The 576,716-nt window shown below is 36.6% G+C and overlaps 4 protein-coding genes and 3 pseudogenes across 13 annotated transcripts; 4 read left to right on the forward strand and 3 right to left on the reverse strand.

Annotated features, from left to right (window-relative positions):
• Window positions 1-2,230: 2,230 nt before the first annotated feature.
• On the reverse strand, window positions 2,231-24,451 carry GNA14 (G protein subunit alpha 14; the record flags this gene model as incomplete). The annotated part of the gene is made up of 7 exons (XM_081280211.1): window positions 2,231-3,171; window positions 4,840-4,993; window positions 8,005-8,134; window positions 10,233-10,361; window positions 13,432-13,586; window positions 22,751-22,909; window positions 24,374-24,451. The coding sequence occupies 7 exons, from the start codon at window positions 24,449-24,451 to the stop codon at window positions 2,981-2,983; spliced, it is 996 nt and encodes a 331-aa protein (XP_081136337.1). The 3' UTR covers window positions 2,231-2,980.
• Window positions 24,452-70,679: 46,228 nt separating this feature from the next.
• Window positions 70,680-77,862, forward strand: LOC308634274 (spermatogenesis-associated protein 31D1-like; annotated as a pseudogene). The gene is made up of 4 exons: window positions 70,680-71,469; window positions 72,203-72,242; window positions 73,347-73,404; window positions 73,673-77,862. The product of its transcript is annotated as a spermatogenesis-associated protein 31D1-like (transcript).
• On the reverse strand, window positions 74,302-363,727 carry LOC308634290 (centrosomal protein of 78 kDa-like). Of its 7 annotated transcripts, none has more exons than XM_081268098.1 (5): window positions 363,643-363,727; window positions 107,948-108,120; window positions 107,780-107,852; window positions 79,438-79,532; window positions 74,302-74,423 (listed from the first exon to the last, which is right to left on the reverse strand). In XM_081268098.1, the coding sequence occupies exons 1-4, from the start codon at window positions 363,686-363,688 to the stop codon at window positions 79,480-79,482; spliced, it is 345 nt and encodes a 114-aa protein (XP_081124224.1). In that variant the 5' UTR covers window positions 363,689-363,727; the 3' UTR covers window positions 74,302-74,423; window positions 79,438-79,479. The 7 variants fall into 7 exon arrangements, 5 of the variants coding, with proteins under 5 accessions (XP_081124224.1, XP_081124227.1, XP_081124225.1 ...); XM_081268101.1 differs by lacking the exon at window positions 74,302-74,423 and adding an exon at window positions 77,733-77,796 and having other exon boundaries at window positions 79,458-79,529; XM_081268099.1 differs by lacking the exon at window positions 74,302-74,423 and adding an exon at window positions 77,733-77,796 and having other exon boundaries at window positions 79,458-79,532.
• Window positions 155,081-156,201, reverse strand: LOC308642403 (rab GTPase-binding effector protein 1-like; annotated as a pseudogene). Its single transcript has one exon. The product of its transcript is annotated as a rab GTPase-binding effector protein 1-like (transcript).
• Window positions 355,537-362,062, forward strand: LOC308634283 (spermatogenesis-associated protein 31D1-like; annotated as a pseudogene). The gene is made up of 4 exons: window positions 355,537-355,680; window positions 356,403-356,442; window positions 357,547-357,604; window positions 357,873-362,062. The product of its transcript is annotated as a spermatogenesis-associated protein 31D1-like (transcript).
• A 59,953-nt stretch (window positions 363,728-423,680) lies between the features above and the next one.
• LOC308641537 (uncharacterized protein) lies at window positions 423,681-427,089 on the forward strand (the record flags this gene model as incomplete). The annotated part of the gene is made up of 4 exons (XM_081280212.1): window positions 423,681-423,694; window positions 423,773-424,696; window positions 425,488-425,588; window positions 427,026-427,089. 2 exons carry the CDS (start codon window positions 423,681-423,683, stop codon window positions 424,485-424,487), a joined length of 729 nt encoding a protein of 242 aa, XP_081136338.1. The 3' UTR covers window positions 424,488-424,696; window positions 425,488-425,588; window positions 427,026-427,089.
• Window positions 427,090-430,587: 3,498 nt separating this feature from the next.
• On the forward strand, window positions 430,588-503,123 carry LOC308642277 (ras and EF-hand domain-containing protein-like). The gene is made up of 17 exons (XM_081281125.1): window positions 430,588-431,129; window positions 464,342-464,488; window positions 467,674-467,764; window positions 471,143-471,238; window positions 472,508-472,585; window positions 475,080-475,195; window positions 477,101-477,169; window positions 478,724-478,808; window positions 479,675-479,763; window positions 483,157-483,391; window positions 483,684-483,821; window positions 483,940-484,087; window positions 485,550-485,631; window positions 486,668-486,782; window positions 490,499-490,618; window positions 493,451-493,527; window positions 502,504-503,123. Exons 1-17 carry the CDS (start codon window positions 430,699-430,701, stop codon window positions 502,601-502,603), a joined length of 2,217 nt encoding a protein of 738 aa, XP_081137251.1. The 5' UTR covers window positions 430,588-430,698; the 3' UTR covers window positions 502,604-503,123.
• Window positions 503,124-576,716: the final 73,593 nt, after the last annotated feature.

Genomic DNA, 576,716 nt, shown 5'->3' on the forward strand with positions numbered 1-576,716 from the left:
AACCGACCTTAATCTTTTTGTTTTTGCTCCCCTAATTGGGTTGGCCATCCTCACTAATGACTTCTCTCTGAACAGTATTTCTTGGTACTGGTAGATTTGGATTGCATGATAAAGATGAGTGCCCAGTTTAACCATGTGTATCTTTTTCAAATAAACTGAGTACAATAACACCTTCTAATTCTTTAGTGTACTTTGGTTTTTAATTATTGACTAGAACTAGAAACTCTATCAGTAGCCTTTCCTTGCCTATCTGAATTCTACCTTCTGTGAGTCCTAAATAAAGGTCCCCCAAGAGAACAAGCATGATTTTTCAGTAAAAACAGAAAGCATTCCAGCCCAGCATGATCACTGTTCACCAAAAAGGCTTGAATAGTTGTACCTGGTGAACTCTCAGCCACCAGCACTGTGCCTCTCAACCTTTAGAAAACTTCAGATGGATAATTTTCTCAGTAAGTGATTAATGTTTTGAAAGAAGGGCTAAGGGAGAATTTTCTATGAGTAGAATCAATATTGGCAGAGGTGAGTAATTCACCTTACCATCAGTGAGAGTTCAGCCTTTCCATGACTTAAGAAAATATTTTGTTACCATCCTTTGATTTATTCCACAGCCCTACTGTACTAGTAATTGAAAGCCATTGTTTTCTTATATGTTTTTAAGTGTCAGCCGGAGATTAATTAACAATAACTTGAACTAAATACTAGAAAATACTTGAAGTAAAAAACAAAATTCCACATTGTTTAATTTCCTTAATTACTGAGTCTTTTGAGCCCTTTTCATGTTAATTGTCCAATTGTACCCAGTTCATAACCTTTAGCCCACTGCTTGTTGCAGGGAATAAAGACATTGTCTTTTTATTTATGTTTCTAAATATTTTGAAATATTCCACATCTCATTGTTCTCTTGTGCAAAATTGTCTTGACTGTTCCTGGACCTTTATTATTTCAGATAAATTTTAATATGTGTATCAAGTTCTTTATCTCTTAAGGATTAGTTTTGAAGGCTTAATGTTGCTATGGTAGAAAAATATCAGTCTTTTCCAGCATGGATGTCCTAATAGCTTCACACTTAGAATTGTTCCAACAGAAATGAGAACTTCACAGTCCAATAAGTGGCTAAAAGGAAGGTTTAGGACAGCTGTGGGAATACTGACACATAGTTTTATAACATATGTAACCAATCTGGGTTTACCTTGTATGTTCAACTTCTGTAAACTATGCTAAGTTGAAAATATTAGATCTGGCCCAGGGCAAGGGACTTGGCCCTTCCAGTACTAATAATAATGTCCCACCTCCTTAGCTGTTTAATTAATAAGATCATAGTCTATGCAGGTCGCCTCTAGTACACTGAACCTATGTTTCATCATAGCCTAGCAACACAATGCACTATGGGATAAAATTGCTGTTGTCCTCCTCTCTCCCTATCTTGTGGCTGAGTGGGAGTTGCCTGTCATTGCATCTTCCATGCATTGTTGGCCTAAGATCAGATCAAAATCAAAGATTTCCACTGAATGTACAGCTTTCACATCATCATCATCAAGTCAAGTCATCCTAAGTTGGAGACCGTCTGTACATTAATTTGCAATAGACATATCACACCTTAAATCCCAAAGTGTTGAGCTTATGTGAACACCTTCAGATGAAAAATTCAAATAAAACCATTGTGAGCCTTTAGTTTGATGCACTCTGTACTTATAGAGAATTCTGCATCTACTTTACTAAGCTAGCTACTAAGGGAACTCCAGCATAACATGATGAATGCAGATTTTTGAATTTCAAAAGGAAGAAACTTAGTAGTTTCTGAATTACTATTAAATCTACATCATTTTTCTCTTTAGGAGAACCATCAACCAACTGTGTGCTCTTAATAAACACAAGGTAATCAGTACTAGCGGTAGAATATTATATTCTCAGCCTCCTCACAAAGGCACAGCATACATAGTTCAAGCAGCAAATCTGTAATGACCATCAGAACTTTGGCAGAGGTTACATAACATTTGTTAAACAATTGCACTTTTAGCCATTTCATAAGTTTATAAGACCTGGCCATATGCATTAATGCAATATATATATATATATATATATATATATATATATATATATATATATATATAATCTCAATCTTATATATATACATACATATGTATATACACATTTTTCACCAATACAGCATATATACTGTCTGGAATCCATTTTTCAAATGTCAACTTTAGTGTCATGGTGACCAAGTTATGACTAAACTAAATTAGATGTACTGATATATTCATTAATCTGACTTAGAAAGTTGACACAAAAAGAATCATCTTTTTTAAAAAGAGAAAATCTTTGGTGACATGTTGTTAAAGGAGTCATAATTCCAGCATAAGGAGAGAAAAACACTCAAAATTAGAAATTTCTCTAAATTACAAGATTTAATAAAAAGCATCAAACCCATTAACACTTGTTTTTTTAAAAGGTCACCCAAATTAATCCTAGAGGTCTGAAGACATAATCTATTAACAGGCCCCTCTGTATGTAATATTTTTTAATACCTTTATTTTATTTATTTATATGTGGTGCTGAGGATCAAACCCAGGGCCTCTCATTCATTAGGCGAGCACTCTACCACTGAGCCACTACCCCAGCCCTTGTGATTTTTAATGTCTATCATTAAACATCTTGAAACTTAATTTTTGAAAGAAAACAGTACATCACAGTGGCCATTTAAAATTCTTTAAAATACCAAATTCAAAAATTACACAAAATGTAAGAGGCAAGAAAAGAACTACAAAAACAATCTGGGAATAAAGACTCTTTTGAGAGGTTTGATAAACTCAAACACCTTCCAAATTCTATTACCCATCTCTGTCCCTGTTGTCTACAGAATGTTCTTGGTGCCTGGCACAGGGTCTTGGTCCAGGGGATGTCAGAAGCATTTGCAAATTAAACAGAAGGAGCCTGCAAATCCTGTCTTTTGTTGTGAGGAAGAAATGGGCAGTAGCTTTTAAACTAAGTTGAATTCCCTTAGATTTAGTTGCAGAATTGTGTCTTTGACAGCAGCAAACACAAAACGGATATTCTCTGTATCTGTAGCACATGTGAAGTGGGAATAGATGACTTTTTCTTTGTCCAGATTCTGGTCTTGATAAAGCTTCAGAATAAAGTCTCTGGCAGCTTTGACATCCTGCTTTGGTCCTATTCACGAGTGCAATTAGGAGAAGAAAAATATATAGACTTACTACCACATCCTCCCAAGAACCAAGAACTTTTAAAAAAAAAAATTGGTTCTTTTTAGTTATATATAACATTAGGATTCATTTTGACATAATTATAAAGCATGGAATATAATTTGTTCTAATTCATAATTTAGTCCTCAGTACTTCCCCTTTTCCTTTCCCTCTGCCCACCCACTCCCCACCTCACCCCCCCTACCCCATTCCCTTCCCTCTACTCTACTGATCTTTCTGCTATTTACTTACAGTTTTATGGGCATTTTTTGTTGCTGTTTTTTGGGATTGTTTTTGGTTTTGTTTTGTATTAGAGGATTGAACCCAGCGGTGCTTAACCACTGAGCCATATCCCCAGCCCTTTTTATTTTGAGACAGGGTCTCATTAAGTTTCTTAGGTCCTCACTAAATTGCTGAGGCTGTCTTTGAACTTGCAATTCTCCTGCCTCAGGCTCCTGAGCCACTGAGATTACAGGTGTGCACCACTGTGCTGAGCTTTTTTGTTTGTTTCTGTGGATGTATATGATGGTGAGATTCACTGTAGTACATTCATATATGTATATAGGAAAGTTAGGTCAGATTCATTCTATTGTCTTTCCCTATCCCATGTCTCCCTTCATTCCCCTTTCTACTCCATTAATCTTCCAAGAACCACTTTGAATATACTCTTGTTCTTATTTGGGGTCCTTCTTTGGTCTACCTTACTTTATTCCTAGGGAACAGTTTACCTGGAGCATTATTTTTATTATGTCACTATGGGTGCATATAATAGCATTGCACAGTGTGTTCACTGTTATCTAAAAATCGTACTTTAAGATCATTTGTTTAAAATAGTGGCCCAATTTAGTTTTTTGATTTGGACCACTTTTGAACAAAGATAATTCTTATTATCTTTCACAGATGTAGACTAGAGGAAAGAGCAAAGGAATTCAAAATTAGAGGCTAGAAAGCTTAAGGGCTCTATATTTAACAACCAGTGTGGGTAATAAAAGGAAAAAAAAGAGTGACGAGACACCAACCCTCAGTGTCAAACAGTAATATCTGAGAATTATAGGAATAATTCACAACAGGGCAAAAAACTCTCCTGCTTTGAATAGGTGTATACATAAAGGACTGATCGCCTGTGTCTGGGAAAGGGGATGCCACCCCCTAACCTATGAAGCACCAGCTGCTCTGACTGATTCTGACTGGGCAAAGATAAATTAAGTAGCTGAGTAGGGAGAGAGCTGAGCAAGTGAGGGGACAATGCTACACAACCAAATGACAGCCAAAGGAGCAAGAGGAGCCAGTGCAACACCAAGGAGGTGGCAAACTTATGCAAGCCCTTGCTTGTTCAAGGAAAGGTCAGAAAGGCTTCCCAGTAGAGAAGCATGAACTGGGTCCTGGAGAGCCAACAGGAGCCAGCAAAAGGCGTTGTCAAAAGTGTATTCCAGGCGCTAGGAGTGGCCTGTGTGGAGGTGCTAAAGGGGAAACACACAAGAGTCCAATGAGAGCTTCCTTCCAAAGGTGAGGAGGCAGAGAGGCTGTTTTGGGCAGATCAGGGTAACCCCTGTAAGCTATGCTGAGAATTCAGAATTGATGCCTGGGAGGCTGACAAGATCAACACAGAAGCATTATCCCCAAGATGAACACTTACCTGTGTATTCTGGGAAATAGCTAATTAGATGAGAGTACATGATTTTCTCTTCCAAAAGATCCTTCTTGTTTAAAAACAAAATCACAGATGAATTCAAAAACCAGGGGTAGGTGATGATGGTTTTAAACAAGGCTTTGCTCTCTTCCATGCGATTCTAAGTGAGAAAGAAGTGACTTAGGATAAACTGGGGGGGAAAAAAGGCAATATTTTGGAAACAACATGCCAAGTGGCTAAGGCATCCATCAGTCCTCTTTACCCTGCTGCAGGCTCTGGGTTCCTGCTCTTATTGAAGTTGGTGAGCACATGGGCCCACAAGATACTATATCCTGTGCTTCTATTTATCCCTTCTCTCTGGAGCACCCCAGATCTTCTCTAGACCAAAACTAACATATAAGGAAATAAAAACTTTTGTGCAACTTAGAACAGGAAGGTTTATGTCTATATTTGGCAAAAATTTTCCATGTTGTATAATTGTTGGGATTAACAAGTGGAGAAGTACCAGCTTTTATACCTGAGACAGCCACTCAGCTGGATATGGGCTTCCAGATTGTTCCTCAAGAGTCACATGACATAGGAGGAAGGAAGGTTTTCCAGCAAGATCATGCCCCTAGGAATGCTAGATGCTGGCCAAGAAGGGAACCAGTGCTGCTTAGCACCTGTCCTCTGCCATGCTCTACAAGCAGAACAGTGCCCCCATTTAAAAGATGAGGGGCTGGGGATGTGGCTCAAGCGGCAGCATGCTTGCCTGGCATGCGTGGGGCGCTGGGTTCGATCCTCAGTACCACATAAAAATAAAAAAATAAAGATGTTGTGTCCACCGAAAACTAAAAAATAAATATTAAAAAAGTCTCTCTCTCTCCCTCCCTCCCTCCCTCCCTCCCTCTCTCTCTAAAAAAATAATAATAATAATGAGAATATTGTTCAGAAAATTTAAGTCCCTTTACCAAGCCCATGTAATAGTGGGATCTGGTGAAGACTATATACAAAAAAACAGTAATAATTTCTATACATGGCAAGAGTATGTTAAATGCTCTAAATTTGCAGAGAGCAGACAGTGCACATACAAATATATCTGATGACAATAATTGTTTTAGATAGCATTCTTAGAAGTATTTCTAAGATGAAAGAAACAAGAACCTCTGTTTAACGAGAGAGAGGTGGCCCGAAGGAAAAACATCCAAGCTCCACGCATGACCTCCAGAGGGACATGCTTTAACTCTTACTTCCCTACAACTCCCAGACACCAGGGCTCCTTCTCCCATTCAGTGCATTTGGAGGCATTAAGATCTGGAACATATTAATAGACCCCTCACCTGTTTCTAAAGCTTCTTTAAAATTTCTTATGATTTTATTAATAATAACATCCAAGGAAATAATATATTCAAAAAAAATTCTTTCAGCATAGTAAGTGGATATCTACAACCAGGCAGGAAAGGTCTGGCATAGCAACCACTTAAGTTTTTTCTCCAAATACCTTGTGATTCTTAGGGGAAAATGTTTAGTTTCTAAGCACATCAGGCTGAGTTACTAGCCCCTTGTGCCCCTGTCTAATCTTTGTTTTACTGGGAAATATCACAAATTATTCCCAAGACAAATATGGAGATAATTTTTTTATATATTGCTAAGTGGATGCCTGCTTTAAAAAGGAGGAAAAAAAGTGGAGCTGGGCTGCAGCCAGTATTACTATTTGCACAATGACACAAGTAAATGGATTAAGCCCTCCACTAATTAGCTAATGTAGTAGTGCTCCTCAGAGAGTCTGCTCTCAAGAAATATAAGATATGATTTGTTCATAGTCATTACCTAATCCTGGACACAGTTCTTTATTGATTTACTTTCATGTCCTGGAAACAGAGACATTTTTTTCTAAGAGGTTAAGAAGGCTTGCACAAGTTCAGGAGAAAAGAAAATGAGGAGGACATTAGCATCCCACAGAAAATACCCATCACCTCACAAAGAAATGACTGGAAATGTTATCACTTGGGCAGATCTAGCTAATGGAACTGGAACCAACCAGCAGGGGACAGAGTGCCTGACTTGGCTGAGTCAGCTATAGCTGCCTTGAACAAGTGCCTCCTGGGGGAAGTGAAGGGCAGACATAATCCCAGGCAACCCCAGAACAACTCCAAGCATCTGGTACTGCTGTCCATGCCAGTTAAGATAGGGACCTAATTTGGGAGTGCCATGGCCTGTGGAGGTTGGGAATTTTGTGCTCAGATAAATTTTATTACAAAGAGTATTGCTCAAATTTGGCTGTGCTTTAGGATCCCTGGGGAACTTGAAAAAGAAAGCCCCACCTGAACCCAGTAAAGCAACTCTCTAGTGTGGGGCCCAAGACCATGGTTTTAAAAGCTCCCCCGGGGATTCCAATATGTTGTCAAAGATGCGAAACTTTGATTCTGAGTGACTTCCACCCTTCACAGCACATAGATTCACCTAGGGAACTTGAGGGGGAAAAAAAAATCCCATGTTCAAGCCACATTTATCACCCATTAAGTTAGACTCAGGCACCAAATTTTTCTTTGAAGTTCCTCAGGAAACTCTATAGTGTGCTGGCAAATTTGAGAACCAGGTCATGGCCAGTAATTCTCAACCTTTCATATGTACAGTCTTGTGTTGCAAAATAACCATTTGGCTAACAACCACCATAAATGATGATGGTCCCCAGTGCCTGGTATTTTTACTGTTACTTCTATGTATTTAATATGTTTAGATACATAAGTAATTGATGTTGTATTGCAGTTGCCTTTAGTATTAAATATAGCAACATGCTGTACAGGTGTGTAGCCTAGGAGCAGGTGTGTAACCTGGGTATGTCACAAGCTGCATACAGTCTAGGTTTATGTACATACATTTTCTGATGTTCACATGAGGATGAAACTACATAACAACCGATTTCTCAGAATTCATCCTTGTTACTAAGTGACACATGACTGTTAAAATTACCTAGGACCTTGTTTAAAAAAATGCAGACTCTGACTTAGTCACCCTGGAATAATTTAATAGTTTGCGTTTCTAACAAGCATCTCAGTATTGCCTGAGCTGTTAGTGCATCGATTGTACTTTGAGTGGCAAGACTGTGTAGCCCAAGGAAGAATCTATTACTTGACCTACTTGGAAAAAACAGAAAAGTTCTCTGCTACCTAACCTCCCCTTGCAAAATACCTCATTGTCACACTCAGCCAGGACCTGGTCATATTCACTCAGAGCAACCAAGAAAATGATGGAGGTGACACTCTCGAAGCAATGAATCCATTTCCGTCGTTCAGATCGCTGACCACCAACATCCACCATCCTGCTCAATACAGACAGAAAACACGAAGGTTGGAATACATCACTTTGGAGGAAAGGATACAAGTCGCTATACCATGGAATCAGTGATCTCTATAGAGTCCTCAAATTTTCAGAGTGCAGAGGAATCCTAAGTTTAACACATTTGAGCACCACTGTTTTAGGCAATGAGGGACCACTGAATGTTTCCAAGCTCAGGAAGCCAAAAATGTAAATGAAGTTTCTGAAGACAGAGGTGAATCAGATGGCATACAGAGGAAACTTCCTGAGGACACTGGTTAGGATCCTGCTGCAGTAGTTCAGGAAGAAAACACAAATTTCACTTGGGTTTGAATCCAACCACCCACTGTAGAGTCAAAGGATAGCAGACACAAAAGGAACAGAGTCAAACAATCTTCCAGGTCCTTTCAGCCTTCTTTGGGCCCAATCTTGATTTCAGAGTTTCTCTAATTTATCCACAAATCCTTGCATTAACTCTATGCCACCCCTTCTTCCCTACAAATACCTGCAAGTGCTCTCTGCCTGGTATGGAAATCCAAAGCCTTTACCTGTGTCTTTGGGTGAGATTTCAGGGACTAATAGCCCAAAGATCACAGATTTGAAAGGCCCAGGGGTCAGGCAGTTCGTGAGTCAAATGGAAAAGCTGCAGAGTGGAAAAGCTTATATGCTTGAGAGGTAGGGGCTCTGTCCAAAGGGATGGTTGCTATATCAGGAGTTAAGCGCTGCTGGACAGAGCGCAAGCTCACCATTACCAGGTCCTTGGATGTTTAAAGAGAACTTTGACATCAACTGTTTTAGGTGAAACATCCCAATTTTTAAATGTTAGCTCAGATTTGTTTTTATACTACTGAACAGCAAAGAGAATACATCTGTGGGTCAGATACAGCCCACATATTCTGTTCCATAACTATTGTCTAGAAAGGTGCTTGAGAAGGCCAGAAATCTAACCCTGCAGGTGCAGACACTTTACAATGCTGTGCTCACGGCTGGCTGTCCCACCTCGTCCCACCACACAGCAAGGAATGGAGCTGGGAAGGAACACTACAGTTGTCAAAAGCTTGGGTTCCATAAGGTCATTCTCTAAAGACTTTAATCTCAATGATCAGAATTCTTCAGCCAGAGGGTGAGCAGGAGGAGGTATAGAGCTATAAAATAATAGATGTCACTGGTGGATGATGTTAAACCTACTTATCAGTCTCTAGGAAACAAGGCAAACCTATTTATCAAAGCATGAAGCAGATACTTAGAATAAATTTCTTAAAAAAAAAAAAAAAAACAAATGCAAGCCTTGGGAGGCCCTCACTCTGAGAAGGTTTGGGAGTTGCAAGCAACCCTTGGTTCTCAAAAGGTTTAAATATGGACACACAGGGACGGCCATTAAAATCAGGGATCTGCTAACAAATACACAGGATCTCTTCTGAGTGCCTCCCCAGCACTACAGTTCAGAAGAAACACTGAGATATAACTGTAGATAATATAGGACCTGGATATGGGAGAACTGGGCCTGAAGAAGTATGTGTAATAATAATTCTTGGGAGGAACAAGGGAAATAAATGCAAAAGTGCTTTGAAATTTGCAGTGCTGTGTATATGCCCCCACATTATTATTCATTTTCCCATAATTAAATCAGTGAAGACCTACCCAATTTGTCATAAAAGTACATCCTACATTTGTAGTGGAAATTCATACATTTACACAGCTGTAAGCAGTTTATCCATATCTGAGGTAATTTTACTATAAATTTTTGTATTCTTATTTTTCTCTTTTTTTAAGGATAAAACATAAAGAAATAGAAAGAGAACTATTATCCAACATTAGGGAAAAGACATCAATAGTCAGTATATTCAGTATGTAGGTGACATATATATATATCTGTATGCATGTTACACATAAGATGATTCCAGTTCCCAGAAAGAAATTTCTTTCCTAAGGGCAAAATAGAGTCCCTCTCAATTCTAGAACTTGAAACCTACCACAATCATACATGCCTTGGGACCAAGAGGGTCATTCTGCCTATCACAAGTAACCCCTACTTAGGGATAACACATTTAGGCCTTGGGCAGACAGATTCTTAAATGAGCATGCCCAGAAGACAAACTTACCGAAAAATGATGTTTTCCAAGTCGAATGGATACTCAATGATGCCTGTGGTGGGCACTCGGACACGAAGCACATCTTGCTGTGTTGGCACAAACGATGGCATGGCGATTCGGTCAATGTCAGTCAGGTAACTGTGATGTGAACAAATGAGAAGCCAAGACTCCTTTTAGAGAAGGGAGAGAAATGCCCATCCTACTCAAGGGAAGTCACCCCCAGCTCACAGTGCTACCTACTGAATTCTATCGCTGACTTTCTTGAGAGTCAACTGAGGGTCAGGCCCCAAGCTCTATCACACAGCTGTGGCTGTGAGGGAGACAGCAGGTCTGGAGGACTAGGATGTGGGAAACAGCTCCACCTAGGGACTCTGACCTGCCACCCAAAGGGCCCTCCCACCTGCCCTTAAGGAAGAGCATTAGGTAATGTAGATGCTGCTCTTCAAAGCTTCTGCTCAACAAATTAGATGGAATTTATAAAAAAACACGGATGTAAAGCAGGCCAACAGGAAATTCTTTCAAAGAAACAAGAAGAAAAAGTTTTCCTGTTAAAAACACTAGGAAATGAAACATCTCAAAATAATCCAAAATTTGTCTTAGATTATTAAAGACTTGAACTTAAAATAGATCATTTTTTCTAAGGTGAAATTAGAGGAAACTCTTCAAAAAATGATAAGGCTCTTATAAAAGTCATTTTTAGAAAAATGACTAAATTTTTTAAGGCCCTGGCCAATAATGGAGTTGGTGATTCTGAGCTCCTTCCAAGCCAAGGGCGGCCCTGCCTTCTCCCAGCACAGCATGGATGCCAGAGACTGAGCAGGTCAGCATGAAAGTAAACCAACAGGAACAAGGCCAACCTGGCTCACTGGACAGCCTGAAATTCAGTTTAAGAAGCCAGGCAGTAGGCAGTCTTCTGTGGCCCACCCCATGCCCAGATACAAGCCCAAGGTTTATGACTGTCTTTGCTGAGCAGTACAGTGGTCTCCCCTTACTAAAGGTTTCACTGTCCACGGTTTCAGTTATCCATGGTCATTCGTGATCCAAATGGGAAATTCCAGAAATAAACACCTCATGAGGATCTTTTGGTTTGTTTGGGACAAGGTCTCACTATGTGGCCCAATCTGGCTTCAAGTAATCCTCCTGCCTCAGCTTCCTGAGTAGCTGTGACTGCAGGTGCCACCATACCCAGCAACAATTCATAAACTAAGTCATAATCTGTTCTGAGCAGCATAAAATCTGGTGTCGTCCTACTCTATCCTGCTGTGGACATGAATCATCCATCCCCTTTTCTGGTTTGGGGCATAGTACATACCTATTAGACACTTAGTAGCTGTCTATTACTAGATCAACTGTCACAGTATCACTGCGATGTCCAGGTAACTGATTTAACTAATGTTCCCAATAATTGTTCTATTTTATTGTTGTTAATTTCTCACCTGCCTAGTTTATAAATGAAACTTTTTCTTAGTTAGGTACATATAGGAAAAAATAGCGTCTACACAGGGTTCAATATAATCTGCAATTTCAGGCATCCACAGGGGGGTTCTTAGAATGTACTCCCCATGATAAGGGGGAATCCTGTACGTTGCTGTGTGATTATTTTATTTATATCTCATTCCACCAGGCAGTACCTTTCCTGAGAGTAGAAGGCATTGATTGCCCTATAACCCTTACCACTGTGCCAGGCACATTACAAGCATTCATCAAATAGTAAACACATGTCCATTTGAGTAGACAAAACTAGCAGATGGTTGTGAGATGCTGATGTAGACCAAAGAAGTGCACAGGTGCCTGCATCCTGCAGATTCTCAAGATCAGGCAACCATCATGTTTATGAGTACCATTTTTAATCTATGGCATCTCTGTCCATCCCTCTCAATGAACTTGCCTCGGTTTTCTGGGTTACACTGAATTCCCCAGCAGTTCTATTGGGTCTTCTCCAAATGGATCAAGAGCCATTGCCAATTCCCAGGTCCTTCACAGAGTAAATAACACCAGGCAGTCTCAGGTAGGATCAGGAAGGCCATGGATACCTGGCCTTGAGCTGTCCCTGGCTCACCAGGCTGTCCAGGACCTGGGCAGCCCATACCTCCTTCTTGGAACAATTTCTTCCTCCATCTCTTTTCTTTGCTGATCTAACACCTATTGGAGTTCCTTTTATTTTCCTTCCTTGATGGTATTTTGTTCCTGTACTTAGATTAGTTGTGCCCATCTGGATTAAGGACATTGAACACTCAGCCTAGGACAGACTCCAAAGGGAAGCTGTTGACCACAGAGATAACATTTCCTTTCCTGTACACTGCTTCGTTCAGCCCTTTGGGCAAACTCCCACCCAAACCAGCTTAGAGGGCAATGGTACCTGAAGGGAAAGGGATGGGAATAGGAAGTAAAAGGGATGGATCTTGGGAAATATCTCAAGGCCACCATGATGATGATGTGGGACAGGCAGAAAGCTGAGCTGTAAAAGCAAGGATCACCACCTATTCAAGTAAGACCAAACCATTTGCCCAGTGACCTGGCTGAAGGATGCATTTCCTTGGGAAATTGTTAGATTCCGCGATCTCTATGAGATGGTTTGCATGAAGGACTGTCTAAACAGAAATTTTTCCACCTTTGGGAGTTAGCTATTTAAAACTACAGCTTTAACTATCCAAAATGTGGTATGTAGGTCGTTGGAGTCAGCTGAGATTTCTGGATGCCGGGCCCAGCAGTACTTGGCTCTGCCACGAGAGGGCAGCACCAGATCAGCAGCGACTACCACCGGTGGACCCTGATTTTAGGTTTTCGTGCAGTTGGACCTGCTGTCTTCTGATCAGGCAACCAGAAAGACAGAGATATGGAAAGGAAGAAAGTGAAAAACCAGAAACAAGTATATTCCTTGCTTAAATCATTTCAACACCCCAAATCAGATCCACCCACTAACAGAACCTCAAATTTGAGCATTTTATTGAAAATTAAACACATAACAGTGAGGAAAAATTGGGTCTCTGCCAAGAAGGAAATTTGGGGATCCTCAAAGATGGAAGGTTTTCAGGGGATGGTAAGAACACCAAGAAGGGAGTGATAACAAAAACAGAGGGAGGTGGTGTTGCCACTGAGCCCTTCCACTTACGCAAGCAGCAAGAAGCTCCCCTGAAGCATGACTGTGTTTGCCTAAAAGCCCGCCTCCCCCCCCCCAAGGCAGCTGTGGCCGGAGCTCTGTACTCACTATTTGGCAGAGTCTGACAGCTGGTACTCCCGCCTCCTGTCATAACACTCCTGGATTCCTGGATCCTGCCAGAGCTGCTTGATGGCTTCCACCTGGTCCCTGCAGAGCACTGAGACCTTGTCAACTTCCACTTCTTTGATTATCTGGGCATTTTCCTACTCAAAGAAAAGAATTTTTCATTAGACAAAAAAAAGTCAGCTGCTAGGTGATTTAAGAATAAGGACTTGCCCTGACCCATGGATCTCACTAGGTGTGGAGGTGGAGAGGCTCATGGCTGGGGCTGTTGACAGCCTTGCCACTCAGCTGCAGCCACAGTAAGTGGAGGTGATGCAGCTGTTCATCTCAGCAGAAAGCAACAGAGTCCACGACCTTCAGGTCTAGCAGTGCTTGGGGATGGTTCCATCGGCATTAAATTCCACGTGATGACACACAGGACTATCATCCAACTAGCAAACATGCTGCTCATTCGAGTACCTACAAAACCAGCAATTTAAAAATAACATCATAACAAGGGTTGGTTAGTGGAAGCGGGTCCTTGCTGGGTGCAAGCAATAAGGGGGTGCACTGTCTTGGAGAATCCAAAACAATACCATCATTTGCTTTTTCTTCTCTGTCCTTTATTTTAAAAAAAAATTATAATAGACGACTTTCTAGAGTAGTTTAAAGGTCATAGCAAAAATGAGGGGAAAGTACAGAAAGTTCCCACACAGCCTGCTTTTTATTATCATGAGTCAGTGATTAAATTCTTTCCCACTGTGTGAACCACCCCCATTGTACCCCCTCTGCACACCACTGAATTAGCTATATTTATTATTGTCATGATTATTAAATAATAATTACTCTAATACTGTTGTTTGATTATTGCAGTAATTGTTATGGTCATTTTTCCTAGAATTATTACTACTAGAGCAGTTACCATTTATTAGCTACTTACCATGTGCCAAAGACACTATAGAACATTATCTCACTTAATCAGTGGAAGGCCCACACAAGGCCAGAGATCCTTCCAAACCTTAGAAAATGAAAATGATCCCATTGGCCTGCATCCACAACATTTCCCAGAGACTCAACATCCCTTCCTTGGCTGCAAGTTGCAGCAGACAAGCAAAGCCTGCTGAGGGAGACAAGACCCTGGTCCCTTCTCCCCGCCCCCCTCATCTTCCTGCATCTCACACCTATTACATCATGGAGATCTGGCCATTCAACGGCAGATGTGGGTTGGCAAAGTGTCCATTTGGGGCTGTGAGCTCAAATACATATGGCACCCTGTGAACGTCGCTTTCAGCTTGCATTGTTCATCCAACAGGAAGCTGGAGCAGGGAGTCTCATAGACTCACTTGGCTCAGAGTGAACCTCTACGGGCTGTATTTATAGAAACGTGCCTTTGCCCCACATCCATTGTAAAACTGAATGAACTCTCCTCCCAGGCTGTGGGATCCTCAGCCAGGCAGGATCTCAAGCTAGAAAGAGGCAGGGTGGATTGGCAGAAAGTGCCCTGGACCAGGAGTCAGGACCATCAGTTCCAAGCCATGCAGTTGGGAGTTAAAAAATTCCCTGTCTTGGTGTCCTTGTTTGTTTAAAAAGAAATACTTAGTGATTTTCAGGGGAACCTGAATTATAAAGTACCAAATCTTACATTTTTTTAGCATTAGCCTTATTACTGTAGCAGTTGTCTTGTAAACAACAACAAATATATATATATATGAAATGTATTAATAGTCCTTAAACCTCAACATCTCATGCCTCCTGCTGGCACACTGTGTCGTCTGCACATTCCTGGTTAGAGAGATGAGGAAGACATGTCCCTGACAGAGTAAGCCACAAGCAGATGCCTCCCACTTCCTCCCTTTCTCTAGCCACCCACTCTCCCCACGAACAGGATTCAGATGGTCTCACCACTCTGTGAAAGTTCTACTCTAAATTTAAAATCTGTTTTCTTCTTGGTCTTCAAGACAACTCAGGAAGTGCCCCAAGAACACAGCCAATGTCTTGCTTGTTCTTATAGCCCAGAGCCTAGTGCAGTGCCTGGCAAATAATAGGTATCTCTGCTGATGTGTGCATTCAATAAACATTTGTGATACATATAAAATTTATCTAACAGAAAAATCCTAAGTAACCAACAGCCAAAGAATGCAAGGACAGGGTGCCAGGAGCCTGTGCAGGTGGCCATGGGAGCACAAAGAAGCTTGGGGATGTCTCCGAGGGGGACACGCCCTGGTGGGTCTTGGCTATTTGTCTTCCTGATTCTGCCCCTGGTTGAAGGTGGCATTCTGGTGGCAGTTGGCATCCTTGTTTCTTGTGCCCTATGTCTCTTAGGCTGCACTCCTAAATGTACCTGTTAAATGCAACTTAGCCACCAAGAATCAGTGCTGTGACAGTTAGGGATGTTACAGATATATTTCTCTCTCCCTTATGACCCAAGGATTTTACCTTCTGCTTTATGAAATGAGGGGAAATAACTTTCATTTTTTTTGGAGAAGAAATTTTAAAAACCCAGTAATTCACCACCTTCCCTTTTTACCCTCCTGTGGTGATGGTAGAAGAGTCAAGATGGACCCTCTATCAACCAGGGTTCCCAAGAGATTTCAATGAGCAGAGATACCCTAACACACCACAGCAGACATGTTGCATGAGTGAGAACTTGACTTTTAAGTTGTAATCAACAGTGAGTTGAGTCAGCTGAACTTTAGGGACAGTTTTCTACTACAGTATAACCTGCTGTGTGCATCCTGACTAACACATGCTGCAGCGGAGAAGCCCAGCCCTGGGCTCTCCCAGTGGAGAGAGAGCAGATGTTAGAGAGGTACCAGAGAGGAATGCGGGTTTCCACAGAGGCTACCCAGGGAAGGAGTGGATCTGAGCTCTCTTTGAAGGCCCAGCCAGGAGAGAGATTGTTCAGCTAAGTGAGGGGATTTGGGGGGACTCTGGCTTGAAAGAGGAGGAGAGCTCAGGCTCTTGAGAAGCTCAGTAGGAGAGGGGTTTGGAACAGACTGCACTCACAAGGCCCCGAAGCAGTTCAAGTTCAGAGAACTCTTTTCTGTCATCAGCTCCTTCTGGTTGGTTTTCCTACCTCCTACCAATGAAAATCCTTTTCTTTTTTTCTTTTCTTTTTTTAATTTCTCATTTTGAAATAATTGAAGACTTAACAAAATGCGGAGCAAATGGTTCAAAGACTTCCTCTATGCCTTTCTTCCAAGAGTGGTCTAATGTTAATAGCTTGCTACCTTCCTTATCATGCATTCCCTCTCCAACATGTCCGTGCACCTAGACACGCATTCGCCCATGCCTGTCAACACACACGTATATCTTTTTCCTGATTATTTGAGCGTAAGTTGCAGATACCTTGCCTCTATTTGTAAACACTTTAGTGTGGTTTTCTCCTGCGTAACTACAGTACAACAATCAGAATCATGATATCAGCCTTGACACAACATTATTATCTAACTTTCAGACCTTGCTCAAGGTTTGCCATTTGTTCCATTACTCATCTCAAGGCTATCACTCCCTCCTCTAGGATCTGACCTGTTGAAGGAGGACGTAGTGTTCTTCGTGGGATCACTAGTTCATGCAAGCTGTTAGAACAAAGAAAGCTTTATTCTAACTTGTATTGATTCAGCCCCATTTTAAATACAAGTTAGAACAAGAATTCAGACTCTCACCTGTGGAGAGGATGCTCTGCCCCCCCCCCCAAAAAAAAAAAAAAAACATCCCTTATCTTGTCTGGAACCCAATCTAGGGTCACATGTGTCACATCTCTTTAGTTTCCATCTGGAAATTGTTTTTCCAGATGAAAAATTGTTTTTGTCACTCTGGGCAAGAAGAGCCAAACAAGTGTCTATGTTTTAATTGCAAGTCATTATGAGGATGGCTGGTAGACAGTTGAGGCCCCGGAGAATGTTCCATCAGCAAGTATTAGGGAGGCTGGCAGAAGGAGAGTGATCTGCCGTGGAGCACACCTGTGATTCCAGCTACTCAGGAGCCTGAGGGAGGAGTATCACAAGTTCTCTAAGTTACCTTAGCAACTTACACCCCATCTCAAAATAAAATTTAGAAAGAAAAAAGGCCTGGGGTGTAACTCAGCGGTAGACTGCTTGCCTAGCATGCTCAAGATCTTGGGTTCAATCCCCAGCACTACAAAAAAATAAATTACCTTTTTTTAAACAAAAATGTTTATTGAAATATGAGATAAATGACTTTTGTACATGATCAACAATGACTGAACATTATAAGAGTGTGATATTGTGCATATTTCTCTCTGATGTGTCTCAAATGCAGGAGTTTGGGCATTTCCAAGTGCGTTGTCTCGACAACGCACAGACAGAGCAAGGGGCCCCCATGCAATAGGAGAAAGCTTTGTAACATTTTAAGTCTGGCTTCTTCATCTCATAGAAAGAGGGGACAAATGTGAGAAGACGATCAAGGTTGGGAGAATGTTAGCCTTGTTGTGCTGAGTTGGAGATGACCAGCATCTATAAGTGATGTTCAGGAAGCAGATGAGTTAAGTGTCTGTAGCTTATGGTAAATAGAGCCCCAAGCCAAAGTAGCACACTGAGCTGAAATTGCCTGGAACACTTTTTTAACCAAAAAGGGGGAAAAAAATCAACCTCGAAGAGTATTACAGGAGCAAATCCAGGGTGTTCAGAAATGTAACCAGGCTCTTGAAGCACAGAGCTCAATGCTGACTTTTCCTCCTTTTTTTTTTTCTTCATTCTCAAATCATTAGTTTCACTGCTTTGAAGGGGGAACACAGAAAACAGATGTCCTCCACGTGTGTTCTGCTCAGAAATTCCCAGGCCTGTAGTAAAAGGAGATGCTGATGGAGTAGCGCCTTGCTGGCTTCATGCAGGGACCCACGGCTGCTGGTGACAGTCCCTGTCAGGCACAGTGAGCCCTTCTGGCTGGGACCCAGAGCCCAGCAGGCTGCCTAACCTCCACCAGGCCCCCTCCATGCAGTTCCCACATCATTAACATGCCCAGACAGTGGGGCCTGTGCCTTCCCTGCAGGGCTGACTTTCTCACTCACTAGAGGCAATGTCACCTCCCCAAATCAGAGGGCTAGAGCTCTTGATTCTTTGGAGAGACAATTATACATTTTCATAATTTTTGTTGATGTATTTTAACTGACAAACCAAAAATTGCACTTATGGCATATAACATAATTTTTAGTATGCCTGTACATTATAGAATGGCTAAATCAAGTTAGTTAACATAATATTACCTCACACACTTTTTTGTAGTGAAAACCCTTAAAATATATTCTAGCAATGTTCAAGTGCATAATACATTGTTATCCACTTAGCACCAGGAGGTACAGTACATCTTGAACACCTTCCTTTTGTCTAGCTGTGACATTTTCATTGAAATTAATATTCATTAAATATATTATAGATGATAAAAACCTAACAGTATTTTGGTTTACCCATAAACTTAACATGCTTTGTAAAAACAAGTGAGATTAAAGCATGATTAAGAATGAAAGTTCACTGCAGCATCATATTTCCAATTTTTATGCAATCACCCCTACTCCTTTCAATAATGACATCAAGGTTCAGAATGACACTACATATTGTATTAAACAAAAGTTATGAAGTAAAATTTCAGTACTTATAACCAACAGCTATTAAGGCCTCTCCAGCTGGGCTTGGTGGCATATGCCTGTAATCCTAGCACCTTGGGAGGCTGAGGCAAGAGGATTGTGAGTTCAAAGCCACCCTCGGCAATGTAGCATGGCCCTAAGCAACTCAGTGAGACCCTGTCTCCAAATAATATTTATTTATATATTTTTAAAAGGTGCTGGGGATGTGGCACGATGGTTGAGTGCCCCTGAGTTCAACCCCCAGTACCAACAACAACAACAACAACAAAGCCTCTTGACCATTGTATTATAAAGAAAATGCAAGCTGGGTGTGGTGGTACCTGCCTGTAGTTTAATCTACTCAGGAGGCAAATGTAGCAGGATCACTTGAGCCCAGGAGTTTGGGGCCAGCCTGAGCAACACTGTGAGACCCTGACTCTTCAGAAAATGCCAGTTAATGATGCCTCCAAATGTTTTCCCCACAGAAAATAACAAAGGATGACTTTTGCCAGTAAATGGATGGATCTAAAGATTATCATGTTAAGTGAAATAAGCCAAAAACAAAAGAAAACCCCAAAGGCCTAATGTTCTCTTGGATATGTGGATGCTAAAACACAATAAGAGGGGTGAAATTAGGGAAGAACAGAAGTACTTTGGATAAGACAAAGGAGAATGAAAGGAAGGGAGGGGGTTTGGGAACAAGAAAAACAATAGAATAAATCAGACATCACTTTCCTATGTTCACATATGAACACACAACCAGTGTAATTCTACATCATGTACAACCACAAGAATGGGAATTTCTACTCCATGTATGTGTAATATGTCAAAACACATTCTACTGTCATGTATAAAAAGAGCAAATAAAAAAATTTAAAAATCAAAAAAAAAAAAAAAAAAGAAAAAGAAAATAACAGAGGAACTCTGCTTCTGATGAAGGACAACTAGAGAATTTGGACTGATTATCCTACCAAGAGCAGCTACAAGTGGTCCACGTAATATTTCTTTAAATATGCTCGAATGTATTAGATAGCTAAGAAATAGTAAATAATTGCTGATGCATAACTCAGGGGTGGATGAGAGGCTGAGCCCAGCACGTGGGAGGCCTTTCCTGGGGTTTCTGCTCATTCTGGAAGGGCAGAGACAGGTCAGCAGCTCCTGTTTCAGTATCACAGGGCCGGCACAACAGGGGCTGAAGGTGAAGGGCTAGCAGAGCACAAGGCCCTCACAAGTCCTCGGGCCCTGGGTCAAGGCTACAGGGCAGCCCTCAGGAGGCTGCTGCTCAGCCTGGAATCGTCAGTCTCAGAAATCAACCATCCCCAGACACCTGGCAGAAGAAAAGGAAGCACCCTTTTGGAGTATGGAAGATAACATTTCCACATCCTCTAATTACTTCTTCAAATAAGTGTTCAGAACACACCAAAAATAATGAAGCCTAAGAGAACTCCAGAGAAAGAGCTAGTGAAAGATGGCAAAGGCAATATGTAAAGCAGTATGGAGATTCCTGGGAAAGCTGGGAATGGAACCACCATTTGACCCAGCTATTGCCCTTCTCGGACTATTCCCTGAAGACCTTAAAAGAGCATGCTACACGGATACTGCCACATCGATGTTCATAGCAGCACAATTCACAATAGCTAGACTGTGGAACCAACCCTGATGCCCCTCAATAGATGAATGGATAAAAAAAAATGTGGCATTTATACACAATGGAGTACTATGCAGCACTAAAAAATGACAAAATCATGGAATTTGCAGGGAAATGGATGGCATTAGAGCAGATTATGCTAAGTGAAGCTAGCCAATCCCTAAAAAACAAATGCCAAATGTCTTCTTTGATATAATGAGAGCAACCAAGAACAGAGCAGGGAGGAAGAGCAGGAGGAAAAGATTAACATTAAATAGAGTCATGAGGTGGAACGGAAAGGGAGAGAAAAGGGAAATTGCATGGAACTGGAAGGAGACCCTCATTGTTATACAAAATTACATATAAGAGGTTGTGAGGGGAATGGGAAAAAATAAGAAGAGAAATGAATTACAGTAGATGGGGTAGAGAGAGAAGATGGGAGGGGAGTGGAGGGGGGATAGTAGAGGATAGGAAAGGTAGCAGAATACAACAGTTACTATTATGACATTATGTAAAAATGTGGATGTGTAACCAATGTGATTCTGCAATCTTTGTAATGTTTTGAATAACCAATAAAAAAATTAAATTAAATTAAAAAAAAAGATGGCAAAGGGTGTGCCTGCCAACCTACCATTCACCTAGTCAGGAGGCACCTGGCTGCAGCCACCATCCATCCTCATGGAGATACTCTTGCATTAACTCTCACATGAGCTTTTGGGGGATGCCACTAATCTAAACCATAAGAGATGGATTAACATTGCCCTGGTGGGAGGAGAAGAGAGCTGTCTCCCCTTTTTGCTAGTATAGATATGGATCCCTGACTGTGCTGGCCACTCCTGACAGCACTTCCTAAGGGAGGAAACTGGGTCTGCTCTCGGCAACATCACATTCACATAACGTTCCTTCTCCTAAGATGTGTTGGAAAGAACTTGAATCCCTCAACCTCCAAGGGAGCAGAACATATTTGAAGTATAATTTATCAAAAAGCATCTGGTAGCCCCTGCCCCTATCCTCAAAAAGGCAACATCCTTCTATAATAGTCCCTTTGTATCTCAGGGGATTGTTTCCAGGACCCCTTGTGGGTAACCAAATCCAAGTCCCTTACATAAAATGGCACCGCATTAGCATCGAATCTATGCACATCCTGCTACATAGTTTAAATCATCTCTAGATTGCTTCCAATATCCAATACAATGTAAGTGCTATAAGAATAGTTGTCACTATTCCCTAAACAATACAAGAAAAATAAAAGCTTGTGCATGTTCAGTAGAGGTATAGTCTCAATATATGTATGGTTTTTTCGTGTTTCTGTTTTCCCCAAATATTTTTGATCTGCAATTGGTTGAATCTGTGAATGGAACCCACAGATTGGGGGGGGGGGGACTCTATTTGACCAATGGAAGCCACCTCTTAGAAAACCATTTGTTTGGGCCAGTAAAATTGCATGTACACAGAGGCGATATGATACAGTTCTATTACATACCAAGACAGGGTTTTCTGTCCCTGTCACCGTTTTGGTCCTCCTCCCTTAGCTTTTGAAGAGTTTTTAGTTTTTTAGCACATGGAATTTGTGTTATAAGTTTGATTTTTGTTACAGTTTGATTTTGCCAGAGAAGGTCTGTCCTTCATAATTACTTCTCAGTTTCTTTTCTTTATCCTGACTGAATCCAAACACGTCATTATTAGTAAGGAATGACCAAAGACCCTCTAAGTCAGTGTGTTAGAAAAACAGGTTTATTTTGTACTCCTTCACAGTCCAGCCTGAGTCCAGGGTGGGTGTGGGGAGGACTCTGTTCCACACAGTGACCCAGGAACCCAGGTTCACTACAGCAAATGGCTCACCAACTCCCAGGGCCCTAGGGTCTCTCACTAGATATTTGCACCTGGTCTTCAAGGGAGAAGAAATAGTGTAGAGCAGTAAGTTCTATGGGCGGGTGCTGGGCAGGGTGGACTTCACTTCTGAATACAGTTCATTGGACGGAACTAATTGAAAGCTTCCACCTGAGTGCAAGGGAAGCTGGGAAATGTCTTCCTGTGTGCTCGGGTGAAGAGGAAGACAGAATCTGATGAATGGAGAGCATTGTCTCTGACACAGATTCTTGAAATTTCTCTCTTACCACAGTGACTTCTGACATTTGGAATGATGCCGGCAGGTACTTTTGTATAGACTGGTTAATTTGCAGCCAGTGGGCCAAATCCAGCTCACTGCCCGTTTTTGTAAATAAAGTTCTCCTGGAGTGCAGCCATGCCCTGTCATCCTCTGCCTGCTTTCCCATCTGAAATAGCAGTATCAGGCGGTTGTGATGGAGCCTGTATGGTCTCACAAGGCCTCACAGGCTATCTGGCCCTGTAGGGAAAATGTTCACCAACCCCTGGAAGAGACGGGTAATGTATGATTAAGTGTGCTCAAGTAGTACACTACTATAACCTTAATTCTCTCATTTCATTCAACAAGCATGTATTTATGAAGCACCAACTCTCCTAGGAATTACACAGGTACAAGTATGTGACTATGGTAAAATATTGCCCAACATGTTTACGCTGGAGCTTATGGTCTTGCTAGAGATGATGGTAACCTGTGCAGGGTGTGAGAAAGGAGCCATTTAAAATTAGCCATTTAAAATATATATATATCACCCAGTGGAACAAGCTGGAATTGTCTTGATTCAGAAAATTTAGAAAATTTCCCCAGTTCTTTTTCCCTTACTTACTTTCCTAAGCAAGTTACTTTGTCATATACTAGTTTCCTGGAGGTTTCATGTTGCAATTGCTTGTTCTTATAAAGTCTATATTGTGATAACCAGCCCAGGGCCAGTAACCAGATATTTCCAAAGAACTTGAAATCCAAGACAACAGGCTGGTCTCACAGAGGTAGATGGCACCATAATTCTCCATGGGTCACAGCTGATTCTCAGGAGAAGCTAGTGGTTTCTTCCCTGCGACCCCCCAGACTGCTTTAAAACAACTCCAAAATCTTCTCCCAACTCCCTATTAACAAACTTTACACTCAAATGAAAAGGGAAGGAAATGTCATTCAGTCACCAGCTAGACAGGTACGCCCAAGGCTGAGCAGAAGAACAAACAGTAAGAAATGAAGTTCTTTGATTTCACTAAACTGGAGTCCTAACTGGACATCTCTCTCCCATAAGCTCATCTTAGGCCCAGATATACTTCTAGAAATTTCCCTGTGTGTGCCTCATAGTGATTTAGAACCTTCCCTCCTCCCTGCCTAGACATGAACATTAGCAACCACAAGAGCACACACAGGGGTTGCAGGCAGACTGGATGGAAGGACATTTGCAGAAAGTATGACATTTGGAGAAAATGTTTGTAGAACTTTAAGATGCTTGAGGAGAGAAATACTCAGCACTGAGGCCAGTAGGTTTCCTCAGTTACCTGATGACAGGGCTGAAGGACATTTGGTACAAGGGCAAATGTCCTCACGTCCTCAGGACTTTGTCCCAGAGACTGCAGGATTCTGGGGCTTTAGAATTCTGGTTTCAGCTGTTCAGAACTACCCTTTTCTATCTTCATCCTGGGTTATTTATCCCACTGGTCTTGAGTCTTAATTTACAAAATGGGATACAGGAAGGCAAGATGAGGAGGTTCTTCTATGTCTAAACATTTCTTCTCCCTGGGATGCATGTTCAGTCCCAGCAAAATACAGAGTGCTCAGCTCTTTATAGGCTTTTAGTAGAGGACAATGATTGTAACCCCACCTCCAGGCTTTTCCCTCCTACCTTCCCAAACACGCTCCTCATGTGCTGCCTGGAAGTAACCAAGAAGTCCATGCAATCTTCATTATTCACAGATTCCATGTTTGTGAACTCATCTATTCACTAAACTGTATTCGTAACCCCCAAATCAAACAGATGGCACTTCCACAGTCATTCTCTGAGTATAGAATAGCAAAATATCCTAGTTGCCTGATAAGTATGTTCTCAACAAAGGTGGGATGTGGCCAGGCTCTGCCTCCTTATCTTGAACTGTTAACTAGTATTCTTTGCATGGTCCACCCAGCCTTATGTTTTTCGCACTTTCATAGAAATTTTACTGACTAAAATGATCCCTGAGGAGAGTGCTAAAGAGGTGTCTGGTATTCCTAAGCACAAGAAGGCTGAGCTGTGTCTTTAGAGAAAAAGTAAATGTGTCACGTTAGCTTCCTTCAGGCCTGGAGGCACTCAGGATGTAAGCTCAGTAAGGGGTAAAATTCACCCAGGTTCTAAGACCTCATTGGTAAAGTAAGATGGGAAGGTGGAGGGAAAGTGATCATTTCAATACTAACATTCTATAACCCAGGAATGAACCCTTTAGTTATAAAGTTTCATAAATATTTAGTGTTATAGACACCCTTTCTTTCAAATTATAGGGGAAAACAAACCCTCTCCCGAAAGTCCACTCTGTACAGAAAGCCCAAAACCAATCATCACAGTTCAGGGAAGGATGAGTGAGCCAGACCTCATTGAGGATGCAAGAAATTACCACCAAGAGCAAGGACCAGCCACAGCCCATAGCCACCAAGGATGAGATGCAGGGTGAAGGCTGCTCTGGGTTGGCCCTTGAAATCATCAAACTGACCAATATTTTGGCTCTTCTCTCAATTCTGTTTCACATGTCTTCAAAACAACTGGGGAGACAGCCACAGTTACACCCAAATGATAAAATCAGTCCAACTGTTTTCTCTTTTATCTCACACAAACTTTCATCAGTGACCCCCGAGGGCTCTGGACCAAGACAGTTCCAGATGGAATGTGCCAACATGCCACAAAGCTACTCAGCCACTCTTCCCTATGGGAATGAAGATCTCTGCTGTCATCAGGTAACCGAGGAAACCTACTGGCCTCAGTGCTGAGTATTTCTCTCCTCGAGCATCTTAAAGTTCTACAAACATTCTCTCCAAATTTCATACTTTCTGCAAAAATAAAATCCCTACCAAGCAACCAGCCCAGCACATCTAGGTGGGTAGCAGATTATTCGTGTAAAAACATAGACACAGGCAGTCTCTTAAAATCCCCCAGTCCAACAGCATTCCATTCAATAGAGTGAACAGCATGCTTACTACGAGCTAGGTTTCTCGCTAGGCTCCAGGGGAAACAGACATTAATTTGCAGAGCTGACTAAACAGGGACACCATCCAGCAGGAGACTGGACTGTTGGATCCAGATTCTCCTAGAAATGTCCTTGTCCTGCCATGGGTATGGGATAGGCATCTACTAAAACCACAGTCCCAGAGGGACATCAAGATTCACCGAAGTCACCCACTCATGTGATACATGAAGCATGTAGATTTGCTGCTAAGTAGAAGCAAAGAATATCTGCACTGGAGACACGGTGGAGAGTTTAGTCTCTGCTGTCTAACTCTTATCAGTGTTGAAACTAATGATATTTATGAATGGCTTTTCTAAAGCACACACAGTCCAGCTCGGCCTTTATTAGCATTTCCCAGAGTGGCATATTATTGTGTAAAACACTATAAAATGTTGCAAGCATCCTTAAAAAAAAATTCTATGTCCAAATAAGTTTAGGACCAGGCCTGAAACAACATTACCCACTGCCTTTTTTTTTTTTTTTTTAACTGTGGAGCTTCTCAAGAGTGTGTGCAAGTTCACGTACTCTTCGGGGTCAGGGATCTGCTGTGGTCTCAATGTTTGTGTCCCTCTAAAATCCCTATCCTTAAATCTAACCCCTAACGTGTTGGTATTGAAAGATAAGGTCTCTGGGAGGTGGCAAGTCCATGAGAACAGAGCCCTCATGAGTAGGATGAGTGTTCTTATAAAAGAGGGCCTCGGGGAGGTTGCCACTCTGTCCACCAAGTGAGGACACAGCAGTAAGGTGCCATCTGGGAGAAGTGGTCCTCACCAGCCACCAAACCTTCTGGCTCCTTCATCTTGGACTCCCCAGCCTCCAGAACCGTAAGCAATCAATTCTGTTATTTATAAATTTCCCAGTTCAAGGTATTTTGTTATAATAGCCTACACCAAGTTAAGAGCTTGATCTCATTTCTTCACTGCTGTACCCTCAAGTGCCTAGATTCATGGCAGGCACATCAGTATTCTTTGAAAAGAGAAAGTGATATAAAAGATCTTTACATTGAGTCAATATTGATGAAATATATTAAAGTCAAGGAGAAATGTGCACTAACAGTCTATAACAGTTCATGAAAATATGTGACTATGCATGCCAAGTTCTAAAACTTCGAGTTTTATTTCCACATATTTTATGGCACATATTTATAATAGAAAAAAACACCACCATGAAACTACAATAGGATGCCATTAACAAAGGGACTGAACTGAGAGAACATGAGCTGTCATGAGCCTGTGCATCCGCGACAAACAGAAGGTTGCTGAGCAGGGAGGACCAAATACCACATAGAACTTTAATACAGAGCACTTCTGGGATATGCTACTTGCTGAACCAATGCATCAGTGAGCATCTGAAGCCCCACTTTGTCATGGGGTACAACTGGCCCAGACCTCAGACAATTCCATGGTTTAGAAAGTTGGCTCCCTACATTTTTTGTTAATTTCGGGGAGGGGGGTTGTTAAATCTTCACATAGTTCAGTGTCTATTCTCAATTACCCAGGCACAAAGCTCTGCCCCTTTATTCAGAGCAACCAGTCTGCTCAGTCTTGAGTTCCACAAGAGAAGGTCGCATGGCACAGCCCCCTACTGTCTCAGGTTAGTTCTAATCTCCCACCTTCTAGCTCCACTACCCACTGCAGCTTGGGATTCAGAGATCCCAAATTCTTTACCTTTTCTTATAAGAGTGACTTCCCCTTTCCTCTGCCATTCAGATACAAGACAGAAGGGCTCAGATCATAACCTCCATCGCTTCAAGCCCAGACCTATTTTTTGAAACTCCTTTCCTTTTGGGTGGTCCACGGTCCATTCTCCCAACTTCTGTTTACAGCTGCCCCTAGGGGAAGGACCTTTCTCCCAACGTGTGCATCTTGGCAGGTCTGTTTATTCAGGTGTCCTGCTCTCCCATGGCTAAGTGCCAGGTTGCTCACACTTTGGCAAGACCATACTTCAAGCAGAGTTATGTGATAATCTTGAGAGAAAGAGTAGATTGGATTCTTTAGTTTGGGTGGCAATGGGGCCATCAAGGTTTTTCTAGGTAGTGAGACCTGAGGAATTTCCAGGTTCCTCCCCACCCGGAGGCTGTATCTTCAGCCTGCTTCTTGCTACAGCCATCCCATAAACTGTCTTCTGCATGTAATTGCCAATTCATTTCTGTTACTACAACCAAAAAAAAAAAAACTGGCTCTTGGCTCTTTCTGCCTCTCTAATGTGAACAGACAGGGTTTGAGAAAAAGAAAACTTTCCTTTTTTTTTATTAACATCTCCCTTTATTAATGTTATATTAACTCTAGTTTGGGAAATGCCCTTAGATAATTGGGTTTTATTTCCAAATCAATCCAGCAACCATTGACTTTAAAATTATGGTCTGTATTGGCTTTCTATATGTAAAAAATATCACACATTTATGATCCTGTTTCCTGCAGGTCAGAAGTCCAGGCACAGCATGAGTGGATTAGGCTCAGGGTCTCCCAAAACTGAAATCAGGATGTTTGCTGGGCTGTTCTGTTTCTGGAGCTCAGGGTCCTCTCTTTCAAGCTCATTTGGTTTATTGGTAGAATTCAATTCCTCATCAATATAGGACTGAGATTTCTATTCTCTGGCTGTCACCCAAAGGTCTGGTTCAGCTCCTAGAGGCCACTCTCAGTTCCAAGCCAAGAAGCCCTCTCACAGTATCCCAGCTCCCTTCTTCAAGGTTGGCAAGAGATTCTTCCCAAACTCTAGATCTTCTTCCATGGAAAATTAGGTCAGCCACCCAGGGTAATTTCTGTTTTCATTAACTTGAAGTCAGCTGATTAGGAATTAACACCTTGAAAGCCCTTTCACCTTGGTTCCATCATATAATCCAGTCATGGGAGACACAGCCATCGTAGCCCTGCACACACTCACAGGATGTATCATGAATGACGTGTCTGCCGGGGTTGTGAGTCTTGGGGGCTATCTCAGAATTCTGCCCAGCACATGTTCTCAGTCGCAGTTCTGGGAGCATAACTGCATTTTACTTTTCCCTTGGCTTATCTTAGAGGAGTGCCCACATGATCCACATGGGGCTGTTGGGGTTACAGTTTCCTACAGCAGTTCACATTTGCTGGATGATGCCCTCCCATAAAAAGATACGTTTTTGGAATTAAGACTCAAGAACATTATGGCTTGCTGAGGGAGTAGTAGGTTTTACTTTGTTGTACAGAGGAATCAGCGGCTATGGATGTTAGCATTATGGTCTATATTATGGACTTAGTCATGGCTCTCTTTTCCCATTAACTACGGGGAAGCTTGGAAATGAATATGTGTTAAGTCTAAGTAACTCATTAGAAGTTTAGGGGTTCTCGTGTCCTATACTGCCTGTGTTTTTATTTCACCCAGCCTCACCCTTTAAACTTAATTCAAACATTAATTTTGTCAATGGGTGTTTTTGTTCAGTAGATATTCTTGTAAGCAACCTCCAGTGTATCATAAGGAGAGAGGGTATAAATATAATCGAATAAAAAAATAGCTAATATAAAATGAGTCACTATGTGATATCATATGACCTAATGTAAGCATTGTCTCATTTAATCCTCACAACCCTATGAAATTTAATACTTTACTATCCCTGTTTAATAGATGAGGCTTCAGAGAGTAGTGGTAAATGATCATGCCAGTCCAGGTGTGACTGACCACACAGCCTGGACTATTAGGAGACCACACCCAACTTATTTAAATACATTTGAAAGGGAAGAAGGAGCAGGGACAATGACTACCTATGAAACCCTCCAGACTAGAAAGAGACTGTCATATGTATTGTAACAACCAGAGGAATTGTTTCCTGCACACCTTGCCAAGCCACTGTTTTTATGCAACCTAAAACAATGTTCTCTAGGCTACAGAATTCAACAGGGGCTTTCAGAGATTTAAAAAGTGGGGAGGGTTTTGGAGATAAATTTTTCCAAACAAGTGTAAGAGAGCATCTGACACCAACCGTTTCCATGTAGAAGACTCCCAAGTACACACCTTACAACTAAGGAGTAACATTCTTCTTAAAACAGAATATGGAAAACAATTAGTAATACATGGTAAGAAGCCATACCATTGTTTCCAGTTCACAATTTTTTTTAACTTTTAAAGGATATTATTTATACAATAATCAGTTCTTAAAACCAATGTTTGTTTCTAATAGTTTATATAAATGTCAATTTCAATGTGATGATTACAGAAAAATAAGCACTGCTGGTTAGTTTGTATACTTTGTGTGACCAAATGACAGGAAAGTGCTGGACCATGTATTTCATGCCCCTATGGCTCATGGTGCCATCTAGTGGCAGATTTCCTAACTGCATGTCCATTGAAAGGCAAGACTCCATGGGGCTGACTGCAGACCCAATCTGTAAAATAATAGCCAGAATGATGTGGGTTTTACCTTGAATTTTATCTCAGAGTTCATTTGAAGGTAAGAACCCAGAAATTCTCATTCTTTGAGAGCTATAGAATAAAAGAGAGACTGAGAGTTTAGCAGAAGGCATATATCTTTGCTACTTTGTTTGATTGGGGGGGAGGGTACCAAGGATTGAACCCAGGGGTGTTTAACCACTGAGCAACATCCCCAGCCCTTTTTATTTTTATCTTGAGACAGAGTCTTGCTAAAGTGCTCAGGGCCTTGCTAAGTTCCCGAGGCTGGCTTTGAACTTGAGATCCTCCTGCCTTAGTCTCCCAAGTTGCTGGGATTGCAGGTATGCAACATTGCACTCAGCTTTTACTACTACATTTAAAAAGCTAGTAGAATATTAATCAACAGCACAGATTCACTTGTTCTATAAGTTCTAAAAAGAGGACAACCGCATTCTATAAATTCAAATTTTATCTGTAGCCCTCTGAAGTATATAAAAATTGGCAAAAAAAAAAGTTGTTTTCACTAGTCTTTTTTTTATCATTTATTTATTTTTATTTTTTTATTGGTTGTTCACAACATTACAAAGCTCTTGACATATCATATTTCATACATTAGATTGAAGTGGGTTATGAACCCCCAATTTTACCCCAAACGCAGATTGTAAAATCACGTCAGTTACACATCCACAATTTTACATAATGCCCTATTAGTAACTGTTGTATTCTGCTACCTTTCCTATCCTCTACTATCCCCCCTTCCACTAGTCTTAAAGTAAGCAAATGGTAAGGAACTGAATCCAATTGTCCCTGCCCCTAAATGTTCCATATGTTACTTCCTTAGTGATCTGATGGCCAGGTCATGAGGCTGACAGGCAATGCCCAGCCAGAGGGTGAAGGCCCCCACCTTCAGAAGGTAGCCAGTTACTTTTGCCTTCCAAAACCTCAATGAAGCTGTTTCCTTCAATTGTGTTTCCCTTTGGCTCATCTTTCACTCCCAAATGAAGTAGATTCATTTGGGCTGTAAATACCCCTGACCATGCTTAAAACTTTCAAAATCCTATTCCATTAATGATTCTAGTCTAGTTCTGCAGTTCTCTCCACATAAGAACTTATATTTTTGAAAATAAAGAATTGCCACACAGTTCCCAAAGAACAGTACAAAACATTCTTTGCTTTTTTCTTTTCTCTCTCTCTCTTTCTCTCTCCCTCCCCCCCCCCCCCCCCCCCGGTGTTTCACTTTTTCCATTCTTTTTCAATAGCTTGAAAAACTCAAACACACAACAAATATTTGGGTCACAGCTTGCTTTAATGATGTGCTTTTGAAATGGTGGTTTTAATCCTGATGCATTTGGGGTTGTTGTTTTCCTTTTGCAGTGAGAACCCACAGGCATTTCTGCCTGGGAGTGGCGGCAGGAGGGCAGGGCACCCCAGAATTCCCAAGGGCCTCCTTACTCTTGGCTCTGCAGGAGGCTGCCCTAGTGCCCCAGCACTGCAATCTTCAGAGCGGAAGTCCTGACCATCATCTATTTGGGACATGGAAAGAGGCAGGGATTTCTAGGGGGCACCAGAACAGTCCTGATCTTCCTCTGCCAGCCATTATTCACTACTTTACTGTAAGCAAAACCAGATCCAAGTGCACAGCTTTAAGGGGGAAAAGAGGCCTCCTGGGAATTCCATGTGGCTGGAGGCGAATGTGGGAGCAGTGGGTGCTCTGCCTTGGTAGGGTTGTGGTAGAGCAGAGTAAGGGAGCAGGGATGGGCTGACCACATGTACGCAGGGCCTGCAGTGTTTCTGACCGGTTACCAGCTGGTGGAAAGAGACCCCGCTACAATTGGGCAAAGTTAGCTTAGGCTCTGGATTTAATTACTCAAATAGCAAAGACTCATCTGAATATAATGCCAAATACAAATACATGACACCCTGTTGAATTTGAATTTCAAATACACAACAGATACATTTTTAGAATAAGTATGTCACATGCATTTGAGAAAAACATGTACTAAAGTATGATTTCAATTTACTATAGTATTTCCTCATAGTGCAAAATTTAGGAATATAATTAATGTAATAATTTAGGAAAAAAAGGGAACCAGGATACTTTTGTATCAGGGATTATTGATCAACAACAGTGCATTTTTCCCTGGCTTTCAAAACAAATTTGGCATTAATAAGGCTACACCCCAAGGGGAAGCAGCAGAAATTGGTGCCTGTTTGTCCCTGAGTATCTCCGTCTTGCTTTCCAATGTTTTAGAAAGCCCATTTCTACACAAAACTTAAGCTTATTTAATCACAAGATGGAAAGGAGTCAATTTTTCCTCCTTCTCACCTAAGGCCCCAGGCCAACCTCCTCCTAGGACTATGTCACCAGCACCAAGTGTAACTGGCCCTCAGATTCAACCAACCATGGATTCAAAACATTTGAAAAACATTGTCTGTATGAAACATGTACTATTTCCATAGCATTTACATTGTGTTGGTTGGGTGTCATTAGTACCCAGTGTTAATTTAAAGTACACGGGAAGATGTGCGTAGGTTATATACACATATTATACCATTTTAAAGAAGGGATTTGAGCATCCATAGGAATAATTAAACTCCATCCCAGACATGATAAAAACCAAGAGGGTGGGTAAGAAACACACAAAAATGTGAAAGAACTTAAAGCCATTGAACTGTTCACTTAAAAATGGCTAAAATGGTAAATTTATGCTTTGCATATTTTATCACATTTTTTTAAAGGTAAGAAGTAGAGGAATTATCTCACTATTAGATGACTGACAGCTCAGTGCAAAGCCTGTCATGCTCTTGTTTCAGAATCTTCTCCAGGCTTCCTCCTGCCTGCAGTCAAAATGACATCTGATCTCTCCTCTTTCTATTTGTCTCCATGTGCTCTTTACTTCAGCTGTGTACAGACCCATGGCCTTTCCTGCTTCTGGATGTCTCTGCACATACAATCTCCCACCTCTGGGGACCCCTCACTCTCAGCTTTTCACCTCCAAGGTCCAACCTGCAAACCCTTTCCCCAGCTCTCCCTGACCATCCAACTTGAAGGGCAGGCTGGGCCCATGGTTTCTCCTACTTAAGAAATATTAACAATACCTGATCCCTCAACATTTTCAATTTTTATTTTCCAAATGTCAAATCAGCTTCTTGGTTGGCAAGTATAAGGTGTGTCCTTGTCCAACCCTAGAGTCCCCTGACTTATAGGTACAAAGCTTTCTCATAGCCCATGGGGCCTACAAAGTACCTTTTTATAACCACTCTGCACTCTGCTAGGTGTCTCTGTGCTCCTGTCCATCCCCCTGCCTCACAGTGGCAGGGATCATGCAATGTTTATGGTCTGGTCCTGGTGAGGCCGTTAAGGTAGCAGGGGAACTGCCTGTAGCTTCCACGTCTCTGTGTCTGGAGCACCCGCTGTATCCTATCTGGACAAGGTCATTTCCTTCTCTACTTTGGGTTCCTTGCTATTGTTTCCCTACCCTACTAACCCCTGTCAGAAAGCTCTTCTAAACTTTGGTAAACTGAACAGTGTCCCCATCAAATTTACATTCAAGAAAGAACCTCAGAGTGTGACCTTTATTTGCAATTGAGGCCTTTGTAGATTTAGTCAAGACAAGGAGTCAGATGAAATCTTAAATTGGATTAGGATGGGCCCTAAATCCAATGAGAACATCTTAAAAAGAGACAGAAGAGGACACAGAGAAACATGGGGAACAAGGTGACGTGAAGATAGAGGTGCAGACGGAGGTGAGGTGTTCACAAGACAAGGAATGCCAAGAATTGTTGGTGACCACTGGAAGCTAGGAGAGGGGCCTGGAACAGGTTCTCCCTGGATCCTCCAGAGGGAGCCACCTGCCAGCACCCTGATTTCTAACTGTTGGCTTCCTGAACCATGAAAGATTAAATTTCTGATGTTCTAAGTCACCCAATTTGTGGTAATTTGTTATGACAGTCTAGGACACTAATTCACAAACCCACAGGGAAAACTGGGTCTCAATATACTAGGACAGAGGAGTGAGCCGTGGCCAGGAGGATGTCTGTAAGCAACTGTGACCAGAGTCTCGACAGATTCTCATGGGAGCTCCTGGAGGAAGTCAGGGACCTCAGGGATGAAGACAGCCAGAAAAATGGGAAAGAAATAAAGGTGCCAAAGAGCATCTCCAGCCAAGTGACCCTGGCCAGCTACGGGGAACAAAGCAGGAGCATGCCCAGGACAGGAAGAAAGGAGTGGTGATCATCATCAGAGGTTGTGGAGCATGGACAGAACTGGGGCCAGATCCAGGGCTGCTGCCTTTGGTTTTTCATAAATAGGATTAATAGTGTCTCTCATATGAGTCTCACAGAAAAGCCACACCAAACCCAACCAGAGGGATCAAAAGTGCTCAGAAAATAACCTGTAAAATTAGATCATTCGTTTAACTCAGTTTACCTAACAGACACAGTTCCATTAACCGTGATTAAGTGGCAAATATTCAGCCTTCACTAGTGTCAATCCATCAGTGAATAACAGTTCCTTCAGGAGTCTTAAATGAATATTCATCCACGTTTTCTCTAGGTCCCGGTGAGGGGGTGACATAAACCCTGTTGAGAGTAGTATGAACTTTGCTGTCCAACGTGAGACCCTCCGACCAGCACCAGTAAAGTTTGGGAGCTCTTTGAAAATGCAAAACCTCAGGTCCCACCCCAGACCTCCTGACTCAGAATCTGAAACTTAGCAAGATTTTCAGGTGGTTCAGGTTCATATTAAATTTTGAGAAGCTGTGGGATAAAACATGACCTTGCTCTAAAGGTTGATTCTTATGATATCCTTCTGGAGCAAAATCATCATATTATAAAAGGAAAAACCCAACTTGGGGAACTTGCCCAATGTTCCACAACTCATAGACAATTTGGTAGGTTTCAAACCTAATCCAAACGCATCTTGTGAGCCACTCTACTTTACCAAAAGGAGAACAAGTCAGCAAAGGGACTGCTTATCATCATTAGAATCAGCTAGGAAGCAAACAATGTCTGTTTTATACAGTCCTTGTAGTTTTATAGTCACTGTTATTTCTGGATGTTTACAAAATATACCCCCTAAAAGTGCTTCTCTTAAATAAGTATGCCTTTATATTTAAAATTTATTGAAAAATAACATTACAGCAAACCATCTTTCCTTAAAAAAATCCAGGAGTATTTCTAATAATTTTCTAAGCAAGCATAGAAAACAAAGAAATTATATATTACTTTTAGTCTCTACAGTTCCAATATGGTTGGCATGCATCCCCCAAGAGGACCTGCCTTGAAATCTTGGTCCCTAGTTGAGAGGTGGAAGTCTACTGGGAGGTTCTTGGGTCGTTGGGGGCCCTATCCTTAGAAGGGATTAGATATTTCTCTTGAGATCCTGGTTATTTCTTATATGAGGTTTGTTTTAAGGAGAGTGAGCCTAATTTCTCCCCTTTCTCTGGCTTCCTGTTTGGTGACATGATCTCCTTTTCTCACGTACGCTACTGCCACCATGTAATGGGAACAACAGAGTCCTCACTAGAGCTGAGCCAATGCCCGCATCGTACTTGAACTACTAGAAATAAATAAATAAATAAATAAACCTCTTTTAAAAAATAAGGTTAGCCTACTTTAGGTATTTTACAGTAATGCAAAACAAACAAATAATATTATTTTTTAATTTTATAATTTTTTTTAAAGTTGCTATTGGGGTGTCAAGGAAGGAGGTGGGGAATATTAAATCATGTGACTGCTGCTGCAGGGATTTCAGGCTGAGACCACTTGCCCAGCTTGCAAAGTTAAGATTGGAGTGTGAATATGTACTTAGCCACATAGTTTAAGGCTCCTCTTCAATAACTACCAGAAATATGAGATGTTAATCTAGTGCTTACTGATCTCCCCCTGCAGCTCTCTCTCCCTGGGGTTTGTTCAGTCAGGCTAGCTCTTCTTCCCTATGAGCTCACCTGGGCTTGAGGCTGGCTGCTGCTATGTGGGTAATGGAGGAATCCTAGTGCAATGGCAGGAACTGTGGCTCTTGCCTGAGATGCCAACTGTCAGCTCCCTCTTAAAACAGCTGCATGAAATCCAGTGGCTCCCTGGTCTTCCCTCCATTATCCTGACTGTGATTAGAAAACATCAGCTTACCCTTTCCACAGACTTCTCCCACTGTCCTCAGGGTTACAGAAGAACTGGTAGCTTTAGACCTACCCTAGACTCCCCAGATCCCCAAATGCCAAGTTTCTTTATCTTGAAAGGGCTCCCTGGCCTATGCAGTAGATGGCCCCCTCATGTGGAGGAACCCACCTTAAAGTGCCTCAATTATTATTTCAGCCTTATCCATATCCATGGTCCTCTGGTGAAAACCACTGAAGGGCATTAAACAACATAGGGTGGAAGAACAGGGTAAGAGAAAGGATTTTGGACACCAAAAACCAATCTTGATTCTCTACCACTGATATGAAGTGCACCATTTTAGAACATGCAATTTTACTAGATCCCCACTAGATTCTATAGCATAAATGACGGTAGAATTTGGGAATCTTAAAACTCTCCCAACAGTCTCTCTGTGTAAGAGAAAAGATACCATAAATCCCCACCCTAATCAGATACAGCAACACTGCATCTCAAAACAGCTACCCAATTTAGGCAAAGCCAAGAATAATTTCCTACTCAGGACACCAGAGACCCAGGACTGCTAATAAAAACAGTTTGGAATTAGTTGATGTCATTTTTTTTTAAAAAAAAGGTTGCATTATATGTGGACTGGTCAGTTCTAGACAGATGCTGACCTTTGCTTTTAAAAATCTCTCTGCGGTACAGGGGAGGACCATGGCCAAAGGGATTAAATCTAAGAAAATGGACCTTTATCCTAACCTTTAGTTTTAACTTCAGCCAAACATTTCTGTCATTTAGAAAGTGTGATTTGCTTTTAGATAAAGTTTTTTTTTTCCCCTTCAGCAGAGAACATATGTAGTTTCTCAACCAATATCAAAAGCAATTAGAAATGCCTCAAAAAAGATCATTTGGTTTCTGTTGCAGGGGTGGGCAGTGGGATAATCTGGATAATGCCAGATTCAGTAAGTCAGCCCCATGAGCCTGGAGATCACAGGATCAGGGAGCAGCTTAGAATCTGGACAGGTTAAATGAAAGGTTAAAAGTCAGGAGGAACTCTGGGGCCATTCTAGCTTCATGTGGGTGAAAGTGCATGGACAGAGTCCTCTCTTTTATATAATTTATTTTTACATCACTAAAGAAACAAAAGGAAATACATAATTAGATGTCCTTTATCATTTCCTACATAATTACCTTTACCGGAACTCTTTGTTTTTTTTTTCTTGTGAACTCAAATTACTCTTTGGTGTTACTACTTTTCAGCCTAGAGAACTTTCTTTAGTATCTTTCTTTCTTTCATTTATTCATTTTTAGTACATGTTAGGCAATTGTTCCACCACTGAGTTACATCCCTAGCCCATAGTATTTCTTTTAATGAAGGTCTGCTACCTACAAATTCTCTGGGGTTCCCACTCTATATTTTATCCCTCATTTTAAAATATTTCTCTTTTGTATTTTAAAATAACTTCATTGCTATATAATTAATAACACCATGGACTTCATTTATTTGAAATGTACCAGCCAGTGGTTTTTAGAATATTTAAGGAGTTGTACATCTAACATATCTAATTTTAGAACATTTTTATCACCCCTAGAAGACTCCATACCCATTTGTAGTCTGAGTTACACCCTGTCCCCCAAAAAAGATGTGTTGAAGTTTTAATCCCCAGTACCTTGAATGTGACCTTATTTGGAAACAGTCTTTTCAGATGTAATCCAGTTAAGATGAGGTCAGTAGGGTGGGCTGTATTCCAATATGACTGGTATCCTTACAAGAGCAGGGGAACTTGGACACAGACACCAAGCCGAGGAGAATGCTGGATGAGCCAGACACAGACACAGAGGAAGATGGCAGCAGAGACTGGCTTTATGCTGCCACAAGCCGAGGAAATCCTGGAGCTACCAGAAGCTAAGCGAGGCAAGCAAGTGTTCTCTCCTACAGGCATTGGAGAGGGCACGGCCTTTGATTTTGGACTTCTAGCTTCTAGAACTATAAGATAATAAACTTCTGTTTTTCCAAACCATCCAGTTTGTGGTAATTGGTTACAGCAGCCCTGGAAGCTAATGCACAATCACTTCCCATTCCCTCCACTCTCTCCAGCCCTAAGCAACCAACAAGGTACATACTGTCTGCAGAGAGTTTTGCCTCTTCTGGATATCTTACACAAATGGAGCCATACAATATGTGATCCTTTGTGACTGGTCTTACACTTAGCATGTTTTCTAGATTTACTTGTATGGTAGCATATATTAATATTTCAATTATTTTTATTGCTGAATGATATTCCATTGGATCATAATAATTTATCCACTTTATATTTGATGGTCATTTAGATTTTTAAAAATATTTTTCTACTATGAATATTTGACTTAGTCCATTTTTTATTGCTCATCAACACAATGTCACAGGGTAAATGATAAAGAGAAAAAGCTTATATGGGTTCCCAGTTCTCTCTCCAGGTGAAAGGGCTACAACTAGTGGTGGCTGTCCTACTGGCAGAGTCCTGAAGTGGTGCACAGTATCACATGGTGAGAAGGTGAGAAACCCAGCCAAACTGGCCTTTACATCAGACTAACTCTTGAGATAACTCATTAACCCATTAATCCATTAACCGCATGAATGGATTAATCCATTCATGAGGGCAGAGCTCCAAAGTCCCTGTTGGTCTCATGTCTTAATATTTAATAACAGAGATTAAATTTCAACACAAGTTTTGAAGGGGACAAATTGCAGTCAACCCACAGCAGCATTCACATACAAATTTTTGTGCAGACAGGTTTTTTTCATTTCTCTTGGGTATATACATAGGTAATTAGGCTTCCAAAGCAGGTGTTCTGTTTTTTTTTTTATTCCTACCAGCAATGTAGGATGATTGCTTTAATTTTTTTAAAGATAGCTTTGCTGGATATCTGGTTTGGGGTTGACTCCCTTTTCTCTTTCACTATTTTGAATATGTTGTCCTGTTGCCTCTGCCTTCCAGTGTCTCTGATGCAAAGTTGGCATATCATTAAGGATCCATGTGTGTTTATTGGGGTTCCTTGGTATGATGAGTTTCTTGTTTCTTTCAAGAGTTTGCTTTCTCTTTTATTTGTAACCTTTTAACAACATCACATCCAGGTGCAATGTATTTGGAGTTCTCTAGATGCATAGATTGGCATTTTACATCAAACTTGAGAGGTTTTCAGACATTATAACTTTCAATATTTTTTTCTATTCCTTTCTCTCATCCTGGTATGCCCTTTATGCATATACTGGCATGCTTAATGGTACCCCACATTCCTCTGAGGCTCTGTTTGATTTCATTATTTTTTCTTCCTGTTCTTCAGATTGCATAATCTTTAATAGTCTATCTTTTGGTTTACATTGATTCTTTCTTCTGTTGTCTCAATCTATTGGGCCTCACTAGTGAACTTTTAATTTCAGTGATTGTACTTTCAATTTCAGAATTTCCACTGGGTTCATTTTTATAATTACTATGTGTTAAGTTAGATCTTCATTTAATTCTTTAAACATGGTTCTCTTTAGTTCTTTAAACATATTTATAATAGCTTCTTTGAGCTCCTCAAAGCCTGTTTTGTTTCTCCCCATGTGTGAGTCAGACTTTATCATGGATTCCCTTGTCAAAAGCTGGACACTTAGATTATATGTTACAGAAACTCTGGGTAGTGCTCTTGTCCTCACCTGATCCTCTTCTAGGTTTGGCATTGGTGTTTGCTTGGTTATTTGCTTTTTTTTTTTTTTTTTTTTTTTTTTTTTTTTTTTTTTTTTTTTTAGGAACTTGACTTGCTCAAACCCATTAAGTCTATTTTCCCTAGAGTATGCAGTCCCTGAAGTCTCTGCTCAGATTTTGCCCCCTTATTTTTATCCTTTACTCTGGCTTCCTAGAGGTTGTCTCTGAGTCAGTATAAACTACTCACTGGTCAAATGTTGTAGTTCAGCCCTTTTATAACCAGTTAGCGTTTTGCCCTTTACCAGTGGATTATATGTGTATGTGCCTTGGAGGCTATTTTCACATTTCAGAGAGGTTATAGTTTTGCTCCATATTCAGCCAGGGACTAGATGCCACATCTGGTCTTTCTGCCCCCTGATCCCCAGGACAACTGTTCAGATCACCAGGGATAGAGGGACTTTATGTTGAACCTGGGAGTTACCTCTGGGTCAGAGCAGCTTGTTTTTGAGCCAGTATTTGGTCAGAGGTTTTGCTTAAGTACCTTGTGTCTTCCAGTAAATCTCTAAAGAAATGTGTATTTTACTAATAGATCTGTGTAGCTTGGAGAATGTTGTCAAGTCTGACCTACAACTCTGTTAGAGCTTTATGCATGCCCACAGTCTTCTGGGTCCCTTGGGTGAATCTGAACACAGAAAGTTTATTGTTAGTTGTCTTTTCCAATCTGCCATTTTTCTTGTTGCTACTACTGTCCTGGAGCTACTAGTTTACTGTCCTGGAGCTACTAGTTCCCTGCCCCTTAATTTCTCACCACTAAGATGTCCAGTGTTTTTGATAATGACTTTAGGTGTTGTTATTCCAAACAAAACAATTCCCTCTGGCAGGACTGTGGAGCTCTGCAGTCTTAGGACTGCATCTCCCTTTAGATGCAATCTCAGAGCCACTGTACTGGAGCTGTGGTGGGGATCATGATCTGCTTCTCTAGGTGTCGCTGCGCACTGCAGAGGGAGAGAGTTGGTAGTCCTTGGTCATCTTGGCCTTACTCCTCCTGGCATGAAAACTTCATGTTAGAAGCATACTTCTTGGAGGCAATTGGAGCTCCACTATTTTCAACCCATCATGCCTAGGGAAGAGCCTTTGACCCACAAGCTAGAACTGAGAGAATAAGAGGAACCCAGTCTTCTCAGACATGCTGATCTGAACTAGCACTTCTATTCCTGGAGCTAACGCCGTCGAGATACATTGGCAGGCTTCCCCTCTCAGAGTGAAACCACAGTCCTAGAGCAGGAGCTGGTGGGAGGTCAGGGGAGAAGCCCCTCTCTTCTGGGTCATGTCCTTCTGGGTGGACAAGTGCAGCTATGGGGAGGACATGAGAACAATTTATGGCTCAAAAACTATCACCTCTTGATGCTCCTACTGAGATAATAGTGGATTTTCTTGGATAAAAGTTTCTGCACTTGCTATCTGCTCCTAGGACAATTTTCAGAGACTTTAAATAGTTGTTTGTCTATAATTTTCACCAGCTAAATGGCTGCTTGAATGGTAAGATGGTCTTCTAGGCTCCTTACACCATCATTCTGAAGGTCTGAAATTCTCTCTCATTGGACATCAGAGGTCAATCTGCTTTTCCTTCTCACCATAATCTGAAGCTCCCTCTAACATCTGAAATGGCTATCCTGCCCCTGTACTGTGTTGGCTATGGTAGGTGAATGTTCTAGCATTTTTCAATATTTCAAGGGTTTGTTTCTCCAGGATTATGGAAGATTACCTGTCCATCCCCTTCTTGAAATTGAATTAGTTCAGTGATTTGCTTGAAATGTGAGAAGTCTGTCACTGCCAAGCAGAGCCATTTAATTGCTTCCCCATGCCTCTCTATCTTCTCTCTGTCACAACAAACCCCAGAGCCCTGTTGATGATCATAAAATGCAGATGTCTCTGTTATCTGGGATCCCAGTCCTTAACTAGCCCAACCAGAGCCCTCCTCCTTCTGATTGGGCACACAGTGTGAGCCAGAAATAAATGGTGGTTGTTTCAAGCCACCAAGACCTGGTGCTCTGCTTCCATAGCTTATCCTAACCTATCCTAAATGAATGCTAGTTATTATATAATTCTTAACACATGCAGTGCATTTTTGTGATTTTCAGAGAATCCTGGTCAAGTCCATGTCATCTTATTGAGGTATAAACCCCATGCTCCATCGTGAGCCCATAAAGCATGGACTGTCCCTGACAGGCTGTCCGTCTCCCAGGGTGCTTAGCCTCATGATTCCTCTCGTTATGGGGCATTGCATGTGGCTCCTACCCCTTATACGTGCTGTCCGTTCCCTCCCTCCCTTCATGTGAGAACCATTCATCCTTCCAGAATCACCAAATGTCTGCTCTTAGGGACAGAGAGGACTGGATGGCAAGGTAGAGAAAATAAATGAACTTACATTTAAATAGTCTTGGATGAACTGTGTTTAAAAGCAAAACAAACAATATGTTTAAAGATAATTAGGCCAGTCAGTCCACGGGGGTTAAACCCTAACTTCCCAGAGGTTCTCAATCATTTAGGAATATCAGAAACAAGCATTTAATCAGGAATGTGAAATACTTCCCAGAAGGAGAGCATGCATTACATCATGCAGAAAGCTCTGCTGTGGACCAGGTTTGGGCGATTTGCCTTTCTCAGGCGGCTCTCAAGAGCCAGTGTTGGCCTGATTGATTGTGGTTCAGTCATCATTTGATTTCTGTTCATTCAAACATTTATTGAATATCTATCAGATGACTCAATGCAGATGCTGTGAAGATAAAAAAAAAGCCTCTGTTCTCCATGGAGCTCACAGGCTTTGGGAGAGACAACAACATGGACACATCATTTTGAAAACAAGCAGAACTGTGCCTTAGCAACCAAGTTCAGGAGCTCTGAGGGTGATACAGAGGGAGTAGCTTTCTTGGACTCATAGGGACTTCAGTGGCAAGAGAGAGTGCAGAATAAGCTGACAGAAGAAATATTTCTATTTTGGAGGGCCACAAAATGCTACCAGGGCATTCAGTCTCTCTGGGAGATGGAAGATGCTCAGGGGTACAGAATGTACATGGCCTGGATGTGGAAAGAGACGACAGAGGCTAGTGAGGCTAAAAAACATAGATTTGATCCTGAGGATGTGGCTGACATCAACCCATACTAGGAAGGGGAGCAGCTGATCAGGTGATTGTATGTAGTATTTTTGATTAGAAAAATCTGGTAAGAAAAGAACAGGAGGTTGAGAGATAAATAAAAGTGACTCTGATTATAGGGAAGAAATGATCAGGGTCTGATAAATCCAGTAGCAATGTGAACCATCCTCTGCCATGGATTTAGTCAATGCCTTGCAATGCCTTGCACAGAGCTTGTAGGAGTCAGGGTACTCACACATTTACAAGTATAAGTAATTTATTCACTAGAATGTGAGAAATACCCAAGAAAGCTTTAGCTAACATGCTGCAGGGCTTCAGAAAGTATAATGGAGAGATGATATAATTTGGAGAGTATAATTTGGAGAGATCAGGAAAGGTATCAAGGAGAAGGTCGCCTTCGAGATGAGTTCTAAGAAAGCAATGGGATAAATGCTAAGACCAGAAAGGCATTGAGGAGACAGGTAAGCAAAGTGCTGGGAGTAAGACAGTAAAGGGACAATAATAAAAAAGTATTGAAGTCTCGTTCCAGCAAGAGATTAGATTGAAAAGAAACACTGGGGCCAATTGATAGAAAATGTATGCCATGGAATTTGGGCTGAATTTAACAACTAACTTGGAGTAACATTGATGTTACTATGTTATTATGTAGGGCAGTGATGGGATCAGAACAATTTTTAAAGACTGGTCTTACAACAAATTAACATTGAAGAAACAGATTAATAGCAGCTGCTTTAATTGCTAGGCTACTACTCTACCTGGGTGGAGCCTTAAGCATGCAGGGGCTGGGATATGAGAACACATTTCATGGAAACAAAAGAGATTAATTCAACAGCACTCATTAAAGATTAGATAAAAGGGAAAGGAAGAAAGTGTTAATAGTGGCTAAAGTTGAGAGATTGAGAAAAAGGATAATGACATCATTATGCAACATCAGAAATTGTAAAGGAAGAGCAATCTAAGCAGAAACAGGCAGGGGGTTGGGAGAAGGGTTAGTTTTCTCTACAGGTAGGATAGGGTCCAAGAGTGGCAAAGCAATCACCAAAGTCATTTGCTATAATCATGCTTGAGTGAGGATGAATTATCAGAATGCAGTCTATGCACAGCATTCGAGGTATTTAAAGTGTTTATGGACTTGTACAGGCAGTAAAAAGCTCTTGGTCCTCAAGTGTAATGGGAGTAGAGAGTATATACCCAGAAATTATTATGACTAAATACAAACAGATAAGAAAGTTAAAGCATATGTCAACTGTATCATATGCTGCATGGTAGAGTTGTTTGGAGGACTGCTTCCCTATGGATCACCCACTAATATTATTATTACTGGCTGATGCTCTTGGAGTTGGTCTTATTCTCTTCAGGAATGTAAAACTCCTGAATCTGGCCGTGGTTGTCTAAGTGAATGGAACTCCACGTGCCTTTACATCAGCACGATTGCCCAGCATCCCAAATTATTTACTGATAAAATGCTCTTAGAAATCTTAGTAGTAGGACTTCCTACTAAAGTGGAAAATGGATTTCCACTTTAGAAAATGGATGACAACATATCAGTACTTTCTTTTCTAAAATGTTTTAAAATGTCATCAAGGGAAAGTGTGTTAAGTGGAACCATGATGCTATCAGCTTCACCAAGCGCCTCTCTGTTTACTTTAATCTTCATGGCATGGACTCAGCAACAGTGATAGAGGATTGCATTGCTGAGCCCTTGTCTCCCACCAAGAAATATTGTACTAGAGGTTCAACCAGAATAGTTAGGCAATAAAATAGAATCAAAAGGCATACATATTAACAGGGAAGAAATTAAACTATCTTTACTCGCAGAATGTATGATCTTGCATGTAGAAAATCCTAAGAAATGTAGCATTAAAATATTAAATAAGTTCAGCAAGGATGTAGGATACAAGCTCAATTAAAATGTCAATTATATTTTATACACTATTTTTTATAGACTAAATATTTGGGTATCCCAAAAATTGATATGTAGAACTTCCAACCCCTGATCTGATGCTTTTAGAGGTGAGCCTTTGAAAAGTAACCAGATTTACATGAGGTCATGAGGACATCAATTCCTTAAGAGACATAGATATCTCTCATCCTCCTCTCCCTCCTTACACACAAAGAAGAGTTCATATAGGTATACATGGTGATGGCAGCCATCTGTTAGGATCAGAATCAACTGGCACACCTAGGTCTTAAGACTTTCCAGCCTCTAGAACTGTGAGAAATAAAAATCCATTGTTCAAACCACCTAGTAAATGGTATTTTGTTATCATAGCCTGAGCTGAGACAACTAGTAACCAACATTCCAAAAGTGAAATTAAGAAAATTCCATTTAGAATAACTTCAAAAAAAGAACTGAATACTTAGAAATAAATGTAACAATAGAAGTGCAGGACTTAACATCCTGAAAACTACAAAAGATTATTGGAAGAACTTAAAAGATCTAAAAGAATGGAAAAGCATTCTATTTCTATGAATCTGAAGATTTAATATTGACAAGTTGACAATGCTCCCCACGCTTATTTGCATAACCAATGTAATTTCTATCAAAATTCCAACTGGATTTTTTGTTTTGTTTTATTTTCTTTTTGCATAAATTGACAAACTACTCTTTTTTTTTTTTTTTTTTGGTACCAGGGATTGAACTCAGGGGCATTTGACCACTGAGCCACATCCCCAGTCCTATTTTGTATTTATTTAGAGACAGGGTCTCACTGAGTTGCTTAGCATCTTCCCATTGCTGAGGCTGGCTTTGAACTTCTTTTCTCCTGCCTCAGCCTCCCGATCAGCTGGGATTACAGGCATGCACCACTGGATAACAAGCTATTCTTAAAAGTCATATGGAAATACAAGAAACCTGGAATAACCCAAATAGTGTTGGGAAAGAAAGACAACTTTTGGGGATACACACATCCTATTTCTAAACTTGCCATAAGCTGTAGTAATAAAGACAATGTGGTACTGCATAAGGGTAGACATGCAGGTTAATGAAATAGAATAGTCTATAACAACAGTGTGTAAAATATAATTGATACTTTAATTGTGCTTGTATCATACATTCTTGCTGAACTTATGTATTTTAATATTTTAAGATACATTCCTTAGGGTTTTCTACATGCAAGATCATACATTCTGCAAGATCATACAGGCTAAATCATGGATAAACCTTAAAATAATGCTAAGCACCCATCACGAATGGCCACATATTGTAAGACTCCATTGATATGAGGCCTCCAGAACAGGCATGCCCACAGAGACAAAGTGGATTAGCAATTGCTGAAGACTGGGAGGTCATAGACAGAAACAGGGAGCTGCTGCTTAACAGGTACAAGATTAATTTTATGGAGTACAAAGAATGACGTGGTGCACATCCAAGTTTGAGAACCACAACTCTAGTCTGAAAAGGTAGGAGGGATCTTTATCCAGCAGCTGTTAGTGGTGAAGCCAGCCCAGGTTTCAGGGAAAGACAAGTTACCTGCATGGCTTCCAGCCCTTGGTAATAGAATTTCACATTATAATAATGGAAAAATACATGAGAACAGGGTCTTCCCTGGAAGACCCAGTTCTGACATAAACCTTCTTCTCCAGGGTGGCTAAGCAAAGGGATTTTTCTCAACTGATAATCAATCACCCATACCCAAAGTCAGGCTTGGTTCTTCTAGAGATAAGCAGAAACATGTCACTCTCATTAAGAATATGTGATCACTAGGACCAGAATTTGAAAAATCTTAAATGGATACTAGTGCTTGCTATATAGAAGTAAAATGAAAATACTTGTACTTGAGTATTTACTTTGCGTTCCCTAAAATATTCTGTAGATGTGAGGCTCAGGCTCTGGCCCTGCAATAAAATAGGGAGTGGAGAGAATGGCAACAAGTGGTCTGCCTCTAGAGTAAGGGCTAAGAATTGTGCATGGTCCCTTCTCCTCCTCTAGCTCTTTTGCATTCTTTCCAGAGCTTCCTCCCAGAACCAGAATGAGGCTGACAGGAACTTATTGAGAGCACAAAATTTAAGAGGACATGCACTCTCAGGTCCCTGCAAGCCTCAGAGGACCACATGCTGCTATTGTTTACTTGCTGCATCTAAATAGGAGAACCAAAGGGACCCCTGAAGTGGCTTGGTACTGTTTATAATGGAATTTGGAGACCCTAGATCCCCAGAGATAAAACAGTACAGGCTCCAGGTGGGCATGTCCTCTCAGTTCCTTCAAATTCTCATCTCAGGGTGGATAATGGCAGGAGCAGGCCTAATTGGGCCATCTTGAGCCTTTCAGAACCAAATTTCCCTGTCAGAGGTACACGTGATTAGGACATGTTCCACCTTACAATTAATGCATTTGGTAAATGGGAATTCAAAAAACAAAAACAGCTTAGAAGGTTTAAACAGGTGGGGATGCTTTAGAAATGAGAGAACGTATTCCTTAATGTAGCATCTAACTTCCTAGGGAAATGACTCAAGCTGTAGTAATAAAGTACTACTAGGGTAATGATGTCTTAGATTTTCTGCAATACTGAAATGACAAAGTTACATCAACATAATTGCCTGTTTGGATACTTTAAAATAGAACTGAATATCAGAACACCGTAAACTTGCATTGCCATCTCTACTCAGTGAGGAGGAGGAGGAAGAGGAGGAGCCCTGAGCAGGAATTGATGTCTTATTCATCTCTGGGTAATCTACAGGACACAGTGGAGCAGCTGCCTCTGTGCTGTCTTTTGAATGAACAAAACCAGAACACAGTCATCTCTCAGTATGTGGCACCCACAAGAATCAGTTCCAGGAGCTCTTTCAGGTACCAGAATCTGTGGGTGCTTAAGTCCCTTATACAAAACAGTATTTTCTTTGCACATAACCTATGCACACCCTCCCTAAACTTTAAATCATTTCTAGATTACTAATTATACCTGATACAATGCAAACACTATGCAAATTGTTATTATCCTGTATTTTTAGGGAATGATAAGAAGAAAAGTCTGTACGTGAAATATTTTTTGTTTGGTTGGTTGAATCTGTGATGCAGAATGTGTGGATAGGGAGAACCAACTATATTAATTTACACTCAGAATCATAAAGTTCACACTCACATGTGCAGAAGGGGTCCACATCTGGAGGAGAAACATTTGGTGCATAAATGAACAGCATTTGCATCAGGGAGGTAGTATGGAAAGAATGTGGGCTACACTTCCAGTTAAACCTGGTGGTCTCAACATATATACCTTCTCCCAAAATCTTACAAAAATGAGAATCATTAAAGAAAAAAAAGCAAATCCTGTACACCCCAGAGAAATAAATGCATTGAAGATGTTGCATAGAGGCAATAGGAAAATTTGAAGAAATGGCAAGAGATGCCTCAATGCTTAGCAAGCACTAAGCACTTAGTGGAGAAAGTGGAAACTTCCTATCTACTGAGGGAGAAGTGAGTGGAGTCAGATCTCAGATCTCAGAGCATGCAGAGGCTCTTGCTGGGTTGAGATGCCCTACACTGAAAAATAGGGTGTCCCAGAAGGCAGCAGGTTGGCCAACAGAAAGTCTGTAGGAGTCACACCATTTGTGTCTTCATACATGTACTTAGGGTAATGATGTCTATCTCATCCCATCGTCTTTCCTTTGTGTACAACCAGAGATATAAAAAAAAAAAAAACATGCTCTATATGTATAATGTGAATTGTAATGCATTCTGCTGTCACATATAACAAATTAAAATTTTAAAAAAAGAAAGTCTGTAGGAATTATGCCTGGGCCCCATCTCCTGCCCAGTCATCTTACCTTGTTAGAATTTTACAATTTGCTCCCCCAACCAGGGCACCAAGTATGGTTTGAGAAGAAAGATATGTTTTTGAAACAGGTGTGTTAGGTAAAAGTCTATATACTGAGCAGTGAACCCTCTAACTTCATTCTCCCACTGAATATATAGCAGCCAGACTTGAGATCAGACCTGCCCTGGGGTGAAACACCAGTAATGACAGGCCTCTGAAGTCCCATAACCAATCAGGCCAACATCTAACCACCCACCCAGAGCACAGAACTTCCTGTCATCTTTTGTAGTGCCTGGCTCTTTAAGGAAAAAGGGAAAGTGTAGATTAAAAAGCAGTTAAAGATGACCTCCAACATAAAGCAAAGACACAAACAAAATGAAGCCGCTTGGGGGACAGAGAGATAATGCACAGAACAGAAGAATAATTTTATGAAATCTTATAAAAGTATCTTCAGGAATCAGAGAAAAAAATTGGAATAAGAACAAGCCACTATAAAAGAGCACATTTGGAGAACAAACAGAATGTTAAAAAATCTAAATGGACAGGTGGGAAAAATTGAAAAAATTTCCCTGGATATAGGGGGAAAAAAGAAGAAGAAAGATGTAGAAATTATGAATAAAAAGAAAATTAGAGAATTGTCCAGGCAGTCTAATATCTGGCTACTGGGAGTTTATAAAACAAGAACAAATAAAATGGAAAGAGACTTTTTCAAAAGAGTCTAATATGAAAATTTCAAGAGCTAAAGAACACAAAGGAAATAACGAAATGAAAGGATTTGACTTTAAAGATGAAAACTGAAGAAAGAAAGAGCCTTCAAACATGTAAAGAATTTCTAAGTATTGGAAATTTTTATATTATTTGTTGAGAGAACATAAGGAAATATAGTTAAAATTTGAATTGAGCATATATTGAAAGCTGGATAGAGCAAAAGAAGAACTATATAAGATTCCAAGTTGCTACACAGGGAATGGGCGGCCTTAGAGTGGGGAAACAAACAAACCAACCAAGAAACCCTGGAAATATGGCAGTAGTACCTAAGTAGCCAACAATGAACTCTTTCCACCCACCATTATATAAAGTTGTTGCTGGGAAATTTCTTGTTGGCTAATTTACCTTCTCTGCCACAGTCACTTGGAGATAACATGCTGAAGATGGACAAAAGCACAAATGAATATACCTTGGATTCCCAAGTCACTGGCAGAAAACTATCTGACCTGGCATATATCCTTTAAATGAATAAGAAATAAACTTCTCTTGTCTTAAGGCACTGAGATTTGGGGGTTGTTACAGCAGCTCGTATTATGGATAATTGGTTTTGACATAACTAAGGGTGAGTATGAAGGTATTTATTATATTCTCTATAGTTTGCTATATATGTAAAATACTTTATAATAAGTAAGAAACCAGGATGTCCCATGCCTTTAGGCACTCTAAGAAACCTACTACAAAGAAGGAAGGAAATGGGAAGAAGAAAGTAATAAGAGGGACTTCTACTGTGTTTTATTGCTCTATTCTTTAAAAAGAAGTAGTCCTGAGATAACTTAGACAAACACAAAAGAAAGGCTACTTGCTCTATTAAACAAGTACAGATTGCATTCCTTAATTAATCGGCTTTCTTCCCAGAGAAGCTGTTTCATGAAGCCATGGGGGAAGGCCCAGGACTTGCTCGTGAGGAACAGAGCCCAAGACAAGCAGGAGCGGTGTTGTCCTCGATGCATTCCACATTGGGAAATGCTCTGGGGGCAGTCGCCTGTCTACATCGTCCTTGGAATCTTTTACTGTATCCTTTGACGATGAGTAAATAGGGAAGGAATTTACTGTTTTTCCTTCCTTTGGCAAAAAAATGACATTTCAGATTATGACAGTGGAAATGTACTGTTTTTGAAACTGCTGTCTTTTAGGAAAGTTGCATGTAATCTGTCCACATGGGGAAAGCATGAACAGTGTCGGGGTTAATTCACCCTGACTGATCTAACCAAGCTGTAGGTACACACACGGAGTCTTTGCAGGACATAAAATACAGATTCTTTAACTCCTTGTTACTAAGTTCCTTCCAGGAGAGCTTTGCCCTACAATGCCGTGTTTATTCAGAGTCATGACCCACAAAATTTTAAGGACAGTGCAAATTTCTGGCGTGTTCCCTAAGTGCCTCCCAAGGCACTTTGAGGTCACTACTGGTTCTGGGATGGGGTTCTTAGTACATTTGCCTTTTGTGACTTCATGTTTTATACTGATACAACATTCAGCCATGGTGATCCAGCCTAGGAAATATACTGTGAAACTCTTAGAGTTTAAAGTGTCGACCAACTGACTCCCACCTCTGGCACCAGAGGCGTGGTCTTCCAGTCCACAGACACTGACAGAGCACCTGCCACAGCAAGGCCCAGGGCTGTGGGTTGCTAGAACACAGAGGTACAAAGGACAGAGAATTAGGAGAGCTGTGACCTGGATCTGCCTTCCTGAGCACAATTCTTTCAGCCAGGAGAGGGAATCAGTGATGTTTTCAGGGAGGAAGTGACATTTGAACTAGACCTCAGAGTAACAATGTACCTTTTCAGGAAAGGTCAAGGTTATTAAAAATCAGTGAAGTGCTTACAGTAGGTTGTGATTAATCGGATTTTATGCCCCACTCACGATATGCTTTGTGTTTTCAAAGAAATATTTCAAGCAAACATAAATGTATACAGAACAACAAATGTTTTTGTATTCACCGTGCTGCTTTGTCACATCGTAACATTATATGGTATTTGCTTTTGGTCTTAACATCACATAGAAGCTTCCCACATGGCCCTTCATTTCATATTCCCTCTTTCTCTCCAGAGGTAATGACTCTCCTGAAAGTCCACTTGTGCTTCTGATTTGGAATCTGTATCTCCTGTTTCCTTTTTCCCCTCCAGGGCAGATGCTGCTCACTGACCTTTCTCCTTCTCCTATGGACCTTAGAAGAGCTCTCCACCTGGATGGAAATGAAGGTGGCAGGAATAACAAAGCTTCCTGGCCTAGTCTCTAAGTTTCCAGACAGTGTACAACCTGTGAGGTGGAGAGAGGGGAAAAGTGGGAGCAACCCACACCCTGGCTTCACATTTATATAGAAACCAATCAGGATCTGAAGTGGACACTCCAAAAATCGCACCTCTGGGGGAGACAAATACCACATTAGACCAATAGTGAAACCCTGGTTTCAAACATCCAGCTCCTAGAAATGTGATCAGGCAGAATGCTGAGCCTCACACAGCCTCTCTCTTTCCTGTGAGATGAAGACCCAGCCTCCTGAGCTTCAGGCTGCAGGACAGAGGCTATGCCCACTGTATGGCTGGCTTGGCCCCTTGAACTTACCTCTATTAGAGTATTTCACAGCTGGGTAATAATTTATGACTTACTTGCCTTCTGTACTGAACTGAGAACTTTTTAAAAAATAAATGTACATATTTGTAGAGTACAGCATAATTCCAGGTATATTATATATAATGACCAAATCAGGATAATTAGAATTTTCTTCTCCTTCAACATTTATCATTCCTTTGTAGTGGGAATCTTTGAATTCCTCTTCTAGTTCTTTATAAAATATATACTAACTTATAAATAACATTCACCCTACTGTGCTATAGAACACTAGGACTAATCCATCCTGTAAAACTGTATTTTGGTATCTTTCCTTCGACCTCCCTCTATCCTTTCTCTCTCCTTACCCCCTTCAGAGCTTCTAGTGGCCACTACTCAATTCCTATGAGATCACCTTTTTAACTTCCACATATGAATGAGAACATCTAGTGTTTTCTTTCCATAGCTGGCTTATTTCACTTAGGGTAATGCCTTTCATGAATTGTGAATTTTATAGAGTTGGGGACAGCTACCTGTTACATAACAGGTGTTCTATAAATACTGGAATTAAAACAAGCAAATGTAAATATATTTACAATCTAAATATGCATACACATACATTTTATGATATATAACACATAAACAACTATCAGGTGTGATTCTCATAGGCAACACAAATTAGCATCAACAGCATGGGTAGCCAGTATCATTTCATTTTAATAGTACGCTTTTATTGCTGCCCCTGGAAATGTTCCTATGATGGCAACAGAGTCCTCGGCCTCTGAAATTGAGCTCTCTGGGGTCAAATCCCTGCACTGTCATTTGTCATGGCAAATTATTTAATTGCTCTTTATCCCCTAATTTCTCATCTGTAAATTAATATGATGAAAACAAGCTGCACCAGGGCAACATTTGAGGCTGTCTTATTCACCAGTCTAGCAACATCCCTGTGGTTACCAAGGAAAGGATGGATCCTAGAAACCTCCCCCTGGAGTTATGGGAGGGACTGTGTGATTTAACATTCACGCAAGTGTGGTGTTTGGCATCTTTAATGGTTTTGATTTCTATTTCATGGCTGGAGGAACACCATTATATTAATTAGTCTTGATTTTGTTCTGAGTTCCCAGATTTCACCCTGCTGAGAGGTACCACGAGCTTGGCTTTCCCACAGCATAATGACCAATCACAGGACCACTGATGGGCTTCTCTGGCCCTCAGGCTTTGTAGGTACAGATCCTTGGGTAACATGAGGCAAAGCTTGGACCCCAGGTAGTGGGTGCTCGCCTCACAATTCTTTTTCTCCTCCTTCTATAAAGTTTCCTGGGTGTATATGTACAGAATCCACAAACTGGTTGAGAAATGCTGCAAGGATTTACATGGGTGGAATTTTTGATACATTGGCACAATATGGGGGGAGCAAATGCCAAGCATGTTTCAGATCAGGGAGAATAACAGGCAAAATGATTCTATGTGGAGAATTCCACAAACACCTTGGAAACAAAAGGTGATATTAAGGAAAGGGTAAGTAATTTGGCCATGTGGTTTACGAAAGGCTTTAAGCCTTGACACCTTAAGAAGCCCTTTCAAACCACTGCTCTTTTAAATAACATTTGTGATTTTTCCCAACTTCATTTCTTTTTTCATGGTTGTATGAGTATATTATAAAACTGGAAAATACAGAGGAGTGATTAAGGTATGTGAAAACTTCACCCCCACCAGAGAGGAACACTATTCACATTTTGATAATTCCCCTTCAGTACTCTGTAATTTAGGTATAATTTAAAAAGAATGTGATCATATTGCAATGAATTGATTATCGTGTCATTTCCACATGTGTTGTAGACTAAATAGATGTCAAATGTTTAAATTTGTTGTTAAGGATGGCATGAAAACAAGAAGGATGAAGTAACCCATGTGCCATTAAAATAAGAAGAAGGAAAATAAAATGAACAGCTGAGAATGATTTTGACTGACCACGTAGTATTTAAACACATGGGCATGCCACCATCTAACTTTTCTCCTGTTAAATACTGGGGATTTAGGATCTTTGTGTTCATCTCTGATTATTTATTTCTTTAAAACTTATTTATTTATACTTTATGTGGTGCTGAAGATGGAACCTAGTGCCTCACACACACTAGGCAAACACTGACTCACAATCCCAGCCCTCTGGTTATTTATTTAACATGAAATTTGGAGAATAAGTCTACTGAGGCAAATGATATAACCATTTTAAACTTCAACTTTTTGTTTTGATATAATTGCAGATTCACATATAGTTGTAAAAAAATAATACAGAGATCCTGAATTCCCTTTACCTATCTTCCTCCAATGGTGACACATTAGAATACTATATTGTGATATCACAACCAGGATATTGACACTAACACAGTTAAGATACAGGGCCATTTCTGTCATCAGAGGGATCCCTGTTGCTGTTGCCCTTCTACAGCCACAACCACTTCTTTCCCACCCCATCCCCATCTTATCCTCAACTCCTGGCCATTAATCTGTTCTCTGTTTCTATGCTTTTGTCATTTCAAGAATGTTATACAAATGGAATCATGTAGTCTTTAACTTTTAAGATTGGTATTGTTCACTCAGCATGATTCTGAAGACTTATTCAGGCTGTCGCATGTAACAACAGTTCATTCCTCTTCATTCCTGTATACAATGGCAGGTATACATTTACAATCTGCCTATGAGAACGACATTTAGGTTGACTCTGGATTTGGGCTACTCTAAGTCAACAGGCTATAAATTGGTGTAGAGGGTTGATGTGAATCTAGTTTCTATTTCTCTGGAATAGATGTCTAGGAGTGCAAGGGCTGGGTGGTACAGTAGTTGCACACTTAATTTCAGAAAGTGACAAACTGTCACTTTCTGTACCATTTTTCTTTCCCACTTCCAACATATGAGTGAGCCAGTTCTTCCACATTTTCCCCAGCATTTGGTATTGTCACTGTGTTTTATTTGAACAGTTCTGATAGTGTTATTTCATTGTGGTTTAAATTTGCATTTTCCTAACAGGCAATGATGCCGACCCTCTTTTCATGGACTTACTTTTATTTGTGTATATTTTCCACTAAACCATCTCCATGCCTTTTGCCTATTCTCTATTTGAACCATCTTGGTTCTTTTAGTGGTTGAGTTTCAGAAGTTTTTAAAAAGTACATTCTGGGTCTAGTTCTTTTTGCCCCTAGTTTGTAGCTTGCTTTTGCATTCTTTTAATATGACATTAGAGTCTATTTTCTTCTTCACTGCTCATATTGTTTGTTGCTTTTTTTTTAATCCCGGCTGCTTTTCTTATCCTGTCAGATAACACTAACATTTCTGTCAGATTGGGGTTTGCATATCTTCTCCTTTTCATTCAGTTTGAGATTTTCCTGATTCTTGGCATACAGTCATCTTCGATTAACTTGGACACTTGGGATTCTGTGTCATGACACAACCTTACTCTGCTCTTGCAGGCTGAGTGGGATGCTGCTCTGGCAGGGGAAGTGGTGGGGAGCTGCCTTGCCACTGCCAGGCAGGAGCTCCTTAATCCTGCTGGATTTCCAATTTTGGCATCTTCAGCCACAAGTCTGGAACGGGTGAGGCAATAAGGATATCCAGGGGCTTCTTCATAGTGTTCTTGAATCCCGAGGTCCCTGCTGGTCTTTCTTACCCTTTTCACCTTTCAGAGTTTTAAGGCTGTATTGTATATAATGTTTAAAATTGTACTTAGCTGAAGGAATAGAAAAAGTACGTCTACTCTTTCTGGAAGGATCCCCTTTCTCTTTGTTTGCTTTTGCAGTACTGGGGACTGAACACAGGGGTTCACACAAGCCAGACAAGTGCTCAACACTGAGCTATGCCCCACATCATCTCCCATTTCTTTTTCTTCTTAAGCAAGAAGCATGTTGTATTTATTTATTTATTTATTTGTGGCGCTAAGGATCAAATCCAGGACCAGGACTTCATGCATGCCAGGAAAACAAGCTACCACTGAGCCATATCTCCAGCTCCCCATTTCTTTTCTTTTTGGGGGTTACCTGAGATTGAACTCAGGGGCACTTGATCACCAAGCCACATCCCCAACCCTATTTTGTATTTTAGAGACAGGGTTCACTGAGTTGCTTAGCACCTTGCTTTTGCTGAGGCTGGCTTTGAACTCGTAATCCTCCTGCCTCACCCTCCCGAGCCTCTGCGATAACAGGCATATACCACCATGCCTGGCTTCTCATTTCTTTTCTTTTTCTAAATTTTTTTGTACTTGGACACAATACCTTTATTTTATTTTTATGTGGTGCTAATGATCGAACACAGTGCCCTGCGCATGCTAGGCGAACCATAACCCCAACCCCCCATTTTTTTTAACTATGGGTATAACATTACCTGCTCTGAATGCCAGTGCTTCGGGGTTAACCAAATGTGCCTATTGGGTTGCGATGAAGGCCAGCTAGCACCAGTTGGTCCTTAAGGCATTTTAGGGAGAAATAAAAATATAAAAGGAAAGGAGACTAGATGGGAGACACCCAGTAAAACGCTTTCACACTGAATGAACCAGGGATATACAGATGTCAATTACATCAAAACCTCAACAGCTTCCCATAGAAATTAAGAGGAAACTGCTAAATAAAAGATGACTTTAGAAAATAGCTTACATCCACCTCCCCATTCCTCTGGATGTAAGCTATTTGCATTGATTTCTAAAAATGCCTGACAGAAATGCAACCAATAACCCAGCTTGACTGAGTAAGTACACAAAGACGTCTGCATCCCGCACAGACCAAAGTGCCAGGGTTCCAATGCACAAGGAAGCAGATGGGCTGTGCACACAAAAAGCACGCAGTGCAACTTCCAGGGAGATCCTATCATCGTTCTACTTATTCTGGCCCAAATTGCCTGTTGCAAGAGGCTTTATCACCCACTTTTGTTAAGTTTCCATCTGAGACACAAGAGTTTATATGATTCCCATCCTAGACAACGTAAGCCATGAGTAATGGAAACAGATCTTTTTCACCTTCCATCAGAGATTCTTTTCAAAGGCCCTTATAAACATTGTCATTTTTTTTAGCCTTAAACATTTGATCGCTTGTTTGAGACTATACAAACCAGATTTTCATTTCAGGAGACTCACTCCCAAAAGGAACCTGTTTTCTGTAGGGTTTCAGCCTGCAGGGCAACCTCCTAAGACCACACAGAGCTCTCCTCCAAAGGCCAAAAGCCAGCAATGTTTTAAGAGGAAAACAATCCTCAGAAGCCTCATTAGCATAACCAAATTTTCAGCCTGTTCCTCCTAACTAAAAGAAACAGCCTGCAAAAATATGATCTGACAAACAAGCCCCATTGACCCTACCCGCATCCTCATTTGGGGGAGGCCATGTGCACTGTTGAGCTACGAAGTTCTGCAAGTCTATCCAATGTAAAGTTCAAATTCACCAGGTCTTCTAGAGCTCTCCCCCACCCCCATCACTGTATTCCTCCTTGCCTGAAGGGACAGAGAATTAGAGATACAGGTTCAAAGTGGAGAGTTTCAAAGGAGGAGCTCTCTTCCTGATGAGGCAGACTTCTGATACAACCCGCACTTGGCTTTACAGAAAGTAAGTCAGGCCCAGGAACAGACTAGGGTAATGAACACACAAAATGTGAGAGCAAAAGTAGAGAGAGCCCGATAAAGAAAGAATATGTAATTATAATAATGCACATTGAAAGCCTAGGCTGAAGAAGAAACTATTCCAGTATTTGAATTCGCTATCTCCCAATCTCTTTAAAGAAACTTAGCAAAGTCTCTTTGAATAACAGTATGAATAATCAAATTGTGAATTACCCCAAAGCCAAGCCAACTATTAGTTGCCTTTCTTTCTTCCCAAGTACATTTTGCACAACAATCCAGACTTGTGCTCATGCTGCTGTATAATAAATCACTGATCTATGCGGCCAGCTCTCCTCCCCAGTCCCCACAGATCAGAGATCTAAAAAGCAGGATGAGTCATGACTCATCTCTGAGGATGCAGCAGTGTCTGAACAAAACTCATAAAATGAGTAAATGGATGGGTGAATGAAGGAACCAACAAGGAATAAATTAGGTTTTTAATCACATGCTGTTTGCTAGTCAGAGATTTTCAGATAAAACAAAGAGATACATAAACCAACATGTGGTTTCCCAAAGGAGAGGAAGAACGGCAGCTGTAGCAAGGGGGCCACCATCCCACCATATTTTTATGTACAGTTTTGATACACACCACTCTATATCAGTGTATGACATGCTAACAGAGTAACGCCCTTCCCTTAATCAGGTAAAAAAATCCATAGTTTGTTACTCTCTCCCCTCAGGTGAGAACAGGGTGGTCCAACACTACCCAACAGAAGTATAATGAGAGTCATTTATGAGATTTAAGATTTATATCATTAAAAATGTAAAAAGAAGCACAAGAAATTGTTTTAATGAAATATTTTAATGGAATATATCCAAAACATCATTTCCAAAGGTAATCAATGTAAAAAATTGTGATATTTTAACTGCTTTTATTTATACAACTATATTTTTATATTCACAGCAAGTTTTGATTCAAACTAGTACATTTCAAGGATTTGACAGCCACCTGGGGCTAGTGGCTACTATATTGGATAGCAAAGGATTAGGAAATGAATTTAAGGCTCATCTATAGCCACTATGTTTAGTTCTAGTTTCTGGTATCTTCCACCCATCCCACGACTCTGAATCATTTATCCTGACATTATCAGAGTGCTTAGAATGTGTAATTTCTTCTAAGTCAAATTAAACCTTGTTTTGAAGCATATAGGGAACACATTCTAAAGGAACAGACACGAAACGGGTTTCATCCTCGACTCTCAGGTGAAGAAGTTGAAGATGGTCACATGGCTAGTAAGTCTTCAGGCCACAGATACAACCTAGGTCTGTAGGACACCTGCTCCTGTGTAATGCCATGGCTGCCCTCTCTTAGAAATCAGAACACACACAGTGCTTCAGTGCAGGGAGAAGCAGCTTGATTAAGTAGTGAAGAGAAAGACTCTCTGGTTTTAATACACTTACCCGATTCCTACACGAAAGTCCAGTTGGCTCATTGGGGGTGAGAGAGAGGTTAAGTCTCAAGGGAAGTTATTTCCCTAACTTGAAAGAGATGCTTGGTTCTCTTCCAAAGGCAGAAGGACCTTTTACAAACAAATCAATTCCTCATTTTAAAAGAACAATCATTCACAGCATGTACTCTGGCTCAAACGCCACCTCTGAGAAAATGTCACCATCAAAGCCAAGTACAGCCACTGAGCCCCCAAACAAGATAGGATCTTATCGGAATTCATACAAGACAGCTGTCTTTCCCTCTATTTTCTATGGAGTCCAGCCTTATGTGCTATTTCTTGTTTAAGTAAACATACAAAACATTACTCTAATAATCAGAAAACCACATTTTTTCCCCTAATGGCTCCTCTCTTCCTGATTCTTTGCTCATAACCTTCAGACTTAGTGGGTTTAGTCGTGTGAAAGTTTCAATTGTTGAAAAGCCTCTTCAATTCTACCAACTTCTCCCGTGTATGAGCTCACAGCCCTCTCCACTTTGTCCCCTTGCCCCCTAAGGAAAAGACATCCGGAAAACAGTTAGCACTGCTAAGTGTCACAAGATGTGAATTTTATTTTCTCCATTTTAAAATGACTTTAAAATTTATCACTTAAAGTGATAAATCTGAAATTATTCTGTTTCCTGAAGGACAGAGCAAATGAGTGGATATGCTGATGTTCTTGTGAACCAGGTTTCACTACAGGAAAAGAGAGAAATACAGACTGAGGCAGAATGAGGTGAGGAAAACAGCTGCGCTGGATTTAAACCAGAGACTCATGGTTCAAATGTCTGCATGTGTTGGAGTGTGAGCGAGTGTGTGTGTGGGTACATGTGTGTGTGGGGGGGTGCATGTGTGTGGGAGGGTGCATGTGGTGTATGGGAGCATGTTTGTGTTTCCTTGGCTCTGTCCAAAATAAGGGCAGCCAGTAGCAGCAAGCTCACCTGGCACACAAGTCCCCTGAGGAGGGAGCCACGTCTTCTTAGAGGAATGGCCATGTCCAAGACCGGGACAGGGGATATAAAAGTTGGCCTGAAACCTCATGTGCCGGAAAGCACAAAAGAATAAAAAGGAACAAAGAAATAGCTGGATGGGCTTCCACTGGTCAGTTTCCATTGTCAAAGAGTAATTATAATGATATATTGAGGGGAAAAAAGGAATCAACAGGAATCTAGTGAGGTTTTTGTTCTGAAATAAAATGTAGCTAACATAAAACTCACTATTTTAACCATTTTCACGAAGGGCACTGTTCAGTGACATTAAGTGCATTCACACTGCTATGCGGCCATCACCACCATCTGTCTCTGGAACTTTCTCATCTTTACAAACTGAAATTCTGTGCCCTTAATAAATAACAGCTACCCATCCCACCATCTCACACCTAGGCAATCACCTGGGTGCCTCTTGAAGTTTGTTACTCTAGGTACCTCACATAAGGAGAATTAATAACACTTGTCCTTTTGTCTCTGGCTTAAGTCACTGAGCATAATATTTTCAAAGTTCATTTTTGCTGTATCATGTGTTAGGATTTCATTTCTTTTTAAGGTACAATAATATTCCGTGGTATGTGTACACATTTTTTTTGTTTTTAATATACATAACAGTGGGAGTATAACCCATTACAATTTTGATCCCATTCTTGTGGTTGAACATGATGTAGGTTATATTGGTCACATATTCATATATGAGCATAGGAAAGTTATATCCGCTTCATTATACTGTCTGGCCTATTCCCATCTGCCCTCCCTTCCCTTCATTCCCCTTTGTCTAATCCAATGAACGTCTATAATTCCCCTCCCTACCCTCCTTTGTTATGGGTTAGCATCTATGTATCAGAGAAAAATAGGCATTTGTTTTTTTGGGATTGGCTTATTTCACTTAGCATGATATTCTCCAGTTCCATCCACTTGTCAGCAAATGACATAATTTCATTCTTCTTTAAGGCTGAGTAATATTGCATTGTGTATATATACCACATTTTCTTTATCCCATTCATCTATTGAAGGTTGGTTTTCCATAACTTGGCTATTGTGAATGAGCTGCTGTAAAACACTGATGTGACTACGTCACTGTAGCATGCTGATGTTAAATCCTTTGGGAATAGGCCAAGGAGTGAGATAACTAGGTTAAATGGTGGTTCCATTCCAAGATTTCTAAAGAATCTCCATACTGCTTTCCAGAGTGGTTGCACCAATTTGCAGTCCTACCAGCAATATATGAGTGAACCGTTTTCACCACATCCTCACCGACTTACTGTTACTTGTATTCTTGATCATTGCCATTCTGACTGGAGTGAGAAGGAATTTCAGTATAGTTTTAATTCACATTTCTCTAATTGCTAGTGATGTTAAACATTTTTTCATATATTTTTTGATCATTCATATTTCTTCTTTTGTGAAGTGCCTGTTTAATTCCTCTGCCCAATTATTGATTGGGTTATTTGTTTTTGTTTTTGTTTTTGTGTAAAGTTTTTGGGTTCTTTGTGTATCCTGGAGATTAATGCTCTGAGATGCAAGTGGTAAAGATTTTCTCCCATTCTGTAGGCTCTCTGTTCATGTTCTTGATTGTTTACTTTGCTGTGAAGAAGCTTTTTAGTTTGATTCCATCCCACTTATTGATTCTTGTTTTTACTTCTTGTGCTTTAGGAGTCTTGTTGAGGAAGTTGGCTCTTAAGTTAACATGATGGAGAGTTGGGCCTACATTTTCTTCTAGCAGGTGCAGGGTCTCTGGTCTAATGCCTGGGTCCTTGATCCACTTTGAGTTGAGTTTTGGCTTGGTGGTGAAATATAAGGGCTCAATTTCAATCTACTACATATGGATTCCAGTTTTCCCAGCACCATTTGTTGAAAGGTCTATCTTCTCTCCAACGAATGTTTATGGCACCTTTGTCTAGAATGAGATAACTCTATCTATGTGTACACCATATTTTGTGGACCCCATTCACCATCCATCATCAATGGACACGTGGGCTGCTCCCACCATTTGGTTATTGTGAATAATGCTATGTTTATAGGTATTAAAGTATTTTTTTGGTATACATCTAGAAGAAATAGTTCTATGTTTAATTTTTTTGAGACCTATTGAATTTCTAAAGAGAGAGAAGGAATATGTACTGTACAAAAATTGCCAGCTAATAAATATAAGATATCTGACCATTGAAAGAAATCTCCATTTGTACCCATCTACACAATGCATCTTCCTGACATTAGTGGCTAAGCATTAGTGGGAAGAGAACAAGATAATTGCACAATGGCACAAGCCACCCTAAATAATACAATTGGAAATCCAATTGATCAACACTTTTCATCTGCAATAGTGAGACAAACTGGAATTAGGTGCCTTTTAAATTTTTTTAAAAAATTTTTTGCAGTGCTGGAGATTGATCCCAGGATCACACCCATGATAGAAAAGTGCTGTAACACTGAGCTATATCCCCATTTCTTTTTAATTTTATTTTGAGTTGTTGATTCTGGCCTCAAAATTGTAATCCTCTTGTCTCAGCCTCCAAAGTAGCTGGGATTACAGGTGTGCACCACCAAGCCAGGCTATTAAGTGCTTCTTAAAGCACCTGGTGGGAAGGACACATCACTATATAGTATTCTTTATTTTATAATAGCAGTTTTATTGAGATATAATTCACTTTCCATACATACAATACTTAAAATGAATAGAGCACAATACACTAATCTTTTTGTGTATTCTCAGTACTGCAATTGCCAAAATAATTTTTAGAATGTTTTCATCATCCCCAAAAGAAACTGTACACCCATTGGCAGTCATTCCCCCTGTTCCCCAATGTCTCCAGTCCTGGACCAATTTCTTTTAGGTCTCTCTGGATTTGCTTATTCTGGAAATTTCCATACAAGTAAAAGAATGCATTTGGCCTTCTGTGATGGATTTCTTCCATTTCACATAATGCATTCAAAATTCATGCATGTTGTAGCTTGTGTCAGCCCTTCTTGTTACCAAATAATGTTCCAGTATATGGTCATATCACACTTCATCTCATAACTACAAAGCAAATTTCCTCACATGTGAAAATGGTACTGTGAAGATTGAGGAGAATACCCTAGGCCTGAAGAGGTACATAGTGAAATAGTTAAGGTAATAAAAGATCTTCAGGTTATTTTTACTCAGGTAAAGAAAAAGTATGTGTGTTGTGTACATGTACAGAAAAGAATATTGGAAAATGTTAATAATTGGCTTGAAGATATATGAGTATTCATTGTGTTATTTTTTCAAAATTTTTTCTCATTTTTACATTTTTCCTTTAAAAAGTTAAGGAGACAAAAGACTACCAACCAAGAAAAGCCCAGGACCGGATGGGTATAGAGCGGAGTTTTACAAAACCTTTAAAGAAGAATTAATACCAATTCTTTTCAAGTTATTTCAGGAAATAGAAAAAAGAGGGAGCTCTTCCAAATTCATTCTATGAGGCCAACATCACCCTAATTCCGAAAACAGACAAAGACACCTCAAAGAAAGAAAACTACAGACCAATATCTCTAATGAACCTAGATGCAAAAATCCTCAATAAAATTCTGGCGAATCGAATACAAAAACACATCAAAAAAATTGTGCACCATGATCAAGTAGGATTCATCCCTGGGATGCAAGGATAGTTCAATATACGGAAATCAATAAATGTTATTCACCACATCAATAGACTTAAAGATAAGAACCATATGATCATCTCGATAGATGCAGAGAAAGCATTCGATAAAGTACAGCATCCCTTTATGTTCAAAACATTAGAAAAACTAGGGATAACAGGAACCTACCTTGACATTGTAAAAGCTATCTATGCTAAGTCTCAGGCTAGCATCATTCTGAATGGAGAAAAGTTGAAGGCATTCCCTCTAAAATCTGGAACAAGACAGGGATGCCCTCTATCACCACTTCTATTCAATATAGTTCTCGAAACACTGGCCAGAGCAATTAGACAGACGAAAGAAATTAAAGGCATAAAAATAGGAAAAGAAGAACTTAAATTATCACTATTTGCAGATGACATGATTCTTTATCTAGAAGACCCAAAAGGGTCTACAAAGAAACTACTAGAACTAATAAATGAATTCAGCAAAGTGGCAGGATATAAAATCAACACGCATAAATCAAAGGCATTTCTGTATATCAGCGACAAAACTTCTGAAACGGAAATGAGGAAAAACACTCCATTCACAATATCCTCAAAAAAAAAAATACTTGGGAATCAACCTAACAAAAGAGGTGAAAGACCTATACAATGAAAACTACAGAACCCTAAAGAGAGAAGTAGAAGAAGATCTTAGAAGATGGAAAAATATACCCTGTTCATGGATAGGCAGAACTAACATTATCAAAATGGCGATATTACCAAAAGTTCTCTATAGGTTTAATGCAATGCCAATCAAAATACCAACGGCATTTCTTGTAGAAATAGATAAAGCAATCATGAAATTCATATGTAAAAATAAAAGACCCAGAATAGCAAAAGCAATTCTAAGCAGGAAGTGTGAATCAGGCGGTATAGCGATGCCAGATTTCAAACTATATTACAGAGCAATAGTGACAAAAACAGCATGGTACTGGTACCAAAACAGGTGGGTGGACCAATGGTATAGAATAGAGGACACAGAGACTAATCCACAAAGTTACAACTATCTTATATTTGATAAAGGGGCTAAAAGCATGCAATGGAGGAAGGATAGCATCTTCAACAAATGGTGTTGGGAAAACTGGAAATCCATATGCAACAAAATGAAACTGAATCCCTTTCTCTCGCCATGCACAAAAGTTAACTCAAAATGGATCAAGGAGCTTGATATCAAATCAGAGACTCTGCGTCTGATAGAAGAAAAAGTTGGCCCAGATCTACATATTGTGGGGTCAGGCTACAAATTCCTTAATAGGACACCCATAGCACAAGAGTTAATAACAAGAATCAACAAATGGGACTTACTTAAACTAAAACGTTTTTTCTCAGCAAGAGAAACAATAAGAGAGGTAAATAGGGAGCCTACATCATGGGAACAAATTTTTACTCCTCACACTTCAGATAGAGCCCTAATATCCAGAGTATACAAAGAACTCAAAAAATTAGACAATAAGATAACAAATAACCCAATCAACAAATGGGCCAAGGACCTGAACAGACACTTCACAGAGGAGGACATACAATCAATCAACAAGTACATGAAAAAATGCTCACCATCTCTAGCAGTCAGAGAAATGCAAATCAAAACCACCCTAAGATACCATCTCACTCCAGTAAGATTGGCAGCCACTATGAAGTCAAACAACAACAAGTGCTGGCGAGGATGTGGAGAAAAGGGTACACTTGTACATTGCTGGTGGGACTGCAAATTGGTGCGGCCAATTTGGAAAGCAGTTTGGAGATTCCTGGGAAAGCTGGGAATGGAACCACCATTTGACCCTGCTATTGCCATTCTCGGACTATTCCCTGAAGACCTTAAAAGAGCATGCTACAGGGATACTGCCACATCGATGTTCATAGCAGCACAATTCACAATAGCTAGACTGTGGAACCAACCCAGATGCCCTTCAATAGATGAATGGATTAAAAAAATGTGGCATTTATACACCATGGAATTTTACGCAGCACTAAAAAATGCAAAATCATGGAATTTGCAGGGAAATGGATGGCACTAGAGCAGATTATGCTTAGTGAAGCTATCCAATCCCTAAAAAACAAATACCAAATGTCTTCTTTGATATAATGAGAGCAACTATGAACAGAGTAGGGAGGAAGAGCAGGAAGAAAAGATTAACTTTAAACAGAGACATGAGATGGGAGGAAAAGGGAGAGAAAAGGGAAATTGCATGGAAATGAAGGGAGACTCTCGTTGCTATACAAAATTACATATAAGAGGTTGTGAGGGGAAAAGTTATGTCTGATTCATTCTATGGTCTTTCCTATTCCCATTCCCCCTCCCTTCCCTTCATTCCTCTTTGTTTAATCCAATGAACTTCTATTCTTCCTACCAACCCCGCACCCCTTATTGTGTGCTGGCATCCACATATCAGAGAGAACATTCAGCTTTTGTATTTTGGGAATTGACTTATTTCACTTAGCATGATAGTTTCCAGTTCCATCCATTTGCTGGAAAATGCCATTAGTTTTCTTCATGACTGAGTAATATTCCATTGTGTATATATACCACATTTTTCTTTTCTTTTTTATAGTTGTACATGGACAGCATTCCTTCATTTATTTATTTAGTTTTTATGTGGTGCTAAGGATCAAACCCAGTGCTTCACACATGCAAGGCAAGTGCTCTGCCACTCAGCCACATCCTCACCCTTACCACATTTTCTTTATTCTTTCATTTGTTGAAGGGTACCTAGGTTGGTTCCATAGCTTAGCTATTGTGAAATAAGCTTATATAAACATTGGTGTGGCTGTGTCACTGTAGCATTCTGATTTTAAGTCCTTTTGGTGGGATGAGTGGGTCAAATGGTGGTTCCATTCCAAGTTTTCTGAGGAATCTCCATACTGCTTTCCAGAGTGGTTGCAACAATTTGCAGTACCTTTCCCCCCACATCCTCCCCAACATTTGTTACTTGATTGTTGATAATTGCATCTGACTGGAGTGAGATGAAAATCTTAATGTAGTCTTAATTTGCATTTCTTTAAATGCTAGAGATGTTGGAAAATTTTTTTGCCCATTTATTGATGGGTTATTTGTGGTTTTGGTGTTAAGTTTTTGAGTTCTTCATATATCCTGGAGATGTGTGTGTGTGTGTGTGTGTGTGTGTGTGTGTGTGTGTGTGTGTGTTGCAGGTGGCAAAGATTTTTCTCTCATTCCATAGGCTCTCTCTTCACATTCTTATTTCCTTTGCTGTGAAAAAGTTTTTAGTTTGATACCATCCTATTTATTGATTCTTAATTTTACTTCTTGTGTTTTAGGAGTCTTATTGAGGAAGTTGGTTCCTAAGCTGAATGATGGAGATTTGGACCTGCTTTTTCTTCTAGTAGGTTCAGGGTCTCAGGTCTAATGCCTAGGTCCTTGATCCACTTCAGGTTAAGTTTTGTGCAGGGTGAGAGATAGGGGTTTAATTTCATTTTGATATGCACGGACTTTCAGTTTTCCCAGCACCATTTGTTGGAGAGGCTATCTTTTCTCCAATGTATGCTTATAGTGCCTTTGTCTAGTGTGAGGAGACTGTTTTTATGTGGGTTTGTCTGTGTCTTCTATTCTGCACCATTGGTCTTCATGTCTGTTTTGGTGCCAGTACCATGCCATTTTTGTTACTATGGCTCTGCAGTATAATGTAAAATCTGGTGTTGTGATGCCTCCTGCATCACTTTTCTCACTAAGGATTGCTTTGGCTATTCTGGGCTTCTTGTTTGTCCAAGTAAATTTCATAACTGCTTTTTCCATTTCTATGAAGAACATCATTGGAATTATATTAAATCTGTATAGTGCTTTTGGGAGCATGACCATTTTGATAATATTAATTTTGCTTATCCATGAACATGGGGGATAAGCAAAATTAATTAACACCTCTATTGTTAGATTGATTTCCAAGTACTTCTTTTTTTTTTGAGGCTATTATGAATGGGATAGCTTTCCTAATTATTTTTTTTAACTAATTTATCATTGGTGTATAGGAACACAATTTATTTATGGGTGTTAATTTTATATCCTCCTATTTTGTTGAATTTGTTTATGAGTTCTAAAAGTTTTTGGTAGAGTTTTTTTTCCTAAATAGAGAATCATGAGTCATGTCATTGGCAAATAGGGATAGTTTGAACTCTTCTTTTCCTATTCATGTCCCTTTAATTTTTCTTTAGCCTAGGATAGAATGATCTTATGTTGACATCATAAAGGCTATGCATGACAAATCTAAAACCAACATCTTTGTGAATAGAGGAAAGTTGAAAGTATTTCCTTTAAGATTTGGGACAAGGGTGACTGCTCTTACCACTTTAATCCAATGTAGTGCTAGGAATTATAGTCAGCAATTAGGCAAGAGAAGGAAAAAAAAGGATAAAAATAAGAGAGGAAGAAGTCAAATTATCAGATATTTTATATGTTTGCAGATATGAACCTATACTTACAAGATCCACAAATATTTACCAGAAGACTGCTAGAATTAATAAATTCAACTAAGTAACAGGTTAAAAAAATCAACATACAAAAGTCAATAATTTTCTTCTATATCAATAATGAATCTGAGAAATCTTATCCAATATAGCTAAAAAAAACCCCAAACAAAAAATAAACCAAAAAATCTCAAAACCCAATGACCTTAGGAATAAATCTAACCAAGGAGGTGAAAGACCTCTACAATGCCATAATTCTTCTTTATGGCTGAGTAAAATTACATTGTGAATGTATACCACATTTTCTTTATCCATTCATTTGTTGAAGTACACCTAGGTTGGTTCCGCCAACAATGGATGATTATATATTTTTCCCTCACATCCTTGCCAACATTTATTTTTTAAAAGAAATACTTTTATCCTGCTTGTAGGCTTGTAAATTAGTACAACCTTTATGAAAATCAGTATGGAGGTTCCTCTAAAGACTAGGCATGGGAACACCTTATGATCCAGCTATACTACTCCTTGGCATTTATCCTAAGAAATATACTATAGCAGCACAATTCACAATAGTCAAACTATTGACCCAGCCTAGGTGTCCAACACGGATGAATGGATCTGTGAATCTGTGAAAGGAATCTGTGGCATACATACACAGAGGAGTTTTAAATTATGTCATTTTCAGGAAAATGGATGGAACTTGAGAATATTATGTTAACTAAAATAAGCCAAACTCAGAAAGTCAAGGGTTGTGTGCTTTTTTCTCTCATGTAGAAACTATACAGGAAAGAGGAAAAGAATGATTGAGGAGAACCTCATGAAAATCGAAGGAAGATCAGAAGAGTAGAGGAAAGGGACCAGTGGAAGAGAGAAAGTGAGGAAAGGGGGAAATCTTGGGGAATGATATTGACCAAGTTATATTGTTATATTGTGTGCATGTATGAATATGTAACAATGAATCCTACCATTATGTATAACTATAATGTAACAATAAAATATGGAAAAATAAAATTAAATATATCTTCTTCTGAAAAAAAAAAAGAAGAATACATAGCCAACAATGCCATTTTAAAGAGAACAGGTGCTGGGCACTATGGCACATGCTTGTGATCCCCAGCAGCTTGGGAGGCTGAGACAGGAGGATCATGAGTTCTAAGTCAGCCTCAGCAATGGGGAGGTGCTAAGAAACTCAATGAGATCCTATCTCAAATACAAAATAAGTCTGGGGATGGGGCTTAGTGGTCGAGTGCCCCTGAGTTCAATCCCCAGTACCCACCCCCTGCCGAGAGAGAGAGAGAGAGAGAGAGAGAGAGAGAGAGAGAGAGAGAGGAAAGATTTTCTTTATCTTGCCAAAGGATTGTGATTTTGTTTCAGAAAACTGGGGAGACAGGCAGGGAAGCCTTGGTACAGAGCATGATGTGTTCTAGCTGTTAACACCCACAGTCTCTGATCTACTCCACAAATCTCTTGGGAATTAACAAATGCTAAGGAGTTCTGGACCTTTCCTCTGCCTTTGTACAGCTTTTCAACTGTGTAGGACTTATCTCTACAGTCTCAACATGAGCTCCTTAAGGATAAGGGCAGAGCCTGTGACTTACAGCTGTCCATGTCTCCTAGTCTTCACTAGTAAATATTTGTTAAATGGAAACCTGACTGAGGCTGCATATCAAAAGGATGGGGGATCTTCAAGGCAGGGTACCGGCTCCTGCCTAACTGAATAGAGACTGGTTGGCTTGGAGGCTGCCTTATCCTGTCAAAGAGATCAATAATGCTGCTGGGTTATGGGCATCAGAGAAGAGGTTTCAGGGTTTAAAAAAGTCATGACAAGTTAGGGGACAGTTAGGAGGATAGCTGACATGATGATAAAGGGTTTTAAAAAGCAGGTGTAAGAAGAAGGCTGGGGCAATATTGGGGCTATTTAAATATCAAAAGTTTTGCTTGAATCGTGTATGATAGGCAGTTGATTTTCCATTAGTAGTAGGGTGCTTATATAGCCCAGATCTTAATAGCTTTTTTCATGGCAAGACACTCGTATTTTCTTAGGAAAATATCAAAATTATGTGTTCCACAAGGGTAATGCTCTTCAAGACTAGAATCTGCCCTAAGGTTCTGACATTTTAGGTGGCTTCCTGCCACCAAGGACTGAGGGTTCAATTCCTTAGCACACCATAACCTCTTCCTGGTTTGAGAAAGTCATATAAGCATTATGAAATTGATGTGGAGGCAGGGACCATTTGAATTTCAGGTAGCTAGAAGCAAGTTAGATCAAAATAATGAATGAAGAATTGAAAAAAAATGAGATGGTTGATTATCAGATTTGAAAACACTGGATCAATTTGTCAGGGGGCGGGAAATAGAGCACATCCAATAGTCTTTGTTATGTTTAATCTTCACTACTTCAGAAAAAAAAACAAACGTTATAAACTTATCTCCAAGATCACTTGAAGTTTCAATTTTCTTTAGATTCTTTTTATGTTTATTTTTGTTTCAAGAGTGTTGACTAACAAATTATTAGTTTTAATGAGAGTCAGCCACTGTGATCGAAGATACTACAGGCTGATTGAAACAAAAATCTGCTATTGAAACTTATAAAACTACCTAAGTATGAAAGAACGTTAAGTTTTACATGTGAGTTAGAGTAAAGCAAAAGCTTTCTGTAGATAAGATAGATTTAAGGATGTAGGTGACCCAAGAGTGTAAATGTCTTGGTACAAGCAAAAATTCCAGGCAGTGTATGTCAGATTTTCAAGGCAGTGGAATTGGTGGGGTGTAAGTCAAGGGATCCAAACAGTAAAAAGGGGACTCATGTAAAACATCTTGGTTACACATGAAACAAACAGGAATGCTCCCTGAGGTAATGAAGGCATGACATGAGGAAAGAGTGGACTGGGAAATGGAGCAACAGACCTGAGCAAAGGGATCTGCTGGCTGGTGGGCAGGTGGAGGAGGGGAACAACCTCCTCGAGTCTTCTCTCCCCGCCCTCAGAACCCTTTCCCTTTGTGACTCCTCAATGGTGTGTGATGCAAGCCCGGAGATATAGAGAAGCCCGGGCACCCTCAGAACTCATTTGCCTTAGGCAACCGAGCGATTCAGACAATGAAGAATGTTCTCTCTTTGCTGAATAGCCACACCGAACCATGGTTGATCTTGGTTCAATTCTTTGGGCTATTGATCCCCAAAGTACCATTTTGAGTGGGTTGGTATTGCTTTTTCTATACCTGTCCTTTCAGGTATTGAAACGATTTTCACCAACACTCAAGAAAAATGAAGCCACCCAGAAGGTAAGGACGCAGAGAGAACTCCCTTGGGAGTTTCTTGATTTTTGTCAAATGTGAAATGTTTGGGAAATGTCAGGTGGGATTTGTTATTTCCATGCTCACGTTACTAAATGTTTGGTTGGCTCAAAAAAGATGTGACTTGGGAAGTCTGAGGACAAGATAGAACTTCACTCTTTAGGGAAAGAAGTCAGAGGTTCAGGAAGGACTAAGGTTTCCATCTGAAGCTCACAGACTATCTTTTGGGGTGTGGTGGAGGGTTCCAGATTGGTCTGGATAGAGAGTGAAGGAGACGGGTCTCTTCTGACTAGATTCTGAGTCTCATTCCCATGTCAGATGCTCTTCACCCAGCCTTCATATTGGGCTGGTCAGGACAGCAGTGCTGACCTCTGAGTAGAGCCTGTAGCCTGAGCCTGAGCTCTGCCCCAGGACGCAGGGTTCCCTGGGGGAGCACAGATGAGACGGTTGGCCTCAGATTCTATGCCCTCCTTCAGCAGAGGGTTTAAGACCATCAAATGTGGAATCTCACAGACAAAAATGTCCTTTGAAATTATCAAAGAAGTAAAAAATTGAAAATATTTCATTGCCCTTCAAGATTAATAAAAGGAAGGAATACAATTTCTACTAATTAAAAATGAAGAGTTGTCCGATTCTTGCCTAATGAATGTCTAAGCTTGTTAACGAAAGGAGTAAAAGAAATGGGCCCCAGCCCCTCATTCTTTTCTTTTTTTGTTTTCAGCGTCAGGGAACAAAGAGAAGGAAAAATGGAGCATTTAAAGGTAAGGTTCTGCCTGTTCAACCTGAGCTCTATAAGGGTGAACTTTCCTATCTCTCTACAGCTCCATGATCTTGGAGGATGTCAGTTTCTAGGTGCAGTCTCTCTCAGGAAACAGGGTCTCAGAGGAGAGGCTCAGGAGAAGGCAGTGAGACCTGAGAGATTCCTCAGAGTCCCTGCCCTGCCCACCCTTCCTTGGGTGTGAATCAAGTAGTGATGGACCTGGGCCTTGGACATTTACTGCCAAGTAGGTGGCCCTGTGAGAGGTCCAAAGACCCCTGATTGCCTTGGAGTCAGAATTTCTGTCTGGTGACGTGGTGTAAACTACTTTAATTCTTGGCTGATTAGATTCATCTCTGAGTCAGCTACTGACTCTTGTGCTTCAGGTGGTGGTTTTGAGCAGCATGTAGGGTGGTACAGGTGAAAGTACTTTCTAAATGGAACCACATACACCTGTGAACCTTCTTACTATTATCCCTGACACTTATGACCTTATCTGCAGGTTTTTAGGGCTTTCTGACTTTAATATCCTGTTTCCTGTAAAAACTCCTGAATGATAACCTGCCACAGTCTTGGCTGGGCACAAGATCACGAGCCACCACACAGCTTTGTAGATTCAAACAGCAATTCTTTATTCCCGAACTCACACCGGCCTCCACACACGCTCTGGGGCAATCCCCGTTCTCGTGCCGCCCAATTCACCTACTCCACGAGGCTTTTTTCCAATCTCCTTTGAATCTCACGAGAACTCAACACTCAACGGGAACAAGCAGCAGGAACACCCTAATCCCGGCAGCAATAATCTTCAACCTCCAACTCCCCTAAAACCCATATAGTCTTAAACTGGGAACGCCCTAAACCCAAGGAGCGGGATACTTCCTCAAACTGCAGGATACACCCTAATCCTGGATCCACCCTCGTCCTTGGGCAGGGTCACCTTTCTCAAACACACATGCAATGTCAACAGCGAAATTCCAAGGCAAGTCCATTTAACATGGGGTACGCTGGCAAGGAAACTGTGATGCGTCATTCCTACTTGGTAATGGCCCTCAGCAATAACCTGTGTTTTTACCTTTACTATATATAACCAACTGTCCTGGTTTTCCAGGTTGGAGAACTTGCCGGAGAGCAGAGGAGAGGAGGAAGCTGCTTTCTATTCTGAGAAGGTGATTAGTCATTTCCCTTCTTTACTGATTCCTTTCCTGGCATGTCTTACTCAGTCCCCCAGGAATTCTTTGCAATATGCCCTAATCACAGGAGGGGTAGCCATAGCCATGGGTACGTGAATAAAGAACTTGGGAGGGGAGGGTATTGTGAGGTCATAGATGTGTGGAATGTGGAGCAGGTAGCGGGCTCCCCACCACCCATAGAACTGCAGATCTTGCTTCCCTTGTAGTGGTTCTGGTTACAGCTTTGGCTTTCTGTCTCTTGCAGTTCCATGAGCCAGAATAATGATTCCCTCCACTTTCGGCAACTGTTATGTCCAGACCCGCTCTGTCGGGTGTGTAATAGAAAAACAGCTAAGGTCAGTCAACTGATCTATAAGGCGTCCTTGGAAGATGCTGTTAATTCTGTGTCCCGTGTGTCTTCCGTGACGTCCTTGAGAGAGTCATCAGTTTTTCTGTCCGCTGTTGTTTCTGCAATCCCTCTGGGAGCTTCAGTTTCAACTCCTTTAACTGAGCCAACTCTATTTCCTTCCTCTATTGGTTCACCTGACCAAATTAACCCTTTAATTGACCTACCTGGACCCTCATTACGGGGTGACTCTCTGCCACCAGAGTCTTCTCCCTTGAGTTCAAAATTGCCAGTGGATCATATCCCACCTCAACCATCTGTTCCAACCCCTCCCCCACCTGTTCCAACCCTTCCCCCACCAACTGACAGTCAAGAAGCAAAACCTGTTGCCCAACCTGAAGCTACTTTGTCTCTGGTGGATAGCCCTGATGGGTTGTCTACTAATGTCCCAACAACCTCATGCACTGACAGTGCAAGCCTTCCAGTGGCAGAGTTCTCTGGAAACCAGTCTCATGCCGAACACTTGTCTCCATCTCAATTGGAGCCCTCTGATGATGACAAAAACCTCCTCGACCTCCATCCTCCTGAGGCCTCTTCTGAGAGGGATACTGCAGCCATCCTTGTAGAGCCCAGAAACCTCTCATTTCTATGCCCTGATGTCTTGGCCCTTCTGGAGAGACATATAAAAAAGAAGGGTGATTTCCTGATGCAGAACAAAAAGGAAAAGGAAACAAAATCCTTTCCAAAAGAACTTAAGCCAGACGGCCAATTGAATTCTTCAGGGAAAAGGTTAGAGTCAGTTGCTGAGCAACAGGACTCACCTGTCTCCCTTCCTTCACAGAGCAGTAAAGGCAAATCAGAGGAATTGCAGGTAGACCACCAGTCCTCAGACCCTAAGACCTTTGAGGATAACTTACCTAAAAAATGTACCCAATTCTTCTGGGGTCTCCCATCTTTGCACAGTGAGTCCTTGAAATCTATAGTACCTGTCTCAGGTGACTGTTCAACCTATGTCTGCTTCAATTCAATGCCCACTTCCATTGAAGCCCCTGAATCTCTAGTTCTAACCCCTCCCCCAACTCTGTCCTTGGCTGAGATCCAATCTCAACCCTTGACCCAAGCACTGGGCCAATCTCCTGTCCCACCCCAGGACCAGCTTCAGTGCCAATCTCCTGTTCCACCCCAAGACCAGCTTCAATTCTCGGTCCCTACCTTGTCACCACCTATTTCATCTCAGGTTAGTGATGGTGGAGTGAGGATTCATAGATTCCAGGATGAGGTACAATCTCTCATGCCATCCCAAATTCATGACTTGGAATATAACGTATTACAGAAAGGACAGGAAAGTTTGTGGGGTTTACCCTTTGTGGTTCAAAAATCCAAGGAAGAGTTTTGTCCTCCAGCTCCCAGTGTTTTATCTGATGGACGGTCCTCCAAGGCTTATGCTCCAACAACCATCATTCCGGGAGATTTTCCCCTCAAAAAAGAGCTTCGGAAGAAGCTAGAGCACCACCTTCGGAAAAGGCTTATTCAACACCGGTGGGGTCTGCCCCGCAGAGTCCGTGAGTGTCTGTCAAGGATGAGTCCTGAAACAGAAATTTCCGAGATATCTGAGTCAAAGTCCACTTATGGACTTTCATGGATCTCTTTGTTTAAGGGTCAAAGTAGCAAAGATTTACAATTGAGCCATCCCAGAAGTTTCCATGAGAAGAGCTCAGAATTACTTCCACTAGGGGAGAGAGTGAAGAAAGTAAATAGTCCAGAGATTGGCACAAAAGATGATCCATTGAGTGACTCAGGGGGGGCTCCAGATAATGATCTGGACTCTGACTTTAAGACAAACCTAAAAAACAAATTGAATAGTCTTTTTGGAAAAAAATCAAAGATCTCAGAGGAGAGCTCAGTTCAGAAACAACTGACAGAAGCCCTGGAAGCACACTTGAGCAAGAAATTTGAGGAAATCCATGTGTGTCAGATGCCTGGCACTGTGAATAGATCATTGCATTCTATGGAGCCGGTATTGACTAGTCCTGAGAAATCCCCTAGCCAAACAAAACACAGTGATTTGGCACCACTGGTGTATGAGGACACGAAGGGCCTCAATACCGCCCAGGATATTTCCTTCCTTGGTTCCAACAAACAAAAGATGTTGGAAGACCATATTAAACTCTTTCATAAGAGGATGATGTGTGGGCTTCTCCAAAAGGTTCAGGAATCCATAGACATCTTCAAAATGAAAGGAACCCCATCCTGGCCCTCAGTTCGCTCCAACATTTCCTCCTCATCCAGTCTGACTTCTGGCAAGGATTCTAAAATTGGGGTCTCCAAGCCCCTTAAAGAAAGCATTAGTACTTTTCATGTAGGCAAGGTGGGAACAATAATCTCAGGCCCTACTCTAGATCATCCTCTTTCTGCCCCTTCGCCTGTGAGCAAGGAAAATAAGAGGGCCCTAACACATTCACCCTCTCACACCAACCCTGAGCTTACAGAGAATGTCAAGGCAATTGAGGGTGACAGACGGGCTTCGTTGCCCTTCCCACGCAGTGACAAAGATAAAGACAGTCAGAAACAGACTGTAATAGCCAATAAATGCAGCCCAAAGTTGCCCACAAAGCAGGCTGGGGCCAGACCCAAATCATGGAATAAGGGAGTGAGTCCCAGCAATTTTATAGAAAAGATTCAGAGAAAAATGATTAAGAATTTAGAATATTTTCCCATGTCTAACAAATCAAGGGAGATATTCAAGGCAAAGGAGCTCTGTGCTATTCGATCACAGTCTACGAACAGCCTGACGACCACAGAGTCAGAAAGCTCCTCCGGGACAGATATGAATATGAGTAAGGTTGAATCAACCCTGACCGTTGAAAGGCCCCCAGAAGGAATATCAGTTCTCAAAGATTCCAAATCATTAGATCTTAAAAATCGGTTGCTTAATGAGTTGAAGATGAAAATGGAGAGCAGGGAGCAGGGCCTGGTTCCAGCCTTTTCTACTTTGTTGACACTGGCCTTAGATAAGTTGACTTCCAAGACCTTGGCATCTAAGACCTTAGCTTCACAGACCTTGACGTGCAAGACCTTGACTTCTAAGACTTTCACTCATTTTCATAGTGCTTCTAGTGGGGACATGGCAGCTCCTCAGGTGCTACAAGCCCACTGTGACAACAGAGGGATCAACATAGAGCAGGGGCAAGAGCCCTGGATGCCGACACATGTCTTATGTAAGTGTCAGGACAAGAAGGTACCATTAGCATCAAAAAGGGTGTGCCCTCTGGTACCCAAAACAGGCAAGTTTGGTGGAGGGGATGCAGGGTTGGTGACACGCCAACCTAGAGGGAAGCTCCCCCATCCTCAAGACAGAACATTAAAGGAGGCACTTGGGAGCAAGTCCTCCTCAGCCCCGTCACTGAAGGGACAGCCTTCTCCTGAAAACAATTTTAAAAGCCAGTTCAAGCACTTTTTTCAAAGGCTTTATTTTGGTATAAAAAGCAAAGGGCAAGAAGTTTCTCTGAAAAAGGGCAGCTCTTCATCATCTGTGCAAGGCAGAAACCCAGCTAAGAGAGCTGCCTTTACTGGGAATACTGAAGCTCAGAAAATCATGACAGACATTGGGAAGATCCTAGAGGAGAAACTAGCAGGTCGGCATGGAGTAGAGGCCACCGCCCCGCAAAAGCCTCTTTCCACCCCCATGAGGCCTGGGAAAATTGAGCACAAGACTGGACTGCCGGTTCAGGCAGAACCCGTCCAGAAACATGCCTTCAATGTCAAGACTCCCTGTGCTACGGTGCCAAGTGCCAAATCTTGCAGCCAAGAAGTTGGCTTTGCTGGTCAGAGGTATCCTACAGGGAATAATAGATGGGTCATGGACAGGGGCAGACAGCCCCAGAAAAGTGTGACAGTACAGGAAAGGATGTCAGAAGCATCACCCATCCATGCCGCACAAGGAACCCTTGCTCCATCTGAATACTACATGCAAACATAGAGTTGGTCAGGTGGCTCCAGCTGATGCTCCTTTTGTTAAAGGCACTGTGTTGGGAGAGTTGTCCCTGTTGTTCAAACAGAAAATGCTTCTCCAGGATTTTCAGAAAGAAAATTTTCTTCCCCCAAAATAATTTATCCCTTTTTGAGAATACGGATTTTCCCCAATAAATTTTCTAACAATATGGTGTCTTTTCTTGTGTTGCGGGTTTGGGTTTTGGGCAACCTGTCCTTGTGTTTGGGGAAGGGGAGAAAGTAGTTCAGCTTTTATTGATTGCCTCTCTGGACTCCTAAAAAGGTGACCAAATCTCCTGGACCTCTCCTTAAGGAAAAGAGATCATGTTTTCAAAAAACACCTTTCGTCTTCCTGCTGAAACCTGAGGAGGTGGCACTGCTTCCTACCCCTTAGCTTAACCTCAGTGGCATTATATATGGCATCCCACACCTTCCCCCTGCAGTGAGGAAGATAGGTCTTCTATACCTAAAGAGAGTCAAGGGCCTAGGTTTTGGCTCAGAGGTAAAGCGCTCGCCTCTAGGCGCTGGGTTTGCTCCTCAGCACCACATAAAAGTAAAGGTATTGTGTCCAATTACAATGAGAGGGAGGGGCGGGGGGAGAGAGTCAAGGACAGGAACCATTTTGAGAATGGTTAATAGAGTGGCTTAGTCATTTTTTACAAACATGTCAGTTATCAGAAGTTCATACAGAAGGGTGAAACTTGCTTGACAATGTTTGGGGGGTACTGCTGCAGTGGATTCTGGGTGATTAGGGTAGGTTTTAGGAGCAGGGTAGGTGCTGCTTAAGAAGTTTTTAATAAGGCATATTGCCGCAACCCAGCTGGGCACAGAATCATGAGCCACTCAAGCAGGAACAAAACTTTATTTTTGAAAATGCCGCCAATACCTGGGACATGTCCGGCCAGCAAACCGGTCCACTCACGTGGTCATGTCTCCCTGAACCAGGTGCCCAGGACCTCCCCGGAAAACCCTACTACTATCCTTCCCCAACCAATGGGAACTCTCCAGGAGTCCCATTCCATAGCAGGCCAAGGTGAACAGGAGTCCAATTTCCATATGAATGTAAATCTTAACATAATCATATCATCTCAATGGCTAGCTGGCAGTCAAGTTAACCAAAGGTGCCATGCATCATAATACTTTGCTGTGGCTCCTAGCACAAAGAACCAAAGGCCAAATGTTTTTTCTGATATGTAGATGCTAATTCACAATAAGGTGGGGGGGAGGGAAAAATAAAGGTATTTTGAATTAGACAGAGTAGAGTGAAGGAAGGAAAGAGGACATAGAGGAAGATAGGACAGTACAATGAATCAGACATTATCCTATGTGCATATATATTTACACAACTGTTGTAATTTTATATCCTGTACAACTAGAAGAATGAGAAGTTATACTCCATTTATGTATGATGTGTTAAAATTCATTCTGCTATCATGTATAACTAATTATTAGAACAAAACATTGATCTGATAATGTGGCAATAGTAATTTTCCATTTATTTAAAGTCCCTCTCCTGGAGATATTTGCATCAATTCTTATAATACCTCCTTCAAAGGACCATAAAATCAAAGTCTTTACAAGAGTAAACTGTTTGGTCAGGTCTCATCATGTATAACTGCCAGAATGAAACAAATAACTCCTATTGAAGTGACTATTGGCTTACATTGTCCACACAAGATCCCCCCAGGTCTTACTTGGTAATTCCCAGGAATACCTGAAGTGTGTCTTGTGAGAGTTCATGAACACTCCTCCTCTTGGTAATGTTCTCCCCTTCCACTGCTGTCTGCTGCTGGAAAAATAACACAAAGTTATTTGATGGAATTCAGTGCAGCAGAAGCTCACCATGAAGATGTCCATGTCTTTGAAAATATGAGGCCTCCTGTTGATGGCAAAACTCCTAGCAAAACCCTGAAAACAAAATGATGCTAGTTTCCTCAGAAGCTTCTATGCCCTAAAACAGTCATAAGTGTTATGTAGAATTGGAGAGGCTATGCTGCTTCTCCACTTTCTGACACCCTTTATCAGAAAATGGTGTACCCATGTCTGACAGAGTGGCTTACCTAGATTCCCTCCCTCTCTTTCTGAAATGCTCAGATAACCATGGGGCCAGTCCAGAGGCTCATCCAAAAAACAGACCTGTAATCCTTATCCTATCATTCCTTGGATTCTCATATCAAGTACACACTTCCTTAGTCACTTCCAGCCAAAATTAAAAGAAAAACATGGAGGGGGTTGGGGGTAATGCAAACTGACCCATCCAAAGAGTCTCCTGGCAGTCATCCCACCAGTTCATTACACATCTCTTGGATATTTCTGAATTCCCACTAAGATTAATATGAAGACCTCAGCAATACAAGGAAACTTAAAAGCAAGCCAAACCCTCCTGAAACCATCTGATCACAAAAGTCCAAACCTAATCAAGCTGTGGTTTGAAATGTGGATATGAATTTGTCTGTGAAGCATATAAGTCACCATGATGGTGACTCCTAACCAAAATGTAATGGTAGAGCAGTTTTAAGGATGTCTTAACACCAGTAGCTGTAGGAAGAAGGTAAAGGTCTTTTCTTTGTGAATAAAGAATGTGAGCTCAAGGAATAAGAACACATGGTGTGTTTTCTATCTATCTGTAATCAGAAACTGGATGACATCATGACAGAATCTGAAAATGGTATTGAGAGGAAAAGAGGGTTATAGGAGTATAAACAAGAATAAGAGAAGTATAAAAGATTATAACTGTGAAACACAGTTGTGAAAGGTACAAAATCAAGCATAGTAATAAAGTTTTTACAAAAGGGGAAGGAGTAGTACCACATTTTAACCTTTACAGACCATATCAAATATATTTAACTGATTTGAGCCCAACAAGTCCTTTGATACAACAAAAAATGATGATTTGTTTCCTCCCACAGATGTTTCTCCCACTAGCATATGTTTCTCTGTCTCAAAGTTCTCATAGGAAGGGCTCAGCTGCCCTGATTATTCTGACATAAAAGCTGAATTCACCAGAAGACCTGGCAAAGTCTAGAAAGGGGAAATCCCAATAAGAATAAGATTCTCCTTTGTAAGAAAGGGAAGTTGTGTGTCTGCTCTCCAAACCCTGTTCTTGGTGGGAGCATATGAGTCAATCAGTTCCTCCTTTTGCTTAAGCCAATTCCACTTGTGTTTCTTCCACTTGCAACCCAAAGAGTTCTGACAAATATACTGCACAAGAAATGAGAAGTTAAGAATCATGAAAAATGGAATGGATGCCCAGAAAGCAAACCAATCAGCTAACCAGCTGAGATTAATTTTCTGACATGATTGCAAATTCATTTCAGAAAATTGGTAAACAAGAACCCAGGGATAGAAAATCATTCATGCAAGGTCACACAAGATTTTGTGTTCTGGCATCTGAGGTAAAATTACAACCTAGAAATCCCGTAGCCAATCATTTTTCCTACCCATTATGCATTAATAATATGTCTTGATTCAAGAAGGAAAAACAAGGGGGGCAGCTGATTATGGATATTTACTCCCTTGACATGAAATATTTTAAACAGCCCACTGGTCCCTATTTTTAGATTAAAAAGCAATCACTGGAAAAGGCCCATAACTGGCACAGTAATGAGCCCATGGTCATTTATTTATAGTTTGCTATAGCTGATTCATGAGCTGCAACTCAGTGTCTGGTAAGTGCTATGTGACTCCTGGACTTTATCAACTTATTTATGTGTGGCCAAGACTTCTCCTATATAGTGTGTATATATGCAAACACAGCCTTGTGTGTGGGTATAGAGGAAGGAGAAAGAAATATATATTCAGCAGTGTACAATCTGACTGCATTTTATGAATCTGTCCAATCACATTTGGCTTTTCCATAACTTACTTAGACCATCCACACTGAATTTACTGCAGGCTGCATGCAAAACTAGCAGTGCAGGCAAGATGGTAATGAGAGTCTAAGAGAGACACATGCATTTTCATATATATTAATAGTTTATACAGAGAAAAAACCTGAAGGATAAAAGAGGCATAAAATATTGCCAGAACGACAGATGAAATGCTAACGTGATGAAACAGTGAAATTATAGTCCTTTGAAGTAGGCTCTGAGTAAACTAACTACACAGCACATGGCAAGAAATGTTTGGCAACAGTTGTGATGGAATTTATCTTGATTAATGCTCCCATGTGAAAAGATAAATCTAACTAAGAAGGTTCTGGAATTTCAATGAATGGAAGCCAAATAATCACATGACCCTTCATGTTCAAAAAGACAGCTAAGCCTAATACCAACCTTACATCTGAATCCTGGACAAACCTTCCCATAACACCTTAAGAAAATGTGTATGGGGTATTCATACTCTTTCATGTTTTCTATGAATGACAGTTTGAGTATTGCTCATTCCATTCTTAAAGATTATGATTATGTGTTACATGACATATTTGATGTTTATTCACTGTTATAATGTGTTTATTTCTATGATCAGCTATGAAGTCATTTTTCAAAGATATGGTGAGTGGGAGAGAAAAAGTGGATATGAAATAATGTGAATAGATTGACAGTATGTCTAGCATCAGAAAAGGCCAGTATTTACCACAAACAATGGAATAATACTCTAAATATAATAAAGTATATATGATAATAATTAAGGCTCCATTTAATTAGACTATTATGTACAAGATAGAAAGGATAATACTTTGAGGCCAGATCTCCAAATATTAGGTTAGGTTGGAAAACCTTGAAGTCATTAAACAAGTTTCTTCTACTAAAAGAAGATTAGAACACAATCTTCTATCTTAGTGCCTTATCAATAAAATATGGATAGCAGAAATAGCTTTCATTTTTTCATTTATAGTCTACAAAAATCCATTCTCATTGTCTATTATGTTTGATCATCTCACTTGATCTCATTGTGCTGAAAACTGAATTTGGAGAGATTGAGTCACTTGTCCAGTATTATGCACCTTATAAATCAGGATCTAAGATTAAAACTAGTCTTTCCTCTAGAATATTGTTTCAAAATACAGCAGAAAGTAGGTGAAATGCTAAGTGTTATACAGCATTCTAGTGTTTTCTCATCTTTCAGCACATGTAATTATCATGATAACACTAGGAGATAAAAATTATTTATTTGCATCTAGAAATGATAAAACAGATTCTGAATATTACAAAATTTACCCAAAGTCCTATTTAAGTGCTAGGCAGGAATAAAAACCTAGCTATTTATGATGCTAAAACCAAGGTCTTTCTATGACAAGCAAATTCAAACTTCTATGACATATATAAATTTTATTTTACCATGAAAGACACAAACAAAGTTAAACAAAATAATTCACTGTATTTACAGAAGATTACCCCATCAACACATATTTATAAATAGTCAATTAAGTACTTAATATTATACTTAAAATTGTGGGAGACAAGGAAGAAGTAGAAAACAAACTACTTTTTCCAAAGGAGATAAAAATATATGATTTATTACACAATAATATTAAGGAGTACAAAATACAAACTAACTAGAGAAAAGGTATTAATAAAAATAAAGCTATCATTCCATTCCTTATGCATTCCCTATTTTTCTTAGGGTAAAACTTATGAATAGATATTATTTTATCCTGATTTCATACATGAGGAGGTTGAGCCTCAGAGTCACATATAGTCATGCCAACAGTGAATCAGGGACTAATCACAGGTCCTCTGATTTTAAATCAAAGAGGAAAGGAGAAAGTATAGGGGAAGAGAGAAAAACAAAAATATTGTGGGCTAGTAGGTGTTTTATACTAAAGAGCAGTGTTTAATATAAAACAGGTAATATTTATTCATGGTGTAGTTTAATATCATATAATGTTTAATCCAAATTTTGATGCAATACCAGCTGAACTCTGAATTAGGAAAGGACCAGGTAGCCAACACTGGTGGTAAATGAAAATGCACTATATCTAGGAGCAAAGTTCACTGGAACAAATGTCTAACTCACATCATTATAAAATCTACTTCATCATTAAAGATCACCTATATTTCTTAATCTGTTTAGCCATCCTATAAACACAATTCTTGAGTGCCCACCATATGCCACGCATCAGACAATACACTATTAAGATAGGGTGATCAAGAGAGCCATGATGCCAGGCAAGATCAGCCAGGGCAATGCACAGATTTCACTAGAATAAAGCTGTATAACCCAGGAAGTAAAACTCAGGATTCAGAATATAACACCTAAAATTAGTCCCTGATTCTCTACCTGTGTGACCTTGGGCAATTATATCTGACTCTGAAGTTCAGTGTCCTCATATGAAATAGTAATAAAATAATAGCTGTTCACATGTTTTGTCCTAGGAAAAATACAGAATACATATGAAATCAATTGTAAACAATAAAAGTCTACACAAAATGTTGAATTATACTTTTATCTATCCCATTTCATTATTCTGATTCCTTCACCACATATTATATACTACTACTCATATTCAGAAATCCATGCCCTTGCCTGAGTCAGAAGTCAACCTACTCTACATGTGAATAATAGCTGCCTTTTTTGTTGTTCACTCCATAACCCTCATTCACTCCACTGAACAGCAATTAAACTGACACTGCTACTTGCTTTTGTACATACTATAAAAACTCTTTGGTTGTGCACAGCTCTCTTTTACTTTTCTTTTTTCTTGTATATTTTCAAAACTTTCTACCTTCTCCCAAGATCCAAATCTAGGTGTCCTCATATATCACTCATCAATGAAGCCTCACTCCAAAATGTTTCACAATTCTTATTTGAGATAGTCTGTTCCCATAATTTTTTAGGCCTATCTCAGCTAAATTGGCATGAATCCCCCTGCAACAATCCTAACCTAGAACTAGTAAGAAATCTGTTGGCCATAGCCCAACAGTATGTGCCACAAGCAGCACAAGTAAATTGAGCTCAAAGCCTCTAGCTGGCAGAGGGATCATGAGTCACCCAAGATTATCAGCTGTCAAACTGTTTCCTAAGAAAGATTCTACCTTGTTTCCCATTTTCCCATCTAGAACCAATTTGCCTGCCCCATTCCTGCTCTACCTTAGTTGCCTCATTTATTAATCCTTATAATACAACCCACTCAGGATCTTCAAAACTAAATGTATTTCCTCTTTGTAGGAATTAAAGATCACCTATATTTCTTAATCTGTTTGTTTAGCCATCCTATAAACACAATTCTTGGGTGGTGAATCTTAGAAAATACTTTGAATTAGCCTCATTCCTACTTAGAATCTATGTCCAATGATCTGGTCCATTATGTGGGGCTACATTTTCACCCTCATTTTGTCCCATATTCTTCCTGACTTCCCTCAGGAAGTCTTTCTTCCCTGCTTTCTCCTGGCTCATGGCCTCTTTTCTCCCAGCAAGCCAAGCCACATGACTGCAATGTTTCCAACCTTTTGCCAGAAGCCAGCACTAACAGTTGCAGAGTAGGAGGAGGTGTGAATCACTCTTTTGAAGACTGGTTGCCACACATGTCAAAGTCCCAACACATTTTCATGCAACAATTTCATGCAAGAGACAAGTGTAAGCTCTAGGATTCAGCCAACTCAAGTTATTTTTTTTCCCTAAAATCTGATGCCAAATAACATCTGCCTTATTTGATTATCCTGGTTTGCTTACAGAACTTTCTAAGGGGTTAAGATCTTTATCTAGGTGATACAATCTCACCTTACTATCTAAAGCCTTGAGTATAATATAGGATCACTGTGTGAGGAAACCCTCACACAGTGTCACAGTGTACTCAAAATGATCAAGATGTGGCATATTTAAAACCCAGACAATAGCCCCAAATCTGTGGTCTGACAACTGTGGAACCTTGGGTGATCTCCTTAATTTTTTTGCCTCACCAGAAAGAGAGAGAGGGAGTATTACTAAGACTCTCCCTGATCTAATATTCTAAGCTTTTGCTGAAGATAGCTGTGGAGTTTAACAAATGAGTAGGGATAAAATTATTTTCATTTCAGAATCATATTGCCCTTCTTCCTAATAAATAACAGAATATTGTTTTCCTTTTGTAGTCTTACTCCCCACAAGACTTGGAGTCATTCAATCAACAAATCACTTCATAAGTGACCATATCAGAGGAGGACATATGAGGGGGTACAAAAAATATGGTTTCTGACTTCATAATATTTATAGCTTAGTGGGGAGACATGACCTAAAAATAAACAACTGAGCAAACCAAAGTGAGTTTCTCACTTACCAACAGATTGTATGAGCCCTGCAGAATGCCTAGCACAGAGTATGTAACAATAACTATTTCTGATAGGAGAATGATTGAATGGAATATTCAAGATGGCAGATTAGAGGAAGGCTGCATTTCCAGTTGCTCTGAGGCTCAAGATATAAGCAGTGGGGAGAAATGCTTCTCAGCAAGGTGCTTGAAAGAGGGAGTTCACTGAAATTAAATATAAAACAGACTCTCTTAGAGACCCAGAAACACGGGTGCATTGAACAAAGAATAAGAAAGAATATATTGGAACAAAGCCAGATGTGGTAGCAGCAGCAACAGCAACAGCACTGGTTTACCACAGAGGTAAAAATAATACAGAGAGAGAAACACAGTGGACAAATTTGGCATAGAAAAGCTTGTAGATCAGAGAAGCAGGCTGACTTTACCTGATCCAAAAACTGCATAGACAACCTGTATCTGAAAATCAATATATGACTCTCAACGAGCTAGCAGAGTGAGAAGGCCACACCTCAGCTTGCTGTGTGGGAGCCCAAGAGATCATTGCCATACTGTCCTGACAAGTACCTACCAAGTGACCTGGCAGCAATTAGGAATACTAAGAGGGGTCCTCAAATCCCACTCATGAGCATCCACTCCTACAGCAAAAACAGAATTAATACAAAGGCTGTAGATACCACACCTACAAAGTGTGTCAATCTAGATCACTAGAACACTTTGAAAAAATAAGGCTGTGCCCTAAAAAGCCCACACATAAGAGCAGAAGAAAAATGCATCCCAATATATACATAAAACCCAACACAGGAATACACAAAATACAAAAAAACAAAGTAACAAGAGAATCACTGAATGAATGAATGAATTAATGAACTCTATCACAAACTCCAGAGCTGTTCAAGGGTGTAGGAATAACTACAGAAAAGTGAACAACCCAGTTCTCACTATTAAATGTCATTAGATCCATGAATACTTATGTTATGTTGAAAAGTGATCTAACCTCATCATTACAAAATGAGTTTTGGACAAGAAACGAATGAGAGAAAATGTTGCAGGAAATGATGTCCAGATGATTCAGAATATCTTGAAAGGAAAAAGAGTAAGGAACCTAAATTGGAGGATACGTGCCTAAGTGGGAGTCAGTTCCAGCGGAGGAAGTGAATGTACCCCAGAGGTGTAAAAGCCACTGACATTAGCTATATCAACCACAAGATTCAAGTTTCCAGGGATGTGATACTCTAGGAAAGTTTAGTCTCAATTCTTTTGCATAAATATAATCCATCATCTACAGCCCATAGGACTCTAGCCAACCATGAAAGTATAAGACTTGTGCCCTACATAAGAAACAGAAGAGAAAGAAAAAAGAAAGGTAGACAAATGTTGATCTAAACTTATTTACTGAATTCATGAATACATTAGAGAAGATATTTTGAAGTTTGATCCAAAGTTGTTTTAGGTAATTTCTATACTACATTTTAAATAGCATTTGTAGCATGTAATGATAGGACCCATCTTGGCACATTTTTGTAATTTGCTGTCCAAAAAAGAGGCAAAGTCATTTTTGATACATCTTGGTATAAATCATGCATGGTCAGTATAAATCAAATACATTTTATAAATGAGCATAATAAGTTACAATTTTTTCAGCAACTTGCTCATTTGATCAGGGATATAGAACATATTCTGAAATCTTGGGTTTATCACAAAATGGGATGTTTATTAAAACTAATAAAGAAAATTGATGTCCTTTATTAAAAGGTATATTTTCCAGTACCCTATGCACTCTCTAATTACATGCTCTTGAGAATTTTTAAGAATTTTATATCTAGGGTTCTTTACTTTATATAATTATCCCACATTTTAATCTTATTATGTCCATTGTACTATTAGGTGCTAAGGTATTCATGAAAAGTGAGTAATACTCAGAATTAGATCTCAAAGTATTTATGATCTGCAGATTTTAAAGACTTCTAATAGCTATCTGAATTCTCAGTACAGATGGCCATGAAAAAATAAGAAATTGTAGCATAAAAGTGTATTTAATGAAAGGGCAGTCATTTCCAATAGTGGTGCTCTCAGAGGATGGATAGAAAAGCTTGACATTTGGCTTAGATCAAGTAACTGAATCTTACCCTGACACTTTCATTAGAAAATAAAAGCATTTGATGTTTTCCTTGAGACTCAGTTCCAGCTGAAATAGCTTCCACAACAACTACCACTACCACCATCACCACAGCTTTTCTAGTAACAGATATGTATCAAGCACAGTCTGTGTAAGTACTATGTTTCCATGTTGGTATAAACAGCATGGATTTTAAAACTGGGTAGATAAAAATAATAAAGAATTATGATGGGCTAGGAACTATACCCATATTAATATATACAGACTTCTCACCAAACCTATGAAATAAAGAAATTAATGCAAATAGTTATACACCTTGTTCTTATTGTATGATAGAAAAATAGAGAAGTTTAATAACATTCCCTAAATCATAGGTGATGTCAAGGTAATGGTAGAATTGTGATTTGGACCCAAAGATTCCATTTTAAAAATCCAGGCACCTAGCAATTGAATTAGGTTCCCCTAAGGTATCTGTATATTCGAGTGTAATAAAGAAAACTGTGAACTATTAACTTTCCCTTTCCTCTCCTCTCCTCACCTCTCCACTGCTCTCTACCTTTCCTTTTAGGAAATATGGTGAGTCTTTTCCACCCATCTTTACTGAGTATAATTGACAAATTTAAAATTATATGTATATATATAGGGTCTACAATGCAATTTTTATATTCGTATGCATTATGAAATGATTACCACAATGAGCTAACTAACAAATGCATAACTGTTCACCATGCTGTACATTAGCTCTCCTGAGTGTACTCATCCTGAATAAATGAAACTTTTCATCATGTAACCAACATCTCCCCGTTTCCCACATATTCCAGCAAACTGGCAGCCACCATTCTACTCCCTATTTCTTTAAGATCAACTTTTTAAAATTCCGGATATAAGTGAGATTATGCAGTATTTGTCTTTTCATGCCTGGCTTATTTCACTTAGCTTTGTATCCTCCAATTTCATCCATGTCATCATAATTGACAGGATTTCCTTTTCTAAAAAAATATGAAATAATATTTTGTAGTGTGAGTATATGTACCACATTTTTGTTATTCATTCATTCAAATGTCACTTAGATTATTTCCATATCTTAACTATTGTAAATAATGTTACAATGAATATGGAAGTGTAGATACCTCCTGAACATAGTAATTTCTGTTCTTTTGCATATATACCCAGAAGTGGGATTGTTAGATCATATGGTGGTTTATTTTTAATTTTTTGAAGAACATCCATACTATTTTCCATAGTGGCTACATCAATTTCCTTTACCAACCACACTGTGTAAGAATTAAACAATGAGACTTGGAGAGGGAAGACATTCTAGAGAGAGGAAGCAGTATTAATTAGGGTCCAGAAGTATGCAATACAAAAACATGTTAAGAGACTATACACAATTAAGATTGGACAGGGGGCAATAAACAATCAAGAAATACTTTACAAATTCCATTTATAACAGCATCCAAAAGAATAAAATAGTCATAAATACATTTAGGAAAATAATTACAAAACTTTTATACTCTGAAATTTATACAGCATTGATTAAAGAAAATCAATAAGATCTAAATAATTGGAGGAAACATACCATGTTCATGGATTGAAAGACTTCACATTGTTAAGATGGCAATATTTACCAACCTGATACATAGATCCAATGCAATTCCCATCAGAATCCCACTAAATTTCTTTATAGAAATTGACAAGTTGATTCTAAATTTCACCTGAAATTGCAAGAGGTTTGGAAGAGCCAACATAATCTTTTAAAAGAACAAAACAGAACTCTCACTTCTCAAGTTTCAAACTTTACTACAAAGTAACAGTAAACATGACAGTCTGGTCCTGGCTTAAGAACAGACATATAGAGAATTGAGCACAAAAAAAAAAAAAAAATCCTTACGTTTATGGCCAACTGATTTTCAAAAATAGTGCCAGGATTTTTGGCAATGATTCAATGAAGAACGAATATTTTTTCCATCAAGTAGTATAAGCAGTGTTAAGACTACTAGCTAGCCACTTGTGAAAATTTAAAATTAAAGAAAGTAAAGTTGCTTTACACCATATAAATTAACTCAAAATGTTTCAAAGAACTAAATGTAAGAGCTAAAGCTGCCTATATGTGTAATAAGAATTGTAATGCATCCCACTGTCATAAATAAATAAATAGAGCTAAAACTGAAACTTTAAGACAGGGCTAGAAGTATAGCTTAGTGGTAGTGTACTTTCTAGCATGTGTAAGGTCCTGGGTTCAACCCACAGGATGATAAAGAATAAATAAACAAATAAAAATTTTAGACAGAAACATAAAGGTGAATCTTCATGACCTTGGCTCCCTAGATATTATACCAAAATCAAAAGCAAAAAAAAAAAAAATGCAAATTGAATGTCATCAAAATTTTAAACTTTTGTGTTTTAAATTGCATTATCAAGAAAGTAAAAAGCTAACACAGACAATGGGAGAAAATACAGGGAGTTAAAAATACATTTAGTTCACAGGCAAATTTGCAAATATGGAATTCACAAATAATGAGAATTAATTATATTTGAAAATCATATGTCTGATGTATGCAAAGAATACTTAGAACTCAACAATACAAAGATAAATAATTTAATTTAAAAATAAGCAAAGGATTTTAAAGAACATTTCTCCAAAGAAGATATTCGAATGGCCAATAAGCAAATGAAAATATGCTCAACATCATTAGCCATCATGGAAATGAAAACCACAATGAGATACCACTTCACTCTTCTAGAAAGCTAGAATCAAAAATTCAGATAATAAGTATTGTCAAGAATGTGGCAAATTAGCAGCCTCATACAGTGTTGGGAACATAAAATAGTATGGCCACTTTGGAAAAAAGTATTTCATATACTCAAACAGTTACACAGAGTTAAAATATTACCCAACAATTCTACTCCTATGTATATGGCCAAGATAACTAAACCCATATGTTCACATAGAAAGTTGAACGTGAATTTTTATAGCAACATTATTCAGAATAGTGAAAGTGTAAAAACAACCAAATGTCCATCAAATGATAAATGGATTCACAAAATTCAGCTGTCCTTACAATGGAATATTATTTGGCCATATAAAACACTGATACATGCTACAACATGGATAAACTTTGAAAACATTGAGATGATTCAAAGAAACCAGTCATAAAATACCAAATATTATGGGATTTTACTTATATGAAATTCCAGAACAGAAAGATCTATAGAGATAGAAAGTAGACTAGTGGTTGCTTAGGCCTAGGGAAGAAAAAAGAGAATGATAGCTAAAGAAAACAGGATTTTGAGATGATGAAAATATTCTCAAACTGGTAACTAAAAACCACTGTATTGTATACTATAAATGAATTACATAGTATGGAGTTATATTTCAATAAAACTAATTTTTAAAAACTTTAATGAATGGAGCATTAAATTTAGTAGTGGTCACTCAAGAAAATGTCTTCAAATCAAAAACAGACTTATTATGAGACAAGAAAAAGCAAAAGACAAGCAAAAATCATATTACTAACCAAATCAAGTAGCTTCATTCATCTTTTCTCTTGCTAACTCATATAAATAGAAATTTTCTGTGTATAGTAACACTTGCATAAGAGATATCAAAATCTACTGCCCTATTTCATCACAACTGTTCCTAAAGAATTGAAGCTGATATATAACCATAAACTCTGAATGACCCTGGGATGCCAAAACCTTCTAGACTAATTAAAGACCATTTTCTAACCAATGAATAATGGAAATTTTTTAATCAAACACATACAGACCAAAAAAGTGATTCTATCCTATCCAAAATGCTAGTTTAATTATCACAACCATCATTATACCCCTTTAATAACACATTCCCCTCTGTGTCCCCTCGATGAATTTCTTCACTGGTGCATGTTCCCTGCCTGACAATCAGACAAAGAATCAGCTTTGTTTCTTTAAGTTTGTTTGGTCTTTGTTGTATTCCTTGATACCCCTTAACCATGGTATTGGTTCCCCACTTCTCTCACTTCTTATCACAGTTTGCCTCTCTTTTTACAACTTCATTATTTCCTGCTCTCCTACCTAAACCCCAATCCTGCATTTCCCAGGAAGACGGGATTTCCAGATGGCTACCAATATAAACCATAGTTCTCTTTCTTCCAACTTTTAGGAGTCTGCTTTCACCACCTTCACCTATATAACGATATTCACTTCCATCCCCATGTCTAGAATATCCTCCTACCTCTTTTCTCTATCTTTACCTGTTGAAATCCACTATGTCCCTTGAGGCCCACTTCAAACTGCCTGACAAATCTTGCCTCACAAAGAAGCCTTTCCAGATGGCCTCCAAAGAAAGTGATCCATTGATTATCTGAATCATTGTTAATAATTTCCTCACGTTGTTTGTCACTTTTCATCTGAGGTTTTAGATACTAAATTATTCTATTAATTTTTCTATAAGACAAAAAGCTCTTTGATAGTCAGTGCATTTACTCTCAAAGTGCACTGTATGTAGTTATTCCAGAGGAAATATGAGTTAAGTATGGTTTTGGGGTGCTTCTACTTTTTGCAAGTTTATTAGCTATTTCTTGCACTATAAAAAAAAAAAAAACAAAAAAAGTTTACCTATATATTACTGCAATAAAGGCATATTTCAATTCTGAAAGGTATTTTTATTAGCTCTATTTTATATTTAAAAGTTAGGGGCCTGATGATGTCAACAGTGGTAACTACCTGATCCAATTTGCAAATGCCACTCACTGCTTTGGTATCATCAAGGAAAAAAAAAATTAAATGCTCTACTGGATTCCTTGCTAAAGTAGTAGGGAAAGGATCATGTTTAGTAGTTCTTCACTATGCTACAACTAGATCATCTTATAGTTTTTAGAATCTTAAAATTCCATATCTATAAACAAGCTACCTAGTAATATCCTGCACTTGGTTGAGACAAGCTCACTTTTCCTCAAGTGAACTGTTAGAGTTTCATAATTCTGGTAGCTTTTCTGATCACAAGATACCAGACTCCATCTCAATGAAACACGAGGCTAAGAACATACGCAGAGGAAATGAGAGGCAACCTCCCAAAACAAATACCTCTATTTCAGTGGCAGAAATCATTGTGTCAGGCTAATATCCTCTTGAGAATACCCCATCTCATAATTATGCAAAGAAACAAACAAGGAAGACATTGCAATACAAAATAAAAGAGCAGGTTTTCCACTAATTTATAAAATCCTCTTCAAAATGTGAAATTTTCAGCAGAGAACATACACTGTCTCATTTCCATGAATCCAGCTGCAACTCACGAAATCAACAAACTCAAAGGTTCTTAACCCAGATAGGCCTTTACCTTCTTATATATTATTCAACAACTCTTAAGGAAGGCATGTCCTATACATGGGGTCCTGGCAAGAAAAAAACCCTTCCTATTTAAGAACCCTGTTCTCCTCAGTTAGATTTTAAATCTCTTGTGGTCAGAGGACACAGTTAGCAAATCTCCTATATCCTTCTTTAACACCTCACTGACTTGTTATATACACATTGCTTAGTCAATGTTCCCTGCCTTGAATTAAGTTAATCCAAAGAGGTAAGTTGCTACAGAAGATAATTCCATACTTAGTATAGAAATAATAATGTGTTTACCATGAAGTCAGGTCCAAATAGTGCTCTGTATTAGAAAGGGAAGATTTGATTTTTGTCCTGGGTCCCTTCAATAATTCCTATATTACAGGTAGCAAATCAGTGGTAAATCCTTTCTTGCATATGGAAAACAGAAATACATGACTTCAAAAAAGTCATAGAGAGTAAGATTTATCAGATCATTAGGAGATTAGTATATTTGACTACTCATTTAATTTTGTGTGTGTGTGACAAAAGGATTCTAAATAAAAAATATTTATATATATTAAAAGAAAGAAATTTTTAACTATTCCTTCTTATATTATTATTATTATTATTATTATTATTTACTTTACTAAACGATAAAAGCCCTAATGTTTTAAGCCAAACACTTCTTTGGCTCTCAAATATTTTCAGAAATAACTTTTCCTTGTTAATTTCCAAATCTTGGCTGCATTTCCTGTTAATTTCAAGCATATGTCAAATATGAAATACGTTATTTTTCCAAATCTAATTTTGGCAAGAGGAGATTTTGGAGTTGGCACAGGGGGACTTGGGGACAAACAAACAGGACAGCTTGAAGCTGCCACAACTCAATGACAATTTTATCTTTTTCATCTATCTCCAGGTCCATAAAGGCAAGGGCAACAACAAAGGATGAGCAGGCTCTTACAAAAATTTCCATGTCAGGAAGAACGCACCCTGTTTTAAATCTTATCCTGAAACTTTATTTCCAAAAAGAATCTCTAACAACGCTAATAATTTTTGTAGGATACAGGATATGAAGTAAAGTTAAGACCCTGATAACTAGAGTTAATATAACGCTATAATATTATCACCCCAGTTCTCTGAGACTAACAGTCAAAACAAATGAACTGATAAAGCAATGTAAAATGTCTTTCTTCACCTTCATAAGATATTCTATAATGACAGCACTTGAAAAATACCAGAAATTTCCAATTGTATAAAATCTGCTTTTTTCAATTCTGTTTCTCTAAAGCTGATTTTGTGAAAAACTAGTAAGTACTCATTATATAAAAAGAATATGATTTCATGACAGCTACCTGGATCAGCAATTGAGGACCATGACACACCCTGAGGCACAAATGTTTTTCCCACTTAATAAAAACATTCAAACTCATACACTGTGTGGGTAAGTAGAAAAAAACAACTAGTGCAATAAAAAGAAGCCTGGTATAATAAATGCCCCTTCCTAAGAATGGACTGACTGGGAAAATGAAGGTAAGTATTCACCCCTCCCTATATATTCAACCTTTGAAGGTTACTTTGTAGACCTTCTATCAAGGTATGGAGCCTATTTCATCAACCCTATGACTTGCTTGGCCAACAAAATAAATGTAAAGGAAGTAACATTTTACCAGTTCCAAGTTTAGGCCTCAAGAGTTGTGATACATTTTCTGTGTTCATTGGCTCACTCTCCCATGCTTTCACCCTGCCTTCACCACAAGAACATGCCTGGGCTGGGTTGCTGGAGGATGAGACACATGGATACAGGAAAGTCCATACAGTGTCCCAGGCAAGGCCCCAGACATAAGAAAAAGCACAGCCAAGATGGGCACAGCCAAGATGGGCATTCACGTAGCCAATTCACAGCTGACCATGAGCACATGAGCCTCATTGAGATCAATTCAGTCAGAAGAAACCACTCATTGAGTTTTAGATTCAATTGCTTTAAGCTTCTGATTACTGTTAAGATTTTAAGTTGTTGTTTGTTTTAATATAGCAATAGTTAACTGATACCTCTAGGATAGGTTTTATATAAAACAATACTTTGAAGAACTCTATGTAAGTTACTACTAATAAATATACGCAATTTTTTAAAAGTATTAAAATAAAAATCTACAAATGTTTCATTGCTGTATAAAGATATGCACATTTAATCTATCTGAATTAAATATTAAATTTAGGCCCAAATGTAAAAACTGGCTCAGTTACAGATCAGCAGATGGCATCTACTCAAGCACCAAGAGAAACTTGATTCACAGATTTGAAAATGCTTAAAAACTCAAACAATAAAATCATTTTTGTATGTCACTGATTTTTAAATGAAGACATTATTTTAGCAATTTAATTGTTCAATTGGATTTTTAAAAATTTGCCTTCATTTAGACTTAGTTTTAAATTTTCCTTAAGATTAGCTTAGTCTGGGAGATTCTAGTTTTAAATGACATCTGGCTGGCTGATGCTCCCTTCTCTTAAAATACCTTTAAGAACCCAGAAACAGAGATTAGAAACAGCAATGCTAAAAGCTGATTGTTGTCTAAATCTAAAAGGAATTTCCTTAAACTATTAAAAAAAATGAAGATGAATAGAGCAAATAGTCAATAATTGATCAATGCATCACTCTGAAAATGAGGACACCCTTCCTGAAGGTTAGAGTTTTCTTTCTCACCCACTCTCTGTCCCTTTGGCTTAGAGAAATATGCTTACATCCAATCCAAAAAATAACAAGTAATAATAATAAAGGATGATTAGTTATTCTTCAACCACATGGAAAGTGATGTGAGACAACCATAATATTTCATAATTCTCTTCCTCTGACTCCACACTCTTTTTATTCTCATCAATTCCCAAAAGAGGATTGAGGAGGCAAAATGTAGGTAATGATTAGAAGTCATATATTACATCCTGCCTGAGTGGTATGATTCCATAATTTTATAGTGTATGGAGAAGAGACTAAAGATTCCTTTAAGAGTTTATCTTAGAAGATTAAAGTATAACTCCATTAACACTGACAAAGAATCAGACTTGAAGCTAAGAGATAATAACATTGTGCATTCACTAGAAGAACCAACTTATTTAATGCCTACTATTGGCACAGAATCGCAGGATATAGATGTTAGATACTAGAATTTATGCTGGGAACCAAATACATCTACCCACATTTCAGCAAGAAATGGGTTCAATCATTGCCCAGATAGAAAATAAAAGAGTTTATCTTCACATATACCATGTTAGCAAAATACTAGGTGAAGGACGGCTATTATTTTTCAACAGGGCACACACAAAATATTATGAAGCCAGTCAAGTTCCACTTCTGAGAACAGAAAAAAACAGTAAATATATGTACTTTTCTTATTCTTTCTGCTAAGAACTATTTTAAAACCTTGGATGTTTTTCATTAAGCAAATATAAGAAAACTCTGAAAGAGAAAAGCAAGCAAGCAAATGACCTCAGGACCCAATGGGGGTGGTGAGTTCTCTTAGTTTTCTTATTACCTGATATATCCCAAATTTGAAGCTAAAAACAAGTAAATGATGAAGGATACCAACACTTTAAAAAGAAATGGCATAAACCTATTCTCTATAGCTAGAGGACTAGTAAAGGGTAACCTTGCCAGACAGAAAACTTTTAGACAGTAATAGCTTTCCTGAAGTCACAATATGTAAAGATGTAGAAATAACTCATTATTTCTTGAAAAAAAAAAAAAAGAAAGAAAAAGGAAACTCAGTACATGCCAACATCAAGATGAAAAACAGGTCAGAGGATTATTTAACAACAACAACAAAAAGTTTAACTCCAACAATGTAAAATGCTCCAACAAGTAATTACAAATGCACTTAAATGAAAAAAACTGAGTATTCAGCAAAGAAGTAGAAAAACAGAGAAATGACACTTTTAGTGAAAAAAGCAATTCCAAGGCAGTTAATTCCTCATTAGAAACCACGAGGACCAGAAGGAAGCAGCACAATATTTTTTAGATGTTGAAATAAAATAGTTCTGAAACAAGAATCCTATATTCACTGAAAATATCCTTTAGGAATGAAGCAAAAATCAATACATTATCAGATGAAAGAAAGCCAAGAGAATTTGTTACCAGAAGACCCATCCTTTTTTAAATGGCTAAAGGAACATCTCAGAATGATATCAAAAAATATACATAAGAATCATGTTAACATCAGGAGAGAAGACAGAAGACAGTAAGCAAATATATAAAGACAACTGACTTTCATCCTCCTCTCGAGTCTTCTAAACTATAATACCTGAAATGAAATTTGTAACATTCTCTGATGCAGCAAGAATATAAAATAGTATCTAATACAGTTGTCAGGTGCCAGAAATTAATTGCTCTTCATATATTAACTCATTTACTACATAAAACAACTCAATGAGACTCTTGAAATGGCTTATCCCCCAGCTCCATTTCTCATCACTGGGAATATATTAAGTAGGAAATTATAATCTGTGCCTGAACATCACAAAATCTTTTTTATGATGTTGCTTTCTTCTCCACCTGTATTTTTCCTTTTGCGAAACTTACTTAAAAAGCTGGATGAAACTCATTGTGTCTTTTGAGTTTGACATTGCTCTAAACCCAAGGCTATGACTATAGAACAGACAACTGGAAGGTAACAAAAACGAAGATCAGAAAAAAAAATATCCTAGCAAAAAACAAAAATGTGCATCAATATTTAGTGATGCCAAAGGTGAAGTGAGATAAACATTTTCTAAGTTTTCTTTTGCAGAAATCTAATATAATTCACTCCTTATGGAAAAAAAACTCTTAGTTATTTAAAAGTACCTTTAATATGCTCCTATCTTCTTAGCCATTCATTTCTTTCCTAAGAATGCATCTTATGAAATAATTAAGGTGTAGACAAGTGTTTACAGACAAACTACTCACTGCTGTAATAACATTTCAAAAGTAAATATATATGACTTACTATGGCCATTAAAAACAACAATGCTTCTAAAGAATGTTAACTGCTTAAGATTCAAGATTTAAAAAAAAAAAAAAAACTAAAGGAAAAAAATAAAACCCAAAATCTATATGCAGAGTGAGATATCTGTGTTGCATCTACACATACCATACTCAAACATAAGCTGGAGAGAAATGCACAGAAATATTAAATGCATTTTTTTCAGAGGGGCAGGATTATGGCTACTTTTGTTTTCTTTTTATGCTGCTAAAACTTAATCTCCTCAAGAACACACAATACATCTGTGTTATTCATTGCTATATTTTGAGTATGTCTCCAATATAATGGATGCTAAATAAATAAGTGAAAGAACATTTTTCTCTATTTCCTAAAATGAATATCTATTTCTTTCTAATAGGACAACTTCAATCATTACTAAAAAGTATGTGTTGTGTGTATGTGCGCGCGTGTGCATGTATTTAATTTAAGAAAATTATATTCATGGGGTTTTAAAATATTTAAATTCATATATATATGGGAATTTATATATCATATAGTTCTAAAAAAAGATTTTTCTCCAAAACCCAAGCTTCAGCACCCAGAACATCAAATCTTTTTGGTTGTTTCCTTTAATCAACATAAAATACTTTGGAACTATGTCTATTTCCAAAATCTTTCTGACTTTATGTTTTCCCCATTACTCTCAATTTGCACACCAAAAAGTAAAGTTAGATTAATGGGTAGACAGATAATGTAACTAAGGGGAATAACTTCAACACTCATTAATGAAATACTTTGATAGAGCTCATGGGGCTTTTTGTTTTATAAATAAACATTAAACCATATTTGAAATGAAATTCTATAAAAGTGATTATCAGAATTACATGAAAAGTATGAAATTCTCAATCAAAATTTCATTCAGTCATACAGACAGAAGAAACCTGGGACCTAAAGAATAATTGATGACAAAAACTCTTTGATTGCAATTTGTGGAGGTTGGACTAGTTTAAGCAAAAAGAAAATTTAATGATTCCTGCATTAGGAAACCATGGATACCCACAGCTTCTACCACAATGAGAACAAGGCTCAAACATTATTATCTGAAACAGTTAAAAGTGATATCAGCAAGATGTCTGACTAGCAATGTCTGACACAGCTGTCAATACACATGCAGAGAGAGAGAGAAGGAAAGGAAAAGAAAGGATGAAAGGAGGGAAAGGAAGGGAAGGGAGGGGAAGGGAAAGGAAGAGGAGCGGGAAGGAAAGAAACAGCTGCTCCACTAGAGTGTTTGAGGAAGAGCACCACAGTGCAGTAAGGATGCAGCAGGGATATCCCAAAGCATAGAAACAAATGATGGCCTTATGAAGAATGGAATTAAGCACACAACATCCAACATCCCATCTCTTTAGAGATCAGCCTGAAACACTGAAGAGGGACTCTGCTTGTTAGGGAAATGGTAAGCAGGAGGCCCCCAGAAGTTGACATTAATCCCACAGAAATCTTAAGTGTTTTCTGCTAGAGAATTCTGCAGTCCTCAGGCCCTAAGCCTCGTTTGGTGTGCTGATAGGAAATCTATAATACTGTTTTACCCCAGAGAAAGAGCTTAGCCCATGTTATGCCCTCTCCCATTCAAGCACCATATTGAGATCTACCTACAGTAGCAGATGTAGCTGCCCTCAGCAACTTGGTCAACGTAGCCCTATGAACTAGCCAGGTGGCCCTACCTGCCTTCCCACAGTCCCAAGAATCACCTGGGAAACCACCCTGAGAAGCTTGGCCTGCTGTGGCTCCTGGGAAACAGGTAGTCCCCTCTACCCACCCTTGGCTTGGTAAAACAAACAACCCACCCTGAAACACTGGGTCCATCAAGGACCCAGAGAAACAGAAAAGTAGCCCTATTCACCCATGCTACATCCTGAAAAGTAACCAGTAGCCCTGCCCACCAACCCCAAACCCTACCCATCCATCTTTGGTTGCTAGAAAGCAGCCAGGCAGCCTGTTCTGAGTGAATCAGCCCACCAAGGCCCCTGGGATGCGACAGACAGCCCTATTCACATATACCTGGCCCTGGGAAGAAGCTGAGAAACTCACCTTGAGCAGTTGAGGCCTCTAAGATTTCTAGGAAGCAGTTGGGAACCCTGGCCCACTCTCCTGTGGCCCTGAGAAGCAAGCAGACAACCTGTCCTAAGGTCTGCCAGCCAAGACCCAAGAAAACAGGTTGCCCTGCCCAATCCCTCTTGTAACCTTAGGAAGCAACTGAGCAGCCCAGCCTGTGTAGTTTGGACCACAGAGGCACCTAAGCAGCCCTCAAACAGTAATAGGCATATAATCCTTACTACCAGGCACAATATATCAAGCCTACCTGGGTACATTAGAGTGGTCTCACCCACAGACAACCCTCAGAAATTTGACAGTTTCCCCACATCTACTACTGTGCCAGCAGCATCTCATCTGCATGGGTTCTTCCCCACATGAACTATGGAAGCAGACAGGTGCCCCACACCTGCAGCCATACACATCATATCAAAAGACACCAGCAAACCCATCCCAGCAGCTGGAGCAATCTCACAAATCCATGCAGCCTAGGCCATTGAGACACCTGCAGAAATTGCCAACAGTGATTATAGCAGAAACAGCTACACAGACATATAACTACTGTACCCAAATGGAACCAAAGCCAATGTACCTATCCAATCAATATCCTTGCACAGATCTCCAGGGCAAGTCTTTTACTTGTGTGTAGATAGGGCTGTCTGTCTGCATCCCAGGGGCCTTGGTGGGCTGATTCACTGAGAAAAGGCTGCCTGGCTACTTTCCAGCAACCAAAGATGGATGGGTAGGGTTTAGGGTTGGTGGGCAGGGCTATTGATTACTTTTCAGGACCTAGCATGGGTGAATAGAAACCACCCTTTAAAATTGGTTTAGGCAACTCATCTACCATATCAGTTATTACAAATATCAACATAGGGACACAAGAAACATGAAAAACAAGGTAACATGCCACATTCAAAAGAGCATAGTCTAGCAACAGACCCAAAAGAAAAGAAAAATGACAAATTTCCTGGAAGATAATTCAAAATAATGATTTTAAGGAAACTCAAAAAGGTGGAAGAGAATACAAATACACAATTCAATGAAATTAAGAAAACAATCCTGCTACCTTTCCTAATACAACAGTCACTAATATGGCATTATGTAAAAATGTGAATATGTAACAGATGTGATTCTGCAATCTGTATTTGGGGTGAAAATGGGAGTTCAAAACACAATTTGAGTCAAATGTATGAAAGATGATATATCATGAGCTATGTAATGCTTTAAATAATCAATTAAAAAAAATCCATAATCTGCATGAAAAATTCAGCAGAGATAAAGATTATAAATAAACAAGAACTAAAGAGAAATCCTAAAATAAAAGAATTCAATAAATGAAATAGAAGTGGATGACCTATTATAAGGTAGCCAGACAGAAGTGCTCAACACTCACCTTCTTTACAAATAACAACAAATGAATAGCCGAATTTCAAGGTGAGCTGTTTAGGGAGAGCACCAGAATAGCAGGTGAAACCCTAATAGGATATAGATACTTGGAATGTCAGCATGGAGAAAGAAACAAAGCACAGGGCAGCTGCAACCCCAGCTCCCTGGTCAAGGAAATTACCAGTTGTGAGGGAAAGGGTAAACAGGAGAGTCCCAGCAGAACTCATCACCTTGAATGCTGACAATCCAAGCTCCAGGAGAGTTCCACAGTCATTATAAGAGCCCATAGGATCCCCTAGAGCCCAATGAGGGAAGGAGTTGAGTCTTCACAGAAGTTTTGCTTCAGAGAAGGAACTCACATTGTCTCCTTAAAAACTGTCAGAAATGTGAATTTGGTGTCAACATACCTTATATACAAACAGAGATATGATAAATTGTGGTATAAAGGTGTATTAAGAATTGTAATACAAAAAAAAAAAAAAAGAGAGCTCATGTATAATGGCATAATTTGGTGTGAACATACTTTATATACAGAGTTACGAAAAATTGTGCTGTGAATGGATAATTATGAATATAATGCACTCCACTATTGTAATATATGTAAGAAATTTTTAAAAAAGAAAATAAACTGCTATAGGACAGTGCAATCTTAAGAACAGAGCTACTATTAAGAGTCCACAATGCCCTAAGAAACAGACAACAGACAACTCTACATATCTCCATCACTGGGGCTCCACAAATATTCTCCCACACTCAAACAAAAGTTTGTAACTTTGTGAACCTAACTATAGCTGGCTGTGCAAATGTGACCCCATCCATGCAGTGCCCTGAACTATAGGGGTCTGGTGGTCCAGCACAGAAATAGGTGCCTCTTTCAAGACCTGAGCAACCAAGGCCCACTGCCCCCCACCTGCAAGTGCATACTCTACTGTCTGCTGCTGCTCACCACTACAGGGCCTGAAGATACAAACTCTTGAGATCACTCCCCTTCCCCTACCCCAGCCATCTCCATCACTACCACTGCCACCACTATCAGCACACATTGCTCCAGGACCTGAGGACTTTCATCAGGCCTCCAAACAGAAATGACCTCTATTGTCTATTAAGTCAGAAATGACCAATCCAATTTTTGTTCTTTGCTTCTGCTTTGTTTCAGCCATTCTATAAATTCAACCTCTTCTGCTCAGCTTGTTAGAACACTTACTCTACTTAATGCAATAAAGTGTTGCCAATTCTAGAATAAAAAAAAAAAAAGTTAAAATCTTCAAACTAAATTGTTATAATTTTGTCCTTTGACACTAACATACCAGATTATTCCTGTGATTTGCTGAGAAACTATTATATTAAATGAGGGACATTAGTAGTTATATGACAATTTTTTTGCTTTTCCCCTACAAAGAAATATTACACAATGAAGTAAAATATATAAACTTCCATTACTTGCATGACTATTGTGTCAAAATAAAAGTTATTGTCTTTATTACCCCATGAACATTAGAAGCACTTTACCACATTAAAAAAGCATAAAATGCTAAATATATATCTAGGAATATATCTTATGTCAAGGGTTATAATTTATGACTAAGAGAAAAAGATATATGGCTATAAATTTGTATATTTAGCAATATTAATAGTAGAAATAAGCAATGAAACCCTTCCAACTAGAATATTGAAACCAACACAGTATGACAGAATTATGAAAACCATTTTCTGAATACACAAACTCAAAGTTACTTGGGAATAAATTTCTTAGGCCATATAAAATAAATTTTATTCTGTTACATTAAGAAGCATATGATGTAAACAGTCACTTTTAGCCTGAAAGTGTTCATAGAATTTCTAATTTCTGACAAAAGAATAGTCTAGGCCCTGAGAGAAGCTTCCTCATTAAAAATAAGCATCCTCCTTTTTCCCACTGAAAATGTCAAAGGGCTATGCTGATATAATTTTCCACCTAGTCTGAGCATCGTAGTACTTCAAAGGACATGCTTCAAAGCCAGACTTTCAGCCTGGACATCTTCAAGCCATCTTTGACTCCTCCACCCCCTCAAGCTCTCACATTCAATCAGTTATTAAGTCTCCTGGATGTTTCCATAATCTCTCTCACACATTTGTTTTTTTTATTTCCATTTGCTTTGCCACCAGCACAGTCCAAGTCATCACCTCTGGCTAAAATTCCATTTTCTCCACCAGTTTTTTTCTTCTTCAAACTAGCCATAAATCCTTATGCATTTATCTCCCTAAAATGCCACTCACATCCTAACACACCCTCACCTCGGAATCCATAATCCATAATCAATCCTTTGTTGATGTCCAGTCTTTACATAAAGAAATTCTGAATTAATTCATCTGGGATGGAGCCCAATCATTATTTTTTCTTTCAAAACTTCTCAAATGCTTCTAACATACAACCAGTTTTGGTAACACTGTTATAAAGCTCTATCTCATTGTCAGGCTATAACTCCTATAGCATACCCTTCCGAGTGTTCTGCCCATCCCTCTGACTTTTCTGTGTGCCTAACTTTGGTATGATTTGTGTCTAATGGACAGAAACAACTGCTACTCTCTTCTAATGATAGTACTTGAGCTACTAGAACTACTTTGTCACTGCCCCTTCAGAGAAAACAGGAAAGGTCTGGAAGTTTACATTCCCTAGGAGCGCACTTAGTTAATGCCTGTCTTGAACACAGGAGCATGATCATCTGGCTCCCTTACCTTGGTCTGGACATACTCAGGTGTATTACACTTGAGTTCCTGGCAGGATCAGTCTGACACTGAGACTTCACCTATGCTTTGTTTCTTCCCCTTCTCTTTACTCTCTCACTCATTTCATCTGAGAACTCTTCCTTCAGAATTCATTTGCTTACAAATCCTCAGCACAAGATCTGCTTATGAAAAAAAAAAAAAACCAAACAACAATACCCATATCAAAATGGTTCAAAAAATAGCTACATCATGTTTTCTGCAATTATTCATCACCCGCCAGGGGAACTAGTTTTTTCATCCACTTATTAATCCACACCACTATTCTTGCTCTTTGCCCCCACCTAAGATGCCTCTTCTCTACCACTGTGACTACCAATACTTTCTACCTTTCAAAAACAAATTCTACATATCCCACCCATGCCCAGCCCAAGGCCTTACCTACAATAGGTACTCAATATGACTTGGGCTAGTGACTCATTTTCCATGAAACTTGCCCTGACAACTCTAGCACACATAATGTTACCCTCTCTAACTTCTATGTCCAATGTTGAATCCATGCTTATGCATTGATTCCTTCAACCAATATTTGTGTGATGTACCAGGAACTCATGTGTTTATCATGAGGAATAAGGACATTTCTGTTCCCACAGAGCTTACAGTCAAGGCATAAAATAATCATACAAATAAATGTTGATTTTTAACAAAGAAAACTTAATAAGGAAAGTCATATAGCATTGCAAAAGAACATAATTGTAATAAATGTCCTTAACTAAGACTTCTCTAATAAATAAAAAAGAAATGATAACCTACAAATTAGAATTTTTAATTTAAAGTTTCTTCTTCACCCTCACCCCCTAAGAATTGCAAACAAATTTTGTGTAACTGGGTATTATTTTTTAATAGATTTTCTAAGTACCCATGACCTGAGTTTTACACAATATGAAGCCTATGCATAACTTGATTTATTAATTGCCTCCTACATGTGCCATGTTAATAGATTTATGTTAAAGAAATGTTAACATTTTTCTTTTGCATATGACAAAATTTAGCATTAAGTTAGACCTACACTCATCACTTTAAAGACATTTGTTTTCTTCCCTTTTTTCAGACTATTTCCACAGAACTCAGATTCTCAAAATCAAATAAGAAAAGTTCTTTAATTTCTGTATGGTGTAAGAGCACATTTTGAGTGGTTATGAGTGAAGTAAAAAAATATTATCTTGGTTTTGTGTGGATACCAAGAAAACAAGAGCAGATTAGAATTTATATATTAAAACCTGTTTTCTTTGGGCTAGAGCCAGATAATTGTCACTACATTGCTTCTGAGTTCTGGTGTTTTCAGGGAGTTAAGATTTTCATTCTAGGCACTTCCTGCAACTTCTCCATTTTCTAAATCCTAAATACGCTAATAGACCCTATCAGGTAAAAGCAGAAAATATTCATTTCCTTCAGAATAAGATGAATACTGATTATTTAATCAATTACACTGATCATTTTAGAAGAAAAACAGAATGAAACACTAAAATTTCATTTCAAATGCCAATAGAAAATATTTGACTATACACATACTGAAAATGAATGTTTTATGTATATACATATAGACTAAAAATACATAACTTTTATATGTACTAGAAATAAATATGCTTTCAATATATGAATATTTATAAATGCATTTTATATTATATATAGATATATAGGTTGTTTATATTAATTGTATATATAAACTACAAATTCTAATTTATATCAATAAATATGTGAACATAAATTAATAAAATAAACAATATTATGCCAGATTCCAATATATTACTAAAGCATTGTTTAAAATGTAATAATTTCAATAACTTGTACCTGAATCTCAGGTCTTGAAATACACTGATGTGAAATAATGGTGAAAAATGTGCAAAACAAGGAAACCACAGGAAAATATTAAAACAATAAAATATAGTAATTAATTGGATCATTAAAGGACTAAAAAGCCTTAAAGTTTATTGTATGCACTTATCAAAGATCTAAAGAGAGAAAAAAACTTGTATAATTCCATATTCTTATTTTATGCCTTTCCCTAAACTTCAAGACACCTGAGTTTCAAAAACAGGTTGTTACTGAAATCTCCTGAACAAATGATACCATGTGCAATACCAATGTTTTAATAAATTGCCACTCTTGAGTAGCTCAGGGACCAAACACAGAATTTTTAAAATTTGTTTCTTTTTCCATAGGCTGCCAGTCTTGTATCCCTGCTTAGAACTTCTATCATGGATATGCAGATAAAGAGAAGGAAGTTGGATGCAAATAATATCATCACTAATAAGTCATGTATAAAGTTTAAATAGACTAGGTTGAAATCCAAAGTTCATTCTCAAAGAAAGATTTGATTTATGCCGCAGTCTGGCTGGGCACAGAATCACGAGCCACTCAAGCAGGAACAAAACTTTATTTTGAAAATGCCGCCAATCCCCGTAGGCGCCCGACAAGCCAGCTGGTCCACCAACGGGGTCGCGTCTACCAGAACCCGGGGCCGGACCTCCCCCCGAATTCCCTCCTACTATCCTTCCCCAACCAATGGGAACTCTCCAGGAGTCCCGTAACATGAGTCCCTTAGCAGGCCAAGGTGAACAGCAGCAGTCCAATTTCCATATGAATGTAAATCTTAACATAATCATATCATCTCAATGGCTAGCTGGGGTCACCTTATGACCAAAAGTGCCATGCATCATATTATTTGCTTGTGGCTCCTAGCAGATTTATAGTTTCTTAGTGATGGTTTTCTTTTCTTGTTAGCATATGTAATTCTTGTAATTATCTCCATGACCAGCCCTCTCCTGGCCAAAGAGTTCACTGACCTTTTATATGCTCCCACAGCACTTAGCATATATTTTCTATTTTAGCACACACCACACAGTGCATTAAGACTGCATTATAGATGCCATTTAAAAATAATGATTTTTTTCCTCTTTACATTTTGCTATTGCCATTCCCATAAATATTTCTTAAAAGGAAAAACCCTAAAAGATGAATAAACACAAAAAACAGAATACCAGACAGAAGAGGTTTGTGTGGTTTGTGGCTTAACACATCCTTTAGTAAAGTTACTTCAGAAAGTAATCAACATGATAAGCTTTAAGGGTAGAAGTGATAATGGATCAAGATATAAAGAGGCACAGGAGGTAGCTCAGACAGAGGCAGCAGCCAGAAAAGGGTATTAATATAAAACCAGACAGGGATTAATATGGCATATAGGCAAACATGAGACCAGTCTGATGGATCAAAAGTTAAACAAGATTTAAACTCACTTTCTAAACCTCCATCTCCAATTGGACAGTTTGCAAGAGACAGGTGCACCAAAGAAGTCGATTTATTCAATCCCTTTATTAGAGGAAAAGAGTTAAAAAAATTTATTGAGTATTTCCCCCTACAAAACAACTATGAAACATTTGCAGGCCACACTGAAGAAGGCTTACCTTTGTTAAAATAATTAAATCCCTCTCTCTCAGAACTAGTCCATTTAACTCCAGGTTCCTCAGCACACTTGATACACTTAGACAGCCTTTAAGAGCTTTACACAACTGGAAGGTCACATCTTTGGATCTTATAGCAGGAACGCGACTTCTGCAAACTTTGTTTATGTCAGAACCTAAAGCAAAGTTATTGTAAAATTAGCAATATCAATGATACAGTTCATCATTTAAAAACATTCGTTCACTATTAAGGAGCAGACATGAACCATATCCTTAAAAAATCCTTGTAAGGAAAAACACAAGAACTCAAAGTCACCTGAGGTACAGAAACACAAACCTTATACATAGAGGTTTTTAAGATGGCAAAGAAATTGCACCTAAGGGATAGCTTCAAGAAAATACTGATACTGAACCCAGAAAGATGAAAGTAAGTTAGAGTGGATAATGTATTCTTCTAAGAGGAAGTGGAATGTGCAAAGGCAACCATGCCTGACCCCTGAAAAGCACTGTAAATGCTGCAGGTGGAATGACTACACTCTGCAGGGGATGAGGAGAAGAGCTGCAAATTTTAAGAGGCAGAAACAAGCCTGGAAAAAAGTTGTCTTTTATCTCACAAGTGATGAGAACTAGGGCTACCACACATTAGGTGAGTTCCTGGCATGTCAGAAAATATGTGTATCACTGTGAGAGGACCAATTAGATAAAGAAAAGGATTAGAAAAAGGCACCTGCTTTCAATTAAAAAAAAATACCCCTTCCTCATGCATAACTAGCCCCATGAAGCTTGGCAGAACACAGCTCAGATTTCAGTACCTTTGACAAAATACAAGTTGTGCCACCAATTTGCAGCGGTCCTGTGAGTCACTTTAAACATTTTTTTAAGCATATGGTTTCATCTTAGAAAGATCACTTGAACTGAAGTAGGCAGAAGAATTAAGGGAAACCGAGTTCAGGGGCAGCAAAACTAGCTAGGAGCTTCTGCAATAGTACAGGCAAAATGTAATTAAGGTTGAGTAAGTGACATATAAGAGGTTAAAACCTAGACCCACTGGATTTGAGAGAGGAATAAGATTCAGCAAAGGATATCTGAAAAGAAATTGGTCCACAATACGTTTTTTCTTACACTGAGAATAAAGCATTTGGCAAAATCAAGTATACTAGTTTTGACTCTTAAGATCCCTCTCATTTTTCATTTATTTTGATTTCTGCTATTACTGTGGTTAAGTCCCTTCAGAGGTGCAGGATCATTCAACATCTGAATGAGATGCAGAGAATAAGGTGACTTCAGTCAGGGGTGTGATGAATGGTCCTTGCAGAGCAGACCATGGATGGTGCTAACCTCAGACCTTAGAAAAAGACTAGGCATATGACTAATAGTCAGGTTTGAAATAAATCCATAATCACTTCCTCTCCAAGATCTCCACACTCTCCTTCTCAGCTGGTTACTTTCTCTCAGCTTATAAACATAACTCAAGTCCATCCATTTAGAAAATGTTGAAAGCCTTTCAAATATTTTCTCCATCTTCTTTGTGGGTAACTTAGATCCTCTCCTATCTTCACATGCCTGTCTTTCCACAAGGCCCAAATCTGTATCTAGGGTTTAGATCTACCTAACAGAGACAAATCTGGAAGCTGTCTTAAAACATTAAAGATGAACTAAGATTCTCTTCCCAACCTAATCTAGTTGTCCTGTGTCTTAGGGAAAGATGCTATTCTAAATTCTAACTAGTCACCAGGCCCCATCCATTCTCATCATTCAAAATCCAGCCCTTCTCCCTATCTTAATTTGGGCTGTTAGATTACAATTCTTTCCCAACTTTAATTTGTCTTCCATATAGAGGACATAGTAGAGCCCTAAATCAAAAGTCCATTTCAACATCCTTCATTGGTTCCCCACAACCTTCAGGATAAACACTGAACATCTGATCTATTTGGCCTTCATCAGTCTCAACTCTCAGATCTTTCTCAAACGCTAAATTTCAGTTCTGTACCCCAGTTTGCCATATTCTCTATTTCCAACTCTGCACAAACTGTTTCCTTCTGTCATATGGCTGGGTTCTACACATCCTTCAAAAGGATGGCACCTCCTCTAAGAAGTCTTCCTTGAACCTCCCTCTTCAATCTTCTGTGCTCTGCAGCACCTGGGCTCACTTCTTCCACAGTACTGACCCAGATGCTTGTGCTTACTTGCTGTCTCCCCCAGTAGAAGGGGAGAACCTTTGGGGCAGAGGCACACTAAGCTCATTGTAGTGCCAGCAGGACACTTTACACATGACCTGCTTTAATACTAAGAACTCACTTAGAGTTGTTTTAATACTTTTTATAATTGTAAGAATTGTAGTTCAAAAAGTAATTTGCCTCAGATCACATAGAATGTAAGCTCCAGAATTCAAACCCTAGGCCACCTCTAATATCTGTACACTTTTGTTATATGATACTACTTTAAAAAAAATTTTTTTAACAAGATCTGTCTTTATTAAAAAGGTATTAAGAGTGAGATATAACATATATGTTGGGTGACAATTTTTTTTTTTTTTTTTTGCTGCTTTGCATATGTCCATAATGAACATGAAAGCACCACAAATACTGATAGGGGAGTTAAACATGGTGAATTTACAAATACAAAACCTGCAAAAATTAAAAATAAAGAGAAACAAAGAACAGAAGCATTAAGAGCAATCACTTTGCCTAACAGATCATCCTAAATATATCCTGCAGGGAGCCAAGTTTATCATTCTCAAGTGTCCCTACTCCAAAACTTTACCACTCCCACTCCCCCAGTCAGCTGCCTGAAGGGGGCAAAACTACAAGGGCATCCCAGCTAGCTACAAACATCCCACGAAGCAGATTAGGCTGGATTCATAAATTTACACTTTACTTTCCCCATCCATCTTTAACAAAATCTCTTTTATACTCATTTGATGGTTACTAATGGAAAGATGTGAGCCTCTTTCAGGTCAATTTAGAAAATATGACTTGAGCCCCTATAATGTGAAAAGTACTAGAAGGAATAACATTTTGTCACATGTAGTCATTCACCTGTTTTCTGAATAATCGGAGGGTCTGGATTCTAATTACCCTATATCTCTAAGTGGCTAATAGTTGAAAAGGGCTTTACAGAATTCTTACACACACACTTTTTTAATGAAGAAAAGGGTTGGAATATATTAATTTCCTAATCGCTTACTTTTTTTGTATCAGGCAAAAAAAAAAAAAAAAAAAAGACATTGAATGAAAGAGGAAACAACTGTCCAAGATTTAATGACGTCCCAAACTGTGCTAAGCATTCTACAAACATCATTAACTCAGGGAATCCTTGCAACCACTTATCCTCGGTCTTCTTATTAAGCCCAAGTTACGGATGAGAACTCGGTACCTTAAGACCTTCAATAACTTGCCAGGTTCGCCTCGCTGGTACTGCACACATCCTCCAGCACAAAGCGCCTCTTCTAGGGCCCAGGCTCCACCTTGGACCTATCTGAAAACCCATTTCGAGGCACCCACCGAGGAGCACAAACCTGTTTCACCAAGCCACGGCTGGAAGAAGCTCTTGATGGAGATCACGGGCAGATCTTCATTAATCTTGAGGGTGCTCAGGAGGTGTGCCCAGTCCACCACCCGCAGGCGGTCGGCATTGAAGTCCAAAACGCCCTCGCGGAGGCAGGTGCATGGCGGGCAAAGGTACCGAGTCCTGCAGCGCGCACAGGTACTCATAGTGCGAGAAGAAGTCCGCTGCGCTGTCCCGGCGCAGTTTCACGGAATCGATCATGGCCAGAGGCTATCCCGGCCACAGAGACCACTCCCGCACCCACCAGGGGCCCCAGATCTCGCCCAGCCTCTCCAGCTCCCACCGCCGGGCGGCTGCGGCCCCGCACTGTGCGCAGCAGCAGCGGCTCAGCCCCGAAGAGCACGGCCAGGGCCCCCAGGCTAGGCCAGCTCCTCGACGCTGCCTTCCCGCGCTGCCTCCCGCTCTGCGGCCGTAGCCGTTAGCGCCGTTGGCGTCAGCCTCATCAACGTCTGCAGCGCGGGACCGCGGTTCAAGCCTGAGGGCGGGTTCTGGCGCGGGTGGTGCGCGTAGACGTCAGCGCGCTTGCTGCGTCCACACGCAGACTGCGCCTTCCAAAGGGGCGGGGCCTTAAGCCCGGGAGGCTGGCCAAGCCCAGAAATAGTAGATGGGTATAATGTGGAGTTTGCATAAAAAGTTTACTGATTGATCTGAATAAATATATGAAATGGATGTAGCAACGCATTTTTAAAACGTGATCTAGTCCTGCCGGGCGCAGTGACACAGGCCTGTAATCCCAGCGGCTCTGGAGGCTGAGGCAGGAGGATCCAAAGTTTAAAGCCAGCTTCTCAGAAGGGAGGTGGTAAGCAAGAAAGTGAGACCCTGTTCTAAATAAAATCCAAAATAGGGCTGGGGATGTGGCTCAGTGGTCCAGTGCCCCTGAGTTCAATCCTGGGTACCCCTCCCCCCCAAAAAAAGAATAAACCAGGGTCTAGTCCTTGGGTAAATTATTAAAAAGTTTTCAATTCCTGGAAGTCAACCATACTCTGTCAGTAGAAAAAATTGAGAAGCTGCTCAAATCCACATGTAAATCAAATGGCTTCAGTTTTGTTTTCTGTCTTCTCTTTGGAGCAGATAAAGCTAGTATTTAACTTAGTTATCATTTTCAACTAATATTAGTTTTTAATGTTAGTTATGTTAAAATGCAAATGTGTACTTGTGGGTGACTTCTGTGTCACAGAAAGCAGATAATTTATTTTCAATAGTCCTTTTTAAAAGTTACAATTATGTTCAGTGTAATAGTTATTGAAAATAAACCGTTCACTATCAGTAGGAAAATTCAGAATCATATGCTCATTTATTTTTTTATTGGAACATTTAATTGTATATAAAATGCATTACTTTTGACAGAAACAAAATGAACTCTGGGAAAATAAACATACAGTCTGTCAGTTTTTTAAAACAAACAAAAAGCCTGAACTCCTGAGGAAAGTGTCTGTACTTGGAGTAGTCAGGACAGAGACTCACTCAATAAGGAATATATGAATAGTGGATTGTCATCCATTAAATCTTTTATGCTTCTATCAATTTCTACAAATAACCCTTAATTTCTGTAGTTTCTATTTGGCCCACATAATTGTTGGCAAATTGTAAACTGTTACATAAACTCAGTATTTCATTGTATTTACATTGAATCACTACATTTGTATTGATGATGATGATGATGGCTAACTCTGATAATTAGTACTATGTCCTAGGCATTATTTTTAGGCAATAAGTATGAAATTATTTATTTTTCCTATCATCTCCTCAAGGAATATGCTTTGTAGTTTGTAAATACAGTTTACAAATGAGGACACTGGGGAACAGAGATGTTAAGTGGTATACAGCTCAGTCAGTACAAGAACCCTGATAATTGTCTTCAAAACCTGTATTTTTATCCCTTCTCTAGACCAATGATAGTCTTCCTGTCAAGCCTTAGACATTATAGTGTTCCTCTTCTATCTGTTGCTTTCTGAATATTACAACCCACTACCAACACACACACACACACACACACACACACACACATACACACATATGTGCATGCATGCACACACATTCCTCTAAAATTCCTCAGATATGGCCACAGTGATGACTTTGTCATGCAACATGCTCAAATTAAAATAAACATTCATATATCCAACAACCAGCTTGAACTAAAACATTACCACTTTAATTGAAGAGCCCTGTATAACTGCCTTCCAGATCACAACTGCAGTGCCCTCAGACCCTGAGATAATTGCTTTTGTGAACTTGCTATTCATCCTTGCAAGTTTTACATTTCTGCTACATTTGTAAATAAATAGCATGTAACATTCTGCTATGTTTTTGCCTGCTTCATTGTTCCCATTGCTAGGTTCTTCCATGTCCATACATAGAACTTGAATTCATTCATTTTCCCTGCTATGGAGGATTCCCATAGAAGAACATAAATAATTCACTTGTCTGTTTTCCTGTCAGTAAAAAATTTAAATCATTTCCAATTTTCATTTCTCTTGCTTACTTATTCTACATGTTGGTTTTCTTTTGGTTTCCATCCTCAGCCTCTACCTTTTCTGACATTTTGCAGTTTCTTTTGCTGATTTTATCTCTGGCTCAATTTGAACTTCCCCCTTAATATTAATGGCTTCTGACAAAGATATCTTTCTCCACACATCAAATCTTGGGAATGCCAAAGATTTCTCATTACATTCAGAATCAGATCTGTATTCCTTAGCTTGGCATTTAGGCACCTTCGTAACTGGAGTACCTCCAATGATTTATTTCTTACTACATTCCTTCCTATGTGTCTTCTTTAGACACATGGAACTTCGTGAAGTTTCTGATACTGTCATTCCTACCCAGCCCTTTAATCATGCTACTCCTGAGTGGTCTAACTTCAATTTTTTCCCCAAGCCTTGGCTTGTGGGCACCATCCCAGGGAGGCCTTTTTCTCCTAACACTCATCTCTCCTATTTCTTTAGTGCCCTGCTTCTCTGCTCCCTGACGTTCCTGAAACACACACTTAGTACAAAACACTGGCATCTTTTTTACATGATTTTCCTTCCATAGTCAAGGAGCATGTCTCATTCATGCTTGTATTCCCTAAGCCAATCTTGCACAGTGTTGATACAGAAGAGGTACTGAATGATGACTAATTATTGGAACAATCTCCTCATCATCACAAGTCATCAGCATTTTGTGGCTGGTGCCTATTGACACAGCTCAGGGAAGCCTCCATCATATTAATTAATCATTTAACATTTGAATTTAAAATTTATTTTTCCTCAGCTTACTCATTTTCACTGTGGCAAGATCTCTGTCAAGCCTTGCCTAACAATCTCTTCTCTGCTTCAGTTAAATTATGGTTTTATTTCTTCTTTGGATGTCTGGTGAGTTTGTTCACCCACATGTTGCCCTGAACACTGTGAATGAAAGGTGCCTGTGCACAGCATCTCTGGGATCCTCTGAGAAAATGGGCTCAAACCTGGCCCAAGACAAAATGCTTTGGCCTCCCTGCAGGTGATGACGTGGGAGTGATATGCTACTGGGCAATATGAGAGATATACTCTCCTCTTCTAAGGGGTCTGGTGAGTGAATGTTGACCACAATACAGCTGAAGGCATCCTGTTACCTCTTATTCACCATACTCTACTCAGAGTTGATCTTGACTATATTTTACTTGACTTCCTAGCTACTTTTCTTTCCATTGAACCACAATGCTTGTGCCCTCTACTTATCTTTGAAATTGACCCTCTTTACCTACTCCAGAGAAACAAGTTTTGTTGGATCCAGTCTCATAACGTCAACCTGCCGACAGCATAGGCTCTCTTATTTTAACTGACATGTGGTCACTTTTCATTTTTCTTCTCCCTTCCTTATGGGATATTCACATGTTTATCCCAAATCCCCTCCCTCTTTTCAGATTGCCACTGGACTTCACTCTAAATTCCTGCTCTCTCACCTGAAAAGGACATCTCCTATTTTAACAAGACACAAACTTCCTTGTCGTCTTTCCTCTCACTCTGGCTACCTTCCAAACTGTGCTCTGTAATGTAGCCACTACCACTTCCCCTTCAGATCCTTCTGAGATTTCCTATTGCTCTTAGGATAAAGACAAAACTCACAACCATCTCCACTCAGCATGGAGCCACACACTGGCTGCTGGTTGGGAATTATTACTGTTCTCCTAATATAAAGAGCTCACTTCAGAGTGTAAGTCACTTTTGCATTAAGGCAGTTCAGCAGGCTTTTTTAGAACAAGATTTTCTTTCTTTTTTTTTATTGAATGTTCACAACATTACAAAGCTCATGACAAATCATATTTCATAGATTAGAATCAATTGGGTTATGAACTCCCATTTTTACCCCAAATACAGATTGCAGAATCACATCGGTTACACATCACATTTTTACATACTGCCATATTAGTGACTGTTGTATTCTGCTACCTTTCCTATCCTCTACTATCCCCCCTCCCCTCCCCTCCCATCTTCTCTCTGTACCCCATCTACTGTAATTCATTTACCTCCATGTTTGTTATCCCATTCCACTCATAAACTCTTATATGTAATTTTGTATAACAATGAGGGTCTCGCTCCATTTCCATGTGATTTCCCTTTTTTTCTCCCTTTCCCTCCCACCTCATGTCTCTGTTTAATGCTAATCTTTTCTTCCTGCTCATCCTCCCTGTTCTGTTCTTAGTTGCTCTCATTATATCAAAGAAGACATTTGGTATTTGTTTTTTAGGGATTGGCTAGCTTCACTAAGCATAATCTGCTCTAGTGCCATCCATTTCCCTGCAAATTCCGTGATTTTGTCATTTTTTAGTGCTGCGTAATACTCCATGGTGTATAAATGCCACATTTTTTTTTATCCATTCATCTATTGAAGGGCATCTGGGTTGATTCCACAGTCTAGCAATTGTGAATTGTGCTGCTATGAACATCGATGTGGCAGTATCCCTGTAGTGTGCTCTTTTAAGGTCTTCAGGAAATAGTCCGAGAAGGGCAATAGCTGGGTCAAATGGTGGTTCCATTCCCAGCTTTCCCGGGAATCTCCATACTGCTTTCCAAATTGGCCGCACCCGTTTGCAGTCCCACCAGCAGTGTACCAGAGTACCCTATTCCCCACATCCTCGCCAGCACTCATTGTTGTTTGACTTCATCATGGCTGCCAATCTTACTGGGGTGAGGTGGTATCTTAGGGTGGTTTTGATTTGCATTTCCTTGACTGCTAGAGATGGTGAGCATTTTTTCATGTACTTGTTGATTGATTGTATGTCCTTCTCTGTGAAGTGTTTGTTCATGTCCTTGGCCCATTTGTTGATTGGGTTGTTTGTTTTCTTATTGTCTAATTTTTTGAGTTCTTTGTATACTCTGGATATTAGGGCTCTATCTGATGTGTGAGGAGTAAAAATTTGTTCCCAGGATGTAGGCTCCCTATTTACCTCTCTTATTGTTTCTCTTGCTGAGAAAAAACGTTTCAGTTTGTCCCATTTGTTGATTCTTGTTATTAACTCTTGTGCTATGGGTGTCCTATTAAGGAATTTTGAGCCCGTCCCCACAATCTGTAGATCGGAGCCAACTTTTTCTTCTATCAAACTCAGAGTCTCTGATTTGATATCAAGCTCCTTTATCCACTTTGAGTTGACTTTTGTGCATGGCGAGAGGGGATTCAGTTTCATTTTGTTGCATATGGATTTCCAGTTTTTCCAACACCATTTGTTGAAGATGCTATCCTTTCTCCATTGCATGTTTTTAGCTCCTTTATCAAATATAAGATGGTTGTAGCTTTGTGGTTTAGTCTCTGTGTCCTCTATTCTGTACCATTGGTCCACCCGCCTGTTCTGGTACCAGTACCATGCTGTTTTTATTACTATTGCTCTGTAATATAGTTTGAAATCTGGTATCGCTATACCACCTGATTCACACTTCCTGCTTAGAATTGTTTTTGCTATTCTGGGTCTTTTATTTTTCCATATGAATTTCATGATTGCTTTATCTATTTCTACAAGAAATGCCATTGGGATTTTGATTGGCATTGCATTGAACCTATAGAGAACTTTTGGTAATATCGCCATTTTGATGATGTTAGTTCTGCCTATCCATGAACAGGGTATATTTTTCCATCTTCTAAGATCCTCTTCTATTTCTTTCTTTAGGGTTCTGTAGTTTTCATTATATAGGTCTTTCACCTCTTTTGTTAGGTTGATTCCCAAGTATTTTATTTTTTTTGAGGATATTGTGAATGGAGTGTTTTTCCTCATTTCCGTTTCAGAAGTTTTGTCGCTGATATACAGAAATGCCTTTGATTTATGTGTGTTGATTTTATATCCTGCCACTTTGCTGAATTCATTTATTAGTTCTAGTAGTTTTTTTGTAGACGCTTTTGGGTCTTCTAGGTATAGAATCATGTCATCCACAAATAGTGATAATTTAAGTTCTTCTTTTCCTATTTATATGCCTTTAATTTCTTTCATCTGTCTAATTGCTCTGGCCAGTGTTTCGAGAACTATATTGAATAGAAGTGGTGATAGGGGGCATCCGTGTCTTGTTCCAGATTTTAGAGGGAATGCCTTCAATTTTTCTTCATTCAGAATGATGCTAGCCTGAGGCTTGGCATAGATAGCTTTTACAATGTCGAGGTAAGTTCCTGTTATCCCTATTTTTTCTAACGTTTTGAACATAAAGGGATGGTGTACTTTGTCAAATGCTTTTTCTGCGTCTATTGAGATGATCATATGGTTCTTATCTTTAAGCCTATTGATGTGGTGAATAACATTTATTGATTTCCGTATATTGAACCATCCTTGCATCCCAGGGATGAATCCTACTTGATCATGGTGCACAATTTTTTTGATATGCCTTTGTATCCGATTCGCCAGAATTTTATTGAGGATTTTTGCATCTAGGTTCATTAGAGATATTGGTCTGTAATTTTCTTTCTTTGAGGTGTCTTTGTCTGGTTTCGGAATCAGGGTGATGTTGGCCTCATAGAATGAATTTGGAAGAGCTCCCTCTTTTTCTATTTCCTGAAATAACTTGAAAAGTATTGGTATTAATTCTTCTTTAAAGGTTTTGTAGAACTTTACTGTATACCCATCCGGTCCTGGGCTTTTCTTGGTTGGAAGTTTTTTAATTGCTTCTTCTATTTCATCTATTGATATTGGTCTGTTTAAGTTGTGAGTTTCCTCCTGACTCAGTCTGGGCAAATCATATGACTTAAGGAATTTATCGATGTCTTTACTTTCTTCTATTTTATTGGAATATAGGTTTTCAAAATAATTTCTAATTGTTTTCTGTATTTCTGAAGCGTCTGTTGTAATATTGCCTTTTTCATCCCGTATGTTAGTGATTTGAGTTCTCTCTCTTCTTCTCTTCATTAGTATGGCTAGGGGTCTGTCGATCTTATTTATTTTTTCAAAGAACCAACTTTTTGTTTTGTTAATTTTTTCAATAGTTTCTTTTGTTTCAATTTCTTTGATTTCTGCTCTGATTTTAATTAGTTCTTGCCTTCTGCTAGATTTGCTATTGTTTTGCTCTTCCTTTTCTAGGGCTTTGAGATGAAGTGTGAGCTCATTTATTTGTTGGTTTTTCCTTTTTTTGAGGAATGACCTCCAGGCGATGAATTTCCCTCTTAAAACTGCTTTCATTGTGTCCCATAGATTCCGATATGTTGTGTCTGTATTTTCATTTATCTCTAAGAATTTTTTGATTTCCTCCTTTATGTCTTATGTAACCCATTGATCATTCAGTAACGTATTGTTCATTGTCCATGTGATGTAGGATTTTTCCTTCATTCTTTTATCATTGATTTCCAGTTTCATTCCATTATGATCTGATAAAGTGCATGGTATTATCTCAACCCCTTTATATTTACTGAGGGTTGCCCTATGGCATAATATATGATCTACTTTGAGAAGGTTCCATGTGCTGCTGAGAAAAAAGTATATCCACTTGATGATGGTTGATATATTCTATATATGTCAGTGAAGTCTAGGTTATTGATTGTGATATTGAGGTCAATAGTTTCTTTATTCAACTTTTGTTTGGAGGATCTGTCCAATGGTGAGAGAGGTGTGTTGAAGTCACCCATGATTATTGTGTTGTGGTCTATTTGATTCTTGAACTTGAGGAGAGTTTGTTTTATGAACGTCGCAGCACCGTTATTTGGTGCATAAATATTGATAATTGTTATGTCTTGTTGGTGAATGGTTCCTTTTAACAGTATATAATGTCCTTCCTTATCCCTTTTGATTAACTTAGTCTTGAAGTCGATTTTATTCGATATGAGAATGGCCACGCCTGCTTGCTTACGAGGACCGTGTGCTTGGTATATTTTTTCCCAACCTTTTACCTTGAGCCTGTGTATGTCTTTTCCAATCAGATGTGTCTCCTGGAGGCAGCATATTGTTGGATTTGTTTTTTTAATCCATGTTACCAGCCTATGTCGCTTTATTGGAGAGTTTAAGCCATTAAGGTTTAGAGTTACTATTGATATATGGTTTGTACTTCCTGCCATGTTTGATTATTTATCTCTTTTTTTTTTCCTAATTTAGTTTGTTTCTCCATGATTAGCTTTCCCCCCATCCTCTGTCTTTACCGAGGCACTTCCCGCTGATGGTTTTGGTTATTGTTTTCCATTTCTTCCTCGTGTAGTGTTTTGCTCAAGACGCTTTGCAATGCTGGTTTTCTGGCTACAAATTCTTTTAGATTTTGTTTATCATGAAAGATTTTTATTTCGTTGTCGTATCTGAAGCTTAATTTTGCTGGATACAGAATTCTTGGTTGGCATCCATTGTCTTTCAGTGTTTGAAATACGTTGTTCCAGGATCTTCTCGCTTTCAGCGTCTGTGATGAAAAATCCGTTGTCAACCTTATTGGTTTACCCCTAAATGTAATCTGCCTCTTTGCTTTTGTAGCTTTTAATATTTTCTCTTTGTTCTGTATATTGGATAGCTTCATAACAATGTGTCTTGGCGTTGGTCTACTGTGATTTTGTGTGCTCGGTGTCCTGTATGCATCTACAATTTGTATATCTGTTTCCTTTTTTATTTCTGGAAAGTTTTCTGTAATTATTTCCTTCAGCAAGTTACTCATTTCCTTGGCATGAATCTCTGTGCCTTCCTCTATCCCGATGACTCGTAAGTTTGGTTTTTTTAAGTTATCCCAAATCTCTTGGATGTTTTTCTCGTGATTTTTTACCAGCCTATCTGAGTTGGCTAGACTCTTTTCAAGATGATATATTTTGTCTTCATTATCTGACGTTCTGGCTTCTACTTGCTCCACTCTGTTAGTGATACTCTCGATTGAGTTTTTAATTTGGTTTATCGTTTCCTCCGTTTCTAGAATTATTGTTTGATTTTTTTTATAATCTCTATCTCCTGATAAAGATGCTTAACTTCTTCTTTTATCTGTTTTTGTAATTCATTTTCAATGTGATCTTTAAGGTTCCTTTCCATCTGTCTAAGGTGTTCCTTGAGTTCTTTATATGGCCATTTTTCTGATGACTCCAGGTCCTCCTGAATATTTAGGCTGTCTTTCATTGTTTGTACTCCTTTTCTTCCTTGCTTTTTTATGCTCATGATACTTCTTGTTCTGTTTGACTGCTGAGTTACTGTTTACTCTTATAAATTTATTTGATGCTTGGGAGGAGAGGTATTAGATGGAATGGAAGAAGTCCCTAAAGAGAGTGAGTGTAGGCAGGTGGAGTTCAAGAGAGGGGGAATAAGAAAGTTGAAAAGAAATGAAAAGACAAAAGAAAAAAAGTGAGAAGAAAGAGAGAAAAAACGAAAAAATAAAAATTTAAAACAAACGAAAAAAATTATAATGGTAATAAAAAATGGAAATTGAAGTTTAAAAAATAATAGTAATAATAATAGAATAAAATAATTTAAAAAAATTGAAACCATTAATAAGAAAGTTAAAGAACAACAACAACGTCAACTACAAAAAGTGAGAATAAAAAAATACTAATAATAATCATTAAAAAAAATAATAATAATAAATGCAGTCATAGAGCTCGATTAACTTCTCTTCCAGTAGGTGGAGCTATGCCCACTGAGCCAGGCTTCTCCTCTTGATAGGTGGGAACCAATCACTGTGCCTCAGCTCTTCTTCCCAGACTGTGCGGGTCTCCAGTCCTGAATGCCTAGGTCCTTCTCTTGTGGTTCCTCAATCCAGGCCCCAATCGCATGTGACGCTTACCACATTACTGGCTACACGCCAGGTCTGCTGCTCCTGGGAGCCCTGTTTTCATGAATGCCTGGGCACACCCTTTCTGTTTGCCTCCCTCGGACCCTAAGTTTGTAGGGCTTGGGGCTGAGGACCCCCAGTGAATTTGTTTGCCCTCAGGTAGCAACTCCCCTGGTAGCTGGTGCAAGGGACCTCTCTTGTCAGCCTTGGTGGGAGCGATAGCCGGGAGTTCTGCACCGCTAGTCCCACATCACTCCTGATTCCCTGGGTCTGGCTATGGTGCTCTGTTTTTTTTTTTTTTTTTTTTTTTTTTTTTTTACCTCTGTGAGATCAGGTGGGCCGACTAGTTATTTCAGCGGGGTCGTTAGTGCCGAGTCACGAGAAGCACATGATCCGGGGCTTAAACGCAGCAGATATGTGCTCAGTGTGTGTTTTCTGAGGGGCCCAAAGTGTACGCCTTAGCTCCACGTCAGCTCAGCATTGCCTAGTGATCCTGAGCAAATAGGCTTTAGATAATTTACAGCTCCCTATGCCCACGCAGTTGAAGAGGTCAGAGACTTGATCTCTCCACGCCTGCTGCCGTATTAGACCTCCTCAATGATATTCATGTTACCCTTACAGTTTCCTGGCATAAGCAAGATCTTGGGGTTATACAAACTGCTGCTTCTGTTTCCAGTCCAGTTTTCTAGAACTGAAACCCTGCTGCCATCGCCTCCACCTCTGGCCTGCGCTCTTGGGCGCCGCGCTTGTCCGCGACCTTAGCAGCGCCGCCGCGGCCTCCGCTGCTCCTCGGCCCGGTGCCTAGCTCCCGGGGCCCAAGCGGCTGCCGCCGCGGCTCTCCAACCCCCTCCTCCGGAGCACGGGTCCCCTCGCAGGGGGATGCCGAACGACCCCAGAGCAGGCTCTGCCCCAAGGTGCAGCAGGGAACAGGCGACCGAGGCGCTTGAGGCCGTGGTCCAGCCTTCGGAGGACAGGGCTCGGCACGCAGCCCAGTTCCAGTCTCTAGATGCGGCTGCTGGACCGTGTAGACAGGGCCATTAAGACAGCATGCTGAAAGCAAATGGCGGCTCCCGCAGAGTGGATTTTCAGCCCCGAAACCCTAGCCCAGCCAACAATTTCAGTCCACTAACTCTCCCTGTATAGACAATATTCAAAAAAAAAAAAAAAAGGGCGGGGAGTACTGAGCTTTCTTTGCCTCAGGTACTTACGATCCACTGCTGATTACCCATTTAGCTTCTCTGCCGGGAGCGGAGTGAAAGAGGAAGCAGATGGGCGCAAAGCGCCCGCGGCTCTGAGCAGGAAAGCGTCCGGGAGCCAAGCGTCTCTTTTTCAATCTCTTTGTTTTTTCTGCTGTTTGGCCGGGTGGTCCACTACAGACTAATGGTGAAAGGAGCTCTAACAAGCTGCGCAAAGTCTCGATTAAAGCCTCTGCTCTGAGCACCAGGCTCAGCACTTCAGCAACCCCCGTACGCAGCCCAGTTCGCTATTTCATAAAGGCTTGGTTAGATTCCCTTCACGTCGCCTCCTGAGCTGGGCGGGCGGGGGGGGGGGCTGTTTGACGTGCGGGCGGGGACCCTTCTCGCCGCGCCGGGTCCGGCCGCCGGGGGCCGTTTGCAGAACCGGGCAGGCGGCGCCGGCGGCCGTTTGGCGGCGGCTGGCAGCGGGACTGGACCTCTGCACCGCGTGGCCAAGATTCACTCGTCTGGGACAAACTGTCACCTCTAATAAACTTACTAATTCCCGGCAGGTCTCCTTTCAGCAGAATTTTGCTGGAAGTTCCTCAGTCGGTAGAATCTGGGTGTATTAATGGGTCTTTCTGATCCCGTTAATGTGGAGATACTGAAAGTGCTGCTTCCTCGCCGGCCGCCATGTTGGGTCCCCTCAGATTTTCTTGATAAAAGAAGCAGTGTGCTGACTTACACATTCTAGAACAAGCTCCTTACCACATTTGGCACTGACGCTTGAACTAGCACTAGTCGACAGGGTGCTGCATCCTCCAGACATGATGTGGTATGGTCTCTGCAGCCTCATCTTATACCCGAGTCCCTTCCACAGTGACCTCATTTGAGGCCTGTTTGCTTACAACGGGCCACTGATCATGCTGTACCCTCTGCCGACAGTGTACTTCCTTTCAATCTGCACCTAATTCACACCCTATATTCTGTTCAGTTCACAAGTCGCCTTGTCAAGGTAGCATTTTTTCCTTTCCTCCCTGACTCATCAAATCTCCCACCACAAGCTCTTATAACATGTAATTCTCATTCATAATCTGCATCCTATTTCACATTCATTTTAAGGTAAATATTTACTATACCATACAAGAGGGAGGAATTATGCATGTTTTGCCCATTCTTGTGCCCCAGCAACTAGCTGCAATATCTTACTGACATTCTCTGTCAAGCGAATAAATGAACTCTCCAATTAATGACCAGGACCCTTTTAAGCATCTTTCATGCTTCTCCCTTACCTCTATATGCATTGCTATTACCTGAGTTCCACACCATTTACTATTTTCCACCTAGAGTACGAGTATTGCTTCAGAGAATAGAGTGTCCTCTACATTCAAGCTCTTCTTTCATCTCTTACCATACCTCCACAGGTTCCTTGATCATGCCAGAGCCTTTCATGACTCTCATTGCAAACAGAATGTAACCCAAACTCTCAATATTGACAAACAAGACCCTCCACAATCTGACTTTCCTGTCTCTTTTGTGTTATGGGTTTAATTATCTTTTCTCCCTTCCATCTCTGTCTATTAAAATACACATTTTTTTTCCAATATCTTTATTTTATTTTTATGTGGTGCTGAGAATCGAACCTAGTGCCTCATGCATGCTAGGCAAGTGTGCTACCACTTGAGCCACATCCCCAGCCCCTAAAATACACATTCTTCCAGCCACTATCCTTAATCCTCCCTCCCTGGGAAAATTTTACTGAGAATCCAAGAAAAATATGGTTCCCATCTCTCCTTTGAACTTGCAGAAAGTTTAACAGGGCATATCTGAAACATATCTTATCTCTTCCTCTGGAATCTAAATATCCATAAGCTGGGATCTCTGTGTCTGTATTATGCACATAGTCAACCTGATCAGTAATTATTGAGTGAATGAATAACTGAATGAATGAGTCTCCATTAGAATGTGTTCATTGGCTCTTTCTTTTTCCTCTTCAAAGATCCTATAAGAGAGGGTTAGGTTTGGACAATATGTTGCTTCATAGCAACACAATACCCAAGTTCACAGCATTGCAAATAGCTGCTAAGAGCATCCCTGCAACTCTTTAGAACAGTGTGTTCTCTCTCAAGTGGAGAGAGAGAGATCCAATATTTATTAAGTGGCTTTGTTCCTTTGGTATTTAGAGGCACTGAGTTGCACCAGGGCTATATACTGGGTGAAATGCCCATATTGATTGTAATTTTCCCCTGGGAATAACTGCTATCTCCAGAGATGTTCCATTATATTTTTTCTTTCTTTTAGACACACACACACACACACACACACACACACACACACAATTTTTGTTACATACAAGGAGAAACAGAATAGAAATTATTTTGCTTTATATTTAATAAAGGTTTAGGGAGACATTTTATGGCACATTACCAATTTTACTTGAGGAACTTTAACCATATAAAATGTGTTAAAGAGGTAACAGAAGTTCAAGAATTCTCAAAACTTCTAACTACAAGGTAGCTTCACATGTAGGCATGGTAGCAGCCACACATTAGTCAGTTTTTTGTCACCGAGACCAAAAGACTTGACCAGGACAACTTAAAAGGAGGGAAAGTTTACTTTGGCTTACAGTTTCAGGGGTTCAATCCATGGTGGGTCAACTCCATTCCTCTGGGCCTGAGGTGAAAGAGAATATCATGGCAGAAGGTCATGGTGGAAGAGTGCTGCTCAGTTCATGACAGCCAGAAGCAAAGAGAAAGCAAGGTGGCAGGGACAAAACATAAACCTCAAAATCAGGCCTCCAGTGCCTTCTTCCTCTAGTCACACCCTAGCTGTCTATAGTTATCACCCAGTTAATCCATTCAAGTGGATTAATCCACTGATTAGGTTACATCCCTCATGATATAACCATTTTACCTCTGAGCATTCTTACATTGTCTCACCATGACCTTTTGGAGGACACCTCATATCCATACCATAACAAGGCATCTATGTAACATTGATTTTGAGGATTTCATATTAGTCAGCTGTTGCTGCCATAATGCTGTAAATCAAAGCATAAGACTCAGTGATACGAACAAAAATAATTTATTTTTTTAAATCTATGGGTTAGTTGTAATGACTATTTTAGACCTTCAGATGGCTGGGTATTGCTCCATGCTTTGGTTCAGTTTGAGGTCTGTTCCATAGATCTTACCCTGGGGCCCAACTCTGGGCATCAGCTTCCAGCGTACATGATAGCTGAATCACGTTCATGAAGTACAAGAAGTGAGCCCTGTGTTGATGGTTGGTAAAGCACAAGAGGTAAGTCCAATAGGGCAAGCTCATATAAAACATTCACCACCTATGTCTGCCATATTCCAAGAGCCAAAACATGTCACAAGTTCACAAAAACAAAACAAAACAAAACAAGAACACTAATTAAATTAATTGTGTAGCTAATTATAGAAGAGTATATTTCAAATTTCTTCTTCTGTTTTTCTCAACTGGTTTTAAAAGTATTTGCACAAATAATATGTTTATGTTTAGATTTTTATCCACACAACATATAGAAATATAGTGTATTTGACAATAGCAGCACAAAGGAGACAGAACAAATTTGGATCCAGGCTTTTATTGACATCAGATTGTAACTGGAATTCAGAGGGAGAAATGAAGAGAATCAGAAATGATAAATAAATAGATAGACCTAACAAACTCTATAAATGTTTTTCTCCATTATCCTCACAGCTTCTTTAAAAGACTTGATTATATAAAGAAATAATAATAAAAATGTACTGTGGGATGTGTAATATGTATAAATGCAATAAAACCAAAAAGGAGTAAGGCATGGAACTATATAAGAATACAGCTTTTATATTTCACTGTAATGAAGTTATTATAAATATGAATTAGATTATGATAAGATATATTTTATAAGCCTTATAGACACTAATAATTCCAAAAATACAGTTAGAGATCATTAAAATACTATTATACTAGAAAATATCTGCTCAATATAAAAATAAATAATAAAGGAGAAATAGAGCAGCAATAAGAAAGCAACACATAGGAAACAAACGACAAAATGACACATACAATACTACCATATCAATAATAAAACTAAATGTGAATGCATTAAACAACCCCAATGCAAAGACTATCAAGCTAGATTTTAAGAAGATCAAAGTGTCTATAGAAGACACACACCTTAGATTCAAAGATACAAATATGTTCAAAGAAAAAGTGTGAAAAAACATATTTCCTGAAAACAGCAACTATTAGAATGCTGAACTGCCTATACTAATACCAAAAACCAAAAAGACTTTAAAGTATAAAATGTTATTAGATACAAAAGGGGACATTTTAAAATGAAAAGAGGGTAAATCCATCAGCAAGACACAAAAATTATAATCATGTTTCCCCCCCCCAAAAAAAGAAAAGTCATGAAGAAAAGACTAACAATTGAAGGGAAAATAGATAATGTGATATTATTGGAGATTTCAATATCCCACTGTCAACAATGGGAAAACAACTAGTCAGAAGACTGGCAAGAATATTAAAGACTCGAATAATATTCTAAATTAATTAGACCTAACAAACATCAATTAAACACTCAACTCATCAATAGCAAACAAGCATTATTCTCAAGTGTATATTAAACTTTCTCCAGGACAGAACATAGACTATTGCATTAGGCAAGACATTGAAACCCTTATATATTGCTGGGGGCAATGCAAAATGGCATAATCATTTTGCAAAACTTTGACAATTCCTCAAAATATTAGACATAGTGTTGCCCTATGACTCAGCAATTCCACTATTAGATATATACTCAAGAGAAATAAAACCATGTTAATACAAAAATCGGTACATAAATGTTCAAAGAAGTGTATTTACAATAATAACCCAAATTGAAAATAAATATCAATTTACTGATAAATCATAACAAAATGTGTCAATGGAATATTATTCAGCCATTAAAAGAAAAATGTTGATGCATGTTACAACACAAATGAGCCGTGAAAGCACTATGCAAGGTGAAAGAAGCCATTCACAAATGATTGCATTTTATATGATTTCATATATGAAATGCTCAGAATAGGCAAATCTGCAGAGACAGAAAGTAGAGTAGCAGTTGCCTAGGGCTGAGAGTTGGGGAGAACAGTGAATAACTGTTAGTGTATGAGTTTCTTTGGGCAAGATAAAAATCTTCTAAAATTGGATGATGGTAACTCATAAGAACCAATAGCATATATATGTAGATATATAGATATAGATATAAAACTATGGTTTGTGAATACGGTATGTGAATTATAATTCTATAAACCTGTTAAAACTATCACAAAAGTTATACATTTGAAAATGCATTCAAAATTACAATTGCAGTTTATGTCAAACTATATCATTGAACTTCATTCAAAGCTTTCTTTGACACAGGAAATAAATATGAAAAGTGCTTTCAGTTTTTGCTGGCTTTGAACATATGTATTCCAAAGATAAATCACCATCTATGAGACTAATCTCAGAATTAATTGGTAAGAAGGGGATTCTAACCCCAGTATTTGTACTGAAACTTGGGACTGGGGTATAGCTTAGTGATACAGTGCTTGCCTAGCATATGTGTGGTCTTATGTTCAATCCTCACTACCACCACCAAAAAAAAAAAAAGTATATACACATATATATGTGTGTGGGTGTGTGTGTGTATTTATAAACTACATATAAAATGTATATATATATATATATATATATATATATATATATATATATACACACACACACACACACACACACACATATATATATATATATATAAACACATATGTGTGTGTGTGTGTGTGTGTGTGTGTGTGTATATATATATATATATATATATATATATATATATATATATCAAACTTTTATATATCCCAGGATATAGGATGCAGCAAAAGAGCTGCCAGAAAGTATTCAAATTTTCAGGACTGCTATTTTCTACTTGTGGAAGATTATATTTTCCACAAAGGACCATGGCAGTATTTTCAGTCCCTTTCTGAACTTTTCTACTCTCCTAGAAGTTGTATCTATTTACTTTCCCTTAAAGCGATGCAGGACTTCATTGCTGTCTCATTGAATGAAATACAGCAGACATGAGTGTATTGGCTTCCTAGGGCTCTGTAGCAAACAGCCACAAACTGGATGGCTTAAAAAACCAGAAATCTAATTTCTTATGGTTCTTGATGCTGGATATAAAAAACCCAGGGTGTCAGCAAGTCTTGTTCCTTCTGGAGGCTCCGAGGAAAACTTTCCCATGCCTCTTTCCTAGTGCTGGTGGTTGCTGGCAATCCTTGACATTCCTTGGCCTGTAGATCATCATTCCACTCTCTTGCCCACTGAAAGAGAAATTAGAAAAACTACTCCATCCACAATACCTTCAACAAAATACCTGGGAATCAATCTAACAAAAGAGGTGAAAGACCTCTACAATGAAAACTACAGAACACTGAAGAAAGAAATTTTAAAAAACCTCAGAAGATGGAAAGATCTCTCATGTTGCTGGATAGGCAGAATTAATATTGTCAAAGTGGCCATACTACCAAAATTGTATTACAGATTAATGCAATTCCTATTTAAATCGCAATGAAATTATTCATAGAAATAGAAAAAGTAATCATGAAATTTATTTGGAAAAATAAGAGACCTAGAATAGCTAAAGCAATCCTTAGCAAGAAAAATGAAGCAGGAGGCATCACAATACCAGACTTTAAATTATACTACAGAGCTATAGTAATAAAAATGGCATAGTATTGGCACCAAAATAGACTTGTAGACCAATGGTACAGAATAGAGGACACAGAGACAAATCTCCATAAATATGGTTATGTCATACTAGACAAAGGTGCCAAAAACATTCACTGGAGTAAAGGTAGCCTACTAAACAAATGGTGCTGGCAACAATGGAAATCCATATGCAGCAAAATGAAATTAAACCACTATCTCTCACTCTGCAAAAAAAATCAACTCAAAGTGGATCAAAGACATGCAATAGAATGAAAACCCTGCACCTAATAGAAGAAAAAGTAGGCCCAAATCTTCACCATGTTGGTCTAGGATCTGACTTCCTTAACAAGACTCCTAAAACAGAAGAAATAAAATAAAAAATTAATAAATGGGATGGATTCAAATTAAAAACCTCCTTCTCAGCAAAGGAAACAATTAATAAAGTGAGCAGAGAGCTTACAGAATGGGAGAAAATCTTTATCACATGAACCTCTGATAAAGTATTAATCTCCAGGATATATAAAAAACTTATCACCAATAAAACATATAATCCAGTCAATAAATGGGCTAAGGAACTGAACAGACACTTCACAGAAGAAGAAACACATCAACAAATATATGAAAAAGTGTCCAACATCTCTAGCAATTAGAGAAATGAAAATCAAGACTACTCTGAGATTTCATCTCACTCCTGTCAAAATGGCAATCATCAAGAAGACAGGCAATAATAAATGTTGGCAGGAATGTGGTGAAAAAAGATCCACTCATACATTGCTAGTGGGACTTCAAATTGGTGCAACCACTATGGAAACCATTCTGAAGAGTAAAATTATGCTATTAAAAAATTCTCTCTCTCTCTCTCTCTCTCTCTCTCTCTAAAAAAAAAAATAAAAAAAGAGGATCATAAGAAATGTTGTGAAGGCTACATGATATAATACAATAAAGTACATAGCAACAAGTAGAACTTGGCACATAATTATTATTTAATTAATAATTATCACAACTAAACATGTGATGAGTGTATAGAATGAGGCAGGAACTGTATCAGTCTATTTTTGTTCTAAGTGCAGACAATCTTCAAAGTAAAATTATGAATTAAATACTGGTTATATCCCGACTTATAGATAAGTCATAAGTACAGTGAATTGCAGAAAGATTACAAAACATCTTCAAAGTCATACAACAATTTTATCCTTACAAATTCCAGGAAATGAGAACTCCTAAATGTCCAAAAAATGAATAAACAAAGGAAATATGATATGCAAATACAATGGAATACTATTTAGCCATAAAGAGAATGAAATCTTGTTATTTTTCAACACAGATGGAACTGGACATCATTATGTTAAGTGAATTACATCAGGGACAGAAAAAGTAATATTAGATGACCTTCTTCATATGTGGAATTTATAAAAGGTGATGTCATAGAAGTTGAGAGTAGAGTAGTGGTTACTAGAGGTTATGGGAAAAAGTTGATCAATAAATACTAAATTATGGGAGAAAGAAATTCTGGTGTGCTATTTTGCAGTAGGGTTACCATGGATAAAAATAATGTCTAGTACATTTCAAAAAGCTAAAATAAAGGATTTTTGAAAGTTTCACTACAAATAAATGATAAATTTTTGGTGAAATAGATTTGTTTAAATTGATTTGAAGATTACAGAATTTATGTGTGTATTGAAACATCACATGGTATCTAATTAATACATATAATTTATGTTTTTATGTACTAGTTACAAAATATATTTAATTATTTTTTAAATATCAATTTTAAAAAGATCTTCAGCTGATCAGTAAGCACATTAAAGCTTGAGAAGCACTATCTAAAACACGACGGTGAGGTTTCAGCATCTACTGTCACTATAATATTGTCAGAGAATATTTAAAATATCTCATGCCTAGGTACTGACTCATTGCCATCAATGCCCTATATGTGTATTTGTCTTGTTTTTGAGTAATGAAATAAATTAATGGTAAATGATTCTATGAAGGACAGCTTAGGGTTAGCAGAACAATCATTAAGCTTACAGTTATTCTTAATCCTGAACTCACCACCAGGTATATGAATTTGAACAAATTGCCTTATCTCTCTTTTTGTCATTTCTTTTACTTTTGAAACTGTATTACTACTACCTGTGTCATAGTTGGTTAAGAAATTGGACTTAGATGATTATACCAGAATGCTTAAGTAAATCTAAGTTTGATCAAAAATAGTTGCATCCTTCCTATTTTTCTGCTTAAATTTGTGTCTCTGTTTTTTCATCCCTTTATATTTGGTACCTCTAGTTGCAATTCTTTCATTTTTTATCCTTTGTGAATTACATAGTCATTGTCCAAAAACTTACAAATAATTCCAAGGTAATTTGTGAATAGAACCATAAATATATTATCTTGCTCTCAGTGTCTTTTTCAAGGACTTAAACAGAAACCTCCATGTGCATCCCTTCATTGTGGAAATTACCCTATGGATCTGAGACATTTTGAGACCACTCAAATTATCTTTTCATAAATCATATATATGCTATTTGGAAAACGCATTACCCTCAGGTTAGGAGAAAATAGAAAAGGACTCCTTTGGAAAAGGTATATGATGATGATGTTAATGAAACCAAGATGATGTGTTCCACTACTGTTTGTAAGTGAGCTGGAAATACATATCATCTCTGGTGTCATGTAGACCTAGGCAGAATGAAGAATTGCAAAGATTATTTATCCTCATTAGATTTTAAGTATGTGGCCATGGGCACTGCTGACACACCTGGATAAATATCCCTGTGGCAAAGGCAGACAGGCAAGTCATCAGTACTGCCATTCATCAGCATCTAATTCACTACCATTTCATAAAATGATAAAAAATTAAAAGCTTTTCTAAAATCAGAGGGATTTGAAGTTGGCTTTGTACCAGGCCCTGTAGCTATGCTCATGAATCAGTGTTGCTTCTTCTCTTGGGTGCTAGCCCATTCCAGAATCCATGCCACATATTGTTGCTTCTGTTTTCTATTAAAGCTTCTCTTTTTGTAAAGGGTGTGAGTAGTTGTGATTGACAAGCTATTTTTTAAAGTTGTTTAGAGTGATTTCAGATGAGGAACAAATACAGCTCTTTATTTTCAGTGTTGTAGACATGTCATCAGGCCACACAGCCTGATAGGTGGCTGATTATAACTCTAAACCTAAGTGCGGGCTGGAACTTGGGTTAGGCAAGAATGACCTGTAAGAGATGACTATCCTAAACCCTTTAGTCATTTTTTCAGACCTCTTTAGGAAATGCCTTCAAATGTGTTTGAAAAAATGCACAAAACTTGAGAAACAAAATTGACTATTTCTCGATTATATTGTTTATTTTTTTTTTAAATTTACTGACTAATTCATGTTTCCAACACATTGTATGAGTTGTATTTGGTAGATGGGGATTCTGTTCAACATTTAGTTCTAAATAAAAAGTCTTGTGATAAGAAAAAAATTATCTGGGACATATATCTCATCTGCACAAATCAGATCCTCCAGTTTCAAATTTATTGGTCATCTTATGAAAATATGCAATTAAAAAGCAGCTATTGATAAGACATGAAAGTTTGTAGGAGCAATGTATGTAGCTGAAATATCTAACTCTATAGAGGATCACAGAATAAATTTCACTGTAAGCCAAAAAAAATACATGTTAAATTCAGTGGATTTCTTGAAATACATTCTATAGTTTCCTTTTTTATCATTATTAGTTGTTCAAAACATTACAGAGCTCTTGACATACCATATTTCATACATTTGATTCAAGCAGATTATGAACTCCCATTTTTACCCTGTATACATATTGCAGATTCACATCGGTTACACATCCACTTTTTTACATACTGCCATACTAGTGTCTGTTGTATTCTGCTGCCCTTCCTATCCTCTACTATTCCCCCTTCCCTCCCCTCCCCTCTCCTCCCATCTTCTCTCTCTACCCCATCTACTGTAATTCAATTCTCTCTCTTTTTTCCCCTTTCCACTCACTTCCTCTTATATGTAATTTTGTATAACAATGAGGGTCTCCTTCCTTTGCCATGCATTTTCCCTTTTCTTTCTCTTTCCCTCCCGGCTCTCTACCCTGTTTAATGGTGATCTTCTTCTCATGCTCCTCCTCCCTATTCTGTTCTTAGTTGCTCTCCTTATATCAAAGATGACATTTGGCATTTGTTTTTTAGGGATTGGCTAGGTTCCCTTAGCATAATCTGCTCTAGTGCCATCCATTTCCCTGCAAATTCCATGATTTTGTCATTTTTTAGTGCTGCGTAATACTTCATTGTGTATAAATGCCACATTTTTTTTATCCATTCATCTATTGAAGGGCATCTATGTTGGTTCCACAGTCTAGCTATTGTGAATTGTGCTGCTATGATCATTGATGTGGCAGAATCCCTATAGTACGCTCTTTTAAGGTATTCAGGGAATAGTCCGAGAAGGGCAATAGCTGAGTCAAATGGTGGTTCCATTCCCAGGTTTCCCAGGAATCTCCATACTGCTTTCCAAATTGGCCTTACCAATTTGCAGTCCCACCAGCAATGTACAAGTGTACCCTTTTCCCCACATCCTCACCAGCACTTGTTGTTGTTTGACTTCATAATGGCTGCCAATCTTACTGGAGTGGGATGGTATCTTAGGGTGGTTTTGATTTGCATTTCTCTGACTGTTAGAGATATTGAGCATTTTTTCATGTACTTGTTGATTGATTGTATATCCTCCTCTGAGAAGTGTCTGTTCAGGTCCTTGGCCCATTTGTTGATTGGGTTATTTGTTTTCTTATTGTTTAATTTTTGGAGTTCTTTGTATACTCTGGATATTAGGGCTCTATCTGAAGTGTGAGGAGTAAAAATTTGTTCCCAGGATGTAGGCTCCCTATTTACCTCTCTTATTGTTTCTCTTGCTGAGAAAAAACTTTTCAGTTTAAGTAAGTCCCATTTGTTGATTCTTGTTATTAACTCTTGTGCTATGGGTGTCCTATTAAGGAATTTTGAGCCCGTCCCCACAATCTGTAGATCGGAGCCAACTTTTTCTTCTATCAGACGCAGAGTCTCTGATTTGATATCAAGCTCCTTGATCCATTTTGAGTTAACTTTTGTGCATGGTGAGATATGGGGATTCAGTTTCATTTTGTTGCATATGGATTTCCAGTTTTCCCAGCACCATTTGTTGAAGATGCTATCCTTCCTCCATTGCATGCTTTTAGCCCCTTTATCAAATATAAGAAAGTTGTAGTTTTGTGGGTTGGTTTATGTGTCCTCTATTCTGTACCATTGGTCCACCTGCCTGTTTTGGTACCAGTACCATGCTGTTTTTGTTACTATTGCTCTGTAGTATAGTTTGAAATCTGGTATCGCTATGCCGCCTGAGTCACACTTCCTGCTTATAGTTGCTTTTGCTATTCTGGGACTTTTATTTTTCCATATGAATTTCATGATTGCTTTATCTATTTATACAAGAAATGCCATTGGGATTTTGATTGGCATTGCATTAAACCTATAGAGAACTTTTGGTAATATCGCCATTTTGATGATGTTAGTTCTTAGTTTCATTTTTACCAGAGGGAACCTTTAGGATGAGCACATGATGGCTATAAATTACTGTTAATATGTTTCTGACTCTGCTATCCATTTCATATCCATGCATCATTTTATTGAGCTCTTTCTCCATGTACAAATATGAAATATTATTCCCTACTATAATTAACAATGGTATGCTTTCAAGACAAATGTACACTTTTTCATATCCATATGATTTTTATGCAATAATAATATGTATGTAAGATCAAAGATAGAAACTACTGTTATTTTCTTCTCTAATACTTTTATATAGGAAACAAAGAGACTATTAATCTTGAAATATTACTATGTCTAATTATCATAAATTATTACTGTTCATCATCATTCATTTCCCTTTACAGATAAAATACCTCTTGTATAGATATTCTAATATTTCCTGATCTAGACACATCTCCAGTCTTTGTAGCTGGATTCTACCAAATTTGTGAAGCTCTTAACTAAAATTGAATCTTTTCAAACATTTATGGAGATGAGAAAGAAAAAGCAAATAATTATATAGAACTCTTTAGTCTTATATATCACTCACCTATAAATAGTACTGTTTTTCTTCAAATACAATATATGATGAACAGTTATGCATGCACAAGTGTTTCTTTCTCTCTTCTCTTCTCTCTCTCTCTCTCTCTCTCTCTCTCTCTCTCTCTCTCTCTCTCCCCATATATGTATGGAGAACATTAGTCATTGAATACTTGCATTGAGTGGCTTCAGTGCTAAAACAATATTTCTTCTAAAAACCTCTGAGTCTATTCTTCCATTCCTCACCAGTAGTTAGTACTGGAAGTTTTTCAGGGTCTCCTCTGTTTTAAACTCCCTTGTTCTTTTCACCTATATGTCAGAAAAAGGAGAGAGAGAATACTGAGCTACTGGCATAGTATAACTTGTTACCAGGACCAACTAGTGTTACTTCGTAAATTCAAAATCATTGTGCATGGGACACTAAAACTTAATAATGAGAACTTACATTATTAAAGATAATGCATTGCACCCCAGGAGCTTTTTTGTGACTTGTTGTGAGGAAGGAGGTAATGTATCAGCAATAGTTCTAAGGTCTACTACCAACACACCCAAAATGAAGACATAACAAGAGCAGAACAGAGACAATACAACAGTGAAACCTCAAACCACTGAACATATTTTCCTTAAATTGCAATGGGGCTGTCTAAAAACCCACATAAAGGAGTTCTTTCTGACTTTCTCTTTTTATTGTAATCAGTTAACATCTTAGCCATTGTATTTAATACAGATTCAAAATAATTTATTGTCATTCAAGTTCCACTGGGAACATTTGGACTTTTGTTTCCTGTCTCCTCAAAAACAGTCCTAAAAGTGTAAAACAATTAACAATAAAAGAGCTCATTCTATGAAGATCTTTCACTAGATTTTACGAGGCAATATTTCTGGGTCTCAGCTTGTTCATCTGGGAAATGAAGAGATGAAAATATTGAATGACATTATTTCTTTATTCTATTTCTAATATTCTGTGAGAGTCACAATTCAACTTTCAAGTTTTGTATCCTTTTATTGTAATAATAAATATGGGTAATAAATAAGTATGTGTATCATTGTGTTTTTCTGTCCTTAATAACATTTCTTGGCAATCCCAGCAGGGCATAGCTTTAAGTGTAATCTGACTTTTGTAAAATTTCACTTATTTTGCAGTGATGTTAAAATCTCTTCCCAACTTAAATATCAGTTTCCTGGTGCTTCATGCTGAAAAACCACTCTCTATTACCCTTATGTTACCAAGGTGCCCAACTAGTGGTAGATCTCATCATGTTGGCGATGAAGTTTGTAAACATAAGGGAATGTGAGAAAAATGGTCACAGTCGCTCTTTTCCCACTTCATATAACTTGGGTTAGAGTTCAAGAAGGAAGGAATCTTTTAAGCATCAGGAATAGAAATGAAAAAAATAAGAAATTTTATTCTTTGAGATTGATAGAAATGAAGGTGAGAACAAGCTCATTCCTAGAATCTGAGAAATCTATGTGTGTGTATAAAGTTGCATTTTGGGGAAAGGGGTTCATTTCACATCATTGATAGGAGATTGTAGCCTACATATGGTCTCTCTAAACTTTTAATCCTGTTCTAAAGTTGAATGTCCTTAATATGGCTTATAAGCTGTTACAGATCTATCCTCTGTCTTTATCTCCAGCTTTGTTCTCAACCATTATTCTTTCCTTGTTCCTAAGAGCCCCACTTCTTGCAGTGTATGATGTTGCCAGTATCAACTTCTTTTTCACTTTCTCCCACTGCATGATAATATGCATTTTCTCTAGGCTTGGACATTCCTGTAGAACTCTTTTCACAATCTTTTCATCTAGTTGAATATATTTGTTCTCAGCAGTGAGGTCAACATTTCCTCCAAAGTTTTACCCAACTTTTCTCTAAAACTGGGTACCATTCTGAAGGGGATACTGTTTGTTTGCATTTTCATGTTTCTCATTCTTTTTCTATAGCAATTATACTCCTGTCTATTAGTTTAATCCATATGAACATCCAATATTATGGTTTTAAATGCTCTCTACGTAACAATGGATCTCAATTCACACTCCTATCCTGACTTCTACCTTAAATCCTAGTCTCATATTATCTAATTGCTTATTCAACATCTCTTTTGGGGGGATATTAAAAGATGGCTCAATAGTAAGTAGCATGTCCAAATAAAAATTAGAATTTTTTATTTACTTTGAATCTGTTTTATTCTTCCCAATGCTAATTAATAACAAATCAATTTCTTTCAGTTTTTCCAGGATAGAAACCTTGGAATCATCCTTGGCTTCTCTCTTTCCCTTAGACTGACAATCAATTCACCTGCAAAACCTCTTGGCTCTATCTTCAAATATGTACAAACACTAATAACTTCTTGTATCTATTACTAATTGTTAGATTTTTATTTTTAAATATTATTGATTCATATTAATTATACATAGTAGTGGTATTCATTATGATATGTTTATATATGCACTAACATAATTTGATCACTTTCATTCCCCAATAGCTTCCCTTTCCCTTCTCTCCTCCCTCTCATCCCCTCCTCTATTCTACTAGTCTCCCTACTCTCTTTACAAGATCCCCTTTTCCCCTTTTTTCTCTGTATCTTCCACATATGGAGGAAAACATTTGACCTCTGAGTCTAGTTTATTTCATTCAACATGATGCTCTTCAGTTCCATCCATTTTCTCACAAATGACTTTATTTGGTTTTTCTTTATGGATGAATAATGAATAACTCCATTGTGTATGTATACCACAGTTTCAGTAATCATCTATTGATGGACACCTAGTTTAGTTCCATAACTTGGCTCTTGTGAGTTGCACTGCTATAAAACTTGGTATGCATGTATTTCTAAAGTAAGTTGACTTTAATTTTTTAAAATACTTTAACTCAGTATTTACTACTGTGTGGTGGTATATATGGGTCATATAATAGTTCCATTCCTAGACTTTTGAAGAAAACAATACCCGGATTTTCATAGTGGTTGTACTACTTTGTATCCCTACCAACATCAAACACTTATTATTTCTTACTGCCTCCATTGTTACTACATGACTTACACCATCACCTTTTCTCATGGGGGTTATTGTAACAACATTTTAACTCACCTCCCTGCTTCTACTCATTGACCACTTCAAAAAATCCTCAATGCAGAAACCTGAGTAATAAGTTAAAATCCAGTACCAATTAGACCAATGCTCCTTTTTTCTAAACAGTAATTAGAATAAAACATGATGCCCTAAAAATGGTCCATAAAACCCTGTTATCTTCTCCTCTGATTTAACATTTTACTAATTGACACTTTTTCATTGCTATTCTAGAACTACTAACTTAAAGGTTGACTTGTTCTTTAGGTATGGCAGACACTTTTTTTTCCTTCAGGGTTTTGCCCTTCCTGTTTCATCTGACTCAAGGTAGTCTTCATTCAATAGTTGCGTGGCTCACATATTAACTTACTTTAAGTCTCTGGACTAGTGATCCCTTATAAGATAAGGAATCGTGTCTTTTTATTACTGTTATATTCTTGTGTCTGAGGATATAGTAGCTGTCATGGCAGCTGAATGAATAAACAAACAACTTTAATGCTTTCTGGGGTCAATTTCAGAATGCTATGGCTGGTTTTGGTGGCATGAAGTTACATGAATATCTTTATTCCATGCAGTGGAAGTAGATGAGTTCCTAAAAAACTAAGTTACTTTTAAAAATAATTTCTGCAGAAACATTAACATATGTGATGGTTAGATTGGAAAGAAAAATTTGTATTTAACTTTATGTATGAAAGAAAATAAGTGATTTTTTTAACTTGAAGCTCATCCGGGAATTTCATGTTTACCATGGATAACACTGTAAGTAGTATAAATTAATTCCTGATACTCAACAAGCAACATTTTGAAATACAATCCATTCGTAAAGTGGGGATTGATACTTTCTGAAGGATAAAATTTGGAATTTCAGGTATTAGTCTTACCCAACTTAATCTTTTAGGGAATTTGGATTTTCATTTACTAGAAAATATAGCATATAAATTTTGAACAGTGCCCATATTTTCTTCTAGCTATCCTTCCTTCCGTATATCTTTTATTTCTAAAATAATATATGTAAAGCAAAAGATCTCTAAAAAAAATTGCTCTTTTCATTAACAATGATACAACCCATAGGAATAGGGAAGTGAAACTAAGAGAACAGATTTTGGCTTCAAGATGAAAAACTAGGAAAAAAATATTTGAAAAATCATACAATTAATGGAAAGTCAATGGTTCTAATATGATATTCAAAAACAAAAATGCAACTGTGAAGGCAGAATAGGCAATATTTCTAATACTTTTAAGTTTGTCAGTAAGGTCAGGTTTAATGGGAGACTTACTTGTTATGAAAACCCAAAGGATAGAAAAATCACCTAACTTTTATCAAATTTCCGCTTGAGTTTTCTACAGCAATAATAATAATAATAATAATAATAATAATGAAGCCTTTTTACATGTTTAAACTATGTTTCCAAGGACTTTGTGGGTTTACTGACTTTGAGTAGTGAACGAGCTTATAGGGTCTGAAGGGAAGTTAAATACAAACCCAGCAAAAGCAGAAAACTATTTCAAGATCTCTCAATATGTAGTAGGCATTGAATAAAAGGAGAATGCATCCATATATGTATAGAGAAGAAGAAGAATGATGTAGTATATTTCCTGAGGCCTTAGAATGACCGGTATTATAAATTTTTTTCCCTTTCTTTTTTTTTTAAATCAAAGAAGTAAAACCTGAATATATGTCTTGGAAAAGTTTTTAAAGTATAGGTATATTTAGAATGAAACTTAAAAGAAATTCAATAGAAATTGATTCTATTGTCAGTCTCACTCCCTTCTCTGGAGGTGATTACTTTTATTTTATACATAATACCTTTATTTTACTTATTTAAGTGGTATTGAGGATAGAACCCAGTGCCCCACACATGTGAGGCAAACTCTCTACCACTGAGCCACAACCCAAGCCTGAGGTGATGACTTTTTATGATTTTAAGTGAGTATCCTTCATATCTATTTCCTATGTATTTATATAAAGATACATTTTTCTGTTTCTGGGTATATTAGGCAATCCATCCTGATAGCACAATAATTTCTGTGCCTTTCTTCTCTTTTGAAAAATATGACTAAAATATTATAATTATGAATATTATTAACATAAGAAGGATGTTCATATATAATAAATAGTATTGTAGAAAATTTCAAGACATTAAAATCATATATTGGAGTCTTTCAAGAAGCATTAGTTACCCATCATGCCAGGTTTATGTGGGAGAAGATTTATGAGAATTGAAATCTAGGGTTTTTTTTTTTTTTTGATAACAGGGATTGAACTCAGGGGCACTCAGCCACTAAGCCACATCCTCAGCTCTATTTTGTATTTCTTTTAGAGATAGGGTCTCACTGAGTTGCTTAGCACCTTGTCTTTGCTGAGACTGGTTTTGAACTTGTGGATCCTCCTGTCTCAGCCTCCCCAGAAAATGGGATTACAGGCATGCACTATGCACCACTGTGCCAGCCCCAGCCACTTTTATTTTAATAGCTTTTAAAAAAATATGTAGTTGTAGATGGAAAGAATGCCTTTATTTTATTTGTTTATTTTTATGTGGTGCTGAGGATCAAACCCAGTGCCTCATGCATGCTAGGCAAATGCTCTACCACTGAGCTACAACTCCAGCACCCCTAGCCACTTTTTGATAGTGAGAATTCATTAACCCTAAGAAGGTGGAGGGTGAGACACATAATATTTCAGTTGAGGATAGCAGAATGAAAAAAAAAAGAGGAATAAGGTTGATGAGTATAAAGGAAAGATAAAGCTCAGAAAAATGGAAAGCAATAAGTTTGGACAGATAAGTAGGAGTGAGATTTTAGAGGATATTCATAATCAGGTAAATCCATTTTGTCTTCATGTAGATGTCAATGTGGAGCATATTCATGCTTGTAGGTATATCAGGGAATTAATCCTGATAGCACTAAATATAGTGGATTGAAGGTTTCAGGTGAGAGAGCCTTGATTCTAGAAAAATAGTGACGTGGCAGTGGCAATCATTCAGATATGGGTTGTGTGACATTTTGGACTAATATGGTGGGAATGGAGAAGAAAAATTGAAAGGATTTAGTGACAAGTTTGAGAGTGAGATGAAGGAAAAGAACAACTCAAAGATGACACCAGAGTTTTACATTTCAAAGTTGTGGTCATCTTAGAAGTAGAAAATCTGGAAGGAAAATTGGCAATGGGCAAGGACAGAAAGGGAGGAAAGTTTGATCTACTTATAGATAAGCATGACTGAAGTACTCAGCTTAAAAAAACATATAGTTTACTTTGCTAAATTATAAAAAAATCCCTTTGTCTTTATTATCTTCCTTACTGTTCTCTAGACACTCAAATAGCAAAAAATCCATATTTAATGACAAGACAATGATTGGGGAGTTTTAAAAAAGTGCTGGGTCATGTGGGGTTTTTGAAGCTCCACAATGGTAACTATGCCTTACTAGACCAGATTCAGCATTAAATATCATAGAGGCCTCTAAAGAGTATCTTATGCCATTGTATCTCAAGTCTTTTCTAGGCCTGGAGACATTTCTTCTTTCTAGCATATTAAAGAACACTAGAGAAGATAGGTAGCCAGAAGGAATAATACCTAGCTGAAGAGAGACAAGAGCTCCATAGAGGAGTCTTCATTATGTTGTGAAATTTGAAAAGAGCCCTTCAGACCCAGGCCTCTGGGGATATTACATCCCGGAATGTATCAAATGAAAAAAGATGAAAAAATTGTTGTTTATATCCCTTTCACACACACACACACACACACACACACACACACACACGTGCACATACACACAGATTTCTATCAGCCAAGAGACATACATATTGGATGAAGATCTTTAGTTAAAATCCAGAAGTACATAAGACATGGCTATTTTTAAATTCCAGTGTTGCTTCTGTGGTACAATAAAGCAATTTGTCATTGAATTGAGGTGAAGTGCTTCTGACCTTTGAGCAGACAAGACACACAAGAAAAATCTCTCCCAACCCCCAACACACAGTTTCATTTCCAAAATACTGGAAACTATGTCCAGAATATTGTTTTGGAAAATAACATTCAGCTTTTTAAGCAAAGAACATCTCAATGGTAACAAAATAATCTAACCAAAATACATAACCAAACCATTACATTGTTCTAATTTTAGTGATGTTAAAAACATGTGAACTCTGAACTGCAGGTGGCTGAGTGATGTTGCTAGGCAACTTTTATTTGTATATATGAGACTGGTTCATTTGGGTCAATTCTGCATTTTGCTTAAATCTGTCATTTAAAGCAAATAGAAGGTTGGACGTACTGAATCCAATCCAATATTGATAGGTGGGTGAGACATTTACAGGTGTACATATTGTTTGGTATTCTTTTTTAAGAATCCACATAGGTATAAAACTACATTGTTACAGATAAAAAATGACAACATGAAATATAGAAGCCATTTTTCTCTCAAGAAGAGGAGTTTATAAATTTACTTGGTCCAAAGTATCTCCTACTTCAGCAATACATCAAACTGTGCAGTCCCATCAGTCTGAATCAATTAGAAATTACTCACAAAGTAAATTACATTGAAAAGCTTTGATTTGTTACCAGAGTTTGTTACCATTCTCTTCAATCTTAAGAGACTAAAAGCAAAAAAATGTAATAATGTGACAGTTATAGTGAAATGTAACTTTTATTGAGATTGATTATAACCTATTTGCTATAATATTTGCTTTTAATAATTTAATTTTTCAAATACTGTAGAGAGAGCCATAAATATTTGATTATGAAGCTTCTACAATTTATATAACTTTGGTTTGCACAGGTTCTTGATGTATTGAATATACCTATATCACTTTTAAAATAATCTCATTGACAATATGGCTTTAGTTTTAAATTAGTTCCTTAATTGCTTCCTTCCATTGGAGCGGCTCATGCCTTATGCACTACATGCACCAAGTAGTGCTGAATTAAATTGCAGAATAACAGATTTTGCAAAATTTAATGGAATGACTTGAGGGGATAGATATTAGCTTTCCTTTTCACAAAAAGATTTTAGAGTTTCCTTTTACTAGCAGCATTCAACAATATTTCAAGGTATCTGTAAGAAAAGAGTACTGAAAATATATATTTAGTGAATTGCATCATAAATATGCTTAAATTTATGTTTAACTACATCATTTAAACATCAAAATGTACAAGAATAACACAATGTCATCTAAATATGAATAGGATTTTTGTACTTAGATAACACAATTTTGAGGTTTTAAAAAATAACCAAATGAAGGCTGGGGTTGTGCCTCAGTGGTAGACTGCTTGCCTAGCATGTCTGAGGCAATAGATTCAATTCTCAGCACCACATATAAGTAAATAAAATTAAGGTCCATTGACAACTAAAAACAATTATAAAAAATTACCAAATGATGACTCTACATTTTAAATCATATACCTATTACACCTGTAAAAGATACTGGTTGCATTTGTAATTGATTCTGAAAATATTAATGTCAATATCTCATGCATTTATAAAATCTGCCATACAAACAAGGGAAATAAATAAATAAGAAAGTTTATTGGTAATTTGGTAATTTTTGCCTCATTAGGGTCCTTTAGGAATCCTTCTGGAGTCAGAAAGCTTTGCTTGCTTGAGTGAGAAAGTCTGAAGAATGGAAACCTTCACAAGATATCTTGCAGGACTTAGATTAATTTGCATAGCTACTGTAGATGGTTCTTGTTGCCAATTGGTAAGTTTCTGAGCACAAAAGTGGACAATCCTAAAGGAAGTCAACTTAATAATTGGATATAATTATTTTTGCTGATTCTCACTTCTATCTATAGATTGATAGACTACTATTTTCACTATGCTTCTTTTTATTATGATTTTTATTTCTTGCTTTTTAGCATCTGAGTGCCCTTTTGTAAGAAAGTCTTGCGCTTAGAGGAAGATTAGCAATCTACTACTAAAAATGAAATGTTGTCTGAAGAACATAAAGGAATGAAGTTTTGAGTTGAGAAGAGAAATTTTGAGAAGAGAGTATAGCTGGTTCCCAGAATTCAAATCACTACCATTTAGACTTATTCCACATGGAAAAAAAAAAGAGAGGAACTTAAACAGATAGAAAGTTGGAAATTACAGGGAAGCATATTTCAGTTGAGCAAGAGAAGAACTTTCTAAAACTTAGCATTGAAATATTCTGCTTTTCATAGAATGTGACCTTCCTCATCCTGGTAAATGATTTAACTAAGGTTCAATAATTTTCTGACTGGAATGTTATATATAGGATTTTGATGCTGGGTTGGTAGGTATTTAGTTTGGATCAAATCTGAGTTCACTTTTGTCTCTCAGATTCAACTAAATTAGACCCCATTTATTTCAAAATGTGCCCTGACATTCTTGACTCATAATTTCATATTAATTGTTGAAAAATAACAAGTATTGTAGTAGGATGAAATATCAATATAAGAGACTGCTCATGTGCAGAGTGCTTTTGTTTTGTTTTGAGCAAGGCATGTATCCTGGACAAATGTTGAATTTCTGTCTTTCATAAAGAGAAAATAATAGGAAATGAAAGACAACAAACAAGGGAAATTAATAAGGTTAAGGTCCTAAAGGTATGTTAAGTATCAAATACATTTCCAAAACAGCACATGAATAATAAGTCATGAGTGACTTAAGGGCATTAAATTGGTACAGTTTGATAGAAAATGTGTCAGAATTCATTTGAATTCCCTTGCTCATTTATAGAAAACTAAAGGATTTCATTTTGCTTTAAAGGACATTCTTGTCACTAAAATCCACTGTAGAGTGCAGCACACACATTAGAAGTCATGCTGCTATCTGTGCTTTTCTAATTAGCACAACATTTCAATTGAAGTTTTACTTGTTTGCCAATTTGAGTCCGTAAAGGGGACAGGGGTCTGAAATTCCAATTGGAGAATCAGCCAAAGGCTTAAATAAAGGTCACAACTGGATCATATCTTATTTAATATAAGAAGGTTCATCACCACAACTCATGAATTTAACTATATGTTTCAAACAACTATATTTTTTCTCTCTTTATTATTCCTGTACTTCTTAAATTTTAGTACATCTCCAGGTGAAGTCCCTGGTCAAAAACTTAGTAAGGTTTTAGTGTGGGACAGTTACCCAATGATATTATTTACTATAACTGTTGAAAAGAATATATTAAAGTTATAAAATGTGAGAATGAAAACAATGCATTTGCTGAAATCTCAGGGAAATTATGAGTTAAAATAAACTAAGTAAAACAAAAAACAAACAAAAAAGAATGGCCCGTGTACTTTAATACTGCTATTTCCATTAAATCATTTTTACATTTCCTCTGAATCATCTTCAAGGATTATAAATTATTGTACAAAGAATATTAAGTATGCATTTACTTTATTGCAATGTAGAATCACCTCATGAATATACAATATTCAAGTGGAACTTTAGAAAGGGCACTATATAAATAATTGAGGAATTGCCTAAATTACTAAATGATTTTAATGTTACAATTTCATTGCTTGTAAATATTATATGGAAAATGAATCAGAACTACTTTCTGACAGAAAATTCTTGGGATTGTACTACTTTAGTTACTTCCATTATAATGTTTAAAAGCTGAGATTTTTATTCTGACTGTCATGGCTTGAATCTGCAATCAAATAAGGAATTAAAACTTTGTATGCCTCAATTTCTTTATCTTTAAAATGGATATAATAATACTAATTAACTCAAAGACTTTAATCAAAGTCAAATGAGTTAATCTATGAAGAGCATTTATTAGTGTCTGAAGCAAAGTAAAAACTCAATAAATGCTCATTGTTTTCATTCATGAACATATCTTTCTACCTTTGCCTTTGTGGGGCAATTCTGCCTCCCTGACTTTCCAGCTACCCTGTGTCTACATGCAAAACAAATAAAATTCATGTTCTAGAAGGCAAAATTTAAAGTTTTCCATATCTGGGCTCTCTTGAGCACTTTAGATTTATCTAAAAAATAGTATACAACTCAGAGATTGCAAAGACTTTCTTAATTAAATGGAAAGTTATCCACACTAAAGATTTTTCAATTATCATTATGAAAGGTAAAATTTTGCAAGCATATAAAAGAACACCTCCATACACATATATTTACCATACTTTTTAAAGAAGAACAAAAATTACCCTAGATTTAAATAGTCCTGGACTCCATTACCTACATATAAAATTCAGTATAAAATGTACACAAAGGTCTCATATCACATAAATTTTATTTCTAGATATGTGAGATATTTGTATTCTACTTCTACACTCTCAATTTTCTCCAATTGATCAAGGGATTTTCTATAGAAATATACTCTGTAATTGGTTCCGTCAAAATTGACTTGGATTCATTCACTCAGAACCTTGATTATTACTGATAAATTAAGTTCTGCTAATTGGTTAATGGCTGCCAAGTTGTTAATTTGTTATATTTTCCTGGCAACACCCCTCATTGTACTCAAGGCCTTTAGGACACAATCAGAAACATTATCTCTGAACCACAATTTTGATATCTACAAAAGTTTAGAACTAAATTCTGTCTTCTTATATCACAGGATTGCTAAAGATTCAGTGAAATATTTATAAAAATTTGATAGCTATAAATTTCTATGTGAGTACAAGGATCACTCCCTCCCTTACTCATTCAGTCTCCTAGTATTTATTGTATGTTCATAAAATATGCTAGGTACTATTCTGTGGCCTTCGGTTATTTCAGTGAACAAAGGCACCTACCCTTACGGAGTTTCTGTGGAGTACAACTCTCAAACAACACACAGAATTAAATCATCTTGTCCTTTAGAAAGAGATAGCTGCTATAGAAAAGAAAGTAGAACATTGTTAAAGGGATTGGGACTTTGAAGTATAGAGCAAATACCAGCACCATATCAAAGAAGTGATCTGATCTGACTATGTCAAAAGTACATTATGAGGGACTGGGGTTGTGGCTCAGTATTAGAGTGCTCACCTTGCATGTGTGAGGCACAAGTTTCCATTCTCAGCACCACATAAAAATGATTAAGTAAAATAAAGGTATTGTGCCCATCTACAAATAAAAGTATTTTTTAAAAGTATATTATAGAGGGCTGGGGATGTGGCTCAAGTGGTAGCGCGCTCGCCTGGCATGCGTGCGGCCCGGGTTCGATCCTCAGCACCACATACCAACAAAGATGTTGTGTCCGCCGAGAACTAAAAAAAAATAAATATTAAAAATTCTCTCACTCTCTCTCCTCTCTCACTCTCTCTCCTCTCTCACTTTCTCTTTAAAAAAAAAGTATATTATAGAAGGCAACAAAGGGAAGTAGCAGAAAAGTCAGTTCAGAGGTTGCACACTAATCTAGATGAGTGATAATAGTGGTATTAGTGAAAATAGTGTAAGTGGTCAGGTTCTGGATATAATTTTAAAGATTTTGCTAAATGACCATTGTGGCTAATTACGCAATGAGGTATGAGAAAACCACAGGATTAAAAACTCCTTTAAAAGTTTTGACCTAACAATAGGAAGTTGTCATTACTGAATGGTGGAAGGTTGACAATGGAGAACATCAAAGGGAGAATCAAATCAAAAGTTTAGTTTTGAAGGTGAATTGCCTACTAGACAATGAAGTGAAGATGTGATATTGTCAGTTGAATATATGAGTATTGACTTTGGGAGAGATATCAGGACTGAAGATATAAATGTAGGTATTTTTGGTATACAGATGTTATTTAAAACTTTAAGAGTAGATGACATCACCAAATCAAACCAATCCCTGAGCAATTCCAACAGTAAGTAGTTGAGAAAGAGGAAAAACTAGCAAAGGACACCAGGAGGCAATAAATGAGCAGCTAAGAGGTAAGTCATGAGACTGAAGATCCTTGGAAGCTAGGTGAAGAAAATATCAAGAAGGGTATGATCAACTGTCAAATACTGCTGATAAGTGAAGTTACATAAGAACGGAGAACTGAATAGATAAATTGTAGATAGGGAAGAGGGGTGGGAGGAAAAGGGAGGGGGCAGGGGTTTAGCAAGGGTGGTGGAATGTGATGGTCATCATTATACAAAGTACATGTACAAAGAATTGAATTGGGTGTCAACATACTTCATATATATAAACAGAGATATGAAAATTTGTGGTATATTTGTGTAATAAGAAGTGTAATGCAAAAAAACAAAGTACATTTATAAAGGCATGAATTGGTGTGAACATACTCTATATACAAAGATATGAAAAATTGTACTCTATATGTGTAATAAGAATTGTAATGCATTCTGCTGTTGTGTATTTTAAAAAAATAAAATCAATAAAACTAAAAAAAAGAACTGAGAACTGAAGATTTCAACTAAAGCACTTTGGCACAATAGTTGAAAAGTGTGATCTTATCTGAGGGAATGCAAAGAGAGGAATTAAAGAACAACATTTTCAGGGAATCTTGCTATTAAATGGAACATAGAATTGGGACTGCTACTAGCAATGAATATGATGTCACAAGAGAATTTTACAATATACTTTTAGGAAGAGCAAAATAAGGAAATAGTGAAAACATGTTGATGGTAATTATTTATAAGAAAAATAAAATTTTATTACATAGAAAAGTGGTGAATAATTGCTGGAGCAAAGTTCCTTAGTACATGAAAGGGAAGAGATCTAGTGCACAAGTGGAGGGATTGACCTTCAATAAAAGTGTGGATAGTTCATCCATGATAACATTTGGGACAGGAGAATATTAATAATTCTGATGAAAGATTCTGACCTTTGGAATTTCTAATCCTGTGGAAGTCTGTGCAGGAAATATTTCACAACACAGAGTCTTGAAACAGTAAGCCAGTTCTTCCACTAAGTAGTTGAGTAATTTTAGATTTTTGTACTTAATATGTTTTAGTATCATCCAGAAATTAAGGAATGGATCTCTAAGGTACTTTTCATCTATAATAGCTTGTGATGTTATGATGTGTACTACTCTAGATGTAATTGGTGGAAAGTTTTCTCTCTGGAAACTTTATATTAATATTAATTTGCTACATGGCTTTGGGTATGGCACGGAAAAACTAACCTCAGTTACTTGTTGAAAGGAGACCTACATTTTAGAAAGAGATGGAGATAGAGATAGATTATAGAGGAAAGGTGGATGGGGAGATAGATGGATAAATAGATGGCAGATAGATTAATGGAGACAGAGAGAAAATTTCCTTCAGTTCTCCATGTGTTAAAAAGACACAGTACCAATAATATTCCTCTTTTTCTCATAGCAATATTGTTGGGTAGATCAGAGAGAATTTTAAGAGATGGATGATATATATTCAGAGATATTTAATAGAACTTCCAAACACTGGAAATAGTTAATTATATGGAATATTTCCAGGTTATCTGCTCTTTTATCCCTCCAAACAGATTTTAATCTTACTTCAGAATTTCTTCTTTTTTACGTATTTCGGGACACTAAATTTTCCTCATGAAATTGACCTACTTATATTCATGCTTAATTGCTGTCTTAAGGAATTAATTCCAAACTTGATTAAGCTTTTCATGAAATAGTTCAGATTTTGTTTGTTTATTCCAAGATTTCTAATTTTAGATGTAGTCCTGGGAGACCGTGAATACCCTCAATTCAGCACAGTGTAGCTCCAAGCTACTTTTATAATTCTTTCCATAATTTCAGACTCCTACTAAAGGTTATTGAGGCATGCTTCCTTCTGTTGAAAACAAATTTATTGGTTCAAGTTCTCATCCTAAATATATGGGAAAATTGTTAGGATGTGATCTTGTCTGTTTTATTTTAACCTTTACTTTGAACCCAAGCTTGATATGTTAACATCAAGAGCTATCACTTTTCTGGGACTGGAATTGTTTCGCTTCACATATAATACTGAAAAGGAGGGGAAAGGAGAGAAAATCTTGGTTAACTGCAGGCAGAGTGGAGACAGATGCTGCATGCACTTGAAGGGTTTCTCAGATCTATTGCTGGGTCCCTCTCAAAGTAAACACTGCTGACCTTGAGATTCCTCACCATTACTCTTCTTTCAGAGAATTCATTAAATAGTACCATTGAAACCTGACCACTGTGCTTCTTGCCCTCCTTGTTTTTTGTGATGGTAGTGGGATTTAGTGTATTTCTGTCTGAAACAAAGGGCAAGTAGCAGACTCCCTGAAGTTTCAGAAAAATTTGAGTTAGTCTGGTGTTCTGACAAAACGAAGTGGGAGAATTGATGCTGGTTGAAAGAAATAACTGGTTAAAGAGAGACATAAAGTCACATTTATTCCCTGATCTTTGGAAACCAGTACTGGTATAGCTAGTTTCTAAAGGAGAAAGTTTATATCCCAAACCAAAATGAAAAATTTGTAGATCATTCCAATTCTAAATTTCTATTATTTTATTTTACAAGAAATATAGTCACATCCACTTAATAGTCTTATAATATATAAAACAATAAGATGCTAGCCAAAAGTCATTTTTTTATTTTTAAATAACATTACTTATTTATTTTTATGTGGTGCTGAGGATGGAAAACAGTGCCTCACATGTGTTAAGCAAACACTACACTAAATCACAACCCCAGTCCTCATTTGTTTATTAATCATATAATTAATTCATATGTTCAAAATTGCTTATTGAATACTATGCAACTGTTAAATTGATATGGTTTAAGAATATCTGCATACATTAACTTAAAATATTAATGTATTTAAGCTAGTGAAAAAGGTTCTGTGCAACACAAAAATAGTACAATATTACTTAACAAAAGCTGATATAGATATGTGTGTGTATATGTATACATTTAAATGTAGATAAAAATAGAAACAAAAAGATACTCTATTGTTAACAATGGCCATCTATTGAGAACCGGATAGGAGTTAAAGTAAGGAAGAATTAATTTTTAGTTTATATATTTTAGCCAGGCACAGTGTCACATGCCTGCAATCACAAGGACTGGGAAGGCTGAGGATCATATGTTCAAGATTAGTCTCAGCAACATTAGCACCAAGATTAAAAGAACTTTAGCAACAAGATTAAAAGAACAAGGTGTGGGATATAAAAATGAATAGGTGTACCATTGCTATGTAGAAATTTACTATAGAGAAACCTTAGTGGCATGGGGGAAGTGTGAATTCAGCCAACAACAACAAAAAAAAAGATTGGAAATTTGAAGCCTCAGTATATTGATAGATTAAAGGAAAATTCAGAGATAATGGCATCTTTCTGTGGGAAAATAGCACAATCTTCTTGTACATCAGTTCTTACATCAATAAGATGTAAAAGCTAAAGAAAATTAAATTATAACTCTGTGAAAGTGTCATGAAGAAGATTATAATACATAAAATTATTATTTCTAAAGTTCTACTCTGGCATAGATTTATATCTTAAACTGGTATCCTTGGATAAATATTAGTTTTCCAGAAAACTGAAATTGTATACAAAATATTGTTTTAAATGATGAAAAGTTACCCAGCTTTGATCATGTTCTCAAAGATCCCTGAAACAGTGCTTGTCATCATGTGGACTACTGACCACCTGCAATTGAATCTGTTGCAAACACAGCTTTTCTACAAATGAATTAAAATCTCTAGAGATGGAAATTGGAACTATCTATGTATTGGCAGTGAGCTGAAAAATCACTGATCCAGAGGCATTGAGGGCTACACTTTCTTTACGACCCCCTTTGAATGTTAAGGGGTTTTTTTGTCAGACTTTTAATGAGAGGTGGGAAAGAAAAATTTAAAATATTAGATTCCTGGCAAACACTATATGAACATGGGTCAAATGTTTATTTTGGCACAGGATGTAACCCTATGTTACAATTGACCACAACTGATTGGTAAAATGAGTGGAAAACTGTCTCCTTTTGGGAATGAATCTCTAAATACAACCATGAGAAATGAATTTAGTAGTCACAGAGTCTGAATAGCGTAGAGATTCTACATGATGTAAACTGAGAAATTATGATATATGGCTAATCTTAATTTTCAATTAGTTTAAGAACCATTACCTCAAAATTGTCTTCTAATATTCTACCTTTCTATGATGTTAATTTAACCTACAATTTTAAAGAATTCCTAGAACCCTGCACTAAGTACTAGATTGTCAGGGCATTTCCTCCTTTCATCTTCCTTTTTCAATGAGGGGCATGCCTGATACTTTGCACATGAAACAAGATTATACTGAGAACATGTATACATTGCACTAATGACTCTTATTAAGGATTACTGTTCTTAATGTTATTTAATTTTACCACTAGAATGGGGATGTTTTAAAAAGAAAACATCATCCTCATGTATCAAGGAAATGTTTATATTTTACAGTGACTTTATAGCAGTGGGGTATATAATTTTGAATTATATATTTTATATATTATAAGGATAACAGGGTATGATTCAAATGAATGAGGGCGTTTGAGTTGTTAACGTCTAACCCCTTGCCTCAAGCAAGAATTACTTTTTGAATGGATGACATATCTAACCTTGTTTTCAATCCTGTATCAAATATCTGAGTGGTTTGAGTCTTAACAATGACCAAGTTATAATATCAATATACTTAACTCATGGTAATATTGAAGCTTCTTTGTGTTGTTGTCATTGTTAGTAGCAGTAGTAGTATTAATATTAGGAAGCCTAAGTGTTTAGCATGGTATTATAGTACTGGAGTGAGAAAAAGTTATACATAGTCATACCAGCATCATTAGTATTTCAGATGAATATATTGTGTCTTCAGTGTCCTATGGTTGGCTAAGATATGAGTATACAATTCCCCAACTTATAAAACAGTTGATAATATATTGAAAGATATGTCAAGTCTTTTTGCCTTTTTAGTGAACAGAATCTTCTTTACTTCATTACTGATTCACTTAGAATTGTAACTATTTGGATCAAACTATTTCTATCTATCCTTCCTTCATCTAAGATCAACATATTCACTTTCCAAAATCATGTTGGTGCTGGGAGATGGGAGATAAATATACTTTTTTTGGTGATTATGGGTAAGGAGGTGATTCTAATAGATATTAAATTACTTTTCAGTTGAATCATATGACTCCATTTCATTTAAAGTTTTCTGCCTTTTGGAGTTTTTAAAATAATGTGTTAAACATAAAAACAACACTTTCTCATTTGAATTTTGTATGTGAATTTGAATATTAGCATAGATTATTTTTCTAAATTTGCTCCAGCTTTCGTTAACTGATAGTTTAAGACATTTTAAAGTCAAGCAACAATAAGTGCTGGCAAGGATGTGGGGAAAAGGGTACACTTGTACATTGCTGGTGGGACTGCAAATTGGTGCGGCCAATATGGAAAGCAGTATGGAGATTCCTAGGAAAGCTGGGAATGGAACCACCATTTGACCCAGCTATCGCCCTTCTCGGTCTATTCCCTGAGGACCTTAAAAGAGCATACTATAGGGATACTGCCACATCAATGATCATAGCAGCACAATTCACAATAGCTAAACTGTGGAATCAACCTAGATGCCCTTCAATAGAGGAATGGATTAAAAAACTGTGGCATTTATACACAATGGAGTATTACCCAGCACTAAGAAACGACAAAATCATGGAATTTGCAGGGAAATGGATGGCATTAGAGCAGATAATGCTAAGTGAAGCTAGCCAATCCTTAAAAAACAAATGCCAAATGTCTTCTTTGATATAAAGAGAGCAACTAAGATCAGAACAGGGAAGAAGAGCATGAGGAAAAGATTAACATTAAACAGAGACGAGTGAGGTGGGAGAAAGGGAGAGAGAAGGGAAAATGTATGGAAATGGAAGGAGACCCTCATTGTTTGTTTTTTTTTTTTATTTTCCAAGATAAAAAAAATTAATGAGATTTAATCATTTTGATAAGAAAATAAACATTAAATTTGAAACAAGGTAGCAATTTATGATAGGACATCATTATTATAATTATTTAAAATATCCATAAGAGAGAAATCATCTCAATGCTTTTATTTGTTTGTTTGCTTTAGTGGTGATGGTGGTGGGACTAGGGATTCAACCAAGGACTTCACATGTGCAAGGCAGATACTCAACTACTGAGTTACATCACCAGCTCCCCCACCCCACCCTCACTCTATTTTATTTACTTACTTATTTATTAGTACCAGGGATTGAACCCAGGGACCACATCCCCACCCCTTTTTATTTTTTATTTTGAGACAGGGTCTTACTATGTTGCTGAGGCTGGCTTTGAGTTTGCAATCCCTCTTGCCTCAGACTCCCAAGCCGCTGGGGTTACAGGTGTGCGCCACCATGCCCGGCTCCTTTTATTTTGTGACAGGGTCTCCCTGAATTGCCCACACTGGCCTCAACTTGCAATCCTTCCTCAGTCTCCTGAGTAGCTGGAATTACAGGTGTTCACAACCAGGCAGTTTTTTTGTATTATAAACAAAAGCAAGATTCTTTTTTTTTGGTACCGGGGATTGAAGCCAGTGGTGCTTAACTACTGGGCCACATCCTCAGCCCCTTTTTGGTATTTTATTTAGAGCCAGGGTCTCACTGAGTTGCTAAATGCCTCACCAAGTTGCTTGAGGCTGGCTTTGAACTCCTCCTGCCTCAGCCTCCTGAGTGGCGAGGATTACAGGTGTGTTCCACCGTGCCTGCCAAAAGCAAGATTTTTAAGACTCATAGTCTAAATTAGTTTTACCCCCTTAATGATTCTAATTTTGCTCATGGCATTAGGGCAGATGGATTTCAATGTTTCACAACCTTTGAGGCCTCCAGCTCTTTAATCTTGTCTTCAGCCTCTGTCAGTTTATCTTTCAAAGCTGCAATTTCCTTCTCCATTGGCATCACAACAGACCGAAGTTTTTCAGCATCTTCTTGGGCCTTTTTCATTTCGTTTTCTAAATTTTCCTCCTCTTGACCTTCAGACAGTCTTCTTCTTAAATCAGCTATTTCCCTTTCTGCAGATTCTCGATATTGTGACCATTGTGCTCGCTCCTGTTCCAGCCTAAGGTGAAACTGGTGCTCATAGTCTCGAACTGTTTCTTTCATAACTGCCTGAAGGGAAGCAACTTCTTCCCTCCACTGCCTTTTCACTTCATCTATAGCTTCTTGCTTGGTATTCTCAGAGACTGTCGCAATTGCCTTAATATTCTCCATCTCTGCTTGAGCTTCCCACAGCTGTGTCCGAAGGTGTCCCAAATCATCCTGCGCAGCTTGTAATACTGCATTTTGCCTCTTCAGATCCTCCTCTTTAGCCAAATATAGCTCCTTAAATTTTGCTCTCTTTTGATTAAATTCTTGCTCAAGCTGCTGCTGTGCACGTAAAAATTCTGCATTAATTTTTTCCAATTCTGCTACCCGTTGCTGAAGAGAAACGTCAGGCTGGGAGCCGGCCCGGCTGCGCCATGGCCAGGGACCGGCCTCGGGGAGCGGGGATGGGCGGGGAAGCGGCGTCCCGGGATGCCGCGGGCTCAGCTGGCGGAGGAGGCCTGGACCGAGCCGCCGCCGCCGCTGCCCAGGGAGGAACCGCTAAGGCTGGAGCCGCGGGCACCGCCACAGCCGCGGGCAGAGACGGACCCCGAGACCCTCATTGTTACACAAAATTATATATAAGAGTTTGTGAGGCGAAAGGGGAAAAAAAAAGGGAGAGAATTAAACAACAGCAGATGGGGTAGAGAGGGAAAATGAGAGGGAAGGGGAGGGGGGATAGTAGGGGATAGGAAAGGTAGCAGAATACAACAGTCACTTAATATGGCATTTTGTGGATGTGTAACAGATGTGATTCTGCAACTTGTATTTGGGGTAAAAAATGGGAGTTCATAACCCACTTGAATCAAATGTATGGAAGATGATATGTCATGAGCTAAAAAAAAATTAAAATTAAAAAAAAAATTCTAAAGTTGAAAGAAATACAGCTAAAAATCACCCAAGGTGAAAAAAAATGCCAAGATTTAAGGAGATATATTTACAGAAGTCATGTACAAGAGATGAGGAAATCAAATTTTTCTCTCTACCAACTTCTTATTTATAATATTAATATTATAACCTCAAACTTGATAAAGTTTCAGTCAACTGTGTAACCAACTGTGTTTAATATGTGTTAAATATAATAACAAAAACTTATTACCATTCATAAAAATTAAATATTTTCTATGAATATATTTTCTTAATGTAGTCCTACATCTTCAAATATTACTATTGTGTGTTGGGACACTTTGGGGAGCAGAGAAAGAAATCTGTAAGTTTACAATTAAAGTCAATATAAAATATTATTTAATATATATGAATTCACTTTACAGGAAAATGTTAAATATTGCCTTGTTTTAAGGAAAATACTAATCCAATATGTTAACCATGGAATCTGAATACCCAATAACTTTAAATTTCTATTTGGAATTTTATCAATATTTTGTTTATATATTTCAGATGGGGTGTCAGAACGTGAATAACACTGTTTTACAATACTTGTAATTTACTAATTCAATTTTACTATATATAGGGCTAGGAAAAAAAATTGTAAGAACATATAAACACAAGTAAAAATTACTTTCTGACTGGAAAGAAAATGGACAATAGAGCTCTCACATTCAGTGGACTTAAAATTAGCTGATTGGGATCCAAAATGTAATCTCAGTTGAGTCATTACTTCATAAGCTGCAATGTTATTCTCTAATAATGCTCATTAATGTTGGAATGAACCTTTTAAACTCCAAAGTGTTTTGTCAATATTAACCCATCTTCCTACTACCATGAAAACATAATTGAGTTGGTGCTTGTATTCACACTTTACAGAGAACGGGAGGGAGCCCAAATGTACGTGGCCATACAGAGCTGGTAAATAACTTGAATGAAAAAGTTTACTAATAGCATGAAAAGACTAATGAACAAGGTTAAAATATCTCCATTTAGTAGTACATTCAAACCCCCACGATATTAGGGCACTGAGGAAGCTTTGTGAGTCAGGTTTCTGTGGATGTTTATCCTTCCTAAACATATCTTAGGGAACAGGGATTTCGGAACAGAGCCTAAATCAAGGCAGAGGTAGGCTCATTTGTATGCCCCTGCACCCTCCTGGAAGAATTCCACATGGTAATAATGCTATCTCACACTTGCATAGTATGGAGTGTGTGTGTGTGTGTGAGTGTGTGTGTGTGTGTGTGTGTGTGTGTGTGTGTGTTTGTTATGCTATAATCTGGGTCTGAAATGTTCCTATGTTAAAGGATTGATCCTCAGCTTGGCATTCTTAAGAGGTAGTGGAATTTTTAAGAGCTGAGGCCTATTAGGAGGAAGTTAGGTCAATAGGGACATGCCCTTGGAGGGAATATTGGGACCCTAGTCACTTTCTGTTTCTCCTTTTGCTTCCTATATGCATAAGGTGAACAGCTCATCTACCATATGCTCTCACAGTAATGTACTTTCTTCCATCTCAGACCCAAAGGAACAAGGACAACCAAACATGGACTAAAGGCTTTGAAACCTTGAGCCAAAATAAACCTTTCCTCCTTTAAGTATATTTATCTCAGGTATTTTGTTATAGTAATGGAAATCTAGCTAACCCATTATATTTATTATATTATTACATTGTGTTTTTCTACATGTCATATTATTTCCTTCCCACAATGAATAAGTACTGGAATACTTCCTAAATATAGTCAGAAAGTTCCGTTAGGAAGTACTACTTATATACTCAAAATACTTTAGAGAGAAGTAAAATTTTTTTCAACTCAGTGGTTGAAAACAATCTATCAATTACTGGCTTCTAATAAGTTTCTTATGTAATGTAACCAAATAAAATTAATTTATGAGTGTATATATCACTTGAGAAATATTTTTCTGCACATAGGTGGTAACTCTCCTCCTACAGACCAGCTCAAAGAGACAAAATCTACAGTGTACCTGGTAATACTCAATACTGATATTTTCTTGTATAGGTTTAATTTTCAGGTGTGTGAATTTAGTTCATTATGCTAAATATTCCATACTTCTTGCTTGATAGCAAATCTATACATTAACTTAGCCAAATTAACCATAACTAGGTTTGCATGTTGAAACAGGTGATTTTTAAAGCCAATCCTTTCTAAAAGAAATTCAGGATGTAATAAGGTGTAGCAAATGTATGACACACTCAGAAGGGACAACAGGTGTAAAAGGGAGACCTGGAGGCCTTGATAGATAGTTGGAAAAGAAAATAAACTGTTAATTTTTATTGTTATTACAATGGAAGTAAAAAATTTAACAACTCCTTTATTTTGTCATTTTTTTTGTACAGAGTATCAAGTGTGGACCCTTTTAAAGTTTGACTAAAGCAAGAGTCTATACTTCTGTAAAGAAAGGAAATTCTTGTTTTAAAGTGTAGAATTTTTATTTTTAAACAATAAAAAATTATTAATTTTTTAAATATGCAAACTGCTGGTTCCTCTGAATGGGTAAGTTAGTGTAAGTGTTCAGTCATGTCTGACCATCTGAGTTCTTTTGGTTTGAAAAACTGAATTGAAATACAAATAAAGAAGATTTCTCAGCATTTATTTTTAGAGTAGAAAATAAATTCTCTCTCTTGATTTCTTTCCCACTTTCCACATGTATGCACATGTATATCCCTATGTTCCTATGTAAATCCCTTTGTTTGAATCAGATATTCTTTATCTTTATCATAGTAATCAACACATGCCAGCCCAACACATTACAGAATTTCCTTTTAGACAAGGCTATAACCATAGGTCAAAATGAGTAAAGTCACTCACATTTGACTCTCTTCAAAAATCATCTCTGCATCACTATAGTCATACCCAGATATAAGAAGAGTTCTATGGAGCAAGATACATCATCTAGAGTTGAACTAACTGGTTGGAAGAAATGAAGATCTTTTTTTTATATAAGATTAGTTGAAGCCTGGTTATACCTTCATTGCCCAGGACAAGGTTTGGGGGTACTTCTGTTAGTGAGAAAGTCATTATGATGTCCCTGATTATTCCCATTATCTAGCAACCTGGCCCCAGATTCTTTTTGGTAGGAAATAATAGAAATAATAGCAAATACTTATAAGGATTTTACTAAAGACCAGATGGTATTAAAAGCATATACTATACACTTACTTATTGAATGTTTACAAGTCTTGAGATGGGGTGCTGTATGCATTCACATTTTCATGATAAGGAAACTATGGCATAAGGGTAATTGTGTTATCACTAAGATTGCCCTCATACCATGTGGCTCTTTAATGATGTATGCTTTTTAAACCTGTGCATTTACACCATTTTTAGCCATCTCAATAAGTCAGCTAAGCAAAAGAAAGAAAGTGAGGGAGAGAGAAAGTGGTGTGGCCTGAGGTTTTAGCACACTGTCTGCTTACATTTAGACTAGGCTTATCAGAGCAGCTTCCATGAATGATCATAGCTTAGATGCTTGTGGTTCAAACAATTGATTAGGGAAAAGAATTAAAGTAGGTAGCAAAAGAAGGGACTAAAAGGAAAAAAGAAATGAACCCTCCAGCCTAGTAGACTCAAAGACATTATAAAAGAATAAAATAAAGGTATGGGTAGTCATAGATTTTTTTATGTGTGAACCCATAATCATGCCTTTTGGCATACCTTCATGATACTGTTCCTTAAACCAGTTAAAATTTTAAAACCTAGTGTACCTCAGGTAGAGCTCTCCACAATGATAGATAGACAGGAATTTAAGTTAGCATCTTCTTGACATGGACAATTCAATATCACAGCAACTCCATGATTTCCCTTAGGTAATCTCAGTATGTCTGGCAATGCAGTACTCCCAAGAGCAGCATTATAGTCTATAACTGTCTGGCATTGCTGTTAGCATCACATGCAATTAATCTCTTTTCTGCCCACCTACTCCAACTCATATTTTAGATACAAAATACTTCATTAAATTCCCAAGTCAGTTATTGTGCTACTACTATTGCATGTCTAGTGCTCTGGTAAGCATAGAGATATCACTAAGTAGCATAGGCTTGTTGGAATTTCAACTGTGATACCTTTTAGTCCATGGCAGCAAATAATCAGAAAAGATTGTATACATTGAAAAAATCTCTATTCAAGTTCAAATGTATATTGGTACACTTCCAAGATCTCTGACTTCAAGATTTTTTTTTTTTTATTCATTTTTCTCAAGTTGATTGTGATTGCTGGAGACAAGTTGTTTCAGTCCAAGTACAGTGTTTTAGGATGTTAAAGTGGTATTTTCACTGTGAATTATCAACCACCAAATGTGTCCTGCAGCCAAATGCGACAGTGATCCCATTAGTTGTTTCCTTCTTTGGTCCAGCCCCAGAGTCTTGTGTACTTTGATTATAAGATGTTCACTTGGAGAGTTACACAACATAACATATTCCATGGCTTGGTGTATAGAAATGTTTTAAAGTACTTTTTTTAAAGCCTTTATCCAGTGACCTAAAAATACTGGTTTGTTAACATTTGGATTTTGGTATGAAGAATACAGATCTGGTTTGTTCTATGGATTTGTGACTTTGATTTCTCCCAAGATTAGGAATGAGTCTAGATTGTGATTAAACAACAACAACTAAACTAAAACAAAATTTTAAAAGTTAATTTAAATTTTGTATTAATCATTCAAACATAAAGACTTATTGGGTTTTCAAAGGTATACTTTCATAATTATAAGTACAGTTTATCTAATAAATTTTCTTCAACAATACCATGAAAAATAAATAAGCACATACATTCACATACACTCACAAAGTGTGTTTCAAAAGTGACAAACATACATTCAATACTTATTTTCAGTCTGTTGAGAAATGATTTAGTGATTGTAATGAAAATTGTCAATGTATTGCTTTTCTGCATTATTCAAGGTGAAACTATCAGTTCACTGTCAAGAAAATGTGATCTTTTCTGTACTTGCCCTCATTTAGTGTGACTGAGAAATATAGTTTGCACTACATTTTGCATAATGAACATGGCAACTTTATAGAAAACTAAGTGTTTTGATCAAGTCTCTCCTGTTGAATAATTCTTTCGGAACTACATATTATATCAATATGAATTCAGAAATTTTTGGGTTTATTGTTTTAATGAAAGAATATTTATTTATCACTTTTGTAATGAGGATTTTCTGATTAGGACTAACCAAGAAGAGGCAAGGGTATCTCATAAAGATGACAATTCTAACAAATATATTTGCAAATATAATGTTAGCTATCAGAAGATATCTATTAATTGCTGAGTCAAGAGCAGTCAGTCAAGGTTCATGGGCAATCATATATTCTACTCTAACTAAATAGTTAAAAGTTTATTGCCATGTAAGATATTCTTTGATTTCTCATTCTACAAATGCAGCCCAAGAGGACTAGTTTCATGGCAAATATTCAAGATTCAGATATAATAATTTTAGTGGTCATTATTTAATAACAGTTATTAAAGACAATTATGTCCATTGATAATGAAGCAATAATTAGTTTGGGATTGTTCAGTTTCTCAATGACATTTCACACCACAAACAAATAATGATAATAAAAAAAGAAAATTGACATCAGGATTGCAAGTTAGAAATGAATGGGAGTAGAGCAAGTGCAAAAAGTTGAAATATCCCAACATCTCTCTCTCTCTCTCTCTCTCTCTCTCTCTCTCTCACACACACACACACACACACACACACACACTTTAATATCTATGTCTGTCTGTCTATCTATCTATCTATCTACCTACCTATCTTCTATCTATATCCTGCACTGCACAATAGAATTGCCAGACAGGCCTATACTGAGCTTTTTAAATGGGGAATGTTGGTAGAGGTGGTTCGGAGGGAAGAAAAAGTGTGAGTCAGGTTTTAATGTTTTTAAAACTTTTTTATATGTATTTTAACAGTGAGCCAGAGTTGAAAGAATCTTATAGAGCAGTATTCATCAAACTTCAATATGCATATCAATCACTTCATAATCTTATTAAAATTCACATACTGATTTGGTAGTTCTGAGGGCAGAATCAGAGACTCTACAATTTTTAAGCAACTTTTAGATGATGATGATCATGTTAGTGTACAAAATTTAGAGAATATCATCCACCAGTGGGTGAGCATGTGAAACTGCAGGTGAAGAGGATAACAGGGACATTTCATGTGTAAGTGACAGGGGAAGAATGTTGGATGAATCCAAGCACACTGTTTTGGGTTCATCTTGATATGAATTAATGATAGAAGACCTTTATGATTTGGGTACATTTTAGCTTTTGTTCAAAATGCAAGGGCATGCAAAGAGGCTATTAAATTCTTGAGAAGCTATTTTAAACTGCTGTATATTATAAAGTCTTCTTTAGTTAGAGCTCTGCAGGATTCCTTCCTGAAAATAAGATTTCAAACTTTCATTATCACAAAAATGGCAAACAATCACCACCAGAATATGTGAACAACTAATTTTCTCATTGGTCAGAAACACAGTCAGTGACCACTAATTTTTTTAATGGTTTCTAAAAGTTGGTATAAAAATAAAGAAAATACCGTGCTCTAAAAAAAAGAAAAGCAAACTCATTTTTAACGAGGTATCCAAATTTAATACAAAAAATGAAAAATTACCATTCCTGGCACACATTCCCCTTGCTCTGCAACTTTAGGTGAATTACTTAAACTAGAGAGAGAGAGAGAGAGAGAGAGAGAGAGAGAGAAAAGAGATATTTGGGGCATTAGGTCATAAATGTGCAAAACTATTAATATTTTATATAAACACTTTATAATCTTTGTCTCTGGGGACATGACTAAAACCTACATTACTGGCTAGACATGTTCTAGCCTTCCTTTACTGTATGTAGCTATATTTTGGGAAACATGATTTGGCCATCAGTCAGTGTCTTTTTAAGCTATGTGCCTACTTGGCTCAGAAATACAGTCTATCAAACACGGAGCTATGGTTTCATGTACACCACACTGATGATTCCTAAACATATTTTGAGATTCTACTTGCTGGTTCAGGAACTGTCAGCATTCATTCAATAAATTTGACCAAAGAAAAGGAGAAGGAAATTCTCTGAGAATAAAATTTGCTTATTTCACAATTTTATCTATTCATAAACCTTTTTTTTCCAGCAAGTAACAGTCAGGAACTACCATTCTTATCCACTGGGATAGATTATTTATATGCTTCTCCTGAATGTCTATCAGATGTAAATGAGACAATTTTTGTGAATTGCCTAGATCAATAACCAGCACATAGTATGTTAAAAATAGGAGACCCTATGCATTCCCTTTGCCATCAACACCCAGCCCTACATCTGTTATATGATTTTTGGAAAGTTACTTTTTTAGTCTAAATTTTCTGTCTTATACAATAAGATTATTCTTCTTATCATTCTTTGTTACATTTTTGTAAAACTTAAAGAAAACAATTTAGGCATATGTACATAGTACCTAAGTCATTGTAGGAATTTTATAACTTTCAAGAATCAGTGTCATCATTTCAAGTTAGTTAAGATAGAATTTGTAGAATTACATTTTCTTTGAAGTCTATATTACAAACTTATGATAACAGTATGTGAGATTTTCAAATGATTTATATACAACTAACAGTCACTTTCATAAGATGTGTATACCTATAATATTTGAATTAAAGTTCCAGCTGCTATTGGCAGTATGATGTTTTTGCAGTTCTTCCCCTTTCCTTTGTATTTTTCTTAGTGCTTTAGACAGAAAGCAGCATAAGTGAAAGTGTTTGATCATGAAACAATTAGAATGGAGTCGTACTCTGTTTGAGCAATTAATTTTGTATGAATATCTTAATATACTGTTAACACCTTTCTTTGTTCAGTTTGTTTATAACTGATCCATTTCTGTTCATGTTGGGGCAGCTGCATGTGATGTCTTTCTGACATACAAAATATGTAGCTATGTCCAGCCCAAGGGAAATATGTAAGTGCAAGTATTATTTTAATATTCAAATTTAAATAGTTCCAGGTTACTGATATTTGTAATCTCATCTGCCATTTTTAGTTTTAGAAGAAGATATATAATAGGAGTTCAAAAGACAGTCTATGAAATCAGAGTGTCTTAGTTAAGAGTGCCTTGTCTGAAGTTGCTGCCTTTGTGACCAAAGGCAAGTAATTTAATCTCTAATTACCACTGTCCATTCAAGGTAAATTGGTCCTAATACTAGAAATTATCATCTAGACCCAGGTGTGGTGGCCCATGCTTGTGATTCCAGTGATTTGGAAGGCTGAGGCAGGAAGAACACAAGTTTGAGGCCAGCCTCAAGAACTTACTGATATCCTCAGCAATTTGGCAAGAACTTACCTCAAAATAAAAATTAAAAGGACTGGTGATGTAGCTCAGTGGTAAACCATACCTGGGATCAATCCCCAGTACACACACCGCACAAAAAAAAAGAAGGAAGGAAGGAAGGGGAGAGAGGGAGAAGGAGAGGGAAAGGGAGAGAGAGAGAGAGAGAGAAAGAGAGAGAGAGAGAGAGAGAGAGAATAAGAAGAAGAAGGAGGAGGAGGAGGAGGAGGAGGAGGAGGAGGGAGGATGGAAGGAAAAGAAGGAAGGAAACATTATATAGTATTTTGAGGAGATTAAATAAATTATTGTACATATGCAGTTCAACATATGGTAAGTAATACATTTCATTTATGATGGTGAGGACAATGAGAAAAAATCAAACAATTGCAGTGGCCCAGGAGAAGTCAAAGGTTTACTTTACACTATTGAGTTTTTATAGTCCTATAGAAAGCAATCATAGCTTATACTTTATAAATCTTTTAGGTTTGAAATTTGATGCTTTTATATTAAAGCAAAACTCTATCCTTCAGCTTTCCTAAAAGACACAGTGAGTGGCCTTTTTAATTCAGGGCTCCATTTCTTTGACAATCAGTACATTCTAGGCTAGTATATTCCCTGTGTAAGAGAACATTGTGACAAATTTCAGTATTTTGTTGCCAATGGGAATCACTGTGTGGTTCATGAGAATATGGCCTTTGCTGGCCTTTTCTGCTTTCCTAGCACTCATGGGAATATATAACATGTGAAAGCTGCTTTCTTACCACAGAGTTAACTTTAAAAAATATATAATTAGCACATTAAAAAAAAATCCACTGAGATAGTATTTTCACACAGAAACTAATATTCCTTCCTGTAAGTTACAAAAGGAACTTGGAGATACACCTTACTAACCTATCTGGCATTATCTTGTGCTTAACTCAGGGACTGAGTTATGAGTTATCCTCCTTATTCTCACAGGAAATTCATCAATGTAATGCAGCTGTTAAAAGTCCTTCACAAAATCTAGAATTTTGGACAGGCTGCACTCAGACACATCTGAATAAAAATATGTTCCGTCATATTGCTGAATATTCTTAGTGTGGTCACCCTCATTAAACTTCACTTTCTTTATACTGGGGAATAATTATATTTTCCATGTAACAAATTTAACATGACACCTGTTACATAATAAGTACTCAGTGAATGGTTGTTACTCTTTTTTACTGTAATCTTCATATGTTTTGCTTCCTGGATTGCTTTTCATTTCACACACTCTTTAGCATAGCAAACAGGAGGGGAGAGAGATCCATTCCCTCTCTCTTTTTAATGTCAGTTACACCCTCTTTTTTTAAAAAAAATTAGAGCTTTATAGTTATACACAGTAGTGGGGATCATCCTGACAAACTCATATATGTATAGAATTCTATTTCAGTTCATGATCCCCTGCTTTTCACTCCTATTTTTCCCTCTTGTCCTCCCTCCCCTCTCCCATTCTCCTTTCTCTACTCTTACTAGAGTTTGGTCTTCTATTTATATTTGATTGGTTCTTTTTACTGATGTGTAAAAATGAAGTTCTCTGATAATGATTTTTAAGGAATTCATTCTGCATTGCTTCACCTTACCAGTCTTTTCATTCTGCCTATGGATCCCCTTCTTTTACATTCCTGATCTTCCCTTTATCTTTATGATATTCTATCCTGCCCTCCCCCTTTCAATTATTTTACTCCAGCTTCTGCCTATGAGAGAAAACATTCAATCTTTGAGTTTGCATAATTTTACTTAGCATAATGATCTCCATTTATATCCATTTACTGCCAAATGCCATAATTTTATTCTTTTTTCTGCCTAAGTAGAGTATATATATATATATATATATATATAAAATATTATATATGTATATATTATATTATATATATAATTATATATATATATATAATTATATATATATATTCTAGAATGTTTTACTTATCAACAGGCATCCTAGATGATTCCATAATTTACATATTGTAAATTGTGCTGCTATGAAAATTTAGGTGGCTGTACCATTGTAGTATAATCAATTTTAGATCTTTTAGGAAAATACCAAAGAGTGGACTAGCCAGGTTTTATGGTGGTTCTATCCCTATTTTGTTGAGGAATCTCCATACATCTTTTCAGAGTGCCTCTGCTAGTCTGCAGCCTTACCAGCAATGATTTGAGTTTGCCTTTCCCCCCTCATCCTCACTAGCTTTTATTATTGTTTGTGTTCTTGATCATTGCTATTCTGAGTGGAATAAGATGAGATCTTAGTGTAGTTTTTATTTGCATTTCCATGATTGCTTGAAATGTTGAAATACAAATGTGTTTCTTCTTTTCAGAAGTTTCTATTTAGTTCTTTTGCTTATTTATTGATTAGGTTAATTGTTTTTTCAGGGTTAATTTTTTGGAGTTCTTTATATATTCTGGATATTAATTCCCTATTAGTGTATTTGTTGGCCAAGATTTCTATTCTGCTGGCTGCCTTCACACTCTTAATCATTTACTTTGCTCTGCAAAAGCTTTTTAGTTTGATGGCATCACACTTATTGATTTTTGGTTTTATTTCTTATGCTTTGGCGGTCTTGTTAAGGAAGTCAGTACCAGCACCTGTATGATGGAGTGTTGACTCTATGTTTTCTTCTATCAGTTGCAACGTTTCTAGTTTAATTCTGAAGTCTTTGAACTATTTAGATTTGAGTTTTGTGCTGGCTGAGAGATAGGGTTCTAGTTTCCATTTTTCTACATATAGCTATCAAGTTTTTCTGGTACCACTTGTTAAAAGGTTGTCTTTTCTCCAAAATATATTTTGGTACTTTTGCCCAGTATCAGATGTCTATAGGTATGTGAATTTGTTTCTGTGTCTTATAATATCTTCCATTGGTCTTCAAGTCAAGTTTGCCAAACCTTTTTTGTTACCTTATTTTCCCTTTTTAGATGGCCAGAGAATTGCCTCTACTGGCTTTCTGTGATGCCTTTTGCATTTTACAGCTTAATGGCATATAAAGGGGAAAACACATGCTATGGTTCCTGACATGCATTTGCATTTCAAAATATTTTATTTACTACGATTATATATATTATTATTACTGATTGTGATTTGATGAGTAAAATTCAGTTTTCTTTCCAGAAAAGCTAGAAACATGTTACAACACCCTCTAAAATAATTCTTACTACTTTATCATATATATACATATATATATATATATATTGTGTATATATATATATATATACATTGTGTATATATATATACATTATATATATATATATATATTACATATATATAATATATGTACATACATATACATATGAGCAGTCCTAACCTGGGCTCCTCATATGTATATGCATGTGTATATATTTGATACATATGTACATATATGTATATATGTATATGCATGTGTGTATGTATACACACACACACACACACACACACATACACACACCCACCATGTGGGTTAAAGACTGAATTGAGATTATGAGATTACATGAAATTTATTTCCTTTTAGACTTTAAACTTGTAGAAAAAGGGATCCTATTATTATGTAAAGGATCTAGAATGGTAGTTACCCTGTGCAATTGTTTATCCATTTTTCCCAGTATCTGAGCTTAAGCAAAAACCAAACCTACTCTTTAAATTAGGAGCACAAAACCCTACTGTGATTAGGTGAGGGCAGAGAAAATTAGGCAGTCCAGGAAGTTTCAGAATAGAATATTAAAATACCTTTCGCTCATTTACTTTCATGCTGAAAATGTAGAACACTTGAATGGCAACTAAGTAAAATTGGACAGGACCTAATATTAGTCTTTCAGGAGTTTCAAGAGAATATTCTCTTTAACACTTGACTGTCTTTCTAATCTGTATAGAGAGGATGTTCTAATCATGGTGTGTAAATATTGGCCAAACTACTATTATTATATCACAGAAACAAATGTTCTATATTTTTTTGCCTTGATTTAATTTTGCTTTGAGTGTATTTAATTAATCAATTAAAGTAGTGAATCAGATTGCTTATCTATATGGCTCATATATGCTCAAGGTCAGGCTCTATCACCAGATGCCATCTTGCCTGCAGTATCTCTATTGACTTCAAAGATGCCACCAAAGTGACAAAGAGTTTTTAAAGACTGATTTAAGTATTTCCCAAAAAAACTTGATGCCTTTTCCCTTAACTTAAACAATAACTAACTGCACCTGTGGAGCACTGCCCCTCCTGCTGGCTATAATCTCTTGCCTGAAAAGCCATGTCTAACTTCATATAACAAGCAGAATAAAATAGATAGAAAGCAAATAACCAGAGTTCTAGTTTCAGAGCTTACCTCGGGTCTTCTGCTCCTGCTAGTTCCCAGCACAGATTCTTAATTTTTAATGTTGTATCTGGCTTTCCTGAATTAAATTGTTTGTTTCCATTTGCTGCTAGTACTGTTCACATGACAGTGACACTGTTGTTGACAATGGGGTTCAAGTCCTGTTCCCTTGGTGTTGAAGATTGCCAAGGTAAGAGTGAAAAGTTTTATTTAAAGAATAGAACAGAGACAGAGAAGGGCAGAGGATCCTCTGCAGAGGAGGGAGTCCAAGTAGTTGCCCAAGGAAGTAGGTGTGTACTGCCCCTTTTATGCACTTTAGGTTTCTTTTCTTCTTATGCCCCTTCTCCTCCCATTCTTCCTATGTGACCCACAAGGTGGAGTGATCCAAAGGAAGGAATGAAGCTGCCTAGGGTTAAGGCAGGAAGGGAGTCCTACCCAGGGTTGTTCATTAACAACTCCTTGTTGGGTGGAACAATTCCTTGGAGGCAGGTAACTTTGGCAACAGGTTGGAGGAGGAGAAGTTGTATGTATTAACATTTTATTTCCTTTCCTTTCAAACTTGCCTCCAACTTCTGGATCATATTTTTTTAGGTACCATTTTTCAGAGAACAGACATGTCACCATACAAAAATTGTTGACTATCCACAGAAGATCTATCTGTTCTCTGAAAAAAAAACTGAGTACTGTAGGACACAACCAAAATATTTATTTATGTGTCTTCTATATTAGGGAATAATACTCTAGAATTTTTAATTTGCTATATATTTTATTCTTGATTTTATTTGAAAATATCTGTCTATAATGTAAATCTTATAAAAGTATAAACTATAAGCATAATCAATTTGTGCAATGCATACAACATTAAGATCTAGTTCTAATAATAGTTCTTTGTTCTGAGGTATGTGATAGTTTTAATCCATTCATGAAGGAAACAGCTGGATGGTGTGCCCATGTTCCCTCTCAAATAAAAATAAACTTAATCTTAATTATCTTATCATTTGTCTCTGGCTCAGAAATAGGTTCTATGGTACCTGCAACAGTGAAAATGGCTAGAAAGTTATATTGTGGCAACAAACCATACTAACATTTACATAGCTTAAAGTATCAACGTTTATTTCCCACTTTCCTAGACTAGTGGAGGTCCTGCAATTCAGGGTATTGCCAGTTTACTATGGTAGAGGAAATGAAATAATTCAGTAAATCACACATTGTCTATTAAATCTTCTATCTCAAAATGACATGAGTTATTTTTCTCATATTTCCATAAACAAACAAGCCACATAGTAAAATTTAATTACTAGGAGACAGAATTCAGTAATAGTAATTTTACTATTAGTGTGGAGGAAGAACTAGAAATTGTTGATGAAAAGTACTAATGACTGACAAAATTCCCTTCTCCTAACCCACCCATGCTAGAAGAGAAATCTATGATGTTTCTCAAATTATCTGTATTTAATTGAAGTGACATATTTTTAGTGCTGACCACTCCCAGTTTGACATTGAGTATCATGGTTCATAGTATCATCTGATTTCCCCTTTTTCCTATGATCAGGGTAACTTATCAAATAACTTCTTTAGAGTATTTTAGTTCCCATTCCGACCTCCTCCCACCCAAGTCTTGTAATCAGACATCTGCTTAGTAAGTGATAGCATCAAGGGCTCAATTTTCAAAATTAGGTGCTTAATTAGATTGCTAACCAACTGGGTAGGGACTGCTTTGAACTGCTTCAAATTCTATAGAGTACCTCAAGAAATAGCTTGCAGTGCTGTTGTTATTCACCAAATCCTTAATTTAATGACCCAGATATGGATTTGACTATTTATATGCTTTAGTACCTATTTGAGGGCTTCAAAGTGGGCTGTGACTATCTGGAGGACATAGAGGTACAGATTGGCCATCTTCAATGAAATACTAATCTTCATGTATATCACACTAGTGTGTTGTGAGTTGTTGTGTTTATTCCATTTCATAGATTTTTGCCTGCTTCGAACCTCTATGGGCTACAAAACAACTTCAATGAAATTAGAAACTGTTTATTGGAATACTCTGCTGTAAATGTATTCAATCAATAATTTAACACTGTAATAGGTCCTGTTGTCATCAAATAAAAGCTGCAGACAGTCCCTCATTATAACCTCACTCTAAGCAAAATTACCATGAAAATGAGGATAACATGATCCATACATTCTTGTTAACATCAGTTTTTTCAATGAGATGATAAACACTCTGCATTGTTAAATTGGTATACATATATGAAAGATCATCTTTCCCAGATTCTCCTGTAACTGTATTTTAGTTAAAGGCATATGTGAAAGATTTGTTTTGGGAGTTGAAATTGTCACAAGTGATTGCTGGTCAATCTATGTAAAGATGGTAAATGAGTGTAAGTATGAATTTGAAGTTAAACTAATTCTTAATTAGGGAAATCTCTGAAATTTTATTGATCATCCATATCTTTTGTATATTTCCTTATAGTTTGTCAAAGTTGAACTTGGTTGGATTTTTTTTCCAGTAAATTTGTTTTCCTATGGAGTGGTAGAAATTGGCGATTGGTAAAATTTATTAAAACTTTTGTAATATGTCAGTTAAAACAACAGATAGTGGGTTTTTTTAAGTAATGTGGTTATATTCCCATTACTTCTTCTTTGTTCTTGAGGCGCTAATATGTTGAGTAGAGTGAGCTGTGTTCATGTATGCACGTATGTGTGTGTGTGTGTCTTTTCTAATTTTTATTATATTAAGAGGACAGATGATCCTTCAGAGACCATTTTGCCGAAGAAAAGTTGAACTGGGATCATCCAAGCACTGCAGAGCTGCCATTCTCTCTGGATTAAGGTTCAGCAATATTGGCCTTAGTTAATGCTAAGCTTGATGTGTATTACAGTAACTGCTACTTGAGGGTGTTGCCATAGACACAGATATCAGTGTATCTTCAGGAGGAGTTATACAATGAAAGAAATACTTAGAGAACATAAAGTATATAGCACTGGATAAAACCTATCATTCCATGTTCACATAAACATGTGTTTCAAAAGTTGTGCTATATTGTATGGACTCCCTTTTATTGAATGATTGATATAAGTAAAAATTGTGCTAAATATTTTGAAGACATTATCTCCCTTAATTTTCCTAAGAAACATGTGAAATCAATACCAGTATGACTCTCATATTTTGCATGAAGGAACTGAAACTCATGGAAATAACTTATCCATGATTATGCAGCCAGTAATGATATAAGTGGAATTCATCTCTAGTCTGCATTATCACAAAGTTGTTTTATAAACCACTCCAATATACTGTTATAGGTTGAAAATCTAAAGTAATTTCTAATCTCCTGTTAAAAATAAGAAGTCCCCAAATACAACAATGCCAGACACATAGTGCTTACAACTATTAAAAGAATTAATAAGTTTTATTTTCCTAAATGGGGTAGATATAATTTTAAGATGGCCCTCATGATTTGCCATTGCTACCCAACAAATATGTTTCCTGTTCAGTACCTGGGATTGGGAATATTATGGAACTTTGGCTCTTATTTCCATGATTAGGTTATGTTTCACAACACAGTTGACCTGAAGATAGGGAAATTACCTGGGTACACCTGACCTAATCACATAAACCTTTTAAAAACTGAGTTTTCTCTCGATAATTAAAGAAGAGGGCATCAAGTTTGAAACATGAGAATTTGACACCTTGTTAATAAGAATATGAAGGAGAACTTAATGTAAGGAATGTAGGTGAGCTTTACTAGTTCTAAGTGGCATCTAGTTTACAACCAGTAAGGCAATAGGTACATCAATTCTACAATTGCAAAGAACTGAATTCTGCAAACAAGAATAAGCTTGAAAGGGGATTTTTCAGTCCAATACTACTCATATTTCAGCCTTGTGAGACCCTGAGCTAAGAACTTGGTGATATGATACCAGGCTTCTAACCTACAAAATCATGAGCTAATAAATTGTTGCTGTTTTAAGCAATCATTTAATTTATTACACTAGATTATATACTAAGTAACTGTATAACATATGGTCTTTACTTTATTGTTTGTTTTTATTTTTCACAATTACTTGTTAGCTTTTTCTATGAAATGACTGTGTCAACAGTTTATAATTCCATACATTGAAAGTATCAGAGATTAAGGAGAGTTTTTATTGGAAGTCTTTATACATTTGTGAAAATAGCCCAATATTCCTAGGATCAACAATAAATTGAAAGAATCATATGTACTTTTTCCTTTTAACTCACAGCATTTTACTAACCTGTGTTAAACACCCTGGTCTTCCATATTTTGTATAGGTCTTTTGAGAAGTTGCAATCACACATCCAGCTATAACACTATTAACTGAATCTTTGGTAGCTATTACTACAATATATAATACACAACATAAGTACTGTCTAGAAATACTTATGTCTAAGAATTCAATTTGAATGACAATTATACTGAGTGTTAGGAGTTATGATCTATGGGTCACAGTGGAGAGTTTGGCTGTTTATTATAATTTTAAATACACATACACATATATGCTAAAGGGGCAAGGTGGGGATTTCAACAGGGGTAAAAGACAACAAATGTATCAGGAATAGTGTAGAAGTTGGTAAAACTGGTGCAGCTTTTGGGTTTTGCTTCAACATGACTTGGTTTGAAACTTAGATTCCAGAAATGTCATTCCAAGTGATAGTGTCAGAGGTTGAGTGAACATAGCTTTTTTTTTATCCTAATGGGAATTTTCTGGGCTGAGAGCTAGAAAGTAAATCTTCTTTTAACTTGTAAACTGAGCAAATTTGATCTGGAAATCATTGAAAGAGAATAAATATGGATCCCCAGGATGCCATTTTTATAGAGTTATTTTTCTGTCCATAAATACACTTTGTGAAAAGTGAAAAAGCTGGCAGCTTTATTGAATACCATACCTGCAGTTTGGTTGAAAGTCTAGTTACAACCTTGATCTTCATTCTCATCAGCTTCTCTAGGACTAATTATGTCCAGAAGATAATGTCTTTAAATAGCTGATTTTCAGTACTCTGAAACTTACTACTATATTACCCTTACTTCAAGTGAAATTCCTCCACTTTACTTAATTTTTTTAGGTACATGATTTAGTTTATATACTTGTCCTCAAATAATTTGGCTTTGTAGTCTGTCTCGACTCCTCTACCTAGATGTTGCCTTGCTTTGTTCTCCATCCCCCTGCCCTACATCCTGTTACTGAAACCAAGCATGGTAACTGGACTTCTGCTATCCACTGAGTAACATTTTTTGGCTCTTGCTTACCTAGAGTCCAGTATCACTACTTCACAGATGTTTTGTATTCATTAATTGATGCATATGGTCACTTATATCCTTGTCTCTGTTCCAAGATATGGCTACCATTTACTTTTAATATTGTGTATTGGATAATAGATTGGGCTCACAGCACTACTGACTGAGTTGATTAAAATAAACATTTCTCATCTAGGTGTATAGTTCTAATTTCACACCCCTGTCCTCCATGTTTACTGCATCCTGTCCAATCGCAAGTTTCAGGCTAAGGAAGAAACAATGATAAATGCTGTGTTCACAATTTCATGAGAGAAAGAATGATTTGCGTATAGGCACAGACTTATGCAAAGACAGCATATGCATGTAGAGAGCAAAACAATTTCATTATTTCTTATTGATAATGGAGTTTAACCTTGTCACATTATTTATTATTTCAACATTGATGATAATAGTCGAATGTCATAATCAGTTATTTTCACTAGCAGGAAAAGTAAGTAAACTTAAAATATTTTGTTAGAGAGCCTTGTTCCTCAAGGGGAAACAGTTTTAGGTTAGTTTAGAGAGTGAGCATTCTCTGGTGGTGATGTTGTACCAGGTTAAAAAAAAGATTGGATTGGAAAGCACATGAATTGTTTGCAACAGAGTGGAAAATCTCACTAAAAGGCAAGAGGAAAAACTTCCAGATAATTTAAATGACTGTCTGCCACTCCTTCCTGAGATGCATGTATGCCTGACTAGTCAAAAGTTCCAAATGGCATATGGGTATTCATAGAATATATATTATGTATATATTGCAAAAGATAAGGCTCCCCTTGTGTGCAAGTGGTAGTAATAACTAGTCAATAAGAAATCTCTTTCTGTGGGATGGCTGATAGACTTTTTCAAAGGAAGTAGCTACTTTAACTTTGTAGAAAAAAACAAACAGTATACTATATAATAAGAGAACCTCTAGATATGTTCTCAATGTCATTCATCTCTGTTGCTTTAGAGGCACTCTTATGAGAGATATAGTTTTCCTCTCATTTATAGGAGGTAAGAGAGAAACATTGCCACTGCTTTCTGAAACTTAAGAGTTTCACTGAGAATTCTTTTTGGTATGTGAATAGAATATCTCATTTGATCTGTTTGTTCAACTCATTATGTGATATTGCATTATATTTCTTGGAGTAAAACCCTTTAAACAAGTCTTAAATTAAGCCTACCTTGATAGAAACTAATAAACAAAATATTCATGATTTTGGTATCAAATCTTAATATCTGGTATGGGAGCAACTTCCTTTCCTCCAGTGGAATATTGAAATATGTGCCACAGGAATCTTGAAGTCTTGACCCATTCTTGTAGAGGTAAAGACATGTTCTGTAGGAGCTACTGGGATGAGCCTAAATAAGCAGACCTTGGTTCTTCTTCTGTAAGTGTATTCTCATGTTAATTCAGACATCATTTCAAAACCTAAAAAAATAACTATTTAATATACAACCTAACTTTCCAAGAAATCTTCAACAGGAAACCCTGGAGTAAACAGCATAGAAAACAATGGAAAATTCTTGGCCAAAGGTAAATCAAGAAAAATTAAGACACACACATACACAAAAATGGTATTTGTGAAAAGTATACTCCTACTTCTTATACAAAACCCACTCTTGGAGTTCAATTGAGTAGTGGAAGGGAATAGAAGGGAAGGGAGGAGGGACATGAAAAGGGAAGAATGGTGGAGTAAAATGAGCAAATTACTATGTACATATATAACACAATCGTTTTAACCTTTATGTCTATCAATAAAGCACCAATTAAAATAAACTGTAAGTCAAAGGAATACCAGTGGAATAGAGGTAGGAGAACAGGGGGAGGGAGGAGGAGAGGGAAAGAGGAAGTACTGGGGACTAAATTAGGGTAAATTTTATTCTATGCCTGTATGTTTATGTCAAAATGAACATCAATATTATGTACAATGAACTAATAAAAAGGTATACCAATATATGGCTAATCACTTCAAATTCTGTATGTATAAAAATGACAATGTCTTTTCAAAAAATACCTACCATTTTCTACCTTTGTATAAATAATACAACCATTCTAACAAGCTAGGACCCACAGGATCACTGTGAAAGTTTTCATCTCTCATTCTTTCAATCTACATTTTCAAGGAATTCTGTTTATTTTTCCTCCAAATGTGTACTTTTCATGTCATTGTATTTTTCCATATATATATATATATATATATATATATATATATATATAATTTTTTTCTTAGAATGTGTCTTTTGGTGGGTGATAGTTCTTGTGAACAAATTTGTGGGCTACCTTTTCACACTTGTATTGGAATCTTGATGAACAGTAGTTCTAGATCATAATTTAGCCAGTTTACTAATTGCTGTTTATTATTTCCTCATTTTATTTTTGCATTTTAGTTATATTTATTGATGGAATTTGTTGTTACATGTTCATACATGTACACAACATAACAATATAATTTGGTAATATCAGTTTCCAGCAATTTTCCCCTACCTCTTTGCCTCCTGCCCATTGGTCCCTGTCTTCTACTAATCTCACTTTGATTTTTAGCAGATTCCCCTCACCCTTGTTTTCCTTTTTCCTCTCTAGCTTCCACATATGAAAGAAAACATACCACACTTAATCTTCTGAATTTGATCTATTTCACTCAACATTGTGTTCTCTAATTCCATCCATTTTCCTGAAAATGCCATATTTCATTTTTCTGTATTTATTTCTTTTAGTTGTACACAATGCCTTTGTTTTTATTTATTTATTTTTTATGTTGTGCTGAGGATCTAACCCAAGGCCTCGCGCGCACTAGGAGAGCATTCTACTGCTGAACCACAACCCCAGTCACATAATTTCATTTTTCTTTATGGTCAAATAAAACTCCATTATGCATATATACCACATTTTCTTTATTTATCCATTTATAGATACCTAGTCTGTTTCCATAGTTTTTCTCTTGTGAAATATGCTGCTACAAACATGCTTATGCTTATGCATGTGTCACTATAGGAAGATGCCTTTAATTTTTGAAGATAAATTCTGAGAAGTTGTATAACTGGTTCATATGGTGTTTCCATGCCTAGTCTTTTGAGGAATCTCCATACTAATTTACATATGGGTTGTACCAATTTACAGTCCCACTAACAGTGTAAAAGTGTTCCTTTTTCTTCACATCCTCTCCAGCATTTATTATTATTGATGGCTGCCATTCTGACTGGTGTAAGATGATATTTCAGTGTAGATTTGATTTGCATTTCTGTAACTTCTAATGATGTTGAACATTTTTATGACTGGTAATTTTCAAGTTCTGTATGAAAGTATGCACCTACTCAAAGGTCATGAAAATATTTTCTCCTACTTTCCTGTAAGTTTCTTATTGTTTTCTCTTTTATATTTAACTATTCTGTTTATCTGACCCCTTTTGTTTATAATGATAATTAACAAAAATTTTCCCCATTTTGAATATCAAATTGATCCAGTTCCATTCACAAAAAAACAATCATACTTTCCAATGTAGTTTCATTTTCAGCATATACTAGGCAGTTCATGTAGGCATATTTCAATTGCTGGACCCTTTTATATGTTGCAGTAGTCTACTTGCCCATTTTTGTTTCAGTATCATCCTTTCTTTATTTATACAGAGGTCAAGTCTTTGGTAATATAAGCCCTTTAGTTTCTTTTATATCTCTTGACTGTTCTTTGCTACTTACATTTCTATGTGAATTTTGAAAACACTTCATCAGACGCAGCAAAAAGGTTGTTGGGGTTGTAATTGGTTTGCTTTGAATCTATAGATCTTTTAGTTTTGAGAACTGACATTGTAACAATATGAAGTTCTCTCATCCATTACCTTTAATTTATTCATATTGTTATTCAATGGTTATCATTGATGTCTTACAGTTTTCAATGTAGAAGTTCTGAAGTATTTATGTTACTTGACATTATAATGTTATTTTAAATAATATTATATTTAAAGTATACTTTTGTTACAAGCATGTGGAAAATTTGACATTTTGTGTTCATATTTTTAATTAACTAACCTTTGTGAATTATTTTATTAATTCTAATTTTCCAGAATTTTTTTAGATTTTGTATATACCCTGACAAGTTCTCTGTTAGTCTTATTTTACCAATGTTTATGTCTTTGAGCATAATTCTATTTAATAATAAATGAAGCAATAATGATGGACATCCTTGATTGGCAGTAACTTCAGGGGTAGTGTTTAAATAAATAACCATTGAATGTGTAATATCTATAAATTTTAGTGGACATTATTTATCACAAGAGAGAAACTACCTTCTTTTCCTAATTTTCTGGGAATTTCACCATAAATCAGTGTTCAATGTTGACAAATATTTTGTCTGAATCTATCAAGATTATCACATTTTTATCTCCATTTATTATGTTAATATACCGAAGTATACTGGTTAATTTTCCAATGTTAAACCAACCTTGAATTCTTTCAATAAATGAGTCAATCATGATGCATTATGCCTTGTAAGTTTCAGTGGATTACACTTGCTAATGTTGTGTTAAGGTACTTTTCCCTTTAAGTTTAATATGGCCAATATCCTTTGTCTTATGACATCATTGTCAGGTTTTGGTGTTATGATTTTGCTAGCTTCATGTAAAGAACTGTAAAAAGTTTCATTATTCCCATTCTTCTTAAAGAATATATTAGTATTATTTGTTTCTTAAATATTTATAAGAATTTACCAGTGAAAAGATCCAGGATAAGCACTTTTTGTGGCTAGTTTTTCAACTGTTTATTCAATTTTTTAATAAATCATCTTTCATATTTTATGTTACCCTTTGTGTAAGTCTTAGCAAATTGGGTTTTTCAAGGAATTTTCCATATAATTTTATATGTTGAATTTATTGATATAAATTTGCTTGTAATATGCTATCAGCCTGTAATGTATGCAGGATCTTAAACTAGAATCCTTCTGCATTTCCTCTATGAATGTTTTTTGAACTCTGTATTTCTTGATCAATATTTCTATGGGTTTATCTGCTTAATAATATAATAAAAGAAATAAATGTTTGGTGTTATTATTTTTTTTCATATATTTATTTAAATTTCTGATATATTTGCATGTACCTTCCCTGTATTATCCTTGTTTTATTTGCCTTGGTTTTTTTTAATCTTTGTGAGTTAGAAACTGAAATAATTGTTTTTTTAATTTTTTCCCTTTATAATGTATGAATTTAAAAACTATAAATTATCTTTGTTAATTTTTTGCATTGCATGAAATTGCTATTAAATTTAAAATTAAACATATATTGTTTAGATATGTCTTATTTAGTTTTCATATATTTGCACATTTTAGTATTTTGTTATTGAAATCTTATTTAAGGACAGTCATATTCTGTGAAATATCAAATCCTTGCAATTTTAACTTTTTAAAGTGCCCAATCCATGACTGTAAGTACATTCACATTGTTATGTAGCCAACAACATCTGTAAACAGAAGCTTTCCATCTTCCCATACTGAAATTCTGTATCCATTAAAATAATAAATCCCCATTGCCTTTCCGCAAGCTCCTTTTAACTTCATTCCATGTAAACCCACGGTATTTATCCTTTAATATCTGGCTTATTTCACATAGCATAATGTTTTCAAGTTTAATCTATGTTGTAGCATGTGTCCAAATTTCCCCCTTTTAAAGTTTTAATAATATTCCCTTATATGGGTATACCATAATTTAACTGATAACCCATTGGTGAACATTTGATTTGACTCTATCATTTGCTTATTATGAACAATGTTATGAAAATGGGTGTAGAAATAATCATTCAAGTCCTTGCTTTCATTTCTTTCAGGTATATACTCAGAAATGAAATTGTTCATTTCTATGTAACTTTTGGTTTCTTTTTTAAAATATTGATTGAGCTACAATGGTTCTTTGGGTAGTTTTTAAAAATATATTTTACCATATATTTACTTTGAATGTTTCTCTTATTATATTAAAATAGGGTTATTGAAAATGATAGTGTCTTTTTTATTCATTATAACAATTATTAGGCCATTAATCTTGTAAATAATTAATTACATAATTAATATTTACTATCGTTTGCTTTTTTATTTGGATCATTTATTTCTTTATTCTTCCTTTCTTGTTTTTCTTGGGTAAAGTGTTTGCTATTTTGTGTGTGTGTGTTTATTTGTTCAACTTTACTCATGCCTTTTCATTATTTAGAAATGGTTACCTTAGGGAGTACAATAGACATCCATTGGTTTTTCTTTCAATTAGTAATTTTTACTATGTCCCAAATAATACAGTATTTTCACAACAATTTCATTCATTTCAACTCTTATGCTATTATTACATAATTTGTCTCTACATATGTTACAAATCTAATTAGACATTATTATCAAGGGGTTTTATTTAAATGTATTTCCATTTAGCAACATATTTACCATTCTTGATTCTATTTCTTTGTTTTCATGGTTTCTTTTCCCATTAGAATTGTTGTTCTTAAGCCTAAGGAGTTTTTCTAATTCATATACCCTAATAATGAATGAATGGACTTTTAAAAAATCTGTACATTTCTGTATTCACTTTCTTTATTGAAGTTTACTTTGTTACAAATTTTGTGCTTACATTTTCAACATATTATTATGGTCATATTTACTGTTTTTTTGATATCTGTAGGTAGTGGTATTTTGTCAGATTTCAAAATGTTACAGTAATTAATTTTCATGTGTTGATTCTGTCTCATCAACTTTCTCATTATCTTGCACTCTGATTACATGCATTTTAGACATTTTAATAATTTCTTAATTTTGGATTAATGTCTTTTTCCCTCCCTGTTTCAATTTAACCCTTTTTTTCTTTTCTTTTCTTTTAAAAATTTTCAACAGTAATACAGGTTTATTCAAGACAAACCTGAGGAGGTGAGCAGTAAGTGGCTGAGACCCATCTTCTATTTACAGCCTGGGGTAGATATAGGAGATGAAGGAGGGCCTTTGCTAGGGGGTTGTCAGGGAATGGTTCTTGTGGTGTTACTTTCATAAGAAACTAGGTGTTTTCAGAATTTCAGTACTAGATAACTATTTCCTTTTGCATGATGATGGAGTGTTTGGGTTTTCTTTGCATGATGAAGGAGTATTATCTGGGGTTTAGGTCAGGCTGAGTCAGAGTGAATTGGATGTGATTCTTGTTTCAAGATAGATGATATGTTTCAAAATGGCATTGTCATGTTCTATCTAACATTCCTGCCTTTACTTTTTATTTGATAAGAAAAATGTGAAAGGAGGAGGGGTGATGATGTCTCTCATATTGCTTTCTGCTGAGAAGAGGCCTTGGTTGAGGACTCTTGTAGGCTCTGGTATTAAACAGTTCTAGTGGACCTAGCACTAGCAGGAGGATGCTCTGGAACCTCTGATCAGTAGTGGAGTTGATGGTTCTCTGTAAAAAGAGGTGAGTAGTTGAAACAAAGAGGAAGCAATAACAAGGTCAATAATTATACAAAGAATTAGGAAGAGAAGAGGCTAAGCAAATTCAAGTTTTTAAAGCCTTGAATGGACTCTGCTTACAAATAAATGACATGTCAGACCACAACTTCAGCTCTAATAACTTACTATCTTTGTAGTCTTCAGAGCCTGGCTGATAACACTGATTGCCTTTGTGCTAATTGTTTACAGAAAATAATTCTTTGCTTTATTGTTTGCTGTTGTCCTAGCTTGATGCCTTCCTCATGTACAATTTGTCCAATCACCTGCCAGATGCCATTATGGACCTTAGCACTGCCTGGATGCACAAGATGCCCAGAGTCCATTAAATTCTAAATGGTCATGTAAATTTGACCATCATGGAGCTGCCTTGCAACTTCTACCAAGGCCCCCAAGATAGACCCTTTGAAGGTTTTCCCTGACTGCCACAGACAATACCGACCATAAGCTCAAAGAAATCAGAGTGGTTATCACCCTTTTTTCTGACAGCAACCAAGGACCTCTTCAGAGGTGTGATTGCTGACAGCAGTCAAGGACCTCTTCAGAGGTGTGATTGAGTCAGGAGATAGATTACCTGTAGGCAGATAGAAATGGGAACCTCAGAGAATGAGATCTTATTACTCCAGATTAAAATCCTAGGCTAAAGCCTTTTTCCTTCCTTCCTTCCTTCCTTCCTTCCTTCCTTCCTTCCTTCCTTCCTTCCTTCCTTCCTTCCTTCCTTCCTTCCTTTCTTTCTTTCTTTCTTTCTTTCTTTCTTTCTTTCTTTCTCTGCCTAAATGGAAGACCATAGTCAAACTTGAATGTCCAACTTCTATTTTTGGCATGGACAGCCTACCAAATTCAAGTCCTCTATGCATATTAATTCCCATCATACCTCCTCACATTCCTTTGCCTTGGTTATCTTCTTATATTGACCAGAAGCTTTCCTTTTCCCTCTAACATCCCTATAAGCTCTCCTCCCTGAGGTGTCAACCACTGTGTGAGATGCCTCCAAGCCCCAAATGGCAACCCACCACACTCCCACTAATTTTTTCTTATAAGACCCTGCCTCCAGCTAAAATGAATTGTCTCATATCACTTCCCTGGCTGCCTCAACTGTAATCAGAGAATCTTCTTCCTATGAAAAATTAAGACTTACATCTGTTTACCAAATAATTGGGCAATTTAACCCTTTATTGTTGACATTTCATTACTATTAATAATCTTGTCTTTGTGTTATGTTCTATTTAATGTTAAAATAATCCCATATGTTATTTAAGTATTGCCTTTCAAAGTTAGAGACCACCTATTGTTTTAATTTTATTTTCCTATAATATGTCTCTCCTTATATTCACCTTTACCTGATATTTCCTTTATTATATTAATCATAGTTATTTTGAGATCTTTTTGTGCTAATTCTAATATTTGTATCATATCTGGGTCTGCTTTTATAGAGTACCTTTTTCAGTACTGGTCACTATTCTACATTTTTACATTTCTAATAATTTGTTTCTTCATGTCATTTATTGTTCCTTATATAGTGAGAAGGATCTTGATTATGAAAATTTTCTCTATAGAGTATTTCTTTTGCCTCAGCCTGCATTTAAATTATCAGAGGATCGCCTTAATCATGCTTATCTTTGTTTTTTACATTTTCTAGCCTATACTTCACTTTTACCTTTCCTTGTTTTCCTGATGTAACCAACGTAGTAAAGTATGTTCCTTATTTTTGTGGAATTGTTGTTAGGGACTCCAAAGATAGTCAGGGGTGTTGAAAAAGTGTGTAAACTCTAAATATTTTTGGATCTCAGTGCCTCATCTCCAATGTGTGATCTCTTTAATCTCTGTTCCACTCTTTTTTTAAAAAGTTTTATTTTATTTATTCTTTATTAATTTTATTTTTTACATAAATGGAACACAACTTTTTATTTCTATGGTTGTACATGATATAGAGTCACACTATTTGTGCAATCATACTCATACATAGTGGTAATAATGTCCATCTCATTCTACCATCTTCCCCCACAAGCACTTCCCTCCCTGCCCTTCCCTCCCTGCCTTCTGCTCAACCCAAAGTTCCTCCATTCTTTTCTTGACCCCCACCTATTATGGATCAGCATCAACTTATCAGAGAAAACATTTGATTTTTTTTTTTAGGATTGACTTATTTTGCTTATCATGATATTCTCCAACTGCATCCATTTACCCATAAATGCTATAATTTCATTCTTCTTTAAGACTGAGTAGTATACTTTTGTATATATATGCCACATTTTCTTTATCCGTTTATCTGTTGAAAGGCATCTAGGATGTTTTCACAGTTTAGGCAATGCAAATTGACCTGCTATAAACATTGAGATGGCTGCATCATTATAGTGTGGTGATTGTAAGTCCTTTATGTATAGATAGAGGAGTGGGCTAGATGAGTCAAATGGTGGTTCCGTTCCAGATTTTCTAAGGAATCTCTATACTGCTTTTCAAAGTGGTTATAGCATTTTGCAATCCCACCAGCAATGAATCAGTTACATTTTTCCCCACATCCTCATGAGCACTTATTGTTGCTTGATTTGATAATTGCCATTCTCACTGGAATGAGATGAAATCTTAGAGTAGTTTTGATTTGCATTTCTCTAATTGCTACAGATATTAAACATTTTTTCACGAATTTGTTGATCTTCTATGAATTGTCTGTTCATTTCCTTAGCCCATTTATAGACTAGGGTATTTATTTATTTATTTATTTGGCATTAAGTGTTTTGAGTTCTTTATGTATCCTAGAGATTAGTGCTCTATCTGAGATGGGTGTGGTAAAGGTTTTCAGCCATTCTATAGGCTGTCTCTTCATGTTATTGACTATTTTTGTTTGCTGAGAAGAAGCTTTTTAGTATGAATCCATCACATTTTTTGACTCTTGATTTTACTTCTTGCACTTTGGAGTCTTATTAAGGAAGTCAGGTCCTAAGCCAACATGACGAATATTTGGGCCTGCTTTTTTTTCTACTAGATGCAGAGTCTCTGGGCCTAATTCCTAAGTTCTTGATCCGTTTTGAGTTGAGTTTTGGGCATTGTGAGACATAGAGTTTTAATTTCATTTTGCTGTATATGGATTTCCAGTTTTCCTAGCACCATTTGTTGGAGAGACTATCTTTTCTCCAATGTACGTTTTTGGTACCTTTGTTTAGTATGAGACAATTGCATTTATGTGGGCTTGTCACTGTGTCTTATATTCTGTACCATTGATCTACTTGTCTGTTTTGGGGCCAATACTATACCATTTTTGTTACTATAGCTCTATAATAGAGTTTAATGGCTAAAATTGTGATGCCACCTGCTTCACTCTTCTTGCTAAGAATTGCTTTGGCTATGCTGGGTCTCTTATTTTTCCAAATAAGTTTCATGATTGATTTTCTAGTTCTACAAGGAATGTCATTGGTATTTTTATTGGAGTTGTATTAAATCTGTATGATGTTTTTGGTAGTATGGTCATTTTGACAATATTAATTCTTCCTATCCAAGAGCAAGGGGGATCTTTCCATCTTCTAATGTCTTCTTACATTGCTTTTTTTAGTGTTCTGTAGTTTTCATTCTAGAGGTTTTTCACTTCTTTTGTTAGTTTGATTCCCCAGCATTTTATGTATGTATGTATGTATGTATTTTTGGCATGTGTAAATGGGGTAGACTTTCTAATTTCTCTTTCAGAGGATTCGTCTCTGATGTACAGAAATACATTTGATTTATGGGTGTTGATTTTATATCCTTCTACATTGTTGAATGCATTTATTAGTTCTAGAAGTTTTATGGTAGATTTTTTATACTATAAATATATAATTATACTGTCAACAAATAGTGATAGTTTTAATTCTTTTTTTTTCCTCTTCATATCCCGTTTATTTCTTTCATCTGTCTAATTACTCTGGGTAGAGTTTCCAGAACTATGTTGAATAGAAGTGGTGAAGAGAGCATCCCTGTCTTGTTCCAGTTTTTAGGGGGAATTCTTTAAATTTATCTCCATTTAGAATGATGTTGGCATTGGAACATAAATAGCTTTTACAATGCTGAGATATGTCCCTAGTATCCCTAGTTTTTCTAGTATTTTGAACATGAAGCAGTACTGTTTTTTGTCAAATGCTTTTCCTGCATCTATTGAAATGACCATGTTATTTTTATCTTTAAGTCTATTGATGTGATGAATTACATTTTTTGATTTCTGTATGTTGCACCAACCTTGCATCCCTGGGATGAACCCCATTTAAATAATGGTGCTCTGTCATTTTGATATGTATTTATATTCAATTTGCCAAAATTTTATTGAGAATTTTTGCATCTATGTTCATTAAATATGTTAGTCTGAATTTTAGGAAAAAATTAAAATCAAAGCTGAAATCAATGATATTGAAACAAAAGAAAAAAATTTAAAATTTGACACAATGAAAAGTTGGTTCTTTGAACAAATGAATAAAATTGATAAATCCTTGAACATGCTAATGAAGATAGGGAGAGAGAAAATTCAAATTACTAAAATTTGTGGTGAAAAATGAAATATAACAATGGACACTATTGAAATATAGAAGGTAATTGTAACTATTTTAAAATTCATATTCCAATAAAATAGAAAATCTTGAAGAAATTGGCAAATTTCTAGAGTCATTTCATCTACCCAACCTCAATCAGGAAGATATACACAATCTAACCTGACCAATTTCAAACAGTAAAATAGAAGATGCCATCAAAACCCAACCAACAAAGAGAAGCCCGGGACTAGATGGATTTACAGCCACATTCTACAAGACCTTCCAAGAAGAAGTAATATCAATACTCCTCAAATTATTCTATGAAATAGAAAAGGAGGGAATCCTTCCAAACTCTATGAGGCCAATATTACTCTGATATCAAAATCTGCTCTACTCTTCATTCTGTCAGTGTCTGTTCTCTGCAGAACCTCCAAGAGCCTTACTCAAACTTGTATATGTTGTTTCCCAAGGTTTTTAGCCAAATATTTATGCAGAGAACTGTACCTTCTTCTTTGTGGCTCTCTCTCATCTTTTCTACCCTTCCCTCTAAACCTCAACCATTTTGGTAGACCCAAAATTTAATTTATCTCGATATCTTCTTTCTACTAAACAATGTTGTTATCTCTTTGGGTTCTATTTGGCTATGCCATATTTTGGAAAATATTTCAGAAAAAAATACAAGGGTGCATGTGTCTCTTAACTCAGATGCTTTATTTTTTTTCAAGGAATAAAAGTTATTTTTGGATATATACACACACACACACACATATGCAAATATATATATATATATAGTGATGATATAACAAACTTCTACAAACTGGACGGATTAAACTACAGAAATTTATTTTCTCAGAGATTCTGTAGCTAAAAATCTGAAATCAAGATGTAGGCATAGCCATGCTCCCTCTGAAGAATCTAACGAAGAATCTTTCCTTGTTTCTTCCTAGCTTCTCTTTCTAGCTTCAGTGCTGGAAATCCTTGGCATTCTTTGAATTATAACTGCATTACTTCAATTTCTTCCTCTTTCTCCTTCTGGTCATCTTCCCTCTGTGTGCATCTGTGCATGTGTGTCTCTCCATTTGGGGATCCATTCTTTTATTTAGAAACAACCTTAATCCATTATTAATTTGTCTTAATTTGATTACATATGTGAATTTCATATTGTCAAGTAAAGTCACAATCACATATACTGGGATTTTATATTTGAACATGTCTTTTTCAGGGACACAGTTCAACCTACTACAATGTGTATATATGTTTTTATTATACATGTGTACAAATTCATGTTGTTGTTTTTTTATTTTATTGTTGGTTGTTCAAAACATTACATAGTTCTTAATATACCATATTTCACAGATTGATTCAAGTGGGTTATGAACTCCCATTTTTACCCCGTATAATTTGTTTATATTAAAAGTATAACCCCATGCCAGATCAAATGTAAAGAATTTATCTGTTAGTTCAAATGCCAGGCTTATATATGATTTATTTTTATTTCCGATTTTGTTTCATCTAGGTTATTTTTCATCAGTAATTACCTCTATTTTTAAATTGGATTCTGCTTATTGTACATAAAATATCTGTGTAGACTCCTTATGATTTAATATTTAACTGGAGATGGTGTAATGATTTACATATTAGGTATCCCCTAAAAGATCAGGTGAGACAATGCAAGAAGGTTTAGAGGATAAATGATTGAATTATGTCCTTAACCTAATCAGTGAATTGATCTGTAAGGGGTTTAACTGAGTGGTAACTGGAGGCAGGTGGGTGTGGCTGGAGGATCTGAGTCACTGGGGGTGTGACTTTGGGGTATACATTTTGTTATCTGACCATTGGAATCTCTCTCTGCTTCTTGATCATCATGTGAGCTGCTTTCCTTCACTACACTTTTCTATCATGATGTTCAGCTTCACCTTTAGCCCTGAGGAATGGGCTCTGCTGTCTATGGACTGAGACCTGTGAAACCATGAGCCCCCAAATAAACTTTTCTTCCTTTAAAGTTTTTCTTATGAGCTCTTTTAGTCACAGCAGTGAAAAAGCTGACTAAAACATGGTTTAACATTTTAATGGCTAGGCTTATATTAGAATAAGAGTTTATCACTTTAATCAAATCAGAAACAAAATTGGGTTGAGGCTGAACTGCCATTATGGTAGATTGTGTATACCTTACATTTATTCCTGTTGTGAGGATGTTTCTATCCAGGGCTTTTGACTGAAAATCCACAAGGATATTATTTTGTCAGCACCTGCAATTTGTGAGAATTTTCACTTTGGTTTTCAAAGTTATTTGTTTTTATTTTTATTTTTTATATTCATTTTATTTATTTTTAAATTTTATTTGAAGGTCATCTCATTTTAGCTTTATAATTGAACAGATGTTTCCAGGATGATAATGGTTGTGTTTGAAGTACCTCAAGTCTCCAATTTTGCCATAAAAGTGGCAAAATAAATACCAAAATATCTGCTGGTTTTTCTATCTTTCAACAATGACCCTCTACCAGAGTAAAGAGTGTGTCTTCAGTATTTTTACCATGCTATAAATAGTAAATTATCCTAAAGTAAAACAGATTCCATGGGTTTTATTTTTATCTATTGTATTTTTAGGATTTCTATCTAGGTAGTTTTTTTCCAGGCAATAGGAATTAGAAAAGTTTCCACTTTATTTTTTATGGGATTTGGCTTATTTTTAAAATCTCCTATCCTGTTTGGATTCAGAATAAAAAATAACTTGTGTGTATATTTAAGACCATAAAGTCTCCAATTTTATTACTTCAACTCCATGGAAATATCATAGAGCCTGGGGTATTTGTTGTTATAAGCAATAACCCTCTGTTTAAGCCAATTAGATTTTTAATTCTGTCCTATCTGAGAATTTTCTAATTCTGGCAAGGAAGAGGTAACAGAAGATATTTAGTTCCCTTCTAAAAGATTTTATTCTTTATGGGATGTTGTTCATTGCCTCTGCATCTCTCTGATGCCTTAAAATTTTAATTTTTCTTTTTTATCCTAGCAAGATTATTGACAAAATACAAACTACTATATCCTATCTGAAAGAATAAAACATGTTAATATCATATATATATATACATATGTATATATATGTGTATATATATATATATATATATGATATCTATTTCTATAATGCTTTTGTAGATATTGAGATTCTGTAATTTAGAAAGATGTCACATGTTTATTTGTTTCATATAATCTTAGATTTTTTTATCATCTTATTTTTTCCGTAACTCACCTTCATGGAAATTAGATGGTAGCCATCTAACAGTTATTCAAAATTGATCATTCTGTGATTTTTATGTCAATATATGTATTTGAGAACCTATATTCTACTGTTTTAACACTTGTATACTCATTGCTGATGTAATATTGATTGTTGCTTCTTTAAAGCTAAATGCGTCAGATTTGATATTTTCTATTCAAACACACTTGTTTCCTGAATTTTTCCAATAATTCATGAATGTGTCTATACCAAGCCAACACCCATTCTTCCTTTCAAATTGTTTACATATTCTTCCCTAAACACTTCAGATATACATGGTACACACTTATTTTTACTTTGCCTTGCCCATGTATATTTCTTCTTTTATCAAAACATGGGACAACAACTTTTTCATGTGTTATATTTCACTTACAAGCCCCTTCATGTTACAATAATCATCACTCCTTTATTCTTATAAATCTCTACTCAGACCCCCAATTCAATTGATATATGTTGAAGGTAGGACATTGAACATTATATTTTATACAAAGACAACTAAATCAGTTTCTGACATTAAGAACATTATAAATTAGCATAGATAATATGCAAATAAAAATAACAATAAAGAATCAGGTGAGGGATTGACAAGATAGCACACACCTATAATCCTACAGAGGCTGAGACAGGAGGATCAAAAGTTTCAGGTCAGTCTCAGCAATTTAGCAAGGCCTGAAGCACCTTAATGGGACCCTGTCTCAAAAATTTTTTTTAAAAAATAATAATGCTTGGAGATGTAGCTTAGTGATTGAGCATCACTGAGCTCAATCCCCATGACAATAAATAAATAAATAAATAAATAAATAAATAAAGCAAGGCATGTAGCAACAACAATAACAACAGAAGACATGTGGTTTTAAGCATAATTATAAGGAGGTGGAAACCACATTAGATTTGGTAGTAATAAGATACTGTATGAAAGTATTATTTTGGATGGACCTTGAAAAATATAAAATCTTGCTGGCAGACATGAGTAAAATGAGACCATTTCAAATTATTTTTATATTTTTATTATATCTGCCTGCAGCTTGCTATTCCCTCTTTTCATTGACTAGTTTGAAAGGTCTCAGATCTTCAGATCATTTTGATTGAACATGTTAAAGTTCAGGGGTGGTTTCAGAGAACATTGAATTTAGTGAAATTTAAATAGCATATAGATGTTATATATAAGTTTGAAAAGGATATCCAAAATTTCTCGAACACCTATTATGTCTTAAACATCTCATGATTTTTCATATTTTCCTATCCCCAGTCTTGTAAGACAACACTATTATTAGTATTTTTAAGTAGAAAGAAAATTAAGACTCAGTGGATTTCAGAAATATGTTAAAAATACTCTACTGATGTCAGGGTTGCAATTTTACTGCATCTACTTTTGGCTAAGCACATCCACTTTGGCCATATGAGACTGTCTCCTTACTACACTATGGTACATAAGTCTTGAAACAATGGTTTGAGTTATATTGTATAGCAAGTTAAATGTCAATCTTTTAGAAGTCAAAGCCATAATAGAAGTTTAAATGAAGTGATATGACGATTCAGCAGATTGGCATTTCAAACTAGTCAACAAAAAGTGATGAAAAAGCAACTGTAGAATATAGTCAGTAAAGATACAAAAACCCTTAAAGCTATCATAGTTAGTACAGTCTTCTGAAAAAAAAAAAACAGAAAAAATATAGTCCTAGAAATACATAATCAAACTGTGTTCTCCAACAAAATATAGGTAAAACTCGCTTTGGAAATTATTGTGACTCATTTTCTGAATACAATTAATATAATTTCTATCTGATAATAAAATCACCCCCTTGATTTATAATTTTGTTGCTTATCATATGCATTTATGTTATGTAAGTAATCATACCTCTTGTTGAAAAGAATATATACACAAAGAGCAATTATAATAATCTGAATTTACAACACCCAGGATAAATAATAATTACTCACAATTTTGTGCATATTCTTTCAGATATAAAATGCAAAAATAAGTGTTTTCTATACTTTCACAGACATGAAAAACAGTATTTTTTTTATAATTCCACATGAATCTTATATCCAGCAAAAGTAAGCTTTAGATATGATGATGAAGTAAAAACCTTCCATGAAAAACAAAGGTTAAAAAGCTTTACAATTAGAAAGCCTGCACTAGAGAACAGCCTTGGCAAAATATTCCAGGAAGAGGAAATGAAAATCAGCAAAGGAGGAATGATACTAAAGGAAAAGTCAATCAAAGGACAAACCAAGTAAAGTTAAAAATGAAAAAAATAAACCAAAATGACCAGGAATACAAACCATGTCTCGATAATAACCCTGAATTTTAATGGCCTAAGGTCATTAATCCAGACATAGATTGGCAGACTAGATTTAAAAAAGACCCAACAACATGCTGCCTTCTAGAGACTCACCTCATAGGAAAAGACATCCACAGACTGAAGGTGAAAGGATGGGGAAAAAAAAAAAACAAGATATCACTCACATGGACTGTATTTTAAATAAGCAGGGGTTTCCTTCCTCATATCAGATAAATTAGACTTAAAGCCAAAGATAGTCAGAAAGGATAAAGAAGGACATTTTATAGTGCTTACAGAAACCATACATCAGAAAGACACAACAATTTTAAATATATATGCCCCAAATAATGGAGCATCTACGTTCATCAAACAAACTCTTCTCAAGTTCAAGAGTCAAATAGACCACAGCACAATAATTCTGGTGACTTTAACACACCTCTTTCACCACTGGATAGATCTTTCTAATGAAAGCTGAACAAAGTAACTATAGAACTCAATAATGCAATCAATAACTTAGACTTAACTGATATATACAGAATATTTCATCCTTCAATGAGTGAATACACTTTCTTCTCAGCAGCACATGGATTCTTCACTAAAATAGACCACATATTATGTCACAAAACAACTCTTAGCAAATACATAAAAATAGAAGCTCTATCCTGCATCCTATCAGATCCTAATGGAATGAAATTAGAAATCTATGATGAAATAAAAAAAAAATTAGAAGCTACTCCAACACCTGGAGACTAAATAATATGCTACTGAATGAACAATGGGTTGAAAAAGACAGCAGAGTGAAGATTAAATAATTCTTAGAGTTAAATGAGAACATTGATACAACATATCAAAAGTTCTGGGACACTACAAAGGCAGTACCAAGAGGGAAATTCATTGCATAGAGCTCATTCATTAAAAGACTAAAATGTCAAAAAATCAATGACCTAATTTTACATCTCAAAGCCTTATGAAAAGAGCAAATTCACACCAAAAATAGAAGACATGAAATGATTAAAATCAGAGCTGAAATCAATGAAATTGAAACAAAAGAAACAATTGAAAAAATTGACAAAACAAAAGTTGGTTCTTTGAAAAAATAAATGAAACTGATAAATTCTTAGCCATGTTAATGAAGGAGAGAGAAAACTCAAGTTACTAAAATTCATGATGAAAAAAAGAAATATCACAATGGATACTATATGGAAGATAATTAGAAACTATTTTGAAAATTTATACTCCAATAAAATAGAAAATCTCAAAGACATCAATGAATTTCTAGAGTCATATGATCTATCCAAACTGAATCAGGAGAATATACATGATATCAAAAAATCCAAGTTTTGGGGCTGGGGATGTGGCTCAAGAGGTAGCGCGTTCACCTGGCATGTGTTCGGCCCAGGTTCGATCCTCAGCACCACATACAAACAAAGATGTTGTGCCCGCCAATAACTAAAAAATAAATATTAAAAATTCTCTCTCTCTCTCTACCTCTCTCTTTGAAAAAAAAATCCAAGTTTTTTGAGGAATCTCCATGTTGCTTTGTAGATTGCTTGCACCAATTTGCAGTTCCACAAGCTATGTAAGAGTTTAACTTTTTCTCCACATCCTTGCCAACACTAGCAATGAAATAGAAGATTTCATCAAAAGTCTGACCCATGATGGGGGGAGGGGAAGGGGAGAATAGAGGAACTTTGGATTGAGCAGAGGGGGAGCAGGAAGTGGGGTGAGGACAGGGAGTGGGGGGGAAGATGGTGAAATGAGAAGGCATTATTACCCTATGTACAGGTATGATTGCATGAATAGTGTGATTCTACATCATGTACAATCAGAGAAATGAAAAGTTGTATTTCATTTGTATTAAAAATAAAATAAAATAATAAGTTCTAAAAATAAATACAGAATAATACCACATGCTATTTAATAATTCAAAATTTTTATACTGAAATTTTCAACTACATGTGAAAGTAAATATTATAGTAACATGTAGTCTCTTTAATTTTTAATTGCAGTGCTTACACATTTTGAGTTAATGTAGATTTCAATATGGTTAGGTTTCAATCTTTAAAAAATTTTTTTTAGTTGTAGATGGACACAACACCTTTTATTTTTATTTATTTATTTTTATGTGGTGCTGAGGATCAAACCCAGGGCTTCACATTTGCCAGGCGAGTAGCCCTACCACTGACCCACAGCCTCAACCCAGGTTTCAATATTTTTATCTAGAACTATTTTCTTATCTTTTGATTCTACCCATATTTCCCCCAAATCTCTTGGTTTTACTGAATATTTTCAGTATTTTCTCTTATCTCATTTATTGGCTTATTAGCTACGTTTTGAGTTTACTTCAATATATGATTTATCTTGTCTTCTTTTTGTTTTCTATAAGTATTATTATCTTTTGCTTGTTGGAAAAACCAAACTATTCCTGTAGAATTTCCATATTCAAAATTTTGCTGAATGAATACTTGTAGGAAATCTCAATTTATTCTTCCATATATATTCATTGAGTTCAGTGCTAACATCATTGTATACCCATTATAAAATTTTCCCTCACCTTTTGATATAATTATTTTTGTAACAGCTAGAGACATTTATTTAGATTATCTACTTAACAGAGTTTTCCCATCAAAATTATTTAGTTACCTTGATGTAGTCTTTGTAAAGGAAAAACAGAACATAGTTTTGTTTCTTTTATTTGATAATAAAAAGTTGATTTCCTCACATTACTCACACATTGCCAAAATGTTATTTAGGGTGAATATCATTTTTAAATCATTATTTAATAAGTGCTTTAAATTTAAAATTGTACCAATTTTGGTCAGCTCTGCAATTTGCTTCCTGGGTTCTTTTGGTGAGACTCCAATAATATTTTGATAGCATCCAAGTTTTCTTATATGAAAAGATTTACCAGGAACACGTTTCCATTTTCTACACTAAATCTGGAATCAGTTATTCCTTTAAAAAGCCATGGTTCTGTTTAATTGAAAATGATATTAAGCAACCACAATCTTTGAGCAAAGAACATATATGGTGGCATTAATTATTTTCCAGGCCTATTTATTAAACAGAGATATGATAAAATATTTAAAGATAAAATATATTTGAGGTTTATAATATTTCAGATCAAATTTAGGATTATATGATTTTGAAGTCCTTGCTTTTATATTTATAGATATTTTCTTTTATGCTGAAAACATTTTCCCAATGACATTAACATAATTAATTATTTGCATTCTCCTTCTATATTTTGTACTCACAAGATTACTTACTATAATCTATATTATATACAAGAATTTATACATAATAGTTTCAAAGTAAAACTAACAATATTACTAAAAACAATTAAAATTTCCTTGCAGTTTTTTTTTAAAATTAGGACTATTTCATTAGATATGTTCAGCCAAATTTGGTATATTTAAAGCACTTGAATGAGTAATTATAACTGATACAAAGTTTTTGCTTTTCATTTTTTTCTTCAATTTTAGGTATGAACCCAGTCATATTGATTTAAATGTGTTTCAGTATTATATAAAATATTTACATGGCTGAATGTTATTGTTACACAGAGCAATGCATTCAGGAAAGATTATCTAATACTGTATCTGGTTGATCAAACTATTTATCTTTCTCTAAAATATATACATATATACATATATAAACATGTATATATGTATATATTTGCATTTAGCTATATTTGTATATAGGTATTTCCCTTATACATTTTTATATATCTTTTTCTGTTTACATGTGTTTATATCTGATATTTTATATAAATACTAGTATTCTATGAGTACTATATTTTTTGAGCTGCACTCTTTTTTTAATTGCTGATGAATGATTTTATTGAAAGTAATCTAAATGTTTTAAATTATAATTTTCTGTGACAGTTGATAAATCCCAATTTTCATGCTTTATATAAGTAGAAATTTAAACTTTTTCTAGGATTACAAAACCAATACCCAGTGAACACACTCTGTTCTAATATAGGACTTTACATCAACTAGTAATAACTTTGCTGGTGTCATTCAGAGTTCTTTTACATTATCTACTTTTCACATTTTTATTGGTGCATTATAGTTGTACATAGTAATGGGATTTGCTGTTACATATTTGTAACAGCATATTTGTATGTTATATGTTTGTAGTATTACATATTTGTACTATTGTATTAATTGGTTTGCTTTATCACTTCTTTTTAGTTATACATAACAGAGTATATTTTAGTATATTTATATAAACATGAAGTATGTCTTATTCTAATAGGAGCCCAGTCTTGTGGATGTACATGATGTGGAGATTCACTCTGGTAACATTCATTGTAGGTCATGCAACATGTAGGGCATGTTGCATCAGAAAGGAGGAAACCTAACTTGCTGGCTGCTACCCGCTTCCCAGTCCTGGGGCCACATGTGGATAAGATAGCACCTGGCGATCAGCCAGAAGGCATTGCCTGGGATGTGATGAAAATCGTACCACCTCTAGGATAGGTTCAGAACCCCTCTGCCCTCACGGACATTACTGCCTGTAGGATGGGTGTAGATGTAAATTCTCCCCACCCTGCTGACCTTTATCCTGATTGGCTCCTGTACATTATATTAGCTGTGTATGTTTTTCTCATTAAACGAGGTCCTGTTTTGAAAGTTCTCCCTGATGCATCTGATTGTTCTCCAGCGTGGCAGGGCTGGGTGCAGGCGGTCAGTCGGCCTTTTCCTTTCTTGGCTTGTCCTTGTCAGGGTGTGCTCTCGCAATCTCTCCCACAGGTCAGGAGGGAACGGGGAGCTAAAACCCCTGACAATTTATGTATGTACATACACAAATTATATCAGATTCATTCCACCGTCTTTCCTATTTGAGCTACACTCTTGATAATTTTTTGAAACTACTATCATTTAAATGAATTCTCTTCATCTGTCTAATCTGCTTTTTAATTTTTTTATTTGTTTTAATTAGTTACACATGACAGTACAATGACCTTGACATATCATATATTTAAATCAGATGGGGTATAATTTCTCATTTTTCTGAGTGTACAGACTGCAGAATCACATTGGTCATGTATTCACATATATACACACAGCAGTAATAATGTCTATATCATTCTACTATCCTTCCTTTCCCCCATCCCCTCCCCTCCTCTCCCATCACTTCTCTACCCAATCTAATGTTACATTATTCTTTTTTTCTCATTTCTTCATACATGTATTTTCTATAACAATGAGGGACTCCTTCCATCTTCCATGCAATTCCCCTTCTCCCTCCCTTTCCCTCCCACTTCTCTTCCCTATCTAGAGGTAATCTTCTTCCCCCTACCCCATTTTGAGTCATCCCCTTATATCAGAGAAGGCATTCAGCATTTGTTTTTGGGGGGATTGGCTAACTTCACTTAGCATAATATACTCTAATGCCATCAATTTCCCTGCAAATGCCATGATCTTGTTATTTTTTAGTGCTGAGTAATATTCCATTGTGTATAAATGCCACATTTTTATCCATTCATCCATTGAAGGGCATCTAGGTTGGCTCCACAGTCTAGCTATTGTGAGTTGTGCTGCTATAAACATTAATGTGGCTGTGTCCCTGTAGTATGCAGTTTTTATGTCCTTTTGGTATAGACCGAGAAGAGGGATAGCTGCGTCAAATGATGGTTCCATTCCCAGCTTTCCAAAGAATCTCCATACTGCTTTCCAAATAGGCTGTAATAATTTGCAGTCCCACCAGCAATGTATGAGTGTACCTTTTTCCCCACATCCTCGCCAGCACTTGTTGTTGTTTGACTTCATAATGGCTGCCATTCTTACTGGAGTGAGATGGTATCTTAGAGTAGTTTTAATTTGCATTTCTCTGATTGCTAGAGATGGTGAGCATTTTTTCATGTATTTGTTGATTGATTGTATATCCTCTTCTGAGAAGTGTCTTTTCAGGACTTTGGCCCATTTGTTGATTGGGTTATTTGCTTTTTTGCTGTTTAGCTTTTTGAGTTCTTTGTGTACCATAGAGATTAGAGCTCTATCTGATGTGTGAGGGGTAAAAATTTGTTCCCAGGATGTAGGCTCCCTATTCACCCCACATATTATTTCTCTTGCTGAGAAAAAAAAAACTTTTTAGTTTCAATTCATTCCATTTGATGATTCTTGGTTTTAATTCTTATGCTATAGGTGTCTTATTAAGGAAATTGGGGCCTAACCCCAGGTGATGGAAATTAGGGCCAACTTTTTCTTCTATTAGATGCAGAGTCTCTGGTTTGATTCCTAGATCCTTGATCCATTCTGAGTTAACTTTTGTGCATGGTGAGAGATAGGGATTCAATTTCATTTTTTGCATATGAATTTCCAGTTTTTCCAGCACCGTTGTTGAAGATGCTATCCTTTCTCCATTGCATGCTTTTAGCACCCTTGTCTAATATAAGGTAGTTGTAATTTTGTAGGTTAATCTCTGTGTCCTCTATTCTGTACCATTAGTATACAAGCCTGTTTTGGTGCAAGTTCCATGCTGTTTTTGTTACTATTGCTCTGTAGTATAGTTTAAGATCTGGTATAGCAATACCACCTGTTTCACTCTTCCTGCTTAGAATTTCTTTAGCTATTCTGGGTCTCTTATTTTTCCAGATGAATTTCATAATTGCTTTTACTATTTCTGTGAGGAAAGCCATTGGGATTTTGATCAGAATCACATTGAATCTGTAAAGTACTTTTGATAATATGGCCATTTTAATGATATTAATTCTGCCTATCCATGAGCAAGGTAGATCTTTCCATCTTCAAAGGTCTTCTTCTATTTTTTTTTATTTAGGGTTCTATAGTTTTCATTGTATAGATCTTTCACCTCTTTCGTTAAGTTGATTCTGAAGTATTTTTTTGAGGATATTATGAATGGGTTAGTTTTCCTCATTACCATTTCAGAGGATTTGTCACTGATATACAGGAATGCCTTTGATTTATGGGTGTTGATTTTATATCCTGCCACTTTGCTGAATTCATTTACTAATTTTAGAAGTTTCTTGGTAGAGCTTTTTGGGTTTTCTGGTTATAGAATCATATCAGCAAATAGTGCTAGTTTAAGTTCTTCTTTTCTTATTTTTATGCATTTAATTTCTTTCATCTGTCTAATTGCTCTGGCCAGTATTTCGATAACTATATTGAATAGAAGTGGTGATAGAGGGCATCCCTGTCTTGTTCCAGATTTTAGAGGGAATGCCTTCAGTTTTTCTCCATTTAGAATGATGCTGGCCTGAGAGAGCTTTTACAATGTTGAGGTAAGTTCCTGTTATCCCTAGTTTTTTTAGTGTTTTGAACATAAAGGGGTGCTGTATTTTGTCAAATGTTTTTTTCTGCATCTATCGAGATGATCATATGGTTCTTATCTTTAAGTCTATTGATGTGGTGAATTACATTTTTTGATTTCCCTATGTTAAACCAACCTTGCATACCTGGGATGAATCCCACTTGATCATGGTGCACGATCTTTTTGATATGTTTTGTATCCAATTTGCCAGAATTTTATTGAGGATTTTTGCATCTATATTCAGTAGAGATATTGGTCTGAAGTTTTTTTTCTTTGAAGTGTCTTTGTCTGTTTTGGAATCAGGGTGATAATGGCCTCAGACAATGAATTTGGAAGTACCTCCTCTTTTTCTATTTCCTGAAATAGATTGAAGAGTATTGGTATTAGTTCTTCTTTAAAGGTATTGTAAAATTCTGCTGTATATCCATTCAGTCCTGGGATTTTCTTGGTTGTTAATCTTTTGATAGCTTATTCTATTTCCTCACTTGATATTGGTCTGTTTAAGTTGTGTGTATCCTCCTGACTCAATCTGGGCAGATCATATGACTTAAGAAATTTATCGATGCCTTCACTATCTTCTATTTCATTGGAGTATAACATTTCAAAATAATTTCTAATTATCTTCTGTATCTCAGTAGCATCTGTTGCAATATTGCGTTTTTAATCTCGTATGCTAGTAAATAACGTTCTCTCTCTTCTTCTCTACATTATCATGACTAAGCGTCTGTCAATCTTATTTATTTTTTCAAAGAACCAACTTTTAGCTTTATCAATTTTTTTTAAAGAGAGAGTGAGAGAGAGAGAGAGGGAGAGAGAGAGAGAGAATTTTAATATTTATTTTTTAGTTATCGGCGGACACATCATCTTTGTATGTGGTGCTGAGGATCGAACCTGGGCCGCACGCATGCCAGGCAAGCGCACTACTGCTTGAGCCACATCCCCAGCCCAGTTTTATCAATTTTTTCAAATTGTTTATTTTATTTCAATTTCATTGATTTCAGCTCCGACTTTAATTATTTCTTGCCTTCTACTGCATTTACTGTTGACTTGCTCTTCTTTTTCTAGGGCTTTGAGATGTAGTGTGAGATCCTTTTTTTTCTTGACTTTTCTTCTTTTGAGGAATGAGCTCTATGCAATAAATTTTCCACTTAGTACTGCTTTCATAGTGTTTCAGAGATTTCAATATGTTGTGTCTGTGTTTTCATTTATCTCTAAGAATTTTTTAATTTCTTCCTTGATGTTTTCTGTAACCCATTGTTCATTTAGTAGCATATTGTTCATTCTCCATGTGATGTATGCATTTTTCTTCCTTATTTTATCATTGATTTCCAATTTCATTCCCTTATGATCAGATAAAATGCATGGTATTATCTCTACTCCCTTATGTTTGCTAAGAGTGGACCTATGGCATAATATATGGTCTAATTTTGAGAAGGATCTATGTTCAGGTGAGAAAAAAAAGTATATCCACTTGATGTTGGTTGATATATTCTATATATGTCAATTAAGTCTAAGTTATTAATTGTATTATTTAATTCTATATTTTCTTTATTCAACTTTTGTTTGGAAGATCTGTCCAGTGGTGAGAGAGGTGTGTTAAAATCACCCATGATTATTGTGTTGTGGTCTACTTGACTCTTGAACTTGAGAAGAGTTTGTTTGATGAACATAGCTGCACCATTGTTTGGGGCATATATATTAATAATTGTTATGTCTTGTTGGTGAATGGTTCCCTTTAGCAGAATGTAGTGTGCTTTTTATCCCTTTTGATTAACTTTGACTTGAAGTTTATTTTATTTGATATTAGTATCAACACCCCTGCTTGCTTACGAGGTCCATGTGAGTGGTATGACTTTTCCCAACCTTTCACCTTCAGTCTATGTATGTCTTTTCTTATCAGATGAGTCTCCTGTAGGCAGCATATTGTTGGATCTTTTTTTTCAATCCAGTCTACTAGCCTATGTCTTTTGATTGGTGAGTGAAAGCCATTAACATTTAGGGTTACTATTGAGTTATGTTTTGTACTTCCAGACATGTTTGTTTATTTTTGTTATCTAACTTGATTTGTTTTTTCTTTGATTAGTTTTTCCCTTTATTGTACTACCTCCCAGTGTTGATTTTTGTAGTTATTTTTCATTTCCTCTTTTTGTAATGTTTTGCCAAGAATGATTTGAAGTGCCGGTTTTCTAGCTGCAAATTATTTTAACTTTCGTTTATCATGGAACGTTTTTATTTCATCATCAAACCTGAAGCTTAATTTTGCTGGATATAAGATTCTTGGTTGGAACTCATTATCTTTCATTGTTTGAAATACGTTGTTTCCAGGATCTTCTAGCTTTCAGAGTCTGTGTTGAAAAATCAGCTGTTAACATAATTGGTTTACCCCTAAATGTAATCTGCTTCCTTTCTCTTGTGGCTTTTAAAATTCTCTCCTTGTTCTGTATGTTGGGCATTTTCATTATAATGTGTCTTGGTGTGGGTCTCTTGTGGTTTTGTACATTCGGTGTGCTGTAGGCCTCTGGGATTTGGGTTTCTGTTTCATTCTTCATGTCTGGAAAGTTTTCTAAAATTATTTCATTGAACAGATTGCTCATTTCTTTGGTTTAGACCCTTATACCTTCCTCTATCCAAATAACTCTTAAATTTGGTCTTTTTATGTTATCCCAAATTTCTTGGATGTTTTTTCTTATCAGCCTTTCTGAGCTGTCTAGACTCTTTTCGAGATGATATACTTTGTCTTTGTTGTCTGATGTTCTGACTTCTATTTGCTCTACTCTGATGATGATATTCTCATTTGAGTTTTAAATTTGATTTATAATTTCCTTCATTTCCAGGATTTCTTTTTCTTTCTTTTCTTTCTTTCTTTCTTTCTTTCTTTCTTTTTTTTTTTTTTTTGTATAACCTCTATCTCCCTGTAGAGTTAATCTTTTCCTTCTTGGATTTGTTTATGTAATTCATTGTCAAAGTGATCTTTCATTGTCTGCATTTGCTGTATAACATCTTCCTTGAGACTCTAGATCATGTATATCTTGAAATCTTTATCTGACATTCTTTCTGCTGTAGCTATTAGCTCCTCTATTGTTGAGTTATCCTACACTGTTTGTGTTCCTTTTTTTTCCTTGTTTATTCATATTGCCTACGTTTCTTTCCAGGTCTGTGTGACTGTTGTATGGTTATTTTTCTCCTGTAGATTTGTATTGCTTTTGTATAGGTCTGAGATCTCTCCTTTGTGATAGGAGAAAATGTCTAGAGATGTTGGATTCAATTGTAATGTAAAATAAATTCATTAGCTTCATGTGCAGAGGGGGAATTGGAAACCGGCAACCTATTCTGTCTTATTCCCACCGAGAGCTGGTGAAAAATGTTTTGGGTTATCACAGCTGGGGAGGGGGAGTTGGAGTTCAGGCACCTTTTCAGTTTCAATTGGCTCTGATATTCATGCCCACTGAGAGCTGGTGAGAATGTTTTTGAGTTATCGCAGTCGCGTAGAGGGGGCTGGGAATCACACACCTGTTCCGATGCCAATCTCGCTGCTTCTTACATCCGGCCCAAAGCTGATGAGGTAAATTTTCCAAGATGGTGACTGCTCGTTTCCAAGCTGGGGTATCTGGTGAGGAGGAGGGAGCTGGGCTGTTTCTCCAATAAGTCCAGACTTCTGGCCTAGGTCCAGTGCCCTGCGGAGACACGGGTGCAGTCTGGCGCGCTCTAATCTTAAAGGATCTGTAATTCTGTGTCTCTGCCCTGCCATGACTCTGGAGTGCTTAGCTCTGCCCATCTACGGCATGTTCCTGGGCTGCACTGCTGGCCAGGTTCCGCGCATGGAGCGCCTCAGATTTTCTCATGTTCTGGACTGCGCTTGTAATCAACCACTGTTCATATTCCTATCACAGGCTCCATGAAGCTTAAATTCATGAATGGGGGATCCTATGAGGGAGAGAGTCTGACCAATCACTGGGAGTCACGCCAGCAATGAGTTTTCCTCTACTCTGCCATCTTGGAACCTAGGTACTATATTTTACCTTGCCTTGTTATTTAAAAAGTTTTGAGACTATTGAGGATAGTTACAATCATTCATTGTTTAGGTAACAAAATATTTGTGATGGGAAAGCTCTGTTAAGTAATTAATCTAAATAAATGTCTCTAGCTGTTTCTAAAATAATTAAATCGAAAGGTAAGGGAAAACTTTATAATGGGTATACAATGATGTTAGCACTAAACTCAATTGATTATAACATGTATGGGTATCTTATTTGCTTTTATTCATATATGAGGATTTTATCCTGTAGACTATCATAACTTTGTAATCCTGTTTTAAATATTGCATTTTACACCTTGTATGTCAGTAAGCATAATTTACTATCAATACATAGTATTCTTTTATGTGATAGGACAGAATTTATTTAACAAATTTCATTTTATTGGACATTTAAGTTTCTTTATAACTTTGTATTACTATGAAAATACTAACATGAACATACATGAACACATATCTTTGAGCAATTTCTTAGACCCATGATGCTAGACCAAAATTGGATTGATGACTCAAATTTCACCCAAGAATGTGTCTGTTTATATTCGTATAAACTTTGTATGACAATAACTATTTCTCATGCAAACATTGTGTAGTAAATTCATTTTTTAACTTTTCATTTCTGATAGATAATTGTATTAGATACCTGATAGAAAATAATATCATATATTAAGCTTGTCTTTTATTATAGTTACTGAGCTTAAACATTTTCTTCATATTTTTTTTCTAAACAGCATGTTTTTCAGTTTTTAAATAATTTGTTGGAGTCTGTATGTCACTTTTAGGGATCTAAATCTTTGCTATTGTTTTTGTAGATTACTTTAGGTATTATCTTACTTTATTATTTCTGCTGTTTTACATTTTTTGATTGTTGTAGCTTTCTATATATTTAATAAAGAAATCCCTGTTCCATGTTCTCAGTTTTATCCACTTTTTGCTATTCTCACGTGTTTGTTCTTACAGATGAAGTTTAGAATCATTTTATTAATCATCAAATATTTTGTCTTTCTGTTAAAAAAACTCGTTGCCTTAAATCTGTACTATTTCAATGAGCATTAACATAATTATAATATTGAATATTTTCATTCATTTGCCTTCTTTCTAAAAATACAGGAACTGGAGGTTAATGTCGGTAGTTTGTATTAAGAATAAATGAAATGAGGCTTGGCTAGGGACTTTTTGTCAGTGAATTTCGGTTGAATATTTTTAAAGAGCTGTGTGAGATAATGGAGTGTGGGTGGAAGTGCAGCTGCATAATAATGTAGGAGAAGAATGAAATTAGAGCCCATTAAGGCTGGGAACACTCAGGTGTCCATGGACCACACAGATTTTAGAACAGATATCAAATGAAATAAGAAATCAGAGGAAATCCTATCCTCCTGTTCTTAGCAGGATGTTGAATTATGTCATATGTTTCTTAAACATGTTTGAAATCTGTTATTGGATCCTCTTTTTTTTACTTACAAATGCATGACCATTCTTCCAGAGTAATTTTTCCTAGTGTAAATGATGCACTTTTCCAAAATTAGTTCATTTTCAAGTAAGGAGCTGTTTTTCCCTTGGGCAGTCATGAGGAAAAAGAATTGAGTGATCTCTGATTATGACAAGTAAAAATGAAATGTATAGAATAAATATTATTCAGCATCACACCAAGAGAAATAAGATTTAAACTGTTTTGATTTTATCTAGCAACAGTCCAACATAAGTTTTAAGTGTGGAAAACATGCTTGGGAAAGGAACATAACATATCTTTGTTGATAAATTCCATCAAGTTTCATAGCTGTATTTCCTATTAGGAATTTTTATACTCCAGGTTTCCAAGATCATATTATACAGATATAAAATTTTTTGCCTCATAAAATATGTATATGTGTGGAGAATGAACATCTCACTTTCTCTCTCTCTCTCTCTCTCTCTCTCTCTGTCTCACACACACACACACACACACACACACACACACACGCACACACACACACACACACACACTACACAGAACTACACATACACATACACAGAGATGAAGCAGTTTACAATCACTATTTTCATATCATTCCAAGTCAAAAGTTTACACTTTGAAGATATAACCTTTTATTTTTTAACCACATTCGTTTTTTCTTTTCTTTAGACAATATCTGATGAACCACTTTGTTCTGTGCCAATTGAAAGCAGCAGACTCTTAGCATATTACAAAGAGTATATGTAGGGTATGATCAGGCAAAGCAAAATTTATGTTCTTAAAGAAACTACAGGAAAAAGGGTATTGAGTATTTAATAACCATAAGAAACAGCTGAGAACTATTGTAGAGAAAAGAACCAAAAGATTACTAAAAAGTGAAATTTTAAGAAAAAAATGGAAATAAAAATATTTCTGAATTTAAGCTCTTTAATAAACGGCTATTTTCATTAATAATTGAGAATAACTGATTTATGTTTGACCAAATAAATCCACTTCATAGGGCTGGGATTGTGACTCTGGTAGAACACTTGCCTAGAATTTGTGATGCACTGGGTTTGATCCTCAGCACCATATTAAAAAATAGATAAGTAAAATAAAGTTATAAATAAGTAATCAAATCCACTTTACAAATTTGGGGGAGCAAAAATCCATTAACTCAATTCAAATTAGCTTCAAAATTTGTATGAAAATAATATAATGTGTCATTTTTGTTATGAGGCTGACTCATCAAATTTTAGCACTGTCTCAGTTCCCTCCCAGATTTGCATAATAGCCAGTGATGTTTTTACAGTGGTTGGCCCGGGTAGTATTTTGATGTTTTTAGCCTTGGAATCTTAGACCAGAATTATATAATGTGCTTGATATGTTAATTGACATAGACATGAAATGGGATTATTTTCATATTCTCTGAAGGATATGGCAAAGAATAATTTATTATATCTAATACTGAATTAAATGTGCAGTGCCTCATAAAATCTAATATGAAAATATGATTTCATGATCTAGTCTTTAGGAGTTATTTCAAGATTTATCAGAAATAAATCCGGAATTTGGGAAAAAAAAAAACATTTAAGAACAAGTGCTACTCAGAGTATAGGACCATATCTTAAGATTCCTCTAGGAATAACCTATAATACCCAGATCAAAGTGATGTTTCAAAAAGTTGAACTATGGGGCTGGGATTGTGGCTCAGCAGTAGAACGCTCACCGTGCACATGCAAGGTCCTGGGTTCCATCTTCAGCACCACATAAAAACAAATAAATAAAATAAAGCCATTGTGTCCAACTACCACTAAAATCATTAAAAATATTTTAAAAATGTTGAACTACCTTGCAATATAAAATAAGATCCCATTGTAACACCAAATTTTCACAAAAAGGAGGAATTTACTAATATATTTTTAAATTATCCAGAAATAGAATTTAAAAACACTTTTGAATAATATACTATGAGTAGCAGCTTTTTATCTGGTTATCAAGGATTCCTACCAAAAGCAGTGGATATACAAAATTTACCTTGTTTGCTTAATTTACCTTTGTTATAGTTTGGATAGTATGTGTCCCCACAAAGCTCATGTTTTTGAAGGCTTAGAGGTAAAATTATTGGATTACAAAAGCCTTAATGCAATCAGTGAATTATCCCCTTATAGGTAATTATGCTCTGGTAGGGTATTGCTGAAGGAGGTGGGTCATGTTTTTGAGGTATATTTTGTTATCTCTCTCTCTCTCTCTCTCTCTATCTATCTCTCTCTCTCTCTCCCTCCATCTCTGCTTCAAGGTGTGTTCTCTTCAGCTGTTTCCCTCCACCACAATTTTCAGCCAGGATGTTCTACCTCACCTCCAGACCTGAGGAATGGAGCAGGCTGTCTATGGACTAAGGCTTCTGAATTCTCATCTCCAAATAAACTTTTCCTCCTCTAATTGTTCTTTTTGTGTCTTTTGATCACAGCAGTAAAAAAGCTGACTAAAGAAGCTTTCACAGAAAAAGGAGGGACAATACCCAATATAAAACCTGTAGTCATTTGACCTTGAACCAAGGTATACATAAACATGTCACACTTTTCTCTCAATCTTTCATTCTTAAAACATTTTAATAGATGTTTCATGTTTTTATACAAACCTCAAAAGTTTTGTATAAAACTTTTATAAACTTTTATAAAAGTTATAAAAAGTCTACAATGAAACTCATTTTTTTGTTCTTTTTTATTCTGTTCTCTACTTTTCCTCCTTAGAAGTAATCATTGTTATCAATTTTTTGTAGATCCTTCTGGTGGGCACTTTATACTTAGGTACATTTTTATGTGTAGTAATTTTCCCTTCTTTTTTACCCAAATATTTATTTGGGTATGTAAATACTCCTTTACACCTGGGCAAATATAATTATATATTTCAACTCTCCTATAGGTTGGTTTAGGCAAGAAGATATATATACACTTTTTCAATTTTTTTGATTCTTTGTAGTTATATTTAGAATTAGGATACATTTTGACATAATCACAATAGAATGGGATATAATTCAGTTCAGTCAGCAGCACTTCCCCCTCCTCCATCTCTCTTTCACTGCTCCCCTTTCTCTTCTCTACTGGTCTTTCTGCTATTTATCTATAGCTTCTTTTCTAAGTAGTGTCTTGTGTATATACTTGATTTTGAGATTCACTGTGGTATATTCATCTCCATACATATGAAATCAAGTCAGATTCCACTGTTCTTCCTTTATCCTGTCCCGCCTTCCTCCCACTCAATCCCCCATATCTACTGTTCTTTCCTCTATTTTTATAGACCCCCTCTTCATTTTTTGTCCTTCCTCTCTCTTTTTTTCCACCATTTATTTTGGAATAGCTTGTGCCTATCAGAGAAAGTATTTAATCTTTAACTTTTGGGGATTGACTTGTATCACTTAGCATGATAGTCTCCAGATGCATCCATTTACTGGCAAATGTCATGATTTCATTTTTCCTTATGAATTATTAAAGTATTATTCAATACTCTATTGAGTATATACGTCACATTTTCTTTATATGCATAAAAACCAATAGGGATATACATTTCTCCCATTCTATATAAGTGAGAATTTAGGAAAATAATGATCTCTACATTGTTTTTTTTTTCTTGTACCAGCAATTGAACCCAAGGGCAGTAAACCACTGAGCCACATCCCCAGGCATTGAATATTTTATTTTCAGACAGAATCTTTCTAGGTTGCTTACTGCCTTGCTGAGCTGCTGAGGCTACAATTCTCCTGCCTCTGCCTCCTGAGCCACTCTTATTACAGGCATGCACTCCCATGCCTGGCTACCTTGCTCTTTTTACATAGCAATATATTTAGGATATAATTTTATATAAATACCTATAGAAGATCTTTATATTTTTATGTCTTGGTATCCCATTTACAGATACAACATGGACAATCAGGTAGCTTCTATCTAATATTTTGTTTTAATGAATATTATGTACACATTTTATTTTTCACATTTTTATTCTTTGGTGCATATGTGTGAAAGGTTATGTATAAAACTGTGTAGGAACACTTAAAATTTTAAACATATTTAAAATTAATGTATTTTTCTATTTCACTATTAAAGTATAACACATATAGGAAAGTGTACTAATCAAAGTGTGCAATGAATTATAACAAAGGAAAATCAATGAATTATAACAAATGAATTATAACAAAGAAAATACACTCATGGAAGTACAAGTCAATAAATGGAAGGTTATCAACCCTCAAAAAGCACTCTTCTTGCTTTCATCCAGTCATAACGCCTGCATTTCCCCCAATGCAGTTATTATACTTTCTAATACCATTGATTATACTTGCCTATTTTTGGAAATTATATTAATAGAATACTGCTATAGGAATTATTTTGTTGTTGGACTCTAGCACTAAATATTATATAATATTTACCATTGTTGTTCTGCTTAACAGAAGTTTGTACATTTTTATGATTTTATATGTCTATATATTTTATGTATATTTGTATTTTCCATTGTGAAAAATGCTGGTGTAAATGTTCTTGTACACATTCTTTGGTGCACATACACATTTTCAACTTACGTTATGTGTACACTTGAGAATGGAATTGCTGGAGAATAAGATATATGTATACCCATGTTTGGTATATACTAATAAACAGTTTTTCACATTGCTATGACAATTTAAACACTCCTTAGCAGTGTAGAAGAGTGTACACTATATCTTTACCACCACTAGTCATTGGGAGTATTTTTTGTTATACGGGAATGGTGTTGCATTCATCTTCATATACTTACTAAGAATTAGAGTCTTCTTTCTTATTTATTTTTTTAGTACTGAAGATGAAGCAAAGCCCTTGTGTATGGTAGGCACTCTGCACCACTAATCCACATTCCAAGCTCAAGATATCCTTTTATTTGATTTTTCTAATCAACTCCTTTACTAATTATTCAAGTCAAATTCCTATCTTTTTCATAATGATTTATAGGAGTTAAAAATATATATTCTGGAAAGAAGTGCTTGGATGGTTATAAATTTTGCCAATAATCCTTCCTTATTCTAAAGTTTTTAATTTTTGTTCTCTTTTAATGGAAGATTTAGAGGATGGAAGTTTCTAACTTTTTTTATTCCAATTTATTTTCTATTCCCTTTCTAATAAATACGTCAAGTCTTCGGCTAGTGAAACTATTGGCTGAGGCAAAAACTGTGAATGCATTTTCTACTTTGTATCTGCAAACTTTTATTTTTCCTTTCCATTTATATCTGCAATTCCTCTGAAATTGATTTTTGTGTATTGATGAAGTAGGTGTCTAGTAATATCTAGTTCTACATGAATGCACAGTTAACCTAGAATCGCCATGGATATATACACTGTATATGTGAATCTGTGTCTGGATTCTCTGTTTTTGTCTATATGTTTATTAGTCCTCATTTCATTATTGCCCTGTAAGTCATTATCACTCTTACAATCTCTTGGTGTAGTAATCTAGATTTATTCTTTAGGATTTCCTTGACTTCATCCTATATTTGGAAGACCCCAAAACTTCTAAGATTGAAAAGTAAATTTAGTCAGCAGCAGAATTCAAGATCAGCATTCATAAATAAATAACTTTCCCTTAATCCAATAGTGATTCAGATGAGACAAAAATCAGGAAAACTATCCCATTCACAATAAGCTCGAAAATAAAATGCTTTTTGAATTAATATACACATGGATGAAAAAGATATCTACAATGAAAATTATAGAACACTGAGGAAATAAATTGAAGAACACACAAGAACAATACACAACCCCCCCACATTCTTGGAATGCAGAATTAATATTATCAAAATGGACATGTTACCCAAAATGCTATACAGACTCAACAAAATTCTCATCAAAACGCCAATAATATTCTTCACAGAACTAGAAAAAAGTCCGCAGACTCATTTGGAACAATAAAAGACCCAGAATAACCCAAACAAACTTGAGCAGGAAGAGCAAGGCTGGACTTCAAAGTATAATATAGAGCTATATTAACAAAAAAGAATGGTATTGACATCAAACTAGATATGAATAAAAATAGAATGGAAGACACAGAGACAAATCCATATAGATATGGTTATCTGATTTTAGACAGAGATGCCAAAAAACAGATATTGGATAAAAGCTTGCTTTTTTAAAGAAATGGAGTAAGGAAAACTGGAGATCCATCTATCGAAGAATGAAACTAGATCCTTATCTTTCACCATGTACAAAAGTCAAATCAAAGTGGATCAAAGACTTAAGAATTAGACCCTAAACATTGCAATTGCCAGAAAAAAATAGGTTCAACATTCTAACACATGGATCAGTCACCAGCCTCCTTAGATTCCTAAAAATTGAAGAAATAAAAACAAGTATCAATAAGTTGGATGTGATCATATTACAAAGCTTCTGCCCAGCAGAGGAAACAGTAAAGAATGTGAATAGAAAATCTATAGAATGGGAGAAAACTTTTGCCAGCTACACCTTTGACTGGAGATTAATATCCAGATTAAATAACAAACTAAAAAAGTTTAACACCAACAAAAGAAATAACCTAATCAAGAAACTGGAAAAAGAACTACACATACATTTCTCAAAAGCATAAACACAAATGTGCAACAAATGTATAAAAAAAATTCATCCCTAGAAATCAGGGTAAAGCAAATCAAAACTGCACTGAGATTGCATCTCATTCCAGTCAGAATGGTAGTATCAAGAACAAAAATAATGATAAATGATGCTAAGGATTGGGAGAAAAATTACACTGATACATTATCGGTGGGAATGCAAATGAGTCCAACCACTCTGGAAAGTAGTATGGAGATTCCTCAAAAACTAGGAATAGCACCATCATATGACCCAGGTATCACACTCCTTGGTATTTATGTATAAGAACTAAAGTTAGCATACTATAGTGACATAGCCACTTCAATGATTATAGCAGCACAATTCAAAATGGCCATGTTATGAAACCAGCTCGGGTACCTGTCAACAAATGAATAGATAAAGAAAATGTGATATACATACACAATGGAATTTTACTCATCAATTAAAAGGATGGTATTGACATCAAACTAGATAAGAATAAAAAATATATCATTTGTTGTTAAATGGATAATGCAAGAGAACATAATGCTAAGTGAAATATGCCAGATTCATAAAATAATGGGTAGAATTTCTTTTCATATGCAAAAGCTAGACCAAAAATAAGGAAAAAAATACATAGTGGTGGGGGAAATCGGAGGAGAGATCAGTGGAGAACAGGAAGTGGATAGAGTAGGAGAAAGGAGAAATGGGAAAATGGAAGATGAATGGAAGATGAAATTTACCAAATCATACTATTTATATATATATGAATATACCACAGTGAATTTCATATATATATATATATATATATATAAGTTCTCTAGGATTGACTCCAAGATTAACTTGTGGTAAAAAGATCACACAATTTTGACATTGTATCCTTATTTGTCTAGTTTGTTCCTTATTTAGTTTAAAATGCTTTTGTAAAGTATTAGCATTGACATGGAGCCTTTTATGAAAATTTGTAGCTTCTTCCAGTGTAGAGAAAATATGTATGTCATGTGTAGTTTTATCTGCTAAATCATTGCCCAAACTAAGGGCTCCACGCAATCCTGTATGTGCCCTGATATGTCCTATAAAGAATGGATCTTTTCTGTCTCAGATTAGACTTTGTATAGTGGAAAACAAAGAGAAAACAGTAGAGGAAGGGGAAATCCTACCAGCATCTTTAAGGGATACTATAGCATTAACTATATAGTGACTATCAGAAAATAAATTAAATACAGAATGTTTAAACATCACAAAAGCTTGTAATACTGCATTAAGCTGTACCTTTTGAGCTGTTTGTTTGGGTACTAAAAATGTAAAAGTTTGATCAGGGTTAACTACTGCTGTTGTACCATTATGTGACCCATCAGTGAATATATTTGGAGCATTCATGATAGGTGTTTTTCTTGTCAATTTTGGAAAAACTACAGGATGCGAAGAGCAAAAAGACAACAAAGGATTAGATGGTAAGTGGTTATCAAGTGAAATATTAGATTTGCACATGATTATTGCCCAAGTATTTAATTCATTAGCTAATTCATCAATTTGATCCATAGTATATTTAGTAATAATTTTATTGGGAGAAATTCCAAACACTCCCTTTGCTGCTTTTATTCCTTTGAGTATTAATTTTCCTACAGCCTCAGGATACCTACTAAGAATAGTGTTAGGAGAATAAGATAAATGTATCCATAATAATGGACCTTCTTGCCAAAATACTCCTGTAGGAATATTTTTGTTGGTATTACAATAAATAATAAAGGCAAACTTATATCAATTCTACCAAATGCATATTTTCCATATATGTTTCAATGATTTTTAATGCCTTTCTTGCTTTAGGCGTAAACATGCGGGGTGAATTTCGATCTGATGGACCTTATAGGATGTCAAATAAAGGTCCCAACTCTCCTATTGGTATGCCTAGATAAGGACTTATCCAATTTATGTCTCCTAATAACTTTTGAAAGTCATTAAGTGATTTGAGTTGATCTACTCATATTTGAATTTTTGGTGGATGGACCATGGTTGAGAATAATAGAACTCGTAAATAATTAATTGGAAAATTTAATTGTATGTTATCTATTGCTATCTCTAGATTATAGTTTTTAATAAGTTTGTAAGCGTGGCATAACATCCTAGCAATGTGTTTTTATCATTGTGTGAACAATACATCATCCATATAGTGAAATATTTTTAGTTCAGGAATTTGATTTCTAAGTGGCTGGATTGCTTTGTTAACATAAATTTGACACATAGTTGGGCTGTTAGCCATCCCTTGAGGGAGTACTTTCCATTCATATCTCTGATCAGGACCTTCATGATTCAGTGCAGGGATAGTAAATGCAAAATGTGGACTATCCTCAGGATGAATTGGAATTGAAAAAAAAAAACCAATCTAATATCTATAACTAAAACATACCAGGTTTTTGGCAAAGCAGACAATTGGGGAATGCCCGATTGAGCAGGTCCCATAATAACCATCTCATTATTAATGGCTCTTAAATCTTGCAATAATCTCCGTTTACCAGATTTCTTTTTGTTGACAAAAATAGGAGTATTATGGGAAGATACAGAAGGTTGTATATGTCCCTCCGCTAATTGTTGTTTGACCAGGTCATGGGCTGCTTGTGTCTTTTCTTTAGTCAGGGGCCACTGAGGAACCCATACTGGTCTTTCTGATTTCCAAGTAATTTTGATTGTCTCAGTGACCCCTCTTGAAAACCCAATCCATGTCTATCTATTTCTTGATCTATTTGTATTGGTGCCACTATACATTGTCCTTTTTCTTCCAATCCTTTTCCTTTCCTAAAACCTTGTATAGCCATAATAGTGGGCACATTTGAATTGATTTTATTTGTTAATGTTAGTCCTAATTGATCTAGGACATCTCATCCCCATAAATTTATAGAAAGATGATCTAATACACATGGTTGTGTAGTTCCCTTACATCCTTCAGGATCATTCCAATCTAATACCATCACACTTCTATGGGGATTAGTCACCACTCCTAAGCCTTGAAGCTTTTGAGTTGCTTGTTGTAATGGCCAATGTTTTGGCCATTCTTGAGAGATGATGCTAAGGTCTGCACCTGTATCTAGGAGCCCATTAAATTCATGTCCTTGAATATTTAGTTTTAGCATGGGGCGAGATTAAATATTTAAAAAAAGCATAGCCCAATCTACACTTTTGGAGCCTAGTCCCCTGGAACCTCTTTCTACAGTACAACTGGAAAATTTATCATGTAGGCAGGGTATTGTTAATAACTGTGCTATTCTATCTCCTGGTGAAATTACTGATATACCTCTTGGAGAACTAGCTATAATTTTTATTTCACATTCATAATTGGGATCAATTACCCAAGGACTTATCATAAGTCCTTTTAGAGTAGAAGAACTGCATCCCAATAACAAGCCTACTGGTCCTTGGGGAAGAGGCCCTTTTACCCCTGTGGGAATGATTTGAACTCCCAACTCTGAAGTTAGCATTCCATTTCATAGGGTGAGTACACATCTATCTATGTATCACCATTGTTTTTATCATTCAACTGTGAATGGACATTTAAGTTATTTCCATATTTTGGCTCTTGTAGCAAATGCTGCAAAGTATATAGAAGTACAGATTTTTCTTAAAAATCCATATTTGAAAAATGTTTTAGATAAATAATCAGAAGTGGAATGACTGAATCATATGACAGTATTAGTTTTAATTTTCTGAGGAACTTTCATACTATTAACCCTAGTGGCTACACCACTTTACATTTCCACAAATAGTGCACAAGGGTTGTTCCATCTTTTGTATGCCCTAACAACATTTTGTTTCGTTTTGTTTTTCGTAATAGCCATACTAACAGGTGTGACGTGATATCTCCTTGCAGTTTTGATTTGCATTGTCACAATTATTAGTACTATTGAGAATCCATATGAATGCCTTATTGAGAAAATATCAAAGTCTTTCCCCCCTTTTCCCAATCACATTATTGAATTTTTCATTTTTGCTATTGATTTATAGGAATTTCTTTTATATTTTGAATATTAGCCTCTTATCATATATATGGTTTGAAAATATTTTCTACAATTCCATGATTTTGCACTTCATTGATTTTATTCTTTGGTGTGCACAATCTTTTTTTCTGACATAGTCTCATTGGTAGACATTTTATTTGGTTGCCTATGTTTTTTGTGTCATATGTAAGAAGTAATTGCCTAGGCCAATGTCAGGAATCTTTTCTATATTTCCTTCTAAGAGTTTTACAGTTTCATGTCTCACATTTAAATAGTTAATTAATTTTAAATTCACTATTGTGTAGTTTCAAAAAAATACAATACTTAGGAATAAACTTAATCAAGGAGGCAAAAGACTTACCCACTGAAAACTATAAAAAACTGATAAAAAGATTTTAAAGGACAAAATAAGTGGAAAGATATGCAGCATGCAAGGATTGAGAAGATTTAATATTGTTAAAATAATATCCAAACGTGATCTATAGATTCAATACTATACCTATCAAATCCCAAAGAAATTTTTTATACAAAAGTATCCTAAAACTTATTTGGAACCACAACAGACCTGAGTAGCCAAAGTAATTTTGAAAAAGAACAAATCTGGATTCATTGAATGCCCTTATTTTAAAATATATTACAAACCTTTAGTAATTTAAATGGTATGGTGCTAGCATAAAATCAGACATATATTCAGGCATGGTGGTACACAACTGTAATCCCAACTACTTGGGTGGCTAGGGAAGATCTTTCTTACAACTTTGAGGTCTGCCTGGGAAACATAGCAAGAACCTGTCTGAAAATACATTTTTTTAAATGTCTGGGGATGTATTTCAGTGGTACAGCACATTTCTAATTTCTAGCATGCATTAAGCCATGAGTTCAATTTCTAGTACCAAAAAAAAAAAAAAAAGACCTATAGACCAATGAAAGAGGATAGATAGCTCAGAAGTAGACTCAAGTATATATATAATCAAGTGACCTTCAATAAGGGTGTCAAGAGTACCCACAAGGGAAATAATTGTTTCATCAACAACGGTGTTGAAAAAATTAAAAATCCAAATAGGAAAGAATGCGATGTTATTTAAGTAATATTATTTTCTTAATGCTGTATTTTCTAAAGTTAGACTCCTAGCTCATCTGTGAAAAAATTTCTATATTTATAAATATTTTATTGTACTGTACCCAATTGGAGGAAAACAAACATTCTGGAAGTAAAAAAATGCATATATGTCATTCTTGCATTAATCATTATTTAAAACTAAATTCTTGCTTGGGAATGGTGTGAGTTGTACATGTTGGCTGTTACCCCAGATCAGAGGTTCTCAACTGAAGATAATTTTTTATTCTCAGGGAAATATTGTAAAATTGTCATTATTTCACTGTCATTCTTGGGGAAGGTTCCCTCACATATCTAGTGGATAGAGTCTGAGGATACTGCTAAACATACTAAAGTGCACAGGATATCCCATCTAACAAAGAATTATGTAACTGAATATAACAATAATACCGAGGTTATGAGATCCTGTTTCAGATGAATCAAGTAAAATTTAAGGTTGATATACCCTTGTTGGTATTTCCATCACTCAAAAACATTTCTGAATAATAAAAGTTGTATGCCCTTACATACATGTCTTTTATATCACATTTTTGGATATAATTGCAGAGGAGATGAATTGCAACTGGGTAGCTACTAAAACTGATTAAAAAATGAGTTAGAATCTTCACAAACACCCTGAAGCAATAAATTGAGAATATATATATATCTGTGTTTTTACTTTCTAGGATTTCAGTTATCCATGTCAATTATGATTTGAAAATAGTAAATAGAAATTTCTGGAAATAATTCTTATTTTAAATTGCGTGCTGTTCTGAGTAGCATGATGAAATCTTGCCCCATGCTGTTCTGTCTCACCCAGGGCAGGAATCAACCATTTGTCTAGTGTATCTACATTGAATATCCTCTCTCTCCATTACTTAGTAGCCATCTTGGTTGTCAGATTGACTGTCAGAGTACCAGAGTAGTGTTTCTGTTTAAGTAATCTTTACTTGGTAGTCTAATAATCTATCAAAATGGCTATATCTCTCACCTCATTTTATCTCATCATATAGATATCATATCATTGTACATGATCATAGGAAGAAAAAAGTTGAGTACACTATAATAATATATTAAGAGAAACATACCATATTCACATAACTTTTGTTATAATTTACTGTTATAATTGTTCTATTTTATGAATGGTTTTTAATCTTATACTGTACATAGTATATAAATTAATTTTTATCATAATTATGCATGTGTAGGGAAAAGCACATTTAAGATTTAATATTGTCTGCTAGGGGTCTTAAAATATATTTCCCGTTAATAAGATGGTGGGGGGACTCCTGTGCTGCACAGGAGGAATTTCTGGGTATATCAGCATACCTATGGAATTTGGAGATGGCCAGGGTAGAGGTTAACCCTAAAGTAACCATCATCTCCAGTGGCTTACCATGTAGAGAATAATAGCATCTTTTGCCAGAGAGATAACAATAGATTTTGCCACTCTGGATCTCACAAGGATACTTTTTCATTGTCCCTACAATAAGGAGACACTCTTTTGCTACCCCAGAATTTGATCCATTTTCCTCCTCCAACACTACACTCGACCCAGATCATGGAGCTGAATCTGTTACACATATACCTCAGCTCCAGGCTCCAGGTCCAGACTTTCACCATACATGTCTGTGCTTCAGACACTGGAGTTACCACCACTGTCAACATAGTACTGGTCCAGGCCTTGGATCAATTTCTGCATATAACCGTGCTTCAAATCCTAGCTCTGCTGCTCCTCTGTGAAGGTCCATGACTCCAATATCTAATACAATACCATATATAATATATAATTAGTCTCTGCCATGGAAAAAATGAGGCATTACTTTTGCACATGTGAGTATATTTCAGATCTTGGTACTACAGCCACTTTGTAAGTGCCCATACTGTGAACCTCAGAAACATTACTGGAAAAGGCATGTGTTCAGAGAAGTAGTAGAATGTAGCAAACCATGGTCTTAACCCTGGCTCCCTGTCCACTCTGCAAGCAGCTATGTCTCACACACTGATACAAACTTAATATGAGATGCCACTGCAACCCCAGACCTCATAATCTCAGACAGAGATCCTAGCATCATGGCTGTCCTTAAAGTACTATGCATGGGATGTTGGTGACATCACTATGCAAGTATGCAAACTGAATATTGGACACAACATCCCTTATGAAAGAAAAATCAGTCAGGGGAATCTCAGCAGATATTACTCCTGAAGCCCCTAATAACCTTTATTGTCATTGCAGACACTGGAAGCATTGGCCACTGAGGACCCTGCAATCTTCAAGGATACTGATATTCACCTGACAGAGCTGCATGAAGACTATGCTGTTCCATCCTCAACAGTATTGTAACCTCTGCACCCTACCTGGCCAATGCCCTTAAACCCACTTGTAGAGGTCGATCTTTTCCCACTGAAGACATCCCATAAAGTCACTGCTATATCATATGTGGATACAATAAAAGACAACAGAATATATTTAAAATAAAAAATGCATATTGTCTCTAAAGGAACACATCAATAATGACCCTAGTCATGGAGATCTGTGAATTCCAAGCTAGAAGAGAATGCAGTTGAACAAATGAATTAAATCAGGAAAACCATGCAGACAATTTGCAGAATAATATTTTGATCAATAATGAACCACATATGTTATGGTGGTACCTTTAGATTATGTCATCTGGTAATGTACTAACCATCTTATATACACAATTTCTGAAGAAACATACGTTTGCAAAAGTACAATCTATTATTCTTGCACAATGAAAAAATAACCCCAAAATGCACTTCATAATTAAGTAACACATGATTGTACATGAAGAATTGAGATCAGAATGGAGAAAAAAATAATAAAAAGAATCAAAAAGAAATTATTGAGCTAAAGAATGTAATAAAGGAAATGAAAAATGCTTTACTGCTGCAACATGCAACTAAATAAGTCAGGGTCATTCCAGGTGAATTGGATTGGCATTGAATAATCACACAGAGACAGAGAAAATACATTTTTCTTGGGGTTCATCAATGCCTCCTTGGCCCCATCTACCACAAGGGAAGCTAGAGAGGCAGACAAAAAAGTGAGTGAGAGAGAGAGAGAGAGAGAGAGAGAGAGAGAGAGAGAGAGAGAGAGAGAGAGAACGTATAAAACTTGATTTATTGAGGGGAAGACCCTCGAGAAAATTCCACCCAAGGACTGGTATAGTGAAGCCACCTGCTTCACTCTTCCTGCTAAAGATTGCTTTAACTATTCTGGGTCTCGTATTTTCCCAGATGAATTTCGTGACTGCTTTTACTATTTCTATGAGGAATGTTATTGGGATTTTGATAGGAATTGCATTAAAACTGTATAGTGCTTTTTGATAATATTAATTCTGCCTAATAACCCAATCAATTAATGGGACAAGGACCTGAACAGACACTTCTCAGAAGAAGATATACAATAAATCAACAAATTTATGATAAAATGTTCATTACTGCTAGCAATTAGAGAAATGCAAATCAAAACCACTTTAAGATTTCATCTCATTCCAGTCAAAATGGCAGCTATTATGAAGACAACAATAAGTGTTGGTGAGGGTGGGGCAGAAAAGTTGCACTCATTCACTGCTGGTGGAATTGCCAATATGGAAAATAGTATGGATATTTCTGGGAAAATTGGGAATGGAACCACCACTTGACCCAGCTAATCTTCTCCTCATTCTATACACAAAGAACTTAAAAACTGCATACTTCAGGGACATAGCCACATCAATGTTTATAGCAGCTCAATTCATAATAGATAAACTATGGAACCAACCTAAATGTCCTTCAATAGATGAATGGATAAAAAAAATGTGGCATATATACACCATTACTCAGCAATAAAAGAGAATAAATTCATAGAATTTTCAGGTAAGTGAATGGAGTTAGAGAAGATAAAACTAAGTGAAGTTAACCAATCCCCAAAAGCCAAATGCCAAATGTTTTCTCTGATATAAGGATGCTGATTCATAGTGGGGTAGGGAGGGGGAGCATGGGAGGAATAGATGAAATAGGGCAGAGGGGTGGGAAGGGAAGGGAGGGGGCATGAGGTTAGAAATAATGGTGGAATGTGATGGACATTATTATCCAAAGTACATGCATGAAGACACAAATTGGTGTAAATATACTTTGTATACATCCAGATATATGAAAATTGTGCTCTATATGTGTTATAAGAATTGTAATGCTTTATATATATATATATATATATATATATAAAAGAAATTTTTTTAAAAGTTCCACACAAATGAGGCAAGGAATTGGGTTTCAGGGGGGTGTAGCCCATTCTCACTGGGTGAGGCACCCTCCCATAGCTTCATTCCCCTTCAGAATGGAAGTGAGATCTACCTGCTTCCACATGCAGTGGAAACCAGTATCACACCTCCATCACTCAAGAATAAGGGTCCAGGCTCACTAGTATGTGGCAGCTCCCAACACTTTACAAAGCATCAGAAGCAGGACTGACCAAGCAGAGGAAAGAATTTGTGAAGTCAAATACAGGTCTTTTGAAAATATCCAGTCAGAGGAGAAAAGAGGAAAATGAAATGAAAATGAAAGAAGAAATCATAGGGAATTTATAGGACACTAACAAGAGACCCAATCTTGCTTTATAGGGATTCATGAGGAAACTAGAAAGAGAAAGCTAAAGAAAGCTTATTTGAAGAATCAATGTCTAAAAACAACTCAAATATGGGGAAGAAGATAGACATCCAATACATGAAACTCAGAGATCTACAATCAGTTTCAACGGAAACAAGAGGACATAAAGACATAATCAAAGTGTCAAAAGTAAAAGACAAAGAGATAATCTTGAAAGAAGCAAGGATAATGAGTTTCCTCATATACTAGGGTATTCTATTTAGTTTCCAGTATATTTCTTCACAAATACTTTTTAAGTCAGAAAACAGGAAAATGATATATTCAAGTGATGAAAGAAAAAAAAAGGTGGCAAAAAAGAATAATTTTCATGGGAAAAAATCAACCTCCAGAAATTAGGCAGAAAAAAATAAGATTTTTCCAGACAAACAGAAGTGAGTTGAGCTCATCACCACTAGAACTTGCATTACAAGAAATACAAAAGGAAGTTCTTTAAGCAAAAATGAAAGACTGTTAACTAGAGACATGAAAACTAATGAAAATTAAAAAAAAAACCCTCACTGGTAAAAGTAAGTACAAAAGAATAGTCAAATACCAATTACCACGATCAAGAGGGATTATCCATGGGCTGCATTCAACAAATGTAATTCAATAATTGTGATATACAATATTAAATAGATTCCTTAAGTTTTTGAAAACAAAATGTACTTAAGATGATGTCTTTCTAAATATAACTAAGATTTATTATATATTTATTAATAGAAAATATATGCTTCCATATTGGTGGTGGTGAAACGATGACATGACTCTCTCATGAAGCTTACAGGGAATATTGACATAAAGCAAATAATTTAATGTATGAAAAATTGAAAGAGGAACAATGAGCAGTGGCACTGAACAAAGGAGAACACAGTGGAGGACATAGGGCTATGATTTCATTATTTGAAGACAAATTACTGACATGAGGAAAAGGTCATGCATGATAAATTCAATGAAATATGTGAAAGTGTAAACCTTTATATATAACATATTATAAATGTTGTCATGTTTTTATAAATATGATCCAAATGTGTAATCAATACACACATATGTAAATGCATATATACATCTAAATGTATAAAAATGATAATGAGAGCAATAGAAGTAAAAAGAGGCTAGTGGGGAGAGAGGAAAAAAAGAATAATAATAAATAAATGAAAAGTCACAATATTTTAATAATTATCTGTGGGTATGCATGGTGTTTTACAGGGAAATTTTCTTTTCTCTTTAAAATATATTCTTCTATTTTTCAATTTTCCAATGAAGATGCATTGCAATCAGTTTGGAAAACAGTTTGACAGTTTGATGTATATTCACTTGAAAATTTACCATATAATCCAATAATTCTACTTCCAGATATTTACTCATGAGAAATAAAAGCATACTGTCCACTCAGAGATTCATATGTGTGTCTTAACAACAACCCCAAACTGTACACAATCCAAATGTACTTAAGCAGACAAATGAATAAAGATACTATAGTATATCAATAAAATGCAAATCTTATATGTTTATTTTCACCAGTTAAAATACAGATCTGGGACTGGGGCTATAGTTCCGTGGAAGAACACATGCCTTGCATGTGTGAGGCACTGGGTTCAAGCCTAGCACCATTTAAAAATAAATAAAATAGCGGTATTCTGTTCATCTACAACTACAAAAAATTAAACACACACACACACACACACACACACACACACACACACAGATCTGGCTGTGCATGTTGGGCAAATACCTGTAAGACCAGCAGCTTGGGAGCCTGAGGCAGGAGTATCACCTGTTCAAAAGCCAGGCTCAGCAACTTAGTGAGGCCCTAAGCAATTTAGCAAACACTTGATTAAATATAGAATACAAAATGGGCTGGGGATATAGCTATAAGCACCTGCATTCAATCTCCAGAACAAAAACCCAAACAAACAAATCCTCACATCTGTTATATGCCACTCTGCATGTGTAAAGGCCTTGGACATTATTAGAAAATGAATACTAACACACAGAAAAAAATACATATTGTCTGGCTCCACTTGTATGAAGTCAAATAATTAGAAATTATCATCAATGATCTTAGAAGTCAGAACTAAGTCTGTCTCTGTGCAAGGATGTGAGAGAGAGTGAATGAGAAGGGACATTATGGAATCTGTTCTGTATGGAAATATCATAATATTGGTGGTGTTTATATAAGTATATGTATTTTTCAACTCATCCAGCACCACATTTAAAAAAAATACATGTTTGTTGGTATATTATATTCTAACTAAATATTATTCATATTTTAAAGAAAATCTATCTCAATATTTGGAATAAAACTTGGCTCATAGTAAATACTTAATGCATATTTGATAAACAAGTATATTAATATATTTTCCATGAGCACTGCTTTTGATGGAACCCAACCCAAAGATTTTGGTATGTATAAATTCCATGGTGCTTTATTGACAAAATAAAATGTAAGCTAACTTTTGATTTCCATTTATTGAAGGAACCACTTAGAATAATTATTTTTGTCACTCACTTTTTATTGGATTATGGAAATTTTCAGGTTGCTGTTTGTTTATAGTTTATTGCATTGTTATAGGTGGTGTATCCTTTGTATTCTGTTATTAAAATTCAGAGTTTGTGGTAGTATAATAGAATATTATTAAATTTATTTCAATGTTTGGAAATACATATTTACCATTTCTTATATTTTGTAAGGGGAATTATTTATATACTTTAAAGATATTTGTTATGAATATAAAGATTCATTTTCTTTATACATTTTAATGAAATGGCTTTCATTTACATATGTGTTTTGTATTTTCTCTTTTTTAACAATTTGACCTTGGTTTCTCTGTTTTTGATATTAATTTATCCATTATTTTATTTTACTTTATCTTTGCTATTCAAATTATTTTAATTATTTCAAGTATGAAATGTTGCCTCAATTTGTTTGACATGCCTTGTTATGGACAGGAAAGCAACTGTATGGCTCTATTTTTAGAATATTATCTGCCAATATGAAGTTTTCTTAATTGTGTTTTTAGCCTTCTTATGTATTCTTTGTTTTTAAGGTCTTTCTCTTTGTATGTGTGCATGCGTACACACACACACACACACACACACATTCACAGGTGAAACATTTTAATAAGTACATTTTTAGGTAATTTTATCATTGTGTGGAGAATCATAAAGTGTACTTACATATACTAAGATGTTGTAGGTATAGGTCAGTCATTTGACAGGACTTCTTAATGAAATTTCAAGACACACAGTAAACACAAGGTGTGTGACACTGCTGTGAACATAACAAGGTATACTATTTTACTGTAATTTTTAATAATTGCTAATATATAAACAATCAGCAAGCATTTTTTATCATCATCAAATATGATGTACTGCATATAATTGCACTGATATATTTTTGTGTGACTGACAGTATAGTAGGTTTATTTACAAAAGCATCATCATAAACGTAAATAATGTGTTACTCTATGATACTACAGAATTTACAATGTCATTAGGGGATTGAAATTTCTTGATTTTGTTATGATCTTAAGGGACCACATATTATGGTCCATCATTGATCAAAATATCATTATGTGGCACATGATTGTATGTGTGCCTATTAACACCCATATATTTCTGATTTTGTAGAGGTTATTTAATTTAATTCTGATATACTTGTGCCTGTTATTTATTATTTATATTTAGTATATCTTCCAGATATTTTTTCCTGTTTTGTCTAATTTCTTTGTCTGTCTCTCTCTGTCTCTGTCTCTGTCTCTCTTCCCCATCCCTTCCTCTCTGAGCCTATTTTCCTCTTTCCTACTCCTTCATACCCACCTACCTCTTTCCACTTTTTGTTTGAATTCACTGAATTTTCATTTCTGTACTTTGTTTCTTTTAGTGTTTTCAAAGCTAGACAGGATATTTGTAGAATACAAATATCATTTCTTATCACCTCCAATAAAAAAGTATTCATTTTTGTGCCTTATTATGTCTTCAAAATATACAATATCAGTGATTCCCTATGTCTGGTATGATCTTGAGGCTTTTGTTCAAATGATGAAAAAATGGTAGAGACCAGGTAGAAAGCTGAGATAGTACGGAGGGCTTTAGTTTTATTACTTTTATTCATCTACTATGATAGACAAATTGGTAGGCAAAAACATAAAGTAGAACTAAGTGGAGGATTTTAATCATTTAGTTGTGGAGCCTTTTCTGGTAAATTGTACCAAGGCCCTAGTGCAAAGTGAGTTTTATAGATCAGTTTTAGCTCTGCAGTAATGCCATAAAACACCCTCAAATAACAATATGGCCTAACTGAAAATCTTCTATGTGTCAGATATTGATTTAATAATTTGTATTTCATTCAAAATGACCATGTGTCATATACTTTCCAAATTTTCTACACTCAAAGTTTGATTTTGCTCCTACAGTTTTATATGAATCTAGTTTTGTATGACACTATATTTTTGCAAGCTTTTCCCACAGAACTTTAAAGATATGGCATCCAAGGTTGGCAATAAAAGGACAGATGTCAACATGGGTGTAATACTTTGATGGAAATTATTCCTGTTGCATATTTTTGTATTGAGATAGAATTTACATAACATAAAATGAATAATTTTAAATAATTCTGTGGCATTTGTTTAGTATATTAATAATGTATGCAGACTTTATCCAGTTTCAAAATATTTTCATTGTCTTCAAAAGGAAACTGTCAAATACTTTAAGCAGGTATTCTCCTTTATCCTTTTTCCACAATCCCAGACAACTACCAATCTGATTTCTATCTCTATGGATTTATGTATTCTAGATATTTAATATAAATTATGCATATAATATATGTGACATTTTGTATATGACTTGTTTTATTTTGCATGTTTTCAAGGGTCTACCACATTGTATCATCATTGTTAAAATTATTAATTGGGAGATCATTAGCCTGATGCAGCTCCAGTGCCTTGCATTTCTTTGTAAGCAAACCAAAACACAACTGACTACAAAGAGTAAAATGAAACTTTTAACTAATCAGAAACTGCCAAACAACACTGGAAACTTTCCACTGAGATGATCCAAATGAGGATACTGCTCCACTTTAACCAAATAGTTTCCTTACCTTTGCTTCCACATTCAGCCAATAAAAGACTTCCTCTACTCCCATTGGGACCTCCCAACTGCCTATGGGCTGAAGTTTTCTTTCTTTGATGTGTCTTTGCCTGGTTTTGGGATCAGGGTGATATTGGCTTCACAGAATGAGTTTGTAAGTGTTCCCTCTTTTTCTATTTCATAATTTGTAGAGTATAGGTATTAGTTATTCTTTATAGGCCTTTTAGAACTCATCTATTTATCTGGTCCTGGGCTTTTCTTTGATAGGCTTCTGATTGTGTCTTCTATTTCATCACTTGAAATTGATCTTTTTAAATTGTGTATATCATCCTGATTCAATTTGGAGAAATCATATGCCTCTAGAAAGTTGTCAATGCTTTTGATATTCTCTATTTTATTAGAGTGAAAGTTTTCAAAATAATTTCTAATTACCTTCTGTATTTCTGAAATGTCTGTTGTGATATTTCCTTTTTATCATATATGTCAATAATTTAAGTTTTCTCTTTCCTTTTCTTTGTTAGCATGGGTAGAGGTTTGTAAATTTTATTTATTTTTTTAAGAACCAACCTTTTGTTTTGTCATTTTGTTTCAATTGTTTCTTTTGTTTCAATTTCATTGATTGTAGCTTTGATTTTAATTATTTCTTCTCTTCTACTGCTTTTGGTATTGATTTGTTTTTCTTTTTCTAGGGCTTTGAGATGTAATATTAAGTCATTTATTTGGTGACTTTTTCTTCTTTTAAGGAATGAACTGCATGCAATGAACTTCCTCATAGTACTGCCTTCATAGTGTCCCAGAGATTTGATATGTTGTACCAGTGTTCTCATTTGCCTCTAAGAATTCTTTAATCTCCTTCTTGATGTCTTTTGCAACCAATCGTTCATTCAGTAGCATATTATTTAGTCTCCAGGTATCGGAGTATTTTTTTGTTTTTTACTTTATTATTGATTTCTCATTATATTCCATTGTGATCTGATAGAAGGCAGGGTAGTATCTCTACTTTTTGTATTTGCTAAAAGTTGCTTTGTGGCATGTTATATGGTCTATTTTGGAGGAGGATCCATGTGCAGTTGAGAAGAAAGTGTTTCTCTTTTTGAAGGATGAAATATTCTATATATGTCAGTTAAGTCTAAGTTATTGATTGTATTATTGAGTTCAATAGTTTTTTTTTCAGCTTTTGATCAGAAGATCTATTCAGTGGTGAATAAGGTGTGTTAAAGTCACCCAGAATCATTGTGTTGTGATCAGTTTGACTCTTGATCTTGAGAAGAGTATGTTTGATGAATATAGATGCTCCATTTTGGGGGGCATATATATTTATAATTGTTGTGTCTTGTTTGTGTATGTTTCCCTCGAGCAGAATGAAATGTCCCTTTTTGTCCCTTTTGATTAACTTTGGCTTAAAGTGTACTTCATATGATATAAGGATGGAAACCCCTGCTTGCTTCCATAGTCCATGTCAGTGGGTATGATTTTTCCCAAAGTTTCACCTTCGGTCTGTGTATATCTTTTCCTATGAGATGAGTCTCTTGGAGGCAGAATATTGGTTTTTTGTTTTTGTTTTTTTTAAATCCAATCAGCTAGCCTATGTCTTTTGATTGGTGAGTTTAGGCCATTAACATTCAGGGTTATTATTGAGACATGATTTGTATTCCCAGCCACTTTTGTTATTTGACTTGACTTGGTTTTTCCTTTGATTAACTTTCCCTTTAGTTTTTCACCTCCTTTTGCTGATTTTCATTGTTGTTTTCCATTTTCTCTTTATAGAATATTTTGCCAAGGATGTTCTCTAAAGCAGGTTTTTAAGGTGTAAATTCAATTCTTTTAACTTTTGTTTATCATGGAAGTTTTTTATTTCATCATCAAATAAAGCTTAATTTTGCTAGATATAAAATTCTTGATTGGCATCATTTTGTTTCAGATCTTGATATATGTTGTTCCAGGATATTCTATTTTTCATAGCCAATTAGGTTATGTGCAGATTTTTCAACCCAGACCCTGAAAGCTCGAATATCCTGGAAAAACATGCCCAAATGTTTTACCCATTATTCAAAGTGAGATATTAAAGTGCCTGCTATTATTATAGACCTATCTATTCCTCTTTTGATTCTATTTTGTTTCATATTTGTATTAGCCAGATTTCTTCATTTTCATTTAACTTTTGATCTATTACATTTTTTAGTATTAAAAACATTGATTACAGTAGACAAAATATATTTTTATTGTGGTTGAAAAACTCCATTCTACCTATTTCTGCCCTTTGATTGCAGAGTATAATTCATTTACATTAAAATAAATTACTGATAAGAAGTATATGTGCTACTTGCCTGCATTTTTTAGCTTCCATGAGTATATATTTATTGTGGAAAGAATAATTTACACAAGATCAAACTTCCTAAAATATTTTAAGTGTAAAAAAACAGCATATGTATCTACAGACATAATATCATAATGTAGATATACAGAATTTATTAATCTTGTGTAATAAATTTTATTCTCATTTCCATTTCCCCTGGTAGGAGATGGGGATATAACTCATTTGGTCAAATGCTTGCTTCCTCACATGCACAAGGAAATGGATTTTAATTCCTGCACCAAAAAAAAAAAAAAAAAAAAAAAGAACCCATTTCCCCTGGTACTAAGAAACCATCATTCCATTTTTTTATTTACATAGGTTTCACTTAGCAACCTCATGTCTAAGTAAAATACTGCTTGTGGAATCATATAGTATGTAAGTATGTATACTTCCATAAATGGTTTAGTTCATTTAGTGTAATTTCAATGAAGTTAATCTATGTTGTTGAATATTGCAAGATTCTGTTCTTTTAAAACTAAGTAATATTTTGTTATAATCCATTTTATCAATTCACCTGCAAACTGGCATTTTTTTCCAAGTGTTGGTTACTGTGAATAAAGCTGCAATGAACATAGAAATGCAGATACCTTTTTTGTGGGGAGGGGTATTATTAGGGATTGAACTCAGGGGCACTCGACCACTAAGCCACATTTCCAGCCCTATTTTGAATTTTATTTAGAGAAAGGGTCACACTGAGTTGCTTAGTGTCTTACTTTTGCTGAGGCTGGCTTTGAACTCATGATCCTTATGCTTCAGTCTCCCGAACCTCTGGGATCACAGGTATGCACCACCATGCCCAGCAAGAATGCAGATATATTTTTATGATCCCAATTTCAATTGTTTTGGATAAATATCCAGAAGTTGTACAGATGAGTCATATGGTATTTGTACTTTCAAATTCTGAGAAAACTCAGTCCTCTTTACCACAGTGACTGCAATATTTTGCATTCCAAACACCAAAGGACAAGTGTTCCATTTTATACACATCCTCATCAACACTTCTTGTATTGTGTTTCTTTTTTACAGCCATTATAATAGGTGTGAGGTGATATATCATTGTGCTTTTAATATGCATTTCCTGGATAATTACTTATTTGGAGCAATGTTTCATATATGTGTAGGCTATTTATATATCTTCTTTGGAGAAGTGTATGTTTAAGGCATTTAAGTACTTTTAAATCTGGCTTTAAAATCCTCATATATGTGGGTATAAACCCATTATCAGATATATGGCTTACAAAAGTCTTCTTGCATTCCATAGGTTACTTTTTCAGTGTATTATTTTCTTTGCTTTACAGAAAATTTTTAGTTTGACGTAGTCCCAATTACCTATTTTTGCTTTAGTTTCTAGTGCTTTTGGTGTCATATTAATAAAATCATTTACCAAGATCAATGTCTTAAATATTTTTCTCTATGTTTTCTTTAATTTCAGGTCTTTAAATATTTTATTAATTTTAAATTGATTTTTATTTAATATCAAAAATTCTTTGGAATAAACATAACCAAGGGGATAAAAAAGTAATGGTCTTAAAACTATAAAACATTGATGAAAAAATATGTTTAAGGAATTTAAGGTGTTAAAGAAGGCACATATAAATGGAAATATTTCCCATGTTAGTGCATTGGTAAACTAATATGAAAATGTACATACTACCCAAAGTGATCTATCGTTTTGATGCAACATGTGTCAAAGTCCAAATGCCACTTATTTCTACTTTATTTTCATCATGATCAGAAAATATACTTGTATGATTTCCTTTCTTTTAAGTTTGTTAAACTTGTTTTGTTATGGTTTGGACTATTTTCTATTTTTTTTCCTGTGGATGAATCATGTTTTCCCTCCAATGTGTTAAAATAATTATCTTAAATTGAGGCATTTTAAAGTGTATTCTGGAAATTGAATCTCTCTCTTTCTACAGGGTTTGCTATTCTTGAATTTTGAGGTCTGCAGTTATCCATTTGGAACTGACTTTTCCGAATTACTTTTTCAAACATTACTCATTGTTGTGCATATTTACTAGAATCTGTTTTGTGATAGCAGTTGACCAGTGATTTTATGTGTGTGTGTGTGTGTGTGTGTGTGTGTAGACACACTCACCCACTCTTTGTGGCTTTGTTCTGAGCTAGAACTTTTCTTCACCACTAAACAGTTATCACAACTTTGCTTGACTTACATCATCTACATATGCAGATCTCCCAGCTTTTCCACAGATATAAGCCTAGGGTCTTCTTAGGTAATTTCTAAGCATGTGTCTGGTCTTTAGCATGAATTTTACACTATCTTATTTTTGCTTCATCTGCCGCTTATTGTCCTGGTGATTATGGGTTAATAAAGTTTTTAAATATGTTGACAGGGGCTGGGGTTGTGGCTTAGTGGTAGAGCGCTCACATAGCATGTGCAAGGTGCTGGGTTCAATCCTCAGCACCCATATAAAAATAAATGAATAAAATAAAGGTAATAAAATATATTGACAGCTACCTCCACTACTTATAAATTAACTCTATATCTGAGACAGAGGTAAAATGAATGTTAGATTCTCTGATGATCCTTCAGGTAACCACCAGACAGGTCAAACCATGTGACAACAGTATTGTAAGAATGGATTATCTGTTAGCTTCCTGCCTTCAGCCAGCCACATCTGGAATATAAGCCACTATCCCTATGGCCACAGTCACCATGCTGGAGAATGGGGGATATAGAATTGTTTGCAAAACCAATTTCACTGAAATTCAGCATTCATTTTCTTTATTCATCAGAACCCTAGTGTCTGTAGGTGTTGGATTAGACTTCAGAATTCTGAACATTTTTCAGTCATGTTTTTCCAACTCATGGTTAATGTGTTGTCTTACTTTTAAATATACTCTATTTCTCCTTTGAATTATAAAATACCACCATAACTAACTTTGTAAATAAAGGCACACATCACTTTTAATGAATTGTTATGGATTCTTAAGGTGCTTTTCCAAATTGTGTAATTCATTTATTCATTTAACAAATATACTGAACACTTATATTGTGCTACTCTAGGCACAATATAAGATACAATAGAGAATTGGGAATCAGATATAAAACACCACTGTTTTCCTAGAAATTTTATTCCCCTGTCTACATGACAACAATCATTTAAAAATATTTAACTTGCACATCCTGATAAGTTAATAAAAAAATACACAGTGAGCTATGGTGAAGAAGAGCCAGAGGAGTTAAACAATTACTGCAATAAATGTATGTGTCCCTGAGAAGATTGTATATGATATTAGTTTGAAAAATGACTAGGAAGAATATTTTTGAAAATCTTGGATAAGTTAGGAAGAACATTTCAGGCAAGAGGAACAGAGAATGGACATAGAGACTGGAAATATCTTGAGGGTTTCTAAGAAATAACAAAATGTTAGTATACAATGGTTGTGTAATAAGGAAAGGAAGAGTATATTAATTGGAGGTTTGGAGTTAGATTATTTCTTCTGACATAGAATGGGAAGCAATGGATGGTTTAATCAAGGATCACATGTTCATTTTTACACTTAATCAATTCACTCTGGTTGCTAGAGGAAAATAGGACAGGAGATTCATTGGTGAACTTAACATGAGAAATGAGTGAAAGTAAACTGACTTCTGCATGTCCATAGAATGGTGACTTGCCAGCTGTTATTTTAAAATTTTCTCCTTTTCATACTTTGTTTACAGAATTCTTACTTCGGAATAGGAGTGTTCCTGATATCTTACTAAATTTGTCCTTTTGTAGTATGTTCTGGGAGAACACTTCTGTTCTGTTTTCTAGATAATGTTAACATCTTTTATTCCTCAACATCTATTGAGGTGTTTTTTTAATCTCATCAATTGTATTTCTAATTTCTATAGTTTTTATATTTTATTTCATAGTAGCCTTCTTATGTGAATACAATATGCTCCTGAATTTTTCTATAAATATAAGCTGTACTTATTCTAAGCTTTCTTCCAGTTCCTCTAACTCTACTTCCTGCATGTTAATTCTTATTTTTTTTTAAATCAAGGTTAGAATACTCTCTTATGGTGTTGACTTTCTACAAATGCTTGCCAATTTCTTGTTTTCTGTTCATATTCATTAACCCTTATAATCTTTTCAGTAAAGTTTGATTTTGGTTTCTGGATACTTTTTTCTAATGCTTTGGGATAAGTGGGATATAAGTTAGATGAGGTGTGAGAAACAAGTTACCTGGTGCACATATTTTCTTGTCTGTCCTTATTGCAAACTATGGGACTCTCATATGTCAGAAGTTTGTTTTGATAGATTAGAATGTAAGGTTTTCTTTTTGATACATGCTCCAAAACAACAAACTATTCACAAAGAAGTGTTAGGGATCTGATGCACCTGGATATTAGAAAGGTGTTTCATTAATTATGCAATTAGCTGGATGATAACCTTCACTGACATATTACTGCTTTACTCTTTACTGTTGAATACTACATTATCTCATTTTGAGATAGAAATATCAAGAGACTTCCTTGTACAGAATTGATCTTAATTTGACATTTATGTGAGCCTGCAGTTTTGAATGTAGTATTCACCTTCCTTGATTTGATTCTAACTTCCCCCAGTAGTTCCCATAATTTTTCCAAAATAAAGTTCAATTACTAGTTCTTGCTCTGAATTTCTATTTCATTCATGGTTTGATTGTTGGGAAAACACTGCATTTTTTTTCCTTCTTACTTTTTCTTTGCTTGTTATTTCTAAATCTTCTTTAGTCCTTCATGATTTTAAACATACTAGATTTATAATCTGTTTTTAGATTGCAGTTCCATTGTATCAAGTTGTTACTTAGTGCTACAATCTCTTGTTAGATGTGAGACCCTATTCTATTGATTTTTGTAACTTTCATTGTGATTTCATTTTAAGCAAAACTATCGTATTATCATACAACAACTTCCTTTTTCTTGTACCAGGAATTGAACCCAGGGGTGCTTATTCACTGAACCATATCCCCAGGCTTTTTTTTTATTTTTTATTTAGAGACAGGGTCTCAATAGGTTGTTTATAGTCTCACTAAGTTGCTGAGGCTGGCTTCAAACCTGCAATCCTCCTGCCTCAGCCTCCCAAACTGCTCAACTTCTTTATGCAGGTAGAACAGATATATTTTGTGTGGTCTGCTGCTTTAATCCAATCTGTATTTTTTTTTGTTATTATTATTTTTAATTTATTTATTTGTTCTAATCAGTTATACATGACAGCAGAATGCTCTTTGATTAATTATAAACAAATGGAGCACATTTTTGACTTCTCTGTTTGTACCCTGTATTTTTTTTAATTTTGTAGGAGAAAGTACTGAATTTTAGATTTCTGTTAGCATTCTTAAAACTTAAAATATTGAAAAGATATAAGATTTCATTTTTATAATATATGGTATAAATACAGGTGATGCACAGATTGCCTGTTTATTTTTCTTTATGGATGGCCCAGTTGTAGCAGTTGGAGTGATGGTTAAGCACTTACACCTACCAATTGCTTGGCTCTTTTGGAGAAATTGAACACAAGTGGTTGGTATATTGTTGGGAGGAAATACATACAAATATGTGTGTCAATTGAGTGGCTTAAGAATTTGATAGCACTTGTTCCCATTCTGAAATCATTTTATAGACATTTAAAAAGAATCATTAAGACCAATAGTAAATTGTAGACTTGAAAGTCTTTTCAAATTGCATGGTAACATTGTACAAAATAAGAGGTGGCTTTTCACTGTTAAGTTCACAGTTTTGAAGTGAACTACTACTAAAAAAAAATAGTATTTCGTAAGCCTGGCACAGATGACAAGTGCAGCATGTTCTCACTCAATCGTAGTTTCTAAAAATATTGATCTCATGGCAGATAAGAGTAGAAGAGTGGTCACCAGAGACTAAGAAGAGTAGTGGAAATGGGGTTAGACAGAGGTAATAGGGACTAAAAGTCAGTTAAAAAGGGCAATGAATTATACTTTTCTAAAGTAAAATAGGGTAACTTTAAACTACAAAAAAATTTTAATATGTTTCAAAATAGCTATAAAAAAGGTCTCAGATATTTCCCAATGCATAAAAATATTAAAATAAAATTCACAAAAATTAGAAACAAAAAAGCTAGTATTTTTTTATTGATAAAATTCCCAGATTTTTTTTCTTTTTGTTCATCATGCTATCAATTATCCTTGGAAACATTACAAGGAGTTTATAGAGATGAAAATGTAAACTTTGAAGATTTAAAATTTAAGTAACTGCAATTTAAAAAAATTAATAAAAACATTGTACTGTAATTAGGTATAATTTTTTTCCTCAGATCTATGCATAATTCCAAATATTAGGATGGTAACCATGTTAGTGGTGAGTTATCTGATATTCATTTATATATTTCTCAATTTTGTTGTTTGAACTTCAATATAGTTTAACAAATCAGAATTTAAAATTCAAAAATGTATATAAACTGCATATTCCATTTAAATATGAGATATGGACTAGATAAAATAAAATTCCTATATACAATTAATCACATCATAATTTTTAAATTAAGGAAATAGTTCACCGTATTATCCTAATTATCTCAAGAAGAATCATTTCTTTGATTGTAAAATGTTAATTTGTTTTAAAAGAGCATCTTGTATAATATATGACATGTAATCTTGGTGATTTTATCCTATTCTCCAAGCTTCCTATCTAGCACTTCTAATTTCTAAATGAATTAGAAGTTTTCTACTTTTCAACTTCATTAATATGGCTCATATTTTATTCTATTAGAAGTATACATTAGGTTCAACAATATAGAATTGTTCTTTGATGGTTGAATCAGCAATTTTATATTTCTTTCCTTAACAAATTTGCAAATACATGAACTTTGCAATTTAAAATTGAATGTTTTGCATGTTTTCTCAAAATTTACACATTAGAATATATATAGCTGTTCATGTGCTCTAATTGTGAATATGTGGATCATATCAATTTGGAAACAACTTTTCTTATGCCTATGTAATGAAGATTAGTTTTCAGACTCATAATGAAAAACAGCTGCAGACCATTAATAACTTTTTATTTATTCTATTAAAATAGAATATTTATACTCATCATTAAAGGAATTGTTGATAATTATATATTATAATTAATAATATATTTAATTAAACAATTATTCAAGGAATTTTACTTTTTTTGGTACCAGGAATTGAACTCAGAGGCACTTAAAAACTGAGATACATCTTCATTTCTTTTTATCTTTTTGTTTTGAGACAGGTTCTTGCCAACTTGCTTTGGGTCTCCCTAAATTGCTGAGGCTGGATTTAAACTTGATATCCTCTTGCTTCGGCCTCCTGAACTATACTGGGATTATAGGTGCACAGTACTGTGACTGGTAGAATTTTATTTTTAATACTTAGTATCTTTTTATTTCCTTTCTGACTGATATAACTATATTAAACAGTTTTTAGCCAGTGCATAGCAGCTCTTGAAAGATGCACTATATTACTAATTAAAATAAATATGAAGGTCTGGGGCTGTAGCTCAGTGGCAAAGTGTTTGCCTAACATGCATGAGGCACTGGGTTCAATCCTCAGCATAACATAACAATTAACCAATAAAATAAAGATATTCTGTTCATCTATAGCTCCAATTTTTTTAAATAAATAAATAAATATGAAGACATAGATAAACAAATTATCACCATCAAATAACATCTAATAAACAGAATTGAGATAGAATTTACACTAACTGTAGAGTAATCATGCTAAATAAAAATTTTTAACATTTTAAAAATGTTAAAGACATTTTAAAAATGTTAAAAATTCACTTCACAAAACCATAACCTACCTGAAAAAATGTTTAATGGCCTTTATTTCTATGCTTGTTTTGTGATATAGAGACTTGGCTTCTACAACAACATAACACCAAGCAGGTGTAGGAATATAATTTTGAATTTTTTAAAATAATAAGTATGTATGCAGGTTATTGTTGTGGCTTGGATGTAGGTGTCCACTAAAAGCTCATGTATGAGTCAATGTAAGCAGCTTTAGAGGATAAATGATTGGGTTACAAAAACCTTAATCAAATCAGTGACCGGGACTGATTTACTGATTAGGTTAAGACTATGACCAAATAATTTATCCTCCAAAACTTCTTGAATTATCTCATACATGAGCTATTGGGGGTCACCTTGCATCTATGCCATTAAAAACACTGATGGAAAAATGTGATATAAATCAGAGTACTTTATATGATAAATATAGGAGTAAGCATATATTTAGTAAAATGGAAAAATTCATGATCATTTTTTTTTTGTGAAAAATAAAGGCAGGAACAGTGACTGCACACCTGTAATCCCAGTGGTTCAGGAGGCTGAAGAAGAAGGATCATGAGTTCAAAGCTAGCCTCAGCAATGAGTGAGGCCCTAAGCAATTCTGTGAGATTCCGCCTGTAATTAAAATATATAAAAGGGCTAAGGTTATGTCTCAGTGGTTAATCATCTTTGAGTTCAATCTCTGGGTTCAATCCCTGGTACCAAACATAAAAAGATAGGAAGTTAAAATTCAGCAAGTATATATAAAAAATTATGGATAAAATTACACACATAGTGGTTAATCCCTGTATTCAATCCTCCTCAATGAACTGTAAACCTAGAGAAATTACTTGACTCTTCAATTATCAACTATAAAATAAGGATTGTAATGTTAGTAAATTACAGTGTTGTTGCTACTGTTCTATGAAACATTTCATGTATTATTTTATTTAATCTCCTGGCAATATGTATTTAATACATTTTTGTAGATACTGATGTTATTTTAGTTTTGAAGGCCAAAATAAATATTGGAGTACATGTAAAGAGAAAAGATTAGATGGAAATACAGTAAAGTCTGGAAAGTCACTCATGAGTTAGTATCTTCACTTGGCCTTGAGCCAAGGAGATTTTGGTCTGACATTGCATGCTATTTTGTTGCCCCTCCAACTTAATGAATTATGCAGTGCATGTGACTTCAGTCTTCACTCTGCTAGGAATGCTGCTCTCATAGCTCCTAGAATTGGGCGTAACCCAATGTGCCTGGACAGCCCACTTCCTGCCTTATTTACCAAATAAGGAACATTCTGTATAAAACCATTGAAGGTCCCTTATATAAACCCAAAATGGGCTCATTTGTTTTCTTTCCAGTGTGGATGCTGGACCCCTAAATTCATAGAGCCATTCTGCCCTGGATTTTCAAAATGTCTTTCTTTCTTTTCTTTTCTTTTTCTTTCTTTTTCTTTCTTTCTTTTTCTTAGCTTATTTTTGCAGCCAGCCTGATTCACACAGATGAGACTCAAATTCCATTACCTGCATGGGTCATGGGCAAGAGTAAAGTGCAAATAGTTGGATTTATAGATGATTTTAACATTTTTTTTCTCTACAGAAATCATGTGTGGAAAATGATCATAGTCAACTGTCACTAAACCTTTTGCTATATTAATAATCACTCTTCATCACTTCTATAAATAATATTCACTAGTTACCAGTAGAAAGTAATGTCATTTTTATCCATGTTACCAACCACTGAAATGCATATTTTGCAAAAGGGAGTTAGGATCATTCTTAAGCTTGATTAGCAATTTCATTGATTTAATTATATGATTTAAAGTATTGTCATGAATAGCAATAAAATATGATATAAAGTATAAGTGGTTAGTATGAAAATATTTTGCATGTTTTAGAAAGGTCAGATAAAAGTGTGGCTCCCAACACTGACTTATTTTAAACCTTCTGAAGAATGAAAATAAATGAAGAATAAAAATATTCTGTTCTCATATTGATTCAAAATATCTTTAAGTTTTTGCTCCACTTTTAAAAAGGATTTCTCCCTGTTTAAAATATTGGTGAAGAAATTAATATCAATAATTTAGTGGCATAGGTGTATCTGTTTCTATATGTACATTTCCACACTTCAATTCACTTTTAATATTAATCAACAAATTTCTGGTTACAATTTTGTTGAATGATATGATCTGCCTGTTTCTTTCCCCATCCATTTTCTACCTACCTGCCTAAATTTAAATATGTATGTTTTAAAATGAACATGTCATTCATAACATGATAAACAACTTTTATTTCACATCTTTTTTGCATAAATAGTGAAATAACTAGGATTAAGAAAGTTTAAAATGTCCAAGCCTCAGGGAAAGAATATGATGGCAATGGTCATTAAATGACAAAACCAGTGATGATGAATGGCTCTTTTCTAATCCAATCACATTCTAGCTACCTCACAGAAGTAGAGCTTGATTATAAGACAAGGTGTGAACGTTACACTGGTTTGCCAGTTGACATATATGAAGATGAGGCAGCCCTATCTATGAATTTGAACAACCCAAGTAATTACATTTCCTTCTACTTAATTTCCTTTGATCACCAGAAGCAATGTTGTAGGGCAGTCTCTTATTAATGATCCCATATATTTCCATAATAATTTCTAGATCCCACAATTCTTATAATAATACATCAAATTGATTTAATTACTCAGATATTAAGTTTCTTTGAATCATTTACACGACAAACTCCTTCAGGGCAATAACTGTAACTGCAATAATGCTACAACACTTATCATATATTGAGATATATAAATATTTATTTATAATCAATCAATTATTTTAAAGTTTATCCTGTACTTGCTTGATCTCTTTTTTATTCTAATGCAACTATGATCCTTATCTATCCTTGCTCCATATGCCATTACATTACACCATGTAATGTAAAATGAAATTGGTTCATAAGTAAAAGATTAGGTTCATGTTGTGGGTTGGTGTTTTTTTACTGTGTGTTGTCTGCTATCAATATACTGATTGGTCCATTATTATAGATCACTTTTAACACCTGTTAAGGCAGTTTTCATATGAAAATTGAAAGCACTATAATTCAGTTCAATATTTTCATTCCTTAAATAGATATATTGGATGACCACTATTTTGTCAAGGAAATTATGTGTGAAAATGTTTCAACTTATAAATTGATCACCAGAAGCAAATGATAGTTTGTGTCATTGTAAATAACGCCTTAAATATGGTTACAAGTATCTTGTAATAAAACTGATTAAACAAATGCTTTGAACTATTGAGAAAGGTGTTGGTTACACAGGTATTTCAGTACCCAAAGTGACTGGGTAAAAACACTGAGATAATATTTATTATTAAAGAAAATAATTGATAGATATATTAGTTAAAAATTAAGAACTAAATTATTATTTGCAAATATCATGATTGTTTATATAAACATTCCTAGAAAATCTATAGATACATCTTCAGAACAAATAATTGAATAATTGAACAAGCAAGAAAGGTGGAAAGATAAATTTTAAAAATCAATAAATTTTTTTATATTTCAACTATAGTCATATGGGAAATAGTACATTAAAAAAGATCCCAAATCCCACTCACATAATAGAAGTAGTAGAGAACAGGTAAAAACTGGTAAAAGTAGTATGTGAGATAAGAATAAAGGCCATGGACTGAAGAAGGCAGTAGCTCAGAAAAGCATTACAAAGAATTCCATGATGTAGAGAAGTATGAACACATCTCTTTGAGAATATAACATTTGAGCAAAGAATTGAAGAATGTGATATAAGTATTCAAGGAGAAGAGTATCATTTCCAAAGGGAACAACCTGTTCAATGGACTTAAGATATATATATATATATATATATATCATATCTATATACACATATATGCATATATTGTATATGTGAACATGTGGACATTTCAATGATATACTATCATGTTAACTTTCATTTGAAGCCTCAACATTAAAACAGTTTCCTATATAAATTATTTATATTCCACCAATAAGAACAAAGAAAATCTGATGGACATATGTACACTGGGCATAATTTTAGGAAGTCAGTAAGGTACTTGCTCACAACTTCTGAGTGACTGATAACTTCCTATACAGATTAATGTAGCATTATGCTGAATAAATTAGTACTGCATTGCTTAAAGCAGCTTCAATTGGTTTTTCTACTGAGGCAATATGAAGTTGGGGCACAGAGGCACAGAGTCATTGGTGAGTCCCATTTTACTTGTGTGGAAACAGAATCAGAGATGTTAAATAAGTTACTAAAGAACATACAGGTAGCAAGAAGGGAGCAAATAAATAGTGGAAGTGACATTATTCTCAAAAACAAAATCTATATTGGATAATTAGAAATTTCCTTTTGTGGAATACAAAGGTAAGTCTAGCCATATAGACATAATATATCTAACTTAAAGTTGCACTGTCTTCTTGGATTATATTTATAAGTGAGACATAGAAAACAACATGCCAAGACTTTTTGAATCTGTGTAGAAAATAAATGACAAAACTTGTAGAAATCTGGAAAAGTCATGCATTAGTAATTTAAAAATCCTAGACAGACAATTTAAGAATTTGGAATGTAGATGACTATAATTACTCCTTTCTTTACTCAAACTTTTACTTTCAAAGAATGAGGTTGATTTTAAGTTCAAAGTCAAGTTTATAGGGTATGTCAAAGTTATAGTTCTTTTAAAAATCTGCCTCGAAGGTGTACTCTTAAGAAAGGGGTATATATGAGATTAAAACAAAACAAAAGAAAAATGTTTACCAAGAGAGTGGATATTTTTTCAGAAATTATTTCAAAATGAAATTTATAAACTAAGGATATAGTGGAGTATAAGGGTAAAATCACTTTAATACCTTCAAGTGCTGTTTTAGCCAGCTTTTTTTCCTGCTGTAAATAAAAGACCTGAAAAGCAAAATTAGAGAAGGAAGAGTTTGATTTGCAGCTCCTGGTTTCAGTGGTCTCAGTCCAATTCCATTTCTTGGGGCCTGAGGTGAGATGGAACATCAAAGTTTAAGGGAAGAAAACAGCTGATGCCATGGCACCAGGAAGCAGAGAGTGAGACAGCTTCACTTTCCAGGGAAAAAGTATATTCCCCAAAGGCATGCCCCCAATAACCCACCTCTACCAGACACACCCTGCCTGCCTATACTTACTACCCAGTTAATCCTTATAAGGAATTAATGCGCTGATTAGATTAAGGCATTTGTAACCCAATCATTTCACCTCCAAACTTTCTTGCATTGTCTCAGACATGAGCTTGTAGGGAACACCTCATATCTAAACCATAACACATGCAAAAATAATTTTCCACATATTGTCATAATCCTTTTCTTGTCTATTAAAAATTATATTTGGCACACTAAAACAACACCTGTACCTTTGTTTTTAACCCCTGTTCTTTTTAGTCATTTTCTTTCTTTTTTGTTAACCTTTTATTTTCTTTCTTTCATCAAGGTTATCAGGGTTATATTATTTCCCTTAGATTAGTTTATTATTTTTCAGCACCATTCTTAGATATTTTAAAGCAACTAAATAATGTGAAAAATAAGTTTCTGCACCTACTACTCATAAATATATGTCATATTAGATAATATTATAAAGCAGTGAATGAACCAGAAATTTTTTCAGGTTAAACTTTACGAAGTGACTATGTTCTCATACTAGAATATAGATATTTTTAATGTTCAAAGAATTCACACAATCTAAAGTCATATAATAGAACACCAATATTTTGTTCTAACTATTTAAAATTGAAAGGATATGCCTTTAAATTTGCATCTTTTACTTGAGAAATTTCCAGATATATTTCTGAAGTGCATAGTATTCATTACAGTTTTTCCACATATGAGTTCAAATGTGTTTACTATTTTCCCTCCTCAAAGACAGCAATACTACTTATCAATTCTAAGAGGGGTGTGAAATGATAAATGTAAATATTCTAAAATACTTTTTTCATTGTACTTTCTTAATAATTACCACTTGATATTGTGATGTTAGTCTATTTTTATAGTAGATGAAAAATGGTTAAAAGCTATATGTTAATAGTCATAAATATGTAGCATAAAATATCTTCAGTCTATGACATAGGCATCCAATCAACCAACAAATCAATTTATGTAGACTTAATAAACATTTGTTAATAATGCTAAATAATAAGTTCATCATGTCATGCTTTTGAGATAAAAATGATCATGGAACATGTTTTTCATAAACTTTGGAAATAAAGCAGAATCAAAAAAATAGGACAGCAATTTAAGGACAGTACCTACTTTCATGGAGTTTACTGCCTACAAGGCATAGAATGTGAAAAATAAGTTTTATACATTTGAAAACATAGAGACCTTTCAATAATAATAGGTTTTGTAATCTGACTTGAAAATTCAGGTTTAGCCAGAGAGATTAGAAGTAGAGGAGCAGGAGGAGTTAAAGTGCTGAAATGGGGTATGCAGTGTTCTATTTAGGTGATCTTTGAAAGTCTAGCTAAGAGAATTAGACTGTATCTTGTAAGTATTTAAAAAGGCACAACATAGTGAAAACAATATTTTAGAAAGATCATTCTGTTAGCTACATAAGGTCTGCATCAATAACTCACCACTCCTCTAATGCATAGTGTCTCTGAAGAAGTCACCTTTTTATTTCCTGTGTACCTCTGCCATCAAAATTCATTGAGGAAAAAATAGAAAACACTTGAGGTGTTAGCAAAGGGAGAACAAAGCAATGTGCCTTGCATCCCCAAACCTCAGATAATACATTCAAACAAAAATAATTGGAAATTGGGGGCTGTGGCTGTGACTCAGCAGTAGCGCACTTTCCTGGCATGTGTCAGGCACTGGGCTTGATTCTCAGCACCACCACGGTAAAATAAATAAAGGACTATCAACAACTAAAAACAAATTTTAAAAAAATTATTGGAAATTGGGGTTGAGAAGAAACACATTGATAACAGCAAGAGAAAATGTATTCTGAAGAGAAACAATACTTTTGATAATAGTAAACTTATTTTCAGGATATGGCAAACCCTTTCAATGGAGGAAGAAAAATCTTTTTCCAATATAGAACACCAATCGTGGGTGGAAAAATGAAAACTATACCAGAAAATGGGCAGACCTAACTTGTTTCCGAATATAGATCAAAGAAAGATATTTCCTCCATTTTAAGCAGAATGTGGGTACAACCAAATAATATGTAGAACAGAGATTGTATAATAGTAGCTTTTTTATTAAAGAGTAGAAAGAAAATAGCATCATAATAATATTATAAAACAACATGGCATCTGTGAAAAACACATTTGATTTCCTAAAGATCTGAAGAATGAAAAATATCAATTTGCTAAATAAATTCCCAGTAGAAGCAGAAAAAATCTAACATTGCTACCATCCCCTTTAAAATAAAATTTATTCAAGATCTCAGAAATGATAGTATAAAATCAAAAGAAGAGAAAAGTCTGGGACACACAGATAACTGACTACAAGATGAAAATAGGAAAGATTGCAGGAAAACAGAAAACTAATTGAGTACTGAGATCTATATTTGAGGAAGTAAAAGTTATAATTTTATAAAAATAAAATAACTGATATTGATAGCTAACTCAAGAAGCACAATAATATAGTCCTTGAGGCCCAGGACAGGACCACCAACCTGCGTTGAGTACTGCTGGCCTGTGTATAAGACTGTGCTGTAGCTCCCCATTTACAAAATGCATGCCCCCTGTCCCTTGCATGCCTCCATCATAGAACACTGCAGCCATTGCCATAGCACTTCCCATGTAGTAGCCTTCACCTGAGGGTGATGGACAGGGCTTGGAGGCAGCTGCCCACCTCAGCACTGCATGCCACAATGCTGCTTCTCCAAAAAGGTCACCCAATACCTTTGCAGGGCCTGCACTTTCAACTTCATCTATGAAAGTGATTGCCTTCATCTTGGGACACATCCACCACTATCTCTGGTTTCCTATGCTGCCAGCACCACCATCTTTAGATTTGGCAGATTCCATCTTAGGACACTGGCCGGGGACTGGAAGCCCAACAGCAAGGTACTTACATATTTGACCTACAGCCACCACCAACTATGATGTGACCTCTTTCATCTAGGAACAACAGCTAAGACCTAGAAGACCATCAACAAGATCCCTGAAGACTTGTTTACACCAGAGGTATCCATGCAAGGTGTGCTAATAGCCACCATCCTATTGCAGAGGCAGGAGAGAGCCTTGCATGGGGTTGCCTCTTTCTCTCTTTTCTCCTGTTAGAAGCCAATTTCTTTTGATTCCTCTTTCACCCTTTGTATGATCAAATACCTCAATATTCTCACCTCCTACCTCATAAACATCACACCCACACTCCCCGCTTCTGTTTTTGTCCACTAGTAGAAACTGTAGACATTTTGCGTAGTATATTGCATACACTACTTATATTGAACACATCATTTTTATTGATTATGACAAAACTGTAATTGTATAAATAGGAACTATGATTTAAGGCTGTATATTGTTTGCATAAAGTGTTGTTAATATTGATCTCACCCTTAGAGGTGAGACATTGGAAACCTGCAGGGACACAATAAGATTATAGGGTAGAAACTGTAACACATTGGATCTGCACTGTTAGTGGAGAAGACACACAGAAAGCATGAAAAGATAAAGGAAGAAAGTGTCCAAATAAACCAAGATGTTACAACAATAGAATCCACTCATGACACACTAGAAGAAATATCAGGAAAGGAGTTCAGAATGTACATAATTAGAATGATCTGTGGAGTAAAGAATGAGATAAGAGAGCAAATACAGGCAACAAATGATAATTCCAATAAAGCATTGAGAACAAATACAAGCAACAAAATATTACTTCAAGAAAGAGAGATTCTGGAAACAGTAAACCAACTAGAAAACATCACCAACAGACTAGATCACTTGGAAGACAGAACCTCAGACAATGAAGACAAAATATATAACTTTGAAAATAAAGTTGACCACATGGTGACATGCTGAGAAACTGTAAAATGAACCTTCAAGAATTATGGGATAGCATGAAAAGATGAAATTTAATATTTATTGGAATAGAGGAAGGCATAAAGATTCAAACCATAGTAATGCACAATCTTTTCAATAAAATAATATAAATTTTTCTCAACCTGAAGAATCAACTGGAAAATCAAACACAAGAGGCTTAGAGTATATCAAATATAAAAAAAAAAAATTACAACAGACACCTACCAAGGCACATTATAATGAAAACACCTAGCATACAGATTAATGATAAAAACTTAAAAGCTACAAGAGAAAAGTATCAGATTACATACTGGGGAAGCCAATCTGGATCTCAGCATATTTCTCAACCCAGACTTCCAAAGCTAGATGGTCCTAGAAAAGCATATACCAAGCTGTGAAAGAAAATGGATGTCAACCAAGAATCTTTTATACAGCAAAATTAAAATTTATATTTGGTGATGAAATAAAAACCTTCCATGATAAGAAATTTTATAAGAATTTGCAGTGAGAAAGCCTACACTACAGAACATTCTCAGCAAAATAATCCATGAGGAGGAAATGAGAAACAACGATGAAAATCAGCAAAAGGAGGAACTACACCGACTCAAGTAAAAAACCAAAAACAAACCAAAATAACTGGAAATAAAAACCATGTTTCAATAATAATAATAATAATAATAATGGCTTAAACTCATAAAATAGAATGGCAGATTGGATTTTTAAAAATACCCAGTAATATGATGCCTCCAAGCAACTCATATGAAAAAATATCCACAGACTGAAGGTGAAAAGAATGGAAAAAAATCATACCACTCACTTGGACTATGTAAACAAATAGGGGTTTCCATTCACATATTAGATAAAGTAGACTTCAATCCAAAATTAGTATGAAGAAATAAAGAAGGACATTCCATACTGCTTAAAGGAATCATACATCAACAAGATATAACAGAGACCTGGCTCACTGACCTATGCAATAAGACCCAGGGTAGGCCCAAGTCCATCCTGCCACCAGCAGACCCCTGACAAAGCTCAGGCTAGGCCCAGGACCACCTCTGCCCACTGGCAGACACCTGCCAGAGCTCAGGCTCAGCCCATACCCACTTCATTGACCCATATGTGAGCTCAGGTCGAGGGTAGGCTCAAATACATCCTGTCATGGGCAGAAACCCACCAGAACTCAAACCAGACCCAGATCCACCTCACTGACCTGCAGAGGAGTCAGGGCCCAGGGTAGGCCCAGGTCCATCCAGTAATCAACAGATACCCACCAGAACTCAGGTTGCACTTAGATCTGCCTTGCTGACCTGTGCCAAAGCCAGATCCCAGGATAAACTTGGGTCCTACCTCCCACCACCTAGGAGCCCAGGACTAATCCACTTCAATCTTGAGACACTGCAGCCATCCCTGTACCCTTCCCCATGTAATAGCAAGAGATAGGGCCTAGAAGCAGCTGCATCTTGGAGTAGGCATCCCAAAGCCATTGTAAGGCTCACGTTTCAGCCCCATCTCTAAAAGATGTTGCATCCATCTAGGGGAACCTCCACTGCTATCTCAAGTTAGCTCCTGCTATTGCTGCAACCAACTATAGTTGCAGTAGCATCCATCCAGGGACACCGGCAGAGTCTGGAAGCCCAACACCAAGGTGAGATATAGATAATCTGCACAGATTCTACAAGGTGATAGGGTAGAAACTGTAATACCATAGTTCCTCAAGGAAAGTAAGGAAATCACATAGAAAACATGAAGAAAAAAAGGGAAGAAAGGGTCCCCAAACCAGGACACTATAGTAACGAAACCCATGGACAGCACAATTGAGGAAATGTCAGAGAATAATTTCAGAATGTTCATAATTATAATGATATGTGAATTAAAGAATGACTTAATTGAGAAAAACAGGCAAAAACTGATTACTCCAAACAAGGGATAATAGAGCAAATACAGGCAACCATTGATAACAGGAATAAACGGATAAGGGAGTGAACACAGGCATCTATTGATCACATCAACAAAGAAATCAGGAAGTAAATATAAGTAGCAAAAGATTACTTCAAGAAACAGAGATCCTGAAAAAATTCGAAATCCTTGAATTGAAGAAAATAATAAACAAAATAAAAAACTCAATAGAAAACATCACCAACAAACTAGATCACATGGAAGACAGAAAGCCGGAAGGTGAAGGGTTGGGAAAAATCAAAGCACTGACCTGGACTGTGAAAGCAAGCAAGGGTTTCCATTCTCATATCATATAGACTTCAAGCGAAAGTTAATCAAAAGGGATAAAGAAAGACAGTACATACAGCTTAAGGGAACCATTCATCAACAAGATATAATATATATATATATATATATATATATATATATAGATAGATAGATAGATAGATAGATGATAGATAGATATACCTCAAACAATGGAGCATCTACATTCATCATACAAACTCTTCTCAAGTTCAAGAGTTGAATAAACAACTACACAATAATTCTGGTGACTTTAACACACCTCTTTTGTCACTAGATATATCTTCCAAACAAAAGCTGAACAAAGAAACTACATAACTCAATAATATGATCAATAACTTAGAATTAACTGACATACATAGAATATTTCAACCATCAATGACAGAATATACTTTTTTATCAGAAGCACATGGATCCTTATCTAAAATAGACCATATACTATGCCACAAAGCACCTCTTACCAAATATAAAAATGTAGAGATACTACCCTGCATTCTGTCAGATCATAATGGAATGAAATTAGAAATCAATTATAAAATAAGAAATAAAATCCAATTCAAAACCTGGAGACTGAATAATATGCTACTGAATCAACAATGGATTATAAAAGACATCAAGGAGGAGATTAAAATGTTTTTAAAGGTGAATGAGAACACAGATACAATTGATTGAAATCTCTGGGACACTATGAAAGCAGTTTGAAGAGGAATGTTCATTGCATGAAGTTCATTCCTCAAAACAAGAAAAAATCAACAAATAAATTACTTAACACTACATCTCAAAGCCCTAGAAAAAAACCAAATCAACACCAAAAGCAACAGATGACAGGAAATAATTAAAATCAGAGCTGAAATCAATGAAATTGAAACAAAAGAAACAATTGAAAAAATTGACAGAATAAAATGTTGGTTCTTTGAAAAAATAAATAAAATTGACAGACCCTTAGCCATGCTAACAAAGAGAAGGAGAGAGAAAACTCAAATCACTAACATACATGACACATAATTAGAAATTATTTTGAAAACATGTATTCCAATAAAATAGAAAATATTGAAGGCATTAACAAATTACTAGAGTCATAATTTGCCCAAATTGAATCAGGATAATATACACAATTTAAAAAGATCAATTTCAAGTGAGGAAATGGCATATGCCATCAAAATTCTATGAAACCAAGAAAAGCTGAGGACACACGGATACACAGAAAATTCTACAAGACCATTAAAGAAGAACTAATACCAATACTCTCCAATTTATTTCAGAAAATAGAAAAAGAGGCAGCACTTCCAAACTCATTCTATGAGGCCAATATCACTCCGATTCCAAAATCAGGCAAAGACACATAAAAATAAGAAAATTTCAGACGAATATCTCTAATGAACATAAATCTAAAAATTCTCAATAAAATTCTGGCAAATCGAATACAAAAGTATATTTAAAAGACTGTGCACCATGATTAAGTAGGATTCATTCCAGGGATGGAAGATGGGTTCAACATACAGAAATCAATAAATATAATTCATCATATCAAAAGACTTAAAAATATGAATCATATGATCATCTTAATAGACGCAGAAAAAGCATTTGACAAAATACAGCACCCATTTAAGTTCATAACAGTAGAAAAAACTTGTGATAACAAGAACATATCTCAACATCATAAAGGCTATCTATGCTAAACCCCAAGCCAACATCATTCTAAATGGAGAAAAATTGAAGGCATTCCCTTTAAAAACTGGAACAAGAGAGGGATGCCCTCTTTCACCACTTCTATTTAACATAGTTCTTGAAACACTGGCAGACAAAAGAAACTAAAAGGATACACATAGGAAAAAAAGAACTCAAATTCGTACTATTTGCTGATGATATGATTCTATATCAGGAACACCCTAAAAGTTCCACCAAAAAACTCCTGGAACTAGTAAATGAATTCAGCTAAGTAGCAGGATAAAAAATCAACACCCATAAATTGAAGGCATTTCTGTATATCAATGACAAGTTCTCAGAAAGGGAAACAAGACAAACTACTCCATTCTCAATAGCCTCAAAAAATTTTAATCAACTTAACAAAAGAGGTGAAAGACTTATATAATAAAAATTACACAACCCTAAAGAAAGTAATCAAAGGAGACTTTAAAAGATGGAAAGATCTACCTTGCTCTTGTATAGGCAGAATTAATTTTATCAAAATAAGCATACTTCCAAAAGCACTATACAGATTCAATAAAATTTTGATCAAAATTCCAGTGACATCCCTCAAAAAAAAAAAAACCAGAAAAGGCAATCATGAAATTCATCTGGAAAAATAAGCAATTCTTAGCAGGAAGAGTGAAGCAGGTGGCATCACTATACCAGACCTTAAACTATACTACATAGTAAAAAACAAAACAAAACATGGAAACATGGATGGTTTGGCACCAAAACATACTGCTAGAAAAATGGTACAGAATAGAGGACACAAAGACTAAACCACATACCTCCAATTATATTATATTAGATAAAGTTGCCAAGAACATGCATTGGAGAAAATATAGCCTCTTTAACAAATGGTGCTGGGAAAACTGGAAGTACATATGCAACAAAATTAAATTAAACCCGTATCTCTTACCATGCACAAAGCTCAACTCAAAATGGATCAGGGGCTTAGAAATACAACCAGAGATCTTGCGTATAATAGAAGAAAAAGAAGGCCCTAATCTTTGTCATGTGGGATTAGGCCCTAACTTCCTTAATAAGAATTCTGTGATATAAGAATTAAAATCAAGAATCAATAAATAGGATGAACTCCAACTAAAAACTTTCTTCTCAGCAAAAGAAACAATCTGTGAGGTGAATAGAAAGCCTACATCTTGGGAGGAAATCCTTACCCCTCATACATCAGAATGAGCACTAATCACTAGAGTATATAAAGAACACAAAAAAAACTAGACACCAAAAAAAAAAAAATAACCCAATCAATAAATGGGCCAAGGACCCTAAGAGACACTTCTCAGCAGATGATATACAATCAATCAACAAACACATGAAAAATGTTCATCATCTCTAGTGATTAGAGAAATGCAAATGAAAACCACTCTAAGATTTCATCTCACTCCAGTCAGAATGGCAGCTATTATGAGGACAAACAACAATATGTATTGGCGAGAATATGGGGAAAAAGGTACACTCATACACTGCTGGTGGGACTGCAAACTGGTGCAGCCAATATGGAAAGCAGTATGGGTATTTCTTAGAAAATTGGGAATGGAACCACCATTTGACCCAGTAATCCCTCTCCTCGGGCTATACTCAAAGGACTTAAAAACAGCATAGTACAGGGGCACAGCCACATCAATGTTTGTAGCAGCACAATTCACAATTGCTAAACTGTGGAGCCAACCTAGATGCACTTCAGTGGATGAGTGGATAAAAAAATGTGGCGTATATACACAATGGAATATTACTCAGCAATAAAAGAGAACAAAATCATGGTATTTGCAGGTAAATGGATGGAGTTAGAGAGATAATGCTAAGTGAAGTTAGGTAATTCCAGAAAAAAACAAATGCTGGATGTTTTCTTTGATATAAGGAGACTGATTCATAGTGGAATAGGGAAGGGGAGCATGAGAGGAATAGAGGAACTCTAGATAGGGCAGAGGGGTGGAAGGTGAAGAGAGGTGGTATGGGGTATTAATGATGGTTGAATGTGATGATCATTACTATCCAAAGTATATGTATGAGGGCACGAGTTGGTGTTAATATACTATGTATACAACCAGAGATATGAAAAATTGAGCTCTATATATGTAATAAAAGTTGTAATTCATTCTGCTGTTATATATAAATAAATAAAGTAAAAAAATAAACAATAAAGTGTATTTCCTTAATAGAACACAATATAGAAAAAAGTCAAAGACTCCACTGGGAATTTCACTACAATTCTACTACCTTGGAGGATAGAAAAAAATAGGGGGAGATAGGCAGAAAAGATTTTTAATGATACACTCAAAATCTTCTAGTTGGCAAATAATTGACAAGGCACATCAACCTTTCACAAATAGTACATATAAATAGCTTTGGTAGAAGAAAATTAAAGGAATTCTTATGTGGTATACCCAATATTGTCACTGAAGAAGAAGTAAACATATCTGTTTATTCATAAAGCAATGAAAAAGTTGGAATGTAAAGAAAAATTGAGTGAAGCATTCATTAGACAAAAGGTTAAGTCCAAAATAAGTTTGTAGTGTATGGATTTATAGTGGTTCTCCTCATGTTATTTTCTCTTATCCTGATAAGGAGCCTAGATACAGCAGTTAGATTTCAGGAATAAAGTTCTGTGAGAAGATAAACTAGACACAATGTAATTTAATATATAGGATCAAAGATGATAGAATTATTAGGATTCTAGGTGAAATATGAAAACAAAGTAAAGGAGGATGAAAGTTTGATAGATGGGAGGAGTGTAGAGAGATTTAGTGATACTAGTTAGAGAATAAGGTATATTGGAGTGACTAAATGAGAAGATAAGACAGCACATCATTATGATCACACAAGTGAACACATGAGTTTGGGATATCAGAAGCAATTCCATTATAAAACTTCAATAGGTGCACAGTATATCAGTTAGATTTTGTGACTATATTGCCAAAATCAGTTAATGAAATTCTGTGAAGATGAAGAAATCAAGGAAGTTATACAGATGCATAGTAAATACTGGGTTAGTAAGAAATATTATAAAACATTGCAAAAGCTTCAATAAGTTATTAGGAGCTTTGTATATGACAGTAATATAACTATTCAAAAGTTAATATAGCTGTGTGTTATAAACACTAAAAGATCATGAATTTGGCCTGCATCTCTTGCTCACGGGTAGAGCACATGTCTAACATCATCCTAGGTTCAATCCCAAGTACTATCAAAAACAATCATGAATTGCACCTGGTGGTGGAAAGCTACTGATTTGGAATTGTTATCATGGGACTGATATAGTAGAGTTTTGAAGTTCAGAGTATGCAATCTCAAGCCAAATTATGTAGGTTTCACTCTCCTCCCATATCTTTGTAATCTTTAAAAATTTGCATACACTATGTCCCTATATTTCTTCATTTTTAAAATGAAGATAATAAATGCCACATTTTTTTAATCCATTCGTCTATTGAAGAGCATCTGGGTTGGTTCCATAGTCTAGCTATTGTGAATTGTGCTGCTATGAACATCGATGTGGCAGTATCCCTATAGTACGCTCTTTTAAGGTCTTCAGGGAATCATAGATGAATTTATTTATTTTGCTTAACAAAAGAAGCTTGAGCAAAAAGCTAAATATTGTATTATTCTATTTATATGGAATTCTAGGAAATGTATAATATATAGATATGGAACAGATGACTGGTTGCCAGAAGCTGGAGTGAGAGAGGGAATGATTACAAAGAGAGAAGTTGTGAGAATCTTTTTTAACTGATGGAACTCTTTGTACTGTGGCAGTATATACATGGCTCTATGCATTTGTTAAATTCCAAATAACTGTGCCTTACAAGAGGTAGATTTTGTTAAGTGAAAATTTAGAAAAAATATATTTGGTTTATCAAGAGATCTAAAAATCAAATGTAAACTGTTTCAAATATGTCTAACCATGAAGACTATGTATTTAATATCTTAATTGAAGAGCATGGGGAATAAAATGAACTAAGTAGCTTTGGAACATTTGCCTTATTATTGTAGGACTAAAGACAAGAAGAATTGCATAAAATTACTATCCTATAGTTGGTAGGTTTGTTTCTCACTGGAGTAGGTATCAGAAATTCTCAAAGTAATTTTATCAAAAAAGCAAATATACTAGGCTTGAACACATAAATAAGAATGTTGAAGATATTTAGAGGTTTCTCATCATTAGAGAAGAAAGTTACAAATAAGCAAGGAAGATGCTAGAATGAACTCTGGTTGAATTTTGAAGACTGTTGTATCAATATAAATCATATTTTAAAATATAAAAATATTGAAATCAACATAGATATGTGTGTGTATTTCACTTAAAGTACGTATCTTGTGGTGCCAGAATTTAAGAAACTGTTGGATAAATTAAGGGATTGAGGTATATGAAAAGGACACAGCTGATTTTTCAAAGGCCAAAACTAGAAATACTTGATCAACATTAATCATGTCAATAAAACAGAACCCAAAGAGTAAAATAAATATACATGAGTTCACTGGTGTAAATGAATAATTGAATAAATATCTAAATGGAGAAAGTATGAAAACTCTTACAGAAGAATTCTAATTGAGAAATGTAGAAGAAAGGGGAAATAGAAAATTGACATTAGAATACTTCAGTTACAATCATGACAGGCAAGATTCAATGACAAATGCTAAAATTATTAGAAGAAACCATGGGTAGAAAAATAATTTTGGCATAGTGTCAAAGTGTCTCATTCAATGTAGGGCTAACTTAACAAGTGAGATAATAGAAACATTACAAAGGATTACCTTGGCTTATATTAATTCAACAAAAGGTAACATGACTAGTAGTAATAGTAAGACATATTAATATCATGTATTCCTAATATGATATACTAAGTGGGACAAAAGACCTTTGTGGTATTCTTCCCCATAAGGAATGACTTCAATAAAAAAAATATCAGAATACTCAATTAAGGGAAATTCTAAAATGTAACTTGACCTGTACTCTTTAAACCTTCAAGATCATGAATGACAATGGGAAATTATTAAAGTAATCTATTAGAGGAATCCAAAGATATATAATCACCAAAAACAAGTATGGGAATCTTGATTGGATTCTATAAGAGAAATCAAAAACAAAAACAAAAATAAGCCAACAATAAAAAAATTAATGGAAAAACTGGTGGTATCTGAAAATGTCTGACATTTAGCTAATATTATTATTTTAATTTCTTAAGTTTGATAAATTTTGTATGAATATATAAAATGCTAATGATAAAAAGCACTTGTTTCAAGGGTATATGGAAATTGTTTATTACTTTTGAAAATTTTCTCTAAGTCTAAAATATTTTAATGAAAAAGTTAAAATTTATAAAAACAAATATAAATATAATCCACTATTCTGTATTGAGACTAATTTATGTACTCAAAACCTGTGTTATAAGTCTAATTATTTATGAAATAAGAATGGAAATACTGGGCTGGGGTTGTGACTCAGAAGTAAAGTGGTTGCCAACCTAACATGTACGAGGCCCTGAGTTCAATTCTCAGCACCACATAAAATAAATAAATAAAATAAAGATATTGTGTCCAACTACCACTAAAGTATAAATATGTGAAAAAAAGAATGGAAATACTTAAAAAATAGAAAGTAAAATATAAAAAATAGGTTATTTATATAGTACCTTGTAGTTTTCAAACAGTAGTTATTTCTTTTTGAATTAAAATATCCTTCCTACATGTATGAGTATGTATAATTGAGTATGTATAATTTCCTTCATTATACAAATGAAAACACTATGGATAATAGAAAGTTTATTAGATCCTCAAAATTTATTCGTCTTATATCCTAAAAATTTTACATTTGTTCCAATATCTCCCCAGTTCCTTTACAAACCAGTATTTGGAAACCACCACTCTACTCACTGTGTCTATGAATCTGACATTTTTGTACACATATCACATCATCATATTTTTACTTTAAAATATACAATTTTATTTGTTAATTATAATTCAATGAAACTGAAAAAATTAAAAATTTATTGAAGACAACCTTAACAAATGAGACAGAAAGTTCACTTATCTAAATAACACAGCTACTTAGTGATTCAATCGTGACTTTAACACAAACATTCTAACCCGATATTTTGTGCATGTTATGCGAATTTACTCTATTGTTGGTCTAATATGCTTCAAGTATTGTGGAATAGTAGTTCTCGGCCAAGGTCTCCATACACAGTAACCCATAGTACTTTATTTTTCTACATGTTTAGAAGTGTAAGAATATAACTTTTCTCCAATTAAAGAAACAATTAAAGTTGATAAAAAATAAACTGCTTCAGTTATAAGTCCCTAAAATCACCTTTTAATAAATTATTTTGCCTTGCTTCAATTTTTATATATTTTTTCCAGTGAGTATCTGATATCAATTTATTCATAATATTTGTCTTCCATATAATGGCTTACATTTTAATATTCAAACCTATAGACTCCTTCACCAGGGTTGTGCATTGGGGCATAGATCTGTTTATATTTATTCATTAGTGCATTGCTAATTAAAAATGTGTTTCATTAAATGTATAAAAAATACTTAGGGGGAGACTGAACATGCTGAAATTAAGGACCCCTAGGCTATAAAACAACTTTAGCAGTTGAACTGTTAAAACTAATGTGGGCAGCAAAGTGTCAAAAGTATCTATCACTTCACAATATATAAAATGTAAAATAAAATGCACATGTCAGGTATGGCAGGTAACATAAAATAGTATTTTTCTAACTTAGACTATATATAGGGATCTGAGTCACTTGGCTTGTGGGTAATTCCTGGGACTTAACATCATAACTACCTATGATGCACTTTTGATAACCTAGTGGAGTTCTTGATTATACAATTGGGTCAAACCTGCCATTAGTAGTAGAAACATGTTGATATTCAATTTCTTAGTACTACATGCTAAAGTTAGCAATGGTTATATTATGTTCCTTTTTGAATCGCTATACTTCAAGAATCAGTTAATAGAATATCTCTATTCCTGATGTAGCCCTTGGGTAAATTGTTCAATAGGCAGATTTTGCCTCTGGCACTTTTGTGTCCTCTTTGTGCATTTGGAGCCCCTCTGTTTCCATTATTTCTCAGCTACCCATTGCTCTTATGCTGTCCTTACTTTCTCTCAACATTAGTGACTCCCTGATGAGTATATATGTCTGGTATAGTCTATGCTCCAATGTTGTATATCCACATTTTTACATCTGCCATTTGAAACTCTTAATTCTTCAGCTTGTGAGAATTAAATTAGGTCCTTCTCTGTATGTCGTTCAATTATATGACTCATAATAAGATAAATTATTATACCTTATAATTCTGCTTAGTAGAAGGTAGTATCTAATCCAAAGGTCTGTTGGGATATAATGATAAAAAAATAAAGCTGTAGAAGTATCTGTGATCCAAACATATCTAAATGTGGGCTACTGAGAATGTTAGAATCAATTTTCCAGGCCAAAGAAAGTGTAAGATCCAAAAATAAGGCCAGAGAAAAAAGAAAAGCTAAATGCAAGGGGCATTGGATATCATCAATGAACAAGTAGGAAAAAACTCAAGGAAATACTCAAAATCAATGAGCATTTAATGAAGAGTTGAAAAGTAATAAAAGATGACAGTGTATGGCTGGGGATGTAGCTGAGTGGTAGAGCATTTGCCTCACATATGTGAGACCCTGGGTTTGATCCACAACAACACATGAAATAAAATAAAGTTATTGTGTCCATCTACAACTAAAAATATATTTAAAAAAGATGACAGAGTGGGTCTAAGCTGGAAATCTCAAATTCTCAACTGCATTGAAATGAAGCAGTGAAAGAATAGCTGATTAGAGAAGTAGATGACAGAAATAATAGTCAAAATTTTAATATTGGATAGCTTGAGAATTGGAGAGACTAGGAATTTGATTATTGGAGTAGAAAATAAAGACAGAATTCATTGACCCAACCCTGATCAGTGTGGGGCCAAAGGGAAGGGATGACAGAGAGAAAGAAGAAGAGAAAAAAGTCAATAAGCTTGCTTCCTTAACAATAGTTGAAAAGACACTAGTATGGCAATACGTAAATCAATGGAAGTGTAACTGATGTGATTCTGTAATCTGTATACGGGGTAAAAATGGGAGTTCATAACCCACTTGAATCAAAGTGTGAAATATGATATGTCAAGAACTATGTAATGTTTTGAACAACTAACAATAAAAAAATAAATAAAATAAAATAAAAAAAAAACAATAGTTGAAAAGCAGAACAATTTGAAATGAGACAAGAGTAGCAAAGACCATGAAGGAAATCATATAGCTAAGCCAAAATTATGGACTGAATGAACTCTGTGCCAGGAAGGATAGACATTTTGTAGAATCCACAACTATCCAGTCTTCCTAGAAGAAATTTAATCAATACAACTTTTCCCCACCCATAGATAGTAAAAAAATAAAAACACAGGAAACCCCATTGAAATGGCAGTCTCAGTACATCTAGGAGGAAATTGTAAAGGAATCACTGCTAGCTGAATTTTACCAAAATCACTTTCCCATCACCTCAGACAAAAAAAAAAAAAAAATGGGTTGGAGCTAACTAGATAGCCAATCACTTACAGGGAGGGCTAACCTAACCCAGCACTCCCTACAGGCTCTGAAGGAAGGTAAATGAACACAGGTCAACTGAAACCCAAACTCCATCATGGTAATGTGTAAAACTCCTGTGACCTGTAGAATCAAGAGTGGAGGCTTCTGTGCCACAATCTGCCCACAGAGAGCATACATTCACAGTGTCCACAGTTGAACATATTCACCAAGCTTTATGCCACTATAAAGAAGTCCCAGTAGAGAGAATCAGGGGCTTCATGTCCCACAGCAGTCAGTGACAGCTCTGAGCTCTGATACCTGCACTCTTGCACCCAAGAGAAATAGCAGATTTAGCACAATCCAAGCATGGGGATTTAGGTCTCTGGGCCTACTAATAACCACCAATTTGTGAGAAAACCACATCAACCACTGAGATGGCTCCTGTGTCCCAGCACCTCTAAAAGGTTCCAAGGGTATAAGTTCCAGAGTATCCAGTCAACTCAATTCTCATTCAGATACATGGACCCATAGACGGCAATACCTAATTATAACACAATGCAGCCATCAGGGAACTTCACTCATACACAAAGGCATCAACTACATCCTACAAAGGGGCTTATAAAGGAGCATACCACAGACATCAGACACCACATACTATGCCCAGACACAAGCCCACTGACCTCCAACCCATGCACTCCAGAAGCAGCAGTAGCCCTGTACCAACCCTCCTAACATGGACCACCCAGTACCACATGAAACAGACTATAATATCTCTAAATGAAGCTAGCACACACTGCATATTCCAAAGTATACATGGAGGAGCCCAATATGAATTTGATAATACTGGATACACCAAATTTCCCACAAAGAGGGTTAACAAGTCTGCACTCCCTTACAAGGAAGAACCTGTCTGATAAGAAATAATTAGGGACTATCTTCTCTGACCTAACAGTAAGTTAGTAGTTAACCTGAACACATTGAAGGTCAGAGGGCATCTCGTAAATTTGTATCAGAGGTAAGCTGGTGTGATCACTACCTGCATGCCAAGGGAAACTTAGAGGTAAACCTGAGAGGTGGTAGACATATTCCTTTTAAAGTTCCTAAATTCTGATGAAACCCAAATCATGAAGACTCAATAAGAAATCTCCCTACCTCTGCATGTATTACCATAAATAGCTCTAATGTTAATTTTGATCTTACAGAGATCACTTTTCTTATTGAATTGATAGATGTTCCCCTATTGTTTGATATTAGCTATTTGCTAATTAACTGGAATTGTTTTTTATTTGTTTCCTAGCTCAGGGTTGTGCTTACTCCTCTTAGTTGTTCTTTTACCTCTTGAATTACTTGCTCCTGACTCAAATACTTCCCCATTTTTCTTCTTTTTGTCTTAGTTTGTATTTTTTTCTTTTTTCATTTGCCCAGTTTTTCTCTTCTCCCTTTTCAACCCCCATATAGTTTAATAGAACTTATACTATCTTTAATAACTATTTTTTCAGCTTATTTATTTAAAAGCATTACCACAATTTTATATTCAGATTAAAGGAACTCTGGAGAAAATTTACTTTTTTTTTCTTTTTTTGTTTGATACTGGAAATTGAACTTAGGGTCACTTAGCCACTGAGCCACATCTCCAGACCTTTTTGTATTTTATTTAGAGAAAAGTTTTCACTAAGTTGTTTATTGCCTAATTTTTGCTGAGTCTAGCTTTAAACTCAGGATCCTCCTGTCTCAGCCTCCAGAGCTGCTGGGATTACAGGCAGGCACCATGTCTGGCTGGAGAAATTTTCAATAATTTTTTTTTCCTAATATTTATTAGTACATGACTTTGCTGTGAAGTGATTACCATTGATAGGGTTTAATATCTTCTTTCAAGGTGGTACTGACATTAAGCATAGCAGAGGATATACATTGAGAGTGAGTATCAATACTTGGATATTTTCCTAGCTTATTCTACTTAGCAAGCATAATAAATAGTTCCCTGAAGAATGTTAGAAGATAAAATACGTCATAACAGATGGTTTTACATAAAAACAATATGAAAAAGGAAGGGAGCAAGCCACCCCAAACTGCCAAAAACCCTTCAAACATTGATTCTATTGACATCACAGTGGGGAAAATGTCAAAGAAGGTATGTAGACAGCTCATGGCTAAAATATTCGATTAAATAAAAGAAGTTAGAAGAAATGAACAAAGAGAGAAAATACAGAGAGGGAAAGATCATTTCAATAAAGATAAAGAGATTATAAAACAGAAATCCTGGAAAATAACATCTACATAAAGTAAGTTAAAAATTCACGAGAAAACACAATCAATAGATTAGGCTACATAAAAAAAGAGATTATCAGCCATCAAAAACAAAGTACATTATCTTTTTTTAATTGCTTTTATTTTTTAAATACATGACAACTTAATGCATCACAATTCTTATTACACATATAGAACACAATTTTTCATATCTCTGTATATAAAATATGTTCACACCAATTCATGTCTTCATACATGTATTTTGGAAAATTATGTCCATTACATTCCACCATCATTGCTAACCTCCTTCCTCCTCCTTTCCCCTCCCACTGCTCTGCCCTATCTACAGTTCCTTTATTCCTCCCATTCTCCCTCTCTCTCTTCCCTACTATGAGTCAGTTACCTTATATCAGAGAAAACATTCACCATTTGTTACTTTGGAATTGCCTAACTTCACTTATTATTATCTTCTCCAACCACATCCATTTATTTGCAAGTACCATGATTTTATTCTCTTATTGCTGAGTAATATTCCATTGTTTATATAAGCCACATTTTTAAATCCATTCATCTACTGAAGGGTATTTAGGTTGGTTCCACAGCTTAGTTATTGTGAATTGTGCTGCTATAAACATCCATGTGGCTGTGTCCTGTAGTATGCTGTTTTTATGTCCATTGGGTATAGACTGAGGAGAGGGACAGCTGGGTCAAATAGTGGTTCCATTCTAAATTTTCCAAGGAATCTCCATACTGCTTTCCATATTAGCTGCACCAATTTGCAATCCCCCCAGCAATGTGTAGTGTGAGTGTGCCTTTTTCCCCACATCCTCACCCACACTTATTGTTGTTTGTTTGCATAATAGCTACCATTGTGAATGGAGTGAGATGGTATCTTAGAGTAATTTAGATTTGCATTTCTTTATTTGCTAGAGATGATGAACATTTTTTCATATATTTGTTGATTGATTGAATATTCTCTTCTGAGAATTGTCTTGTTCATGTCCTTGGCCCATTTATTGATTGAGTTATTTGGGTTTTTTTTTTTTTTTTGGTGTTTAGCTTTTTGAGGTCTTTATATATCCTAGAGATTAGTGTTATATCTGATGTGTGAAGGGTAAAAATTTGCTCCCAAGTTGTAGGCTCTCTATAGAGTTCACAGATTGTTCAGGAAGAGTGAAAGCAAGTGGTATCACTATTCCAGACCTTAAACTACACTACAAAGCAATAGTAACAAAAACAGCATGGTATTGACACGAAAACAGACTGGTAGACCAATGGCTCAGAATAGAGGACACAGAGACTAACCCAAAAACATCCAATTATCTTATATTAAACAAAGGTGCCAAGAACATGCATTGGAGAAAAAAAATAGCCTTTTCAACAAACGGTGCTAGGAAAACTGGAAATCCTTATGCAACAAAATGAAATTAAACCCCTATCTCTCATTATGCACAAAACTCAACTCAAAGTGAATAAAGGACCTAGGAATTAAATCAGAGACTCTCCATCTAATAGAAGAAAAAGTAGGCCCTAATATTCATCATGTGGAATTAGGCCCCTACTTCCCTAATAAGACTCCTATAGTACAAGAATTACAACCAATAATCAACAAATTGAATGGACTCAAACTAAAAACAGAGTATATAATCTTTAAAATAAAGTAAAAAATACAAAAAATTTGTTGGTATGATGATCATGACTAGAATATTCAAGACGTTTGGGATAATAAAAGATCAAATCTAAGCATCCCTGGCCTAGATTAAGACATTGAAATATAAACTAAATAAATGCAGAATATTTTCAATGAAATAATATCACAAAAATCTAAACCTTACAAAATAAATGGAAATCCAAATACAAGAGTAAAATAGAATCCCAAATGGGTGAGACCAAAAAGATCCTCTCCAAGGTGATTATAATTAAATTGCCTATTATAGAGAATATGTATAGAACTTTAAAGTACATAATACAAAAACAGCAGGTCACATGTACAATTATGCCAATTTTAATTTCTACTGATTTTATAGCACAAATGCAAAATCCAGAAGAGCTTGGAATAATTCACACTGACCCCAGAATGGTAATGGGTGTCAACCAAAATTGTTTTGACCAGGAAAAATATCCTTAAAAATTGAATATGAACCAAAAGCCTTCCATTGTAGAAGAAATTAAGAATTCATAAAAACTAAGCCAGAGCTGAAAGAAATGAAAAATAAATATCAGAGGCAACATATGAATGAATACCACTCTAGGAACAGTTAATCAAGGAAGTCTCAAGTATAAATTAAATGTTATAAATAAACCAAAATGGCAAAAAATAAAAATCATATCTTAATAATAATAATAATGAAAATAAATGTTTTAAATTCTTCAGTAAAAAAATACATAGATTAGCTAAGTGGATTAAAAATCAAGATACAAACATATGTCGACTACAGGAAACTAACATGAGAGACAAAGACATCCATCCACAGGTTATAAGTGAAGGATGGAAAAACATAAACCATGCAAATGGAGACTGAATGCAAACAGGGATAGCTACTCTATTCTGACGAAGTAGACTTCAAGCCAAAATGTATCAGAGGAAATAATCAAGGCCATTCATAATGGTCAAGGGAATCATCCAACAAGATATTATGATTGTAAATATGTAATCCCCAAACATTAGTGCACCTATGTACATAAAACAAACCCTACTTGGGATAAAAAAGTCACATAAAAACCCAATACAATAAAACTGGTTGTCTTTTTTATTTATATATGACAGCGGAATGCATTACAATTCTTATTACACATATAGAGCACATTTTTTATATCTCTGGTCATATACAAAGTATATTCACACCAATTATTGTGTTCATACATGTATTTTGAATAGTAATGATCATCATATTTCATCATAATTTATAACCCCATGCCCTCTCCCTTCCCCTCCAACCCCTCTGCCCTATCTAGAGTTCATCGATTCCTCCCATGCTCCCTCTTCCTATCCCACTATGAATCAGCCTCCTTATATCAAAGAAAATATTCAGAATTTGTTTTGGGGGGGGATTGGCTAACATGACTTAGCAGTATATTCTCTAACTCCATCCATTTACCTGCAAATGTCATGATTTTACTCTCTTTTATTGGTGAGTAATATTCCATTGTGTATATATGCCACTTTTTTTATCCATTCATCTACTGAAGGGCATCTAGGTTGGTTCCACAGTTTAGCTATTGTGAGTTGGGCTTCAATAAACATTGATGTATCTGTGTCCCTGTAGTATGCTGTTTTTAAATGCTTTGGGTATAGACTGAGGAGAGGAATAGCTGGGTCAAATTGTGGTTCCATTCCCAATTTTCCAAGAAATCTTTATACTGCTTTCCATATTGGCTGTACGAGTGTGCAGTCGCACCAGCAGTGTATGAGGGTGCTTTTTTTTCCCCACATCCTCACCAACACTTATTGTTGTTTGTATGCATAACAGCTGCCATCCTGACTGGAGTGAGATAAAATTATAGAGTGGTTTTTATTTGCATTTCTCTAATTGCAAGTGGTGATGAACATTTTTTCATATATTTGTTGCTTGATTGTATATTATCTTCTGAGAAGTGTCTCTTCAGGTCCTTGGCCCATTTATTGATTGGGTTATTTGGTTTTTCAGTGTTTAAATTTTTGAGTTCTTTATATACCCTAGAAATTAGTGCTCTATATGATGTGTGAGGGGTGAAGATTTATTCCCAAGGTGTAGGCTCTCTCTTTACATCACATATTATCTCTTTTTTTGAAAAGAAACTTTTTAGTCTGAGTCTATACCATTTATTGATTCTCAATTTCAATTCTTGCACCACAGTAATCTAATTAAGGAAAGTGGGGCCTAATCTCACATGATGGAGATTAGGACCTACTTTTTCTTCTATTAGATGTAGGGTCTCTGGTTGTGTTCCTAAGTCCTTGATCCATTTTGAGTTGAGTTTTGTGAATGGTGAAAGATGGGTATTGAATTTTATTTTGTTGCATATGGATTTCCAGTTTTCCCAACACCATTTCTTGAAGAGGCTATCATTTCTTCATTGTATGTTCTTGGCACCTTTGGTCTAATATAAGATAATTATAGTATTGTGGGTTAGTCTCTTTGTCCTCTATTCTGTACCATTGGTCTGCCAGTCTATTTTGGTGTCAATACCTTGCCATTTTGTTACTATTGCTCTGTAGTATAGTTTAAGGTCTGGTATAGTGATGCCACCTGATTCACTCATCCTGCTAAGGATTGCTTTAGCTATTCTGTGTCTCTTATTTTTTCAGATGAATTTCATGATTTATTTTTCTATTTCTATGAGGAATGTAATTGGAATTTTGATTGGAATTGCATTAAATCTGTATAGGGCTTTTCGAAGTATAGTCATTTTGATACTATTAATTCTGCCTCTCCAAGTGCAAGGTAGGTCTATCCATCTTCTAAGGTCTTCTTTGATTTCTTTCTTTAGGGTTCTGTAATCTTCATTATATAGATCATTCACCTCTTTTTTTAACTTGATTCCCAAGTATTTTCTTTCCTTCCTTCCTTCCTTCCTTCCTTCCTTCCTTCCTTCCTTCCTTCCTTCCTTCCTTCCTTCCTTTCTTTTTTTGAGGCTATTGTAAATGGGGTAGTTTTTCTCATTTCTCTTTCTGAGGATTTGTCACTGAAATACAGAAATGCCTTTGATTTATGGGTGTTGAATTTATATCCTGCTACTTTTCTGAATTCATTTACTAGTTCTGGAATTTTTCTGGTGGAACATTTAGGGTCGTGTAGGTATAGAATCACATTAGCACCAAATAGTGCCAATTTGAGTTCTTCTTTTCCTATATGTGTATCCCTTTAATTTTGTTCATCTGTCTGATTACTCTGACCAGTTTTTTTAAAACTATGTTGAATAGAAGTGGTGAAAGAGGGCATCCCTATGTTGCTCCAGTTTTTATTGGAAATGCCTTCATTTTTTTTCTCCATCAGAATGATGTTGGCCTGGGGTTTAGCACAGGCAGCGTTTATGATGTTGAGATATGTTCCTAGATTTTCTAGTGTTCTGAGCATAAAGGGGTCCTGAGTTTTGTCAAATGCTTTTTCTGCATCTAATGAGATGATCATATGACTCTTATGTTTAAGACTATTAATGTGATGGATTACACTTATCGATTTCTTTATGTGGAACTACCCTTGGATCCCTGGGATGAGTCCTACTTGATTGTGGTGCATGATTTTTTGGTATGTTTTTGTATTTGACTTGCCAGAATTTTGTTGAGAATTTTTGCATTTATGTTCATTAGAGATATTGGTCTGAAGTTTTCTTACTTTTATGTATCTTTGCCTGGTCTTGGAATTAGAGTGATATTGTCCTCAAAGAATGAGTTTTGAAATTCTGCCTTTTTTCCATTTCCTGAAATAAATTGAATAGTATTGGTATCAGTTCTTCTTTAAAGGTCTTGTAGAACTCGGCTTTGTGTTTGTCAGGTCCTGGGCTTTTCTTGGTTGATATACTTTTGATGGCATCTGCTATTCCCTCACTTAACATGTAACTGTCTAAATTGTGTATATCATCCTGAATCAATTTGGGCAAATTATATTAATCTAGAAATTTATTTATGCCTTCAATATTTTCTATTTTATTGGTGTAAAGTTTTCAAAATAATTTTAATTACCTTCTGTATTTCTTTAGTGTCTGTTGTGATATTTCCTTTTTTATCATATATGTTAGTGATTTCAGTTTTCTTTCTCCTTCTCTTCATTACATGATTAAGGGTCTGTCAACTTTATTTATTTTTTCAAGAAACCAACTGTGTTTTTCTGTCAATTTTTTCAATTGTTTATTTTGTTTTAATTTCATTGATTTCAGTTCTGATTTTAATTATTTTGTGTCTTCTGCTGCTTTTGGTGTTGATTTGTTCTTCTTTTTCTAGGACTTTGAGATGTAATTTTAATTCATTTATTTGTTGACTTTTTCTTCTTTTAAGTAATTAACTCCATGCAATAAACTTTTCTTTTAGTACTGCCTTTATAGTGTCCCAGAGATTTTAATACATTGTATCTGTGTTCTCATTCACCTCTAAGAATTTTTAAATCTCCTCCTTGATGTCCCATTGCCATTCAATAGCATATTATTTAGTCTCTGGGTGTTGGAGTAGCTTGTATTTTTTTATTTTATCATTGATTTTTAATTTAATTCCATTATGATCTGATAGAATGCAGTTTAGTATGTTTACTTTTTTATATTTGCTAAGAGTTGCTTTGTGGCATAATATATAGTCTATTTTAGAGATGGATCCTTGCTGCTGAGAAGAAAGTGTACTCTCTCATTGCAGGATGAGATATTCTATATATGTCAGCTAAGTTTAAGTTATTGATTATATTATTGAATTCTATAGTTTTTGTTTGGAAGATCTATCTTTTGATGAAAGAGGTGTGTTAAAGTCACTCAAAATTAATGCGTTATGGTCTATTTGACTCTTGTATTTGAGAAGAGTTTGTTTGATGAACATATATGCTCCATTGTTTGGGGAATATATATTTATAATTGTTAAGTCTTGTTGGTGTATGGTTCCCTTGAGCAGTATATAGTGTCCTTCTTTATCCTTTTTGGTTGACTTTAGCTTCAAGTCTGCTTGATTTCATATGAAAATGGAAACCCCTGCTTGCTTCCACAGTCCGTTTGAGGGGTATCATTTTTCCCAACCCTTCACTTTCAGGCTGCAGATGTCTTTTTCTATGAGCTGAGTCTCTTGGAAGCAGTATATTGGTTTTTTTTTTTTTTTTTTTAGGGGGGGTTGTTGTTATAGTTGTTGTTTTCTTTGATTCAATACTGCTACTCTATGTCTTTTGACATAGGCCATTAATATTCAAGGTTATTATTGAGACGTGATTTGTATTCCCAGCCATTTTTTTTTTATTTTTGGTATTTAATGTTACTTGGTTTCTCCTCTGATTAGATTTTCCTTTAGTGTGATCCCTCCCTCTGCTGATTTTCATCATTTTTTTTCATTTCCTCTTTATGCAATATTTTGCTGAGGATGTTCTGTAGTGCAGGCTTTCTAGTTGTAAATTCTTTTAACTTTTGTTTATCATGAAAGGTTTTTATTTCACCCTCAAATCTAACACTTAGTTTTGCTGGTTATAAGATTTTTGGCTGGTATCCATTTTCTTTCAGAGCTTGGTATATGGTGTTCCATGATCTCCTAGCTTTGAGGGTCTGGGTTGAAAAATCTTCTGAGATACTAATTGGTCTCCCTCAATATGTGTTCTGATTCCTCTCTCTTGAAGCTTTTAAGATTCTGTTCATATTTGGTATGCTAGACATTTTCATTATAATGTACCCTGATGTATATCTGTTTTAATTTTGTACATTTGGTGTCCTGTAAGCCTCTTGTACTTAGTTTTCTAATTTGTTCTTCATGCTTGGGAAAATTTTCTGATATTATCTCATTGAAGATAATGTGCATTCCTTTGGTTTGAAACTCTGTGCCTTCCTCTGTGCCACTAACTCTTATATTTGGTCTTTTGATGCTGTCCCATAATTCTTGGATGTTCTGTTCATGGTTTCTAACTATCTTCACTGTGTGATTCACTTTATTTTCCAGATTGTATACATTGTCTTCAATATCTGAAATTCTTTCTTCCAAGTGATCTAGTCTATTGGTTATGTTTTTTATTGAGTTTTTAATTTGATTTATTGTATCATTCATTTCAAGGATTTCTGTCTGTGTCTTTTTTTTTCAGTGTCTCTATCTCTCTTTTGAAGTAAGCTTTTGCTACCTGAATTTGCTCTTATCTCACTGTTGGAGTGATCAGTTTTTGCCTGTATTTGCTCATTTATATCATTCTTTAATTAACATATTATTTTAATTATGAACTTTCTGAACTCCTTCTCTGACATTTCATCAACTTTGCTATCTGTGGGTTCTATTATTATAGTGTCCTGGTTTGTTTGTGGCCCTTTCTTCCCTTTTTTAGTGTTGTTTATGTGTCTTCCTTTCTTGCATTGTGCATCTGAGATATTACAGTTTCTTCCCTATATTCTTGTAGTACCCATGTCGATTGTCTGTACTTCACCTTGATGTTGAGCTTACAGACCCTGCTGGTTTTCCTCAGTGAATCCTACTGCTTTTTTGATCTAGGTCCTGCACACTTTGGTGTGGGTGGATCTGGGCTGCTGGGTTTGACATCCCTTGTTTGTCTGGTGCTCCGAAGGGGTGGTCCTGTGCCAGGCCTATTGAGATCATGGATCCTTTGAGGGCTGGTGTGCACTGTCTGGGTTGGATCTATGTCTCCATGGTAGTCTGCTGGTAGGAAGTGGTGGTCCTGCCCCAGAGGTCAGAAGGGGTGTTCCTGCACCAGAGGCTAGGCTCTGGCAGGTGTCTGCCTTCCTGGAGGAGGGGTAGATTGAGCCTGCTGTGCTCCTGGGACCCACACAGTCTGGTGCAGGTGGATCTGTACCACTGTACTTGACCTCCCACCTGGCTTGACATCCGTTGGTAGTCTGCTGGTGGGAAGAAGCAGTTCTACACCAGAGGCTAGACTCTGGTGGGTGTCTTCCCCACCAGGGGAGGGGTAGAATGGGCCTGCAGTGCACCTGGGAACTGCACAGGCCAGTGTGGGTGGATGTGGGCCACAGACTTGACGTCCTGTGGTAGTCTGCTGGTTTTAAGGGGCTGTCCTGTGCCAGAGGATAGGCACACAATGACGTGGTAGTACACCTAACCAAGAAGGTGAAAGAACTCTACAATTAAATCTATAGTACTCTGAAGAAAGAAATCAAAGACCTTAGAACATGGAAAACCACCCATGTTCTAGGATAGACAGAATAAATATTGTCAAAATCAACATATTAATAAGCATCATGTAGATTGATTTCAATCTCCTTCAAAATACCAATGACATTATTCACAGAACTAGAAAAAGTTTTAAAATTAATTTAGAAGAAAAATGATTCATATTAGTCAAAGCAATACTGTGAAAGAAGGGTAATGCTGGAGAAAATACAATACCTATTCTCAAATTATACTTCAGACTAACTAACAAAAACAGAGTAGTTGAGTTTGTAGCCTAGTCTTGGAGCAGTTGCTTAGCATCTGAGAGTCACTGGGTTTAATTCTCAGCACTGTATAAAAATGAATAAATAAAATAAAGGATAAAGGTCCATATATAACTAAAAGAGTATTTAGAAAAATGGCATTGGCATTAAAACAGATATGTAGACCAATGGAATAGAATAGAAGATTCAGAGAAAAACTGACATAGTTACACTCATCTGACACTTTAAAAAGGTGCCAAAAATATACATTGAAGAATAGATAGGGTTTTTTTTCAACACATGCTATATTGGACTTCCATATGTAGAAGAATGAAAGTAGATCATCTTGCAGAAAAGTCAGATCATAGAGGATAGACTTAGGAATTAGATCAACCTGCAACTGCTAAAAGAAAATATGGGTATAACCCTCTAAATTATTGTCATACACACCCACTTCCTTAGCAAGGAATATAACCACAAATCAATAAGTGGGCTAGCATCAAAATTAAAAATTTCTACATGAAAAAAGAAAGATGAGCATGAGGACAAAGATTACAGAATGGGAGAAAATCTTTGCCAGCTACTCCTCTAACAGGATTAATATGCAGAATATATTAAGAACTGAAAAAAAAACTAAACACCTCCCCCCAAAATAATCCAATTGATATGTGGAAAGAATAAGCAAATATATTTCTCAAAACAAGAAATACAAATATATAAAAAAATTCCCATAGGAATTTCCATAATAAAGGGAAGTGAAAGTAAAAACTACATTGAGATTTTGTCTCACTTTCATTAGAAAGATAATCAAAAACATTAAAGATAATAAAAAATGCTGGCAAGGATGTGGAGAAAAGTGTACACTCATATATTATTGATGGGACTGTAAATTACTACAATCACTCTGGAAAGTAGTATGTAGATTCCTGAAAAGACTAGTAATGCAATTACCATATGATCAAGCTATTCCACACCTTGGTATTTGTCCAAAGGAAGTAAAATTAACATATTATACTATAATAATACAGGAAAATCAATATTATACCTGCCCAATTCATAAAACCTAAGTTATGGCATAGGTCCAAGTGCCTGTAAACAAATGAATGGACTGAACAGATTAAGAATACGGAAATTTACACACACAGACACACACACACACACACACACACACACACATACACACAATGGAGTTTTACTCATTCATAAGGAAGAACAAAATTGTGGCATTTACTGGTGAATGGATGGAAATAGAGCACATCATGCAATTGAAATAAGCCAGACTCAAATGGGGAGGCTGCCATGAAATTTGAAGGGGGATCACATAGTATAAGAAGGCGATAGGAGAGATGGGTAAAAGAAGAAATTGCAGAATAAAATTTAACAAGTTACGCTATGCACTTATATGAATATACCATTATATATATATATATATATATATATATCTTATAAAAACATTTTAAAAAGGAAAACAGAAATCCAACATCAGTGAGAAAAGTCCATGTTAATTGTTAACAAAATCTTCCAATTAGTATGCTATATATATGGAATTTTAATACCGCTTGGGAAGAAAGATAGCAGAAGAAATATTTCTGAATAATTGATGAGAGTTTTCCAAAAGTAATGACAGACATTGTTTTAATCAGATTTTTTTTTTTTACTGCTGTGACCAAAAGACCCAACAAGCACTTGTAGAGGAGGAAAAGTTAATTTGGTGGCTTACAGTTTTAGAGGTCTTAGTCTATAGAGAGCTTGCTCCATTCCTCAGGGATTAAGGTGAGTCAAAGCTAAAGAATGTGACTAGAAAGGAGACACTCACCAGATACAATAACACCTCAAAGACATGTCCTCAGTGACAATCCTTCTCCAGCCACATTCTACCTGCCTTCAGTTACCACTCAGTTAATCTATTTTTTATTTATTATTTTTTTATTATTAGTTGTTCAAAACATTACATAGTTCTTGACATATCATATTTCATACATTAGAAACAAGTGGGTTATAAACTCCCATTTTTACCCCGTATACAGATTTCAGAATCACATCGGTTACACATCCACGTTTTCACATATTGCCATAGAAGTGTCTGTTGTATTCTGTTGCCTTTTCTATCCTCTACTATCCCCCCTCCCCTCCGCTGCCATCTTGTCTCTCTATCCCCTCTACTGTAATTCATTTCTATCCCTTGTTTTTTCCCCTTTCTCCTCACTTCCTCTTATATGTAATTTTGTATAACAATGAGGGTCTCCTTCCATTTTCATGTAATTTCCCTTCTCTCTCTCTTTCACTACCAACTGTCGTCCCTGTTTAATGTAAATCTTCTTCTTATGCTCTTCCTCCCTGTTATGTTCTTAGTTACTCTCCTTATACCAAAGAAGACATTTGGCATTTGTTTTTTAGGGATTGGCTAGCTTTACTTAGCATAATCTGCTCTAATGCCATCCATTTCCCTGCAAATTCCATGATTTTGTCATTTTTTAGTGCTGAGTAATACTCCATTGTGCATAAATGCCACATTTTTTATCCATTCATCTATTGAAGGGCATCTGGGTTGGTTCCACAGTCTAGCTATTGTGAATTGTGCTGCTATGAACATTGATGTAGCTGCGTCCCTGTTTATGCTCTTTTTAGGTCTTTAGGGAATAGTCTGAGAAAGGGAATAGCTGGGTCAAATGGTGTTTCCATTCCCAGCTTTCCAAGGAATCTCCATACTGTTTCCAAATTGTCCATACCAATTTGCAGTCCCACCAGCAATGTACAAGAGTACCCTTTTCCCCACATCCTCGCCAGCACTTGTTGTTGTTTGACTTCATAATGGCTGCCAGTCTTACTGGAGTGAGATGGTATCTTAGGGTGGTTTTGATTTGCATTACTCTGACTGCTAGAGATGGTGAGCATTTTTTCATGTACTTGTTGATTGATTGTATGTCCTCCTCTGAGAAGTGTCTGTTCAGGTCCTTGGCCCATTTGTTGATTGGGTTGTTTTCTTATTGTCTAATTTTTTGAGTTCTTTGTATACTCTGGATATTAGGGCTCTATCTGAAGTGTGAGGAGTAAAAATTTGTTCCAATGATGTAGGCTCCCTATTTACCTCTCTTATTGTTTCTCTTGCTGAGAAAAAACTTTTTAGTTTGAGTAAGTCCCATTTGTTGATTCTTGTTTTTAACTCTTGTGCTATGGGTGTCCTATTAAGGAATTTGGAGCCCGACCCCACAATATGTAGATTGGAGCCAACTTTTTCTTCAATCAGACACAGAGTCTCTGATTTGATATCAAGCTCCTTGATCCATTTTGAGTTAACTTTTGTGCATAGCGAGAGAAAGGGATTCAGTTTCATTTTTTTTTGCATATGGATTTCCAGTTTTCCCAGCACCATTTGTTGAAGATGCTATCCTTCCCCCATTGCATGCTTTTAGAACCTTTGTCAAATATAAGATAATTGTAATTTTGTGGATTGGTCTCTGTGTCCTCTATTCTGTACCATTGGTCCACCCACCTGTTTTGGTACCAGTACCATGCTGTTTTTGTTACTATTGCTCTTTAGTATAGTTTGAAGTCTGGTATCGCTATACCGCATGTTTCACTCTTCCTGCTTAGAATTGCTTTTGCTATTCTGGGTCTTTTATTTTTCCATATGAATTTCATGATTGCTTTATCTATTTCTACAAGAAATGCCATTGGGATTTTGATTGGCATTGCATTGAACCTATAGAGAACTTTTGGTAATATCGCCATTTTGATGATGTTAGTTCTGCCTATCCATGAACAGGGTATATTTTTCCATTTTCTAAGATCTTCTTCTATTTCTCTCTTTAGGGTTGTGTAGTTTTCATTGTATAAACCTTTCACCTGTTTTGTTAGTTTGATTCCCAAATTTTTTTTTTTGAGGATGTTGTGAATGAGGTGGTTGTTCTCATTTCTCTTTCAGAAGATTTGTCGCTGATACACAGGAATAACTTTGATTTATGCATGTTGATTTCATATCCTGCCACATTGCTGAATTCATTTATTAGCTCTAGTAGTTTCTTTGTAGACTCTTTTGAGTCTGGTAGATATAGAATCATGTCACCCCCAAATAGTGATAAATTAAGTTCTTCTTTTCCTATTTTTATGCCTTTAATTTCTTTCATCTGTCTAATTGCTCTGGCCAGTGTTTCGAGAACTATGTTAACAGAAGTGGTGAGAGAGGGCATCCCTGTCTTGTTCCGGATTTTAGAGGGAATGCCTTCAATTTTTCTCCGTTCAGAATGATGCTAGCCTGAGGCTTAGCATAGATAGCTGTTACAATACTGAGGTATGTGTCCGATTTACCAGAAATTTATTGAGGATTTTTGCATCTATGTTCATTAGAGATATTGGTCTGTAGTTTTCTTTCTTTGAAGTGTCTTTGTCTTGTTTAGGAATCAGGGTGATAATGGCCTCATAAAATGAATTTGGAAGTTCTCCCTCTTTTTCTATTTCCTGAAATAACTTGAAAAGTATTGGTATTAGTTCTTCTTTAAAGGTTTTGTAAAACTCTGCTGTATACCCATCCGGTCCTGGGCTTACCTTAGTTGGTAGTCTTTTGATGGCTTCTCCTATTTCCTCAATTGATATTGTTCTGTTTAGGTTGTGTGTATCCCCCTGACTCAATCTGCGCAGATCATATGACTTAAGAAATTTATCAATGCTTTTACTATCTTCTATTTTATTGGAGTATAAGGATTCAAAATTATTTCTAATTATCTTCTGTATTTCTGTAGTGTCTGTTGTGATACTGCCTTTTCCATCCTATATGCTAGTAATTTGAGTTCTCTCTCTTCTTCTCTTCATTAGCATGGCTAAGGGTATGTTGATCTCATTTATTTTTTCAAAGAACCAACTTTTAGTTTTGTCAATTTTTTCAATTGTTTCTTTGTTTCAATTTCTTTGATTTCAGCTCTGATTTTAATTGTATCTTGCCTTCTACTACTTTTGCTGTTGTTTTGTTTTTCTTTTTCTATGGTTTTGAGAAGAAGTGGGAGATCATTTATTTGTTGGTTTTTTCCTTTTTTTAAGGAATGAACTCCAAGCAATGAATTTTCCTATTAGAACTGCTTTCATTGTTTCCTATAGATTCTGATATGTTGTGTCTGTGTTTTCATTTATCTCTGAGAATTCTTAATTTCCTCCTTGATGTCTTCTGTAACCCATTGATCATTCAGTAATATATTGTTCATTCTCAAAATGATGCAGTATTGTTCCTTCCTTCTTTTATCATTGATTTCCAGTTTCATCCCATTATGATCTAATAAGATGCATGGTATTATCTCTACTCCTTTATAATTTCTAAGAGTTGCCCTGTGACATGATGTATGGTCTATTTTTGAGAAGGATCCATGTGCTGCTGAGAAAAAAGTGTAACCATTTGATGTTGGGTGGTATATTCTATATATGTCAATTAAGTCTAGGTTATTAATTGTATTATTGAGTTTTAGTTTCTTTATTCAACTTTTGTTTGGAAGATCTGTCCAGTGGTGAAAGAGGTGTGTTGAAGTCTCCCATAATTATTGTATTGTGGTCTATTTGACTTTTGAACTTGAGAAGATTTATTTGATGAGCATAGCTGCACCATTGTTTGGGGCATATATGTTTATGATTGTTATGTCTTGTTGGTGTATGGTTCCCTTGAGCAGTATGTAGTGTCCTTCTTTATCCCTTTTGATTAACTTTGGCTTGAAGTCTATTTTATTTGATATGAGTATGGACAGTCCTGCTTGTTTCCAAGGTCCATATAAGTGATATGATTTTTCCCAGCCTTTCCCCTTCAGTCTTTGTATGTCTTTTCCTATCAAATGTGTCTCCTGTAGGCAGCATATTGTTGGGTCTTTGTTTTTGTTTTTGTTTTTGTTTTTGGTTTTTTTTTTTTGATCCTGTGTCTCTTGATTGGTGAGTTTAAGCCATTAACATTTAGAGTTACTATTGAGATATGGTTTGTACTTCCAGCCATATTTGTTTATTTATGTTACTTAACATGATTTGTTTTTCCACTTTGATTATTTTTCCCTTTACTGTACTACCTCCCGCTGTTGGTTTTCATTGTTATTTTTCATTTCCTCTTCCTGTAATGTTTTGCCAAGGATGTTTTGAAGAGCTGGTTTTCTACCTGAAAATTCTTTTAACTTTTGTTTATTGTGGAAGGTTTTAATTTCATCTTCCATCCTGAAGCTTAATTTCACCAGATACACGATTCTTGGTTGGAACCCACTTTCTTTCAGCATTTGAAATATGTTTTTTCCTGGATCTTCAAGCTTTCAGAGTCTGTGTTGAAAGATCAGCTGTTATCTTGATTGGTTTTCGCCCTAAATGTAATCTGCTTCCTTTCTCTTGTAGCTTTTAAAATTGTCTCCTTATTCTGTATGTTGGGAATCTTCATTATAATGTGTCTTGGTGTGGATCTCTTATGATTTTGCACATTTGGTGTCCTGTAGGCTTCTAGGATTTGGAATTCTGTTTCATTCTTCAAGTCTGGGAAGTTTTCTCCTATTATTTCATTGAACAGATTGCTCATTCCTGTGGTTTGAACCTCTATACCTTCCTGTATCCCAATAACTCTTAAGTTTGGTCTCTTTATGTTATCTCATATTTCTTGGACATTCTGCTCATGGTTTCTTAACACTGAGTTGTCTATGTTTTTTTGAAGTGTAAATACTTTGCTTTCATTGTCTGATGTTCTATCTTCTAAGTGTTCTACTCTGCTGGTAGTACTCTCAATTGAGATTTATTTTGGTTTCTTGCTTCCTGCATTTCGAGGATTTCTGTTTGTTTTTTATAACCTCTATCTCCCTGTATAGTTGATCTTTTTGCTTCTTGGATTTGTTTATGTAATTCATTGTCAAAGTGATCTTTCATTGTCTGATTTTGCTGTTTAATGTCTTCCTTGAGACTCTAGATCATCTGAAGCATGTGTATTCTAATTATTTATCTGACATTCCATCTGCTGCAGATATTAGCTCTCGTAAAGTTGAGTTGACCTGCATTGCTTGTGGTACTTTCTTTCCTTTTCTTTTCATACTGCTCACATTTCTTTCTGCTTTGTGAAACTGTTGTGTTATTGATTTTCCCCTCTATATATTTATATTGCTCTTGTATAGTTGCAAAGTCTCGCTTTTTTGGAGAAAGACAATGTTAACAGTTCCCAATATCAGTAGTACATCATCTAAACACACATTTTCCTTATTACTACATTTATAGCTACACTATATGTCTACAAATGTTGGTTTTGATTATCATTTACAAATATAGTCATTAGTTTCATGAAAGGCATACCGTTTCTGTTAGCTTGAAGAAAACTGAATTTCAGGTGTAGGATGTTATGTTTAGGGAGAAAGGAGTGAGGATATGTGCTTAATCTAACTTAGTAACTTTGGAGAGCTCTAACCAATAGATGGGTAATTTATGGAAGAATCTCTAGATTCAAACTCCTATCTGTATTTATAGGATTACTCTACTTATAAATAGTAAAATTTAGGGGGTTGCAAGTGGGATAGAGGGAGTAAGAATGATAAAAACAAATAACAAGAAAAGAAAGAGAAAAAAGAGAGCAGGAAAAATAAAATAAGAGAAAAAATAAAAGAAATAAAAGGGGGAGGGAGGTGGGGCATATGCAATTCCTCTATATTATATTATTCTGGTGATTCAGTTGTTAAAGTCCTTTCTCATGCACAATTCTTGGTTTCACATATGTTGAGTTTGTGAGGACCAGAGGGGGAAGGGTAGAGGAGACTGGATGAATGGATGAAAAGAAAGAGAGAAGAGACAAAAATAAAGAAATGTCTCTCAGAACTCTGTTTTCTTTTCTTCCAGTTGGTGGCGTTGTCTATTCCTAGCTTGAGTCTCTGAGTTTAGGGTGGTGGTGGTAGTCAGTGTGAGAGGACTTGAGCTTCCACCTGTGGCCTCTCTACTCTTATTCTCTGAGATGTAAACCAGCTGCCTGATCCGCTGCAGAACCTAGCTGGTAGCCACACCTAGCGGTTGGTGGGTTTTAAGGGTTGGTGGGATTTTCCAAGATGAGTTCCATCAGTTTTTCTCATAAGGTGTTTGATAAGGTGGGGGGTGTTGGGGAGACCTTACGTTTGTCCAGAGCTCAGTCAGGTGACGGCAAGCGTGGACGGCTGGACCCCTCCTCCATTTGGGGTGGTCTGTCTACAGTGCCGGCGGGCAGCTGTGCCCCCTCTCTGGGCTGCATGGTCTGCCTACCATTCAGTTAGGTGGCTGGGCTCCTCCTCCAGTTGGGGTGGTCTGTCTACAGTGCCGGCGGGCAGCTGTGCCCCTCTCTGGGCTGCATGGTCTGCCTACCATTCAGTTAGGTGGCTGGGCTCCTCCTCCAGTTGGGGTGGTCTGTCTACCCTGCAGGCGGGCGGCTGGGCCCCTACTCCAGTTGGGGTGGTCTCTCTACCATGCAGGCGGGCAGCTGTGCCCCCTCTCCGAGCGCGTGGTCTGCCTATCGTACAGGCGGGTGGCTGGGCTCCTCATCCCTCAGTTAATCTATATAAGGAGATTAATCTACTGGTCTGAAGCTTTTATAATCCAATTATTTCACCTCTGAATTGTCTTGCATTGTATCACAATCTGAGCTTTTGTGGGGAAACTTCACTTCCAAACCACAATAGACAAAAAACTATAGATTCAGGGAACTCAGACAACATCAAGCATGATAAATTTTTAAAAGACTGAAAAAGGGAGGTATGGAATGGGAGAGAGGAGTAGGAGAAGGAGGGAAGAAATAAAATAAGAAAAACTAAGGCATATCACATACCCAGGCATATCATATTTAAATATAAAAAAAGAAAATCTTTAAAAAAGAGATGAGGCAAATATAAAAACAAAACAAAGCAGGAATCCTATTTTTAGTGTAGTGTGGAATTAATATGTAGAACCATTTAGCCCACTGTCCAAGAGAGGCCTGACCCACACTGCACCCTGCCACCAGAGGGAAACACCACACCCCTTCAGAATATGATGCAGCTCCCTATTCAAAAATGCAGTGCTCCACCCAAATTGCCTCCATTTGGGGACATTGTAGCCACCATCATAGCCCTCTCCACATGATAATCTCCATTGTGGGACACTGGACAGATCCAGAAAGCAGCTACCTATTGCAGCAACACACACCACATTGCAGCATCACCTAATAGGTCACCCAATGCCATTGTACAGCCTATCCTTCCAGTCCCATTTCTGAAAGAAGTTGCTGTCATCTTGGGACACCTCCATAGCCATTTTTGGGTACCTCTGCTGCTGCCTCTGAAAACTTTAGCTGGGGCAGCTTCAATTTTGGGACACTGACTGGGGTGTGGAAGCCCAACATCGAGGTACCTACAGGATTGACACTACTGGGGCCACCAACTAGGGACATAGCCGCTTCTATCTAGGGACAATCATCAGGACCTCATAAACCATCATCAAGGTCTGTGTGGGCCTGGTTGCACCAGAGGAATCTCTACCAGGTGTAATAACAGACACAATCCTGTTGCAGAGGTAACAGGGAGTCTTGCATGGGGTTGCCTCTCCATTTTCTCCTGCTAACAGCCAACATCTTTTGATTACCTTTCACAAGTCCTATAATCTAAAACATCTATATTCTCACATCCTACCTCAGACATCACAGCCTACCCTTCCTCTGTCTACTATTATAAACTGTCTATTATTATAAACTGTCTACATGCAAACCTACTGGATAGATGGTAGAAGATAAATGAACTCATCATTTCTGTTTATACTGACAAGACCATCAATGATACAATAGAAGTTAATTGATCTATGACTGCATTGGTTTCATTGGGTGCTGTAAACATGGATGTCCCCCCTAAAGGTGACGTATTGGTCATTTTTTAAATTTATTTGTAGATTAATTGTATTTCTTCTTCTGAGAAGTGTCTGTTCAGTTCCTTAGCCTATTTATTGATTAGTTTTGTTTGTTTGTTTGTTTGTTTTTGGTATAAAGTATTTGAGTTCTTTATATATTCTGGAGATTACTGCTCTACCTGATGTGTGTGTGGCAAAAATATGCTCCCAACATAATGGCTCTCTCTTCACCACATTGGTTGTTTCTTTTGACTTCTTGCACTTAAGGAGTCTTGTTAAGGAAGTTAGGGCCTAACCTGACATAATAAAACTTGAGCCTACTTTTCCTTCTATTATATGTAGAGTCGCTGGTTTAATTCCTAAGTCCTTGATCCACATAGAGTTGAGTTTTGAGCATGGCAGGATATAAGGTTTTAGTTTTATTTTGCTGCATATGAATTTCCAGTTTTCCCAGAACCATTTTTCAAAGAGGCTATATTTTCACCAATGTATTTTTTGGCACCTTTGTTCAGTATGCGGTAATTCTATTCATGTGGGTTTGTCTCTGTGTATTCTACTCCATACCATTGGTCTACATCTCTATTTTGGTTCAAATACCGTGCAGTTGTTATTATAGCTTTGTAGTATAGTTTAAGGTCTGGTATTGTGATGCCTCCAGCTTCCCTCTTCTTGATAAGAATTGTTTTAGCTATTCTGGGTCTCTTATTTTTCCAAATGAATTTCATGATCGCTTTTTCTATATCTATAAGGAATGAGGTTGGGATTTTAATTGAAATTGCATTGAATCTGTATAGTACTTTGGGTAGTAAGGCCATTTTGACAATATTGATTCTGCCTTTCAAAGAGCATGGGAGACTTTTGATCTTCTAAGGTCCTCTTCAATTTCTTTCTTCAGTATTGCATAGTTTTCATTGTAGAGGTCTTTCATCTATTTTCTTAGATTGATTCCCAGGTATTTTTTCCCTGAGGCTTTTGTGAATTGAGGTGGTTTTCTAATTTCTCTTTAAAAAGATTCATCACTGATGATAGAAATGCCTTTGATCTATGGGTATTGATCTTATATTCTGCTAATTTGCTGAATTCATTTATTAATTTTAGAAGTTTTCTGGTGGAATTTTTTGGATCCTCCAAGTATAGAAAAATGTCTTTGGCAAATAATGTTAGTATGAGATCTTCTTGTCCTATTCATATCCTGTAATTTCTTTTGTCTGTCTAATTGTTCTGGCTAGATTTTCAAGGACTATGTTGAATAGGATTGGTGAAAGAGGACATTCATGTCTTGTTTTAGTTTTAGAGGGAATGCTTTCCATTTTTCTCCATTTATAATGATGTTAGCATGGGTCTTAGCTGTGTTCATAGTCAGGGGTTCTGTCTTCCAAGTGATCTAGTCTGTTGGTAATGTTTTCTATTGAGTATTTAATTTGGTTTATTGTTTCCTTCATTTCAGAAATCTCTCTCTCTCTCTCTCTCTCTCTCTCTCTCTCTCTCTCTCTCTCTCTCTTCCCAGAATCTGTCTTTCTTGAAGTAATCTTTTGCTCCCTGTATTTGCTCTATTATCTCTTTGTTGGAGTGTTCAATTTTTGCTTGTATTTCTTCACTTAAGTCATTCTTTAATGCTCAGATCTTTTTAATTATGCAGATTCTGAACTCCTTCTCTGACATTTCATCTACTGAACTGTTAATGAATTCTATTTTTGTAGTTTCTTGGTTTCTGTTTGGGGCACTTTTTCCTCCTTTTTTTGCATTGTTTATGTGTCTTTCTCTCTTCCAGTGCAGATCTGAGGTATTTCAGCTTCTACAGTTAAAATGTAAGTTTTAATTCCTCACTTACTGAAAAGTAAAGAATTTGGTTAAAGCAATGAGGGTAATACAATTTAAAATGTCAAATAAAGACCATTTGATGTCAGTGAGTTTTCAGAGTAGGAGATACAAGCATTCTCCTCCCCAAAGGGAGAAAAAAAGTCTCCAAAACAGCAGACTTCAGAGGTCTCAAGTGTCAATTAAAAAAAATATATATATATATATATAAAATCTCAATCAACACAGTGCAGCAAAAGGAAAACAATCAAACAAAAATAGAGAATAACTGCATAGGTAGAATTGCTGAGAAAATGTGCATACCTGAGACTTTTGGGATAATTAGGAACAAATAAAAAGGGTAGGAATTATCACTGTCAGTCACATGGTGGGCCCCACTGACATCATTAGTGGCTTGTTCTGTAGGGAACTCCTGTATCTTTTGTTACTAACTAACAACAATTCTTCTATGTAACCCATGAAGATGAACATATTGCTATGACACCCTCAAGAATGAGCCACTATCACATCTCCCTGGGACTAAAAGAGTCACCTATCCTAACCCTATGAACAACCACAGCCCTAGATTGTAACCATTTTGCATTAGCTATTGCTCCAAACCTGGATCTGCAGCTGAATTATGCCCACTCATACCCCAAATCACCACTGTTCCAAGCTATCCCTGCCCTGGGACCTAAAATCTCAATCACCCTCTGCATGTCTGTGCAATGGGCCATAGCCAAGTAGATGCTCTATGAATACCTGTACTTCTGATATTGGAGTCATATCCCAGCAATGTGAACTATTCCCTGGGCTCCAGAGCCACTGTAGCTCTTTGCAGCCTTACATGCCAGACTTTAGCTCTGTGCTGCATTGTAGATGCCCATACATTAGGCCAAAATTCCACTCTGCAAACATGAGTGTCCCAGAATCTTGTGTTTTTTTTTTTGTTGTTGTTGTTTTGTTTTTGCACATCATCTGCCCTACAGATCTTGGCTATCCATATTTTCCACAAGAAATCACACATTGTACACATTACCAGTAAAACAACAGGGGTGTTGTTGCCAGTACTACCTTAGACCTTGCAGCTTTGTTCCTTTCTTGCATACCTGTGTTTTAGAACCTGATTCTGTAGCCATTCCACATTCTGTGCATCAGATGCTACTGCCATCATGAATGTAACTACAAGCCAGACATAGTGTCAAGAAAGATTTCCTTGACTGTGATGTCCCTAATAGGAGAAAGAGATTGAGAAGACTGCATTACCATCAATCACAAACTAAGCTGCCCTCATTAGGCACAGTCTTGGCTGCTGAGACACCTTGCAATCTCCACCAAATTTGACCTCAAGTGACAAAGATGTATGAAAAATATGCTTTTGCATTCACACCAAATCAGTAATTAATCTTATCTACCTGGTGCCCTTAAATATACTAATAGGGTAAGGTAATTTCCTCCCAAAACAAGCCAATGAGTTTGAAGAGATTACAGATACATCAAAAGCACATACATTAATATAAGCCAACAAGAGACATGTAAAACCAGAGAAACATATCTCCACCAAAAGATTGAAACGTTTTTCAGTTACAGTCCCCAAGGAAATGAAAATATGCAAATTTCATTACAAAGAACGTAAAATAATTGCTTGAAAGGAATTCAGGGAACTTCAGAAACAAGCCAAATATATCAGAAAAATAATATATGAATAAAACTAAAAATTTAATATAGACACTCCTTCTTAAAAAGCACAAAATTTAAACAAAAAACTTAAAAATCAACTCAGGTCCTTAAGAGACATAAGGTATATAGGGTAAATCACTGCCTTGTTAACAATGGTAAAGTAAGTTCTATAGAGAGAATGAACCTGATATAGGTCAGAAGCTCACATCTCTTTATTTTCAGTTCAAAGAAAGGAAAAGCATTAGAGACATAATAAGAAAGTAAAATCAAAACTTTTAATTTCTTCAGTTTTAATTCACCTAAGAGATACTATTTTGTTCAAAAATAATAATAGCAGCAATGTAGTTGATTATGTGGAAGAGAAAATAAGGATTACTTTATTATTATAAGATATTCACACTACACATAGAATGGTATAGCAATATTTGAAAATGGACTTGGATTAGTTGTGTGAACTCCAAAGTGTAGGGTAACCACTAACAACAACAAGAAAAATAGACATAGTATTGAAAGGGTAAGACAAGAAAAAGCAGTGATAGTAAAATCTTAGTTAAAACACAAAAGCTAATAATTAATGTAAGAAAATATAGAAATGAAAAGCAGATTAGGCAAAAGGAAATGGTAATAAACTTCAGCTATATTAAACCAATTATATCATTAAGCATTTTGAAAAGTATTGATCCAAATGTAGCATCAAAGGACAGATTGTGAGGGCTGGAGTTGTGGCTAAGAAGTAGAGCACTTGCCTGGCGTGTGTTAGGCCCTAGGTTCAGTCCTCAGCACCATAAATAAATAAAAACATAAATTTGAATATATATATATATATATATATATATATATGCAGATTGTGAGTGTGGATCAACAAAAAACAAGACTAAACAATATGCAATATGTTGTATACAAGAAACACAGAGATATTAAAAGTAGAGTGTCAAAATATGTGAGGCAAAAACTGATAGAAACAGAATAAGAAAAAGTTGAGTCTACAATTGTAGGTGAAGACTTCATTATCCTTCATAAAAATCACAGGCAAAAGAGATAGAAAACCATAAAAGACATAGTTAAACTCAACAGAATTAAATATAATGGATATCTTGACCATTTTATTAAACAACAGAAATATACATACTCTTCTGAAATTCAGATGGAAGATTCACAAAGATAGACCACATTCTGGGTCATACAACATATGTTAACAAATTTCAAAAAAAAATAAAAGTCATGGAACCACTGCTTTTAGAAAAAAAAATATTAAATGAGAAACCAATCACAGATATCTAGCCAGAAAAAATCCAAAATACCTGAAGATTAGACAACACACTGCAGATAACTCATGGATCAATGAAGAAATCTCAAGCAAAACATAAAAAATACTGTGATATAAATGAAACTGAAATAAAAGTTATTAACATGTATGGTATTCAGTGAAAACAGTGTTTAGAGGGACATATATAGCATTGAATTCATACTGTTATGGCTTGTATCTGTAGTATCCCCTGAGAGCTCATATGTTATAGGCTTGGTTGCCAATGCAATAATGTTCAGAGTTAGGCTCTTGGGAAGTAATGGAGTCATAAGGGCTCTGAGCTCATCAATTTTTAGTCACAGATGAGTAATAATTTTATTGCATTATTGGAAGATAGTGTAAGCTGCAGGAGATGGGCCTAACTGGAGGAGGTAGGTCACTGGGTATATGCCCTAGGAAGGTACATTTCATCTCTACCCAACTCCTTTCTCTCTCTGCTTATTGGCCACCCTGAGTTGAGGTGTTTTGCTCCACCAGATCTTTCTACCATTTTGTTCTGCTTCACTTCATGCCCAAAGCAATGGAACCTACTGACCATCAACTAAAGCTTCTGAAACCATTAGCCAAGATATATCTTTCTTCCTTTAAGATGTTCCTGTAAGATATTTGGTCACAGCTGTAAATGATCAAATGGGATTTATTTCTTGTGACTTTTTCTACTCCAACAGCTCTAAGAAAACACTGAGTATTTATGACAGAAATTTATTTCTCAGCTATGCAGGCTGGGAAGTCTGATCAAGTCATAAGCAGATCCAGTGTATACTAACAGTTCATCATCCAAAGATGATGTCTTCTTGCTGTGTCATCACATGGAAGAAGGGGAAAGCAAGTTTCCTTGGGCCTCTTATTGGACACAAATCCCATTATGAAGGTGGAGGTCTCAAAACTGGATCATCTCCCAAAGATCCAATTTCTTAATTCATTGCATTGGGGCTTAGGTTCAACATATAAAATGGTTGAGCACAAACATTCATACCATAATATTCTTACCTTGGATCCCCAAAATTCATATTCTTCTCATATATAAAATACATTAAATTTATCCCAGTAACCACCAAGCATTTAGATTGTTCAAAAGTCTAATATCCAGAGTTTTAACTAGCCTCCATCTAAATCAGATATCACTGGGACTCAAAGGTATGTTTTATCCTGAGGAACATATTCTGAAGCTGAGAGTCTGGAAAATTTTTAAAAAGTTATGTTTATGCACTTCCAAAATACAATGGTGAGATACACATAGGTTAGGTATTTCTATTGCAAAACAAAGAAGTAAGAAAGAATTGCAGGGGAAGTGGTCTCAAGTAAATGCAAAATTCACCATAACTAACCAAATTTAGGATTGAGAATAATTTTCTTTGATTGATGTTCAGCCTTCTAGACACATTGGAGTGGGGGATGGGCCTCCATTGCTCCATAAAACATTATTTTTGTAGCTTTGTGGGGTGCTCTATGATATGGTTGCTGTGGTTTGGGATTTTCATGATTAGAAAGCTGCAGTTCCAATGTGCTGCAGCTCCCATTATGTTCTTTAGTCTTTTGTGTAGCCCCATTCTCATGGCTTCAGTACAAATTGTTCTTTAGGGATTCTCTATAGTGACCTTACCTGTGGAAGTTCTATTTTTGTGTTCTGTAGAACATATTTTGAAATCTAGGTAGAGGTATCTATGCCCCCATGACTTGTGCATGCTTTGTATATGTGGAGAGAGCATTGCACAGATGTTGACAAAATGAATGCTTGGGCCTTCCAGAGGTGTGTCCTGAACCATACGTGAGTCCACTTAACCTTCAGATGTGTTGACCAAGAAGGGCTGTGCCAGCCTGAGAGGACTAGAGTCTTTATGCCTTAACTTCTATTTATACTAATTTTCTTATTAGAATTTTGTCAGGCTTGGTGTTTGGTGTTCTATATGGATCACATTTTCTTTTTATTCTTTACAACAGAAAAAATGTTGTGAAGAACAAATGGATAGTCCAATAATTTTCAAAATCTAAGTGTCTCTTCCATCTTAATTACAAATTCTATTTTAAATCATTCCTTCATGCATTTTACTATAAGCCATCAAGAAAAGACTTGCTGCTAAATTAAACTTTGCTTATATATTTTTTTCTGCCAAATATCAGGTTTTATTATTATTCATTATATCTTTAATGAAATACTAGAACAAAAAATAAAACTTGCTAATTTCTATGTCATTTTATAACAAGTGTTATGGTTTGAATGTGAAGTATTCCCCAAAAGCACATGTGTGAGACAATGCAAGAAGGTTTGGAGGAGGAATGATTGGGTTATAGTCTTAACTCAATCAACGAATAAATCCCTAATGGGATTATCTGAGTTGTAACTGGAGGCAGGTGGGTTGTGCCTAGAGGACATGATTCATTGAGGCTAAGGGGTATGTATATTTGTATCTGGTGAGTGATGTCTCTCTGCTTTCTGGCCATATGTGAATTGGTTCCCTCTGCCACACTCTTCTACCATGATATCCTGCCTCACTGTGAGCCCTGAGGAATGGAGCCTGTTGTTTATGGATTCAGAACTCTGAAACCAACCGTGAGCCCCTAAATAAATTTTTCCTCCACTGTAGTTTTGCTGGTTGGATCTTTTAGTCACAGTATCAAAAAAAGCTGACTAAAAAAGAACAAGCATCAACTTTCCTCCACTTACCAATAACATGTTCCTCATTTCCATCTGAAACTCTAAGAGAATGGCCTTTATCATCTATATTTATACCAAAAATTTAGGTAATCTCAAAAGAGTAAGGCATTCTGTACATCTTTTCTCATCTTTTGAGCCTGAACTAGAATTACCTTCCACAGTTCATTCATGGCAATATAGATATTTTCTAACATATATTCAAAACTCTTCCAATCTCTACCTATTGCTCAGTTCTAGAGAAGCTTTCACATTTTTAAGCTTTTTTAAACAGCAATTTCTGTTTTATTCCATATAAGTTTCTATAACATATATCTTATACTGGGTAATTTATAAGTAATGGTAATTTACTAATCAAAGTTCTGGAAGCTGGATCATATAAGATAAAGTCACATGTAGATTCAGTATCTGGAGAGGAGTTGCTTTCTTCTTAATATATGGCCAGGGATGGTGGTACATACAAGTAATTCCAGTGACTCCAAAATCAAAGGTAGAAGAATTACAAGGCTCAGTCTGCCTCAGCAACTTAGACCTTGCCTCAAAACTTGAAAAGTAAATAAATAAATGACTGGAGATGTATCTCAGTGGTTTCAATCCTCAGTACCAAAAACACACATTGTGTCTTCTTCCTAAATTTTACATGTCAGAAGGAGCAAACAATTTCTCTTAGATCTGTTATGAGAGTACTTATGTCATTTATGTGTATGTAGCCTTCTGAACTTGCCTATTTTCCATGAGTAATACCATTAAATCAGGGATACCATTGAATTAATATCATTTAATTGGGGTTAATATTTAGACATGGATTTGTGGATGGGCCACACATATACAGACTATTGCACCAAGTATAAAATGCTCATCAAACATTCAAAACCAATTACAATAATCCATCACATTATGAAACTAAAGAATATTAAACATGACAACATCAAATGGTGCATAAAAAGAATTTTATAAATTTGCACTTATTTATAATCAAAAGTCTCAGTAAACTAGTAATAGAGAGAGACTTCCTCATCTTGATAATAACATCAGCACAATACATAGAGCTAACATCAAACATTGTGGTTAGAAAATTGAAAATTTCTGATTGAGTTCATAAACAAGTCAAGACTGTTCCTTCTTATCACAGATTTTCAAAAAAGTTCTACTTAATGGAATAAGACAAGTTTAGGAAATAAAAGATATATATATATATATATATATATATATATATATATACACACATACATTGTATTAGAAGAAATAACATTTGTTTAAATAGACTGTTCACAGGCAACATGATAATTTATAAGAAAAATCTAAAACAATAAACAAAAACCTTCATGGAACTTCAAAGTTACTCTAGTAAGGCTTCAGATTCTAAGATTAATTTACAATAGAAAATCAAGTTTTTTCTAAATAATGGTAGTGAATAAGTTTAAGAAAAGTTTTACTACTATATGATTCAAAGTATATGACATTTTTGAAAAGGCAAAAGTATGAAGATAGTAAAAAGATCAGATAATAGGGTAAGGGGAAAATGTGAATAGGATAGATGCAGAGATGTTTTAGAGTAACAAAACTACCCTGGATGATACTATGATGGTGAATAAATTTCATTACAAATTTTTCTAATTACACACAATATAAAATACCACATTCATATATAGTATGTTGGCAATTTACTATATATAACAAAATACTTGATTTGTGTAGCATTTTCCATCCAAGAACAGGAGAGTACACATCTTCTACATTCAATTTCATTGATATATGAAATAATTTCTATCATTTCTTTTCTTCTTCTCACTGTTTAGGTCTATTTTTCTTTCTCCAGTTTTAAAAGGTGGAAACATAGGTCATTTATTTTATATCTCTCTTAATTTCTATTATGTGAATTGAATGTGTGAAATTTTATCCAAGCATTTTTCATTGCATTTTACAAATATTAATAAACTGTATTTTTATTTAGAACCACGTATTTTTGTATTAAGAGTATGTTTTAATCTCTAAATATTTGGATTATTTTCCAGCTATCTTCTTTTGTGGGGACAAGTATATGGAGTACTGGATATATGGTATTTTTAAGAGCATCTGAATGGCAGGTCACTCCCCTCCTATGAAGTGATTGAGCAGCAGGCCACTTGCCCCATAGGCACAGCCCTGGGCATGACCATGTGTTGCAGTTCCTGTGCTTGCTCCAGGGCCCACTCCTGGATTGCAAGGACAGCTAGCAGAAATTGCATTGGTGGCTGCCTGTGACCTTCTTAGCTACTGCCTAAGTATATATGCATGGTAACTGCACAATGAAATTAGACCTGCTTCCAGCTTGGTCTCCGGAGGTCTATATTAGTGACTCTGTAGCCACACTCTCCTTTACCCTGTTCTGTGGACCTCCTCACTGGACAACACAGAGCCCACACACTTTTAAAAAAATTATTATTTTTTAGTTGTATAGTTAGACACATTATCTTTATTTTATATATTTATTTTTATTTGGTGTTGAGGATCTAACCCAAGGCCTCACACGTGCTAGGCGAGCACTTTACCAATTGGCCATAACCCCACCCCTCAGCTACCTTTATGTGACCAATTTTTCACTTGTATTGTGTGATGAGAACATGCATTTTATTACTTTAGTTTTAAAATGCTGTTAAAGTATGTTTTATGAACCAAAATTTTATCTGTCTTGTAGTGGGTTCCAGGCCAGGTGAGAATAAGAAGTGTAGAGAGAAAGTTTGTTTATTAACTTGATAAAGCACATCCTTAAAAAAAATCTAGAGTTCACATTATACTTAATGATGAAAGACTGGATTCTTTTCCCTTAAGATTGGAAAAAAAAAATTCAAGGATGCTGTCTATCAACACTCTGATTCAACATTATACTGGAACTCCTAAATAGCATAGTAGGATAATAGTTTTTAAGAAGCAAGCAAACTGGAAAGAAAGAAGTTAAAATGCTTCTACTCACAGATGACATGATTATCTATCTACAAAAAAAAAAAAAAAAAGAAATGTCAGGAACTAAACAGCACTATTATCAAGGCTATAGGATGAAAATCCAAAATATTTAAGTGAATTATTTGCCCATATGCAAGCAATGAACTATTAATATACTGAAATCTAAAATTAAAATCACCCATAAATTTTATGATTAAAATGTGCACCTTAATACATGAACAATTTAAAATTAAATTTAGGAGATCAAGGGATCTCAAGATAGAATAAAGAATATGAAAAAAACAATTTAACTATAGCTTCATTGGAAAATATGAGGAAGTGAAGCAGCCATAAATACCTTTGGAATGAGTGGAATATCTAAGACTAATGGCAAAAACAACTATACATAAGCACCATATCCTTTCTGAGAAATTTTTCCCCAGGAAAGTATAGCTTAATGATGTTGATATCTCTCTCTCTCTCTCTCTCTCTCTCTCTCTCTCTCTCTCTCTCTCTCTCTCTCTCTCTCTCCTTTTCTATCTTCTTCTTTATCTCTCTATTTATCCTGGATTTGAAAAATTTAGCAAATGGATGGAAGGTAGTGAGAGCTAAGTCTATCACTGTTGGAGTAGGTGTAGTAATGGATGAGATTTGGAATTCAGTAAAGTGGCAGGATATAAAATCAACATGCATAAATGAATGGCATTCCTGTATATCAGCAACAAATATTCTGAAATAGAAATTAGGAAAACCACTCCATTCACAATATCCTCAAAAAAAAAAATACTTGGGAATAAACCTAACAAAAGAGGTGAAAGATTTATACAATGAAAACTACAGAAACCTAAAGAGACATATAGAAGAAGATCTTAGAAGATGGAAAAATATACCCTGTTCATGGATAGGCAGAACTAACATCATCAAAATGGTGATATTACCAAAAGTTCTCTATAGGTTCAATGCACTGCCAATCAAAATCCCAATGGCATTTCTTGTAGAAATAGATAAAGCAATCATGAAATTCATATGGAAAAATAAAAGACCCAGAATAGCAAAAGCAATTCTAAGCAGGAAGTGTGAATCAGGCGGTATAGCGATACCAGACTTCAAACTATACTACAGAGCAATAGTAACAAAAAGAGCATGGTACTGCTACCAAAACAGGCGGGTGGACAAATGGTACAGAATAGAGGACACAGAGACCAATCCAAAAAATTACAATTATCTTATATTTGATAAAAGGGCTAAAAGTATGCAATGGAGGAAGAATAGCATCTTCAACAAATGGTGCTGGGAAAACTGGATATCCATATGCAACAAAATGAAACTGAATCCCTTTCTCTCACCATGCACAAAAGTTAACTCAAAATGGATCAAGGAGCTTGATATCAAATCAGAGACTCTGTGTCTGATTGAAGAAAAAGTTGGCTCCGATCTACATATCGTGGGGTCGGGCTCCAAATTCCTTAATAGGACACCCATAGCACAAGAGTTAAAAACAAGAATCAACAAATGGGACTTACTCAAACTAAAAAGATTTTTCTCATCAAGAGAAACAATAAGAGAGGTAAATAGGGAGCCTACATCCTGGGAACAAATTTTTACTCCTCACACTTCAGATAGAGCCCTAATATCCAGAGTATACAAAGAACTCCAAAAATTAAACAATAAGATACAAATAACCCAATCAACAAATGGGCCAAGGACCTGAACAGACACTTCTCAGAGGAGGACATACAATCAATCAACAAGTACATGAAAAAATGCTCACCATCTCTAGCAGTCAGAGAAATGCAAATCAAAACCACCCTAAGATACCATCTCACTCCAGTAAGATTGGCAGGCATTATGAAGTCAAACAACAACAAGTGCTGGCGAGGATGTGAGGAAAAGGGTACTCTTGTACATTGCTGGTGGGACTGCAAATTGGTGCAGCCAATTTGGAAAGCAGTATGGAGATTCCTTGGAAAGCTGGGAATGGAACCACCATTTGACCCAGCTATTGCCCTTCTTGGACTATTCCCTGAAGACCTTAAAAGAGTATACTATAGGGATACTGCTACATTGATGTTCACAGCAGCACAATTCACAATAGCTAGACTGTGGAACCAACCTAGATTCACTTCAATAGATGAATGGATTTTAAAAATGTGGCATTTATACACAATGGAGTATTACTCAGCACTAAAAAATGACAAAATCATGGAATTTGCAGGGAAATGGATGGCATTAGAACAGATTATGCTAAGTGAAGCTAGCCAATCCCTAAAAAGCAAATGCCAAATGTCTTATTTGATATAAGGAGAGCAACTAAGAACAGAGCAGAGAGGAAAAGCATGAGAAAAAGATTAACATTAAACAGGGACGAGAGGTGGGAGGGAAAGGGAGAGAGAAGGGAAATTGCATGGAAATGAAGGAGACCCTCATTGTTATACAAAATTACATATAAGAGGATGTGAGGGGAAAGAAAAAAAAGCAAAACAAGGGAGAGAAATGAATTACAGTAGATGGGGTAGAGAGACAAGATGGGAGGGGAGGGGAGGGGGATAGTAAAGGACAGGAAAGGTAGCAGAATATAACAGTCACTAGTATGGCAATATGTAAAAACATGGATGTGTAACCAATGTGGTACTGCAATCTGTATATGGGGTAAAAATGGGAGTTCATAACCCACTTGATTCTAATGTATGAAATATGATATGTCAAGAGCTTTGTAATGTTTTGAACAACCAATAAAAAATAAGAACTTGTGTTTGCTTAGTATTGATATAGATAGTTACATAGAAGAATACGTATTGTGCTGGTATTCTTATGCTATCATAGCCACATATGTTTATTTACTCTGTACACTCAGTGTGTATAAAATAAATGGCACTCAGGTAGTAATGAGCATAGCCAGAATACAAATCTTGTTTTCTAATATCATTATGTTATTTTCTAATAAAACACACCCATAAATCCCTGGAATCCCTTTTAGTTTTAAAGACTAGGGATACAAATCCACAAGACGAACATGGAGAATATTATCATTCCCAAAATAATGAATTTCTCAAAGTAAAACATACACAGACACACATACACACACACAAACACACACACACACACACACACAGAGAGAGAGAGAGAGAGAGAGAGAGAGAGAGAGAGAGAGAGAGAGAGATTGATTTACCCATTTTTCTGTTTTCCATTTTGTTGGCATATAGCTATTCAAAATAGTCACAAATAATTATTTGTATTTATTTGGTATCAGTTGTAATAATGCCTTCTTTTAAACCATGAAAATGTAGAAAATCTAAACAGACAACACATAGTAAATTGAATCAATAATTGAGTCTCCCAATGAAGAAAATTCCAGGAAGAATTCACTGCAAAATTCTTTCAAATTATAATGGAGAAATAATACAAATTCTCAAACTTTTACAAAAAAGTGAAAGGATTGGAATTCTTCCTAATATTTTATGAGTCTAGCATTATCTTGATACTGAAAGCAGATAGGGACAAAGAGAAAAAGAAAGAGAATAAGGAGGTGGAGAATGAATGAAGAAAGGAAGGAAGGAAGAGAAAAAAATAAGAGAAAGATATAAAGAGAGAATGAAAGAAAGAAAAACTGTAGACAGATATTTCTTGACTAAATATAAATGTAAATGTTCTCCATAAAATACTAGCAAATTGAATTCAGTAACATACCAAGATTATTAATTATGATAAAGTGGGATTTATGCCAGGGATGCAAGGATAATTCAACTTACACAAATAAAGAAATGTAACACTTTGTATTAATAAAATGAATAATAATAATAATGATTATCTTGATAGATGTAGAAAAAGAATTTGATAAAATTCAACTTTTTTCATGATAAAATCTCTGAGCCAATTAGGTGTAAAAGGAATATACCTTAACCCAATAAATGCTATATGTAACAAACTCATAGTCAACAATGTACCCAATTATAGAAAAAGCTAAAAGCTTTTCTTATTTCTAAGATCTGGAATAATTCAAAGATGAGCATTCTAACAAATTTGTGCAGCATAGTATTTGAAACTGTAGCCAGAACAATTGGGTCAGAGAAAAATTAAAAGACATATAAATAGAAAAGAAATGATTGTTATTTTCCCTTCTTGCACATGATATGATATTTAGATAAAAAACCAAAAATATAAAATACTTTTAGAAATAATAAAGAAATCTAGTGGAGTTGTACAATACAAAGTCAAGATACAAAAATATACAAAATTATTACTCAGTAGTAAAGTGTTTTCTGAGAAAGAATTTATGAAAGGAATTTCAATCACAATAGCAACAACAACAACTGAAACCATTGAACAAATTTTAACAAGGAAGTAAAAAAATTACAATAAGTATCTAAAACTATTATGAAAGTAATTAAAAAGGAGACACAAAAACTCAGAATTTCCATGTTCACAGATTGAAAGAATTAATATTGTGAAATGTCCATAAAATTCACAGCAATCTACAAACTCAGTCAAGGTACTTTCAAAATATTAATAATGTTCTTCAAAGAACTAGAAAAAAATACCTTAATATGTATGGTAGCACAAACATTGTGAATAGCCTAACTATCTTAAGCAAAAACAATAATGATGGAAGTATCATTCTACCTGACTTCAAAATTTATTACAAAGCAGTAGGAATCAAAACAGAATTGTATTGATACAAAAAGAGATGTACATATCAATAGAAAAGAACAGAGTTCCCAGAAATAACCCTATGTTTTCAAAGCCATATAATTTTCAAAAATTGTACCAAAACATACATTGGAGAAAGGACAATCACTTAAAAAGTGGTAATGGAAAAATTGTATATTTACATGTGAAAGATTGAAACTTGAATGTTTTCTCTCACTCTATGCAAAAAAAAATAAAAATAAAAAAAATTTAAAAATGGATAACAGACCTAAAGGAAAGACCAGAAGCTATGAAACTAATAGAAGAAAACAGGGAAAACACAAGACATCACAATAGGTAATAATTTTCAGATAATACCACAAATTACAGGCAACAAAACCAAAAATAGACAAATGAGGTTATATCAAACTAAGAAATTTTTACATAGGAAAGGAAGTAATCAACAAAGTTAAGGGACAATCTATATGATGGAGAAACAATTTGGCAATTATTCACCTAGAAAGAGATTAATATTTATAATATAAGGAATTTAATATAACTCAATAACAAAATATCCAAAATAATCTAATTAAAATAGACAATAGATTTGAATAGATACTTCTCATAAGAAGAAATTAAAACAGCAAAAATGTTCTGAAACAATGCTTAATTTCATTAACCATCAGGAAAATACAAATAAAAACTACAAAAAAATATTATCTCACTCCTCATAGAATAGCTATTATAAAAAATGCTGGTAAGGACATGCAGAAAATAGAACTCTCACAATTTTGGTGAGAATGTAAATTACTATAGCCTTTATGGAAAATTGTATGGATGTGCCTCAATAAATTAAGATAGGGAGCTGGCCCTTTAGCTCCTTGGCAGAGCACTTTCCTAGCATGTGTGAGGCACTAGTTCAATCCTCAGCACCATATAAAATAGAAATTCATAAACAAAGATATTGTGTGTCCATCTACAACTAAAAATATTTTTAAAAATATATTAAGATAGATCTACTGCTGATCCATTTATCCCACTTCTGAGCATACATAGAAAAACAAATGGTATCTGAATATCAAAGAGATTCCTGTACCTCCATGTTTGCTACCCAATAGGTAAGATATATAATCAATATAGATGCTCATCAATGCAAAACTGAAAAAGAAAATTGTGATATTATACAAACACAGTAGAATATTATCAGTCATAAAAGAATATCCTATCATCTATAGCAAAATATATAGAACTGTAGGACATTACAATAAGTGATTTATCAAACACAAAGACAAATTCTGCCTTTTCCCTCATATATGGAAGTCAAAAAAGATTCTGAATGTGTAATAGTGATTATGAAAGCCTTGGGAGGATAGAGAAAAAAATGAATAAATGGGAGCTTAGATTATAAGTACCCATAAAAAAATACAAGGAATAAGTTTGAGTGTTCTATAGTAAAGTAAAGGGATTATAACTCACAAAAAATGTTTTTATATTTTATGAATATCTGGAAGAGGGGAACTATTAATGATAAGAAAATAATAATGTTAATTATCCTGATTTGAAATTTATGTACTCTCTCTATATATTGAATTATCACATGATCCCCCATCAATGTGTTCAACCAAAATAATTAAATATATATTAAAATAAATCATGTGAATACACACAAACACACACACATTTTCAATCTTAAGTATGGAGTAGAAAAAAAATTAGGTAAATCCAGGGAAATATGAATTAACTTAAAGCCTTTCCAATGGGCAGAATTGGAAATATATGAGCAAAAAATTTAATGAGTACTATTTTATTATAACCCAAATTATAAAATAGACGGCTATGAATCCATACTCATATAAAGAAATGTTTGAATAAATACAGAAAATAAATTTAGTACAAAACTTTTTAATCATCAAATATATTTATATGAATATAAATAGTATAATGAAAATATTAAATTAATATTAAATATTAATCACCTTTTAAAGATGTTAAACTGAATTAGAAACTGAGAAAAATGATACAAGAATTATATGGGTGACTTTCATAATCTCTATGAGGGAAAGTTATTTCTAAGAAATACTTGAATCCAAGAAATTATGAAAGACAAACAGATTTTTAGCACCTAATAATCTAAAAAAATGTATTATGGAGGACAACAAAATAAATTTAAAAGAGAAATAACAGTGCTGGAGAAATCATTTGCAATTAATGTAAAACATAAGCTATTATTTTCAATAATATATGAAAACATCGACAAAAATAAAAATAGTGAAATAAGAGAAGTATATAAATATGCTCTTCAAAGAAGAAAAGTATAAGTAGCATATGAAAACAATATAATCAAATTAATTATAAGAGGTAAAAATGAAGACAAAAATTAAGTAGGATTTTTAGAGTTCAAAATCTAGCAGGAACAAAATATTTGGCATTAATGAGATTATGTGGAGAACAACAACCATATACTCTAGGCTGTTACATTTTTTGGATTTTTAGAGATAATTTTGTGGGATGTTTATGAAAAAAAATATAAATACACATAATATTTGACCAAATTGTTCTTCTTTTAGGAATCAATCAATGCTATAAATATTTTCCATATGCAAATATATTTATACTATCAGCTTGAAAAAAAGTATAAAAACCCAAATGTCCTTGAATAAAGGTTTGTTTAAATAAGTAAAATACATCCATAACAAGTTTTTAAAATTTATTACAAAGGTGATTTTTGTCTACAGGTACTGAGATTATAATATCTTTTATGTATATTGACAAATAATCAAAGTTGAGAGTAAGTCAACAAGAATTTCTTTGCTCACTGTTTTCACCCATATTATCATGATCGTGCAAAATGTCCATCAGCTTTGTAAGTGCTCTATGTATACATTTAAACTCTTGAATCCACAATGGAAAGCACAGCCATATTTTCTTACCAAGTCATTTATTAGAGGTAGGATTAAATTTTAAAAAATGGTTTTATGTATCCTCAAGTAACTACCAGTGCCTTCAAGTTCCATTCTGTTGAAAAACAAATGACTTTATTAATGCCCAAATTGCACTATTGAAATATCTTTGAATGAACAAAACTTAACTTTCTAAAAAGTTATGAAGAGGCCAGGTAAATCTCCAGTAAAGACTGGTAGGAAGTGTGTAATTGTGTTATTTGGAGGTCCAATAATATATGGGCTATAAATAAAAATATTAAAATATATGAATTTAGTGCCCATATCTTGGTTTCTAAATAACATTTACTAAAAACAAAAACAAACTAACAAAATCAGAGATCTTTGTATAATAAATTATTCTGCTCGAGCAGGGAATATACTGATGAGCTTTAACAATCTTACAGTACTTGGAAATGAGGGAGTTCTCAAAAATCCAAATCATGTGCATGCCAAAGAGACACAGGATTCAACCTGAAAGAGCTTTCAGTGGTCACATCTGTAATAATTTGAACAACAAAATAAACAAACCTAATTTTGGATTATAACACAAATCATAAATTAAATTTATAGGACTTCCTAATAATATTATTAAATTTGTGAATAAATAAAGAGATAGGAAAAGGGTTTACATATTACTCATAGATGGATTTCAAACAATGTGGTGTGCAGATACTCAATTCCTCAGGATAGTGAAGCTTAAACCGTTTTCTACTCTACCACCTCTATTGGAGTATGGGCTAAACTAAGTAATGTGCTTTCAAATAATTGAGCATGGAAAAGGCAAAAATAATAACATTACAGTGGAAAAATGAAACAATAATTTGCTTAAATTTAACATCATAAATAATAATCCTTGTGGGTATCAAGTTACCTCTAAATGTGATACATTAAGAAGGACATTTTTTCAGTACGGTATTCATCCATAAAGTTCATAAACCTAAAATAAATATTCTAAAAACACGGAATAACCTAAATCAAGAAGCATTCTTCAAAATATTAAAACTCTCCAAAAGTGTCAAGCTCATGAAAACTAGAAAAAATTTTAAAAACTATCATGGCATGGATGGCATTTTTCACCACTTCTATTTAACATAGTTCTTGAAACATTAGCCAGAGCAATTAGACAGACAAAAGAAATTAAAGGTATACTATAGGAAAAGAAGAACTCTAATTAGCACTATTTGTAAATTATATGATTCTATACCTAGAAGACCTCCAAAAAAATCCCACCAGAAAACTTCTAGAACTAATGAATGAATTCAGCAAGTTAGCAAGATATAAAATCAACACCCATAAATAAAAGGCATTTCTGTATATCAGTGACAAATCCTCTGAAAGATAAATGAGGAAAACTCCCCATTTACAATAGCCTAAAAAAAAAAAAAAAACCCTTGGGAATCAATCTAACCAAAGGGATGAAAGACCTCTACAATGAAAACTATAGAACACTGAAGACAGAAATTGAAGAAGACTTAGAACATGGAAAAATCTCCTTTGTTCTTGGATAGGCATAATTAATATTGTCAAAGTGACCATACTACAGAAAGCACTATACAGATTTAATGCAATTCCAACAAAAACCCCAATGACATTCCTCAGAGAATTATGAAAAGCAGTCATGATATTCATCTGGAAAATTAAGAGACCCAGAATAGCTAAAACAATCCTTAGCAAAAAGAATCAAGCAGGTGGCATCACTATACAAGTCCTTAAACTATAACACAGAGTTATAGTAACAAAAATGGAATGGTATTGGCACCAAAATAGACTTGTAGACCAATGATACAGAATACAGGACACAGAGATAAATGCTTATAATTACAGTTATCTTATATTAGACAAATGGGCCAAAATATATATTGGAGAAAAGATAGCCTCTTCAACAAACATTGCTGGGAAAACTGGAAGTCTATAAGCAGCAAAATAAAAATAAACTCCTCTCCCTCACCATGCACAAAACTCAACTCCAAGTGGATCAAGAACCTGGGAATTAGACCAGAGACTCTGTGCCTAATAGAAGAAGAAGTAGGCCCAAATCTCCATCATGTCAGATTAGGCCCCAACTTCCTTAACAAGACTTCTAAAGTACAATAAATAAAAACAAGAATCAATAAATGGGGTGGATTCAAACTAAAAAGCTTCTTCTCATCAAAATAAACAATAAGTGAGCTGAATAGAGTGCCTACATTTTGGGAGCAAATTTTTTCCACACAAACATCAGATAGAGCGCTGATCTCCATAATATATAAAGAACTCAAAAATCATAAATAATAATAATAATAATAATAATAATAATAATAATAAAACATCCATAATTGGCCAAGGAACTGAATAGACACTTCTCAGAAGATGATATATATCCAATCAACAAATGCATGTGAAAAATAAATAAAATCAATAAAAGTTAAAAAAATAAAAAGAAAATGCTGAACATCTCCAGCAGTTAGAGAAATGCAAATCAAGAGTACTATAAGATTTCATGTCAGAATGACAGCTATTATGAAGACAAAAAACAGTAATTGTGAGGATGTGGGGAAAAGGGCACACTCTTACATTACTGATGGGACTGCAATTGGTGCAACCAATCTGGAAAGCAGTATGGAGATTTCTTGTTAAACTGGGAAAGAAACCACCATTTGACCCAGCTATCCCACTCCTTGGTGTATACCCAAAGCACGTAAAAACAGCATACTACAGGGACACAGCCACATCAATGTTTATAGCAGCACAATTCACCACTTCAGAATTGTGGATCCACTTCAGATACTCTTCAGTAGATAAATGGATAAAGAAAATTATATATATATATATATATATATATATATATATATATATATATATATGTATATATACACACACATACACATATATTATAAATTATATACATATATATATATATAAATTTGATATATATAATATTATTCAGCATTAAAATAACATAAACTCATGGCATTTGATTTAAATGGATGGAGTTGGAGAATATAATGCTAAGTGAAGTAAGCTAATTCCCCAAAACCAAATGCTGAATGTTCTCTCTGATAAGTGGATGCTGATCCATAAAGGTGTGAGGGAGGTCATGGGAAAAATGGAGAAACTTTGATTGGGCAAAGGGGAGGGAGGAATGGGGAGAGGGATTTGGGCAGGAAATATGGTGGAATGAGATGGACATCATTACCCTAGGTACAAACCCAGGGCCTCACACATGCCAGGTGAGTGATCTACTCCGGAGCTACAATCCCAGGCCAAGTTTTTTTTGTTGTTGTTCTTGTTGTTGTTTTAACACTCATTTTTAATTGAAGATGGACACACAATATCTTTATTTCATTTTTTTTTTCTTTTAAGGTGGTGCTGAGGATCGAACCCAGTGCTAGGTGAGCACTCTATCACTGAGGCACAACCCCAGCCAATACCTTAACTTTTTTTAATAATTATTTTTTAGTTTTAGGTGGACACAATATCTTTATTTTATTTTTATGTGGTGCCGAGAATTGAACCCAGTGCCTCATGCACGCTGCGCAAGCACACTACCACTTGAGCCACATCCCCAGCCCCACCTTAACTTTTTGATAGAGTGAATTCATTTAAAAAATCATGTTTATTGTTGTATTTAATTAGAATTACTAAGACTGAAAATAGATTTTTTCTGGTATATACATATATATATATATATATATATATATATATATATATATAAAGATGAAATATAGAAATTAAATTTATTTTCAGTAAGTATTTGAAAATTCTGAGGTTTGACCATTGCTTATTCTTTTTATAAAAATTGTGCATATTTGTGTATATTTTACTTACATATACACAGTAAAATGATTACTAAACTTAAACAAATTTACCTGTCAGTCTCTTTGCAATTATATTTTTGCATGCGATGAGAACACTTAAGAGCTCTGCTCCTTTCAAGTATATAACATATTATCAAATATAGTCATTATACTTTACATCAGATCTTTAGAATTTATTCATCCTACATAACTTTAACTTTGTATCTTCTGGACAACATACCCCCATTTTCTACCCTATGTCATCCATCATAGCCGTCACTCTACAATCTGTTCAAATGATTTCATTTTTTAAGATTCTACATTTAAGTGAGATTATGCACTACATTAGTTTTTTGCATCCAGCTTATTTCACATAACATTTTCTTCTATGGTTCATTTGTCTTGCTAAAAGTGGCAAATTTTTCTACATTTTTTAAGCTAAGTAATGTTGACTACACACACACACACACACACTCACAAACATACTTTCGGTTTTCATTCATCGATTGATGAATCAATTTAAGGTTAGTTGAGTTCCAAAACTTTGCCATTGTAATGCTGAAATGAATATGAAAGTGGATAGACCTCCTTGAGATATTTAGTTCAGTTCCCTTAGCTATCTCAAGGGAGATTGCTGAGTAAAATTGAACTCCTTGAAAAAAACTTTTTAAAAAATCCTGTTTATAACATCAAAAAGAATAAAATACTTAGGACAAATGTTTAATCATGGAGGTGAAAATCTGTACATTTAAAACTATGAAAATAATAGAAAAAAATAAAGAAGATACAAATAAACAAGAAGATATCCCATGTTTATGCATTAGCAAAAAATTGTCACATGTGCATGATTTTCTAAGCAATTTACATATTACATGAAATCCTGTTCAAAATTCCAATAGAGATCTACACAGAAATAGAAAAAAAATTCTAATATCTGTGCAGAGCCACAAAGAATGCTTACAGACCAAAGCAGTCTTGAGAAAAAATGAAATTGGAAGTGTTATACTTCTTATTTTAATTTATACTATAAAGCTATAGTAATCAAAAGATAATTGTATTTGACCTAAATAAAAAGAACAAAGATATAGCCCAATGGAACAGAATGAATAGTTGAGAAATAAAACCCATGCATATTTGCTCAAATTATTTTTGATGAAAGTGTCAAGAATACACAATGGGAGAAGGATAAAATCAATACATTATTTGAGAAAACTGGATACCTATATGTAAAAAAATGACATCTTACATCACATCCAAAAATTAACACCAAATGAATTAAATAAGTCCTGTAAACATAAACTCCTAGAATAAAACATATGGTAAAGCTCCTTAACATTTACTAGGGGAATATTTTTTATGATTTTTTAATATTACAAAAAATTTTAAAAAGTGAAATAAAAGAAGTGGATCAGTTCCTTCACCCATTTATTGATTGGGCTTTATTTATTTATTTATTTATTTACTTACTTACTTACTTACTTTGATGTTAAGTTTTTTGAGTTCTTTATATACCACAGAATTTAATGTCCTATCTGAGGTGCAGGATGCAAGGGTTTTCTCTCATTCCATAAGCTCTCTGTCATGCTCTTGATTGCTTTATTTGTGAAGAAGCTTTTTAGTTTGGTGCCATCCCGTTTATTATTATTTATTTTAATTTATGCAATTTAGGAATCTTATTTAGGAAATCAGTTCCTGAGCCAATGTGTCAGAGTAGGTTGGATCTACCTTTTCTCCAAGTATGTATAGAGTTTATGGACTTATACCTAGGTTACTGATCCACTTTGAGTTGAGATTTGTGCAAAATGAGAGATAGGGGTTAAATTTCATTCTACTACAAAGAAATTTCTAGTTTTCCCAGCGTTGTTGGTACCTTTGTCTAGTATAAAATAACTATTTTTGTGGGTTTGTCTCTGTGTCTTCTATTCTGTCAATTGGTCTTTTTGCCTATATTGGTGCTAATACCATGCTGTTTTTGTTACTATAGCGCTATAGTGTAATTTTAGGTCTGGTATTATGATGCCTCCTGCTTTACTTTTCTCACTGAGAATTGCTTTGGCAATTTTGAACCTCTTATTATTCCAAATAAATTTCATGACTGTTGTTTTTTCCATTTTCATGTAGAATATCATTGGGATTTTGATAGGAATGCATTGAATCTGTATAGCACTTTCGGTAATATGGTCATTTTGACAATATTAATTCTGCCTATCCAAGAACATGGGAGGGCTTTCCATCTTCTAAGGTCTTCCTCAATTTCTTTATTTAGTGTTCTTTTGTTTTCATTATAGAGGTTTTTCACCTCTTTGGTAAGATTATTTCCCAATTTTTTGAGGCTATTGTGAATGGGGTGGTTTTTATAATTTCTCTTTCAGCTGATTTACCATTGGAGTATAGGAATGCAATTGACTTATGATATTAGTTTTCTATTCTGCTACTTTGATGGATTTATTTATGGGCTCTAGAAGTTTTCTAGTGGACTTTTTTGGTCTTCTACATATAGATTCATGTTATTAGAAAACAGATAGTTTGAGTTCTTCTTTTCCTATTCATATCCTTTTAATTTCATTCTTTTGCCTACTTCCTTTGACTAGAGATATTAGAACAGATGAAAAAAGAAATACCAATTGTCAACAAATATATAAAAAATTCAACATCTCTAACAATTAGGAAAATGCAAATTAAAACTACACTGTGATTCCCTCTCACTCCAGTCATAATGATAGTTATCAAGAATATAAGTAACAATAAATGTTGGCAAGGATGGGTGAAAAGGTTACACTCATACATTGCTTGTGGCTGTATAAATTGGTATAACCATTTTGGAAAGCAGTATGGTGATTCCTCAGAAAACTTCCAATAGAACCACAGTTATCCCACTCTTTGGTATATATCCAAGGGATTTTAAATCAGCATACTACAGTAATACAACCACATCAATGTTTATTAGCAGCTCAATTCAGAATAGTCAAATTATGAAACCAATTTATATCCCCTTAAACATACGGATGGATAAAAAAATGTGGTATATATACACAATGGAGTATTATTCAGACATAAAGAAAAATGACTTTGTTATATTTGCCAGCAAATGTGTGAATCTGGATACCATGCTAAACAAAATAAGCCATTCCCACAAAGCCAAAGGTCTAAAGCTTTCTCTGAGATGTGGAAGCTAACCCACAATAAAAGGAGGGGATAAGGGGAAGAAGAGAAGTACAGTAGATTAGAAAAATGAATGGAGGGAAGGAAGGGGGATAAGAAAAGGAAAGAGAGTGGAATAAATCTGACATAATTTTCCTATGTACATATATGAAAACAACACAGTAATTCCCACCATCATGTACATACATAAGAATCAGATACTAATCACAATAAGATATACTCTATTTTTACAAAATTATGCCAAAATGGATTTTGTGGTCATGCATGACCAAAAAGAATCAATAACAAAAAGAAATGAAACTACATGAAGTTTAAAGTGTCTTCACAACAAAGGATAAAAGGATAAAACCATCAAAATGAAAAGGCAGACTTATAGATTTGTTGAAAATTATTGCAAATCACATATTGATACGGGTTTAATATGTGAAATGAAAAAGGAAATAACACAATGCAATAATAAAATATAAGTAAATAAAACAACCAATTTTAAATCTGTAAAATCCTGAGTAGATGTTTTCTTAAGTAATAGCTAACAGTATGTAATAGAAAAAATATTCTATATCACTAATTATCAGGGCAATTCAAACTACAATGAGATATCAACTCACTATAGTGAGAATATCTATGATTAAAAATATAAAGAAAAACAAGAATTTCTGGGAAGAATGTGGAGAAAAGAAAACCCATGAACACTGTTAATGGGGATGTAAATGAATACAACAGTTAGAGAAAGCAGTATAGATATCCCTAAAACAGAAATAGAACTGCCTTATTACTTTTGCTTGTTAAAACTTATCAAACTCAGTCCTGAATTACTTCTGTAGTTAAGAAATAAAATTATACTTTTATTAACCATCTTTTGAAATTACCAGCTAGGTCTCTAATTAATGTTACTTGTGTTTGTGATGTTGGGGGGATTTTACATACTTCACTGGTATGTAAAGTACAAAAAAGACCACTGACTCCTTCCATTTTTTTTTCTCCAAAGTAGTTTGAGAATGGAAATGACTCATGGAACCTACTTCCCCAATTAATATTTGATTGAATGACCTAGAAAAAGCAAAAGGCTATATTTCTAATTGGCAATTCCCACTCAGTTTTATCAGTGATTTATATCATGTTTAATTCAAGTATGATGAAAATCTGTCCACACAGTGTACTTTGAAGAAATGTGGCTATATTTTTATACAAAATTTTTAAAAATCAAGGATAAGATATTAATTTACACACACTTTACATTATGGAATAGTAATGAGATTCTTCCTTATTTAAATGAACCATATTCCACTATAAACAAATTGAGGCCAATCATTTCTTTGTGTGTGAAAATAGTATGCCAAATATTAAATATATTACCATTTTGTTGTGGGGGGGAAACATTTTCTCCATTTTCCTGTAACATGAATTTTCAGGGAAAGAGGAGGAAGATCACAATTTTTTTTGTGCTTCAGTTTTTGTTCTAATGACATTATCAGATTCTAAAAATGAATTCAAGAATTTTACACAGACATTGCTGTACCAAATCAAATATAACACTGTGATTATTTACCCATAGCCAAAATTTTTTTATTGTTGAATGTGATTTTTGTTCTGAATTCCATTGATAAATTTCATGCAGAGGAACTCAAGTCTTCATTACTGACATAAAGTGTTTTCTGAAGAAGACATGGTTTTGTATCTGCCACTTTTTATATCCACCCCAAAATAACTGATAGTTGGAAAACACAAAATTTTGAGAGTAACATTAAAGTACATTCAACAATTTATTTAAACATTACTTCTGAACAAAGAGTTCAATCAATTTCTTCTCCCAATTAAGCTGCATAGTTTCATCCATTTTCATCATCTTTACAACATCTGAATTGCACTCAGTTCTCATACCCAGGTGCTACTACAGATGGGAATTTTTTTTTCTTTCCAATTCTTATAATGCATACTTAGATTCTTTCTTGGATCATTATATGCTGGTTTCTGTATGGGGATTGAGGTATTTTTGTTTGTTTATTTACTTGTTTGTTTTTTGTGGAGGAGGAACTTTGGAAGATTTTGACCAGAATTTTTAAATCATGTATCATAAAGTTATTTTATATGTCTTTTTTATTTTATTTTATATAATCAGTCTTTTTTAAAAGATTGCTTTTCAAAAGTATGGCAAACCAGATTGAAAATGGAGTCAACCAAGAAATTTAGTCAAAGCCCTATTTCTCCACTGAATAATGCTTCAATCAGTCAAAACTATAGAGCAATGAGTAATTGTAGGCTGAGGACATTCCTAATGTGTGTATGGGACTTGAAACAACAACAGAAACAAGAAATGACTCAAAAACAAATAGTGACATGTTCCAAAATACTTTTCAGTTTGGAGTTTAGTTTACTATACTTTAACTCTTTGTTTTTATATCCTTTTTTTTAAAAGCTCTATTTATTTATTTATTTATTGTTAGTTATTGTTGTAAATCCAATTCTTTTTTTTATTGGTTGTTCACAACATTACAAAGCTCTTGACATATAATATTTCATACATTAGATTGAAGTGGGTTATGAACCCCCAATTTTACCCCAAATGCAGATTGCAGAATTACGTCGGTTACACATCCACAATTTTACATAATGCCCTATTAGTAATTGTTTTATTCTGTTACCTTTCCTATCCCCTACTATCCCCCCTCCCCTCCCCTCCCATCTTCTCTCTCTACCCCATCTACTGTAATTCATTTCTCTCCTTGTTTATTTTCCCATTCCCCTCACAACCTCTTTCCTGTAACTTGTTCACCCTGGGCTGCTAGATGGTTGAAGAATTTTGTCTGAATTGAGAAAGATTAAATTTTGATAAAAATAAGAAAATCCATATTTGTCTTCTTCCCAATTTCCACCACATGTGCACAAAATTTGTACACCTCTCTCTCTCTCTCTCTCTCTCTCTATATATATATATATATATATATATATATATATATATATATACTATTACATACACATCAATTATTTGATGAATACCCAACATTCCTAAGAGTACTGATTTCTAGTTCAATGTATTTTTCTGTATTTAAAGACCAAGCATAATTAAATAAAATGTGATGTGATATCTTATACCATAAAAAATATTTTCCCTACCCATCTACTCTGCCTCTCCTAATCCTGCAGCAAACACTATCTTTTGAAAATAACTTTGCACAATCAATACAAATATTACCCATATTTGTACAAGTAGAATGACTATGTAAAACTGTATCACGCCTCTAAATGGCCCTTGATGTAACAGCAGTTACTACTAGGAGTGGAGCAACAGAGGTAGAAGTACTGTGTAAATGGTAAATTTAATAGAGAAGGAAGAGGAAAAAATTGGAAAATTATGAGAACATAATGAGAAGTGGTAAAAATGGAGAATGATTGCAGAAGACATACAAAGAAAATTATGACAATGAAAGTTCTAAGCATTCTAAAACAACCTAATAATTTCATCATAAGGCAACTTCTAATATGAAAAAATAATATTTATTAGTGACTGCTCAGACCTTGAAAATACAAGTAAATTGTTACTGAGGAAGACAATTATACTCTCTATGGTAGATAGATAAGACAAATATATCAATAGACAGATAAAGAATGTGTATATACATATATATGTATATATTTCTCTTGATTATAGTTGTGCTTCACATCTATTGTTTGTGTTGCCCTTTCACGAGACCACACAGTAGATATACAAAGTCTAATTACTCATTTTATGTTTTCTTGTTATTTTTGAAAAACAGAGTTGGGATCTTTGTTAAGAAGAAACATTTGAACCAATCACTGTGTCTCTGGGCCAAATAATGTTTAATATAGGAGTCTCTATGATTGGTTCTTTTCTGTTGTCATTCATCCTGTTTGTTTGCTTGATTAACTTGGTATAATTTATGCTTATGTCCAATGCCCTCTGCCTCACCCTACCCATTTAGATTTAATTTGGCCTCCATAATACTGAAAGTGTGGCCATAGCTGCAAGTCAAGAAAAAAACAATAAAAAATATTACTGACGTGAGAGTCCTTGGTTTCAGATCCAAGTATAAGCCTTAGATTTTGCAAAATACTAAGCTAGAAATCTTTTCTGATATAGAAAGCAGAAAAATGAGCAGTTTGGGTTAGAGCAGAGGTAATAAGTATTGGGATAAAAAAAACTATTTAGAAACAATGTAACATTAAGTTTATATTTTTGGAGAGAGACAAAGAAACCTAACAAACCCTCCTTAAATCTGTTTTTTCCAGGTGAAAAAAATATGAACATCTTTTTCTGAGGAAACAAAAAGTCTGTAACCTTCATGAAAAATCTTGCCTTGATATTATATTACAATAACTTATAGTATGGCATGTCTAATAACTGGAGTACTAACATTACCCCTGTATTTCCTAAAACTCTGGAGTGGCTAACCAGAATCCAAAAATTTTCCTTGTCCCCAAGATTCAGGTCCAAGTACCAGCTAATGATTTGTCAAGGGGATTCTGTGAATGAGGATTCTGTCATGAGGGAAAGTTATAGCAGAAGATTTAATCATTCAACATGGAGTCAGAAAAGGTCAATTACATCAAAATGATGTCAGACAATTAGGGAAAGTATCCCAATATTAGAATTAATTACACCTCAGAAAACCAAGACAAACCATGATCAAGAGATGCCCTCCAGACTGATAGCAATGTAACGTTTGTATATCCACCATTGTTGGCTTAGAATATATCAAAGAAAGACAGAAGAGTAACACCATCAATTTGATCATATTTAAATTGAAATGACAGAGAAGATAATGAAATTTAATGAGTTTCTCTGGAAGTAACTTGATTATTTTTTTTGTCTCAAACAAAATGGGGCTCAAATAGAAATTAATATTAGGTAATATGTTACATACTTACATATATAAGTTCATGGGTATTGTTAAATTTTACCATGGTGTCAATGTAACAGCTTTCCATGTGAGATTTTATTTTTACATATAATAGAATGAAGCTAGAAAAAAAGAAAACATGTTTGAAATCCCTGCACATCCCTGTCTGTTGCCTGAAGGTTAGAGGAGTAAAACACAATAGTGAGAAAATAACAGTCTATGTACATTTCTCTCAGCATTACACATATGGTAGACTATTATTAAAGGTTGAGACTAGAAGAATTTAATATTAAAATAAGGTTAATGAGGTTAATGTTCACAGTCAGCTAGATTCAAAACTTTATGAAATGTTAGAGCTTCTCCATTTTACAGATGAATAAACTGACATCTGCAGCAAGGAAATTACTTAGCCTCATTTACCCTGTACTCTGAATTTAGTCATTGGTAGTGATGTAATGTAGCTGAGATCTGGGCAATGCCTGACCTGGATTATACTCATGCTAAAGAGAAAACTGACAAAACATAGAAATAATATCCTATAGAATTGTTATCAATTTGGTGGTTTGTGCTGTCATTTGGATTTAGTTTGTTTTCCCAAGGGAACAAGTTTGGAGATGTTAAAAGGTGGTGGGACTTTTAAATTTAGGACCATTGCAGAGGTCATTAGGTTACTGAGGGCACTATCATCAGAAGGAATTCATTGACCTCTGTTTGACCCTGATTTGTTCCCGTGAGAGAATTGTTATAGAAGTGCAACACTGGCCCCTACCCACTCTTTGGCTTCTTGTCTCATTGTGTGACTCCTCTTACACATATTCTCACTGTGATGCCATCTTTCCTGAGGCCCCCATCACAGCTGGCACCATGGTTCTTGGACTTTTCAGCTTCCAAAACTGTGAGCTAAATAAATTTTCTTTCATTTGAATCCATCCCTACTCACATATTTTGTTATAGCATGGGAAAGAGACCATTTAATACATGAGTGCCATGAGAAGTAAATGGATAAAATGTATATAACATATTTTGAAAAGTGTTAGTTGCTATAGAAATCTTTATTAAGGCTATTAATGATTTCATAAGATGACTATGTGCACCACAATTCTTAGGCTAGACTCTCCAAGTTGATGAAAATAATCACTTTGTCTGAGTTACTAGTATAAGGTGAAAATGAAATTATTTCTTTGACATATGGGGGCTGAGTATTTTAAATACTGTTGCATGGCTTTGACTTCCCTTTTCATTAGCTTAGCTTGCATGAAATCCACAAACATTATTAGTGGTCATAAAATTACCAAGCCCTTCTCGGAACTGACTACAGAATTGGCCTCTCTGACCTTCATCAGTCCTATAGCCTGCTTCACATTGACCATAGCAATAGTAATTTTTTTATTATATCCAAATTTGTCAGCCATTAATTTCTAATGACACTTTGATTTTCATGTTACTGCACAGAACTAAAAGGAGAGCCTGACAAGGTTTTATTACCATCCTTTGTAACTTTGAAGATGTCAATCAAATCTTTTATAAGTCTTCATTGCCAGCAAAATTCCTATGCTCTGCAAAAACAATGTTCCTCATAGGGTAAAAAATGGCACTAAATTCCACTATTTAAAAAATGAAAAACTTTAACTTAGCTGTCACACATGCTGTTGATTTGGGTATTTTTCTTCTTTTTATTTACTTTCATTTTAATTTGTTTTCTAAATGAAATAATCATTGTAATTATCAAAAATCTTGGTATTTCTGAGGGAAAATGCAAAACAGACAAAATAATACAGCTAAAAGTAAACTTTTCTTTCTATGAAAAGGATTTTCTCTTGAGTTGTGTCCAGATGTTATGACTACCCACTTATTTCATAGGAGTAGTTTGCCAAGAACTGCATTTGATTGGTCCTGGTCCTGACAAATGGGATCTTATTCTACAGTTTCAAGTATTAGCAGAGGTCCCAAGATTCTATCATCACCTCTTGGTGTTGATGATATTGCACTTCTATGGTAGTTGAAAATGTGAAACTTCAGGGCTCACTTGATCTTCACCTTTTTCCTCCTTAAGGGCCCTTATATTATTAAAACAACTTTGCATCATGTACTTTAATGTGTATTACCTGTCTTCATTCCTATCTTGAAACCTGCTTAAAGCTTCACCACTTTAGAAATACTTATTTACCCTATAGTGTATCCTAGATCAGACTTTTTAAAATAATATTTCATGTGGTAGTTTTCCTAAGCTTTGAAGAAGAAATCATGGATTGTCCAAGAGTCTGCTGCTTTGCTAATTCTAAATTTGGAGAAAATATTTATTTCCATTGTACCATATTGGTTGCATTAGTAACTCATGTTGACCTCAAATATTTTACCCTTACATGTAAATATTTTGTAAAAAGATAGATTCTTGCAATAACAAAAAAGAAAAAAAATAAAATTTCTGCTACTCTCTTCTCTCTGAGAGATCCTTAGATTCAAGGATTGCTATAGATAAATATATCAAGAATTCATGAAGTCATTTAATAAATATTCTAACAACAATACCTTTGTGAATAAGGTTCAAGGTAAAGTAAGAGTGCATGCAATTCCCCACTTGACAGTCAAGGCAAAACAGGTTCAAATCACACTTGTTAGATAAAATGATGACTGTTGAATAAATATATGCATTTTATCTCTTGAATTTGATTATCATCATCTGAGGATAATGTGCTAAGTGTGTTCGTTAATGTTTCAGATAGGAGTAGTGAATATTAATAATGTTCTCATGGAAAACTTGAGGAAATGGATGCAGAATGGTCAAATACCTTGTCTGAGTGTGATAGGTGAAAAGATTTTCATTCTTTTCCATTTTTTCACTTTCTCACCAATGCTTTCTAATCTGGTTTCCAAATCCCCTCATCACTTTGCAAAACTAACCTTGCTAAAATCATGGATAATTTCCATATCCTCCAAGACAAGGACTAATTATTAATTTTTGACTTAGGTTACCTTCTTCAAATATATTGTTATTTTAGCTCCCGTGACTCCATGCTCATCTAGATGTAATGTGGTCCACCAACTTAATGTCATTTACGAGTGCCAGCGCCTCAAGAGTTCCCAAACAATGGTGTATGGCTTCACATTATGTTTCAGCATGCATTCAAAGTATAATTATAACCTCATGGCTCATGCACACTATTTGATTTTCTCTACATTTTCATTACACAAGAACTCAATTTTTCTGTGAATGAATATCATGGTAGAATTTACATGAATAGGCATTGATTTTGCAATCGAAGATTGCTTTTTGTTGATTTTGTTAAAGCAATTCAAGAGACCTGATATTATATCCTAACTCAGGTCTCATACCACACAGGACATTGGCCATTGCTTACTAACTGAGTAGATCTTTATATTCATGTGCAATTTAAAACATTGGAGACACAGTCTCTCCCTGTGCCCTGAGGGATATATGGACCATCCTGATTCATTTTACTTTTTGAACAACAGATCAAACTCAAGCAAATACATTGAGTTAAGAAAATTCTATGACAATGATCAAATCTGAATTACTGATTGCAATTTTTTTTTTTTACTTAGAGTTCCTCTATTAAAGGTTGATGTATGATCTCAATGTTTTTCAGGTTAATAGTCCACCTTAATATTCTTAAACCATTTCTGAAGTATTAGAGATGTTAGATAAAGACAAGTTATTTCATTACAAAAAAATAACTTTCAAAAGATTTGTAAAAAGACCTATATTTCAAATCAAGAACCTAGCTACATCGATATGGTTCTCCCATTATTCCCAATGAGAAAAACATGTTGAGAAATTAATTATTGAAGTCAAGATGTCCTAGTATCTGGCACTACTATGACTTTACTCAGTATATAAAACTTATTGACTATAAATTCTATCTTTGCTGTCATGCAATTTTTAAAAATATCTTTATTTACTCATATTTATGTGTTGCTGAGGATTGAACCCAGGGCCTCACAAGTGCAATGCAATCGCTCTACCACTGAGCCACAATCCTGGCCCCTGTCATAAAGATTTTTAGTGCCCAATTGAGAATCACACTTTCAAAAGTCTTGATTTTTTTATTTATAATATTGTCAATCAGTATGCAAATTCAATAACAAAATCTTTAGAAGTCTCAGGGAAATCTGAAACAGCCTATTTTTAAGAGAATTGTATTTTATTGTAAATGTTGGTTCATTGTACACAACCTAACCTATGTTGCCAAAATGTGTTTTTTCCCTAGTTAACTCTTGATTAAAATCTGTCATGTTTTATGAGAATTGTGACTATTTTACTCTAAATTTGATTTCAACATCTAATTCTGATATTAATGTATTTTATATCTTTTTATATAATCCTAGGTATTTTCTATGTCACATTTTGTTCTCCAAAAAGGAGGACACCAAATCTTATTTGAATTATATTTTATTCTTCTTATTATATACTCATGGTTTCTTATTTATTAAAAATGTTAACATTTACTCTTTCTTCTGATATTCTGGCCCGTTCTTATTGTCAAATTTTCTCTCCTTGAATCCATAAGTATTTTATTTGCTTGTTTTGTTTTTGTTTTTGTTCTTAGGCAACTCTGAATAGTGCCTAAGAATAATGATTTTGGAATCAGGTGACATAGTGGTTAAAGGTTTATACATGGTTTTGGACTGACACCTGGTCTTCTACTTATCAGCTGTTTGCTGATGTAGTTATTTAAACTCACTATGCCTTAGTTTTCATATCTCTAATATGGATATTATAGCATCAATTTCATATAGATGAGGTTTTAATTAAAACATTTATTGGTGTACACACTATTAAGCATATTGTATGGCTCATAATAAGCACTTGACACATAGTAGCATTCATTATTATTATTAATTTTGGTATTATCAAAATGAATACAAGGATTGATGTAGAGTTTATTATAATGAAAGTTGTACCTTAAATCATTAAGTATTAACCCAATTGAGCTAAACTAAGCAAAGGAGATGAAAGAGATTAATAAATAAATTTCACTTTCAAAAATCCATAAAATACAGATGTAGTAAGCATTTAAAAATCTTAACCCCCACTTCTTTTCAAATATAGCATAACTTAAAGTCCTAGAATTTAAGGTAACACAGAAAGTAAGGTAACATATCACAAATTTTGGAAATTTTTTATAATAAATTTTATATTATATTTTATGTAACCACTAAATAAGTGTTTTTTTTTTCTGAAAAAAAATAAAGGTAAGAAAATCAAATGGAGACAGAAGCAAAGGGCAGAGCAAAAATGGCCAAACAGGAGGATGTCAGAATGGCATAAAGGCAAAAGCTCTTATCCAAGCTAACAGCCTTATTTATATCAATAGACCACATTAGTCACTGGCATCAGTAGTACCTTATTGTTCATTGTGTCATGAGGCAGGTTATAGATTTAACAACATTAAGCAGCTTATTTCTCGGTTACATACTATAGTTGCAATGTGCAATGTTAGGAGCTTTGTGTAGCTCTCAAGTCCATTGTTTAAAGTTACTGTTATATGGCCAGGTTCAGGCTCAGCAGGGCTGGGTGAAACATTGTGGTTGTCTAACAAGAGAGTTCCTTTATTCCCGGGAGCTGAGTGCCTGAGACCAAGGTTGAGACTGATAAGACTCTAGCATAGAGCCTCCTCATGAAGGGCATTCCCACAGCAGCTAGACATTGTACATGTATTATTTATTTTACTAATTCCTGGGAGAAACTTCAAAATATTCCAAGTGTGGAAGTGGAAAACAGTGTGCCTGTTAACCCCACCAACTCCCTGGAGTTTGCTCACCAGAGGAACACTGTCCTGTACATTTCCACAGCCAATGTCCTTACAGAAATATTGTAGTTTTAAGTATCAGATACACCACATAATGTATTAAAGAAAAAAATATTAAAATAAGGGCTGGGGATGTGGCTCAAGCTGTAGCGCGCTCGCCTGGCATGAGTGCGGCCCGGGTTCGATCCTCAGCACCACATACCAACAAAGATGTTGTGTCCGCCGAGAACTAAAAAATAAATATCAAAATTCTCTCTCTCTCTCTCTCTCTCTCTCTCTCTTTAAAAATAAAATAAAATAAAATAAATATGTTTTGGGGTTTTTGTTTGTTTGTTTGTTTTGCTTTGCTTTGTATTTGGCAGTGCTATGGTTTGAGCCCAGGGCCTTGCACATGCTCTAGCTATACCACTCAGCTTTCCCCAATCCATGTGGTTTGTTTAACAAATGAGAACATGAAAAATCTAGGACTAGAACTATTGTCAGGAACAAATATAATAATGGTCAAATGATGTCATCAAGACTCAGTTAATCTGTATACCTTGGTCTTTTCTTCAGCTTAATTGGATTTGTATCCAAATGTCTATGAAATGAGAATGTCATGGCCACTGTTTCCTATCCCTATATCATCTCAAGTTTCTGGCTAGGTCAAAAATAATAACAGTCTTGATCTCAGAAATGACAACAGGTATTTGATTACATATTATTTACTCCAATAGGTCTGATGCCCATCTTTAAAACCATCACGAAACAGAGAAATGGTTAGGCTAATCATAGTTTATACTTGGAATTTTGAAGTGATTTCAATCCTGCACAGACCACATGGATTAAAAGTGATAAAGCAATATTTATCAGAAGAAATACTAGGTGATTTTTTAACAGATAAAAATGTCATTCAAAAACCAATACGTATCAATTTCATAAGGTAAGATGTTTTTCAAGCTGAGAAATTAAAAAGATATCCCCAAAGATGACCCTGACACCTAAGAATTATTCAGCTTGAAAAATTTCCTTTGCTATGCCACAATGAAGTAATCCATGACTTGATTTTATTTGGTCAGTTTGATTTTATTAATGATCGTAAGGTATCACAAATTGTTGTCATACTTGAATTTTTTTGTATCATGTATGTTGGACTTGTGCCTGATTCCCTGTGATAGTTTGGATCTGGAATGTCCCCAAAGGCCCATGTGTTACAGGCTTGATCCCCAGTGTGGTACTTTTGGGAGGTGAGACCTTGTGGGAAGTTTTCAGGTTATTTAGGATATACTGTAGGAGGGGAGAATGGGACACCAGTCATTTGATTTCACATTTGTCTTGGTCATTAGATGAACAATTTTGCTCCACCATACAATCCCACCATAAGAAGCTGGCACAGGTCCAAAACAATGGGAACAATTAGTCATGGAAGAAACTTTTAAACTCATCAGCAAAAATAAGTATTTTCTCTAAACCTCTAAAAAATAATATTTCTCTTTACAATTCTGAAGTAAAACATACTTTATATAACTGTTGGAAAGAGTTGCCACACAGAGGTCTGATCCATTCTTTGGCTTGTAGTAGAAACTGGTATAATCAAGAAACTAAGAGTGGCAGTGTTAGTTGTGCACACTAAAATTTGTTATAATAAAACACAATCATTTCTACAAAACCAAATTTAATATGTTACAAGCACTCACCATATAAATACATCTTTTTAAAATCTGATAATTCCAAGGATAACTTATAGGCTTTTAAAAAATAACTTTGTAACAAAAATCTCAATACAGAATGATTTCTATGTCAAAATACATTTACACTGTAAATTTTTGAAAGAGAGTGAGAACAAGAGGTGGGGGGAGGGAGAGAAAAAAAGACACAAAGAAATAGTTTGCTGGCATTAAATTCAATAGCAGAAATTGGCCCTGATATTTTTCCTATAGCACTAGGGAAAGAAAATGCATGGCAAAGTTGTGTCTTGAGGTATACTATCTAGCATGGGTAGTTTAGTGTGTGAAACAGTGTATGATGCTGTATCAAAGTTGTAAAAAGTTAAGCATTATGTACTAAATACTCTGAGGGTTTTTTTTGGGGGGGGTAAAAACCTGACCATATAGAGAATATCAGTGCAGTGGCTTGTGCTTGTACTTCAGTCGAACCAGCTTCTTGACTTCCCTACTTGGTATGCAATGTGAATGTTCAGGGTTGAATATAGTACACTCCAATGTCTCTTTTGCAAGAGTTTTTCACAGAAACATGTTTTTAATCAGAAGCATCATAAATGAATGAAGACAAAATAAAAAGGGGAGATAAAGTTGTCTCTAAAAAAGCATGATTACTGAGTTTAAAAATTTGGTCTCCATTACCTTGAACACAAATTCTAGAACCAGTGTTGTCACAAATTCAGTTTTATTTTGTTATCTGTCAAAATTCATTCTTCCATGGAAATTACTGGCCATCTCTCATAAGGAAAAAATTCTTTTACTTTTTTATTTTTTCAATTTAGAGCAATTTTTAAAATTTTAACAATGATTCTAAAAATACATATCTTGAGGGTTGGGGTATAGCTCAGGGATAGAACACTTGCCTGACATATAAAAGGCTCTGGGTTCAATCTCCAGTACTGAAAAACAAAAGTATATATATATATATATATATATATATACACACACACATACACACACACACACACACACACATACATATATATATACACATACATATATATAATTTTTCAGAGATGTAAGCATTTATTAGTCAATAAACTTACAATAAAGATAATGCCATCCATGCATTTTTTTAGCGTCAATAATATTGCTTAACCACATAACCCTAGAGCAATAGAAGTAAAACTGTACAGGACTGTCCAGTTTTTCTCACAATGTTAATTCTTTTATAATTTTATCTGTTCTTTTTAGTTACAGATGACAGTAGAGCATATTTTGAAACTTACAAAAAATTAAGTATAATTTACCTCCAAATTTGTAACATTATAAAATGGAACTATAGTCTGTGCTTTAGTGGACATAGAAAGGAAATGCTTATAATATGCAGAAGACTCAAGCATTTACAAAATGTGTTATATGAAAAAATATCGAAAACAAAATACTTATTAATAAAGGTCAATTTAGCATGAAACTGACACAGTTATTAGAATGAAAAATGTCAAGGACAATATATTTTTAAGTAATACAGTTTTATGCTCAATTTTCTGATTCTCTTCCACTTCATGTCTCATGATAACACTAAAAATAATAGACATAATACATATAATAGAATCTTTCCCATGTATACCTATAAAAGCAGTAATGTATAAATTTATAAAATAGATGCATTAAGGGTTCATTATTATGTTAAGAAATCTCTCAAGTTCCATAACCAACTACTATGATTTTTCTTATCTTTTCTGGAAAAAGTGATATTGCAGGAGAAAATATATAGTAGAGACTAAGAACTTTTAAGACCATACTTCAGTTCTTCCTATTTGCATCCAGAACCCCAAATCTATTCCTCGGCATTCATATCTACCTTTCACTTCACAAGCTATCTCAACGTTATTTTATTTTGGCTATTTTGTTTGAGAACTCATTCCAATTTCTCTTTACTTACATATGTTTTTCTATTTACCTTCAGAACTTTTGTTCCCTAATTTGCCCATTTCCTACTCTCTTTTCCTTGTAGGTTTCCTTTTCTTATATATTTCTTTCTTTTTGCAAATGTACATCAAATATATCTGTATTTACACACCAATTATATCTCCATAATTATTCTCTTTGTTATATACATAAATAAAATACTCAAAAAAAGAGAGATCTGGGAAGAACACTCAAACTGTGGCTGTAAGTTCAAGAGCAAGTATTTAATAATTAAGCTAAATATTTCAATTTTTAAGCATTTTTCCATGAACTTCCTTTAATGTTTACCAATTAACTATACCAAAGCCTATATTTTAAGGATCAAATAGTAGAACTGTTAGTCAACAAAGACAGAACATTTGCTACCTTCTAAATTAATATATTATCTAGAGAAAAATGCTGGAAAATAAGATCAACATTGTTTTGCTCTATGACCTACAATGAAGAACTGATAAAATGAGTGATGAAGGATTTAGATTATGGCAATATGTTAGATTATAAATTTTGCAGAATATCTTATTTTACAAAAGAAATGGAGAAATATGTTTTTAAAAGTTAAATGTAAGTGTAAATGTAAGGAAAGTAAGAGACCTCATTAGAGGATAAAAATAACAAGAAAGCATGAATCACAAAAGTATATTTTATCCACAACAGTTTTGGTATAATCTTCCAATCCCTGGTTTTAGTGGATCAGAAATAAGGGGAAAGAGACAGAGCCTATGACCCATTCAAGGAAGAAAGTTGAATGGAGGTCTGTACATGAAGCATTTACATCTAAAGGACCACATATTTAGCATCTGACTGAATAAGGAAAAAAGTTATTATGAACTTAGGGAAGTAGTTTAAGACAGCTGCTTATCTTGAACTTGACTCTTGGTGAAAAATGGAAAAAAGTCTCCTGAGGATTTTCAAACACAAGCTATACTTCATGTGAATTTGAGGATTAAATCAATCTATCTATGTGGCCTGAAAATATCATAGCAGAGAGACTAGAGCAATATTAGAAAATAGTGGACCAGAAAAGTTCAGGCGCTTCTTCTTCCATAGAAGCATACTCAAAAACCCCTAGAAACCATGTAAAGTACCATTATTGGAAATCTGGTAAAGAGTCAAAGGTCTATAACAACCAAGTACATGCCCAATTTAAAAACTTTACATAGCAAATTTCATGATATTTTTACTCACCCATGCTCCATACCCTTCCCAATGTGAAATGCTTTTGTTCAGGATAGGGCAGGGACACAGTTCATAATTAACTAAGTCAAGTGGATGGGAGCAGAGAAGATCATATTTGCTACACTCTGGCCTGAGGTATGCATTAAGGACTGCTTTTTTTTTTCCTAATTCAGATCTCAGATGTATAGAAATAGAAGGCACTATTTTTGAGTACTATGTTGAGAAATAGACCCTTGGATGCCTGGGACAAAACATTGAAGGTATAGACCTACAATGGAGGACCAAAATATCAATAAAAAGCTTGAATGAGATTTTGGGAAGTTAAAGCATTTAAAAGCTAGCATGCATTCCAATAAATCAGAAGGAAAACAGATGCAAAATACATGCTCAGAAAAATCCTGAGAAGACTTAAGCTTTTACCACTTGCTGATGGATGCATCACACTACACTAATTAGTGAAGTAAATACCATCTGCAAAGAACTGAGGAAAGGAGCTTTTTTCTACTCAATTTTCAAATTTCAACAATGAAAACATATTTAATTTAAAGAAAGAAAATAACTAGTCATCCACCTTCTTGCAGGCATCATACTTACTGGAATTTAAAGCAGCACTCATAAACATGCTTAAAGGGCTAATATAGTCACAAACATGGAAAAACTTAATCAGGAAAATCGTAAAGGAGAAAAATGATATAAATTAAGAGACAGAAGTTAGTTTTCAAAACAATGGAATGGAAATTCTGGAGCTCCAAACAAAATGTAACTACATTGAAAAAAAAATTACAAGAAACAGTAGACTCAAATGATGGAAGAAATAGCGAACTTAAATATCAGGTTAAATGTGATGGTATCTGGCTGGGGATGTGGCTCAAGCGGTAGCGCGCTCGCCTGGCATGCGTGCGGCCGGGTTCGATCCTCAGCACCACATACAAACAAAGATGTTGTGCCCGCCGAGAACTAAAAAATAAATATTAAAACTCTCTCTCTCTCTCTCTCTCTCTCTCTCTCTACCTCTCTCTTTAAAAAAAAATTGATGGTATCAAGTCCGAGAAACAAAAAGTAAACTGAAGGAAAATGAGCAAATCTTAAGAAATTTATATAGAATACTATTATATTAATGAATATATGCTTCATAGGAGACCCAGAAGAAGAAGGGAGAGAGAAAAATATTTCATGTAAACAACAAGTGTCACTTTCAAGAGAGTAAAGAGGCAACCAGCAGAATACAGGGAAACATATTTGTAATAATTTATCTGATAAGAAATAAATATTAAAATGTATAAAAATTATATCACCTAATTACAACAACTAAATTAAAAAGAAGTTAAAGGACTAGAGTAATTCTATTTGAAGGAGAGTATTATTGCCCAGTGAACACATTAAAAGATGTCCAACATCACTAATCATCAGTGAAATAGAATCAAACTAACAGGCTATGCAGGGGGCAGAGGCAGGAGGATCACAAATTTAAGGCTAGCCTCAGCAACTGATCGAGACTTTATCTCAAATTAAAAATAAATAAATAAATAAATAAATAAAATGAGTTGGAGATGTCGCTCAGTAGTAGAGTGCCTCTGGGTTAAATCCCCAGTACTGTAAAATAAAATAATAATAATAAAAAATTTCCATAGACATATACCACTTCATACTTATTAATGTAAAGCTATTATTAAAAAAAAATCAATTAAGTGTTTCTGCAAGAGTGGAACAATTGCTCTTTTGGATTGCTGATTGTACTGTAAAGTGATGCAGTTTTTGTAAAAGACATTAAATCAGCTCTTAAAAAATTAAACATAGGGTGCTGGGGCTGTCCCTCAGTGATAGAGCACTTGCCTCACTTGTGTGAGGCACTGGGTTTGATCCTCAGCACCTCATAAAGATAAATATATAAAAAGATACTTTTTTTCATTTACAACTAAAAAAATTGAAAAAGTTGGACATAGGGTTTCCATATCTCGTAAGCCCTTTTCTAGATATATACTTAAAAGAAATAAGAGCAATAACTAGAACATATATCTTCAGACCAAAGTTTATACCAACATTCTTTTTTAAATAAGTTTTTAGTTGTAGGTGGACACAATGCTTTTATTTTTATTTATTCATTTTTATGTGTTGCTGAGAATCTAACTCAGTGCCTCACGCACACTAGGCGATCACTTTACCACTAAGCCACAACCCCAGCCCCAGCAACATTCTTTATAGTAGAAAAAAATTTGGCAAAACACTAATGTCTATCAGCACATTAATAGGTAAACACAAAACGTGGACACATACAATGGATAATTATTCAGTCATAAATGAATAAAATTATGATATATGTTACAATCTGGAGAGTCTTAAAAGAAACTATGTGAAATGAAATATCAGACACCAAAGTACACGCACTGTATGATTCTATTTATATGAAGTGCATAGAATTCATCAAATTTTTAGAAATAGAAATAGAATAGTCATTAAGGGTGGTGGCAAAGAAGAATGGGATTTTTAGTGTTTAGTAAGCACAGATTTTGATTTTGAGATGATGAATCTAATTCCCATGTGATTAAATTTCCCTTCAAGTGAGCACTTTTTTCAAAATAGACCACACGTTAGGTCTGTAAAACAGATCTCAATTAATTTATGATAAATAAAATTCTGCAAAGTATTTTCTCTGAGAACAAAAGAATTAAATTAGAAATCAAGAAAACAAAGATATTTAGAGAAACTACAGTAAATTCCAAACTCTATAAGTCAAATAAAAAATCATTATTGTTATCAAATATACTTTAAACATAAATATTAAGAAAAAATTCATATGAAATTTCTGGTTATAGGTAAATAAGTACTTACAGGGAATTACAACTTAGAAACTTACATCCATAAAGAAAACTTTTTTAAAAAAGTGATATGTTTCCTTCTTAAATTGGTAAAAAAATGAAAATGAATCCAAAATAAGTAAAAGAAAGCAAGTAATAAAACTGGGTAGAAATCAATTAAAATATAAACAGAATATAGGTATTTGAAATAATTAACAGAGTTTATAAACCCCTTAACTTGTCTAATCAACAATAAGAAATGAGCTGGGTGTGATGGTGCATGCCTATAATACCAGAGGCTCTGGAGGCTGAAGCAGGAGAATCTTGAGTTCAAAGTCAGCCTCAGCAAAAGCAAAGCACTAATCATCTCAGTGAGATCCTGTCTCAAACTAAAATACAAGAGGTGTGTGGAGCCCAGGTAGGACTAGCGCAGTCTTGCCAAACACTGTGGAGCCCAGACAGGCTCAGGAACAGGATGCCCACCATGCTCAGGACCACACCCACACATCACATTTCTGTATCTCCCAACAGGCTGACCAAAGCCATCCTTAGGCTTGCCCATTCAGCCCCATCTCTAAACATGGTCACTGCCATCTTGGGACACATCCAATGCCATCTCAGGTTACCCCTGCTGCTGCCAACAACATCTTTAATTGTGGAAGCTCCTATCTTGGGGCACAGGACAGTGGTTGGAAGCCCAACACCAAGGTACTTACAGGATTGACAATACCCCACCACCAACAAGAGTTGTGGCCACTTCCATCTAGAGACAACATCCAGGACCTGGAAAATCATCACCAGTATCCCTACAGGCTTTGATACACCAGAAGTATCCCTGCTAGGTGTGCTAATAGACCCACCTTGTTGCAGTGGCAGGAGAGAGCCTGCAATATGTCACCTCATTGTCTCTTTACTCCTGTTAACAGCCAACTTCTTTTGATTCATATTTCACTCGAGGAGGCCGAGGGCACGCGCGAGAAGATGGGCTGGGCCCAGGTGGTGAAGAACCTGGACGAGAAGAAGGGCGAGTTCCGCGAATCGCGGGCGCCGCGACGCGAGGAAGAAGGCGGCAGCAACGCGGGAGGCGGACTCAGTGCTCCCGCGGGCCTGGCAGCGCCGGGCCTCGGCGACTTCCCCCCCGGCTGGTCGCGGGGACCCGAAAGGCCGCCGGAGAGACACGGCGGGGGAGGCGGCCGACCCCCGCAAGAAGAAGGGCGCAGCTGAGCCGGGCAGAAGGAAGAAGGCCGAGGCGGGGGCGGCCATGGCGGTCCCCGCCAGGCCCGGCGCGGCCGAGGACGGGGCCTAGCGGCCCCTCCAGGATGAGCAGGCGGCGGCCGCGGGCCCGGGCAAAGGTCGCTTCCTCGTGCGCATCTGTTTCCAGGGTGACGAGGGCTGCTGCCAGACCCGGGACTTCGTAGTGGGCGCGCTCATCCTGCGCTCTATCGGAATGGACCCGAGCGACATCTACGCAGTCATCCAGATCCCCGGCAGCCGCGAGTTCGACGTGAGCTTCCGCTCGGCGGAGAAGCTGGCCCTGTTCCTCCGCGTCTACGAGGAGAAGCGCGAGCAGGAGGACTGCTGGGAGAACTTTGTGGTGCTGGGGCGGAGCACGTCCAGCCTGAAAACGCTCTTCATCCTCTTCCGGAACGAGACGGTGGACGTGGAGGACATCGTGACCTGGCTCAAGCGCCACTGCGACGTGCTGGCGGTGCCGGTGAAAGGGACCGACAGGTTTGGGATCTGGACCGGGGAGTACAAGTGCGAGATCGAGCTGCGCCAGGGGGAGGGCGGGGTCAGGCACCTGCCGGGGGCCTTCTTCCTGGGGGCCGAGAGGGGGTACAGCTGGTACAAGGGGCAGCCCAAGACGTGCTTCAAGTGTGGTTCCCGCACCCACATGAGCGGCAACTGCACGCAGGACAGGTGTTTCAGGTGTGGGGAAGAGGGGCACCTGAGCCCTTACTGCCGGAAGGGCATCGTGTGGAACCTCTGTGGCAAGCGGGGACACGCCTTTGCCCAGTGTCCCAAAGCAGTTCACAATGCCGTGGCGGCTCAGCTAACCGGCGCGGCGGGGCACTGAACGCCCGCCCGCCTGCCTGCCAGGGTGAACACACAGCCAGCTTACCCCTCTTAAGTGCCAAAACTTTTTTTTTAAACCATTTTTTATCGTTTTTGAAGGAGATCTTTTTAAAACCTACCAGAGACATCTCTCTATGCCTTCTTAAACCGAGTTTACTCCATTTCAGGCTGTTCTGAATTGGTGGCTCTTACCAGAAATGTAGCCTGCAGATATGTCCCCCCCCCCCCGTTTTTTAAATTTATTTTCATTTTTGTATTTGAAGGTTTTTTAATTCCTTTTTTCCCATTTGTTTTGGGGGTTTTGTTTTGTTTTGTTTTTCTTGTACTTTTTACTGGCCCCTCCCCATTCCTTTTTTTCTCCCCGGATTTTTACCCTTCGGGCTGCCTTTGCCCATCTTTACGCCCCAGCATCAGGTGTGGGGGCCCAACACCTGTAGGCGCTCCATCAGTGTTTGTTGAATTGAAAACATTGTTGACCGTGGCTTCTGTCAGAGTGTCTACCTTCTGCAGCTCTCCCTCGTCCCCTTTTTAATTTGCTGCTTCTAATCTCTGTGGTCTGAGAATTTGTGGAACCAGTGTTGTTAGAAGTGTATATAATCTGAACCAATAAGCTCTGAATGGTGGCTGAGGGCCTCTCTTATGGCATAAAAATGCATGGACTTTGTGGCAGCTCTTCTGGTGGCTCAGAAACCATTTTTCATAGAATCATGGAATCTAGAATTTTTCCTGCTTGGAAAGGACCTCAGAGTTGGTTTAGACCAATTCCTTGGTTTTTCAGCAGATGAAACATACCCATGGAGATTAAATGACTGGGTCAAAGTTGCATAGCTGTCTGGTGCCAGAGCCAGCCCATAGTAGAGTCCCGACCCCAAGCCCGGTGCTCATCCCACTACCTCTCACACTTCACAACAATTTCCTCAACACTTGAGGGCCCAGAAAGTCTGATCTCTCCACAGTGACAAACCCAGAGCAAAGCTGAGCTATCTGGGGGAGGGAACAGAAAGAGAAGGTTTGGCAGGGTTTTTGGAATATTTGGAAGATAGGGAAGGGACCAAGGCACAAACTCCATGGTGCATTCATTGCTCCCTGGAGGGTCATATCTGAATTAAATGTGCCAGGTCCTTTGGAAGCCTCCTCCTTCCTCATTCATTGACACCAGTGAGAAACGGGGGTGCCCCTGAGTAAAGACACCTACCAAAAGTTTACATTTGCACCTTAGCCTCAGTAGCTAGGAACCCTACAGAAGGAGCTAGCTGGAGCTCATCTGCAACCTCCTGACCCTCAGGAGAAAGGCGGTTTACCAGTTATGAGTGAGCTGTTAACTGTAAAATGTACTTGGGAGATAGGCCAAGCAAGAGGGCATGGGCCAACTAAGTGTTATCAAGTTGAAGTAGAAAAGACAATACACTGCTTTTTAGTTTTTGTCTTCTTTTGCTATATGTTTTGCTATTTCCTTGTGGCTTAGAATGTAAAATCAATTGTTAAAAAGTTTTGTTCTAAATAAATATTTATCTTTTGTATTGCTAAAAAAAAAAAAAGGAGATGTTTTCATCCTAATATCAGATAAACTGGACTACAAATGAAAGTTAGTCAGAAGGGATAAATAAGGGCATTTCATACTGCTTAAGGGAATCATACTTCAAGAGGACATAACAATTATACATATTTATGACCCAAACAATTGAGCATCTATGTACATCAAACAAACTCTTCTAAATTTCAAGAATAAAATAGACCAAAACACAATAATACTGGGTGACTTTAATATACCATTCTCACCATAGATAGATCTTCCAAATAAAAACAAAACAAAAACAAAAATGAAATTATAGAACTAAATAATGCAATCAATAATTTAGAGTTAACAGACATATATAGTATATTTCATCCATCAATGAGTGAATTCACTTTTTTTCTCACATGGGTCCTTCTCTAAAATAGACCATGTATTAAACCACAAACCCAACTCTTAGCAAATACAAAAAAGTACAGATAGGAATCTGCATTCAAACAGACCATAATGGAATAAAATTATAAATCAATGATAAAATAAAAATAGAAGTTAATCCAACACCTAGAGACTAAATAATATGTTATTGAATGACCCATGGACACCAGAAAACATCAGGAAGTAAATGAAAAAAAAATAGAGGTAATTGAGAATTCTGATACAACACACTAAAATCTCAGGGACACTATGAAAGCAGGGCTGAGTGGAAAGTTTATTGCACTGAACTAATTTATTAAAACAAGAAAAAATCAAGAAATAAATGACCTGACGTTACATCTCAAAGCCTAAGAAAAAAGAAGAACAAATCAACACCCAAAGTAAAATAACACAGGAAATAATTAAAATCAGGTCTGAAGTCAATGAAATTGAAATAAAAGAAACCTTTAAAAATGGTTGAAACAAAAATCTGGTTCTTTGAAAACAAATAAATAAAATCGATAAACCCTTAGCTTCCCTAGTGAAAACAAGACAGAAAACTCAAATTACTAAAATTTGTGGTGAAAATGAAATTATCATGAAATTATCACTGAAATATAAATGATAATTAGAAAATTTTTTGAAAATTTATACTGAAATAAAATAGAAAATATCAAAGATACCAACACTTTTTTAAAGAGAAATATCATCTGCCCAAAATGAATTGGGAGGACATACACACAATTTAAACAGATAATTTTCAAATAATGAAATTGAAGACACCATGAAATGTCTACCAACCAAGAAAAGCCCAGTACCAGAGGATTCTCAGCTGAGTTCTACAAGATCTACAAAGAGTATAAATTTTCAATATAGTTTCTAATTATCTCCTGTCTTTCAATAGTGCCCATTGTGATATTTCTTTTTTCATCATGAATTTTAGTAATTTTATTTTTTTCTCTCCTTCTCTTTATTAGTGAGGTCAGGGGTTTAACAATTTTATTAATTGTTTCAAAGAACAAACTTTTCTTCTCAAGTTTTACTTTTTTCCTTTGTTTTAATTTCATTGATTTCATGTATGATTTTAATTATGTTCTATCTTCTACTGATTTTGATGTTGATTTGTTATTCATTTTCTAGAGCTTTGAAGTTTAATGTGAGGTTATTTATTTGTTGAATTTTTATTCTTTTCAGGAATGAACTCAATGCAATGAATTTTTCTCTTAGCCCTGCCTTCATAATACCCAGGGAATTTTGATATGGTGTAAAAGTATTCTCATTACCTGTAAGAACTTTTAAATCTAAATTTTGATGTTTTATGCTATCCATTGTTCATTCAATAGCATCCTATTTAGTCTCCAATTGTTGGAGTAGCTTCTATTATTTAATGTATCATTGATTTCTAATTTTATTCCATCATGATCTGATAGAATGCAGAGTACTATCTCTATTTTTTTGGATTTGCTAATAGTATGTTTGTGGCATAATATATGGTCTTTTTGCAGCAGGAACCATGTGCTGCTGAAAAGAAAGTATATTCACACATTGATGGATGAAATATTCTATATATGTCTATCAAGTCTAGACATATATAGAATATCTATAGTTTCTTTGTTTAGTTCTGTTCAGGAGATCTGTTCAGTGGTGAGACATGTGTTACAGTCACCCAGTATTACTGTATTCTGGTCTATTTGGTTCTCAAAATTGAGTAGAGTTTGTTTGATGTATGTCGATGCTCCAAAATTTGTAAGCATACGCATTTACAATTGTTATGTCTTGCTGATGTATGATTCTCCTAAGCAGTATGAAATATCCTTCTTTATCACTTTTGATTAACATTGGTTTGAAGTCAACATAATCTAATATTAGGATGGAAACCCCTGCTTGTTTACACAGTACATATGGGTCGGATGTTTTTTTTCCCAACCTTTTACCTTTTGTCTGTGCATGTCTTTCCCTAACAGAGGAATCTATTGAAGGCAGCATATTATTGCATCTTTTTTTTAAAAATTCAAACTATCAGTCTATATCCTTTGATTGATAAGTTTAGGGCATTAACATTCAGGGTTATTACTAAGACAAGATTTTTGTTCCCAGTCATTTTGTTTTTTAACTTCACTTGGTTTTTCTTTGATTTTCCTTTAGTGTCATTTCTCCGTTTGCTGATTTTCATTGTTATTTTTCATTTCCTCCTCATGGAATATTTTTGTGAGGGTCTTTCATAGTGCAGGGATTCTAGTTGTAAAATCTTTTAAATTTGTTTATCATAAAAGGTTTTTATTTTTTCATTAAATTTAAAGCTTAATTTTGCTGGATATAAAATTCTTGCTTGGGGGACTAGGGTTGTGGCTTAATGGTAGAGCACTCACCTAGTACATGTGAGGCCCTGGGTTCGATCCTGAACACCATATATAAGTAAATAAAATAAAGGCATTGTGTTCACCTACTACTAAAAATAAATAAATATATAAATAAATAAAAATTCTTGGTTGGCATCCATTTTTTTCATAGTTTGGTATATGTTATTCCAAGCACTCATAGCTTTCAGTGTCTGTGATGAAAAATCTCCTGAGATATGAAATGGTCTCCCCCTATAGGTAATATATTTTCTTTCTCCTGTGGCCTTTAAAATTCTCTTCTTATTTTGTATGTGAGGCAAATTCATTATAATTTGCCTTGGTGTAGGTGTGTTGGTATTTTGTACATTTGGTTTCCTGTAAGCCTCTTATACTCGATTTTCCAATTTATTCTTCATGTTTAGGAAATTTTCTGATATTATTTCATTTAATAGACTGTTCATTCCTTGGGTTTATATCTCTATTTTTTTTTCTGTACAGATATTTATTAAACTTGGTCTTTTGATGTTAAGCCATAATTCTTGGATGTTCATTCATGGTTTCTTACCATCTTTACTGATTGGTCAACATATTTTCAAGATTATACTTTTTATTATATACTTTGTGTTCATTGTCTAGGGTTCTGTCCTCCAAGTGATCTAGTCTGTTGATGATGATTTCTATTGTGTTTTTTATTTGATTTATTATTTCTTTCATTTCAAGGAGTTCTGTTTGTTTGTTTGTTTGTTTGTTTTTTAGAATCTCAATCTCGTTCTTGAAGTAAACTTTTGTTTCCTGTATTTGATCATGTAGCTTTTTATTGAAGTGATCTTTTGTTTCCTGTGTTTGTTTTCTTATATCATACTTTAGTTTACAGAACATTTTAGTCATGTACATCCTGAACTCCTTCTCTGCCATTTCTTCTATTGTGCTGTCCATGGATTCTAATAACATAGTAACTTGGCTTGTCAGGGTACTTTCTTCCCTTGTATTTCATGTTGTTCATGTGTCTTCCCTTCTAGCAGTGCAGACCCAAGTTATTACAGTTTCTACCCTATAGACTTATAGTATCTCTACAGATTTACAATAGCTTTCCTTTAGGGGGAGGTGAGTAGTAACAGGTCTCAATGCAAACAATATGCAACCTTAAACCAAAGAGTTCCTATTAAGATGTTTACAGTTTTGTCACAATAGACAAAATTATGTGTTTTAGTATCATCTACAATACATACAATAGGTTTGTGAAAGATAGTACAGCTTCTAATGGTGAACAGAGAATCAGGGTGTATAGGATGAGCTGTTAAGGAAGTAGGATGTGAAGATATAGAAGTATTAGACCTAAGGAGGTATGGATGAGGAATCAAAATAAGTTGGCTGGTAGTAGTATAATAGAGATAAAGAGATTTTTTGAAGACAGAAAAGTGAGAAGAGAATAAATAGCGTACAAAAAACCCCATAAAAACAGATAAACTATTAAGAAAAAGAAAAAAAATATATTGATAAAATATAAAAGAATATACAACAAAACTGAAATATACTATTCAGACATCCCAGTCCTCAGTAGCTGAATGCATGAAAAGTACATGGTTTCACAAATGATGGGGATGTGAGGGGAGTAAAACAGAGAGGAGAAAAAAAAAAAAAGAAATAAAAAAATCTTAAAGGAAAATTGAATGATCTTTGCTGTTGGAGTTCAGTGTCTTTCCTGCTTCCCTTCTCATCCAGTAGGTGGGGTTGTCTGTTGTTTGCAGGTATCTCCACCCATAGGGTGGTGAAGGTTTTTAGTGTGGGAGGGTTGTTCTTGGAGACAGAACTCCTGGCGGTGGAGCATAGCAATTGCTGGCCCCCATTGGAAGACTGCACCTCAAAGATCTCCTCTGGTGCCCACTCATGTGATGTGGGCACCTGGTCTTAGCCCCTTATATTGCTTGTGGAACCCAAAATTTCTGGTCTCTAAGTTAGTCTCTTAATTGTATCTCTCATGTCCCCCCTTCTTTTCTACTTCCCAATCAGGAACCTTTCTCTCTGGAGGTCATGCAGGCTGAGCTCTGGGTCTTTCACACCTGATGTGGAGAGCTACTCTGTATCAGGCAAATCACGACCTAGCTTTTAGAGTTAAGGGCTCACCACATAGCTTCTGATGCTGTGCCAGGTTAGTGGCTTGGGGGCGTGGTGTTAGGGGGCAAACGGTACCTTGATATTTATTCAAGGCCCTAGCCAGTGTCCCAAGATGGGAGTTGTCCCACCTAAAGCTGGTGATGGCAGCAGGAGAGGTAACCTAATTTGGTGATGAAGTTGTCCCAAGATGGAGGCAACCATTTTCAGAGATGGGGCTGCAAGGATGAAACATGTAGTGGCATATTGTGTTGCATTAGGAGTTGCATCAATGTGGTGTGTGGTGGGTGATTGTCTAGAGAACTTGACCAGTGTCCCCAGGTGAAGGATATTACTTAGAGGGGAATATGGCCGTAGTAGCTATGTCCCAAGATGAGGCATCATGGGATCATGGGCAACATGGGGAGCACTGTGTTGCTTGATGGGGAGCCCTATGTAACAGGGTCTATGTGGGCATGAAGTCCAAAGTGGCCACAACATGTAATTTTACAGCTAGTGTTTCAATTCTATTAATAAGATATCATAGGATGAGTGCTTTATAAAGAAAAAAAAGGTTTGTTTGGTTCAGAGATTTGGAAATTTAAAGATATAGCACAGCCCGACACAGTGCCTAAAATTCTAGCAGCTCATGAGGCTGTACAGGGGAATCAAGAATTCAAAGTCAGCTTCAGCAAAAGCAAGACATTAAGCAACTCAGTGAGACCCTGTCTCTAAATAAAATAGAAAATAAGGCTGGGGATATGGCTTAATGGGCGAGTGCTCCTGAGTTCAACCCCTGGTACCACCCTCCACAAAATAGCAGAATATCACCTCAACTCTGGTGAAGTCTATTAAGTGATGACAACCCAGTGGTATAGAGAGTGACAGGGATTGCTCAAAAACTATGTTAATCCATTCTGAGTACATGTCCCCAGTGATGTAATGGCATCCCACTAAGTCTCATACCTTAAAGGTCCTAACACTTCTTAATACCATCACACTGGGATCAAGACTCAAACATATGACCCTTTGGGTAAGACTCTCAAACCATATCTAGACCTTAATATTCTGCCCTGGCCTCAAAGTTTCTATCTCCCAATGTAAAATGCATTAATTTCATCCTCAATTGTCCCAAAGTCTTATGGAAGTTTCTATATCTCCCCTGTTTCACACAAGCACAACCAATGTCTCCTCTGTGAGTCAAGGCAAACTCCTAGTTGTGAGTACATGTAAAAAGACCAAGTTACATACTTGCAAGATAGAGTGGTGAAATAGGGATAAGATAAATCTTTGTATTCCAAGAGAGAGAAATAGGGAGAAGGGAAGAATTTGCACAAAGCAAGACCAAAATCAACTAGGGTAGACTCTGTATACTGCATTAGGGGGGTGAATCCCCAAGTTCTTGAGCAATTCCACTCTTGTGATTTTGCAAACTCCATGTAGTTTATGGGCTCAGGTTGATGTCTGAAGCTTTTATGGGAAAGTTGACAAGCTTCATGTTGCTCTGCATTTCAGTTCATTCATTTCTCCCTCTTGTTCCTCCACTCCCATTGCTTTCATTGGTATTCCCCTTCCAGGGCTACAATCTTGCAGCAAATTTCTGGGTAATCTCCCTGGCTTTCCTTTGAAATCTTGGTGGAAGCTGACATAACCAAACAATTTCTGCATTCTGCACACCTCAAAACTAACATTATATGGATGACGAGTTCTGATGCTTCCACAACTAGTACCTGGGTCCACTTGAATTATGTCTACAGGCATGGTCTATTTAGACAGAATGCAGAGAGACAAATGCTGAGTTTTCCCTGGGCAGTGAAAGCATTCACAGTACCCCAAGCTACATCCCCCAAACAATTCTGACCTTGAAGTCCTGTGGGCCTGTAATAGTTGAAATAGGCTTGAAGATTTCTAAAATGCACTTGAAGCCTTTTCTCAAGTGTTCTGACAACCGGAATTTATACTAATCTGTTTAGCAAGTGGCAAATATACTTTGTTCATTAATAGGGAGACAACATTTTAATAATATGGATACTATTCAAATTGATGTATAGATTTAATGTAATTGGAATCACTTCCCAAGAAAGAGCAGTTTGTGCAAATTGAAAAAATGATTTTAATGCGTACCAAAGTACAAAGGGCCAAAATAGCTCGCACTTTTATGAAGAAAATATATGTGTATTGCCCTACCAGTAATAAAGACTTACTATTAAAAAAAGTGACTTGGGCTGGGAATATGGCTCAGGTAGGGCACTCACCTAGCACGTGTGAGGCCCTGGATTCAATCATCAGCACCACATAAAAATAAATAAAATAAAGGTATTGTGTCTAACTACAACTAAAAAATAAAATAAAAAATAAATAAAGTGACAATATCATGTGATTTAGGAAAAATAAATAAGATGATTATTTTCTCTCACTGTCACATTTTGCAATAAGTATTTTTAAAATTTCTGAAAGAACAAATACTCAGTTCATAATCATAATAATAGAAAAAATACTACTCTTTATCTTATGGTCATAGTACTTACATGTCTTTTCTAATCAGTTGAATATTTCTAATCATTTAATTTTCTAGTATCTGAAACTCTGGGATCTTTGTGAAGGCTATCTGACCTTGAAATCTGTGATATTATCTAGATAATAGACTGATTCACTTACTTAATCTTAGAATTTATTTCAAGTTGATAAAATTTTATTTCTGGACAATGTTTGAATTCATGGTCAATGGAGCAGAAAGTACAGAGAGTTTTCATAACTTCCCTGTCCTCACACAAGCAGAACCTTTCTTATTATTAAACTTATGCACCAGAGTGTTGATTTGTTATAGTCAGTGAAACAACATTGACATGCTACTCTCAAAAAGTCCATAGTTTACATCTGGGTTCACTCTTGGGACTGTAAATTCTTTGGGTTTGGACAAATATATGATGACAGGTATCCATCTTCATGGTACCTTTCAAAGAAGTGACTACCTTTAAACTTCTTGGTGCTCTATTCTTTCATAACCTGAAACCTAAATCGTGGGCAAACACTGTAATTTTGTTTTCTCCATAGTTTTGCTTATTCAAAATGTCATATATCTGGAATCAAACATTATTAAAATTAATTCATTTCAAATTAGTTATTTCAAATTAATTTATTTCACATATTATTATTAATTTAGGTATTCTCTAATTTTCATAGTGCTTGATAACATTTCTATTCAGGACTTAATAATGTTTTATCTGCTCACCTACTAAAGGACATCTTGGTCACTTCCTCATTTTTATAATTATGAATTGAAGCTATCATAAAATTTTTTTGTTGGCATTTAATTGTTAAAAAAATTACATATGCAATGGGCTGTTTTTTGTACAAAGTGTAATGATCTGATTCCAAAACAGGCAAAGACACAAAAAAGAAAACTTCAGACCAATATCTCTAATGAACATAGATGCAAAAATTGTCAATAAAATTCTGGCAACTTGAATACAAAAACATATCAAAAAGATCATGCACCATGGTCAAGTGGGATTAATCTCAGGGATGCAAGGTTGGTTCAACATACAGAAATCAATAAGTGTAAATCATCACATCAATAGACTTATAGTTAAGAATCATGTGATAATCTCAACAGACACAGAAAAAGCATTTGACAAAATACAACACCAATTTATATTCAAAACACCAGAAAAACTTGTGATAACAGGAACATATCTCAACATCATAAAGGCTATCTATGATAAGCCCCAGGCCAACATCATTCTAAAAGGAGAAAAATTGAAGGCATTCCCTCTAAAAATGGAACAACACAGGGATGCCCTCTTTCACCACTTCTATTTAACATAGTTCTTGAAAATTGGCCAGGTGGTGAGTGTCCCTGGATCCATTTCTTGCCCCCCCCCCCCGTGCTATTGATTTGTTATGTTTATTTTTTAAATATTTTTTTTAGTTGTAGATAAACACAATATTTTTATTTTTATTTGTTTATTTTTATGTGGTGATGGGAACCAAATCCAGGGCCTCACGCATGCAAGGCAAGCACTCTACCACTGAGCTACAATCCCAGCCCTGTTATGTTGATTTTTTATCCTACTATTTTATTAGATTGATTTTACAGTCAGTTTTTATTATTGTGAGACATTGTGTGTTTATGTCGGTGGTGTATTTAAGTTTTTCTATAATGGAAATTCCCTATGACATGAACTTTATCTTGTTGGTTTCAGAGTTCCCTCATTTGACAGTTTAATTATAATACACCTGACAGAAGATCTTTTATGTTTAACCCAGTTGAGGTCCCTTGAGTTTCTTGGACATGGATGTCCACACCCTTTCTGAGATTTGAAAAGTTTTGCTTTTTATTTCATTAGATAAGATTTTTAAGAATGTTTTTCTTCCTCTTCACCTTTGATAACACATAATACACATAATGAAAATCTGTTTGATTAATAAATTCCCACAAGTCTTACAGTCTTTCTGCATTCTTTTGTTATGGCTAATTTATTTTCTGACTTAGTTATTTCAAAAGTCCTGTCTTTAGGCTGAGAAATTCTTTCTTCTGCTTGACCTATTTTATTGTTGGATTCTCAAGTGTGTTTTCTATTTCCTTATTGGGGTCTTCAGCTCAAGATTATACTTGGTTATTTTTTATTATCTCTATTTTTCCTCTATTTTTCATTCAGATCAAGAATCATTTTTCTGAGTTTATTGGGTTGTCCACTCTTTTGTAATTCATTGAGATTCTTTAAAATACTTAATTTGAATTTTTCCTGGCAATTGGTTAAATTCATTTTCTTAGGGTATATTGTTAGATACTTATTGTGGTCCTTTAGAATTGTCATGTTATTTTGCTTTTTAATACCTTGTATTTCCTTATGTTGATATTTGTACTTCTAGTGAAACAATAATCTATTTCAAATTTATAAAAGTGGTTTTCACAGTATAAGACTGTCTCCTGGTGACACTTCCTACAATATTTTTAAGTGGGCTATATTAGCTTATTTTTTTAGGTTGGTAGTGTAGTATAGCCTCCATGTTGCTTATTTTGCTATAATAAATTTGTCAGTGGTACCATGTGTCTCATCAGACTGTGCTTTCGGAGTTTGTGATATTGCTTCATCATCTGATTTGGAGGATTCTTGAGTCTATAGAAGGATGGGTAGGACCAATTGGCTTTTTTCCATGGTTATGGGCAGGTGGGTTGGGGAGCCTATTTTGTAGAGCTGAGGGTCAATGGGTAGGGTCATGTGGTTGTTTCCCAAGTACCAATAAGACAATCTTATAATTTAAGTCCACATAGATTCTTACTGTGATGTACATTGGTACACAGGGGTGCCAAACTGCACTGTAACATTATATACAGGTGGCCAGTCTCTAGATATGAAGGAGCATATTTTTTCGGGAGGAGCACAATATCAATTGAACACATTTTTTTCTGGAAATGTAGTGATATAAATTCCTTTGCAGCTCCCCAAATTTAATTCAAGGCCTGTTGTGTCTGCAAGCTTCTTATGTTTTGGGTGTAGATATATTTCATGGGGAATGCTAGAACCTCCAGCTTATCCATTTCCTATTGCAAGATCCCACTTGGTTCAGGGTTGATATTGTCTGGAGAGCATATGGGAGATGCTATATACTTTATTCTCTCCTGTAGAAAAACAATATAATTTGTAGTTTCTTTGTTTTGGTAATTTTTTTGTAGTGGAAAGCATATTAGACACCTTTTAGTCATCTTACTGATGTCAACTTTGAGTAATTTTTCTGTGTGTTTGTTGATGCAACTTTTCAATCCATCTGAGTAAATCCAAAACAGTGTAATTGATGAATCATGTAGTAGGGATATATTTAGTTTTGTAGAGCCGTCCCAAATTATCTTCTAATATGACTAAAGCATTTTGTATTTCTATTGGAAATGAACTAAAGGTTCTATGGGTACACATACTTCCCAGTATTTAGAATTCTCAGTGTTTTTTTTTTTGCATTCTAATATGTGTATAGTGGTATATTCATTGCTTTAATTTGCAATTAATTACATTTGATGTTGATGATATTTTCATACACTGTGGTTTGATTGTTAGCATCTCCAACCAAATCATGTATGAAATTGTGATTCCAGTGTTTTAGTATTAAGTGTGGGACATTCTGGCAAGTAATTAAGTCATGAGCTCTGCCCTCATGAATGGATTTAGTGCTGTCTTCAACTGACTGAGAGGAGTTTGTCCTATGTGATAGTCTGGAATGAATCCATTCTGTTTTGTGAGGACACACAAAAAGTGTCATCTATGAACAGACCCCACCAGAAATCAAATTTATTGTAGCTTTATCTTCTACTTCCCAGGTCCCAAAACTGTGAGCAATATAATTCTGTTGTTCATAAATTACATAGTCAAAGGTAGTTTTGTTACAGTAGTAGGAATAGGCTAAGACAGCTTACTTTCTACCTGCATGTTTTCTTTGAGATGTCTGTCCTTGTCTTCTGCCCATTTTAAATTACTTTTTATTTTTGAGTTTTAATGGTTCTTTATTGATATAATGAGAAGACAAGTCACTGATTGAGCAAAGAGAATTGTGACAAAATATTACTATCCAAAATATAAAGAAAGCTCAAAGTTTTTTTTTTCTTAACCAGTTGCCTTATTAATACTTAGAATTCTTACACTTATAACCTTGCATGGAAATGATTTCATTTTTTAACTACTAGATCTTGAATGCAAAACAGCCATATAATTTCACTTAACTGCTAGATCTATTGTACTTATGATTCGGTCAGTTCTTGGACTTGCATTTGAATTTAACATTGAAGGTTCCAATTACCCTTTTGTGATTTTCTTGAAATGATTATCGGTACTTCAGGAACATCACTGCGACCCTGGTATCTCTTTTCTTAGAGGTCACCAAAGAACTATCTGAAAATGAGAACTGTTGGCCTAAGCCAAACCAAATCTCTAAATGATTCCTAGCTTAATAAAAATCTCAAGAGCTCTTCAGAGCCTACTGAAATATATGTCTGTAGAATTAGTCCGAAACATCTTTGAAAATAAAAATATGAAGTTTCAGGGAACTGTGAGAAAAATTTTATGTGAATGAGAACATTTAAAAATAATTACACATGCCATCATGATGGGTTATGCCATCTAGGAGTCATGCATGGCATACCGTGAATAGGACAACAGAATTGAATTTCTGCATCCCAAACTTTACTGTCACTACATAAAAATAACTACTACTGCTGTTAAAAATTTCTTTAAGCAAAAGCCCTAACGTTCCAAATGATCCTGCAAATCCCATTTCTATATGCTTTTTAAGTTGTTTAGTTCTGAATCAGCAGTCTAAAAGTGTGTTTAAACACTGCAGGTAACCATTTCCCATGGAACAAATAGGAAGGAAATCAGGTTATGGTGAGGGCACCCAGCAGGACTCTTCCACTGTCTACTCTGTGTCAATGTAAACTGATTTCTTTAAGAAAGAAACTCAGGGAAAAGAGAACAGATTGCAGGAAACATGTTCTGCATGCAAGAAAGAGCAAAGTGATAGGATACAGGATCCTTTGTGATAATTATGTAAAAGGATAAAAAGCAGCAAAAGACTATAGCTATAGAGTAACAATATTGCAGCAGGTGGAAGTTGTACAAACTAGGATTTCTTACAACAGCACAGAACAGATAACACATGAATGTTCTGGCCTGTTCTCTTATTTTATGCAAAATAATTGCTAGCTTATAAATTTGTGATGGTTTCTTTATCATGGTTTATGTTACTCAAATTTCCATTTGCTAAGCACAAGGTTTGAGCTAAATAAATAAAAAGTCCACCATGTAGCAACTGCATCGGACTGTGTGCATTACGAATAATCCTAACAAACAAACAAACAAACAAAAAAAAAACATAAAATTCTGAGCATGTAGCTGGAAGTATTATAAAGAGCTAAGAAAATTGAGATAATTTGTGCTTACAAACTTAATGAGTTGCATACTAGTTTAGCACAGTAGTATACAGAAGGGAACATTTCACAAAGGGTAGAATCTCCCAGCCCAAACTTGAACACCAAAAGACAGCTATTTCAGTGAAAAAAAGCTAAGCATTCTTCTACTTTGAGATATGACAATTGCATTGCTAACAATATAAGCACTTTTTCTGAAAAATTAAACATTTTATTTTGAGATAATATGAAATTCATATGCAGTTCTTGGAATAGCACAGAGATTCCTGTGAGCCTTCCAAAGGTTCCCACGTGGTAGCATCTTATAAATCTATAGTTTAGTATCAGAATTAGGGTATTGACATTGGACAAATTACATCACCAGAGTGTATCTTACTCCTTTTTATCCACAAGCATTACTATTATTACCAGCATTTCTCCTTGACCATTAGCAATCATTTATGTGTTCTCTATTTCTATAATTTTGTCAACTTGAGAATATTTTTATGAATAAAACCACATAAAATGTGACCTTTGTGATTGGCTTTTTTCTTGTAAGTGTGAATCCTAGGAGATTTGTCCCAATTATCTTGTGTACAATAATTTATTACTTTTTATTGTTGAAATCATGGAACAATGGTTTGTTTAACCATTTACACATTGAAGGACATCTGGTTCTTCTAAGTTTGGGGTTACTATGAATAAGGTTCCTATTAAAATTCTTATATGTATTTGTGTATGAACATAAGTTTTCAGGTCCCTGAGTAAATTACCCAAGAGTGAAATTACTTGGTCTTATGGTAGTTGCACATTTAGTTTTTTCACATTTAGTTTTATAAGGAATTCTACACTATTTTTCAGAATGTACATTTAAATTCCCAATACCAATGTATGAATCATCATACATTCCTGTACTCTTGCCAGAATTTGATGCTTGCACTATATTTTTAGTTTAGTCATTCTGATAGTTTCATAGTGATAGCTAATTAGGGTTTTAATTTGTATTTCCCCAATGATTAATGAATCTAATATTTCATATCATTTTGGAAATTTTATCAACATATTAATTGTATATGTAAACACGTTTCAGTGTGATATTTCTATATATTCATACAGTGTGCACTGATTGGATTCAAAAACTTCTCCTATTCTCCCTCCACCTCATACCCTTCATAATCCCTAATAATCTGTATTTTACCTTCAGATAATTCTTTTAATTTTCTGCATATGAAATAAAATATGCAGTACTTGTTTTTCTTTTTGCCCTTAATGTCCTCCAGATCCATCTATTTGTTGCAAGTTACAGCATTTCCTTCTTCTTCATGGCTGAATAATACTACATTCTAGTTGAATATTTTTCATGTGATTATTTGTCATCTGTATATCCTCTTTCATGAAATGTCTTCTCATGTCTTTTGTTCATTTCTAACTGAATTGTCTGGATTAATTTTACTGTTGGGCTTTGGGAGTTCTTTACACATTCAAGATACAAGTTTTTGTTGTTGGATATGTTGTTTTTTTTTTTTTTAATAAATACTTGTTCCCCCTCAGGAGTTTTTTGTTCATGTTCTTTTTTTTTTTATTGGTTGTACAAAACATTACAAAGCTCTTGACATATCATATTTCATACATTAGATTCAAGTGGGTTATGAACTCCCATTTTTACCCCAAATACAGATTGCAGAATCACATCAGTTACACATCCACAATTTTACATAATGCCATATTAGTAACTGTTGTATTCTGCTACCTTTCCTATCCTCTACTATCCCCCCTCCCCTCCCCTCCCATCTTCTCTCTCTACCCCATCTACTGTAATTCATTTCCCTCCTTGTTTATTATCCCATTCCCCTCACAACCTCTTATATGTAATTTTGTATAACAATGAGGGTCTCCCTCCGTTTCCATGCAATTTCCCTTTTCTCTCCCTTTCCCTCCCACCTCATGTCTCTGTTTAATGTTAATCTTTTCTTCCTGCTCTTCCTCCCTGCTCTGTTCTTAGTTGCTCTCATTATATCAAAGAAGACATTTGGTATATGTTTTTTTAGGGATTGGCTAGCTTCACTAAGCATAATATGCTCTAGTGCTATCCATTTCCCTGCAAATTCCATGATTTTGTCATTTTTTTGTGCTGCGTAATACTCCATGGTGTATAAATGCCACATTTTTTTTATCCATACATCTATTGAAGGGCATCTGGGTTGGTTCCACAGTCTAGCAATTGTGAATTGTGCTGCTATGAACATCGATGTGGCAGTATCCCTGTAGTACGCTCTTTTAAGGTCTTCAGGGAATAGTCCAAGAAGGGCAATAGCTGGGTCAAATGGTGGTTCCATTCCCAGCTTTACCAGGAATCTCCATACTGCTTTCCAAATTGGCCGCACCAGTTTGCAGTCCCACCAGCAATGTACAAGTGTACCCTTTTCCCCACATCCTTGCCAGCACTTGTTGTTGTTTGACTTCATAATGGCTGCCATCGCTTCTCGGCCTTTTGGCTAAGATCAAGTGTTCATGTTCTTAACAGAATATTTTGTACAGAATTTTTAAAAATTATAAGAACCAGTTCATCAATTCTCCTTTCATATATCATATTTTGGATTCCAGGTCAGCAATACTTTTCAAGTTAATTTTTTTATAAGGTGTGAAGTTTAGGCAAGGATATTTTCTTTTGTTAATTTTTTTATTTGGGTTTCCTTTTTGCTGTTACTGTTTATCTATAGGTGTTTCATTAATCTAGCACCAATTTTGGGGAAAATATTTTCCAATAGTTCACTGGTATGTTAATAGAGGGGTTAGAAATAATAGACCATGGATCAATAGTCAATGCTACAGAAAAAAAATTAAAAGAAAAATAAATAAAAGATATCCATCTTTCATTAAATTGCTTTTGCACTTTTTTAAAAAATCATGTGAGCGTAAGGGATGTAGCTTAGTGGTAGAGTGCTTGCCTAGTATGCATGAGGCCCTGGGTTGAAATATCAGAATTGAAATTAAAAAATTGTCATGACATATTTGGATAACTTTTATATTTCTAGGGTACCATTTTTATTTCATTGGTCTACATGTCTGTCCACTTGTGTTACTCTAGCTAAATAAAATGTCATAGTAATCAAGTAATTTTTCTCAATTATATTTTTTTAATTTCAAGAATCAAATTTTAGCTCATATATACTTTGTTTCTTTCCATACAATTTTAAAATAAGATTGTCTATGTTATGAAAAGCCTTTATGACACTTAACATGAATTACTTAAACTTATAGATCAATTTGTGGAGGTTTCACACTTTTACCATGTTGAGTCTTCCCATTCATGAACATAGCCTGTGTCTCCATTTATTTAGGTCACCTTTGAGTTCTATTATCAAATTTTGTACTTATCACTATAAAGGTATTCGATTTATTTAGTAAAGTTTTTTTTTAAATCAAGTACACCAGTGTTTATGGAAAGTTATAAATTTTATTATTTTTTTCAATTACCATGTTTTATTTTTAAAAATAATTTTTCTTTTAAAATTGGTTTATTTTTGACTGATAGGTATTAATTATATACACTAATGGAGTTTGATGTATTATTTGAACAATGTATATATGTGCACACTATATATATATATATATACATATATATATATATATATATGTATATATATATATATATATATAGTACCAATCAAATCAAAATTCCCTTTATTCACTCTCCTTCACTACATAACTCACATGGTTTACCAAACCACTAGTCATCACTACTCTACATACATTAATGCCTGCATATTTTAGCTTAAAAGCATGTAGGACATGTAAAATGCAGTATTTGTCTTTCTGTGCATGACTTATTTCACTTTTTATTTTTGAATGTTGTTTTGTAGAATCTTTTTTTTAATTTTTTTTCTTGGTTGTTCAAAACATTACATAGTTCTTGATATATCATATTTCACACTTTGATTCAAGTGGGTTATGAACTCCCCCCGTATACAGATTGCAGAATCACATCCGTTACACTTCTACTGATTTACATATTGACATACTCATGTCTGTTGTATTCTGCTGCCTTTCCTATCCTCTACTACCCCCCTCCCCTCCTCTCCCCTCTTCTCTCTCTACCCCCTCTACTGTAACTCATTTCTCCCCCTTGTATTATTTTCCCCTTTCCCTTCACTTCCGTTGTATGTAATTTTGTATAACCCTGAGGGTCCCCTTCCATTTCCAAGCAATTTCCTTTCTCTCTCCCTTTCCCTCCCACCTCTCATCCCTGTTTAATGTTAGTCATCTTCTCACGCTCTTCTTCCCTACTCTGTTCTTAGTTACTCTCCTTATATCAAAGAAGACATTTGGCATTTGTTTTTTAGGGATTGGCTAGCTTCACTTAGCATAATCTGCTCTAATGCCATCCATTTCCCTCCAAATTCTATAATTTTGTCATTTTTTAATGCAGAGTAATACTCCATTGTGTATAAATGCCACATTTTTTTTATCCATTCGCCTATTGAAGGGCATCTAGATTGGTTCCACAGTCTTGCTATTGTGAATTGTGCTGCTATGAACATCGATGTAGCAGTGTCCCCGTAGCATGCTCTTTTTAGGTCTTTAGGGAATAGACCCAGAAGGAGAATAGCTGGGTCAAATGGTGGTTCCATTCCAAGCTTGCCAAGAAATCTCCATACTGCTTTCCAAATTGGCTGCACCAATTTGCAGTCCCACCAGCATTGTACAAGTGTACCCTTTTCCCCACATCCTCGCCAGCACTTGTTGTTGTTTGACTTCATAATGGCTGCCAATCTTACTGGAGTGAGATGATATCTTAGGGTGGTTTTGATTTGCATTTCTCTGACTGCTTGAGATGGTGAGCATTTTTTCATGTACTTGTTGATTGATTGTATGTCCTCCTCTGAGAAGTGTCTGTTTAGGTCCTTGGCCAATTGGTTAATTGGGTTATTTGTTATCTTATTGTCTAATTTTTTGAGTTCTTTATATACTCTGGATATTAGGGCTCTATCTGAAGTGTGAGGAGTAAAAATTTGTTCCCAAGATTTAGGCTCCCTATTTACCTCTCTTATTGTTTCTTTTGCTGAGAAAAAAACTTTTTAGTTTGAGCAAGTCCCATTTGTTGATTCTAGATATTAACTCTTGTGCTATGGGTGTCCTATTGAGGAATTTGGAGCCCGACCCCACAGTATGTAGGTCGTAGCCAACTTTTTCTTCTATCAGATGCCTTGTCTCTGATTTGATATCAAGCTACTTGATCCATTTTGAGTTGACTTTTGTGCATGGCGAGAGAAAGGGATTCAGTTTCATTTTGTTGCATATGGATTTCCAGTTTTCCCAGCACCATTTGTTGAAGATTCTATCCTTCCTCCATTGCATGCTTTTAGCCCCTTTATCAAATATAAGACAGTTGTAGTTTTGTGGGTTGGTTTCTGTGTCCTCTATTCTGTACCATTGGTCCACCCGCCTGTTTTGGTACCAGTACCATGCTGTTTTTGTTACTATTGCTCTGTAGTTTAGTTTGAAGTCTGGTATCGCTATACCACCTGATTCACACTTCCTGCTTAGCATTGTTTTTGCTATTCCGGGTCTTTTATTTTCCATATGAATTTCATGATTGCTTTATCTATTTCTACAAGAAATGCCATTGGGATTTGCATTAAACCTATAGAGAACTTTTGGTAATATCACCATTTTGATGATGTTAGTTCTGCCTATCCATGAACAGGGTATATTTTTCCATCTTCTAAGATCTTCTTCAATTTCTCTCTTTAGGGTTCTGTAGTTTTCATTGTATAAGTCTTTTACCTCTTTTGTTAGGTTGATTCCCAAGTATTTTATTATTTTTGAGGATATTGTGAATGGAGTGGTTGTCCTCATTTCCATTTCAGAGAATTTGTCGCTGATATACAGGAATGCCTCTGATTTATGCGTGTTGATTTTATATCCTGCAACTTTGCTGAATTCGTTTATTAGCTCTAATAGTTTCTTTGTAGACCCTTTTGGGTCTGCTAGGTATAGAATCATGTCATCTGCAAATAGTGATAATTTAAGTTCTTCTTTTCCTATTTTTATGCCTTTAATTTCTTTAGTCTGTCTAATTGCTCTGGCCAGTGTTTCGAGTACTATGTTGAACAGAAGTGGTGAGAGAGGGCATCCCTGTCTTGTTCCAGATTTTAGAGGGAATGCCTTCAATTTTTCTCCATTCATAATGATGCTAGCCTGAGGCTTAGCATAGATTGCTTTTACAATGTTGAGATATGTTCCTGTTATCCCTATTTTTTTGAGAGTTTTGAACATAAAGGGATGCTGTACTTTGTCGAATGCTTTTTCCGCATCTATGGAGATGATCATATGGTTCTTATTTTTAAGTCTATTGATGTGGTGAATAACATTTATTAATTTCCCTATATTGAACCAGCCTTGCATCCCAGGGATGAATCCTACTTGATCATGGTGTACAATTTTTTTGATATGATTTTGTATCCGATTCGCCAGAATTTTATTGAGGATTTTTGCGTCTAGGTTCATTAGAGATATAGGTATGTAGTTTTCTTTCTTTGAAGTGTCTTTGTCTGGTTTAGGAATCAGGGTGATGTTGGCCTCATAGAATGAATTTGGAAGTTCTCCCTCTTTTTCTATTTCCTGAAATAGCTTGAAAAGTATTGGTATTAGTTCCTCTTTAAAGGTTTTGTAAAACTCTGCTGTATACCCATCCAGTCCTGGGCTTTTCTTAGTTGGTAATCTTTTGATGGTTTCTTCTATTTCCTCAATTGATATTGGTCTGTTTAGGTTGTCTATATCCTCCTGTCTCAATCTGGGCAGATCATATGACTTAAGAATGTCTTCCTATAAGGGACTGATTGCTATTGGATTTAAATCTTATAAATCTACTAGAACCACCCTAACTTCATGATACACACTAGCACTAAATAGAAATAATTCACTCATTCATTCCCCCAAGTTATTATTCTATGCTTACTTTCAGTTAACAAGCCTTATGGAGCTTAGGTCACTGATTCCTTATCCACTCTTCTATACTACTCACATTGTTTTCAAACCTTCTGCACTTTCTTCAAAATGAGGCCATCTCCACTTAGCAGATGTATTGGACTCATAAATCACAAAGGAACTGAAGCCATTCATATGGGAACTTGGCATGAAAAACACTTCACTATCAATTCCTCTTTTCCTCCTTTTTTTCCCGTTATATAGAATGTTTTCCTTCCAAGGTCCCAACCTCAAAGGAATTACACTCCCAAAGTGTCTTTACTGAGAGCTCAAATCTAGTTTTGACAGATTGTCCCAACCTTGTCAACCATTCTTTTTGGTCTTTCCCTCTTCTCATGAGGCAGTCAACATTTTCTTTTTTAGAAAGATTATTACAAAAATGTTTAAACATATAGGGATGGATTGAACAATAAAACTCCCCATGCACCCGATACTCAACTTTCATAATTATCATTTGACATATGTGTGGTGTCCCCTATCTTTTATATTATGATTAAAAGTCCATCTCTCAGGTGATATGCTATGTAGGCTGTGTCAATCATATTCCCATGATATTTATCATACAAGAAACACATGCAGAACACAGGTATATAGCATTGGCGATTAGAAACGGTGAGCATAATTTGACAATCTGTTCTGCTCTGCCTTTTAACACTGAGGAGTCATTCAATTCCTTCCCCAACTTCATTCAAGAAGTAACCTTACAAAATTCAGTGCACAGTACTGTCTTCTTGTAACTACATAGAAAATACAAATGAAAAAAAAAAGTAGTAAACCGTACATGTGTATGTTAGTCAAATTTGCATATTTGTGATGCAAATACCTAACAGAAAAAATTTAGAGGATAAAAAACTTATTTTGGCCATAGTTCAAGAGGTTTAGTACATGGTCAGCTAAGTTCATGACTCTGGGTATAAGGTGAAGCAGAACATCATGGCAGAAGGGTATGGTGGAGGAGCACTGATCCACTGATCCATTCACCCATTCATGGCAGTCAGGAAGGAAGGAAGTAGGGAGGGAGGGGGAAAGCAGGGGAGCAGGGAAGGAGGGTGGGCTGCTGCAGCAAAGGCAAATCCTTGTGGGGCACATCTCCAGTACCTACTTCCTTCAGTCATGCCTCTCCTGCCTATAGTTACCACTCAGTCCATTCAAACTAAAATGTTCCAATTAGGTTACAGCTATCATAATCTAATCATTTCACTTTTGAATATTCCTTCATTAACATAGGAACTTTTTGGGGACAACTGATATCTAAACCATGACAGTGTAGATAAAAACCTGAGATTGTAAACATATAAATTGCTTACAAGTATTTAGAAGAAAATAAATTTTTCCTTTCACATAATTAAAATGAATTGTTTCTAGTTAATTATGTCAAACAGTTGTTTTCCCCCATCCTTCCCTAAATGCCATTAGAAATAAAGGATTTTAAGAAAAAAAAAGTAGTTGAACTCATTAATCTTCGGGGAACTATAATTTAAAACCACCAAGATATTACTTTACACACTAGGATGGCTAGAATAAAAAAATCAGATAATAAGTGTTTAAGAGGATATGGAGAAATTGGATGACTCACACACTCCTATGGGACTATAAAATTGTGTGGCTATTTTCCATTTCCTCAAAATTTAAACACAGAATTGTCATATGACCCATCAATTCCACTCTTAGGTATATACATAAGAGAAGTGAAAACAAATCCATCCAGAAACCTGTACACTAATGCTCATAGCAGTATTATTCATAATATTCAAAATGTGAAACCAAATAGGGCGGCTCCAGGTTTAGGGTGGATCCTGCTGGGAATAGGGTGGCTCCAGGATTAGGGTGTATCCTGCTGCCTCAGGTGACCACTCTTTGGAGTTGAGTTCCTGTGGGGTTCTGAGAGAACTGGTGTGCAGAGCCGGGTAGAGGCAATGTGTTCACGGAAGAGTGGGCAGAGTGTCGGTGAGAGTTCGGGAATAAAGAGTTGCTGTTTGAATCTACAAGGTGTGTGGTGGCTCGGTTATTTTGTGCCCAGCCAGACTGCGGCATTTGGTGGCCCAGACGGGGAACGTCTGAAGCTTGGAGGTAGGTGAAATTGCTCGCCCCTGAGGGAAGGTGAGAGAATGGGTGACCATTTCAAAAAACAATGTGTTCTTGTTTTGATGTATTTTGTTTTTGTTTCAAGCTGCCTATCCCTAGAACTTTCTCAGGCAAACTGGGAAAAATGGTTGGCCCAAGGTTTGAAGTTCTTCGGCCCTGAGGAAGAGAAAATTGATACAACGATTTTTTATTCCGTTTTTGTTTCATTCTGTTTCGGTTTTGTTTTGTGTTATCTTGTTGGGTTGCGTTATCTTTATAGTAGATTAGAAATTAGTGAAAAACAAACTGAAAGAGTGTTAAGTAAATTGTTAGAGGTCCAGACTATGGTAGAAAACATGTTAGATCAAGCAAAAGAGAAGGTCTCTCCAGCCAGTCAGATGCAGGAAGAAAATTTAAAGGAAAAAAAGATTAGAGGAGAAACACCTATCAGGGGGGAAACTACAACAGGAGGCTGCAAGTAACTCCATTCTATCACCAGAGGGCGTAATTTTCAGGAAAATGGATGGAACCAGAGACTATTATGTTAAGTGAAATAAGCCAAACTCAGAATGTCAGGGTTCATATGTTCTCTCTTAGATGCAGAAGTTAGAGGGGAAAAAGGAAAAGAAAGATGGGGGACAACATCATAAAAAGCAAAGGGAGATCAGTAGAGGAAAGAGACCAAAGAATGGGAGGTGGGGAGGAAGGGAGAAAGTGTTGGGGAGTGATATTGGCCAAGTTCTATTGTTACATCGTGTGTATGTATGAATATGTAACAACAAATCCCATCATTATGTACAACTATAATGCACCCATAAACACATGGTTTTTTATATAATTTAATATGATTTAATAAAAAACCCTAGACTTTAAGAAGACATTTGAGAAAACAAAGTAGAGACACTGCTAAGGGCAGAAAGGAAGTTACCTGAGGGGTGACAGGGCACCCAAAATAGCTTTCTTAACTTCCCAAATTTGCCAGCATTTAATGGACAGATGCACATTTTTAGCCACACAACTTCTTTAATTTTGGGACTAGGGCCTATATCTTTTTCTAAGAAATCACTTATTAATATTGTTTTAAATAGAAGCATTGAGACTGTAGGGGATTTATTAGTCAGGGCTCTGCTCCTCCTTTGCTGTGTAATGTATAGAAGTCACCACTCTCAGTGTCTTCCCCTCTTTGATCTTGGTTTTATTCACTGAGAAAATGGGCTCACTAATACCTGTCCTGCTTACCTTGCAGAATAGTTGTGAAAAATCCACTGAGATTGCTGGAAGTAAAGGTTATGTGAATTGGACAAACAAATGATTCTGTACAGTTGATGTAAGTATAGGAAGGGTAAGTGTTAAGAAGCTGCATTGCTTAATATCAATGGAGTTTATTGGTGGCACCAAACAATTGATGCATTTAGTCTCTGACTCTTTTAAGTTGTGAAGGACCTTCTATCATATTCTGGAAAGAATCTTATTAGCATTTGGGAAAAGCATTATTATAAAAACTTCTTGCAGGTTTTAACTCTAGGCACATATGTGTATTTAGGAATATGTAGCCATACTGGCCATAGGATTCAAGATGGCAGATTAGAGGAAGCCTGCATTTTCAGTTGCTTTATGACTCAGGATTTAAGCAGCAGCAGAACTGCTTCTCAGTGAACTCGGTAAAAGACAGAATTCACTGGAGTTCAAGATGAGACAGTCAGAATCTCTTAGAGTCTCAGAGATTTGGGTGCATTGAATTAAGAACAAGAAAGAGGACCTTGGTGTTAGCATTAGGGGTACTGGTTCACCTCAGAGAAGAGGGTTCACAGAGACAGAGAAAGAAACACAATGAACAAATTTTGCCTAAAAAACGTGCAGATCAGGGACTGGGGTTGTGGCTTAAGCGGTAGCGAGCTCGTCTGGCATGTGCGCGGCACTGGGTTTGATCCTCAGTACTACATAAAAATAGAATAAAGATATGCAGATCCCAAGGCTGCACCACGAAGCAGTGTTTGAAAAGCGCTCTGTGATTCTCAACTGGCCAGCGCAGAGCTGAGGTGAGAGCCATCTTGAGGAGGCCATGCTGCAGCTGGTGGTGCTGAGCAGGCTGGGAGTGAGCCTGCTCTCAGGGACTGAGCCTGGGAAGGCTGTATTAGTGTGCAGAGGAATGTGTAAGACCAGCGCAGGGTTGGCTCCCCTGCCCTGTGAATAGAATTCTTGGGAGGCTCCTGAGATCCAGACTCCCAGCAGAGACCAGCATCTGCCTGGCCTAAGGAATGAGTTGGTCTAATCTTTCCAGAACAGGTATCCACCAACAAAATCCTTCAGGCCTGAGTAGAGCTAAACCCCAGCCGCTGTAACTTCCCTTTTAAAACTTTGCTGCAGCCCTTCCCTGGCAGTGCATCCTTCTGGTCTGTTCAGACTGAACCTCGATCCACAGTACCCCCCATGCCATCCTGCCTTATACTGCTGAGGAGGGAAGGCGAGAGCTATTCCAACCAGTTTCGGTTTAAGGCTTCCAACTGGAAGCTTAGTGAGCAACACAGAAAAAGAAAGGGGTCAGAAACATCCAAAACTTGCTCTTTCTCTTTCTCTTGGCACACAACTCAAGAAAAATGGAAATGAGGACAGTCCAGCACTGGCAGTGACCATTCATGCCCATCAACAGTTTTGACCACCTCAGTGAAGATAATTCTTTCATTTTTCATTATGAATCTGTTTTCCTCCCATGTGTGTATATGTGTGTATGTGTGTGTGTGTGTGTATGTGTGCATGCGTATGTGTGTGTGGTGTCTGTGTACTTGTTGTATTGTCATATGTATATATATATGTGTGTGTGTGTGCATCTATCTATCTATCTGTCTATATATATATATATATATATTATACATACATGGGGTATGACTTCCCATTCTTGTGGTTATACACAATGTGGAGTTACATTGGTTGTGTATTCATATTTGAACATAGAAAAGTTATGTCTGATTCATTCTATGGTCTTTCCTATTCCCATTCCCCCTCCCTTCCCTTCATTCCTCTTTGTTTAATCCAATGAACTTCTATTCTTCCTACCAACCCCGCACCCCTTATTGTGTGCTGGCATCCACATATCAGAGAGAACATTCAGCTTTTGTATTTTGGGAATTGGCTTATTTCACTTAGCATGATAGTTTCCAGTTCCATCCATTTGCTGGAAAATGCCATTAGTTTTCTTCATGACTGAGTAATATTCCATTGTGTATATATACCACATTTTTCTTTTCTTTTTTATAGTTGTACATGGACAGCATTCCTTCATTTATTTATTTAGTTTTTATGTGGTGCTAAGGATCAAACCCAGTGCTTCACACGTGCAAGGCAAGTGCTCTGCCACTCAGCCACATCCTCACCCTTACCACATTTTCTTTATCCTTTCATTTGTTGAAGGGTACCTAGGTTGGTTCCATAGCTTAGCTATTGTGAAATAAGCTTATATAAACATTGATGTGGCTGTGTCACTGTAGCATTCTGATTTTAAGTCCTTTTGGTGGGATGAGTGGGTCAAATGGTGGTTCCATTCCAAGTTTTCTGAGGAATCTCCATACTGCTTTCCAGAGTGGTTGCAACAATTTGCAGTACCTTTCCCCCCACATCCTCCCCAACATTTGTTACTTGATTGTTGATAATTGCCATCTGACTGGAGTGAGATGAAAATCTTAATGTAGTCTTAATTTGCATTTCTTTAAATGCTAGAGATGTTGAAAAATTTTTTTGCCCATTTATTGATGGGTTATTTGTGGTTTTGGTGTTAAGTTTTTGAGTTCTTCGTATATCCTGGAGATGTGTGTGTGTGTGTGTGTGTGTGTGTGTGTGTGTGTGTGTGTTGCAGGTGGCAAAGATTTTTCTCTCATTCCATAGGCTCTCTCTTCACATTCTTATTTCCTTTGCTGTGAAAAAGTTTTTAGTTTGATACCATCCTATTTATTGATTCTTAATTTTACTTCTTGTGTTTTAGGAGTCTTATTGAGGAAGTTGGTTCCTAAGCTGAATGATGGAGATTTGGACCTGCTTTTTCTTCTAGTAGGTTCAGGGTCTCAGGTCTAATGCCTAGGTCCTTGATCCACTTCAGGTTAAGTTTTGTGCAGGGTGAGAGATAGGGGTTTAATTTCATTTTGATATGCACGGACTTTCAGTTTTCCCAGCACCATTTGTTGGAGAGGCTATCTTTTCTCCAATGTATGCTTATAGTGCCTTTGTCTAGTGTGAGGAGACTGTTTTTATGTGGGTTTGTCTGTGTCTTCTATTCTGCACCATTGGTCTTCATGTCTGTTTTGGTGCCAGTACCATGCCATTTTTGTTACTATGGCTCTGCAGTATAATGTAAAATCTGGTGTTGTGATGCCTCCTGCATCACTTTTCTCACTAAGGATTGCTTTGGCTATTCTGGGCTTCTTGTTTGTCCAAGTAAATTTCATAACTGCTTTTTCCATTTCTATGAAGAACATCATTGGAATTATATTAAATCTGTATAGTGCTTTTGGGAGCATGACCATTTTGATAATATTAATTTTGCTTATCCACGAACATGGGGGATAAGCAAAATTAATTAACACCTCTATTGTTAGATTGATTTTCAAGTACTTCTTTTTTTTTTTTGAAACTATTATGAATGGGATAGCTTTCCTAATTATTTTTTTTTAACTAATTTATCATTGGTGTATAGGAACACAATTTATTTATGGGTGTTAATTTTATATCCTCCTATTTTGTTGAATTTGTTTATGAGTTCTAAAAGTTTTTGGTAGAGTTTTTTTTCCTAAATAGAGAATCATGAGTCATGTCATTGGCAAATAGGGATAGTTTGAACTCTTCTTTTCCTATTCATGTCCCTTTAATTTTTCTTTAGCCTAGGATAGAATGATCTTATGTTGACATCATAAAGGCTATGCATGACAAATCTAAAACCAACATCTTTGTGAATAGAGGAAAGTTGAAAGTATTTCCTTTAAGATTTGGGACAAGGGTGACTGCTCTTACCACTTTAATCCAATGTAGTGCTAGGAATTATAGTCAGCAATTAGGCAAGAGAAGGAAAAAAAAGGATAAAAATAAGAGAGGAAGAAGTCAAATTATCAGATATTTTATATGTTTGCAGATATGAACCTATACTTTCAAGATCCACAAATATTTACCAGAACTGCTAGAATTAATAAATTCAACTAAGGAACAGGTTAAAAAAATCAACATACAAAAGTCAATAATTTTCTTCTATATCAATAATGAATCTGAGAAATCTTATCCAATATAGCTAAAAAAAAACCCCAAACAAACAAAAACTAAACCAAAAAATCTCAAAACCCAATGACCTTAGGAATAAATCTAACCAAGGAGGTGAAAGACCTCTACAATGCCATAATTCTTCTTTATGGCTGAGTAAAATTACATTGTATATGTATACCACATTTTCTTTATCCATTCATTTGTTGAAGTACACCTAGGTTGGTTCCGCCAACAATGGATGATTATATATTTTTCCCTCACATCCTTGCCAACATTTATTTTTTAAAAGAAATACTTTTATCCTGCTTGTAGGCTTGTAAATTAGTACAACCTTTATGAAAATCAGTATGGAGGTTCCTCTAAAGACTAGGCATGGGAACACCTTATGATCCAGCTATACTACTCCTTGGCATTTATCCTAAGAAATATACTATAGCAGCACAATTCACAATAGTCAAACTATTGACCCAGCCTAGGTGTCCAACACGGATGAATGGATCTGTGAATCTGTGAAAGGAATCTGTGGCGTACATACACAGAGGAGTTTTAAATTATGTCATTTTCAGGAAAATGGATGGAACTTGAGAATATTATGTTAACTAAAATAAGCCAAACTCAGAAAGTCAAGGGTTGTGTGCTTTTTTCTCTCATGTAGAAACTATAGAGGAAAGAGGAAAAGAATGATTGAGGAGAACCTCATGAAAATCGAAGGAAGATCAGAAGAGTAGAGGAAAGGGACCAGTGGAAGAGAGAAAGTGAGGAAAAGGGGAAATCTTGGGGAATGATATTGACCAAGTTATATTGTGTGCATGTATGAATATGTAACAATGAATCCTACCATTATGTATAACTATAATGTAACAATAAAATATGGAAAAATAAAATTAAATATATCTTCTTCTGAAAAAAAAAAAGAATACATAGCCAACAATGCCATTTTAAAGAGAACAGGTGCTGGGCACTATGGCACATGCTTGTGATCCCCAGCAGCTTGGGAGGCTGAGACAGGAGGATCATGAGTTCTAAGTCAGCCTCAGCAATGGGGAGGTGCTAAGAAACTCAATGAGATCCTATCTCAAATACAAAATAAGTCTGGGGATGGGGCTTAGTGGTCCAGTGCCCCTGAGTTCAATCCCCAGTACCCACCCCCTGCCGAGAGAGAGAGAGAGAGAGAGAGAGAGAGAGAGAGAGAGGGAGGAAAGATTTTCTTTATCTTGCCAAAGGATTGTGATTTTGTTTCAGAAAACTGGGGAGACAGGCAGGGAAGCCTTGGTACAGAGCATGATGTGTTCTAGCTGTTAACACCCACAGTCTCTGATCTACTCCACAAATCTCTTGGGAATTAACAAATGCTAAGGGGTTCTGGACCTTTCCTCTGCCTTTGTACAGCTTTTCAACTGTGTAGGACTTATCTCTACAGTCTCAACATGAGCTCCTTAAGGATAAGGGCAGAGCCTGTGACTTACAGCTGTCCATGTCTCCTAGTCTTCACTAGTAAATATTTGTTAAATGGAAACCTGACTGAGGCTGCATATCAAAAGGATGGGGGATCTTCAAGGCAGGGTACCTGCTCCTGCCTAACTGAACAGAGACTGGTTGGCTTGGAGGCTGCCTTATCCTGTCAAAGAGATCAATAATGCTTCTGGGTTATGGGCATCAGATAAGAGGTTTCAGGGTTTAAAAAAGTCATGACAAGTTAGGGGACAGTTAGGAGGATAGCTGACATGATGATAAAGGGTTTTAAAAAGCAGGTGTAAGAAGAAGGCTGGGGCAATATTGGGGCTATTTAAATATCAAAAGTTTTGCTTGAATCGTGTATAATAGGCAGTTGATTTTCCATTAGTAGTAGGGTGCTTATATAGCCCAGATCTTAATAGCTTTTTTCATGGCAAGACACTCGTATTTTCTTAGGAAAATATCAAAATTATGTGTCCCACAAGGGTAATGCTCTTCAAGACTAGAATCTGCCCTAAGGTTCTGACATTTTAGGTGGCTTCCTGCCACCAAGGACTGAGGGTTCAATTCCTTAGCACAGCATAACCTCTTCCTGGTTTGAGAAAGTCATATAAGCATTATGAAATTGATGTGGAGGCAGGGACCATTTGAATTTCAGGTAGCTAGAAGCAAGTTAGATCAAAATAATGAATGAAGAATTGAAAAAAAATGAGATGGTTGATTATCAGATTTGAAAACACTGGATCAGTTTGTCAGGGGGCGGGAAATAGAGCACATCCAATAGTCTTTGTTATGTTTAATCTTCACTACTTCAGAAAAAAAAAAACAAACGTTATAAACTTATCTCCAAGATCACTTGAAGTTTCAATTTTCCTTAGATTCTTTTTATGTTTATTTTTGTTTCAAGAGTGTTGACTAACAAATTATTAGTTTTAATGAGAGTCAGCCACTGTGATTGAAGATACTACAGGCTGATTGAAACAAAAAATCTGCTATTGAAACTTATAAAACTACCTAAGTATGAAAGAACGTTAAGTTTTACATGTGAGTTAGAGTAAAGCAAAAGCTTTCTGTAGATAAGATAGATTTAAGGATGTAGGTGACCCAAGAGTGTAAATGTCTTGGTACACGCAAAAATTCCAGGCAGTGTATGTCAGATTTTCAAGGCAGTGGAATTGGTGGGGTGTAAGTCAAGGGATCCAAACAGTAAAAAGGGGACTCATGTAAAACATCTTGGTTACACATGAAACAAACAGGAATGCTCCCTGAGGTAATGAAGGCATGACATGAGGAAAGAGTGGACTGGGAAATGGAGCAACAGACCTGAGCAAAGGGATCTGCTGGCTGGTGGGCAGGTGGAGGAAGGGAACAACCTCCTCAGAGTCTTCTCTCCCCGCCCTCAGAACCCTTTCCCTTTGTGACTCCTCAATGGTGTGTGATGCAAGCCCGGAGATATAGAGAAGCCAGGGCACCCTCAGAACTCATTTGCCTTAGGCAACCGAGCGATTCAGACAATGAAGAATGTTCTCTCTTTGCTGAATAGCCACACCGAACCATGGTTGATCTTGGTTCAATTCTTTGGGCTACTGATCCCCAAAGTACCATTTTGAGTGGGTTGGTATTGCTTTTTCTATACCTGTCCTTTCAGGTATTGAAACGATTTTCACCAACACTCAAGAAAAATGAAGCCACCCAGAAGGTAAGGACGCAGAGAGAACTCCCTTGGGAGTTTCTTGATTTTTGTCAAATGTGAAATGTTTGGGAAATGTCAGGTGGGATTTGTTATTTCCATGCTCACGTTACTAAATGTTTGGTTGGCTCAAAAAAGATGTGACTTGGGAAGTCTGAGGACAAGATAGAACTTCACTCTTTAGGGAAAGAAGTCAGAGGTTCAGGAAGGACTGAGGTTTCCATCTGAAGCTCACAGACTATCTTTTGGGGTGTGGTGGAGGGTTCCAGATTGGTCTGGATAGAGAGTGAAGGAGACGGGTCTCTTCTGACTAGATTCTGAGTCTCATTCCCATGTCAGATGCTCTTCATATTGGGCTGGTCAGGACAGCAGTGCTGACCTCTGAGTAGAGCCTGTAGCCTGAGCCTGAGCTCTGCCCCAGGACGCAGGGTTCCCTGGGGGAGCACAGATGAGACTGTTGGCCTCAGATTCTATGCCCTCCTTCAGCAGAGGATTTAAGACCATCAAATGTGGAATCTCACAGACAAAAATGTCCTTTGAAATTATCAAAGAAGTAAAAAATTGAAAATATTTCATTGCCCTTCAAGATTAATAAAAGGAAGGAATACAATTTCTACTAATTAAAAATGAAGAGTTGTCCGATTCTTGCCTAATGAATGTCTAAGCTTGTTAACGAAAGGAGTAAAAGAAATGGGCCCCAGCCCCTCATTCTTTTCTTTTTTTGTTTTCAGCGTCAGGGAACAAAGAGAAGGAAAAATGGAGCATTTAAAGGTAAGGTTCTGCCTGTTCAACCTGAGCTCTATAAGGGTGAACTTTCCTATCTCTCTACAGCTCCATGATCTTGGAGGATGTCAGTTTCTAGGTGCAGTCTCTCTCAGGAAACAGGGTCTCAGAGGAGAGGCTCAGGAGAAGGCAGTGAGACCTGAGAGATTCCTCAGAGTCCCTGCCCTGCCCACCCTTCCTTGGGTGTGAATGAAGTAGTGATGGACCTGGGCCTTGGACATTTACTGCCAAGTAGGTGGCCCTGTGAGAGGTCCAAAGACCCCTGATTGCCTTGGAGTCAGAATTTCTGTCTGGTGACATGGTGTAAACTACTTTAATTCTTGGCTGATTAGATTCATCTCTGAGTCAGCTACTGACTCTTGTGCTTCAGGTGGTGGTTTTGAGCAGCATGTAGGGTGGTACAGGTGAAAGTACTTTCTAAATGGAACCACATACACCTGTGAACCTTCTTACTATTATCCCTGACACTTATGACCTTATCTGCAGGTTTTTAGGGCTTTCTGACTTTAATATCCTGTTTCCTGTAAAAACTCCTGAATGATAACCTGCCACAGTCTTGGCTGGGCACAAGATCACGAGCCACCACACAGCTTTGTAGATTCAAACAGCAATTCTTTATTCCCGAACTCACACCGGCCTCCACACACGCTCTGGGGCAATCCCCGTTCTCGTGCCGCCCAATTCACCTACTCCACGAGGCTTTTTTCCAATCTCCTTTGAATCTCACGAGAACTCAACACTCAACGGGAACAAGCAGCAGGAACACCCTAATCCCGGCAGCAATAATCTTCAACCTCCAACTCCCCTAAAACCCATATAGTCTTAAACTGGGAACGCCCTAAACCCAAGGAGCGGGATACTTCCTCAAACTGCAGGATACACCCTAATCCTGGATCCACCCTCGTCCTTGGGCAGGGTCACCTTTCTCAAACACACATGCAATGTCAACAGCGAAATTCCAAGGCAAGTCCATTTAACATGGGGTACGCTGGCAAGGAAACTGTGATGCGTCATTCCTACTTGGTAATGGCCCTCAGCAATAACCTGTGTTTTTACCTTTACTATATATAACCAACTGTCCTGGTTTTCCAGGTTGGAGAACTTGCCGGAGAGCAGAGGAGAGGAGGAAGCTGCTTTCTATTCTGAGAAGGTGATTAGTCATTTCCCTTCTTTACTGATTCCTTTCCTGGCACGTCTTACTCAGTCCCCCAGGAATTCTTTGCAATATGCCCTAATCACAGGAGGGGTAGCCATAGCCATGGGTACGTGAATAAAGAACTTGGGAGGGGAGGGTATTGTGAGGTCATAGATGTGTGGAATGTAGAGCAGGTAGCGGGCTCCCCACCACCCATAGAACTGCAGATCTTGCTTCCCTTGTAGTGGTTCTGGTTACAGCTTTGGCTTTCTGTCTCTTGCAGTTCCATGAGCCAGAATAATGATTCCCTCCACTTTCGGCAACTGTTATGTCCAGACCCGCTCTGTCGGGTGTGTAATAGAAAAACAGCTAAGGTCAGTCAACTGATCTATAAGGCGTCCTTGGAAGATGCTGTTAATTCTGTGTCCCGTGTGTCTTCCGTGACGTCCTTGAGAGAGTCATCAGTTTTTCTGTCCGCTGTTCTTTCTGCAATCCCTCCGGGAGCTTCAGTTTCAACTCCTTTAACTGAGCCAACTCTATTTCCTTCCTCTATTGGTTCACCTGACCAAATTAACCCTTTAATTGACCTACCTGGACCCTCATTACGGGGTGACTCTCTGCCACCAGAGTCTTCTCCCTTGAGTTCAAAATTGCCAGTGGATCATATCCCACCTCAACCATCTGTTCCAACCCCTCCCCCACCTGTTCCAACCCTTCCCCCACCAACTGACAGTCAAGAAGCAAAACCTGTTGCCCAACCTGAAGCTACTTTGTCTCTGGTGGATAGCCCTGATGGGTTGTCTACTAATGTCCCAACAACCTCATGCACTGACAGTGCAAGCCTTCCAGTGGCAGAGTTCTCTGGAAACCAGTCTCATGCCGAACACTTGTCTCCCTCTCAATTGGAGCCCTCTGATGATGACAAAAACCTCCTCGACCTCCATCCTCCTGAGGCCTCTTCTGAGAGGGATACTGCAGCCATCCTTGTAGAGCCCAGAAACCTCTCATTTCTATGCCCTGATGTCTTGGCCCTTCTGGAGAGACATATAAAAAAGAAGGGTGATTTCCTGATGCAGAACAAAAAGGAAAAGGAAACAAAATCCTTTCCAAAAGAACTTAAGCCAGACGGCCAATTGAATTCTTCAGGGAAAAGGTTAGAGTCAGTTGCTGAGCAACAGGACTCACCTGTCTCCCTTCCTTCACAGAGCAGTAAAGGCAAATCAGAGGAATTGCAGGTAGACCACCAGTCCTCAGACCCTAAGACCTTTGAGGATAACTTACCTAAAAAATGTACCCAATTCTTCTGGGGTCTCCCATCTTTGCACAGTGAGTCCTTGAAATCTATAGTACCTGTCTCAGGTGACTGTTCAACCTATGTCTGCTTCAATTCAATGCCCACTTCCATTGAAGCCCCTGAATCTCTAGTTCTAACCCCTCCCCCAACTCTGTCCTTGGCTGAGATCCAATCTCAACCCTTGACCCAAGCACTGGGCCAATCTCCTGTCCCACCCCAGGACCAGCTTCAGTGCCAATCTCCTGTTCCACCCCAAGACCAGCTTCAATTCTCGGTCCCTACCTTGTCACCACCTATTTCATCTCAGGTTAGTGATGGTGGAGTGAGGATTCATAGATTCCAGGATGAGGTACAATCTCTCATGCCATCCCAAATTCATGACTTGGAATATAACGTATTACAGAAAGGACAGGAAAGTTTGTGGGGTTTACCCTTTGTGGTTCAAAAATCCAAGGAAGAGTTTTGTCCTCCAGCTCCCAGTGTTTTATCTGATAGACGGTCCTCCAAGGCTTATGCTCCAACAACCATCATTCCGGGAGATTTTCCCCTCAAAAAAGAGCTTCGGAAGAAGCTAGAGCACCACCTTCGGAAAAGGCTTATTCAACACCGGTGGGGTCTGCCCCGCAGAGTCCGTGAGTGTCTGTCAAGGATGAGTCCTGAAACAGAAATTTCCGAGATATCTGAGTCAAAGTCCACTTATGGACTTTCATGGATCTCTTTGTTTAAGGGTCAAAGTAGCAAAGATTTACAATTGAGCCATCCCAGAAGTTTCCATGAGAAGAGCTCAGAATTACTTCCACTAGGGGAGAGAGTGAAGAAAGTAAATAGTCCAGAGATTGGCACAAAAGATGATCCATTGAGTGACTCAGGGGGGGCTCCAGATAATGATCTGGACTCTGACTTTAAGACAAACCTAAAAAACAAATTGAATAGTCTTTTTGGAAAAAAATCAAAGATCTCAGAGGAGAGCTCAGTTCAGAAACAACTGACAGAAGCCCTGGAAGCACACTTGAGCAAGAAATTTGAGGAAATCCATGTGTGTCAGATGCCTGGCACTGTGAATAGATCATTGCATTCTATGGAGCCGGTATTGACTAGTCCTGAGAAATCCCCTAGCCAAACAAAACACAGTGATTTGGCACCACTGGTGTATGAGGACAAGAAGGGCCTCAATACCGCCCAGGATATTTCCTTCCTTGGTTCCAACAAACAAAAGATGTTGGAAGACCATATTAAACTCTTTCATAAGAGGATGATGTGTGGGCTTCTCCAAAAGGTTCAGGAATCCATAGACATCTTCAAAATGAAAGGAACCCCATCCTGGCCCTCAGTTCGCTCCAACATTTCCTCCTCATCCAGTCTGACTTCTGGCAAGGATTCTAAAATTGGGGTCTCCAAGCCCCTTAAAGAAAGCATTAGTACTTTTCATGTAGGCAAGGTGGGAACAATAATCTCAGGCCCTACTCTAGATCATCCTCTTTCTGCCCCTTCGCCTGTGAGCAAGGAAAATAAGAGGGCCCTAACACATTCACCCTCTCACACCAACCCTGAGCTTACAGAGAATGTCAAGGCAATTGAGGGTGACAGACGGGCTTCGTTGCCCTTCCCACGCAGTGACAAAGATAAAGACAGTCAGAAACAGACTGTAATAGCCAATAAATGCAGCCCAAAGTTGCCCACAAAGCAGGCTGGGGCCAGACCCAAATCATGGAATAAGGGAGTGAGTCCCAGCAATTTTATAGAAAAGATTCAGAGAAAAATGATTAAGAATTTAGAATATTTTCCCATGTCTAACAAATCAAGGGAGATATTCAAGGCAAAGGAGCTCTGTGCTATTCGATCACAGTCTACGAACAGCCTGACGACCACAGAGTCAGAAAGCTCCTCCGGGACAGATATGAATATGAGTAAGGTTGAATCAACCCTGACCGTTGAAAGGCCCCCAGAAGGAATATCAGTTCTCAAAGATTCCAAATCATTAGATCTTAAAAATCGGTTGCTTAATGAGTTGAAGATGAAAATGGAGAGCAGGGAGCAGGGCCTGGTTCCAGCCTTTTCTACTTTGTTGACACTGGCCTTAGATAAGTTGACTTCCAAGACCTTTGCATCTAAGACCTTAGCTTCACAGACCTTGACGTGCAAGACCTTGACTTCTAAGACTTTCACTCATTTTCATAGTGCTTCTAGTGGGGACATGGCAGCTCCTCAGGTGCTACAAGCCCACTGTGACAACAGAGGGATCAACATAGAGCAGGGGCAAGAGCCCTGGATGCCGACACATGTCTTATGTAAGTGTCAGGACAAGAAGGTACCATTAGCATCAAAAAGGGTGTGCCCTCTGGTACCCCAAACAGGCAAGTTTGGTGGAGGGGATGCAGGGTTGGTGACACGCCAACCTAGAGGGAAGCTCCCCCATCCTCAAGACAGAACATTAAAGGAGGCACTTGGGAGCAAGTCCTCCTCAGCCCCGTCACTGAAGGGACAGCCTTCTCCTGAAAACAATTTTAAAAGCCAGTTCAAGCACTTTTTTCAAAGGCTTTATTTTGGTATAAAAAGCAAAGGGCAAGAAGTTTCTCTGAAAAAGGGCAGCTCTTCATCATCTGTGCAAGGCAGAAACCCAGCTAAGAGAGCTGCCTTTACTGGGAATACTGAAGCTCAGAAAATCATGACAGACATTGGGAAGATCCTAGAGGAGAAACTAGCAGGTCGGCATGGAGTAGAGGCCACCGCCCCGCAAAAGCCTCTTTCCACCCCCATGAGGCCTGGGAAAATTGAGCACAAGACTGGACTGCCGGTTCAGGCAGAACCCGTCCAGAAACATGCCTTCAATGTCAAGACTCCCTGTGCTACGGTGCCAAGTGCCAAATCTTGCAGCCAAGAAGTTGGCTTTGCTGGTCAGAGGTATCCTACAGGGAATAATAGATGGGTCATGGACAGGGGCAGACAGCCCCAGAAAAGTGTGACAGTACAGGAAAAGATGTCAGAAGCATCACCCATCCATGCCGCACAAGGAACCCTTGCTCCATCTGAATACTACATGCAAACATAGAGTTGGTCAGGTGGCTCCAGCTGATGCTCCTTTTGTTAAAGGCACTGTGTTGGGAGAGTTGTCCCTGTTGTTCAAACAGAAAATGCTTCTCCAGGATTTTCAGAAAGAAAATCTTCTTCCCCCCAAATAATTTATCCCTTTTTGAGAATACGGATTTTCCCCAATAAATTTTCTAACAATATGGTGTCTTTTCTTGTGTTGCGGGTTTGGGTTTTGGGCAACCTGTCCTTGTGTTTGGGGAAGGGGAGAAAGTAGTTCAGCTTTTATTGATTGCCTCTCTGGACTCCTAAAAAGGTGACCAAATCTCCTGGACCTCTCCTTAAGGAAAAGAGATCATGTTTTCAAAAAACACCTTTCCTCTTCCTGCTGAAACCTGAGGAGGTGGCACCGCTTCCTACCCCTTAGCTTAACCTCAGTGGCATTATATATGGCATCCCACACCTTCCCCCTGCAGTGAGGAAGATAGGTCTTCTATACCTAAAGAGAGTCAAAGGCCTAGGTTTTGGCTCAGCGGTAAAGCGCTCGCCTCTAGGCGCTGGGTTTGCTCCTCAGCACCACATAAAAGTAAAGGTATTGTGTCCAATTACAATGAGAGGGAGGGGCGGGGGGAGAGAGTCAAGGACAGGAACCATTTTGAGAATGGTTAATAGAGTGGCTTAGTCATTTTTTACAAACATGTCAGTTATCAGAAGTTCATACAGAAGGGTGAAACTTGCTTGACAATGTTTGGGGGGTACTGCTGCAGTGGATTCTGGGTGATTAGGGTAGGTTTTAGGAGCAGGGTAGGTGCTGCTTAAGAAGTTTTTAATAAGGCATATTGCCGCAACCCAGCTGGGCACAGAATCATGAGCCACTCAAGCAGGAACAAAACTTTATTTTTGAAAATGCCGCCAATACCTGGGACATGTCCGGCCAGGAAACCGGTCCACTCACGTGGTCATGTCTCCCTGAACCAGGTGCCCAGGACCTCCCCTGGAAAACCCTACTACTATCCTTCCCCAACCAATGGGAACTCTCCAGGAGTCCCATTCCATAGCAGGCCAAGGTGAACAGCAGGAGTCCAATTTCCATATGAATGTAAATCTTAACATAATCATATCATCTCAATGGCTAGCTGGCAGTCAACTTAACCAAAGGTGCCATGCATCATAATACTTTGCTGTGGCTCCTAGCACAAAGAACCAAAGGCCAAATGTTTTTTCTGATATGTAGATGCTAATTCACAATAAGGTGGGGGGGCAGGGAAAAATAAAGGTATTTTGAATTAGACAGAGTAGAGTGAAGGAAGGAAAGAGGACATAGAGGAAGAAAGGACAGTACAATGAATCAGACATTATCCTATGTGCATATATATTTACACAACTGTTGTAATTTTATATCCTGTACAACTAGAAGAATGAGAAGTTATACTCCATTTATGTATGATGTATTAAAATTCATTCTACTATCATGTATAACTAATTATTAGAACAAAACATTGATCTGATAATGTGGCAATAGTCATTTTCCATTTATTTAAAGTCCCTCTCCTGGAGATATTTGCATCAATTCTTATAATACCTCCTTCAAAGGACCATAAAATCAAAGTCTTTACAAGAGTAAACTGTTTGGTCAGGTCTCATCATGTATAACTGCCAGAATGAAACAAATAACTCCTATTGAACTGACTATTGGCTTACATTGTCCACACAAGATCCCCCCAGGTCTTACTTGGTAATTCCCAGGAATACCTGAAGTGTGTCTTGTGAGAGTTCATGAACACTCCTCCTCTTGGTAATGTTCTCCCCTTCCACTGCTGTCTGCTGCTGGAAAAATAACACAAAGTTATTTGATGGAATTCAGTGCAGCAGAAGCTCACCATGAAGATGTCCATGTCTTTGAAAATGAGGCCTCCTGTTGATGGCAAAACTCCTAGCAAAACCCTGAAAACAAAATGATGCTAGTTTCCTCAGAAGCTTCTATGCCCTAAAACAGTCATAAGTGTCATGTAGAATTGGAGAGGCTATGCTGCTTCTCCACTTTCTGACACCCTTTATCAGAAAATGGTGTACCCATGTCTGACAGAGTGGCTTACCTAGATTCCCTCCCTCTCTTTCTGAAATGCTCAGATAACCATGGGGCCAGTCCAGAGGCTCATGTAATCCTTATGCTATCATTCCTTGGATTCTCATATCAAGTACACACTTCCTTAGTCACTTCCAGCCAAAATTAAAAGAAAAACATGGAGGGGGTTGGGGGTAATGCAAACTGACCCATCCAAAGAGTCTCCTGGCAGTCATCCCACCAGTTCATTACACATCTCTTGGATATTTCTGAATTCCCACTAAGATTAATATGAAGACCTCAGCAATACAAGGAAACTTAAAAGCAAGCCAAACCCTCCTGAAACCATCTGATCACAAAAGTCCAAACCTAATCAAGCTGTGGTTTGAAATGTGGATATGAATTTGTCTGTGAAGCATATAAGTCACCATGATGGTGACTCCTAACCAAAATGTAATGGTAGAGCAGTTTTAAGGATGTCTTAACACCAGTAGCTGTAGGAAGAAGGTAAAGGTCTTTTCTTTGTGAATAAAGAATGTGAGCTCAAGGAATAAGAACACATGGTGTGTTTTCTATCTATCTGTAATCAGAAACTGGATGACATCATGACAGAATCTGAAAATGGTATTGAGAGGAAAAGAGGGTTATAGGAGTATAAACAAGAATAAGAGAAGTATAAAAGATTATAACTGTGAAACACAGTTGTGAAAGGTACAAAATCAAGCATAGTAATAAAGTTTTTACAAAAGGGGAAGGAGTAGTACCACATTTTAACCTTTACAGACCATATCAAATATATTTAACTGATTTGAGCCCAACAAGTCCTTTGATACAACAAAAAATGATGATTTGTTTCCTCCCACAGATGTTTCTCCCACTAGCATATGTTTCTCTGTCTCAAAGTTCTCATAGGAAGGGCTCAGCTACCCTGATTATTCTGACATAAAAGCTGAATTCACCAGAAGACCTGGCAAAGTCTAGAAAGGGGAAATCCCAATAAGAATAAGATTCTCCTTTGTAAGAAAGGGAAGTTGTGTGTCTGCTCTCCAAACCCTGTTCTTGGTGGGAGCATATGAGTCAATCAGTTCCTCCTTTTGCTTAAGCCAATTCCACTTGTGTTTCTTCCACTTGCAACCCAAAGAGTTCTGACAAATATACTGCACAAGAAATGAGAAGTTAAGAATCATGAAAAATGGAATGGATGCCCAGAAAGCAAACCAATCAGCTAACCAGCTGAGATTAATTTTCTGACATGATTGCAAATTCATTTCAGAAAATTGGTAAACAAGAACCCAGGGATAGAAAATCATTCATGCAAGGTCACACAAGATTTTGTGTTCTGGCATCTGAGGTAAAATTACAACCTAGAAATCCCGTAGCCAATCATTTTTCCTACCCATTATGCATTAATAATATGTCTTGATTCAAGAAGGAAAAACAAGGGGGGCAGCTGATTATGGATATTTACTCCCTTGACATGAAATATTTTAAACAGCCCACTGGTCCCTATTTTTAGATTAAAAAGCAATCACTGGAAAAGGCCCATAACTGGCACAGTAATGAGCCCATGGTCATTTATTTATAGTTTGCTATAGCTGATTCATGAGCTGCAACTCAGTGTCTGGTAAGTGCTATGTGACTCCTGGACTTTATCAACTTATTTATGTGTGGCCAAGACTTCTCCTATATAGTGTGTATATATGCAAACACAGCCTTGTGTGTGGGTATAGAGGAAGGAGAAAGAAATATATATTCAGCAGTGTACAATCTGACTGCATTTTATGAATCTGTCCAATCACATTTGGCTTTTCCATAACTTACTTAGACCATCCACACTGAATTTACTGCAGGCTGCATGCAAAACTAGCAGTGCAGGCAAGATGGTAATGAGAGTCTAAGAGAGACACATGCATTTTCATATATATTAATAGTTTATACAGAGAAAAAACCTGAAGGATAAAAGAGGCATCAAATATTGCCAGAACGACAGATGAAATGCTAACGTGATGAAACAGTGAAATTATAGTCCTTTGAAGTAGGCTCTGAGTAAACTAACTACACAGCACATGGCAAGAAATGTTTGGCAACAGTTGTGATGGAATTTATCTTGATTAATGCTCCCATGTGAAAAGATAAATCTAACTAAGAAGGTTCTGGAATTTCAATGAATGGAAGCCAAATAATCACATGACCCTTCATGTTCAAAAAGACAGCTAAGCCTAATACCAACCTTACATTTGAATCCTGGACAAACCTTCCCATAACACCTTAAGAAAATGTGTATGGGGTATTCATACTCTTTCATGTTTTCTATGAATGACAGTTTGAGTATTGCTCATTCCATTCTTAAAGATTATGATTATGTGTTACATGACATATTTGATGTTTATTCACTGTTATAATGTGTTTATTTCTATGATCAGCTATGAAGTCATTTTTCAAAGATATGGTGAGTGGGAGAGAAAAAGTGGATATGAAATAATGTGAATAGATTGACAGTATGTCTAGCATCAGAAAAGGCCAGTATTTACCACAAACAATGGAATAATACTCTAAATATAATAAAGTATATATGATAATAATTAAGGCTCCATTTAATTAGACTATTATGTACAAGATAGAAAGGATAATACTTTGAGGCCAGATCTCCAAATATTAGGTTAGGTTGGAAAACCTTGAAGTCATTAAACAAGTTTCTTCTACTAAAAGAAGATTAGAACACAATCTTCTATCTTAGTGCCTTATCAATAAAATATGGATAGCAGAAATAACTTTCATTTTTTCATTTATAGTCTACAAAAATCCATTCTCATTGTCTATTATGTTTGATCATCTCACTTGATCTCATTGTGCTGAAAACTGAATTTGGAGAGATTGAGTCACTTGTCCAGTATTATGCACCTTATAAATCAGGATCTAAGATTAAAACTAGTCTTTCCTCTAGAATATTGTTTCAAAATACAGCAGAAAGTAGGTGAAATGCTAAGTGTTATACAGCATTCTAGTGTTTTCTCATCTTTCAGCACATGTAATTATCATGATAACACTAGGAGATAAAAATTATTTATTTGCATCTAGAAATGATAAAACAGATTCTGAATATTACAAAATTTACCCAAAGTCCTATTTAAGTGCTAGGCAGGAATAAAAACCTAGCTATTTATGATGCTAAAACCAAGGTCTTTCTATGACAAGCAAATTCAAACTTCTATGACATATATAAATTTTATTTTACCATGAAAGACACAAACAAAGTTAAACAAAATAATTCACTGTATTTACAGAAGATTACCCCATCAACACATATTTATAAATAGTCAATTAAGTACTTAATATTATACTTAAAATTGTGGGAGACAAGGAAGAAGTAGAAAACAAACTACTTTTTCCAAAGGAGATAAAAATATATGATTTATTACACAATAATATTAAGGAGTACAAAATACAAACTAACTAGAGAAAAGGTATTAATAAAAATAAAGCTATCATTCCATTCCTTATGCATTCCCTATTTTTCTTAGGGTAAAACTTATGAATAGATATTATTTTATCCTGATTTCATACATGAGGAGGTTGAGCCTCAGAGTCACATATAGTCATGCCAACAGTGAATCAGGGACTAATCACAGGTCCTCTGATTTTAAATCAAAGAGGAAAGGAGAAAGTATAGGGGAAGAGAGAAAAACAAAAATATTGTGGGCTAGTAGGTGTTTTATACTAAAGAGCAGTGTTTAATATAAAACAGGTAATATTTATTCATGGTGTAGTTTAATATCATATAATGTTTAATCCAAATTTTGATGCAATACCAGCTGAACTCTGAATTAGGAAAGGACCAGGTAGCCAACACTGGTGGTAAATGAAAATGCACTATATCTAGGAGCAAAGTTCACTGGAACAAATGTCTAACTCACATCATTATAAAATCTACTTCATCATTAAAGATCACCTATATTTCTTAATCTGTTTAGCCATCCTATAAACACAATTCTTGAGTGCCCACCATATGCCACGCATCAGACAATACACTATTAAGATAGGGTGATCAAGAGAGCCATGATGCCAGGCAAGATCAGCCAGGGCAATGCACAGATTTCACTAGAATAAAGCTGTATAACCCAGGAAGTAAAACTCAGGATTCAGAATATAACACCTAAAATTAGTCCCTGATTCTCTACCTGTGTGACCTTGGGCAATTATATCTGACTCTGAAGTTCAGTGTCCTCATATGAAATAGTAATAAAATAATAGCTGTTCACATGTTTTGTCCTAGGAAAAATACAGAATACATATGAAATCAATTGTAAACAATAAAAGTCTACACAAAATGTTGAATTATACTTTTATCTATCCCATTTCATTATTCTGATTCCTTCACCACATATTATATACTACTACTCATATTCAGAAATCCATGCCCTTGCCTGAGTCAGAAGTCAACCTACTCTACATGTGAATAATAGCTGCCTTTTTGTTGTTTACTCCATAACCCTCATTCACTCCACTGAACAGCAATTAAACTGACACTGCTACTTGCTTTTGTACATACTATAAAAACTCTTTGGTTGTGCACAGCTCTCTTTTACTTTTCTTTTTTCTTGTATATTTTCAAAACTTTCTACCTTCTCCCAAGATCCAAATCTAGGTGTCCTCATATATCACTCATCAATGAAGCCTCACTCCAAAATGTTTCACAATTCTTATTTGAGATAGTCTGTTCCCATAATTTTTTAGGCCTATCTCAGCTAAATTGGCATGAATCCCCCTGCAACAACCCTAACCTAGAACTAGTAAGAAATCTGTTGGCCATAGCCCAACAGTATGTGCCACAAGCAGCACAAGTAAATTGAGCTCAAAGCCTCTAGCTGGCAGAGGGATCATGAGTCACCCAAGATTATCAGCTGTCAAACTGTTTCCTAAGAAAGATTCTACCTTGTTTCCCATTTTCCCATCTAGAACCAATTTGCCTGCCCCATTCCTGCTCTACCTTAGTTGCCTCATTTATTAATCCTTATAATACAACCCACTCAGGATCTTCAAAACTAAATGTATTTCCTCTTTGTAGGAATTAAAGATCACCTATATTTCTTAATCTGTTTGTTTAGCCATCCTATAAACACAATTCTTGGGTGGTGAATCTTAGAAAATACTTTGAATTAGCCTCATTCCTACTTAGAATCTATGTCCAATGATCTGGTCCATTATGTGGGGCTACATTTTCACCCTCATTTTGTCCCATATTCTTCCTGACTTCCCTCAGGAAGTCTTTCTTCCCTGCTTTCTCCTGGCTCATGGCCTCTTTTCTCCCAGCAAGCCAAGCCACATGACTGCAATGTTTCCAACCTTTTGCCAGAAGCCAGCACTAACAGTTGCAGAGTAGGAGGAGGTGTGACTCACTCTTTTGAAGACTGGTTGCCACACATGTCAAAGTCCCAACACATTTTCATGCAACAATTTCATGCAAGAGACAAGTGTAAGCTCTAGGATTCAGCCAACTCAAGTTATTTTTTTTCACTAAAATCTGATGCCAAATAACATCTGCCTTATTTGATTATCCTGGTTTGCTTACAGAACTTTCTAAGGGGTTAAGATCTTTATCTAGGTGATACAATCTCACCTTACTATCTAAAGCCTTGAGTATAATATAGGATCACTGTGTGAGGAAACCCTCACACAGTGTCACAGTGTACTCAAAATGATCAAGATGTGGCATATTTAAAACCCAGACAATAGCCCCAAATCTGTGGTCTGACAACTGTGGAACCTTGGGTGATCTCCTTAATTTTTTTGCCTCACCAGAAAGAGAGAGAGGGAGTATTACTAAGACTCTCCCTGATCTAATATTCTAAGCTTTTGCTGAAGATAGCTGTGGAGTTTAACAAATGAGTAGGGATAAAATTATTTTCATTTCAGAATCATATTGCCCTTCTTCCTAATAAATGACAGAATATTGTTTTCCTTTTGTAGTCTTACTCCCCACAAGACTTGGAGTCATTCAATCAACAAATCACTTCATAAGTGACCATATCAGAGGAGGACATATGAGGGGGTACAAAAAATATGGTTTCTGACTTCATAATATTTATAGCTTAGTGGGGAGACATGACCTAAAAATAAACAACTGAGCAAACCAAAGTGAGTTTCTCACTTACCAACAGATTGTATGAGCCCTGCAGAATGCCTAGCACAGAGTATGTAACAATAACTATTTCTGATAGGAGAATGATTGAATGGAATATTCAAGATGGCAGATTAGAGGAAGGCTGCATTTCCAGTTGCTCTGAGGCTCAAGATATAAGCAGTGGGGAGAAATGCTTCTCAGCAAGGTGCTTGAAAGAGGGAGTTCACTGAAATTAAATATAAAACAGACTCTCTTAGAGACCCAGAAACACGGGTGCATTGAACAAAGAATAAGAAAGAATATATTGGAACCAAGCCAGATGTGGTAGCAGCAGCAACAGCAACAGCACTGGTTTACCACAGAGGTAAAAATAATACAGAGAGAGAAACACAGTGGACAAATTTGGCATAGAAAAGCTTGTAGATCAGAGAAGCAGGCTGACTTTACCTGATCCAAAAACTGCATAGACAACCTGTATCTGAAAATCAATATATGACTCTCAACGAGCTAGCAGAGTGAGAAGGCCACACCTCAGCTTGCTGTGTGGGAGCCCAAGAGATCATTGCCATACTGTCCTGACAAGTACCTACCAAGTGACCTGGCAGCAATTAGGAATACTAAGAGGGGTCCTCAAATCCCACTCATGAGCATCCACTCCTACAGCAAAAACAGAATTAATACAAAGGCTGTAGATACCACACCTACAAAGTGTGTCAATCTAGATCACTAGAACACTTTGAAAAAATAAGGCTGTGCCCTAAAAAGCCCACACATAAGAGCAGAAGAAAAATCCATCCCAATATATACATAAAACCCAACACAGGAATACACAAAATACAAATAAACAAAGTAACAAGAGAATCATTGAATGAATGAATGAATTAATGAACTCTATCACAAACTCCAGAGCTGTTCAAGGGTGTAGGAATAACTACAGAAAAGTGAACAACCCAGTTCTCACTATTAAATGTCATTAGATCCATGAATACTTATGTTATGTTGAAAAGTGATCTAACCTCATCATTACAAAATGAGTTTTGGACAAGAAACGAATGAGAGAAAATGTTGCAGGAAATGATGTCCAGATGATTCAGAATATCTTGAAAGGAAAAAGAGTAAGGAACCTAAATTGGAGGATACGTGCCTAAGAGGGAGTCAGTTCCAGCGGAGGAAGTGAATGTACCCCAGAGGTGTAAAAGCCACTGACATTAGCTATATCAACCACAAGATTCAAGTTTCCAGGGATGTGATACTCTAGGAAAGTTTAGTCTCAATTGTTTTGCATAAATATAATCCATCATCTACAGCCCATAGCCAACCATGAAAGTATAAGACTTGTGCCCTACATAAGAAACAGAAGAGAAAGAAAAAAGAAAGGTAGACAAATGTTGATCTAAACTTATTTACTGAATTCATGAATACATTAGAGAAGATATTTTGAAGTTTGATCCAAAGTTGTTTTAGGTAATTTCTATACTACATTTTAAATAGCATTTGTAGCATGTAATGATAGGACCCATCTTGGCACATTTTTGTAATTTGCTGTCCAAAAAAGAGGCAAAGTCATTTTTGATACATCTTGGTATAAATCATGCATGGTCAGTATAAATCAAATACATTTTATAAATGAGCATAAGAAGTTACAATTTTTTCAGCAACTTGCTCATTTGATCAGGGATATAGAACATATTCTGAAATCTTGGGTTTATCACAAAATGGGATGTTTATTAAAACTAATAAAGAAAATTGATGTCCTTTATTAAAAGGTATATTTTCCAGTACCCTATGCACTCTCTAATTACATGCTTTTGAGAATTTTTAAGAATTTTATATCTAGGGTTCTTTACTTTATATAATTATCCCACATTTTAATCTTATTATGTCCATTGTACTATTAGGTGCTAAGGTATTCATGAAAAGTGAGTAATACTCAGAATTAGATCTCAAAGTATTTATGATCTGCAGATTTTAAAGACTTCTAATAGCTATCTGAATTCTCAGTACAGATGGCCATGAAAAAATAAGAAATTGTAGCATAAAAGTGTATTTAATGAAAGGGCAGTCATTTCCAATAGTGGTGCTCTCAGAGGATGGATAGAAAAGCTTGACATTTGGCTTAGATCAAGTAACTGAATCTTACCCTGACACTTTCATTAGAAAATAAAAGCATTTGATGTTTTCCTTGAGACTCAGTTCCAGCTGAAATAGCTTCCACAACAACTACCACTACCACCATCACCACAGCTTTTCTAGTAACAGATATGTATCAAGCACAGTCTGTGTAAGTACTATGTTTCCATGTTGGTATAAACAGCATGGATTTTAAAACTGGGTAGATAAAAATAATAAAGAATTATGATGGGCTAGGAACTATACCCATATTAATATATACAGACTTCTCACCAAACCTATGAAATAAAGAAATTAATGCAAATAGTTATACACCTTGTTCCTATTGTATGATAGAAAAATAGAGAAGTTTAATAACATTCCCTAAATCATAGGTGATGTCAAGGTAATGGTAGAATTGTGATTTGGACCCAAAGATTCCATTTTAAAAATCCAGGCACCTAGCAATTGAATTAGGTTCCCCTAAGGTATCTGTATATTCGAGTGTAATAAAGAAAACTGTGAACTATTAACTTTCCCTTTCCTCTCCTCTCCTCACCTCTCCACTGCTATCTACCTTTCCTTTTAGGAAATATGGTGAGTCTTTTCCACCCATCTTTACTGAGTATAATTGACAAATTTAAAATTATATGTATATATATAGGGTCTACAATGCAATTTTTATATTCGTATGCATTATGAAATGATTACCACAATGAGCTAACTAACAAATGCATAACTGTTCACCATGCTGTACATTAGCTCTCCTGAGTGTACTCATCCTGAATAAATGAAACTTTTCATCATGTAACCAACATCTCCCCGTTTCCCACATATTCCAGCAAACTGGCAGCCACCATTCTACTCCCTATTTCTTTAAGATCAACTTTTTAAAATTCCGGATATAAGTGAGATTATGCAGTATTTGTCTTTTCATGCCTGGCTTATTTCACTTAGCTTTGTATCCTCCAATTTCATCCATGTCATCATAATTGACAGGATTTCCTTTTCTAAAAAAATATGAAATAATATTTTGTAGTGTGAGTATATGTACCACATTTTTGTTATTCATTCATTCAAATGTCACTTAGATTATTTCCATATCTTAACTATTATAAATAATGTTACAATGAATATGAAAGTGTAGATACCTCCTGAACATACTAATTTCTGTTCTTTTGCATATATACCCAGAAGTGGGATTGTTAGATCATATGGTGGTTTATTTTTAATTTTTTGAAGAACATCCATACTATTTTCCATAGTGGCTACATCAATTTCCTTTACCAACCACACTGTGTAAGAATTAAACAATGAGACTTGGAGAGGGAAGACATTCTAGAGAGAGGAAGCAGTATTAATTAGGGTCCAGAAGTATGCAATACAAAAACATGTTAAGAGACTATACACAATTAAGATTGGACAGGGGGCAACAAACAATCAAGAAATACTTTACAAATTCCATTTATAACAGCATCCAAAAGAATAAAATAGTCATAAATACATTTAGGAAAATAATTACAAAACTTTTATACTCTGAAATTTATACAGCATTGATTAAAGAAAATCAATAAGATCTAAATAATTGGAGGAAACATACCATGTTCATGGATTGAAAGACTTCACATTGTTAAGATGGCAATATTTACCAACCTGATACATAGATCCAATGCAATTCCCATCAGAATCCCACTAAATTTCTTTATAGAAATTGACAAGTTGATTCTAAATTTCACCTGAAATTGCAAGAGGTTTGGAAGAGCCAACATAATCTTTTAAAAGAACAAAACAGAACTCTCACTTCTCAAGTTTCAAACTTTACTACAAAGTAACAGTAAACATGACAGTCTGGTCCTGGCTTAAGAACAGACATATAGAATTGAGCACAAAAAAAAAAAAAAAAAATCCTTACGTTTATGGCCAACTGATTTTCAAAAATAGTGCCAGGATTTTTGGCAATGATTCAATGAAGAACGAATATTTTTTCCATCAAGTAGTATAAGCAGTGTTAAGACTACTAGCTAGCCACTTGTGAAAATTTAAAATTAAAGAAAGTAAAGTTGCTTTACACCATATAAATTAACTCAAAATGTTTCAAAGAACTAAATGTAAGAGCTAAAGCTGCCTATATGTGTAATAAGAATTGTAATGCATCCCACTGTCATAAATAAATAAATAGAGCTAAAACTGAAACTTTAAGACAGGGCTAGAAGTATAGCTTAGTGGTAGTGTACTTTCTAGCATGTGTAAGGTCCTGGGTTCAACCCACAGGATGATAAAGAATAAATAAACAAATAAAAATTTTAGACAGAAACATAAAGGTGAATCTTCATGACCTTGGATTTAATGAAGGGCTCCCTAGATATTATACCAAAATCAAAAGCAAAAAAAAAATATGCAAATTGAATGTCATCAAAATTTTAAACTTTTGTGTTTTAAATTGCATTATCAAGAAAGTAAAAAGCTAACACAGACAATGGGAGAAAATACAGGGAGTTAAAAATACATTTAGTTCACAGGCAAATTTGCAAATATGGAATTCACAAATAATGAGAATTAATTATATTTGAAAATCATATGTCTGATGTATGCAAAGAATACTTAGAACTCAACAATACAAAGATAAATAATTTAATTTAAAAATAAGCAAAGGATTTTAAAGAACATTTCTCCAAAGAAGATATTCGAATGGCCAATAAGCAAATGAAAATATGCTCAACATCATTAGCCATCATGGAAATGAAAACCACAATGAGATACCACTTCACTCTTCTAGAAAGCTAGAATCAAAAATTCAGATAATAAGTATTGTCAAGAATGTGGCAAATTAGCAGCCTCATACAGTGTTGGGAACATAAAATAGTATGGCCACTTTGGAAAAAAGTATTTCATATACTCAAATAGTTACACAGAGTTAAAATATTACCCAACAATTCTACTCCTATGTATATGGCCAAGATAACTAAACCCATATGTTCACATAGAAAGTTGAACGTGAATTTTTATAGCAACATTATTCAGAATAGTGAAAGTGTAAAAACAACCAAATGTCCATCAAATGATAAATGGATTCACAAAATTCAGCTGTCCTTACAATGGAATATTATTTGGCCATATAAAACACTGATACATGCTACAACATGGATAAACTTTGAAAACATTGAGATGATTCAAAGAAACCAGTCATAAAATACCAAATATTATGGGATTTTACTTATATGAAATTCCAGAACAGAAAGATCTATAGAGATAGAAAGTAGACTAGTGGTTGCTTAGGCCTAGGGAAGAAAAAAGAGAATGATAGCTAAAGAAAACAGGATTTTGAGATGATGAAAATATTCTCAAACTGGTAACTAAAAACCACTGTATTGTATACTATAAATGAATTACATAGTATGGAGTTATATTTCAATAAAACTAATTTTTAAAAACTTTAATGAATGGAGCATTAAATTTAGTAGTGGTCACTCAAGAAAATGTCTTCAAATCAAAAACAGACTTATTATGAGACAAGAAAAAGCAAAAGACAAGCAAAAATCATATTACTAACCAAGTCAAGTAGCTTCATTCATCTTTTCTCTTGCTAACTCATATAAATAGAAATTTTCTGTGTATAGTAACACTTGCATAAGAGATATCAAAATCTACTGCCCTATTTCATCACAACTGTTCCTAAAGAATTGAAGCTGATACATAACCATAAACTCTGAATGACCCTGGGATGCCAAAACCTTCTAGACTAATTAAAGACCATTTTCTAACCAATGAATAATGGAAATTTTTTAATCAAACACATACAGACCAAAAAAGTGATTCTATCCTATCCAAAATGCTAGTTTAATTATCACAACCATCATTATACCCCTTTAATAACACATTCCCCTCTGTGTCCCCTCGATGAATTTCTTCACTGGTGCATGTTCCCTGCCTGACAATCAGACAAAGAATCAGCTTTGTTTCTTTAAGTTTGTTTGGTCTTTGTTGTATTCCTTGATACCCCTTAACCATGGTATTGGTTCCCCACTTCTCTCACTTCTTATCACAGTTTGCCTCTCTTTTTACAACTTCATTATTTCCTGCTCTCCTACCTAAACCCCAATCCTGCATTTCCCAGGAAGACGGGATTTCCAGATGGCTACCAATATAAACCATAGTTCTCTTTCTTCCAACTTTTAGGAGTCTGCTTTCACCACCTTCACCTATATAACGATATTCACTTCCATCCCCATGTCTAGAATATCCTCCTACCTCTTTTCTCTATCTTTACCTGTTGAAATCCACTATGTCCCTTGAGGCCCACTTCAAACTGCCTGACAAATCTTGCCTCACAAAGAAGCCTTTCCAGATGGCCTCCAAAGAAAGTGATCCATTGATTATCTGAATCATTGTTAATAATTTCCTCACGTTGTTTGTCACTTTTCATCTGAGGTTTTAGATACTAAATTATTCTATTAATTTTTCTATAAGACAAAAAGCTCTTTGATAGTCAGTGCATTTACTCTCAAAGTGCACTGTATGTAGTTATTCCAGAGGAAATATGAGTTAAGTATGGTTTTGGGGTGCTTCTACTTTTTGCAAGTTTATTAGCTATTTCTTGCACTATAAAAAAAAAAAAAAAAAGTTTACCTATATATTACTGCAATAAAGGCATATTTCAATTCTGAAAGGTATTTTTATTAGCTCTATTTTATATTTAAAAGTTAGGGGCCTGATGATGTCAACAGTGGTAACTACCTGATCCAATTTGCAAATGCCACTCACTGCTTTGGTATCATCAAGGAAAAAAAAAATTAAATGCTCTACTGGATTCCTTGCTAAAGTAGTAGGGAAAGGATCATGTTTAGTAGTTCTTCACTATGCTACAACTAGATCATCTTATAGTTTTTAGAATCTTAAAATTCCATATCTATAAACAAGCTACCTAGTAATATCCTGCACTTGGTTGAGACAAGCTCACTTTTCCTCAAGTGAACTGTTAGAGTTTCATAATTCTGGTAGCTTTTCTGATCACAAGATACCAGACTCCATCTCAATGAAACACGAGGCTAAGAACATACGCAGAGGAAATGAGAGGCAACCTCCCAAAACAAATACCTCTATTTCAGTGGCAGAAATCATTGTGTCAGGCTAATATCCTCTTGAGAATACCCCATCTCATAATTATGCAAAGAAACAAACAAGGAAGACATTGCAATACAAAATAAAAGAGCAGGTTTTCCACTAATTTATAAAATCCTCTTCAAAATGTGAAATTTTCAGCAGAGAACATACACTGTCTCATTTCCATGAATCCAGCTGCAACTCACGAAATCAACAAACTCAAAGGTTCTTAACCCAGATAGGCCTTTACCTTCTTATATATTATTCAACAACTCTTAAGGAAGGCATGTCCTATACATGGGGTCCTGGCAAGAAAAAACCCCTTCCTATTTAAGAACCCTGTTCTCCTCAGTTAGATTTTAAATCTCTTGTGGTCAGAGAACACAGTTAGCAAATCTCCTATATCCTTCTTTAACACCTCACTGACTTGTTATATACACATTGCTTAGTCAATGTTCCCTGCCTTGAATTAAGTTAATCCAAAGAGGTAAGTTGCTACAGAAGATAATTCCATACTTAGTATAGAAATAATAATGTGTTTACCATGAAGTCAGGTCCAAATAGTGCTCTGTATTAGAAAGGGAAGATTTGATTTTTGTCCTGGGTCCCTTCAATAATTCCTATATTACAGGTAGCAAATCAGTGGTAAATCCTTTCTTGCATATGGAAAACAGAAATACATGACTTCAAAAAAGTCATAGAGAGTAAGATTTATCAGATCATTAGGAGATTAGTATATTTGACTACTCATTTAATTTTGTGTGTGTGTGACAAAAGGATTCTAAATAAAAAATATTTATATATATTAAAAGAAAGAAATTTTTAACTATTCCTTCTTATATTATTATTATTATTATTATTATTTACTTTACTAAACGATAAAAGCCCTAATGTTTTAAGCCAAACACTTCTTTGGCTCTCAAATATTTTCAGAAATAACTTTTCCTTGTTAATTTCCAAATCTTGGCTGCATTTCCTGTTAATTTCAAGCATATGTCAAATATGAAATACGTTATTTTTCCAAACCTAATTTTGGCAAGAGGAGATTTTGGAGTTGGCACAGGGGGACTTGGGGACAAACAAACAGGACAGCTTGAAGCTGCCACAACTCAATGACAATTTTATCTTTTTCATCTATCTCCAGGTCCATAAAGGCAAGGGCAACAACAAAGGATGAGCAGGCTCTTACAAAAATTTCCATGTCAGGAAGAACGCACCCTGTTTTAAATCTTATCCTGAAACTTTATTTCCAAAAAGAATCTCTAACAACGCTAATAATTTTTGTAGGATACAGGATATGAAGTAAAGTTAAGACCCTGATAACTAGAGTTAATATAACGCTATAATATTATCACCCCAGTTCTCTGAGACTACCAGTCAAAACAAATGAACTGATAAAGCAATGTAAAATGTCTTTCTTCACCTTCATAAGATATTCTATAATGACAGCACTTGAAAAATACCAGAAATTTCCAATTGTATAAAATCTGCTTTTTTCAATTCTGTTTCTCTAAAGCTGATTTTGTGAAAAACTAGTAAGTACTCATTATATAAAAAGAATATGATTTCATGACAGCTACCTGGATCAGCAATTGAGGACCATGACACACCCTGAGGCACAAATGTTTTTCCCACTTAATAAAAACATTCAAACTCATACACTGTGTGGGTAAGTAGAAAAAACAACTAGTGCAATAAAAAGAAGCCTGGTATAATAAATGCCCCTTCCTAAGAATGGACTGACTGGGAAAATGAAGGTAAGTATTCACCCCTCCCTATATATTGAACCTTTGAAGGTTACTTTGTAGACCTTCTATCAAGGTATGGAGCCTATTTCATCAACCCTATGACTTGCTTGGCCAACAAAATAAATGTAAAGGAAGTAACATTTTACCAGTTCCAAGTTTAGGCCTCAAGAGTTGTGATACATTTTCTGTGTTCATTGGCTCACTCTCCCATGCTTTCACCCTGCCTTCACCACAAGAACATGCCTGGGCTGGGTTGCTGGAGGATGAGACACATGGATACAGGAAAGTCCATACAGTGTCCCAGGCAAGGCCCCAGACATAAGAAAAAGCACAGCCAAGATGGGCACAGCCAAGATGGGCATTCACCTAGCCAATTCACAGCTGACCATGAGCACATGAGCCTCATTGAGATCAATTCAGTCAGAAGAAACCACTCATTGAGTTTTAGATTCAATTGCTTTAAGCTTCTGATTACTGTTAAGATTTTAAGTTGTTGTTTGTTTTAATATAGCAATAGTTAACTGATACCTCTAGGATAGGTTTTATATAAAACAATACTTTGAAGAACTCTATGTAAGTTACTACTAATAAATATACGCAATTTTTTAAAAGTATTAAAATAAAAATCTACAAATGTTTCATTGCTGTATAAAGATATGCACATTTAATCTATCTGAATTAAATATTAAATTTAGGCCCAAATGTAAAAACTGGCTCAGTTACAGATCAGCAGATGGCATCTACTCAAGCACCAAGAGAAACTTGATTCACAGATTTGAAAATGCTTAAAAACTCAAACAATAAAATCATTTTTGTATGTCACTGATTTTTAAATGAAGACATTATTTTAGCAATTTAATTGTTCAATTGGATTTTTAAAAATTTGCCTTCATTTAGACTTAGTTTTAAATTTTCCTTAAGATTAGCTTAGTCTGGGAGATTCTAGTTTTAAATGACATCTGGCTGGCTGCTGCTCCCTTCTCTTAAAATACCTTTAAGAACCCAGAAACAGAGATTAGAAACAGCAATGCTAAAAGCTGATTGTTGTCTAAATCTAAAAGGAATTTCCTTAAACTATTAAAAAAAATGAAGATGAATAGAGCAAATAGTCAATAATTGATCAATGCATCACTCTGAAAATGAGGACACCCTTCCTGAAGGTTAGAGTTTTCTTTCTCACCCACTCTCTGTCCCTTTGGCTTAGAGAAATATGCTTACATCCAATCCAAAAAATAACAAGTAATAATAATAAAGGATGATTAGTTATTCTTCAACCACATGGAAAGTGATATGAGACAACCATAATATTTCATAATTCTCTTCCTCTGACTCCACACTCTTTTTATTCTCATCAATTCCCAAAAGAGGATTGAGGAGGCAAAATGTAGGTAATGATTAGAAGTCATATATTACATCCTGCCTGAGTGGTATGATTCCATAATTTTATAGTGTATGGAGAAGAGACTAAAGATTCCTTTAAGAGTTTATCTTAGAAGATTAAAGTATAACTCCATTAACACTGACAAAGAATCAGACTTGAAGCTAAGAGATAATAACATTGTGCATTCACTAGAAGAACCAACTTATTTAATGCCTACTATTGGCACAGAATCGCAGGATATAGATGTTAGATACTAGAATTTATGCTGGGAACCAAATACATCTACCCACATTTCAGCAAGAAATGGGTTCAATCATTGCCCAGATAGAAAATAAAAGAGTTTATCTTCACATATACCATGTTAGCAAAATACTAGGTGAAGGACGGCTATTATTTTTCAACAGGGCACACACAAAATATTATGAAGCCAGTCAAGTTCCACTTCTGAGAACAGAAAAAAACAGTAAATATATGTACTTTTCTTATTCTTTCTGCTAAGAACTATTTTAAAACCTTGGATGTTTTTCATTAAGCAAATATAAGAAAACTCTGAAAGAGAAAAGCAAGCAAGCAAATGACCTCAGGACCCAATGGGGGTGGTGAGTTCTCTTAGTTTTCTTATTACCTGATATATCCCAAATTTGAAGCTAAAAACACGTAAATGATGAAGGATACCAACACTTTAAAAAGAAATGGCATAAACCTATTCTCTATAGCTAGAGGACTAGTAAAGGGTAACCTTGCCAGACAGAAAACTTTTAGACAGTAATAGCTTTCCTGAAGTCACAATATGTAAAGATGTAGAAATAACTCATTATTTCTTGAAAAAAAAAAAGAAAGAAAAAGGAAACTCAGTACATGCCAACATCAAGATGAAAAACAGGTCAGAGGATTATTTAACAACAACAACAAAAAGTTTAACTCCAACAATGTAAAATGCTCCAACAAGTAATTACAAATGCACTTAAATGAAAAAAACTGAGTATTCAGCAAAGAAGTAGAAAAACAGAGAAATGACACTTTTAGTGAAAAAAGCAATTCCAAGGCAGTTAATTCCTCATTAGAAACCACGAGGACCAGAAGGAAGCAGCACAATATTTTTTAGATGTTGAAATAAAATAGTTCTGAAACAAGAATCCTATATTCACTGAAAATATCCTTTAGGAATGAAGCAAAAATCAATACATTATCAGATGAAAGAAAGCCAAGAGAATTTGTTACCAGAAGACCCATCCTTTTTTAAATGGCTAAAGGAACATCTCAGAATGATATCAAAAAATATACATAAGAATCATGTTAACATCAGGAGAGAAGACAGAAGACAGTAAGCAAATATATAAAGACAACTGACTTTCATCCTCCTCTTGAGTCTTCTAAACTATAATAGCTGAAATGAAATTTGTAACATTCTCTGATGCAGCAAGAATATAAAATAGTATCTAATACAGTTGTCAGGTGCCAGAAATTAATTGCTCTTCATATATTAACTCATTTACTACATAAAACAACTCAATGAGACTCTTGAAATGGCTTATCCCCCAGCTCCATTTCTCATCACTGGGAATATATTAAGTAGGAAATTATAATCTGTGCCTGAACATCACAAAATCTTTTTTATGATGTTGCTTTCTTCTCCACCTGTATTTTTCCTTTTGCGAAACTTACTTAAAAAGCTGGATGAAACTCATTGTGTCTTTTGAGTTTGACATTGCTCTAAATCCAAGGCTATGACTATAGAACAGACAACTGGAAGGTAACAAAAACGAAGATCAGAAAAAAAAATATCCTAGCAAAAAACAAAAATGTGCATCAATATTTAGTGATGCCAAAGGTGAAGTGAGATAAACATTTTCTAAGTTTTCTTTTGCAGAAATCTAATATAATTCACTCCTTATGGAAAAAAACTCATATTTATTTAAAAGTACCTTTAATATGCTCCTATCTTCTTAGCCATTCATTTCTTTCCTAAGAATGCATCTTATGAAATAATTAAGGTGTAGACAAGTGTTTACAGACAAACTACTCACTGCTGTAATAACATTTCAAAAGTAAATATATATGACTTACTATGGCCATTAAAAACAACAATGCTTCTAAAGAATGTTAACTGCTTAAGATTCAAGATTTAAAAAAAAAAACTAAAGGAAAAAAATAAAACCCAAAATCTATATGCAGAGTGAGATATCTGTGTTGCATCTACACATACCATACTCAAACATAAGCTGGAGAGAAATGCACAGAAATATTAAATGCATTTTTTTCAGAGGGGCAGGATTATGGCTACTTTTGTTTTCTTTTTATGCTGCTAAAACTTAATCTCCTCAAGAACACACAATACATCTGTGTTATTCATTGCTATATTTTGAGTATGTCTCCAATATAATGGATGCTAAATAAATATGTGAAAGAACATTTTTCTCTATTTCCTAAAATGAATATCTATTTCTTTCTAATAGGACAACTTCAATCATTACTAAAAAGTATGTGTTGTGTGTATGTGCGCGCGTGTGCATGTATTTAATTTAAGAAAATTATATTCATGGGGTTTTAAAATATTTAAATTCATATATATATGGGAATTTATATATCATATAGTTCTAAAAAAAGATTTTTCTCCAAAACCCAAGTTTCAGCACCCAGAACATCAAATCTTTTTGGTTGTTTCCTTTAATCAACATAAAATACTTTGGAACTATGTCTATTTCCAAAATCTTTCTGACTTTATGTTTTCCCCATTACTCTCAATTTGCACACCAAAAAGTAAAGTTAGATTAATGGGTAGACAGATAATGTAACTAAGGGGAATAACTTCAACACTCATTAATGAAATACTTTGATAGAGCTCATGGGGCTTTTTGTTTTATAAATAAACATTAAACCATATTTGAAATGAAATTCTATAAAAGTGATTATCAGAATTACATGAAAAGTATGAAATTCTCAATCAAAATTTCATTCAGTCATACAGACAGAAGAAACCTGGGACCTAAAGAATAATTGATGACAAAAACTCTTTGATTGCAATTTGTGGAGGTTGGACTAGTTTAAGCAAAAAGAAAATTTAATGATTCCTGCATTAGGAAACCATGGATACCCACAGCTTCTACCACAATGAGAACAAGGCTCAAACATTATTATCTGAAACAGTTAAAAGTGATATCAGCAAGATGTCTGACTAGCAATGTCTGACACAGCTGTCAATACATATGCAGAGAGAGAGAGAAGGAAAGGAAAAGAAAGGATGAAAGGAGGGAAAGGAAGGGAAGGGAGGGGAAGGGAAAGGAAGAGGAGCGGGAAGGAAAGAAACAGCTGCTCCACTAGAGTGTTTGAGGAAGAGCACCACAGTGCAGTAAGGATGCAGCAGGGATATCCCAAAGCATAGAAACAAATGATGGCCTTATGAAGAATGGAATTAAGCACACAACATCCAACATCCCATCTCTTTAGAGATCAGCCTGAAACACTGAAGAGGGACTCTGCTTGTTAGGGAAATGGTAAGCAGGAGGCCCCCAGAAGTTGACATTAATCCCACAGAAATCTTAAGTGTTTTCTGCTAGAGAATTCTGCAGTCCTCAGGCCCTAAGCCTCGTTTGGTGTGCTGATAGGAAATCTATAATACTGTTTTACCCCAGAGAAAGAGCTTAGCCCATGTTATGCCCTCTCCCATTCAAGCACCATATTGAGATCTACCTACAGTAGCAGATGTAGCTGCCCTCAGCAACTTGGTCAACGTAGCCCTATGAACTAGCCAGGTGGCCCTACCTGCCTTCCCACAGTCCCAAGAATCACCTGGGAAACCACCCTGAGAAGCTTGGCCTGCTGTGGCTCCTGGGAAACAGGTAGTCCCCTCTACCCACCCTTGGCTTGGTAAAACAAACAACCCACCCTGAAACACTGGGTCCATCAAGGACCCAGAGAAACAGAAAAGTAGCCCTATTCACCCATGCTACATCCTGAAAAGTAACCAGTAGCCCTGCCCACCAACCCCAAACCCTACCCATCCATCTTTGGTTGCTAGAAAGCAGCCAGGCAGCCTGTTCTGAGTGAATCAGCCCACCAAGGCCCCTGGGATGCGACAGACAGCCCTATTCACATATACCTGGCCCTGGGAAGAAGCTGAGAAACTCACCTTGAGCAGTTGAGGCCTCTAAGATTTCTAGGAAGCAGTTGGGAACCCTGGCCCACTCTCCTGTGGCCCTGAGAAGCAAGCAGACAACCTGTCCTAAGTTCTGCCAGCCAAGACCCAAGAAAACAGGTTGCCCTGCCCAATCCCTCTTGTAACCTTAGGAAGCAACTGAGCAGCCCAGCCTGTGTAGTTTGGACCACAGAGGCACCTAAGCAGCCCTCAAACAGTAATAGGCATATAATCCTTACTACCAGGCACAATATATCAAGCCTACATTAGAGTGGTCTCACCCACAGACAACCCTCAGAAATTTGACAGAAATTTGACAGTTTCCCCACATCTACTACTGTGCCAGCAGCATCTCATCTGCATGGGTTCTTCCCCACATGAACTATGCAAGCAGACAGGTGCCCCACACCTGCAGCCATACACATCATATCAAAAGACACCAGCAAACCCATCCCAGCAGCTGGAGCAATCTCACAAATCCATGCAGCCTAGGCCATTGAGACACCTGCAGAAATTGCCAACAGTGATTATAGCAGAAACAGCTACACAGACATATAACTACTGTACCCAAATGGAACCAAAGCCAATGTACCTATCCAGTCAATATCCTTGCACAGATCTCCAGGGCAAGTCTTTTACTTGTGTGTAGATAGGGCTGTCTGTCTGCATCCCAGGGGCCTTGGTGGGCTGATTCACTGAGAAAAGGCTGCCTGGCTACTTTCCAGCAACCAAAGATGGATGGGTAGGGTTTAGGGTTGGTGGGCAGGGCTATTGATTACTTTTCAGGACCTAGCATGGGTGAATAGAAACCACCCTTTAAAATTGGTTTAGGCAACTCATCTACCATATCAGTTATTACAAATATCAACATAGGGACACAAGAAACATGAAAAACAAGGTAACATGCCACATTCAAAAGAGCATAGTCTAGCAACAGACCCAAAAGAAAAGAAAAATGACAAATTTCCTGGAAGAGAATTCAAAATAATGATTTTAAGGAAACTCTAAAAGGTGGAAGAGAATACAAATACACAATTCAATGAAATTAAGAAAACAATCCTGCTACCTTTCCTAATACAACAGTCACTAATATGGCATTATGTAAAAATGTGAATATGTAACAGATGTGATTCTGCAATCTGTATTTGGGGTGAAAATGGGAGTTCAAAACACAATTTGAGTCAAATGTATGAAAGATGATATATCATGAGCTATGTAATGCTTTAAATAATCAATTAAAAAAATCCATAATCTGCATGAAAAATTCAGCAGAGATAAAGATTATAAATAAACAAGAACTAAAGAGAAATCCTAAAATAAAAGAATTCAATAAATGAAATAGAAGTGGATGACCTATTATAAGGTAGCCAGACAGAAGTGCTCAACACTCACCTTCTTTACAAATAACAACAAATGAATAGCCGAATTTCAAGGTGAGCTGTTTAGGGAGAGCACCAGAATAGCAGGTGAAACCCTAATAGGATATAGATACTTGGAATGTCAGCATGGAGAAAGAAACAAAGCACAGGGCAGCTGCAACCCCAGCTCCCTGGTCAAGGAAATTACCAGTTGTGAGGGAAAGGGTAAACAGGAGAGTCCCAGCAGAACTCATCACCTTGAATGCTGACAATCCAAGCTCCAGGAGAGTTCCACAGTCATCATAAGAGCCCATAGGATCCCCTAGAGCCCAATGAGGGAAGGAGTTGAGTCTTCACAGAAGTTTTGCTTCAGAGAAGGAACTCACATTGTCTCCTTAAAAACTGTCAGAAATGTGAATTTGGTGTCAACATACCTTATATACAAACAGAGATATGATAAATTGTGGTATAAAGGTGTATTAAGAATTGTAATACAAAAAAAAAAAAGAGAGCTCATGTATAATGGCATAATTTGGTGTGAACATACTTTATATACAGAGTTACGAAAAATTGTGCTGTGAATGGATAATTATGAATATAATGCACTCCACTATTGTAATATATGTAAGAAATTTTTAAAAAAGAAAATAAACTGCTATAGGACAGTGCAATCTTAAGAACAGAGCTACTATTAAGAGTCCACAATGCCCTAAGAAACAGACAACAGACAACTCTACATATCTCCATCACTGGGGCTCCACAAATATTCTCCCACACTCAAACAAAAGTTTGTAACTTTGTGAACCTAACTATAGCTGGCTGTGCAGATGTGACCCCATCCATGCAGTGCCCTGAACTATAGGGGTCAGGTGGTCCAGCACAGAAATAGGTGCCTCTTTCAAGACCTGAGCAACCAAGGCCCACTGCCCCCCACCTGCAAGTGCATACTCTACTGTCTGCTGCTGCTCACCACTACAGGGCCTGAAGATACAAACTCTTGAGATCACTCCCCTTCCCCTACCCCAGCCATCTCCATCACTACCACTGCCACCACTATCAGCACACATTGCTCCAGGACCTGAGGACTTTCATCAGGCCTCCAAACAGAAATGACCTCTATTGTCATTAAGTCAGAAATGACCAATCCAATTTTTGTTCTTTGCTTCTGCTTTGTTTCAGCCATTCTATAAATTCAACCTCTTCTGCTCAGCTTGTTAGAACACTTACTCTACTTAATGCAATAAAGTGTTGCCAATTCTAGAATAAAAAAAAAAAAAGTTAAAATCTTCAAACTAAATTGTTATAATTTTGTCCTTTGACACTAACATACCAGATTATTCCTGTGATTTGCTGAGAAACTATTATATTAAATGAGGGACATTAGTAGTTATATGACAATTTTTTTGCTTTTCCCCTACAAAGAAATATTACACAATGAAGTAAAATATATAAACTTCCATTACTTGCATGACTATTGTGTCAAAATAAAAGTTATTGTCTTTATTACCCCATGAACATTAGAAGCACTTTACCACATTAAAAAAGCATAAAATGCTAAATATATATCTAGGAATATATCTTATGTCAAGGGTTATAATTTATGACTAAGAGAAAAAGATATATGGCTATAAATTTGTATATTTAGCAATATTAATAGTAGAAATAAGCAATGAAACCCTTCCAACTAGAATATTGAAACCAACACAGTATGACAGAATTATGAAAACCATTTTCTGAATACACAAACTCACAGTTACTTGGGAATAAATTTCTTAGGCCATATAAAATAAATTTTATTCTGTTACATTAAGAAGCATATGATTTAAACAGTCACTTTTAGCCTGAAAGTGTTCATAGAATTTCTAATTTCTGACAAAAGAATAGTCTAGGCCCTGAGAGAAGCTTCCTCATTAAAAATAAGCATCCTCCTTTTTCCCACTGAAAATGTCAAAGGGCTATGCTGATATAATTTTCCACCTAGTCTGAGCATCGTAGTACTTCAAAGGACATGCTTCAAAGCCAGACTTTCAGCCTGGACATCTTCAAGCCATCTTTGACTCCTCCACCCCCTCAAGCTCTCACATTCAATCAGTTATTAAGTCTCCTGGATGTTTCCATAATCTCTCTCACACATTTGTTTTTTTTATTTCCATTTGCTTTGCCACCAGCACAGTCCAAGTCATCACCTCTGGCTAAAATTCCATTTTCTCCACCAGTTTTTTTCTTCTTCAAACTAGCCATAAATCCTTATGCATTTATCTCCCTAAAATGCCACTCACATCCTAACACACCCTCACCTCGGAATCCATAATCCATAATCAATCCTTTGTTGATGTCCAGTCTTTACATAAAGAAATTCTGAATTAATTCATCTGGGATGGAGCCCAATCATTATTTTTTCTTTCAAAACTTCTCAAATGCTTCTAACATACAACCAGTTTTGGTAACACTGTTATAAAGCTCTATCTCATTGTCAGGCTATAACTCCTATAGCATACCCTTCCGAGTGTTCTGCCCATCCCTCTGACTTTTCTGTGTGCCTAACTTTGGTATGATTTGTGTCTAATGGACAGAAACAACTGCTACTCTCTTCTAATGATAGTACTTGAGCTACTAGAACTACTTTGTCACTGCCCCTTCAGAGAAAACAGGAAAGGTCTGGAAGTTTACATTCCCTAGGAGCGCACTTAGTTAATGCCTGTCTTGAACACAGGAGCATGATCATCTGGCTCCCTTACCTTGGTCTGGACATACTCAGGTGTATTACACTTGAGTTCCTGGCAGGATCAGTCTGACACTGAGACTTCACCTATGCTTTGTTTCTTCCCCTTCTCTTTACTCTCTCACTCATTTCATCTGAGAACTCTTCCTTCAGAATTCATTTGCTTACAAATCCTCAGCACAAGATCTGCTTATGAAAAAAAAAAAAAAAAAACAATACCCATATCAAAATGGTTCAAAAAATAGCTACATCATGTTTTCTGCAATTATTCATCACCCCCCAGGGGAACTAGTTTTTTCATCCACTTATTAATCCACACCACTATTCTTGCTCTTTGCCCCCACCTAAGATGCCTCTTCTCTACCACTGTGACTACCAATACTTTCTACCTTTCAAAAACAAATTCTACATATCCCACCCATGCCCAGCCCAAGGCCTTACCTACAATAGGTACTCAATATGACTTGGGCTAGTGACTCATTTTCCATGAAACTTGCCCTGACAACTCTAGCACACATAATGTTACCCTCTCTAACTTCTATGTCCAATGTTGAATCCATGCTTATGCATTGATTCCTTCAACCAATATTTGTGTGATGTACCAGGAACTCATGTGTTTATCATGAGGAATAAGGACATTTCTGTTCCCACAGAGCTTACAGTCAAGGCATAAAATAATCATACAAATAAATGTTGATTTATAACAAAGAAAACTTAATAAGGAAAGTCATATAGCATTGCAAAAGAACATAATTGTAATAAATGTCCTTACCTAAGACTTCTCTAATAAATAAAAAAGAAATGATAACCTACAAATTAGAATTTTTAATTTAAAGTTTCTCCTTGACCCTCACCCCCTAAGAATTGCAAACAAATTTTGTGTAACTGGGTATTATTTTTTAATAGATTTTCTAAGTACCCATGACCTGAGTTTTACACAATATGAAGCCTATGCATAACTTGATTTATTAATTGCCTCCTACATGTGCCATGTTAATAGATTTATGTTAAATAAATGTTAACATTTTTCTTTTGTATATGACAAAAATTAGCATTAAGTTAGACCTACACTCATCACTTTAAAGACATTTGTTTTCTTCCCTTTTTTCAGACTATTTCCACAGAACTCAGATTCTCAAAATCAAATAAGAAAAGTTCTTTAATTTCTGTATGGTATAAGAGCACCTTTTGAGTGGTTATGAGAGAAGTAAAAAATATTATCTTGGTTTTGTGTGGATACCAAGAAAACAAGAGCAGATTAGAATTTATATATTAAAACCTGTTTTCTTTGGGCTAGAGCCAGATAATTGTCACTACATTGCTCCTGAGTTCTGGTGTTTTCAGGGAGTTAAGATTTTCATTCTAGGCACTTCCTGCAACTTCTCCATTTTCTAAATCCTAAATACGCTAATAGACCCTATCAGGTAAAAGCAGAAAATATTCATTTCCTTCAGAATAAGATGAATACTGATTATTTAATCAATTACACTGATCATTTTAGAAGAAAAACAGAATGAAACACTAAAATTTCATTTCAAATGCCAATAGAAAATATTTGACTATACACATACTGAAAATGAATGTTTTATGTATATACATATAGACTAAAAATACATAACTTTTATATGAACTAGAAATAAATATGCTTTCAATATATGAATATTTATAAATGCATTTTATATTATATATAGATATATAGGTTGTTTATATTAATTGTATATATAAACTACAAATTCTAATTTATATCAATAAATATGTGAACATAAATTAATAAAATAAACAATATTATGCCAGATTCCAATATATTACTAAAGCATTGTTTAAAATGTAATAATTTCAATAACTTGTACCTGAATCTCAGGTCTTGAAATACACTGATGTGAAATAATGGTGAAAAATGTGCAAAACAAGGAAACCACAGGAAAATATTAAAACAATAAAATATAGTAATTAATTGGATCATTAAAGGACTAAAAAGCCTTAAAGTTTATTGTATGCACTTATCAAAGATCTAAAGAGAGAAAAAAACTTGTATAATTCCATATTCTTATTTTATGCCTTTCCCTAAACTTCAAGACACCTGAGTTTCAAAAACAGGTTGTTACTGAAATCTCCTGAACAAATGATACCATGTGCAATACCAATGTTTTAATAAATTGCCACTCTTGAACAGCTCAGGGACCAAACACAGAATTTTTAAAATTTGTTTCTTTTTCCATAGGCTACCAGTCTTGTATCCCTGCTTAGAACTTCTATCATGGATATGCAGATAAAGAGAAGGAAGTTGGATGCAAATAATATCATCACTAATAAGTCATGTATAAAGTTTAAATAGACTAGGTTGAAATCCAAAGTTCATTCTCAAAGAAAGATTTGATTTATGCCGCAGTCTGGCTGGGCACAGAATCAGGAGCCACTCAAGCAGGAACAAAACTTTATTTTGAAAATGCCGCCAATCCCCTTGGGCGCCCGACAAGCCAGCTGGTCCACCCAGGGGGTTGTGTCTACAGGAACGCCCCCCCCCACCTCCCCGGAATTCCCTCCTACTATCCTTCCCCAACCAATGGGAACTCTCCAGGAGTCTGGTAACATGAGTCCTGTAGCAGGCCAAGGTGAACAGCAGGAGTCCAATTTCCATATGAATGTAAATCTTAACATAATCATACCATCTCAATGGCTAGCTGGGGTCACCTTATGATGGAAAGTGCCATGCATCATATTATTTGCTTGTGGCTCCTAGCAGATTTATAGTTTCTTAGTGATGGTTTTCTTTTCTTGTTAGCATATGTGGTCAAATATAAGCTAAATACTTATATATTAGAAACCAAATCTCAATAAAGACTTAAGAAGAGAGCATCAAGTACAAAACTGCATTGCCATACAGGCAATAATGACAGAATGAGGAGATATAGGTCCTTAATCCATCAATTGTTTCTACTTTCGGGGGTCTTTTGGACTAAATTAATAGTTCTTAATATTTCTGTCCTCCCAGGAATCTCATACTCCCATGGACATCTAGGATTCTCTGCTAACTCCACATGGCTCTGTATTTTATAACTTCTCTACCTGAAACTCTAGTATGTATTGAAAGATTAGCAGAATGTTTTTGTTCTTTTCCTACTGAATTTTAGCCAAGGTGAAGCAATGAAGGTGACAGTAAGTAACCATAGCAGAAATGAGAAGTCCGATGAATATGATAGAGAAAGTTTCATATGTGTAATGTGTATGTAATATGATTATGGATATGCACTATGGATGAAATGATTTCTAGAGGCCAGAAAATGGCAGCTTTACTATACCTTAAGAAGGTCCACTGGGCTGTCAGTGACAGGACTCAAAAATCACTGGGATGGGTCCTAAGTGTTCACTTCATTGTCAGCCCTGTGTAGCATAGTTTAAATACGATTCATACGTGGGTTGATTTCACTAAGCAAATTAAACAACCTGAGAATTTTCAAAAACAACATATTTTTAATAGGCATATTAAATCCCTGCTCCCCACCCCCAGCCCCAAGCCAAGGCATTCCTCTAGTGACTGATTAAGCCTTTTGTGGAATTATAACCTTGGAGAGCTTTATAAAGAAAAAGAGGGACTGAATGCCAGGTGGGATTCAGCCAAAGCTGTCACAGCTCAGGTTGTCACCCCCCTAATCCATCATGTTGAATCGAAATGCAAACCGTGAACCAAAAGCTTAGGCAGTTTGTTTGAAGACACACTCCTGTCTTTCCAGGAGGGATTAAATCATGACTATAGTTTATTTGAAAAATCATAATCCACATGAAAATTATTAAATTCATGTAGCATCTCTTTCAATCAAAATGTGTTATAACTTTTAATCTCTGGGTCAAACTAAAAGCAATTCTGTAGTTTTTTTTTTCTTTTTTTTTTTTTTTTTAGTCAAAGACATAAACATACCTTTATTTTATTTGTTTTTATGTGGTGCTGAGGATCAGACCCAGTGCCTCACATATGCTAGACAAGCACTCTAATCCAGCCCCCAATTCTTGGCTTTTTTACTGAAATACAGAGCCTCTCCACAGTATTTCAAAACATTTTTTTTTGCATTTGCCACAAGAGTACAGAAGAGTTTACTTTCAAATTTTTAAATAATAAAGACTCATGCTCTGTCTATAAAGAGGAATCACAAAAACACAAGATATGGAGAGAATAGGATTATTTTTAGCATTTACTGCAAACTCTGGGTTCCATAAAAGCCATATTCATACTTTCTGCAACAGAAGAAACAGATTAGGTGACTGAGAGCTTGAGTGAGAAGGGAAGAATAAAGCCAATTCTGTGATACATTTCAGATATAAAATGTTTTCCCATGGAATGAAGTGATGTTCAACTTTTCTTGTGGTAAATGAGTCTAAATCTTTAAATATAGCATCCCTTTAAACACAGAAGCAACAGGCCTCTTTTCTATCATCAAAAACTGTATCTTTGCTACTTCCAGTACTTTGGGAATTTGAGTAACCCTTGAATTACAATGAAGGGAGGTGGCTAACAAGGTTATTCAGGGGATTCCAAGATGGCGGGCCAGAGACATGCAGCATTCAGTGTCGTTCCTAACCCAGATCTCACCGAGTCAGAATACTGCATTTCAGAGAGTGTGAGAGGATCCCTATACAGCTGATTTCCAAAGAAATCACCAGCTCTGTGACACCTGCGCAGAGCTCAGAGCCTCAGTCTTTGAGTAGGACTCCAGACCCAAAGCCCACAGTTCTAGCCTACGCACAGCTCTCAAGCAGCTTAGCAGAATCACTTATCAGCACCTCTGCAGAATTCCAGACTGCGCTCTGCTCCCACGCAGGTCACTTGGCTACTACCGAAACCACAGAACAATGCCATCATCAGCTCCAACCTCACCAGACACCCCAGCGTTGGAAACAGACCAACTCCATCTTGGATAACCTTTCTCGCCATATTCAATGGGGGTAGATCTCAGATCAGATCTCCATCTGGCCACTTACCAGGTAACCAACTCCTCCCACACCCTAGTGGTGATAACTTGGCACAGTGACCACCCAACACAAAAACAGCTTTCAGTTGGGCAGCTGTGCAGTGCAACCAGGGCACCGCCCACCTGGTGTGAGCCTGGATGTGAGAGGTCCCACCAGTGGGAACTGCTAAGTAATAAGGGATGGGACTAAAGTTTGAAGCCTAACAGAGAGACCAGGATCTAAGAAATCTCCAGGCAAGAGAGGGAGATGATACCAGGTGCTCAAGTCAGATTAAGCAGTCGAAAAAAAAGAGACCCTTGAGGTGCAATTTCCCTGCAGGCACTGGCAGGCAGCACTCCCCACTCCCAGATGCCCCATACCAGGTCCAGTCTTCTCACCCTGGTTATCTACACAATCCTGAGGGCAGAGACACCAGCTTAAAACAGACAACCCCACCTATTGCATGAGAAGAGAAGCAGGAAAGAAACGGATCTCTAAAACTAGCAACCACACTGGTTTCTTCTTTAGAGTATTTTTTTTTCTTTCTCTTCTACCCCTCTATCCTCCGGCCCTCAACTCCCCAACATATGTGAAACCAAGAACTTTGCATGAAATAAGATTTTGAGGACTGAGTCATCTGAATAATATAATATAGAGGTATTGTATATGCCCTTTTTTTCTCTTTTTTACTTCTTTCATTTTTCTTTCCCTCTCCAAATTTTACTGTTTATACATGCTGTATTTTTCTAGTGTTTGTTTTATGTACTCTACTGTCTTCCCACATACTTGTCTACCCTAAATTAAGTCCTGCCTATTCCCCTACTACCAACCTTCTTCATTAGATTTTTCTTTCTTTTACATTTCCTAAGATATATTAACTCTGTACCCTCACATCTTTACCCTTAAGCATATCGTCCTATGCCCGACTCCCAGTAAATTGTCCACCACCAGAAACTGTAAACCTTTTTATGAAACTACTGATTATATTTTAGATAATAATTGAATCCAACATTTCTATACATTGATACTAGACTGTAAATGTCTTAGTAACAACAAATAGTTCATAGGTGATGTATTATTGATATTGGGATCTGTTAACATTGTCCTTCCCGACAAAGGAGGGATCTTGAAACCCTAAAACAGCACTACAAACCTATAGGGTAAAAACAACAACACACAAGATCCACAGAGCTGGAAAGGAAGACACGTGACCAATGTGAAAAGACAAGGGAAGAAAATACCACAAATAAATCAAGACACCACATCATGAGAATCAATGGCAGTTACAGCAGAAAAAATGAAAGAGAAAGATTCCATGATATACATGGTTAAAATGTTCAGTGAAATCAAGGAAGATACAAATCCAAGAAGCAAAAGATCATCTCAGCAGGGAGATAGGGATTCTAAAAAAAAACACTAAACATAAATCCTTGAAATGAAAGAAATAATAAACCAAATTTTAAAATCTCAAATAAAAGCATCAACAACAGAGTAGACCACTTGGAAGATAGGAATCAGACAATGAAGATAAAATAAATCATCTTGAAAAGAATATAGACCACTCAGTAAAAATGGAAAGAAACCATGAGCAGATCATTCAAGAAATATGAGATAGCATAAAAAGATCAAATTTAAGAGTTATTGGGCTAGAGGTAGGCATAGAGGTCCAAACCAAAGGAATGAACAATCTATTCAGTGAAATAATATCAGAAAACTTTCCAAACATGAAGAATGAATTGGCAATCCAAATTCAAGAAGCCTATAGGACGCCGAATGTACAAAATCACAACAGATCCACACCAAGACACATTATAATGAAAATTCCCAACATACAGAATAAGGAGACAATTTTAAAAGCCACAAGAGAAAGGAATCAGATTACATATAGGGGAAAACCATTTAGGATAACAGCAGATTTTTCAACATAGAACCTGAAAGCTAGAAGTTCCTGGAACAACACATCAAGCTCTGAAAGAAAATGGGTGCCAACCAAGAATCTTATATCCAGAAAAATTAAGCTTTAGATTTGAAGATGAAAATAAAACCTTCAACAATAAACAAAAGTTAAAAGAATTTATAGCTAGAAAACCGGCACAACAAAACATCCTTGGCAAAACATTCCATGAAGAGGAAACGAAAGACAATGATGAAAATCAGCAGAGGGAGGTAGTACCCTAAAGGAAAAACTAATCAAGAAGAAAACCAAGTCACGTTAAATAACAAAAATAAACAAATATGGCTGGACATACAAACCATGTCTCAATAATAGACCTGAATCTTAATGGCTTAAACTCACCAATCAAAAGACATAGGCTAGCAAATTGGATTTTAAAAAAAGACTCAACAATATGCTGTCTCCAGAAGACTCATCTCATAGGAAAAGACATACACAGACTGAAAGTGAAAAGTTGGGAAAAATCATACCACTCACATGGACTGCGGAAGCAAGCAGGGGTCTCCAAACTCATATCAAATAAAGTACACTTCAAGGCAAAGTTAATGAAAAGGGGTAAAGATGGACATTACATACTGCTCAAGGGAACCATACACCAACAAGACATAACAATCATAAATATATATGCCACAAACAATGGTGCAGCTCTATTCATCAAACAAACTCTTCTAAAGTTCAAGAGTCAGATTGACCACAACACAATAATCTTGGGTGACTTTAACACACCTCTCTCACCACTGGATAGATCTTCCAAACAAAAGTTGAATAAAGAAACTATAGAACTCAATAATACAATCAATAACTTAGACTTAACTGACATATATTTCAACCTGCATCAGCACTTTCTTCTCAGGAGCACATGGATCCTTCTCTAAAATAGACCATATACTATGCTACAAAGCAACTCTTAGCAAATACAAAAAAAAGTAGAGATACTACCATGCATTTTATCAGATCAAAATGGAATGAAATTGTAAATCAATGATAAAATTAAAAAATACAAATATCTCTATCACCTGGAGACTAAACAATATGCTACTGAATTAACAATGGGTTGCAGAAGACATCAAGGAGAAGATTAAAAAATTCTTAGAGGTAAATGGGAACGTAGACACAACATACGAAATCTCTGGGACACTATGAAAGCAGTACTAAGAAGAAAATTCATTGCATGGAGTTCATTCCTTAAACAAGAAAAAGTCAACAAATAAATGACCTCACACTACATCTCAAAGCCCTAGAAAAAGAATAACAAGCCAGCAGCAAAAGCAGTAGAAGGCAAAAAATAATTAAAATTAGAGCTGAAATCTATGAAATTGAAACAAAAGAAACAATTGAAAAAATTGACAAAACAAAAAGTTGATTCTTTGAAAAAATAATAAAATTGACAAACCCTTAGCTATGCTAATGAAGAGGAGAGAGAGAACTCAAACTACCATCATATGTTATGAAAAATGTAATATCACAACAGACATTACAGAAATACAGAAGATAATTAGAAATTATTTTGAAAACTTATATTCCAATAAACTTGAAGACATTGACAAATTTCTTAAGTTATACGATTTGCCCAGATTGAATCAGGAGGCTATACACATTTAAACAGACCAATATCAAGTGAGGAAATAGAAGATGCCATCAGAAGCTTACCAACCAAGAAAAGCCCAGGACTGGGTGGATACACAGCCAAGTTCTACAAGACCTTTAAAGAAGAATTAATACCAATACTCTTCAATTTATTTCAGGAAATAGAAAAATAGGTGGCACTTCCAAACTCATTCTATGAGGCCAATATCACCCTGATCCCCAAACCAGGCAAAGACACATCAAAGAAAGAAAATCTCAGACCAATATCTCTAATAAACATAGATGCAAAAATTCTCAATATAATTCTGGCAAATCAAATACAAAAATATATCAAAATGATTGTATACCATGATCAAGTGGGAATCATCCCAGGGATGCAAGGTTGGTTCAACATATAGAAATCAAAAAATGTAATACATCACATCAATAGATTCAAAGATAAAATCATATAATCATCTCAATAGATGCAGAAAAAGCATTTGACAAAATACAGCACATTTACATGTTCAAAACACTAGAAAAAGTAGAGCTCACAGGAACATATCTCAACATCGTAAAGGCTAATTACACTAAGCCTCAGGCCAACATCATTCTAAACAGAGAAAAAATGATGGCATTCCCTCTAAAAACTGGAACAATACAGGGATGCCCTCTTTCCCCAATTCTATTCAATATAGTTCTTGAAACACTGGCCACAGCAATTAGATAGATGAAAGAAATTAAAGGCATATGTATAGGAAAAGAAGAACTTAAATTAGCACTATTTATTGATGATATGTCTCTGTAACTAGAAGACCCAAAAACCTCCACCAGAAAACTTCTAGAACTAGTAAATGAATTCAGCAAAGTGGCAGGATATAAAATCAACACCCATAAATCAAAGGCATTTCTGTATACCAGTGACAAATCCTCTGAGAAGGAAATGAGGAAAAGTACCCCATTTACAATAGCCATAAATAAATAAATAAAATACTTGGGAATCAATGAAAGAGGTGAAAGATCTATACAATGAAATCTACAGAATCCTAAAGAAAGAAATCAAAGAAGACCTTAGAAAACGGAAAGATCTACCTTGCTCTTGGATACCTTGCTCTTTTATATTAATATTATCAAAATGACCATACTTCCAAGCACTATACAGATAGATTTGATGCAATTCTGATCAAAATTCCAATGGCAGTCCTCATAGAAATAGAAAAAGCAATAATGAAATTTATTTGGAAAAATAAGAGACCCAGAATAGTAAAGCAATCCTTAGCAGGAAGAGTAAAGCAAGTAGCATTGCTATACCAGACCTTAAACTATACTACAGAGCAATAGTAACAAAAACAGCAAGGTATTGGCACCAAAACAGACTGGTGAACCAATGATACAGAATAGAGGACACAGAAACTAACCCACAAAATTACAATTATCTTATATTAGACAAAAACATGCATTGGAGAAAAGATAGCCTCTTCAACAAATGGTGCTAGGAAAACTGGAAATTCATATGCAACAAAATGAAATTAAACCCCTATCTCTCACCATGTACAAAACTCAACTCAAAATGCATCAAGGACCTAGGAATTAATCCAGAAATTCTACGTCTGATAGAAGAAAAAGTAGGCCCTAATCTTCATCATGTGGGATTAGGCCCCAACTTCCTTAATAAGATTCCTATAGCACAAGAATTAAAACCAAGAATTAATAAATGGGATAGAATCAAACTAAAAAGTTTCTTCTCAGCAAAAGAAACAATCTGTGAAGTGAACAGAAAGCCTACATCCTGGGAGCAAATTTTTACCCCTCACACATCAGATAGAGCACTAATTTCTAGGGTATATAAAGAACTCAAAAGGCTAAGCACCAAAAAAACATATAACACAATCAATAAATGGGCCAACGACCTGAATAGACACTTCTCAGAAGAGAATTTACAATCAATCAACAAATATATGAAAAAATGCTCTTCATTTCTAGCAATTAGAGAAATGCAAATCAAAATTACTCTAAGATATCATCTCACTCCAGTCAGAATGGCAGCTATTATGCATACAAACAACAATAAGTGTTGGTGAGGATGTGAGGAAAAAGGTACACTCAAACAATGCTGGTGGGACTAAAAATTGGTGCAGCCAATATGGAAAACATTATGGAAATTCCTTGGAAATCTGGGAATGGAACCACCATTTGTCCCAGCTATCCTTTTCCTCGATCTACACACAAAGGACTTAAAAACAGCATACTACAGGGACACAGCCACATCAATGTTTATAGCAGCACAATTCACAATAGCTAAACTGTGGAGCCAACCTAGATGCCCCTCAGTGGATGAATGGATTAAAAAATGTGGCATATATACACAATGGAATTTTACTCAGCAATAAAATAGAATAATATCATGGCATTTGCAGGTAAATGGATAGTGTTGGAGAAGATAATGCTAAGTGAAGTTAACCAATCCCCAAAAAACAAATGCTGAATGTTTTCTCTGATATAAAGAGGCTGACTCATAGTGGGGTAGGGAGGGAGAGTATGGGTGGAATAGATAAATTCTAGATAGGGAATGGGGTAGGAGGGAATCGGAGGGGGCAAGGGACTAGCAAGGATGGTGGAATGTGATAGACATTGTTATCCAAAGTACATGTATGAAGACATAAGTTAGGTGTCAACATACTCTATATAAAAACAGAGATATAAAAAAATTGTACTGTATATGTATAATAAGAATTGTAATGCATTCTGCTGTCATTTTTTAAAAAAATTCAATTAAAAAATAAAATTTTTTTAAAAAGTTATGGCAGGAAACATAGGATTTTTAAAAAATATTTATATTTTAGTTGTAGTTGGACACAATACCTTTATTTATTTATTTTTATGTGGTGCTGAGGATTGAACTCAGGGCCTCGCACTTGCTAAGCAAGTGCCTTACTACTGAGCTACAACCCCAGCCCATAAATAGGATTTTTAAAATGTTGCTTCTGTCTTCTGCTGGGTAAAGGGAAGCATGGAAACAAAGATTACTAATCATTGTGATAAACAGAACAGCAGAAAAATAACCATTAAGTTGAATAATAGAATTCCATGATGTAAGGAAAAAAGGGAGGAAGGAAGGAAGGAAGGAAGGAAGGAATTGTTTTTATTTAAAAAAATCATTTATTGCCCTCACAGGCCCTTTATACCAATCTGGAGATTCATTTTTGTCTAGCCTTCCAAAAGAAATGTTGGTGGTTAAAGGTTCCATATTTTACTTCAACATACATCCTCTTTTCTTCTTTCTTATTTTACTTGTTTACTTTTTGGGGGGAGGGGCGAACAGAGGATTGAACCCAGGGCCTCACACATAATAAACAAGCACTGAGCTACATCCTGAACCCTTTATTTTAAGACAGGGACTTCCTAAGTTCCATAGGGTGGCCTTGAACTTGTGAACTTTGGATCCTCCTACTACCTTGGGCTCCCAAGTAGCTGGGATTACTTGTTGTGTGCCACCACACCTAGAATTTCTTTTAAGTCATTCACAATGTCAAAAATGATCTAGCTCAATGATTATTGATCAAAATACCAATTTCCTTTGAAGTTAAAATTTTACCTTCTTGCCAAATGGGTAGTACTTTCAGGCTGGAAGGGCAGTGAGGAGGTGAGGGGAGGAGGGCATAGTTTTGCTCTTCCCTATTTCCCCACATCCATTTTCCTATCCACCCAACTCGCATTTCCACAAACAAGGTGTTGAATCAAAGTGTGGAATCTGCTTCATCAGAGATGGAGTTAGGCAAAGAGAGGAGAAGGAAGCGTCAGGAAATGGTGCAATTTGACTGCTGCTATTAGAATCTGGGAACAATAGAGTCTCTAAGAAGAGTTTTAATTTATTTATTCCATAAAATATTAATGAAATACCAATATTACTGTTCTAGACACAAGGAAAATATAAGGAATTCTTGATTTGTTCAAAGAAGAGCAAGAGGGCCTACTATGGCTAGAGTAGAATAACCAAAGGAAATAGTGTTGGAGATTAGGCTACAGAAGTGAAAAGATCATAAGGAAGAAATTCAAAGGATACTGGGCTTTTTTCTGAGTTAAAAGATTCTGGAAGTTTGGAACAGAGAAGTAACATGACATGATATATATTTTTTAAAAGATAATACTGGCTTCAAAGTGGAGAACAGATTTAAAGGCAAACAATGGATGCTGGAAGACAACTGGGAGGCTATTTCAAGAAATCAGATGGGGACTGGGGTTGTGGCTTAGTGGTAGAGCAGTCACCTAGGATGTGTGCGGCCCTGGTTTTGATCCTCAGCACCACATAAATAAATAAAATAAAGGTGTTGTGTCAAACTACAACTAAAAACTAAATATATATAATAAAAAAAAGAAAGAAATCAGATGGTTTGACCCAAATGATAGAGGAGGTAAAGATATAATTGCATAGACTCTGGATATACTATAAAGGATTTGATGATGAACCAATTATGGGGTAGGAGAATGAGAAAGAAGTCAAAGCTGATTCTAAAGTTTTGGGCCTTGGAAACTTGTAGAAAGATATTGTCATTGACGGAAATAAGAAAAAAATGTGAGAGGATAAGGTTTGATTTAAAATTAAATGAACAAAAACAGGGGTTTGGTTTTGTACATAGTAAGAGTAAGCTTTCTATTTGACAGAGTAACAATTTGATAAACAAAGCTGAAGTAAAGAGACATCCCAGCCTGGTCAGCATATGTACAGTATTTTAAAGACATGAAGAAGTAAATGTGTGGACAGAAAAGAGATCTCAGGTCAAAGACTGAAAAAGAACAGCTGATACTGCATTTAAAATATTTGTATTTAGAAAAAAAAATGTAATCAAAGAATCAAACATCACCTTTAAATAAAGATATTTTAATTTAAAACTACATCAGTGTGAGCCAGGCATAGTGGTTCATGCCTGTAATCTCTGCCACTTGGGAGGCTAAGACAAGAGGATTGAAAATTCTGGGCAACTTAGCAAAGACTCTATCTCAAAGTAAAATAAAAAGAGCTGGAGACATAGTTTAGCAGTATAGTGCCCTGAGTTTAATACCCACTACCACAAAAAAATAATAATCTTTAAAATAAAAACATATCAAAAATTAAAAATATATAATTAAAATGGTTTAATTAAAAGTTAAATAATTATTGCTGAGAGCCATTGCCAAGTAGGAATGACACATCGAAATTTCCTTGCCAGCATACCCCATGTTGCTTAGAGGAAGGACTCCTGGAAATGGACTTGCCTTGGACATTTGCTGTGACTTTGCATGTATGTTTGAGAAAGGTGACCTGCTCAAGGACCAGGGTGGATCCGGGTTTAGGGAGGATCCTACTGGATTAGGGCGGATCAGGCTTTAGGGAGTATCCCGTCCTTGGGTTTAGGGCGGTTCCAGGTTTAAGATTATTCCTGCTGGGAATAGGGCGTATCCTGCTGCCTGAGTTCCCCTTGAGTTCTCGTGGAATTCAGAAAGTATTTGGGATTCAAAGCCTGGTGGAGTACGTGAATTTGGCGGCAGAACGTGATTTTCCCCAGAACGCGTTTGTAGAGGGCCGGTGTGAGTTCGGGAATAAAGAATTGCTGTTTGAATCTACAAAGCTGTGAGTGGCTCATGATTCTTTACCCAGCCAGACTGTGGCAAATTATCAAAAATATTTCCAAATACAGAGATCATTTTCTAGATAATGCTTAAAGTCACAGAGAGTTACCTGAGGTTGAAGCTTGCAATCAGTAACTGTTAAAGTCATTAATGATCATACAATTAGTTGTATTTCTTTTTGTGAAGATATTTTCATATTACAAAATTTATTTCCTTCATTTGAAGTGTAACAATATGATTATCTCCTGAGATATCAAATTAAGATTTTGCTTCTGTTGGCAGTCAAAATACAGTATAAATATCTACAAATGTGAAATTAAATATTTTACTCCTTTTGACATCTCCTAAGAGGATACATGCACATTCAACTGTCAGATAAAGCTCTATAATCCACTGCATTCATATTGCATGATTAATGTCATTGACATACCTCGAATGAGAAAGTAAGAATTAATATTGGTCTACCAAACAGCACAGCATTAGTCTTCCCTGTTTTAAGAAAAGAGTTACCTTTGATGAAAAGAGTCACATATGTGGAGAGGGAGAAAACAAATGAACCCTGTAGTATAGAGTATTTAATTGGAATTGAATATAGCTGTAAACTCTGATTTTCAATGAATATAGAGAAATAAATATGAATACATTTTATATGTATTTAACAAGATTTGTCCACTAAGAAATCATGGTAGCAATGAAATCCCAATAGCAATGAATATACTTATTCCCCAAATATTGTATTCTAACTATTATTCTCCAGCAAATAGAATTAAGGCTTCATAGAGAAACAGTTGATAGTAGAACTGGTGCAGGAAAAAATATAAGATGACCCTTATATGTGTTGTTGGATAAGAAAGTGTTCAAAGAATAATGAAGATGCCTCAAAAGGACCAAGAAGTCAATTTGAAATGTCTCCAATTGTCCAAATCTCTGACAATATGAACATCAAAATGAATATTAAAAGAATGAAATATAATTAACTAAATAAAATAGAAAACCATTAGGCCAATTAAATGTGAATAAATAAATAAATAAATGAAAAGTTTGATGAAAAACAAAATAAGCACTTGTATCAAAGAATACAAAATAGCAGTTACAAACAAAAACACATAAATTTTTAGTAACAAGTCCAACAGACAGTACTTTAATCAAGTGATTCAGTTGAGCAACATTAGAAATGGGATTAATTTAAATCATGTAATACCAGACAGGATGAAATAAGAAGTCAGTCTCACTTGTGTGCTATTCCTACCAAAGACATATAACATGAAACTAAACATGAGAAATGTCACACAAACCCAAAATGAAAGACATAATTAAAATAACTGGCTTATAATATTTAACTCATTGTAAGTTAAGCATCCAGACTGAGAGGACTAATTTTCATTACAAAATTTTCCAATGATTTTCTAATGTGCATTTATCACATAGATTACATATATCAAACAACTTCTTCACTGAAATTTTTAAATAAAGAATACATGTTTTTAAAAATTTGAACAGTCTGATGTAGAAATTCCATTTCTAGGTATACAATCTAGAAAAGCACTTGAATGTACAATGAGGCATCTAGAAGGGTATTTATGGCAGCATTTTTATAATGATAAAAACAGGAAATACATGAAAACATGCCATGAAATATCCATCTAAAGAAAAACTATGTAGCAGTTAAATACACACACACACACACACACACACACACACACACACACAGAACTTGATTGACAAGATCTCTGCTGAACAAAGGAACTATGCTATAGAGCCACACACATGATACCTTTTAGTGTAAAATAAATAAACTACCCATATTCTACATCAAAACAGAATGCACATCAAACTGATGTAGTAATAGAGTGTCTACCTCCTAGGAAGGTGTGATCTTCAGTCTTATGAGACTTTTAATTTTTTAAATGAGGAAACGAACTTGTTATTTTGGGTATCTTGTTTTGTTTTGGTTTTGGTAGAAAGATACACCCCCCACCCCACCCCCTCCACACACACACAATGTTCATGGACTATTGTTACAATTGCTGAGCTATCCAAAGAAATCTACAGATTCAGTGCAATTTCCACCAAAATACCAATGATATTCTTCACAGAACTCGGGGTGGGGGGAGATCTTAAAATTCATATGGAAGCACAAAGGACCACAAAGAGACAAATTGTGAGCAAAAGGAGCAATGCTGGAGGCATCACAATACCTGATTTCAAAATATACTATAGAGCCATAGTAACAAAAATAAAATTATATTGGCATAAACATAAATATATAAGCTGGTGGAATAGAATAGAGAGTCCAAAAAATAAATTCACAAATCAATAGTCAACTTACTCATCAGAGATAAGGCAAAAATATGTATTAAAGAAAAGACAGCCTCTTCAACAAATGGTACTTGGAAAACCAGATATCCACATAAAGATTGAAACTAGATCCTTCTCTTTCACCCTGTACAAAAATCAACTCAAAATGGACCAAAAACCTTAATATAAGATCAAAGCTCTGAAACTACTAGAAGGAAACATAGGAGAAATGCATTAAGATATCAGCACAGGCAATGATTTCCTCAGGATTCTGATAGCTCAGGAAACAAAAGAATAGCTATTATCATAAAACAAAAAAGAAATGCTGGTGAGGATGTGGAGAAAAAAGGAATCCTTATATTCTATTGGTGGGACTGTAAATTAGTACAGCCACCATGGAAAACAATATGGAGGTGTCCTTAAAATACTAAAAATAGTACTACCATTTGATCCAGCTATAACGTTCTTGGGTATATACCTGAAGAAAATGAAGATAGTGTACAAAAGATACAGCTTATAATAACACAAAAATGTGTATGAATAGTGTGTTTTTCCTTTTAAGGGCATATTTTTAAGCAATGTAAAAGATAAACTTAGCAATATCTGAAAAGAAACTTCAAAATATTAAGACTAATTGTTTTGAGGCTGGAAATCTGTGGGGTTCTTCCTTCTACTTTTTCATTTCTTTCAAATTTGCTACATATTACTCTCTAAAACAGAAATTACTAAAAGGATTCCCTTCTACGTCTTCCGAATCTAAGCATGATTAGATTCGGAAGAGGTAGAATTACAAAACCACACAGTAGGAATTCAATAAATAAATGAATGTATCATTAAACAAAGAATTACCTAAAAAAAAGTTTGCAGTCCTATCCACTGCAGAGCCTCAGATCTTACTGTCCTGGATCTTTAAGGGAGTGACAAACAATTCTGCTTCTACTCCTTAGGAGCAGACCTCATTTCTGTCAGCCTTGGCACTAGGTCTTGATAGGCCTTTTCCAGGGTACCCACCAACCACTCCTACTAGACTCACTGGAGTCCATGTGAGACAGCAGATTGAAGCAACTGTTGACTCCTATGAAAACAATGAGTTCTGAGCATCCATCTTCTAGTTTCTGGTCCTACAGAATTAGGGATGATGCTTTCCTAACGCAGCGTTTGGACTGGCACTTGGACCCTTACACAGTTCCTTCTATCCACTGCAGGCATTGCCAAGGCACTGGGCTCTCTGAGCCTGGCAAAGCCCATGAGGTAACTGCAGAAGGCCCTGGGCCCACTCCTTAACTTGCGTCCTACCTGAACAGAGCTCTTCATCTACTAGTTCATTCCACTTCTCATGCCCAGTCCTGTCATTAAGGATTAGTATCTCCCAAGTCATATATGAGCTATGAGACTTAGGTTAGGTTACTTACATAAGGGCACGCAGCCTGTGCGAAGTGAAGCCTTAACAGCTGTCACTATTGTTCGCTAATTAGTATAATCTTCCTCCATGAGTGTTTCCCAGGCACAGCCCCACATATAGGCCTCTGAGCCATTTCTGAGTCGCTGGAGTGCAGCAGCTTTGCGGCCTGTAGGCTCCACCTCCGGGTCAGTCATGGAGGTGAAGGGAAAAAGAGCCTTCAGACAGAGCAGGAAGAAGGTCACTCAGGTGACAGGAACCCCTGGCAGAACCTCATCTGGAGACAAATCGCAACTCTTCAGGAAGTAAAGGAAAAGGGATCAAGAAGACAGAGCTGAGACCCACTGCCGCAATTAAGAAGCCAAGCAACGACTTCTCTGGCCCCTGCCCACGTGGCCCCACCCCCCGGAATCGCCCTGCCCCCAGCAGAGGCCGGCCCCGGCATCACTCCAGCCCCCAGCATTGCCTCACCCCAGTGCATCTATGTGAAATCCTCCCCATTGCTTCTTCAGCCCTCCAGATGTTTCCGAGCCCCACTAGATTCTAATTACCAAATGCTGGGTACAAAGCCATCAATAAAGTAGACATGGTCACATCCTGGGAGGTAGAATTTAAGCTTACTGTCCCAACACACTGCTGTGAATTGGAAAGCACGGACAGATTCCAGCCTGGGAGAATCAAGGCAGGCATCCAAGGAAATCTTTTTCAGAATAATAGGAAGGAAAGAGCAAAGGAGGTATGCAAGTTCAAGGTATTTGGAGTAACTTTTCAGTTTTTATTCTTCTATGGTGGTCCAAAACATATGCTTAATGGAGGAGACTAGAGAAGTTTAAGAAAGTGAAATAGTTTTGAGTAGACAAGCAAGGGAAATGACTAAGAAAGCAATCATATAAACTCCTAATAAGAGCGTTGTTTCCTCATTGGTGTGTCCAAAGTGCCTAGCACAAACCAATCACAGAAGCAATGAAAGGATTCTCTTCAGGTATATTGAAACTGACCATTTAATTGTAGATGATGACTTAATGGTGGCACCAATATACTTGTGTATGTGTGTGTATGTGTGTTTATTACCCCAGAGAAGTAGCCCCATTTTAGATGACAGATCCAAAAAAGGTAGAGTTGGATTTGCTGCACAGAAAAGATGACAGGAGATTGGGGGAGACCGTTTAAAGTGAAGCTATTCAGATTTGTGGTTAAGGGTAGGCTATGAAATTTTTTCTTGGAAAGAGGGGAAATTTAGAGAAATATTGGTGGATGGATAGGATTGAAACATTGGCATATCGAGGTGCATAAGCCAGAAGGACAAAGTGTGTAATGTCAGACTGTATTTTTTTCAGAGGTCACAGATATTCCTAGTTTTAAGTTCTACGGAGTGGCAATCACTGACCTGGAATGGGGGTAACTGGCTCTAAGACGAGAAAGGGTGCATAAGAGGTCAGGTTATTGGATGGCCTATTCAACTGGATGTTGGGTCCTCCAACTGATTCCTCCCACTGAAAATCAATCCACCTCTTTCTTCTCCAAAAGTCTCCCCAGAATCAACATTCTTCCTGCAACTCTATGCTTACTCAATGACCTCACTTTGGAGAATAAAGCAGAAATGGAATGGTAAGAAAGAATGCTGTAGTAGACATCTGTTTGGGTTTTGTTTTTGTCACCTAGCATTCACTCACCTTATTGCCCTCTGGGGAACTAACTCCGTTCTCAGTTTCAGACCATGAGCAAGTGAAGTTGTCTTTCCTCTCTACTCTTATTTTAAGGATGATATATAACTCAGAAATAGTGAAAAGGACCATTCCATTTTTCTGGTAGCAGTGATTTGTAAGGAAAGGGTGTGGGAACCAACTGGAGACAATAAAAATCAAAGGGATTTTTGAAAGGACCTAGTGAGAGACCCATTTCTCCTACCCTTGAAACTTAGAGGATGCAGCTATGAACTTACTAGACTCAAAGTCTTAAAATGAAGCGAGTCTAGAATTAAAGGCATGAATAGAAACAAATAAAAAAAATGATCCTGATGGCATCAATTGAGGCCCAGCATGAACCCTGCTGCCTGCAGCTTGCCTTCCTTCCCAATTTTTTTCAGATATCTGAGTTGACAACTTCTCTTTTTTATTTAAGTCAATTGAGTTGTATTTGTTGTGCTAGCCAGTTTTTCATTGCTATGTCCAAAATTCCTGACAAGAATTACTTAGAGAAGGAAAAGTGTATTTTGGGCTTACAGTCTCCGAGATTTACTTCATGGTTAGCTGACTCCATTGCTTTGAGCCTGAAGTGATGCAGAACAACATGGTGGAAGAACATGGTGGAGGAAAGCTGCTCAGTTCATGGCAGCCAGGAAGCAGAAAGCACCCAAGCATCAAGGGATAAGATACATTCCCCTAGGACAGTCCCCAATGTCCCACATCCTCCAGCTACACCCTACCTGTCTATGTGGACCACCCAGTAGTCCATTCAAATTATGATCCCATCAAATGGAGATGCTACAACTCTAATCATTTAAATCTAATTTAAATTTAAATCTAATTAAATCTAATCATTTACCTCTGAACATTTCTGCATTAGCTAATATGTTGTGGGGAGTGCATTTCCAAATCCAAACCATAATGTTCAAGGTGATTTATATATGAATAATTCCTCACAATAAGGGAGTAAGGACTGTCCATTCCTGGCTTCCTTCTCCATGCTAGCCCAATAAATATACTAGTTTCTATATCCCTCGGGTTACCCTTTTGTAAAAAGAGGAAAAGTTACCTGCTTCAAAGCCTTATGAAGATTAAATGTTATAATATACATAAAGGCACAAATTTGGGGGTAGGGGGATGGCTCGGTGGCAAAACACTAGCCTAAAATACATGAGACCCTGGGCTCAATCCCCAGCACTACAAAATAAAAGTGAGGAAGAGGAGAAAATGTTTTCCAAAATTCTTAAGTACAAGCAGTATGTGATTTTTCTAAATTAAATTTGGTGAAAAAACCCCACTTTGAAAAGTAGGAAGATATCCAATATTAGTCATTCATGGGGACCTTTTGCCTGTTTATTTAGTATAAAGCAATATGCCAACGTTGGACAATGCAATGTTTTGTCACAGTTCCTAAGCTAATGGGCCTTGACTACTAGTCTTATCAGCAAACATCATTTCATCCCTTAAAAAATCCTTCCACCTCCTAGAGGACTTCAACATAGCACCCATCCACTTAAGAAACCCATCTTTACATTTTTTTTCTGAAGTCACTGGAGCTGCTGCTACCATTAAACAGCTCTCCCTCTTTAAACTTAGGATCTGTTTCAACTTTGCCCTCCTCCTCCTTCCCTTATCAGAACACTAATTAAATATCTTTCCCACATGCAAATCTGGATGGCACTATCCAACACACTATCTAACATTTGTCTCAAAACTTCTGTTTTAAGTTAAGAAACATGAAAAATATTAATAACATTTGGATCCAAGAGCCCAGAAATTTCTGGAAGACAAAGATGGAAACAATTTTGATTCCTGTGGGTGTTCCCTCTGGTAGGGAGTAGAAACATCAGAATATAACTTGGTCAAGGACCATGCCACAAATGAAGATGACCTAAATAAAGTTGTATAAGTAGGTAGAGCAAGAATCCCTACAGAGGAAATCACCCATTCTTGTTACCAGCATAACCTCTCTCCCACAGTAAGGTAAACTTACATAATCATCATGTGGGCTCACCCTTGCTCACCTCAATTTGGAGAGATTACTTCCTAGATGCTCTGTGAATGCAAACTCTAACTGCCTCATCCAACGTTTCTCTGAATAGAAGCGAATATCTGGGTACCAGGTATGACTTCTTATGTGACCTCAAGCCAATCACTCAAACTCTTTCATCCTCCACATCTCTTGATTAGAGTCCTCAGGTCTAGGGTACATGGAAATCATTCCAGAACGAGAGTCACATGCTCTAAATTTCCTCGTACTGGCTTTTCTGCTAGCTGGGTGACTCATTCCCTCTAATGTTCAGGCTGAGTCAAATTTGAGATGATAGGTATACTACATTGAATGTATTAATTGTAACAGAAATTAAACATTGAAGCCCATATCATTTGCTTCCTCAATAAGTGCTTTAATCAGCTTTTCTGCTGCTGTGACTTAAAGATCCAACCAACACAACTGTAGACGAGGAAAAGTTTATTTGGGAGCTTTCAGTTTTAGGTCTCAATCCGTAGACAGCAGACTGCATTCCTGGGGGCTCAAGGTGTGGCAGAACATCATGGTGGAAGAGTATGGCAGAGGAAACAGCTCACATGATGATGAGGAAGCAGAGAAAGACTCTGCTCACCAGATACAAAATATAGACCCCAAAGTCACACCCCCAATTCCCACCTTCTCCAGCCACACCCTACCACTTCTGTTATCAGTCAGTTAATCCCTATGAGGGGATTGATTAGAGTCCTCAGGTCTAGGGTACATGAAAATCATTCCAGAATGAGAGTCACATGCTCTGAATTTCCTCGTACTGGCTTTTCTGCAAGCTGGCTGACTCTTTCCCTCTAATGATTGTATTAAAACTCTTACAACCCATCATTTCTCCTCTGAACCTTCTTGCATTGTCTCACATGTGAGCTTTTGGGGGACACCTCACACCCAAACCATAACAATAAACCTTGTTGTCTCATAGAACCTAAAGGTTGTTTTTATAGGCATGTAGTCAGGAAGCCAGGACAAAGGGGAGAAACTGTGGTGGAGCCAGGATGAGCCCTATTGCACCTAATTCTCCCCTACACCTGGCAAGTCTGAATACTGGTAATAGTATGTCAGGTTTTTTTCACTTTCAATTCATGATGATTTCATGACATCTTTACTTCTATACCACATTTCTTTCCTCCGTTGGTGCTCCAACTTCTTTGATGTTTTTCTTACCAGCTATCACTGCATTCAGCTATCAAACAGCTGTGAACTTGATGATAGATGGGGATCTGTTTGACATTATTTGGCCACTGTGGCTTCAAACAATTGAGTGATGATTACTAGAAGAGACTCTTGTATTATGGCTGGGGACATATATTGGTTGAGGGATGGGTGTGGGACTAAGGAAGTGGAGGAGATATTTGATCCCACATTTGGACTGCAGGAGCATTACAAATGCTTTTTAATAATACAGAATAAGACTCTAGAGAGTAATTGATCCTAGAAACAGGAGAGCAGCCACTAGAGACTCTACACAAAGAGGGAAGAGCTGGCTATATTTCTGTTGCAAAAAATAATTTGTGAGTGCTAGGGTTGTAGGTCAGTGGCAGAGCACATGTGAGGAACTGGATTCCATCCTCAGCACCATATAAAAATAAACAAAATAAAGGCATGCTGTCCATCTACAACTATAAAAAAAATTTTTTTTACAAAGAAATAATCTGTGAATGTTCCATATGAGTTTGAGAAAAATGTATATTATGCGATTCTTGGATGAAATATTTTAGCCTTTAATGGGCTCATCACTAGACTACATATGGTCAAAGAAAGAATAAGTGTGCTTGAATAAATCTCAATAGAATCTTCCCAAACTGAAATGAAACAGGGAAAACAATTTTGTAATCCAAATTATCTTTGAACAAGCTTCAAAGTATGTAACATACAAGTAATTTGAACACCAGCAGGAGAAGATTCAAGCAAAAGAAATATTTGAAGGAATAATGGCTGAGAATTTTCTAAAATAATTTAAAATATTAGCCACAGATCATGGAAGTTCAGATAAAACAAAACAGGAAATATACTAAGATAAATAAACAAATCAACAAAAAAAAGAAAAGAAAGAAAACCACATCCAAGCGTATCAAATTCAAATGGCAAGAACCAAAAGAAAAAAAAAAACAATATCCAAAAAGAAACAAGAGAGAAACAAAGATAAGAATTGTGGACAAATTCAACACAAACCTAAGCCACATCCCCAGCCCAAGAGAGAGTCCAAAATATGGTGCATATTGCCTTAAACCTCGAATCTCAGCTACTCAGGAAACTGAGAAAGGAGGATAAGCAAGTTGGGAGATCCTGTCTCAAAATAAGAGATGAAAAGGGCTGGGAGTGTAGCTCAGTGATAATGACCCTAGGCTCAATCTCTGCTACTTCAAAAGCAAACAAAGAACAGATACATAAAAAAAAAAAAAAAGGAATTTTATTGTCTTTTAAAAAATGTGGTGGTGCTAGGCGCAGTGGTACACACCTGGATTCTCGGTGACTGGGGAGTTTGAGGCAGGAGGATCACAAGTTTGAGGCCAGCCTGGGCAACTTAGTGAGGTGTTAAGCAATTATGTGAGACAGATCCTGTCTCAAAATAAAAAATAAAAAGAGCTGGGGACTTGGCTCAGTGATAAAGTGCCTCCTGGGTTTAATTGCCAGTACCAAAAAAAAAAAAAAAAAAAAAAAAAAAAAGTGTGGTACTGGGGAGTAAACTGAAGGAAACTAAATTAGATGCATCTATGAATGTGTCAAATGAACCCCATTATTGTGAATAACTATAATGGACTAATAAATAACAATTTTTAAAAATGTGGTGGATCAAGGGTATAACTTAGTGGTAGACCACTTGCTTAGTAGGCAGGAGGCCCCCAGGTTCCATCCTTGGAAAAAGGGGTGGGGGAGAAGAGAGAGAGATGGAGAGGCAACCACCATTCTCCTTTCATTTCCATCATGCTGAGTCTCCTAGGTTCCTTATGTAACTGGAACCCTTTACAGTTTTCTGAATGACTTATTTCACTTAACCTCCTAAAGTTTCATCTATGTTGTTCTATGCGTCAGAATTTCCTTCCCTTTTAAGTCCATTTTCTTTATAAAACCTATCAATTCTTTTTCAGTCTTTCAAAAAAATTAATAAGTAAACCTGATAACACCCCTCTTTCTCCAGCAAAGGCAAATAATTTTTCCTGAAATTCTCCCTAGAGTTCTCTGAAAATAGTGTCTCCATAGAAATGCTAATTGGAAAATCAGTTTTCTTAAGAAAGGTATTATTCCTCCAGGCAGGCTGTTTACATTAATCAACATTTCTCTAATACTTGTCAGTGTTTTGTAACACTTTTTCAAGTGCCAATTGTAGCTTGCCAGTTCTTCTGAAGTGTGGAGGCTGCAAATGGGGAAAATCAGAATGGTAACTCTGTTCCCTTGGGGCTATTTCTGTCATGATGATGAAGCATAAGTTCTTTTCATTATTTTCATTTTACATAGTCATTAGTTATGTGGATGGTGGCTAGAAATATTGGATGAACTGATTAGTCACTATGGGTGAGAAGTCCAGCCTTCCCAGAATTTTCATATTTGCCTTCCTTAAGACAGTCAGGTTTTTCATTACAAATTGTGGGTTTAGGGCTGGGGATGTAGCTCAAGCGGTTAGTGTGGTTGCCTGGCATGCGTGTGGTCCGGGTTCGATCCTCAGCACCACATACAAAGATGTTGTGTCCGCCAAAAACTAAAAAATAAATATTAAAAAAAAATTTTTAAAAATTGTGGGTTTGTATGAAATATGATATGTCAAGAGCTTTGTAATGTTGTGAACAACCAATAAAAAATAAAAAAAAAAATTGTGGGTTTAACTAAGAAAAAATAAATAAATATTAAAATTCTCTCTCTCTCTGTCCCCCCCTCTCTCTCACTCTGTCTTTAAAAAAAAAAAAAAAAATTGTGGGTTTAATCTGTTTTCACAAAAACTGGAATCTGCTACCAGGGGAGGTGGTATAAATTTGTAATCCCAGCTATTCAGGAGGCTAAAGCAGAAGGGTAGCAATTTTTGAGGCTAGTCTGGGCAACTTAGTGAGACCCATCTCTAAATATAAAATTAAAAGGGCTAGGGATGTAGCTCAGTGGCACAGTGCCTCTGGGTTCAACCCCCAATTAAAAAAAAAAAAAGTAAAGTAAATACACAAACTAGACTCTGCTTACCAATGCCACAAAAAGTATTCCCTTCAATAAACATAATGGTGATAGAAAAAGCAAAAACAAACTGAAAAGTTGTGATGAAAAAAACATGATGGATGGTTTTTTTTTCAATTTCTACTTTTAGTTTATGTCTTGTTACTTTTCATATCTTTTCTGGAAAACTACTTATTTATTAGTACATCATAAACATAGCAGTCCCTCCATATATACTTGGGTTCTATATCCATGGAATCAACCAAACTATCAAAAATGTTCAGGAAAGCTGGCTAAGGAGGCACATACCTGTAATCCCAGTGGTTCGGGAGGCTGAGGCAGGAGGATCACAAGTTCAAAGGCAGCTTTGGTAACTAAGTAGGCTCTAAGTAACTCAGTGAAACCCTGTCTCAATAAAATACAAAAAAGGGCTGGGTATGTGGCTCAGTGGTTAAGTTGCCCTAAATCCAATCTCTGGTACAAAAAAGAAAAACAAAAAATAATGTTCAGAAAAAAAAAAAAAAAAAGCTTTCTGTGTGCAGACTTTTTTCTTGTCACTATTTCCTTAACAATAATAGTAGAACAACCATTTACATAACATTCACAATGTGTCAGGTATTATGAGTGACTTAAGACACAATGGAGGGTATTCACCCATTACATACAAATACTATATGTCATTAAATGTAAGGGACTTGAGCATCAGTGGATTTTGGTGTGTGCAGCAATTCTGGAGCCAATCCTGAGTGAATACTAAGAGACAACTGTGGCCTCTGTGATTCTGAGTGAGGATTCTGTGATTCTGAGTGAGGATAACATCAGTGTTCAAGATTTAGTGATATATTTATGTTTTCAAGATAAACATTTAAAGCTTAGTACATAATGTGATACTCTATCAGCATCATATTTCAAACTATTAAGAAATTTAAAAAATCAAATTAATAATTCATAAATTTCATTGCTAGACTCAAGTGATTAAAAGGCTAGCAGAACAACTATTCATAACAGAAATAAAGAAACTGAAGTAAAATATATTTGCTACTGCCTTATTCTTAATAAATAGTTTTGCTCTTTATTTGATAGTAGATTTTCTAATGATTCAGAGCTTTATGGCTCACAAAAAGATTCATCAATGAAATGCCCCAGTGTATTTAAAAATTTCCATATTATATTAATAAGTAACTAATCTACATTTAGGAAAAAACAAAAATTAAATAGAACTAATAATAAAAGTACTCAAAAATCCAGAGCAAAAATATTTGGTAACACTTGGTTATTAGTACCACAGTTCTTTCATGATGAAGGAAAAAAATCATTTTTTACATTTTTTTTTAAAGAGAGAGAGAGAGAAGAGAGATAATTTTTTAATATTTATTTTTCAGTTTTCGGTGCACACACATCTTTACACTTTTTTTACTAAAAACATTATAAATCAAATTTTAACTATGAAGTTGAAAATTGTTTCACTTTATATATGAAACAAAGATGTAGGTAATAAGTTTTGAATTGTTTCCCATACTTATTAAAACTTCAAACAGGAAGAATGAAGGAATAATAAAATAAATATCTCTAAATTCTGAAGGGATCTGTGTAAACACATTGCCAAATTTGCTTTCTCTTTCTTTCTCTAGACACACTTATTTGCAGTTACTTTTTCTTTTTTTGGTACCCAGAGGCATTCCACCAATGATACTCCTAGCTTCCCCCGCCCTCCCCTCCCCCTTTTATTTTGAGATGAGACAGGGTCTCACTAAATTGCCTATGCTGGCCTCCAATTTGTGATCCTCTTGCCTCAACTCCCAGGCAGCTGGGATTACAGGCATGTGCCACCACACCAGGCTTACAATTAATATTTGAAGTTGCATGCTTTACCATTCATCTTCTCAGAATAACAGCCTCCTAGATAACCACAATATTTCCACATCAAAAAAGAATCTTTATTCTATATTGCCTAATATCCCAAGTACTCTGTCAATGAGCTATTGACAATTGCCAATGACATATTCCATACTTGTGTGTACTTGTGCTGCTGAAAGCTCAGTCCTTGTCCCTGATGCCAATCCAATAATGAGGACAAGGTTCTGAAAAAAAAGGAAAAAGAAGGTTTATTTTGCTAGTAAAGGAGAAACACAGGAGACTCAGGTCCAGAGGCTGTGATTCTGCCAATCAGTAGGAAGAGGGACCCTTTTAAAGAGGTGACTCAAATGCTACATTCCAGAGTTCTCTTTTGGAGCTGTAATCCACTTGTTAATTTGGGCGACACTCATTTGGAAATCCTCTGGAACCATCCCCAAAGTCTTAATGATTTGGTTCCTAAAGTGGGGTGTGTACTCAAGGACAGATAAATCTGCCTAGCATCCAGAAGAAAGGTAATCCTAATTCCCCTAATAATAGGGAGGGGGAGAAGCAGGGAGAGAGGAAGAGAAAGAAACTTTTCCATTTTAAAAATAAATTGCAAAGAGGGGAGGGAGGGAAAGGGAGGAGGTAGGGGATTAGCAAGGATGGTGGAATGTGATGGACATCATTCTCCAAAGTACATGTATGAAGACACAATGGGTGTCAACCTACTTTATATACAGAGATATGAAAATTTGTGGTATATATGTGTAATAAGAATTGTAATGCATTCCGCTGTCATGTATTTAAAAAAATAAAAATCAATAAAAATAAATAAATAAATAGATAGATTGCAGTGGCAGAGCAACAAGTTATATTCAAAGCATAAAGTGAACCACTATTACACTTGTAGTACTGAAGATTGAGTCCAGGGCCTTGTGCATGCTAGGCAAGCACTCTATCAATGAGACAAGATCTGGTTTAAGTTGCCCAGGCTGGTCTTGGAATTTGCAATCCTCATGCTTCAACCTCCTGAGTAGCTGGGATTACAGGCCTAAACCACTGTTTCTAGCTTGACATTTTTAAAGAGTGCAGGCTAGTTGTCTTGTGAAATGTACCAACATTCTGTATTTCTGCTATTTAACATGTTCATCCAGGCCTAGACTTTCTGTTTTAGAAGCATGACTGTATCTGGAACATACACTTGTTTGCTGGTGCCCTCCCCATGTCAGACTTTTTGTCTTCAACTATACCAAGAAGAATACTCAGAGATCACAGGTGAATTGAGTTCAACTCTTTAACCCTTCAAACACTTTGCTAGCTTCAGGAAGAAATATCATTTAAATGATACTGACAAGTCTTCTAAGGTAGAAGGAAAAATGTATTTCCTAGCAACTCCTTGGCCTGCAGCAAATGTGGGTCATTATAGAGAACTTTAAGGGGCCAAGGTCTGTTCTTGTTATGTGAATATGTGGGAAGAAGCATCAAAAGGGCTTCCTTTTATTACTTTTGTCTACCAAAAGTCCTTCAGCTTCTGTTGTGCTAAATGCTAGATTGAAGGAGTGAAAAGGTATATTATCCCATCTTTTACCAGACTTTAGAAGAGTTAAAAAAAAAAAAAAAAAGGTAGGGAGTGTGCAGTTGTGCACTACCTTCACTGAGACCTATGACAGTCTGAACTCCATACAGTTTTTGATCAGGTCCCCAAATACTGACAGCTTTTCCAAGGCATCTGGCCAGGTAGACATGAAAATCTCTGACAGCTAGGCCCTCTGCTTGAAATATTTCAAAGAAAAGAATCATGAATCTATTTTATTGATGTGAAAATTCCAAATTAATCAGACTACATGAATACACAGGTGTGTGCCATTAGATGTAAACAGGCTTAAAAGGAGCACTACTGTGCAAAAGAAGATGGTAAAAGGCATTTATATCTGAACTCTGATGACTGCATATAAACATATCTGTTTTGGGCTGATACCTCTCTGGAAAACCAGCCTTAAGTAAACAAAAGGTTAGCCCTGGGTGAGGTGGTATTCTGCAGGCGCAGACACAGTCAAGTGTTTTTGTTTTTTTGAAACTTGATTGGCTAGCTAAGAAGTTTATCCGCTTGGTGCCTCAAATTCTCAAAACAGTTTATTTGAATACTGAATGAATGGCTAATCTCCTACAAGTTTGGGGGCTTGAACAAGGTAAACAAATGGGTGGGCTGTGGCAGTAAACATTGTATTTAGTCCCAGGCTCATCCAGGTTTCCAAAATTCCTCTCTTCCTCTCCTTTTTCTATATCTAGCCTTCCTGCTCCCCAGCTTGGTCTCTAGTACCCTGTAAAAGTACTGAAATTGCAAAGGAGACATTTTTAATTATAAGTACTATGGTAATGAATTCAAGTACACTCATTTATCATAAAGGGCTTTCCCATCTGTCTCTAAAGTATACTTTAAAATGATGTGTATTTGATAACATTAGCACCAAGCATCTTCCACATGTTAATGCTCACTGTTTTAAATGTTCCACCCCGCCCCACAAGACAGCATAGTGGTTGTTCCAGAAAGAACACATTTATCTCTTGTTTGGGAATGCCTGTGTGGTCTCTTCCTAATTTATTTGCACTCCAATCCTTGGGGATCGCATCACAATCCCCCTAGGCAAAGGGAGATTAGGGAACAAGGCCGGCTGCTTTTCCCCACCCTACCAGAGAAGGGAAAACAACTTCCCCAAGTCCCACAAGTTCTTCTGGCCACTGTACAAATTGTTCTTGAGCTTGGAGAGTTTCCAAAAGCCCTAATTAGCAACTCACAGCAAACATTTCTTTGCATTAGCTAATGATCCAGCTACAGTTGTAAGCAAACAGAACCAACATATCTAATCAATGCTGAAAAACCAACCAAATGCCTATTAAACATCTGGATGTAATTTTCTAGTTAGAACAAAACGAAAACATATGCAGGTTCCTTTGATCTGCGTCTTAACAAAGAAATTGTTGATAAAAAAGCATACTGGTCAGTCAATGTGTCATTTCCATAAAGTCTGCTCATTTCTCTTCAAATGCTCCCAGCTTAATTTAGTTGGTTTCCTGCAATCTCTAATTTTACCATATTGTGTGAAACCACAGAGGTTCTTTGGATGTGATTTTATTTGAGGTTTTACTGCTGCATGGATCTGCTACTGATTTTTTTTTTTCCTTCTCTGCCTTCTTTCCTCCACCTCCACACCCATTCCGTCCTTTTCTTTGGTAATGGGGTGGAGGAGGAAAAGGTTATAAAGCAATGCTGGGAACATTTCTTCTGGACCCTACATTCTTAAGTTTTAGAAAACTTTCAGGAAAAAAAAAAGCCAAATGAGGAAATGTATGAGCAATAACTTGTAATTAAAACGAAGAGAAAATGAAGAGGGTGAGGTGGTGTGTGCCTGTAATCCCACCTTCTCAGAGGGTCAGGCAGGAAGACTGCAAGTTCAAAGCCAGCCAAAGGCAATTTAGTGAGGTTCTATCAACAAAATAAAATACAAAAAGGGCCATGGATATAGCTCAGTTCTTGCTTAGCTCCTTGCTATGTCCTGAGTTCAATTTCTAGTACTGAAAACAAACAAAAAGCCTAATTTTTTGATCAGCATCCATGTATTTTCCTGTTGTGTCCAGTTATCATCTTACTGTATGACATTTTGTTTTTATAATTATTTAACCTATTAGTTGAAAATTTAATAATCAGCAATAAATGAATGGAAATATACCTATATATGCATCAAGATAAACAATCTGACAATTTTTGTTTCTTTTGCAGAGGATCAAAGGGGTATTGTTTTGTTCCAAGTCAATTTCCTATGGAAGTAGTATACATAATATTATTTTATGTGAAAACATAACTGACATACGAATATGATAAAGGTAAAGAAGATTATGGTTAACAGACTTTAAATAGAAGATCAAAGTTATAGATTTCATGAGTAGGACTATTTTCTTTTAAATAGGCTGTAGGCAATCTGCACATATATTATTTATTTAAAAGGTAAGATTAAAGCTACTTGATTGTTTAAACACTATCATTTGTAAAGCAGTTTGATGAGAGTTTTGTAGTATAATTATTACAGCATGACAATCATGGAGAAAATACGACCTTGAAAAGGGATAAGGCCTTCTCCTACTCTCAAAGTGGATGCACTGAATGATAAAGAAACCTTCCAAAACCAACCATCTTTATACACGCAATTAGAAGCCTTTCAATTTAAAAATCATTAGGAGCTTTCTTTTGTTTCCCCAACATACTTCATTTTAAGACAATCAGAAGGCCTGGTCTGGTTTCAAAGGAGTTAACGAGTATTTCCCATTGTTAATCTTAGCAAACTGGTAATATTCTGAGTGGACACATTTTCTGTGAACAATTAGAGAACATTTTAAAGACAATATGGCTAGTTGTGGAGGTTAAACTGATAATCCCAGAGACTGCAGGAGGGTCACAAGTTCAAGGTCAGCCTCAGCAATTTAGCAAGACCCTAAGTAACTTAGCAATTACCCCCTCTCAAGGGTTGGGGCTCTTACTCAGTGGCAGAGTGCTTGCTTAGCACATGTGAGGCACAGGCTTTGATCCTTAGCACTGCATAAAATAAACAAATAAAATAAAGGCATTGTGTTCATCTACAACTACAAAAAAATTTTAAAAAAATATCCTGTCTCAAAATAATTAAAAAAAAAAGAAATCTGGGGATGTGGCTCTACACCCTGGGGTTCAATCTTTAGAATCAAAAAAGAAAAAAAAAAAAAAAAGGACACAAGTGTTAGAATTTCGAAGTGTAGTAGGGAATAAGGTAGCAATACTTTTGCTCCTGTCCAAAAATACTCTTTCGTTTTGTGTTTAATTACCAGTCTGTGACAGTTAGTCAAGGCACACTGAGTACATAAAACTCAGGGAAGCCAGGAAGAAGTCTCAGTGTAGGCAAAGTCTACTTGTGGCATAGAAGAACTTTCTACCCAGTTCTGGCACTGATTATGGGATAAACTGACCACAGACTGGCATTTGTGGCCCAATCACTGGATGATGATTTACAGGGACACAGGCTGCCAAAGCACAAAGCCTAGTTGTCCATGTATCATCTGATTTCAAACGTCCTGTATGTGGAGCAAGCCTGCTCTCACCATCACTAAGTTTAACCAAGGAGAAAGGCAGTGTTTCCCTCTTTTCATGCTCCATGTTAGTAGTAATATGAATAACATAACCCCCTTCCCAATTCCATTTAATGAACATGCCCCAAAACTGCCATGCCAAACTTGTTTTAAGTCTTCAGACTGGCTCAAAAATTGCTCTTTTATTTTTCATTTATAATTGACATTTGGGATTGATGCAATTACATACAAATCAATATCATGCATATTTTAAAACAACTTCAACAGTGAACTGTATTATCTAAAACGATTCTTTTAATATTTCAAAGAAAAAGATCTCTGTAAAAGCAAAATTTCTAATAAAACATATGTTTACTTAAATAGGCCCCTTCCCATAAACCTCTTGAAGGTAAAATAAGGGTTTTAAACTAAGAGGTAAAATAAGGGATGGTCTTAAAAAAGAGGGAGGATTTTAATACCAAACATTTGTTTACTAGATTCCAAAATAAGATGAACGATTGTCCAAGATGCGCCTTTCTTAGGGAGGAAGAAAATAGCACCATTCTACTCACTGCTCACACGCAGAACTCCACTTAACTAGTCTTTAAAGTATATAGGTAGTGGTTGAGGGGGAGGGGGGCTAGGGGTATAGCTTAGTTGGTAGAGTGCTTGCCTAGCATGCACAAGGTCCTGGGTTCAATCCCCAGCACCCCAAAAAGTGGTATATAAAGTATAGGTAGTGGCAAAACAAAATAAATAAATAAAACTATACACATGGGAACTCTGAAGGTTTTTCTGCTGTGTTGTGTATTTGGACATACGGACAAAAACTGGAAACTCTGAGTTCTAACAGCATCCCTTTCAACTAAGAACCTTAACTATGCCACGTACCCAAAGTATTTTCAAGCAGCTACTTAACACTGCTCAGCCCCAGGGTACCACCCAAATTCTGGGGGTGGGGTAGGCGGGACAGGTTTTTCAGGTCTCTGGGATGTGTTATTCCATTGTCTCTCTTTGTTCCTAAGACATGGAAAAGACTCGTGGTCTCCGGGTTGAGAGGCTCCTGAAACCTTCGGTCACCTCCTCCTTCCTCGTACACAGCAAAGTCAGACAAGGACCCGAGATTTCTCGCCCCAGGGAGAGTCATCTGCGCCTGGGACACATGTGCCTAATATTGGTCGCACCTTGGAAATCCTTCCCGCCAAGAATAGAGGCCGGTCTTTTCGCAAAATGGTTTGAAATCCTTCAATAAAACCTGAACCCCCCTACTTGGGGAGCAAAGCGGGTAGGTGGGGTGGGCGGGCATTATCGTCAGGATCAACGCCGCTGGTGTACCTATGCCACCTAATGCATTGCTCATCTATGAATTTTCCATTAAGTGCACAGTCCGCTTCTGCGTCCGTGAAAAGGTAGCTCAAGGTAAAACAAACCTCACAGACATTTTTGAACGTAACCCCACTTTCAAAAAGTAGCATCAAACAAGGGCCAACACCGAAAAACACATTTTGCTTAAATTACCCCAAAGCGATCTCTTCGTCCCCAATAAGAAACAACGCGGTTAGTCTCTGAGTTACTTTCACTGAGATCTGAAGATTTTCATTAAAGGGAAAAGTGAACAAGTGGAAGGGTTTCTGCAAAGTCTAGCCCGCAGCTTCCGCCACTGCACTATCGCCGGTCCCTCCAGCTTGCGCGCTCTAGCGCGCTCCCAAGCCAGCCCCACGTTACTTTGATTGACAGTTCGGCCCCGCCGCGCTCCTTCCCACCGACCTTCCAATCCTCCGTGCCAATCTCCGCGTCTCGCCGCTTCCCATTGGCTGGTTTTGGCGTCCCGCGGCTCCTCCAGGAACTGTTCCTCACCGAGCCCGGGAGGACGCGGCTGGCGGAGAAGGGGCGGGGGGAGGGTGGGAGGGGAGACCGCGGAGATGGAAGCGAGGGGGGGGGGAGTAGGAGAGGAGGGGGAGGGGGAGCGGGCCGTCCGGCATGGCGCAGCCATAGGCTCTGGGGAGGCTCTACGTCAGTGCCCCACGTTGGGCACGGCGCACTGGATTGGTTGACGCGGGCCTCCGCTCCCCCCCGCCCTCCCCCCCGCTCCAGCTCGGCCTCCGGCCCCCGCCCGCGCGGGGCTGGGCGGGCCGGCGCTGGTTAGCTCCGGAGTGTGAAACCGCGTGTTAATGTAACCGGCGCGAGAGGCGCGGGCGGCGATGGAGGTGGGAGCGGCGGCTGCAGGAGCAGCAGGAGCGGCGGGTACCCTGTGCCCAGCGTCCCCGAGGCAGCCGACTGCTCCACCCCCACCCTCCTACGGCCGGGCAGGACCTGCGCCACCAACCGGGCTCTCCGCAGTCCCGCGGCGACCCAATCCTCTTCCGCTGCGCTGCTGTGACTACTCGGGACTCGCCCTAGGAGTTTGCCCGCTGGGGAGGGAGACCAAGCGGCAGTGCGCACTCTTGCTCTTCTCTCCACCATTTCGCGGATGTCTTCCCCTGGGTCTTGAGAGAACTTTGCTGCAGGCTGGAGAGCCCTTTGCAGAGAGTGAGAAAAAGGGAAGAAACGAAAAAGACCCAGGAAGAAGAGGCGCGGACGAAGGGTCCTGAGCGGCTGTACGGCCGGGACAAGTGCGCGCAGGGCACTGCGCCCTAATGCGCCCCGGGCTCAAGGAACTTCGGGTGGTTGCGGGATTGCTCCACGAGGAGTAGCCCTGTGGGTCCAGGAGCGTTTGTGCAACCGCGGAGAACACCGAGTGCCGGTCACACGGGGCGTGCCGAGCCGCCTCCCGGCGCGCCCTCCGCACTTTCCTCGTTTCGTCATCTTTCGTTCCCCAGTAGGGGCTGAGGCTCTGGACCACCGGGTGAGGATCCTCAGCTTCGATCCCGACCTTGCAGTTTGCAGAAGCCAGCGAGCGCCTGGCCAAAGACGCCGCCGGGACCCGAGGAGTTGCCCCGGAACGCCGCCGGGTTTGTTTGTGTGTGGGTTAGCTGGGGGTGCCGCGTCACCTGCACCTCGCCTACTGCCACCGCTGTCGCGGGGAAAACCCGGGGAGGAGGCTGATCAGAAGAGCAAAGCAAAAGAGCCCGCCTGGATTTGTGTGCCCGGGACGGGCGCCCGGCACGCGGATCTCGGAGAGGAGTGCCGCCGGAGTCACCGCGACCCCACCTCCTCGTTTGGGCGGCCGAGGGCCGCGGGTTGGAACGCAACCCCCGCGCTCTTTCTCTGCGAGCCAGAGACGCCGCGCAGATTTTTGGAGCAGCCCGCACCTGGGCGCCCCACAATGTGGCCCTGAGGGCGGAATCCCATAGGCAGGAGCTGCCGCCGGCACCGAGAGGCCTTAGAGCGCGCCCGGGTGCGTGGCCAGCGCGCCCGCTTCTGCCTGGCCTCCTGGCTTAATTTTCCTCCGAGGGATTAAAGTTGGAAATTGAGCGGAGAATTGAGTTGTCCGGGAACCGAGCCTCGGCAGCCGCCAGAGCGATGTTCCCGCAGAGCCCGCACCCGGTGAGCCAAAGGCGGGTGGTTGGATGGGGGGCTTGAGCGAGGGTTGGGGAAGTGATTTCCCTGTGAGGTAAGAGACGAGTGGCTACTGCAACCTGGCGGGCTCCTTCGCCCCCAGCGGTGCCAGGGTGAGCGGGTCTTGGGCTCGCCCACCCTAGGGCAGGGAGTGAAGTGAAACTCAATCCCCCCCTTTCCTTCTGGGCCCCCTCCTATTTGACGTCTAGACAGGGCGGACGAGGGCGCCCGGGGAGGCTGGGGTTTCTTTCCCGGAGCCACATCCTTCCTATTTTCCCGAGGCGAGTGGGGTGCCCCCCCCCCTTTGTTTCTTGTCTCCCTTATTTACATGTTAATGTAGCCCCCGTTCTGGTGCGCCCAGTGGTGGCCCCGGCGACTCTGGGATTGGGGAACGTTAGGCTGTTGTTTTTCTCCTCCCGTCCCCGGGGTCATTATCACCCCCATGGGGGAGGGGGCGGCGGCGGCGGCGAAGCGATCTGGCTTAGTCCTCTCCAGTCTCGGGCAGCTCCCTTTCCCGGGTCTGGTTGACCTAGGCACAAGGCGCGATCCGCCCTGGAGGATGGAGGAGATTCTGTTCTGAGCCTTTTTAGAAGCTGAGGGCAGGAGGAAGGGCCACTTTCTCTCCAAAGTGAATCATAAAGTTGAGTTTGGGGCTCGTTTTTTCACCACTTAACTTTATTTTTGTTTATGTCTTATCCGATTTCTCCCTCCCCTGACTTTTTGCTTTATCCATCCTCCCGCATTCTGGTGCCTCGGTGCCCCTCGCTGGTCGACACCAGACGCCTCATCAGGCTGCAGGCCAGCCCTTCAAGTTCACTATCCCGGAGTCCTTGGACCGGATTAAGGAGGAATTCCAGTTCCTGCAGGCGCAGTATCACAGGTGCGTGTCCAGCCGCCTCACGCGAGTGGTCGGTCGCCCAGGCTGCCCGGTGCCCCTCATCTCCCATTCTTCGCGGCGGCGCCTGTACTTAGTACTGGCGTCCAGGCGGTGGCGTGTGGAGTCGCAGTTAAGACCTGTCATTCATGTTACCCCCTTCAGTGTCTCTTCTCAGGCCGCCTCTTTTCTCCTGTCTCCTCCTCCTCCCATTGTTTCCCTTTTGCCCGTTTGCTGCTGTTCCAGGGAGTCCTTTTTCGTGTATTTAGGAGTTGCATGAGAACCGTCAATATTTGCACTTCATTTATTTATTTTGCAACAGGCTGAGCTGAAACATTGGTTCAATCGATGCCTCAGCTCTGGAGTGCGGGTTCATGGAAGCAAAGCCATGTTGAAATCGTTGTTTGCCATGCTAGAAAATTGGGTTGTCTGAAACAAAGTCCATTAGGGAAGGCTAGATGCTTTTAGCTACGCCCATCACTGGTGATGATGAGGGAAGAGATGGATAACAAGTAGGGGAAAGCACACCTGCATTGGCCTCATTCTGGGTTGTTTTGAGTGGGACAAGAGAGAGGAGTCATATTTATATTAATGTCAGCCTTAGTTACTTGTAATGATACCTACCGTCAAAGGATTTATAAATGAAACTATTGGTAAAGTATTCTGCCCATGGTGAATTTTCCAGAAAGGTTAGTTTATTTCCTTTGATCCTATGAGGTTTTGGCTTATTGGAGCTAAGAAATAGCTGTATTGACATTTTTACTTTTGTAGTGCTTGAGAAAAAGCACACAGATAAGCTAAGTGGCTTGGGTGTGAATTTTCTTATTTTGTCAGGGGCTTTCTGATTATTGACCTTTTATCTACTTGTAAATACTATCTCCAGAGCTTGAGGCATACTTGCACATACCATGTTTACCTAACAGGGAGAACTTCAACGCACTTCATTTCGGTAGCTGCTTGACATATTTTGGCAGGGATTTAAAAATCAAAGGTTTTGAAAGGGAGCAGCCATAGTAGAAGTAATTTTACAGGTAAGACTTTCAAACCTAGAGACTGTTTAAATTGGCAAGATGGTACAGACTATGCTGAAGTCTGAAAAGTGTGCAAAGGCCAGATTTTGGTGTAGTCTAGAGAAGTGAACTTTGCAAGGAAGTAAGGAACAGATAACCATGAGGAGAAATCTGTTTTGATGGACTTTTCATTCTTGGCATCGGACCAGGTATGCATCAAGAAGAAAAAGAACTGTAGTTGAAAGGGATACCCTGTACTGTTAACCTTATTCTTCTCTGTTAAATGCAAAGACAAAGCTTTCAGGTGTTTATCTACATAGTTTATGGTTTTTCCAAATTGGTCTTTGTTTTTACTTGAAGTGCAAATATGTGAGGCAGATGTTAAAACAAGTGACATAATGTTTACATTAAGTTGCCTGTTTTGTTTTCATAGCCTTAAATTGGAATGTGAGAAACTGGCAAGTGAAAAAACAGAAATGCAGAGGCACTATGTGATGGTAGGTATCAAAAATTGGACTTTTTTTCTTTTCATATAAGTATCATTAAGTATATATTCTTAGCATTATAACAGCATGAGTTAATGAAATACCGGGTTCTTTTTTAAAACTGCCACCTGATAGGGAACCACTGGGCTAAGAAAATAATTGGAGTTTAAGGACTGTCCAGCTGTGGTGCTGCAGAATGAATAAGAGGACAGTAGGACAGACCCTGGGGGAATAGGGATTGTTGTAGCACCCATGTGTGGTCTGCTGTTATAGGAAAGGTGTCTCCCTGGATCCACGGCTTGTTTAGTTCTTTGACACACTGAGTTAAGGTTTGGCTATGTGACTTGTACAGGTCTGCCGCAGTCTTGGGTGGGCACAGAATCACGAGCCACTTACACAGCTTTGTAGATTCAAACAGCAAATCTTTATTCCCGAACTCACACCGGCCTCCACACACGTTCTGGGGCAATCCCAGTTCTGCTGCCACACAATTCACCTACTCCACGAGGCTTTCTTCCCAAAATGCTCTCTGAATCTCATGAGAACTCAATGGGAGCTCAGGCAGCAGGAACGCCCTAATTCCAGCAGCAATAATCCTCAACATCGAACTTCCCTAAAATCCAAGGTCTTAAACTGGGAACGCCCTTAACCCAAGGACCCGGATACTTCCTCAAACCTGATCAGCTCTAAACCCGGATCCGCCTTGGTCTTTGAGCAAGGTCACCTTACATGCAATGTCAACAGCGAAATCATTAACATGGGGTATGTTAGCAAGGAAATTTTGATGCGTCATTTCTACTTGGTAATGGCCCTCAGCACAGGTCAATAAAATGTTAACAATATGACACAAGCTGAGATTTCAAAAGCACTTATGCATTAGGACCTTACTCTTTTGAAATATTGCCACTGTGTGTCGAAGCCCATGCTCTCTTCTGAAAGACATATGAGCCAGTCAACAGCCAGCATCACCTTCTGGACATGTGAGCAAGGCACTCTAAGACCAATAGCCCCAGTTGGCTCATAGGAACTGTCACCACCTGAGTGATCCCAGGTAAGCTAGCAGAAAAACCACATAGCTGAACCCCATTCAAAGGGATGACAATGGAATTATGAATGAATAAATGGACACTGTTTTAAATCACTATGTTGGGCTGGGGATACAGCTCAGTTGGTAGAGTGCTTGCCTTGCATGTACAAGGCCCTGGGTTCAATCCCCAGCACCACACACAAACATACCAAAAAATCACTATGTGTTGGTTGTGTTGTTATGTAATGATAATTAATATAGTTAGTCTGAGACATATTAATATCAGTGGAAATAAAACATGCATATGACATTTGGAATAATATGTGTTTCTTGATGACTTTGTGATGAAGGGCTCAAGGAAAAGGAAAAGCAGGTCAAAGAACAGAAGAATTGCTGGGCATGGTGGACACCCACCTATAATCCCAGCGGCTTGGGAGGATTAGGCAGGAGGATTGCAAGTTCAAAGCCAGCCTCAGCAAAAGCAGGCATTAAGTAACTCAGTGATACCTTGTCTCTAAATAAAATACGAAATAGGGCTGGGGATGTGGCTCAGTGGTGGAGTGCCCCTGAGTTCAATCCCTGTTACCAAAAAAAACAAAAAACAAAACAAACAAACAAACAACAAAAAACAGAAGAATTCATAAATAAGGGGCACAAAGTTCACAGTAAAAATTCAGAAATGAAGTTGTGTGAGCAGTCTGCTTAAGCAGTTAAAAATCACTAACTCCTGTTTTGAAAGAACAGTCATTAATGTCTAAACAGTATGATAATATTTCAAAAATTCAGTTTAATAAGTGTATATGTAAAGTTTTAAAGCATTACCAAGCTAGTAACTTTTTTACTTTGTATGGGAAAATCAATCTTTAGAATAAACAGAAAAGCAAATAGACTCAAAATCAGTTAACTATATGGCACTAATGATAAAACTCATTTCAATGTGTTAGCTGTCTAACTATACAGCACTACCTTCATTTAGCAATTAGTGCTAAGATTAGGGCTTCTAATGGAATGACTCTCATAACTGACTAGTTACATTTACAGATGGAGTTATATTTACAGCATGATAGATGCTGTGAATGTGGGTACAATTCAAGAAACAGTTTCTCAGGTGTTTAGCACTGAGCTTTGTGTTTAAGAACGTTTGCCTAGAAGGAACACCTCAGTCAAATACCCTACTTATTATTATATTTAAAAAATCCAAGTATTAAGCAACAAAAGTACTCTAGAATAAGATAAAAGGGGAATACAGTCAAAACTAAAAGAAATAAGAGTAAATAAAAATCTAAAAGATAGAGAAAATCTATAAGTAAAAATAAGCTACACATATTTTCTTTTTTTTTTAAGAGAGAATTTTTTAATATTTATTTTCTAGTTTTCGGTGGACACAACATCTTTATTTTTATGTGGTGCTGAGGATCGGAAGCAGCACCTGGGCGCTCATGCCAGGCCAGCGGGCTACCGCTTGAGCCACATCCCCAGCCCACCTACATGTATTTTCATAGGTCAGGAGAATCACCTGGACACAGTCATAATCCAAGACAGTCTGAGGGTCTCCTGAAAATGGAAGGACAGAATTTTCTTAAAAGGATATAAACAGAAGGATTTTAAAGATCAAAGAAGTCAGTGTTAAAAAATAAGTCAAAGATAAGTGTTTAAAATCAAAGCGTAGTATACCTTTGAGTATATAATTTCCATAAAGTTTATTAAAGAAAAGAAAAAAAAAATCAATCCCCAAACAAATCCAAGCCAAACTATGCTAGTCTTTTTCAGTTTTTCAAAAATGCTGCCTGTCAAGCAATTTTGGTTATTATTTTCTGTCAGGCTGAGGAATCATGGATTAAGGAAAATTGTTAGGATTGGGGGGATATGGAAAATCTAGATGACAAGGGGCCCTCGTGTTAGATGAATATAGTTTAACGATAGCTTATAAAATTAAAAAAGGGGGTCTTCCAGGAAACTTTGTACTTTGGTTTGTCAGAAAACTTGTACATAAAGGTTTACCAAGTTTCTGAAATTAGAAGAGAATACTTATTGCACATAACTAACCAATTTGGAATCTCACCCCTCCCTTCCTTTCCCGTGAAGTTAGCTTCCATGGCTCATGCCAGCACCACCTCTGGGGAGAGTTGAGCCATGCACTTTACTAGAGCAATCAGTGTTTAAGCGAAGCACCCCTATTTCCTGCTGGGTTCCCCAAATCCTACTGGGCCGACTCAGGCCGGTTCCAGAGGCCTGGAAACCAGAGCCAGGTTCCTCCTCTTGGCTGGGCGGAGCCAGACCCGCTGGGAAAGTGGAGGGTGCCAAAGCGCAGCGCTGGGTTCAGTAGCCCCCGGCGCTGCAGCTCTGTGCAGGGAGTCCGGGGCACACCGACCTCTCTGGGGGCCTGTAGGGGACCGGCAGTCACCAGCGTGGAAGCGCGCCGCCCTGGACCCGCCCAGACGCTTCGCCCCGCCCGGATATTCCCGGCAAGTGGCCGAACCAGCCTGACGAGCCCAACTCGCCGGGGCTCCCAGCAGCAGCAGGTGGCCCCGACTTCCCAGATTCGCGCTGTCCCGTTGCGCTCCGGAGCCCGGTCGGCTGTCCTCGCCGGCGGGATGGAGGCGGACGGGGACCCGGAGGAGCTCGCCCGTCTGCGCTCCCTCTTCGCTGCTTGCGACGCGAACCGCTCCGGGCGCCTGGAGCTTGAGGAGTTCCGCGCGCTGTGCGCGGAGCTGCGAGTGTTGCCGGCCGATGCCGAGGCCGTGTTCCAGCGGCTGGACGCCAATAGCGACGGCGTCATCACCTTCCAGGAGTTCGCGCGCGGCTTCTGCGGGGCCCGGCGCGGAGGACGGCGCCGGGGCTGGGGGCCACTGGAGCCCCCGCCTGCTACTGCGGAGCCGGGAGCCGAACCCGCGGACTGCGACGAAGACGTGGACATTCTGGAGGACGCCGCGGATCTCTCCGCCCCGTGGGGACCGACGAACCCGGGTCGGGCTTCGCAGGACTTCCAGGCGCGACTTGGAGATGAGGCCAAGTTCATCCCCAGGTGTGTGTGCTTCAGGGGCGGGAGGTGATGATGGCATTTCCTGCCTTCTCTGCTGCACTGCCTTCTGTCCTGAACTTTCAGGACATGCAGACCCAGTGGATCTGGCTCTTCTGTGAGTTGCTTTTCTCTGTTCAGCAACTTACTTTAACTTTGCCAAAAAAAAAAAAAAAAAGTTAAGGAAATGCGCTCACATAATCCTGCTGTAGGGGGAAAGTTTCACTTGCTGATTCTGAGCCGTGCAAATGGCACTTTGTTAATTACAGGTGCCACCTTGAAACCCGCAGCCTCCATTCAGGCACACAGCACGAGTTTAGGAGCGCTCCCTAAGTCTCAACTGGGCCCTATTACGTCATCCTCTACTCAAGGCCTTCTGGTTGCACCCTGAGGCTAATGCCTGAGCAGTTTGCCAATTTGGCATCCTTTATAGTAGCTTTTAGATTTGTTATTTTCCCAAGACTAGGTAGAAGAGAAAACTTGGTCAGGCATATACATTTATTCACTGATATTCACTGATGCCTACTGTGGGATAGGCATTTTACAGAGTTCATGCCTTTAATTTTCAGAATTCATGGAAAGAAGACTTATCTCTGATTGAAGGAGAAACTGACCCAGAAATTAAGGTACTTGGTCGGTTAATTAAAGACCAGGGATTCAACTCTCACTTTTTATACACTAGAATAAAATGACAAAATCATACTGTATATTCATTGCCCCTATGATTCTGAGAGAAATAAATAATACTAAGTTACTAACTTAATTTCCAGGGGTTAAGGGAATGGCGGCAGGTGGGATTTCAGGGCATGGAGGGAGAGATGCTCAGAGCTTTTTTCAGTTTCATTTGCTTCTGTCCGTGTCTTGGTGTCACAGTAGGTCTCCAGCTGCTATTTCTGCTTTTCAGACTGTAGTGCTGAACAGGCTTTCCTGCTTCCTGTTTGGATATCAGCTGACAATATATTGAGCTCTAGATGTCCTTATTGATATAAGAAAGGCTCCGTTTTAGTGATCAGAATGCATATCTGAGACTTAAAACTAAAAAAAGGAAATAGTCTTGGGATTTGTCAGTGTGCTTGTTCATTGGTTCAAGGCTCAAGATCTGGGAGTCCTTGCTTCCTCCTCTTCCCAGTGTCTCTCTCAAGTCTAGAAAGTAAGGGGAATACTGTGCAGGGGGAATGACTCACTCAGGTGAAAGAGGGAGTATGTGGAGAAAGTGGGTGTGATACTGATCCTTTCTACTGTTTACAAGTGAGATAAAAATGCAGTGCCTCTACCAGGGAAGTAGAAAATTTTTACATTACTATGAACTATATTGTTTGTTTGAGTCATCTTTCATCCTGTAACTTAGTTTGGATCCAGCTAATTTTTTAAAAGTAATAATCTTAGGAATGAAGCAGGGTGAGTCCACATCGTATTTGATGTGTGTGTGAGAGAGAGAGAGAGAGAAATCTCTTTCTCACAGATATCAAGTCTGCAGCAGATGTTTGACACTTGATCTTTAAATGGCTAGTGACATTTTTAGGGTCAAAGTAGATACTAGGAGTAATATCATTGGTGGAATTACTATTATCATGCCTTTCCAAATTCTCCAGAGGCTATCAAATTTAATGGGCACCAGTGTCACTTGGTAGACTTGTGTCCTAAGTCCTTCCAATCTGAAATAAACAAGTATACTATTTGCCTTCCAGTACTTGTTAGTGGAAAAGAACTAAATTGAGTTGCTTCATCTGATTGTTACCATGGCAACCATTAGTTGTTTTGGTAAATTGGATTGCTTCTCCTCTACTTCCTCATACAACTGTTCATCTTTTCTTCCTTCCATCCAAATGTGATAACAGTCTTTTGTTATTGATAATGCTGTTGTCATTATTTCAACCAAATTAATTCTGCAAGCATTATTGAGTACCCACCATGTGCCAGATACTGTCATAGGTACTGTCCTAGGTACCAGGGGACAAAGAGAAGGACTTGGATGTAATTCACACTCTTAAAGATTTCACAGTGTGTGTGAAACATTCCCCCAAAGTTTCATCAAAGAACATGTAAGGACTGGTGGTGTAGCTCAGTGATAGAGCACTTGCCTAGCATGGGTGAGTCCCAGGGTTTGATCCCTAGCATAACTCTCCCCTCACCCCCCACCCCCCAAAAAAGCTACACACTTTTAAAGGCAAGAGGATCATTTGCAGAAAATGCCATATATTGTGGATGTAACCTAATACACTGCTGCAAGTAGAAATTTTCTTAAAAGTTTTGGAATTTTTATCTTTAAAAAACATCAACTAGTTGTTAATTTTACTACATGATATGTTGGGCCTTCTTTTAATATAAAATATTATATTTTCTTCTGAGGGAAAAATTGTTTTTCTAGGAAGGTGTGCCCTTCCATCTGTGGCTTTGTTTCCTACCTGAAAGTCTATCTTATCTGGTGGTGCCCCGCCCTTAATCTGGGGGAGGGCAGTATTCATATCTAGTTTGAGAACTGTGGATACTAAATATAATAATGTTTATTCCTATAGAGGCAAAATAGTAGTGTTAACAGGATTTCCATTTCAAGGATCATTCAAGCAAAATATTAAGTGATATTGACTTTAAACTACCTGGTCCCTGATAATTGTGAGATTAGAGAGAAAATAATATTGCATTATAAAACAATGTTAGAACACCCTTTGAGATGTGTGCCAAAATTGTTTTCTCTTAGAAAACTCAGGGGCCACTTCCTTGAAGTCTTGGGAGGGGAGAGTCCCAAGGAGTGTGTGACCTGTTAACCTGAGCCCAGCAGGTATACATGGTCTTCAAATAAATGTTTATTGGATAATCAAATAAATTTGTATTTTTTATTTCTTTAGTTTGTAAGTATTTAAAGAGTGCAGTTACTTTATGCTGTGTTTTCTCCATTTCTTTTGTAGATTCCTCCACTGTTTTTTGTAAGTTCCTAGCATAAGCTGCTGGTAGTGTTCAAAGATTGCCAAGGAGAGGAAGAAATAGGGTGCATGTGTGTTGAACTGTTGGTAGCGGGCAGAGGTGGGTGAGGGAGACTGAAGGAGAGTTCACCTCTTTCCTATAGTCCAGATCTGTATATTTTCAGAGTCTTAACTCCATTTCTATCAGTTTTAAATTGTTATTTGTGAATTGGTTCACTTTGATAAATCAATTTAGAAATTCACATTATCAGTCAGGAATGGGATCATGCAGTTGGCCAAATAGGGCACCTACTTAGGTTGACTGTCTGTCTGTTAACATCGTGATTGGTCATCTACCAGACAGGGCTAGGCAGGATTTTTTTAAACAACCAACATCATTCCTGTGTGATTAGTTGTTTCACATTGTTTTGCGGAGTTTTTGCGTACACCATTTAGAAAGGGATGCTTTTATTTAGTAATTTAAAAACAAGAAACTTAATTGAGAAGAACCAAGACCATACATGTGTGAACTATACAAATACTGGGAAAACAGTGTACATCAGCATGCCCCTCTAACTAGAATGGTGATTACCAAATTCACAATTGAACATCAGCTCTATTTAGCTGTGCATATTTTAAGAACTGGAAGCAGAGGCAAAGTTTCCTTACTAATCAGGGTTCTTTTGTATTTCTCTGCCTCGGGTTCCACTTTAGCCCTTTCCAGTGTGATTGTTTTCTATTGTAATCCTGTAGCTGCTTCCTCAGCGCCCTGCATTTCCATGACCTTGGCACGGTAGGAAAGGGAGGAGAGATGGAGGGAAAGAAAGATCTGCACAGAGAGTGATACCAAGATGGAGGAGAGAGAGGGCACCATGAGGGGGAGCAAGGTAGAGATCAACCAACAAGGGAGTGGAATGGAAGAGGGCTGTTTCTGAGTCCATTGTGCCTCAGTTTTCTCCTCCTTTCACTCACTGAGCTTTTGGCACTGATCCACCTACAGATCCACCTACAGATGGGAGAGGAAATTCAGCTTTTCTATTTTTGATCTTGGCTCTTGACTATCTTCAACATGTTAGCATCTTGGTACTTTGGTGTGTGTTGATAGTGTTTAAAGATAAATGTATATTTTCATGCACGTGGCTGGTAATATGTGGTTGTCTGCCGCAGTCTTGGCTGGGCACCGAATCACGAGCCACTCAAGCAGGAACAAAACTTTATTTTGAAAAAGCCACCAATACTCTGTAGGCGCCGGCAAGCCAAACCCGGTCCTCCCACGCGGGCATCTACCGGACCCTCCCGTCTCTCGGAACCGGGGGTCCCCCGGACCTCCCCCGGAATTTCCTCCTACTATCCTTCCCCAACCAATGGGAACTCTCCATGAGTCCCGTAACATGAGTCTGGTAGCAGGCCAGGGTGAACAGCGGGAGTCCAATTTCCATATGAATGTAAATCTTAACATAATCATATCTCAGTGGCTAGCTTGCGTCACTTTACAACCAAAGGTGCCATACATCATATATTTGCTTGTGGCTCCTAGCATCTGCCCCCTTCTGTTTAATTAAGCAACAAGCAATGTGGCTAGGGACCGTGCCTGGTAGGTTGTCCAATTTAACATATGGTTCTTACCCGTCATGGGAGAACTGACATTTAGGCGTCAGCTTCCTGTCTTAGGTTGAATCCACTGTAATCAGATCAACCCGTCACTGACTACTGGTCCAGCATTCAGCCATGCTTGTGGATAGGCCTATGCACCAGTGGGGGGGTGAGGTTCTTGCCTCACCTCTGTTGGCCCCCAAATTTAGCCTTGGTGCCAGTGGGGGGGTGAGGTTCTTTGCCTCACCTCTGTTGGCCCCCAAATTTTAGACCATCACTAGTAGAAGGGAGGAGGATACAGAAATGCCACGACACCAAGCCAATTGATGGCTCCTTTGGAAAAATTGTGTCACTGGTGACACCATCAGCAAAGATATGCCAGTATTACCACAATAAACATGGGGTGAGCTGGCAAGGAAATGGCATCACTGGTGACACCATCAGCAAAGATATGCCAGCAGTACCACAATTCGGTGCACCAGATGATATTTCACAATGTATTCAACTGATATATAGTCCAGGCAAGTTCTGCAGGCAGTTCAAATTGGAGGAGTCTATCAATATGTCCATTTCCTCCCAAAGTAAATCAAGTCCTTGATTGAGCATTACTTGTTGAGTTATATTCATTGATGCATCAGTTTATACAGTTTACTGTGATAGCTATCATAGAAGCTGTAGTTTGGTTTTATCTCAGTCTTCACCGGAATTGGGATGGAGATGGAAATTCTGGCAATGATGCTAAAGAGACATTATCCTGAACAGAATTATTAAATATAATGAAAAGGAAAGGTGAAAGTAAACAAACAGATCTGTTAAACTCCTTTAAAAACAATCCTTAACAGCTGTTTACCTAATTTAAATTAGTAAGCAAACAGATCTGTTAACCATCTCTAAAAACAATCATTAACAGCTGTTCACCTAATTTAAATTAAACCATATAAATCACGTGAATAAAGAAAAAATTCGGATCCATTTTTTCATGAGCGCTCCTCATATAAGAAATATGGACATACACACATACAGACATACAACACAAAACAGAAGTGTGCACACAACATACAACACATAAGACAATAGTAAATAAAGGCCTTGTAACTATACCTAGGTGAAATCTCCATTGCAATGTTTAAAAACTCCACAGTCAAAAAAATAAAACACAGTCAAAAAATAAAACTGATCAGAAAAACATTAACCTAGGTTTGTATGAGCTCAAAATTAAAATAGAACTTTATGATGTGGGAAAAATGCAATAATAAAATAGATATTGAAAAAAAAAAAAAAACACCTTGGTTAATCACTGTCGCAGATATGTGAGAATAGCCAAGCTGGAGCTCTGGATGTCAGCTGTTATGGATTTGAGTCAAATCATCTTTTTCTGTAGAAATTGTTTTAGTTAATCTCTCTGGAATCCAAATCGGTTGCTGTTCATCCTGTGGGAAAACACAGACAGCGCCCCGATTCCAGACTATCACTGGATCCGGGCCTTTCCATTGTCCTGTTAGAATATCTTTCCAAAGTACCTTAGGCTTATGTACATTTTTTGGGTACAAATGTCTTTCCGCAGCACTAAGTCCCGATGAATCCAAATTTAAAAAGTTTAGAGTAAAAAGGGTTATTTTAAGTTTATCTTTGGGGGATATATACCCCTTCCCAATTCCCTCCTTTTGTTTTAATAAGTACATTTTAATAGTTTGATGAGCTCTTTCAACTATGCCTTGTCCTTGTGGATTGTATGGAATTCCTGTTATGTGAGTAATGCCAAATGATGAGCAAAATTGTTTAAAAGAGGTGGAAGTATAACCAGGACCATTGTCCGTTTTTAACTGTTTTGGAACACCCACAGTGGCAAAATTTTGTAAGCAATGAGCTATAACATCTTTAGTTTTTTCTCCGGCATGAAGGGAGCCCATCAAAAATCCGGAAGAGGTATCAACTGTAACATGTAAATATTTTAATTTTCCAAATTCTGGCAAGTGTGTGACGTCCATCTGCCAAATATGGTTAGGTATCAGTCCTCTAGGATTGACTCCAAGATTAACGTGTGGTAAAAATGTCACACAATTTTGACATTGTTTTATTATATGTCTGGCTTGTTCTTTAGTTATTTTAAAACGTTTTTGTAAAGTATTAGCATTGACATGGAACCTTTTATGAAAATTTATAGCTTCTTCTATTGTGGAGAAAATATGTATGTCATGTGTAGATTTATCTGCTAGTTCATTGCCCATACTAAGGGCTCCAGGCAATCCTGTATGTGCCCTGATATGACCTATAAAGAATGGATCTTTTCGGTCCCAGATTAGACTTTGTATAGCGGAAAACAAAGAGAAAACAGTAGAAGAAGATGAAATCCTACCAGCATCTTCAAGGGATACTATAGCATTAACTACATATTGACTATCAGAAAATAAATTAAATACAGAATCTTTAAACATCATAAAAGCTTGTAATACTGCATTAAGCTCTACCTTTTGAGCTGATTGCTTGGGTACTAAAAATGTAAAAGTTTGATCAGGAGTAACTACTGCTGCTGTACCATTGTTTGACCCATCAGTGAATATATTTGGAGCATTTATGATAGGGGTTTTTCTTGTCATTTTTGGAAAAACTACAGGATGCTTAGACCAAAAAGACAACAAAGGATTAGATGGTAAGTGATTATCAAATGAAACACTAGTTTTACACATGATTATTGCCCAAGTATTTAACTCATTAGCTAACTCATCAATTTGATCCATAGTATATGGAGTAATAATTTTATTGGGAGAAATACCAAATACTCCCTTAGCTGCTTTTATTCCTTTGAGTATCAATTGTCCTACAGCCTCAGGATATCTAGTAAGAATAGTGTTAGGAGAATAAGATAAATGTATCCACAATAATGGACCTTCCTGCCAAAATACTCCTGTAGGAATATTTTTTGTTGGTAGTACAATAAATAATAAAGGCAAACTTATATCAATTCTATCCAAATGCATATTTTCCATATATGTTTCAATGATTTTTAATGTTTTTCTTGCTTCAGGCGTTAACATGCGGGGTGAATTTGGATCTGATGGACCTTTTAGAATATCAAATAAAGGTCCTAACTCTCCTGTTGGTATGCCTAGATAAGGCCTTATCCAATTTATGTCTCCCAATAACTTTTGAAAGTCATTAAGTGATCTGAGTTGATCTACTCGTATTTGAATTTTTGGTGGACGGACCATGGTTGAGGATAATAGAACTCCTAAATAATTAATTGGAAGATTTAATTGTACTTTATCTATTGCTATCTCTAGATTATAATTTTTCAATAAGTTTGTAAGTGTGGCATAACATTCTAGTAATGTGTTTTTATCTTTATGTGCCAATAACACATCATCCATATAGTGAAATATTTGTAGTTCAGGATTTTGATTTCTAAGTGGCTGGATTGCTTTATTAACATAAATTTGACACATAGTTGGGCTGTTAGCCATCCCTTGAGGGAGTACTTTCCATTCATATCTCTGATCAGGACCTTCATGATTCAGTGCAGGGATAGTAAATGCAAAATGTGGACTATCCTCGGGATGAATTGGAATTGAAAAGAAACAATCTTTAATATCTATAGCTAAAACATGCCAGGTTTTTGGTAAAGCAGACAATTGAGGAATCCCTGATTGAGCAGGTCCCATAATAACCATCTCATTATTAATGGCTCTTAAATCTTGTAATAATCTCCATTTACCAGATTTCTTTTTAATGACAAAAATGGGAGTATTATGGGGGGATACGGAAGGTTGTATATGTCCTTCCGCTAATTGTTGTCTGACCAAGTCATGGGCTACTTGTATCTTTTCTTTAGTCAGGGGCCACTGAGGAACCCACACTGGTCTTTCTGATTTCCAAGTAATTTTGATTGTCTCAGTGGCCCTTTCTGAAAACCCAATTCATGTCTATTTATTTCTTGATCTATTTGAATAGGTGCTGTCATACCTTGTTCTTGTTCTCTTAATCTTTTTTCTTTCCTAAAGCCTTGTTTAGCCCTAGTAGTGGGCGCGTTAGGATTGATGTTATTTGTTAATGTCAATCCTAATTGATCTAGGACATCTCGTCCCCATAAATTTACAGGAAGATGATCTAATACATAGGGCTGTATAGTTCCTTCACATCCTTCAGGATCCCTCCAATCTAATACCATTGCGCTTCTATCGGGATTAGTCGCCACTCCTAGGCCTCGAAGCGTTTGAGTGGCTTGTTGTAATGGCCAATGTTTTGGCCATTCTTGACGAGAGATGACACTAAGGTCAGCTCCTGTGTCCAGCAGCCCATTAAAGTCATGTCCTTGAATATTTAATTTTAGCATTGGGCGAGAATCTAAATTTAAAGACAGCATAGCCCAATCTACACCTGTGGAGCCTAATCCCTTGGAACCTCTTTCTACATTACAACTGGAAAATTTATCATGCAGGCTGGGTATTATTAATAACTGTGCTATTCTATCTCCTGGTGAAATTACTGATATACCTCTTGGAGAACTAGCTATAATTTTTATTTCACCCTCAAAATCGGGATCAATTACCCCAGGACTTATCATAAGTCCTTTTAGTGTAGAAGAACTGTGTCCCAATAATAAACCTACTGTTCCCTGGGGAAGAGGTCCTTTTACTCCTGTGGGAATGATTTGAACTCCCATCTCTGGAGTTAGTACTGCTCTGGCAGAGGCGCAGATGTCCAGCCCTGCGCTCCCTCTAGTTTGTCTGAGGGATTTAATGGATAATGCGTCCTGGGCACTACCTTGATGGTGCTGTTGGGTTCCTCCATTGCCCCATATATTTGTGGTTTTGGGCCCCGGGGCATTGGGCCCTCTAATCCGTTTTTTGGCAGTGGAGCTTGATACCTTTCTCCACGATATCGTGGGTAAACACTTGGTCCTTGTCCGTTTTTTGATAACGGAATACCCTCTATGGTGGTTTGAGAACGGCATTCATTAGCCCAATGTTTCCCTCTATGGCATCGTGGGCAAATACCCGGTATTCTATTCCTTTGATACCCAGCTTTGTTAAACCCTCCTCTTATGGGGCAACTCCTTTTAAAATGTCCTGTTTGATTACAATTATAGCATGTTTTTGGCCTGGCATCTAAAGCCTGTTGTACTGCTGCTAAGACTTGCCCTTGTTCATTAATGTCTCTACATAATTTAATATATGTGTTTAAATCTTCATGTCTCCATGGTCTAATGACCTCTCTGCAGCAACGATTTCCTTGGTCATAAGCCAGTTGTTTTATAAATGGCATTACCTGTTCTGTATTACCAAATATCCTAGAGGCTGATTGAATAAGTCTATCTACAAATTCAGCGTAAGGTTCATTAGTTCCTTGTATTACCTTAGATAATTGACCTTGTAAGTCTCCATGCCCCTGTAAAGTTTTCCATGCCCTAACTGCATCTACAGCAATTTGTGCGTATACGCCAGGGTCATATTCAATTTGCTGTCTTTGACCCTCATAAGGTCCCTTTCCCAATAGCATCTCTATATTTCTTTGAGGGTAACCAGCTTCTGCATTTCGCCTAGCTGTCTCCATGCAAAATTCCTCATTGGCAACCTTCCATAACAAATATTGTCCTCCGTTTAGCACAGATCGACACATGTTAGCCCAATCTGCTGGTGTCATGTCCAAGTTGGTAACAGATTCGACCATGCTTATTGTGAAGGGAGCTTGCGGCCCATAGTTTGTTACAGCCTCCTTTAATTGCTTTATTGTTTTGAAATCTAAAGTAAGGTGAATTCGTTGCCCTCCTGCCTGCTCAAGTACAGGGCATGCTAATCTTTGGGGTTCTGTCTCAGAATTCCGTCCATCAACTACGGGAGTTGAGGGCCGCTCAGCGGTAGATGGAGCTGTTGGTTGAATTACGCCCTCTGGTGATAGAACGGAGTTAGTAGCAGCCTCCTGTTGTAATTCTCCACCTGATGGCTGCTTTTCCTCTAAGCTTGCTTTCTTTAAATTTTCCTCTGACTAGCTTGAGAGACCTTCTCTTTTGCTTGACCTAGCGTTTTTTCTACCATAGTCTGGACCTCTAACAATTTACTTAACAGTTTTTCGGTTTGTTTTTTACTGGATTCTAATCTACTATAAAGGTAACGTAACCCAATAAGATAGGATAAAACAAAGCCGAAACAGAATGAAACAAAAACGGAGCAGAGAATGGTTGTATCGATTTTCTCTTTCTCAGGGCCAAATAACTTCAAACCTTGAGCCAACCATTTTTCCCAGTTCGCCTGAGAAAATTCTAGGGCTAGGGAGCTCGAAATAAAAACAAAATAAATCAAAACAAGAACACATTGTTTTTTGAGATGGGCACCCATCCTGTCACCTTCCCTCAGGGGCGAGCAATTTTACTCACCTCTAAGCTTCAGGCGTTCCCCGCACGGGCCGCCAAATCCCGCAGTCTTGGCTGGGCACCGAATCACGAGCCACTCAAGCAGGAACAAAACTTTATTTTGAAAAAGCCACCAATACTCTGTAGGCGCCGGCAAGCCAAACCCGGTCCTCCCATGCAGGCGTCTACCGGACCCTCCCGTCTCTCGGAACCGGGGGTCCCCCGGACCTCCCCCGGAATTTCCTCCTACTATCCTTCCCCAACCAATGGGAACTCTCCATGAGTCCCGTAACATGAGTCTGGTAGCAGGCCAGGGTGAACAGCGGGAGTCCAATTTCCATATGAATTTAAATCTTAACATAATCATATCTCAGTGGCTAACTGGCGTCACTTTACAACCAAAGGTGCCATACATCATATATTTGCTTGTGGCTCCTAGCAGTTGTCATCCAAGGAGATGAGATTTCTTCCAGCCTTGCAACATAGTGATGGATTGCACACCAGTGCTGAATGAGGTTCAAGGCTGTTTTAGACTGTATGTGGCGTTTACCTTTGGCACTGTCTTTGAGATCTGTTAGTGTATTAGCCACAGGCATTCTGGAGATCTCTCTGCTTTCTGGATTCTGATCGAGGATCCTAATGTCTGTGTCTTTATCTATATCTATATCTTTACCTCTATCTCTTTATTATCTTTACTGTTGCTGTTCTATTGCTTTTCTCTCTTTAATATGTCTTTTTTCATAATTATATGTATTATTACCCTGATGAGTGGGAGAAATCTGTCTTTTAGAATCACAAATATTCTTTTAACCTTGGAGCCTTTCTTCTGGGCCTTGTATAAATCCATGCATGGCTTAGGTCTCATGGGTTCTGCTTGGTCACTCTCATTCTGATATTTGAATTCAATCTCAAGATAGTAGTTTCTTTCCAGCCTTCGTCTTTAGAGGACTCTCAGTTTTGACCACGTGGACAGTGGCTTTCTGACTCTCAGATCTCACTTGATTGCTCAGAGCATGGCTCTCAGAATTTGAAGAGAGATGATTTATTCTGTCCTTATGATTTAGATAAATAAAAAGGCTTAAAACTGAGTGTACTCGGGAAGACTAGACTTTAAGAACATAGACTGTTCTCTAGCTTTTCTTTGAAGCCAAATTTTTTATTTACTCTTCTCCCCAGTTATTGTTCAAATTCATGGTTGTAGTAATCCTATCACTCTGAGCATTTAAATCTTTCTCTGTTTCTTCATTTCTGCCTGGGTTACTCAGTATTTTTTCATTTGTAACATAAAAGTAGCTGCATCATGCTGATCTGCCCTGAATAGAAGTTTGGAAGCCCATAGCTGAAAGGACAGGTGGCCTTTAAGAAGCTGGGAAAGGTCACAGTGCGGTGGTGATTCAAAATGTGCTTCCCTTTTCTCTTCTAAGAGGGTATATACGATATGTGTTCTTGCTTTATATATAACTCATTGCAATTTAGGTAGCACTTAAACTTGACAGTGGTATGTAGTTGGAAGGAAGTATTAAGAAGAGATTATGTATCCTGAGTGTTTAGACTGCTTCATTTGACATTATTAGTCTTGTATCAGGTTATAAAATGGAAAGTAAACACTGTATCCTGGAGGAAAGTTGTAATGGTGGAATTTATCTCTGACATATGTTGTCCTTGGAATCATTTTCTCAAACATACAAGTTCATTGCTTCAACTCGTAAATACCCAGGATCTTCCAATGATAATTGCTTTTGTCAGAGTAATTAGGAAAGTGAAATTTACTGAATTTTATCCCTGAAAGCCTTAGTCTGCATATCCTAGAAAAATCAAGATATATTGATGCAGTAGCACAAACATGTTTCTTTCATTCCTTCTCTAATTCACTGTTGGCATTGTCCTTGATATCTCACTGGGCACTGGTGAGAGTCCATAGAGCTGACTCTAACCTTTAGAGAGTTCATTATCTCACCTTCTTAAATACTCAGGAATTTTCGATATATATCTCATGGTATCTGATATTTCTCATGGTATCAGATGCAGAGCAATGAATGGAAACATTCCTCCTGCCTTACCAGAACACTGTTCACCCTGGACTGTGGATGTTTTATGTCAATGTTTCTTAAAACTGGGGCCACAGATCCTTTCAGACATTTACACATATGTTCAAGAGTTGTAGAAGACAGACTTCGTGTTTTCTTTTTGGACGTGTTATCAGACAAATAAATGTGAGCACATTCAGAATCACATGGATGACTCCTGCATTGCAGATTTAGCTATGCAGTTTCAAAAAACCTATCTTTATGTTTGTGTGGCATATATGTAGTCGTGTAGGTGGACAATCAAAGAGGAAAGGTGGGCTTGGTATATGAATGGTGTGTTCACATATGCCGAAGTTGACTGAAAACCCAGAGTGGTGGATTTTCTATTGTGTCAATAAAAAAGTGATGGGAAGAATGGGGTTTGGTTCACAGAAGTGCACCCAAGAGAGCCATGTGGAAAATGCCAGTACCACCTTGCCATTGGCTGTGGAGATTTAGTTTTAGTGAAAATGTTCTCTGTCAGATTGGCTAAACTGCAAAGTTTAATTTTGCTGATTTTTGTTAATGTATGTTGATATTACAAATGTGTTGGAGCTATCAATATAAGAAATTTATGTGTGATTTTCATGTCTGTTCATAATTAACAAATGTGGTGTTAAAAATATTTCAAGTCATTTCTGGCATTCTCAGGAAATTCTTTATTGATGTCTACAATGTAGTCAAGTATGATAGATATTATTCTAAATGGACTTGAAATCCTCAAGAACTATATAAGTTTCACAACATTGGTCTATTTTTCTTTATTTTCTATTTTTCATATTAATTTTCTTCATTTAAGCTGAGGACATAATACTGGGGAAGAAGTTCATCTTAAATTACTCAGTTTTAAACAAGGAATGTTTTTGTTCTTGTTGTATTCTTTTCCCAGAGAAGAAACTCTTCTTACCTTTCTCCTATAATTTCTCATTCATCCATTCATTTTTTTCACTGAGAAAATGGTGTTTTGTAGCCATATTTCCTGCCCCAAAGAAAAGTTTCCTGGGCATGTTCTCTCTATCCAGAAGGTGACAACAGCAGTGATCCTTACTTCTCAGAAGAGAAGAATCGTGGGATGGATAGCCTGAGTCCAGCTCTCACTGGTTGTCAGGAATCAGGCAGATCAGCCCCATCAATGGAGCGTCCTCCACTCTCAGACAGAGAATTCATGCCTTCATGCCTTCCAGAACATGCAAAAACTCATCCTCTTCATGGTGGCACAACAGCTCCATCCAGAGGGACTCCAGGCCCCTGTGAAATGAGTCCAAGTTCCCTTTCACCCTTACCACTATGAGCTGCAATTGAAGAAATGGAGCAGGGCTCACAAACCAGCAGGCTTCCAGGGCCAGGCATGTACCTTGATCCAATGACTTGGAGTCTGTGGCCAGTAAGGGCCTGGGCTTCAAATGCTAGGGTCAGTCATACCTCAGCTCTATCACTTCTCAGCTATCCATAGCTGCTACATAGAATGTAGGCTCACTGTTGCTAAGAGTGCTGGATTTTAGGTGGACATTTTCAGTTTTGCATGATCTGTGAAGGTCAAAGGATGGAGACAGGAAAGATACCATTTGTACTTTGCAGCCTCTGAATCCATACCTTGTAAATGCAGCTGTCAGGCCTGATTTTGTTTTAATGATCTCTGTTAATCTGAGCTTCTGGTTCTGTGATATCTTAACTTCAAATTGAATGGTGTTACTTCTTTTCCTTTGCAAGTTTGTGGGGTAGTATTTTAACCTGAAAACATTCTATCTTTATTTTCTTTTTTGCTCTTGATATTATTGCACTTTGCAGAGTTACCCTATTCAAACTTTATCAAATGTTGCTGAATAACATTTTCTACCTCCATGTTAGGCTGTCCTAATAAGTCTGTCTTTGGGGTCAGAGGTTGAGTTCTCAATGTAATGGGATGTATAGGATTCCTTTTACCCTGATATTTTCACTTTTTTTCCCTTTAAGTCTGGAAGTACTTGGCTGTCACGTTTTTAAAACATGTAAGAAGTCAATTGGAATGGAATGATTTATGATTAAAATTATGAGAATTTAGTTATATGTGGTCATTTCCTGGTATTTCAGTGTTATTTTCTTTATTGTTAGAATATTTTATCCTTCATGTGAAAACTATTTATAGGAATTTATTTCTTTTTAATTGGTATTCTTTCTTTTTTTTTTTTTTTAAAGTGTTTGTTCACTATTTTATTTTTTATTTATTGGCGGACGGACACAACATCTTTGTTTGTATGTGGTGCTGAGGGTCGAACCCGGGCCGCACGCATGCCGGGCGAGCGCTGTACCGCTTGAGCCACATCCCCAGCTCGGTATTCTTTCTTTATTTTATTATTTTGTTTTTACTTTTCAACTTTTTATTTGTATGAGAAAGCTTTTTTTGGTACTATTTTTATTTTTTTAAATTTTTAATGGATTTAAAAAAATAAATGATAGTGGAATGCATTACGATTCTTATTGCACATATAACAGCACAAGTTTTCATATCTCTGGATGTATATGAAGTATGTTCACACCAATTTGTGTCTTCATACGTGTACTTTGGATAATGATTTCCATCACATTCCTTGTTAATGCCCTGCCCCCTCTCTTCCTCTCACACCCCTCTGCCCTATCTAGATTTCATCTATTCCTCCCATGCTCTCCCTCCCTACCTCACTATGAATTAGCCTCCTTAGAGAAAACATTTGGCATTTTTTTTTTTTTTTGAGAATTGGCTAACTTCATTTAGCATTATCTTCTCCAGCACCATCTATTTACCTGCAAATGCCATGACTGTATTCTCTTTTATTGCTGAGTAATATCTCATTGTGTACATATGCCACATTTTTTTTTAAAGAGAGAGGAGAGAGAGAGAGAGAGAGAGAGAGAGAGAGAGAGATAATGAATTTTCAATATTTATTTATTTAGTTCTCGGTGGACACAACATCTTTGTTGGTAGTGGTGCTGAGGATCGAACCGGGCCGCACGCATGGAGGCGAGCGCGCTACCGCTTGAGCCACATCCCCAGCCCCCTATGCCACATTTTTTTTATCCATTCATCTATGTTAGTTTTTCATCACCATGACCAAAATACCTGAAAACAACAACTTAGAGGAAGAAAAATTTATTTTGAGCTCATGGTTTCAGTCTTTGGTCAGCTCACTCCATTGCTTTGGGATGGAAATGAATCAAAATATCATGGTGGAAGAGTGTGGTGCAGGAAAGCTTCCCAGCTCATGACAGCTGGGAAATAGAGAGAAAGAGAGAGGCAGAGACAACAATAGTCACACACCAGGGGCAAGATATAGTCCCAAAGATCATGCCCCAGTGACTTACCTCCTCAGTCTCTCCCCACCTGCCTATGGTTATCACCCATTAGTCTATTCAAATTAGTAATCCAACAAATGAATTAATTCACCAGTGAGTTACAGCCCTAATCACTGTGTAAAAAGCCCCACCTTTGGGGCTGGGGATGTGGCTCAAGCGGTAGCGCGCTCGCTTGGCATGCGTGCGGCCCCGGGATCGATCCTCAGCACCACATACAAAAAAAAAAAAAAAAAAAAAAAAAAAAAAAAAAAACAAAGATGTTGTGTCCACAGAGAACTAAAAAATAAATATTAAAAAATTCTCTCTCTCTCCTCTCTCTTTAAAAAAAAAAAAAAGCCCCACCTTTGAACCTTGCTACATTGAGGATCAGGCTTTCAAAACATGAGCTTTTCAAGGAACATTTCCAAATCCAAATTATAACAAGCAATTATTAAATAAGTCAGAATTGGGTTTTAAAATACCTGTTTGAAGCAGGTTATTCCTAGAGACCAAACAGAAGAAACATTCAGTTTTAATTATTTAAATTTAGATTTGAGGTGTTTTATGAGAATGTTTGGCTTTGACACTTCTTTGTGATCCTTTACAACTATAAAATAATGGTGCATGCTTAAGTGGCCATTTTATTGTCTCATAGTCTTTGACTAAGAATGATTTTGAAATATATGGATAGAAAGAAAAAAGTACTAAAGGAGTGGTACATGCTGAAATCTGAATGCAGTGGTGAAAATACAGGTGTATTGTTGGCTGCCTGTAGCTACCTTGTCTCAGGGTAGAAGTGGTCCTGGGAGGTTGGGGTAGCACTTGCAGACTTGTTGCCCATCTGCTTAGGACTGCCATACTGCACCATTTCATCCTCCGACATGACACAGTCACCTTGTAATTCTTGCTTCAACAGAACAGAGTTGCAGTCTGATCTGGGCTGAGGTGGAACAATTACTGAAACACCAACCTGTTTGTTTAGAATATCCATGTTTAGGACATTACTATCCCATGTTTCCTGAGCAACATGCTGTAAAATGTGTTAGTGTTTGTGGTGTGAAGTACTTTCTTTTTCTTCCTCAGAAACCTACTTGCATAGCCTGTTCTTCAGAATGGTGGGAATGGGTAGCTTAGAGATACTAATGAACGAATGACAGTGCCCGCATTCCTACTCTTAATGTAGTGGGTGTACCTACTGTGAAAATCACCTACTCTGTTGAATGATATTGGGTGTTCTGAAAGCATACACAGGGTGTAGGGAAGAAAAGAATTAGGGAGGGTGCGAACCACTCAATATCTGTATAACCCTGTAACCAGAATGAATATTCAAATAAACATTAATAATCCTAACACAATACTAGTGCAATAAAGAAGTCATGTTAGATTCTTAACAGAAATACAAGAGTTCAGAGTACCTGTAGATATTTTAAAAAGAAAAGAAGAAAAAATAACATGTAGGATTTTTTCAGTGTTTTTTTTTTTTTTTTTTTTCATCCCAGAGGTGAAGGTAGCTGGATGGAGGATATGTGGGTTGTGGCTGCTTGGTTATGGTGACAAAAACAAGTGCCCAAAGATCTGAGAGAAGCCACGGAAAGCAAGAGATCTGTCTGTGCCAAGAGGAAACTGCACATGAGTGGGTATTGTGTCCAGTCTGCTTTCCTCTGCAGCCCCTATATTCAGTCATGTTCATGGTCTTGCATTCTATGGCTGTGACTTGGGGACATAAAGCATTAAAATTCTGGGAAAGCCTTTTCCACTCTAGTGCCATTCACCTGTTGATCTGGGGAATGAGCTAACTGATGCAAAAGGAGGCTGTCTGCCTTATGACAGAGAGGCTCTAATTTTGGGTACAAATTCATGTAAGGCTACAGCAATGCACAAAGATAGTCTTTGATTGATTCTCTGTATACAGATTTGAGGCTTCGTATTGGTCTAAAAGGACAGTGCATCTTCTCCCCTAAGAAAGTACAGTGATAACTGCCTTCAGGTTAATACGATTCTGTCAGTTCACAAAAGTTTGAAAATCTCTTGAACTTTTACAGTCCCAATTACCTAATGACCCCCAGCTAGAATTAAAACATGGTATAGCTGAGCATTTGGGGCCTTAGAAAGTCACCTACTCTGTTAAATGATATGAAGTTCTTATCCAGCAATTAAAGTTTTTACCTGTCAGATGCTCACACATACCAGCATCCAGGCTGGGAACCAGGATAATTCACCACACTGCAGAGCCCCCCTGAAAGTCCCCTTCCAATCAGCTTAGCTACTTTCCTCCAGGGCAGTCATTATCGTTTGCCTACTTTTTTACTTCATATACATAGATTCCTACAGTGTATTTGGCATCTTTCACTCATCGTTATATTTGTGAACTTGTAGTCTTTTTATTTGCACTGCAATAGAGTGTTCTGTGTGGAGATACCACAATTTACTTATCCACTTGATTTATTAATAGCCATTGGGTAATTTCCATTTTGTGCCTATTATATGCAGTGTTGCAACTAGCAGTCTGACACATCTCTTTTGTAAGTGTGTGGTTGTATACAGTGAATGCATTGCTCAAAATAATTATTTGCAAAATCACTTAATCTTTCTTCCCTAACTCAGGGTGATCGTTATGAAGTCTGGTTTTACCCAGGGCTGTGATATAGGGATATCCCTGGAATTTATGAACATAGGGGTTTAACTTGGCCTTGTGGGTTCCTGTGTTTTCTCTTCATGCTGTCAGGCTACAAGCTGATGTTTCACAATTTGGTATGTCCTTCCTTCCTGGGTATCTTTATCTGTTGAAGATTTGGGAAACAATTATCAAATACCTCAGAATTGTGTTTTAAAACACCTGTTTGAAGCAGGTTATTTCTGTACCAAGCAGGGGTGCAGTAGAGGCTGGGTTTTGTTTATTTTTGTCCCGACTTTCAACCTTCTTTTGAAGGTTTTATGGTATCAGATACCTGAATTTCAGATAGCTGGAGTGCTACCATTATTTTGAAATAATTAGTATTTGCATTTTAATTTCTTTTCCATTTTTATTTATACTTAACCCCCTTTTCCAATTTTGTTTATATTGAAAATTTCCCAAATAAACACTGTAGTTACAAATTGCCCTTGTTGAAATTATGCCACTTGGAAAGATAAGCACAAAACATAGGTTTGTGTTTTTATAAATACAGATAACAGGGAGGCGTCTAGCCATGAGAGGGCATGACTCAAGCTGAGATGAATTCATGGGAGTCTGTCACCCTGTATCTTGGATCATCAGCCATGGAATTATTATTTTAATCTTTTTTTTTTAATTTTGGGAAATGCTTAAAAAGCTATATGTGGAAGTAGATAAATACTCCTGCTTTGTGAGATTCGTCTTGTTCACTCAGGTGAATTACTGTAATAACTTTTTTTTTTTTAACAGTTCTCTCTTTAGTACTTTGATTTAAAGCAACCATTAAGCATTTATTTCCATTTCATTTAGTAGTATTTGTGCCAATTTTACTGCCCAGAGGGTATAATATCTGAGCAGGTGAGAGAGGAATACAGCTCTGATCACAGGGAAGGGAACTAAAATCAACAGAATGTTAAAGGTTTGGGATGAAAAATATAAGTTGAGATAAATGTAAACAAACAGACCACAGCAATAGTTTTTTTCTTATCAGATGACCACAGAGTTTAGATAATGGCTCAATTAAGGAAGAACTGGTGTCCATTCTTTTCTTGACAGTTGAAGTTGAAGGTTGAAGGTCAGATTCCTTCAGCAGATAATTTTTGCAAATTGAAAGGTTGTTTGCTCTTTTAGTGAGGGGCGGCTCAGGGAGCTTCAAAGTGGGTCTGTTTTCAGGATAACCGATCCTTATATAATGTAAAAAAGACAGATTTTAATAAGATTTTTGAATATCACCCCTCTACATAAAATCAAATGGAAAAGCAGTTAACCTTTTTTTAATTAATTTATTTATTTTAATTAGGTATATATGACAGCAGTACAGCAGTTAAACTTTTTACCATGATGCAGGGTAAGCAATGGAGTGGACAGAGGATGGGAATTGGGGGGTGTCTCAGGAAGCTGTCTGCCTTGTGGAAGATATAGCTCAGCCACCACTGAGTGATTCCAGGGGCCCTTTCTAAAGGTCCAAACTGTTGAAATGTCAAATTAGAGATGTCAACAGCATTTTATTTCAAAGGGGAAATGTTTTCAAAAAAATTTGTAAGAACATCTTTACAACTAAATTTGCTCTGGATTTGATATTTCTGGTCTACTTTTCCATCTTTGTATAAAATAGACTGAATAACTTACTGATTTATCTTTGTGTTTGATAGGTAGCAAGGTAGATAGAAATCAGTGGTTCTTAAAGAGAAAAGTAGGTGATAAATTTTTTGACACGTCTTTCCGGATGGTAACTAATTAAACAGTATCATGTATACCAAGAGTTATAGGCTATAAATTTAATCAGCTAAATAAGGGAGGCCTATCAATAGATTTTCCTTTCAAATGGAGATATTCGAAATCATAATTACAGAGTTTCAGAAGTAAATTTATGCTCATCATTTAATCTCTAGTTCCTCGGTGTCTTTCTGGTTTCAGGCATAGTTTTCAATTAATTCCAATCTGCTAAGATCTTCAAAAGATGAAGGTAATTTTTATAATTCTTGTTATGGAGTGATTTGATTAGTTTTTCAACTGATTTTTTTTTTTTGAGCAAAACATAATGAAAGCTTAGAGAACTAGTTAGTTATGAGAAACACAAGGCTTGTAGGATGACTAGCTGAGTAGTTCTTCAAGGTGTAAACATTTCCAAACCCCAAATGATGATAGGCCACAAAGATGGAAGAAAGTGACTCTTACAAAATGTTTAGTTCATGTTATGGTTTGGATATTGTGGTGTCCCCGGGAAAGCACAAGAATTAGGTAACGCTGGAATGTTCAGAGTTGGAATGATTAGATTCTGGGAGCTGTAAGTCTATCCGTAGATTATTTCAGTTCATGCATTAATGATTTGAATGGATTCCTGGATGGTAACTGCAGGCAGGTGGGGTGTGGCTGGAGGAAGCAGGTCACAGGTGTGTACCCTCGGGATTTTATTTCATCCCTGGCTCTTCACTTTCTGTTTCTTGGCTTCCTTGAACTGAGCAGCTTTCCCCTGCCATGTCCTTCCACCATGATGTCCTCTCTCACCTTGTGCCCAAAGCAATGGAGCCAGCTGACCATGGACTAACCCTGTGAAACCAGGAGCCTAAATCAACTTTTCCTTCTCTAAGTTGTTTTTTTCAGGCATTTTGCTCAGTGATGAAAAACTGACTAACATTGTTTAGATACTATTACTGTGTGTACAAAGATATTAAAAAATTTGACAGAGCTTTAATTTCAGTTGGCAGAAATAAAATTGTTTTGAATGTAGTTATATGTACCACTGTTCTTCACAGATTTCTTTTTAAATTAATTCTTATGTTAATTATACATACTTAGGGGATACAGTGTGACAATTCTATATATAGACAGTGTGTAATAATCAAGTCAGGGTCATTAACATTTCCATTTCCTTAAACTTTAAACAATTTTTAAATTAACACATAATAATTGTACATATTTTTGGGATAGAGTATGATGTTTCAATAATGCATATAATATGTATTTATTAAATCAGGATAATTGACATCTTCTACTTTGTGTTTGGAGTTTTCAAGTTCCTCTCTTCTAGTTATTCATAAAATACATGTAGGATATTGCAAGCTCTAACCACCCTATTTGCCGTAGACCACTGGAACTTGTTACTTAGATCTAGTTGTGTGGTTCTTGTTATCTAACCTCCCCTGACCCTCCCGCCTTTGCACACCCTTCCTGGCCTATATGTGATGCTGTACTATTCACAGTAGCAGGGAATCATAGAGCCCATAAGTAGCTGGTTGGATAAAGAAAATGTGGTGTATCTACATAGTAGAATAATATTTTTCAGCCATAAACAAATGAAATCCTGTCATTTGGAAAATGAATAGAACTGGAGGACATTATGTTAAATATAAACAAAGTCAGATGCAGAATACTGCATGTTTCCTCATAGATTTCTCAATTCAATAAAAATATAATTTGAACCACAATGCTTTATTATTTCATTTTGCTTTGAATTTATAATAACCTTTGTAATAAGGTTGCATGTTTTACCTTTAACAGAATGAACTTCTGAACGCTTTACTTTGATTCTATGCAGTGGATGGAAAAAAACAAATTATGATTAAAATTAATACAGCTGATTCTTTTTGAAGAATCTCATTCCACTGATATAAAACTAAGCTCATTTATTTTGGGGACGTTTTGTCTGTTAATGGAAATAACATAATAACTATCGCTTTACTCTTTGCGATAGTGAGAAAAAGTTGGACCAAAAAAGACGTAGAATTAATTTAGAATAACAATCCCTTTCCTTCCTGAGGGAAAAGGCATGCTTCAGGGTGGTGTTTAAATGAACCTTTTGCAGTTACATGAGTCAAATTGCAAACTTTACAGTTTTCTGGAAGACCCAGTTGCTGATGCTTCTTTAGGAAATATGTGTGTCTGTTTTTTTGTGTAGTTAATGTGTATCACTGTGGTATAGCATCATGGAGGATAAATATTGACCAGCTATTTTTTAAAATAAGCTTAAGTTTTTTAGAATGGTTTGGGAAAAATTGGACTGGTAATGCAAAGTTCCAATGTAACCTATACTTACCTTCTCTTATTATTTGTATCTTGCTTCGGTGCAGTGCATTTGTTACAATTAATGAAGTATTTGATACTATTAACCAAAATCCATAGCTTTTCTGATTTCCTCAATTTTTCTAAATGTTCTCTGTGTGTTCCATCATCCCATCCAGGACACCACTTTGCATTTAGTTGTTATGCCTTCTTAGGCACCTCATTTATGATGTTAACACATATTTTTGAGCAATTATACATTTATTAACTTTTCTGAGGAAAAGAAATTTAGTAATTAACTTTTTAACAAACAGACTTGTTTTTTTTGTGTTTTTGAGATCTTTGCTGTCAAAATGGTTTATTACATAATATAAAAGTGTTACCATCCAATAAAATAGTAGTTATAGGTTTAGATCATATGAAAAATCGTTGAATCACTGTAGCAAGAACCATTTTATTATTCTCTATTTCTCAGTGTCAGGACTGTCCAGTGTCTGTACCTATTTTGTTGTGCATGATGCCTATAATTCCCAAATTCTTACTGATTTGGCTGAATGACCATCTTACAGGAAGCAGGATAGTTGGCTGGCAACCCTGGTGTCCAGCAGAGAAAAGTACCTGCAGTCTTTCTCCACCACCATCTGATCCCTGAAAGAGTTAACTGTTTCCAGCTACTTTTGCCTAAGCTTAATTTACTTTATCAGTGAGTATTCTGTTTCCTGTTCCTAAAAGGGAGTCTTAGTTGCATTCTACCTAGAAAGGGTCAGGAAAGAAGAGATAGGTTTATCACTAATTATCTTCTGAGTTAGCCATGTGTGAATGAGAAATCTTGTTTCTGCGTGGATGTCTCACACACCACCAGGTTAAAGTGGAGATCCACAAACTCATCCCAGCTTATTTGAATGCAACCTTGATAACTTTAAATGCTCAGTTAATATATGGCTTAATCATTGTTGATAGTGGTTAATGCAACTTTTTGATTTAGAAAGGGAAAATTCTGATAAATACAAAAGTGACCAGGAATAGGACAACAAGCATAAACTGGGACTGTCTTCAGGAAACCTGGGAAGGTGAATGATGTCATCTAAAAGTAAATTTTGCATAGAGACTGATACTACATGCTTAATTTTTCTTCAATGCCATATTTTCCAAAATAGAAGTTTTCAGTAAACAATGACTGTTGTAACACCAAATTATACTAACATTATGAGACTGATTATGTCTACATTTAATTTGACTCAAAGTAAGTTGATGTATAAGAAATACTGGGAGAATAAAGGTGTTTTGCAAATAAGTACTCTTAAATGAAGAGGTACATTTCATACACACACACACACACACACACACACATTTAGAGTACATTAACAATGTGATATCTACAAAATTAACTTCTGTATGTGAAAAAAATTTTACAATGTAAACAAAAGCCTTTTTTCCTGAGCATAGAAGGGTGAGATCTCAATTGTTCCATCTCCAATCCTGTACTGAGGGACTTACCTTAAAAGATCTTAACTAGGATATGAAAAGCAAGGGACATTTGGCCCTCTGCCAATTGTGTAAATAAAGTTTTATTGGAGCACAGCCATACTTAATCCACTAATTTATTTTCTGGGGCTGCATTCAACCTACAATGATAGAGCTAGGTAGTCACATCAGAGATCATCAGGTCCTGCAAAACCTAAAATGTTTCCTATTTCATGCTTAAAAGAAAGTATTTACTCACCCTGGTTGTAACCGTTGCAGACCTTGGATATGACCCTATTCTCATTATTCCAGAGCAGTGGTGCTCAGAAGACATTTCTGTCCATGGGACTTCTACACCATAAGGCTTTGTTCACCCAAACACAGCACTAATAAGGAGACAACCACCTACTTCTCTCCAACTCAGCTGGGTAGAACCAAGAGTAATAACAGATCATAGCAGTGACTAACACCTTTTGATTATCTACAGCATGCCAAGGTGTTATATCCAGTGTACTTTAGGAGTGGTCTATCTTCAAAACAACCCTAAGAGTTAGGGTTCTGTTCTTAGACCTACTGTAAGGTTGAGGAAACTGAAGCACAAGAGGGTTAAGGGTTTTGTCCTGGGTCATGAAACTAGGATTTGGTGAAGGGAGCATTTGAATCTGGCCATTATGCACATCCTGTACCATTCATTCATGACTTCAGAAGCCCTCAGGTCTTTTGAGGCTATGCCTTCTCTAAACCTGCAGCACAACATCTCTTGTTGTTTCTCTTTTCCTGTCTCAGTTGGCAAACTATCCATAACTAAACGTTTGTGATTTTAAATAGAAAGCAATTTGCAATCTGAATTGTTCCTAGACTTTGAGTGAATCTAGTTAATTCATTTTCCAGGAACTTTTCATTTTAAAACCTTTTGGGGATTGTTATCCAGATAAAATACTGAGACATTTTCTGGGGTGACACAATGTGGAAAGAATTTCATCTGCAGATGAACTTGGGCAGAGGGTCCTGGATGAAGCCTTGGTGGTTTATCACCCAGACTAAATTCTCCTCTGATGGAGCAACAGCCTGTTCAGAGGCCTGGAAAGTCCAGGCCATTGGACCAACTTGTCTTCCCAGGACTGCTGACTGAGGACCAGGTAGAGGAGACCACTGAGTATTTTCTATAGAATGGAGAACCAGCTAACCATTCTATAATTGAGTTATTAAAGGAAAAGACCTATTGTAAGAACACAGATGGGGACCATTTCCAGGCATAGGGACCTGGACAAGGGGGCTGAGTGGGCTGAGGCATATTCTGTCTAAAAAGCAAAATTGGACCTGAAGAAGGAGAGTTAATGTTCTCCTGCTCTAGCAACTGGCTGCATCTGGACATTGAGACCTATTTTCTGGCTAATGGGAATTTATTCCAGGAGTAAGTATACTATATAATAAAAGCACATCTTAAATGAGTAATTTGTATGAAGGGAAAAGGATAAGTCTTTGCACTTACAGTGTGGTTTATTCAGGGAATCTAAAAGGGTCATTATTCTTAACCCCAAAGCAAGAAGTAATTATACTGTCAGATTTTAATTGTCTGTAATTCTACCTATTTTGTAGTACAGTAGAAGCTGGTGAAAACCCTTGAAGTCCCACATCTCTGGATTAAGTGAGAATGCCCTTAGATTTATTTCTATCTCCACAGATTTGTTTCAGAATCCTTTCCTTAATCCTCCGCATCGGCCAAAGCTGTGTGAAGATGGAGTAGTTAAGGTGCAAACTGGATCATGTCATTTCTTTAAGTTTTTTGATGCTTCCCATCCTCTCAGAACAGCCCAACTCCCTCTTGTTTTTTGTTTGTTTGTTTACTCTTTTTAGATATACATGATAGTAGAGTGTATTTTGACGTATTATACATGCATGGAGTATAATGTAGTCTAATTAGGATCCCATTTTTGTGGTTGTACATGATATGGAGTTATATTAGTTTTTTATTCATATATTCTACTGTCTTTCCTATTCCCGTGCCCCCTCCCTTCCCTTCATTCTCCTTTGTCTAGTCCAATTAACTTCTATCCACCCCTCTTATTGTGTGTTAGCATCCACATATCAGAGAGAACATTCATTTTTGGATTTTTTCTTTTCACTAGTGCTTACCGTCCCTATACACTCCTCTGGTTCCTACTGACATCTGCAGCCCCACCTGATGTAGAACTCCCTTTGCCTGTGGTTGTGAGTGCCTAGACTAGGCCACACCCATCCTACCCTCTTCCTGCTTTTTACCTGGTTGATTTCTACACACGCTTCAGGTCATCCCTGGTCGTCTTAGTTCCTCTATTCTGTGCTATCAACAAAGCATCTTAATCCTCACAGAACTTTTCCATCATGTATAAGCTTTATGTCAGAAAAAACAGTCTGATTATAGCATTTTATTTCCAGGATTTCACATGATGCCTCTTGAATGGCATGGATATTCTCATTTCTTGTACTCAGATGTTAGAGCATCAGTTCTCTTGTGCCATACCTTAGTTTAGAATGATGAAGATACTGGCATTTAATACTGTTCACTTTTGTTCATAAATCGTGCTTTGGGGTTAGGTCTGTATAACATGTAGCTTGGATAAATAATTTAGCTCTCTATTTTAATGCTTAAGCAGCAAGACTTGGCATCTGATAACCATTTTTTTTTTCCTAGAAACTCTCTGGGTCACTGTGCTCTTAGTGTGGAGTGGTATTGTCTGCATTTGACTGTTTCTCAGGAACGTCCTGAGACCAGAAATATCCAGGCATTCTAAAATACCAGGCTCACTGTATTGCAGATACATAAACATAAATATAAATGGGCTCTAAGTAAAATGTTAATCTTAGCAAAAAAATGTGTGAAGATTTTTACATATCTTAAGTTTGCTTTTTTTTTCTTTAAGTCTTTAAGTACATCTGATTTCCCTCTGAACCTCAGTGGTAATGTTTGCAAATGCTTATTTCTCAGGGATTGTTTTTAAAAATTTTAAGTTGTGAATTTTTTCATTAGTATTTAGACATTACTGCCCTCTTTTGTATAAATCATCTTGTACTTTATTAAACAAGAAATGACTAGGCTCAGATTTTAAGCATCTAAAACTGGTAGGTAATTCAGGGTGGATTTTTTCTGACTTTCCTTTGGTTTCTTCAGGAATAATTTAGGTTTTTGGTATTAGAGACTGTCTTAGTGTTCTCTCTCTCTCTCTCTCTTTGTCTTGACGGATTCATTTGACTTGACCTTTACTTCTTACCTAGTGTTTGTCAAGCCCATCTCTGGCAGGTCTCCCTGGTATCTATGAGTCCAAGTGTAATCACCTTACATGAGGCTGGATGTTCATGAATGGAAGGTGTGTTCAAGCCTCGTCACTACTTGGCACTCTTCTGGGCACTCACATGCACCAAACTGGGTCAGATCCAGAAGGAAATAGAATTGTGTGTACAGCCATTGTGTGACTGCTGCTTGTTTAACCTTTGACGTCAGGAGCAAAGATGTCATGAGAGGCCAGTGACTACTGTACTGTCCAGTGAAAGATTATCTTGACACCAAGCAGTGCTGCCTGCCTGCGCTGTTGAGTCCAAGAATCCACAGGGGTTTAGCTGCCTGTGCAGGAAGTACCATATAGTGTTTTCCCCGGAGACCTTGAAGTAAACCAAATAATATCTCATCTTAATTTCAGTTATGCTTTCATTATTTCAAGGAGTTCATTTGTAATGTGGATAGACCTTAAGCAATAACACAAGTCCTCCTTCGAAGTATTTTTTAAAAACTTGGTATATAATATTTTATTAAATGGTGGTATGTACTCGGGACTCTAGGAAACCAGTTTATCACTTGATTTGGGCATGAAGAGCTATTTCCTCCTTAGAAAGCCAAATTCTGGACTGAGTTGGAATCCTAGCTCTCCTCTCTCTGCCTCAGTGAAACACTGGTGAAAACTTCCTGTGGTTATCCTGAGATATGTATTATAAGTGAATAATACATGTGAATATTTAAATCAGTACCTACACTGCATATATAAGGTGCCCAGTAAATGTCTGCTTCAGAATATAAATGCTTCAGACTAGTCTTTATGCCCTCTTAAAGAGAGTGGATGGTGGTGGTAAAGATTTACCTTGATCATAAAAGTTTTATTACTTGGTTAATATGAAGCTATCAAGTAAGGAGATCCAAAAGTATATTCATTTGGAAGAGGGTGGTAAAATATTCAAAAAGGAAACCATCATGCCAACTCTGAGCTAAATTGACTATAATAAAGGAGTTCCAAGTCTAAGTGGCTTCATATAATACAAACTTATTTTTCTCTTATGTGTAGGACAGATTAATGTGGTTAGTCAAGACTATGTGCTTTCCTTCAACATGGTGACTCTGGGATCCAAGCATGTTACATTATGTGACTTTCCTATATTGGAGTTCCTCAGTTGCTCTGTGAGGACAAGGATGAGGAAGAAAAGGGTATAGGAGTAAGGAGGAAGAGAGGGTGGGGAGGGACAGAGAGGGAGGGAGGGAGAAACAAAGACAGACACTATATTTCTTTGGCTGCCCTGTTCCCTATCAATGGTCCAACATGGCTGCAACCTATACACCAGGGGTTTTGGGAAATCCAGTTTCCCTGAATTCCAGTTTCCCTAAATTCCCTGCAATAAGAAGCAGAAGAGATGAGTATCCAGCAATTCTGGCACCAAGAGTTAGCCATACAACATATTTTCTATTAGAGAAAGACATTTTTTAAAATAACCTATTTATATACTTCAGTGTATACTGTTTTTGAAATTCTGTAATGCTAGGACCAGCAGATGACCCAAGAGAATTTATCAGTCATTATGTTTTCTTTTCATTTTAGAAATTTGTAGAAAATAAGGGAATCTACTGAGACATCTACTTCTGAGCATTTCATTTTTGTTCAGTTAGCCAGTAAACAAGGACTCCAGAGGACAGTTTCTTAGTGGCTGTCCCTGGCAATTGAGTTCCTATTATACAGAAAGTTTTTAGGTTTTTCATCCTGCCTTTGTTTAGTAAATGACAAAGGCAAAGAAGTCAATGATCTTGTTATACCCTGAGATTACATGAGATAATCTCAGAAGTAGAGTTTTTTTTTTTTTTTTTTAACTGCTCTTGGAACCAGTATTTGTCCTTAGCTCTGATGGAAGAGCTGTTTTAAATCACTAAATAAAGTGACTTACTCCTCCAGGTTTATTAATGCTATTTAACTTGAGCAGTTAGTTCTTTTGAATCATAATTAGTCTCTGCACAGAGTTGGTAGACCTTGAGAATTTATAGCCACATGGTACTTGGGGCCATGCTTAAGGTTCAGAGTTAATATGTACATGGTGTTTTGTGGTGTTTCATAATTCTTTGCATTGATTTTGAATTCCGCTTTTCTTTTGCCAAAGTTGAAATGTTTAGCACATTTAGGAAACAATAGGTCATAGTTGATTGTGTAGTCTCCAGCATGAGACTGAGTTTGAATTCCACCTCTGCTTCTCAATCACTATCACTGAATGACCTTGGACTCTATGGGCTGCCTAGGAATAGTGGTAACAAACACAGTAGACTGGGGTGATTGAACAATAAAAATGTTTTATCTCATGATTTTGGATACTGTAATTCTGAAATAAGGTGTCATCAGGGTTAGTTACTTCTGAGGCCTCTTTCCTTGGCTCGTAGATGACTTCTTTCCCTGCATCTTCACATGGTTTTCCTCCTGTATATGTCTGTGTCCAAAACTCCTCTTTTTATAAGGTCACTAATAAGAATAGATCAGAACTCACCTGAATTACCTCATGTTAATTTACTTACTTTAAAGACCCTGATTCCAAATATAATTGCATTCTGAGATATGGAGGGTTGGGACTTCAACATATAAATTTGGTGGGTATGGGACCCAAATCAGATCATAACTGGCCCTCAGTCTGTCTGATTTGCAAAATGGATTAATAAAAGTACTTCACAGGATTGTTTTGTGTGTTCTGAGAAGATGCATACAAATTGCTTAGTACAATACCTGAAATCTGTTGAGCATTCACTAAATAGTACTATAATCATAATTTTTTTAATCTAACAGTATCATCTCTACCAGTTTGGAGATGGTTTTGTGCATAGCTTTTCAATTACTGAAGCTTGAGATTATCATTGTCTTTCTTGTGCCCCCATAGAATCTGAACAGGCTGCCTTCAACAGAGTAACAGGACAAATGTCCAGGGAGCATGGATTGAGTGAATAAGTATGAATTGGTCTTCTGTGGATATCACTTTGGTGTCATTGGACTGTGGAAAGCTCTTAGGCATCCTGGTTTCTGTAGTGGCCTGTCCCATGGCTCTACCAGATCAAGATAAGTAGTCTTTCCACATTAGGAGCAGGGGACAGAAAGCTTTTTGCATTGTTGGGGGTAACATTAAAGTGTTAGATCATAAAGCATAAGAATTATACAAGCGCTGGAGGTGATTTTTTTTTTTTTTTGGTTGAACTAAGGGACACTCGACCACTGAGCCACACTCCCAGCCCTATTTTGTATTTTACTTAGAGACAGGGTCTCACTGAGTTGCTTAGCACCTTGCTTTTGCTGAGTTTGGCTTTGAACTCATAATCCTCCTGCCTCAGCCTTCTGAGCTGCTGGGATTACAAGTGTGGCTAGAGGTGATTTTTAAGTAATACAATATGTATTGTTAGCTATTCCTAACTTTTCTAGACTTGATGAAAATTTATAGAGTTTTTTTCATACTAATATTGTAAGTCAGTTATTTCAGGCTCAAGGAATTGCCTGTATCTTAAATCCTTGGCATTTATTTCGACTGGTGTAAATGTTCTTTGCTGTAAAAAACAAAACAAAACAACAACAACAAAAAAACCAAACAAACAAAAACGGTGCTACTGTCATGTCACAGTTGCAGCTTGTATTAAATAACAGCAAGCATTGCTGTCTGTTAGTGTCAGAAGAAGGAAGATCAGATTGCATGGTCTCTGATGTAAGTTGGAAAGAAGGTGAACATGCAACCCATCAATTAAAAAAAGCTTTGGATGTTGTGGTGTGTTATGTTTTTGTTGTTGTGGCCAAAATACCTGACCAGAACAACTTGGAGGATGAAAATTTTATTTTGAGATCATGATTTCAGAGGTTCAGTCCATGGTTGGCTGATTCTATTCTTCTGGGGCCCAGATTAGATAGAACATCAGGGTGGAAGGGCATGGTGGAGGAAAGCTGCTTACCTCGTGGTAGTCCAGAAGCAGAAAGAAGGTGAGAGGATCCAGAAACAATATGTATAATCCTCAAGGCATGCCCCCAGTGACTGACTTCTTTTTAGCCATGCCCCACCTGTCTACAGTTACCACTCGGTAGTTCAGAGTATTTTATATTCAAATATTAATTCAAATAATATATTCAAATTATCAATCACATGGATTAATCCACTAATTAGATTATGACCCTCATGCATTAACATGGGAGCTTTTGGAAGATATCATCCAAACCATAACAGGTGGGGACTAGTGTGGTTATTAAGACATGGTGTCCACTGATAGCAGCTGATTATGTAGGCTTTATGAACTAAGAATATGGGGCACATTCCTCATAGATCATGCTCAACTCCACTTAGGGCATCAGCTCCTAAACTGAGGCAAGGGCACCCCTAGTATCACCAACCAGTTCCTTTATTCTCTATCATGTCAGCTACTGAATCTTGTCAGTTTTTCTTTTGAAATGCCTCTGAAATTTTTTCTTGTAATAAAAAGTTATTTTATGACAAGTATGAGGACTGTCACATATAAATACTGTGATACAATAAGAAATAGATACTTGGTCTTTGTCTCAGGTTCCTAGCACAGAGTTCTAAAAACCCTTGGAATCTCCACAGTGATGAGTGTCTTTTGTCCTATAATGAGATTACTGCTAGCTCCAGGCCCCTATGTAGCTTCAGGGTGGAGCTGGTTATTCAGAAGGTGCAAAGCCTGATTAGAGAATTTGAATTTTCAGCCCCATTCCTGACTAGCAAGGAGAAAGGGGCTGAAGATTAAAGAAGAATAATCTCCACTAGAAGCCCTAACCAAAAGGTGTGGAGAGCTTCTGGGCTGGTGAACCCATAGAATGACTGAGTGGTGTGACTGGAGAGGGCATGGAAGTCCGCACCCTCCCCCAGTTCCTTCCCTCTGCACCCCTTCTATTTGGCTGTTTCCAAGTGTGTGCTTTATAATAAACCAGTAAGTAAACTGTTTCTTGAGTTCTGTGAGCCAGTCTAGCAAATTCTTGAACAGGACCAAGGGGTCATGGGAACTGACTGGTTAGAAGTACAGGTGGCCACCTGGGGCTTGAGAATGGTATCTGATGTGGGGCAGTCAACTGTGGGTTGTGCCAACTCCAGGCAGTGTTGGAACTGAATGATACTGTTGGTGGCTGGAAAATTAGAGAATCGATTGGTGTGAGGAAAAAACCCATACATTTGCTGTCAGAAGCTTTGTGAGTAAAAATAGTGCAAGTAAACATGAAACTATGAATATACATGAACTTATTTTTTCCTCACCATAAAATAATAGCTATATTCACTCTTGTGACTGCAAAAATTAAAACACGTCTTATTAGGGATTAATGAAATATGGAATTAGGTAATTGGTTTCCTGTTATCTGACTTTTATATAAATTCATTTACTTTTCTATTTAAAACCAGAAACCTAAACCCAGCAGGGACAATAAACAAGTACCTTTTCTCAGGATTTTGCTCTTCTGCATTTCCACTGCCTTCCTGTCCCTCCATCTTCTAAGATGGAGAAAAACACAAGACCTCTCACTGCTGTGTTCTTTTAATCCTATTGCTGCTTTTTCTTTCATTGTTGCTTTAGTTATGTTTTTATTTCCTAAAAGTATTCTGCAGATTTGCCTCTTGACATTTTCATTGATTCATTTTAATTGTTTTGGCAGAAAAGAGCAAGTTAGCGTCCTGTATCAAAACATCAACCTTGTGGAGCCAAGACTAATTCAGCCATATGAACATGTGATCAAGAACTTCATCCATGAGATCAAACTTCAAAGCACAGAAATGGAAAACCTGGCCATTGCTGTGAAGAGGTATGGAAGTTCATTCTAAGTGGCAGTAAGTCTCCTCTAATTCATTCTCTGGCGTGGGTAGCAATGAACTGAATTGATATAGGCCATAAACAAGCCAGCACAGGGTAAGTTGAGCCAGACAGTGATTTATTGGGTCAACCATCAATGTATCAGTAGGTCATTGTGATCCTATTATATCAACTGTTCAGGACCAATGATTCCATATGGAGCAATTCAGAGATTTATCTTATCTTATCCAGCCCCTTGAAGCACAAAGAGAATTTCATCCAGATAGGTAGGCAGGACTCCATTTGAAGCCTGGCCTTATTACAGATGTAAGACCTCATGGGAAAGTTACCTAATCTCCCCAAGTCTCAGTTCCTGCATTTCAAAATGAGAATGAAAAATATTCACAGCCTCAGGGTGTTGCGCCTCAATAGATGATGTCATGGTTGGAGCCCCTCACAATATGCCTACCACATGTAGGTGCTCAGCAATGATGGTTTCCCTCTCTCTAACCCTCCTCAGTCAGCCCTCTCCCTGAACTGAAAGCCAAAGCACTGTTTAAACTCATCCTGTCATATGGAGAGTTCATGTAAGCCATGGCTTTCTTACATAAGGTATTCTCTTGTTTAAACAGCAGTTCAGTGCAAAATAAGAATTTATGTATCACAATCCAAACATCTGCTCTTTGCTCCCCAGAAGGACCACGCTCTTCAGCATATGTTGGGAAAGAGGGGACATCTTGTTTGGCACAGTTCCTGGGTGTCCTATTCTATAGCACCCTGCTGCTCTCTGCCCAGAACTTGTAAACACAGCCCCTTTGATAGCATGCTGCCCTGCCTGCCTGGGTGCAGGTGAAGCTACAGGCCCTCAACATAATGCTGAAACTATCTGAATGAGCCTTTGGAGTAACTGGAGGGGATTATAATATAGGAGGAGAAATTGTTTTAAAATTATAATACTAAATAGAACTGTTCTTATAGTCCTAGAGTCAAGCAAAAGTTGAACTATTCACAGGGGGTTTCTTATGAACATTTTCAAAATGTACCTAGCCCTGATCTTTGCCTTTAGGTTTGACTTCTAGGGGGCTTTCAAGAGGGCGATCCTCAGACTCCAGATTCTGTAGTGCATCCTGGAGTTTGGACCAGAGCCACAGTTGGTCTCCTTTGAGGCATGACAAGCAGATGCATTGATTCTTGAGAGTGTCTACTGTCTATTAAACACTCACAATCATATTCACATATGTGCATGTACAGACCCACACAAAGATGTGTGTCACATATTTTCACAAGCGTGCACCCTTTAAAGATTCATCATGTAAACTGAAAAGGGAAGAGAAAAGGATGCCTTTCTTTGTGTTCTCACTGCCAGCCAGGCTTCTCTATCAAGGTGGAGTGAGTCTGTCATGTTGTGCTGAGCTGTTTGTGTTGGTGTTACTCTCCTCCTGACTTCTGTGTTCTCTCAGAGGGGCAATATCTGGAGTTAGGCTCTTTCTGCAGTCTCCTAAAGGCTCCTCTTTTGCTATGAGAGGCCTCACTGATGTGCTTGAGTGGCTGCTTGTGAACCATCCTTTGCAAGCACCTCCACTCTCTCCTCTGCTTTTAGCTGAATGTGTGGTGGCGGGGGGTGGGGGTGGAGATGTCGTAGTAATTTTGCTTTGCACTTGTACTTGAAGGATGAGCTCCCAGTGACCAGGTGACAGTGGACAGTCCTAGCACACTAGACATTTTACTGGGAATTAGAAATTGCTAGGCAAAAAGAGTCATCATGTAATACCCTGATTTATACACCACGTGTGCACGTGTACACACTCACATACACCCTCACACACACACACACAAATACACACAGAATGGAGAAAGGCAGAGAAAACATTTCCTGAGAAGTTCTAGATGTTTGGAATTTGATATCTAGAAGGAATAGCTGGAAAAAAATGATCATAACAAAGGGAAAAAAGGCATGTGACATTGCTATTTACAATATAGATTTGGTTTTTAATTTGTGATGGAGATGCCTAAGTTCTAGACTTGGAGTAGCAAATATTTATAAATAGAACTAATTAGCTTTCCAAACTTGGTCAACTCAACCCTGGGCAAGCTGTATGATTAGGAGGAAGTAAACAAGAGCAGAAAATGATAATGTTTCTCAGAATTTACTTTGGATTCCCGATACTTGTCTGTAGTTGTACATAGAAGTTAAACTAATAAACAAAGTGTGCTGTGAGAGAGTGAATAATTCAATAATATGGTAGTATGTCATAGCATTCCCATCAAACTAGAAAGAAGATGGATGATCTTATATAAGTCCTGTCCTCTACTCTTTATTAACAGCATGCCATTGGTTCAAGGGAATTGACTCTCTAAGCCTCATGGTTGTTGCTGTCCGGTCACTTGTAATCTAGTTGGGAAGACAAGGCATTATGCAAGTGAAAAGCTAGATAGTTAGACAGGCAGCTGAGAGGACAAAAGAAAGTGTAAGTTTTTAAAATCTTAAACTTCAGCCATCAATCAAGTGACAGGTATGTCCATACTAGACAATTTCTAGTAAGTAAAATAATCCTGGAATGCCTCTCACTGAAATTTTTTCCATTTATAACTTTTTGGCAAATCAGTATCTTTTGTCTCCATAGAGAGATGATTTATTAATTGCATTAATAAAAGAAACAAAAATTTTCTACATGGCAACCTTATCTACATTCTAGAAGTTTGGCAAGGAGCTGATGAGTAACAAGTGCTGAAACCTCTTCTATTCCCTTTTTACTTTAGCATATAACATTGTGAGTTTCATATAATGAAAATTTAAAATCATAACCATTTTTTTGCTATGGAGTTTTTGTTGTTGTTGTTGTTGTTTGTTTGTTTTGTGAGGAGGGGGGTTCAGGTTATAACTCAGTCATAAAAACAAAAAGAATTTTAAGAATTTGTTGAAAGTCTCAGTGATTTGGTGCTTTTGCCACAGTCTAACTTACTATCATGTAATCAAGTTTATCTTATTTATTTAATATCTAGTCATTTTATACCTGAATGGTCACATTACCAATCTTATTTTATTACCTGGAAGGAATGGGGAATATAATTTAAAATGGGGCATTTCTCTTCACCTATAAAATAACACTGTACAGAATGGATGAGCTCAAAGGTTCTCTTCATTGTCTATTCCAAGTATACAATGAACCATTCATTGTGCTGCCTTTTGAATTTCAGAGCCCAGGACAAGGCAGCCATGCAGTTGAGTGAGTTGGAAGAGGAAATGGACCAGAGAATTCAGGCTGCAGAACACAAGACCCGGAAAGACGTGAGTTTCTGAGACTGGACATTTATTCAGCAGATCTTTATGGAGCACTTCTGTGGGTGTTGCTCCTGGACATTCCTCTCAGTGACAGGGTGTAAGCACAGAAGGTCCAGGCTCCCAGCAAGGGGATTTTTACTGGTGGTGGCACCTGTGGCATCATTTCTTTATCCTGCAGTGAGAGCACACATGGCTAGCAAGTTGCTACAGGCATGTGGTCTCTGCAGCCACAGTACACCAGTTCAGGAACTCACAGGACCTCACTGTGCTTTGGCACTGGAAGGAAACCTATTGGCCAGCCTGTCCCAACAGCCACTTCACACTCTTCTAGTCACAGTCCCTCTGGAATGTTATGTCCTAGCTCACTAAAGATTTTCCCTAACATTCCTCCAGTCACCATGGCTCTCTGCAGCTCCCCGGGGTCTTGGTTCAATGGCATCACTGCTTAGGGCTCTGCTTTTGCTCCAGCCATTTTCTTAGCCTTGGTGATTGTTGTCCCATTCCTTCCACTTTGCCAAAATGCAAAGCTCAGATAAAGTCGCAACTTCTTGATGCCCTGCCCTAGTTCTCCAACCACATTCATGTTTTCCTGACCTTGATGACAATTCTACGTAGAGGGTATATTGCATTGTTTCAGGTTCTTATTTTTTTTAATATTGTTAACAGCTTTATTGACATACACTTGGCATGCAATAAACTGCATAGAATATTTAAAGTGTAGAATATGTAAAGTTTGCATTGTCACACAAAACATCTGTCATCTGTGATATTTCTATTTACCATAAAAATTTCTTTATGTCCCTTACTTAACAACCTTCTTTCCCTCCTTCTTTGTCCCTCCTTGCCAGGAAACCACCCTTTTGGTTTTTTGTCACCAAAGATTAGTTTGAAGTTTTGAGAACTGCATATAAGTGGAATCTTGCAGTATGAACTATTTCTTGTCTGACTTCTACTCAGTGCAATTATTTTATAACCCTGATATATTATATTGCCATTTATCTATATTCTTTTTATATGTGGTGGTATCCCATTTTGTGATCATATCCACAGTTTGTCTATCCATTCATCTATTGAAGGACACTTATTTCCAGGTTTTGGCTATTGCAAATTAAGGTGCTATGAATATTCATATATAAGAACTTATGTAAGCGTATACTTTTATTTCTCTTGAGTAATTTCCTAGAGTGGAATAGTTTGATCATCTGTGTAGGTATATGTTTATTTGTTTAAGACACTGTAAACTGATTTCCCCAGTAATTGTACAGCAGTGTATGAGAACGGTGTCCTTTAGCATTGGAATAGGTGTATAGAGAAATTTTGTTATGCTTTTGTTTCCATTTCTCCAATGACTAATGGTGTTGAGGATCTTTTCATGTGCTTAATTGCCATGTATGTAACTTCTTTGGTGAACTATAAAAATCTTTTGCTGGTTTTAAAAAATATGTCATTTTCTTGTTACTGAGTGTTCATAGTTCTTTACATATTATGAATATAACCCCTCATCAGACACCTGACCTAGAAACATTTTCACATAGTGTCCTTTCTTTTCAGTCTTCTAACAGTACATTTTGAAGAGGAAAAAATTTTAATATTGATGAAGTCTAATTATAAACTTCTTCTTTCATCAATTATGCTTTTGGCATTTTATTTAAAAAAATCTTTGATTAGCCCAAGTTACAAAGGTTTTCCCTTATGCTTTCTTTGATAAGTTTTATTGTTTTAGGTTTTACACTTAGGATCCATTTTGATTCACATTTTGTTTTTTTATGATGAAATTTTAATTTTTAATAAAGTATACCCTATAGGCAAATGAGGATTTAGAACATTTTGTATTCTTTAATGAAGAATTACAAAGTGAATCCCTATGCACCAGAGAAATAGAACATTGCAAGTACCTTTAAAATCTGGCTACTATTCCCATCCCTCATTCTATAAAGATTTCTCTGAATAGTTTATTAGTGATGTCTTTATTTTTTATTATGGTTATGTAAATATAAACAGTACATTTTGCAACTTTATAAAAACAGAATTATTCTGCCTGAGTTTTTCATGGGCTTGCTGTACATTGACAGTATGTTGCTTACATTTTGTTTTTACATTTTGTTTAGGTTATATACTTAGGATCCATGGTTTAAGATATGGTTGTTCTTTCTTTTTTTTAAATATTAATGTGGTGAATGACACTGATCATTTTTTGAATGTTAAGACAAACTTGTATCCTATGATAAACCTTGGTTGGTTGTGATGTATTATTATTTTAATGTATTGTTAAATTCAGTTTGCTAAATTGTATTTATCATCTCTGCATATGTATTCATACGTGACATCAGTTGTGGTTCTATTCTAGTGTCTGTCTAATTTGGGTTCAGGCTGATGTCCGTCTCATAGAATGAGTCTTCCTCCCATGTCAGTTTGTGAAGAGCTGACTGGAACCACCACCATTTCTTACCTACATCATGTAATAAGTTGTCCCAGCATCTGCCTGTTGTAGATGGGGAATGACATAAAGTAGGTAGAAATGATTTTCTTTATTTAGCTCTGAGTAAAGTATCTTTAAGCTATAGATGCGATAGGTTTGGTGTTATAGCCATGGATCCAGTGAAGATACTTGCATCCAAGTTGGTTTCTATGTCAGAGATGCTGCCTGCATTAACACCTGCTTGTAAGGCTTTGGTGTCTCCATCCACCTGTGAAATGAGCCGTGCTTATTGTACAGGTGAATAAAGATAACTCCTTAAAAAAATTAGATGCTGTTAGGGAAAATGTTGTTCTTCAGTTCAGTCTTTCACATAGATTATTTAATTTCCATGGATTATTCAACTTATGCAGATCATTTAATTTTCATTGGAGTATTTATTTAGATCATTTAATTTATGGGGATTATATAATTTATATGGATCATTTAATTTATTTGAATTACTTAATTATCACAGTCATGCAATAAGGAAATGGAGACATAAAGTAAGTAGTTTGCCCAACCTTAACTACCAGTAAGTGAGTAGTAAGACCCTTGAACTCGGCAGGGTATCCACATGTGGGATCATGCATCTCTGCAGAGAGGTATGACCACACCCCCATGAAACTGGCTTCCTGTCACTTCTTGGCCCTGTGTCACAATGTTAACAGTCTTAAAGGTATCACTTCAAGGTGGTGTGTGCATGTGGATCTTGAGATTCTTCCATATCTGTAGGTTTTAATTCCAGACCCTCTGCACATCTCAAGCCATCTGGTTTCTTCCTGCGATCCCCGTCACCCTCCCTGTGCAGGACAATTAAATTCAGCTTAGTTTGACACAAAGTGCTTCTCACTTACGAGCTTTTGAAGGCTTCTTATTATATAAAGCTAAGCCTATTTAAATAAACAAATTCTTTTTTTTTCTTTTAGGAGAAACGCAAAGCAGAGGAAGCCCTCAGTGATCTCAGACGTCAGTATGAAACAGAAGTAGGAGACCTTCAGGTTACCATAAAAAAACTCAAGAAGGTAGGTATATGGCAACTTGACTTCCAGGATCAGCCTCAGTATCTCAGTGTTTCCATAATTAAGAATTCTAATTATAAATTGTTTTTTGTGTGAAGAAGCTGTAAATATGCTACCTTACAAATGAGTTCCAGAGAGGGCAAATAACTTGATCAAAATTACACAGCTAATGACTGATGGAGTCATCTTACTGCAAGTTGTGCCTTCTCACTTATACCAGACTTCCTGCCTACCTGGTATGGTTATTATATGAAAAAACAAGATGATTCATGTGACAGTATGTTAAAGGCAATAATAAAATCATAGAAATGCTTACAAATTTATTATTGCTATTAACTTATGTCATTGATTCTGAGAAACTCATTTCCCCCCATAACTTTTCTTCTGCAAAGTCAGAATGCATGTAAAACTTAGTGTTCTTCTCAGTCACAAGCAACCATCTGGCAGTCATGATGTAGTTGTGTAAAAACCTTCCATTGATATCATCTGTCAAGATGAAGAAAATCCAGAGCTGAAGTGCTTACACTTTATCAGATGTGAGATATATTTTGATCAATGTATAGACATTCCAGAAATGCACACCCACAAATCCCCTCCATTTCATGAGATGGAAACTCTTTATAGAAAGGATACTTTTGCTCCCCAGGTTGTAGATGTTCCTGAACCAGATTAGTCTAGTAATACTAATGAGTCAAGCAGTAAGCACAGCTCATGTATGCATTTACACAATTGTGCGTGTGAGAGTGTGTGTGAGAGTGTGTTTGTGTGTGTGTCTATCTTCATATCTTGCTTACATGTTATTGGTTTCAGTAATTTAATAAATATTTCTTGAATTCACCATGATGAAAACATAAGTGAATCTGACTCTAACTCTGCTCTACAAAAATCTTAGACTTTAGTAGGGATGGGAAGACATTTATAAAACAATTACCATGCAGCATAGGAAGTGTTACATGCAGAGAATGGAAGTGTCCAGACTCAGATGCAGCATAATTGAACAAAGCAAAGACTGGATTGCTTTATAGTTGAGTGGTTTCCAAAATAAGGCTTTCTCACTATTTCTAAGAAAATTAATTTAACAACAAAACCTCTTTTTCAGGCGTTTAAGATAAATATTTTAACTCTTTATGGATTCTATGTCATTTAATGATGTATAAAGTCATATATAATGTTGAAAATTGAAGAATTCCCATATCTCTATTCAGGGATATTCCTAAACTTAATTCAGTGACAGTAAATTTGTGAAGTTACAGCTTTTATATGTCCTTTCAGCTTGAAGAACAATCAAAACACATAAGTCAAAAAGAAGACGTAGCAGCATTAAAAAAACAAATTTATGATTTATCAATGGTAAGAATCACCTTTTCACTTTCAAAATTACATTTCCTGCTAGACAACATAGACATAATCACACGATTATTTCAGTGCTTTAGGAATGGGAACTTAATGAGAAATTGATACCATAGTTAGAGAAAGTTTTTAAAATACTTTTGAGCAAAGGTGTTATATATGCAGATTTTTCCCTTCAGCAATGTGCCATTTATTATAAATGGTTTTATTTATTTTTATTTAATAAAGACATGGAAGTTAAACTTTACCCAGCATAATAACCCATTTCTTTGTCATCGACTCTACTTCATAGCTCTGGTGTTGTAAGACAAGATGCCCTGAACTTCCTCCAACTGTTCTTTCTCCCTTTTCTATCTTTTCACCACCGGATCTTTACTTTTACTGCTGCAAAAATTGATAACATTTATATCTGTTGTGTTACCATTACTAATCTTGGATTTTTTGGTAAGCATTTCTTGGATTTTTATGATTGAGTTCCTGGTTTCATATAAAAAGAAATCCTGTTGTCTTCATAATATCATTGATACATTAAGACTTCTTATTTATTTTCTTAGTGTATAGAATTTGGTTCATTTTTTTTCTCTTAATAATATTAATTTTGGAGTCCATGAAATTTTAGATTTTATGGGACTGACCTTTTGTAGAACTTGCAATCTAGCCATGTGCCATCCTAGAATTTATTTTCATAGGATTCTTCCTTGAATTTTGTATTTCTTTGTATTTTGCATATTACAAATTCCTTCCTTATGGGTTGTCATTCTCATTTTCTATAGTCCATTCTTAAGAGAAGCTTCTCCAGAAAGGATATGTGAGAGATACATTTTCTCATTTTTAGAATATTTGAGCATGTATAATTTCCCCTCACCATTTGTTGAGAGTTTGTCTAGATAAATAGGATTTTTTGGGTCTCTTCTAGTATTTATTGTTTTGTTTTTCCCCCACACCTGGGAATCCTTGGTCTTAGTTCTCATTTTGATGTGAAGGATTAGCTTGATCATCTTAGGTGGTGGGGAGTTCTATGCAGCTATGTAAACAGATCTGTTAACTTCAAAGTGTCTCTCTTAAGACAGTGTTACCTAGGAGCTCAATGTGTGAAGCTGGCTGTCATGCTGTGAGACCCCAGTTCCAAAAATAAGTGGGTTAGGGATATTTAGGGAGCATCTTTAGCATTCCTAAAAGCAGTCATTCAATTATTTTAAATAAATCATCTGTCTTGTTGCCCTGGAAATCTGTCTGTTGCTATTCTATACTATGGTAAGGGAGGGAAAATACTTGAGTGTGGGTGCCTTAATATACAATATTAATCACTATTTCCAGCTTCACTTCTCATTCCCATTTTCTGGGGTTTGACCTAGTCATTTATTTGCCTCCTTTTGTGTTCTACAGAAGAACCTTCAACATGTTTCTTTTATATAGCTGTGTCCATTTTTTGGTTACTATAACAAAATGCCAAAGACAGACTGACTTTATAAAAACATTCATTTAGCTCACAGTTCTAGAGTTCCAAGGTCATTGCATTGGCATCAGCTCTCCTTTTTGGTGAGGACCTCATGGCAGACGGCAAGAGCAAGTGTGACTGGGAGCGATCATATCACCAAACAGGAAGCTGGAGAACAGCAGCTGAGTCCCAGAATCCTTTCTGAGGGCAGCACCCCCAGTTGACTTAAGGGGCTCTCATGAGGCTCCATCTCTTAAAGGTTCCATACCCTCTACACCACCAAACTGGGGACAAAGCTTCCATTTGTGTAACCTTGGGGTACCCAAATTACATTGAGGCCTTAGCAAACACTTTTCCCTAACTGTCTTCCTTTCACAGCACGTTTTCATCCAATTCCTTTTTCCATAAGTATGTTTAAGTCACTTGACTGCTGATGGCCCCTCTTCCATTCCCTTAGGTGTCACTGGTTCATTTCTTCTGGTATTTCATGTTATTGGGATTTCAGAAGGGAAAAAGAGAAGCTTATGTACTCATTCACTGTCTTGAACCGGAAGCCTCCCATGATTTTTTTAAGTGAAGAGTGTAGAAATTCCCTAACCAATACTTGTTAGAGTATACAACTTAAGGTTAGGTGATAGGATTTATTGTTAAAAATAGCCAGTATGCCTGGTAATTGGTGCAATAAATTTCACAGAATGTTTATCAGTAGTTTTATAGCTCTTACTAAGTAAAGCAGGTGTTCAAATGTTTGGTCTCAGTTAATTTGCCAGTAGCGTGTTAACGTACATCATGATAAACTCTTGACTATTGTAGTTTTCTAACAAGTGTCAAGTATTAAAAGGAAGAAGGATTTTGAGGGTTTAGATTTTTGACACTTTAATAATTTATAATAATGTCAAATTACCTTGAATAGACAGTTAATTCTTTGAAGAGCAAGATTTGAAGAACTGGGAAAGGATAAGAGTAACATGTGTAAGGGTTATATTATACTTGGCTTCATTTCTCCCAGGAGCAAGAAACTCTGAATCTAATGCCCCACCCCATTCTTTTGTCTAGGAAAATCAGAAAGTTAAGAAAGATCTTTTAGAAGCACAGATAAACATAGCCTTTCTTCAGAGTGAACTAGATGCTTTGAAAAGTGATTATGCTGACCAGAGTCTAAATTCTGAGAGATATGAAACTTTGCATTTTATTTTTCAGTTTGGATGGAATATTTTTTGAGATGATTATCACGGGGGTTGAAGCTTGGTTATGTGATCTATGCAATAATAAAGGGTTTTTCATTAACTTTGCTGATGTGTTCTATAATATCTAAGGATTGTACTTTGAGTGACAGATTTCCTAAGTTTTGTGTATTGGTGTGTTTAATTAAAAGAAATCAGATTAATTGCTTGAATTAGTGCCTGCTTAGGACAGTGCAGGGCTTAATAAAGTTTGTATCAACCAGGAGCTAGAAGAATATACCTAAAGTATCAAGAGTCTATGCTTGTTAAAATGCTTTCCCAGTAGGAATCCTGGCCTACAACATAAGAACCACAAGAGTAGTCCTCTTAATTTTGTTTTTCTATGCTTTTGTTTTGCAAGCTGATATTAATAACATAAAACCTAATACACAGAGACATGTTTATACATAAGAGGTATAAACATTTGGGGAAAATGTTTTTTGTTTGCAAACTTTAATCAGAATTAAGTTCTTGTAATAGAAAACAACAAAGCATTTATTAAGTATGTTATATATACATCCTTAGATCTAGAGGAGTTATAAGTTTGGATATATAAAATAAAAGATAAAGATAAGGTCTCTGCTTTTCAAGAACTTCAAATTTAGTTGGGAAAATAAAAAAGTTTACAGAGGTAAACAATGTAAGAGCTAAACAGTGTCAGAAACAATACTACTTTCAGTGTCATGTTTGGGGTTAACTGCCATGTGATTACAGAAGAAATTTTCTTTTTATTCAATCTTCCTTAAAGAGGATACAGGAGGCTAGGGCAGGTGGAAGAGCAGGTTTGTGTCCTCAAGGGCAAAGAGACAGCAGTGATAACAACTAAAACTGGTAGCAGTGCTGTCTGCCAGGCGCTGTCTTTTGTACTTATAGTACCACTCAGTCCACTAGGGACCTTCCTTATCTCCATTTTATGGACGGGAAAAGAGAGTCTTGGAGACGTCCCAGGTAAGGCATTGAGCAAACCAGAACATAAGAGAGGAATAAGACTGGTTAGGGGAAAAGCAGACAGACAAAAAGAGATAACTTTGGATGGAAAAATGAAAGTTTAAAAACAAACATGAAAAAGGCTATAGTGTAAGGACCCAGAATTTTTGTCTAAGGGACTTAAATTCTTATAGACAACCGGGAAACTTTTAGCTTTATCAACCAGGGAGTAACTAGATTGCTTATTTTGGAGAGAGCTTGATGGCCTAAAGAGGTTTGGGAAGCTGCTGATGGGTTTGTCTGCTTAACAATGGTACAGTCTGAAGAGGAAGTCAGGGCTTCTGTAATTAAAGCAACAGGGATTGCAGTGTGTTTCTCTCATTAGCCCAGAAAGCCAGGTTCTGTAGATTCCCCTGTGACTTAGGGTGAGTAGGAGAGTCAGAGCAGGTACTCATGATGAGGTGGGAAAGGAGGAAATAAGAGGAGCTGGAATTAGATAAGGCTTGGAGAGGGCAGAGAAGGTTCTGAGAAGGATTAAAGATTAAAGTACCATTACTTTCCAGAAAGGGAACTTTTTACCATGACTGCCCAGGAGAGGGAACTCCAGGGCAGAGTTCAATCCCAATGAGAAACAGAGGTAGGCCAGCTGGTGGGTGCTGAGCAATGGGTGAGGAGGGGAAGTTCCACATTTATGATGTCAGATATGGGGCAGAGCTTTGCACAAGGAAGCACAGGTTGTGGATAGAGGCTGGGAAGGAGAGGAGGCTGCTGACACTATAGGGCACAGAGCAGGAGGACTGGGAGAGAGAAGATGGTGGTCAAGGACACATGACTTTTGAAAGGTCCAAAAGGACCTGGGAGGTTAGGTATAGATCAGGCAGGACTTGACACCTAATTCTTATTTCAACACAAAATATAATTTTACAGGGATCTGGAAATAATCCGAGAATACACAGAAGATCGAAATAGTCTTGAGAGGCAAATTGAAATTCTCCAGTAAGTTCTCATATAAAATGCTCATTGCACTTGCATTTTAGTTATTTTTTTGTTAATAACACACATGCTGTGTATTATACGATTTGCCATATTCCAAAGTCCAGATGGGCTTGAAGGTCAGTGTATGTTTCTTCTCACTGTGCTGCATTCATCATGTCCACTCAATTTCTGAAGCGTTTAATCCTAAATAATTTATTCAAGTGCAGGGAACAGAGCATAGTTATTAATAGTCTTGCAAGTTAGGTGGTACGTTTAGCATGTCTTTATTATGCCTCTGTAATGAGCAACGACCCTGACCTCAGCTTTCTTTGCAGCTCTGCACACAGAGCTTGTCAGCCTTTCACATTGGTGAGTGGTGAGTGACACAAGAAAAAGCCTATGTCACTATTCTTTCTCAATTTATTATGCTTATTTAGAGGCATATTTTTCTTAGGATTTTTTTATTCCTCTTCCCAAGAAATGCTCTACCCATTCTGTCAACTTCATTACTGCGCTGCAGTAATTTCATTTCCTGATGTCTTTCCCACAAAACAGTGACCTTCTCTTCCCCTTTCATCCTTTTCCACCTCTGCAGCATTCTGTTTTCAGTTTACCAAATGAAGTAATGTCAAGATTGACAAGGTGTTTCCTTCACCATTTTTGAATATTTATTAAGTCTCTCCTGCAAAATTGTGGAGTCCATAAATTTGTCCACCATCCATCCATTCATTCATTCATTCAGTAGATTTTTCAGTCAGCACTTTTTATGGGTCAGATATGCCAAGAGCTGTGGATAGAGTAGCAAGTAAGAGGAAAAAAAAATATCTCTTCTTATAGGACTAGTCTAGAGAAGAAATGTGGAAACTGGTTGATAGAAATAAATACAAAATACCCGGTGAGAGAATGGATAATAAAGGAAAGTTGCTTATTCCCTAAGGGAGCTCTGGCCTGCCCAAGAAGGTCAAAGATGTCTTCTTGGAGGAAGTGATAATTGAACTGAGCAAAAATGAAGTGGCCATAAGCAGGGAAAATTAGCCACTTTGTGAGGCAATAGTTCTGTTCCTCATTTTGTAGCTGGGGAAGGTTCTGATGCAAAGGGCCTTTCATCGGGTCATATGGAAGTACTTCAGTTAGGATTTGAATCCAAATCTGTCTGAGATCAGGATCCAAGTGTTTACTTGGTACACAAGTCCCACTACTCCATGGGTAGGTTGAAGGAGTAGCAAGAGGATAATGTACCCATGCCTGGCTATGCTTGGCCACTGGGATGTGTGAACTGGCTGTCTGGGTTCAGGCATTTGGGAAACAGAGACCTGCATGAAATAAACAGGAAAGGTACCTGAAGGAAGAGCGGATTCCACCTCTTAGCTAATTCATTTCTAAAATACCTCAGGATATTTAACAGAGATAACTAATCAGTTGTTGTATTTCAGATATTGAATTGTGATCTCAGATTCTGAGGTTTGAAGGGGAATGGGAGAAAGCTGCAAAGGGTGACAAGTAGTTCTACATTCTGAACATCACTGACTAAAGAAAGTGCTAATACAGATCCCCACTAACACTTTGCCTATCTAGAACAGCTAACCGGAAGCTGCATGACAGTAATGATGGCCTCAGGAGTGCCCTTGAAAACAGTTACAGCAAATTCAACAGATGCTTGGTATGCCATAACATTTTGTAATTCATCTTGCTAGTGATTGAATAATTTGGAAGTGGTGAAATCATGCAATATCTTAGTGGAGAATTTCACATGGATCTTATAATGAGAAAGCTCAAGAAGCTCTTTCCAAAAAATACAGAGAGCAGTTTTCTAAATTAAAAATATGCTACCCATCTACAGAAATAAATGCCTTGGTGTTAACCAATTCTTAAGTTTCTAAGAAACTAGAGAAAGACATATATGATCTTAAGAAAAAGTAGGGAGGCTCATGGTGTTAAAAATATTGTTTTGCCAATTAAGAGGAGCAGAATCACTCGGGGGTGAGTTTAGACATGTTGAGTATTCTTTATGGTAGGTAGATCATCGGATTGACAGTTATTTGTATGTGTGTATAAAATGCTGGCATGGAATATTAAAAATGTATGTATCTAAGTGCATAAATAACCTATCACCAGGAAAATGATTCCAAATGCTACAGGGTAAGCCAATCCCCATTTGGAATTTTGAGGACCTTCCCAAGATTGCATTTGTCTTGAAGCCTCTTATTACACTTTTGAGGGTCAGCTTAAGCATAAGATTCCAATGCCAGTCACTAAGTCAAGTTTGGTTCCAGAAGAGATATGTCCAAGGAAGTTGATGTTACAGTGTCCTGGAAAATCTGGGTAACCTGGGTAGTCTCTGTGGAATTTGTAGTAGAGTATGATCTTAAGATCTGATGACTGTGGTCATCAGCTGCAATTTTTCAATTGATTTTCATGTTCACATTTGCTCATGTAAGATACCAAACTTTCAGTTACATTAGAAGTTAAATTGGGTGTGTATGTATAAAATGTTTACATGGAATATTAAATATTTATGTATTGCAGCGCATAAATAATGTATCACCAGGGAATACGATATCTAGAAGCAGTCCCAAATTTAATGGTCATTCTCTTCAACCTCTGGGCTATGACAGGTATGTTAACACTTGTTTATTGTTTTGAGTTCTAGATCAAAGTTAAAATGAGGACAAATTTCCTTGAGGTGAATTAAAATAATGGAATATATTTTGGGCACTAATTTATATTTTCTATGATATTACTTTAAGCTTCTAAAATGTGAATCATGTCAAAACTATAAGAAAGAATATTTCAGAGAGTGAAAAATTACTTCCTTAAGATGCTATGACTTGTTTTTATCCATGCCAGCCACTACCTCATCCCTAATCATGTCTTGTTTCTTGAAAGTGGACTCTGAGAATTGTTTTGGAGTTACTGATATTGTGGTATATGATATTGAGGCTATTGTCATGATCTGTCAATGTTTAATAGATCAGCATAATATATGAACTATTTTACAGAAAGAGGAAACATTCAACACAGATAGAAACCTGGCCAGAACAGGTTTATGAACTACTGTATTAAAGGAGTCACAGAGAAATTCCAAACATTAGAATTTAGCCCTATTTTTAACCAAATAAAGTGAAATATTGGGCCTGCTATTTCTTGAGACTTAGTAATAACAAAGATTGCATGTGAATATGTGTACCCGTATGTACAGTGATGGTCATTAAAAAGTTAATTTTATGCTATGTCAAAGTCTGGAAGTAGAGGTGAATGCATGAACTAGAATTTCCAGCTCACAGTGTCTTTTCAACTTTGTAACTCATGTACAGCCCCTTTCATTTTGGTTCTTTGGGTATAGAGAATAATGTGCATGATATCCTGGTCACATTGCCCTTCAGGAAGGTCTGATACCAAAGCTTATTGGTGATCACTTCGAAGAAGATACCATCTAAAGATCTTGGTGTAAAGTCTTTTTATTGTTCACTGATTTCTTAAGTAAAAATTTTAATGGTTTATTGATTTATAAGCTGCTGACTACTCCGTTACTGAGAAATATAGATTTTTAAAACTATATAATTGTGATGCATTTTTTTTGGACTAATATTTCAGATCAGTTCTAAGCAAGTAGTAGGAAAGGGTACATAATGAAGAATTATGTTAGAAATTTCACCATGATTTCTCTTGGAAAGAGTAGACACCATGAATAAGGTTCACAAGTACTGGACTGAGAACTCCTCCACACTGTATTCTGAGGGATAATATCATCATATCACCAGAGCCTCAGAGTAACAGAGTGTTAGACTTTCATTGCTGTGAACAAAATACCTAACAAGAACAATTTAGAGGAGAAAACATTTATTTTGGCTCATGTGTTCAGAGATTTAGTCCATGGTCAGCTGAGTCTATTCTGGGCCAAACTGAGGCATCATAGCTGAAGGGCGTGGTAGAGGAGCACTGCTTTGTTCATGAGAGATTGGAAGCAGAGAGAGGAAGGGGAAGGGGCTGTGGGGAAGGTGCACCCTTTGGGGAAGGCAGCAATGTAGCTCTCAAGTGCTCATCGTGTGGAAATAGAACTGGAGGCCATCATTATCTGTACTGTTGTTCCTTTCTAGGGGGTAACTAATTTGATATGTGAAGTTTTATTAATATTGTATTTTCTTTTTGATACTAATGTAAAAACTTAATAAAAGCTTGTTATATGTTACATGTTATAGTTTGTGTAGCTTTATTTAATTTTAAATTGCAAGTTTGTTTTGGTCTTGTGTTTTTTGTAAGAACTATAAACAAAAAAATAAAACTCATTTCATGATTTTTTACATAGCTAATTGTAATGAAAATCTCAGGGCAGGTAAGAGTGGTTTACTTTTTTTGAGTTTGTGAAAATCCGTTTGGCATCTTTGTTTTTAATTTAGAGACTAGATATTTATGAGATAATCTCTCAATTCAGAATTTTGCTTATTTTTTGCCCCTTATCAAAAATAGAAATATGTTAAGAAAAAAAGAGTATTAATGAAGAATGGAACTGAAGTAGTCATTACTACATTAGAATAAAAAAAAGGTTTTTGTTCCTCACAGATTGACCTAAATGCAATTTCAGAAGAAGAATTTTATAAATTATGAAGCAGTGCAAAAATATATATACACATACACACATATTCACACCTGGCTAACTACATAAATTAATATCTTATATGAAATTCCTGTATTAGAATAAAGATGTTATACTTGCACAAGTATTGAGAGAGAATAGTGGCTAAATCACCTTTTTAGTTAATTTTAAAAATTTTACTAATGGCTCAAAAATGTTTTTGTCTCCTTAGGTTTATGTGCTTCTACTTATTTACATTAAGATCACCCTTTCTCTTCTAAGTATATCTTATCTCTTCTTATTTCTTCCATTTGAAGACCATCTACCCTTCCCAATCTCCTTTGCCATAAGTCATGTAGGCAGAGTGCTAGAATGGTGCATGGGTATGTGGTGGGAGTGCTAAATAAATCCTAGCCATTGTTTTATTTCAAAATGAGCTTTGATTCTTATGAAAAAGGAATAGCAAACTAGGAAAGTATGCAATTTCTTTGAATTATCTTGCTTGATGTTAGTTTTTCCCCCACCCGTAAAATATTAGATTTTCACAAATGGAAGGATCCACTGAAGTAAGAAATTCTAGGTTTGTCTGATGAAGCATCTTCTAAAAGGGCCTTTCCAGAAAATGTGTCAACATGGAGTGACAGAAAACTCATCTCATGTCAGAGCATTCTGGTAGCACACATTTCTCATTGCCTGTCATTTTCACCATGTTGATCCGAAATCTGACTCCCAGAAAGCTTATCAGTTAATCCTTATTTTGTCTTATGCAATTTTAGAATACTTAGAAGAGTTCTCCTTTATTTGTCCTCTCTTGAAGTATTTGAAGAGAAAACCCATCAAGACTTGAGTACAGTGAACTAGTCCATGTATCTGAGGCAACTATCCAAGCCTGGTTTATAGCATCCCCTTTAAATAGAGATGTTGCCCCAAAACAGAGACACTATTCAGAATATGGTCTTGATCACATTGAAGTAAAAAAGGCTCATGTTCTGTGTCCATTTTTATTAATGTGGCTTGAGATTGCATGTGGATCTCTTTTATATCAGGAAACAAAGAAGGTGATTTTGCTTATTTTGGGGGGTACTGGGTATTGAACTCAGGGATGCTTGACCACTGAGTCACATCCCCAACCCTAGATTTTGTGTTTTATTTAGAGACAGGGTCTCACCGAGTTGCTTAGTGCTTCACTTTTGCCAAGGCTGGCTTTGATCTCACAATCCTCCTGTCTCAGCCTCTCCAGCCACTGGGATTACAGGCATGTGCCACCACAACAGACCCTCTGTTGCTTTGAACATTTCATTTCTCTGATGCTTCATCATGGCTCTTGGAAATTGAAGATGCTGGTATTCTTGACCCCATCCCTGACAGTCTGTCACCTGTGCATTTTTGAGAGTTGCAAGCTCCCAGGTAAAACAGTCTCTTCTTTCATTACCAGGTCATCCCGCTCTTCGTATGTGGATGAGGACTGTGACTCATTGGCCCTCTGTGATCCTATGCAGAGGATGAATTATGAAGTTGACAGCCTGCCTGAGAGCTGCTTTGACAGCGGCTTGTCTACCCTGAGAGATCCCAATGAGTACGACTCTGAAGTGGAATACAAGCACCAGCGGGGATTTCGGAATTCACAGAGGGTGCAGGAGAACTGTGCCGGTGACGCTTCAGACACGGATGTAAGCCGAGAAACCACTGCCCTCCGAGGCCTGCCTTGGATTGGATTGTTTCACCATCTTCGACTTGTATCTGTCATAAGAATCTGTTATAAATGTCATAAACTTGAAGCTTAGTCAGTAGTGTTTTGGTTTTCCATCAAATTAGGAAGAAGTTCTCATAGATTTGCCATTCAATGCTTCTCTATTCCATAACATCATTGGCTGTAGATTGAACTATATAGTTTTCTTCTCTTTAATTCATGATGTATATGTGTAATGAAGGCTTTATTTTTAACCGCTTTTTACAAAACAGGTTCCTGATATAAGGGATGAAGAAACATATGGTTCAGAAGGTGTGGCTTCTGTTTTAGACTGGAAGTCCCAAGGGTCTATTAGTGGAGGCAGCATAGTCAGTTCTTCAAGAAAACCCATCTCTGCTCTTTCACCCCAGGTAGGTAGCTTCCAAGACACTTCCCTTCATGAACACTAATAATTTTCTGTGCCATGGTACTTATTTAAGAAGAAAACTGGCACTACCCTTATCACCCACTGTGGCTTCTTTCCTCTAGACAGATGTGGCAGGTGATAACTCCAAGTCTGCTAGTTCACAGAAGGCTTACAAGATTGTGCTTGCTGGGGACGCTGCAGTGGGGAAATCCAGTTTCCTCATGAGACTTTGCAAGAATGAATTTCGAGGAAACACAAGTGCCACATTGGGTATGGCCCCTGATTCATTTGGTAATGGGAAGATGAACTTCTTAGCTTGGTTTTCTTTTTTTTAGGGATTATATACATAGATACACAGACACAACTCTCTCTCTCTCTGTATACTTTCAAAAAAAAAAATATATATATATATATATATATAGTGTGTGTGTGTGTCCTTGTCTACAGAATGGTTCTGTGTTTTGGGTAAAATCTCACATTATTGAGGAAAACTGATAAATGACAGCAGTATCTGTTTAGCCTGTCAGATCAAACAATCCAAGTGTAGAGCTGGAGATGTTGGATTCGTTTATTTAGCGTACGTATCCTAAGTCCCACCTAGAGGCAGGCTCTATTGTAGGTGCTAAGGACACAAAATGAAGAAAGCTGACTTAATCCCAGCCTGTAGAGAATTTATATCCCAATGGAGAGGAATAGACTAAAGGGGGGAAAAAACTTAAAAGCATGAAATTTGGAAAAAAGTGCAGGATTATACAAGGTGGCCAGGAAAAGTCTTTCTGATAAGATGTTGGCGATATTGCTGCAGTGACAGTATTGGTGACCAGTTTGTCACTATGGTCAGAATCAAAGCCAGAAGTATGCTTCCATCTTCTGTCTCTACATTAGCAACAAAAAAGTTTTATCTAGATGTCCCAAATTTACATAATAATCAGTAAAAGGAGTCGAGGATATATAAATTATCATATTTTTCTTCTTTATTTAAAGAGTTTTTTGTTTGATAACCAGAAATGTTAGAACATATTGATTGCCCTTTTCACAATGGGTGACTTTGTACATTTATAGGGTGTATTCTCTGCTACACCTTTGAAATAACAAACCTGAAAGTTCACTAGTTCATAAACAGACTACACAGTATTTGGTTTGGTTGCTAGAGACCATGACATGTACACAGGTGTAAATTTATGTGTGTAATCACAGTGTACCATATGAACATGCATATATGTATGCATGCAAACATACACACAAAACTACATATACATGTACAATATTATGTGTGTTCTTATGTATACAGTATACATAATATACATGTATACATGCATAGGCCTACACATACACACCTATACATATCAGATATATACATAACACATGTACATATATGTATACATATACAACATGCACATTCTTACGTGTATGTACACTCACATGCACATACACACACACACACAAATACGACAGTCATTTAATCATCTGTGAAAACAGAAGATAGATGTTCCGTTTTCCATAGATTAAGCCCTTCCCCACATCAGCCAGTCTGCAGACAGGGTATCTGTATGCATATGTGTGATCTGACTTACAATTAGTATTTGAAGTTCACTCTCTTGAAGGCCGTGTTCATTCCTTTCTACCTCACTGAGCTTTGGTTTATTGGCTCTTCTCTCATCTTAAAAGAGGGCTCGAATGTAGCAAGCTAATGGAATGATTTACTCTCTTCTCCACTCATATTTCTTTTCAGGAGTTGATTTTCAAATGAAAACTCTCATTGTAGATGGAGAGCAAACAGTTCTGCAGCTCTGGGATACAGCTGGGCAGGAGAGGCAAGTGCTTTTCATAACGCTTCAGACTCCACTTAGTTTTGCAAAAACGAGCCTTATAGGATGCTTGGTGTTTTTTATATTCATAATTACATAATATTAGTAGACCTTTTAATTATATTTATATTACATTAGTATTAATTATAAGTTATATTATAATCTCAGTAATGCTCACCTTCTTCCAGGTCCCCTCCTTGACATGAGTGTCAGTTGTGTGAGAAGAGGGCATTTAAGCTTCTTTTGAGCTGATGTTCATGTGCAACTAGAAGAGTGCACTTTCCTAACAGGGGAATCTAAGTGAGGCACCACTCCTGAATGCAGCATCAGAGTGAGGAGCTACTTAGCTGTGCAAAAATAAATGGTGGAGAAGAGAACTTGTCTGCCTACCCTCCCACTGAGTTCAAGTTCAATGATACAAATTTGCTTTCATTGCCAATACAAATCTTGCATTCATTGCATTCAAAAGTATAAAGAATATAGGTTTTAAACTTATCTAACCCTTTGAAATTACATAATTGTTTAACAAATAAGAATGGAATGTGTGCATCTGTCCAGGCACTTGATTCATTCAGTGTTCTGAGATTAATTGATCAGGTGGACACAAAGGCATATCCTCATGTAGCTCAGAATCTCTATCAGAATGGAATTTTAACATTTTAAAGATGTCCGTGGTTGATATAACCCTAGATAAAATAATTCTCTGTTTAACCTCCTCTATGTCCTACCTGTGAAGTTGACATTTTTAAAAATTGCACTTCTCTGTTAATGTGGTTCTGCTTTGGGGTTAGAGATTCTTGGGATTGTTTAGTGGAAAAAAATAATTGGCTTTTCTAAATCAGTCACCCATACCTGTATCCTGTTAACTTTCACTGGTTCCTTTGAAGCTGTAGAGATGGCCACTTCACAGCAATACATTGCTGTTAGAGTCTCAAATGGGGCTGATTTTAGAAGATGAGAAAACAAAAAATGAGTGTAAGGGAAATGAAGAATGAAGCAGCACCCAGCTGATGGAGTCACAAGGCGCTTTTCTGTTTCCCAGATTCAGGAGCATTGCCAAGTCTTACTTCAGGAAAGCAGACGGAGTTTTGCTGCTATATGATGTCACGTGTGAGAAAAGCTTTCTTAATGTACGAGAATGGGTAGATATGATTGAGGTAAGGAATCAAAATGAAGAAACAGAAAATTACGTGGAGGAGTTATAGACTTAGAAAATGCTATTGCTCTTTGTGGGGGTGAACTTGACTAGAAGCCTTTGATCCAAGCTGTCAGGAAGAATGGTGTACTGAGGCAGAGTTTCCAGTGGCCCTTGGCAGCATTGGTCTCTTCCCAGGAATTGCATAAGTTCCCCCAAGGCCACAGACACTACTGAAGGTAACTTCTGGGAATGAAACTTCCGGGTTCTCTTATAGATAATATTGGAACCCTGTGTAACCAAGTGAGAATGCAGGTCACCTGAGGAGAAGCAGCTTTCCAAACAAGATGGGGGTGTGGTTGGATGTATACTGTGGTTAAACATGTGTAGGGGCTTCCACGTGGATTAAGACATAGGTGAAACACCACCCGGATGTGAGCCTGAGTTGAGGTCTGAAGGCTACAGCAGCTATGTTCTCACCTTATTTTGGTTGTAATGTGGGGGTCTTTCGACACCACAGGTACCTCTAATATACCAGTTGGTATTTTAACTTGTGGGATAATATCTGTGGTGAAGTAGGTTTGTGTCTTTCATCTAAGGAGCTTTCATATCATTTGGTTTCATGCTAAATGATTTTTAAAAGTAGGAAATGATTTTGGCCACATTTAATGTGCTGTTAACAGTTATTAATCAACGAAAGTGTGGTTCAAGCTATGGTTCAGAACACTCTTGAAAAATAAACTAGCAGCTAATCTAACTTTTCAAGTTAGTACGTTATCTATAATTTTAAACAGACCTTAAACGCCAGTAGTGGATAAGCAGGACTGATTGCAGTCTGGTGTTAAGTTAACCTCTGGAGTTACATTCTCTAACTAGAAAAGTAATAAGAGAAATGACTGACTGTGGTTGGCAACAAGATGTCAACAATGATGAATAAATATGTACCTACTATCATTTTGCATGCAGTGAAATGTGTTCACATTTATATTTTGACTTCACAAGGTTTTCTATATGTTATGCTAACCTCTCTAACATCTGAGAAAGGAAGTTAGAAATGTACTATTGTCTCTTATAACGAGAAACCTGAGGCATAGAAAGTATATGGCCCTTGCTTACATTTATTTAGCAGTTAGAGGCTCAGCACCAGAGTGAGCAGCAGATGAATAGAAGTCTTTAATGAGTAGAAAGGAATTCAAAAGTACAGGAGAGGCATCTGCTCAAGAAGAACAAACAGAGTTCCCTGGGCTGGAGAAGTAAGATCTGAGCAAAACGTTTTATTGTTGAAATTTGGGGCTTAGTCATCATTTTAAATGTTTGCGTTATGCTCAAGAAAAGAAGGCACAAAAGGCAAGGTTGTTCTCAATGAAAAAGCTCTTACATAAAGTGGCACAGCTATTGCTTGCTGAGCGCCTGCACATGGTAAGTACCCTTTCAGCCATCAGTATCACCTTTTCATAGGGTCTCAAAAGGAAGAAAATGTCACGCAAGATGAATTCTTAAATTTATTACAGGAGGAAAAAATAGATACCATATGGAATTTGAATTCTGCCTTAGAGAATGGGCACAATGAAGCTTCTCCACAGCTTCATCTAATTGAGGCAATTCTATGGGCCATTTATATGATCACAATAAATTGGGTGGAAATGAGTGGTGCCATCACTAAACAGGCCAGAGGACAGAGAAGCACTAGACTGTCGGTGTGAACCGACCCTCTGAATTGATAGTTGTTATACTTCGATTGAAAGCTGCTAGGTTACAAAATCTTATTAACAGAATCATTGATAAAATGAAATTATAACTTTTTACTTACCTGTTTTGAATAATTTACTGATTGAATGTTTAGGTCAAAGCTGAATGGAGAAAGATACTTGCGATGTGAGATCTGATCCTGACTTTCACATATTAGAAAAAAGAATTTTTGTTTTTAGTTTCTTCCTCCTCTTAGCACATATGTTCTGTGTTTGGGGGATATATCTGATGGTAAAAGTAAGAGCCTTGTCCTATGAAGCTTGTATTTTAGTGGGGGAGTCAGATAACAAGCAACAACCATAAGGAAATAAAAGAGATAGTCTGATAGTAAGTGATAAATGTTATAGAAACAAAAGGAGAAGCAGGCTGCAGTTTTCACTGTGTGGTCACGGCAGCTTCAGCTTCACCAAGAAGGTGATGTTTGGGTCAAGACTTGAAGGAGGTGCCACTTTTCCACTGTGTGACTCTGGGGAGTCATTTAGATGCTTAGCTTCATGGCTGTTTAAGTGAATATTGATTAATGACTTCCTGTTGAATTCTGAGATCGCTAAAGAATACAATTCATGAGCACATGAAAGGGTGGAGCAGCTAGTTTTTGGAAGGACATTTTTCTTCCTTCTCCCCTTTGCTTTCTCTGTATTCTGATGCCTTCAATCAGAGAAAAATTATCTGAAGAGAAAGGAAATCAAATATAATTTCACTTTAAGGCTCTTGTCTTGATCCTGTATCAGGTATAGCACCAAACTAAATGAGTCTCCCGAGATCTTTAGGCAGAGAGTAATTTCCACATATTTGTGTCAGGGCTGCCACTTTTTCTTGTTTAGGAGACAGAATCCTGTTTTTCTTGGCTAGTCAGGTTACTGTCTTTTGTTGTCATCATAGCCGCTGAGGTAGATTATGCTCTCAATAACCCTTTCAATTTATAGAGAAGGAAATTGAGGCAGAAGCCTGAGAGTACTTGACTATTCTTACATAGCCCGTGAGGGACCAGGTGCTGGGAAGAGTAGGTGCTGAGTTAGCCTTGCACTCATACCTTAGGGTCAGTGTTGCTCTGAATGCTGGGAAGCTGTGGCATTTTTCATATGCTGATAAGCTCTAGCCTTTGGATCTATTACTTTGAATGTCCAGCAGTGGATTCTTATGAAAACTGTTGACCTTTAGGACTTTGTATTTTGCTTTTATTGGAAACCAGAGAACGGTGAGTGGTGAACTTTTGAACCCCGTTTTTCCCATGACAGCTAAAGAATTACTTGTGTTTTGCACCTGTGATAATGAAGTTGACTAGGACTCATCATTGTTTGAAGTGAAAGCTGTAGAAAATTGTGTCGGTGCCCAAGCCAAAAATAATTCTGTGGTCATGCTTCTTAAGTTTATATTGGTTTGTCATGCTCTGTGTGCTAGAAATGAGAAATTAGCAGATGCATGTTTCCTTTGCTGTAAAGCTGATTAATCCCAGTGCCTTTTACCCTTTTCATTAACCTAAGGATGCAGCATTGTATAATAGGGGGATTTGAGGTAACTTTGAACCTGGGTCCTAGGCCTAATATGTTCTTATTTGACCTCTCTGAATTTCAATTTTCTTACCAGTAAATGGCAGGGCGGGGGGGGGGTGTGGGTAAGGCTAGCTGAGCTTAAAGATATTTTGAGGTTTAAAGATACTATTTCAAGTATAACAAATAATTATTGTAATTGACAATCTAAGAGTTGTACAGTGATAATAAGTGTGCTCTTTATTCTACTGAAATGTGACTTAACATGACTTTGAATGCATTGAAAGCAGCTTGTATTCATGTAACATTTTTTTCAAGAAATTCTGAAAATATCACCTGACATACAACTGGACAGTGGCAGCCGCTACTGCTGTTACCAACAAATATCATTTGACATACAACTGGACAGTGGCAGCTGCTACTGCTGTTACCGTTGTTACTGTTGTCATTGTATTTGTCCAATGTCTGATGTGTGCCCATTTTTCTTTCTTCTTGGTAGGATGCAACCCAAGAGGCTATTCCTATCATGTTGGTAGGAAACAAGGCTGATCTTCGTGACACTGCTGCTTCAGAGGGTCAAAAATGTGTGCCTGCGTATTTTGGAGAAAAACTGGCCATGGTAAGAGTGAGGGTGGGTCCAAATTGAAAAAGAATCTAGGGGTTCAGTAGCGTTGGGGTCAGTGGCCTTTCACTTTTGTCTACCTTTGCTTACGAGGTTCTTTGGTAAACCTCCACCCTGTTTGATGGGGTGATGGACTGTCCTTACCCGTTGGAACTCCCAGAACCCTACCTTCCTTGCACGAATGTAAGTAATGATGGCAAGGAGCAAATCCATGGTGGAAGGAAAACAGTCACAGAATCCTTTTCCCCCATTGAGTATCGTTGTCAGAGAGCCAAAACAATCTTGCCGTCTTCCTTTGCCCTCTCACCCAGTTCCTGGAATCCTTCTCTAGTCCTGGAATCTAAGTAAGGGAGAAAGAATGAGTGTTCTATTTTGAAATGATGGGTTTGGTTCCAGAGGGTGACCATGCCAAGGAGCAGAAGATACAGCAGCATTTGACATAGTGGGAAGAGAATCAGAGGGCGGCTGCTTTTATTTTTTTTTTTCCTCGAAGATTTGTGCTTAGTTGGAACAGTCTCACATTATTTTTGGATATGCATTTGTATAGAGGAGTAAGTTCATTCCTGTGCTGAATATTAACATGGGAAAAGTTCCTCCCTGGTTACTATGGCTGTCAGAATGCTGCATAGCCTTCTCATCACTTGTCTAACCCATACAAGAAATCAGCTGCACCTGGGGTCAAGTAAGTTCACACCGTGACAGTCTGGTGGGATGTTAGTATTGCTATCTGTTCTCAGAACCAGGAAAGGACTACTCGGGAGCATATGAATGTGAGCTTTAAAAAGAAGTTTTATTTTAGTTTGGGTTGTGGCTCAGCAGTAGAGCACTCGCCTAGCACCTACAGAGCACTGGGTTCGATCCTCAGCACCAAATAAAAATAAAATAAACGTATTGTGCCCAACCACAACTAAAACAAAATATTTAAACAATATATATTTTCTAGTTTAGGTTAGAAAATCTTGTTTTAAACCTCAGAACTGAAAACCAGTTGTAATAAACATCAAAAAGTAGATAAGGAAATGCAGAAGCAATTGATTAAGGCACCTGCTTAATTGTATCCACTGTGAAACAAAAATCAAAGAGGAAATTAGAAGACAGAGCAACATGTTTGTCCTGGTGTCGTTTATTGTCTGGGAAAGGTATACATGGAGACTCCATAGTCCATGGGCCAGAAGCTCTTCCAGACAGCCCTTTGAAATCTAGTAATTCTTATCTGCCTGGTAATTTTATTCTTCACCAGATTTCTTTTTTTTTTTTAATTTTTAAAATTTTTTAGTTGTAGCTGGACACAGTCCTTTTATTTTTATGTGGTGCTGAGGATCGAACCCAGGGCCCCGCCTGTGCTAGGCAAGCACTCTACCTCTGAGCCACAACCCCAGCCCCTCTTCACCAGATTTCTAAAGTTTTCTTCTTCAAGCATCTTCTGCCTTCCACCATCCTGTATCCTCAAAGACAGTCTCTGTTTCACCTTATAACATCCTGGGTGTTAAAGTCAATACCAGTACTGTTTCTACTTGACATACATTCACTTTATGATGTGTACATTTTTTTATGGACTTGGGGGCTCCTAGATATAGGTCCCATTGTGGAATTTGTTCCCTTTCTCAACCTCTTCTTTCTCTTTCCCTGCTCCAGAGCAACCATCAAATCCTCCCCCTGTCCCACACAGGAATATTTAACCCACATCTAGACCTGTAGCCTATCCAGTTCTCCTTTATTAAGAGAAAAATATCTCCAGCTTGTTAGACAAAGAAATAACTGTTGGGGCTGGGGATGTGGCTCAAGCAGTAGCGCGCTCGCCTGGCATGCGTGCGGCCCGGGTTCGATCCTCAGCACCACATACCAACAAAGATGTTGTGTCCGCCGAGAACTGAAAAATAAATATTGAAAATTCTCTCTCTCTCTCTCTCCCCTCTCTCACTCTCTCTTAAAAAAAAAAAAAGAAAGAACTGTCTTTGGTGGCAGATGCTATGTAATTTGGTGGCAAATGCTATGCAGAAAAAATAGTGAGTGTTTGAGGTTTTATGATACGAAGACCTTGTATAGACTTTTCAGGTTTAGAAACAGCTTAATCTTAACTTCGATAAGGGAGTGTTACCTAAAAATCCAAAAAGTAGGCAGGACTCTGGTGAAGGCATAGTGGAGGGAAAGGTAGCCTAAGGTCATGGGATCAGTACAAATTTGGGGAACTGGAGCTATTTAAGGAAGGCCAGGGTAACTGGAACTTTGTAAGTATGGAGATAGGGTAGAAAGCAAACTGGGATATTGGCAGACACTTGTTGGCCAAGGGAAAGCATTTGAACATTGCTTGAAGAGGAATGGGAGGCATTGGAAGGTTTGAGCGATCATATACCTAATGCTGAGAGGTTAATTAAGAGAGGACTAAAAAATGTCCACTGGTTTTAGCAACAAGGAGACTGCTGGATCCTCAGAGAAACGATGATAGTGTAAAGGTGGCCAAAAGCAAACTTGCTTTGATGAATACTTAATTCCTGTGTGGTTACCTTAAGCTATCATTTTTATTTCTCTCAAATTAATTGATAGAGAACATTTGGTAGCATGTGTATAATAAGAATTGGAAGTAAAAAAAAATCTTAAAACATAATATATTGTATTTTTCAATGCAAAATAAAAATCCTCTGAAAAGTGAACTGTTCCTGGAATAACTATGCTCAGACTTGTTTTAAGTACTGAAACTCTGAATTCAATTTCTTAGCTATTAGTTACTCTGCATGCTTGATAGAAAACATATTTTATCTATTTTAATAACAAAATTTCAGGAAACCCAATTAAAGGCTTCATTTAATTGTGTAATCTTCTTTTCTACAGAACTATGGGGCGTTATTTTGTGAAATAAGTGCCAAAGATGGTTCCAATATAGTGGAAGCTGTTCTCCATCTTGCTTGGTAAAGTTTCACCTTATGCTTGGGTAACTGGACGTAGGACTGAGTTTTCACTTAGTTAATGTTTATGTCAGATTTCTTAACCATAACATACAGTTAGAGTATCCTTTGCAAAACACTGTCCTATTTTTCAGACATGATAGGAGAAGAAAATACACACTGATGTTATAAGAACTGGTAATGCTTCTGGTTCACTGTGAAGTTGGGCAAAATATCCTTACAGGTACATCTGAGGTGTTGTTGACATTCTGCAAAATGTTATCATATAGCTAATAATGGACTTGTATGAATCATCTCCAGGAACCAGATTTTAAACACAAGAGACTATTGCCAATATAACAATGTATTGTGGCATTTTACTGGGTAAAAAGGTGGGGGAAACAACAAACAGAGCAAATTCTCTTATCATGCCAGTTAGAATCACTTTGCCAAAATTATTACCTAGGTAATTATTTAGTTAAGGCAATGGTGTTGATAATAAATAATATTTTAGGATGTGTATTAGAATGAAAACCACATCATTAAGGATGTATATAAATATGCCTGCACTTTAGTTCTTTATGTATCCCTAGGAAATAACATTTTTGGCTAAATTTATCTCTACGGCTTAGTTTTTCTGCCACAGATGTTTACTAGCCTAAAGGGATATATACCCTATCCCCCAAAAGGGAAAAGAATAAAGATATCAGAAAAGAAAACCAGGACAGTGATATCTAGTTGTAGACAAAGCAAAAACAAAATTTTCGGCATATAATTCTTTTCCTGATGATTTGTGAGATTTTGTGATAATTGACCTCTTCCACTAGTAAACATTGACAGTTAAATACTTTGCATTATTTTCTATGCTACTTTTCAATTAATGACTTGGTATTTGGAGTGCCTAATTAAATGGAGTTCTGTTAGTAGAGTGCTTGGGCTAGGACCTTGAGCTTAGTGGCTTGCCCTCACCTGAGAGAACAAGGAAACAAGTCAAGGACCTCTGGCAGCCTGCATAGCATTAGCGTGTGACAGGGCTTGGCAGACACCCTGAACTCACACTCAGAGTCTTTCCATCTAACATCAGTTCAAGAGAAATGATCCCCCCGCCCCACATCACTAGAAATTATCTTTATTTAAAGCACAAACCGTGTGAACTTTGAATGTAAACTAAAACAGGTAGGAAAAAGGCAAATATCTAAACGTGTATATAGATTCAGTTGAAGTACATTGTTTTTGTTTTTGTTTTGGACCAGGAATTGAACTCAGGGGCACTCAACCATTGAGCCACATCCCCTGCCCTAGTTTGTATTTTTATTTAGAGACAGGGTCTCACTGAGTTGCTTTAGTGCCTCACTTTTGCTGAGGCTGGCTTTGAACTCGTGATCCTCCTGCCTCAGCCTCCTAAACACCGCTGGGATTACAGGTGTTGCCATTGCTCCAGGCTTTTATATATATATTTAGTAGGAGAATCCTGGACTGATATCATATTTTACAGAAAAGAGCCATTATATTATATTCATTATCAGCTCAAATAATGAATTCCACATGCCTCTGGTACATAGGGAACACCAGCTGTTTTGGCCTAGCAAGCTACTTGTACTACAGGGAGAATTCATTGAAATGTAGTGTTTGCCTATAAGAGTAATTGCTGAATTAATAAGTATTTTCACTTTTTCAAGTGCTTGTTTTGGTATTTCATGAATATGAGTCCAAGGATTTCTACACAGCAGGAAACGATGCACTTTTGGGTCCTGCTCCACCCACATCTGCCCCAGCAGCTACATAATCACCTCCAGGTCAGTCCTTGTGTAGGTTGAGCATCCCTAATCTGAAAATCTAAAATCCTAAATACTCTAAAAGTTGAAACTTTGGACACAGATGTTAATGGTCAAAATACTGAATTTTCGATCATTTTAGATTTTGGATATTTAGATTAGGGTTACTTAACTGGTAAAGTCTAACACTCTGGACCCAAGCATTTTGAATAAGAGATACTCAAGCTCTTCATGGTTACTGGCTGCTGCCTAGCATATTAGAGGATTGTGGAAGGAGAAAACTCAAAGTCCATTCTTAAATCTACCCCTAAGTAGCTATGAAATCCTTGTCAAGTCTTGGAGTTACTTTAGGCATCTGGAATTAGCAAAATGAGGAAGAGGATGAATAAAATGACCTTTCCAATAGTAACAGACCATGATTCTTTATATAGTAGACTACACTCTACTGAGTAAAATAATTAGTGTTTAATGCTCAATTGTCTCATGGGGCCATATTAAATTGAAATGCATACAAAATGCCCTGGTCACACCCAAAGTGTGGAATTGATTCTCTTTATTGTATCATAAAGATGGGAGAGGCTGCAAACTGCAGGCTTCCTCCCCATCTGCTCATATGTGACCTGTTGGATCAGCCAGTCATTGGCCCTGTTTATTGTGTAACTTAGACACCAGTTTGTGTTTATTTACTTAAAACAATTGGTGTACAAAGGAATTTTGATAACAAAGTTCTTCAACTGTGTAAGGTAAGATCATAGTTATTTTTTAATCTTTAGACAATTAAAGAAATCAAACAAGCTTCTTGTGAGTCACTTATCATGGTGTTTGACATGGAGGTTTTCTTTTTATTGTTATTGCATTATGGCCTGGTTTGGTGGGCCTCTAGTATATTAGTAATATTAGTAATATATTAGTGAAAACTTTGATTTATGCCATCCTCACAGTTCCTTGTCAGAGTACTCAAGACTAAAGTAGAAATGTTAAAGTCTCCACAGGTAGAATTATCATTTTTAAAAGTTTTCAACCTTTAAAAAATTGCATGTTATGTAGAACACATAAGTTCTTGATTTAGATCTCATGGGGTGATTCCACCATTGTCCCTTCTTTACCATGTAATGTCATAAATTGTGAAATAGTATCCTATTTGGTATGTATTTACACTGTCTGAAACATAGTTTGCTTTTGAAGGGAGGCCACATGTGTTTGGTTAACAGCCTGGACTCTACCTGCTTTTTCTTGAAAAACCTCTGAATCCAAGGAAAAATTACTCTTAGAAATGCAATAGTCTTACAGTGCCACTAGGTCCAACCATGGTTCTATTATAAATAAATTTGCTAATACCGGAACCACAAGCTTTAAACATTTTGTAGTAAGCCAAGTTCAACAGGCATTCAGTTGAGCAACAGCCTAAAATTGGAGAAAAACACGAAAAGCTCAGGCTCTATACAGATCAGCTCAAGAACTGAACTGCTCATATGTGTCCTGTTGGCTACATTGAGTCATTTAAAAGGCAATTGTTTTATTTTTCTGATTGGCACATAATAATTACATATGTTTTAAAATGTAGTTGTTAAGCATGTGGCAGCTTTTGGTGAAGTCACTTAATTTTCCCAGGCATAAACCTGTTTTAGATGTTTCTGATCATATCTTTCTGATTTCCTTAATGTCGGCATGCCTGCAGTTTTGATGGATAAAAAATGAAAACAAAAACACAAAGACCAGGTGAAAGATGTGGGTGTATATTTTCCTTCCTTAATATTTGCTTTCAAGTTTAATAACGTAAGCATTATTATGAAAATTTAGTATGTGCTTAGCCCTCTACCAGGTTCAATAGGATATCAGTGGAATAAAAGGCAAGCCTTGTAGTTTGACATTAGAAGGAAAATTATAAATAAGATATAAATATATATAAAGCCAGGCAAGGCAGCCATATGGTTTGTAGCTGATAAGAGGCCATTGGGTCTCCCAGAGGGAGATATGCAAATCGTCCCATGAGGATACAGTACTTATCCTGCCCATTTTACAGATGAGGAAACATAGGAATTAGGATATTTAATCAGCCTGATCAAATGGACACAGTGAGGAGGTGGTGGAGTCAGGACTTTCCACTGCTACCCTGAATCACTGCTTGCCACTTCAACGTTGGTCACCTCAGGATTTCATTTTGCACTCACTACTTCCTCTTCCTCTTTCTCTCCTTCTCTCTCTCTGATGTCTTCCATGCCCCTGGCCTCTGAAACCGTTTCAAACTAGTGACTTCCAGTTTCTGTTTTTTTACCCATTTCATTTTAAAATGCCATAAGCATGTCCTGAACCCTCAGCTGTAAGTTCCATAGGCACAATGACGTGGTGTCTAGCAATCATAGTGGACTAAGAGTCCTTTAAACTTGTTCTTCATCCTGGGTTCTCTTTCTAAAGAGTCTGCCAATATCATAATTAAAACCTAGTCACCCGGGCTCAATCTTGATTCCTTTCCCTTCTTTTCTTGCTTTATCACCTATCCCCAGTGGGTTCTAAGCCCTGTGGATTAATGACATTGGTGTAATTTCTGTTGAATTCCTGCATCTCTCTTTGTCTCTCCCTCTCTCTGCATTTCCTACCTTGTTTAGTCCAGGTGTTTATGCCTCAGATTTTCTTCAATATGAGTTCATTCTCTACTTGGTAATTAGTGTACTCTTTATAAATAAAAATTCAATTAATATTTACTCTTTAGTTTATAATCCCACATTAGTATACTACTTATAATATAAAGTCATATATAAATATAAAACAATATAAATATAAAGAGATGCTCATCATGTGACTGATAGGCCTTCATGACCTGATCTTACCTGCATTTCTAGTTGAATACCCTTTTCCCAAAGTGAATAGTACTGTTTGTAGACACAGCAAACTTTGTGTCCATTTTTGGCAAAGTTCTTTTATATCTCAACTTTTATGCACTTGGCAAAGAGTTTGTATTTGGAAATTGCATTAATTTCTTTTGTCTCTAATAAATTTCCACAGATGTAATAGCATAAATAATATATATTCTGAGAATTCGAGAGCACAGAAGTGTAGACTGTCTCTTGGGGAATTGGGGGTGGATTTGTGCATTCAATTTCTTTTTCTGAGACTTTGTTTTCTCATCTGTGAGATAATACTCATGTCTCACCTGTCAGGGTGTGTATGGGTGTGGGTATGTGTGCATGGTGTCTGCTAAATAAGAAAAATGTAAAAACATGTATCCTAGCACTTTTTAGCTGGCCTACAGAAATAATTACTTTCCATTTTTTTTATTTGTTAATTTTTTTCTGCTGAGATATGTAGTTTTTGACTCATAAGTGACTTTCAAAGGTTACTGTGTTAGTCATCTTTTTGTCACTGCAACCAAAATAACCAACAAGAACAATTTAAAGGAGGAAAAATATATTTGGATTCACAATTTCAGAGGTTTAGTCCATAATAGCCCATTGCTCTGGACCCAAGGTGAGGCAGAATGTTACTGTGGGAGGGCATGGAAGAGCAACACTGTGCACCTTGTAGTGGCCAGAAAGCAGAGAGAAAAAGAGAAAGGGGCTGCAAGAAAGATCAACCATTCCAGGGCACATCCCCAGGGACCCACCTCCTCCAGCCATAGCCCACCTGCCCACAGTTGCCATCCAGTTAGTCCATTTAGACTAGGGTAGACTCACACAATGACAACAATCACCATCCAGTCATTTCATATTTGAATATTCCTATACTGACACAGGAGCTTTTTGGAGATACCTCCTATCTAAACCATAACATTCCATCCCTGGACCCCAAAAGCTCTATCCACTTCACAATGCATAGTGTATTTAATTCATCTCTATGTGTTCCCGTAGTCTTACTAGTTCTAGCATTGCCCAAAATTCCAACTCCAAAGTCTCATTTGAGACACAGGGCAAACTCTTGGCTGTCAGCCCCATAAAAATCAAAAGCAAGATACCTATATCTAATATACAGTGGCAAAGAGTAACATTCCCATTTCAAAAGGAGGAATTGGGGCATGTAATGCAGGAATGGTACCCAAATAAGACTGACACCTAGTCTGGCAGACAGGCCCCATAACTCCACATATTGCCTGTAGGACATGTGGTAGTAAGATGTGCTCTTCAAAGGGCTAGGAAAGCCCCACACATTTGTCTTACAGATTGAAGTGCACATTGGTTCTCTCTTGGCTTGACTGTCTCCACAGCCAGCTTTTTTTTGTGTGTGTGGGGGTGCACAGACAGTTCATGTTACTGACATATTTTACTTCTTATTGTTTCTATTCCTGCTTTTGCTTCACCTTCACAGCTTTGGGCATTGTCCTCACAGTGTCAACTTTCTAGGGCCCTCTGTGCAAATAGGGTTCCCTGTGTTTTTTTTTCTCAAAGGAATTTTCCCTTCTTTATTCTTGAGTCTGAAATGGTATAGTCTTACAAATTCTTGAGATACCCTCAAGCCATCTTTCCTATTGTCTCTTTTCAAAGTACTTATCACATCTTTAGGAACTATAACCTTTATAATCTCTTTGGTTCCAGAGTTACATTCACTTTCCTGGCCAAATTGCAAATTTTGAAAATTATTTAGCTCTGCTTTCTGTTCCTGATTCTCACAGTAAACCTGGCTGAAAGCTGCAAGAAGTAAAACCCATGCATGCCACTGCTTGAATGCTGTGCTGCCTTGAAATTTATTCTACCAGATTAATTGGTCCACCACTTTTAAATTTAGCCTCACACAAACTCTTGGGACATAAACAAAATGCAGAAAATTTCTTTGCCAGGATGTAACACAAAGGATTTCTAGTCCAGTTTCCAATAGAGTTCCCATTCCCCTCTTTGACTTCATGAACACAGTCTTGACTATCTCCATTCCTATTGACATTGTGATTTTCTGAGCTCACAGTAGGATTGCTCATTACACTCTAAACATTTTAATGCCTTTCTAGTCTTCATTTCCAAACTTGGCGAAACTCCTCTTGCAAACCATTTCAAAAGGCTTCTGAATCACATGGTCAGGTTGGTCACAGCAATAACCCCACTCTTGGTACCAATTAGTGACCAAAATACTTGACAAGAGCAACTTAGAGGAGGGAGAGTTCATTTTGGTTGATGGTTTCAGAGAAATGTTTAGTTCATGGTGGACCAACTCCTTTTCTCCAGATTAGGCAGAACATCATGGAAGGGGCAATGGAAGAGGGAGGCAGATCCATTCATGGCAGCCAGAAAAAAAGAGAGAGAGAAAGAGGAAGGGGCTGCAGGAAAGATAAACCCTTCTAGGGCATGCCTTCATGGATCCACAACCTGTAACCATGCCCCACCTATAGTTTCCACTCAGTCATTCAAACTAAGATGGGTTGATTAAGGCATAGCTCTCACAATCCAATCATTTCACTACCAAACAGGCATTTTGTGGGAACACTTGAATCCAAACCACAATAGAACACATCGGAACCTTCTATAGCTGCATTGGCTAATTTGGTAGCCATTAGTTGCTTGAAATGTGGCTGATTCAAATTGAGTTTTCCTGTATGTATTATATATACTGAATTTGAAGAAAGTACAAAAAGTATAACATATCTCAGTTATATTATTATTGATTTCATGCTAAAAATATTTTTTCTATAGTGTTAAATTATTAGTAATCTATTAATAAAAGTAATTTCCCCTATTTATTTTTAAATTTTTTAATGTAACTACCAAAAAAATTTGAAATGACATATGGACCACATTGTATGTCTATTAAACAACCTTACTTTATTGAAAAGATTCCTAGTAGTTTCCATTAAACACTCCATAATAAACCATCCCCAAAGTTACTCAACTTAAGCAAAAACTATTTTTTTATTTATTACAATCACCAGAGATTGCTGATCTTGGCTAGAAGATTCCTCTACTGCCATTCTTGGTTGTTTTATGTATTTGCAGAGAGATGGGTCTAGAGGCTATGGCTTTGGCTGGATATCTGCAAACAGGGTGTTCCTCCTCGTGGCTTCTCTCCATGTAGCATCTCATTCTTCATGGCACTCTGGTGGCCTCTCTCCATTAAGGAATCTAGTACTTCTTAAATGGCAGCCCAAAGCACTAAGCGGGAAGTGGCTAAAGTGACTGAGATTATTAATACCTGGGTTTGGAAGTCCAGCGCATCATTTCCTTAATGTTCTATTGGTCAGAGTCACCAAGAGTCAGCCCTGACAGGAATGTTGGGGTAGGCACAGCTACACCTCTTCTTGGGGAGCACCAGGCATTGAATCCTTCGTTTCTTCATATATAAAAAGGCACACAATAAATTAATAGGTTTCTTTTGAAGAATAGGTAAGTGGACACCAGGAAGAATTTAGAAGTGTCTAGTGGCTCATGCAAACATTCAGAATTGCTATGCTTTTTTTCTGCAGAGCCATTTGTTTGGCAGAATTATTGATGCCATCTTGAAGATAAGCAGTCACACTCATCTCACCCACAGAAATAGTTATTCATCTCATCTATAGTGGGATGCAGGGTCTTTATATTTTGTGGGAGTTACACGTGGAAGGACACTTCCTTAGGGAGCTTTCAGAAGATACTGGAAAGTGGTACATATTTTATCAGTGTTGCTTCTATTGAGAAACTTAGGAAGAAACAAAAGGAAGATATTTTTTTTCCTGGATTTTAACTGTTCATTATTCAGTGTCATTAAATAATGGTTCTAAAACTGTCATTGCTTTGTTTTGGTCAGCAAATCATTACTTGTGGATGGAAGCCACACTCCAGAGTGTTAAGGAGTGAACTGTGCATGTGGCAGATGATACAGCATCCTGAAATTTCAGGAAAGACGAGAGGCAGGGTGTGTCTGTGTGCATCCTGGTGCTCAGAATACCGGCACTAGAGCCAGCCTGTGTAGTTTGAATTCCACTTCTCCATTTGTGTGAACTAAGAGAAAATTCTTTTTTTTTTTAATTGGTACATTATCATTAAATAGTAGACTTCATTATGCCATGTTTATATTTGCACATAACATAATTTGATCAATCCTAATATAAGTTTCTTAACCTCTTTCTACCTTCATTTCTTCATATATAAAGTGGGGCACAATAAATTAATAGGTTTCTTTGAAGAATAGGTAAGTGGAGGACACTAGGAAGAATTTAGAAGTGTCTAGTGACTCATGCAAACATTCAGAATTGCTATGCTTTTTTTCTACAGAGCCATTTGTGTGGCTAAGTTTGTACCTCAGTAACCCTCTCCCCCTTGCCTACACCTAGGGAAGTAAAAAAAAGGACTGACGAGGATGACAGCAAATCCATCACCAATCTGGCTGGGACCAAAAAGTCAACACAGATGAAGAACTGCTGCAATGGTTAAACTCCGACATCTTCAACTGATGTACACTTCATTTCCAAAGTACTGAATTTTGTGACTAGTTTGGTTTCTATTAAGGTGATTCACCCTACTGACACTGTCCTACGGAGAGTTAACAGCATGGGCTATCTGAACTGTCTCTTGGGTCCCCCTGAAATCTCAACTCTTCTTTGCTGTATCTAGATGAACAATTTGGGCCCTTTGGTCATTACAGAGTCTTAGATAACACTTAAATGTTTTCAATGTGGTATTAAAAAAAAGATCACATGCTTAAATCCAAGCTACAGAAGAAACTCACATTACTAGATTGATGAGGTAGTTGACTTTGTAGTTAACCTATGACCATGTTTACTGAAAATATTTGATGCTAGACACTAGTATGAGCAGGTTCTTATCCTAGCTTCCCTGCTAACTAGCTTTGTGATCTTGGGCATGTCATCAGCACCTTAGATCTGTGTGTGCCCTCTCTGTAAAAGCAGCAGCTGGCCTCCAAAGCCTTGTAGTACCTCTCAGATGCTGTAGCACTGTAGGCAGCAGGAAGGAGAACACGATGACCCACAGTTAATAAGGGCTCTGGTTGTTTCTACTTTCTAAATATTTAAATATTGATTTTCTTACTTCTGAAATGAGAACAGAATTTAAAAATGAGAAAAAAAATGGTTCCATTTTAGGCTTCAGTGGAAACAGAGATATCTATTTTTTTATATATAAAAAAATGTTTGAAAAAAACTTGTATATAGAAAGAACTGTACTTTGTAATCTTTAGAAGAGTTACAAAGTCCGCAGTTTGAATTCAGTATGAAAAATTTTAATGAAAACATGTAAAGCCACATACTACTGAAAGTACAGAGCCCAGAAAAGCTGTCCCTCTTCATTTAAAATGTACACCAGCCAGTGGTTACCAGAGACTGAGGAAAGGAGAACTGGGAGTGACTGCTAATGGGTATGGGGTTTCTTTCAAGAGTGAAATTGAATTAAAATTATAGTAATTGTTGCATAACTTATTGAATATACTAAAACCACTGAATTTTATACTGTGAATGAATTGATTTTGTGGTATTTGAATTTTATCTCATTAAATTATATGAACACTTACAATGATTTAATGTTTTACCAAATGAAAATATTCATGCTATTTCAAACCTTCCCATGGTTTAGGATATAATCTGCAATATAATACAAATCCCCTAACTCCCTACTTTCAAGCATTAACTTTCTTAAATAATGAAGAATAAAAGAAGCAGTATGCATGGTTTTGGGGGGAAAAAATCTATAAAAGAGGAATTGCCATAGAGAATGGTGAGCTGAAGTCCTTTGTTTAACATAACATCTGACTCTTCCCCACCAATGACCTGTTCAGTCTTGCTCTCCTTCCAGAATCTGTGGGGTCTCCAGGCTTCCCTACTAAAACATCTCTAAGAGCCAAGGGAGGCAATATCAGGCCCAAGTGTGGACCTGGCTTTTAATGATGTGAGCCAATTAAGTTGCTCCCAGCAAGAGATTTGAACTTATCTTAGTGCCTCTAGATCCAGGCTCCAAGTATCTTGTTGAAAAACCTAAATAATAGCTGTTATTTATTGTATATTAAAAACATTTCTTTTTGTTAAGTTAAAATAATTATATGTAGCAATCATTTTCCTATTTATGAATTTTTTTATGGTCAAACTTTAAATTCCTTAATTTTTAAGCTCTTAAAGCTTGCCAAAACATTTCAAAGCTTTTTGTATTTTTGCTGGGAAGTTGAATCCTCAGTAACTCTACCATGAATTCATGTTTTAACACTTTATGGTTTTCGGTCCCAGAGAAAGATTCCATTTCTGATTATAGGGCCTTGCTTGTGGGGAATTGTCAAAATAAATGGGGGTGGGGAGGTGGGGTGAGTGGTTGTTATTTTTGCTGCACATGGTATGGTGAAATGAAAGTTTTACGGTTGCTGTGCCTCAGTGGTGTCTATAGACCCCAATGAGGTTGGTTGGACATGTGTTGATAAATAAGGCACTCATTTGAGTTTTATTGTTCAATGTTGTTAGTATACATGTTATTGTATTACATCTATTTATTTCCTTCAAAGTGTCTCTTTTTATTTGTCTTACAACATTATTCCTGTAAATAAGAATGTACCTTTAATATAGAAGTCTTATCTTGATCTTTGCCTCTGGATCATGCTGCCAGCACACCCAAATTGATTAGGAGATTACTTAGGAGACTTTGAGGGGCAAACCAGTCATCTTCAACTATCAGAGCACTATACATGTTTAGGCAGTGTAATCCAAATAATAGACTTTTATCTCTGGTTAGCAATGTTGTTTAAAGAAAGCTACTTTAAAAAGAAGGATTCCTTGCTGGTGATCATCATTGTTTACCCCAATTTTTGTTTTGTGAAGTTGTTCTCCAATTTATGGTATATATTTTCAACAAAGACAAGAATATTTAATGTTTTTAACTTAGACTTAATTTGGCAGGTTTTAATATTCCTATGGATGTAACTTATCTTGTCTCTGTTTCTCCTTTGAGAGATTTTACAAGCATAATCATACTATACTCCTTTTTTATATACACTGACACATTGGATAATATTTTAATTTCATTATGGAAAATAATGTTGGATAAGGAAGCATTTTTCACTGCTAAATTTAAGCCCTGTACATTTCCATAATTTATTTTTTCCACTTGCTGTTTTATATGATGTATGTGACATTTGATTATTTAATACTATATGTGATTTGCATAAATCCAAGCCACACAACCCTCCTGCTGAAGATAAAATTGAGGTTAAAGATAAAGATTTATTTTCATATTTATACAGTGATTGGCTTCAGAGTGATGGTTTTTGTGGGCTTTTATTGTATGTGTGTGTAAGAAATTTCATATGTATATATTAAGTAGGCCTCTGAGAATTGAATAATTGTCTTATGATTTTGATTTATATGGTTTACATTTTCATGGTTTGGGCCATATTTCGTTTATACTGTTTATTTCTCTTCAAGCCATTAATAATTATACCATAAAGTATAATTTTATAGCAATGCAAATATCTAAGGAACTACAAATATTTTGTGCCTTGTAAATTCAATAAAGTGTGCTTCTTTTGACCTATTGGCTGCTCCCTTCAGCTTTACTGCAGATACTCTTGAAGCAGTTTTTAATTGCAAGATGTGTCTGCATGAGCCAGTACCTGTACAACCCATCTGTTCTGGCTATGTCAAGCCTGGCTGGTTGGAGAACAGAATGACTGCCCGGTATTTGGTGCTGTGACATAGCCCTGACATCTTGACCAACAGGGCAGCAGGTAGACCAGTGTAGGGCAAGGCAGTCAGGAGTAGTGAGGCTTTTGTAGAACTATTTAAGAATAGGCTCTGGCATCCTCATGACCTTTGAGGGCTCAGCCTTTGGTCTGACAGTCACTTCCTCTCTCTGCCTAGCTAAATCCTCCAGGAAGGTTTTTCTGGACCCCCAAACTAAAATGAGGCTGTTTGTTCTCACTTCTTAATGTCCTTATTGACCTTTCATTTATTTAAGTAAGACTTATGCTGCCTGTTCTTAGCCATTTTGCTGTTACCACTATTCAGTGGGCACAGTGCTTAGAACTTTAATAGTACCAATTATTGAATAGATTATGTGTTAATCAGATTCCCATTACTGTAAAAAAGTGCCTGAGATAGTCAGCTTTAAAAAAAGGAAAGGTTTATTTTGATTCATGGTTTCAGAGTCCATGGTTGGTAGGTCCTGAGGTGAAGCAGAACATTAGGGCACACATCATGGCAGGGAAGCAGAAAGAGGAGGAGTCAAGAGTCCCAATGTCCCTTTCAAGGGCATTCCCCTAAGTAACCAGAAGACTTAGAATTAGCCACCACCCCCCCACCCCCCGCTTAAAATTTCTACCATGTCCCAAGAGCATTACAAACTGGGAACTAACACATGGGCCTCTGGGGGACATTCACAATCCAAGCCATACTGATTATCAAGAATGGACAGGGTAAATAAGGCAAAATAAATATTTTTTAATCTGCCACAGATTTTATGCAGAAACAGAAACAGACATTTTACTCTTTAGATAATATCCCAAAACTTCTTAACATGATATCTAAGGCTCACTTATTCAGTTAACACTCACTGAACCTGATATTTATTGATTTCAACGATTTCCTAAATAGTATTCTAGACAGTGGGATCCATAGTGGATAAGACAGACTGCCAACAAGATAGCATTCTGTTGGAAGATCAGCAAAAAATTGTGAACTCATAAAGAAGATAAAAAAAGAGAAGATTCACATTCTATTTCTTTTGTCCTTTTTCCACCCTCGAGTCTACATTCAAGCACAGGAAACTTCTTCAGACACACCATACTGACTTACCTCCTGCCCTTTACACAAGGTGTGCTTCCTGCCTAGAAGAAACACCACTGTCCTCTTGAGCCTGCCCACCCAGCTGCTACACAACTCAAATCAGCTGCGACTTCCTCTGGCAGCAGTGTCTGACCTCAAGTATGAGCTGGATCTGCTTCTCCATGCAGATCTGCCCACCATGTCCATCACAGCACTTTATCTGACTGACTTGTAATGATCAGTTCAATTGAGTACGTGGCATGTTGAATGACTTCTGTCTCCCTTTAAGTTTTAGTGGAGTAGACTTTCTCCTGGATGCACATCTCAAACTGACTTCCAGTTTCTCTAGATCAGGGTCTTAGGTTTTCTATACCACGGACCTCTTTAAAGCACAGAAACCCCTCAGAATCATGTTTTTAAGTGAACAAAATAAAATGCTTACATTAAAAAGGAAAACAATTACTGAAAGATGATTCCCAAAGTATTATGTATTATCTATATGAAATATATAAACATATTACATATAAATATATATAATATATAAACAGTGTATACATATATCTAAAATATATACACATATGTCGTACATTCAAACACACACACATTTCGGTACTGGGAATTGAACAAAGCGTGTTCTGCCTCTGAGTTATAGCGGCAGAACCTTTTAATTTTTTATTTTTGGGACAGGGTCCTGCTCAATTGCCTAGGCCTACCTTGGATTCATGATCCTCCTTTGCAGGCCTCTGAGCCTGCACTATTGTGCCCGACTTTATTTTAATTTTTTTTTTGTGAAAATAGTAGTGTTTGTGCTGTTTTATTGGCACATTAAATGACAAGATCTGGTGCTAGGTCTCATAGCCACCATAATTTTGACACGATGAAGGTACATGGTATTTTGAGACATTTGCAGCATTTTAATGTGAACAGTAAATATCGGTGATTTCTGTTGATGACATACTCACAGGCTTGGAGTTTGTTGCCATCACTCTTATTAAATGAAATGCTATATGTCAGATGGAATTCAGTGAACATGTATTTTTTTCCCAAGATAGAAATATAGATTTCTATTCATAGATCTAGTGGGCCCAGGAGCCCAAATTAAGAAGCCCTACCCTGGGTGAGAAACATATTATGTTAAGCTGCAGAGCATACTCAGGTGAGAATTCCCATGTAGAAATCACAACTCCAGTCTTGCCTTGGTGGTATTGTCTTCTCCATCCCACCTGGCAGCTCACTGTGGGAAGTCAAGGTGAGTCCTCCTGCTTTGTCCTGCTTACTCTATCCCTGGCCTCTAGTTCCTAATCTAGTCCTCTTGAGGCTCCAACAAAAAAAGCACAGTGCATAACAAATGTTGTTTTATACATTAGCAAGATAAATGTCAAAAAGAAAAAGAGTGCTCGTGGCCAGCAGTTCTTGACTATCAAATGTGTTGACGGTAAGTAAAATGTGTCCCTTGTAGGAATATGCTGTATGGCTCTGAAACCAGCCTAACTCACTTACCCCTCTTATCACTGTGGGGTTGACTGAGGAAGAAAGAAAAAATATAAAGCTTTCAAAATATAAAACTTATAAGTGAAACTAAAATAAATCTAGCAGCAAAATGTCTACAGAAGGGCATGCTGTACATAGAATTGATGATAGTCTGGTTAAGTTTCATATATATTAAATGTTTTCTGGGGTGAGATAATATACCATGCTTTTTTTTTTTTAACTCAGAAACTTCATTATAACTAGAGTCAAATGAATTTTTTTCTCTTAAAGATATCAACTTACAAGGACAGAAGAAAATAGCACTGAATAGTAAAGCTGGAAAGCAGATAGATATTGGAAAGCGAGTTAACAAACCTAAGAAAGCTGACTTCCAAGCCAGTACTGGGGGAGAGTTGAGAATGATCTATATTTCCATCATGGATTTCACAAAAGGTTCAGGAACAGGCAGATGGTAGGCACCTCGGGGACTGGTGTGGCAGGGGTATATGGGGTAAGAGCAGTTTGAGAAGCAGTTCCATCCTTAAGTAATGTCCCATGCTATGCTGCCATTGGCCTGACCAATGTCTGGAGATTTGTTTTCTACATTTAGTAAAATAAGGCTTCTAGGTTGAGGGATGGATGCCAGGCATGGCTTATTGTTACTATTCTAAAAGCAGGGAAGTTAGTGTGGAAACAGATATTCTGTGTGATCAGGACTAATGTTCAGATTTCCCACCAAGATTTCAGAATGCTGATACCTCTATCTTCCAAAGACTTTTCCCTGAGGTATATGACTAGCCAAGCGGAAAGAACTAAAGATATGGATATTAGGTATCTCTCTGATAAATGGCTGCCTTGATCGCTCTACAGCGAAGTTCTAAGGTAGCAAATGCCTCTCCACATTCAGAATCTTTAATCAGGATTTTAGCTTCCTTGAGCAATCCAAGGATCACTGTATAATCATGGAAATTCTCAAACATGAAAAACATAGACCACATAATGCAGAAAAATATCAACATGGGGAAATAGAGTCTATGAAGAGAAAAAAACAGAAAACATATTGCAGCCATGGAACAAGAGCAGGGCATATCAATTAACAGTATTCAGGAAGCAAAAATGAGCTTTTAGAAATTAAAAATTTGATGGCAAAAGTTAAAACAAGTATATAAACCAGAAGATAAATTTGAGGAGTCTTTTAGAAAGGTAAACAATGAGAAAGTAGGAGAGAAAATCTAACAACCAAAAAGAGCTGTTCCAGAATGATGTATCAGGGGAGACATGGTGATATAATCAAACAATTCAAGACGAAATTTCCAGAACCATAGGCTGCTAGTTTCTAGATTGAAAGAACCAGCCTAGAACCCTGGAGAATCGATGGAAATATATCATCATTAAAGCCATAGACTAGAGAAAAACAATCTCCAAACTTCTATAAAAAAGGAAGAAATTAGAAACAAGATATTTGAATGGTTGCACACATCCCAGGAGAAACCCTGGAATCAGGAGACAGTGAAGCAGTGCCTGAAATTATTTCCAACCTATAATTCTAAATGGAGCCCAGCAATGAATGAAAGGTGAATAATAATGACATTTTCAAGATATTCAAGATATTAAAAAAAGCAACAACAACTTGTCTCTCATACATTGTATGCCCTTTTAAAAGAAGTCACTGAAGACATACTCCAACAGAGGAGAAAATAAATGACTTGGAATACAGGAAATAAGAGATTCAATACAGAAATGATATGAAGTCCAAAGTCAGGGGGATAGTGAAAGGAGAGCCCAGCAGAAGAGACTTCACTAGTTATGTGGGGTTACTGGTTCATGTTGGAGCAGGGTGGCTCAAGAGTCATCCTCACAAAGTGCTGGTGTTGAAGCTTTTCCTCCGAGGTCAGAATGCCAGGTCAGCCTGACCCAGATTCTTCTCTGCACTTCTCTTGTACTTACTACCTACGGACACAGTTCCTGCTTTTCCATTTATGTCTGCTGCTTGGATTAACCACTCCTGGGGTATAAGGAAACAGAAAAGAAAAAGAGGAAATAAAAAAGAGACAAGAAGAGAACACAACAGAAGGGATAGAAGGGAAAGAAAGAACACAGGCAGCAACACCAGGGGTTCTCCCCCTGCCTGTGTTGCTGCCAGCACCCAGGGCTCAGCTCACAGAGGGGTTTTACCACATGGCTCCTCTCTGGTGAGCCCTGTTTCTGAAGATGAACCCATCAGATCTTGCACTGGTATACCCAAAGATCTCTCATAAGCTCCTAGGAAACCAAAAATGAATATTCTTCTCAGGAAAGAAGGAAAAGAGAGGAGCAGGGTTAAGAGGAAGTTTAGTGTTCTACAAAACACAACTTGGAAACATTCTCTTACTTAGATATTTGAATTTAATTCAAAAACTTTAAGTTACTTGCCTACATTGTTAATAACTATGGACAAATGGCTCTGCACAGCACTATTTGAAGTTTCTCGGTTGATAATCTAGAAATTAGAAAAAGTCAGATTATCAAACCCTGTTGTAGATAGTTGTCTTTTTCTACCAGCATCTGAAAACCCTTTGTCTTTAGGGAGAAGCTGACATCATATGAACATTTGTGGCAAGCAAAACTCCAGATGCCACTGGAGAAACCAAAGGGACACTTCTTGCCTCTCCTGTCCTCTAAAACCTAGGTTGTATGTATGTCACCCAGACTTAGCTCATTCTGGCATCCACCCAGCATGTGGCACTGAAGGGGAGGTGTGACCATGAAGGAGAGTCACTTCAGGACTCCCAGGACAGTGGCACAGCAGGGGTCCAGCAGTGGAAAGCAGGTGCTTGGCTGCCAGGCTCTCTGGGGCCTGATGGGAGCTGTCTTCCCCAGGGACTAGTTCCCCTAGACTCTGCTTATTATCTATAATTTGCAGAAAATTTCTTGAGCCATCCCACTGATTCTGTGAGTGTCCAGATAAGATCACTTTCTTCTAATGTTAAAAAATACAACGAAAATGTAAAATACAATTGATCCATTGATCTCCCTAGTTTGTTTACATGTGGCATCTCTTAATTTTGATAGCAAAAGGCCAACAAAACCATGTATATATATATATATATATATATATATATATATATATATATATAATCTTGTTTTTCTACTTGATCTATATTATTTTTCTCTTGCTAACAAATTACTATGAATGATACCATACAACTTTATCATCTTACAGTTTTAAAGTCCAGAAGGACAGGAATGGGTCTTTCTGGCTAAAATCAAGGTATCATCATTAGGACATTCATTCTGAGATTCCACAGGACAATTTATTCCTAGTCTTTTCCAGCTTCCAAAGGTTGTCTGCACTCGTTGGCTCATGGCCCCTTCCAACAATGGTGTCTTCCCAGCTTCTGTCTTCATGTCTCCTCCACTGACACGACCCTACTGGTTCTTGCTTTCCCTTATGAGGAACCTTGTTACTACATGCAGATCACCTCAACAACCCCAAGTAATCTATCTCAAGATCCTTTACTTGATTACATGTGCAAAGTCCCTTTTTCCAGTCATGGGACATACCCTGTTTTGGTGGATTAGTACTGTGGGGATCTATGATTCTGTTTTTTTTTTTTTTTCACCAACCACAATAATTTTATATCATTATCATTTCCAAGTCATGAGGTGATTGAAATTTTAGTAAGGAAGAATATTATTCTTTAATAGTTTTCTTTTTAATCTTCTCATTGTCTATAATGACAAAGCCCAAACACATGAAGTGTTGGTTTTTAAAAAATTCTTAAGTCCCCTTTGAGAACAGGAAATGTGCAACTTATTATTTTAAACATTATGTTAATCTAAATGACCACAATTTGACATGGAGTTGGCGAACTGAATATTTACATAGTGATAATTATGGGGGAAAACTCTTTGAAAGGACATTCAGAAAATGAAACAACAAAATTGCTTGCTCTTTGTTCTTGAAGGAAATATCATCAAGTTAACAAGATCCCCAAGGAGTTCATCTTCTCTTCAACTGAAGAAAATGGAGCCCGAGCACAGATGAATTACTAAAATTATGAAGCACATAAAAATAAATGACTATGTGCAAGATGGTCTGTTATAAAGGAAGACGGAAAGTCTCCTACTGGAGAGACCCCTCAGAGCTTCAGTCAGACATTTGGTTAGCTCATTTCTGGCATGCAAAAGATAGGATATACATTTCTCACTGTCAACAGATAAATGGTATTCCCTCAGTGTTCCATGTGCCCTACAAGCTTTTACATGTTTTCTCATGTTATCCTTGCACAAGTTCTTGTTTAAATGGATGAATAAACAAGTTTAGAAAAGTTGAGTGACTTAGCTAAATTGATTCAAGTCCTGAGTGGCAGAACTGGGTTTCAAAGATACATCCACACTTGAGTCTTTCCTCTACAGTTCTCTGCCTTAGCCAAGATGTATCTTATAGATCACCCACTTTTAAAACCTAATGTTCTTGGGGAAGAAAATATCTCTTGAAGTTATGGCTCACGTGTAAGACAAGAAGGTTCAAGAAGAAATGATTCTGTTACAAGAGCCTTAACTCATTCAGTGCATTAATCACTTCATGGGGTTAATTGAGGGGTAACTGAAGGCAGGTGATGTGTGGGTGGTGGAGGTGAGGCACTGGAGGTGTGGTTTGGGGGTATATATTTGTTCCTGGAGGGTGGAGTCTCTCTCTCTGCTTCCTGATTATCATATGAGCTGCTGTTCTGCCTCACCTCAAGCCCCTGGGGATAGAGCCAGCTGTCTATGGATTGAGGCCTCTGAAACTGTAAGTACCCAAATAACCTTTTACTCTTCTACAATTGTGCTGGTCAGGTCTTTTAATTACAGCAGTGAAAACGCTGACTAAAACACTTGACTTAATTAATGATTATTATTTTATTTTAAAGATCATAGGAAACATCATTACTTTCTATTGTGTTAACTCAGTGAGCTGGAGTACCTGAAAGGGGTGGGCTACCCTTGTAATGTGGCTAATGTTGTTTTAAATTCAAGTTGACCATCCCAATATCTCTTCTTTGTCGTGGACCAGAATGCTTGCAGTTCCTCTTTTAGAATGACTATGGTATCTGTAAGATGTTTTCCTTCATCAGCCATGAGTATTTGGAGCTCTCAAGTTCACCAAAGAACTGGTTCTTGATTTCCCAAGTGGATGGTGGGCATGAGAAATAATCCTCTTTCTATAGACCTAGCCCAGTGACCAGATACCAGGTTAGAGTCATTACATGCAGGTGCTGAGAGGGATTATAGAGAATATCCAAAGCACTTTGTTTTTAATTGGTGGGATAACTGCTATTCAAGAATAGCCTGTGGTTATTCCTATAGTTTCAGAAGTCCACCCACAGGCCCAATTCTCCTTTATTCAGGTCAACAATTCAGGACTGGAAACTGATAGTAAAGGCTTGTTTTCTTTCTTTCTTTTGCCCTTTCTTCCTTCTCTCCTTCCTTCCTTCCTTCCTTCCTTCCTTCCTTCCTTCCTTCCTTCCTTCCTCATTTTCTTTCCTTCTTTCTCTCCATTAGGTACAGGAATGAAGACATGAGGGGTATGGAGGCTCTGCTTCAAATATGAGAAGGGAAGAAGGACAATTAGAACCAAATGGACCAGTTACAAGTGATTTCTTGTTAAGCTTAGAAGTAAAATTCTTTCACTCATAGACAAATAAAAAGCTCCTAACCTAAGCTAATGGGGGGGGGGTATTAAAAGCAAATCACTGACCATCAAGTAATTGTTAAAATAAGCAACCTAATATTCATAAAGATAGAAAATTAACCACTGGTCTTACAGGAAACGACTTCATGTGAGTCAATTGTGTATGTGATGATGGAAGCAGAGATTGGAGTAATGTTTCAAGGAATACCAAGAATTGCCAGCAATACCAGAAGTTAAGAGAAAGGGAAAAGTTCTCCCCTAGAGCACTCCCATGGAGCATGGCCCTTTTGGCTTCTAGAATTGTGAGAGAATAAATCTCAGCTGGTTTTGAGTTTCCCAGTTTGTGGTAATTTGTAAGTTTACCTAGGGAACTATTAAAGTCACCAAGTATTTTCATAAATCTGACCATAGTCAGGAGTTTTGAGTGTGTGTGTGTGTGTTGTGTGTGTGTGTGTGTGTGTGTGTGCGCGCGCGCACGCGTGCACGCTTAGGGAGAGGAAGGGAAATAAGTCACAATGTTAGCATTTTTTTTTTTTTTTTTTTTGGTACCAGGGATTGAACTTGAGGACACTCAATCACTGAGCCACGTCCCCAGTCCTATTTTGTATTTTACTTAGAGACAGGGTCTGACTGAGCTGCTTAGTGCCTCACTTTTGCTGAGGTTCTTTGAACTCGTGATCCTCCTGCTTCAGCCTCCCAAGCCACTGGGATTACAGGGATGTGCCACTGTGCCTGGTGTTAATCAGCTTTTTATTCCTGTGACCAAAATGCCTGACAAGAATAATTTAGGGGAGGAAGAATTTATGTTAGCTCACAGTTTCAGAGTTTAATCCATGGTTGGCTAACACCGTTGTTCTGCGCCCAAGGTGAGGCAGAACATCATGGAAGACGGCTGTGGTGGAGGAACACTGTTCTGATAGTTGAGAAGCAGAGAGAGCGGGAAAGCTACAGGGAAGATAAACCTTTCCATGAAATGCCTATAGTTATCACTCAGTTAGTCTATCTAAACTGGGATGGATTTATTAGATTACAGATCTCATAATCTAGTTGTTGCACCTAGAATAATACTGCATTAACCCACGAGCTTTTGGGGGACACCTCAGATCTAAATCACAACATTTTACCCCCCCCCATAGCTATGTCCATTTCACAATGCAAAATGCTTTTAGTTCATTTCCAAGAGTTTCTACAGTCTTAAAAATTCCAACATTTCCCAAAAAGTCCAAGTCCAAAGTTTCATCTGGATCTCAAGGCAAACTCTTGGCTGCAAGCTCCTGGGTTCCATCTGCAGCACCACATAAAAATAAATAAATAAAGATATTGTGTTCAACTAAAAATAAATATTAAAAAAAGAATTTTAAAAAATGAAAATTAAGTTACATACATTTAATATATAGTGGCACAGAGTAAATATTTCCATTATAAAAGAAAGAAACAGGAAGATAGAAAGAAGGGGTGGGACCAAAACAAGACCAAAACCGAGCTGGGAAAATGGATCCCCTAACTCTGCATACAGCATCTAGGAGACATGACTTCAAGATGTCCTCTTCAAAGGACTTGAGCAGTACTGCCTCCTTGGCTTTGACAGTTGTAGCATACATTGCCTCTCTTTCATTTTGGCCCTGTCCATAACCAACAGTTTTTCTCAGCAGACAGTTTGTGTTACTGGTATCTCTTAATTCTTTTGGTCTTCATTCCATCTTCACCTTCACCTTTACAGTTTCATGCATTGCTCTCTCAGTGGCAGCCCACAAGGATTTCAACACTTTGCCTGGTCTCCCAGGCCTTCCTTTGAGATATCAGTGGGTACCTCCATGACCCTATAAGTCCAGCATTCTGCGTTCCTACAGACCCAGTGCCATGTGTATGACTCCAAGATTTACCACCAGTTTGCAAAGTAGCCGGGTCTCCTGGGTGCCCAAGCATGATGAAACAGCTTCATGGGCCCCCCTGTGCAAGCAAGATTCCCCCATGGTGTCTTCTCAGAGGAATTTTCCCTTTTACATCCTTTATCCTGCAATGGGTGTGGTCTTACAAATTCCTCAGTTGCCCTGAAGCCTATTGTCTCTGTGCAAAGTTCTTAGCATTGGTTTAGGGACTTTAATATCTTCAACAATCACATCTTTCTTGATTCCATTTTTTAAGTACTTTTCAGGCCAAACTGGAAGTTAAAAAAATTCTTCAGCTCTGCTTTGTGCTCTTGATTCTCACAGCTAACCAGGCCAAAAATTGTGTGCAAAGTACATACTACTGATTGAATGTGGTACTGAAATTTCCTTTGCTGATTTAATTGGTCCATCACTTTAAAAAAATTTTTTTTTAGTTGTTGATGGACATAACTTTATTTATTTATTTGTTTATATCTGGTGCTGAGGGTGGAACCCAGTGCCTCCCATGTGCTAGGCAAGCGCTCTACCACTGAGCTACACCCCAGCCCAGTCCATCACTTTTAAAGTTAGCCTCACACAGATTCTCAGGACACAGATAAAAGATAGACAAGTTCTTTGCCAGAATGCAATGGAAATGACCTTTAGTCCAATTTCAAATAGGGTCCCCATTCCGCTCTTTAAGCTATGAGCACAGTCTTTACTGTCTGCATTCTGGTCTTCTGAGCTCCCACTAGAATTTCCCATTAAGCTCTGCTTACAACATTTTAAGGCTTCTCAACTCATCTCCAAACTTTTACAAATGTTTTCCACAAACCAGCTCCTCCAAGGGCTTCTGAATAACAAGCTCAGGTTAGTCAAAGCAACAGCCCCACTCTTGGTACCAATTTCTGTGTTAGTCAGTTTTTCATCACGACAAACAAAATACATGACAAGACAATTTCAGGGAGGAAAATTTTATTTTGACTTATGGTTTCAGAGGTTTAGTCCACATGGTGGGCTGACTCCATTGCTCTTGGCCCAAAATGAGGCAGAACATGATGGTAGAAAGGTGGTGGGGCAGAAGTGCTGCTCCATTCGTGGTGACTGGGAAATAGAGGGGAAGAGGCTGCAGGGAAGATGACACCTTACAGGACATATCCCAGTGACCTACATTTTGAAGTCATGCTCTTCCTGCCCACAGTTACTACCCTTAGTCAAATCAGTCTAGGTTGTGCTGATGATGTCACAGTTCTCACCATTCAATCATTTCACCTCTGCACATTTCTGCTTTAACACAGCAGCTTTTGGGGGATGCCTCATATTCCAACCATAAAATAGTGTTGCATGGTCTAGCAACTTAGGAGTTGGGGATACTCCCACCTACCAACAGATATTGTAATTTTCAGAACCACAATCAAGGACGAGTGGTATCGGTGATGACATCAGTGTGCTGTACTTTCAAAGCAGGGATTAATCTCAGGAAAAACTGAGGAAAAGAAATGTTAGTCATCTTTAGAGTTAGGCAGTAATTGAATTTGAACCTCAGATAACTGAAGGCATGCACCTTGGGACTCCAGACACTGCCTAGGTACCAAGAGAAAATGGAGTATATGGTTGTCCATTGCACAGATGTTCTAGGGGGAGTGTTGATGGCAACCTTTAATCTTTAGCCCAAGAGATCTTGGTTTCTTCATTCACTGGTTTCTTTGTTGGTTTATTTATTGGTTCTTTGGTCATTCATTCATTTAATACTTTTGAACAAGAGAAACGGAAACTGTAGTTTACTGGGTTTAGAATCAGGAATGGATCTTGAGAGTTCATGTCCCTCCATTCTGTTTTTATCCAGTCCCATGGATAGTTCAGAGCTTATTATTTCCTAATAGCCTGAGATTTAATAATTAAACTTACTGCCAATTGAATATGTTGCATGAACAGTGGCAATTTCTGGAGTTACTATGACCTCCTGGTCACCTTCAACTACAGGAAGGATCTACAAAGTACAACAAAGAAACATTTAGTTTAATGACCTTTGCAGATGAGACTTATTTCCCTTGGCTTAGATTTTTTTTAGATCAGTAAAATTGTTATAGAGGTTTTTCAGTGTTTTAATTCTCTCAGAGGGAATCTTAGAGAGACAATGAATGCCTATAGGCCATTGACCCCTTTCTATCTTCAACCACCAGGGATCTTGGGTGAGGTTAGAAGTGCTGCCAGGAACCCTATCAATATTGAAAATGCCTCTGGCTTGATTAAGCCTCGGAAATGCCTCCATTGATTCTATTCAAATATTTATTGAACACCTACCTCAGACATGGCATACTAATTAACCTCAGAAAAGTCCCATTTGACTAAAGCCTGGGAGGGGGAAGAGCACATGAACATTGGGTGGGAAAAGGACATTCCTCAAAGAGGTACTGATGAATTCCCTGACTCAGCTCTAGCCAGAGAAGGATCCAGGAGCAGAAGCAACCAGGCCCCAGAACACTGATAAGAGTTTATGGCTCCTGTTATCAGCTATGTGATCTGACCTGAACAGACATCCAAGAAATAAAGTCTGTTCAGTGGCAGTGAAGAAACCACCTTGAACACCACACAGGCAAAAAGCATTAGTTTTTAAAATTGTTCCATAGAAAGTATTTTATGAGACATTATTAAGCTTGGTATTAAAGAGAAGAGATTCTGGTGACAAACTACTGGCTTTTGGATCCAGGCTTTATTTCTGAATTTGCTTGACCTCTCTGTGCTTCTCAGTCCTCCTGTGTAAATGGGGTTGTGATAGTAACTACGACATACGGTTCTTTGGTTTTCCCTGAGTAAAGAACCAAGGTGGTACTGGAACCATAATAAGCACTCAAAAATGTAAAGTTATCTTAACAGCAGCCAGTTTTGCCTTTCCAAAAAAGATTGAATTTTCTAATAGTAGGGTTATTAAGTTGCTTGTTTTGAATTTGTATGTGTAGTAAGATTTTTTTTTCCATTCCACATTATGTTTTGATCTCATCAAACTGATACAATCAAAGAGAGCAACATGGTCTATGGCGACTGGGATGTGTTACTGAGTGTATGTGTGCTTCTTAAATTCTAAAAGGAGCCCATCATTATTGGCTTAATATGTCACAAAGAGATTGTAGCTGCAAATTTCTGAGCTCCTGAACACCTTTTGTCTCTGAATTTTGCCCAACTCTTATTGGAAGTATTACTAACAGTGTTGACGAAATCATTAAATTTCCCAAAGCTTGCCTAAGTTAACTTTGCCCTGAACTTGTGTGTTCATTGTTTAAGAGTTTTGAAATAACTTCTTCATGAAATACAGGTTACTGCAGTTTATTTAAAATGGTTTGTAATTTTAGTGGATAAGTAGACACTGATTGAGTCAAAGACAGGTCAACAACAATAAAACAGAATTCTGAGTTTGCCTTAAAAATAGTGACAGTTATCAGGAATATAGTCAAATCTATTGTTTGCAGAACATAAGTACACAACAAGTTACCAATGGTGTTGTCTATAGTACTTCTGAACTGAGCCCATAACTTGTGAATAAATTTTATTTTTGCAATTGAATTATAACTGCAACCATACAGACTTATTCAGATTTTTGTAACATTTAATTTCCATTTTTGTCAATCCATTTAAAACGGCAATTCAAACCTAACCTTTGTAAGGAAAAGAACAACAGAGAAAAAAGCATTATCCTTTTGTCCCTGGGAACCATTTCTTAAAAGACCTCTCATTTAAAGCCAATAGTAATTTGATTAAAGACATCAGTGGACATGCTTTTTGTTTTTGCATCATATATTTTGTTTAAGTGAAGCTGAGGTAATAATTCAGTTCTTTTACCCCATGCACTGGAAGGAAATCTTTTAACTCAATTTAACTGAACTATTCTGAGAGCACTAGGTAACTTCTTCATATTTGTCACTAGGTGGCAGTGTAGCCCAGGACTATGATTCTATGATTCTTTTGAAGGCTCAAAATTATTTATTTTTTCATGCCCTCATTTCTTAATACCAAATGCATTCTGCAAAGCAAAATTTAATGGAATCCCTCGATGTATTCCCAGGCTCCCATCAAAGTGCAGGCTTGTGTGATATTTTCTGTGAAGCCCTCTTCCTTTTTTTTTTCTAAGCGAAATTAATTGCTTCTTCTCTATACTTTGGAGGCACTGTTATGGTTTGGATATGAGGTCCCCCCAAAAGCTCTTGTGTTGATGCAGAAATCTTTAGAGGTAGGCAGCTAGGGCATGGCTGGTGGGTTAATAGGTGTGTGCCCTGGAAGGGTTCGTTCCCTACAGTATGGCCCCTTCCACTCTTTCTCTTCTTCCTGGCTGCCATGTGTGGAGCCCCACTTTTCCACCACGCCCTTCCATTATGATGTTCTGCCTTACCTTGGGCTCAGGATAATGCAGTTAACCAGCTATGGACTTAACTTCTTTAACTGTGAACCAAAATAAACTTTTCCTCCTCTAAATTGTTCTTGTTGGGGATTTTGGTCACAGTGACAAAAAACTAACATGGGCGTTTTGTTTTTTTATCCATATTTATACTTTTTGTTAATTATAGTTGTACATAATGGTAGGATTCATTGTTACATATTCATACATGCACACAATATAACAATATAACTTGGTCAATATCATTCCCCAAGATTTCCCCTTTTCCTCACTTTCTCTCTTCCACTGGTCCCTTTCCTCTACTCTTCTGATCTTCCTTCGATTTTCATGAGGTTCTCCTCAATCATTCTTTTCCTCTTTCCTCTATAGTTTCTACATGAGAGAAAAAAGCACACAACCCTTGACTTTCTGAGTTTGGCTTATTTTAGTTAACATAATATTCTCAAGTTCCATCCATTTTCCTGAAAATGACATAATTTAAAACTCCTCTGTGTATGTACGCCACAGATTCCTTTCACAGATTCACAGATCCATTCATCCGTGTTGGACACCTAGGCTGGGTCAATAGTTTGACTATTGTGAATTGTGCTGCTATAGTATATTTCTTAGGATAAATGCCAAGGAGTAGTATAGCTGGATCATAAGGTGTTCCCATGCCTAGTCTTTAGAGGAACCTCCATACTGATTTTCATAAAGGTTGTACTAATTTACAAGCCTACAAGCAGGATAAAAGTATTTCTTTTAAAAAATAAATGTTGGCAAGGATGTGAGGGAAAAATATATAATCATCCATTGTTGGCGGAACCAACCTAGGTGTACTTCAACAAATGAATGGATAAAGAAAATGTGGTATACATACACAATGTAATTTTACTCAGCCATAAAGAAGAATTATGGCATTGTAGAGGTCTTTCACCTCCTTGGTTAGATTTATTCCTAAGGTCATTGGGTTTTGAGATTTTTTGGTTTAGTTTTTGTTTGTTTGGGGTTTTTTTTTTAGCTATATTGGATAAGATTTCTCAGATTCATTATTGATATAGAAGAAAATTATTGACTTTTGTATGTTGATTTTTTAACCTGTTCCTTAGTTGAATTTATTAATTCTAGCAGTTCTGGTAAATATTTGTGGATCTTGTAAGTATAGGTTCATATCTGCAAACATATAAAATATCTGATAATTTGACTTCTTCCTCTCTTATTTTTATCCTTTTTTTTCCTTCTCTTGCCTAATTGCTGACTATAATTCCTAGCACTACATTGGATTAAAGTGGTAAGACCAGTCACCCTTGTCCCAAATCTTAAAGGAAATACTTTCAACTTTCCTCTATTCACAAAGATGTTGGTTTTAGATTTGTCATGCATAGCCTTTATGATGTCAACATAAGATCATTCTATCCTAGGCTAAAGAAAAATTAAAGGGACATGAATAGGAAAAGAAGAGTTCAAACTATCCCTATTTGCCAATGACATGACTCATGATTCTCTATTTAGGAAAAAAAACTCTACCAAAAACTTTTAGAACTCATAAACAAATTCAACAAAATAGGAGGATATAAAATTAACACCCATAAATAAATTGTGTTCCTATACACCAATGATAAATTAGTTAAAAAAAAATAATTAGGAAAGCTATCCCATTCATAATAGCCTCAAAAAAAAAAAAGAAGTACTTGGAAATCAATCTAACAATAGAGGTGTTAATTAATTTTGCTTATCCCCCATGTTCGTGGATAAGCAAAATAATATTATCAAAATGGTCATGCTCCCAAAAGCACTATACAGATTTAATATAATTCCAATGATGTTCTTCATAGAAATGGAAAAAGCAGTTATGAAATTTACTTGGACAAACAAGAAGCCCAGAATAGCCAAAGCAATCCTTAGTGAGAAAAGTGATGCAGGAGGCATCACAACACCAGATTTTACATTATACTGCAGAGCCATAGTAACAAAAATGGCATGGTACTGGCACCAAAACAGACATGAAGACCAATGGTACAGAATAGAAGACACAGACAAACCCACATAAAAACAGTCTCCTCACACTAGACAAAGGCACTATAAGCATACATTGGAGAAAAGATAGCCTCTCCAACAAATGGTGTTAGGAAAACTGAAAGTCCGTGCATATCAAAATGAAATTAAACCCCTATCTCTCACCCTGCACGAAACTTAACCTGAAATAGATCAAGGACCTAGGCATTAGACCTGAGACCCTGAACCTACTAGAAGAAAAAGCAGGTCCAAATCTCCATCATTCAGCTTAGGAACCAACTTCCTCAATAAGACTCCTAAAACACAAGAAGTAAAATTAAGAATCAATAAATAGGATGGTATCAAACTAAAAACTTTTTCACAGCAAAGGAAATAAGAATGTGAAGAGAGAGCCTATGGAATGAGAGAAAAATCTTTGCCACCTGCAACACACACACACACACACACACACACACACACACACACATCTCCAGGATATATGAAGAACTCAAAAACTTAACACCAAAACCACAAATAACCCATCAATAAATGGGCAAAAAAATTTTTCAACATCTCTAGCATTTAAAGAAATGCAAATTAAGACTACATTAAGATTTTCATCTCACTCCAGTCAGATGGCAATTATCAACAATCAAGTAACAAATGTTGGGGAGGATGTGGGGGGAAAGGTACTGCAAATTGTTGCAACCACTCTGGAAAGCAGTATGGAGATTCCTCAGAAAACTTGGAATGGAACCACCATTTGACCCACTCATCCCACCAAAAGGACTTAAAATCAGAATGCTACAGTGACACAGCCACATCAATGTTTATATAAGCTTATTTCACAATAGCTAAGCTATGGAACCAACCTAGGTACCCTTCAACAAATGAAAGGATAAAGAAAATGTGGTAAGGGTGAGGATGTGGCTGAGTGGCAGAGCACTTGCCTTGCATGTGTGAAGCACTGGGTTTGATCCTTAGCACCACATAAAAACTAAATAAATAAATGAAGGAATGCTGTCCATGTACAACTATAAAAAAGAAAAGAAAAATGTGGTATATATACACAATGGAATATTACTCAGTCATGAAGAAAACTAATGGCATTTTCCAGCAAATGGATGGAACTGGAAACTATCATGCTAAGTGAAATAAGCCAATTCCCAAAATACAAAAGCTGAATGTTCTCTCTGATATGTGGATGCCAGCACACAATAAGGGGTGCGGGGTTGGTAGGAAGAATAGAAGTTCATTGGATTAAACAAAGAGGAATGAAGGGAAGGGAGGGGGAATGGGAATAGGAAAGACCATAGAATGAATCAGAGATAACTTTTCTATGTTCAAATATGAATACACAACCAATGTAACTCCACATTGTGTATAACCACAAGAATGGGAAGTCATACCCCATGTATGTATAATATATATATATATATATATATATATATAGACAGATAGATAGATGCACACACACACACATATATATATATATATATACATATAACAATACAAGTACACAGACACCACACACACATACGCATGCACACACACACACACACACATACACACATATACACACATGGGAGGAAAACAGATTCATAATGAAAAATGAAAGAATTATCTTCACTGAGGTGGTCAAAACTGTTGATGGGCATGAATGGTCACTGCCGGTGCTGGACTGTCCTCATTTCCATTTTTCTTGAGTTGTGTGCCAAGAGAAAGAGAAAGAGCAAGTTTTGGATGTTTCTGACCCCTTTCTTTTTCTGTGTTGCTCACTAAGCTTCCAGTTGGAAGCCTTAAACCGAAACTGGTTGGAATAGCTCTCGCCTTCCCTCCTCAGCAGTATAAGGCAGGATGGCATGGGGGGTACTGTGGATCGAGGTTCAGTCTGAACAGACCAGAAGGATGCACTGCCAGGGAAGGGCTGCAGCAAAGTTTTAAAAGGGAAGTTACAGTGGCTGGGGTTTGGCTCTACTCAGGCCTGAAGGATTTTGTTGGTGGATACCTGTTCTGGAAAGATTAGACCAACTCATTCCTTAGGCCAGGCAGATGCTGGTCTCTGCTGGGAGTCTGGATCTCAGGAGCCTCCCAAGAATTCTATTCACAGGGCAGGGGAGCCAACCCTGCGCTGGTCTTACACATTCCTCTGCACACTAATACAGCCTTCCCAGGCTCAGTCCCTGAGAGCAGGCTCACTCCCAGCCTGCTCAGCACCACCAGCTGCAGCATGGCCTCCTCAAGATGGCTCTCACCTCGGCTCTGTGCTGGCCAGTTGAGAATCACAGAGCGCTTTTCAAACACTGCTTCGCGGTGCAGCCTTGGGATCTGCATATCTTTATTTTATTTTTATGTAGTACTGAGGATCGAACCCAGTGCCGCGCACATGCCAGACGAGCTCGCTACCGCTTAAGCCACAACCCCAGTCCCTGATCTGCACGTTTTTTAGGCAAAATTTGTTCATTGTGTTTCTTTCTCTGTCTCTGTGAACCCTCTTCTCTGAGGTGAACCAGTACCCCTAATGCTAACACCAAGGTCCTCTTTCTTGTTCTTAATTCAATGCACCCAAATCTCTGAGACTCTAAGAGATTCTGACTGTCTCATCTTGAACTCCAGTGAATTCTGTCTTTTACCGAGTTCACTGAGAAGCAGTTCTGCTGCTGCTTAAATCCTGAGTCATAAAGCAACTGAAAATGCAGGCTTCCTCTAATCTGCCATCTTGAATCCTATGGCCAGTATGGCTACATATTCCTAAATACACATATGTGCCTAGAGTTAAAACCTGCAAGAAGTTTTTATAATAATGCTTTTCCCAAATGCTAATAAGATTCTTTCCAGAATATGATAGAAGGTCCTTCACAACTTAAAAGAGTCAGAGACTAAATGCATCAATTGTTTGGTGCCACCAATAAACTCCATTGATATTAAGCGATGCAGCTTCTTAACACTTACCCTTCCTATACTTACATCAACTGTACAGAATCATTTGTTTGTCCAATTCACATAACCTTTACTTCCAGCAATCTCAGTGGATTTTTCACAACTATTCTGCAAGGTAAGCAGGACAGGTATTAGTGAGCCCATTTTCTCAGTGAATAAAACCAAGTTCAAAGAGGGGAAGACACTGAGAGTGGTGACTTCTATACATTACACAGCAAAGGAGGAGCAGAGCCCTGACTAATAAATCCCCTACAGTCTCAATGCTTCTATTTAAAACAATATTAATAAGTGATTTCTTAGAAAAAGACATAGGCCCTAGTCCCAAAATTAAAGAAGTTGTGTGGCTAAAAATGTGCATCTGTCCATTAAATGCTGGCAAATTTGGGAAGTTAAGAAAGCTATTTTGGGTGCCCTGTCACCCCTCAGGTAACTTCCTTTCTGCCCTTAGCAGTGTCTCTACTTTGTTTTCTCAAATGTCTTCTTAAAGTCTAGGGTTTTTTATTAAATCATATTAAATTATATAAAAAAAACCATGTGTTTATGGGTGCATTATAGTTGTACATAATGATGGGATTTGTTGTTACATATTCATACATACACACGATGTAACAATAGAACTTGGCCAATATTACTCCCCAACACTTTCTCCCTTCCTCCCCACCTCCCATTCTTTGGTCTCTTTCCTCTACTGATCTCCCTTTGCTTTTTATGATGTTGTCCCCCATCTTTCTTTTCCTTTTTCCCCTCTAACTTCTGCATCTAAGAGAGAACATATGAACCCTGACATTCTGAGTTTGGCTTATTTCACTTAACATAATAGTCTCTGGTTCCATCCATTTTCCTGAAAATTACGCCCTCTGGTGATAGAATGGAGTTACTTGCAGCCTCCTGTTGTAGTTTCCCCCCTGATAGGTGTTTCTCCTCTAATCTTTTTTTCCTTTAAATTTTCTTCCTGTATCTGACTGGCTGGAGAGACCTTCTCTTTTGCTTGATCTAACATGTTTTCTACCATAGTCTGGACCTCTAACAATTTACTTAACACTCTTTCAGTTTGTTTTTCACTAATTTCTAATCTACTATAAAGATAACGCAACCCAACAAGATAACACAAAACAAAACCGAAACAGAATGAAACAAAAACGGAATAAAAAATCGTTGTATCAATTTTCTCTTCCTCAGGGCCGAAGAACTTCAAACCTTGGGCCAACCATTTTTCCCAGTTTGCCTGAGAAAGTTCTAGGGATAGGCAGCTTGAAACAAAATCAAAATAAATCAAAACAAGAACACATTGTTTTTTGAAATGGTCACCCATTCTCTCACCTTCCCTCAGGGGTGAGCAATTTCACTTACCTCCAAGCTTCAGACGTTCCCCGTCCGGGCCACCAAATGCCGCAGTCTGGCTGGGCACAAAATAACCGAGCCACCACACACCTTGTAGATTCAAACAGCAACTCTTTATTCCCGAACTCTCACCGACACTCTGCCCACTCTTCCGTGAACACATTGCCTCTACCCGGCTCTGCACACCAGTTCTCTCAGAACCCCACAAGAACTCAACTCCAAAGAGTGGTCACCTGAGGCAGCAGGATACACCCTAATCCTGGAGCCACCCTATTCCCAGCAGGATCCACCCTAAACCTGGAGCCGCCCTATTTGGTTTCACATTTTGAATATTATGAATAATACTGCTATGAGCATTAGTGTACAGGTTTCTGGATGGATTTGTTTTCACTTCTCTTATGTATATACCTAAGAGTGGAATTGATGGGTCATATGACAATTCTGTGTTTAAATTTTGAGGAAATGGAAAATAGCCACACAATTTTATAGTCCCATAGGAGTGTATGAGTCATCCAATTTCTCCATATTCTCTTAAACACTTATTATCTGAGTTTTTTATTCTAGCCATCCTAGTGTGTAAAGTAATATCTTGGTGGTTTTAAATTATAGTTCCCCGAAGATTAATGAGTTCAACTACTTTTTTTTTTCTTAAAATCCTTTATTTCTAATGGCATTTAGGGAAGGATGGGGGAAAACAACTGTTTGACATAATTAACTAGAAACAATTCATTTTAATTATGTGAAAGGAAAAATTTATTTTCTTCTAAATACTTGTAAGCAATTTATATGTTTACAATCTCAGGTTTTTATCTACACTGTCATGGTTTAGATATCAGTTGTCCCCAAAAAGTTCCTATGTTAATGAAGGAATATTCAAAAGTGAAATGATTAGATTATGATAGCTGTAACCTAATTGGAACATTTTAGTTTGAATGGACTGAGTGGTAACTATAGGCAGGAGAGGCATGACTGAAGGAAGTAGGTACTGGAGATGTGCCCCACAAGGATTTGCCTTTGCTGCAGCAGCCCACCCTCCTTCCCTGCTCCCCTGCTTTCCCCCTCCCTCCCTACTTCCTTCCTTCCTGACTGCCATGAATGGGTGAATGGATCAATGGATCAGTGCTCCTCCACCTCCTCCAGCATACCCTTCTGCCATGATGTTCTGCTTCACCTTATACCCAGAGTCATGAACTTAGCTGACCATGTACTAAACCTCTTGAACTATGGCCAAAATAAGTTTTTTATCCTCTAAATTTTTTCTGTTAGGTATTTGCATCACAAATATGCAAATTTGACTAACATACACATGTACAGTTTACTACTTTTTTTTTCATTTGTATTTTCTATGTAGTTACAAGAAGACAGTACTGTGCACTGAATTTTGTAAGGTTACTTCTTGAATGAAGTTGGGGAAGGAATTGAATGACTCCTCAGTGTTAGAAGGCAGAGCAGAACAGATTGTCAAATTATGCTCACCGTTTCTAATCGCCAATGCTATATACCTGTGTTCTGCATGTGTTTCTTGTATGATAAATATCATGGGAATATGATTGACACAGCCTACATAGCATATCACCTGAGAGATGGACTTTTAATCATAATATAAAAGATAGGGGACACCACACATATGTCAAATGATAATTATGAAAGTTGAGTATAGGGTGCATGGGGAGTTTTATTGTTCAATCCATCCCTATATGTTTAAACATTTTTGTAATAATCTTTCTAAAAAAGAAAATGTTGACTGCCTCATGAGAAGAGGGAAAGACCAAAAAGAATGGTTGACAAGGTTGGAACAATCTGTCAAAACTAGATTTGAGCTCTCAGTAAAGACACTTTGGGAGTGTAATTCCTTTGAGGTTGGGACCTTGGAAGGAAAACATTCTATATAACGGGAAAAAAAAGGAGGAAAAGAGGAATTGATAGTGAAGTGTTTTTCATGCCAAGTTCCCATATGAATGGCTTCAGTTCCTTTGTGATTTATGAGTCCAATACATCTGCTAAGTGGAGATGGCCTCATTTTGAAGAAAGTGCAGAAGGTTTGAAAACAATGTGAGTAGTATAGAAGAGTGGATAAGGAATCAGTGACCTAAGCTCCATAAGGCTTGTTAACTGAAAGTAAGCATAGAATAATAACTTGGGGGAATGAATGAGTGAATTATTTCTATTTAGTGCTAGTGTGTATCATGAAGTTAGGGTGGTTCTAGTAGATTTATAAGATTTAAATCCAATAGCAATCAGTCCCTTATAGGAAGACATTCCTGGAAAAGGTAGTGAGAAGGGGTTTGGCCAGAGAGTAAGGATTAAATGGGATTGAATTAGGCCCATTTGGAGGCTGCCTGAGAGATCTTGAGGCCTACCTTGAAGAGGGAAGAAATAAATTAGTAGATAAATAATTGCAAAAAATAAAGACTGGGAGTTGGAAAGCTGACAAATTGAGGGCCTATACTGGAAGGATAGAGGGTGAGGTCAGAGGGTAGAAAGTCAAGCTATATTATTCCAGTGGCAGAGGTGTTCCTGGACATGGCTGTAAGTGAACTGGAATAGAAGGACCCTAAGATGGGTTAAAAGGAACTAAGAGGTAAGTTATTGGCAGGTCTCTCCAGATGGATGTTGGTGACTGATTCCTTACCCCTGCAAGTCCCTTGCCCATGGAACCCCTGCCACTTCTTGTTCTTCCCAGAGCCTCTAGAGAGTCTACTGTCTGAAACGCTAAGCTTTAGATACTGCAAATCAATGGCATAACTCTGGAGTAAAAGAAATATAGTAGAATGCAGTGGCTTTGGTGCATATATCTTTTTCATTTCTATTTTTACATCCAGTATTCATAAATGTCTCTGGGGAAAAAAAAAACAATTCAAGAGTACTCTGAGACAATGAAACCCATTATTTCGTATAATTAAAATGCACTAATTAAAGAAAAAAAAGTAAAAGCCTCTGGGAAACTCAACCCATTTTTGAGTCCCAATCTGTGCAAGTGCAGTTGCCTTCCCAACAGACCCCTATTTTAACAATAAATGTGTGCTGAATCTTGGTGAAAAGGAGCATTTTGTGCAGGTCTGTGATAAACCCTCAAATATCTGTGACTCTGATGCATGGTCCAGGACTCAATTCTGGACTGTGAGCTGCAGGTGATGGAGGAAGATCTACAATGTCCCCAAGAAGTGCATGAAAGTCAAAAATGACGCCTCCATCCTGGAAAGTGGACTGTACACACAAAGGGCGAGATCTTGCATGTTGACACCAAGGTTACCCCCTTAACCCCACCCAAAAAGAGGTATGCCATGTTTGACAACAGCCACACAACCTCATGTACACTTCTGCCAGTATGACTTCAGTAACCACTGTAGCACCTGATGAGCCTCAGGGAAGTGCTGACAGGATCACACTGGGAAAGAGTAGTTGTCCACATGTGGAGGTGATGAGACATAATCCTTTCTTCCACCAGAAAGGTCATTTTTCCCCTCATTTTTTGTTTTGTTGTTTCTTTTAAAAATTTTTTTAGTTGTTGATAGTGCTGAGAATTAAACCCAGTGTCTCACACATAAGAGGCAAGCACTTTGTCACTGAACCACAACCCCAGCCTCCTTTCTCGTTTTCTTTAAAGCATCTTTTACTTCATCTCAGCTTTATCTTACCTGAGAGTAAGGTAACTGCCTGGTTAAAATTCCTAACATCAACAGCTGGCTAACCTTTTGCTTTGCAAAAATACCAAGTCCAGGCAGCATGAAAAAGTAAGCAGCAAGGGGAAACTCTTCCCTTAAGTGATTTTCCAGTAAGGAACCCCAATGGCAAGTTCAAAGTTTGGTTCTCTGTAAGATATGCTTTATTAAAATCTTCTTAAGCAGCACCTACCCTGCTCCTAAAACCTACCCTAATCACCCAGAATCCACTGCAGCAGTACCCCCCAAACATTGTCAAGCAAGTTTCACCCTTCTGTATGAACTTCTGATAACTGACATGTTTGTAAAAAATGACTAAGCCACTCTATTAACCATTCTCAAAATGGTTCCTGTCCTTGACTCTCTCCCCCCGCCCCTCCCTCTCATTGTAATTGGACACAATACCTTTACTTTTATGTGGTGCTGAGGAGCAAACCCAGCGCCTAGAGGCGAGCGCTTTACCGCTGAGCCAAAACCTAGGCCCTTGACTCTCTTTAGGTATAGAAGACCTATCTTCCTCACTGCAGGGGGAAGGTGTGGGATGCCATATATAATGCCACTAAGTCTAAGCTAAGGGGTAGGAAGCAGTGCCACCTCCTCAGGTTTCAGCAGGAAGAGGAAAGGTGTTTTTTGAAAACATGATCTCTTTTCCTTAAGGAGAGGTCCAGGAGATTTGGTCACCTTTTTAGGAGTCCAGAGAGGCAATCAATAAAAGCTGAACTACTTTCTCCCCTTCCCTAAACACAAGGACAGGTTGCCCAAAACCCAAACCCGCAACACAAGAAAAGACACCATATTGTTAGAAAATTTATTGGGGAAAATCCGTATTCTCAAAAAGGGATAAATTATTTGGGGGGAAGAAGATTTTCTTTCTGAAAATCCTGGAGAAGCATTTTCTGCTTGAACAACAGGGACAACTCTCCCAACACAGTGCCTTTAACAAAAGGAGCAGCAGCTGGAGCCACCTGACCAACTCTATGTTTGCATGTAGTATTCAGATGGAGCAAGGGTTCCTTGTGCAGCATGGATGGGTGATGCTTCTGACATCTTTTCCTGTACTGTCACACTTTTCTGGGGCTGTCTGCCCCTGTCCATGACCCATCTATTATTCCCTGTAGGATACCTCTGACCAGCAAAGCCAACTTCTTGGCTGCAAGATTTGGCACTTGGCACCTTAGCACAGGGAGTCTTGACATTGAAGGCATGTTTCTGGACGGGTTCTGCCTGAACCGGCAGTCCAGTCTTGTGCTCAATTTTCCCAGGCCTCATGGGGGTAGAAAGAGGCAGCTAGAAAACTATCTCTTCAAAAAATTCTTGGCAAAAAATTACAGGAAGAGGAAATGGAAAATAACAATGAAAACCAACAGTGGGAGGTATGACAGTAAACGGGGGAAAATAATCATAGAGGAAAACAAATCAGGTTTAGTAACACTAATAAACAAATATGGTTGGAAGAACACACCATATCTCAATAATAACCCTAAATGTTAATGGCTTAAACTCACCAATTAAGAGACACAGGCTAGTTGAATGGATCACAAAACAAGACCCAACAATATGCTGCCTACAGGAGACGCATTTGATAGGAAAAGATATACACAGACTGAAGGTGAAAGGTTGGGAAAAATCACATCACTCATATTGACTGCGGAAACAAGCAGGAGTGTCCATACTCATATCAAATAAAATAGATTTCAAGCCAAAGTTAATCAAGAGGGATGAAGAGGGACACTACATACTGCTCAAAGGAACCATACACCAACAAGACATATCATAAATATATATGCCCCAAACAACGGTGCTGCTATGTTCATCAAGCAAACTCTTCTCAAGTTCAAGAGTCTAATAGACCACCATACAATAATCATGGGAGACTTCAACACACCTCTCTCACCACTGGACTGATCTTCCAAACAAAAGTTGAATAAGGAAAGTATAGAACTCAATAAAACAATTAACAACCTAGACTTAATTGACATATATAGAATATACCACCCAACATCAAGCAGTTACACTTTCTTCTCAGCAGCACAGGGATCCTTCTCAAAAATAGATCATACATTATGTCACAGGGCAACTCTTAGACAATATAAAAGAGTAGAGATAATACCATGCATCTTATCTGATCATAATGGAATGAAACTGAAAATCAACAATAAAAGAAGGAAGGAAAAATCATGCATCACTTGGAGAATGAACAATAGGTTACTGAATGATCAATGGGTTTTAGAAGACATCAAGGAGGAAATTAAAAAATTCTGAGAGTTAAATGAAAACACAGACACAACATATCGGAATCTATGGGACACATTGAAAGCAGTTCTAAGAGGAAAATTCATTGCTTGGAGTTCATTCCTTAAAAAAAGAAAAAACCAACAAATAAATGATCTCATACTTCATCTCAAAATCCTAGAAAAAGAAGAGCAAAACAACAGCAAAAGAAGTAGAAGGCAAGAAATAATTAAAATCAGAGCTGAATATAATGAAATTGAAACAAAAAAACAATTGAAAAAATTGACAAAACTAAAAGTTGGTTCTTTGAAAAAATAAATAAAATCGACAGACCCTTAGCCATGCTAACGAAGAGAAGAAGAGAGAGAACTCAAATTACTAGCATACGGGATGAAAAAGGCAATATCACAACAGACACTTCAGAAATACAGAAGATAATCAGAAATCATTTTGAATCCTTATACTCCAATAAAATAGAAGATAGTGAAGGCATCGATAAATTTCTTAAGTCATATGATCTGCCCAGATTGAGACAGGAGGATATAGACAACCTAAACAGACCAATATCAATTGAGGAAATAGAAGAAACCATCAAAAGATTACCAACTAAGAAAAGCCCAGGACCGGATGGGTATACAGCAGAGTTTTACAAAACCTTTAAAGAGGAACTAATACCAATACTTTTCAAGCTATTTCAGGAAATAGAAAAAGAGGGAGAACTTCCAAATTCATTCTACGAGGCCAACATCACCCTGATTCCTAAACCAGACAAAGACACTTCAAAGAAAGAAAACTACATACCTATATCTCTAATGAACCTAGACGCAAAAATCCTCAATAAAATTCTGGCGAATCGGATACAAAATCATATCAAAAAAATTGTACACCATGATCAAGTAGGATTCATCCCTGGGATGCAAGGCTGGTTCAATATAGGGAAATTAATAAATGTTATTCACCACATCAATAGACTTAAAAATAAGAACCATATGATCATCTCCATAGATGCGGAAAAAGCATTCGACAAAGTACAGCATCCCTTTATGTTCAAAACTCTCGAAAAAATAGGGATAACAGGAACATACCTCAACATTGTAAAAGCAATCTATGCTAAGCCTCAGGCTAGCATCATTATGAATGGAGAAAAATTGAAGGCATTCCCTCTAAAATCTGGAACAAGACAGGGATGCCCTCTCTCACCACTTCTGTTCAACATAGTTCTCGAAACACTGGCCAGAGTAATTAGACAGACGAAAGAAATTAAAGGCATAAAAATAGGAAAAGAAGAACTTAAATTATCACTATTTGCAGATGACATGATTCTATACCTAGCAGACCCAAAAGGGTCTACAAAGAAACTATTAGAGCTAATAAACGAAATCAGCAAAGTTGCAGGATATAAAATCAACACGCATAAATCAGAGGCATTCCTGTATATCAGCGACAAATTCTCTGAAATGGAAATGAGGACAACCACTCCATTCACAATATCCTCAAAAATAATAAAATACTTGGGAATCAACCTAACAAAAGAGGTAAAAGACTTATACAATGAAAACTACAGAACCCTAAAGAGAGAAATTGAAGAAGATCTTAGAAGATGGAAAAATATACCCTGTTCATGGATAGGCAGAACTAACATCATCAAAATGGTGATATTACCAAAAGTTCTCTATAGGTTTAATGCAAATCCCAATGGCATTTCTTGTAGAAATAGAGAAAGCAATCATGAAATTCATATGGAAAAATAAAAGACCCAGAATAGCAAAAACAATGCTAAGCAGGAAGTGTGAATCAGGTGGTATAGCGATACCAGACTTCAAACTAAACTACAGAGCAATAGTAACAAAAACAGCATGGTACTGGTACCAAAACAGGCGGGTGGACCAATGGTACAGAATAGAGGACACAGAAACCAACCCACAAAACTACAACTTTCTTATATTTGATAAAGGGGCTAAAAGCATGCAATGGAGGAAGGATAAAATCTTCAACAAATGGTGTTGGGAAAACTGGAAATCCATATGCAACAAAATGAAACTGAATCCCTTTCTCTTGCCATGCACAAAAGTTAACTCAAAATGGATCAAGTAGCTTGATATCAAATCAGAGACAAGGCATCTGATAGAAGAAAAAGTTGGCTACGACCTACATACTGTGGGGTCGGGCTCCAAATTCCTCAATAGGACACCCATAGCACAAGAGTTAATATCTAGAATCAACAAATGGGACTTGCTCAAACTAAAAAGTTTTTTCTCAGCAAAAGAAACAATAAGAGAGGTAAATAGGGAGCCTAAATCTTGGTAACAAATTTTTACTCCTCACACTTCAGATAGAGCCCTAATATCCAGAGTATATAAAGAACTCAAAAAATTAGACAATAAGATAACAAATAACCCAATCAACCAATTGGCCAAGGACCTAAACAGACACTTCTCAGAGGAGGACATACAATCAATCAACAAGTACATGAAAAAATGCTCACCATCTCAAGCAGTCAGAGAAATGCAAATCAAAACCACCCTAAGATATCATCTCACTCCAGTAAGATTGGCAGCCATTATGAAGTCAAACAACAACAAGTGCTGGCGAGGATGTGGGGAAAAGGGTACACTTGTACAGTGTTGGTGGGACTGCAAATTGGTGCAGCCAATTTGGAAAGCAGTATGGAGATTTCTTGGCAAGCTGGGAATGGAACCACCATTTGACCCAGCTATTCTCCTTCTGGGTCTATTCCCTAAAGACCTAAAAAGAGCATGCTACGGGGACACTGCTACATCGATGTTCATAGCAGCACAATTCACAATAGCAAGACTGTGGAACCAATCTAGATGCCCTTCAATAGGCGAATGGATAAAAAAAATGTGGCATTTATACACAATGGAGTATTACTCTGCATTAAAAAATGACAAAATTATAGAATTTGGAGGGAAATGGATGGCATTAGAGCAGATTATGCTAAGTGAAGCTAGCCAATCCCTAAAAAACAAATGCCAAATGTCTTCTTTGATATAAGGAGAGTAACTAAGAACAGAGTAGGGAAGAAGAGCGTGAGAAGATGACTAACATTAAACAGGGATGAGAGGTGGGAGGGAAAGGGAGAGAGACGGGAAATTGCTTGGAAATGGAAGGGGACCCTCAGGGTTATACAAAATTACATACAACAGAAGTGAGGGGAAAGGGAAAAAAAATACAAGGGGGAGAAATGAATTACAGTAGAGGGGGTAGAGAGAGAAGAGGGGAGAGGAGGGGAGGGGGGATAGTAGAGGATAGGAAAGGCAGCAGAATACAACAGACATGAGTATGTCAATATGTAAATCAGTAGAAGTGTAACGGATGTGATTCTGCAATCTGTATACGGGGTAAAAATGGGAGTTCATAACCCACTTGAATCAAAGTGTGAAATATGATATATTAAGAACTATGTAATGTTTTGAACAACCAAGAAAAAAAAATTAAAAAAAAAAGATTCCACAAAACAACATTCAAAAATAAAAAGTGAAATAAGTCATGCACAGAAAGACAAATACTGCATTTTACATGTCCTACATGCTTTTAAGCTAAAATATGCAGGCATTAATGTATGTAGAGTAGTGATGACTAGTGGTTTGGTAAAGCATGTGAGTTATGTAGTGAAGGAGAGTGAATAAAGGGAATTTTGATTTGATTGGTACTATATATATATATATATATATATATATATATATATATATATATATATATATATATTGTTCAAATAATACATCAAACTCCATTAGTGTATATAATTAATACCTATCAGTCAAAAATAAACCAATTTTAAAAGAAAAATTATTTTTAAAAATAAAACATGGTAATTGAAAAAAATAATAAAATTTATAACTTTCCATAAACATTGGTGTACTTGATTTAAAAAAAAAACTTTACTAAATAAATCCAATACCTTTATAGTGATAAGTACAAAATTCGATAATAGAACTCAAAGGTGACCTAAATAAATGGAGACACAGGCTATGTTCATGAATGGGAAGACTCAACATGGTAAAAGTGTGAAACCTCCACAAATTGATCTATAAGTTTAAGTAATTCATGTTAAGTGTCATAAAGGCTTTTCATAACATAGACAATCTTATTTTAAAATTGTATGGAAAGAAACAAAGTATATATGAGCTAAAATTTGATTCTTGAAATAAGAAAAATATAATTGAGAAAAATTACTTGATTACTATGACATTTTATTTAGCTAGAGTAACACAAGTGGACAGACATGTAGACCAATGAAATAAAAATGGTACCCTAGAAATATAAAAGTTATCCAAATATGTCATGACAATTTTTTAATTTCAATTCTGATATTTGAACCCAGGGCCTCATGCATACTAGGCAAGCACTCTACCACTAAGCTACATCCCTTACGCTCACATGATTTTTTTAAAAAGTGCAAAAGCAATTTAATGAAAGATGGATATCTTTTATTTATTTTTCTTTAAATTTTTTTTCTGTAGCATTGACTATTGATCCATGGTCTATTATTTCTAACCCCTCTATTAACATACCAGTGAACTATTGGAAAATATTTTCCCCAAAATTGGTGCTAGATTAATGAAACACCTATAGATAAACAGTAACAGCAAAAAGGAAACCCAAATAAAAAAATTAACAAAAGAAAATATCCTTCCCTAAACTTCACACCTTATAAAAAAATTAACTTGAAAAGTATTGCTGACCTGGAATCCAAAATATGATATATAAAAGGAGAATTGATGAACTGGTTCTTATAATTTTTAAAAATTCTGTACAAAATATTCTGTTAAGAACATGAACACTTGATCTTAGCCAAAAGGCCGAGAAGCGATGGCAGCCATTATGAAGTCAAACAACAACAAGTGCTGGCAAGGATGTGGGGAAAAGGGTACACTTGTACATTGCTGGTGGGACTGCAAACTGGTGCGGCCAATTTGGAAAGCAGTATGGAGATTCCTGGGAAAGCTGGGAATGGAACCACCATTTGACCCAGCTATTGCCCTTCTTGGACTATTCCCTGAAGACCTTAAAAGAGCGTACTACAGGGATACTGCCACATCGATGTTCATAGCAGCACAATTCACAATTGCTAGACTGTGGAACCAACCCAGATGCCCTTCAATAGATGTATGGATAAAAAAAATGTGGCATTTATACACCATGGAGTATTACGCAGCACTAAAAAATGACAAAATCATGGAATTTGCAGGGAAATGGATGGCACTAGAGCAGATTATGCTTAGTGAAGCTAGCCAATCCCTAAAAAACATATACCAAATGTCTTCTTTGATATAATGAGAGCAACTAAGAACAGAGCAGGGAGGAAGAGCAGGAAGAAAAGATTAACATTAAACAGAGACATGAGGTGGGAGGGAAAGGGAGAGAAAAGGGAAATTGCATGGAAACGGAGGGAGACCCTCATTGTTATACAAAATTACATATAAGAGGTTGTGAGGGGAATGGGATAATAAACAAGGAGGGAAATGAATTACAGTAGATGGGGTAGAGAGAGAAGATGGGAGGGGAGGGGAGGGGGGATAGTAGAGGATAGGAAAGGTAGCAGAATACAACAGTTACTAATATGGCATTATGTAAAATTGTGGATGTGTAACCGATGTGATTCTGCAATCTGTATTTGGGGTAAAAATGGGAGTTCATAACCCACTTGAATCTAATGTATGAAATATGATATGTCAAGAGCTTTGTAATGTTTTGTACAACCAATAAAAAAAAAAGAACATGAACAAAAAACTCCCGAGGGGGAACAAGTATTTATTAAAGAAAAAAACCAACATATCCAACAACAAAAACTTGTATCTTGAATGTGTAAAGAACTCCCAAAGCCCAACAGTAAAATTAATCCAGACAATTCAGTTAGAAATGAACAAAAGACATGAGAAGACATTTCATGAAAGAGGATATACAGATGACAAATAATCACATGAAAAATATTCAACTAGAATGTAGTATTATTCAGCCATGAAGAAGAAGGAAATGCTGTAACTTGCAACAAATAGATGGATCTGGAGGACATTAAGGGCAAAAAGAAAAACAAGTACTGCATATTTTATTTCATATGCAGAAAATTAAAAGAATTATCTGAAGGTAGAATACAGATTATTAGGGATTATGAAGGGTATGAGGTGGAGGGAGAATAGGAGAAGTTTTTGAATCCAATCAGTGCACACTGTATGAATATATAGAAATATCACACTGAAACGTGTTTACATATACAATTAATATGTTGATAAAATTTCCAAAATGATATGAAATATTAGATTCATTAATCATTGGGGAAATACAAATTAAAACCCTAATTAGCTATCACTATGAAACTATCAGAATGACTAAACTAAAAATATAGTGCAAGCATCAAATTCTGGCAAGAGTACAGGAATGTATGATGATTCATACATTGGTATTGGGAATTTAAATGTACATTCTGAAAAATAGTGTAGAATTCCTTATAAAACTAAATGTGAAAAAACTAAATGTGCAACTACCATAAGACCAAGTAATTTCACTCTTGGGTAATTTACTCAGGGACCTGAAAACTTATGTTCATACACAAATACATATAAGAATTTTAATAGGAACCTTATTCATAGTAACCCCAAACTTAGAAGAACCAGATGTCCTTCAATGTGTAAATGGTTAAACAAACCATTGTTCCATGATTTCAACAATAAAAATTAATAAATTATTGTACACAAGATAATTGGGAGAAATCTCCTAGGATTCACACTTACAAGAAAAAAGCCAATCACAAAGGTCACATTTTATGTGGTTTTATTCATAAAAATATTCTCAAGTTGACAAAATTATAGAAATAGAGAACACATAAATGATTGCTAATGGTCAAGGAGAAATGGTGGTAATAATAGTAATGCTTGTGGATAAAAAGGAGTAAGATACACTCTGGTGATGTAATTTGTCCAATGTCAATACCCTAATTCTGATACTAAACTATAGATTTATAAGATGCTACCACGTGGGAACCTTTGGAAGGCTCACAGGAATCTCTGTGCTATTCCAAGAACTGCATATGAATTTCATATTATCTCAAAATAAAATGTTTAATTTTTCAGAAAAAGTGCTTATATTGTTAGCAATGCAATTGTCATATCTCAAAGTAGAAGAATGCTTAGCTTTTTTTCACTGAAATAGCTGCCTTTTGGTGTTCAAGTTTGGGCTGGGAGATTCTACCCTTTGTGAAATGTTCCCTTCTGTATACTACTGTGCTAAACTAGTATGCAACTCATTAAGTTTGTAAGCACAAATTATCTCAATTTTCTTAGCTCTTTATAATACTTCCAGCTACATGCTCAGAATTTTATGTTTTTTTGTTTGTTTGTTTGTTTGGTTTTTTTTTAGGATTATTCGTAATGCACACAGTCCGATGCAGTTGCTACATGGTGGACTTTTTATTTATTTAGCTCAAACCTTGTGCTTAGCAAATGGAAATTTGAGTAACATAAACCATGATAAAGAAACCATCACAAATTTATAAGCTAGCAATTATTTTGCATAAAATAAGAGAACAGGCCAGAACATTCATGTGTTATCTGTTCTGTGCTGTTGTAAGAAATCCTAGTTTGTACAACTTCCACCTGCTGCAATATTGTTACTCTATAGCTATAGTCTTTTGCTGCTTTTTATCCTTTTACATAATTATCACAAAGGATCCTGTATCCTATCACTTTGCTCTTTCTTGCATGCAGAACATGTTTCCTGCAATCTGTTCTCTTTTCCCTGAGTTTCTTTCTTAAAGAAATCAGTTTACATTGACACAGAGTAGACAGTGGAAGAGTCCTGCTGGGTGCCCTCACCATAACCTGATTTCCTTCCTATTTGTTCCATGGGAAATGGTTACCTGCAGTGTTTAAACACACTTTTAGACTGCTGATTCAGAACTAAACAACTTAAAAAGCATATAGAAATGGGATTTGCAGGATCATTTGGAACGTTAGGGCTTTTGCTTAAAGCAATTTTTAACAGCAGTAGTAGTTATTTTTATGTAGTGACAGTAAAGTTTGGGATGCAGAAATTCAATTCTGCTGTCCTATTCACGGTATGCCATGCATGACTCCTAGATGGCATACCCCATCATGATGGCATGTGTAATTATTTTTAAATGTTCTCATTCACATAAAATTTTTCTCACAGTTCCCTGAAACTTCATATTTTTATTTTCAAAGATGTTTCGGACTAATTCTACAGACATATATTTCAGTAGGCTCTGAAGAGCTCTTGAGATTTTTATTAAGCTAGGAATCATTTAGAGATTTGGTTTGGCTTAGGCCAACAGTTCTCATTTTCAGATAGTTCTTTGGTGACCTCTAAGAAAAGAGATACCAGGGTCGCAGTGATGTTCCTGAAGTACCGATAATCATTTCAAGAAAATCACAAAAGGGTAATTGGAACCTTCAATGTTAAATTAAAATGCAAGTCCAAGAACTGACCGAATCATAAGTACAATAGATCTAGCAGTTAAGTGAAATTATATGGCTGTTTTGCATTCAAGATCTAGTAGTTAAAAAATAAAATCATTTCCATGCAAGGTTATAAGTGTAAGAATTCTAAGTATTAATAAGGCAACTGGTTAAGAAAAAAAAAAACTTTGAGCTTTCTTTATATTTTGGATAGTAATATTTTGTCACAATTCTCTTTGCTCAATCAGTGACTTGTCTTCTCATTATATCAATAAAGAACCATTAAAACTCAAAAATAAAAAGTAATTTAAAATGGGCAGAAGACAAGGACAGACATCTCAAAGAAAACATGCAGGTAGAAAGTAAGCTGTCTTAGCCTATTCCTACTACTGTAACAAAACTACCTTTGACTATGTAATTTATGAACAACAGAATTATATTGCTCACAGTTTTGGGACCTGGGAAGTAGAAGATAAAGCTACAATAAATTTGATTTCTGGTGGGGTCTGTTCATAGATGACACTTTTTGTGTGTCCTCACAAAACAGAATGGATTCATTCCAGACTATCACATAGGACAAACTCCTCTCAGTCAGTTGAAGACAGCACTAAATCCATTCATGAGGGCAGAGCTCATGACTTAATTACTTGCCAGAATGTCCCACACTTAATACTAAAACACTGGAATCACAATTTCATACATGATTTGGTTGGAGATGCTAACAATCAAACCACAGTGTATGAAAATATCATCAACATCAAATGTAATTAATTGCAAATTAAAGCAATGAATATACCACTATACACATATTAGAATGCAAAAAAAAAAAAAAAAAACACTGAGAATTCTAAATACTGGGAAGTATGTGTACCCATAGTACCTTTAGTTCATTTCCAATAGAAATACAAAATGCTTTAGTCATACTAGAAGATAATTTGGGACGGCTCTACAAAACTAAATATATCCCTACTACATGATTCATCAATTACACTGTTTTGGATTTACTCAGATGGATTGAAAAGTTGCATCAACAAACACACAGAAAAATTACTCAAAGTTGACATCAGTAAGATGACTAAAAGGTGTCTAATATGCTTTCCACTACAAAAAAATTACCAAAACAAAGAAACTACAAATTATATTGTTTTTCTACAGGAGAGAATAAAGTATATAGCATCTCCCATATGCTCTCCAGACAATATCAACCCTGAACCAAGTGGGATCTTGCAATAGGAAATGGATAAGCTGGAGGTTCCAGCATTCCCCATGAAATATATCTACACCCAAAACATAAGAAGCTTGCAGACACAACAGGCCTTGAATTAAATTTGGGGAGCTGCAAAGGAATTTATATCACTACATTTCCAGAAAAAAATGTGTTCAATTGATATTGTGCTCCTCCCGAAAAAATATGCTCCTTCATATCTAGAGACTGGCCACCTGTATATAATGTTACAGTGCAGTTTGGCACCCCTGTGTACCAATGTACATCACAGTAAGAATCTATGTGGACTTAAATTATAAGATTGTCTTATTGGTACTTGGGAAACAACCACATGACCCTACCCATTGACCCTCAGCTCTACAAAATAGGCTCCCCAACCCACCTGCCCATAACCATGGAAAAAAGCCAATTGGTCCTACCCATCCTTCTATAGACTCAAGAATCCTGCAAATCAGATGATGAAGCAATATCACAAACTCCGAAAGCACAGTCTGATGAGACACATGGTACCACTGACAAATTTATTATAGCAAAATAAGCAACATGGAGGCTATACTACACTACCAACCTAAAAAAATAAGCTAATATAGCCCACTTAAAAATATTGTAGGAAGTGTCACCAGGAGACAGTCTTATACTGTGAAAACCACTTTTATAAATTTGAAATAGATTATTGTTTCACTAGAAGTACAAATATCAACATAAGGAAATACAAGGTATTAAAAAGCAAAATAACATGACAATTCTAAAGGACCACAATAAGTATCTAACAATATACCCTAAGAAAATGAATTTAACCAATTGCCAGGAAAAATTCAAATTAAGTATTTTAAAGAATCTCAATGAATTACAAAAGAGTGGACAACCCAATAAACTCAGAAAAATGATTCTTGATCTGAATGAAAAATAGAGGAAAAATAGAGATAATAAAAAATAACCAAGTATAATCTTGAGCTGAAGACCCCAATAAGGAAATAGAAAACACACTTGAGAATCCAACAATAAAATAGGTCAAGCAGAAGAAAGAATTTCTCAGCCTGAAGACAGGACTTTTGAAATAACTAAGTCAGAAAATAAATTAGCCATAACAAAAGAATGCAGAAAGACTGTAAGACTTGTGGGAATTTATTAATCAAACAGATTTTCATTATGTGTATTATGTGTTATCAAAGGTGAAGAGGAAGAAAAACATTCTTAAAAATCTTATCTAATGAAATAAAAAGCAAAACTTTTCAAATCTCAGAAAGGGTGTGGACATCCATGTCCAAGAAACTCAAGGGACCTCAACTGGGTTAAACATAAAAGATCTTCTGTCAGGTGTATTATAATTAAACTGTCAAATGAGGGAACTCTGAAACCAACAAGATAAAGTTCATGTCATAGGGAATTTCCATTATAGAAAAACTTAAATACACCACCGACATAAACACACAATGTCTCACAATAATAAAAACTGACTGTAAAATCAATCTAATAAAATAGTAGGATAAAAAATCAACATAACAGGGCTGGGACTGTAGCTCAGTGGTAGAGTGCTTGCCTTGCATGCGTGAGGCCCTGGATTTGGTTCCCATCACCACATAAAAATAAACAAATAAAAATAAAAATATTGTGTTTATCTACAACTAAAAAAAAATATTTAAAAAATAAACATAACAAATCAATAGCACGGGGGGGGGGGCAAGAAATGGATCCAGGGACACTCACCACCTGGCCAATTTTCAAGAACTATGTTAAATAGAAGTGGTGAAAGAGGGCATCCCTGTGTTGTTCCATTTTTAGAGGGAATGCCTTCAATTTTTCTCCTTTTAGAATGATGTTGGCCTGGGGTTTATCATAGATAGCCTTTATGATGTTGAGATATGTTCCTGTTATCACAAGTTTTTCTGGTGTTTTGAATATAAATTGGTGTTGTATTTTGTCAAATGCTTTTTCTGTGTCTGTTGAGATTATCACATGATTCTTAACTATAAGTCTATTGATGTGATGATTTACACTTATTGATTTCTGTATGTTGAACCAACCTTGCATCCCTGAGATTAATCCCACTTGACCATGGTGCATGATCTTTTTGATATGTTTTTGTATTCAAGTTGCCAGAATTTTATTGACAATTTTTGCATCTATGTTCATTAGAGATATTGGTCTGAAGTTTTCTTTTTTGTGTCTTTGCCTGTTTTGGAATCAGATCATTACACTTTGTACAAAAAACAGCCCATTGCATATGTATTTTTTTTAACAATTAAATGCCAACAAAAAAATTTTATGATAGCTTCAATTCATAATTATAAAAATGAGGAAGTGACCAAGATGTCCTTTAGTAGGTGAGCAGATAAAACATTATTAAGTCCTGAATAGAAATGTTATCAAGCACTATGAAAATTAGAGAATACCTAAATTAATAATAATATGTGAAATAAATTAATTTGAAATAACTAATTTGAAATGAATTAATTTTAATAATGTTTGATTCCAGATATATGACATTTTGAATAAGCAAAACTATGGAGAAAACAAAATTACAGTGTTTGCCCATGATTTAGGTTTCAGGTTATGGAAGAATAGAGCACCAAGAAGTTTAAAGGTAGTCACTTCTTTGAAAGGTACCATGAAGATGGATACCTGTCATCATATATTTGTCCAAACCCAAAGAATTTACAGTCCCAAGAGTGAACCCAGATGTAAACTATGGACTTTTTGAGAGTAGCATGTCAATGTTGTTTCACTGACTATAACAAATCAACACTCTGGTGCATAAGTTTAATAATAAGAAAGGTTCTGCTTGTGTGAGGACAGGGAAGTTATGAAAACTCTCTGTACTTTCTGCTCCATTGACCATGAATTCAAACATTGTCCAGAAATAAAATTTTATCAACTTGAAATAAATTCTAAGATTAAGTAAGTGAATCAGTCTATTATCTAGATAATATCACAGATTTCAAGGTCAGATAGCCTTCACAAAGATCCCAGAGTTTCAGATACTAGAAAATTAAATGATTAGAAATATTCAACTGATTAGAAAAGACATGTAAGTACTATGACCATAAGATAAAGAGTAGTATTTTTTCTATTATTATGATTATGAACTGAGTATTTGTTCTTTCAGAAATTTTAAAAATACTTATTGCAAAATGTGACAGTGAGAGAAAATAATCATCTTACTTATTTTTCCTAAATCACATGATATTGTCACTTTATTTATTTTTTATTTTATTTTTTAGTTGTAGTTAGACACAATACCTTTATTTTATTTATTTTTATGTGGTGCTGATGATTGAATCCAGGGCCTCACACGTGCTAGGTGAGTGCCCTACCTGAGCCATATTCCCAGCCCAAGTCACTTTTTTTAATAGTAAGTCTTTATTACTGGTAGGGCAATACACATATATTTTCTTCATAAAAGTGCGAGCTATTTTGGCCCTTTGTACTTTGGTACGCATTAAAATCATTTTTTCAATTTGCACAAACTGCTCTTTCTTGGGAAGTGATTCCAATTACATTAAATCTATACATCAATTTGAATAGTATCCATATTATTAAAATGTTGTCTCCCTATTAATGAACAAAGTATATTTGCCACTTGCTAAACAGATTAGTATAAATTCCGGTTGTCAGAACACTTGAGAAAAGGCTTCAAGTGCATTTTAGAAATCTTCAAGCCTATTTCAACTATTACAGGCCCACAGGACTTCAAGGTCAGAATTGTTTGGGGGATGTAGCTTGGGGTACTGTGAATGCTTTCACTGCCCAGGGAAAACTCAGCATTTGTCTCTCTGCATTCTGTCTAAATAGACCATGCCTGTAGACATAATTCAAGTGGACCCAGGTACTAGTTGTGGAAGCATCAGAACTCGTCATCCATATAATGTTAGTTTTGAGGTGTGCAGAATGCAGAAATTGTTTGGTTATGTCAGCTTCCACCAAGATTTCAAAGGAAAGCCAGGGAGATTACCCAGAAATTTGCTGCAAGATTGTAGCCCTGGAAGGGGAATACCAATGAAAGCAATGGGAGTGGAGGAACAAGAGGGAGAAATGAATGAACTGAAATGCAGAGCAACATGAAGCTTGTCAACTTTCCCATAAAAGCTTCAGACATCAACCTGAGCCCATAAACTACATGGAGTTTGCAAAATCACAAGAGTGGAATTGCTCAAGAACTTGGGGATTCACCCCCCTAATGCAGTATACAGAGTCTACCCTAGTTGATTTTGGTCTTGCTTTGTGCAAATTCTTCCCTTCTCCCTATTTCTCTCTCTTGGAATACAAAGATTTATCTTATCCCTATTTCACCACTCTATCTTGCAAGTATGTAACTTGGTCTTTTTACATGTACTCACAACTAGGAGTTTGCCTTGACTCACAGAGGAGACATTGGTTGTGCTTGTGTGAAACAGGGGAGATATAGAAACTTCCATAAGACTTTGGGACAATTGAGGATGAAATTAATGCATTTTACATTGGGAGACAGAAACTTTGAGGCCAGGGCAGAATATTAAGGTCTAGATATGGTTTGAGAGTCTTACCCAAAGGGTCATATGTTTGAGTCTTGATCCCAGTGTGATGGTATTAAGAAGTGTTAGGACCTTTAAGGTATGAGACTTAGTGGGATGCCATTACATCACTGGGGACATGTACTCAGAATGGATTAACATAGTTTTTGAGCAATCCCTGTCACTCTCTATACCACTGGGTTGTCATCACTTAATAGACTTCACCAGAGTTGAGGTGATATTCTGCTATTTTGTGGAGGGTGGTACCAGGGGTTGAACTCAGGAGCACTCGCCCATTAAGCCATATCCCCAGCCTTATTTTCTATTTTATTTAGAGACAGGGTCTCACTGAGTTGCTTAATGTCTTGCTTTTGCTGAAGCTGACTTTGAATTCTTGATTCCCCTGTACAGCCTCATGAGCTGCTAGAATTTTAGGCACTGTGTCGGGCTGTGCTATATCTTTAAATTTCCAAATCTCTGAACCAAACAAACCTTTTTTTTCTTTATAAAGCACTCATCCTATGATATCTTATTAATAGAATTGAAACACTAGCTGTAAAATTACATGTTGTGGCCACTTTGGACTTCATGCCCACATAGACCCTGTTACATAGGGCTCCCCATCAAGCAACACAGTGCTCCCCATGTTGCCCATGATCCCATGATGCCTCATCTTGGGACATAGCTACTACGGCCATATTCCCCTCTAAGTAATATCCTTCACCTGGGGACACTGGTCAAGTTCTCTAGACAATCACCCACCACACACCACATTGATGCAACTCCTAATGCAACACAATATGCCACTACATGTTTCATCCTTGCAGCCCCATCTCTGAAAATGGTTGCCTCCATCTTGGGACAACTTCATCACCAAATTAGGTTACCTCTCCTGCTGCCATCACCAGCTTTAGGTGGGACAACTCCCATCTTGGGACACTGGCTAGGGCCTTGAATAAATATCAAGGTACCGTTTGCCCCCTAACACCACGTCCCCAAGCCACTAACCTGGCACAGCATCAGAAGCTATGTGGTGAGCCCTTAACTCTAAAAGCTAGGTCCTGATTTGCCTGATACAGAGTAGCTCTCCACATCAGGTGTGAAAGACCCAGAGCTCAGCCTGCATGACCTCCAGAGAGAAAGGTTCCTGATTGGGAAGTAGAAAAGAAGGGGGGACATGAGAGATACAATTAAGAGACTAACTTAGAGACCAGAAATTTTGGGTTCCACAAGCAATATAAGGGGCTAAGACCAGGTGCCCACATCACATGAGTGGGCACCAGAGGAGATCTTTGAGGTGCAGTCTTCCAATGGGGGCCAGCAATTGCTATGCTCCACCGCCAGGAGTTCTGTCTCCAAGAACAACCCTCCCACACTAACCTTCACCACCCTATGGGTGGAGATACCTGCAAACAACAGACAACCCCACCTACTGGATGAGAAGGGAAGCAGGAAAGACACTGAACTCCAACAGCAAAGATCATTCAATTTTCCTTTAAGATTTTTTTATTTCTTTTTTTTTTCTCCTCTCTGTTTTACTCCCCTCACATCCCCAACATTTGTGAAACCATGTACTTTTCATGCATTCAGCTACTGAGGACTGGGATGTCTGAATAGTATATTTCAGTTTTGTTGTATATTCTTTTATATTTTATCAATATATTTTTTTCTTTTTCTTAATAGTTTATCTGTTTTTATGGGTTTTTTTTTACGCTATTTATTCTCTTCTCACTTTTCTGTCTTCAAAAAATCTCTTTATCTCTATTATACTACTACCAGCCAACTTATTTTGATTCCTCATCCATACCTCCTTAGGTCTAATACTTCTATATGTTCACATCCTACTTCCTTAACAGCTCATCCTATACACCCTGATTCTCTGTTCACCATTAGAAGCTGTACTATCTTTCACAAACCTATTGTATGTATTGTAGATGATACTAAAACACATAATTTTGTCTATTGTGACAAAACTGTAAACATCTTAATAGGAACTCTTTGGTTTAAGGTTGCATATTGTTTGCATTGAGACCTGTTACTACTCACCTCCCCCTAAAGGAAAGCTATTGTAAATCTGTAGAGATACTATAAGTCTATAGGGTAGAAACTGTAATAACTTGGGTCTGCACCGCTAGAAGGGAAGACACATGAACAACATGAAATACAAGGGAAGAAAGTACCCTGACAAGCCAAGTTACTATGTTATTAGAATCCATGGACAGCACAATAGAAGAAATGGCAGAGAAGGAGTTCAGGATGTACATGACTAAAATGTTCTGTAAACTAAAGTATGATATAAGAAAACAAACACAGGAAACAAAAGATCACTTCAATAAAAAGCTACATGATCAAATACAGGAAACAAAAGGTTACTTCAAGAACGAGATTGAGATTCTAAAAAACAAACAAACAAACAAACAAACAGAACTCCTTGAAATGAAAGAAATAATAAATCAAATAAAAAACACAATAGAAATCATCATCAACAGACTAGATCACTTGGAGGACAGAACCCTAGACAATGAACACAAAGTATATAATAAAAAGTATAATCTTGAAAATATGTTGACCAATCAGTAAAGATGGTAAGAAACCATGAATGAACATCCAAGAATTATGGCTTAACATCAAAAGACCAAGTTTAATAAATATCTGTACAGAAAAAAAAATAGAGATATAAACCCAAGGAATGAACAGTCTATTAAATGAAATAATATCAGAAAATTTCCTAAACATGAAGAATAAATTGGAAAATCGAGTATAAGAGGCTTACAGGAAACCAAATGTACAAAATACCAACACACCTACACCAAGGCAAATTATAATGAATTTGCCTCACATACAAAATAAGAAGAGAATTTTAAAGGCCACAGGAGAAAGAAAATATATTACCTATAGGGGGAGACCATTTCATATCTCAGGAGATTTTTCATCACAGACACTGAAAGCTATGAGTGCTTGGAATAACATATACCAAACTATGAAAAAAATGGATGCCAACCAAGAATTTTTATTTATTTATATATTTATTTATTTTTAGTAGTAGGTGAACACAATGCCTTTATTTTATTTACTTATATATGGTGTTCAGGATCGAACCCAGGGCCTCACATGTACTAGGTGAGTGCTCTACCATTAAGCCACAACCCTAGTCCCCCAAGCAAGAATTTTATATCCAGCAAAATTAAGCTTTAAATTTAATGAAAAAATAAAAACCTTTTATGATAAACAAATTTAAAAGATTTTACAACTAGAATCCCTGCACTATGAAAGACCCTCACAAAAATATTCCATGAGGAGGAAATGAAAAATAACAATGAAAATCAGCAAACGGAGAAATGACACTAAAGGAAAATCAAAGAAAAACCAAGTGAAGTTAAAAAACAAAATGACTGGGAACAAAAATCTTGTCTTAGTAATAACCCTGAATGTTAATGCCCTAAACTTATCAATCAAAGGATATAGACTGATAGTTTGAATTTTTAAAAAAAAGATGCAATAATATGCTGCCTTCAATAGATTCCTCTGTTAGGGAAAGACATGCACAGACAAAAGGTAAAAGGTTGGGAAAAAAAACATCCGACCCATATGTACTGTGTAAACAAGCAGGGGTTTCCATCCTAATATTAGATTATGTTGACTTCAAACCAATGTTAATCAAAAGTGATAAAGAAGGATATTTCATACTGCTTAGGAGAATCATACATCAGCAAGACATAACAATTGTAAATGCGTATGCTTACAAATTTTGGAGCATCGACATACATCAAACAAACTCTACTCAATTTTGAGAACCAAATAGACCAGAATACAGTAATACTGGGTGACTGTAACACATGTCTCACCACTGAACAGATCTCCTGAACAGAACTAAACAAAGAAACTATAGATATTCTATATATGTCTAGACTTGATAGACATATATAGAATATTTCATCCATCAATGTGTGAATATACTTTCTTTTCAGCAGCACATGGTTCCTGCTGCAAAAAGACCATATATTATGCCACAAACATACTATTAGCAAATCCAAAAAAATAGAGATAGTACTCTGCATTCTATCAGATCATGATGGAATAAAATTAGAAATCAATGATACATTAAATAATAGAAGCTACTCCAACAATTGGAGACTAAATAGGATGCTATTGAATGAACAATGGATAGCATAAAACATCAAAATTTAGATTTAAAAGTTCTTACAGGTAATGAGAATACTTTTACACCATATCAAAATTCCCTGGGTATTATGAAGGCAGGGCTAAGAGAAAAATTCATTGCATTGAGTTCATTCCTGAAAAGAATAAAAATTCAACAAATAAATAACCTCACATTAAACTTCAAAGCTCTAGAAAATGAATAACAAATCAACATCAAAATCAGTAGAAGATAGAACATAATTAAAATCATACATGAAATCAATGAAATTAAAACAAAGGAAAAAAGTAAAACTTGAGAAGAAAAGTTTGTTCTTTGAAACAATTAATAAAATTGTTAAACCCCTGACCTCACTAATAAAGAGAAGGAGAGAAAAAAATAAAATTACTAAAATTCATGATGAAAAAAGAAATATCACAATGGGCACTATTGAAAGACAGGAGATAATTAGAAACTATATTGAAAATTTATACTCTTTGTAGATCTTGTAGAACTCAGCTGAGAATCCTCTGGTACTGGGCTTTTCTTGGTTGGTAGACATTTCATGGTGTCTTCAATTTCATTATTTGAAAATTATCTGTTTAAATTGTGTGTATGTCCTCCCAATTCATTTTGGGCAGATGATATTTCTCTTTAAAAAAGTGTTGGTATCTTTGATATTTTCTATTTTATTTCAGTATAAATTTTCAAAAAATTTTCTAATTATCATTTATATTTCAGTGATAATTTCATGATAATTTCATTTTCACCACAAATTTTAGTAATTTGAGTTTTCTGTCTTGTTTTCACTAGGGAAGCTAAGGGTTTATCGATTTTATTTATTTGTTTTCAAAGAACCAGATTTTTGTTTCAACCATTTTTAAAGGTTTCTTTTATTTCAATTTCATTGACTTCAGACCTGATTTTAATTATTTCCTGTGTTATTTTACTTTGGGTGTTGATTTGTTCTTCTTTTTTCTTAGGCTTTGAGATGTAACGTCAGGTCATTTATTTCTTGATTTTTTCTTGTTTTAATAAATTAGTTCAGTGCAATAAACTTTCCACTCAGCCCTGCTTTCATAGTGTCCCTGAGATTTTAGTGTGTTGTATCAGAATTCTCAATTACCTCTATTTTTTTTTCATTTACTTCCTGATGTTTTCTGGTGTCCATGGGTCATTCAATAACATATTATTTAGTCTCTAGGTGTTGGATTAACTTCTATTTTTATTTTATCATTGATTTATAATTTTATTCCATTATGGTCTGTTTGAATGCAGATTCCTATCTGTACTTTTTTGTATTTGCTAAGAGTTGGGTTTGTGGTTTAATACATGGTCTATTTTAGAGAAGGACCCATGTGAGAAAAAAAGTGAATTCACTCATTGATGGATGAAATATACTATATATGTCTGTTAACTCTAAATTATTGATTGCATTATTTAGTTCTATAATTTCATTTTTGTTTTTGTTTTGTTTTTATTTGGAAGATCTATCTATGGTGAGAATGGTATATTAAAGTCACCCAGTATTATTGTGTTTTGGTCTATTTTATTCTTGAAATTTAGAAGAGTTTGTTTGATGTACATAGATGCTCAATTGTTTGGGTCATAAATATGTATAATTGTTATGTCCTCTTGAAGTATGATTCCCTTAAGCAGTATGAAATGCCCTTATTTATCCCTTCTGACTAACTTTCATTTGTAGTCCAGTTTATCTGATATTAGGATGAAAACATCTCCTTTTTTTTTTTTAGCAATACAAAAGATAAATATTTATTTAGAACAAAACTTTTTAACAATTGATTTTACATTCTAAGCCACAAGGAAATAGCAAAACATATAGCAAAAGAAGACAAAAACTAAAAAGCAGTGTATTGTCTTTTCTACTTCAACTTGATAACACTTAGTTGGCCCATGCCCTCTTGCTTGGCCTATCTCCCAAGTACATTTTACAGTTAACAGCTCACTCATAACTGGTAAACCGCCTTTCTCCTGAGGGTCAGGAGGTTGCAGATGAGCTCCAGCTAGCTCCTTCTGTAGGGTTCCTAGCTACTGAGGCTAAGGTGCAAATGTAAACTTTTGGTAGGTGTCTTTACTCAGGGGCACCCCCGTTTCTCACTGGTGTCAATGAATGAGGAAGGAGGAGGCTTCCAAAGGACCTGGCACATTTAATTCAGATATGACCCTCCAGGGAGCAATGAATGCACCATGGAGTTTGTGCCTTGGTCCCTTCCCTATCTTCCAAATATTCCAAAAACCCTGCCAAACCTTCTCTTTCTGTTCCCTCCCCCAGATAGCTCAGCTTTGCTCTGGGTTTGTCACTGTGGAGAGATCAGACTTTCTGGGCCCTCAAGTGTTGAGGAAATTGTTGTGAAGTGTGAGAGGTAGTGGGATGAGCACCGGGCTTGGGGTCGGGACTCTACTATGGGCTGGCTCTGGCACCAGACAGCTATGCAACTTTGACCCAGTCATTTAATCTCCATGGGTATGTTTCATCTGCTGAAAAACCAAGGAATTGGTCTAAACCAACTCTGAGGTCCTTTCCAAGCAGGAAAAATTCTAGATTCCATGATTCTATGAAAAATGGTTTCTGAGCCACCAGAAGAGCTGCCACAAAGTCCATGCATTTTTATGCCATAAGAGAGGCCCTCAGCCACCATTCAGAGCTTATTGGTTCAGATTATATACACTTCTAACAACACTGGTTCCACAAATTCTCAGACCACAGAGATTAGAAGCAGCAAATTAAAAAGGGGACGAGGGAGAGCTGCAGAAGGTAGACACTCTGACAGAAGCCACGGTCAACAATGTTTTCAATTCAACAAACACTGATGGAGCGCCTACAGGTGTTGGGCCCCCACACCTGATGCTGGGGCGTAAAGATGGGCAAAGGCAGCCCGAAGGGTAAAAATCCGGGGAGAAAAAAAGGAATGGGGAGGGGCCAGTAAAAAGTACAAGAAAAACAAAACAAAACAAAACCCCCAAAACAAATGGGAAAAAAGGAATTAAAAAACCTTCAAATACAAAAATGAAAATAAATTTAAAAAACGGGGGGGGGGGGACATATCTGCAGGCTACATTTCTGGTAAGAGCCACCAATTCAGAACAGCCTGAAATGGAGTAAACTCGGTTTAAGAAGGCATAGAGAGATGTCTCTGGTAGGTTTTAAAAAGATCTCCTTCAAAAACGATAAAAAATGGTTTAAAAAAAAAGTTTTGGCACTTAAGAGGGGTAAGCTGGCTGTGTGTTCACCCTGGCAGGCAGGCGGGCGGGCGTTCAGTGCTCCGCCGCGCCGGTTAGCTGAGCCGCCACGGCATTGTGAACTGCTTTGGGACACTGGGCAAAGGCGTGTCCCCGCTTGCCACAGAGGTTCCACACGATGCCCTTCCGGCAGTAAGGGCTCAGGTGCCCCTCTTCCCCACACCTGAAACACCTGTCCTGCGTGCAGTTGCCGCTCATGTGGGTGCGGGAACCACACTTGAAGCACGTCTTGGGCTGCCCCTTGTACCAGCTGTACCCCCTCTCGGCCCCCAGGAAGAAGGCCCCCGGCAGGTGCCTGACCCCGCCCTCCCCCTGGCGCAGCTCGATCTCGCACTTGTACTCCCCGGTCCAGATCCCAAACCTGTCGGTCCCTTTCACCGGCACCGCCAGCACGTCGCAGTGGCGCTTGAGCCAGGTCACGATGTCCTCCACGTCCACCGTCTCGTTCCGGAAGAGGATGAAGAGCGTTTTCAGGCTGGACGTGCTCCGCCCCAGCACCACAAAGTTCTCCCAGCAGTCCTCCTGCTCGCGCTTCTCCTCGTAGACGCGGAGGAACAGGGCCAGCTTCTCCGCCGAGCGGAAGCTCACGTCGAACTCGCGGCTGCCGGGGATCTGGATGACTGCGTAGATGTCGCTCGGGTCCATTCCGATAGAGCGCAGGATGAGCGCGCCCACTACGAAGTCCCGGGTCTGGCAGCAGCCCTCGTCACCCTGGAAACAGATGCGCACGAGGAAGCGACCTTTGCCCGGGCCCGCGGCCGCCGCCTGCTCATCCTGGAGGGGCCGCTAGGCCCCGTCCTCGGCCGCGCCGGGCCTGGCGGGGACCGCCATGGCCGCCCCCGCCTCGGCCTTCTTCCTTCTGCCCGGCTCAGCTGCGCCCTTCTTCTTGCGGGGGTCGGCCGCCTCCCCCGCCGTGTCTCTCCGGCGGCCTTTCGGGTCCCCGCGACCAGCCGGGGGGAAGTCGCCGAGGCCCGGCGCTGCCAGGCCCGCGGGAGCACTGAGTCCGCCTCCCGCGTTGCTGCCGCCTTCTTCCTCGCGTCGCGGCGCCCGCGATTCGCGGAACTCGCCCTTCTTCTCGTCCAGGTTCTTCACCACCTGGGCCCAGCCCATCTTCTCGCGCGTGCCCTCGGCCTCCTCGAGTGAAATATGAATCAAAAGAAGTTGGCTGTTAACAGGAGTAAAGAGACAATGAGGTGACATATTGCAGGCTCTCTCCTGCCACTGCAACAAGGTGGGTCTATTAGCACACCTAGCAGGGATACTTCTGGTGTATCAAAGCCTGTAGGGATACTGGTGATGATTTTCCAGGTCCTGGATGTTGTCTCTAGATGGAAGTGGCCACAACTCTTGTTGGTGGTGGGGTATTGTCAATCCTGTAAGTACCTTGGTGTTGGGCTTCCAACCACTGTCCTGTGCCCCAAGATAGGAGCTTCCACAATTAAAGATGTTGTTGGCAGCAGCAGGGGTAACCTGAGATGGCATTGGATGTGTCCCAAGATGGCAGTGACCATGTTTAGAGATGGGGCTGAATGGGCAAGCCTAAGGATGGCTTTGGTCAGCCTGTTGGGAGATACAGAAATGTGATGTGTGGGTGTGGTCCTGAGCATGGTGGGCATCCTGTTCCTGAGCCTGTCTGGGCTCCACAGTGTTTGGCAAGACTGCGCTAGTCCTACCTGGGCTCCACACACCTCTTGTATTTTAGTTTGAGACAGGATCTCACTGAGATGATTAGTGCTTTGCTTTTGCTGAGGCTGACTTTGAACTCAAGATTCTCCTGCTTCAGCCTCCAGAGCCTCTGGTATTATAGGCATGCACCATCACACCCAGCTCATTTCTTATTGTTGATTAGACAAGTTAAGGGGTTTATAAACTCTGTTAATTATTTCAAATACCTATATTCTGTTTATATTTTAATTGATTTCTACCCAGTTTTATTACTTGCTTTCTTTTACTTATTTTGGATTCATTTTCATTTTTTTACCAATTTAAGAAGGAAACATATCACTTTTTTAAAAAAGTTTTCTTTATGGATGTAAGTTTCTAAGTTGTAATTCCCTGTAAGTACTTATTTACCTATAACCAGAAATTTCATATGAATTTTTTCTTAATATTTATGTTTAAAGTATATTTGATAACAATAATGATTTTTTATTTGACTTATAGAGTTTGGAATTTACTGTAGTTTCTCTAAATATCTTTGTTTTCTTGATTTCTAATTTAATTCTTTTGTTCTCAGAGAAAATACTTTGCAGAATTTTATTTATCATAAATTAATTGAGATCTGTTTTACAGACCTAACGTGTGGTCTATTTTGAAAAAAGTGCTCACTTGAAGGGAAATTTAATCACATGGGAATTAGATTCATCATCTCAAAATCAAAATCTGTGCTTACTAAACACTAAAAATCCCATTCTTCTTTGCCACCACCCTTAATGACTATTCTATTTCTATTTCTAAAAATTTGATGAATTCTATGCACTTCATATAAATAGAATCATACAGTGCGTGTACTTTGGTGTCTGATATTTCATTTCACATAGTTTCTTTTAAGACTCTCCAGATTGTAACATATATCATAATTTTATTCATTTATGACTGAATAATTATCCATTGTATGTGTCCACGTTTTGTGTTTACCTATTAATGTGCTGATAGACATTAGTGTTTTGCCAAATTTTTTTCTACTATAAAGAATGTTGCTGGGGCTGGGGTTGTGGCTTAGTGGTAAAGTGATCGCCTAGTGTGCGTGAGGCACTGAGTTAGATTCTCAGCAACACATAAAAATGAATAAATAAAAATAAAAGCATTGTGTCCACCTACAACTAAAAACTTATTTAAAAAAGAATGTTGGTATAAACTTTGGTCTGAAGATATATGTTCTAGTTATTGCTCTTATTTCTTTTAAGTATATATCTAGAAAAGGGCTTACGAGATATGGAAACCCTATGTCCAACTTTTTCAATTTTTTTAGTTGTAAATGAAAAAAAGTATCTTTTTATATATTTATCTTTATGAGGTGCTGAGGATCAAACCCAGTGCCTCACACAAGTGAGGCAAGTGCTCTATCACTGAGGGACAGCCCCAGCACCCTATGTTTAATTTTTTAAGAGCTGATTTAATGTCTTTTACAAAAACTGCATCACTTTACAGTACAATCAGCAATCCAAAAGAGCAATTGTTCCACTCTTGCAGAAACACTTAATTGATTTTTTTAATAATAGCTTTACATTAATAAGTATGAAGTGGTATATGTCTATGGAAATTTTTTATTATTATTATTTTATTTTACAGTACTGGGGATTTAACCCAGAGGCACTCTACTACTGAGCGACATCTCCAACTCATTTTATTTATTTATTTATTTATTTATTTTTAATTTGAGATAAAGTCTCGATCAGTTGCTGAGGCTAGCCTTAAATTTGCGATCCTCCTGCCTTTGCCCCCTGCATAGCCTGTTAGTTTGATTCTATTTCACTGATGATTAGTGATGTTGGACATCTTTTAATGTGTTCACTGGGCAATAATACTCTCCTTCAAATAGAATTACTCTAGTCCTTTAACTTCTTTTTAATTTAGTTGTTGTAATTAGGTGATATAATTTTTATACATTTTAATATTTATTTCTTATCAGATAAATTATTACAAATATGTTTCCCTGTATTCTGCTAGTTACCTCTTTACTCTCTTGAAAGTGACACTTGTTGTTTACATGAAATATTTTTCTCTCTCCCTTCTTCTTCTGGGTCTCCTATGAAGCATATATTCATTAATATAATAGTATTCTATATAAATTTCTTAAGATTTGCTCATTTTCCTTCAGTTTACTTTTTGTTTCTCGGACTTGATACCATCAATTTTTTTTTAAAGAGAGAGGTAGAGAGAGAGAGGGAGAGAGAGAGAATTTTAATATTTATTTTTTAGTTATCCGCGGGCATAACATCTTTGTTTGTATGTGGTGCTGAGGATCGAACCCGGCCGCACGCATGCCAGGCGAGCGCGCTACCGCTTGAGCCACATCCCCAGCCAGATACCATCACAATTAACCTGATATTTAAGTTCGCTATTTCTTCCATCATTTGAGTCTACTGTTTCTTGTAATTTTTTTTTCAATGTAGTTACATTTTGTTTGGAGCTCCAGAATTTCCATTCCATTGTTTTGAAAACTAACTTCTGTCTCTTAATTTATATCATTTTTCTCCTTTACGATTTTCCTGATTAATTTTTTCCATGTTTGTGACTATATTAGCCCTTTAAGCATGTTTATGAGTGCTGCTTTAAATTCCAGTAAGTATGATGCCTGCAAGAAGGTGGATGACTAGTTATTTTCTTTCTTTAAATTAAATATGTTTTCATTGTTGAAATTTGAAAATTGAGTAGAAAAAAGCTCCTTTCCTCAGTTCTTTGCAGATGGTATTTACTTCACTAATTAGTGTAGTGTGATGCATCCATCAGCAAGTGGTAAAAGCTTAAGTCTTCACAGGATTTTTCTGAGCATGTATTTTGCATCTGTTTTCCTTCTGATTTATTGGAATGCATGCTAGCTTTTAAATGCTTTAACTTGCCAAAATCTCATTCAAGCTTTTTATTGATATTTTGGTCCTCCATTGTAGGTCTATACCTTCAATGTTTTGTCCCAGGCATCCAAGGGTCTATTTCTCAACATAGTACTCAAAAATAGTGCCTTCTATTTCTATACATCTGAGATCTGAATTAGGAAAAAAATAAGCAGTCCTTAATGCATACCTCAGGCCAGAGTGTAGCAAATATGATCTTCTCTGCTCCCATCCACTTGACTTAGTTAATTGTGAACTGTGTCCCTGCCCTATCCTGAACAAAAGCATTTCACATTGGGAAGGGTATGGAGCATGGGTGAGTAAAAATATCATGAAATTTGCTATGTAAAGTTTTTAAATTGGGCATGTACTTGGTTGTTATAGACCTTTGCCTCTTTACCAGATTTCCAATAATGTTACTTTACATGGTTTCTAGGGGTTTTTGAGTATGCTTCTATGGAAGAAGAAGCGCCTGAACTTTTCTGGTCCACCATTTTCTAATATTGCTCTAGTCTCTCTGCTATGATATTTTCAGGCCACATAGATAGATTGATTTAATCCTCAAATTCACATGAAGTATAGCTTGTGTTTGAAAATCCTCAGGAGACTTTTTTCCATTTTTCACCAAGAGTCAAGTTCAAGATAAGCAGCTGTCTTAAACTACTTCCCTAAGTTCATAATAACTTTTTTCCTTATTCAGTCAGATGCTAAATATGTGGTCCTTTAGATGTAAATGCTTCATGTACAGACCTCCATTCAACTTTCTTCCTTGAATGAGTCATAGGCTCTGTCTCTTTCCCCTTATTTCTGATCCACTAAAACCAGGGATTGGAAGATTATACCAAAACTGTTGTGGATAAAATATACTTTTGTGATTCATGCTTTCTTGTTATTTTTATCCTCTAATGAGGTCTCTTACTTTCCTTACATTTACACTTACATTTAACTTTTAAAAACATATTTCTCCATTTCTTTTGTAAAATAAGATATTCTGCAAAACTTATAATCTAACATATTGCCATAATCTAAATCCTTCATCACTCATTTTATCAGTTCTTCATTGTAGGTCATAGAGCAAAACAATGTTGATCTTATTTTCCAGCATTTTTCTCTAGATAATATATTAATTTAGAAGGTAGCAAATGTTCTGTCTTTGTTGACTAACAGTTCTACTATTTGTTCCTTAGAATATAGGCTTTGGTATAGTTAATTGGTAAACATTAAAGGAAGTTCATGGAAAAATGCTTAAAAATTGAAATATTTAGCTTAATTATTAAATACTTGCTCTTGAACTTACAGCCACAGTTTGAGTGTTCTTCCCAGATCTCTCTTTTTTTGAGTATTTTATTTACGTATATAACAAAGAGAATAATTATGGAGATATAATTGGTGTGTAAATACAGATATATTTGATGTACATTTGCAAAAAGAAAGAAATATATAAGAAAAGGAAACCTACAAGGAAAAGAGAGTAGGAAATGGGCAAATTAGGGAACAAAAGTTCTGAAGGTAAATAGAAAAACATATGTAAGTAAAGAGAAATTGGAATGAGTTCTCAAACAAAATAGCCAAAATGAAATAACGTTGAGATAGCTTGTGAAGTGAAAGGTAGATATGAATGCCGAGGAATAGATTTGGGGTTCTGGATGCAAATAGGAAGAACTGAAGTATGGTCTTAAAAGTTCTTAGTCTCTACTATATATTTTCTCCTGCAATATCACTTTTTCCAGAAAAGATAAGAAAAATCATAGTAGTTGGTTATGGAACTTGAGAGATTTCTTAACATAATAATGAACACTTAATGCATCTATTTTATAAGTTTATACATTACTGCTTTTATAGTTATACATGGGAAAGATTCTATTATATGTATTATGTCTATTATTTTTAGTGTTATCATGAGACATGAAGTGGAAGAGAATCAGAAAATTGAGCATAAAACTGTATTACTTAAAAATATATTGTCCTTGACATTTTTCATTCTAATAACTGTGTCAGTTTCATGTTAAATTGACCTTTATTAATAAGTATTTTGTTTTCGATATTTTTTCATATAACACATTTTGTAAATGCTTGAGTCTTCTGCATATTATAAGCATTTCCTTTCTATGTCCACTAAAGCACAGACTATAGTTCCATTTTATAATGTTACAAATTTGGAGGTAAATTATACTTAATTTTTTGTAAGTATTTCAAAATATGCTCTACTGTCATCTGTAACTAAAAAGAACAGATAAAATTATAAAAGAATTAACATTGTGAGAAAAACTGGACAGTCCTGTACAGTTTTACTTCTATTGCTCTAGGGTTATGTGGTTAAGCAATATTATTGACGCTAAAAAAATGCATGGATGGCATTATCTTTATTGTAAGTTTATTGACTAATAAATGCTTACATCTCTGAAAAATTATATATATGTATGTGTATATATATATGTATGTGTGTGTGTGTGTGTGTGTGTGTGTGTGTATGTATATATATATATATATATATATATATATATATATATATACTTTTGTTTTTCAGTACTGGAGATTGAACCCAGAGCCTTTTATATGTCAGGCAAGTGTTCTATCCCTGAGCTATACCCCAACCCTCAAGATATGTATTTTTAGAATCATTGTTAAAATTTAAAAAATTGCTCTAAATTGAAAAAATAAAAAAGTAAAAGAATTTTTTCCTTATGAGAGATGGCCAGTAATTTCCATGGAAGAATGAATTTTGACAGATAACAAAATAAAACTGAATTTGTGACAACACTGGTTCTAGAATTTGTGTTCAAGGTAATGGAGACCAAATTTTTAAACTCAGTAATCATGCTTTTTTAGAGACAACTTTATCTCCCCTTTTTATTTTGTCTTCATTCATTTATGATGCTTCTGATTAAAAACATGTTTCTGTGAAAAACTCTTGCAAAAGAGACATTGGAGTGTACTATATTCAACCCTGAACATTCACATTGCATACCAAGTAGGGAAGTCAAGAAGCTGGTTCGACTGAAGTACAAGCACAAGCCACTGCACTGATATTCTCTATATGGTCAGGTTTTTACCCCCCCAAAAAAACCCTCAGAGTATTTAGTACGTAATGCTTAACTTTTTACAACTTTGATACAGCATCATACACTGTTTCACACACTAAACTACCCATGCTAGATAGTATACCTCAAGACACAACTTTGCCATGCATTTTCTTTCCCTAGTGCTATAGGAAAAATATCAGGGCCAATTTCTGCTATTGAATTTAATGCCAGCAAACTATTTCTTTGTGTCCTTTTTTTCTCCCTCCCCCCACCTCTTGTTCTCACTCTCTTTCAAAAATTTACAGTGTAAATGTATTTTGACATAGAAATCATTCTGTATTGAGATTTTTGTTACAAAGTTATTTTTTAAAAGCCTATAAGTTATCCTTGGAATTATCAGATTTTAAAAAAGATGTATTTATATGGTGAGTGCTTGTAACATATTAAATTTGGTTTTGTAGAAATGATTGTGTTTTATTATAACAAATTTTAGTGTGCACAACTAACACTGCCACTCTTAGTTTCTTGATTATACCAGTTTCTACTACAAGCCAAAGAATGGATCAGACCTCTGTGTGGCAACTCTTTCCAACAGTTATATAAAGTATGTTTTACTTCAGAATTGTAAAGAGAAATATTATTTTTTAGAGGTTTAGAGAAAATACTTATTTTTGCTGATGAGTTTAAAAGTTTCTTCCATGACTAATTGTTCCCATTGGTTTGGACCTGTGCCAGCTTCTTATGGTGGGATTGTATGGTGGAGCAAAATTGTTCATCTAATGACCAAGACAAATGTGAAATCAAATGACTGGTGTCCCATTCTCCCCTCCTACAGTATATCCTAAATAACCTGAAAACTTCCCACAAGGTCTCACCTCCCAAAAGTACCACACTGGGGATCAAGCCTGTAACACATGGGCCTTTGGGGACATTCCAGATCCAAACTATCACAGGGAATCAGGCACAAGTCCAACATACATGATACAAAACAATTCAAGTATGACAACAATTTGTGATACCTTATGATCATTAATAAAATCAAACTGACCAAATAAAATCAAGTCATGGATTACTTCATTGTGGCATAGCAAAGGAAATTTTTCAAGCTGAATAATTCTTAGGTGTCAGGGTCATCTTTGGGGATATCTTTTTAATTTCTCAGCTTGAAAAACATCTTACCTTATGAAATTGATACGTATTGGTTTTTGAATGACATTTTTATCTGTTAAAAAATCACCTAGTATTTCTTCTGATAAATATCTGCTTTATCACTTTTAATCCATGTGGTCTGTGCAGGATTGAAATCACTTCAAAATTCCAAGTATAAACTATGATTAGCCTAACCATTTCTCTGTTTCGTGATGGTTTTAAAGATGGGCATCAGACCTATTGGAGTAAATAATATGTAATCAAATACCTGTTGTCATTTCTGAGATCAAGACTGTTATTATTTTTGACCTAGCCAGAAACTTGAGATGATATAGGGATAGGAAACAGTGGCCATGACATTCTCATTCATAGACATTTGGATACAAATCCAATTAACTGAAGAAAAGACCAAGGTATACAGATTAACTGAGTCTTGATGACATCATTTGACCATTATTATATTTGTTCCCGACAATAGTTCTAGTCCTAGATTTTTCATGTTCTCATTTGTTAAACAAACCACATGGATTGGGGAAAGCTGAGTGGTATAGCTAGAGCATGTGCAAGGCCCTGGGCTCAAACCATAGCACTGCCAAATACAAAGCAAAGCAAAACAAACAAACAAAAAAAAACCCCAAAACATATTTATTTTATTTTTAAAGAGAGAGAGAGAGAGAGAGAGAATTTTAATATTTATTTTTTAGTTCTCGGCGGACACAACATCTTTGTTGGTATGTGGTGCTGAGGATCGAACCCGGGCCGCACGCATGCCAGGCGAGCGCGCTACAGCTTGAGCCACATCCCCAGCCCTTATTTTAATATTTTTTTCTTTAGTACATTATGTGGTGTATCTGATACTTAAAACTACAATATTTCTGTAAGGACATTGGCTGTGGAAATGTACAGGACAGTGTTCCTCTGGTGAGCAAACTCCAGGGAGTTGGCGGGGTTAACAGGCACACTGTTTTCCACTTCCACACTTGGAATATTTTGAAGTTTCTCCCAGGAATTAGTAAAATAAATAATACATGTACAATGTCTAGCTGCTGTGGGAATGCCCTTCATGAGGAGGCTCTATGCTAGAGTCTTATCAGTCTCAACCTTGGTCTCAGGCACTCAGCTCCCGGGAATAAAGGAACTCTCTTGTTAGACAACCACAATGTTTCACCCAGCCCTGCTGAGCCTGAACCTGGCCATATAACAGTAACTTTAAACAATGGACTTGAGAGCTACACAAAGCTCCTAACATTGCACATTGCAACTATAGTATGTAACCGAGAAATAAGCTGCTTAATGTTGTTAAATCTATAACCTGCCTCATGACACAATGGACAATAAGGTACTACTGATGCCAGTGACTAATGTGGTCTATTGATATAAATAAGGCTGTTAGCTTGGATAAGAGCTTTTGCCTTTATGCCATTCTGACATCCTCCTGTTTGGCCATTTTTGCTCTGCCCTTTGCTTCTGTCTCCATTTGATTTTCTTACCTTTATTTTTTTTCAGAAAAAAAAAACACACTTATTTAGTGGTTACATAAAATATAATATAAAATTTATTATAAAAAATTTCCAAAATTTGTGATATGTTACCTTACTTTCTGTGTTACCTTAAATTCTAGGACTTTAAGTTATGCTACATTTGAAAAGAAGTGGGGGTTAAGATTTTTAAATGCTTACTACATCTGTATTTTATGGATTTTTGAAAGTGAAATTTATTTATTAATCTCTTTCATCTCCTTTGCTTAGTTTAGCTCAATTGGGTTAATACTTAATGATTTAAGGTACAACTTTCATTATAATAAACTCTACATCAATCCTTGTATTCATTTTGATAATACCAAAATTAATAATAATAATGAATGCTACTATGTGTCAAGTGCTTATTATGAGCCATACAATATGCTTAATAGTGTGTACACCAATAAATGTTTTAATTAAAACCTCATCTATATGAAATTGATGCTATAATATCCATATTAGAGATATGAAAACTAAGGCATAGTGAGTTTAAATAACTACATCAGCAAACAGCTGATAAGTAGAAGACCAGGTGTCAGTCCAAAACCATGTATAAACCTTTAACCACTATGTCACCTGATTCCAAAATCATTATTCTTAGGCACTATTCAGAGTTGCCTAAGAACAAAAACAAAAACAAAACAAGCAAATAAAATACTTATGGATTCAAGAAGAGGAGAGAAAATTTGACAATAAGAACGGGCCAGAATATCAGAAGAAAGAGTAAATGTTAACATTTTTAATAAATAAGAAACCATGAGTATATAATAAGAAGAATAAAATATAATTCAAATAAGATTTGGTGTCCTCCTTTTTGGAGAACAAAATGTGACATAGAAAATACCTAGGATTATATAAAAAGATATAAAATACATTAATATCAGAATTAGATGTTGAAATCAAATTTAGAGTAAAATAGTCACAATTCTCATAAAACATGACAGATTTTAATCAAGAGTTAACTAGGGAAAAAACACATTTTGGCAACATAGGTTAGGTTGTGTACAATGAACCAACATTTACAATAAAATACAATTCTCTTAAAAATAGGCTGTTTCAGATTTCCCTGAGACTTCTAAAGATTTTGTTATTGAATTTGCATACTGATTGACAATATTATAAATAAAAAATCAAGACTTTTGAAAGTGTGATTCTCAATTGGGCACTAAAAATCTTTATGACAGGGGCCAGGATTGTGGCTCAGTGGTAGAGCGATTGCATTGCACTTGTGAGGCCCTGGGTTCAATCCTCAGCAACACATAAATATGAGTAAATAAAGATATTTTTAAAAATTGCATGACAGCAAAGATAGAATTTATAGTCAATAAGTTTTATATACTGAGTAAAGTCATAGTAGTGCCAGATACTAGGACATCTTGACTTCAATAATTAATTTCTCAACATGTTTTTCTCATTGGGAATAATGGGAGAACCATATCGATGTAGCTAGGTTCTTGATTTGAAATATAGGTCTTTTTACAAATCTTTTGAAAGTTATTTTTTTGTAATGAAATAACTTGTCTTTATCTAACATCTCTAATACTTCAGAAATGGTTTAAGAATATTAAGGTGGACTATTAACCTGAAAAACATTGAGATCATACATCAACCTTTAATAGAGGAACTCTAAGTAAAAAAAAAAAATTGCAATCAGTAATTCAGATTTGATCATTGTCACAGAATTTTCTTAACTCAATGTATTTGCTTGAGTTTGATCTGTTGTTCAAAAAGTAAAATGAATCAGGATGGTCCATATATCCCTCAGGGCACAGGGAGAGACTGTGTCTCCAATGTTTTAAATTGCACATGAATATAAAGATCTACTCAGTTAGTAAGCAATGGCCAATGTCCTGTGTGGTATGAGACCTGAGTTAGGATATAATATCAGGTCTCTTGAATTGCTTTAACAAAATCAACAAAAAGCAATCTTCGATTGCAAAATCAATGCCTATTCATGTAAATTCTACCATGATATTCATTCACAGAAAAATTGAGTTCTTGTGTAATGAAAATGTAGAGAAAATCAAATAGTGTGCATGAGCCATGAGGTTATAATTATACTTTGAATGCATGCTGAAACATAATGTGAAGCCATACACCATTGTTTGGGAACTCTTGAGGCGCTGGCACTCGTAAATGACATTAAGTTGGTGGACCACATTACATCTAGATGAGCATGGAGTCACGGGAGCTAAAATAACAACATATTTGAAGAAGGTAACCTAAGTCAAAAATTAATAATTAGTCCTTGTCTTGGAGGATATGGAAATTATCTATGATTTTAGCAAGGTTAGTTTTGCAAAGTGATGAGGGGATTTGGAAACCAGATTAGAAAGCATTGGTGAGAAAGTGAAAAAATGGAAAAGAATGAAAATCTTTTCACCTATCACACTCAGACAAGGTATTTGACCATTCTGCATCCATTTCCTCAAGTTTTCCATGAGAACATTATTAATATTCAATACTCCTATCTGAAACATTAACGAACACACTTAGCACATTATCCTCAGATGATAATAATCAAATTCAAGAGATAAAATGCATATATTTATTCAACAGTCATCATTTTATCTAACAAGTGTGATTTGAACCTGTTTTGCCTTGACTGTCAAGTGGGGAATTGCATGCACTCTTACTTTACCTTGAACCTTATTCACAAAGGTATTGTTGTTAGAATATTTATTAAATGACTTCATGAATTCTTAATATATTTATCTATAGCAATCCTTGAATCTAAGGATCTCTCAGAGAGAAGAGAGTAGCAGAAATTTTATTTTTTTTCTTTTTTGTTATTGCAAGAATCTATCTTTTTACGAAATATTTACATGTAAGGGTAAAATATTTGAGGTCAACATGAGTTACTAATGCAACCAATATGGTACAATGGAAATAAATATTTTCTCCAAATTTAGAATTAGCAAAGCAGCAGACTCTTGGACAATCCATGATTTCTTCTTCAAAGCTTAGGAAAACTACCACATGAAATATTATTTTAAAAAGTCTGATCTAGGATACACTATAGGGTAAATAAGTATTTCTAAAGTGGTGAAGCTTTAAGCAGGTTTCAAGATAGGAATGAAGACAGGTAATACACATTAAAGTACATGATGCAAAGTTGTTTTAATAATATAAGGGCCCTTAAGGAGGAAAAAGGTGAAGATCAAGTGAGCCCTGAAGTTTCACATTTTCAACTACCATAGAAGTGCAATATCATCAACACCAAGAGGTGATGATAGAATCTTGGGACCTCTGCTAATACTTGAAACTGTAGAATAAGATCCCATTTGTCAGGACCAGGACCAATCAAATGCAGTTCTTGGCAAACTACTCCTATGAAATAAGTGGGTAGTCATAACATCTGGACACAACTCAAGAGAAAATCCTTTTCATAGAAAGAAAAGTTTACTTTTAGCTGTATTATTTTGTCTGTTTTGCATTTTCCCTCAGAAATACCAAGATTTTTGATAATTACAATGATTATTTCATTTAGAAAACAAATTAAAATGAAAGTAAATAAAAAGAAGAAAAATACCCAAATCAACAGCATGTGTGACAGCTAAGTTAAAGTTTTTCATTTTTTAAATAGTGGAATTTAGTGCCATTTTTTACCCTATGAGGAACATTGTTTTTGCAGAGCATAGGAATTTTGCTGGCAATGAAGACTTATAAAAGATTTGATTGACATCTTCAAAGTTACAAAGGATGGTAATAAAACCTTGTCAGGCTCTCCTTTTAGTTCTGTGCAGTAACATGAAAATCAAAGTGTCATTAGAAATTAATGGCTGACAAATTTGGATATAATAAAAAATTACTATTGCTATGGTCAATGTGAAGCAGGCTATAGGACTGATGAAGGTCAGAGAGGCCAATTCTGTAGTCAGTTCCGAGAAGGGCTTGGTAATTTTATGACCACTAATAATGTTTGTGGATTTCATGCAAGCTAATCTAATGAAAAGGGAAGTCAAAGCCATGCAACAGTATTTAAAATACTCAGCCCCCATATGTCAAAGAAATAATTTCATTTTCACCTTACACTAGTAACTCAGACAAAGTGATTATTTTCATCAACTTGGAGAGTCTAGCCTAAGAATTGTGGTGCACATAGTCATCTTATGAAATCATTAATAGCCTTAATAAAGATTTCTATAGCAACTAACACTTTTCAAAATATGTTATATACATTTTATCCATTTACTTCTCATGGCACTCATGTATTAAATGGTCTCTTTCCCATGCTATAACAAAATATGTGAGTAGGGATGGATTCAAATGAAAGAAAATTTATTTAGCTCACAGTTTTGGAAGCTGAAAAGTCCAAGAACCATGGTGCCAGTTGTGATGGGGGCCTCAGGAAAGATGGCATCACAGTGAGAATATGTGTAAGAGGAATCACACAATGAGACAAGAAGCCAAAGAGTGGGTAGGGGCCAGTGTTGCACTTCTATAACAATTCTCTCACGGGAACAAATCAGGGTCAAACAGAGGTCAATGAATTCCTTCTGATGATAGTGCCCTCAGTAACCTAATGACCTCTGCAATGGTCCTAAATTTAAAAGTCCCACCACCTTTTAACATCTCCAAACTTGTTCCCTTGGGAAAACAAACTAAATCCAAATGACAGCACAAACCACCAAATTGATAACAATTCTATAGGATATTACTTCTATGTTTTGTCAATTTTCTCTTTAGCATGAGTATAATCCAGGTCAGACATTGCCCAGATCTCAGCTACATTACATCACTACCAATGACTAAATTCAGAGTACAGGGTAAATGAGGCTAAGTAATTTCCTTGCTGCAGATGTCAGTTTATTCATCTGTAAAATGGAGAAGCTCTAACATTTCGTAAAGTTTTGAATCTAGCTGACTGTGAACATTAACCTCATTAACCTTATTTTAATATTAAATTCTTCTAGTCTCAACCTTTAATAATAGTCTACCATATGTGTAATGCTGAGAGAAATGTACATAGACTGTTATTTTCTCACCATTGTGTTTTACTCCTCTAACCTTCAGGCAACAGACAGGGATGTGCAGGGATTTCAAACATGTTTTCTTTTTTTCTAGCTTCATTCTATTATATGTAAAAATAAAATCTCACATGGAAAGCTGTTACATTGACACCATGGTAAAATTTAACAATACCCATGAACTTATATATGTAAGTATGTAACATATTACCTAATATTAATTTCTATTTGAGCCCCATTTTGTTTGAGACAAAAAAAATAATCAAGTTACTTCCAGAGAAACTCATTAAATTTCATTATTTTCTCTGTCATTTCAATTTAAATATGATCAAATTGATGGTGTTACTCTTCTGTCTTTCTTTGATATATTCTAAGCCAACAATGGTGGATATACAAACGTTACATTGCTATCAGTCTGGAGGGCATCTCTTGATCATGGTTTGTCTTGGTTTTCTGAGGTGTAATTAATTCTAATATTGGGATACTTTCCCTAATTGTCTGACATCATTTTGATGTAATTGACCTTTTCTGACTCCATGTTGAATGATTAAATCTTCTGCTATAACTTTCCCTCATGACAGAATCCTCATTCACAGAATCCCCTTGACAAATCATTAGCTGGTTCTTGGACCTGAATCTTGGGGACAAGGAAAATTTTTGGATTCTGGTTAGCCACTCCAGAGTTTTAGGAAATACAGGGGTAATGTTAGTACTCCAGTTATTAGACATGCCATACTATAAGTTATTGTAATATAATATCAAGGCAAGATTTTTCATGAAGGTTACAGACTTTTTGTTTCCTCAGAAAAAGATGTTCATATTTTTTTCACCTGGAAAAAACAGATTTAAGGAGGGTTTGTTAGGTTTCTTTGTCTCTCTCCAAAAATATAAACTTAATGTTACATTGTTTCTAAATAGTTTTTTTTATCCCAATACTTATTACCTCTGCTCTAACCCAAACTGCTCATTTTTCTGCTTTCTACATCAGAAAAGATTTCTAGCTTAGTATTTGCAAAATCTAAGGCTTATACTTGGATCTGAAACCAAGGACTCTCACGTCAGTAATATTTTTTATTGTTTTTTTCTTGACTTGCAGCTATGGCCACACTTTCAGTATTATGGAGGCCAAATTAAATCTAAATGGGTAGGGTGAGGCAGAGGGCATTGGACATAAGCATAAATTATACCAAGTTAATCAAGCAAACAAACAGGATGAATGACAACAGAAAAGAACCAATCATAGAGACTCCTATATTAAACATTATTTGGCCCAGAGACACAGTGATTGGTTCAAATGTTTCTTCCTAACAAAGATCCCAACTCTGTTTTTCAAAAATAACAAGAAAACATAAAATGAGTAATTAGACTTTGTATATCTACTGTGTGGTCTCGTGAAAGGGCAACACAAACAATAGATGTGAAGCACAACTATAATCAAGAGAAATATATACATATATATGTATATACACATTCTTTATCTGTCTATTGATATATTTGTCTTATCTATCTACCATAGAGAGTATAATTGTCTTCCTCAGTAACAATTTACTTGTATTTTCAAGGTCTGAGCAGTCACTAATAAATATTATTTTTTCATATTAGAAGTTGCCTTATGATGAAATTATTAGGTTGTTTTAGAATGCTTAGAACTTTCATTGTCATAATTTTCTTTGTATGTCTTCTGCAATCATTCTCCATTTTTACCACTTCTCATTATGTTCTCATAATTTTCCAATTTTTTCCTCTTCCTTCTCTATTAAATTTACCATTTACACAGTACTTCTACCTCTGTTGCTCCACTCCTAGTAGTAACTGCTGTTACATCAAGGGCCATTTAGAGGCGTGATACAGTTTTACATAGTCATTCTACTTGTACAAATATGGGTAATATTTGTATTGATTGTGCAAAGTTATTTTCAAAAGATAGTGTTTGCTGCAGGATTAGGAGAGGCAGAGTAGATGGGTAGGGAAAATATTTTTTATGGTATAAGATATCACATCACATTTTATTTAATTATGCTTGGTCTTTAAATACAGAAAAATACATTGAACTAGAAATCAGTACTCTTAGGAATGTTGGGTATTCATCAAATAATTGATGTGTATGTAATAGTAAATATATATATATATATATATATATATATATATATATATGAGAGAGAGAGAGAGAGAGAGAGAGAGAGAGAGAGAGAGAGAGAGAGAGAGAAAGGTACAAATTTTGTGCACATGTGGTGGAAATTGGGAAGAAGACAAATATGGATTTTCTTATTTTTATCAAAATTTAATCTTTCTCAATTCAGACAAAATTCTTCAACCATCTAGCAGCCCAGGGTGAACAAGTTACAGGAAAGAGGTTGTGAGGGGAATGGGAAAATAAACAAGGAGAGAAATGAATTACAGTAGATGGGGTAGAGAGAGAAGATGAGAGGGGAGGGGAGGGGGGATAGTAGGGGATAGGAAAGGTAACAGAATAAAACAATTACTAATAGGGCATTATGTAAAATTGTGGATGTGTAACCGACGTGATTCTGCAATCTGCATTTGGGGTAAAATTGGGGGTTCATAACCCACTTCAATCTAATGTATGAAATATTATATGTCAAGAGCTTTGTAATGTTGTGAACAACCAATAAAAAAAAGAATTGGATTTACAACAATAACTAACAATAAATAAATAAATAAATGAATAAATAAATAAATAAATAAATAGAGCTTTAAAAAAAAAGGATATAAAAACAAAGAGTTAAAGTATAGTAAACTAAACTCCAAATTGAAAAGTATTTTGGAACATGTCACTATTTGTTTTTGAGTCATTTCTTGTTTCTGTTGTTGTTTCAAGTCCCATACACACATTAGGAATGTCCTCAGCCTACAATTACTCATTGCTCTATAGTTTTGATTGATTGAAGCATTATTCAGTGGAGAAATAGGGCTTTGACTAAATTTCTTGGTTGACTCCATTTTCAATCTGGTTTGCCATACTTTTCAAAAGCAATCTTTTAAAAAAGACTGATTATATAAAATAAAATAAAAAAGACATATAAAATAACTTTATGATACATGATTTAAAAATTCTGGTCAAAATCTTCCAAAGTTCCTCCTCCACAAAAAACAAACAAGTAAATAAACAAACAAAAATACCTCAATCCCCATACAGAAACCAGCATATAATGATCCAAGAAAGAATCTAAGTATGCATTATAACAATTGGAAAGAAAAAAAAATTCCCACTGTAGTAGCACCTGGGTATGAGAACTGAGTGCAATTCAGATGTTGTAAAGATGATGAAAATGGATGAAACTATGCAGCTTAATTGGGAGAAGAGATTGATTGAACTCTTTGTTCAGAAGTAATGTTTAAATAAATTGTTGAATGTACTTTAATGTTATTCTCAAAATTTTGTGTTTTCCAACTATCAGTTATTTTGGGGTGGATATAAAAAGTGGCAGATACAAAACCATGTCTTTTTCAGAAAACACTTTATGTCAGTAATGAAGACTTGAGTTCCTCTGCATGAAATTTATCAATGGAATTCAGAACAAAAATCACATTCAACAATAAAAAAATTTTGGCTATGGGTAAATAATCACAGTGTTATATTTGATTTGGTACAGCAATGTCTGTGTAAAATTCTTGAATTCATTTTTAGAATCTGATAATGTCATTAGAACAAAAACTGAAGCACAAAAAAAATTGTGATCTTCCTCCTCTTTCCCTGAAAATTCATGTTACAGGAAAATGGAGAAAATGTTTCCCCCCCACAACAAAATGGTAATATATTTAATATTTGGCATACTATTTTCACACACAAAGAAATGATTGGCCTCAATTTGTTTATAGTGGAATATGGTTCATTTAAATAAGGAAGAATCTCATTACTATTCCATAATGTAAAGTGTGTGTAAATTAATATCTTATCCTTGATTTTTAAAAATTTTGTATAAAAATATAGCCACATTTCTTCAAAGTACACTGTGTGGACAGATTTTCATCATACTTGAATTAAACATGATATAAATCACTGATAAAACTGAGTGGGAATTGCCAATTAGAAATATAGCCTTTTGCTTTTTCTAGGTCATTCAATCAAATATTAATTGGGGAAGTAGGTTCCATGAGTCATTTCCATTCTCAAACTACTTTGGAGAAAAAAAAATGGAAGGAGTCAGTGGTCTTTTTTGTACTTTACATACCAGTGAAGTATGTAAAATCCCCCCAACATCACAAACACAAGTAACATTAATTAGAGACCTAGCTGGTAATTTCAAAAGATGGTTAATAAAAGTATAATTTTATTTCTTAACTACAGAAGTAATTCAGGACTGAGTTTGATAAGTTTTAACAAGCAAAAGTAATAAGGCAGTTCTATTTCTGTTTTAGGGATATCTATACTGCTTTCTCTAACTGTTGTATTCATTTACATCCCCATTAACAGTGTTCATGGGTTTTCTTTTCTCCACATTCTTCCCAGAAATTCTTGTTTTTCTTTATATTTTTAATCATAGATATTCTCACTATAGTGAGTTGATATCTCATTGTAGTTTGAATTGCCCTGATAATTAGTGATATAGAATATTTTTTCTATTACATACTGTTAGCTATTACTTAAGAAAACATCTACTCAGGATTTTACAGATTTAAAATTGGTTGTTTTATTTACTTATATTTTATTATTGCATTGTGTTATTTCCTTTTTCATTTCACATATTAAACCCGTATCAATATGTGATTTCCAATAATTTTCAACAAATCTATAAGTCTGCCTTTTCATTTTGATGGTTTTATCCTTTTATCCTTTGTTGTGAAGACACTTTAAACTTCATGTAGTTTCATTTCTTTTTGTTATTGATTCTTTTTGGTCATGCATGACCACAAAATCCATTTTGGCATAATTTTGTAAAAATAGAGTATATCTTATTGTGATTAGTATCTGATTCTTATGTATGTACATGACGGTGGGAATTACTGTGTTGTTTTCATATATGTACATAGGAAAATTATGTCAGATTTATTCCACTCTCTTTCCTTTTCTTATCCCCCTTCCTTCCCTCCATTCATTTTTCTAATCTACTGTACTTCTCTTCTTCCCCTTATCCCCTCCTTTTATTGTGGGTTAGCTTCCACATCTCAGAGAAAGCTTTAGACCTTTGGCTTTGTGGGAATGGCTTATTTTGTTTAGCATGGTATCCAGATTCACACATTTGCTGGCAAATATAACAAAGTCATTTTTCTTTATGTCTGAATAATACTCCATTGTGTATATATACCACATTTTTTTATCCATCCGTATGTTTAAGGGGATATAAATTGGTTTCATAATTTGACTATTCTGAATTGAGCTGCTAATAAACATTGATGTGGTTGTATTACTGTAGTATGCTGATTTAAAATCCCTTGGATATATACCAAAGAGTGGGATAACTGTGGTTCTATTGGAAGTTTTCTGAGGAATCACCATACTGCTTTCCAAAATGGTTATACCAATTTATACAGCCACAAGCAATGTATGAGTGTAACCTTTTCACCCATCCTTGCCAACATTTATTGTTACTTATATTCTTGATAACTATCATTATGACTGGAGTGAGAGGGAATCACAGTGTAGTTTTAATTTGCATTTTCCTAATTGTTAGAGATGTTGAATTTTTTATATATTTGTTGACAATTGGTATTTCTTTTTTCATCTGTTCTAATATCTCTAGTCAAAGGAAGTAGGCAAAAGAATGAAATTAAAAGGATATGAATAGGAAAAGAAGAACTCAAACTATCTGTTTTCTAATAACATGAATCTATATGTAGAAGACCAAAAAAGTCCACTAGAAAACTTCTAGAGCCCATAAATAAATCCATCAAAGTAGCAGAATAGAAAACTAATATCATAAGTCAATTGCATTCCTATACTCCAATGGTAAATCAGCTGAAAGAGAAATTATAAAAACCACCCCATTCACAATAGCCTCAAAAAATTGGGAAATAATCTTACCAAAGAGGTGAAAAACCTCTATAATGAAAACAAAAGAACACTAAATAAAGAAATTGAGGAAGACCTTAGAAGATGGAAAGCCCTCCCATGTTCTTGGATAGGCAGAATTAATATTGTCAAAATGACCATATTACCGAAAGTGCTATACAGATTCAATGCAGTTCCTATCAAAATCCCAATGATATTCTACATGAAAATGGAAAAAACAACAGTCATGAAATTTATTTGGAATAATAAGAGGTTCAAAATTGCCAAAGCAATTCTCAGTGAGAAAAGCAAAGCAGGAGGCATCATAATACCAGACCTAAAATTACACTATAGCGCTATAGTAACAAAAACAGCATGGTATTAGCACCAATATAGGCAAAAAGACCAATTGACAGAATAGAAGACACAGAGACAAACCCACAAAAATAGTTATTTTATACTAGACAAAGGTACCAACAACGCTGGGAAAACTAGAAATTTCTTTGTAGTAGAATGAAATTTAACCCCTATCTCTCATTTTGCACAAATCTCAACTCAAAGTGGATCAGTAACCTAGGTATAAGTCCATAAACTCTATACATACTTGGAGAAAAGGTAGATCCAACCTACTCTGACACATTGGCTCAGGAACTGATTTCCTAAATAAGATTCCTAAATTGCATGAATTAAAATAAATAATAATAAACGGGATGGCACCAAACTAAAAAGCTTCTTCACAAATAAAGCAATCAAGAGCATGACAGAGAGCTTATGGAATGAGAGAAAACCCTTGCATCCTGCACCTCAGATAGGACATTAAATTCTGTGGTATATAAAGAACTCAAAAAACTTAACATCAAAGTAAGTAAGTAAGTAAGTAAGTAAATAAATAAATAAATAAAGCCCAATCAATAAATGGGTGAGGGAACTGATCCACTTCTTTTATTTCACTTTTTAAAATTTTTTGTAATATTAAAAAATCATAAACAATATTCCCCTAGTAAATGTTAAGGAGCTTTACCATATGTTTTATTCTAGGAGTTTATGTTTACAGGACTTATTTAATTCATTTGGTGTTAATTTTTGGATGTGATGTAAGATGTCATTTTTTTACATATAGGTATCCAGTTTTCTCAAATAATGTATTGATTTTATCCTTCTCCCATTGTGTATTCTTGACACTTTCATCAAAAATAATTTGAGCAAATATGCATGGGTTTTATTTCTCAACTATTCATTCTGTTCCATTGGGCTATGTCTTTGTTCTTTTTATTTAGGTCAAATACAATTATCTTTTGATTACTATAGCTTTATAGTATAAATTAAAATAAGAAGTATAACACTTCCAATTTAATTTTTTCTCAAGACTGCTTTGGTCTGTAAGCATTCTTTGTGGCTCTGCACAGATATTAGAATTTTTTTCTATTTCTGTGTAGATCTCTATTGGAATTTTGAACAGGATTTCATGTAATATGTAAATTGCTTAGAAAATCATGCACATGTGACAATTTTTTGCTAATGCATAAACATGGGATATCTTCTTG

This window comes from Spermophilus citellus (assembly GCF_964194105.1).
Source record: "Spermophilus citellus genome assembly, chromosome: 2".
NCBI classification, from domain to species: domain Eukaryota; kingdom Metazoa; phylum Chordata; class Mammalia; order Rodentia; family Sciuridae; genus Spermophilus; species Spermophilus citellus.

What these genes read in the sequence shown, in the direction of transcription:
- LOC308642277 (XM_081281125.1), top strand. Translation starts at nt 430,699, where the DNA reads ATGGAGGCGGACGGGGACCCGGAGGAGCTCGCCCGTCTGCGCTCCCTC. An exon ending in CTGGCCATTGCTGTGAAGAG is followed by an intron (nt 464,489 to 467,673) that starts GTATGGAAGTTC and finishes TTTGAATTTCAG; the next exon opens with AGCCCAGGACAAGGCAGCCA. An exon ending in GCAAATTCAACAGATGCTTG is followed by an intron (nt 478,809 to 479,674) that starts GTATGCCATAAC and finishes TATGTATTGCAG; the next exon opens with CGCATAAATAATGTATCACC.
- LOC308634290 (XM_081268098.1), bottom strand. Translation starts at nt 363,688, where the DNA reads ATGAACTCTCACAAGACACACTTCAGGTATTCCTGGGAATTACCAA. An exon ending in GTATTCCTGGGAATTACCAA is followed by an intron (nt 108,121 to 363,642) that starts GTAAGACCTGGG and finishes ACTTTGCTTTAG; the next exon opens with GTTCTGACATAAACAAAGTT. An exon ending in TGGAGATGGAGGTTTAGAAA is followed by an intron (nt 79,533 to 107,779) that starts GTGAGTTTAAAT and finishes TTATTTTTCCAG; the next exon opens with CAGCAGACAGCAGTGGAAGG.